This window comes from Prunus mume, linkage group LG5 (assembly GCF_029339155.1).
Source record: "Prunus mume cultivar Tortuosa linkage group LG5, ASM2933915v1, whole genome shotgun sequence".
Lineage (NCBI taxonomy): Eukaryota > Viridiplantae > Streptophyta > Magnoliopsida > Rosales > Rosaceae > Prunus > Prunus mume.
This window is the reverse complement of record NC_142702.1, coordinates 20,261,325-20,751,522: the sequence shown is the minus strand read 5'-3', so window position 1 is coordinate 20,751,522 and position 490,198 is coordinate 20,261,325. Positions and strand designations below refer to the sequence as shown.

General features: G+C 37.0%; 72 protein-coding genes, 8 long non-coding RNA genes and 15 pseudogenes across 153 annotated transcripts in view; 38 read left to right on the top strand and 57 right to left on the bottom strand.

Moving 5' to 3' along the window:
- Window positions 1-9,298: 9,298 nt before the first annotated feature.
- On the top strand, window positions 9,299-9,766 carry LOC148917285 (uncharacterized). Its single transcript, XR_016127506.1, has 2 exons — window positions 9,299-9,512; window positions 9,597-9,766. It is a non-coding gene; the product is annotated as an uncharacterized LOC148917285 (long non-coding RNA).
- A 6,169-nt stretch (window positions 9,767-15,935) lies between these two features.
- LOC148917284 (uncharacterized) lies at window positions 15,936-18,093 on the bottom strand. The gene is made up of 2 exons (XR_016127186.1): window positions 17,786-18,093; window positions 15,936-17,286 (listed from the first exon to the last, which is right to left on the bottom strand). It is a non-coding gene; the product is annotated as an uncharacterized LOC148917284 (long non-coding RNA).
- Window positions 18,094-22,720: 4,627 nt separating this feature from the next.
- LOC148917283 (uncharacterized) lies at window positions 22,721-24,659 on the top strand. The gene is made up of 2 exons (XR_016127234.1): window positions 22,721-23,408; window positions 24,029-24,659. It is a non-coding gene; the product is annotated as an uncharacterized LOC148917283 (long non-coding RNA).
- A 1,440-nt stretch (window positions 24,660-26,099) lies between these two features.
- LOC148917282 (receptor-like protein EIX2) lies at window positions 26,100-29,590 on the top strand. Of its 2 annotated transcripts, none has more exons than XM_089051505.1 (2): window positions 26,100-29,079; window positions 29,342-29,590. In XM_089051505.1, the coding sequence occupies exon 1, from the start codon at window positions 26,257-26,259 to the stop codon at window positions 29,074-29,076; it is 2,820 nt and encodes a 939-aa protein (XP_088907631.1). In that variant the 5' UTR covers window positions 26,100-26,256; the 3' UTR covers window positions 29,077-29,079; window positions 29,342-29,590. The 2 variants fall into 2 exon arrangements, with proteins under 2 accessions (XP_088907631.1, XP_088907630.1); XM_089051504.1 differs by having other exon boundaries at window positions 26,101-29,079; window positions 29,347-29,590.
- Window positions 29,591-38,626: 9,036 nt separating this feature from the next.
- On the top strand, window positions 38,627-40,066 carry LOC103343028 (receptor-like protein EIX2; annotated as a pseudogene).
- An 8,377-nt stretch (window positions 40,067-48,443) lies between these two features.
- LOC148917281 (receptor-like protein EIX2) lies at window positions 48,444-52,012 on the top strand. The gene is given in 2 exon segments (XM_089052158.1): window positions 48,444-48,701; window positions 48,704-52,012. Coding segments are annotated over 2 exon segments (2,925 nt in total). The 5' UTR covers window positions 48,444-48,482; the 3' UTR covers window positions 51,410-52,012.
- An 18,927-nt stretch (window positions 52,013-70,939) lies between these two features.
- On the bottom strand, window positions 70,940-77,728 carry LOC103343010 (serine/threonine-protein kinase BSK3-like). Of its 2 annotated transcripts, XM_089052161.1 has the most exons (12): window positions 77,029-77,727; window positions 76,376-76,628; window positions 76,057-76,277; window positions 75,514-75,649; window positions 74,773-74,906; window positions 74,574-74,679; window positions 73,798-73,883; window positions 73,398-73,583; window positions 72,612-72,761; window positions 72,273-72,386; window positions 71,739-72,007; window positions 70,940-71,189 (listed from the first exon to the last, which is right to left on the bottom strand). In XM_089052161.1, exons 2-11 carry the CDS (start codon window positions 76,455-76,457, stop codon window positions 71,753-71,755), a joined length of 1,470 nt encoding a protein of 489 aa, XP_088908287.1. In that variant the 5' UTR covers window positions 76,458-76,628; window positions 77,029-77,727; the 3' UTR covers window positions 70,940-71,189; window positions 71,739-71,752. The 2 variants fall into 2 exon arrangements, with proteins under 2 accessions (XP_088908287.1, XP_008244902.2); XM_008246680.3 differs by lacking the exon at window positions 70,940-71,189 and having other exon boundaries at window positions 71,561-72,007; window positions 77,029-77,728.
- Window positions 77,729-79,008: 1,280 nt separating this feature from the next.
- On the bottom strand, window positions 79,009-81,913 carry LOC103343011 (uncharacterized). The gene has a single exon (XM_089052159.1). It carries the CDS (start codon window positions 81,267-81,269, stop codon window positions 79,356-79,358), a length of 1,914 nt encoding a protein of 637 aa, XP_088908285.1. The 5' UTR covers window positions 81,270-81,913; the 3' UTR covers window positions 79,009-79,355.
- A 150-nt stretch (window positions 81,914-82,063) lies between these two features.
- Window positions 82,064-83,342, top strand: LOC103343012 (uncharacterized). 2 transcript variants are annotated; one of them, XM_089052164.1, is made up of 4 exons: window positions 82,064-82,235; window positions 82,336-82,397; window positions 82,634-82,754; window positions 83,138-83,342. In XM_089052164.1, the coding sequence occupies exons 1-3, from the start codon at window positions 82,178-82,180 to the stop codon at window positions 82,751-82,753; spliced, it is 240 nt and encodes a 79-aa protein (XP_088908290.1). In that variant the 5' UTR covers window positions 82,064-82,177; the 3' UTR covers window position 82,754; window positions 83,138-83,342. The 2 variants fall into 2 exon arrangements, with proteins under 2 accessions (XP_088908290.1, XP_008244905.1); XM_008246683.2 differs by lacking the exon at window positions 83,138-83,342 and adding an exon at window positions 82,837-83,074.
- A 3,954-nt stretch (window positions 83,343-87,296) lies between these two features.
- Window positions 87,297-92,653, top strand: LOC103343016 (AT hook motif DNA-binding family protein). Its single transcript, XM_008246686.3, has 6 exons — window positions 87,297-88,046; window positions 88,569-89,084; window positions 90,057-90,124; window positions 90,941-91,072; window positions 91,647-91,808; window positions 92,220-92,653. The coding sequence occupies exons 2-6, from the start codon at window positions 88,676-88,678 to the stop codon at window positions 92,448-92,450; spliced, it is 1,002 nt and encodes a 333-aa protein (XP_008244908.1). The 5' UTR covers window positions 87,297-88,046; window positions 88,569-88,675; the 3' UTR covers window positions 92,451-92,653.
- A 240-nt stretch (window positions 92,654-92,893) lies between these two features.
- LOC103343014 (putative ripening-related protein 1) lies at window positions 92,894-93,861 on the bottom strand (annotated as a pseudogene).
- Window positions 93,862-94,630: 769 nt separating this feature from the next.
- LOC148917280 (putative ripening-related protein 1) lies at window positions 94,631-95,696 on the bottom strand. The gene has a single exon (XM_089052162.1). It carries the CDS (start codon window positions 95,526-95,528, stop codon window positions 94,887-94,889), a length of 642 nt encoding a protein of 213 aa, XP_088908288.1. The 5' UTR covers window positions 95,529-95,696; the 3' UTR covers window positions 94,631-94,886.
- Window positions 95,697-96,011: 315 nt separating this feature from the next.
- Window positions 96,012-96,667, top strand: LOC103343013 (kiwellin-1-like). Its single transcript, XM_008246684.2, has one exon. The coding sequence runs from the start codon at window positions 96,045-96,047 to the stop codon at window positions 96,606-96,608; it is 564 nt and encodes a 187-aa protein (XP_008244906.2). The 5' UTR covers window positions 96,012-96,044; the 3' UTR covers window positions 96,609-96,667.
- Window positions 96,668-97,740: 1,073 nt separating this feature from the next.
- Window positions 97,741-99,636, bottom strand: LOC148917279 (putative ripening-related protein 1). Its single transcript, XM_089052397.1, has 2 exons — window positions 99,613-99,636; window positions 97,741-98,647 (listed from the first exon to the last, which is right to left on the bottom strand). Exons 1-2 carry the CDS (start codon window positions 99,634-99,636, stop codon window positions 98,087-98,089), a joined length of 585 nt encoding a protein of 194 aa, XP_088908523.1. The 3' UTR covers window positions 97,741-98,086.
- Window positions 99,637-101,379: 1,743 nt separating this feature from the next.
- LOC148917278 (receptor-like protein EIX2) lies at window positions 101,380-103,363 on the top strand. The gene is given in 3 exon segments (XM_089052160.1): window positions 101,380-101,786; window positions 101,788-103,014; window positions 103,117-103,363. Coding segments are annotated over 2 exon segments (1,503 nt in total). The 5' UTR covers window positions 101,380-101,507; the 3' UTR covers window positions 103,012-103,014; window positions 103,117-103,363.
- Window positions 103,364-107,225: 3,862 nt separating this feature from the next.
- LOC148917277 (receptor-like protein EIX2) lies at window positions 107,226-109,974 on the top strand (annotated as a pseudogene).
- Window positions 109,975-114,613: 4,639 nt separating this feature from the next.
- Window positions 114,614-115,373, bottom strand: LOC103343017 (putative ripening-related protein 1). Its single transcript, XM_008246687.2, has one exon. It carries the CDS (start codon window positions 115,348-115,350, stop codon window positions 114,784-114,786), a length of 567 nt encoding a protein of 188 aa, XP_008244909.2. The 5' UTR covers window positions 115,351-115,373; the 3' UTR covers window positions 114,614-114,783.
- A 2,110-nt stretch (window positions 115,374-117,483) lies between these two features.
- Window positions 117,484-118,151, top strand: LOC103343019 (kiwellin-1 pseudogene; annotated as a pseudogene).
- A 5,418-nt stretch (window positions 118,152-123,569) lies between these two features.
- Window positions 123,570-124,244, bottom strand: LOC103343018 (putative ripening-related protein 1). Its single transcript, XM_089052163.1, has one exon. It carries the CDS (start codon window positions 124,140-124,142, stop codon window positions 123,570-123,572), a length of 573 nt encoding a protein of 190 aa, XP_088908289.1. The 5' UTR covers window positions 124,143-124,244.
- Window positions 124,245-125,764: 1,520 nt separating this feature from the next.
- LOC148917276 (putative ripening-related protein 1) lies at window positions 125,765-126,467 on the bottom strand (annotated as a pseudogene).
- Window positions 126,468-129,094: 2,627 nt separating this feature from the next.
- Window positions 129,095-129,722, top strand: LOC148917275 (kiwellin-1 pseudogene; annotated as a pseudogene).
- An 812-nt stretch (window positions 129,723-130,534) lies between these two features.
- LOC103343020 (FT-interacting protein 3-like) lies at window positions 130,535-135,425 on the bottom strand. The gene is made up of 2 exons (XM_008246690.3): window positions 135,128-135,425; window positions 130,535-133,934 (listed from the first exon to the last, which is right to left on the bottom strand). Exon 2 carries the CDS (start codon window positions 133,852-133,854, stop codon window positions 130,825-130,827), a length of 3,030 nt encoding a protein of 1,009 aa, XP_008244912.2. The 5' UTR covers window positions 133,855-133,934; window positions 135,128-135,425; the 3' UTR covers window positions 130,535-130,824.
- Window positions 135,426-140,586: 5,161 nt separating this feature from the next.
- LOC103343021 (actin-depolymerizing factor 10) lies at window positions 140,587-142,436 on the top strand. The gene is made up of 3 exons (XM_008246691.3): window positions 140,587-140,771; window positions 141,412-141,677; window positions 142,108-142,436. Exons 1-3 carry the CDS (start codon window positions 140,769-140,771, stop codon window positions 142,256-142,258), a joined length of 420 nt encoding a protein of 139 aa, XP_008244913.2. The 5' UTR covers window positions 140,587-140,768; the 3' UTR covers window positions 142,259-142,436.
- A 44-nt stretch (window positions 142,437-142,480) lies between these two features.
- LOC148917274 (uncharacterized) lies at window positions 142,481-143,337 on the bottom strand. The gene is made up of 2 exons (XM_089052157.1): window positions 143,147-143,337; window positions 142,481-143,013 (listed from the first exon to the last, which is right to left on the bottom strand). The coding sequence occupies exons 1-2, from the start codon at window positions 143,303-143,305 to the stop codon at window positions 142,651-142,653; spliced, it is 522 nt and encodes a 173-aa protein (XP_088908283.1). The 5' UTR covers window positions 143,306-143,337; the 3' UTR covers window positions 142,481-142,650.
- Window positions 143,338-143,454: 117 nt separating this feature from the next.
- On the bottom strand, window positions 143,455-145,411 carry LOC103344134 (uncharacterized; annotated as a pseudogene). Its single transcript, XR_016127000.1, has 5 exons — window positions 145,253-145,411; window positions 144,900-144,968; window positions 144,132-144,688; window positions 143,612-143,803; window positions 143,455-143,523 (listed from the first exon to the last, which is right to left on the bottom strand). The product of XR_016127000.1 is annotated as an uncharacterized LOC103344134 (transcript).
- A 3,507-nt stretch (window positions 145,412-148,918) lies between these two features.
- On the bottom strand, window positions 148,919-152,432 carry LOC103343023 (denosine deaminases acting on tRNA). 4 transcript variants are annotated; one of them, XR_016126940.1, is made up of 10 exons: window positions 152,163-152,432; window positions 151,949-152,069; window positions 151,522-151,692; window positions 151,255-151,376; window positions 150,948-151,061; window positions 150,540-150,709; window positions 150,388-150,464; window positions 150,179-150,298; window positions 150,009-150,080; window positions 148,919-149,562 (listed from the first exon to the last, which is right to left on the bottom strand). XR_016126940.1 is itself a non-coding variant. In XM_089052155.1 (10 exons), exons 1-10 carry the CDS (start codon window positions 152,407-152,409, stop codon window positions 149,452-149,454), a joined length of 1,341 nt encoding a protein of 446 aa, XP_088908281.1. In that variant the 5' UTR covers window positions 152,410-152,428; the 3' UTR covers window positions 148,919-149,451. The 4 variants fall into 4 exon arrangements, 2 of the variants coding, with proteins under 2 accessions (XP_088908281.1, XP_088908282.1); XM_089052155.1 differs by having other exon boundaries at window positions 150,009-150,096; window positions 152,163-152,428; XR_016126941.1 differs by having other exon boundaries at window positions 149,522-149,562; window positions 150,167-150,298.
- Window positions 152,433-155,188: 2,756 nt separating this feature from the next.
- LOC103343022 (uncharacterized) lies at window positions 155,189-158,346 on the bottom strand. Its single transcript, XM_089052154.1, has 6 exons — window positions 158,090-158,346; window positions 156,992-157,548; window positions 156,306-156,498; window positions 156,153-156,217; window positions 155,834-156,044; window positions 155,189-155,706 (listed from the first exon to the last, which is right to left on the bottom strand). The coding sequence occupies exons 1-6, from the start codon at window positions 158,201-158,203 to the stop codon at window positions 155,344-155,346; spliced, it is 1,503 nt and encodes a 500-aa protein (XP_088908280.1). The 5' UTR covers window positions 158,204-158,346; the 3' UTR covers window positions 155,189-155,343.
- Window positions 158,347-161,707: 3,361 nt separating this feature from the next.
- LOC103344133 (uncharacterized) lies at window positions 161,708-162,727 on the bottom strand. Its single transcript, XR_016126942.1, has 4 exons — window positions 162,637-162,727; window positions 162,343-162,445; window positions 161,903-162,101; window positions 161,708-161,779 (listed from the first exon to the last, which is right to left on the bottom strand). It is a non-coding gene; the product is annotated as an uncharacterized LOC103344133 (long non-coding RNA).
- Window positions 162,728-171,372: 8,645 nt separating this feature from the next.
- On the bottom strand, window positions 171,373-175,091 carry LOC103331895 (uncharacterized). Its single transcript, XM_008234573.3, has 6 exons — window positions 174,798-175,091; window positions 173,700-174,256; window positions 173,183-173,375; window positions 173,030-173,094; window positions 172,674-172,884; window positions 171,373-172,538 (listed from the first exon to the last, which is right to left on the bottom strand). The coding sequence occupies exons 1-6, from the start codon at window positions 174,972-174,974 to the stop codon at window positions 172,176-172,178; spliced, it is 1,566 nt and encodes a 521-aa protein (XP_008232795.2). The 5' UTR covers window positions 174,975-175,091; the 3' UTR covers window positions 171,373-172,175.
- A 2,471-nt stretch (window positions 175,092-177,562) lies between these two features.
- Window positions 177,563-186,522, bottom strand: LOC103331894 (tRNA-specific adenosine deaminase TAD1). The gene is given in 9 exon segments (XM_089052396.1): window positions 177,563-177,667; window positions 177,784-177,825; window positions 177,997-178,086; window positions 178,162-178,331; window positions 178,553-178,571; window positions 178,573-178,619; window positions 185,531-185,646; window positions 185,901-186,021; window positions 186,117-186,522. Coding segments are annotated over 9 exon segments (1,014 nt in total). The 5' UTR covers window positions 186,421-186,522.
- LOC103331924 (uncharacterized) lies at window positions 179,669-182,653 on the bottom strand. Its single transcript, XM_016794458.2, has 6 exons — window positions 182,334-182,653; window positions 181,243-181,799; window positions 180,715-180,907; window positions 180,563-180,627; window positions 180,249-180,459; window positions 179,669-180,114 (listed from the first exon to the last, which is right to left on the bottom strand). The coding sequence occupies exons 1-6, from the start codon at window positions 182,511-182,513 to the stop codon at window positions 179,752-179,754; spliced, it is 1,569 nt and encodes a 522-aa protein (XP_016649944.2). The 5' UTR covers window positions 182,514-182,653; the 3' UTR covers window positions 179,669-179,751.
- A 4,977-nt stretch (window positions 186,523-191,499) lies between the features above and the next one.
- Window positions 191,500-193,095, top strand: LOC103331892 (remorin). The gene is made up of 5 exons (XM_008234571.2): window positions 191,500-191,738; window positions 191,876-191,929; window positions 192,075-192,162; window positions 192,354-192,435; window positions 192,592-193,095. Exons 1-5 carry the CDS (start codon window positions 191,561-191,563, stop codon window positions 192,784-192,786), a joined length of 597 nt encoding a protein of 198 aa, XP_008232793.1. The 5' UTR covers window positions 191,500-191,560; the 3' UTR covers window positions 192,787-193,095.
- Window positions 193,096-193,662: 567 nt separating this feature from the next.
- On the bottom strand, window positions 193,663-196,296 carry MYB17 (myb domain protein 17). The gene is made up of 3 exons (XM_008234572.3): window positions 196,027-196,296; window positions 195,045-195,174; window positions 193,663-194,779 (listed from the first exon to the last, which is right to left on the bottom strand). Exons 1-3 carry the CDS (start codon window positions 196,160-196,162, stop codon window positions 193,918-193,920), a joined length of 1,128 nt encoding a protein of 375 aa, XP_008232794.2. The 5' UTR covers window positions 196,163-196,296; the 3' UTR covers window positions 193,663-193,917.
- A 3,445-nt stretch (window positions 196,297-199,741) lies between these two features.
- On the bottom strand, window positions 199,742-201,543 carry PLIM2B (GATA type zinc finger transcription factor family protein). The gene is made up of 5 exons (XM_008234570.3): window positions 201,270-201,543; window positions 200,844-200,940; window positions 200,699-200,730; window positions 200,346-200,435; window positions 199,742-200,231 (listed from the first exon to the last, which is right to left on the bottom strand). Exons 1-5 carry the CDS (start codon window positions 201,402-201,404, stop codon window positions 199,932-199,934), a joined length of 654 nt encoding a protein of 217 aa, XP_008232792.1. The 5' UTR covers window positions 201,405-201,543; the 3' UTR covers window positions 199,742-199,931.
- A 530-nt stretch (window positions 201,544-202,073) lies between these two features.
- LOC103331890 (propionyl-CoA carboxylase) lies at window positions 202,074-208,012 on the bottom strand. Of its 4 annotated transcripts, XM_089052981.1 has the most exons (15): window positions 207,929-207,973; window positions 207,503-207,699; window positions 207,297-207,357; window positions 206,982-207,183; window positions 206,720-206,794; window positions 206,505-206,606; window positions 206,285-206,325; window positions 205,871-205,984; window positions 204,943-205,057; window positions 204,646-204,836; window positions 204,443-204,559; window positions 203,875-203,955; window positions 203,472-203,707; window positions 203,238-203,277; window positions 202,074-202,932 (listed from the first exon to the last, which is right to left on the bottom strand). In XM_089052981.1, exons 2-15 carry the CDS (start codon window positions 207,535-207,537, stop codon window positions 202,348-202,350), a joined length of 1,995 nt encoding a protein of 664 aa, XP_088909107.1. In that variant the 5' UTR covers window positions 207,538-207,699; window positions 207,929-207,973; the 3' UTR covers window positions 202,074-202,347. The 4 variants fall into 4 exon arrangements, with proteins under 4 accessions (XP_088909107.1, XP_008232790.1, XP_088909106.1 ...); XM_008234568.3 differs by lacking the exon at window positions 207,503-207,699 and having other exon boundaries at window positions 207,929-208,012; XM_089052980.1 differs by lacking the exon at window positions 207,929-207,973 and having other exon boundaries at window positions 207,297-207,332; window positions 207,594-207,866.
- A 1,130-nt stretch (window positions 208,013-209,142) lies between these two features.
- Window positions 209,143-214,666, top strand: LOC103331889 (acetyl-coenzyme A carboxylase carboxyl transferase subunit alpha, chloroplastic-like). Its single transcript, XM_008234567.2, has 12 exons — window positions 209,143-209,375; window positions 209,517-209,585; window positions 210,163-210,608; window positions 210,910-210,984; window positions 211,370-211,477; window positions 211,549-211,709; window positions 211,856-211,970; window positions 212,102-212,256; window positions 212,449-212,500; window positions 212,578-212,646; window positions 212,973-213,050; window positions 213,568-214,666. Exons 3-12 carry the CDS (start codon window positions 210,228-210,230, stop codon window positions 214,585-214,587), a joined length of 2,214 nt encoding a protein of 737 aa, XP_008232789.2. The 5' UTR covers window positions 209,143-209,375; window positions 209,517-209,585; window positions 210,163-210,227; the 3' UTR covers window positions 214,588-214,666.
- A 3,134-nt stretch (window positions 214,667-217,800) lies between these two features.
- On the top strand, window positions 217,801-223,149 carry LOC103331888 (DEAD-box ATP-dependent RNA helicase 8). Its single transcript, XM_008234566.2, has 10 exons — window positions 217,801-217,873; window positions 219,205-219,265; window positions 219,482-219,716; window positions 219,978-220,216; window positions 220,726-220,977; window positions 221,073-221,253; window positions 221,821-221,909; window positions 222,015-222,088; window positions 222,169-222,282; window positions 222,764-223,149. The coding sequence occupies exons 3-9, from the start codon at window positions 219,542-219,544 to the stop codon at window positions 222,245-222,247; spliced, it is 1,089 nt and encodes a 362-aa protein (XP_008232788.2). The 5' UTR covers window positions 217,801-217,873; window positions 219,205-219,265; window positions 219,482-219,541; the 3' UTR covers window positions 222,248-222,282; window positions 222,764-223,149.
- Window positions 223,150-223,812: 663 nt separating this feature from the next.
- On the top strand, window positions 223,813-226,427 carry LOC103331887 (uncharacterized). The gene is made up of 4 exons (XM_089053440.1): window positions 223,813-224,473; window positions 225,332-225,493; window positions 225,773-225,840; window positions 225,951-226,427. Exons 1-4 carry the CDS (start codon window positions 224,119-224,121, stop codon window positions 226,107-226,109), a joined length of 744 nt encoding a protein of 247 aa, XP_088909566.1. The 5' UTR covers window positions 223,813-224,118; the 3' UTR covers window positions 226,110-226,427.
- A 1,351-nt stretch (window positions 226,428-227,778) lies between these two features.
- Window positions 227,779-230,149, top strand: LOC103331923 (uncharacterized). Its single transcript, XM_008234595.2, has 4 exons — window positions 227,779-228,248; window positions 229,052-229,210; window positions 229,460-229,527; window positions 229,734-230,149. The coding sequence occupies exons 1-4, from the start codon at window positions 227,903-227,905 to the stop codon at window positions 229,926-229,928; spliced, it is 768 nt and encodes a 255-aa protein (XP_008232817.2). The 5' UTR covers window positions 227,779-227,902; the 3' UTR covers window positions 229,929-230,149.
- Window positions 230,150-233,352: 3,203 nt separating this feature from the next.
- LOC148917273 (DNA sliding clamp PCNA-like) lies at window positions 233,353-235,707 on the top strand. Its single transcript, XM_089053250.1, has 4 exons — window positions 233,353-233,840; window positions 234,205-234,363; window positions 234,932-235,002; window positions 235,276-235,707. The coding sequence occupies exons 1-4, from the start codon at window positions 233,495-233,497 to the stop codon at window positions 235,471-235,473; spliced, it is 774 nt and encodes a 257-aa protein (XP_088909376.1). The 5' UTR covers window positions 233,353-233,494; the 3' UTR covers window positions 235,474-235,707.
- Window positions 235,708-236,264: 557 nt separating this feature from the next.
- Window positions 236,265-238,555, top strand: LOC148917272 (uncharacterized). The gene is made up of 4 exons (XM_089053412.1): window positions 236,265-236,666; window positions 237,206-237,373; window positions 237,702-237,769; window positions 238,077-238,555. Exons 1-4 carry the CDS (start codon window positions 236,336-236,338, stop codon window positions 238,272-238,274), a joined length of 765 nt encoding a protein of 254 aa, XP_088909538.1. The 5' UTR covers window positions 236,265-236,335; the 3' UTR covers window positions 238,275-238,555.
- A 444-nt stretch (window positions 238,556-238,999) lies between these two features.
- On the top strand, window positions 239,000-241,006 carry LOC148917271 (uncharacterized). Its single transcript, XM_089053424.1, has 4 exons — window positions 239,000-239,396; window positions 239,684-239,842; window positions 240,280-240,365; window positions 240,578-241,006. Exons 1-4 carry the CDS (start codon window positions 239,075-239,077, stop codon window positions 240,779-240,781), a joined length of 771 nt encoding a protein of 256 aa, XP_088909550.1. The 5' UTR covers window positions 239,000-239,074; the 3' UTR covers window positions 240,782-241,006.
- Window positions 241,007-242,918: 1,912 nt separating this feature from the next.
- On the top strand, window positions 242,919-243,687 carry LOC148917270 (uncharacterized). Its single transcript, XR_016127467.1, has 2 exons — window positions 242,919-243,044; window positions 243,302-243,687. It is a non-coding gene; the product is annotated as an uncharacterized LOC148917270 (long non-coding RNA).
- LOC103331886 (uncharacterized) lies at window positions 243,155-244,150 on the bottom strand. Its single transcript, XR_514119.2, has 2 exons — window positions 243,816-244,150; window positions 243,155-243,586 (listed from the first exon to the last, which is right to left on the bottom strand). It is a non-coding gene; the product is annotated as an uncharacterized LOC103331886 (long non-coding RNA).
- A 729-nt stretch (window positions 244,151-244,879) lies between these two features.
- Window positions 244,880-247,192, top strand: LOC148917269 (DNA sliding clamp PCNA-like). The gene is made up of 4 exons (XM_089053581.1): window positions 244,880-245,365; window positions 245,938-246,102; window positions 246,362-246,432; window positions 246,783-247,192. The coding sequence occupies exons 1-4, from the start codon at window positions 245,020-245,022 to the stop codon at window positions 246,993-246,995; spliced, it is 795 nt and encodes a 264-aa protein (XP_088909707.1). The 5' UTR covers window positions 244,880-245,019; the 3' UTR covers window positions 246,996-247,192.
- A 509-nt stretch (window positions 247,193-247,701) lies between these two features.
- Window positions 247,702-250,261, top strand: LOC103331921 (DNA sliding clamp PCNA-like). The gene is made up of 4 exons (XM_008234593.2): window positions 247,702-248,106; window positions 248,541-248,702; window positions 249,462-249,532; window positions 249,829-250,261. Exons 1-4 carry the CDS (start codon window positions 247,776-247,778, stop codon window positions 250,048-250,050), a joined length of 786 nt encoding a protein of 261 aa, XP_008232815.2. The 5' UTR covers window positions 247,702-247,775; the 3' UTR covers window positions 250,051-250,261.
- A 5,477-nt stretch (window positions 250,262-255,738) lies between these two features.
- On the top strand, window positions 255,739-266,458 carry KEA2 (K+ efflux antiporter 2). Its single transcript, XM_008234565.3, has 21 exons — window positions 255,739-256,034; window positions 256,392-258,145; window positions 258,747-258,918; window positions 258,995-259,085; window positions 259,606-259,742; window positions 259,876-259,935; window positions 260,046-260,165; window positions 260,894-260,962; window positions 261,391-261,456; window positions 261,691-261,780; window positions 262,358-262,462; window positions 262,555-262,683; window positions 263,165-263,374; window positions 263,931-264,080; window positions 264,385-264,438; window positions 264,548-264,606; window positions 264,892-264,958; window positions 265,036-265,212; window positions 265,400-265,456; window positions 265,701-265,775; window positions 265,888-266,458. The coding sequence occupies exons 2-21, from the start codon at window positions 256,488-256,490 to the stop codon at window positions 266,008-266,010; spliced, it is 3,669 nt and encodes a 1,222-aa protein (XP_008232787.2). The 5' UTR covers window positions 255,739-256,034; window positions 256,392-256,487; the 3' UTR covers window positions 266,011-266,458.
- A 569-nt stretch (window positions 266,459-267,027) lies between these two features.
- EMB3127 (Amino acid dehydrogenase family protein) lies at window positions 267,028-269,879 on the top strand. Its single transcript, XM_008234563.3, has 5 exons — window positions 267,028-267,365; window positions 267,740-268,065; window positions 268,547-268,783; window positions 268,859-269,026; window positions 269,268-269,879. Exons 1-5 carry the CDS (start codon window positions 267,185-267,187, stop codon window positions 269,436-269,438), a joined length of 1,083 nt encoding a protein of 360 aa, XP_008232785.2. The 5' UTR covers window positions 267,028-267,184; the 3' UTR covers window positions 269,439-269,879.
- Window positions 269,880-270,010: 131 nt separating this feature from the next.
- Window positions 270,011-274,050, bottom strand: LOC103331883 (N-terminal nucleophile aminohydrolases (Ntn hydrolases) superfamily protein). Of its 2 annotated transcripts, none has more exons than XM_008234562.3 (11): window positions 273,798-274,046; window positions 273,509-273,559; window positions 272,824-272,944; window positions 272,646-272,730; window positions 272,359-272,440; window positions 272,069-272,198; window positions 271,337-271,476; window positions 271,073-271,236; window positions 270,653-270,776; window positions 270,435-270,539; window positions 270,011-270,298 (listed from the first exon to the last, which is right to left on the bottom strand). In XM_008234562.3, the coding sequence occupies exons 1-11, from the start codon at window positions 273,951-273,953 to the stop codon at window positions 270,206-270,208; spliced, it is 1,251 nt and encodes a 416-aa protein (XP_008232784.2). In that variant the 5' UTR covers window positions 273,954-274,046; the 3' UTR covers window positions 270,011-270,205. The 2 variants fall into 2 exon arrangements, 1 of the variants encoding a protein (XP_008232784.2); XR_016127395.1 differs by having other exon boundaries at window positions 270,070-270,298; window positions 270,642-270,776; window positions 273,798-274,050.
- A 695-nt stretch (window positions 274,051-274,745) lies between these two features.
- Window positions 274,746-278,057, bottom strand: PMM (phosphomannomutase). The gene is made up of 12 exons (XM_008234560.3): window positions 277,919-278,057; window positions 277,314-277,404; window positions 277,080-277,124; window positions 276,903-276,969; window positions 276,401-276,477; window positions 276,168-276,203; window positions 275,961-276,016; window positions 275,784-275,883; window positions 275,579-275,674; window positions 275,339-275,428; window positions 275,131-275,182; window positions 274,746-275,022 (listed from the first exon to the last, which is right to left on the bottom strand). The coding sequence occupies exons 2-12, from the start codon at window positions 277,380-277,382 to the stop codon at window positions 274,967-274,969; spliced, it is 744 nt and encodes a 247-aa protein (XP_008232782.2). The 5' UTR covers window positions 277,383-277,404; window positions 277,919-278,057; the 3' UTR covers window positions 274,746-274,966.
- A 1,001-nt stretch (window positions 278,058-279,058) lies between these two features.
- On the bottom strand, window positions 279,059-281,471 carry LOC103331880 ((+)-neomenthol dehydrogenase-like). Of its 2 annotated transcripts, none has more exons than XM_089053208.1 (5): window positions 281,132-281,471; window positions 280,770-281,016; window positions 280,594-280,665; window positions 280,008-280,184; window positions 279,059-279,568 (listed from the first exon to the last, which is right to left on the bottom strand). In XM_089053208.1, exons 1-5 carry the CDS (start codon window positions 281,149-281,151, stop codon window positions 279,191-279,193), a joined length of 894 nt encoding a protein of 297 aa, XP_088909334.1. In that variant the 5' UTR covers window positions 281,152-281,471; the 3' UTR covers window positions 279,059-279,190. The 2 variants fall into 2 exon arrangements, with proteins under 2 accessions (XP_088909334.1, XP_088909332.1); XM_089053206.1 differs by having other exon boundaries at window positions 279,061-279,568; window positions 280,008-280,187; window positions 281,132-281,294.
- Window positions 281,472-282,086: 615 nt separating this feature from the next.
- LOC103331920 ((+)-neomenthol dehydrogenase-like) lies at window positions 282,087-286,508 on the bottom strand. 6 transcript variants are annotated; one of them, XR_016127324.1, is made up of 8 exons: window positions 286,436-286,508; window positions 286,096-286,342; window positions 285,839-285,907; window positions 285,343-285,522; window positions 284,548-285,031; window positions 283,622-284,411; window positions 282,492-282,602; window positions 282,087-282,378 (listed from the first exon to the last, which is right to left on the bottom strand). XR_016127324.1 is itself a non-coding variant. In XM_016794347.2 (5 exons), exons 1-5 carry the CDS (start codon window positions 286,453-286,455, stop codon window positions 284,654-284,656), a joined length of 894 nt encoding a protein of 297 aa, XP_016649833.2. In that variant the 5' UTR covers window positions 286,456-286,508; the 3' UTR covers window positions 284,471-284,653. The 6 variants fall into 6 exon arrangements, 1 of the variants encoding a protein (XP_016649833.2); XR_016127325.1 differs by having other exon boundaries at window positions 283,658-284,411; XR_016127323.1 differs by having other exon boundaries at window positions 282,492-284,411.
- A 270-nt stretch (window positions 286,509-286,778) lies between these two features.
- Window positions 286,779-288,849, bottom strand: LOC103331881 (short-chain dehydrogenase/reductase 2b-like). The gene is made up of 5 exons (XM_089053434.1): window positions 288,739-288,849; window positions 288,401-288,647; window positions 288,155-288,223; window positions 287,706-287,885; window positions 286,779-287,345 (listed from the first exon to the last, which is right to left on the bottom strand). Exons 1-5 carry the CDS (start codon window positions 288,756-288,758, stop codon window positions 286,968-286,970), a joined length of 894 nt encoding a protein of 297 aa, XP_088909560.1. The 5' UTR covers window positions 288,759-288,849; the 3' UTR covers window positions 286,779-286,967.
- A 1,296-nt stretch (window positions 288,850-290,145) lies between these two features.
- Window positions 290,146-291,098, bottom strand: LOC148917268 (uncharacterized). The gene has a single exon (XM_089053435.1). The coding sequence runs from the start codon at window positions 291,013-291,015 to the stop codon at window positions 290,215-290,217; it is 801 nt and encodes a 266-aa protein (XP_088909561.1). The 5' UTR covers window positions 291,016-291,098; the 3' UTR covers window positions 290,146-290,214.
- Window positions 291,099-291,522: 424 nt separating this feature from the next.
- On the top strand, window positions 291,523-292,822 carry LOC148917267 (uncharacterized). Its single transcript, XM_089052395.1, has one exon. It carries the CDS (start codon window positions 291,572-291,574, stop codon window positions 292,820-292,822), a length of 1,251 nt encoding a protein of 416 aa, XP_088908521.1. The 5' UTR covers window positions 291,523-291,571.
- Window positions 292,823-293,190: 368 nt separating this feature from the next.
- Window positions 293,191-295,436, bottom strand: LOC107881153 ((+)-neomenthol dehydrogenase-like; annotated as a pseudogene). Its single transcript, XR_016127396.1, has 5 exons — window positions 295,232-295,436; window positions 294,862-295,108; window positions 294,648-294,724; window positions 294,333-294,509; window positions 293,191-293,620 (listed from the first exon to the last, which is right to left on the bottom strand). The product of XR_016127396.1 is annotated as a (+)-neomenthol dehydrogenase-like (transcript).
- A 484-nt stretch (window positions 295,437-295,920) lies between these two features.
- Window positions 295,921-297,873, bottom strand: LOC103331919 ((+)-neomenthol dehydrogenase-like; annotated as a pseudogene). Its single transcript, XR_016127401.1, has 5 exons — window positions 297,811-297,873; window positions 297,474-297,720; window positions 297,262-297,339; window positions 296,536-296,713; window positions 295,921-296,413 (listed from the first exon to the last, which is right to left on the bottom strand). The product of XR_016127401.1 is annotated as a (+)-neomenthol dehydrogenase-like (transcript).
- Window positions 297,874-298,469: 596 nt separating this feature from the next.
- Window positions 298,470-299,810, bottom strand: LOC148917266 (B3 domain-containing protein At2g31420-like). The gene has a single exon (XM_089053255.1). It carries the CDS (start codon window positions 299,347-299,349, stop codon window positions 298,516-298,518), a length of 834 nt encoding a protein of 277 aa, XP_088909381.1. The 5' UTR covers window positions 299,350-299,810; the 3' UTR covers window positions 298,470-298,515.
- A 749-nt stretch (window positions 299,811-300,559) lies between these two features.
- On the bottom strand, window positions 300,560-303,006 carry LOC107881183 ((+)-neomenthol dehydrogenase-like; annotated as a pseudogene). The gene is made up of 4 exons (XR_001677817.2): window positions 302,774-303,006; window positions 302,446-302,692; window positions 301,904-301,978; window positions 300,560-301,283 (listed from the first exon to the last, which is right to left on the bottom strand). The product of XR_001677817.2 is annotated as a (+)-neomenthol dehydrogenase-like (transcript).
- A 1,261-nt stretch (window positions 303,007-304,267) lies between these two features.
- LOC103331918 ((+)-neomenthol dehydrogenase-like) lies at window positions 304,268-306,230 on the bottom strand. The gene is made up of 4 exons (XM_016794368.2): window positions 306,075-306,230; window positions 305,732-305,978; window positions 305,265-305,339; window positions 304,268-305,091 (listed from the first exon to the last, which is right to left on the bottom strand). Exons 1-4 carry the CDS (start codon window positions 306,092-306,094, stop codon window positions 304,540-304,542), a joined length of 894 nt encoding a protein of 297 aa, XP_016649854.2. The 5' UTR covers window positions 306,095-306,230; the 3' UTR covers window positions 304,268-304,539.
- Window positions 306,231-307,589: 1,359 nt separating this feature from the next.
- LOC107880115 ((+)-neomenthol dehydrogenase-like) lies at window positions 307,590-310,016 on the bottom strand. Its single transcript, XM_089053438.1, has 4 exons — window positions 309,828-310,016; window positions 309,468-309,717; window positions 308,995-309,069; window positions 307,590-308,377 (listed from the first exon to the last, which is right to left on the bottom strand). Exons 1-4 carry the CDS (start codon window positions 309,845-309,847, stop codon window positions 307,826-307,828), a joined length of 897 nt encoding a protein of 298 aa, XP_088909564.1. The 5' UTR covers window positions 309,848-310,016; the 3' UTR covers window positions 307,590-307,825.
- Window positions 310,017-311,319: 1,303 nt separating this feature from the next.
- LOC103331875 ((+)-neomenthol dehydrogenase-like) lies at window positions 311,320-313,295 on the bottom strand. Its single transcript, XM_089053437.1, has 4 exons — window positions 313,143-313,295; window positions 312,786-313,032; window positions 312,319-312,393; window positions 311,320-312,145 (listed from the first exon to the last, which is right to left on the bottom strand). Exons 1-4 carry the CDS (start codon window positions 313,160-313,162, stop codon window positions 311,594-311,596), a joined length of 894 nt encoding a protein of 297 aa, XP_088909563.1. The 5' UTR covers window positions 313,163-313,295; the 3' UTR covers window positions 311,320-311,593.
- Window positions 313,296-314,281: 986 nt separating this feature from the next.
- LOC107880120 ((+)-neomenthol dehydrogenase-like) lies at window positions 314,282-316,546 on the bottom strand (annotated as a pseudogene). Its single transcript, XR_016127397.1, has 4 exons — window positions 316,231-316,546; window positions 315,886-316,132; window positions 315,281-315,355; window positions 314,282-315,090 (listed from the first exon to the last, which is right to left on the bottom strand). The product of XR_016127397.1 is annotated as a (+)-neomenthol dehydrogenase-like (transcript).
- A 1,272-nt stretch (window positions 316,547-317,818) lies between these two features.
- LOC103331876 ((+)-neomenthol dehydrogenase-like) lies at window positions 317,819-320,072 on the bottom strand. Its single transcript, XM_016794367.2, has 4 exons — window positions 319,598-320,072; window positions 319,229-319,475; window positions 318,833-318,907; window positions 317,819-318,613 (listed from the first exon to the last, which is right to left on the bottom strand). The coding sequence occupies exons 1-4, from the start codon at window positions 319,615-319,617 to the stop codon at window positions 318,059-318,061; spliced, it is 897 nt and encodes a 298-aa protein (XP_016649853.2). The 5' UTR covers window positions 319,618-320,072; the 3' UTR covers window positions 317,819-318,058.
- A 342-nt stretch (window positions 320,073-320,414) lies between these two features.
- LOC103331916 ((+)-neomenthol dehydrogenase-like) lies at window positions 320,415-322,492 on the bottom strand. Its single transcript, XM_016794366.2, has 4 exons — window positions 322,333-322,492; window positions 321,990-322,236; window positions 321,408-321,482; window positions 320,415-321,190 (listed from the first exon to the last, which is right to left on the bottom strand). Exons 1-4 carry the CDS (start codon window positions 322,350-322,352, stop codon window positions 320,636-320,638), a joined length of 897 nt encoding a protein of 298 aa, XP_016649852.1. The 5' UTR covers window positions 322,353-322,492; the 3' UTR covers window positions 320,415-320,635.
- A 1,164-nt stretch (window positions 322,493-323,656) lies between these two features.
- Window positions 323,657-325,590, bottom strand: LOC107880088 ((+)-neomenthol dehydrogenase-like; annotated as a pseudogene). The gene is made up of 4 exons (XR_016127398.1): window positions 325,319-325,590; window positions 324,992-325,239; window positions 324,537-324,611; window positions 323,657-324,351 (listed from the first exon to the last, which is right to left on the bottom strand). The product of XR_016127398.1 is annotated as a (+)-neomenthol dehydrogenase-like (transcript).
- A 435-nt stretch (window positions 325,591-326,025) lies between these two features.
- LOC103344217 ((+)-neomenthol dehydrogenase-like) lies at window positions 326,026-328,728 on the bottom strand. 2 transcript variants are annotated; one of them, XM_008247838.2, is made up of 4 exons: window positions 327,898-328,728; window positions 327,540-327,786; window positions 326,886-326,987; window positions 326,026-326,699 (listed from the first exon to the last, which is right to left on the bottom strand). In XM_008247838.2, exons 1-4 carry the CDS (start codon window positions 327,915-327,917, stop codon window positions 326,145-326,147), a joined length of 924 nt encoding a protein of 307 aa, XP_008246060.2. In that variant the 5' UTR covers window positions 327,918-328,728; the 3' UTR covers window positions 326,026-326,144. The 2 variants fall into 2 exon arrangements, with proteins under 2 accessions (XP_008246060.2, XP_008246061.2); XM_008247839.2 differs by having other exon boundaries at window positions 326,886-326,960; window positions 327,898-328,722.
- Window positions 328,729-329,087: 359 nt separating this feature from the next.
- On the bottom strand, window positions 329,088-331,104 carry LOC103331877 ((+)-neomenthol dehydrogenase-like; annotated as a pseudogene). Its single transcript, XR_016127399.1, has 4 exons — window positions 330,876-331,104; window positions 330,528-330,774; window positions 330,033-330,107; window positions 329,088-329,851 (listed from the first exon to the last, which is right to left on the bottom strand). The product of XR_016127399.1 is annotated as a (+)-neomenthol dehydrogenase-like (transcript).
- Window positions 331,105-332,448: 1,344 nt separating this feature from the next.
- Window positions 332,449-333,804, top strand: LOC148917265 (uncharacterized). Its single transcript, XM_089052394.1, has 2 exons — window positions 332,449-332,733; window positions 332,998-333,804. The coding sequence occupies exons 1-2, from the start codon at window positions 332,449-332,451 to the stop codon at window positions 333,802-333,804; spliced, it is 1,092 nt and encodes a 363-aa protein (XP_088908520.1).
- A 7,002-nt stretch (window positions 333,805-340,806) lies between these two features.
- Window positions 340,807-342,716, bottom strand: LOC103331897 ((+)-neomenthol dehydrogenase-like; annotated as a pseudogene). The gene is made up of 4 exons (XR_016126999.1): window positions 342,710-342,716; window positions 342,339-342,575; window positions 341,692-341,766; window positions 340,807-341,506 (listed from the first exon to the last, which is right to left on the bottom strand). The product of XR_016126999.1 is annotated as a (+)-neomenthol dehydrogenase-like (transcript).
- A 45-nt stretch (window positions 342,717-342,761) lies between these two features.
- Window positions 342,762-345,057, bottom strand: LOC103331896 ((+)-neomenthol dehydrogenase-like). Its single transcript, XM_016794364.2, has 4 exons — window positions 344,605-345,057; window positions 344,260-344,506; window positions 343,660-343,734; window positions 342,762-343,466 (listed from the first exon to the last, which is right to left on the bottom strand). The coding sequence occupies exons 1-4, from the start codon at window positions 344,622-344,624 to the stop codon at window positions 342,915-342,917; spliced, it is 894 nt and encodes a 297-aa protein (XP_016649850.2). The 5' UTR covers window positions 344,625-345,057; the 3' UTR covers window positions 342,762-342,914.
- A 272-nt stretch (window positions 345,058-345,329) lies between these two features.
- Window positions 345,330-348,227, bottom strand: LOC107880101 ((+)-neomenthol dehydrogenase-like; annotated as a pseudogene). The gene is made up of 4 exons (XR_016127400.1): window positions 347,575-348,227; window positions 347,230-347,476; window positions 346,228-346,302; window positions 345,330-346,033 (listed from the first exon to the last, which is right to left on the bottom strand). The product of XR_016127400.1 is annotated as a (+)-neomenthol dehydrogenase-like (transcript).
- A 141-nt stretch (window positions 348,228-348,368) lies between these two features.
- Window positions 348,369-355,411, bottom strand: NAD-ME2 (NAD-dependent malic enzyme 2). 2 transcript variants are annotated; one of them, XM_008234555.2, is made up of 20 exons: window positions 355,227-355,411; window positions 354,729-354,870; window positions 354,357-354,453; window positions 353,971-354,089; window positions 353,708-353,875; window positions 353,367-353,495; window positions 352,613-352,673; window positions 352,032-352,135; window positions 351,865-351,948; window positions 351,639-351,745; window positions 351,420-351,522; window positions 351,040-351,147; window positions 350,816-350,881; window positions 350,229-350,301; window positions 350,030-350,116; window positions 349,794-349,848; window positions 349,635-349,706; window positions 349,293-349,355; window positions 349,031-349,145; window positions 348,369-348,705 (listed from the first exon to the last, which is right to left on the bottom strand). In XM_008234555.2, the coding sequence occupies exons 2-20, from the start codon at window positions 354,858-354,860 to the stop codon at window positions 348,634-348,636; spliced, it is 1,815 nt and encodes a 604-aa protein (XP_008232777.2). In that variant the 5' UTR covers window positions 354,861-354,870; window positions 355,227-355,411; the 3' UTR covers window positions 348,369-348,633. The 2 variants fall into 2 exon arrangements, with proteins under 2 accessions (XP_008232777.2, XP_008232779.2); XM_008234557.3 differs by lacking the exon at window positions 355,227-355,411 and adding an exon at window positions 354,965-355,171.
- Window positions 355,412-357,376: 1,965 nt separating this feature from the next.
- Window positions 357,377-360,345, bottom strand: LOC103331874 (uncharacterized). Of its 4 annotated transcripts, none has more exons than XM_008234550.2 (3): window positions 360,195-360,345; window positions 359,843-360,055; window positions 357,377-357,718 (listed from the first exon to the last, which is right to left on the bottom strand). In XM_008234550.2, exons 2-3 carry the CDS (start codon window positions 360,020-360,022, stop codon window positions 357,644-357,646), a joined length of 255 nt encoding a protein of 84 aa, XP_008232772.1. In that variant the 5' UTR covers window positions 360,023-360,055; window positions 360,195-360,345; the 3' UTR covers window positions 357,377-357,643. The 4 variants fall into 4 exon arrangements, with proteins under 4 accessions (XP_008232772.1, XP_008232774.1, XP_008232771.1 ...); XM_008234552.2 differs by having other exon boundaries at window positions 359,843-360,052; window positions 360,195-360,324; XM_008234549.3 differs by having other exon boundaries at window positions 360,154-360,291.
- A 590-nt stretch (window positions 360,346-360,935) lies between these two features.
- LOC103331873 (NAD(P)-binding Rossmann-fold superfamily protein) lies at window positions 360,936-364,987 on the bottom strand. The gene is made up of 6 exons (XM_008234548.2): window positions 364,522-364,987; window positions 363,807-363,966; window positions 362,193-362,380; window positions 361,932-362,055; window positions 361,611-361,741; window positions 360,936-361,333 (listed from the first exon to the last, which is right to left on the bottom strand). The coding sequence occupies exons 1-6, from the start codon at window positions 364,750-364,752 to the stop codon at window positions 361,202-361,204; spliced, it is 966 nt and encodes a 321-aa protein (XP_008232770.2). The 5' UTR covers window positions 364,753-364,987; the 3' UTR covers window positions 360,936-361,201.
- A 3,915-nt stretch (window positions 364,988-368,902) lies between these two features.
- LOC103331913 (uncharacterized) lies at window positions 368,903-373,982 on the top strand. The gene is made up of 13 exons (XM_089052393.1): window positions 368,903-369,103; window positions 369,229-369,299; window positions 369,551-370,310; window positions 370,705-370,986; window positions 371,281-371,430; window positions 371,589-371,645; window positions 371,863-371,961; window positions 372,112-372,207; window positions 372,488-372,572; window positions 372,966-373,018; window positions 373,158-373,241; window positions 373,622-373,732; window positions 373,851-373,982. The coding sequence occupies exons 1-13, from the start codon at window positions 368,903-368,905 to the stop codon at window positions 373,914-373,916; spliced, it is 2,115 nt and encodes a 704-aa protein (XP_088908519.1). The 3' UTR covers window positions 373,917-373,982.
- Window positions 373,983-374,694: 712 nt separating this feature from the next.
- LOC103331872 (uncharacterized) lies at window positions 374,695-377,988 on the bottom strand. Of its 2 annotated transcripts, none has more exons than XM_008234547.2 (7): window positions 377,785-377,988; window positions 376,840-377,176; window positions 376,623-376,716; window positions 375,800-375,921; window positions 375,481-375,630; window positions 375,199-375,297; window positions 374,695-375,039 (listed from the first exon to the last, which is right to left on the bottom strand). In XM_008234547.2, exons 2-7 carry the CDS (start codon window positions 377,158-377,160, stop codon window positions 374,995-374,997), a joined length of 831 nt encoding a protein of 276 aa, XP_008232769.2. In that variant the 5' UTR covers window positions 377,161-377,176; window positions 377,785-377,988; the 3' UTR covers window positions 374,695-374,994. The 2 variants fall into 2 exon arrangements, with proteins under 2 accessions (XP_008232769.2, XP_088909353.1); XM_089053227.1 differs by lacking the exon at window positions 377,785-377,988 and adding an exon at window positions 377,553-377,733.
- A 2,015-nt stretch (window positions 377,989-380,003) lies between these two features.
- On the top strand, window positions 380,004-385,175 carry DGD2 (digalactosyl diacylglycerol deficient 2). 3 transcript variants are annotated; one of them, XM_008234545.3, is made up of 6 exons: window positions 380,004-380,297; window positions 380,937-381,323; window positions 381,790-382,056; window positions 382,499-382,848; window positions 383,288-383,775; window positions 383,852-384,144. In XM_008234545.3, the coding sequence occupies exons 2-6, from the start codon at window positions 381,042-381,044 to the stop codon at window positions 383,908-383,910; spliced, it is 1,446 nt and encodes a 481-aa protein (XP_008232767.2). In that variant the 5' UTR covers window positions 380,004-380,297; window positions 380,937-381,041; the 3' UTR covers window positions 383,911-384,144. The 3 variants fall into 3 exon arrangements, with proteins under 3 accessions (XP_008232767.2, XP_008232768.2, XP_088908967.1); XM_008234546.3 differs by lacking the exon at window positions 383,852-384,144 and adding an exon at window positions 384,506-385,175 and having other exon boundaries at window positions 380,005-380,297; XM_089052841.1 differs by lacking the exon at window positions 383,852-384,144 and adding an exon at window positions 384,493-384,731 and having other exon boundaries at window positions 380,010-380,297.
- Window positions 385,176-385,852: 677 nt separating this feature from the next.
- Window positions 385,853-389,087, top strand: LOC148917264 (uncharacterized). The gene is made up of 4 exons (XM_089051616.1): window positions 385,853-386,538; window positions 388,315-388,410; window positions 388,636-388,719; window positions 388,813-389,087. The coding sequence occupies exons 1-4, from the start codon at window positions 386,458-386,460 to the stop codon at window positions 388,975-388,977; spliced, it is 426 nt and encodes a 141-aa protein (XP_088907742.1). The 5' UTR covers window positions 385,853-386,457; the 3' UTR covers window positions 388,978-389,087.
- A 1,543-nt stretch (window positions 389,088-390,630) lies between these two features.
- On the top strand, window positions 390,631-398,502 carry LOC103331869 ((R)-mandelonitrile lyase 2-like). 9 transcript variants are annotated; one of them, XM_016794121.2, is made up of 14 exons: window positions 390,631-390,734; window positions 391,997-392,108; window positions 392,257-392,526; window positions 392,847-392,942; window positions 393,142-393,237; window positions 393,475-393,559; window positions 394,230-394,659; window positions 394,792-394,829; window positions 396,477-396,587; window positions 396,736-397,005; window positions 397,326-397,421; window positions 397,621-397,716; window positions 397,954-398,037; window positions 398,126-398,502. In XM_016794121.2, the coding sequence occupies exons 3-9, from the start codon at window positions 392,443-392,445 to the stop codon at window positions 396,494-396,496; spliced, it is 849 nt and encodes a 282-aa protein (XP_016649607.2). In that variant the 5' UTR covers window positions 390,631-390,734; window positions 391,997-392,108; window positions 392,257-392,442; the 3' UTR covers window positions 396,497-396,587; window positions 396,736-397,005; window positions 397,326-397,421; window positions 397,621-397,716; window positions 397,954-398,037; window positions 398,126-398,502. The 9 variants fall into 9 exon arrangements, with proteins under 9 accessions (XP_016649607.2, XP_008232763.2, XP_088909583.1 ...); XM_008234541.3 differs by having other exon boundaries at window positions 392,246-392,526; XM_089053457.1 differs by having other exon boundaries at window positions 391,997-392,167.
- A 931-nt stretch (window positions 398,503-399,433) lies between these two features.
- Window positions 399,434-400,192, bottom strand: LOC103331912 (uncharacterized). The gene is made up of 2 exons (XM_089052392.1): window positions 400,076-400,192; window positions 399,434-399,907 (listed from the first exon to the last, which is right to left on the bottom strand). Exons 1-2 carry the CDS (start codon window positions 400,190-400,192, stop codon window positions 399,434-399,436), a joined length of 591 nt encoding a protein of 196 aa, XP_088908518.1.
- Window positions 400,193-404,821: 4,629 nt separating this feature from the next.
- Window positions 404,822-409,601, top strand: LOC103331868 (uncharacterized). 5 transcript variants are annotated; one of them, XM_089051492.1, is made up of 6 exons: window positions 404,822-405,215; window positions 405,312-405,596; window positions 406,960-407,253; window positions 408,399-408,500; window positions 408,795-408,915; window positions 409,200-409,601. In XM_089051492.1, the coding sequence occupies exons 3-6, from the start codon at window positions 407,158-407,160 to the stop codon at window positions 409,436-409,438; spliced, it is 558 nt and encodes a 185-aa protein (XP_088907618.1). In that variant the 5' UTR covers window positions 404,822-405,215; window positions 405,312-405,596; window positions 406,960-407,157; the 3' UTR covers window positions 409,439-409,601. The 5 variants fall into 5 exon arrangements, with proteins under 5 accessions (XP_088907618.1, XP_088907617.1, XP_088907619.1 ...); XM_089051491.1 differs by lacking the exon at window positions 404,822-405,215 and having other exon boundaries at window positions 405,227-405,596; XM_089051493.1 differs by lacking the exon at window positions 404,822-405,215 and having other exon boundaries at window positions 405,232-405,596; window positions 406,960-407,241.
- Window positions 409,602-410,010: 409 nt separating this feature from the next.
- On the bottom strand, window positions 410,011-422,666 carry LOC103331866 (elicitor-responsive protein 3-like). Of its 2 annotated transcripts, XR_016127091.1 has the most exons (6): window positions 422,505-422,666; window positions 421,861-421,926; window positions 421,595-421,721; window positions 421,299-421,422; window positions 420,896-421,162; window positions 410,011-410,093 (listed from the first exon to the last, which is right to left on the bottom strand). XR_016127091.1 is itself a non-coding variant. In XM_008234537.2 (5 exons), exons 1-5 carry the CDS (start codon window positions 422,569-422,571, stop codon window positions 421,019-421,021), a joined length of 528 nt encoding a protein of 175 aa, XP_008232759.1. In that variant the 5' UTR covers window positions 422,572-422,666; the 3' UTR covers window positions 420,719-421,018. The 2 variants fall into 2 exon arrangements, 1 of the variants encoding a protein (XP_008232759.1); XM_008234537.2 differs by lacking the exon at window positions 410,011-410,093 and having other exon boundaries at window positions 420,719-421,162.
- Window positions 410,102-411,138, bottom strand: LOC107882095 (elicitor-responsive protein 3-like). Its single transcript, XM_089052730.1, has 4 exons — window positions 411,001-411,138; window positions 410,734-410,860; window positions 410,440-410,563; window positions 410,102-410,334 (listed from the first exon to the last, which is right to left on the bottom strand). The coding sequence occupies exons 1-4, from the start codon at window positions 411,059-411,061 to the stop codon at window positions 410,221-410,223; spliced, it is 426 nt and encodes a 141-aa protein (XP_088908856.1). The 5' UTR covers window positions 411,062-411,138; the 3' UTR covers window positions 410,102-410,220.
- Window positions 416,297-420,406, top strand: LOC103331867 (uncharacterized). The gene is made up of 5 exons (XM_008234539.2): window positions 416,297-416,498; window positions 417,871-418,152; window positions 419,302-419,403; window positions 419,716-419,836; window positions 420,122-420,406. Exons 2-5 carry the CDS (start codon window positions 418,069-418,071, stop codon window positions 420,247-420,249), a joined length of 435 nt encoding a protein of 144 aa, XP_008232761.2. The 5' UTR covers window positions 416,297-416,498; window positions 417,871-418,068; the 3' UTR covers window positions 420,250-420,406.
- Window positions 422,667-423,473: 807 nt separating the features above from the next.
- On the bottom strand, window positions 423,474-425,237 carry LOC103331865 (elicitor-responsive protein 3-like). Its single transcript, XM_008234536.2, has 5 exons — window positions 425,070-425,237; window positions 424,457-424,522; window positions 424,187-424,313; window positions 423,900-424,023; window positions 423,474-423,760 (listed from the first exon to the last, which is right to left on the bottom strand). Exons 1-5 carry the CDS (start codon window positions 425,134-425,136, stop codon window positions 423,677-423,679), a joined length of 468 nt encoding a protein of 155 aa, XP_008232758.1. The 5' UTR covers window positions 425,137-425,237; the 3' UTR covers window positions 423,474-423,676.
- Window positions 425,238-425,998: 761 nt separating this feature from the next.
- LOC103331911 (uncharacterized) lies at window positions 425,999-428,798 on the bottom strand. The gene is made up of 5 exons (XM_089053641.1): window positions 428,638-428,798; window positions 427,657-427,722; window positions 427,402-427,528; window positions 426,935-427,052; window positions 425,999-426,819 (listed from the first exon to the last, which is right to left on the bottom strand). Exons 1-5 carry the CDS (start codon window positions 428,702-428,704, stop codon window positions 426,169-426,171), a joined length of 1,029 nt encoding a protein of 342 aa, XP_088909767.1. The 5' UTR covers window positions 428,705-428,798; the 3' UTR covers window positions 425,999-426,168.
- Window positions 428,799-431,926: 3,128 nt separating this feature from the next.
- Window positions 431,927-433,951, bottom strand: LOC103331864 (elicitor-responsive protein 3-like). The gene is made up of 5 exons (XM_008234535.3): window positions 433,751-433,951; window positions 432,894-432,959; window positions 432,630-432,756; window positions 432,367-432,490; window positions 431,927-432,177 (listed from the first exon to the last, which is right to left on the bottom strand). The coding sequence occupies exons 1-5, from the start codon at window positions 433,815-433,817 to the stop codon at window positions 432,106-432,108; spliced, it is 456 nt and encodes a 151-aa protein (XP_008232757.1). The 5' UTR covers window positions 433,818-433,951; the 3' UTR covers window positions 431,927-432,105.
- Window positions 433,952-435,826: 1,875 nt separating this feature from the next.
- On the top strand, window positions 435,827-440,032 carry MYB3R2 (myb domain protein 3r2). The gene is given in 9 exon segments (XM_089052996.1): window positions 435,827-436,475; window positions 436,870-436,924; window positions 437,284-437,341; window positions 437,634-437,728; window positions 437,814-437,917; window positions 438,235-438,363; window positions 438,907-439,577; window positions 439,659-439,765; window positions 439,767-440,032. Coding segments are annotated over 9 exon segments (1,464 nt in total). The 5' UTR covers window positions 435,827-436,356; the 3' UTR covers window positions 439,893-440,032.
- Window positions 440,033-441,904: 1,872 nt separating this feature from the next.
- Window positions 441,905-444,171, top strand: LOC103331862 (Thioesterase superfamily protein). The gene is made up of 3 exons (XM_008234534.3): window positions 441,905-442,242; window positions 442,761-442,907; window positions 443,871-444,171. The coding sequence occupies exons 1-3, from the start codon at window positions 441,994-441,996 to the stop codon at window positions 444,012-444,014; spliced, it is 540 nt and encodes a 179-aa protein (XP_008232756.1). The 5' UTR covers window positions 441,905-441,993; the 3' UTR covers window positions 444,015-444,171.
- A 5,065-nt stretch (window positions 444,172-449,236) lies between these two features.
- CPFTSY (signal recognition particle receptor protein, chloroplast (FTSY)) lies at window positions 449,237-454,033 on the bottom strand. Of its 5 annotated transcripts, none has more exons than XM_008234532.2 (12): window positions 453,608-454,033; window positions 453,419-453,523; window positions 453,082-453,155; window positions 452,938-452,996; window positions 452,653-452,690; window positions 452,389-452,509; window positions 452,190-452,258; window positions 452,015-452,097; window positions 451,398-451,466; window positions 451,190-451,252; window positions 450,909-451,034; window positions 449,237-449,584 (listed from the first exon to the last, which is right to left on the bottom strand). In XM_008234532.2, exons 1-11 carry the CDS (start codon window positions 453,938-453,940, stop codon window positions 450,921-450,923), a joined length of 1,128 nt encoding a protein of 375 aa, XP_008232754.2. In that variant the 5' UTR covers window positions 453,941-454,033; the 3' UTR covers window positions 449,237-449,584; window positions 450,909-450,920. The 5 variants fall into 5 exon arrangements, with proteins under 5 accessions (XP_008232754.2, XP_088908923.1, XP_016650335.2 ...); XM_089052797.1 differs by lacking the exon at window positions 449,237-449,584 and adding an exon at window positions 450,279-450,828; XM_016794849.2 differs by lacking the exon at window positions 449,237-449,584 and adding an exon at window positions 450,279-450,775.
- Window positions 454,034-463,609: 9,576 nt separating this feature from the next.
- Window positions 463,610-464,436, bottom strand: LOC148917263 (uncharacterized). Its single transcript, XR_016127305.1, has 3 exons — window positions 464,246-464,436; window positions 463,985-464,035; window positions 463,610-463,868 (listed from the first exon to the last, which is right to left on the bottom strand). It is a non-coding gene; the product is annotated as an uncharacterized LOC148917263 (long non-coding RNA).
- A 550-nt stretch (window positions 464,437-464,986) lies between these two features.
- Window positions 464,987-473,800, top strand: LOC148917262 (uncharacterized). 22 transcript variants are annotated; one of them, XM_089052791.1, is made up of 5 exons: window positions 464,987-465,159; window positions 465,252-466,185; window positions 466,565-466,688; window positions 467,744-467,872; window positions 470,465-470,961. In XM_089052791.1, the coding sequence occupies exons 3-5, from the start codon at window positions 466,647-466,649 to the stop codon at window positions 470,933-470,935; spliced, it is 642 nt and encodes a 213-aa protein (XP_088908917.1). In that variant the 5' UTR covers window positions 464,987-465,159; window positions 465,252-466,185; window positions 466,565-466,646; the 3' UTR covers window positions 470,936-470,961. The 22 variants fall into 22 exon arrangements, 6 of the variants coding, with proteins under 6 accessions (XP_088908917.1, XP_088908921.1, XP_088908919.1 ...); XR_016127139.1 differs by lacking the exon at window positions 470,465-470,961 and adding an exon at window positions 473,508-473,800 and having other exon boundaries at window positions 464,987-466,185; window positions 467,769-467,848; XR_016127142.1 differs by lacking the exon at window positions 470,465-470,961 and adding an exon at window positions 471,320-471,626 and having other exon boundaries at window positions 464,987-466,185; window positions 467,769-467,872.
- A 6,104-nt stretch (window positions 473,801-479,904) lies between these two features.
- Window positions 479,905-490,198, top strand: part of LOC103331859 (uncharacterized) — an 11,924-nt gene continuing 1,630 nt past the window's right edge. Inside the window, exons 1-3 of the long non-coding RNA XR_016127132.1 lie at window positions 479,905-480,041; window positions 480,127-488,581; window positions 488,696-490,094. This is a non-coding gene — a long non-coding RNA (uncharacterized LOC103331859). The remainder of the gene's footprint in view (window positions 480,042-480,126; window positions 488,582-488,695; window positions 490,095-490,198) is intronic.
- Window positions 485,255-487,523, bottom strand: LOC103331858 (uncharacterized). Of its 3 annotated transcripts, XM_008234528.3 has the most exons (5): window positions 487,335-487,523; window positions 487,033-487,083; window positions 486,745-486,916; window positions 485,922-485,999; window positions 485,255-485,654 (listed from the first exon to the last, which is right to left on the bottom strand). In XM_008234528.3, exons 1-5 carry the CDS (start codon window positions 487,521-487,523, stop codon window positions 485,572-485,574), a joined length of 573 nt encoding a protein of 190 aa, XP_008232750.2. In that variant the 3' UTR covers window positions 485,255-485,571. The 3 variants fall into 3 exon arrangements, with proteins under 3 accessions (XP_008232750.2, XP_008232748.2, XP_016649623.2); XM_008234526.3 differs by having other exon boundaries at window positions 485,255-485,999; XM_016794137.2 differs by having other exon boundaries at window positions 485,255-485,999; window positions 487,347-487,523.

Sequence of the window (490,198 nt, the reverse complement as noted above, 5' to 3'; positions counted from 1 at the left end):
GGGTAGAAATTAGGGTTGTACACATACTATACAATATATATTTATATATATAGTCCATGTGTTAATATATTAATTTAGAGAAGAAAAAAAAAAGGTAAGTACAAAAGCTACAGTCGATTGGAGTTAGGAAAAAAAGAACACTGCAATCAAAACGACATCGTTTCATTACAAACCTTAAAAAAAAAAAAAAAATCGAGTCGTCTTCTTCGCGAGGTCGTCTTCCTTCGCAGAAAATTTGCAAACTCAAATTTCTTCCGATTCAAAAGTTTTCAGATCTGGTACGCCTTGCAACGCCTTCTCCCGCCTTCCTAGCGCTAAAGTGCAACTCGCGAAACACCAACCACCTCAGGCGTTTTCCTCCGCCTCGCGCGCGCAGAAAGCATGTCTTTGAAAACATTGGTCTAGATTAATGTTTGCCGTGGTAATTTTGAAGAAGAATGGTGAAGGGGATAATGCAAAAGGATCTACTGATACAACGATGAAGAGTACAGTAGTGAACAATAAAATGATAGTATTTGCTTTTGAAACTCATTCAAAGAGAGAGAAACAGCTAGAGGAAGGGGATGACCTAGCTAAAGATGATCGTAGGTTTGCCTTTTTTCTACGGGTCACCAAACTAAAGCAGATTGTTGGGTAACAAATGTGTTGTTGGTTAAACTCCAATTAATGACTGTTATAAAGGAGTTGCTCAGTGTCTCTTTCTTTTAAGTACTGTTTATACCAAAATGAACAGCCAATGAATATCAAACACGTGGCTAAACCAGGGCCAGGTGTGCCTTCGGCACCCTCTTCGGTAACAAACCTACCGATCGCAACATTAGGGCAACCTCGCCCCCGACGCGTGGCAGCTCACAACGACGCCAGAGTCCCACATCGAAACTCTAAACAAATTGCACACCTCCCAAGGCCTATAAAGAGGACATCCATCCCAGCTTGAAGGTAATCAATCAGAACTTACGGCATACTGCCTATTGATCTGTAGTTCAAACTTACTAAATCCGTACTTACTAAAGCATCGGAGAGCCTTCGGCCGGTACCACACCGGTGCCCTAGGATTTACCGTGTGTTTGCTATCTTACAGATCGCACACCTTACCGAGGACATCAGATACCGAAGAGACAAAATCACTAAGTTGCGCGGAAAGTCTTGAACCATTTTCCTGCGTCAGCGGTTTAGCGCCGTCTGTGGGAATCGACACAAAAGCTTCGTCATTCTCCTTCTTGATGCCCTTGGCAGAGACCCAGGCGGTGCCCTTGGCACCCTCGCAATCAACATCTCCTAACTTGCGAACAGCAATCTCATCTTTGAGCAACCATGAATGCTAAGGCAACATTGCAAAAGATGATATTTCAAGAAAAACCAATCAGAATGTGGATACCATTTTGCATGGCTTCCATGACCAAACCACCATCTCAATTCAAAGTGCCGTTCGGCACCCCATTTGAAGAGAAAGTTTGGCACCCTTATAATCAACATTATCTAATTGTCATTCGACAATACCCATAGTGAGGCAACTTTGAATCACAAGGCAGCAACATGCAGAAGACAATTCAAGCCAAATGGAGGCCCACGTGGCCCACAATTCCATATGATAGGTGGCATGTTCATAATTTTCTACATAAATTAGTATTGGAGGAAAGCCACCCATTTTGCATGGCTTCCGTGACCAACTGTGGAACCATCATCTCTACAACAAAAGTTTGCCGAAGCATGTTGCCTAACAAAAGATAAGCAGACTTCCTCCTTATTAATATAATATGTTATCCAATTAAAATAGGCAAAAGCCAATTTTTGTTGCCTACATGCTTTTCAGCAGTACTACATCTTATCAAAATTCAACACTTGTTGTTTGGCAACCCAATAAACTATCTATGCAAAGAGGTCTCATGTTCAGCCAAATGACGAATACGAGCTCCGGGACCTTCCAGCTTGCTAGTTCTTCATCCACAACTAATCGGCAAGTGACGACGGCACTGCGAAGAGCTCCCAAACCATTTGTACCGTGCCTACGAGCGGTAGGCCGTCGACCAAAGGCCAACTACAGCATGCGAACAGCCACAATCCCAAAATCCAAAAGCTGGGCGCTCGATAAGACACCCGCACCCTTGCCGAACGGCAAGGGCCTTGCTGGAAGTAAGGAGAAACCTCTCAAGACACCCAAAGCTTGTGGGGGATGCCTTACTGTTCGGCAAAGCAATTAATATTGGTTTGGAACTCAAGAAGGTGCTAGCAAACAACGGTACCAACATTCCACAGACCCAGCTTGTGCAACCTAGCTCTGCCGCGATTTACGAGACCCGGTCCGCGCACACAAGCCTTGCCGATCCTACCTCCTTCAAGAATGCATCTCGCCAAACCCAGCTTCAAAATCTCGAGCAAAAACCAACCCAGGGACCACTGCGAGCAGCAGTCTTATCTTGCCAAACCAGCGAATGGTACTACACCTTAGGAAGTCCAAATTATCGGTAACCGAACCAGCCTCACAATCCCAAACCAGCCTCCTTATAATTCGGTGCTTGACTACCGAATGAACACTCGGACATCAATGGACCTAGCCCCAAGAGCCCAGCCCCAAAGTTTACTAAATCCACCCTTGCCGAACGGTAAGGGTTGTGCAGACAATGGGGACTGCAAGATAGCTCCTTCAAAAATCAAGGAAAGGGTGGAGCAATTTGAATGGACATGTCGAACGACACCCACCCATCTCAAATGCTCAATCATCATCTGATGGAAGCCACTCAAACGGTATGGCAAGTTTAAAACACGGGATGGAAAACTCCAAAGTGACCATCGGCACCGCATCCTCCATCGGCACCGCATCGCAGCGGCAATGCCCAACCAATCGGCGGGCGGCTCCAGATCGCGAAGGGCGGTTCCATACTGCTGAAGCGACAAAGTTGACGACAAATGGGACCTTCAATGTCAAAACTTCTCTCTGCGGAAATCTCAAGACACCCACGGTGTCATAGATCTGAACGGCAACTACCATGTGTCGACCTCCATAGCTCGAAAAGCTGCGAATGCGAGCGGCACCCAGTCTTGCCGCACTACCGTGGTGATTGCACGAGCTCCTTCCGAAGATGAAGAACAAGGGGGCTTGCAAAAATTCCGTCCAATCACCCTTGCCATTCAACGAGGGAGGTATACCTTCACCTTCCAAACGGCAAAGGTTGTGCCGAAACAGGAAGCTTGCGGAATCTGTTCAAGACATGTCGGATTCACCAAGTTTTACTTGCCAAGGAAGAGAAACAGCCAAGTCTCACCATGGCCACACCGTACTTCACGCCGAATCAAGGGAAGACTCGACCTCTCATTCGAACCGAGTCGTGCCGAAGTTGTGGCGCGGCAGCAATCTCGAACCGGTCCTTCTTTTTGTTTCCAGTCACCCAAGCCGACGACGGCACTGCAAGAGCTCCCAAATTATCCGAGGTTATGCAACAAAGCGGACGATATCGGCTCAAGACTTGGGCGAGCTCAAAGCGGATGAGGTACAATTTGCTCAAGACACCCGGCCATCGGCAAGGGTTGAACAAGCCGATTTCCTCCACGGTGCTCCTGCCGATCAGCAGCCTTAAGCCATCCTTCCAAGTTTACAAGGAACCTGCCGACGTTTGACCTCACAAGCCCACCATGGTTTCAGGACCAGCTCAAGGCCACTCATCTCCGACGCTCGAGGACCCGCACCTCTTTTCGAACCTGTCTTGTCGAAAGCACAAGGGACTTCAAGAAATTCTCAGCCCACCCTTGCGAGCGGCAAGGGTTATGCTAAAGCAAAGAGACGAGTTAATGGACTAACGGAAGAAAAAGCACGGAAGACTTCCTCCGATCACTGTGCGAGCGGCAATGAAGGGATATGGATGCTTGCAACCTTTGTATGGCCCGCTCAATATTTCTAAATCAACCTTGCTGAAGGCAACTAAGACCTTTGTGTTCCTGTGCACAAACTGCGAGCGACAAGTCGATAGAGAGACTTTGCTCTCTCACCTTCTAAAACCCAAGACTATTAGCCATCGGCAATAGTCATTGGTAACTTGTTCTACAAGCGCCATCGTTAGACGAGTGCGATGCCTTGGCACCCTCGTCATCATTCGACGAGTCGATGCCTTCGGCACCCCGTCCCGATTCGGCGGTCGATGCCTTCGGCAACCCATCATCATTAGGCGAGGCGATGCCTTGGCACCCCATCATCGCATGACAAGAGAGTTGCCTTGGCACCGTCTTCACATGACAAGAGAGTTGCCTTGGCACCTGTCATCATTAGGCGAGGCGATGCCTTCGGCACCCGTCATCGCATGACAAGAAAGTTGCCTTCGGCACCTGTCATCATGTGACAAGAGAGATGCCTTCGGCACCCTATCATCATATGAGAGATGCCTTCGGCACCGCCGTCATGTGACAAGAGAGATGCCTTCGGCACCTGTCATCATTAGACAAGAGTTGCCTTCGGCACCTGTCTTCACATGACAAGATAGTTGCCTTGGCACCCTGTCATCATTAGGCGAGGCGATGCCTTTGGCACCTGTCATCGCATGACAAGAGAGTTGCCTTGGCACTGTCATCATATGGAGATGCCTGTCATCATGTGACAAGAGAGATGCCTTCGGCACCTGTCATCATGCGACAAGAGAGTTGCCTTCGGCACTGTCATCATGTGACAAGAGAGATGCCTTGGCACCTGTCATCATTAGACAAGAGAGTTGCCTTGGCACCTGTCTTCACATGACAAGGAGTTGCCTTCGGCACCTGTCATCATGTGACACGAGAGATGCCTTCGGCACCTGTCATCATCCGGCGAGCGACGTCTTGGCACCCGTCATCATTTGACAAGAGCGATGCCTTCGGCACCTGTCATCATCCGACGAGAGCGATGCCTTCGGCACCATCGACGCTACACTACTTGGAAGAAGACTAAGGTGTTGCTCGGTCAATGCACTGAAAATTGCAAGTCCTCAACCAAGAAGTACCTTCTTGCTTGAGAACTTGGGGGACTTCTGTTTATACCATATTTGACCAAGTAACTAGAAGCAACTCTAGGCAAAGCAAAGAGTCTCACATTGGAATATTACAAGAAGTGAAAGCTCCCCTTCACCTATAAAAGGAGACCACTCTCCCCTTAGAAAATGATCTTTGGGCTGGGCTTGGTCTTTAGTCATGACCTTCCATTTTCTTACATTTAAGTTTGGGCCCAACCCCATGTACGAATGTAAATACACAATATTATAATAATGAGAATATACTTCTCCGTGGACGTAGCCCATTCATTAAGGGTGAACCACGTATATCTTGTCTTTTGTATGTTTATCGCTTGCTCAAATCCTCACACGCTTGGTGAAGGTCCTCACCTTCACCCATCATCAATCACACCTCATCACTAAGTTGGGCTCAAAAGTGCCGAACCATTTTTGAGCGTCAACAAGTACTTAGCTGAGTGGGACGACTTACAAGTGATTATGGATATGAGTTGGAGAGGATGGAAGCTTTGCATTAGTGCTTCAAAGATTATAGGCCTTTTGATTTATAGCAAATCAGTTTTAAGTTGGGTGTTCATGTTCTAATATGGTATCCATGTGCAATAATATGCATGTTAGTATTCAACAACATGCTTTCGTATGGATCAAATAAATAGACGAACACCATTTTCAATAAACAATGAAAGGTTCATGATGCTAATCAAGTGCATAAAAGTACTGTTTCGATTTGGATGAAATTATGTATGAATGATCTTCGAATGAGAACTTAAAATTTGAACCGATCGAATTATAAAATTAAAATGTGGAGTAACTTTACTAACCGGTTAGAGCTAGAGTATTGTTGTCTATATACTTATTAAAAAATGAGAGAAAAACAAACTTTACTTTCTAATGTACTTAGCGGGGTTTAAAATTGAGTGCAAAGGACCGGACACACTAGTTTAGCAAATTGACCTAGCCCACATATACATGAATACAATGACGGACCCACAGACGTGCAAGTAGGTGCAGACCTTCCCTCTCTGAAAAAAGGTTTGGAGTCACCAAAAGTTGCCCCTCTACTTTGCCTTGGAGGTGCACACCAACTATTTGAATAAATACTTGGAAGACCTTTTGTTTCTTCGTCTTTGATGTGCTACTGAACTGCACATCCTTTTTTTTCTTTTTTAAATCATGTCAAAAACGATGCATTTTGGGTGAGGCAAAAAAAACAAATGTAAAGAAACCTAAAGCAGCCTTGCATTGAAACTTGAAGAAGCTGGGCCCAAGTTAGAATTAAACGGTCAATGGACCATGATGACCATCCCTTGCGTTGGAACTTGAAGTCTTGATGTAATGTTTTTCCTTTTTTTAATAAAATGTCTTCTAATAAATTTTTTGTTCTTCTGCTTTGGCTCTCTCTTGATTCATATAGGGTTTTAAGGTTTAGAACTCGACTACTCCAACACTTTTACACTCTACTATACAATGTTTTAGGACAATATGTTATATTGTAAAATAAGACAATAGTGTTTAAAGAATTCGTCATCTATTACAATTATTGTTGTAGTAAAAAAATAATTTAATTTTTTAACCTTTTAAATATTGCTCCTCTCGAGATTGTAATTATGTTTAACTCTTTGATTTATGAATCTTTTGTATAAAAAATTAAAAATTATTGCTCCTCCCTTAAAAATTCTTGGATTCGTCACTGCATGAATATCAGGATCAATTTTGGTAAAGAATATGATATGGCAATAGTTAAATATCTGTCAACAAAGAGAATCATCAATAACACATGTATCTAAAATCGGAGCATCACGTAGGAAGAGAATGGAAGGGGCGTGAGGAAACAGTAGAAATAGACTTACGTCAATTTTGGTAACCAAAAAGAAAAAAAAAACGGATATTAAACATCTAAATAAAATTCTGCATTTTATAAACGTAGAGGAGCCAATTCCATATAGGCTATATTAGTTAAATCTAGCTAAAGAAAAATAAAAAATGTTTGGTGCATAGAATTGTTGATGTTAAATTATAAATCGGGAGTTTAAAGTAAACCACAAGATACTAAAATGTAATCGAGTGATATGCATCACTATATTCTTATTGTTTTTGGCTTGATCAACAAATACAACTCAACACCTTTTCACTCTACTCAAAACTGTGGACCATTTTTATTTTTTTTAAGGAACCGATATAAGCTTACCCTATCAACTACACATAAAATTGTTTCGAGTCTTTTATCTCTCTCTTTTCCTTCAAGAGACATTTGGAGTTTATAAACCAGTAATTCTTTCGTGTTATTTATGGTAGTTGTTACATAAGGTTTGATTTTAGTAAATTTTACTATTAATACGTTTGTTTGTACGTACGATGAACTCTTTGAGAATGTCATTCCTAGGCAATGGGAAATAATGCGTACAAATCCTAGAGTTTGGAAACACTGGTTATGGAAGCAGTGTCGAGCTAGTTGTTGTCATCATATAAACTTATGTATCGGTTGTTTTGGGTTCAGTATCGACGATTGTTGCGACTATTATTGGAGTGATAACATAACTATAAAATGATCACTGAACCAGACCCATCATCATGGAAAAATTTGGGAAAAAAATGTGATTAATGGTTCCTCAACTTAGCTATTCACATATTTGCTCTTGCGAATCAACTGTTAGGCGTAAATGTTCTGGCTTTCTATGTTCCTGCCAAATTTACGAATGGTAAACAAAGGCCAATTTATTTGATATTGCATAATTAATCCACTAATATGTGTTATAGGTAACAATTGTGCCTGATATTGCCTTGAATCTTCACCTATATATTCGTCACTTTCTCATTTCTTTCTTTTTTTTAATGACCCAAAATCTTGTCCACTAATCACAAATTCATTCTTCCTATATAAAATTTGATTTCCACAAGTCTTCTGGTCCATTAATCCCCAACTCAACCAACTTCTTATATTGATAGCCAACAAAAAAGGAAAAAAAAAGAAGAATAATAAAAATGTAAATATCTTATTTGGATAATTCCAAAATTTATTCAATTACTTAACTCAAGTTAATTCTGGCCACTTGCATCTTGGAAATTACTGTCCAACTTAATTTCAAGCAGTAGCAGATGAATGATAGATTGTAGTCCTTTTTCATGTTTTATCTTGAATAAATGTATGACTTTGGTTTGGGTCTCTTCTGTCTGCGTGAATATCTCAAACACGTTACAAAGATAGGAAAAAATATCAAAACAAAGGAAACTTGAATGTTCTCTATCTTTTGCTATAGAAATTGAACATGCATGCATTCATGATTTTTGTTCACTGGTTTTAATCCTAGACTCAAAAGTCATTGTGACTGATTTAGTATATGTTATATATCTTTTTCCATCTTATGGGTTGTTTAACCTTCGTCTTTAAGCCATGCACCTTTGAGACGACATGCTTCCCTTCAGTTGAAGATGGACGCAACGAAAGGACACTACTATTTGTACGAGTTTTCGAATATTTGAGTGGCGATAAGGTATCTCACTGAAATAAAGGAACCATTTTAGTAAATGAGTTGTACTGTTATTTGTAAGAACTTAATGGGAACTTCTCCCATGAACTATTTGGTATATGACTTATTGTGTACCTCATGGTGTTCTATGATTCAAGTATCTTTTTTTTTTTCTTCCTCAATGTAGGAAATGCAGACGCTGGATTGCCTTTGACTGTATTTCTCTTATGAATAAAACAATGGAATTTGAGTTAAGTGATTCAATTCCAGAGACGAAGGGTTGTCAGTCTGGGAAAGGCACTTTACCATTATCTTTTTAGTCTATGTAAGAAAGAAAATACTTGTCTTAAAACAACAAGAAAAGAGAAATTGATGATTGATGTATTCTACATTGGTCTTTTCTTCAAAAGCACACTTAGGGGAGAAGCTATAAAGTATCTCTGTCTAATAAGCACAAGAAAATAGCAATAGAAATGGAGAAGGAAAGAAACAGAGCAAAAACAGGGGAGAGGATATTGCTCTCAAGACAAAGTTAACTTAAGAACTTTATCTTTTGTTTTCTGTTTTTGGGTACAGAGTACAGACTGAGACAAGAGCTGCGTCTTTTGACAGTAACATCCCACTTAGTTGCGCATTCATCCCAAATTCAGTGTCTCACTTTTGAAAAAACGTGTTTTTGATCAATACGTTTTGGTGCATTAATAATAAAATTCTCCAACGAAAGACTAATGGTTTATCAAGTCGGTCGTCTAATAATGCGAACGTGTTTTTCTCCTTTCTTGACGGCTATATCAATTAGCTATTAGTCTAGTAGTGCATCTCTTTGCAATGATACTTAGGGGTGACATTTTAAACCGAAAAACTGAAAAACAGCAAAAATCAACCGACAATTTACCGCAATGAAACTGCAATCGCGGTAAACCGAACTGCATTTGCGGTATTAAGAACCGAACCGCATTTGCGGTTGTGGTTGCGGTATTTGATTTTCAAAACTTGCGGTTACCGCAAACCGCAAAATATAGCCACACGGATGATGAAGTTGAATTTTACAAGGAAATGGAACATATGACAACTTGTAAGTAATTAGTTTATTTATGCTAATGTTATTTATGCTTCTTCTTATAATAAAATGTACTAAACTATGTTGTTTTATTTGTAGATAATATTGGTGCTCAAACAACACAACGGGATTCTTCAAATCCACTCACCACCAACACTTGAATTTGTAACATTGGTGCATTGCATTTTCCTTTTAGTTTGTAACTTTAATTAACTTTGAATTGGATTTTTCTTTTTTGTTGTAACTTTAATTCATTTTGCTTTGCATTTTGCTTTTGGTTTATAACGTTAAAGGATTTGGAATTGGAATGCTTGAGAAGTTTAACTTTAATTGGAATGCTTGGAATTGTAACTTTAATTTTCTTAGGTTGTGAATGCTTGAGAAGTTGAAGAGATTGTGAATTTATATATGTTTGAGAAATTGAGGTTGTGTATTTATTTATTTAGGTTGTGAATTTATATTTTTGTGAATGCTTGAGAACTCGCGGTTTTAAACCGCTAATTCCCGGTAACCGACCGCATTTTGCGGTTTCAAAAATCATCAAACCGCAAATAGTCGGTCGGTTTGCGGTTTGAGTAAAAATTCGCGGTTACCGAACCGCAACCACCCCTAATGATACTAGTGCATCTCTTTGTAGTGGACCACTGAATCACGCGTTCATTATAGCTGCAGCAAGGCCTACACCGAATGTATATAATGCGCAAGAAAATAGACCACTGAAAAATCAAATCCTAAACACCGAATGTGACCTATCAACATATGACCAGATATGTGTTTGCATAAGGGAATAGAACAAATTGTCAATTGGTGAAGCCACCTAGCTAGTCTCTTCATATTTACATGAATGCACTAGTAATTATGATAACTACATAGCTTTAACAAAAAAGAGGCAACTTCACCATCTCTTAAATGAATTTTCATCCCAAATTCAGGAGTTCAAACTGGAAAGGTAATTTACTTATGAAAAATGGTGGTTTTGGCACAATTACTTTTCTGGGGTCTACTTCAAACGCCTATTTCAAGAATTTCTTCGATTAAGAATTACTTATGAAAAACGTTGGTCTACTTCAAAAGCCTATTTCACTTCATTTTCTTTGATTAGAAACCTTGCTTGGAAAACCCAGTGGGACAAAATCGAAGCGAAGGGAAAAAGGGTGAAACTTTCTTCTAGATCATTGAAATGGTGTTGGATGCGCTTATGTTGCCTCGTTAAAACCTTGCTAGGAAAAACCCAGTGGGACAAAAATCTAGTCGAAGGGAAAAAGAGTACAACGCGCATATGTCTTCTACGTAGTAGAATTGGGATGCTCCCCCTGATTGATATCTCCCCCTGATTAATATCTTCCCTTGATTTTCATTAACTTCTAGAGTTTAGGATTTAGAAAAAGTTTTGGTAAAAAGGTTCGCCAAATTATCTTGTGAACGAATTTGTTTAACTCCAATCTCTTGGCTTTTTTCTGAAGCTATGTCACCCTTGATGAACCCTTATTTGATTTGAGCAATACAAGCAACATTGTCTTCATACATGATCGTCTATTACAACAAGGGGTCACTTCATGCGATATATCTCAATATTTCATGAGCTTTAAGGATTTCCATGTACCATATAGTCTTAATAAATATGCATTAACACATGCTATAAGTTTCGCGTTAAAATAACAACTGCACTTATAGAAATGTGGATGCATCTACGATGAGATGAGAGACTAAAACCATGTCTCTACCAGGAAACCTTATGTCATATTAGTGATCTTATTTCACTTCACAAACACCAATTCGTAACCTTCATACTTAACATTTGTAATTCGGTGTTTGAGCTATAGGTTCAATATCCCACACTTCGAATTTAATGAAAAATGGAATTGCCTATTTCCATTTTGGCCAATCACTTAATTTGTTGACATTCATAAGGCAATTTAATATAATCATAGCCCTTGATGATTGTAGTAACTACTAATAAACCAAATGTATCATCAATTCATGATCCCACAATTCTCATGTGCATACGCATGCATAATTTGTAAGCATCTCATTGCTTTGGGGTATCAATGCCTCTTCAGGGGGCTGATGTTGTCACTTATGAGATAAACATCTCTTTTACAATGAATTAATTAGAATATGTGGATCGTAACCTCATATAGAGCGTTATTTTTTATAGGGCTTGAATTTTTCAAATAATCTCCACTTCTAAGGAATTAAGTCTTTAGAACCTATATTTCTGTCATGCTCCAGGCATGCATTATATATATATATATATATATAGTCACCATGTTAATGGATTGTGATACGAGAATATCAATCCATGTTTGCACATTCATAACTTTATATATGCATTATCTTGATGAGACAAAAGCGGACCGATTCAACACTATTTCACGACGTTCTTTAGGAACTGCAATTTCTCCCCCTACCGGTGGGAAAATTGTCTCAAAATGTAGGAAAATAAACTCACCATACTGGATTGGATAATGTGGGAGTAGTTCTCGTAGTCGTCTTGACAAGAGACAAATATGTAACCATTTTAGTAGGCACATTCAATAAAACTGGTGAAGTGATCCATAATTAAATGTTGTATAGGTTCACAAATATCCATTTGAATTATTTCAGGAAAGAGGGCTCAATGTCAATTTTTGACTGAGATGATCTTATGACAGCTTTTATTTGTGAGCATTCTTTGTAATGATATTTGTTGGACAAGACAATATTTTGAGTCTTTAAACAACGTCCTTACAAATTTATAAAAATCTTATGTATCATTGTGGAACATGGATTGCTAAGATAGTCATGCCACAATATAAAAGTTATCCGGTCAATGAACTTTTGGTTCATGATATCATAATCTTCAACTAATTTAATAGTTGTGTAATATTAAGGCCTCATGAACTTTTGGTTCATGGTATCATAAACTTCATACTCACAAAAGAAAGTAGGAAGTTTCTCCAATAAACGCCTCTGGCTGTCAATATTGGGGCGGTAATACAAAACATTACCATTGTAAAACGAAATTAACTAATAACCCAACATAAATAAAATAAAATAAAATAAAATTAGTAAAGTGGTATAAACGAGGAATAAAATAAATAAATTAAAGACTATGAAATTCCAAGATAATCCAATATTAATGTGGACTCAATATGTAGACAAAACTACAAGTTTAAGAATTGGATTTCCAACCAATTCAGGTTCATATAGGCACAAATAAGTAATGAACTTCAAGTTCATATATAGTATTAAGATCCATGAAAAACTATGAACTTCAGGTTCATATCAATATATATTCGAAAGTTCATGTTCGAATACGTAGATCTAAATAAATGGAATTAATAGTTGTGCTTTGAACTTCATACTCAAATCGATGTATATGTACTCGAAACTTCTGGTTTGGGTTCTTGACATATGTATGCCTCATGGAATTCTGATTTTGATTAATACAAAATCGAGGAGTTTCATGTCCTTACGTGCTCTTTAAATTCGCGGAACTTCACGCTCTCAATTATTTGGAATCAAAAAACTTCAGGTTCTGATTCAATCAAAAGAACTCTAGGTCCTAATCTAGTTATATGATGAGGATCGAGGAACTTCGGGCCCTGATCTTTTATATAATACAAACTCATCATAATAATTAAAATCATACTTAAAATTAAATAAACAAAGAAATATAAATAATAAAAAACATGACATTATATTCATGTGTAATAAGAGTAAGAATTTTTTTCTTAAACGAGCATGATGAAGTCTAATGGTGAGTACAAAGAAACTCTATACCATGTGATGACTCTAGCTCATATAAGAAGAATGAAAATTCAGAGAAAGAAAACATACCAAGAGCAATGTCGTGCTGATAACGTGTTATAAAACTAAGAGGAATTGTAGACAGTAATAAGAGGAAGAGAAATACAGAGAATTTATTCTATGACCTTGTATCAACATATCATATTCATCTTTGATAAGTGTCTATTTATATAGGCTTACCATAGAGGTTATAACTACTAAATACAATAATAAGGGCATATGTTACAAAGCAATTAAGGGTGGAGGTAATGGATATTATGGTGGTCATCCACATTCCATGCATTTACAAAAATATTAAACATCTAAAGGAAATTCTGTATTTTATAAACGTAGAGGAGCCAATTCCGTATAGCTAAAGAACAATTAAAAACGTTTGGTGCACAGAATTGTTGATGTTAAATCATAAATCGGGAGTTTGGAGTAAACCACAAGATATTAAAATGTAATCGACAGATATGCATCACTACATTCATATTGTTGCTTTGCTTTAAGCAACAAACACAATACTCAAAATTATAGACTTCTTATTTATTTAAAAGGAACTATACTTAAAACTACAAGAACTTAATTATATTGTAGCTTCAAAAGAAAAATACTTCAAATTTTAATATATATATATATATATATACACACACATGTACACAATTCTACTATTCTACTACTAATAAGTAAAATATAAATTAATATATAACGAGCATGTGATAACATTTATAGTATTCTACCACAAATACGACAATGATCATATAAATAAGAGCACGATAATCTTGAATGTGCACGTGTTTTTTTTTTCTTTCTAAAAGTTCAATTGAATCCAAGTTCAATATGTTGAACATGTTTTACACTCAATCAGTAATTCTTTTGTGTCTTTTATCTTTCTCTTTTTTCCTCCAAGAAACATTTGGAGTGTATAAACCGTCTATTTTGGGTTATATAGTTGTTTCAATCAGGTAAAATTTCTTGCCAATGGGTATTTTGAGGATTACTTAAATATGTTACTGACACGAACTTTATTTTGAGGATTACCTAAACCCTTGTGGGACAGTTGCCTTCACAATTGAAGAATTGCAGAAATTTGAAACATTTTGATCTTGGGAAAATAAATTATCAGGCTCAATACTTGAATGGTTAGGGGCAAGTCTCCCAAATTTGGCTATCCTTATCCTTAAATCTAATAACTTCTATGGAAGCATTCCACCACAATTATGCCATCTCACTCGTATTCAACTTTTGGATTTGTCGATAAACAACATCTCTGGAACTATACCCAAATGTCTCAATAGTTTGACTACTTTGGTTCACAAAGGAAGTTCAAGTCAAACTATCGAACATTTCTATGCAGGTCATTTTGCACAAGGATTTTTTTATGGGGTTTATGATGATGAAGCATCTTTAATATGGAAAGGATTGAGAGCTGAATTTAAAAGTATACTAGGACTTGTAAAGAGTATTGATCTCTCAAGCAATAAGTTGATTGGGGAGATTCCTAGTGAAATCACTTATCTTGTTGGTTTGATTTCCTTAAACCTGTCGAGAAACCAATTAACAGGTCAAATACCTTCAAGGATTGGAGATTTGCAGGAGGTAGAGTCTCTTGATTTATCAAGAAACTACATAAATCGTAGAATTCCAACAAGTCTTTCTCAAATAACTCGTCTTGGTAAGTTGGACTTGTCAGAAAACAACTTGTTTGGAAAAATTCCAATAGGCACTCAGCTGCAAAGCTTTGACTATGCTTATAGTGGAAATCCTCTGCTTTGTGGAGCACACTCCCAAGAACATGCTCTGAGGAGGAAAAAGGTCCTGGAAAACCTGTGTTGGTGAATCAAGACGGCCAGGATGGGCTCATAACGCAAGGATATTACATCAACATGGGGCTTGGGTTTGCTGTTGGATTTTGGGGAGTTTGTGGCACTCTTCTGCTCAACAGGTCATGCAGATATACATACTTCAATTTCTTGACCTTTTTGAATGATTGGCTATGCGTGAAGGCAACAATCACCAGGCAAAGAATGCTTAATAGATAAATGGTAATTACTAGTATCTTTCTCACATACTATTTATGAAATTCAATGATATACGTGTTAGTTGTTCTTGACCCAGAATACGCATGCATATTTTACAAAATCAAAACAATACATGACTTCGTTGCCCTCCAAAACTAAGGAGTTTCTCCTTTTGTAATATAAAAGTAACATGCGTTATTTTGTTCACTTGTTATCATCATTAGACTCATATGGTTTCTGTGATTTATCTTTCTCAATCTTATGGGTTGTTTACTTTTGTCTTTAGCGCATGCGACATGATTCCCTTCAATTGAAAATGCCTGAGACAAATGACTGCTCCTATATTTGTACTAGCTTTTGAGTATTTGAGTGATGATAAAGGGTCTCTTTGAAATATAAAGCATCTTTAGTAAATAAGTTGTACCATTATTTGTAATTGGAACTTCTACCATGAACTATTTGGTATGATGTTCATACAAACCATCATTCGTGTCTGAAGTGTTCACTTTTGCACACAAACCATTCGTGTCTGAAGTGTTTATTTATTTTTTAAAAAAATTAATAGCAATTTGCGATCTCAAGCATACAGAGCGGGCCATATACTAACAAGGTAAATGCCCTACACCGAATTAATTCTCATTCATACATATTACAGGATCCAAATTTTCATTTCATGTGCAAGATAATGAGGGCATGTGTACAACAAATTACAAATTCCCCTTATGTATAAAAGTTTATAAGTTTGTATCAGTTTCAGCCATGATCATGACTTAAATACAACATTTAGATTGATATCAACCTCAAATAAAAAACTGAACGTAGTACCAAAGAAATATACTAAATTAAATATACAACCTTCTGAACCTTGTCAGCAGCCTAAATGTTATGAAGATTGAAGACCTTGCCAAAATCAAGTGCATCTAACCCCAACCAAAAGTTCCAAAGTTCTTATCAAAACCACCCAATAGGGGAGGTTCTCCAACCAAACAACCAAATCACTAATCTAATTCACATATGAACAGTCATGCATTCTCCATTTCACAATCTCCAAACTAACAAAAGTGAACAAATTTTAATAGATTAATATAAGTACAAAACAAAAACAATTAACTAAAAAATAATATAAGATACTCACCTATGAGTAGAACTAAATAAGCCACAATGATGGTGGCTGGGTAGCTCTTTAGGTACAATAAGAGCATGGCATGGCTATAGATATTGGTAGATTAGACTATAGATTAGAAGGGTCACAACGTAATATACATTCGATGTATAAAAACCTAGCAATTCTGCAATTAGAAGCCAACAACTAAGCTGATAACCAACTCCCCTAATATGCATATGTTTACAGAGTTTTTAATTAAGTAAAAAGAATACAAGTGCACACTAAATTTAACGACACTTGTACAAACATATATGCGTATATATGTATACTCATAAAACAGAATTCAACCTGAATAGCTTTTGTTAGAGAAAATAGCTTATGAATCTCAACCAGATTTAGCGGAATTATGAACTTAAATTAAAACGTAAAGATTTTGTTAAGTTAAATTAAAGATTTTGCTATATAGTCATAATTAAATTAAAAAGTAAAGATTTTGTTAGAGGAAACAGCTTATGAATCTCAACCTGATTTAGCAGAATTATGAACTTTAAAACGCAGCTAATATAAGTGTATATATAAAACCACTAAATTATCACTACATAAAAATCTATATCTATGAGGCGTTTTGAGGCTGAAATCACATAAAAAGTACATCATGCAAGACTAGACTTCAATGACTAAAACAATTCAACAAATCAATATGAATAGTACCAAACATACCTCTAGTGGTGCATGAATCAAAGCAGAGTTCTTTTTCTAACTATGCTTCAAATTGATAGTTTCACAAATAAACATTAATTACTTGCACAAACCTATTTCTGTTTGCTGAAAAAAGTATTATTTGCATAAGAGAGCTGCTACAAATTCCTCAACGCTCCCTGATTTCAAACTGAAAAAAAGAAAGGAAGACATCTCGTTTTGAAGGGGAAAGAAGGATACGTAACTAATGCATGTAGAACACAAGGAGAAAAGGAGAAAAGCAGACTTAGAACAAGCAATCCAACATCAAATCCCACAAGGATAGGGAAACAATAAATCCCTGCCATAACAAAACAGCAATAACTATTACTTCGGCACCTATGCCTAAAAAAAACACATCTCTCATCAGCTTAGGCTTCCATATAACCTAAATCCAAATGGCTCGACGAATTGCTTGAAGACATTTCTTTTTTTTTCTTTTGGTGAGGGGTGGGAAGAAAGACATGAATCAAAATGTAGAACACAACACATTTGGATGTTAAAACAAACAGTAAGAACGGGGTTCGCTAGGTTCTATGGTACGATTTCGTTATGTCTTTGACGGTTGTCTACAAGTTAAAAGAAAAATGAAAAACATACAAGTGGATTCAATAAACAGGTTTGTCTTCGGGTACAAAGAAGAAACTCACCAAATCAGACCAATCAAGTGGATCCAATAAATCTGACAAACGCTTGTGCTGGAATTTGAGTGAACGAATAGATGAGAAACCACATCAACTTAGAGGCAAGAAAACTTGGGTGATTTTTTCTTTCAATTCATTTGAAATTTTGGAAGGAGGAACGAGAAGGAATAATCGGACCCAGATCTGAACCAAATAGGGTGAAAAAGTCAAAACAGACCAAATTGTCTTCAATTTCAATCATCATTTGATGCCGCGTGACTTGCTGTGTTTACCACATGGGGTCCCACTAAAATTGCATAAGATTTTATTACTATTTTGTCAGGACGAATGAGTGGCTGTGTGCAGCATGCTCCGGAGGAGATTGACCCTTCCCCAAGTCAGCCCAGTCGGAAAGGGAAGGGCCTGCTGTCTGACAATCTCAACACGGAGAATCTAGAACCTTCTCTCCAACATTTTCTTTTGGAATTTCTCTCGTTTTCTTATGATATGTGTCACTTTCCTTACACTAAAAATAATGTAATTAATGCATCAAATAAGATAACATTTGTTTTCAAATTTACTCTTATTTTTTGTATTGATTTTAATGTTTCCTTAAATTTATTATTTAAATTTGTTACAATTTTCTTATCACCTTGTTAAAAAATTAAATAAGAAAAAATATTATTATTATTTTCTTTTTTGAAAGACTCCAACAAATAAGACTTACCTAATTAATGGTTTAGAACAAAAAATAATAATAATCAGACTTACCGAATTAATGGTTTGAAAATGCAATAAATGAATTTCCTTTTAAAACATACTTCCTTAGAAGGACGTCTTTTGTATGTATAAAAAAATGATATATCTTTTGTGGATTTTTTTAAGGTCATTATTGTGTTTTTTTTAACAAATTTTTTTTCCTCTTTTAAAAAAATAGACATTTTCTTTTTAAAAAACAGAATTTTTTTAATTTTTTGCATATGGTAAGAGAGTTGTAAAAAAGAAAGGGGATAAATTGAAGGACAATACATTTAATAAGAGTAAACTTGGAAAACAAAAGGTGGTTTGTTTGATGTATTAATGTCATTATTTTAAGTGTATGGGAAGTGTAACACCCCGACTCCAATTTATTCCTAATTTTAATTAAATTAAGAGAATTATGAATTTACCCTTGGGTTAAGGGTAATTTTAGTCATTTTCATATCCGGAAAGTTTTCGGGACCACGAGTGGTTTGGTTGCGTAGGTGGTACTGAGATGAAACCGTAAACATGCGGTAGGCTTGAATCGGAGATTTAATGAAGTTTTGGCGATCAAAATAAGCTCAATGGCAGAACTGTAATTATTTCGAAAAGTTTGGTAAAAATCAGATTTTTTTTCACTTTTACCTCACTCACTCTCTCTCTCTCTCCCCACATACGCTCTCTCTCTCTCTTCACTCCCGACCCGTTTCTCTCTCTTGATTTCCCGGCCGCCACGGTGGCGTGAGACGATCCGTTCAATTCGTCGTGAAGTCCCAATCAAGACCCACCCAATTTCCCGCGGAAACCTCGAATCCCGACGCCGGTTCGATTGGTTCGAACCGGAAGTTTCCGATCGTTCGCCGCCGCCACCCCGTTTGAGTAAAATTGATGGGCTTTCTTCCTCTTTTTATGTGTTCTAGCTTACTGTTGCTTAGGATTGAAACAATTTGGAGGTTTTGGAAGTTAATTTTTGAATTAGGTTTTGGCCGGTTTTCAATTTGAAATTCAGGCCAGTTCCCGTACGAATTGAACCTTGTGGTAGTTGAAGAAAGTGATCCTGACCTTGAGAAGAAGCTAGGGTAGGAAGGGTGAGCGTTGGTGTGGCGATTTTCCGTCGCCGAAAATTTCTCTACATACCCACGCGCTGCAGGCGCTTGTGGCGGCCCGTGGGCGAGGCTGATGAAATTACTTTTTATCTTGATGAGATCCTTAGGTTGTCACGAGTGCGTAGGATTTTACGGATCTCAATTTGGATGTCGTTTGACTATCGAACGGATTTCGCATATTGTGCGTTATCCAGGTTCGATAAGTTCTAACCGTCGGATCGTTTCCAAATTGAAGTATGTTGATCTAGGTGCTCTTAGAAACCTATAGGAATTCGTGGATCGTGAATCGGAGCCCCGGATGTTCCGATTCAATAATTGGTTTGGGGATTAGATATAACCGTACAATTGGGCGATTCCCAAACCTGTAACCGGACCTTAGGATATTCCATTGGACGTACACGCATCGGGAACTTGGGGATTTAAATATTTCCTTTTGTGAATTTCTATTCTGAAGTGCGTTATATTAATCAAGAGTTCGTATCTCGAAATAGGTACTTAGGTCGATCATTCGCAGCAGGCAGGACCCTTCGGGGCGAGCGCTTGGGATTACTTGTGAGTGGACTTTGTTTTAAGCATATGCATGGTTTTATTGATAAAAGATTTGTGCATATATTTTAAATGGTGATTATGATTTAATAATTATTTGGTTGATGGATTTGAATATTCTTATGCGTATTGGCAATATATTTTGAATATGGATATATTTGAGTATGAGGAATATGTTTATATGAATTTTGGGATGTCTATCTATATTGCCTATGTATAGAGTATGAGAGGTTGTTGTGGTGAGATTGTGGAAAGATATGAGTTTGAGGGATGGTTGTGAGATGTATGAGTATGTTAGGTGAGTATCATTCCCTAGTTACTTGGCTTCCCACGCACGTCGTTGGCAGTGCCGGTGGGGTGGGAAGGCCATGAGTTGTGGGTCTCACACATGCGTTGGCGTGCGGTGTGTGAGACACTTCCCATACATGTCGTTGGCAGTGCCGGTGGGGTGATGATACTGTCCTGCGCGCGTAGGACTTGTTATGAGATTTGTGAGCTACACGTGTCGTTGGCAGTGCCGGCGTGTGAGCTATGGAGTTCCGTCCCCCGGTTGGACTACTCATCCCTGGACGCGGGTTAGTGCTCGGAAATCCTACGTACCAGCTAAACAATCCCTTGGTTGGATTGTTTCCCCGGTACATTAGTATGGAGAGAAGTATATATTATATTATAGTTATATATATATATATAAAAGTGTTTACGGGTTGATGAGAGTTGCATATCTTTGGGAATGGACTTGTGATTTAAGATGTGGAGATTTATGGGACTTTGGTATAATGTGCTTTGAGTTTTTGGTTTCTGAATTGTGAAACTGCATGCTAGAGCATTATTTTTACATGGTGGGGTTATTATGTTGTTTTAAAATGCAAACTTTATTTTTGTCCACTCACATATTTCTGTTTTGCGAGGCAGTAGTTGCTTTTGGAAGCGTTCGAGCAGGTTGCGAGCTCAAAACATTTCATCCGTAGATAGGACTTGTGTAAATTCCTTCTACTCAACTGTTTGTTATAAACAAATTCTGTTAGATGCTCTGTTATCGCCCATGTTAGGTTGTTACTTGAGGCCGGAGGCCACTTTACTTTGGATTGTTGTATGTTGGCATCTGTGGTTAGGATTTATATTATGTAAGTTATGCAGGTTGAATGTTGTTGGGTTTGAGCATTTTACAGGGGAGACTCTGCAAAATTTTGGTAGGATGTCTTGGGTTTTTAGTAAGTGAGCCCGGCATCGGTGTGATGTTGGCACCATATGAGGTCCTTGATTTCAAGAAATTATGGGTGGGTCATGTCAGGAAGTGACACATGTCATGAGGGAAATGGGGAAGGTTAGAGAGAAGGTTACTAGCATTTCCCCATCATTCAATAAAACAAACGCTAACAGTTAGTTCTTTCTCATGTAGAAATTTTTACATTTCTCTTCACGTGCACACTGCCTTTCCTTAGCTGGTTTGTCAATTTTCTATTACGTCTGAACTTATTGATGTGTATGAGTTCCTATCGTGTATTGGGGAAATAAACAAAAAGGAAGACAGATTATTCAATGAAATAATGTATGGAATTTCCATTCTTTCTTTATGTAAATTTCATATTAAATAACGAAGAAACTTCTAGAGGAAGACGAAGAAAATTCTAGAGGAAGACAGATTAGTCAATGAAATAATGTATGGAATTTTCGCTATTTCTTTATGTAATTTTCATATTAAACGATGAAGAAAATTCTAGAGGAAGACAGATTAGTCAATGAAATAATGTATGGAATTTCCGCTCTTTCTTTATGTAATTTTCATATTAAATGACGAAGAAAATCCTTGTATGGAATTTTCGCTCTTTCTTTATGTAATTTTCATATTAAACGGCAAAGAAAATTCTAGAGGAAGACAGATTAAAGGACGACGAAAATTCTAGAGGAAGACAGATTAGTCAATGAAATAATGTATAGAATTTCCGCTCTTTCTTTATGTAATTTTCATATTAAATGACGAAGAAAATCCTTGTATGGAATTTCCGCTCTTTTTTTTTAATGTAATTTTCATATTAAACGACGAAGAAAATTCTAGAGGAAGACAGATTAGTCAATGAAATAATGTATGGAATTTTCTCTCTTTCTTTATGTAATTTTCATATTAAACGACGAATAAAATTCTAGAGGAAGACAGATTAGTCAATGAAATAATGTATGAAATTTCCGCTCTCTTTTTATGCAATTTTCACATTAAATGACGAAGAAAATTCTAAAGGTAGACTTATCATAAAAGGATATGCATGTGCTCATAAATGAAAAAGTAAAATACATGTCAGTGGCACAAAAGTTTGTGTTTATAAGACTTGAGAAAGGGTTTTACCAATCAATCAATGAAGATTAGAGGAAGACTTTTACCAATCAATCAATAAAGATTATAGGAAACTTTTACCAATCAATCAATGAAGACTAGAGGAAGACTTAAATACCAATGAATGGCTCTTTTTTGGTTGGGGGAACGTGTGTGTGGGTGTTAAAACTCATTGGAGAAAGACTAGGGGACTGTACCACATCATGTGGTAGATAATATGTCAATTTGCAAATAACTTTAGTAGCAAGTGGACTATACTAGCCACCTACAACTTTAAGCATGATCATTCAGATAATGCTTGCATCCTCTGTTTTACTGCAGCTACTAGCATAAAGAAAGCCGATGCTTTCGTTGCCTCTTCTACCTCTTTGTATGGAATTTCCGCTATTTCTTTATGTTTGTATCATATCTGACCACCCACTCACGTCGTGACACGTGGAACACCCTTAAGCCAGAGACCAGCTCAACTAGGCCATACCAAATGTTCTCTCGGCACTCAGTACCGATTCAGGGGGTCGGTAACGCAGCATCACTACCTACGCCAACCTTCGGTATTGTCTACCGAGCAACCAAACATCACATCAATTGGATTCTGACAGATTGCCTCAGAATTCCTGCCAGAGCCTGTCAGAATCACGTGTCGACCTCCGAAGACACTCTCACGAGTCCCACATCGAAACTAAGTGCTAAGAGCATCACAAATGCTCTCTATAAATAGAGCCCCTTGGCCCAGCCAAGTGGTAAGACTTTCTGACTTGATTAGTGCTTTCACTGTCAATAGAATCGCTCTTAGTCACTAACTTTGGCATCGGAGTACCTTCGGCAGGTACCACACTGGTATCCCCTCCTAAATTCGGATCCAGCCCCCGCTCAAACCTTCGGACATCACGGAAGAAGGTCACTCCGGTCCTCAACCATCAGCATACTTGTAAGTTAGCCGAACCTCTTATCTGTTCAGATTTAGCGCGAACACTTTATGTAATTTTCATATTAAACGATGAAGAAAATTCTAGAGGAAGACAAATTAAAGGACAAAGAAAATTCTAGAGGAAGACATATTAGTCAATGAAATAATGTATGAAATTTCTGCTCTTTCTTTATGTAATTTTCATATATAACGATAAAGAAAATTCTAGAGGAAGACAGATTAAAGGACGAAGAAAATTCTAGAGGAAGACAGATTAGTCAATGAAATAATGTATGGAATTTCCTCTCTTTATTTATGTAATTTTCATATTAAATGATGAATAAAATCCTTGTATGGAATTTCCGCTATTTCTTTATATAACTTTCATATTAAATGATGAAGAAAATTCTAGAGGAAGACAGATTAGTCAATGAAATAATATAAGGAATTTCCGCTCTTTCTTTATGTAATTATAATATGAGAAATTTTTTAGAGTAATCGTAACACCGCATGTAATATTAATTTATCCTTTTTTTTATATATAAAATTGGTGGAAGATTTATGATTTACTATATAAATTTATGATTTACTATATAAGTATTAATAAATATATACGTACAGTAATAATATTGGATTGGTAGACATATGTTTCAGTTAAGTCAAGGTCCATATTTGCAAGAAGATAATTGTAGCTTGGGCCTTGCCGTGGATGGGAGGCAAATTTAAAAGGTTGAGTGGACACCGAAAGGGTAGCTTGGGCCCTGCCGTGGATGGGAGGCAAATTTAAAAGGTTGAATGGACACCGAAAGGGTAGCTTGGGCCCTGCTGTGGATGGGAGGCAAATTTAAAAGGTTGAGTGGACACCGAAAGGGTAGCTTGGGCCCTGCCGTGGATAGGAGGCAAATTTAAAAGGTTGAATGGACACCGAAAGGCACCGTTACCAACCATCTCAAGTCAAGTTAAGTCGAGTCAACAACTGCAAGACAATAGTGAGAAAAGAGTCTGGTGTGCATTAATTGGAAGGCAAATCACCATCTCAATTCTCAAGTGTAGTATAGGTTAATAGTTGCGTGGGAAGAAAATTAGGAAATATCGGGCCAAATTTCGACTGGTTCCACTTATCTTACCCTCAAAATTTTTCTCCAATATAAAATTAGAAATTATTGAAACAAGAAAAAGAAAAAGAAAAAGTGATTATCTGATTTGTATACTCTTCAGCATACAGCTTGTTTTGGTCTAACAAGTCAATCAATATAATGTGATCCAAACTAATTGAAAACTCCAAATTTATTCAATTACTTAAGTCAAGTCAATATCTAGCCACTTAATTGCATCATGGAAATTACAATTAGTGTCTAACTTAATTTGTAGCAGGGTTCGCAAAGGACCCACTAGTGTAGTAATTTGGAGCAAATGCTACCTCCAGGAAAGGTCCTCGGTTCGAGTCCTAGCATCCGTAGAGTGTGTGTGAGTTTAGTATGCTATACTAAACTGGATAGGTATTAAGGATGCTAGGTATAGGTATTATCCATGTAGTGTATAGGTATTATATTCTTTTTTTTGTGTGTACAATTTCACTTAATAAATTGGAAAAATGTTAGCACAAGCCATGGGACATGATTTTGCCGCAAACTTCGAGATATGCAGCCCAAAATTTCGGGTTTATTTAGAGGGGAAGTTAGTGTTATTCCAACTTACTGGTGAAATTCAATAAGAAAAGACTATAATGTCAATGCACAGAATATGCATAGGGCACAAATGATTTATATGCTTATCGATATATATATATATATATATATATATATATATATATATATAGCTTTCATTGAGGGATCCCTCAAATAGGCTGATTTGATGGACACCCTTGTAGAGCTCACTCGACATTGTATTTCACTAATTCAAACTGTTTATTTTTTATATATAATTATTTAAAGATCATCTCTACAAAAAATCACTTGAATCCGATATCCATAAAAAAGCCCAAATACATGACCGAGAAACAAGACAGCCGTAGTTGGAAGAACCAAGCAAAAACAAGCAAACAGAGTCCAAGGCTCCAAGCCCACGAAACAAAAATCACACAAAACAAGAGAAATTGCCAAAATTATAGGGCTTAAATTATACAAGTAATTGATCTGAATGATATTGCCCGAGTGATACTCTCAAAGAAATGAACTTGCCAAGCAATTCCCATCAACAAGGGAGTTTTAGCAGGATGCCTGAGCACAAGTAAAGGGTGATGATGATCAATATCAATAGAATGGAGAAAACTGATGAGAGGTTTATTCATGAGGTCAATTGTATAGACCAAAGAATTCCTGTATCACTAAATTAAATGGCATCCCTTTCTTAGGTCATTTTCTTTGTTTTCTAGTCTATGTGCACTACTGCATGCACATGGAAATGAAAGGGAAATTTTTTCTTCACTTTCCCTTTTTTGCAAGGAAGAAAGAAAAGCAAGCAAATTAAGTCAATGATGTGCAATTTTATTCTACGAAATTAAATCAATGAGACACATTTAGCTACATTTCTATAGAGTTACTAATCGTCCCTATCCAAAAAGACATCAAGCATGATGATGTGTCTCTTTCGGCCCTATTATATCAGACGAAAAATACAAAATATCATGTATCTACAAAGGAAATATATCTTGAATTTGCCTGAGTCTTGCTAGACTAAGAGTCTGAAACATCGGTTAATTATGTTAATTCTTGTCTCTAAATATATCATTTTGTAAGTTAACAAGATAATGCAAGCCAACCACTATAAATAATTAATGCTTGTCAGCAAATATCCTTCACTTCCATGCATGCTTTATTTGGCTGTGCTTTATCTTTGTCCTAAATAGTTGTGCTTCTTCATCTTGATCATGACTCTAACTAACATTTATCATGAGAAGCAAATATACTGCTTCAAAGTCTTGTATGCAATTGTGGTGCTTTTACTACACATGAACAATCCTTGCATTGGATGCAGTGAGAGGGAAATGCAAGCCCTCCTTGCATTCAAACAAGGCCTCGTGGATGACGACAATCGCCTCCTTTCATGGGGAAGAGAAGTGCAAAACAAAGACTGTTGCCAATGGGACGGAGTCTACTGCAGCAACCACACTGGCCATGTTGTCAAGCTTGATCTTGGAGGCCAAGCTTTGCAAGGTACGATTAGCCCTAAACTCGTTGAGTTGCAGCATTTGGAGTATTTGAACCTTCGTTTCAATAATTTCAGTCGGAGCCAAATTCCAGATTTCATTGGATCTTTGAGCAATTTAAGATACCTTGATCTCTCTTATGCAAATTTTGGAGGTGAAATTCCATATCAACTTGAAAACCTCACACACTTGGAATATCTCGATCTCAGATCGGATGGATTTATTTCTGCAAAAAACCTCAATTGGCTCTCTAATCTTTCTTGTCTAAAACACTTGGACCTCAGTTCTACTAATCTCACCGGTGTTGTTGGTTGGCTGGAAGCAGTTAATATGCTTCCTAAATTAAGAAACTTGATATTACACGGGTGTAATCTTCCTCCTCCAATTACATCCTCTGTTTCTGTTATGAACTCTTCTAAATCTCTTGTTCGTGTCGATTTCTCCTACAACAATCTTAACTCTTCAATCTTCCAATGGTTGTCCGGTACTCATACCAACCTTGTTCATCTTGATCTCTCTGAGAACAATTTCAATGGTTCCTCAATTCCTGACTATTTCGGAAACTTGAGCTCTCTTGCATATCTTGGTCTCTCAGGTAGCCTTAAAGGAGGGATCCCAAATTCGTTTGCCAAGTTATGTAGGTTGCGAGAGTTGCACCTTTCGGCTAATAGCCTTAGTGGACAACTTTCAGACATTATTGCTATACTGTCTAAATGCGCTCAAAACACATTAGAGTTTTTGGATCTCTGGGCCAATAATGGCATTACGGGTTCAGTGCCTGATCTCACGAACTTTTTATCATTGAAATACTTGTATCTCGGGGGCAATAAATTGAGTGGAAGAATACCTGAAAATATTGGACAGATGTCCAAGTTGGAGGCTATTAATTTTGGTGGGAATTCTTTGGAAGGAGTGATTTCAGAAATCCATTTCTCGAAACTCTTCGACTTAAAATATTTGGATTTATCCAATAACTCTCTAGATTTAAACTTCCATTTTGATTGGGTTCCTCCGTTCCAGTTGTATTCGATAAGATTGAGTTCTTGTAAGATGGGGCCGTCTTTTCCAAAATGGCTTCAAACTCAGAAAAGTGTTTCACGTCTTGATATTTCTGATAATGGAATTACTGATACCATTCCCAGTTGGCTTTGGGATATGTCACATAAATTAGTCTTTATGGATCTCTCTCAGAATCAAATTAGAGGAACACTTGGAAATTTGAGATCGGCGTTCCCATCTAGGCTAAATGTGAGTTGGAACCAATTGGAGGGTCCAATCCCTTCAACTCTATCAGAAGTTATTTCTTTAGATCTCTCCAATAATAAATTTTCAGGGCCAGCTTCTTTTTTGTGCACAACCAAGGATAGTTATTTAACATTTCTTGATCTCTCAAACAACAATATCTCCGGAGAACTTCCAAATAGTTGGATCCATTTAAACAAATTAGTCATTCTTGATTTGAGCAATAACTCTTTATCTGGAAAAATTCCTACCACCATGGGGTACTTGTTTAGCATTGAGACATTAAGACTACATCACAACGGATTTGTGGGAGAGTTGCCTTCACAATTGAAGAATTGCAGAAACTTGAGACTTTTGACTCTTGGGGAAAATAAATTATCGGGATCAATACCAAAATGGTTAGGGGCAAGTCACCCGAAGTTGGCTATCCTTATCCTTAAATCTAATAACTTCTATGGAAGCATCCCACCACAATTATGCCATCTCACTCGTATTCAACTTTTGGATTTGTCGAGGAACAACATCTCTGGAACTATACCCAAATGTCTCAACAATTTGACTACTTTGACTCAAAAAGGAAGTTCAAGTCAAACCATCCGACATTACTTTACAGGTGATATTCCAAGAGGATTCATTTCACCGGATTATGATGATAGAGCATGTCTAATATGGAAAGGAATGAGAGTTGAATTTAAAAGTGTGCTAGGACTTGTAAAGAGTATTGATCTCTCCAGCAATAAGTTGGTTGGGGAGATTCCTAGTGAAATCACTTATCTTCTTGGTTTGATTTCCTTAAACCTGTCGAGAAACCAATTAACAGGTCAAATACCTTCAAGGATTGGAAATTTGCAGGAGTTAGAGTCTCTTGATTTATCAAGAAACCACATAAATGGTAGAATTCCAACAAGTCTTTCTTGGATAGCTAGTCTTGCTACGTTGGACTTGTCACAAAACAACTTATTTGGAAAAATTCCAATAGGCACTCAGCTCCAAAGCTTTGACCATGCTTATGGTGGAAATCCTCTGCTTTGTGGAGCACCACTCCTAAGGACATGCTCTGAGGAGGAAAAAGGTCCAGGAAAACCTGTGTTGGTGAACCAAGAAGGCCAGGATGGGCTCATAACACAAGGATATTACCTCAGCATGGGGCTTGGGTTTGCTGTTGGATTTTTGGGAGTTTGTGGCACTCTTCTGCTCAACAAGGCTTGCAGATATACATACTTCAATTTCTTGACCTTTTTGAATGATTGGCTGTACGTGAAGGTAGCAATCACCAAGCAAAGGATGCTTAATAGATAAATGGTAATTCCTACTATCTTTCTCACATTCTATTTATGAAATTCAATAATATGCGAGTTAGTTGTTCTTGACCCAGAATATTCATACATATTTTACAGAATCAAAACAATACATAAATTCGCTGCCCTCAAAAACTAAGAATTCTCTCCTTTTGTTATATTAAAGGAACATGTGTTATTTTGTTCACTTGTTATCGTCATTACAGTCATATGGTTTGTGTGATTTATCTTTCTCAATCTTACGGGAATTTTACCTTCATCTTTAGCGCAGGCAGACACCTTTGAGAGGACATGATTCACTTCAATTGAAGAAGCCCGGGACGAAGGACTACTCCTATATTTGTAATAGCTTTCGAGTATTTGAGTGATGATATAGGGTCTCTTTGAAATATAAACCATCTTTAGTAAATAAGTTGTACTATTATTTGTAATTGGAACTTCTACCATGAACTATTTGGTATGTTCCGATGCAGCTCATGGTTTTTCTCTGATTCAAGCAAGTATTTTTTTTTTTTCCTTTCAATGTAGATGCTGAGTTGTCTTTTACTGTATTGTTGCACCTGAGCGTGTGCTTTCTTTTTTTTTGGCAGGGGGGGCCCAGGCGGAGGAGGGAGGGAAGGGTTTCTTAGTTAGAGAAATGCATTAAAAACCTCAAAACCTGAGGAACAGATTTCAGGGAGAAGCAAACTAAATAAGAAAACAAATTCAAGAAAATTCTAGCTAATACAAGCCAACATATGTTTAGCAAAAAGAATCTTCCCGACCAAGCAGGTACAATTTGAGGTAGGCACGGTAGCCCATTCGGCGCCAGCGTGAATTAGAGCTTCTCTACGCAGCACCAAAACCGGGCAAAGGCCCCCGAGTTGGCCCAAGCGACCTCCGGTAGCGACATCAAGCCCGGGCAAGCCATGGGTCCCACCGGTCGGGCAAGCCCAAGGGCATGTTGCTTTGAGCTTCACCGATTTTGTGACGTCATCTTGAAGTCGGCTACGATGAATCAATTTTTTTACGTTGGCGTGTGAATTTCACGCTGTGACCAACAGTAAAAAATTTGATTCGCTTCGGACGTCCGCTGTGACAGCCCCAACGAGAATATGCCACGTGGCGCTTCTGAAGCTCAGATGCAATTTTCCAAAATCAGCGACCTTGATTTTTTGGCTTAAAATTGCAAAAAAAATCGAAAAAAAATACCAAAAAATTCTGGATTTTTTCCCTATAAAAACCTAACAATTTTATTCACTTTCCACACCAAATCTTCATACAAACTCATCTCCTTCCAATATTTTTCACTTTCCACACCAAATTTTCTACTACAAAATTTCATTTGTGCAAAAATACAAATGTCATCTTCCATCGAAGCCGGAGGGTCGTGGACAAATGTTCGAAGAGGTCAAAATCTTGGCAACGAGGTATTAAAAAAAAAAAAAATTCCGTTTTATTCCATTTAATGTCTTTTTTTTATTATTATATATATTTCTTGCATTTCCAATTTCTTTTTTTTTTAATATATTAGTCAAGGCAAAACAAAAAAGAGGAAAAACCATTACACATGGCTCCTCAAGTGAACAATGCCTGCAGTCAGTTCCAGTGGTGCATTCCGTGTCAGAAATAATGGCATTATTACGTCCTCAGGAAAATACTCCCCCACGTCGTGATCTGGTAGAACCACCTCCGCCAATGATGGAGTTGTCCTTGTATTTCATTGTGTCGGACTATAAGGACCAAGAATATTTCAATTGTATAATGAGTGAGTAGGTATTTCAATTGTATGATGAGTGAGATGTGAATTTTATAATAAATATGGACACGTGGCAACTGAAAATTTTATCCGAAAATTTTATTTGAAAATTTTATCCGAAAAATGTTATCTTAAATTTTAAGTGAAAATTTTATAATAAATAGTGACACATGACAACCGAAAATATAATCTAAAAAGCTTATCAAAATTAATGGTTTAAAGTAAAAAAATAGGAAATAAAGTACAATGAATAGTAATTGCCTTAGACTTGCCCTAGACTTTGCCCTCATGGGTGGAACCACAAATGCAAAGGCTGACACTATTCACATGAACAGTGGCAGCCCTTGTTTGCCCTTGCCTTAGACTTAGCCTTTGTGGGTGGAGATGCTCTTAGGGAGGGTGGGGGCTGATTGGCCTAGCTTTACAGCTCTGCTGCTCCCAAACTAATCTTTGCAGCTACATGAGCCCAACGATTCAAACAACATTGCATCTAGAACAACATCATTTTCCACCGTGAAACGACTTTGAATTTAGGAGTAATGTTGTCTTGTCTTACAACTTGGTATGCCAATTAATATAATTAGCGTTAAACTATACTTCAATTTGCAAGCCTAATTGGAAATAATTACAAGGAAACATCAATTACGTCCAACATCCGACATTGAAAAAATTACACACGTCAATATTACATTTGTTCACCATCAAGAATCTAAGCAAGTGACACAGCTATTGATTGATAACGGGTGACCAAATGTAGAGGCATAAGTTTCCCACAACAAGGACAAGCACGGGGTTGAAGTGGTCATCATATGCCCTCCTTATATTTTGATGACGAAAACATTTGTTTAAACTTTTTGAAAACCATGTTATGAAAAGAGAACTTCTAGCTCCGTCACGATTTACAAATTACTTTCACAAATCATATATGCACCAAATTGTTTCAATTTCTCCAATTTTTAAAGGCAAAATCATTTACTCAATGTGATTATATTCAAGGTTTATGAAAAATAAAATTTGTGCAACAGTCAATGTCCAACCAGTTTTTCTTTTCTTTCTTTTCTTTAGCAAGACATTTCTTCGACAAATTGTAAACTTCAATTTAATAATAAAAGTTATTTCCTCTTTGTTTAGCTAATAATTAGCTTTTTTGCTGTACTTATATTTTTCTTGTGAAAGGATATTCAAATTTGAGGCATCTTTTAACATTAGAAAAAAAAGTACCACTACACTAAGATTGGGCTACTCGGTTTCCATACTTACTATCAGTATATAAACCGATGCAATTCTTTAGACAAAGCTCATCTCTTGTATCTGTAAAAGGATTAAAGACTTAGGTAAAAGAAGTCTAATGACTCTTTCTCTCTCTCGTCTTTATAACGTTTACTATTCCATAATTCTATCTGCAACATAGAAACCACAACCTCAATCCGTCCATTCTCTCTCTCTCCAGCTCTCTCTGTATGTCTCTCTCTCAACTATTCCTCTCCTTCCCTCACTTCGATGGCCATAGTTGACCTCAGAAGGTGCTTCAAACTCTGGTATGCTTTTGTGGTGCCTTTGCTGCACATGAGTCCTTTCATAAATGGATGCATAGAGATAGAGAGGGAAAGACAAGCCCTCCTTGCATTCAAACAAGGCCTCGTCGTGGATACCCGCAGTCAAATAGTCTCTACATGGGGCACCTCAGAAGGCCAAAACAAAGATTGTTGCACGTGGAAAGGAGTCTACTGCAGCAACCAAACTGGCCAGGTTGTTGAACTTCAGCTTGGATCCCAATCTTTGCAAGGTACGATTAGTTCTAATTTAAATGATTGGCTTGCTGCAGCATGACTTTGACTACGTACTATATAATATATTACTAATTATATAAGCAGAAAAGCTATGTAATAACTAATAATTAAGGACTGCAGGTTCGGCTATGGATGTTTGGGGCAGCATGAGCTCTCTTCAAGTCCTTAATCTCACTGATAACCAACTTGAAGGAGACATAACAAATTCGTTTTCGGAGCTATGCAGTTTGAGATCGTTAGGGCTTTCAAACAATAATCTCAGTGGAGAATTTCCCAAGTTTGTTCAGATATTGTCTAAATGTTCTCAAAAGCAACTAGAAGGTTTGTATCTCTCTAACAACCGATTAAGCGGAGAAATACCTGAAAGCATTGGGCAAATATCATCGTTGACAAAATTATCTCTCTATGGAAATCAATTAAGCGGAAGAATACCTGCAAGTAAGTATTGGGCAAATGCAATCATTGACACGATTATCACTCTACGGAAATCGATTAAGCAGGAGAATACCTGAAAGTATATCAATCTTGGTAAGAATTCTTTGGAAGGGGTGATTTCTGAAACTCATTTTTCAAAACTCTCCAAGTTAAAATATTTGGATTTATCCTCCAACTCACTAGTTTTGTTGACGCAGAAAAATGGTTCGGCACTTTCCCGTGCAACTTAGTTATTGAGTCTCTTGGTATCCGATGTCCTCGGCAGGGTGTGCGATCTGTAAGATAGCAAACACACGGTAATCCTAGGGCACCGGTGTGGTACCGGCCGAAGGCTCTCCGATGCTTAAGTAAGTACGGGTTTAGTAAGTTTTAACTGCAGATCAATAGGCAGTATGCCGTAAGTTCTGATTGATTACCTTCAAGCTGGGATGGGTGTCTTCTTTTATAGGCCTTGGGAGGTGTGCAATTTGTCTATAGTTTCGATGTGGGACTCTGGACATCGATTGTGGGACTGCCACGGGTCCAGGGGGGCGAGGTTGCCCTAATGTTGAGATCGGTAGGTCTTCTACCGAAGGTACGTGCCGAAGGCACCATATGGCCATGGTTTAGCCACGTGTTCGTCGTTCATTGGCTGTTCATTTTGGTATAAACAAGTTTTAAACTTCCATTCTGATTGGGTTCCTCCTTTTCAATTGAGTGTCATAATATTGTGGTCCTGCAAGATGAATTATTCATCCCTATTTCCCACAATGGCTTCAAACTCAGAAAAATTATTCATCCCTTGATATCTATCTCTAACACTGCAATTTCTGACATCATTCCAAGTTTGTTTTTGTTAGAATTCTTAGTTTGTATATGTATTTTCATATTAGGAAGAGATGTATTTTCTGAGATTTCAGCTAGAGAGAATGAAGAGAAAATGAGGAAGGCACTGTTCTATTGAATTCTTACAATCTGCAGCTTACATAGTGTGTCAGTGACAGAGAGAAATGTGATTCTCTTCTAACAGAATTACAACTGTCACCCTATTAGGTGCTTACACGTGTCATACCAAATCTAAGCTAGAGAATCCACCTAGACTATGATCTAATGGTTCTCATTACATCATTTAAAATAGACAGAACAGAAAATAGAAAATGACTTGCTCTCAAGAAATCAGGCAGAACAGGATTATATTTCAACACTCCCTTCTAATCCTTTAGCTGATTTCACTCCAAGCAAGCTTCTCAACCTCACAAACCGATCCTTAGGCAGAGCCTTAGTCAAAATGTCTGCTATCGATCTTCTGTCTTGCAGTACACCGTTCGATTTCTTTTGCTTGAATGACCCTTATAAAATGAAATTTCCTGCTGATGTGTCTTGTCTTTTGGTGATGAACTGGATTCCTTGCCATTGCAATTGCAGAGGTGTTGTCACATAGAATTGGAGTCCCTTCTACCTGTTCTTCACCAAAATCTTCAAGCACAAATCTGAGCCACTTAGCTTGTGAAGTTGCTTCTGCAGCGCTCACATACTCAGCTTCGGCTGTAGATAAAGCAATGTGTTTTGCTTGATGGAAGCCCAAGAGAACATGCCTGAGCCTAGTGTGAAGGCATATCCTGAGGTGCTCCTCATATCATCCTCACTCCCAGCCCAGTCACTGTCACAATACCCAATTAGAGTAGCTGTTTTCCCCTTTGCAAACTCAATTCCAAAATCTAATGTGCCTTGTATGTATCTCAGCACCCTTTTAGCAGTTCCCATGTGTTTCTTTGAGGGATTGTGCATAAACCTAGCAAGCAAGCTAGATGCAAACATGACATCTGGTCTTGTGGCAGTCGATAAAGCAGACTCCCTACAATCTATCTGAATTCATTTTCATCTGCTGCTTCACTTCCATCTTCTCTACACAATTTCTCATTCACCACTAATGGAATTGCCACTGACTTGCAGTCTCTCATTCCAAACTTCTCAAGAATTTTCATGGCATATTTCTTTTGATGAATGAAAATATGCTTATCAGTTTGTTCCACTCCCATGCCAAGAAAATGGTGCAACATACCCAAGTCTGTCATCTCATAGTGTTGCATCATATCTTGTTTAAACTCTTCAAGCATTTTAGGACAGCTTCCAGTATATATAATGTCATCTACATAAAGTGAGACAATGATAATACCTGAGGTGTCACTTGTTTTGATATAGAGAGTAGCTTCATAAGCTCTTCTTAAAACTGCGATGTTAAAATAGGCATATATTTCATCATACCAGGCCCTTGGGGCTTGTTTCAGTCCATATAGAGCCTTGTTCAACTGTACACCTTGGTTTCCTTGCTCTCTTGAACATATCCTTGAGGTTGTTCAACATAAACTTCCTCCTTTAGAATGCCATTGAAAGGCAGACTTCACATCCAGTTGAAATAGGTTCCATTCCTTTTTGTCTGCAAGGGCTATCAAGGTTCTGATGGTGTCAAGTCTTGCCATATGGGGCAAATGTCTCATTATAGTCGATTCCGGCTTCTGTGAATAGCCTTTAGCCACAAGCCTAGCTTTATTCTTCTGCACAGTACCATCTAGGTTGTTTGACCTTGTAGACCCACTTAACACCAATTACTGGTTTGTCAAATGGCCTGTCAACTAATTTCCATGTATTGTTCTTCTTAATCATCTCGAATTCAGCCTCCATTGCACTTCTCCATGATTCATCCAAATCTGCTTCTTCAAAGCTGTCAGGTTCTACAATGCACATGTTGCATTGTGTCATGATGTCATTAATACTCCTCCACTTGTGAGGTGTGTGATCAACCCTTTGAGTCTCATCAAGCATTTCTTCCCCTTGAGGTGCAATTTCTTCTTCCATCTGCATTTGAGTATCCAAAAACTGAGATTGTTCATCTAATACCTTCTTTTAGTTTCTGCAGTACCTTGATTTCCATCTGGCATAGGCATTCTCACATCTGCATTGCTAGGATTCTCCCATGTCCATGAGGCTTCTTCATCAAAATAGACATCCCTAGACAAGATAATCTTTCTAGCCTTAGGATCATACAGTCTATAGCCTTTTTCACACAATCCATAGCCCACAAAAATGCATTTGTGACTTGTTTTCTTCCAACTTGTGTCTCAAAACAGAAGGAATAAGCACATGACATAGGCATCCAAACACTTTCAAGTGTGCCAATACCTAGCTTTCTTCCTGTGAAGGCCTCAAATGGTGTCATTTTCTTAAGAGACTTAGAAGGACACCTGTTGAGAAGATAGACTGCTGTATGAACAGCTTCTGCCCAAAACTCATATGGAAGTCTCTTTTCATGTAGCATAGACTTTGCCATCTCAATTACAGTCCTGTTCTTCCTCTCAACAACTCCATTTTGTTGAGGGGAATATCTACTGATCAGCTGCCTTTGTATTCCAGCCTCACTGCAGTATGCAAGAAATTCATTTGACATGAATTCTCCACCTCTGTCACTTCTAAGTGATTTCACCTTGTGTCCACTCTGCAATTCTATCATTGCTTTGAACTTCTTGAAACATTTAAAAGCATTAGATTTATTTCAGAGAAAATAAACCCAAGCCATTCTTGTATAGTCATCAATGAATAACATGAAATATCTGTTTTCTGACATTGAAGCAATCTGCATAGGACCACAGATGTCAGGTGTGGACTAATTCAAGTGGAAACCGAGCTCTCAAGTAGATTCTGCAAATGAGTCTCTATCTGCTTTCCCAGCTTGCAGCCTTCACAAACTGCAAAATCCTTCTCGGACTAGGCGTCCATGAACCATGTCTTGATTTGCGCATCCTGATGCTTTGATCATTAAGATGGCCGACCTTTTATGCCAAGCGCAAATTGTGAGTCACACTTGCTCGGCCTGGCCCGAGTATAGAGTACCATTGTGAGAGAAACACCTATTGATAGTCATTGGAACCTTAGCTATAGGAGTTTTGCAATGACCAATCATCAAAATTGTCACCATTCCTTTCCAAATACTAAACAATACCCATGTTCCATCATCGACCAACAGAGCAAGTTTTCTTCTAAACCAGGCACCAACATCACTTCTTGAATGTGTTTTCTGCCTGTCTTGGTTTCTATCACAAGTGTGCCTTTTCCTACAACTTGAACTGTCTCTCCAGTCCCCATTTTCACCTTGGAAGTTACATCCCTTGAATATCTATCAATAGCCTTTCATCTCGTCATAGTTTCTGCAACCACTTGTCCCACATACCAAATTGTTCAATTTCACATCTATCACGGCATTGCATGCATAAAACAATGTTCCAGTTACTTCAGCCTGATTGGCATAATTCACCTTCTGCACAGGTTGATTTTCATGGCAATTTCTAACCATGTGACCAAACTTTCCACATCCTCTGCATTTTGGTTTTCCTTCAAACCAGCACTTGCCATAGTGCAGTTTTTCACAGTGCTTGCAAGGTGTTTTAGTTCCATCATTTGATGCATTTGGTTTGGGATTAGAATTGGACTTGTTATTCCAATTCTTCCCATTTCCCTTCCAGTTCCTCTGAGACTTGTTACCTCCAGAAGAACTTCCATTCTTAGAGCTTTTACTCTCTATGTTCAGAGCTAGTAAAAGCCTTTTCTGTAATTTTCGTGTGCCTATCCAACTTTGAGCTCAAAGTTCTTGAGAGGCGCAACCACTTCTTGAATTTCAAGAGTGTCAAGATCCTTTGAATGCTCAATCACAGAACATATAGAGTCATAAGATCTAGGCAAGCTAATAAGTAATTTCTGCACAACTCTTTCTCTAGGTAACTCTTCACCATAACTTTTCATTTGATTAATTAGATCAAATAGTTTAGCAACATAACTAGAGAATGACTCACTATCCTTCATACGAGTGTATTCAAACTCTCTACGTAAGCCTTGTAGCTTCACACTTCGTACCTGTTTATCGCCTCTAAACTCCTGCTTCAGAATATCCCATGCACCTTTTGAGGTTTCTTCATTCACTATGCGGAAAAAATTTGATGAGTGCACCTTGGATCGGTCAAGTGCACGAGCATCTTTCATCAAAATCTCAGCCGTTATAGACTTCTCTTCTTCAGCAGCTTTAGATCCTTCTTCCTTTCCTTTTTTTTTCTTTGGATCTGAAGCATCAAAACCATTTTCAACCAAATCCCACAGTCCATGAGATTTCAGAATGGTCTTCATTCAATGCTCCAAAACTCATAGTTTTCTCCATTGAAGAAAAGCTTGTGAAATTTGGAGTGAGCTCAACGTCACCATAAACACCCTGATCTTCTGATTCACGCCCAACAAACAATCGAACCTGGCTCTGAGGCCATGTTAGAATTCTTAGTTTGTATATGTATTTTCAGATTAGGAAGAGATGTATTTTCTGGAGATTTCAGCTAGAGAGAATGAAGAGAAAATGAGGAAGGCACTGTTCTATTGAATTCTTACAATCTGCAGCTTACATAGTGTGTGCAGAGAGAGAGAAATGTGATTCTCTTCTAACAGAAATTACAACTGTCACCCTATTAGGTGCTTACACGTGTCATACCAAATCTAAGCTAGAGAATCCACCTAGACTATGATCTAATGGTTCTCATTACATCATTTAAAATAGACAGAACAGAAAATAGAAAATGACTTCTGCTCTAAAAATCAGGCAGAACAGGATTATATTTCAACAAATCAGGCTGAACAGGATTATATTTCAACAGTTTTGGGGTTTGTCACGTACCGCTGTCCTTATAAATCTCTCCCACAACCAAATTAGAGGAACATTTCCAAGTTCAACAATGGAGTTTGCTTATTACCCTAAGCTAAATTTTAGTTGGAACCAACTGGAAGGTCCAATTCCTTCATTTCTGTCAAAATCATCATCTCTAGATCTATCCAACAATAATCTTTCCGGGTTCATTTCTTTCTTGTGTGGAATCAAGGCCAGTAATTTAACCCTTTTTGATCTCTCGAGCAACCATGTATCTGAAGAACTTCCAGATTGCTGGACGGATTTAGAAAATCTAGTCGTTCTTGCATTATGCGACAATGGTTTTTTGGGAAAAATTCCTACCACCTTGGGGAATTTATATTCTCTTGAAACCTTGAAACTCAAAAGAAACAGATTTGTGGGAGAGTTGCCTTCATCCTTGATGAACTGTAAACACTTGAAAGTTTTTGATGTTGCAGAAAATCAACTGTCAGGATTGATACCTGGATGGTTACTGTTTGAACTTCCGAAGTTGGTTATCCTTATCCTCCGGTCTAATCGCTTTTATGGAAGAATTCCTTTACAGTTATGCAATCTAACACACGTCCAAACACTGGATTTGTCAATCAACAACATCTCTGGAACTATACCCAAGTGTCTCAGCAATTTGACGGCTTTAGTGGATAAAGGAAATTCAATTCTAACCATCACTCATCATTATTCAAGTGATTTTGGAAATGGGATTTTTTCGGATAGCTATGATGATCGTGCAACCTTAATATAGAAAGGAATGGTGTCTGAATACAAGAGCACTCTGGGACTTGTGAAGAGCTTTCATTTGTCAAGCAATCAATTGACGGGGAGATTCCTAAAGAAATCATTCATCTTGGTGGTTTGGTTTCTTTAAACCTGTCGCGAAACCATCTAACAGGTCAAATAAATCCAGATATTGGGAAGTTGGAGTTATTATAGTCTCTTGATTTATCAAGAAACCAGATCGATGGAAGAATACCGACAAGTCTTTTTTAGATATATGGTCTTGGTGACTTGGACTTGTCAAACAACAAGCTGTCTGGAAATATTCCAATGGGGTCTCAGCTCCAAAACTTTGATCCGTCACCTTTGCAGAAAACCCTCTGCTTTGTGGACTTCCACTTCAAAGGATGTGTGATCAAGAGAAAGAGAAAGGCAGTGTTCAACAAACTGGCTTAGGGAATCAAGACCATGAGGGTGGGCTTGTAACGCGTGGATTTTACATCAGTATGGGGCTAGGATTTGCTTTTGGATTTTGGGGAATTTCTGGCACATTGATGTTCCACGAGTTAGCCAGATCCAAATAGTTCAAGTTCTTTTGGATTTTGGAAAGAATGACTCAACCTGAGGCCATCAATATCATTAGGTAAAGGGTAATTAGTATGATATGCATTCAATATAACGTTTGAATTAACATATGCGTCGATCATCATATATATGTTGTTGTCGCTAAGATTAATTTGGTTTTTGTATTTTATCATCAACAATTGTTTAATATATATTCCACCTTCCACCTCCCACCTCCACCTCCTCCCAAACGCTCAATGAATGTTTTGTAAACTCCCTCCTCCATTCACTTGTACTTAAAACATGAGGAAAATTTGGATAAATACCGCCCGGATTATATGCAGTACAAACTTTCGTTTTATATATGTTAAAGAATAAAAAATGGTTTATGAAGAGAAACCGGCCAAGCCAAATTTATCATTTATAATTGAGACCCTTGTGATTAGAATATAATGTGGTGGGCGTATCATTTATCATAGAGCCTTTTGGCCAAAAACAAAACCACAATTTTTCATTTCTTATTGAAAGACGAAACAGCCCAGAAATGAAAATCACAACACCAAAACGGAAGAAACAAAAGATGGCAAAACGACTTTGTCCAAAAAAAGGGAAAAGAAAACGACTACAAACAAAAACAATAAGAAAAACGACCTTGTTGGGTCTTTCCTTACGAGCCGTTGGGACGCACGTTTGCGCATATCTGTGGTCTAATGTCTCCTCAAGTCAGAAAGTGACTTCCTCTCAGGTAAAGCGGTCCGTCTGACCTAATCAATTTATGATGAGGCGGATCTCATTCTCGCGTTGTCTGCGAGTAATTCGTCGTCTGACCACTTTGAGTCTTGTCCGCATGTAATTATGTCATTGGCTTGAGAAATATATTCCACAAATAACACATATGGTGGTACTAGCTTGAATGTGTTGGTCAATTTGTGTTCCACACTGATTTCTTATCGCCTCACAAAATTCATAAACATGTACCTTGCATTTAACACGAAGTGACTAATTAGCTTTACAAGCATATAGAATTTGTTAGGAACGAGCTCTGAATTGAGAGACATCGCAATTCCATAACAATTATGTTATTGTTGGTCCGTCGCAAATCTCGCGGCCTGGTACTCCGGGACGAGGGGATGTGCGTCAACACGTGACGTCCTCCTTTTGTATGCGGTGTGGTTGTGCGCGGGCGTGCCAGCACGGTCTACCGTGCATCGAGATGGTGATGGGGTTTGGGTAGAAGATGTTCAAATCATGCGCCTGTTTGGGTTCGACTTTTAATCAAACGATTGTAGCCGAGAGAGGAACTGTTCTCGGCCGTCAGGGTCACGGCCTGAGCTACAAGGCTGTTTAGTGGTGGTGTTGGTGGTGGGTTTTAAGCGGTGCTCCGGCGCCTTGCTCGGAGAGCGACGGTCGTATGATATGTGGGGTGAATGAGGCGATAACAGGGAGGTGCTCTGGCGCCTTGAAAATCAAGGGTCATATGATATATTGTTGAATGGATTTTCCTTACAATCTACCACTACTCCTAGGAAAGCACGTAAAGGTATTGAAAGTGCATTACAGGAAAAATAAGTTGCTCCGTGGGAGGCTTTTGGTTTGGTGTTTGAACCCCTTGAACGTGGTCTTGAGTTTAGTATTTATAGGAGGAGTCCTGGAGGGCCAATCGAGGCTGAAAAAAGATCTGCTGATGGCACTGAAAATATCTCCATAGTGGAGTCTGATCGGGGCAAGTGGGTAGTCAAATCGGCATTTGGGATAGAGAAGCATAGTGGTGTGACCCCCATAAATCTCGGCAAATCTAAGCCACCGCCCTGATCGTGGGCTCTGCACTCTTGGCCGTGGGAACGCATTTAATGCTCTGGTCCAGTGGTTGGTGATCTGACCTCAAGCTGTGAGAATGCATTGTGAGAATGTTTGCGCCTAACCACTCTGATTCCTGTTACCAAATCCTGACCTCAATCACTTCCCTTCTGCCTCGTGCATTAAATGCTTCTTGCACGATGGTTTCTGCTGTGGCGGTCAGGGCACTACTTCATTAAATGGGGCGTGGGACCACGAGGCCACGTGGCAACTTGACCATAGTATCTTTGGCCGTGTCTCTCATGGACCTCGGCTTAGGCCCATAATGTCGTGGTTGAGGCCGAGAAGATCTGCCTTCGTATTTTCACGCTTTGAAAAGGCCAAATGTCGGCGAAGCGTGGCGTTCAGAGTTCATGAATAGGTGCCACGGAAGAAGAAGTCCCTTCGGCGACCGTGATTTATTTAGGCACAAGCGATTATCTAACACGCATTCAAATTTTTGATTTTATTTTTATTTTTTCTGAACATCATCTTTTGAACTATACCCACAGTTCAACTCCTTTGGCTCTCAATTAAGAAATTCGAGTTTAAACATCACTTTATAACTAGAACGGCACATGTTTTTATTTACTTCAACCCACACACTTCCAAGTGTTGCAGAATGAAGAAGGTTCTATCCCTATGGTCTAGATTAATGTTTTCCATGGTAATTTTGAAGAAGAATGGTGAAGGGCATGATGCAAAAGGATCTATGAAGAATTGTGAACATTAAAATGACAGTATTTGCTTTTGAAACTCATTCAGAGAGAGAGAGAGAGCTAGAGAAAGGGGATGACCTAGCTAGAGAAACTCATCTAAAGATGATCGTAGGTTTGCCTTTTTTCTACGGGTCACCAAACTAAACCAGATTGTTGGGTAACAAATGTGTTGTTGGTTAAACTCCAATTAATGACTGTTATAAAGGAGTTGCTCAGTGTCTCTTTCTTTTAAGTACTTAGCTGATTGGGACGACTTATAAGTGATTATGGATATGAGTTGGAGAGGATGGAAGCTTTGCATTAGTGCTTCAAAGATCATAGGCCTTTTGATTTATAGCAAATCAGTTTTAAGTTGGGTGTTCATGTTCTAATATGGTATCCATGTGCAATAATATGCATGCTAGTACTATGAGGGAAGTTGAGGATCCACCCCAAAACCCATTGGCAATGGGGGAATAGTTCAACTCCTTATAAGCCCTTGCTATGTTTCTCAAATTTCCAATGTGGACTTTTTACCTTCACATTCTCACATGCCCCCACACATGTGGCGAATTTTCAAGCCTAACACGTGGACAACACATTTTGGGTGACGTAGAGCACGTGTGGTCATTGGGCTTTTATACATGGGTTAACCTAGCTCTAATACCATGAGGGAAGTTGAGGTTCCATCCCAAAACCAATTGGCAATGGGGGGAGTAGCTCAACTCCTTATAAGCCCTTGCTAGGTTTCTCAAATTTCCAATGAAGGGCTTTTTAATGCTTTCTTAGTTATCTAATGGATCAAATAAATAGAGGAACACACAATTTTCAATAAACAATGAAATGTTCACGATACTAATCAAGTGCATAAAATGTTTCAATTTGGATGAAATTACGTATGAATGATCTTCAAATGAGAACCTAAAAATTGAACCGATCGAATTATAAAATTAAAATGTGGAGTAACTTTACTAACTGGTTAGAGCTGTGAAATTGGTACTTAGGTGACGAGGGGTAAATTTAAATGCTATTCAAACAGACATAGCAATATTCACACACTTTAAAAACTTGACCAAAGAACACACACACATAGCATACCAATCTGTACCTGCAAGCCTAGAAGATTACTAGTGGCAACCTAGGCACTCAGAAGGACATGTCAATCTAGGCATCCCCTGTGCTAGCAACAACTATGGTCAAAGTGTGAAAGCATCATAATCAAGTAAACAACAAACAGCAGATAATGATGACTAGTCAACCACCAGAATAGAGACCCAGAAATACATGAACATCATGCGATGACTAGTCAACTATCAAGAACACAAACTCAGAAAATTGTGAACAACAAAAACCAGAAAATTGTTCACCTAGAAACCCACCACTGGGAAAAACTGGGGGTCATCATCCAACTAGGCAATCCACTAAGCAAAGAAGATTCTTACAAAGAATACACAAGCAAGCTAAAGAAATCCTAGATCTATTTAGGAAACAAGCTATACCTCCTGTGCAATCTTCTTCTCCAACTTAGTTAAGCTAGTAACTAGTCCATCATGTAAGTGGCAGCTAGTCCATCAGCTCCTTCACTCCATGGCACAGGCGACTCAGCTTCGACGATCGAACAAACATAATGAAATATAGATTCTGACATGAAAATGTCAATTCCTTTAAGAAACCATACTCTTGAAGATATCAACCAAGAATCTGCTCTGGACTAGGAACGATGACTAATCATAATGAACCCAGATGACTAGTCATAATGAACCCAGATGTAGACAAAGAAGATGACTAGTCATAACTGAACCTAGATGTAGATTTTAAAAATCATTTTCAAAATCTCACAATGAAAAACCTTAGAGAATGCAGAGTATAAGTTTTACTCTCAAAATTTCTCAATGGGTGAAGTAGATTTCGAAAGTAAAAGTATATTTCAAAAGCTATTTGAAAACCTTATTTGAAAACTCAAACCATACCCAGCTGCAAATCCGTCACGAGAGAGAAGAAGAAGAAGACCACTCTCTCAAAGATCAGGACCTTATTCTCGGAGAGAAGATGTAGAGCAAAATCAAAACTCTCAAACCTTTCGAAAAACGTGAGACAGCCTCTCAAATCAAAACCCATTAGTCTACTAGCTCCTCCTCTCTCTCTAGTTATATCAGAATTATGTAAATGAGAGAGACCAGACGCAGCCCAACCTTTGGTAGGTCAGAGAAGTACTTGGTAGCCAATGATTGGACTTTTACAGCTAAATAATCATGTGTGCAATCCAAATGTTGGAAATATTGGCCCATATGACTAGTCATGACTTGTCACCTATGACTAGTCATATCGATGTCGAAAGGTAGCAAATGCTGATTTGGCCTATATGACTAGTCATCTCACAAAGTATATGGATGCAAATGCTGATTTTCCTATTGATGCTCATTATAAATGAATGGGTTTTGTAGCAACCCAATGCCTAATTTAAAGATGAGCTAAGAGTTACATGAAAGATTACATTTGGCAAGCAAATTCTAACAATCTAAAACTAACAAGCTGATAGTATTGTTGTCCATATACTTATTAATGTCGTGGCAGTGAAATTGAGTCGAAGGACGGACACTAGTTTGCCAACTGACCTATCACACATATACATGAATACAATGGTGGACCTGAGAGGTGTAAATAGGTGCAGACCTCCCACCCAATTTTAGGATGACCGTTCTGCTATTGCTTAGGTTGTATGAGCACTGTGCATCTTCTTCATGTTAAAAGGAATTAGTTATGATGATTTGGATTCAGGTGGAGCTTAGTTCTTTTGGCCATCAATGATTGTTCTTGTGTTACTAAGCTAATTGTAGCTATTTTTGGACTATTAAGATTAATAATGCATCATTGGTTATCTTTTGCCTTACTGTTTTGTTTGTTTATAGCTTTTTTCTGTTCTTGGGATTTTGTCAAGCTATATGGTTTTATTTGGACGACCTAAAGACCTAAGTCTTTTATCTTTTCCCACATGTTCCCAATTTTGCGCACAAAATGAAGGTTCATCTTGCTTTGTGCTTTCTCGAAATTTGACCATGCCTGATGCATCAAATTTTGCAATCTTGATGCTAGGAGAGCTTTTGCACCATGGTATGTAAAGAGAACTTTAGTGGTTGCCCCTTGGTTTGATAATTGTGTTGCTTGAACTATGTCAATTAGGGGGAGTTTATTTTTAATGTAATATCTACACATAGAATTCAAACTCGTTCACTTGATTTTCATTGCTTTGGGTATGATTACTTGAAACTAGTGATCCATTTTTTAATCTCTTTAGTGTAATGCACTTTTGTGATCATTGGCTATTTAGGGAGAGTGTGTTGAGTTAGTATGCCAAAGGTTGATAATCCTTTATCTGATCTTATACTCAAGGGGAGTATGTTTTGTAAGGGATGCCATATTTAGGGGGAGACTTTTGTTTTTGGCCAGACTGTTTACAATTTGTATGTGCAACACTTGTTTGTCTCTCTCTTGATCTTAATGAATCTCATTGATTTTCTCCTTTGATAGTTATGCATATGAATGTGTTGATGTTTTCCCAGTCTTGTATGTAGTTGCCTTTTTGTTCTTTCCATGAAAAGAAGGGGGAGAACACCCAACCAATTTCTGTGATTTTACACTTCCTCTTTGTCAGGAGGTTGTGATTTTTTTGCAAGTAATGCTATTTGACTAATCACAATGACCTAGTGACCTATTCTAGTTAATTTCCAGATTTCATTGGTTCTCTAACCAATTTAAGATACCTCGACCTCTCTTGGACTTATTTTGGAGGCAAGTTTCCAAGTCATCAGGTCTGAAATCTTACGAACATGCAATATCTTGATCTCAGCTGCAATTAATTTACTAGTATTGCAGAAAATTTCAATTGGATCTCTCTAATAATAAAATTTCAGGGTCGCTTTCTTTCTTGTGTGCAAGTGTTGCTATGAATTTATCGTTTCTTAATCTCTCAAGCAACAGTTTTTTTGGAGAACTTCCTGATTGCTGGAACCATTGATTCGGACTTCTCCGATTAGTATGTATTAATTCCAGCCAGTGCGAATGAAAAAATTTCCCAGCCGAAGCGGACTTGATTTTAATATTTACAGCTGTTCAATATCGACTCTCTCTTAAACAAACACTTTTCTACCCCTAATTTTATGAATTGGACACTCCTTAACTTTGTCTTGAATAAATGTATGACTTTGCTTTGGTCTTCTGTCTCTGTGAATATCACAAACTGTGTCTTGTTTGTAAGAACTTGATTGGGACTTCTCCAAACATTTCTGCAGAGTATTTTAAATCATAACATTTGCAGAAAGCCAATTAAATTTCTTTCTTTTCTGTTCTCCATCTCATTCTCATTGTTTTGCAGCCTTATGCAAATCCTGCCAAACTATCTTAAACATTTTCTTATCAAAGTAATAAAATATTTTTATATCCATGTATACGTTATAATAAGACAGAGACGTGCGAACTAAAGCCTAACTAAGAACAACCAATTTCAACCACATTTATTATTATTATTATTACCAATAAGAAACAATGAATAAGCTAGGAATCAATCTTTATATGCCGAGACTAAGTAAATCAATATGGTGGCCAACTACCAGATAAATAATTCCAAGATTGATTCAACTACTGAGTCAAGTTTATTGAGGATGGCAACGGGATCGGTCGGATTTTCCCCCCACATCTCTATCCTCATTATCTTAGTGAAGCAAAGCCGAGTCAATACCTGCAAGTCAGTTCGAGTTATTAAAAATCTAAGTCAATAGTTGCATGGGGAGAAATGGCAAACTCATTTGTTAAGAATTGGCCGGCATTCTAGAAGGTACTATCTAATAATTTGAAACTTATTTGTTAAGAATTTGCTCCAATGCATAAAAATAAAGAACAAAAACAAAGTTGGGTTCCATTTACCGCACGTCCTTCAAAGCTTCTCTCCAATATAAAATATAATTGATATTGAAATATAGGGACTTGTCTAATGATTATTGAACATTTTCAATAATCATTTCTTTGTAATTAGTATCTCCTATGCAATCGCGGAAAATACCGGGCAGAAACTAGTCAGGCAAAGATAACCGCAAGCAGCACCATCTAGTTCGCTTTAATCCAAAGAAACTACTGGAGGATGCCTGCGAAATTATTTCATGGTGCCAAAGTTAAGAGCATCAATCTATCCCACAAAGGGTAGCCTTTAGTCGCCCCCGCCAACTCATCACTTTCTCGTTACTTTCTTAATTTTACCTAACTTTATGCTTGGACTATAACTCAATCAATATTCCGTATTCCAAATGAATAATTCCAAGATTCATTCAATTACTACATGAAGCATATCATTGTTGTGGACCCGCATTTGACGGACTCCTTATAGTTTTGTCTTGTATGAACATGTTCTCTTCATGGGGTTCAAAAGCTCAAAAACAAGATTGTTGCAAATGGATAGGAGTCTATTGCAGCAACCAAATTTCTTCACTTTCCCTTGTTTCCACAAGGAAGACAAAAAAGCAAGCAAATTAAGTCAATGATGTGTAATTTTATTCTACGAAATTAAATCAATGAGACACATTTGGCTACATTTGTATAGAGTTACTAATCGTCCCTATCCAATAAGACATCAAGCATGATGATGTGTCTCTTTCTGCTCTATTATATCAGACAAAAAATACAAAATATAATGCGTCTACAAAGAAAAAGGAAATATATTTTGAATTTGCCTGTGTCTTACTAGACAAATAGTCTGAAACATCGGTTAATTATGTTAATTCTTGTCTCTAAATATATCATTTTGTAAGTTAACAAGATAATGCAAGGTAACCACTATAAATAATTAATGCTTGTCAGCAAATATCCTTCACCAGATTTCCATGCATGCTTTATTTGGCTGTGCTTTACCTTTGTCCTGAATAGTTGTGCTTCTTCATCTTGATCATGACTCTAACTAACATTTATCATGAGAAGCAAATATACTGCTTCAAAGTCTTGTATGCAATTGTGGTGCTTTTACTACACATGAACAATCCTTGCATTGGATGCAGTGAGAGGGAAATGCAAGCCCTCCTTGCATTCAAACAAGGCCTCGTGGATGACGACAATCGCCTCCTTTCATGGGGAAGAGAAGTGCAAACCAAAGACTGTTGCCAATGGGACCGGAGTCTTACTGCAGCAACCACACTGGCCATGTTGTCAAGCTTGATCTTGGAGGCCAAGCTTTGCAAGGTACGATTAGTCCTAAACTCGTTGAGTTGCAGCATTTGGAGTATTTGAACCTTCGTTTCAATAATTTCAGTCGGAGCCAAATTCCAGAGTTCATTGGATCTTTGAGCAATTTAAGATACCTCGATCTCTCTTATGCAAAATTTGGAGGTGAAATTCCATATCAACTTGAAAATCTCACACACTTGGAATATCTCGATCTCAGATCGGATGGATTTATTTCTGCAAAAAACCTCAATTGGCTCTCTAATCTTTCTTGTCTAAAACACTTGGACCTCAGTTCTACTAATCTCACCGGTGTTGTTGGTTGGCTGGAAGCAGTTAATATGCTTCCTAAATTAAGATACTTGATATCATGGGGGTGTAATCTTCCTCCTCCAATTATATCCTCTGTTTCTGTTTTGAACTCTTCTAAATCTCTTGTTCGTGTCGATCTCTCCTACAACAATCTTAACTCTTCAATCTTTCAATGGCTGTCCGGCACCCATACCAACCTTGTTGATCTTGATCTATCTTGGAACAATTTCACCGGTGGTGTTGGTTGGCTAGAAGCAGTTAATAGGCTTCCTAAACTAAGAAACTTGATATTATCTGGGTGTACTCTTCCTCCTCCAGTTATATCCTCTGTTTCTGTAATGAACTCTTCTAAATCTCTTGTTCGTGTCGATCTCTCCAACAACAGTCTTAACTCTTCAATCTTTCAATGGCTGTCCGGTACTCATACCAACCTTGTTGATCTTGATCTATCTGGGAACAATTTAAATGGTTCCTCAATTCCTGATGATTTCGGAAACATGAGCTCTCTTGCATATCTTGCTCTCTCTGGTAGCAGACTTAAAGGAGGGATCCCAAATTCGTTTGCCAAGTTATGTAGTCTGCGGCATTTGGACCTTGGGAATAATAGCCTTAGTGGACAACTTTCAGACATTATTGACATATTGTCTAAATGCGCTCAAAACACATTAGAGTATTTGGATATCTCTAATAATCATGGCATCATGGGTTCAGTGCCTGAAAATATTGGACACATGTCCAAGTTGGAGGTTCTTGAATTTAGTGGGAATTCTTTGGAAGGAGTGATTTCAGAAATCCATTTCTCGAAACTTTTCAAATTAAAGTATTTGGGTTTATCCTCTAACTCTCTATCTTTAAACTTCAGTTTTGATTGGGTTCCTCCCTTTCAGTTGCAATCAATGACATTGAGGTCTTGTAAGATGGGGCCATCTTTCCCAAAATGGCTTCGAACTCAGAAAAGTGTTTTCAGTCTTGATATTTCTAATAATGGAATTACTGATACCATTCCGAGTTGGCTTTGGGATTTGTCACATCATGTATTCTTCATGGATCTCTCTCAGAATCAAATTAGAGGAACAATTGGAAATTTGAGATCGGAGTTCCCACCTAAGCTAAATGTGAGTTGGAACCAATTGGAGGGTCCAATCCCTTCAACTTTATCAGAAGTTACTTTTCTAGATCTCTCCAATAATAAATTTTCAGTGGCAGCAGCTTCTTTTTTGTGCACAACCAAGGATAGTAATTTAACTTTTCTTGATATCTCAAGCAATCATATATTCGGAGAACTTCCGGATTGTTGGATCCATTTTAAAAAATTAGTCTTTCTTGATTTGAGCAATAACTCTTTATCTGGAAAAATTCCTACCACCATGGGGTACTTGTTTAGCATTGAGACACTAAAACTAAATAACAACGGATTTGTGGGAGAGTTGCCTTCACAATTGAAGAATTGCAGAAACTTGACACTTTTTAATCTTGGGGAAAATAAATTATTGGGATCAATACCTGAATGGTTAGGGGCAAGTCACCCAAATTTAGCTATCCTTATCCTTCAATCTAATCACTTCTATGGAAGCATCCCACCACAATTATGTCATCTCAAAAGTATTCAACTTTTGGATTTGTCAAAGAACAACATCTCTGGAACTATACCCAAATGTCTCAACAGTTTGACTACTCTGACTCAAAAAGGAAGTTCAAGTCAAACTATCCAACATTCCTTTAAAGGTAATTCTGGACGCATAAGCTTTTATGAGGTTTATGATGATGAAGCATCTTTAATATGGAAAGGATTGAGAGCTGAATTTAAAAGTATTCTAGGACTTCTAAAGAGTATTGATCTCTCAAGCAATAAGTTGATTGGGGAGATTCCTAGTGAAATCACTTATCTTGTTGGTTTGATTTCTTTAAACCTGTCGAGAAACCAATTAACAGGTCAAATACCTTCAAGGATTGGAAATTTGCAGGAGTTAGAGTCTCTTGATTTATCAAGAAACCAGATAAATGGTAGAATTCCAACAAGTCTTTCTCGGATAGCTCGTCTTCCTAAGTTGGACTTGTCAGAAAACAACTTGTTTGGAAAAATTCCAATAGGCACTCAACTCCAAAGCTTTGACTATGCTTATGGTGGAAATCCTCTGCTTTGTGGAGCACCACTCCCAAAGACATGCCCTGAGGAGGAAAAAGGTCCAGGACAACCTATGTTGGTGAACCAAGACAGCCAGGATGGGCTCATAACGCAAGGATTTTACATCAGCATGGGGCTTGGGTTTGCTGTTGGATTTTGGGAGTTTGTGGCACTCTTCTGCTCAACAGGTCATGCAGATACACATACTTCAATTTCTTGACCTTTTTGAACGATTGGCTGCACGTGAAGGCAGCAATCACCATGCAAAGGATGCTTAATAGATAAATTGTGGTAATTCCTACTATCTTCCTCACATACTATTTATGAAATTCAATGATATACAAGTTAGTTGTTCTTGACCCCAAATATGCGTGCAGATTTTACAGAATCAAGACACTAAATGACTTTGTTGCCCTCCAAAACTAAGGATTCTCTCCTTTTGTAATATAAAAGGAACATGCGTTATTTTGTTCACTTGTTATCGTCATTAGACTCATATGGTTTATGTGATTTATCTTTCTCAATCTTATGGGTTGTTTACCTTCGTCTTTAGCGCAGACAGACACCTTTAAGACGACATGCTTCCCTTCAATTGAAGATCCCCGCGACGAAGGACTGCTCCTATATTTGTACTAGCTTTCAAGTATTTGAGTGATGATAAAGGATCTCTTTGAAATATAAAACATCTTTAGTAAATAAGTTGTACCATTATTTATAATTGGAACTTCTACCATGAACTATTTGGTATGTTCTGATGCACCTCATGGTTTTTCTGTGATTCAAGCAAGTGTTTTTTTTTCAATGTAGACGATGAATTGCCTTTTACTGTATTGCTCTTATGAATAAACCAATGGAATTTGAGTTCAATCCCATAAATGAAGGATTGCTAGTCTGGGAAATGCACTTTAACATTATCTTTCATCTTGACTTGTTTGCACCTGAGTGTGCTTTTTTTTGGGGGGGGTCGTAATCAGAGAAATGCATTAAAAAACCCAAAACTTGAGGAACAGATTACAGGGAGAAGCAAACTAAATTAGAAAACAAATTCAGGAAAATTCTAGCTAATACAACCCAACATATGTTTAGCAAAAAGAATCTTCCTGACCAAACAGGTACAATTAGAAAGGTGGGCATAGTAGCCCATCCGACTCCACAACGTGAACTAAAGAAGGTGGTGGCTGATTAGCCCAGCTTTGCAGCTCTGCCGCTCCCAAACCAATCTTTGCCGCTACTTGAGCCGCACAATTCAAATTTCTAAGGATCCATGCTAACTTTTCCACCGAGTCCAGCCACTAAAACCTTTTCTATAATAACCCTACCGTGGCCCCCGTGTATAGCCAAATTAAGCATGGGCTGAGTGTCTCACCTTTACAAGGAACTAGGCCTAGGCATGGTTTGGGACGGGTCAGATTTTGGATGATCTGTGGGCCGAACCGATTAAACTCACGGTTCTCAAGTCGAATCGGGTCAAAGTATAAAACTGAAGTTGGGCCTACCCAATTGAGTCTAGTTCAGTTCTGGCTCTTTATTCGGTTTTGGGCTTTGGCCCAAATAATTTTTTCCCCTTGAAAATGAGCTATTAAAACAGGCCCATTTCAAATTTTTTTTTCCTAAAGCCTAAATCTATTAAAACTTGCTCAAATCAAATCGCTTCTTTCTTTTTTTTCTAGAATATCAAATCATGCATATTCAAGTATAATTCATCCATCATTCTAAATTATAATCTAAGTAGATCCATCACAAATTAATACATCATCAACAAACGAATCGGAATCGAAACCGGACCGGAACGGGTTCAACCCGAACCGGATAGTTTTTGAATTTTTTTTATTAAAATCAAATCGAATCAAACTGGATGAATAGTACTTGATCGATTCTAATTTGAGGCAAAAACCAGTCCAACTCGAACCGTGCCCACCCCTAGTATATATACAAACAAAAAAACCTGAAGACAGTCCAATCATTCAAGTGGGAATTGTAAAGTTAGAAAATACAAGTATACAAAACACTTAAATATTCAATAGTTACATGTCTAGAGCTAAATTTATTTTAAATTTATTTTTTTCCCATAAACACCACCAAAAGTATGTTTGGTTATCAGAGTCTAGCCTCTAACATCATGGCCAAACATGTTACGTATGCATACACTAGTTTTAGAATTTTAAAGGCACAAAAGATGTGTTTTGTGATTTAAAGGGCTTGTGCATCAGCTTAGTGTGTTGATTGCCAGCATATTCTTATTGTAGGGCTGCCGGGAGATCACGTAGGTGGCGGGTGAAGTCTGTAGTGACCAAATCCTTGGGTGTGTGAGTAGCAACACTCAATTTTAAATCACTTAGGCCCGCTATCTCTTGAGTTGAGTTGGATTGGTGAGCCTTTGCATGTTATGGACTAAAACTCGGGTGACCCATTATTCTTTACATAGTGTCTAGTTGAGAAACCTCTTAAACATATTAGTAAGCATTTTCATGTGGAGTACAATAAATCAAAGTAATGTTAATCTTAATCCTTCCTTCAAAAAAAAAAGCAATGTTAATCCAATTTCATTTTTCTTGATGATTGTTCAAAGGCAACTAATATTTGTAGTTTAAGTATTTAAAGGTATTTATAATTGCACTTGAGGTCGTGTGCTCGGTTCTTCGTTTTTCATGGAAACTATTGAATTTCATCCATAACCATAAGAGAAAAATAAAATCATAATTCAGAAACTAGATGGTCAACTTATAACTTATAACTAAGTTTTGAAACCTTTATTTTTGTAGAATGAGAATGCCATTGCCATTTCTGCTAGAACGTACAACACTATCATTGCAGTGCGAAAACATTTCCACCTGCATGCATGTGTCTGCAGTACTTGAGTATACTGATTAATTTATTAGTCTAAACTCCTGTGATTGCTTGTTTCATAGGGAAGGGTGGATCTGAAAATGCTCCAGTTGAATTTTATCAAAGACAAAATTGGCAGCTGCCTCAGTATAATGAATGTCATCCCAACTGACAATTAAATATTATTTATATAATATTCAATGCTCAAATTGATTTTTGAAGCCCGATTGGCTTTCATTTGATCCAACTTTCATTTACTAAGTGTGAGACTTCCTTACTTATAAATAAAGACCTTACTCTTTATTCTGTCTACTAATTTTCGTATACTCTAATTTTCTTAACATGTACATGGGATTTTCCATTCTGATTTCGATACTCGTCAGGATGAGAGCAGATGTGAGGCATGCCTCTTTGTGGTGGGTTGTGTGGTAACCAAATTAAGTCAAAACCCTAGGTCAAATAATTCATTCCATTTGGGGATTATTTGACCTAATTGGGAATTAATCAACCTAATTGGGAGTTACTCAATTTAATTGGGGGTTACGCAATTAAATTGAAGACTACCTAATTGGGTTGAGAATTGATTCCTAATTCCTACCCCGATTCTCAATTAAATGAGGAGTTACCTAATTGAAATGGGATTTGATTTGATACCTACCACAATTAGGGATTTGATTTACCTAATAAATCAAATCCCTAATTAATCAAATCAATTCCATAAAGGGGAGGAATAATTCCCTTCCATCTACGGAATTATTCCTCACGAAACCCTAACCTCCAAAACCATTATAAAAGCATAGCCACACACAATGGTGGAGGTACGTCTAAATTCCTACTGAAACTTGCAGAAATCATTTCTCACAAACCCTAGCCACCACTTTCTTTCTCTCCCTTACACAAGGCTCCGGCCACCACACACGGCTCCGGCCACCCGGTTTTCCTTGAAATACCTTACCTAACTTAGGCATCGGAGAGGTCTTTGGCCAACACCCGGTGTGGTCCTTTTACTCCGATCTATTTTGCAGAGAAAAGAGAAGCGGAAGGCGAAGGAATCTTTGTGAATATTCGTGGGGAAAATCATTCCCTCAAATTGGTGCTTTCATTGAGAGCACGAGTTATACTCAACGCGTGCTCAAGGAATCCGTTCCTCCTATTTTCCAATCCACCGAAGCCTTCCAAACAACCATGGTTGGAAGCATGAAGACGAGAGGCAAAACCGCTGCGATGGCTAAATCCGCGACGGCCCAAAGCCACTCCACCCACGGTCCCGCAATCGACATGGTGGCACCACCACCTCTCACCACCGCACCGGCCACCGCCGCCGAACATGGTGGAACCTCCTATCAAGGCGGGCTTGTTACCACCACCGACTTAGGCCCGGTCTTGGAGCAACTCGCGATCCCTTCATTGCCTCCACGCTCGACACACGCCCCGCGCACACCTCTAATGAAACCCTAGCCCGTGTGCAATTGGGCTCCACACACTTCTCTCCTCCTGATCCACGAAGTCAAGCGGACCTTAGTCTGAGAGTTGACCAGCTAGCTCGGAGAATGGGCGACCAAGCGACCTGATGGCGACTCCTCCACCAAATCGGCTTGGCTCAAAACCTTGGCCTTGGACAACTGGCGAAGAGAGAAGGATGGGCGAACGCATGCCGGCGGCAACTCAACGGGTACCCAGCAGGTCAAGCAGGAGTAAGCGAGGCAGGCGAGGACAACAACTTGATCGGCCTACGACATGTCACAAGCATCTGCGAGCCCCTCGGAGCAGATTAAGTTCGAGGAACAACATGCGCGAGAGGCTAGGCCCACGACAGCGTCCCACGCCCGCTTGGGACGCGAAATGTACTTCAAAGGCTAGGCCCCCAGGAGGACAATCGGACAACCATCGTGCGAGGATGCGTGAAGAAAGGCGCTCAGCTGTCCACTCGCAAACGAACATTCACGAGGCTACGTCCCGGGGTGGTCAACCGGATAATCCTCACAATGAGGACGCGAAGAAAAGGCGCTCCGCTGCTCACTCACGAAGAGACGGCTCTCGTCGACCAGCCACGGAGAATCTCTGCAAGCGCGATCCACCAACCGCGCCTAGGCGCGCGAAAGATCAACCCCAGCGGACTCGGGAGGAGGTCACCAACGCGTCGCCCGGAATCGCGAAGGTCGCCAGCGTGATCGACCGGCAATGTATGGAGGGCGTTGAGAAGCTTATGAATGACCGGCCGAGATCAAGATCGGTGGGAACCTCGGCGATGCACTCGCGAGATCGACCGAGCAAACCCACACCTTTCCCGCCGAAATCGACGGCCGCTCCCCGGCGATTCTCCACCCTTCGTTTACACACTTCAAAGGGACTCCGATCCGAGAGTCACCTAAAACACTTCAAAGTGTCATGATCCTCCACAAGGCCGACGACGCGTTGATGTGCAAGGTATTCGTAGTGACCTTGCGAGGAGCAGCCAAGATTGGTTCCACACCTGCCATCGGGTCGATCAACAACTTCAAGGAGTTGGCTTACGTCTTCACCAAAGAGTACACCTCTTACCGGACGATCAAGAAGAACCCTGACCACCTGTACAACCTGCGCAAGAAGTCCGACGAATCCCTTCGAGATTACATCAAGAGATTCAAAGCAGAAAAGGCCAACATTGTAGGATGTGACGACCGGATCGCATCATCGCCAAGAAAGGCCTCCCGGTGAACACGACTTGTACCGCGGTGACTATCACTCCCACCAGACTCGCGGAGGTCTCACGCGACCGCGAACGCCACGCGCCTGGGATGACGATCGAATCGCCGCAAAAAGTCTACTAAGCAGGGAAGATCAACCGACTAAGCGGGCAGGTCAAAGAAGCGATGGATTTAGCAACAAGAACAAGGATAAGCGCAGGTCACACCCACAATGAGACGCTACAGCAGGAGAGAACTACACCAAGTTCACCATCCCCATACATCAAATCTTAGCCCAAGTGAAAAACAAACCTTGGGTAAGAAGACCGCCACCCTTGAAAAGAGATCCAGACAAGAGGGATACAAGCAAATCATGTGCCTTCCATGGGACACACGGGCACACTACTAATAATCGCCTCGCTTGAAAGCACACCTTGAAGAACTCGTGAAAGAGGGTCACTGCACGGAGTTCATCGCGAAGCGAGGCCATCCAGCGGATTGAAGATCGAGACACCGCCAAGGAACCGCCTGAAGGTCATAAGGATTAACACAATCTTAGCCGACGCCAAGGGGTCGGGTGACCGACAAGGAAAAGAATAGGAATATCAAAGCAGGCCACTATGATCTCTCAAGTCTCGATGACCTTCCACCAATGAAGACGATCCTATAATCGGCTTCCAAAAGAAAGATCGATCGGCCTCGACATGCCACATAAGGATGCCCTTGTCATCACCATACAAATCGCTCGAGCCATGGTCGACCGAATCCATGCAGACGAGGGCAGCCAATATCCTGCAATCGCCCATCCGGCGATGGGCTTGGAGGCAAGATCAACAAATCAGCCGGATCGTGGCTTCAATGGCGCAACAACGGTTACCGTGGGCACAATAGACCTTGACGTCTACTCCCCACCGTAGTCCGCTTGCAAACGCTTCATGGTCATTAATGAGGTCTCACCCTACAACGGCATTCGGGCGGGCCATGGATTGGCATGATCAACGCGTCATCACCTCGCCACACATCAGAAAATTCGGTACCCAATCCTCGGGGCGGTGTTGGACAAATCAACGATCGTGCAATGGCGAGGAAGTGCTCAGCCAAGGGTCAAGAAAAGCAAGCAAGCAGCAGTTCCTCCCGATAGCAGCGATCCCGAAGGAGGTGGAACAATCGAACCATGCTATCTTATAGCAATCAAAGCGTCGACCAAGCCGAGGAAATCCGTCCCGAGGTCTTTCTTGAAGAAGGATGGAAGCCCGAGGAGGACATCGAGTTAATACCCTTGGATCCCGACCAGCCAAACGAGAAGGTGGAACTTACCACTTTCCTCGAACAACAAAGATATGTTCGTATGGTCGCCGTCGGACATGTCCTGTATTCACCCGAACATCATATGTCACCGACTCACGTCAACCCCGCTCGCAAACGGTGGCGCAGAAGGGCGCAACTTCGCACCGAGCGGGTCGCCATCATCGAAGCGGAGATTGATAAACTCATAGCCGCCGGCTTCATTGAAAAGGTCTCCTACTCGGAGTGGCTCGCTAATGTTGTTCTAGTGGCAAAACAAGAGAAGGGAAAGTGGAGAGTCTGCGTCGATTACACCGCCTCAACAAAGCGTGCCCAAAACAACTTTCCATTGCCAAGAATCGACCAACTAGTGGATTCCACTCGGCAATCAGCTACTCACTTCATGAACGCCTACCCGGCTACAACCAAATCTTGATGCGAGGATGACAAGGCGAAAACTTCTTTCATCATCGAGAGAGGACCTCTGCTACAAGGTCATGCCTTTTGGGCTGAAAAACGCCGAGCAACCTACCAAAGCGGTGAACAAAATCTTCAAGGAGCAGATCGGTAAAACTATGGAGGTGTCGTGGACACATCTTGGTCAAGGCCCCAAAGCGTGCGATCACCTCAAAAACCTCACGAGGCATTCACTGCTCCGATGATCGCATGAAGTTGAACCCAAGTAAATGCACATTTGGTGTATCCTCCGGCCGATTCTTGGGATACTTAGTCACACAACGAGGTATCGAGGCACACCCACGTCATATCAAAGCTATTCTAGAGATGAAGTCGCCTTCCACAGTGAAGGAAATACAAAGTCTGACGGGCAGAGCAGCGGCCCTCAACCGGTTCCTCTCAAGATCAACCGACAAGTGCAAACCATTCTTCAAAGCTTTGAAGAAAGGACAAAGAGACAAATGGGATGAGGAGTGCGAAGTAGCTTTCCAGAGTCTCAAGGCTTATCTCACTTCACCTCCCCTTTCAAAGCCACCCTCGTGAGGACTTGTTCGTGTACTGGTAGTGTCCAACTCACGGCTCGGCTCTCATCGAGAAGAGTGGGCCCAACATCCGTATTCTACACGTCAAAAGCTCTCCTCGAATGCAGAGACTCGTTACCCAAAATTGGAGAAACTCATTTTGGCTCTTGTAGTTTCCGCGAGAAAGCTACGACCCTACTATCAAGCTAATCGAGTCATCGTCATGACCGACCTTCCTTTGAGATCAATCCTTCATAGCCCTGATGCTTCTCAGCGACTCATGAAGTGGGCTATAGAGCTAAGCCAATATGACCTCCTCTACCGGCCAAAGCTGCAATAAAAGCCCGAGGCTTTAGCTGACTTTGTAGCGAGTTCACCCCATCGGCGAAGAAGAGAAATGGTCAACGAAAAGAAGGAAAGTTCAAAGCGAGCGGGACCTGCTGAACCTAGCCAACCTAGAGACACGTGGCGATTGCGGGTAGACGGGCGTCAAACCAAAAGGAGCTGGAGCGGGTGTCGTCATCATCACCCCGGATGGAACCTTGTTAGAGCAAGCTATCATGCTTGACTTCCCTCGAACAACGAGGCGAATACGAGGCACCGCCGCTCGCGGCTGCGCTTGGCGAAGGAACTCGCAATTAAGAAGCTAGTCCATCTACTCAGATTCCCAGCCGATCGCGAATCAAGCCTTAGGTGAATACATGGCGAAGCACCCAAGGATGATCTTGTACCTTGACAAAGTCCAGGAGCTATTGAAGGCATTTCCTACCTTCACCATCCAACAAGTACCCCGGGCAGAGAACGACATGCGGATGCACTAGCGCTAGGGTCGCGTTGGATACCCGGACGCCCATCCCGGTGAACACCTTGACCGCCAAGCATTGAAGAGGTAGAGCCAATCGACACCATGCGGGTTGACGAGGACCCCAGGTGGCAAGACCCCATCATTGACTACTTAGTGAATGGAAACCTACCCGCGGACAAGTCCGATGCTAGGAAGGTCCAGCAGAAGGCCGCGAGATACTATATGCACGACAATAAGCTCATCCGCAGATCATACTCCGGCCCTCACCTTACCTGCATAAGATACCCTCAAACACTTGAGGTCCTCTGCAAAATTCACGCGGCGAGTGTGGCAACCACTCTGGGCAGGTCACTCGCCCGAAGGCCTGAACGTAGGCTACTTACGCCTACCATGCGCCACGACTCCGCTGAATATGTCAAAAAGTGTGATCGTTGCTAACGATACAAGTCAATTCCTAATTTGCCTGCCGAAGTTTACCATCCGCAAAACAGTCCATAGCCATTCATGCAATGGGCCATCGACTTAGTGGGTCCCTTGCCACCGGCGCCCGCCAAGAAAGAAATGATGATCGTCGCCACCGACTACTTCACTAAATGGATCGAGGCCGAAGCTCTATCCTCTACTAAAGAAGCGGATGTGGAGCGATTCATCTGGAGAAACATCATATGCCGATTTGGCTGCCCACAATCGCTGGTCACTGACAATGGCTCACAGTTCATTGGCAAGCATATCACCGCCTTCTTTGCGAAATACAAGATCAAACAACACTTATCCACTCCGAGATATCCACAAGGAAATGGGCAGGCCGAGGCATCTAACAAAGTCATATTGGACTGCTTGAAGAAGAGGCTAGAAGGCGCCGAAGGGAAATGGGTGGATGAACTCCCCGGAGTACTATAGGCTTATCGCACCACCAAGCGAAGGTCAACTGGTGAAACCCCATTCTCCCTCGCCTATGGGACGGAAGCAATCATCCTCCTCACATCACAGGTCCCCTCTATAAACCTCGAGGTGGGCAGTGTTGACCAGAACTCCAAGCAAATGAGGCTCAACCTTGACCTACTTGAGGGCGAACGTGAGAAGACCATTATCCGAGTCGCCTCCTACCAGAGTAGTTGAAGTCTTACTACGACAAAAGAGCTAAGGTCAGACAATTTCAACCAGGCGACCTCGTGCTAAGAAAGGCTTTCATCACCGCACCAAGACAAGGGTCGAAAAAGATGAATCCCAACTGGGAAGGCCATTATGTGATCAGCCGGTCCGGGGGCAGAGGAAGCTACACATTGGACACCATGGATGGGAAGCAAATACCACGACAATGGAATGTTCACCATCTCCGAAAGTATTATCCATAATGCTTCCTCATGACTACTAGAAGTTTCAAGTTTTGTACTCAGTTATTTTCATTTTCGAATAAAGGACTGTAATCTTATGAATATCAATATAAGTTCAGTTTCTCATTCCAAAATGTCTTATCTGCCTACAAAACACAAGCAGATTGCCCATAAGCAGCGTCCTAAGGAGACGCAGGCGGCGACCAAAGCGTCCTTCGAGACGCGGCCGTAAAAAGTGTCCTAAGGAGACGCAGGTGCGCCAGAATTTCTTAAAGGAGGTCTCCATGCCTTCGGAAGTATCGAGTTCCTATCCATTTCCTAAGGGAGGCGGATAGACACGATTGCCCATAAGCGGCGTCCTAAGGAGACGCAGGCGGCGACCAAAGCGTCGCCGGGAGACGCGGCCGTAAAAAGCGTCCCTAAGGGAGACGCAGAGTGCGCCAGAATTTCTTAAAAGAGGTCTCCATGCCTTCGCGGAAGTATCCGGTTCCTATCCGTTTCCTAAGGAGGCGAGGATAGACACACGATTGCCCATAGCGGCGTCCGCCGGAGACGCAGGCGACGACCAAGGCATCCTAAGGGATGTGCGAATCGCCGGAGCCTCTTAAGGGGGCCCCTGACACTCGCCACTTCCTAAGGGAAACCATCCTAAGGGATGCACAGGACACGCCAAGCCTCTTAAGGGGGCCCAGGCACTCGCCAACTTCCTAAGGGAAACCATCCTAAGGGATATGCGGACACGCCCGGAGCCTCTTAAGGGGGGCCCTGGCACTCGCCACTTCCTAAGGGAAACCATCCTAAGGGATGCGCAGGACACGCCCGGAGCCTCTTAAGGGGGGCCCATGCACTTGCCAACTTCCTAAGGGAAACCATCCTAAGGGATGTGCAGGACACGCCCGGAGTCCCTCAAGGGGACCCAGCACTCGCCGACTTCCTAAGGGAAAACATCATACGGATGTGCGAGTACGCTGGAACCCCAAGGGAACCTGTCACTCATAAATCTCCAAAGAAGAAGTGCAATTAAGATAGAAGCTGATTACTTAATAGTTCACAGGTCGATATGCAAATTGAAAGTTGAGAGTAACAACTGAAATTTCCATAACAAGATGACCAACCGGCCAAGTTCAACAACAAGAATATGGTCAAAAAGGACCAATTATTCAAAACAAGAAAGCAAACTACAAAAGCTGAAAAGAAATAAAGAATTCTTCATCTACTCTGAGGCGCCGACAGGAGACCTCCGAGTCGCAGCCTCTTCAAGGCGTCCACGATCAGCTATGCCTTCAGCAGCCTCATCCGCCATCATCTCTCCAACTTCTTGCTCTTCGGTTCCTCCTTCCGCACGGGGTGAATCAGGGCGAGTGTCTCGATGTCTACATCATCAATCGCATACAAGGGAGTAGTCTCATCCGCACAGGCAGATAGCCCAACTTGTACGCGTCTATGATGGCTTCAGACTTGGATTTTTCTGCGGACTTGTGGTATGCGTGAAATCTAGCCAGGAGCTTGTCATAGCTAAGGGAGATGTCGCATTCTTACGCTCAAGACTAAAGAAGGCATCTTTGCGACTAACCAAATCAGTGGCAAGAGAGTTGAGCCAGTAATCCTTCTCGGTAAGGGAGCTTTTCAGCCGTCGAAATCATTGCCCTCAAATCATGCGCTTCTTCTCATAACGGGCTGCTCGGCAACAAGATGGTCGCCAATTCAGATTCTTCTTCTCCACCGCTAAGTCGAGCGTAAGAGGGGCAACAATGATGAGTTCCAATGGTCTTTGCAGCAAAAACCAATCCTTTTGAATCAGATGGAATGTCGCTTCCCTTTGTTTTTCCAAGGAAAGGCTCGAGAAAGTGCCAAGATCGCTTTGCTGACGAAATGTGATCAACCACCAAGACATGAGGACGGGTTCGATAGGAAGTTCGTCTTGAGCAGATCGACACGCATGCATCCCCTGCAGGGTTAGACTCATCCACCTTGGGACCAACCACCGTCGCTGAAGAAGAACCCTTAGCCCGAGCAGATGACTCTCTCATCTTCTTAGCCTCCGCCAACTTCATCTCCAAAGGAATCAATGATACTGAATCAACTCCACGCTTGACTGCCCACGGTTCAACAATTTGGATCATAAGCGACCTCCCACTTCGATCTCATCTTTCGACCGATGCGGATTTACTCAAACTTCGAGGAGGAATGTCTACATCTCTTTGACGCTCAGCAGAACTAGGCGGACACGAGTTGTCTCACGAAGCACGCCATGGTTTTCGAGCGTGTCGGCAGGAGGCTCGGGCAAAACACCCGAGCACCGCGCATACCACCAACCTTCGTGCTATCTGCACCCTCGAGATGCTTGACCTGGCAGATGATGACGGAGCAGACCCCACTTGAGTCTTCTCACAGAAGGAGCCTTGGCTTCTTCCTCGGTGGAGACCCATTCTTGGCATGCGAAGAAGTGGCTTCACCTCCGGAAGATTTGGTAGCACCTTTCTCTTATGTGGAGATTCAGAACACTCTTCCTGCATCAGAGGCGCATCGTCGGTCGGGCCATTCCGCTTCCACATTTCGACATCCTCGGCAGGGGCAGACCACCGTCTACCTCTCGGTACTCGCTCAACAGCCAACGCCACTCGCGAAACTTTTGAGGGATGTTCAAAGCACGACGGACCTTAGCCATGTCTGGTCCAAGCTCCAATTGCTTGCTGATGTCATTCACTATAAGCAGAAGACAGAAGTTAGTCAACCACACTTTAAGAAATTCAAATAAAAAGGAACGTATCAAAAGTCGCAAAAGACATACCATGGCAATAGGTGACGGGAACAAGTGGGCCGTCACGAACGTCGCCCTCCCACCGTCCGCTAACTTCCAACACGTCGTCATGCCAAGCGTGATCTCCCTGACTAAGACCGTCGAAACAGCTTGGTCTTGTAGGTGCGAACTTGGGCATACTGCTCAAAGTGCCTCACCTCGAAAAAATAAAAGAACTCGCACAATGTCGCTCCAAAGTGAAGAAACGGCTGATTCTCGAAGCACATGATTGCCCGGTAAACATTGGGAGTACATCGGCTCGGAGCACACTCCATGGCGCAGAACACCTCCTTGAAGAGCTTCGACAACGGGAATTTGAAGCCCAAGGAAAAGTAAAAAGGACGGAAGGTAATGACCCTAGCGCCGGGATCATTCGCATCTACCAAAGGCTTGCTATCAGCCCAAGACTTCAGTAGCTTGACCTGCACGTCATCTAGAATGGCAGATGTGAAGGCAGCCCGCCACTTCAGGAATCGAGCATCGGTCGTCACGCGGTGCAAGTTGGCCACGAATTTCTTGCTAGGCACTAGGGAGCCTCCCCACAAGTATAAAGGTGCTTGAGAGCTTGGAGCCTTGCTACCGTCCCTGGAAGACATAGTTGGTCAACGAGTGGCTGCCAAAAAAGAAAGAATTCTACAAGTTAGAATACCAGAAAAATTCGCAAGTCGAAAGGAAAAAAACAGCAGCAAGAACAAAAAATAAAATAAAATTGGGCTGCTTGGATCAACCTGTCGAGAGAAGGATAGCCCAAACAGTGCTCGGTACAGGCCCAAGTCGCACCAACACCACGCAGCCCGGTAACTCCAACCCCGAACGCACGAGGCCCACCTCCACTGCGCGGCCCACGTCGCGCCAAGGCCCATCGCGCATCCTTCCGCCGCCCGCCCGCTCGGCAAAGACCATGCGCACGTGGCGGCTTGCCTAGCGCAAGCCCACGACTCACGCTAGCCCAATTCCGCTCACTCAATGCAGCAGGCCGAGCCTCCGACCTCCACCAAGCCCAACAAGACGCCACTCGAGCCCACCTCGCATGCCAGGCTTAGGCACCTCCAGACCTCCATGCTCGAGCCCCAAAGCGTGCAACTTCAGACCTCAATGCTCCAACCCGTGGGCATATCTCACTAACCACGCCCCATGTCTCACAGCTCCAATGACTAACTAGAAGATACGGACCAAGATGCTAAAAGTCAGAGACACAAAAATTCTTCTAGGCTAATTACCTTGGATGGACAGCAAAGATGAAGTTTCAAGCACGCTGGGAAAGCCCTCCAAAGTTTCTCTCTCTCTCACTTACAGAATTGGTGGAATAGACTTTTTGATGTGAAGAATAAATTGGAGGAGCCCTACATTTATAAGGATCAAAATTCCTTGACCTACAAGGAATCGCAAACTCTTTCCAACTTGGGAGTTCATAAAATTGGCAAGTCAAATACCTCCTCTACTCAGGAGCCCAGGTCCACGAAGGAAGCCCAGTTACAGCTGGACAACCCAACGGATCATTTACATCTCCTACATGCCACCATGCGCCATGCAGAAGCTGGAGGGCATTTGTGGTAACCAAATTAAGTCAAAACCCTAGGTCAAATAATTCATTCCATTTGGGGATTATTTGACCTAATTGGGAATTAATCAACCTAATTGGGAGTTACTCAATTTAATTGGGGGTTACCCAATTAAATTGAAGACTACCTAATTGGGTTGAGAATTGATTCCTAATTCCTACCCCGATTCTCAATTAAATGAGGAGTTACCTAATTGAAATGGGATTTGATTTGATACCTACCACAATTAGGGATTTGATTTACCCTAATAAATCAAATCCCTAATTAATCAAATCAATTCCATAAAGGGGAGGAATAATTCCCTTCCATCTACGGAATTATTCCTCTGAAACCCTAGCCTCCAAGACCATTATAAAAGCATAGCCACACACAATGGTGGAGGTACGTCTAAATTCCTACTGAAACTCTGCAGAAATCATTTCTCACAAACCCTAGCCACCACTTTCTTTCTCTCCCTTACACAAGGCTCCGGCCACCACACACGGCTCTAGCCACCCGGTTTTCCTTGAAATACCTTACCTAACTTAGGCATCGGAGGGCCTTTGGCCAACACCCCCCGGGTGTGGTCCTTTTACTCCGATCTGTTTTGCAGAGAGAAAGAGAAGCGGAGAAGACGAAGGAATCTTTGACGAATATTCTCGTGGGGAAAATCATTCCCTCCAGGTTGCACCATGTGAAAGATTAGAAACAAAACCATAAGCACAACGAAAGGCAACCATTCTATTAGTACCATAATAACCATATCCCGCAACTGCCTTAATATAGTTTCCATACCATATGTATGCTGCAATAAAAGAAAAATGAATTAAAAAAGTTTTGAATCCATGCGGAGTGAAATCAGCATAAATTGAATGCCAAAAGTTTCATTGTAGGTGGAAACGAAAGTTTAGGGGGTGGTATTTGCAAAGACTTGCCATTTCCATTCAATGGCATGTTGTAAATATCTCAAATATAGTGGCTGCAAGGTTTGCTTAACTGCCCGCACAGTTGGCTTGGTGGACCTCAATTGATAAGAGGAAGGATGGGGACTGCATCCAATGTGCACTATCGAAAATGGACCTATATCTAAGAATTCCTAATTATTTTCGAATTGCACTTTCTCGAAACTGACGGGTATTAATTTGTTTACTTTGATATTATTAGCTCCGTTATCTTAATCTGTTTAATTTCAATTGAAGTCTTGAAGATTGCAGATATGTACAAATATATACAGAAGATTATGAGTGAATTTGGAATGCTTACTATGAATAAATATGATTTTGTATTATTTTTAATTACTTGTAAGAACAATTGATTCGAACTTCTCCCATTTATGTATTTTTTCCAGCTATAGTGTTATTTTAATCGACCAAAGTACACTTACCAGACCAACAACGTGAATGCCTTAACATAGGGCCCACTTAACCATTAAAGTTCTATTCACAAAAGTTGCACCAGAGACCCTAAGCCTGGCCCATAAGCCCGAAATTTCCACAAGTCTTCTTGTCCATTAATCTCAAGTCTCAAGTCAATTTTTGGCCACTTGCATCTTGGAAATTAGTGGCCAACTTAATTTCTAGCAGTAACAGATGTATGATCTGTTTTGGTCTTCTATGTGTGAATGTGTCAAACACGTTATGAGGATATAAAATCATTTAAATAGGAAATAATCCAATCTCAAGTTGAAAGGAGGTGCCAAAAATTAGTGCGTGCTTTTCATTTTAGCATACCAGCAACATCCCACTTGAACAAGATAAGTCACTTTTGAAAAATATGGTTTTGGTAAAGATAAGTCACATTAACTGTGGCACGTTAAAATACCATCTCTTTCTGTAATTACCCAAAGCCTCCTTAAAATCCCGCACCCAATTGTTCTTAGAGTCCTTCTCAACGTTCCTGTATGTTAACACAAAAATCCTTTTAGGAATTTGATTGTAAATCTTTGAAGTCTTTAAAGTGATTTCTTAAAAATTGTGCTTTAGGTGGAAATAAAGAGACTTGAAGTTTGGTTAAACGACACACTTTATTTTCCTTATTCGATTCATACTGGCTGTGTGTGTCAATTAGTTTTTTTTTATTTTTGTTTTTTCCTTTAAAGATTTAAAAAGAGAAGTTGTGTCTCATGAAGACCCATGTTCTTATTTTCATTTTGAATTTGAATTTTTTTTTAATATGAAGAAAATTTAACTTACTGGATTATCCTTATTTATTGAAAAGTTTCAATACTTAATAAATTCTTTAATGAAGGACAATTTTTAATAGTTTGAATATATATATATATATATAGATAAATATGTGTTTTTTGTTTTTTTTTTTTTTTTTGGGTAAGGAATTATGTAGTGGGAATTTTCTTTGGTAAATGATTTGTTACTTGTCTTGTGTGTAAGACCTTGATTGGGACTTCTCCAAACATTTCTGCAGAGTATTTTAGATCATAAGATTTACAGAAAGCCAATTAACTTTGTACTTTTCTTTTCTGCATCTCATAGATTGCAGCCTTATGCAAAATCTTGTCAAACTTAAACATTTTTTTATCAAATAACTAATAATTTATTTATTATAATCAGACACAGACGTTTAAACTAAATTCCTAACTGAGAATGGTATCCAATCAATGGAAAAGCTCATATCCCTCCAGGATGATTTTGCTCATCTGATTTCGATACTCTTTAGCATATCATTCAATGAATAAGATAGGAACTGTAGATTTTATCCATCTTTATGCCGATCAATTACTAAGTAAATATAGTTTTGCCTATTCATAAAGGATTATCCTTTCACACAAACATTGGGGACCATATTCCCCATTGGGAATCTGTTTCCATCCCTATTCATGAAGAGTTGGCTAAAAGTCACAAATAATCCATGTAGTTTTGCCTTGATTGCTTGGGAGACCATCTTTACATACCAAATTGTACACTATCTCTCTAATAAAGGTGGAGTTGGATTCCTTGCTCCGAAACTTTAGCGATCAGATTCAACACTAAATATACTCCTTCCTACTTAAGAATTTTGTGATCATCAATTATAATATGAGAAATTTTTTCAGAGTAATCGTAACATCGCATGTAATATTAATTTATCTTATTTTTAATATGTGATTGGTGGAAGATTTATAATAAATATATACGTACAATAATAATGTTGGTAGACATATGTTTCATTCAAGTCAAGTCCATATTTGCAAGAAGATAATTGTAGCTTGTGCCCCGCCTTGGATAGGAGGCAAATTTAAAAGGTTGAGTAAACATCGAAGGGCACCATTACCAACCCATCTCAAGTCAAGTCAAGTCGAATCAACAACTGCAAGACAATAGTACGAAGGAGCCTGGTGTGCGTTGGAAGGCAAATCATCATCTCAATTCTCAAGTCTAGTCTAGATTAATAGTTGTGTGGGAAGAAAATGAGGAAATATGGGGCCAAAATTCGATTAGGTACTATACTATCTAATAATTATTGAAACTAAATTGGCAAGGATATGCTCCAAATTAATGCATTAAAAAAAAAATTAAGTTCCACTTAGCGCACTCTCAAAACTTTTCTTCAATATAAAATTAGAAATGATTGAAATAAGAAAATTAAAAAAGGAAAAAAGAAAAAGTGATTATCTGATTTGTATACTTTTCAGCATGCAACTTGTTTTTGTCTATCAAGGCAATCAATATAGTGTGACCCAAACTAATTGAAAATTCAATTACTTAAGTCAAGTCAATATCTAGTCACTTAATTACATCATGGAAATTATAATTAGTGTCTAACTTAATTTATAGCAGGGGTTGCAAAAGATTCATTAGTGTAGTGGTTTAGAGAAAATGTTTCCTCCAAGAAAGGTCCTCGGTTTGAGTCCTAACATTCGTGTAGTATGTGTGAGTTTAGTATGATATCGCCTCTCTTAACATGAAAGGTCCTAAAAAACAAAAACAAAAAAAATTTGCAATAGGATTAGATGAATCGTGGTCTTTTTCATGTCCAATCTTATATATGGCTCTACTTTGGTGTCGCATCTATATGTGAATGTCCATACTTTTCCACTATGGTATAAGTGAATTTGTTTGATAAAGATGTTTGTACAAAATTGTTCCAAACCATTTCTGTGCAGTGAACATGTTCAGGAACAAGTTTTCACAAATCTTCTTATCATCAAATTCTACAATTTCAATTAACCAAATAGCTTTTAAGTATGTTATTCTCAATTTGACAAAAAAAGGGTATGTTATTCTCAAATTTTAGAAATGACGATTATTTTGATAGAATTTAAAGTTGGGATTTATGACCTCCAAATTCCAGTTCTATCAAAAGCCTCATATCTGGATCTCTCTTATAATAAACTTTCAGGCTCAATTTCATTCTTGTGTTCAAGTGCAGCTATTGGTTTAGTCTTTCTTGATCTCTCAAGAAACAATATTTCTGGAGAAGTTCCATATTGCTTGACACATTTGGAAAATCTAGTCATGCTTGATTTGAGTTACAATGCTTTGTCCGGGAAAATTCCTATAACAATAGGCTCCGTATTTAAGATTGAAACACTCAAATTAAGAAGCAATAGATTTGTGGGACAATGGCCTTCATCCTTGAAGAATTGCACAAGTTTAGTAGTCATTGATGTTGGGCGTAATAAATTATCCGGACCAATACCTGAATGGTTAGGGGTTAGCTTAAAGAATTTGGTTATCCTGCTGCTTTCGTCTAATCACTTCAATGGAAGCCTGCCCTCACAATTATGCCATCTAATACGAATTCAAAATTTGGATTTCTCTATGAACATCTCTGGAAGCATACCTCCATGCATCAACTATTTGACCTCTCTGTCTCATAAAGGAAATTCAAATCTAACCAGCAGACATTTGTATGAAATTTCTTATGACTATCAACGTTCATTTACTTATTATGCTTATGACGATGATGCCATTCATATGGAAAGGAAGAATGCACTCATACAAAAACACTTTGGGGCTTGTGAAGAGAATTGATCTATCAAGAAATAGATTAACAGGGGAGATTCCAAGTGAAATCACTCATCTTGTTGGGTTGGTTTCTTTAAAAGGTTTTTTAGGTTTTAGACATAAAAAAAAATTCACTTTTGTCGGGAAACCAATTAAAATTTTTCAGGTCAAATCACTCTAGAGATTGGAAACTTGCAGTCACTGGATGCCCTTGATTTGTCAAGAAACCGGATAGAAGGAAGAATTCCAACAAGCCTTTCGCGGATTGATCGTCTTAGTTTCTTGGACTTGTCATTTAACAACTTATCTAGCGAAATTCCAATCAGGACTCAGCTCCAAGGCTTTGATCCCTCTGTTTATGCTGGAAATCAACTCTGTGGACCTCCACTTAAAAATTTGTGTGCTGATCAAAATGTGCAAACGGAATTGAGCAATCAAGAGGATGATAAGGATGAGGTTATTACACTGGGATTTTACATCAGTATGGGGCTTGGGTTTGCTGCTGGATTTTGGGGATTTTGGGGAGTTTGCGGCACTTTGATATTCAAGAGGTGATGGAGATGCGCAAGTAGTCTTGATCAAGCGGCAACTCAAGGATATGCTTAATAGATAAGCTGTAAGTACATCAACTCTTCTTTTTCTTTTTAAATAAAATTTAGCTATTTTTGTTTTAATTTGGTTTTTGTAATTAACTTTAACTGTCTGTTTTCAAAACTTACGGGTGCTTGTTTTACTTGTATCTTCAGCTCCAGCATCTTTGGAGACAACATCCATGCTTCACTTGACTTGAAGAATGCATAGTTGCCATGGAAGCAACTATATATCTGCAGAAGTTTTCAAGTAGTGGATTAATATTGCTCAACTCCTTAATTTGTTACTGTCTTTGTTTGTAAGCAATTATGTAAGAACAATTGTTTGCCATGAATGTTATTTTCTGTAGGGTATTTAAATCATAACATTTACTACAGAAAGCCAACTAATTTTCTTTCTTTTCTTTTCTCCCGTCTCATAGTTTTGCTGTCAAACTTGAACTTTTTTCTAACTGAGAATGGTATCCATTGTTTTTCATCAGAAAGAATACACCAGGAATCTTTTATGTATTTTGTACACAAATTACAAGCTTTTTTCCTCCCACTGTTGTTTACAACATTTTTTTTGTTTCCATTTTTCCAGAGTAATTCATATACTGGAAACATTTAACGGACAAGAAATCAAATCAAATCAAAGAACTCAAATACAACATATCTCGCAGGAAAATGACCAAAATCTTAATATCATGGAACTGAGTGAAGCTTTGACTTCCGTGATTCGAAACCTTATGAGCAACATCTATATGTGCTGAGAGCCAAACTGAGAAGTGTCAAATTCAGTACCTGATCCTTGGTTTTCACTTCTTTGCAGCTGCAGCGTTCCTTTTGGCTTCAAGCATAGTACCCTCCTTCAGTGCTGCTTGTGCTTCATTGTCCATTCCAAGGGCAGAAAGGGCAGCAGCCTGAAGATAAGATGCAATGTGCCATATTGGGGAAATTACTTGAGCTTGCATTGCATCGTTCAGAGCTTCCTGAGGCATGTCATTCATGAGATAAGACAAACCACGCCGGCCAAAAATTGTTGGAGAAACCATGGTTCCAACATCAATGAACTGCAAGTGGAAGAAATTGTTAGCAGGGTAACACATACAAATAAAGTAGCAACAAAGGCTTTACTAGGATCAAATCCACTAATTTTGTGACTGTTTATAAACTACCAATTTTACTCGTTCCTATAAGACTTAGCAGATAAGATGTTACAAGCACATTTTGTTATTTCTGAAACTAATTCTAATAGCTGGAATGAGTATAATTTCCCTACAAGAGAAGAGTACAAAAAGAAACCAACCAACGACAGTATCACAATAAGAACTTAACCTGTGAATAACACTCAATTGTGGTTCTAAAGTCCTTCTGCTTAAAAGCAGAATCCCCCTTTTTCTTTGAATCTAATGTTTCCTGCATTTGGTCAGTCCACATTTGAAACGAGAGCTGCAGTGGAATGTGAGAAATGAAAATGTTTCAGTAACAGTACTTTGCATACAAGATAAAAGTGGCAAGAACTCAACAGATAGTCGCAACAGAACATATGCAACCGAGAAGTTCAGTGACAACCACAGGCACAAAATGAATACAGAAGCAGACTATCTAGAAGGCTAAATATGCAGACGTAGAGGCAATTTCATATTTCTCCATCATTTTAAACAAATATAGAACCTCATTTGTCATTCCATCATCTTTATAGCCGATATTCTCTAGGACCTCATGTATAGCAGTCAAATCCCTTCTTGAGCAGGCTTCGCCAAGTGGTGAAAGAGGAGAGCAGCAGGTACTGTTTGGAATACCCATCAAAACAAAAGAGGGAACCTGCAGTCGTAAGAAAAAATAAATTTAAAGGAACTACAGATACCAGCATTATGTTAAGCCTTTGTATTTAATTGAACTACTAAGATGGTTCAGATCATTAGTGATTTGAATTCACACCAAAGAAGTAAGCATAGACTTTCAAATAGATATTCTTATAGAAGGTGGTTCTCCATCTCCCTAACTTTGAGGTTGGTAACTATGAGTTTAAGGGATTATAAACTCAAAATACCTTAAAACCCCTATAAAAATGACCCTCGGTTTTGGGGCGATACAGATTTTCGAAGCTTCTTCCTAGAATATCGCTCACCATGAAAGACACTGAACAAAAGTGTAGCTCTCTTATGTCCTACATAACTAGTAACACATGAGTGTCATGTCCCATTCTCAAATTTTCAAATATTCCACTTGTCAAAAGGTTCTGTGTCGAAGCGATCACTGCCGATAAAAATAAAGATCCGGTAGATCTGCGCTTGCAGAAATAGCTCAGATTGAGTACGGTGGAAAGAAGATATCCATTAAATAAGACTGCCACAAAATGCGGATCTAGAACTATTTGTGCAACTTTTCAAGTGGTCAAATGATGCTCCCTGATTTAGTTGAAATTCGAATGCTTTATAAGAGAAACACAAAACTGACCTCAGTTTCCTTTTGAAGAGGTGTCAAAGAAGCAACTAATGACTTTGGATTTGGTCGCTCTCGGGGTTCAGATTGTAAACATCGTGAAGCCAACCGTACCAACTCAGTGGCATCATCAGAAAGCTGTCCTTCCAAGCAAGAATCTGTCAGCATCTGAAGATTTCTGTCTCGAATCAGGTCTAGGGCCTGGTACAAAATAATCAGTCATCAAGTCAAGAAATTTACTTCAGTGTTTACACTTAACCTGAGAAGACGAAATCATGATGCAGAATTCCTAACAATTGAAAGTAAAAAATATTATGGTGTAGGGAGAAAGTTTAACATCAAGAAACAATATTCTTTTCCTGTTAACACTTATTTCTCTATTTTGTTTCCTTTTACCACTCAAGAAATTACTCACATGGCTAGGGGGAATATGCTTTCCACTGAGAAGATCAAGCAAAAGAGTCCCAAAGCTATATATTACACTTTCTGGTGTTACTCTCCCTGCATGACAAGGGACATGAAGCAAAGTCATAGACTTATCTTGCAAACCAATGAGTAATTACTGTACGTTGTGAGATGCCAATAGCAGTCAGATCTTAAATCATGAATACAATTGCAAATAAACATGGAGACTCCAAATCAGCACCACCACATGATATTTAAGGAAAAATATGATCAACCAATACTTTATAGAAAGATATTGAGAAGTATCAGTTTGGGTGAAAAGACTTAACGGCGCTCACCCTATAATTCCAAAACATTATATATCAAAAGGAGTATGCCTGTTCAGTGTACAATAATTGCTGAACTGCATCCACATCAAGAGTAATTGTCTCAGCACCGACATTTCCATATTGAACTCCTTTTTACAAATCAGGAGAAAATAAATCTGATGATGAGACAAATTTTCACGAAGACAGATCTGCCATTCCAACAAAAGAAACTATTCTGGAAAGTAAATTGTTAATGTATTTGATAATTAAGGCTAGTTAGTCTACCATGGTCGGAAGACCATTTACATCTGCTTTGGATGCTTGTTAACAAGGGCATTCCAAGTTATTATCAAATACCAAACAAGAATATGACTTTATTACCTTAAATAGCTAAACCATGCAGCTGTCAAGATAATCATAAACTTAAATGAGCCTTGTTTGGAGAAAAAACATTGCCTGCTTTCTAGGAGCTACATACCAGTTCTAAGATATTCAGGAGGAGTAAATGCCAGATTTGTACTATAACTCTTCCCATCCCTACTATTTTTCATGAGGCCAAAGGTAGATATTCTAGGATTTCCATCCTGCAAAATTATAATACATAAAATCAAGGAATGCAAGCGGAATATACATAAAAGAAAAATGGTACCGAACAGATGGAGTTAATAAATAGTTACCTCATCAAATAAAATTCTGTAAGCATTAAGGTCATGATAAAGGGCACGCCCTTTGCTTGTGCAGTACTCTAGAGCCTGTGCGAGATGTAAAACAACCCTCAATCGCATTGCCCATTTCATAGGCTGTGTTTCCCCTGATTCAATAAAGCAATAAAGTTAATCTCCACAGAACATTAGCACAGTACTCAACAGGTGATGCATCCATGCAATTAACTAGATAATTTAGCAAAATAAGAAAAGATACTATAACTGAAACAAGACCACATAGGGTATTTTTCCTTAACTTCTGTCTAATAGTATAAAAAATATATATATATATATATATATATATTCTAATGCCAGACAGGGAGGGGGTAAAAACCTAGAATGAAAAACCACCAATAAAAAAGGTCACACTAGCAACCATTGTATCATTGTAGATACTCATACCAACACCAATATAAACTCTCAGGTAGCATTCGGTACTACAAAATTCAGGGTGGAAATGTGAGAAATTAAGCGAGACAATTATATTCTGAATTTCTAATGTAATATGTGGTCATCATTACTAAAATAAATATGATGCCTAATATCTTATTATGTCCCATTCCAAATGAAGTCCATGGTAAGTCATGAGTAAGACAAATGGAACTATTATCCAGAGGCAATTGCAGGACCAAATGGATCAGGTATCCACTAATTGAAAAAATGAGTGCAAGTTAGAAGAGTAAGCCTCATATAAACTTAAGAACTAAACCTTACAATGAAAAAGATGTTTCGCAAGTGTTTCATTGGGCATGTATTCGGCCACAAGCAACCTCTCATCATCTTCACAACAGCAACCAAGCAAATTGACCAATCTCTGGTTGCGGAGCTGACCAACCAATCTTGCTTCCTCCTGCAGTTTTGGAAAATCAAATCGTCTCACAAAAGTGGTCATAGAATAGAGAAGACAGAAAATGCCTTCTTTCAATGGAGCTGATAAAACAATATGATGAGGTAATAAATATGGCCCAAAAGAAATGGACTTCACAGTCAGAGAAATACAGCACTGCATTTTGTGAATATTATCTGCCAAACGTAGTCTACGACCCAAATTTCAACCCATATTATCTCAACAGAAAATTACATCGGTTTAGAACATAAAGATAAAAACAATAGTTGTGCAGACAACATACACCAATTCTGGTCACCTATGTGCTGACTAAGAGTTTTATGAAATAGAAAAATACCAGGTTAATGGTTTGGATGAAAGTAATTCGAGAAACCATAGAAGAAAAAGAAATCAAGTTAAAAGCTGTCTACCAAAAACTGCCGAGCATCAGGCCAGGCCATCCTATTGAAGCGCTTAACAGCAATTCTCCTCTGATTTTCCAGTTTCCCTTTATAAACAACATTTGGAGCCTTCTCTCCATGCTCAGACACAATGTACTCCACTGCAAAACCAGATGTCGCATTTTTAAGTTGCTCAAATGTGAATTCACAAAATGTAGGCAAGTAATCAACATCACTCTTCTCCTCATTATCTGCAATAAGGGCAACAATCCACAAGCATCAGATATGATCCGCTTCTCCATTAAAACAAAACACCACACACACAAAAAAGGACATATAATTAACCCACCAATGTCAGGAGCTTCAAGAACCGCTGCCTTGAATTGTGAATTCCAGCAACATGGTATGAGTTTGGAGCATTGACACCCCATGTCAATGTCACAGTATCAACTTAAACTATCCCTTGTGAAACTGTGTCTCTAAACAAAATGAAGATCACGTAAATTCAGGTTCATCTGGCTTCATGCTAACTAGATCAACTTTACTGCTTTTCAAGTGGGACAAATGCTCCAATGAAGCTAAATTGGTCCGAACAGAAATACCTGATTCATTAATTTTGTAGGAACATTGAATTAGAAATGTGATGAAAGCAGAAACTCAAGCAAACTCAAGTAGCACGAAAAGTAGAGGGGAGAGAACAGGTACTAGCAGAGATTTGTTTGGACTACATACACAATTTCTTGGTTAAAAATTCTGTTTACTGTTAGGCAGTAAACCAACCCGAACTGAATGCTACAAACTAATTTAGATTACTTTTATTTTCCTTTTCCTTTCATTCTTATCAGAAAACATTATGATTGCGTTGGCCATTAGCATTTTCTATCTATCCTACCAAATAGTACTAATTCATAATTTAATGAACAATACATGTTCAAAGCCAAATGAAATGAGAATGACATGTTAATAGCAACTTAACTGCAGCTTTAAAAGTTCGTTCAGTACCTGAATCAATTTGGCGACGCTGAAATCAGAGGAAAAAAAAAACAGCAGGACCCAGATACTAAAACCCAAAACCCAAAACCCAGTGGGCAAAAGCTTCCCAGCTGATCCAGAAAGCTACTAAACACCAAAAACCCAGTAAGCAAAAGGCTTCCCAGTTGACCCCAAAAAGCTCTAAAACCTTTAAGCTTCTTCCCCAATGTTTAAAACCCTCTTCTGGGTCTCTTTCCGCCAATCAAATATTCCCTTTCTCGATCAAAGCAGAACCCTTGAAAGATCCAAGCTTTTGCCTCAAAGCAAAGAAATAAACGATTAAACAAAACCCCAATCCAGAAAAGAAGAGAAAGAAAAAAAAAAGTGAGTCTGAAACAGCTCAAGATCCGTGTAGAATATAAGAAGAGGGAATAAAAAAGCTCGGTGTTTGCAATAGTATTTGTTTTTGTTTTTTATATAATTGTCATAAACAAACAAATCTATCATTAATCTATTCAAACCATATCATGAGTCAAAGGATATTAAATTAAGAAACAATAAAAATCATTCTTTGATTAATTTAATTGTGAAGAATTAGACCAGCTTAATTTTCTTCCTCTGTTACTTTTGATTAGCTGGGTCTTATTATTTGCTTTGAATTTTTTTAAATTCCACCGCCAATGGTCTTTGGATTTTGTTGGTGGTGAGATTGAATTGAATTGTTGTTGTGTGGTATTGAATGGGGCCAACGGCCAACACAAGTCGAAGACTTCTCATCATTCTTCTGCCCCATCGCTCCCGCCATAATCATTTCTCTTTCGCCTGCTTTAATAATTGTTGTTGAAGATCAGCTTTACGGCGCCGTTTGGATATAGAATTTATAAAGGGTACTCCGTGGTTTTTATGGCACACAAACTACATTAAAATTGTATTGCTATGGAAAAAAATAATAATAAACAGAGGTTAATACAAAATGTTCTTTTACAATTCAAAAGGCAATATTTTAATGAAATTTTCAGCTTCATATCACTTTTGGAGTTAGTATAGGAGTTACTAGACTTACGTGATGTGTTATAATATAAATGAATATTTAGTAGTACTATATTATAAACGTTAGAAATATGTTGTTACAAATAAAGTGAGAAATATGTAATATGTCGTTCAATTATGTTATGACATGTGCAAAGAGAATTCATCAATCAAATGTTTTATTTTGTAGATTTTTTTTTTTTTTTGTTTTTTGTTTTTTATTTTTTGAAACCAAACTGGCACAACAGATATTTGAAGCACATGGACAAATTATCTAGTATGAAAAATTGGAACACTGAACACCCTCAGCACCTGGTTGACTAACAAAAATCAGACATAATGGAGAAATATATATATATATATATATATATATGAATCTCCCAAAGCAGAGCAAAAAGCCCTAAAAACAAAGAGAAGCAGCCATTAACAAAGTCAAAGGAAGAGTGAAGTCACCTTGATTGACAAATTTCTGACGATTTAATTAGGATCCATGTCGGCCTCTTTGAGAGCCCAATCAACATCAGAGTGAAATTTTATATAGGTTTTAAAAATATATTCTAAACTACTCTAATAGACGAAGAGGGAGGTCGAACTTGAGTGTAAGAAAACAGGCACACCAACTAAAGTGTTAGGGGACGGGCACACCACCTTCACCAATTAACCTATAATTAGAAATATAACACATATGGGTTACCAAGGGTGTGAAAGAGAAGTGAGTGCTAGGTTTTGGGAGCATTGAAAAAAGTGAGATAGGAAATAAAAATCTAATCAGACATTTTTATCCAGGTAAGAGATATATAAATTCAACTTTCTAAATTAAGATTTTATGTCTCAAAATAATAGTTAAGTTAAAAAACCAAACGCTCTTAAAATTAAAAACAAAAACAAAAATAACAAAGAAAGTGCCCCATAGTATGTCCCACTGTTACAAGCCCATAGACAAAATTCAAGCTGCCTGTATTGGAGAAAAAAGAGAGCCAATTTGTTGTAGAAGCATATGACAAAATTCAACCTTGCTCAAACCTATATAGCTACAAATCTTTGTTCGTTCATATATGAATATATTCATTTTCTTTCACTTTTCATCTAACTGCACTCAAAAGAACTCTGAATATTTACAATAAGCAAGGAAAAGTTTCTGCAAAATTTGTTTCTATTTCTAGAAAAGAGTCCCAAAACAGAAGCAGAAAAAACTAAAAATGATGATATGAAGAACCCCTGCTCTCGACACTCTTTTCTTTCTTTTAAATGAAGTCCATCTTTTCGCCATCAACCACTTTGTATAGAACATCCACTATTATGCAAATAAGATAAGAATTGCATTCTCACTACTGAGTTCTGACTTTCTTAAACCTGTACATGAGGTATTCAATCGATTTTTGTAATCTGGTGCTATCTCTCTGTGCCACTTCCTGAGATGCCAGGTGTAAATTTTGAATCCCACGACCCAAACTGGCAATTGATGGAGCTGCAGGTAGAGATTCAGCAGCACATTCAATCCCATCTCCATATGCAACCAACCCGGCACAAGTTGCCATACTACACCCAAATGTAGCCCATGGTAGGACACCGATTTTCTGGAGCTGCCGTTTCCTCATTATTTGATAGAATGCAGTTCTCATGGCTGAAAAGCTAGTCTTCTCAGCAGCAGCTATAACACTATGGGCAGCTGCTCGGATCTTCTCAGCAGAAGCAGTTGCTTTCAATATAGATGTTGATTTTACTCCAGAACTCATAAAACCTGGAGCTACCAGTTTTGATGGGCCAAGGGTCTTACTAAGGGCAAGTCCCACTGTCTTATGGGTTTGGCTTAGAAAGAGTTTAAGTGAAGCAGGAACTTTGAGTGTCAAAACTTTCATAAAGGTTGAAGCAGGAACTTTGAGTGTCACAGCCTTAGAGAACGAAGAGGCTCCTAAAACTGCTGTTGCCCCTGCCCCTACTGCCACCAAAGGTTTATTAGTTATTAGCCGCTTCCTATCAGTATCGTTTGACATCTCCCCTTCGCCTTCACAATTAGTAACAAGCTGTCCGACCAAATCCTTGACCTCCAGAGGAATAGGGGTGTTCCAGTGTTTTCTAAGACCTGCCAAGCCACTAGCATCCACTACTGCCACTATAGTCTTGAACTTCTTAGTCTGGCTGCGAAGGGCCTGAACAAAGAGAGCATATGACTTGTCCTCAACTGGAAGCTCAGAAAAATCAATCTTATTTAAGTTCGGATTCCTTATTTTATTAATGGGAAGCCGACCAGCATTGTTCATAGAGATTCTTAGCCCCTCAACTGCAATCCGGAAGGCATAGACTTCAGATATAACTTTGGTATCTACAGCTTCACCTCTTTTCACATCATAAAACATCCTTTGTGCACAAGCTAGAGCCTTTCCCATTGATGGGATATCAGCAAAAATATTATGCAGATCCACAAGAAATGGATAAATTGATTGAGCAAATTGTGGGGCCTCATAACTGGATTGCAGCTGAATTTCTTTTGCCCCCACCTCAGAAACAGAAGTCGATGGACTTAGCCTTGATATTGATAAATCAATATGTGGAGATAATAACTTAACCATCTGTGAATGAACATCATTGGTTATGCAAAACCTCGACGGACTTACAGAAGCAACTGAACCAACTTTCTGTGGAACCAAACTACTAGCTAAACCTTGGAACTTGCTCACTGCTTCATGTTCACCTGAGGCATTCTCCCCACCAGAACATTTTACAAATGGCAATTCAAGCACCAAGAATGAAGACCCAACCTCCTGAGCCACTTTTTTGGCTACCAAAAAGTGTCCATGAAAACCAACCCCAAAGATCTCTTGTAAAACCAAGTTTCCTGCAATATCCTCATACTTCTCCTTATTAACCTTCTCCAGAAAACATCTTTTGAGAACTTTAAATGACGAAGTGGGAACTGAGTTGTCAAAACCATCTCTTAATACAGTCTCTTCAGATTGAATTTCAGTCACAGTTGAAAGACCCACCTGGGAAATAACAGCATCAGGTCTAACCTCCCTAATAAGACGATCAGCATCCAATGCTGACCCCTCTGATAAACTTTGAGCAGAAAGTATGTAAATTACAGACTGAGTTTCAGGCTCCCGAACGGCGTAAACAAACTGTTTCGTGTGTTCAGGTATTGGTAGTTTGCGTACTAATTCATTAGATACTTTCAGGTCATCGGATTTGAGTATCGAAAAGGGCCAAAGATTTTGAAGGTTCCAGACAAATGCAAGTGCCATTACAAGAGCATTAACGCCTTGATTGTAATCTTAAGAGTATGCAATCCTCGTAAATCAACCCAACTAAGTGATACTGTAATTCTTTTTTAGGCAAAACTAAGCAGAAAATCCTGAAACTCATAACCCAGATAGAAAACAACTCAAAGTTCTCAGTTTTAAACCTAATTTCCAATTGCCACCTATCTTTCTGAGCATCCCAAAAGATCATAGCCTGAAAACCAAATATACCCCTTGAATAATCATAGAACTCGACAGAATTCGATAGGACCCAGATGAGGGAATGACATTAGAGGCACATTTCAATACAATCAATAGAACCCCAAATAGGAAAATCGAAAATTATCTCAGCAATAACTAGAACCAGACCGTAAATTTCCAGAGAACGAAAGTTGATTTGTTCTCCTTAGGTACCTGATTAATGGGTTGATTTCTGTGTCCCCGGTTTGATAATCTTCCCTTCGGATATCAGAGTATCTGCAAGGCCGAGACTTTGAAGGTGAAGAAGGAAGTACCTGTACCTGAGCCAACTCGAGCAGGACCCAGATTCCAAAACCCAGAACCCAGTAAGCAAAAGTTTCCTAACTGACCCAGGAATCCGAAGCTATGAAAAGCTTGGTAATTTTCCTTATCTTATTGCTTTTTATTTCGTTTTAAATCACTCACGGCCCATAAAAATCAATTTTTCATAGCCCAAGAAGCTTTATGATATTTGGGCCGAAGAAGAAAGCCCAGTAAATATTATTTGGAAAACTGAAAAAATATAGTTAAGAAATTATTTTAATATTTTCTCTCTCTTGAACATCTGACTAGGTTTAGGGTTTTAGTCAATTTTCTCGGAAGATTTTGAAGAAGGAAAGTGAAAGCCAAAACCAGAGGGGTTCCCGGCAATTCAGAGCTGCGCGAGAAGAATGTCGAAAAAGAACGATCTTGCTCGTCGAAAAAGGCAGCACGAATTCGAACTCAAAAGTAAGCAAGCCTCTCTCTCTCTCTCTCTCTCTCTCTCTCTCTCTGGATACCTATATGTCATGTAGTTTACAAGTTTCAAATTTGTTTGGTAATTAATTAGGAGAGAAAGAAGAAAGAGAAAAGAAGGCACAGAAGCTTCAAGCAAAGAAGAGCAAGATGAAAGTAAGTTTTCCCTCTCTTTAGATGTAGCTTAGCTCAACTGAAGTGAAAAAGGTTGCCTACTGGCCTTAAGCTTGCATTTAATGTTTAAAATTTTAATTTTTTTTGGGCTTTCTTCCCATCTGTTGACTGTTGATTTTCATTATGTTATATTATTCAGTCATCTTAAGATTTATGTAGTTTTTTTATAAATAAAAAATAAAGGAAAGTTTGTTTTTTGACCAAATTATATGCTCCAGGTTGATGGCAGTGGCAAGAACAAGAAAGGTGGGTTTCAAGTTGGCAAGAGGAAATTGAAGACCAAACTGACAGCGACTGCAAAAGCTAAAGCTGCCCAAGCAATGGAGGTTGACAAATGAGGTTCAATTGCAATGCTTTTCTGTGTATGTTAAGAAGTATTCAAAGGAATGGTTTTGAATTTTCCTTTTAATGTGTAATTTAGGTTTCTCTAATGTTGCTGCTCTTTTGCTCCAATCAATTTGCTTACAAAGGTGATGTCTCATTTTAGTTGGAAACTTTGGGTTGTGAAGACAATACCAAAACATTATGCTTACCTGTGTCCTAATGCGTAGTGTGGCTTAGTAGTTAGAATGTGGAGGATGATCAAGAGCAAAGACAGATAATCATCTTGAAAATGCACTGTGTATTTGTCTTTAAAAAGTGAAGATTGTGATTTAATAGCCTGACTCTGATTAGAGATCAATTGGAACTGATGAACTTTTTGTTTTTTTTTAATGTTTTAGCCATCAACCAGACGACCTTCTCTCATCTGCTTGATAATTTAATCTTCTAGTGGAGTTTTTCTGTGTAACGTCTTTCGAGATGTGTAACCTTCATTTCTGGCTCCCTGAATTTAGGTGCTATGAAGTATGTAGTTGATGGAAATTTTCTGATAATTTAGGTTGATTCATCACAAGATTAATTATTTTTCCTATCAGGGACCAAAGAGTATCCTGTATTGTTTTTATTTCCGTTTTCTATAGGAGACCTGCCTTGGCAAAGATTGTATCCCTACATTCAAATTGCCTGCCGCCCTGTTGGGAAGATTGGCACGTCTTCCACTTTGGTATTGATTATGAAGGTTGTAGTGGAGAGCATGGATTTGGATAGGTCTGGGTGTTATGTTTAGGACACCAAGTACACCAAAACTAACTAACTATTCTCAGGATAGAACTTGAGTTGAGTTGAATTTGGCTTAAGAGGTGAGATTTGGTCTTGGTTGAACTTGATTTGCAAATGGCAACCCAGTAGCTTGATCTTGTATAGAAGTCTGGTGTCTCGGACCTTTGCTTGTAGGAGCAATTATAATTTTGTTGAGAATACTTGAAAGGCAGGAGATTCTCTTCGGCAGATTTGGAGCGAAGCACCACCATCTATGTTGAGCAATTACCAATTGAAGCTCGGCTATACTCTCCCTTTTGCCCTTTTCCTCTGAAATTTTCCCACTCGTTAAACATCTCTCTGTTTACTTTTCTTATACAAATTTGAATTAAGTTGCAGAAATTATGCCCCAGTGGTTTTGAAATCAACAAACAAAAACATTCTGCATTAAGAATTGCCAAATAATCTTTCGAGTTTGCACTTGCTAAACATAAAATGGAAAATGTTCTCGTACTTATTTCCAAGTATGCAGATCTTACGCTATTACACAACCGCTAGTGGCAAAAGCTTGTGTTGTCGTAGAATGAGCTAACAATGTATGTTGAACTTACATTTCCTAGAATGAGCTAACAATGTATGTTGAACTTACATTTCCTCACGTGTAAGTCATCTTCACAACATTTCCTAGAATGAGCTAACAATGTATGTTGAACTTACATTTCCTCACTTGTAAGTCATCTTCACATGGAGAGGTAGATCAATAGGAGGAGAGAGGCAAACATATAAATTTAGCCCTACTCTACACCTTGCAAACCAACAGAGTAGTGTGGAAACCTGAATCGAACTCATGACTACTTGCAAAAAAAGACTCTGTTGATGCCTAAATTTATTTTACCCACAAACAGACTCTAATACCATGATAGACAACCAATGTATAAAAAACTTAAACTATCAAAAAAATAGGCTACAAATGTATATAAAACTTACATATTCTCATGCAACAAAAACTGCCAGTAGTGGCATTTTGGTGAAAACATTGCATCTTTCATTGTGCACCGACGGACTAGCTGCTTTAGGTGACTTGTGTTGAGATATAATCATGACAGTCAGATTTCTTTTGAAATATGCTTTGATTTATTTGCTTTGTTGCCAATAAAAGATTTGGTAATGTCTGGTGTGCCCTCTTTCATTTGACCATTTCTCCATGGACAGTAACTCTTCTGCTGTCCAAAATGTAGAAACTAGCTAAAGAAAAAGACATGGTTACCAATAAATAGCAAGTACAACTTCCTAGTCAAACACAACATTATTGTAATTTCCCTTTTTTTTTTAATAATAATTATTTCACCCAAATACCTACAAGTTATTCTTCAACAACTATAGGTTGAGGGTAGCTCCACCAACCAACATACTCTCTGCTTTTTAACTCTAGGTCATTTTCCCTCTCAAATATTCCTTTCTCATTTGGGAGAGAATGGATGTTCAGGAAAGTGATTTGTTTCTTGTTTTTACATTTTTAAAAAAATGAACAATTGGATCATCATATTCATAAAATTGATTCCATATATTCTAAAGCAATGCTGCTTTAAAAATTTCTCTATCTCTTAGAAAAGATCATGAATTCGAGTCCTACCATCCGTGTAGTGCATGTAAATTTTGTATATTATCGCCCCTCTCAATATAAAATCTTATGAACCTTGCAACTTACTCTATTTTAAATGAGTTACGTACAATGTCAAATTCAAGTCTTTTATCTTGAAAACATTTCTTTGCTTCATGTATTTAGATGCTATTCAATTACTAAGGATTTTTTTTCCTAGTACAGTAGGAAAACCTACAAATTTGCAAGTACTAATCAACATAAAATGTTATCAGAAAAAAAAAATATCCAACATGGTGTGCTGACATTTTTATTATTATAGCAATTTCTGAAATTGATGATTGATGTCGAAAACGACACCTATCACACACTGGCCCACTAAAAGATCTTAATTGGGCAAGCACCAGAACAAAGAGGCCTCCCTATAAATATAAAATATTGGGAAATTTTCTGAAAACAGAGTTCAAGGTACTTCCACTTTTGGAGTTGATGATCCAATGCTGTACCAAACAAAGAGATCTCCATAAATCCATGTGCAAGTATCCAATCCAAATATCTAATATAAAATTTAGTCTCTCAATATATTTTATTGGATTGGATGCATGGAATGAAGCATCATCTGTTTTCCAACATGTTTTTATTTGTGACATTATTCTAATATGCAGATGGAAAAAGCAGCTCCTTGACTTTGAACTTGAAGTGCACTCCTCTAATTGAATTTAAGTTTGACTTTTTTTCACTCTATGATGCTCCACTTAGGTTTTCTAGCATGCAATTAGGGCTAGAAAGCCTTTTTATATATGTTAATTACTTGTTAATTCTTTAATTAATGTTTGATAGCTCAAAGAACATTTGGTTCACATTGACAGAGAGAGTTTTAAGTTCGATTTACGATTCATTTGACGTCTCTTAGATTGACCGTGTTAATCAATCGGGAATTAAAAAGTATACAAATGTTATACCAAATGTTGCATCTACAATAACTTGAGAAGCCTTAGGGTTGATTAACATACACTTGCATTTTGCTCAGACCCTGTATTCAACAGACAATATGAGACAAGTACTCATATAAGTTCTAAAGTTAGACTTTATAGCTACAGCTCCTACAGGCAGGTGAGAATATCAGTGCTCTTGTAATTGTAGATATTTTTCTAAAGTTTAATATGTAGGGCCTGGAAAGTGGTGGGGGGAGAGAGACAAGTCATACATACACTCGGATAGACTCACATGCATACCAAGTCACCCTCTTCCGAGGGGCCCAAACCCATTTTCAGTAGGGTCACCTTTGAATGACAACGGCTACTTGCTCCTTTGATGCCTCCCACGCTCTTCAGAGATGCGTAGCCTGTCATAATGGATAGTGGATAGAATATGTGTGTAGACATGTAAGTTTGACATGCATTGGTCCATTATTTAAGAGGGGAGGAGAGCCATCTCTAATCCCCCAATGTATACAACTATGTTATATTCCATTCACAACAGGGTTGTGTTGGGTGCTGTTCAATTTGGATTCTAGTTAAACTTAGCAATTGAATTTTCATCATCAGTGAATCATCTTTAAAGGTTGATGATGGATCATTCAAAACGTCAACTGACTGTAATCGATTTATTGAGAAATCAATTTAATTAGATTAATTTCGACGAGATGTGACAATGAGATCCAAATTAAGAGAGAAGAAACCATCATTTGCAAGTTATTAACAAACTTTATGAGTGTTAATTGTCGATATTCATTAAATAAATTTTATGAGTGTTTAACTTAAATATCAAATTATTTGTTATATTTTCATGTGTTAATAATATTTAAAAATGATCAAACTAAGGTGGAGTTAAGTTTGAACGGGAGTTTACCTAATTCCAATCTACCTACCCGTATTAAAAAGTCGGGTTGAACTCGGGCATATTTGGGTTGACCCGACTCGAGTCGCACACCTAATTAACGGGTGGTGTATAACTTCATATAGATATCTCCATAGGATACAATACAACATAGGCTAAGGCACATGTATTGCACGCCCTTATCTGCGCGTAGGATAGAGTTCCTTAACATACCCAACCTCGAAGGGTTATACATATCCAAAATTAATTTTAAAGAAAATCCTTATAAATATAATAAGAAAAAAGGAAAATCTATCAATGTAGGAAAAAAATAAATAAAATATTGGTATTATCCAAAGAAGAAGTGCTTTTTCTGTCAAGTTTTTGTTTGCTTCTCAAACTCTATCCCATGAATAGTCCAATAAGGGAAAGGAAAGCAAAGCAAAGCAAGGATCATCACCCACTTCCACTTCTGTCACAAACACGAGAGAGAGAAAGATAAGCAGCTTTTTCTCAGAGAGTAAACTTCATCCTAGAGAAATGCATTCAGATAAGGACTTGTGCTAAACCCAGTAGTAAATACCGCTCTCTTTCACACGCCAAATGACCTCCTCCTTTGTGCATTTCCCAAAAAACTGTTCGACCTTTAATGCCCTTTAAAAAATCTCTCTCTTTTCCTCTCTGTCTCTCTCTCCTACACATTCAAAGTTCCTTCCCTTTTCTTAGTCATAGACCTAGAGAAGCACAGAGAGAGTGCAAAACAGTCTGACCTTTAACCTGTTTGAAAAATGCCACTTTGACTGTGTCTTTTTTGCCTGTTTACTTCTTGGGTTATCTTTTGCTTCCTCACACTTTGTGGTGCTAAACAAGAACTGGGTTTGAGTTTGTTGTGGCATATATATTGGCATTGACTTAAATTTGTGGTCTTTTTTCTTTTACTGTAAGTTTTTGGAGAGGGGTGGTGTTGAAGGTTGAACTTGAAGAGTTGAGCTTTGTGTGTATATGGTTATGGGGTTGCCTTTGAAGATGCTTGGTGTCAAAGGCTTTATAATGGGTTGGTGACAGTGGACCTGTTTCAGTCTCTCTGTTCTTTGCCTTCGGCATGAAGCCTTTTTGTTGTTTCCCTTGGTTTGGTAAGCTGTAAAAGTAGCTTCCGTCTTTGTCTTTTCTCTAACTTATTAATATTATTAGCCTTTGAACTTTGAACTTCTTTTTCTCTTGCTTTCTTGGTTGCTAAAAGTTTTGCCTTTTGCTCTAATTCTGTTCCCTTTAGTATTTTGCATAATTTTGTTTTTGCTTTTGCTTTTCATAGTTCTTTCTTTAGCATCCGAAGGTCTACGAAGTTCCTTCTGTTTCTCTTAGTTTTTAATTTCATATATAGTTTTGAAAAGCTTCATCTGTGAACTTTGGTATCAAGATATGGATTTTGTTATGCTCCATTCTCGAACACATGTAAAATGTTGCAGTTCTTTAAACAATGTATTTGCCTAGAAGGAGAACTTTTCAATCTAAAAATGCTTATTACTATTTCATAAGACTTTTTTGTTGTAGATATTCGAGTTTAAAAGCAGAGTCTACATTCAATTTCCTGAAGGATTCTTGTCTAGTATTTGCAAATTGTGTCACATTCTTCTGAATTTTGTGCTTCTCTGTAGAGCTTGTCTTTGTACCGAGTAGTGAATGTTAGAGCAGGAGGAGACATTTTGCATTGGGTTGCAAGGTTGGGGTCAGAGTTTCTTTTGAAAGATAGCTGAATAAATGCATGGATCGGAGGGACCCTATGGCATTATCAGGGTCAGCCTCTTACTTTACATCAAGAGGACTAACACAGTCTGGTTTACATGGATCACAAGGCATTCATCCCTTATCTAATCCAAACACAGCATTTCAATCCAATCTTGGGGGCGGTAACATTGGTTCAACATTACCGATAGAGCCTTCTTCAGCTATTACACCTCATGGTGTCAATGTGGGTGCACCATCTATGCTGCCACCAGGTGAACCTGTGAAAAGGAAAAGAGGAAGACCTCGGAAATATGGACCTGATGGGACTGTTTCATTGGCATTGTCTCCTTCATCATCTGCTAATCCCGGGATGGTAACATCAACACCAAAGCGAGGTAGAGGGCGGCCACCAGGGTCTGGGAAGAAGCAGCAGTTAGCATCTCTTGGTAAGTTTCATTAGCAATTTCAGTTTCTGTATGGTGTTGACATTGACATTGATTAATGGGTGACTTGTAGTTGTTTGCTAATTCTGGTGATAGCTTGTTGAAGGAATTTTTAATTTTATGGTGTGGGTTTTGAGTTAAGAGAAACCTCAGAGACTTTTGTTAGAGTATAGTGCATCTGTTTACATTCTCATATGATCTGCTTTAGTTGTGCACTCTCTGGGATTAGTTGCTAGTTCAAATCTGCCTATAACTGGAATGCTCATTAGCAGAAGTAAATACACTGACATTCTGACTCGTTTGATGTACACTATCTCAACAAAATCGCAAAATATAGTAGACATGATACTCTAGGGCTGAAACAGAATTAAGGGTAAACTGTGAGGTGAATGGAACCCTGCAAGGGCACTAAAATGTGGAATTATGTAGTTGCTACATTTTCAATAAAAGGAATTTACAGGGTTGGACAGAAATTTTGAAATTTTTTGGATCATATACAGGTAGACACAGCAATGGTTAGAAACGCCATGAAATACAAATTTCTTAGCAATCCAGAGAGAAGTTGCAGCATTTGATGCTGCAAAAAAAATTGCGAATTTATGTCCTTGGTAGCTTAATCCTTACTGTGAACCCATCAAAGATGCTAAATAATAAGCAGGAAGCCAATGAATTAGTGGTTATCTAATTACATATTCAATATAACTTTGAACCATGCTTCCTACATTAGCACCTCTTTTTACAATGTTTTTATGCTTTTGATTTCAGCTTCACAAATTTCGATGTGGATTGTCTATACTAAACATAACAGCTACATTTTACTATTTAGTTGTCTGTAAGAGCAGCATTCTTCCATGTGGGGTAGATTGGTTATAAGGGCATTCATATGACATACGTAGTTTAAATATATGCTTCTTGCCCTGCATTGGCACCTGTTGGTATGGGAATGATGTTGCAAATGGTTGATTGTTTTGCTAGGTGAATTGCTGTCTGGTTCGGCTGGGATGGGTTTTACTCCTCATATTATCACCATTGCAATGGGAGAAGTACGTCATATTATCTCATCAATATATATTCCTATATGCAAGCACTTACAATTCTTTTGCCATGAATAGTTCTCTGTTGATAAACTAAGGTGGCCAAGATATGGTGTCATAGGGCAGGCAGCTGGATGCCATTTATATGCTAGTTTTTATTTATTTCTTTCACTTTGTGTTGTAACCTTTCATACGTGGAATAGATTCTGATTAGGTCTGCAATCGAATTGAGTAGCTCAGACACCTGAGCTTGATGAGGCCTGATTCATGAGTCATGTGCCGGCTCATTTGTTATATAGATGTCAATATATTTGTTTATGTTGACATAGTACTTTTTATATTATTATTTATATGTAATTATGTAGAGGTATAGATATTATACATAATAATTACATTAAAGAATACATTTTACCCAAATGAGCCAAGCTTTCGAGTCAGTTTGAGTTTGGTAGTTTTGAGGTGGCCATGATTTTGATGTGGGTTGGCTTGTATATAGTATAAGACAAGCAAAGTTTCGAAGGAGCACCACGAACTGCCAAAGTAATGATGATCATTACTTAAAATGAAATCAATGCAAAATCTGATGGGAAAAGGAATAAACATTGAGGTTCTTCATATTAACTGGTGTGATAATTTTTCTGTTATTACTGCTATATTGGCAATCAAATTTTTGCATTCAATCCTATCATTTTGTATACATATTTCTTTTTAAAGTTTGATTTTTTTTTTTATTACTAAAAACATTAGGTGGTACAGTATCTTTTTAAATAGTTGATGTATTTAAGCAGTTTCTTTTGTCTTGAATCTGCTTATCTTTTTTTGTAGGACATTGCAACAAAAATAATGTCGTTTTCACAGCAGGGGCCAAGAGCTCTGTGTATCTTGTCAGCCAATGGTGCTGTCTCTACCGTGACACTTCGTCAGCCCTCAACTTCTGGTGGTACAGTCACATATGAGGTGTGAACACTTTATCATATTCCACTTCTAGCTCAGTTATGGGCTGTGTGTAGTAGATGAGTAATAAATTTTTTAATCCCTTGTGAAGGTTCAAGAGTCATTATAGGCTAAATGTTCTTGTATATTGTAATGTTTATGGTTATGAGGTGATGCCGGGAAACTGGGCTCATCAACTCCAGAGCCTTGTCATGAAAGGTTGGTTGAAGCTTGTCTTATATGCAAGGCAAATATGAAAGGCATTCTCATTTTTGTTAGTCATCATAAATTTCTGCTAAAAAACTATATGTTGCTAGGAAAATAATTCAAAATTAGCATCTGTGTTATGTTTGTGGTAATTTTGTCCTGAAATCGTTCATGCACAAACATGTGTGTGCATGCATACACACACTGATACACTTTTATGTATGTTCCTTTTCATTTTTCCTTCTGTTTTCTTTCAGTTAAAAACTTTGACAGTTCAATTTTTTATATGTATTGTTCTAGTAATATCAATTCCTTTTATCTTCTTTGAATCTTATTTTTCTATTTTCTGATAATAAACAGTTTCTTGTCTTTTGGATTGTAACTTCTTTAGGGACGGTTTGAGATAATATGTCTGTCAGGCTCTTACTTGCTCACTGAAAGTGGTGGCTCCCGGAACCGAACTGGCGGTCTGAGTGTCTCCCTTGCTAGTCCTGATGGTCGTGTCATTGGTGGAGGCGTAGGGGGGATGCTTATTGCAGCAAGCCCTGTTCAGGTAATAACTTCTTCATTGCTTTGACCTTCAATCATTGTGTTCACTCAGTAAATTGTTTTCATTCCTATGAATTGCTAGTTGATCTTTTCAACATGGAAAGTTTTAAGGGACTGGTGCTGTTTTCTTTACAAATATTGTAACCGTTACCATAAATGGCACCATAGAGTAGCGAGGTGATGAGTTCAACAGAACAGAAACATGCCAGGATAATTTTTGGCTATTTAGTTGCGGTAAATTAAATTCAATCATCATTTCATTTCATTATGTCACAAATTGAACCAAAAGAGCACCATTGCAGTCATCTAAATGCTACAGTAGCTTAGCGAATGCCATAAAGGAGTTATCGTTGTTTTTCTTCCCCTCTCATTCTTTGTTAATTTTGAGGCTGAAACACACGATGGTTGATGCCAGGTGATAGTAGGTAGCTTCCTATGGGGTAGCTCAAAGACGAAGAGCAAGAAAAGGGAAGCTGTAGAAGGTGCCACAGACTTGGACCATCAGACAGTCGACAATTCAGTTGCGCTAAATAGCATTTCACCAGATCAAAGTCTTTCTCAAAGCGCTTCATTGGCGGCATGGCAGGCATCACGGCCGTTGGACATTCGTAACACTCATGTTGACATTGATTTAATGCGAGGGTGACTTGTTTTATTTACATGGGCGTTGTATGTACATTTCAGTTTCATTCATGGCTGGTCGAACCTATTCTTCATTGAAGCATCGATGATGGAAAACAGAAGCCAGCTGATTCTGGCCTTCGATAATTCTAACTTCATTTATCCATGGTAGACATTGGGGATGTACTCATATTTCTCTAGTTTATTCAAAATTTAGTTTGAAATTTAGCATTCTTGTACCATTCATGGTTTCAATTCACTTTCATCTTTAGATATTTTTGGTTTGAAAATTTCTCTTGTTGGACCATGTGACTTGTTATGTTATAGACTTCCTCTAGTTTCTTTTTCATTTCCCCAATTCACCTTCCGACCTTTTCATGTGTTTTCTACAATTTCGGCCACCGACAGAGGAAAGATCAAGCCACTTTTCCCGACACTTATCATGCTTTGTCGTTCTAGGAAAACAAAAAGAAACAGGGTTGAAAACAGAGGCATGCACACCATGCGTAGACAAAAAGTCCGTGTTACATTAACAGAAGATTCAATATAGCTAGAATACATTAAAGAACTGCTAAGAACACATTCCACCATAAAAAGACATCAAGCAACAGACACTAATGTAACTAAGCATCAGACCATGTGATATCTAAGCCACCCCATTGGTCTCGAGGCACACCCAATGCTTCCCAAACAGCCTTTGAGGCATCAACAATGTTGTTTGGACATGGAGGTTGATAATCATGATCCACATCACATCCCTCCATAGAGTCACACTCATCCACCACCATGGCCACCACACTGCGCCCGTTACCATTAATTCTGATGTGGTTATGGCACCTTCCTCCATTGTTGTACCATCCAGTGGACAAAGCCACAACTCGGTTGCTGTCATTGTGGTATTTGTTGTCACATTCCATGGACCGCCCCCATCTCCGCCTGCCTCAAAGCTGTTGAGAGTGAGGTAGGCCTTGGTATGCCGGGACAATGGGGGCGAGCATCAGTAGGTTGGGTACATTTTGCCTTCTACACAGCATTCAGAGTCGTTCTCCTGGTTGCACTGTCCAGGAGGAGGCTGCCTTCCTCTAATTCTGCCGCTTGGACGGCATTGCTGAGCTTCTGTGGCCAAGCAAATTGTTGAAAGGAGAATGACTAGTAGGACAGTGGAGCCTCTTGGAAAAATTGCTGAGCTCTTCATTTTCTGCGTGTTTCTCTCCATCTCTACTTGTGTTTCTCTCCAGCTCTTCATTTAAGGGCCATGGCCTAATGGCTTGATTAATTTTTAAAATGAATCCTCCCACCTAAACAAAGCTAAGGGTCAAAATCTTTGTTAGGTATATCATATACAGTGCAAGAATATCCATGTCTTGGTTGCTTTCCTTGCTTGGTTAATAATCTAATGCACGTAAGTGGGTTTTTTCTATATATATATTTGAAAGGTTTTTATAAAAATGATATTTGGGCTATAAATAATAAAAAGTCATAGGGAATGTGGCCAGTGCGTGGTTGGTTTTTGTGCACTTCCCTCTATAGTTGGCATAGTGGATGTGTGGTCACAAATCCTATAAATCTTGAATTAGTGGTCCATCTTATTGTGCACAACCTTTGCTTGTGTCAGTTGTTTTTAGATGACTCTCAAAACTAAATGCCCAACCATGAAAATTGGAGGGTTTTGGGCCTAATATATCATTATCCACCGTTAAGATTCATGGTTAAAATCGTTGATGGCAAACTTGAACTTGATCGTGTTTGCTCACTTTTGAGTTTTGAATTAATTGACTATTCTTTTTGCTTATTCAAAATGAGGCAACTTTTGCCTTATAGGGGAACGCATGGTTTCTTTTCTTGGTCAAATGGCATTGGCATCCTGTCAAATGACATTGGCATCCACATCAACGTTTCCAAAAAGGACCAGTTTCAAACTCACGATCACTTTTTAAGAAAGGTTCCGATACCATGTTAGACAATCACTAACCTTAAAAATTTAAGCTTTCAAAGAAAGAATCAACAATATATATAAAACTTAAACCATCTCTTGTAAAGAAAAAAAAAACACACCCATCTCTTCATCTTTATTTGTTTGTTTGTTTGTTTTTTATTTTTAAAAAAAAAAAAAAAAATTTTTTTTTTTTTTTTTTTTGTTACAAACTGGTGAAGCATTCAAGCCCTTGTACAACAAGCAATTTATATGAATACTAGTGTAATAGATTAAGCAAAATAGAGGTTTTGAAGGGTTGACCTCCATCTTATTGTCACATGTACTGCATTTCTAAGTTAGAAATCCAGATCGGGGAGACTAGTTTGGCAACAAAACTAAAACAGAAAGAAAGTCCATATTTAAACAAAATAATTTAAAACTAGGATGTTTTCATAGTGTACATAACATGTTATAGAACACAACATTCCACCGACATTGACAACAAAACGCAAATTAAACTATTAGAGATACGGTACTAAAATGCAACTAAGCATCGGACCATGTGATATCTAAGCCACCCCAGTTGTCCTCAGGCACACCCAAGGCTTTCCAGACAGCCTTTGAAGCATCAACAATGTTGTTAGGACAAGGAGGTTGGTAGTCATGGTCAGCATCACATCCCTCAGTAGAGTCACACTCATCCACCACCATGGCCACCACGCTGCGCCCATTAGCGCTAATTGTGATGTTGTTATGGCACCTTCCTCCATTGTTGTACCATCCAGTGGACAATGCCACAACTGGTGTGTTGTCATTGTGGTATTTGTTGTCACATTCTGATGGACCGCCGCCATCACCACCTGCCTCGAAACTGTTAAGAGTGAGGTAGGCTTTGGTGCTCCCAGACAATGGCGGTGAACAAGTGTAGGTTGGGTACATTTTGCCGGCGACACAGCAGTCAGAGTCATTCTCCTGGTTGCATTGTCCAGCAGGGGCCTTCCTTCCTCTAATTCTGCCACTTGGTCGGCATTGCTGAGCTTCAGTCACCAAGCAAATTGTTGCAAGGAGAATTACCAGTAAGCCAATGGAGCCTTTTGAGAAAATTGCTAAGCTCTTCATTTTCCCTCTGTTTCTCTCTGTCTCTACTTGTGTGCTCTTGTGTAGGATGTGTTTGATGAATGAAAGCATTTGAGGGTGGTATATATAGCAAGTCCCAGTGCCTAAAGAACAATCAAAATTCAACAAATCTTCTCCATCAACGTAACGGACATATCCTATTTGCCTGAATCAATTTAAAAATAAATCATCCTGAAATTATGCTAAGCGTCACAGGCTTAATTGATTAAAGATGATTTGGATTAAACTCCCCAATGGAACATACAGAAAGTGACAGTATGAATTCCCAAAAGACAAACACAAAGAGACTATTATATGTTCCATGTACAATGTCCATTTTTTCATAAATTATCTTTATAATAATCGATCTAACAGCACCAAATCAGACCGTGACAGTGACGCAGCGATGCCTGCCTTCATGACTGTTAATATGGTACCATTGTTTGAACACTGTAATGCAAGCTATCGTTGGCTCCAAGTACTTAAGCTTATATTGTTTCAGGAACCCTTCCCTATATAAATATCCCAATATTCCTCCTAATTGTGCATCAAAAATTGAAAGAGGATCAAGCTATTCAAGAAGAGAGCATGAAGAATACAATCTTATTAGTGTCTCTTACTATACTGTTTGTTCTTGCTTTAAATTGTTTAGAGGTTGAAGCTCAAGTTTGCAGGCCTAGTGGCAAAATCATAGGGAAGAAACCTCCTCATGGAAAATGCAACACGGAGGACGACTCCGATTGTTGCTTTAAAGGCAAGATCTACACAACTTACAAGTGCTCACCCCAAGTGTCTAGCCACACCAAGGCAGTTCTAACCCTCAACAGCTTTGAGAAGGGAGGGGATGGCGGCGGTCCATCTGAATGTGACAAGAAATATCACTCTGATGACAGACCAATTGTGGCACTATCAACCGGCTGGTTCAACAGAAAATCCAGGTGCCTCAACAACATTACTATAAGTGCTAATGGGAGGAGTGTGGTGGCAATGGTTGTCGATGAATGCGATTCGACGATGGGATGCGATGAAGTCCATGATTATCAGCCTCCATGTGCTGACAATATTGTTGATGCCTCAAGAGCAGTTTGGGAAGCACTGCGAGTTCCGAAAAATGACTGGGGATATATGGATATTACTTGGGCTGATGCTTAAAAATTATATATAATGTAAACAAGTAGTCTTTATTTGTATTACTCTTATGTTGATATCAAAAGGGGTGAATTTTAATACAATGAAAAATATATATAGTTCATACCCTCATTTTCAAATTTTCATTCACGAATGACTAACAAGCTACTTGAATTAATTAAAGGTAAAGAACACTGTCGATTCGCTAAAACACTATTAAAATCATAAACCATCCGTCATTTCCAATGTCTGAAAAATCGCTAGGCAATAGGCGGCGAGAGGCATGCCGGGGTCTAGCGCCCAGAGGAATAATCGTGGCCTAAACAACCTCCTAGCCCTTTTTTAAGGTTAATGACCTAAATAGTCCCCCAACTATCGCGAAATTATCATTTTGGTCCATCAACTAAAATTTTCAATTCAAACGTCCTTAAACTTTTTATAATGCACCAAAATCGTCTTCCGTCAAAGTCTGTGTATTATTCCGTTAAATATAGTCACCTAAAAATACGGTTTTGTCCTCGATTTAAAGGAATAATACATGACTTTGACGGAAGAACGATTTTGATACATTATAAAAAGTTTAAGGACGTTTGAATTGAAAATTTTAGTTGATGGACCAAAATGATAATCGCGCGATAGTTGGGGGACCATTTAGGTCATTAACCCCCTTTTTTAATATAATTATTTTGTATTACAATTCTTAAATTATAAATTTATGCCAAAATCATGCAAAATAAAAGGATATATAAAAGAAATCTTTAACATTTTAGAACCTTGATATTATCTGACTTTTACTTTTGTATTTTTCTGCAACCTTGATATAAAAAATTAAAAAAAGGTTTACTTTTTTCAATATAGGCCCATTTTGTTATGTTTAAAAGCGGGCCCATTTTAATACAATGTTTAAGTCCATTTTACAAAGCCTAACCCGTCAGTTAAGTGAAAAATTAGGTCTAATATTTTCTTCTTCCCAGCACCGCCTCAGGGCCTCTTACGCGGCGCTGCCTCCTACGCTCTTCAACCGCGCCAAGTCGGCCCCTCAACCGCAAAACGCCCGTCCAAGAGCAGCCTAACTCCCTGGCCCCACCCTTGATGATTAGGGTGAGATCGCGGTGGTGTCCTCCCCCCTAGCGCCTAGGCGGCCGCCTAGGCCCATTTTTCGAACAGTTTTCATCAGTGCTTCATTATATTCTGAAACCTTGCATATAAACAACTTCTGTAAACAGGGTGTTTAGTGAGACAATCTGTTATTAAAATGCACCCTTGTATAGGACAAGCTACTTGAATACTGGAAATGCCAAAAGAAAATGACAAGTTGTTTTCTGAAACCTTGTTGCTTTCTGTCTATGTATATGTCATGCATTTTCATTAGAAATCTAAAACATTTTATTAAACAAAATATGATTATACAAGGTCTATCTAGTATGTTCTATATAATAGAACGCATGACATATACATAAACAGAAAGCAACAAGCTAGCTAGACAGATCACACTAATATAACTAAGCGTCGGACCATGTGATATCTAAGCCACCCCAGTTGTCCTCAGGCACACCCAAGGCTTTCCAGACGGCCTTTGAAGCATCAACAATGTTGTTAGGACAAGGAGGTTGGTAGTCATGGTCTGCATCACATCCCTCAGTAGAGTCACACTCACCCACCACCATGGCCACCACGCTGCGCCAGTTAGCGCTAATTGTGATGTTGTTACGGCACCTTCCTCCATTGTTGTACCATCCAGTGGACAATGCCACAACTGGTGTGTTGTCATTGTGGTATTTGTTGTCACATTCTGATGGACCGCCGCCATCACCACCTGCCTCAAAAACTGTTAAGAGTGGGGTGAGGTAGGCCTTGGTGCTCCCGTACAATGGCGGTGAACATGTATAGGTTGGGTACATTTTGCAGGCGACACAGCAATCAGAGTCATTCTCCTGGTTGCATTGTCCAGCAGGGGCCTTCCTTCCTCTAATTCTGCCGCTTGGATGACATTGTTGAGCTCCAGTCACCAAACAAATTGTTGAAAGGAGAATGACTAGGAGGACAAAATTTATACATAAAACCTATAAAATGAAGGAAAAAAAAACTAGTTGTACTATATTTTATTTATTTATTTTGAATGATGTGTGAAATACCATTACTATCCTTGCAGTATAATTTTTAGGGAAAATAAAATTATGATGGCAGTATTGTAATTTTTAGGTTTTTTTTAAAATAAAGGCTTATATGGTATACTTGGTCCCTCCTTAGTTTGGAGAAAAAAAAAAGTGAAATAAGTTTTTTCCTAAGATTTGAGTATTGTAGATGTTTTTTTTATTAGTATTTATATTTAGGGCCCTGTTTATGGGCTTACTTACATATGAAAAGCCCTTGTTTTTATCTTTCAAGTCAATTGAATATTGATATAGTGTGATCCAAACTAATTGAGAATTCCAAAATTTATTCAATTACTTAAGTCAAGTCAATATCTAACCACTTAATTGCATTGTGAAAATTAGTGTCTAACTTAATTTGTAGCAGGGGCAGATGATTCGTGGTCTTTTTATTATCATGTCTTGTATAAATTATGGCTCTATTTTGGTTTCCTATCTGTCTGTGTGAATATCTCAAACACGTTACAAAGATGATGAATAAGCATTTGAAGGAAAGAATCACATCTCAAGTTGAAAGGATGTCTGTTCTAATATATATTATTGAAAGGATGTGCCAAAATTAATACATGCTCATTTTTTGCAATATCCCACACTCTTAGTCGTATTGTTCACTCAAAAAGATAATTCACTTTTGAAAAATTTGCTTTTGGTAAAAATTTGACAAAGCGCACATATGTATTGGCACATTAAAAGAAATCCGAATTATCAAAGATGTGCTTTTTGTGGAATTAAACAGTCCAAGCTTTCAAGGTCAAGCTAATACTTACCCTATTAGCTTGTGATTGAGAGGGTAGGCTACTTCATAGTTGAAGACCAAAACACCCATTGGGTGTAGAGACATCGCGCCTTTTGACTCAAAAAAAAATAATACTTACACTATTAAGAAATGTACAAGTCATCGCAGAAAGTTTGGTTAAGAAATATCAAAAGTTAAGGGGGTACTTTTCCTTCATTTCTTGTCCATGTCCCTCATCCAAACAGGCCCTAATGGAAATTTCAAGTACAAATCTTATGTCACAGTTCAAAAACAAAACTGCACAAAATGTAGTATTACGATAATTAATTGTATTGTTGATTTAAAAAAAGTGGTGGAAGCTATAAAGTTAGTTGGAGTCATAAAATAGTTTGGTGTATGTTGGAAGTCAAATCACCATCTCAAGTACAAGTCAATAGTTGTGTGGGAAGAAAAATAAGAAACACTGGGGCAAAATTCGAGTAGGTACTATCTAATAATTTGAAACTTATTCATCAAGAATTTTCTCCCATTAAAGCATCATTGAAAAAGTTGGGTCCAATTTAGCACACTCTCAAAACTTTTCTCCAATATAAGAATAGAAATTATCATAATACGGGTCTCGTCGAGTAATGTCCTTAGAAATTATTTTCATAAAATGTTTCTATGAAATGAAACCGAGAAAACGAATTAATTTCCTAATTCAATAAAGTTTCTGTGCAGGAACACACACAAAAATAAAAAATAAAAAATAGAAAATAAAAGTGCGATGTTCTTATATGAATTCCACAGCATTAATTTTACATTAACTTTGACATGTGATATTTTACTCCGCTTTTATGATTTTGTCTTGTATGATAGCATGTTGCTTTGTGTTAGCTTACACCGGGCTTCAACTAATTACATGCATACCATTCAAGCTCGTAAAGACTTTCTTTCTTTTACCATATATCAATAATTATACCCTAAACAATTGGATCTTGTTGATCTTGCACTTGAATCTATTAATATGCAGGGCCACGGAAGGTGCTTAAAACTCTTTCTTGCATTTGCTCTGCTTTTGCTACAGTACGCCCAAGGAGGAGAGGTGGACCACAGTCAGCATAGAGAGGGAAAGGCAAGCACTCCTTGCATTCAAACGTGGCCTGGTGGATGAGTCCGATCTCCTCTCTTCATGGGGTTCAGAAGCCCAAAAACAAGACTGTTGCATATGGATAGGAATCTCTTGTAGCAACCAATGAATGACCACTAATTATTAAAACAAAACAAAAAAATACAATGAAATGAAAGGCAAGCAAACTAAGAAATGAAATGCAAGATTTTATTTTATCAGATAATATGTTCGGATAAGATTTTATTTTATTTATTTTATTAGTTGTATCGGTTGGTATTTATAGAAAAAAAAAAAGTATAAGGATTTGGTGTTAAAAGTGAAGAGTATTGGTTGGTATTTATAGACACTGGCGGACCCGGAATTTTTTTAGCGGAGGTGCAATATTGACTAAGTATGAAAAATGGTTTTTCGGAATAATCATTTTCTCAAGATAATTTTTGGCGGCTTTTATTCCTTACATATCAAATAAGAAAACTTGATTTTATGAGATTTTAATATGAAGTATATATTGACTTAATGAGCCATCATTTTTAGCCTAAATCGTATTTTGCACTAAAACCGATTTTTCATATTTTGATTTGGTGGGAATTTGATTTTCTAGTATTTTTATTTGAATCCAAATGGGGGGTACTTCCTTTTTCAGATTTTTTATTACAAAAATATTGGATGCCGTTGGATTGGAGATTTTGGATCTCTCTTGGAATCATCTTGCAGGGTCATTACCCGATCTTACAAAGCTTTCATCTTTGGAAGTCTTGTATCTTAATAACAATCAATTAAGCGGAGTAATTTCAGGAATTCATTTCTCAAAACTATCCAAATTACAGAGTTTGGATCTATCTTCTAACTCGCTAGTTTTAGACATCCATGCTGATTGGATTCCTCCTTTCCAACTGGACTACATAAATTTGGGGTCTTGCAAGATGGGTCCAGATTTTCCAAAATGGCTTCGAACTCAGAAAAAATTCTCATTCCTTGATATTTCTGATGCTAATATTTCCGACATCCTTCCAAGTTGGTTTTGGAGTTTATGTCGTAATGTGACATTTATGAATCTCGCAAGAAACCAAATTGGAGGTACATTGGCAAATTTGACATTTGAATTTTCGTATTTCCCTACAGTGCATCTGAGTTCGAATCAATTGGAAGGTCCAATCCCCTCATTTCTATCAAAAACCTTAAATCTGGATCTCTCTTATAATAAACTTTGCAGGGTCAATTTCGTTCTTGTGTTCAAGTGCAGCTATGTTTTTAGACTTTCTTGACCTCTCAAACAACAATGTTTCTGGACAAATTCCAGATTGCTTGACATATTTGAAAAATCTAGTCATGCTTGATTTGAGTTACAATGCTTTGTCCGGGAATATTCCTACAACAATAGGCTCTGTATTTTGGATTGAAACGCTCAAATTAAGAAGCAATAGATTTGTGGGACAATTTCCTTCGTCATTGAAGAATTGCACACATTTAAAAGTCATTGATGTTGGGGATAAAAAATTATCCGGACCAATACCTAAATGGTTAGGGGTTAGCTTAAAGGATTTGGTTATCCGGATGCTTTCGTCCAATCACTTCAATGGAAGCCTGCCCTCACAATTATGCGATCTAACACACATTCAAATTTTGGATTTATCTATAAACAGTATCTCTAGAAGCATACCCAAATGCCTCAACAATCTGACTACTCTAGCTCAGAAAGGAAATCCAAGTTTGAACATCTCACATTTTGTTTACATAAATAGTAATAATAGTTCAATTAGTGCTGTATATGAGGAGGATGCAACATTCATGTGGAAGGGAAGAATGTACTCATACAAAAACACATTGGGACTGGTGAAGAGAATTGATTTGTCAAGCAATAGATTAACAGGGGAGATTCCAAGTGAAATCACTCATCTTGTTGGATTGGTTTCTTTAAACCTATCGGGAAACCAATTAACAGGTCAAATCACTCCAGAGATTGGAAACTTGCAGTCACTGGACGCCCTTGATTTGTCAAGAAACCATATAGAAGGAAGAATTCCAACAAGCCTTTCGCGGATCGATTGTCTTAGTGTCTTGGACTTGTCATTTAATAATTTGTCTGGCAAAATTCCCATCGGAACTCAGCTCCAAGGCTTTGATCCCTCTGTTTATGCTGGAAATCCTCAACTTTGTGGACCTCCACTTAAAAAGACATGTGCTGATCAAAATGTGCAAACTGACTTGAGCAATCAAGAGGATGATGAGGATGAGCTTATAACACTGGGATTTTACATCAGTATGGAGCTTGGGTTTGCAGCTGGATTTTGGGGAGTTTGCGGCACTTTGATATTCAAGAGGTCATGGAGATACGCATACTTCGAGTTCGTAAATGGTTTAAATGATTGGCTTTATGTGCAAGTAGCTTCGATCAAGTGGCAACTAAAGGATATGCTTAGTAGATAAGCTGTAAGTACCTGAATTCTTCTGTTTTTACATCATAATTAAGTTATTAACTGTCCTTTCAAAACTTATGGAGGCAAGTTATGAATTCTTCTTGTTTACTTGCAGCTTCAGTAGACTTGAAGAGTGCATATAGTTGCCATGGAAGCAATTAAATATTTGCAGAAGTTTCAAGTTTTGGATTATGTAGTGGGAATTTCCTTAATAAAGATTTGTCACTGTGTCTTGTTTGTTAGCAATTATTTAGTGGTAAATGATTTGTAAGAACTTGAAACAATTGTTTGCCATGAATGTTCTTTTCTGTAGAGTATTTTAAATCATATCATTTACTACTGAAAGCCAATTAATTTTCTCTTTTCTTTTCTCCCATCCCATAGTTCATAGTAATGATTTGTTACTGTGTCTTGCACAAATATCTACAGAAGATTATGAGTTAATTTGGAGTGCTTAGTAGGAATAAATATGATTTTGTATTATTTTTAATTACTTTTAAGAACAATTGATTCGAACTTTCCATTATGTATTAATTCCAGCTATATTGTTATTTTAATCAACCAAACAAAAGCCATAAATATATACATTAATTGATCTCATTCATTCCAGCTATATGATGCTACTCAGTGCATCCCAGCTCAACTTTCACTAACAAAGCAAAAGCACTTTTGCTGACTTCATAGAGATGTGAACGAAAGAACGCTTGAACGCTTGGATTTCTCAATTGACCCATTTACTGTGACTGAAAAAGATAGCTTCTGCCCAAGAGATGTGAAAGAAAGAACGTTTGGATTAACTTTGATTTCAAGTGCTTTTGGTGCACCGATAACTTTAGCTTCATATGTGGATGTTGGTGACCCAACATTGATGACAGTACTATTGAAAACCCCCTAATGGATTGATTTGGATGCTGGTTAGAAATCATAAAGGATGGTTGGTTTAGGTGATAACTGAGTACATTTCCATCGTTAGATTCTGATGAGCATTGGCTGTTATTGTTTTTTGTTATCATCTGCAACAATTTGGTGGTGTACACAAAAATTTGATGTAATCTGTTTCCGTGGCATCATATACCAAACCAGGAATATGGAGCCCTGATAGGGTTTATCTGGCCAGCTCCGTATGCAAATTCGGCATCAGAATTAAGATTGGCACTCATGGGTTTAGCTGAAAAAAAAAAAAAAATTGTTGGAATCATTTTTCATACAATCCCAATGAAGTCCCATGACCTTGTTGTGTGGAGCTGCTTAACAGACACAACACCATCCTCACCAGCCATCTTTCGTGCTTCTTCCGCTGGGGGAGAACGACACTTGTTTACTTTTGCCATCTTGAATCTCAATTTTGAATTAGATTATTCATTTCGAAAAGAAAAACTAATGAATTAACTCATTCATTATTCAATATCTCAATCTCAATTTTGAAATAGATTATTTAAGCATAAAAAAGAACAACAAATGATCCACCAATGTAGTGATTTGGAGCAAACGCTTCTTTAAAAAGGTCCTGAGTTAGTCCTAGCATCTATGTAGTATGTATGAGCTTAATATGTTATCGCCCCTCTCAATAGGAAATGTCCTAAAAAAAACAAAAACAAGAACAACAACGTGGGATCACTCCAAACAAGTACAATAAAATAAAAGATACATTTCAAGTTTCTGCATCATAGTGAAGTCTCATCACTCATAATCGATAGATATATTACATATTAGAGATGTCGCATTTGATCCTCAGTAGTGCAATTTGCTTTTTCATATCCTTACATCAATACAGGATTACATGATCCATGCACCAGTTAATAATATATAGCATAGACTACAATGGGGCTCCTGACTTGGAAAGTACCATCATCCCACACCAGAGAAGCACCCGTGACCTGAAAGGATAGCTTCTGTCCTAGAGATGAGAGCGATAGAATGCTTGGATTAACTTTGATTTCGAGTCCTGTCGTTGCACCGATCACTTTAGCTTTATATGTGGACCTTGGTGATCCAACATTTGTGGCTGTCCTATTGAAAACCCCACTGATGGAGTTTGGATTCGAGGAGGAAAGTGCAAAAGAAGGATAATATATTAAAAAAGATGTTAATTAAGTTCCCCACTTCATTGAAATTCATTTCCAGACCAGAAGAAAAACAAAGGCTGCCTATATGAATTGAATTCTAGCTTTTACCAAATTAACTTTATGCATATATAATTCAATCAATATTCTGTCTTCCAAATTTATAATTCCATGCATGATTCATTCAGTTACTAAATCATAATTAAACGCTAAAAGCCAAATGAAATGACATGTTAATAGCAACTTAACTGCAGCTTTAAACGTTCTTTCAGTACCTGAACCAATTTGGCGAAGCATTTGATGCTAATCACTATTCAGCGTATCATTTTCTACGCACAATATGCATTATATACTCCATAAACGCAACGGATTTGGCCTAATGGCCTGAATCTTTTAAAAATAAAGCCTCCCCAATTATGCAAAGCGTCAAAATCATAATTAAATTAAAAAAGTGGTAGAGGTTATAAATTTTACATTAAATTAACCTTACCCACTAGATAAGTGAAGTGGTTGGATAATGGTTTTTGTATAAGTTTATTCTCACAAATTATTTATGCACAAAATTGACTTGAAGTAGAATCACCATCTCAAGTCAAGTGAAGTAGAGTCAAGACTTGCATTTTAAATACAAATTAAGTCATTCTTAAATAGTTTGGTGTGTGTTGGAAGACAAATCACCATATCAAGTCTAAGTCAATAGTTGCGTGGAAAAAACCAAAAAGAAATTTTGGGGCAAAATTTGAGTAGGTACTATCTAATAATTTGAAACTCAATAGTCAAGAATGTGCTGCCATTAATGCATCATTGAAAAAGTTGGGCAATTTAGCACACTCAAAACTTTTCTCCAATATAGGAATAGAGGGTTGCAGACTTGCAGCATATGACAAAATTTGCGTATACTATTCAAGCTCGTGAAGACTTTCTTTTCCCCCCCTGTACAATATATGGAGAAGCACCGTGACAACCATATATCAATAATTAAACCCTAAACAATTGGATCGTGTTGATCTTGCATTTGAATCTATTAACATGCAGGGTCATGGAAGGTGCTTGAAACTCTTTCTTACATTTACGCTGCCTTTGCTACAATACGCCCAAGGAGAAGAGATATTGGACCACAGTCAGAGATACACTAACGTGACCATAAGGTGCATAGAGAGGGTATGGCAAGCACTCCTTGCATTCAAACGTGGCTTGGTGGATAAGTTCGATTTCCTCTCTTCATGGGGTTCAGAAGCCCAAAAACAAGATTGTTGCAGCTGGATAGGAGTCTCTTGTAGCAACCAAATTGGTCATATTATTGGACTTGATCTTTCATACTAAGTTGTGGGAGAAGATTATTATTTGCACTCCGAATTATCAAAGATGTGCTTCTGTGGAATTAAACAGTCCAAGTTTTTAAGGTCAAACTAATACTTACACTAGCAATTGATTAAGAAGGAAAAAAATTATGAAACATAGCCATAAAAATTATGTCACCACGTAAAGTTTGCTTAAGAAATATATAAGTCATTGTGAAATGTTTTGGTTAATGGGGCACTTTTTCCTTAATAATGGAATTTTCAAGTACAAATGCTGTATTGGCGATACTTAATTGTATTGTCAATTAAAAAAAAGTGGTCGAGGTTATAAATGTTACATTAAATTAACCTTACCCACTAGATAAGTGAAGTGGTTTGATAATGTTTTTTTTTGTATAAGTTTATTCTCACAAATTATTTATGCACAAAAGTGACTTGAGATGGAGTAGAATCACCATCTCAAGTCAAGTGAAGTAGAGTCGAGATTTGAATTCTTAAATACAAATCAAGTCATTCTTAAATAGTTTTGGTGCTTGTTGGAAGGCAAATCACCATCTCAAGTCTAAGTCGATAGTTGTGTGGGAAGAAAAATAAGAAATTTTGGGGCAACATTCCAGTAGGTACTATCTAATAATTTGAAACTCATTTGTCAAGATTTTGCTGCCATTAATGCATCATAGAAAAAGTTGGGTTCAATTTAGCACACTCGAAACTTTTCTCCAATATAAGAATAGAGGGTTGCAGACTTGCAGCATATGACAAAATTTGCATACTATTCAAGCTCATAAAGATTTTCTTTTTTCCCCTTATATATATGGAGAAGCACGAAGACAACCATATATCAATAAACAATTGGGTCTTGTTGATCTTGCATTTGAATCTATTAACATGCAAGGCCATGGAAGGTGCTTGAAACTCTTTCTTGCTTTTGCTCTGCTTTTGCTACAATACACCCAAGGAGGAGAAGAGGTGGACCACAGTCAGAGGGATACTAACGTGACCATAAGGTGCATAGAGAGAGAAAGGCAAGCATTCCTTGCATTCAAACGTGGCCTGGTGGATTAAGTCTGATCTCCTCTCTTCATGGGGTTCAGAAGCCCAAAAATAAGATTGTTGCAGATGGAGAGCAGTCTCTTGTAGCAACCAGACGAGCCATGTTATTCAAGTTGATCTTCATGGAGGAGTTGAAGTGTTTTCTTTGCAAGGTAAGATGATTAGTCCTAAACTGATTGAGTTGCAACATTTAAAACATTTGGACCTTGGATATATTGATTTCAATGGGAGCTCATTTCCAGATTTCATTGGTTCTCTAGTCAATTTAAGATACCTTGATCTGTCTTGGACTAATTTTGGAGGCAAGTTTCCAAGTCAGGTCGGAAATCTTACGAACTTGGTGTATCCGGACTTGAGTGCTAATTACTTTACAAATGTAGAAAATCTAGAATGGCTTCTTCTTCTTTCGTCGTTAAGATATTTCGACTTGAGTTCTGCAAATCTCAGCAATGTTTTCAATTGGATGGAAGCCGTTAATAAGCTTCCTGAATTAACAAGCTTGACACTATGGGGATGTGATCTTCTTTCTCTAATTCTTTCCACTCTTTCTTACGTAAACTCTTCTAAATCTCTTGCTAGTGTTGAACTTTCTATCAACGATTTGAGTACTTCTTCAATATTTCTATGGTTGTCCAACTATAATATTAGCCTTGTTTATCTTGACCTCTCTCAGAACCTTCTAGCCGGTTCAATTCTTGATGTTTTTGGAAACATGAGCTCTCTGGCACATCTTGAGCTCTCTGGCACATTCTTTTGCCAGCTTATGTAGTTTGCAATCATTGGATCTCTCAAGCAATATTCTGAGTGGACAACATTCTAAATTTGTTCAAACATTACTCTCTACATGTGCTCAAAACTTATTGGATATCTTGGATCTCTCTTGGAATTATCTTGCAGGTCGTTACCTGATCTTACAAAGCTTTCATCTTTGGAACTCTTGTGTCTTAATAACAATCAATTAAGCGGAGTAATTTCAGGAATTCATTTCTCAAAACTCTCCAAATTACAGAGTTTGGATAATTGGATTCCTCCTTTCCAACTGGACTACATAAATTTGGGGTCTTGCAAGATGGGTCCAGATTTTCAAAATGGCTTCAAACTCAGAAAAAATTCTCATACCTTGATATTTCTGATGCTGAAATTTCCAACATCCTTCCAAGTTGGTTTTGGAGTTTATGTCGTCATGTGACATTTATGAATCTCACAAGCAACCATATTAGAGGTACATTTTCAAATTTGACATTGGAATTTTCATATTCCCATATGCTACATCTAAGTTCGAACCAATTGGAAGGTCCAATCCCCTCAGTTCTATCAAAAGCCTCATATCTGGATCTCTCTTATCAATAAACTTTTAGGGTCAATTTCGTTCTTGTGTTCAAGTGCAACTATTGGTTTAACGTTTCTTAACCTCTCAAGCAACAATGTTTCTAGACAAGTTCCAGATTGCTCGGACACATTTGACAAATCTAGTCATGCTAGATTTGAGTTACAATGCTTTATCCGGGAAAATTCCTACAACAATAGGCTCTGTATTTTGGATTGAAACACTCAAATTAAGAAGCAATTGATTTGTTGGACAATTGCCTTCGTCGTTGAAGCATTGCACAAGTTTAGTAGTCATGGATGTTGGGAATAATAAATTATCCGGACCAATACCTGAATGGTTAGGGGTTAATTTAAAGAATTTGGTTATCCTGATGCTTTCATCTAATCACTTCAATGGAAGCTTGCCCTCACAAATATGCATCTAACACACATTCAAATTTTGGATTTCTCTATGAACAACATATCTGGAAGCATACCTAAATGCCTCAACAATCTGACTACTCTGGCTCAGATAGGACACTCACGTCTGAATATCACACATTGGTTGGAAAATTCATTTTATACAATTCTCTATGAGGATGATGCAACATCCATATGGAAAGGAAGAATGTACTCATACAAAAACACTTTGGGGCTTGTGAAGAGAATTGATCTGTCAAGAAATAGATTAACAGGGGAGATTCCAAGTGAAATCACTCATCTTGTTGGGTTGGTTTTTTTAAACCTGTCGGGAAACCAATTAGCATGTCAAATAACTCCAAAGATTGAAAACTTGCAGTCACTGGATGCCCTTGATTTGTCAAGAAACCATATAAAAGTAAGAATTCCAAAAAACCTTTCACGGGATCGATCGTCTCAGTTTCTTGGACTTGTCATTTAACAACTTATCTGGTGAAATTCCAATCGGGACTCAGCTCAAAGCTTTGATACCTCTGTTTATGCTGGAAATCCTCAACTCTGTGGACCTCCACTTAAAAAGATGTGTGCTGATCAAAATGTGCATACAGACTTGAGCAATCAAGAGGATGATAAGGATGAGCTTATAACACTGGGATTTTACATTAGTATGGGGCTTGGATTTGCAGGCTGGATTTTGGGGAGTTTGCGGCACTTTGATATTCAAGAGGTCATGGAGATACGCATACTTCAAGTTCGTGAATGGTTTAAATGATTGGCTTTATGTGTGAGTAGCTTTGATCAAGCGGCAACTAAAGGATATGCTTAATAGATAAGCTGTAAGTACATGAATTCTTCTGTTTTGACATAATAATTAAGTTATTAACTGTCCTTTCAAAACTTATGGAGGCCAGTTATGAATTCTTCTTGTTTACTTGCAGCTTCAGTAGACTTGAAGAATGCATATAGTTGCCATGGAAGCAGTTAAATATTTGCAGAAGTTTCAAGTTTTGGATTATGTAGTGGGAATTTCCTTAATAAAGATTTGTTACTGTGTCTTTGTTTGTAAGCAATTATGTAGTGGTAAATGATTTGTAAGAACTTGAAACAATTGTTTGCCATGAATGTTCTTTTCTGTAGAGTATTTTAAATCATATCATTTACTACTTAAAGCCAATTAATTTTCTCTTTTCTTTTCTCCCATCCCATAGTTTTGTTGTCAAACTTGAACTTAGTTTTTTTTTTTTAATCATAGTAATGATTTGTTACGTGTCTTGCACAAATATCTGCAGGACTCTATCACCAACCAAATAGTATTATCAATTTAATTTACTGTTGTATTGATTTGATTGATTTGGTTAATTTCTGATGTTCTCCGACAACCTGAGATTCTAAAATTGATGTTTTCCGCATGATTCCTTAACCCATTTCTGGGCCTTCCTTCTCAGAAGTGCTTGGTCTGGGCCACATTAGAGCCCAAATAGACATTTAACTGGGCACGGTAGCAAAAATAGAGCCCAAATGACGTTTAAGCTTTTAAAACTTTTAAAATAATATATTAAAAAACATGTTAAACTAAACAGATTAACAGGTCCATTTAAAAAGCCCCGGAATTGAATTTGGTAAGATAAATTGTCCCCAGCTCTTGATGTTCACTAATGTCGAGTCAAAAGTGCTTTTAAATCGGAAAGGAGGAACAAAGAAGCACAGAGAGAGAGAGAGAGAGAGAGAGAGAGAGAGAGAGCAGATACCACTCGCCAGCCAGCAGTGGCTTTTGGTTAATTGAGGAATAGATATGATTTTGTATTATTTTTAATTGATTCGGACTTCTCCCATTGATTTATTAATTTCAGTTATAGTGTATTTTAATCAATCGAGCAAAAGCCATAAATATATACATTCATGCACTGTGAATGAAAAAAAAGCCCATTCATTCTTTAGGGCCAAAAAAGCCCGTTATTAATAGGACTTGGACCGACACTCCTTAGGTAACAAAAGTGATTTTATCACACAATGAATGGAGGAAGTTTAATTACATACTAAATTATTCAACCATTTTATTCAGTTTTATTAAATTTATATACACTCTGTCGTTTTTAGACTGTCTATCTTCGTTTTTGGCATTTGGGGTTTTCGCGAGTAACAATTGTGCCTAAATCTTCAGCTAGTGGGTCACTTCTTATTTTTACGACTCAAAATCTTGTCCACTAATCACACATTCATTCTTTCTGTATACAAATTAATTTCCACAAGTCTTCTTGTCCATTAATCTCAAAATTAATGAACTTCTTATATTGAAAAAGACAAATCACCATTCTTAAATACAAATCAAGTCATTCTTAAATAGTTTGGTACGTGTTGGAAGACAAATCACCATATCAAGTCTAAGTCAATAGTTGCGTGGAAAAAACCAAAAAGAAATTTTGGGGCAAAATTTGAGTAGGTACTATCTAATAATTTGAAACTCAATAGTCAAGAATGTGCTGCCATTAATGCATCATTGAAAAAGTTGCGCAATTTAGCACACTCAAAACTTTTCTCCAATATAGGAATAGAGGGTTGCAGACTTGCAGCATATGACAAAATTTGCACAATATTCAAGCTCGCAAAGACTTTCTTTTCCCCCCTGTATATATGGAGAAGCACCGTGACAACCATATATCAATAATTATACCCCAAACAATTGGATCGTGTTGATCTTGCATTTGAATATATTAACATGCAGGGCCACGAAAGGTGCTTGAAACTCTTTCTTGCATTTGCTCTGCTTTTGCTACAGTACGCCCAAGGAGGAGAGGTGGACCATAGTCACAGGGATACTAATGTGACTGGGAGATGCATAGAGAGGGAAAGGCAAGCACTCCTTGCATTCAAACGTGGCCTGGTGGATAAGTCCGATCTCCTCTCTTCATGGGGTTCAGAAGCCCAAAAACAAGATTGTTGCAGATGGGTGAGAGTTTCTTGTGGCCACCAGATGGACGGGCCATGTTATTCAAGTTGATCTTCATGGACTGTATTCTTTGCAAGGTAAGATGATTAGTCCTAACCTGATTGAGTTACACTATTTACAACATTTGGACCTTGGTGGGATTAATTTAGTTGGGATCCCAGTTCCAGATTTCATTGGTTCTCTAACCAATTTAAGATACCTCGATCTGTCTTTTACTTATTTTGGAGGCAGGTTTCCAAGTTAGGTCGGAAATCTTACGAACTTGCAGTAAATTTGACATTTGAATTTTCATATTTCGCTGACCTGCGTCTGAGTTCGAACCAATTGGAAGGTCCATTCCCCTCATTTCCATAAAAAACCATATATCTGGATCTCTCTTATAATAAACTTTCAAGGTCAATTTCGTTCTTGTGTTCAAGTGCAGCTATTGGTTTAAGCTTTCTTGACCTCTCAAACAACAATGTTTCTGGACAAGTTCCAGATTGCTTGACATATTTGACAAATCTAGTTATGCTTGATTTGAGTTACAATGCTTTGTCTGGGAAAATTCCTACAACAATAGGCTATGCATTTCGAATTGAAACACTCAAATTAAGAAGCAATAGATTTGTGGGACAATTGCCTTCGTCGTTGAAGAATTGCACAAGTTTAAAAGTCAATGATGTTGGGGATAATAAATTATCCTGACCAATACCTAAATGGTTAGGGGTTGACTTAAAGAATTTGGTTATCCTGATGCTTTCGTCTAATCACTTCAATGGAAGCCTGCCCTCACAATTATGCCATCTAACACACATTCAAATTTTGGATTTATCTATGAATATCTCTAGAAGCATACCCAAATGCCACAACAATATGACTACTCTAGCTCAGAAAGGAAATCCAAGTCTGAACATCTCACATTTATTTGTCGTGATGAATAAATCAGTTGTTGCTGAATATGAGGATGATGCAACATTCATATGGAAAGGAAGAGTGTACTCATACCAAAACACATTGGGACTTGTGAAGATAATTGATCTGTCAAGCAATAGATTAACAGGCCCTTAGTACAGAGAATCTTCCACCAAAGCATCAGTAATGATCACAGGATGTTCCCATGACCAAGTGGATACTGAGGTCAGAGTTAAAGATAGTTGTGCTAGTCCATACGGGCCACTTTGTTGGCCATTCTAGAGATATGCATAATGGAAGTATTAGGCAAAAGCGCAAGGATCGCTTTGCAGTCCCCCACCAAAGAACCATATGTGGCTCTCTTCTTCTGATTTTGACTTGTAAGTCTACTTTTCTTTGTAGCGTGTTTGAGACGAACTGGAAAAGACGAACTCACATTTGATAAGAATAATTAAGTACATTACTTGTCTACTTGTCCACATTTGACAATTTTTTCTTCTATTTTTATCTTTCCATAGACCAATATGAATAAGAGTCTAGCTTCTTTCTTTTTCTTTTATTTTCCTTTTCCTTTCATTCTTATCAGAACACATTATGATTTGCGTTGGCCATTAGCATTTCCTATCTATCCTACCAATACCAAATAGTACTAAATCATAATTAAATGCTAAAAGCCAAATGAAATGACATGTTAATAGCAAGTTAACTGCAGCTTTAAAAGTTCGTTATGGGCACAGGTCAGCTTATCACTAATATGCTTTTAGAAACACAAACACTCAAACAGTTCATCAAGCATGTGTGCCTGGATACTAAAAAAGAAACTTCAATCTCCTTTTTTAATTCTTCAAAGGAAATAAGTCTACTGTGCCAATATGTGATGGTAAATTCAAACCACGAAGCTAAACTGAAACCATCAATGTTAAATTGATATCATGAATGCTAAATTCAAACTAAATATAGTGTAGTGAAATTGTCATCTTCTTTCTTTTGGTTCATAGGTGTGTGAGGGTAAGTATTCTACTACTAGAGCTGTAAGAAGCCATTTCAATGCCTTTAAACCCTTGCATTCAAACTACTTGTTTAGACATGGTGCATCTTTTGGATAAGTTGGTTAGATAGTGTCTCCCCATGAAGTTAGTAGGTGCAAAAATGAGAATTGCTTTTGGATTACAGTCTGAGGTTCCAAGCATTGGGTATCATATTTAGGTTGATTGGACTCTCTCATTTTTCGTACTGATGGAGCCAAGAATTTGGGAACATCTTAAGATTCTTGCTAGAATTGGAAACATCCATGTTAATCTAATACAGATTCAAGCTGGGAAATAAACAGTAAATACAAAAGTGATACTTGTGTACATGGTGCTATGATCAACAGTGCTTAGAAGCTTTCTGAGATTTTTCATACTGTCTTCACTTCAGATTGTACATATTATAGTCTTTTTAATTCATATACCTCATTATTATATTGCAGAAAGGAATCTTCAAAGTAATACTATACTCACTCTACAGAAAAGAAAAGGAAAAAAAATATATATATAGATGCTTCAAGCAGTTCATCCCCATATCATAGAGATGGATACATTAGGAGGTCGTATGAGATGAGAACCAGATAATAAATTAAAACAAAGTCCATGTTTGATATTGTGTTATATTTCACATTGACCACAATATAAGATAGAAGAAGTCAATGCTCTATATTGACTTCTATAATATACATGACATATTTCAGAGAAAATTCCACACAGTACATACAATACACATAAAGCAACAAGCTAGACCGACAGACACTAAGGTAGCTAAACATCAGACCATGTGATATCTAAGCCACCCCAATTGCCCTCAGGCACACCCAAGGCTTTCCAGACAGCCTTTGAAGCGTCAACAATGTTGTTGGGACAAGGAGGTTGGTAGTCATGGTCTGCATCACATCCCTCTGTAGAGTCACACTCATCTACCACCATGGCCACCACACTGCGCCCGTTACCATTAATTCTGATGTGGTTATGGCACCTTCCTCCATTGCTGTACCATCCAGTGGACAATGCCACAACCGGTGTGTTGTCATTGTGGTATTGGTTGTCACATTCTGACGGACCACCTCCGTCTCCATTTTTCTCAAAACTGTTGAGAGTTAGGTAGGCCTTGGTGCTCCCGGACAATGGTGGTGAACATGTGTAGGTCGGGTACATTTTGCCGGCAACGCAGCAGTCAGAGTCATTTTCCTTGTTGCATTGTCCAGGAGGGGCCTTCCTTCCTCTAATCTTACCGCTTGGACGACATTGCTGAGCTTCAGCCACCAAGCAAATTGTTGAAAGGAGAATGACTAGTAGGACAATGGACCCATTTGAGAAAAAGCTCTTCATTTTTTCTCTCTCTCTCTCTTACTACTATTGGTGCCCTTGGGTGGGATATGCTTGATTTGATGCATAAAGCATTGATGGTTGATATATATAGGAATTCCCCAACCACATTATCCTGGTGATATTAGCAGAACGATAATACTGCATTCCAACTCTGAAAAGAGCTAATTAGTTTCTTTGCCAACTTGGTTTGAAATTCAATATATTATACACTCCATCAACATAACGGCAATGGCGGAATAATTTTATAATATGGATCAATTGTGCTGAGGGTCAAAATTTTAGTCCAGACCCTCGGGCATGGTTATTTTTCATGACATACTTCTATCTATAGTTCCTATTTCTCAATTTTCATTGCAGGAAGATTGGATATGGCATTACAAATGCTAGTTTAAAATTCTTCAATTTTTCATTTGTACCATGTCATGAACGTTGTTTGCACTTGCTTTTTTTATTTTTTATTTATTTATTTATATTTTTTATAATTACTACTCACAGAATCATGAAAAGTTAAGAGTTGGAGGGGCTCCTCTGTTTAGAGTGCTTAAAAGATTTTGGGCATAAGGCAAAATCATGAAAAATTAGGTTTGGAGGGGCTCTCCGCTCATTGAGAGTGCTTAAACTATTTTTGGGCCTCTCCACTCATTGTCAATTGATTTTCGGCTGAATGCCAAAATTCTAATAACATGATATCACAACCATGTCATCCATGTGGTAGACCCAACGGCCCCACACTCCTATGTCACTTTATAAGAATTATTGGAGTGTTAAGCTTCCATCATTCGACGTAAAATAATCTCAACACCTGGTACCTTTTTCGGCCATTATTAAAATTGGAGTTGCACACCCCTCCATTCAAGGCAACTCATTTCATATATATATTCCTTACAATGACAGCATATACGATATTATTATCGCTGTTAAGATATTACCAATCAAAAATAAGATTCTATTGAAAAGTTAAAACCGTATATGGGAATGCCACCGTGTATATAACGTAGAATAGACCACTTGTTTGCTTCTTTCAGATTGAGGAAACTTGTCTTTTGTTGTTGCATTGGCATCAACAACAAGAAGACATAATGTTTCAATATGTCACCTTCCGATGAAAATAAAACAAGAACAATGCTTTCTCTATTATAAATTTTTAAGGATGTTGTCTTTAAATAAAGTGTTTTTCACTGGGAGATGGTTTGCAAGAAAGGAACTATTGGCCGTCATGAATTTTATACTGATTGGGCGTCACTTGGTGCCTCATTTACTGACTCAAATAAAGATTTCAGCATAGAGTATATACAATCATACAATCATTGAACTCCGAAGACTTAAGTCGTTCGAGAATGAGACAATAATATATATCAAGCTAACACCCATACAGCCTAAAATCATGCACGTGAAAAAGGTAGTATAAAGAGAAAATGAGGACTGGAGGCTTTGATATTATGTTAGACAATTGACCCCAAAAACTTAGGCTGTTGAAGAAGAATCAAACAATGTATGTCAATCAAATAATAATCTCTCTATATTTTAAGGTGCGATATTGGAAAATTGGTTTTCATTGACAATCTGAAATTCCAAACATTTAAGAATCATGCATAATTGTATTGCATATCAGGCCTGGTTAGGCTCATTTGAATCTCTATGAGTTCTAGGTTTTATTACAGGCGTCTCAATCTCCAAAGATGTAAGGATGTGAAGAATTGTCTCGCATTAATTGGAACCTCAATTTTCATCAAAAGAATCTTTCAATTTTTTATTTATTTATTGTTGATGGATCTTTTAGTATTTCTGTTAGTGATGAGTCATTTGGTATTTGAATCAATCCATCTCATACAGATCTGAAACAAACAGTAGATACAAAAATAGGGTGATATAATCAACACCCTTGAGAATCTTTTTGACGTTTTTATTATTGTCTGCGGAGAATCAGATTGTATGATTATGACGTTGTTTAATTCATATACTTCATTAGTTGTATATGGAACGGTATATTTAAGAAACCTTATACTCACTCTACAAATACTACAAAAGTGTCATAATTTGTACACAAAATAACCAGCTGTTTCAGGCAGTTCATGTTCTCTATATATAGCCAACTTAGTATCTAACTTCTCCAAACAAACATAAACAAAAGCAAGAGAAAGAAAAAGATGAAGAATCAAATTTTCTCAGGTGCTTTTCTCTTCATCTTAATCATTCTTGCTTCAAACTGGAGCATTGAAGCTCAAACATGCAAGCCTAGCGGCAAGATCAGGGGGACAAAGCCTCCTAAGGGAAAATGCAACAAGGACAATCAGTCCGACTGCTGCGAAAAAGGCAAGCTTTACACCACCTACACGTGCTCGCCGCGGGTGTCTAAGCATACAAAAGCAACCTTGACCATCAACGGCTTTCAGAAGGGTGGTGATGGTGGTGCTCCATCTGAATGTGACAACAAATATCACTCAGATAGCACCCCTGTCGTGGCTTTGTCAACGGGGTGGTTCAACAAAGGAGCCGGTGTTTAGACCACATTATTATCCATGGTAACGGAAGGAGTGTCAAAGCCAAGGTTGTTGATGAGTGTGACTCCACCGTGGGATGTGATGCTGATCATGATTACCAGCCTCCATGCCCTAACAATATTGTGGATGCCTCCAAAGCTGTTTGGAAGGCCTTGGGAGTGCCAGAAAGTGACTGGGGTGAATTGGATGTATTCTGGTCTGATGCCTAATTGAGATGTTTCTTCCATCTTGTAATAAAATCAGTGTGAGAGGTTCATTGGGTTTGTTTGCTCATACCTGATAGTGTTAAGAATGTGAGGCTGCCTGCACTTTGATTATCTCTAATTTCTTCTTTCCTCTATTTCCAAGTTGCTGGTGTATCACGTTTTAATTGAAATAATGAAACAAGTAATTTTGTTAAGATATTTGGCACGTTATGCTATTGAGCTTTCAACTGGGCACCATACATTCAAACAACAGTTGACATAACCAATAGATCCATATCATATGTGTGACAACATAACATACTACATTGCCTTGTAAAATAAACATCTCCATTAATCACATATCTTATATATCCCCGCTTCACCAAAAATAACACAAAATACCCTACAAATGAAATTTTTGAACACAAATCTTACGTCGAAAAAAAAGGCATTGGAAACCAGTAATGCTTTACTTGTTCATCAATCTTTTGAATGTCAAATTTCACGCATTGCTTTGATAAAAGTTTAGAGGTAGGATTAAATTTCAGGAATAACTTTGATTAAGTTCTATAAGCCTGCTTGCTAGATTCAAAGCTTTTCCCTTCAGGATGCTGTAAGGAGGAGAGTTGTCTAATAGAACTTATTTAGTCCAGGCTAGGTCCAAATCTAGCCTCAAATATAAAAAAGAGTAATGCTATACTTACTACATTTTTATCCCACATTTCTACACCACATGATGTAGCATATCATATTATATGTCACATCAATTAAATTAATGAAGTGTATTTTAATTAAGACAATTAGAAAAACAAATATTGAAATAAATCATAAAAGAAAAGAAAATATTAAATAATTTTAATTGATGTGGATGTTCATCTCAGCTGCCACATAAGATGATATAAAAATATGATATACAAATGTGGTAAGAGTAACATTATTCTATAAATAAATAAAAAACACTTTACTAATGCATGTATTTGGCCCAGTCCAGTTTGGCCTAAGGCAAGATAAGATTTTAGTTTTGCCTAAGGGCTGGGCAAGAGTGGACCCCATAGTCAGTTTTTGGGAAGAAAAAAATTGTGGGGCATCAAAAGCTGCTTATCCAAATGCTTTGGCCTATGAGGATCTGCCATGTGGCGCCTTCAATAACAATTGCCTGACGGCTAGTTGTTGGGCTTTTAGTTTTTTTTTAAATTATTATATACTCCGAACCCTTTTTACTTGTTTTTTCAGTTGCTTTTTTATATATTCCAAGCCCCTCAAAATTGTTTACAAAAATAAATTTTTTCTTTTTTATGCTTTGATTTTTTATCACATAAAATAACAAATTTTGTGTTTTATCCCCTAGCCCTAGGACCCTGAAAATTTTGAGAGGCTATATTTTGTGAATAGTACCATTTTGAGGGGTTAAAACCGTAGTCTGAAATGTTGATAATATCGACGAAATATCGAGGATATTTCGGTTTTTTCGAACTACGAATATTTCGGAACATATCCATGTACATATTGTATAAATATTGACAATATCGACGATAATATCGGAAAATATCAATGTAAAGGAAGGAAAAAAAAAAGGAAAGAGAAGAAGAAAAAAAAAGGGTAAAAAGGGAGGAAAAAAAAAACAAAGGGGATTTGAACCCCTCCCACTTTACTCCTCCAACACCTTAACCACCATATATCACTTATGTTTTAGTGATAATATGCTAAAATATTTATATTTATATGGGTGACATGTTAACAATTACATGCAAAACCATTTTGGAAATTTATCATTTGATGAATACTCTCACAATACATTTACTCTACACATAGAGATGATGAAGATAGTGAAAAATTTAAATCTCATAGGAACTCTATGTGTTACTAAGGCACTCATGTATCTTACCATGCAATGTATAAAGTGTAAAATATTATAGTAAATCATTATATATAAATGATTACGGTGTGTTTAATCTTTTTTTCATTAATTATTACTACATATTTTCTACACTCACAGTGTTTGCCAGCTCGCTGTATAATCAACTTAAATCAGTTAAATCCATTATGTAATGCATTTCTTTCTAATTTTTTTTGATAACTAATAGATCATTGACTAAATAAACATTCTCCAAAGTTTCAATAAAAATTTCCAAGTTTTTCTTACAATTTCCGTGGTTTTTATTCAATTTTTATCGATATTGATAATATTCCGATATTTCCATTGAAATTTCTATGTTTTTGGACTACCGATATTTCCGATATCATCGATATTTTAGACTATGGTTAAAACAGCACCTTGCCCCTTGCATTAGACATTCTCTAAGAGAGTCCTGCAAGAATTTTTTAGATGTTTGGATGTGGAGATGAAAATTAGAATTTGGTTTCTCATGAAATTAAGGGCTTGTAAGACAAATGCAGATTCCTCCGCAGCTTCATTCGTTCCTGGACACACTCTGTTTACGAATACATATAACCTCAAAATTACTTTGAATCGCTACTTGGAACAGGATGGTAAAACAACTTTTACTAAACAAGATTTGGATTCAGCTACCAACACCACTGGAGCAAATCAATAGTAATCTTGCTACCAACATCCATCCATACCACTAACCTTGATTACAACAGTTTGCAAACACCTGTATAAACTTCCATGGGCCAAATAAACAATAAACAGAACAGCCGCAGATACATCATAAGATTTACAAGTACTGCCATGCAAATCCGAAATCGATAAACTAGCTGGGAAAACTTTAGCACATCTCAATAGACCTTTTACAATATACTATCTGTCCTCGCTGGCAGCCTTCTGAAGAAGTTAACTGGGGCTGATGGCATCTTGACCCTGAACCTGGGGTGCCTCATCAAGTAAACTCCAACAAATTAAAGAGCCTAGGCACACGGCTATACTTCTTAAATTAAATAATTTATATTTAAAGGGTATAGCCGGTCGGCTATACTTCTTCAATTAAAAAATTTATTTAAACTGTCTAGCCGTGCGGTTATACTCCTCAAATAAATAAATATATATATAAATTTAAAATGTATTGCCATGGTTGTACTGCTTAAATAAAAAATAACGAGTATAGCCCTATACTGCTTAAATAAAATTAAATTTAAAGGGTATAGCCGATCGGCTATAGAAAAAATATATTTTAAAGTATAGCCGGGCGGCGATATGCCTCAAATAAAAAAATATATTTAAAAGGTATAGCCGCAGGGCTATACATGTTCTGATTATTAAGTATGGCTATTTTATGGTTTTTTTTTGTTGTTGTTACAATGACTATTTTCATCACCCTTTTTTTTTTGGGAGACATATTGACCCCTTCTTAAGTAATTGTTTTAGTGTCAAGGCCGAAATCAAAACACGGAACAACCTTATGCTCTTCATACATCGGGTTGTTCGGGGCTTCGAAATACAAACTCCTTCTGGAAACAAACTCCTTCTGGAAACAATCTAACGAAGTATGGTGTATTGCCAACCAAACCATTCCCATAATAACATCAAGGTTGATGATATCCAAAGGAATCAAATCCATTTCTAACACTACGTCACCTAAACACCATGTCGGCAACAAAAACATCTCCAATGGGTAGGAAAATACAAAGTCCTCCGCTAATTGGCGTTGGTTTGACACTTGCATAAGGCACGAAGGTACATGTACTTTACTAAAACAAATATTGTGGGCTACAAGTAAAGTATACATTTTTTTTTTTTTTTTTTTGGTAGGCAAGAAGTAAAGCATATACTTCTAGAGGTAATAAATCCTCTGCATATGTGGCTAAAAAGTAATGTTTACTAATTAATTATATTTACTAATCACTATTTAACATATCATTTGCTACGCACAATATGGATTATACACTCCATGAACGTAACGAACTTGGCCTAATGACCTCAATCATTTAAAAATAAATCTTCCCCAATTGTGCTAAGCGTCAAAACCTTAATTAATCCTTTTAATTATGCACATCCTTCTTGGCCATTGAGGATTTAGTTTAAAAATGTTAAAATCTTAATCAATTCCCAAAAGCCAACCGCAAGAAGACGATTGTATATTATATTATACATACAATATGAATACTCTTGCTAAAATAAATCTTCGAACCCATCTGCTGCTAAGGCTACAATGCTGTTTATTATACCTACTGGAGAATTTTCATGGTTATCACTACAATATTCAATCTTATAGCGTACGGATCCACCAGACCAGACTACTATTTTGTTGAACTTCAGTCAACCTCAGCCAGAGAACATAAAGCTCAGTTTAATTTTCAAGCATTTAGATAGCAAGGATTATGCCGATCATAGCATCACTCACATAAGCAGAACGTGACAGCAACGCCTGTTTTAGAAGGGTACTAGACATCATGACTGCTAATATGGTACTATCTCTAGTATGATTTTAGAAACACAAACACTCAAACAGTTCATCAAGAATGTGTTGCGATTCTACATGCATGTGTGCCTGGATGCCTATATGTGATGGTAAATTCAAACCATGAAGATAAACTTAAACCATATCAATGTTAAATTGATATCATAATGCTAAATTCAAACTAAATATATAGCGTAGTGAAATTGTCATCTTCTTACTTTTAGGTTTAAATTATCCACAGCCTGGAGAGGGGGATGGACAGTCGAGTTCTTGTCGTAGGTGTGTGAGGGTAAGTATTCTACTACTAGAGCTATAAGACGCCATTTCGATGCCTTTAAACCCTTGCATTCAAACTACTTGTTTAGACAGGGTGCTTCTTTTGGACAAGCTGGTTAGATAGTGTGTGTGTATATATATATATATCTTGGATTTCAAAATGTAAACTAGTCTTTACTGTCTGCTACTCTTATGTTGATATAAACAACTTCTTTAGACAGGGTGTTTGGTGAGAAAATCTGATATTTAAATGCATGTAAACCACTTCTATAGGACAAGCTACATGGATACAGGAAATTCCAAATGATATTTCAAAACCAAAAGAAAAAGAAAAGGTTGTTTTGCATTTTCATCAGAAAAGCTGAAACATTTTTTTAGTACCATCTCAAGCTTAATTAGGCTTATTTGAATCTCTTCCGGTCCAAGACTTATAGTCTTGCCTTAAGATTTAGAACCTGAAGGATCTCTCTAGTATTGGAATCAACCAGGATCATCCAACATAGATGCACTAGGAAGCTACAAACATAAAAAAATTTGACAGAAAAAAGGGAAAAAAAACACAGTTGCTGCAAACTTAGGATCCTCAAACCAAAATTTTATCGAAGTAAGAGAAGGAAGAAGATGAAGAACAAGATTTGTTCAGGTGCCTTTCTCCTTCCCCTTCATTCTTCTTTTTACAAACTGGCTGAGATCTGAAGCTTAAACCTGCAATGCTAGTGGTGACAAACAGAAAAAAACAAAGAAGTCCATGTTTTGTAATGTTCTATGTTCAGTATATTCACACAATCAGAAGCCAATCCTCAATGTTGACTTCTATAAGATACATATATATTATAAAAAATGTTACACATACATAGACAGAAAGCAACAAGCTAGCTGGACAGATCACACTGATATAACTAAGCATCGGACCATGTGATATCTAAGCCACCCCAGTTGTCCTCAGGCACACCCAAGGCTTTCCAGACAGCCTTTGAAGCATCAACAATGTTGTTAGGACAAGGAGGTTGGTAGTCATGGTCAGCATCACATCCCTCAGTAGAGTCACACTCATCCACCACCATGGCCACCACACTGCGCCCATTAGCTCTAATTGTGATGTTGTTATGGCACCTTCCTCCATTGTTGTACCATCCAGTGGACAATGCCACAACTGGTGTGTTGTCATTGTGGTATTTGTTGTCACATTCTGATGGACCGCCACCATCACCACCTGCCTCGAAACTATTAAGAGTGAGGTAGGCCTTGGTGCTCCCAGACAATGGCGGTGAACATGTGTAGGTTGGGTACATTTTTCCAGCAACACAGCAATCAGAGTCGTTCTCCTGGTTGCATTGTCCAGCAGGGGCCTTCCTTCCTCTGATTCTGCCGCTTGGACGACACTGCTGAGCTTCAGTCACCAAGCAAATTGTTGAAAGGAGAATGACAAGTAGGAGAATGGAGCCTTGTGAGAAAATTGCTGAGCTCTTCATTTTCTATCTCTCTATCTCTCTTTTACTACTATTGTACTCTTGTGTGGGATATGTTTGATGTATAGAAAGCATTTGATGGTGGTATATATAGCAATCAGCATAACAGAAGATACTATTCACTATAAAACATATCATTCGTTACGCACAATATGGATCATACACTCCATAAACGTAACGGATTTGGCCTAATGGCCTGAATCATTTAAAAATAAATTCTCCCCAATTATGCGAAGGGTCAAAATCATAATTAATCCTTTTATCTATGCACATTCTTCTTCCAAACGCAAGAAGACAACTAGATATATTATAGTTATACATATATACAATATGATATTCTTGCTAAAATAAATATTTGAACCCATCTGCTGCTAAGACTACAATGCTGTCCATTATAATTACTGGAGAATTTTCATAGTTACCGCTATAATAATCAATCTAATAGCGTAGAGATCGACCAGACCAGACTACATTTTTTGTTGAATTTCCGTCAGCCTCAGCCATAAAGTTGAGATTTTTACAAGCATTTAGATAGCAAGGCTTATGTCCTATCATAGCATCACTCACATAAGCCAAATATTAGCAAGTAGCAGACCGTGACAGCAACGTCTGTATTAGAATGGTACTAGACATCATGACCGCTAATATGGTACCATCTTCTGAACATTTTAATGCCAGTTGTTGATATGGGAAGGTGTTAATAGGCATGTGTGCCACGATTCTACAAGCATATGTGCCTGGATACTTAAAAAGAGACTTCAATCTCCTTTTTTAATTCTTCAAAGGAAATAAGTCTACTATGCCAATATGTGATGGTAAATTCAAACCATAGATAAACTGAAACCATCAATGTTAAATTGATATCATGAATGCTAAATTCAAACTAAATATAGTGTAGTGAAATTGTCATCTTCTTTCTTTTGGTTCAAAGTATCCTAAGCCTGGAGAGGGGGATGGACAGTCGAGTTCTTGTCGTACGTGTGTGAGGGTAAGTATTCTACTACTAGAGCTGTAAGAAGCCATTTCCATGCCTTTAAACCTTGCATTCAAACTACTTGTTTAGACATGGTGCTTCTTTTGGATAAGCTGGTCAGATAGTGTCTCCCCATGAAGTTATACAGTCTGAGGTTCCAAGCATTGGGTATCATATTTAGGTTGATTGGACTCTCTCATTTTTCATACTGATGGAGATAAGAATTTGGGAACATCTTAAGATTCTTGCTAGAATTGGAACCATCCATGTTAATCTAATACAGATTCAAGCTGGGAAATGAACAGTAAATACAAAAGTGATACTTACGTACATGGTGCTATGATCAACAGTGCTTAGAAGCTTTCTGAGATTTTTCATACTGTCTTCACTTCAGATTGTAAATATTATAGTCTTTTTAATTCATATACCTCATTATTATATTGCAGAAAGGAATATTCAAAGAAATACTATACTCACTCTACAGAAAAGAAAAGGAAAAAAAATATATATATATATATATATGGATGCTTCAAGCAGTTCATCTCCATATCATAGAGATGGATACATTAGGAGGTAGGAGATGAGAACCAGATAATAAATTAAAACAAAGTCCATGTTTGATATTGTGTTATATTTCACATTGACCACAATATAAGATAGAAGAAGTCAATGCTCTATATTGACTTCTATAATATACATGACATATTTCAGAGAAAATTCCACACAGTACATACAATACACATAAAGCAACAAGCTAGACCGACAGACACTAAGGTAGCTAAACATCAGACCATGTGATATCTAAGCCACCCCAATTGCCCTCAGGCACACCCAAGGCTTTCCAGACAGCCTTTGAAGCGTCAACAATGTTGTTGGGACAAGGAGGTTGGTAGTCATGGTCTGCATCACATCCCTCTGTAGAGTCACACTCATCTACCACCATGGCCACCACACTGCGCCCGTTACCATTAATTCTGATGTGGTTATGGCACCTTCCTCCATTGCTTGTACCATCCAGTGGACAATGCCACAACCGGTGTGTTGTCATTGTGGTATTGTTGTCACATTCTGATGGACCACCTCCGTCTCCATTTTTCTCAAAACTGTTGAGAGTTAGGTAGGCCTTGGTGCTCCCGGACAATGGTGGTGAACATGTGTAGGTCGGGTACATTTTGCCGGCAACGCAGCAGTCAGAGTCATTTTCCTTGTTGCATTGTCCAGGAGGGGCCTTCCTTCCTCTAATCTTACCGCTTGGACGACATTGCTGAGCTTCAGCCACCAAGCAAATTGTTGAAAGGAGAATGACTAGTAGGACAATGGACCCATTTGAGAAAAAGCTCTTCATTTTTTCTCTCTCTCTCTCTCTCTACTACTAGTGGTGCCCTTGGGTGGGATATGCTTGATTTGATGCATAAAGCATTGATGGTTGATATATATAGGAATTCCCCAACCACATTATCCTGGTGATATTAGCAGAACGACAATACTGCATTCCAACTCTGAAAATAGCTAATTAGTTTCTTTGCCAACTTGGTTTGAAATTCAATATATTATACACTCCATCAACATAACGGCAATGGCGGAATAATTTTATAATGTGGATCAATTATGCTGAGGGTCAAAATTTTAGTCCAGACCCTCGGGCATGGTTATTTTTCGTGACATACTTCTATCTATAGTTCCTATTTCTCAATTTTCATTGCAGGAAAGATTGGATATGGCATTACAAATGCTAGTTTAAAATTCTTCAATTTTTTTATTTGTACCATATCAACCGTTGTTTGCACTTTTTTTTTTTTTTTAAATTACTACTCACAGAATCATGAGAAGTTAGAGTTGGAGGGGCTCCCCTGTTTAGAGTGCTTAAAAGATTTTGGGCATAAGGCAAAATCATGAAAAGTTAGAGTTGGAGGGGCTCTCCACTCATTGAGAGTGCTAAACTATTTTTGGGCCTCTCCACTCGTTGTCAATTGATTTTCGGCTTAAATTATTTTTGGGCCTCTCCACTCATATGTCACTTTATAAGAATTATTCGAGTGTTAAGCTTCCATCTTTCGACGTAAGATACTCTCAACACCTGATACCTCTTTTGGCCATTATTAAAATTGGAGTTGAACACCCCTCCATTCAAGGCAACTCATTTCATATATATCTTCCTTGCAATGACAGCGCATACGATATTATAATCGCCGTTAAGATCCTACCAATCAAAATAAGATTCTATTGAAAAGTTAAAACCGTATATGGGAATGCCATCGTGTATGTAACATAGAATTGACCACTTGTTTGCTTCTTTCAGACTGAGGAAACTTGTCTTTTGTTGTTGCATTGGCATCACTAACAAAAAGACATAATGTTTTAAGATGAATGCTAGCAACCTTCTCTCTAACCTTCTCCTTTGGACATTCTCCATTCATGTGTCATTCTCCTTATACTTAAAACAATGTCATTAATATATTATACAAGCTAACTTTTGCTTTCCAAGTTTACCCTTATTAAATGTATTCAATTTATCCAAAAAAAAAAATTCACAACTTTCTTATTATCTTATTAAATTTTTTTTAACGTCAATTGTTTTTTTAAAAGAAAATGTTTGCTTAAAAAAAAAAAAAAAAAGAGGAAATGTCCCTTTTTTCAATTAAAAAAAAAGTCTAAACTTGACGTTAAAAAAAGGGGACATTTCATCTTTTTTTTATTTTTATTTTAAAAGCAGACATTTTCTTAAATAAAAAAATTTGACATTAAAAAAAATAATAATGAGATGGTAAGAAAGTTGTGAATCTTTTTTGGATAAATTGAATACGTTTAATAATGGTAAACTTGAAAAGTAAAATTTAGCTTGTATAATATATTAATGACATTATTTTAAGCGTAAGGAGAATGACACATGTTAAGCAAAAAAAAGAGAATGTCCAAAAAAGAAGGTTAAAGAGAAGTTACTAGCATTCCCCATGTTTTAATATGTCACCTTCAGATGAAAATAAAACAAGAACCAATGCTTTCTCTAGTATAAATTTTTAAGGATGTTGTCTTTAAAGTGTTTTTCACTGGGAGATGGTTTGCCAGAAAGGAACTATTGGCCGTCATGAATTTTATACTGATTGGGCCGTCACTTGGTGCCTCATTTACTGACTCAAATAAAGATTTCAGCATAGAGTAAATATATATATATATATATATACAATCATACAATCATTAAACTCCGAAGATTTGAGTTGTTCGAGAACGAGACAACAATATATATCAAGCTAACACCCGTGCAGCCTAAAATCATGCACATGAAAAGGTAGTATAAAGAGAAATGTAAAGAGAAAATGAGGACTGGAGGCTTTGATATTATGTTAGACACTTGACCCCAAAAACTTAGGCTGTCGAAGAAGAATCAAACAATGTATGTCAATCAAATAATAACCTCTCTGTATTTTAAGGTGTGATATTGGAAAATTGGTTTTCATTGACAATCTGAAATTCCAAACATCTAAGAATCATGCATAATTGTATTGCATATCAGGCCTGGTTAGGCTCATTTGAATCTCTATGAGTTCTAGGTTTTATTACAGGCGTCTCAATCTCCAAAGATGTAAGGATGTGAAGAAACATCTCGCATTAATTGGAACCTCAATTTTCATCAAAAGACTCTTTCAATTATTTATTTATTTATTGTTGATGGATCTTTTAGTATTTATGTTAGTGATGAATCATCTATATTTGAATCAATCCATCTCATACAGATCCGAAACAAACAGTAGATACAAAAATAGGGTGATATAATCAACACCATTGAGAATCTTTTTGACGTTTTTATTATTGTCTGCAGAGAATCAGATTGTATGCTTATGACGTTGTTTAATTCATATACTTAATTAGTTGTATATGGAACGGTATATTTAAGAAACCTTATACTCACTCTACAAAGACTACAAACGTGTCATAATTTGTACACAAAATAACCAGCTGTTTCAGGCAGTTCATGTTCTCTATATATAGCCAACTTAGTATCTAACTTCTCCAAACAAAAATAAACGAAAGCAAGAGAAAGAAAAAGATGAAAGAATCAAATTTTCTCAGGTGCTTTTCTCTTCATCTTAATCATTCTTGCTTCAAACTGGAGCATTGAAGCTCAAACATGCAAGCCTAGCAGCAAGATCAGGGGGACAAAGCCTCCTAAGGGAAAATACAACAAGGACAATCAGTCCAACTGCTGCGAAAAAGGCAAGCTTTACACCACCTACACGTGCTCGCTGCGGGTGTCTAAGCGTACAAAAGCAACCTTGACTATCAACAGCTTTCAGAAGGGTGGTGATGGCAGTGCTCCATGTGAATGTGACAACAAATACCACTCGGATAGCACCCCTGTCGTGGCTTTGTCAACGGGGTGGTTCAACAAAAGGAGCCGGTGTTTAGACGACATTATCATCCATGGTAACGGAAGGAGTGTCAAAGCCAAGGTTGTTGATGAGTGTGACTCCACCGTGGGATGTGATGCTGATCATGATTACCAGCCTCCATGTCCTAACAATATTGTGGATGCCTCCAAAGCTGTTTGGAAGGCCTTGGGAGTGCCAGAAAGTGACTGGGGTGAATTGGATATATTCTGGTCTGATGCCTAATTGAGATGTTTCTTCCATCTTGTAATAAAATTAGTGTGAGTGGTTCATTGGGTTTGTTAGCTCATACCTGATAGTGTTAAGAATGTGAGGCTGCCTGCACTTTGATTATCTCTAATTTCTTCTTCCCTCTATTTCCAAGTTGCTGGTGCATCGAGTTTTAATTGAAATAATGAAACATGTAATTTTGTAAGATATTTGGCACGTTATGCTATTGAGCTTTCAACCGAGCACCATACATTCAAGCAACATACTACATTGTCTTGTAAAATAAACATCTCCATTAGTGTAATCACACATCTTATATATCATCGATTCACCAATAATAACACAAAATACCCTACAAGTGAAATTTTTGCATGCAAATCTTATGTCAAAAAGAAAAGGCATTGGAAACCAGTAATGCTTTACTTGTTCACCAATCTTTTGAATGTCAAATTTCATGCATAGCCTTGATAAAGTGTAGAGGTAGGATTAAATTTCAGAGATAACTTTGATTAAGTTCTATAAGCCTAATCTCCCAACCTATGCAAGTAGCCTGCTTGCTAGATTTAAAGTTGTTACCTTCGGGATGCTGCAAGGAGGAGAGTTCAAGGGGACTTGCGACAACTAAGTAAGAGAGATCCTGCAAGAATTTTTTAGATGTTTGTATGTGGAGATGACAATTAGAATTTGGTTTCTCATGAAATTAAGGGCTTGTTGTAAGACAAATGCAGATTCCTCCGCAGCTTCATTCATCCCCGGACACACTCTGTTTTACAAATGCATATTTATAACCTCAAAATTACTTTCAATCACTACTTGGAACAGGATGGTAAAATAAACTTTACTAAGCAAGATTTGAATTCATCTACCAACATAATTGGAGCAAATCAATAGTATTGTGCTGCCTTCACCATTGGCAGATGCTTGAAAATACAGAACAAAACATCATTACCACTAACCTTGATTCCAACAGTTTGCAAACATCCGTACAAACTTCCATGGGCCAAATAAACAATAAACAGAACAGCAGCAGATACACCATAAGATTTACAAGTACTGCCGTGCAAATCCGAAATCGATAAACTAGCAGGACAAACTTTAGCACATCTCAATAGACTGTTTACAACATACTATCTGTCCTTGCTGGCAGCCTTCTGAAGAAGTTAACTGGGGCTGATGGCATCTTACCCCTGAACCTGGGGTGCCTCATCAAGTAAACCCCACCAAGAAGAACCAGAACCTGGAAAGGCGTCACATACAACACAATAGCAGCCACAAGACAGAATGTAATATATAAAGTAGTGGCACGAGGATCACGCCAACTGAGAAGTGCCTGAAGCCGCTCCCCTTGCGTTGCAACATCACCCACCACAGTTTGAATCCTTCCGGCAACACTCCTCAAGCGATCATACCTCATTCGAACTATATCTGAACCCCGTGATGTTGGGAATGTGTCGAATTCTTCATCAAGCTCATCAGGGTGCACAGCATCTGCATATGAGATCCTTGTGTTCATGTGAGGAGGGTACCTTGGGCGATACCTCCAATTCCAAATCCCTATCAGAAACATGTATAGGAAAACAGTTGGTAAAATCAGTTCTGGGAAGCACACAAGCATCACGAATAGAACATGTACAAGCGCTGTTGTGATGGGGTTTTTCCACATGCATACTTCTCCAAACCATTTTCCAATAGCAAACAACCCCGAAAAAACTGACATAAGTCGGAAGAAGTTTGCCTTGCTGCGCCTCATGCTCCAAAGATGAGAGTCTGCATCAGACATGTATTCAACTACTTCCTTCCTAAGAGGTGGTTCTGCCCGACTAAGACGAGCTGCCACTATGTTGACAGCTTGGTAACGTAACATATCTTGCTGCACTACAGTCAATGGCCTTACATAATGCATCTTCGGCAAAAGGGGTCGAGAGTATTTGAACATCATGTTAACCAGTGATGTGCATGAAAATCTAATTGCAAGATGCAATTCACCCATCTTTTTGACACCTGAAGGATGAAGGACTAGTAATGGGTAATTGTGTGTGTAGACACGGCCAGTCTCAAGGGTAGAGATTCGAATCCGGACCTTGCCAATTTTCATATCCTTTCCGCTGCCATTTGGATTACCAATCTGACTATTATCGAAAACCCCCACTGTGAGAACCGTGGCAGGGTCAAAAACCTCCCAAGTGTACTGCTCATTGTATTTCGGGCTTTGGCTGTTATTTATGGTTCGAGTACGAACCCATTTGTGCCCATATTTTGCTACACAATATGTGTCCGATGTACCCTTCCCATCCCTTGTTTTCATTGGGTGTAGCCCTTCAGCATTCAGAATTCCAAGTTCTAACACACCAATATTTGACTTCCAGAGCTGCTTAGCTGTGGGTCGAAGGTCGCTACTGTAGTGAGTTGACTCATCAAGCACATGGTACCCTCCATCAAGACAAACACGGAGATGGATTCTACTGAAAAACTTATCTTTATCTTTCTTCCGCTGCTCCCCCTCCATGGCATCTGACATGTGCTTTTCAAGGTTATACCACCGGTCACGGATCTTTCGATCATCAGCACGCTTCTCAATAGTGTTCAGTGGTATTGCAACCTTTCCTAAGGTCTCATCCTTGCTTGGACCTACGCGATCTTCAATTGAAATGATCAGATGGTCATCAAAGGGTTCAGCGGCAACAAACATCAGGTCCTCATTCCACATTGGGTTCATAACTCGAGACTGAACTGGCTTTGTCTTCAAAATCTGATTTCCAATCTGTACTTTTGCATATGCATCTGGGAGGCGGGACTTGTCAGATAGAACCAAGTCCTGTGCCTCAATCACATTTACTCGTACATACCATAATCTTGGTGAATGGTAAACTTTTGAGCGGATATGTCCATAAGCAACTGAAGAACCATCATCAGGACCAATTGCATCAGAATGCCAGGCATCCGGAAAAGCCTCATCAGCTTGTGTGCCATACCATACAGCAAGCATCAGTTCCCCTTTCTCCTTCTTCCCATCCTTATTTGCAAGCCGATACCATTCTGGAGCCAATGGACTGTCAGGTGGAACTCGTGTAGGAACTTCATGAAGATCAAACCGAACTAACCCAACAAAGTCATCTTTTAAAAGATCCTTGTCTTTGACCACAACGTCCAAAACTGATGATTGCTCATTCTCCTTTGCAAAAGCAAATACCTCATTCCATTCAGGGTTCTGCTTTTTCTCAAAATGCCTTGTAGTTCCTTTGTAGTTCCCAATTCTAACTTCAACATATGGGTCAAGGCTCCCTGTTACATCCATGTGAGGAAGGTCACGGGCTTTCACAACTCGAACAAATAGGTATTGCATCTTTTGAACAAGGTCATATGTGCCGGATGGCCTGTCTGCACGTATAACTCGCCCTCCAACAATTTGCCCCCCTCCAAGGTAAGGACTTGTCTCTTTAAGCGAATAATCAGGCACTTGAGATGATGAACCTGAATACGTGCGAACAACTTTTGGAGCCTGTGGTTCAGACCTCATTTCCTGCATCCCATAGTTCACTGGTGGCTGGATTGCCGCTGAAGGAATGTTCTGCTGCCGTGCTAGGTTTGGGTTTGGAAGGTGATGAAAAGTGCGTCTCGACTCAGCTTTGTCATTGGAGAATGAGTCTGGAATAACATCTTTAACTTTTTGCAATTGTGCTTGAACATGGGTAGAGCGCGAATCATTATCCAGAGAGGAATCCATTGCAGGCAGTGGATTTGAGGATCTTATAGACGGGTCATCAGTAACAAAAACTTTTAGACCAAGCTCTCCTTTCACGCGTGAGAAAATGCCTCTCTTCTCCAGAGGGTAGTGCAAAACAACAGCATCAGAGTATGGGACAAATGATGTCCCGGTCAGAACAACCTTTCCAAGGAAAGCTTTGGAATTGGCTTTACCATGGTGGTAAATAAAGGCTTCAAGAGTGAGGTTAGGGAGGTTGTTTGGATCAGAGATGTGGAAGTAGAAGGTCTCATTCCAAACAGGATTGAGATCTCTTTCTTTTGTTGTTGTTCGGAATCTCTGGTGATCAAAGTGGAGCTCCACAAATGCACTGGATGCGCCCTGCCCGTCTTTGGGCATAAGGTCATGGGCAGCCACAACCTCCACCCCTAACTTGAAGTTCATTGCACTTTGACAGATGAAGCAACACTGGTGAAGGAAATATATCAGCTGCTTGCAGGAATTGGCAAGGAAGAAAGAAGTACCTGAGAATGAACCAAAGAAGTAAGTCAAATTTATAGATTATATGTCAAATGCCCAAAGTAGTACAGAAAAGAGAAGAACCATAAAGAACTCATAAATATGGAATTGAATAACCATTATAAAGAATAAAAACAAGTTTTTGAATGAGCTTCACAAAATAATGAATGAAACTCCCAATTTACTGAGTATAATACAATTACGGCTTGTGCTCAGGAGATTTCCTTTTACAATATCAAATTTTTTATTCTCTTCAGAAATCTTAATATCATGAAATTCTTTTTTGAATTTACAGTCAAGAATGTGTTGTAATGGGATAATACATATTCTTTTTGTCTGTCCCAGAAAATTGATATTGAAAGGAAAAGAAAAAAGGAAGGGAGAGAATCTGTAAATCCTTTTACAATCATTCAAAGGTAGATTCTGGGAAAAAGAAAAAAAAAGCTTCAATGCTTTACCTTCTTATCGAGCATGTGATCTATAACACGAAGATATAACGAAAACAAAATTAAAGGAGGAACAAACAGCAAAAAAGCCTTCAACTTTTGTAAGATTCCAGAGAGTATCATCAAACAAAACAACCAAATTCTCATACTGTTTTCTCTGTGACAAAAAGGAGGACAATAACATATAGAATCTTTCTAAATCTTCTCCTTTTTCATTTTCCCCGGAGCAGAAATTTCTTGCTCTGTTCTCTTAGAGATTATTAAAAATAATTTTCTTGAAAAGCAAGGTCCAGAAAGAATGGTATATACTATATACCAAAGGTTCAGCTAAAGGGAAAAAAATCTAGAGGCAAACTTTTGTCAAAACACACAGAGAATACAAAATACTTCTCAATTTTCATCCGATTATGCAAAAACTAAGGAAAAATAAAATTAGTCGAGAACCAGAGACATCCTCTGGCAAAGCTATAGTGAAAACTTTCTCAAGAAACAAACAGAAAACTATTCAAAAAATTTATCTGATTATCCTAAATTTCAGGAAGCTATTGAAAACCCAGAAGAGAATACCTCCCTTTTTGACCAAACTTCATCTCCAAACACCAAATTTCTCAAATTTCCGCAGTGATCACAAACCCATTTAGCTCAAATAACCACCATATAATCCATCACTCACACACACACAAAGCAAAGAAAAGTACCTAATAAAGCACTTGAAAAAGTACATAAAATAGAGAACATTCAAAAAAGCTTACCTTGTTTTGAGCTGGACAGGTTGACTTAAGAAGCACAACCTTGAGAGATTGAACCCAGTAACAGAGACCAAAAGAACCTTTTATAAACGAAGAGAGAGACACAAACAGAGGGTGAGAGTTTTTCTGGGATGGTTCCAAGAGAAAGAGAGTCGTCGAAAACGAGTTAATAATGGTCTTTGATTGGTACACAGATAAAGAGAGAGAGAGAGAGAGAGAGAGAGAGAGAGAGAGATTGGTGGGTCTAGTTTGATGTACGACTCTGAGAGGTTGTTCTGTTCGTATTTTAGCAGCTGAGGCGCGTTTGCGCAAAGACTGAGAAAAGACCAATAGAAATACCATGTAACGTTTCTGAGTGGGTTTAAACTCAGCTCAGCTGGGTGCACAAACGTATACTTGTTTGTTTAAATGACAAACTGTGTGTACTCGCTGGCTGCGTGGAACACGTCGCCTTTCAACCACAGTCTTTTTTTTTCTTTTTCTTCTTTTTCTTTGGGTTACATTGACCAACTCAACTCTTACTCATGTCTTGGTTGTTTATTTAATTTTGTTTTTAAGTTTAAATAAATCTTTGTGTCTTAATGATGCTATCTAGCTTGTTGGCTAAGCAGGCTTACAGGTTTAATTAGGGGTTTGGTTAGTTCTTAACAAAGTTTAAGAGTTGGGTTTGGATATTTTATTTTATGATACCAATTAGTAGATATTCTTTAATCCTCTCTCTCTCTCTCTTGCTTCCTCAATTTTAATTGATTGAGAAAACATAAAATTATGCAAGGGCTTGTAGCTTAAGGCCTTGATGTCATTTCTAGTGTCATATTCAATGTTGAGAGCAATTGTATGTACATTAAAATGAGGCAAAAGTTGTATGAAATGTTCAATATTAATAAAATTAAGTAATTTTTCAAATTTTCAATTAATTCTTAATTTAGTAATATTTATTTTTTAATGTTGAAAGAAGTCCAATTTGAAATTCTACTCCATAATTTATTTAAAACAAAGACATGTTTCAATTGTTTTTAAAAAGACCGACTTAAACTTAGTATATATCTCTACAATTGACCAATGAAAGTACAGAATAGCTTACGTGAAATACGGATATCACTATTTCATTATTCTTGACCAATCACAGATTGTTATATTAAATATTTATCACGCATGACATACCGTAATTAACCGATAATAGTAAAATAGTGATATTTTTGTTTCACACAAACGCCCTCATGAAAGTGGACCAAAAAGAAACTGGCGTAGTTACCAACCAATGACAAACATTTGGGTCAATGACATGTACTGGACCAATGAAAATTGGACAAGTGGCTAATGCACAAAAATTTACATGAAGGTATGTTTGTAGAATTATTTAAATCATAATTTAATTACATTACATTTATCATTTATGTAATATCTAAGTTAGGTGCAAAACTCATATTCTCTAATGCCTGAGACTGTTTAACTCATATACACTTGTTCTTATTTTTCTCTAAATCATGCATATAAGAAAGGAGAACCCCAAAAGCTCTATTTTGCAAGAAAAATAAAATATCCACGATTAGACTTTTCAACTGTGTGCAAAACAAGACAAATATGACCAAAATACCTTAAAATAATCGGTTGGTGAAATGATCCTTAAAATAATCACTTCAAGTCTACATGCAAATCCAAAAAAATAAGTCCACTGAAAATCATTATCACGTAGAACTTGAAAATCAATCAACAAACAACAATTGTTTTTGCTGCAAAATAAAGGATACAATTTTTGTCCCTAAATCAACTCCGATAAACAAGCTAAAACGTACCTCATAATGTGGTATTGAAAAACCGTAATATAATCTAACTTGTTACTATTTTATAATATAAGTATATATTTATTGATACTATATCTTAGAAGTGAGAAATATGAACCATATTATTCACTCGTGTTATAACAAGTGAACGAATTATAACCCATGTTTCAGTACAATTTGAGCTCCCAAGTATCCTTCTTCCTACATTATTATATTTAAATATATCCATTGAATTTGGTGAGGGGAAAAAGAAAAGGAAATTCTTGTACATATTTTGCATGTAATAGATGTGGCCTACATGGGTAGGTAGGTAGAGCCTTCTCAAAGAAATGTAGGAGAAATTGCAATAGATTGTTTCAAAGGACCATGAGGAGGTAATTTATAGTCAAATTTTCTATCATTTTGAATTAAAAAAGAAACTAAAATTATTGAAGTATATGGAGCAAACAACAAAATTTCGGATTTTACAATTAGATCCCCAATTGGACGTGCCAACAATACAAGATTTGTTATGTTGTCAAGTCATCCCCTTGGCGTAATTCAACTACAATATTATAAGAGAACCACGAATTTTTTTTATGTGAAACATGTTCAAGAAAATTAAAAATTTGAAAAGTAAACGAAACAAAATTGGAAAAATATGTTGTCCGGAAAAAAAAAGTGTTTGGGTAAATGGAACAATACCCCTTTAATTAACACAATGCAACCCTCTTTTTATATTTTCTACAAAATTTGAGCGTTGCGTTTAAGAGTTCGACTGCCTATCATTCTCCGTATGAACTTAAAATATTTAAGAAAGAGAATAGTTCTTTAGAAATGGATCTCTAATTACCATACATTAACAATTTTTCTTGTCTATAAAGAGAAGAGAATGACAAGATTTAAACTTTTGGCAGTTGGTGTATGGATAATTGGTTTGTCACTCACTGGAGTTATAAACTCTTAAGTTAGGTGAAATAATTAATTAATGATGAGGACTTTGGGGGAACATTCCTTGGTAGCTGTATTCCTCCAAGGCATATCCAAATTACAAGCAGTTGATGCATAATTTGTAAGGGCTCGTTTGGTTCTCATGTTGTTGACTCGTAGCAGAAAAAAAAACCGCCATTAGATTAGAAAACCTGTCTATATTGGACAATGCATCTGGTTGAGAGGAAAGTGTCTTTTGCTTTCAAATATTCATCATGCTTCTGCAGGTGGGGCATCCTTGTCAAGCTTTTGAAAGATTCCAAAACAACAAGTACCAGGACTTACTGTGGGATTGCTCAAAGCTCACCGTTTCATCTTTTTCAAATATTATTTCTAACTTATTTAAGTTATGTGGTTCAGAACTTCAGATACTGAAGTTTTATTTTAAGAGATTTCGATGCAATTTATGTATATCCTACTTAATATTCTCAACATTAGCTTATCACCTAATATTTGATGTGAGACCAAACTATTTTGTCCACAAGTCCCACCAAGTATTTTCGCCATTTTAAAGTAATAATTTGGCAATAGTTCACTCAATTAATAGTTTTCAAGCCTGAATTTTGAATGTAACTTATCGATTTTTTTCTCAACAAAAATAATAAATAAATAAAATAAAATTTATTAGAATGCGTGCATCTAATTCAAAGTTATTAGCATAAAAAACTAATCAACAATGAGTGAAGATGCCAAAATTCTTTTAAATTACGAATATACAAGACTTTCATTTCCGATGTGGAATAATAATCTCAAAACTAAACGAGGTTGTAAGCTGTCTTATATGCACTAAGGTATATATGAAACGTGCATGCAATAATTGTGAAGTCATATTTGGTTTCAGTCAATCAAGGTGGGTCTGCAGAAAGATCAGAGAAATCTTTCAAATGGTTCATCATGGTTCTTGCTTTGATCAGAAAAGCAACTTTACCAGTACTCGTCTAGAAAATTATAATTTTGAAATCAAATGAGCACATTATCCACAAGCAAAAGATGATAATATTTGATTGTCATCTGACAGCAGTATTTGCAGGTTTTAGAATGATATTCTGACTCAGATGACAGCATTAAGTATCATAAAATAAAATAGTTTAAAAGCCTAACAACTATACAATATGGATTATGCATAAATGAATTTAATAATTAAGAAGATAGGCATGCATCTTGTATTTATGTGTACAGAAAAGGTGGGTTTGCTATTATATTAATTATATGAAAAGTGACTTTAATTTTAAAAATGATCCCTGCCTGATAGCAACAAAGTGATAATCTTGCCTACCACAAGCTTCACGTTCTAAATTTGGTCATTTGCTAATGACACTGTAACGCTCATATGGGCTTTCCTACCCGAATTCGGATTCTCTATTTGAATTTTCTTTGTTATGATCTGCTTGATTTTTCTTCTTCACACGCCACGTCATTAAAATTTAATCTAAGAAACGCTAATGTTGACGCATCACACATAATAAAACCCAAATGCCTCACAATTTTGTTTTGGAAAAAAATATATATATATATATATATATATATTTCCTAAGAGACCATTATCTTCTCCACGTCTCTATGTTGGTCCTCTTCTACTACCACTCCGCTCATAGAACAACACAAAATTTTATTTAATATTTGGACTGTAAGACGAACATGATGATAATTTTTCAGTAAGAGACGAAAGCATTTGAATATACAGGACGGCTGAAGTAGTTATTGGTGATGAAAGCTAAATCCAACCGAAGTTTTTTGTTATCGCATGACTTTAGTAATGGGTGGAGATTGGAGACAATAAGAGTGACATAAGGCTCATATTATATATATTCAGGTGGCTGTTTCCTTGCTTTGCTTCACCTGTGGTGACAAAAGATTGATGAGCGATAACATTTTGGGGGTGAAAAAAAAAACTCAACGAGAGGAGCAGCCAACAATAGGATTTGATGGGATTTATTAATTATCCTTCCCAGTCTCAAACAGCCATTTTAAGGAGATTTACACATAAATTATAGGGAGTGAAGTAGAATTTGACGAAAATACCACCAACCTTTAGAATTTAGTGAAAACTTGACCATCAATTTGGATGGTGGAAAATAACTAAGAAATTAGCTAAAAGTTGGGAATTGAAGAGGAGAAATTGATGTTTTCATTGTTTGGTAACTTAAACATGGACTTATTAAATGACGCGAAGGAAAAAATTGTGGAACTTAGGGATCAAGATTCCAGAGTTTAATTTCTGGCAATAGAGGCGTCATTTTCGAATTTTTATTAAGCAGTTCCTTTGAGTTTGTGATGTATGATTCATAATGAAAACAAAGTAATGCCAACTCAAGTGAATTATATGATGCCGTCAATAATTTTTAATTATTATGAAATATATTATGTTATCAAATTGTCAATTTAGATGGTTAATTAAGTGAAATATGTTTGTTGGGTTTTCACCTAGAAAATAACTATCATCAAGTCAACAAGTCATGCAGCTTCAAATCCAAATTTGAACCCCAAATTGGCCTCCTCTAAACAGCATAACGGAATTGCGAAGTACATGGAAGACCAGGGTTTGAGAGATCTTAATATGGGAGATGAAATTAATCACATTAAATTTATTGGCCAAAAAGGCATCCAAATGCACCCTTAATGTGGCAACATGATGAAAGTTGGTTGACCTGATCAGAGCCTAGCTAAATAAAATTAAAATATATTTAAAAAATCCCAAGAGAAAAATCCCAACCCCCATTTTCTCCCACAAAAATCTCTCCTCCCCTACCTTTCTTTTTCTCCCAAACTCACTTTCTCTCATGCAGTTATCAAAATCAGAGATTTTTGCAGATCTGTCACACATCTCTCTCTTTTTTTCTGCGCATTTTCTTTTCTCAGAGCACAAGGTTCATCGTGTATAGAAGAACAAAATGGTAAAGCTAATTCAACATAAAAATGCTTACGTGTGAAGAACTTTGACTGCTATCAAATTAGAGTTACTAGGTCTGTGTTCGTCATTTTGTTTGACATGCCTTCATGTATATATCTGATCGATTTATATTTACATTGATGCTACGGAATTATATTAATGTGCGAAAAATTTAGGCCATGAAGACTTTCGTCTGATTCAACATTTTTTTCTTTTGTCATCCGGCAGTTACATGGGACATAGTTGCTTGAATAGTACTTAAGGTCCAATACTTTTTCCCAAGGTTGATCTATATACAGTTATAATGACAATCTTTTGATCCTTACACATGTTATGTTATTAGATTGTTCTTGGATCACACGTTTAGAAACGGTTCCACTTCATCTATATTCATGATTAACAAGAAATAGTGTACAAAGTAGTTTCACTTGCTTCTCCGTTGTAATTTTATATGCATAGACTGGTGTGAAATTGATCGTGGTAGGCAAAGTTATTTTTGACTGTTAGACATGTTATGTTATTAAATTGTTCGAGTTTTGAATATAATTAACAAGGAGAAAAATGTAGAAAGTTGTCTCACTTTATTTTAAGTTCTAATTTTATAAGCACGCTGTACTTTTGGTGTGAAATTAATGATATGGTAGGCAAACTCGGCATCTGGAATGGCTGTGCATGATGATTGTAAGCTCAAGTTCTTGGAACTAAAAGCGAAGAGGAACCACCGATTTATTGTGTTCAAGATCGAGGAGAAGATACAGCAGGTGATTGTGGAGAAGGTTGGAGGTCCCGATGAAAGCTACGACGATTTCGCTTCGTCCATGCCTGCCGATGAGTGCCGCTATGCCGTCTATGATTTTGATTTCACAACCAATGAGAACTGCCAGAAAAGCAAAATTTTCTTCATTGCATGGTTAGTATAATCACATACACTTACATACATCAAGCTAGTTTCAATTTACCTTCTGAACTAGCATGATGCTTTAGGGGGCAAAACGGCAATTTACCCCTAATTACATGCCTTGTTATGTATGCATCATTCATCATGTGCATGTGTAGCGCATAATATGATGTGTGATGATATAAGAGACAACATGCATATACATGCCTATGTTTTGCTAAGAAGACTGACTTGACTGCTGGTAAGTAAACATATGTAGTTAGAAATTAGGCATACTATGTTTTCCAGTCTAAAGCCGGATCATTGATAAAGTAGATTCTTGTTACATTGTACTGTTCTAACCAACAGTATTTTTGTCACACGTACGTAACATGTCAAGTATTTGATAAGATAACGTTATCCCGTATGTAATCAATTGTTCAATGGCTTCTGTTCTTTATAGGGCACCTGATACTTCAAGGGTGAGAAGTAAGATGCTTTATGCAAGCTCCAAGGACAGATTCAAGAGGGAGTTGGACGGGATTCAAGTGGAGTTGCAGGCAACAGACCCTAGTGAGATGAGCTTGGATATCATAAAAGGGCGGGCACTCTAAATATTCTTGTAGAGCATTATTGATCCATCACTTTGTCACATGATCTATCTTCAATTTTATTTTTTGTTAGTTGTGTGAGCTATTTTATGTTAATTACTTTATTTTTCAGATCAGATGTGGATTCAATTTTAAAACATTAATTGGTACATTCCTTTGCTATATATTGGTGCATTTCAGATTTTATGGTGTTACTATTTATCACTTGTCTTCGAAAAATTCTTGGTGTAAAAACTTATCAAATACATTCAAACAAATCCTCAGAATTGATATTTACGAGTGGGAAGCCATTGATTTTGTAGCAAGCTTTGAATGCTCGTGTTCGGATCTCTTCATTCCAGTCTAGGACATAGTAAATTACAAGTCACGGCCTATGGAATACGTGGAAAAAGCTTCTATTGCTTTTTATCAATACTTTGCCAATACTCATTTTCCCAAGCTTCCACTTGCCTAGTTGAGTTAGCCTTTCTCTCAAGAAAATCGCGGAGAGCCAGAGGATCATATGGAGGAGGCAGAGTGCATGGGAGTTCATCACTTGGAGACTTCACCATAGACTCCACCATGAACTTCTTCCATGTACCTGTTGCAGGGCATGCCATTGTTTCTGAGCATAGTTCCACTGCATTGGGAGGTATAGTTGGTTTGAATTTCAAGAGCTTTGCATATTCATTTAGCACATGAAACATGTAATCATACACATAGTCCATCTTTAGATCTTCTTGTATGAAGTTGCTCGAGGCCTCCCCAATCGCCTTCGCCTGCCATATTCACGAGATACCAAATGTAAATCATTTGAACGTGCAATTGAAATTCACAGTCTAACAACTTAACATGTCACATTGTTCAACACAAAATAAAAATAAAAAATCTGCATACGGCTAAAGTTCTAACCTTGTCTTTGTGATTATTGCCCCATTCCACAGCAAACTTGAGAGAAGTGCACTTGCTGTTGTCCCTAATAGGCCAAAAGTGCTGCAATGGCTCCATGCCTCTCATGAAGAAATCGTAATAGCGAGGCCTTACATACAAGGTCATAGAATCACATGCCATGATGTACTTTTTCACTTACAGACCATGCCCATCCTTCTATATAAATTTTGTACCTGTAAAAACCAAATCTCTATACATAAACAAAGAAAACAGAGGAAATTTTAAATTTGTAAAATGTAATTTCAAAAACAGTTACACAAAATTGAAAACTACCTGTGCTTGCACTGGCTTTCTAGGTTTGAATCCTTGTACCCTTGTTTAGATTCTTGCTCCCAATTCTGGAAATAGAAGATCAAAACATTGCACAAATTAATACATAAAAAGATTGCATTTTATACATAATAATAGTTAGAGAAGTTGATGCACCTGAATATACAGGCGTGTGTTCCAATCATTTTTGTCCGAGACATTGCATTTGAGAAGGTCCTTTCTGGTTGGAGCCACACTTGGGTTACCTTTCCAGTAAGCATAGGGCACCCTGTCCTTCCACTTTGTTCTTTTATTGCCTTCTTTATGCTTGGCAATAGGCTTCTCCATGGTTTTATATTGGTCTCAGCCCTACCAAAATTAAAATTAGCCCATCTACAAATTTCATTAATAAAATTAATTTCTCCTCTAAAATCTCTTCTTCTTTTTTTGGGTCACCCAATTCATATGTTTGGGCCAAAGTTGGTGGAGATGAAAAGGGTTTTAGGCCACACATCTTATACAAACATTTTATGGGCCAGAGTTTTTTATTCTTTGCTTTTCAAATGGGCTAGAAATTGGGAATTTATAAAATTCTTCTGTAACACATGGTTCCTAAAGAGTAAACAAAGAAACAAAAACAAAGGGCATTTCACATGCAAACATAACATGTATGAGTAAGACAGAAGAAAATATTTACCAGCCCCAAAAAGACCAATCTGGGAACACAATATCCAAGCTCCCCTCGTCCGCACAGTATCGAAACAATGGTGGCGGGCCAGCATTCGGGCCCCGAAAGTCCTTTGATCGGATGATGGGCCGATCATCACAGTCAAACATGAGCTCCAAGTCAGGCAATCTACCGGGGTACACCCTTAGAAGCTGCAAAATGCCCCATAATGTAAACATATCCCTAGTTTGTATGGATTGTCTATACTTCTCTATGTAAGCCTTGCCGTTGATGATCAAGAGCCTAAAATGTGCAGTCCTGTGAGCTCGTTCTATCATGTCCCTCGTGATTCCTGTCTCTTTCCATGGACGTAGATCTTCGTGGATCCATCGGAAGTATGATGGGCATGTGAGATTGGATGGACGGCTAGGATTTGTGGGGTCGTGTGTGGTAGGGTAGGTTCTTGGACAAGCTTGCGTCACATTAATTCCTTCTGTACACTGCAGTGGGAATTTAGGTCTCTTGGGTGTGCTTGTGTTTGTGGTTGGTGTGATTGATTTCTTAAAATAAGCGCCTGAAAATATAAACTAAGAGAGAAAAACATGAATTGTATACGTTAGTATCAAAGGAAAGATTTTGATACAAAGAACTTTTCTAAGCAATGAAAAGATATATATGACTTGTATTTCAATAAATTTTCTTTGTATTCCTTTTCTGATAACTAATACTTCGTTTCTTAGTAATATCAGTTTAGTATACACTTCTTAGGCATTCTCACTTAATTAGTTGCTCACATACCCCATACTTGTCACGAAAATTTGACTCTCGCTCTCCCTCGTATTTAATGCAGGCATGCTCTCCTTCAAGCTAAAACAAAACAATTTGACCACCGATCTAATAGAGGTGGAACTAAGAGACATAAGTTTCACCTTAGTTAGAGAGATCGTGAACAAGGTGACTGGTAAGCCCCATTCAAATATTTCTAGTTTTTGAAATCTTGGTCCTATTAGTTTTACTCTAAGAAAAACAAAACAAAACACACACACAAAAACACTATGACAGAAGATAGAATGCCTATGTTATATCGTTATATATAGCTAGCACGATTGGAGTTCATGGAACTTACAGCATCGATCCAGCCTGCCAGATACCAACGCAGCAACAAAGAAGATCAACAACAATAACAAGAAGATTAGAGTAGTTGTTGCAGTTCTCTTCTTCAATGGCCTCCAACTTGCTCCTGCAATATGCCTATGCAATCCTGTCCCATCCAAGAAATCACACATATGCTTCGCATTGTTCCTTTTCATGTTTATGCTTCAAAGCTCTCTTCCAAGAGACCTTGAGATGAGATAGCCCTGCTGTCCTGTCCTGTAATGCTTTCTGTGCTGTATACTCAGTCTATGTGGACTTCAACCAAACTTCCTTGGTTTGCTAGCTTCTTCTATATATAAATCCAAAAGGTAATTTTCTGTCATCCGATATCTGGATTTTATGTTGTCAAACTCTTAATTTAGATAATACATTCAAATATGAGTTGGCATCATTAAATCGTTCTCGTTAATTGTTTTGTACCATAACATGTTAGATTATTTGGCAAGAGAAAGATTTGTGTGTATATGTTGTGTCTGTGATATAATTAATCAGACGGGTCTTTGAAGGTAGGCATTCGTGGAATGTATTAATCAGACGGGTCTTTGAAGTTAGGTATTCGTGGAATGTGTAGTTTCTTACTTTGAACGGCTTTAGTTCACGTTTTTATGCCACCATTCGCTCCATAAAAGAAGAGAAAAAGTGTCCAAGTCTAGGTCTTGACTTAACAAGGAGCCAAATTGGCCAAGTGTTGCGTGTTTTGGACGAAACTGGTATAACATTCAATCAGAGCACTCAAGGCATTGCCAAATTACAACAGAGCAAGAGTCCAGTGAACTGGGGACTATACAAGCAGAAACTGATAAAAGTAAAAACATCTGACAGAAGAGGACTACAAAGTGGAATGTGAAACCAAAAAAAAAAAAATTGCTTCAGAAAACCCATAGAGCGTCCAAAACATTCCAGCATTGCTCAAATGGAAGCTTGAGGTGGGACATGGAAGTCCATCTTTATCTAGGATGCCAACAATAGAGGATGGGGTTATGTCGACAAGGAGAAATAATAGAATACTACGGTAATATGATCACGTGTTATATCTCGTTTACGTGATATTATAACACGTATAAGATGTAACACATGACCGTACTACCGTAATATTCTATAATCACTCATCGACAAGGGTTGCGTGTTGCATCAAATATTGGAAATGGCCCAAATGGGGTACCTTTGTATATTGTAGACAAGTACAACTGAATGAAGGTAAATTTATCACAGTAAAGGGCATGTTTGTCTTTTTATTTATGTTAGAAAGAGTAATGTGCCCAAAAGTTATCTACCAATACATATGGTAGGACCATATTCTTATATAAAAATACATCCTACCTGTATCAAACTTACAACAAATATGATTTTTCTAGCATAACTCAATATCGGATAATATTGATGAAGGCGATCAATTTTTCTCCTCTAGATTTCCGATAGTCTTTTAAAACCAAGTGGAAGGATTAGGCACTAAGTAAGGCTGCTTTAGTTGACCTGCTTGGACAATTTGCACTAGTTTTGAGTTTGGGGAGAAAGAAAATCATTGATAATTCAAATACAAAATTGCCAGGTCAATGGAAAATTTAATTCTTTGGACAAACTCAATCGTGTTCATATACTTGAATGTATTTAAAATAAAATATTTTAAAAAAAGGTCAAAATATGGTTACCATGACAAATTACTCGATTTACTCAAACATGTTGCAATGACTACAATTTGAAGTTTAAGTAGATAATTAATTAATCACATCGTTTACTTTGACTTAGTGACTCTCTGGCTTTTATTTATTATACTTTCACTTTGCACAGCTCATAAGTCATACGGATCTTGAGAGAGAGAGAGAGAGAGAGAGAGAGAGAGAGAGAGTTACTAGTATGATCAATTGAACATTGTAAAAAAAAAAAGGGTGACGGTTAAAGTGAATGTTGCATAGAAATGAGATTGAGTTGTAACCGTGCATGCTTAAAAACCAAAGGCGGCCCATGGGGTGTGCAGGATGTGCAAGGTGTGCAACCGCATAGGGCCTCCAAAATTTAGGGGCCTTCAAATTTTTCCAAGTCAACCCATTAAATTAACTAAAACATAAAAATAAAAATGAAATATTAAATAGGGAGTTTCACTAAAACACCCAAAATAGAGGTTAAAATTATAAAAAAAACTCAACACCCAAAACACTTTATAAACACACCCAAAACCCATCATTACACACACTCAAAACCCATTTATAAACACATCCAAAAAGTTGACTTTGGGGTTGATTTTGGGTGTGTTTCTATATTTAAATAGTGCTTGGGTTTTTTTTATAAATACATGTCTAGGATTGGGTTTATTTATAAATTTGTATATTAAATATCACCCCACAACACCACATGCAAGGCACCAAAACCAAAATTAAATTGAATATTAATTATTAACAAATTCTACTACTTAGGGAGTAGAGACCCTAATTTAATTCATTTTCCTCTTCCCGACTCTCACGCTGCAACTCTTCTTTTTATTTATTTATTATGGTTTGAAACCTGTGTTTTCCTCTTCCCAACTCTCAAGTAAAACCATTCTAATATTTTTTTCTCTTTCAGTAAGTCTTTCTCACTCTCCTCCATCAAAATAAAGTCATTTCTCTTCAGCCAATGTACCACTCTCTTCCATCAAATTTTGGATTGTAAAAACCCAAGCTTTAGCTCTTTCCCCAAAGTCACAATTCTTCTCCCTCCCTTATTCACATGAAAATTCACCAAGACTGAAATTGGAAAATCAATTTATCAGCTCTGTGATTTGGAAGGGTGACTAAAGATATATATATATATTTTTCTGGGAAGCTCTTTCCAAATGTGTTCTTCTCGTGTCAGAAAATTTTGTTTCTATATGGATTTTTTTTTCCTACTTGTATATATAGGGCCTCGACATCCATATTTGCACAAGGCCTCCAAAATCAATGGACCGGCTCTGCTTAAATGGGAAGGGAAAACGATGTGATGAGCTGATGAGTTGATGGACCGGCTCTGCTTAAAGGGGACGTGTGTAATTGCTTGCTTCCATTCAAACAATCGATCACTGTGTTTATGCAATATGCTTGCTCTCTAACGTGAAATGAAGAAGATGAAGGGAAAACGTGAATTGGGTTTTACCCTTTTTAATTCGACTTTTTTACAGTTAGGCTTTCATGGTTCCTGTACAATCTGACTAAGAGCTCGTTTTGGAGTGATTATATGAGAAGCACATGTGAGATGCTCTCGTAAATTGACTCGTCGGCATGTGGGACGAACAACTAGTAGTGGACCCCACATCACGTTTGTGAGTTATTGCTAATGGGTGAAATTTCTGTACAGTCAGTGTACAGTCTAGATAGGTTGAGGACGAAATTAGGCTCACGGCCACAACAACTGCCGTGTGGGACGGATTAGTTGCTTAATAGTAAGTCAACGAATTATCAAAGTTAAATGACTTATGAAGCTCAGAGTAAGTCGTACGTAACCTTCAAAATAATCCATTGAATTCAATGTGAGTAAACCACGTGGCCTGCTTGCCACAGATTACGCTAATGCAGTGTGCAAAATTCGTTGCTTCCTTTACTTGCCCCCACAGGAACTCATAATTGGAGACAAAGAACCAATCTTCTGGGAGCGCATTATTAGTCCCAGAATTGAGAATAATATATCATTAATCAATATTAACAACCCAATGCAGGCAAAGAAAAATATATTTACTGATTCAAGCTCTCCATAATATTCGTATCGTTCGTCTAACTTTTCTTGTATGTTCAAATAACCATCCTAGTAACACTTCCACTTGAAGTTTTCCTATCAACAACATGAGTTAAAACTAGAGGATCGAACCTTCATCCAGGGTGGCACTAAAAGTTGGCTCACGAAAAAAGCCGTGCAGCAGCTGCTAGTTAGCAACCTGAACCGAAACATTAACTGTGAATCTCCTACCAGCTTGTTTCATGAAGAGATGATATGCTGAAAGGTGCATTTTAAAGCATTGACAGTCGACAGGTGAAGCAATGCACGTTCCCTTTTTAGACCAACACAGACCATTCCCTTTATATTATATCCTTGAAGCTGGCGAAACTGTCCTTGTCGAACCACATTGATATACTGAAAAGCTCTAAACAATTAGTGCAAAGTATTACTCGATTACCATATTAATTTCACAATGAAGATCATAATATGCACAGACCAGAGTATTCACTCTGAGTATCCACTGGCCTCACTATATCACGGCAGAGAATGCCTCAAAATGTGGGAGTTTCAGAGGCCAATTACTAAAGGGAGGTCTTCTTTTTAGAACTTTTGAGGTTAAATTGAATTCCTGTGACATTTCCTGCATAAGGTAACCAGGTGAAATTAGCTAATAGATGAAAAGTCATATCCAGTTGACACCTTGCCACTAGTTAATTAAGAACCAGTAGTTACATAACTAATCCATAAATTTTGTACCAGCAGATGTTGAGCAGAAGCTAAATCTACAGATATTTGATACTACACAAGACACTGATTGTACTAAAAAAATGCAACGAAAAAGCTTTCATTTACACATAAACCACAATCCCTACACATAGTTTTGAAGCACTTTTTGTCAATCAAAGCACAAAGACCTCTTATACTTCCAAAATATAAACCACTTGCACAACTTAGCGGGTGCATAATTTACTGTCATGAACTCTAGTCATCACATGGTAAACCAAATCCCAAAATTACCTTATTACCTAGATAAATAGAATTTGACCAAAAGTTGTCCGCAAAATCAGTATCTATAATATTGACTACCTTGATTTCTCGATACGAAATCTGATTGACTGGGATTTTGACAGGGCATTCATGTCTTAGGGACAAGAAAATCTGCAACAGCCGCTTTCTGTCAAACAATAAAAACAATATGACAAAATTGTAATAAAATGCATTTCTAAATAAAAGTTGGAGCATACTTATCACCCTACTTGCATAAAGATGACTCAGTAGACGGATAATGTGCTCCTTTGGCAGCGGTGCCTTGCTTTCTTCCAGTGGTTCCAAGAATGACTTCATGCAAACCAGCCTTATTCCAACAAACTGAATACCTGTGAATCAAAGCATTAAGGAATCAGTAGTAACCAAACAATACACGGTCACTTTATATGTAGAACTGTCAGAATTAAATAACAAGTACCCGCATGTTAAAGTGGTCAAAGCAGTCTTGGAATGCTGAAATTCCTTTGGTGGCATTGGAGCTGCCCATATTAGTGGCTGCCAGTAGCATTAGTATATGCATTTATAATAACCATCTCTAATGCAATATCACAGAGTACACACTTCACAGACCTGGTTCACTTGAAAGGGACTCATTAGCTCATTTGACAACGGTAGAATGCGATCATGCAGAGCTTGTTTCAAGCGATCAGCCACAAGAACCATTTCAGAGCCGTGAGGCGATTGTCCAACAGTAATGGAAGAAAGGTAAACAGGTTGCAGAAAGAATGAAAGCAGAGCTCCTGAAATAAGAATATGTATGACCTCATCAACTAACTTATAACTAGTAATGCCCACGTAACCAAGTACAACCAATATAATCATGAAGATTAGTCAAACTGGCTCAGTCTAGGTACACCATCAAACATTCAAGGATGCCCGACCAAAAGAAGCCAGGTATGTATTTAGACCAGAGTTTCCATATCCAAGATTGGCTGAATGAAGCCCTATCTTGGATACATGATAGATCAAATGACAAACCTTGAACTCCAACTACATTCCAACGAGCCATCTTGTCAGAGCAACTAACTGATAAAGTCGTATCACCACGACCAGGCTTTCTTTGAACCGAGCCAATTAGTTGTGAAGCATCACCTGAAAATAAGGTCACATACAGATGCTACATGACTCAAATCTCATGTCAAGAGTAATGATTCATTTCTCAAAAAGAAAGCTGCCAACATTCACTAGAAAAATATTCAACCCATCCACATTAAGGTGAAAAATGGAAACATAAATTTTTAGCAAATATAGAACAAGGAAGAGGACAAGTACAAAATCCCATTACCATTAGTATTTGGCAGAGCCTCTTCATTTATTGAAACATTAAGCTCGTCCAAAGATGAACCCCGTTCTGTTGGTGACATGTTTTTAGGGGGGACAACAGTGAACTTGGAGATGCAACCCCACCTGCAAGAAAGGAGAATAAGTATAATCGCAGTATTGGTTTGTCCTGATATAGATATAAAGATCTAAGGAGGGCAAAAACCAAAGAAAAAAGGACTCTCTTTTCTTGGATATGAACAAGAACTGACATGGTAGTTGTGATATGTACAAGTGTAATTGCAAACCCTTCCTCAGTTTGTATTCTCCTTGGCCATCACCATTAGGGTCCAATTCAAAAAGCAAGTTTTTGGCATCACCATTTTGCATTTGTGTGCTTCCATTGCTATCACTTTGCTTACTATAAACTTGAGTAAGACACTGAATCTGTGCATAGAAGAACCTAGTGCCAGAGAAGCCAAGTATACCAATAAGCACCATACACTAAAAATATAAGGTAGAGATATAGGTAACAAATGCAAATCCCCCCCAAAAAAAATTGGTACTTTTCAGCTAAGCACACATAATTTGGATGCATTTCATGCCACATGAAGCATAGCACTCGTAAATTAGCAACTTTTTATTTATTAAAATCTTGTATTAGCAACTAAACAAATTAAATTTGCTAATGAAATGAATATATAACAACAAATAAAAACCTCAGTAAAGATCTTCGAGCTATAATCTCGGCGTGGGAATCATTGACGACATCACCGTTGGAGCTCAAGAGTGAACGCCCAAGACATTTGGTCCCAGTTCCCAAAGCGACAACTTCCAATTCTGAACAATTGAAAGTGTTAAGAACACTGTTTTCTTTCCAGGAAAGTGCAGGAAAATCAAATTTAGCAAAGAAAGAACGAAGGAAAGTAGGACCTTGAGAAGGAGAGGAAACGAGGAAAGCGGCCAAGACGGTGACTTCGCGACCCTGAGGCTTGCCTTTCTTGGGAAGAGAGTTGTAGAGTGAGAACACCTTTTCCGAGACCTTCTCGCCCCACTCTAGTTTTGAAGAAGAAGAAAGAGCAGACGACGGCGTTTCGAAGCAAGACAGCGACGCCATGCTACAGAAAGTGGTGGTAGGGGTGAGTGAGAGGAGACGCTCCCGCCTCCGATTTCGGGTCATTCGGACCACTAGGTGGTTGGATTTGGGTTGGGTGGACTTCCAAATCATTTTTTGGGTCTAGAATTGGGCCAATCTTGTGCACCCAAGAAGAAAAGAAAGGAGCCCAATTTCACCATTTTCCATAACATGACTGACCCAAGCATAAAGATACCAACTACAAAATGATTTGAAGGACGATTTGAACTTAAGACCTATTTTAATATTAAGGGATCATCTGGTAACGTTTTTGGAGAATATTTTCATAGAGTGAAAACAAGAAAATAAATTTATATTTTCAGAAAATGAAAATGCGTCTGGTAGATTAATTAGAAAATAAAAACAATGAAAATGTGTATGGTAGTACAATTGTTTTTCAGTGTATTTTTGATAATTTCAATTCTATTTTTTTAAAAAAAAATATTTTTAGAGGCTAAAATTATTATAAACAATAAAAAAAATTACAGCTCAAAAACTATCTTATCTCCTTTCTTTTTTTCTTCTTTTTCTCCTTCTCTCTCTTTAATTTCCTCCTCTTTTCTTCTTCTTTTCCTTCGCATGGCTTTTTCTTTTCTCACTTTTTCTTCCTCTTTTTTCCTTCTTTCTTCCTCAATTCTTCCTTCTTTCTTCCTCAATTCTTCTTCCCTTCCTTCCCAAGGCCGTTTCTTTTTTTCTCATTTTCTTCCTCTTTTCTTCTTCCTTTCTTTCCCAGGCCGCACCCACTCCTCCTTCCTTCCATGGCATGAATCCCATACACCCACCCATCTCTCTCTCTCTCTCTCTCTCTCTCTCTCTCTCTCTCTCTCTCTCCACTAATTAATGGTTGTGGTGGTTTGATTGGGTGATGATGTTGGTTGAGTTGGGCATGTGGTGGTTCTTCTTCTTGTCTCTGTTTTTCTTTTCTTTTCTTCTTCCTCTGTATTTTTTTTTTCTTAGTTTGCAGATTTGTGTTATTTTGCAGAAGATGGGTGTTGTTCCTGTTGGTGGGTTTATTGGTTGTCAAAAGCAGAGAAGAATTTTGGTTTTTGGTCTGACAGGGAGAGAAGATTGGGTGAGAGATTGAGCAAAAGCAGTGTGTTTTGAGCGTTTGTTTTTTGGGAGAACAAAAACATTTTTTTTTCTGTTTGGTAGAAGTAAACGTGAAGTTGGTCTCATTTTATGAAAACATTTTCAATGTTTTCTGTTTTTGCCCACCGAACATGCTTTTGCTTTGTTTTTGTTTTTTGAAAATGAAAATGGGCCTCTAAAACGTAAACGAACGGGCCCAAGAAATTATCACTACATTAAGAGAGTTGGTATTGAATATAGGCTCACTTGTAAGTGCTTATGTGAGAAGCACTTTTACTTGTTAAGGGTTTTTTAGTTAGCTAAAAGCGCTTCCAATTCTTGTGAACTAAAATGTCATTTATCGTCCTACTTGAGCACTTCTCGATCCCCTCTTTAGTATGAATAATGCTATTTAAAAAGCAATAATGCTATTTAAAGATCAATAATGCTATTTGTGCCACTTTTGCTGACTTATATGGGACCCACATGTATGAGAGGTGGTCAACTAAGTAACCAGTAAAGATGGTACAAAAGCTACACCCTTATGTAGGATCTCTTAGTCCAGATTCATAGCGGTTTTGTTCATATTTGTAAGGTTGGCAATCCTCTTGCAACTCAAAATTGTCTTATGAAGTAGGCAAGTAGTAATAAGTGCTCATCTACCAAAAATCAATAATGGTTGGAAAGTGGAGAGTACTATTTGCTTGTGCTTTTAACCCCCAATGGTGTTTCATTATCATATAAGATCTTGATTCTAGATTATAGATTGATTTGTACTGGTAAAGGCTGATTAAATTTTAAATTAATAGAAAGTGAATTATGAGGTGTAAAGTCTCTCCTACCTTGGGAATAAAGGCAACATGAAATGAAAGTCCCCCACATTATTATTGTTGATATCTATTAAATTAAAATTAATTTAACATTTTCTTTTCTTTTATGATTTATTGATATTTTTTAATTGATGTGACTATCCACTTCATCTACCACATAAGGTGCTATGAGAATGTGGTATACAAATGTGGTAATAGTAGCATTATTCATTAAAAAAGAAGAAGAAGAAGAAATGATATTTAGTTATATACCCATTTTTAGCACTAGTGACATAAATAAACTCTACACTATTTAATTTCTATAAATAAACCCCAAAAAATGGCAGATGGCCCTATTGAATTTAATTTTGATTATTAAATTACTTTGATGCCTGAGTGTTTTGGGTTTATTTTAAATGAGAGTTTTGGGTTAAGATTGTTTTAAGAAATTAATGGCAATTTTGGAATTTATAGGAAGTTCGAAGCCTCTTAATTGTGTTATAAATGGGTTTTTGGTGTGTTTCTAAAGTCCATTTTTTGTATGATTTTTTTTATAATTTGAGCTCCTATATTGACTATAATAGTGAAATTCTCCCCCAAAAAGGAAGAAAATGTAATTTATTAAAAATATAGGCAAGCTCCAAGGACAGATTCAAGAGGGAGTTGGATGGGATTCAAGTCGAGTTGCAGGAAACATACCCTAGTGAGATGAGCTTGGATATCATAAAAGGGCGGGCACTCTAAATATTCTAGTATTATTGATCCAACACTTTGTCACATGATCTATCTTTGTCACATGATCTATCTTCAATATTATTTTCAGATCAGTTGTTAGTTGGATTCAATTTTAAAACATTAATTCGGTACATTCCTTTGCTATATATTGGTGTCAGATTTTATTGTGTTATTTTTTATCACTTATCTTTGAAAAATTCTTGATGTAAAACTTATTGAAACAAACCATCAGAGTTGATATTTACCAGTAGAGAGCCATTGATTTTGTAGCAAGCTTTGAATGCTTGTGTTCAGATCTCTTCTTTCCAGTCTAGGACATATAAAATTACAAGTCATGGCCTATGGAACCCATGGTAAAAAAAAGCTCCTATTGCTTTTTTTCAATACTTTGCCAATATTCATTTTCCCAAGCTTCCACTTGCCTAGTTGAGTTAGCCTTTCTCTCAAGAAAATCGTGGAGAGCCAGAGGATCATACGGCGGAGGCAGAGTGCATGGGAGCTCATCACTTGGAGACTCCACCATAGACTCTACCATGAACTTCTTACATGTACCAGTTGCAGGGCATGCCATTTTTTCTGAGCACAGTTCCACTGCATTGGGAGGTATAGTTGGTTTGAATTTCAAGAGCTTCGCATATTCATTTAGCACATGAAACATGTAATCATACACATAGTCCATCTTTAGATCTTCTTGTATGAAGTTGTTCGCAGCCTCCCCAATCGCCTTCGCCTGCAATATTCACGAGATACCAAATGTAAATCATTTGAATGTGCAGTTGAAATTCACAGTTTAACAACAAAACATGTCACACTGTTCAACAACAACAAAAAAATCAGCATTCGGCTAAAGTTCTAACCTTGTCTTTGTGATTATTGCCCCATTCCACAGCAAACTTGAGAGAAGTGCACTTGCTGTTGTCCCTAATAGGCCAAAAGTGCTGCAATGGCTCCATGCCTCGAATGAAGAAATCGTGATAGCGAGACCTTACATACAAGGTCATAGAATCACATGCCATGATGTATTTTTCACTTACAGACCATGCCCGTCCTTCTATATAAATTTTGTACCTGTAAAAACCAAATCTCTATACATAAACAAGGAAAACAAAGGAAATTTTAAATTTGTAAAATGTAATTTCAAAAACAAAAACAAACAAAAAATATCGCAAAAACTACCTGTGCTTGCACTGGTTTTCTAGGTTTGAATCCTTGTAGCCTCGTTTAGATTCTTGCACCCAATTCTGGAAATAGAAGATCAAAACATTGCACAAAAGAATACATAAAAAGATTGTATTTTACACATAATAATAGTTAGAGAAGTTGATGCACCTGAATATATAGGCGTGTGTTCCAGTCATTTTTGTCCGAGACATTGCATTTGAGAAGGTCCATTCTGGTTCGAGCCACATTTGGGTTACCTTTCCAGTAAGCATAGGGCACCCTGTCTTCCCACTTAGTTCTTTTATTGCCTTCTTTTATGCTTGGCAATAGACTTCTCCATGGTTTTATATTGGTCTCAACCCTACCAAAATTAAAATTAGCCCATCTACAAATTTCATTAATAAAATTAATTTCTCCTCTAAAATCTCTTCTTCTTTTTTTTTTTTTTTCTTTGGTCACCCAATTCAAATGTTTGGGCCAAAGTTGGTGGAGATGAAAAGAGTTTTAGGCCACACATCTCATACAAACAATTTATGGGCCAGAGTTTTTAATTCTTTGCTTTTCAAATGGGCTAGAAATTGGGAATTGATAGAACCCAAATTCATATGTAACACATGATTCCTAGGGAGCTTCTACAATGAGGAGTTAAAGTGAGAAGACCGATCCGACCGTCAAAACATTTAAAATATTTAAGTCCCATGATTTCTTTACATTTGTTGATGGTGAGATTTGACCTCCTCAAATAACCTCCTCACTTTAAGCCCTCATTATAGCCTTTCCGTGATTCCTAAAGTAAACAAAGAAACAAAAACACATGCAAACATAACATGTGTAAGACTGAAGCAAATATTTACCAGCCCCAAAAAGACCAATCTGGGAACATAATATCCAAGCTCCCCTCGTCCCCGCAGTATCTAAACAACGGCGGCGGGCCAGCATTCGGGCCCCGAAAGTCCTTTGATGGGATGACGGGCAGATCACCACAGTTAAACATGAGTTCCAAGTCAGGCAATCTACCGGGGTACACCCTTAGAAGCTGCAAAATGCCCCATAACGTAAACATATCCCTAGTTTGAAAGGATTGTGTATACTTCTCTATGTAAGCCTTGCCGTCCACGATGAAGAGCCTAAAATTTGCAGTCCTGCGGGCCTTCTCTATCATGTCCCTCATGATTCCCGTCTCTTTCCATGGCCGTAGATCTTCGTGGATCCATCGGAAGTATGATGGGCATGTGAGATTGGATGGACGGCTAGAATTTGTTGGGTCGTGTGTGGTAGGGTAAGTTCTTGGACAAGCTTGTGTCACATTAATTCCTTTGGTACACTGCAGTGAGAATTTAGGTCTCTTGGGTGTGCTTGTGTCTGTGGTTGGTGTGATTGATTTCTTAAAATAAGCGCCTGAAAATATAAACTAAGAGAGAAAAACATGAATTGTATACGTTAGTATCAAAGGAAAGATTTTGATACAAAGAACTTTTCTAAGCAATGAAAAGATCTATATGACTTGTATTTCAATAAATTTTCTTTGTATTCCTTTTCTGATAACTAATACTTCGTTTCTTAGTAATATCAGTTTAGTATACACATTCTTAGGCAATTCTCACTTAATTAGTTGCTCACATACCCCATACTTGTCACGAAAATTTGACTCTCGCTCTCCCTCCTATTTAATGCAGGCATGCTCTCCTTCAAGCTAAAACAAAACAATTTGACCACCGATCTAATAGAGGTGGAACTAAGAGACATAAGTTTCACCTTAGTTAGAGAGATCGTGAACAAGGTGACTGGTAAGCCCCATTCAAATATTTCTAGTTTTTGAAATCTTGGTCCTATTAGTTTTACTCTAAGAAAAACAAAACAAAACACACACACAAAAACACTATGACAGAAGATAGAATGCCTATGTTATTTCGTTATATATAGCTAGCACGATTGGAGTTCATGGAACTTACAGCATCGATCCAGCCTCCAGATACCAACGCAGCAACAAAGAAGATCAACAACAATAACAAGAAGATTAGAGTAGTTGTTGCAGTTATCTTCTTCAATGGCCTCCAACTTTTCATGTTTATGCTTCAAAGCTCTCTTCCAAGAGACCTTGAGATGAGATAGCCCTGCTGTCCTGTCCTGTAATACTTTCTATGCTGTATACTGAGTCAATATTGACGAAAGTGATCAAAATTTTCTTCTCTAGATTTCCTATAGTCTTTTTAAACCAAGTAGAAGGATTAGGCTGCTCTGGTTGAGAGGTTCATGGAACCCACATCACTTTGTTTGGTATTGCTAATGGGTGAAACTTCTTTACAGTCTAGGGGGGGACCGAGGATGAAATTAGGCTCACGGCCACAAAAATTGCCGTGTGGGACGGATTACTTGCATAATAGTAAGTCAACGGATTGACTTCTTATGACTTATGAAGTTCAGAGTAAGTAGTACGTAACCAGCAAAATAATCCATTGAATTCAATGTGAGTAAAGCATGCGGCAGGCAGGCCACAGATATTACGTTAATGCAGTGTGCAAAATTCCTTGCTTCCTTTGCTTGCCCCCACAGGAACTCATAATTGGAGACAAAGAACCAATCTTCTGGGTGCGCATTATTAATCCCAGAATTTAGAACAATGTATCATTAATCAATATTAACAACCCAATGCAGGCAAAGAAATATATATTTACTGATTCAAGCTCTCCATAATATTCGTATCGTTCGTCTAACTTTTCTTGTATGTTCAAATAACCATCCTAGTAACACTTCCACTTTAAGTTTTCCTATCAACAACATGAGTTAAAACCAGAGGATCAACCCTTCATCCAGGGTGGCACTAAAAGTTTGCTCATGAAAAAACCCGTGCAGCTGCTGCTAGTTAGCAAACTAAACCCAAACATTAACTGTGAATCTCCTACCAGCTTGTTTCATGAAGAGATGATATGCTGAAAGGTGCATTTTAAAGCATTGACAGCCGACAGGTGAAGCAATGCACGTTCCCTTGTTAGACCAACACAGACCCTTCCCTTTATATTATATTCTTGAAGCTGGCGGAACTGTCCTTGTCGAACCACATTGATATACTGAAAAGCTCTAAATAATTAGTGCAGAGTATTACTCGATTATCATATTAATTTCACAATGAAGATCATAATATGCAGAGACCCAGTGGCGGAGTATATGAGGGCCTGAAGGGGCCTGGGCCCCCCCAAAAGTTTCATAATATTTGAGTGGTCTTCTGTTCCTATAGATTTTAGAAAGTAAATATGATAATTTTGCCACTGGCCTCACTATATCATGGCAGAGAATTTCCTTTATCAAATAGGAAATAGACTTTTACCCAAATAAAAAAGGATTGGGATTTTAATTTATGTTCAAAAAGCAACATGTTAGTTCGAAGAACCGCACACAACAAAAGAAAATAATTGAATTTGGTAGTTTGCTCTCCAACCTCCTACTTCAGAATTTCTAATTCCAGGTTAGATAACCAGTTATTTTTTTTTTCCTTTGTTTATTTACTTTTTATGATAATATATTTGCTATTTTCTATGCATAGAACATGATTTTATTTTTTTATTTTGGTTTGTGGTATAATTTATCATGTCCTTAATAAAATTTGTAATTGGTTTGTAGATGAAGAGACAACCTAAAATTGATGGATAACATATTGAAGTTACCTCATCTGTACCTGATTATAATATTGAGACAATAGCATATGAAAATCGTTCTGGATCTCCAAGAATTGAGACTATTGATAATGAAGTTGATATTAGTACTTTAGAGCGCGACCCAGGGCTACGTCCGCAAATATGGAATTATCCTGTTAATCAACGTAGCTACATTAACGTCGGTCCATACCAACCTATACTTTCCAAGTAGATGAAATCAGTAGCTTTCAAAGTATGGTTCAAATTATTTCCTTCGTGGTTAGAATATTCACCTGTGAAAGATGCAGCTTTTTGTCTACCGTGATCTTTTTAACAAACCATCTGGACATTCTGGAAAAAATGCTTTCACTCTTGAGGGATTTCAGTTGGAAGCTTCTAAATCACGCTACTAGATTAATTAATTTGAACCAGTAGTTACAAGGATGTGCTTTTAGAGGCCATGATGAAAAAAAAAATTCAATCAATCGTGGAAATTTTCTTCAAATGTTAGAAATATTGGCTGCATATAATCCATAAATTGCCTCTTACACATTGTACCAACTAAAGCAGATATCAAAGTTTTGTATAATTGCATAGTGTTGCGAACAAAGAAGGTCTTATTCAGGAGCGCTTTTTTGGGCTTGTTCATGTGTCAGCTTAACTCTGAAAAAAGGTATATACTCTATATTGTCTTAAATCACTAAATATTCAAAATATTAGAGGACAAGGATATGATGGTGCAAGTAACATGCGAGGTGAATGGAATGGGTTACAAGCTTTGATTTTGAATGATTGCCCATATGCTTACTATGTTCATTGATCGATTACAATTGGCATTACATCATCAAGACATGTTCACTGACTTTGTCACTTCATGCAAGCGTAATGATGAACTGAAAAATGCTCAATGCTGAAATAGCACATGATTGCAATTGATGAGCTCGAACTGAAAGGAATGAACCAAATTGGCTTTCATACATTTGAAATCACTATTGGTAAATATGTTTAGTGCCATGCATAGTCCCTACTTATTCATGCTGATGCAGCTTATGTGACTTTATGAATTTATCTTTAGTTACTTTGTGTTTGCACAATCCCAAGAGCACAAAGCACCTCTTATACTTCGGTGAATTCTTTTTGTGAATAGATATACTAACTCACTTCGCCATCACAACTTAGCGGGTGATTCATTCAATTTAGCAGATTTAGTGATCTGCCTTGAAGTGAATAAATCTTTTAGGACTCTAGACTCATGAGAAGATAGGTTTGAGAAGACATCACATTGAGAGTGACGTCGTTAGACTTCCAGAGTTCAAAAACTTGTCAAAATTTCTGATCTATCTCAATGGATGGTAACGACTAGAAGATCAACGACATATCCACTTGTTTATAGAGTGGTTGTTCTTGTGCTTACTCTTCCTGTTTCTACATCCCAAACAAGATGGAAGACGAATTTCTCACAGAATTATGTACTTGCAGAAAAGTAGCGTTGACTAATCATAGATGGTTTTCGAGATCTGTTATTTTGATACCTAATTGAATAAACAATTATTTTTTGCCTTTAATTTTTCCAAACATTGCTTGTTTGGTTTATATATTGGCATTTCCTCACTATATCATGGCACCAAAATGTCTGAATCCGCATTTCCTGCATAAGGTAACCACAATAGTGATCATATCCAGTTGACACCTTGCTACTAGTAATATTGACAGATATCTGGACACTGCTTGTACTTGATTTCTCAATAAACGAAATCTGAGTTGACTGGGATTTTGGCAGACCTCTAATACTTCCAAAATATAAACCACTTGGCATTCAAGTCTTAGGGGTGCATAGAACTCTAGTCATCTGCATTGTAAACAAATCCCAAAATTACCTTATTAGCTAGATAAATAGAATTTGACGCAAAAGTTTCTCAGTATCTATAATATTGACTACCTTGATTTCTCGACGAATATCTGATTGACTGGGATTTTGGCAGGGCATTCAAGTCTTAGGGACAAGAAAATCTGCAACAGCCGCTTTATGTCAAACAATAACAAAATTGTAATAAAATGCATTTCTAAATAAAAGTTGGAGCATACTTATCAACCTTCTCTAATGCAATATCACAGAGTACACACTTCACAGACCTGGTTCACTTGAAAGGGACTCATTAGCTCATTTGACAATGGTAGAATGCGATCATGCAGCGCTTGTTTCAAGACATCAACAACAAGAACCATTTCAGAGAGACATCAACAACAAGAACCATTTCAGAGCCATGAGGCGATTGTCCAACAGTAATGGAAGAAAGGTAAACAGGTTGCAGAAAGAATGAAAGCAGAGCTCCTCCTGAAATAAGAATATGTATGACCTCACCAACTAACTTATAACTAGTAATGCCCATGTAACCAAGTACGGCCAATATAATCGTGAAGATTAGTCAAACTGGCTCGGTCTAGGTACACCATCAAATATTCAAGGATGCCCGACCAAAAGAAGCCAGGTATGTACTTAGACCAGAGTTTCCATATCCAGGATTGACTGAATGAAGCCCTATCTTGTGTACATGATAGATCAAATGACAAACCTTGAACTCCAACGAGCCATCTTGTCAGAGCAACTAACTGTTAAAGTTGTATCACCACGACCAGGCTTTCTTTGAACCGAACCAATTAGTTGTGAAACATCACCTGAAAATATGTTAACATACAGATGCTACATGACTCAAATCTCACGTCAAAAGTAATGATTCTTTTCTCAAAAAGAAGCTGCCAACATTCACTAGAAAAGTATTCAACCCACCACATTATGGTGAAAAATGGAAACATAAATTTTTAGCAAATATTGAACAAAGAAGAGAACAAGTACAAAATCCAATTACCATTAGTATTTGGCAGAGCCTCTTCATTTATTGAAACATTAAGCTCGTCCAAAGATGAACCCCGTTCTGTTGGTGAGATGTTTTTTGGGGATGAACAGATGCAACCCCACCTGCAAGAAAGGAGAATAAGTATAATCGCAGTATTGGTTTGTCCTGATGTAGATATAAAGATCTAAGTAAGGAAAAAACTGAAGAAAAAAGGACTCTCTTTTCTTGGATATGAACAAGAACTGACATGGTAGTTGTGATATGTACAAGTGCAATTGCAAACCCTTCCTCAGTTTGTATTTTCCTTGGCCATCACCATTAGGGTCCAATTCAAAAAGCAAGTTTTTGGCATCACCATTTTGCAATTGTGTGCTTCCATTGCTATCATTTTTGCTTACTATAAACTTCAGTAAGACACTGAATCTGTACATAAAAGAACCTAGTGCCAGAGAAGCCAAGTATACCAATAAGCACCATACACTGAAAATATAAGGTAGAGATATAGTTGACATATGCAAATTCCCCCCAAAAAATTGGTACTTTTCAACTAAGCACACATAATTAGCAACTTTTTATTTATTAAAATCTTGTATATAACAAATTAAATTTGCTAATGAAATGAATATATTTCAACAAATAAAAACCTCAGTAAAGATCTTCGAGCCATAATCTCGGCGTGGGAATCATTGACGACATCACCGTTGGAGCTCAAGAGTGAACGCCAAAGACATTTGGTCCCAGTTCCCAACGCGACAACTTCCAATTCTGAACAATTGAAAGTGTTAAGAAAACTGTTTGCTTTTAAAACAGTGTTCAAGAGTGAACGCCCAAGATATATAGGCTCACTTGTAAAACCATCTCCAACTCTTGGGGTGGAAACTCAAATTTTGAGTTTAGCCTCCAAAAACTATCTCCAACCCATGTATTTTGAGAGGTGAAAATTTCAGATGCTTCAAAATTGGACTGGAATTCCACTCAGAATTCTGCCTTGACTGATAAATCTGTGGGGCCCAATTCTGCTTTAATAAATATTTTTTTACTGTATGATGTGAGAAGCCCATCACGTGGGCTGTGTTGCTAGCAAGTGGGAATGAAGATTCCCTCTAGTTTATTGAAAAGCAACGGCTATTTTTGGTATGTTTTGTTATGCTTTTTTCTTTTCTTTTTTTTATTCCAACATATTGGATAATCAACGATTCAGATTCATTTTAGGCAATATCAACAGTAAAATTTCACATCCAACAGCTCAAATTTAAATCCAACAGTCAAATTAATATTTATAATTAATCTAAGTCAGATCTAACCCCAAAATTTATTCCAAACTCTATAAATAGCCATTCATTTGGTAAATAATCCACCAAAAATTATTTTTTTCCTTTCTCCCTTTGTTATAATTTTTCATTCTACATTCCGGGCATACGTATGGTATTGTACTTGTTTTTATTTTTAAGTGAAATTCTATTATATTTTGGAATTTTAATTTTTTTAGGTTAAAATATTTAGAAAATTAAATCACGAGTATTGAAACAAAAATAATGTCAAGAAAAATTAACAAGAAAAAAAAAATTAGGGGTTAATCATTCTTAAACAATTTAATAAAGTTGCGGACTCAAATTATGAGTCTGCAAGGTTGGAGGAAAAAAAATTTTGAGTCTTGAAAATACATGAATAGTTGTATTTTGGAGGGTAGAAATTTGAGTTTAGCCCCAACATGGTTTGAGATGGTCTAAGTACTTAAGTGTTAATTGGATTCAATTTTAAAACATTAATTGGTACATCTTATAAAATAAAACAGTCAGAGTATGGGAAGTACCACTAAATATTGGAAGTGGAATTATATTTGCTCTTTGTGGTGTTTACACTGACATAATTTTCTTTTTCTAATAGAACTCTTCTCAGATTGAGCTCTCACACTCTCAAATTTGTCACACACTCTCTCTCCTTAATTTCTCTCTTAATCGGGTTATGTCAATTACAACTGAGGAGGAAGCCTATTTATAGGCAATTAGAATGGCCTCCCGTGATTGCATCTTCAAGATTTTACCCCAACGTCATAATTCATCTTTTGACTATCATTTTCTTTATCTTCTTTGTGTGGGCTCCACAATACTCTTTACAACACTCCCTCTTGGAGACCATATGTCCCTCGATTGGTTGCCTCATTAAAACCTTGCCTAGAAAAACCCAGTGGGAAAAAACCTAAGCGAAGGAAAAAGAGTACAACTTTATTTGGGACATAAGAATAATGTGCTCATGTTGCCTCGTTAACACCTTGCTAGGGAAAACCCGGTGGGAAAAACCCTAGTCGAAGGAAAAAGAGTACAACACACTTATGTCCTGTGTTAGAGGACTCTTGAATGCTCCCCCTGATTTTGCATGCTCCAATTTGATTGCTTGCAGAGTTGTCGTAATCCGATGCCATGCACTAGCTTCTGGAATGTGCACTTGGGCAAAGACTTAGTGAAGAGATCTACCAAGTTATCGCTTGAATGGATTTGTCTGACTTTGATTTCTTGACTCTTCTGAAGCTCATGCGTGTAGAAAAACTTCGGTGATATGTGCTTGGTCCTGTCACCCTTGATGTACCCTTGATGTATACTCATACAGGATAGTTGGAGTGTCCGTTGCTGAGGGTAGGGCACATGTGCTTCGGATGTGATAGATTACTACCTTAACCAAACGCATTCTCGACTGGCTCCATGGAGGGCAAGTATTTCCGAGTGATTGGAAGATGTGGCTACCAATGTTTGCTTTGTTGGGCGCCATGAGATTGCAGTCCCTCCACATGTAAACACATATCCAATTTGTGAGCGTCCTTGATGTGGATCAGAGAGGTATCCTGCATCAGCATATCCAACAGATACTGGAATAGAATAAGCCCATGTTTGTTGTTCCATGAAGATATCGTAAAATATGTTTGATGCTGGTCCAGTGTCGGCTTGTTGGAGCAGAGCTATATCTTGCTAACAAATTTACTGAAAATGCTATGTCAGGTTTGGTACATTGTGCTAAGTACATTAAAGTACTTATTGCACTAAGATATGGTACTTCTGGACCAAGGACCATTTCATCATCCCCTTTTGGACGATATGGATCTTTCTTAGTGTCAAGTGACCGAACGACCATTAGAGTGCTAAGTGGATGGGCTTTATCCATGCCAAACCGCTTTAATATATTTTCGGTATAATTTGATTGATGCACCAAAATTTCATTAGCACTGTGCTCAATCTGTAAGCCAAGACAATATTTTGTCTTTCCAAGGTCTTTCATCTCAAACTCACGTTTGAGATAATCAGCAGTCTTTTGGAACTCTTCAGGAGTTCCAATTAGATTCATGTCGTCGACATATACTGCCACTATCGCAAATCCAGACTCTAATTTCTTAATAACACACATGGGCAAATAGGATCATTTGTGTATCCTTCCTTTAGTAAATACTTGCTGAGACGATTGTACCACATTCGCCCAAATTGTTTTAACCCATATAATGATCTCCACAATTTAATTGAGAATATGGCCCGTGGTTTATTCCTGGTTGCTTCAGGCAGCTTAAGTCCTTTTGGGACTTTCATGTATATGTCTGTATCCAACTCCCCATACAGATATGTGGTAATGACATCCATAAGTCTCATTTCAAGTTTTTCTGAAACCGCCAAGCTTATCAAGTAATGGAACGTAATTGTGTCCATTACGGAAGAGTATGTTTTCACATAATCAATCTTAGGCCTTTGTGAAAAACCTTGCGCAATAAGTTGCGCTTTATACCTCGCGATCTCATTTCTCTCATTGCGCTTTCTTGTAAATACCCACTTGTAACCTACAGAGTTCACATTGGGTGGAGTTGGAACAATAGGTCCAAAAACATTCCTTTTTTCCAAAGAATCTAATTCTGTCTGGATTGCATCTTTCCACTTAGGCCAATCTTGTCTCTGTGTGCATTCATCAATAAAGCACGGCTCAATATCATCATCTTTTATGATCTCAGTAGCCACTGAGAATGCAAATATATCATCGACGATCATCTCATTTCTATTCCACAATTCATTGGTGGATGTATAATTTATGGAGATTTCTTGACTTTCAGGTACAGCTGCCACTTCAGGGCCACTTGTCTCACCAAGGAAATTTTCCTTTTCAGGAAGTACCTGTCCCTCTTGGGGGGGCATTTGAATCATGGATTGTGGGCTCTCTATTTAATTCATTTGGATTCATTTTGGCCATCAACTTCCTCTTTCGAGGAACTAAGTCCTTTGAGCCAGTGGTCTGCCACGCTTGAGCGTGCAACAGATGAGCCATTTGCAGCCACATTGCTTAGTCCATTATGAACATCAATCCTTGCAGGTAGGGCCGGATCCACATAGGGGCTAGAGGGGTCAATTGACCCCTGCAAGCACGAAATCCACCATTAAAGGAGAAGATGTTGACCCCTGCAAATTGCCCCTAAATGCTTGATGAAATGCTCCAGAGGGCATAGCACACTCTTTCGAGGAACTGAGTCATTTGAGCCTAGTGGTCTGCCACGCTTCAGGTGTGCAATAGTGAGCCATTTGCTGCCACATTGCTTTGTCCATTATGAACATCAATCCTTGCATGCAAGGCCGGATCCACATATGGGCTAGAGGGGTCAATTGACCCCTGCAAGCCCGGAATCCACCATTAGAGGAGAAGATGTTGACCCTTGCAAATTGCCCCTAAACTACTTGATGAAATGCTCCAGAGGGCACAAAACACTCTTTCGAGGAACTGAGTCCTTTGAGCCTAGTGGTCTGCCACGCTTCAGGCGTGCAACAGATGAGCCATTTGCTGCCACATTGCTTTGTCCATTATGAACATCAATCCTTGCAGGCAGGGGCGGATCCACATACGGGCTAGAGGGGTCAATTGACCCCTGCAAGCCCGGAATCCACCATTAGAGGAGAAGATCTTGACCCCTGCAAATTGCCCCTAAACTACTTGATGAAATGCTCCAGAGGGCACAGCACAGCAGGCAGATTACCTTTTACTTTCATTTTTATTTTTATATTACTCCATTTACTTAAGTTTATAATGTAAATAAGGAAGTACCCCCCATTTGGATTCAAATAAAAATAATAAAAAATCAAATTCCAACCAAATCAAAATATGAAAATTCGGTTTTAGTGCAAAATACGATTTATGCTTAAAATGATGGCTCATTAAGTCAATATATACTTCATATTAAAATCCCATAAAATCAAAATTTCTTATTTGATGTGTAAGGAATAAAAGCCGCCAAAAATTATCTTGAGAAAATGATTATTTTGAAAAACCATTTTTCATACTTAGCCAATATTTTTACTTAAAACAATTTTTCATGTATGATATGAATGCATGAAGGAACTTAAGGTCAATCTAGGTAAAAAGCTTTAGATGTTCAATTCACAAAGAGTTTTACAATAATAACCTAACTCTTACGTATTGAAGAAATATTTACTTGAATAAGCTCCCTAAGACAGTACTCATAAAGGTCCAAAGTTTGAGAGCTAGAACCCTTAAGAAATGCAGATAAAGCCCCAAATCAAAACTACTACAGACCTAAAAAATGACGTAAATGCCCTAAAATGAGCAGCATTGCACTAAGATATGCCAGTTCTTATGTCGAATAAGAAAAGACGCCTTGGGAGGCGATAAGGATTGCACTAATTTTTTTGTTTATTATCACATTTTTAGAGATATTATTGGTGTATTACAATGTGTGTTTATTTTTTGAAGTTGATGCAGTTCTCTTTGATAATGAACATGAGTATGTTGTATGGGTTTATCTATTAACTATGAATTAGAGTATTATTGTTTCATTTCAACGGGTCTATTTTGCATAGAATTTTTTTTAACCTTTTACACGTTGACCCCCGGAATGGAAATTCCTGATCCGCCACTGACTTGCAAGTGCATTTGCAGCTAGGCTATGTGATTTTGTCACCTTTGTTACATCATTAAATGCATCTGGCATCTGATTTGCAATACATTGTAGGTGAACGATCCCTCTCACTTCGTTTTCGCATTGAGCGGTACGAGGATCGAGATGAGACAAAGTGAGTACATCCCACGATAATTCACGTCGTTCTTCAGGAATGAGTTTGCCTTGTTGTTCTTTAGGAACATATTTTTTTCTCCCCCTAATAGTGAGAAATTTGTCTCATCAAAATGACAATCCGCAAACCGTGCGGTACAGATATCACCCGTTAGGGGCTCCAGATATCTGATGATAGATGGTGAATCAAAACTAACATAAATTTCCAATCTGCGTTGAGGGCCCATCTTAGTACGTTGCGGTGGTGTAATAAGCACATATACCGCACAACCAAAAACTCTTAAATGTGAAATGTTTGGTTGATTACCCAACATAAGTTGTATTGGAGAATATTGATTGTTGGCAACGGGCCTCAACCGCACAAGTGATGCTGCATGTAAAATGGCATATCCCCAAGCAGAAACTGGCAACTTTGTCTTCATTAGCAAAGTGCGAGCTATCAATTGAAGACGCTTAATTAAAGCTTCTGCCCAGCCATTTTGAGTATGAACATGAGGAACAAGATGTTCAATGTCAATGCCTAGTGACATGCAGTAGTCATCAAAAGTCTGAGATGTAAATTCACCAGCATTATCGAGTCTGATTGACTTAATGGGATAATCTGGGAATTGGGCTCGTAATTTAATTATATGAGCCAAGAGTCTAGCAAATGCCATATTCCGAGTGGACAATAGGCAAACATGTAACCATCGGGTAGATGCATCTACCAATACCATAAAGTACCGAGATGGTCCACAAGGAGGATGAATAGGCCCAAAAATGTCCCCTTGGATTCTCTGTAAAAATGATGGGGATTCAACATCAACCTTTGGTTGTGATGGTCTGATCACTAACTTCCCTTGTGAACAAGCTTGGCAAGAGCTATCACTTGATAACATAATGTGTTTTGTTAACAAGGGATGTCCTTTAGAGTTGGTGATGATCCTACGCATCATGGTGGATCCAGGATGACCCAACCGGTCATGCCAAAGCTTAAAAGTATTTGAGTCAATGGACTTCTGGTCCATGACACTATGTGCCTCAATTGTCCATATGGTTGTATAGTACAACCTTGATGAGAGCACACAAAGCTTCTCCAATATACGCTTCTAGGTATCACTGGAGGTAATGCAAAGATATTCCATGTTTTCTCATTCTTTGTTTCAACATGGTAGCCATTCAAACGTATATCTTTGAAACTCAACAGATTCCTTCTGGAGTTAGATGAATACAAGGCATCTTGAATGGACAGTATTGTTCCATTTGGTAACATAACTTGGGCTATTCCTGAGCCTTCAATCAAATCTGTAGGACCTGATATGGTTGTTACCTTTGCTTTTGTAAGCATCAAGTTTGAGAAATACTTTCGATCTCGAAGGATCGTATGAGTAGTCGCACTGTCTGCGAGACAAATATCTTTGCTAGAGCTCTTGCTTTGGGAGCATCCATAATTTATATCCATGCCTTCAAATAAATAAAATAAGTTGGATTAATAAACAATTATTCAATATAAAGAAAAACATTGCCACTTTTATTGGATTGAAAATTAAAAATAGTACTTCAGATAATACAATGGTGCATTTAGTCTAATTCGGACCCATAAACTTTATTCCCTCTTTCAATTACAAAAATCGGAAATATCCAGATGCGTCATGTCTAACAGGCGCAATATTTCCGATGAGCCATCTGTGGCTAGCGGATCTGTTATAACATGATCAATGTAATTTTTCTTCACTTTCCTGTTCTTAAGTGGAGATTGATAAAGATCCCCCAAATGGTCCGGCGTACAACATGTATGCGCCCAATGTCCCTATATGTGACAAGCACCTTCAATATTTCTAGGCACATGGCTTTTCCCCTTAATCCAGGATGCATTTTTGCCGCTCGTGGATGGATTGCCCTTTGGACCCAAGCCATATGAATGGGCACCACAATTTGCAATAATATCTTAAGGGTTGTCCATTTAATTGTTGGAACTTCAGGTTCTCAATACTGTTAGATTTTGAACTTCAGGCCAAAATCACATATTCTCATAGTATGGACATTTTTATAATTTCCTGTACATATTTCGGGACTTCAGCTTAATATATTTTTGAACTTCATGCCAAAAATATCTTGCATATTTTACCCGAAACTTCTGGCTCGGGATCTGGGATATTAAACCATTTATTAATAGGAACTTCAGGCCCCATAATTGTTTGAGGAACTTCAGACCCTCATTTTTCATGTATATTAACTGATGAAAATAAAGTGCTATAAATAAATTTTACTGGTATGAATGATAAACTCGCACCATACTTTAAATGAAAGTAAACGTGTGATAAAGTAAATCCATAAAGTAAATTGCTTGATGTATGAGGGTTAATTCCGCATCATACTTTAAATAAAAGTAAATGTGCGATAAAGTAAATGTCTGGTATGGGCACTAATTCTACTCCATACTTTTAAATAAAAAGTAAAGGCAATTGTGTGGAGGATAAACCCGCACCACACTTTAAATAAATGTTGTTGTATGGGTAATAAACCTGCACCATACAATAAATAAAAACCAACACTAAATATAGGAGGTGAAAACCGCCCATAGGTTGGGATAAAACCACCACTAAAAATATAGGAGGTGAAAACCGTCCATAGTAAATGTGGGGATAAAAACCACCACTAAAAATATATTATATTTTGTGGGCAATATAACTGCACCACTATTCAAGATATAATAGACGGGTTTTAAGATCACACCATCATTTTATTATGATAATTTATGTTACAACATGATGGGTAATGAAAATTACACCACCATAAAATAACAGGATGGGGTATAAAACCGCACCATTCCAAATTACATTACAAAAAAATAAATTAAACAAACATGGATGAAACAACATAAAAATTGTGAGAACACAAAAAAGAAAGTTTGCATGTCGTCATAGTAGTAAAGTGAGAGGAGATATATGACAGAGAGAAAAAAGAGAAATAACCATATAATGTTGAGCTGAGAAAATTTTGAAGTAAGTAGGAGAGACTATCGTGTTGATAAAATAGTCAGAGTATGGGAAGTACCACTAAATATTGGGAGTGGAATTATATTTACTCTTTGTGGTGTTTACACTGACAAAAATTTCTTCTTCTGATAGAACTCTTCTAAGATTGAGCTCTCACACTCTCAAATTTCTCACACACTTTCTCTCTCCTTAATTTCTCTGAATCGGTTTGTGTCAATTACAACTGAGGGGGAAGCCTATTTATAGGCAATTAGAATGGCCTCCTGTGAATGCATCTTCAAGATTTTACCCCAACATCATAATTCATCTTTTGACTATCATTTTCTTTATCTTCTTTGTGTGGGCTCCACAATACTCTTTACAACAATACATTCAATTTTAAAATATATGTATGTCAGATTTTATTGATGTAAAACTTATGATATTTACCAGTGGAGAGTCATTTACCAGTGTCCAGATCTCTTCATTCAAGTCTAGGACATTAAATTACAATTCACGGCCTAAGGAATACATGGAAAAAGCTTCTATTGCTTCTTATCAATACTTTGCCAATACTCATTTTCCCAAGCTTCCACTTGCCTAGTTGAGTTAGCCTTTCTCTCAAGTAAATCGCGGAGAGCCAGAGGATCATATGGAGGAGGCAGAGTGCATGGGAGCTCATCACTTGGAGACTTCACCATAGACTCCACCATGAACTTCTTCCATGTACCAGTTGCAGGGCATGCCATTTTTTCTGAGCACAGTTCCACTGCATTGGGAGGTATAGTTGGTTTGAATTTCAAGAGCTTTGCATATTCATTTAGCACATGAAACATGTAATCATACACATAGTCCATCTTTAGATCTTCTTGTATGAAGTTGCTCGCAGCCTCCCCAATCGCCTTCACCTGTCATATTCACAAGATACCAAATGTCAATCAATTGAATGTGCGGTTGACATTCACAGTCTAACAAAATAACATGTCATATACTGTTCAACACCAAACAAAAATAAAAAATCTGCATACGGCTAAAGTTATAACCTTGTCTTTGTGATTATTGCCCCATTCCACAGCAAACTTGAGAGAAGTGCACTTGCTGTTGTCCCTAATAGGCCAAAAGTGCTGCAATGGCTCCATGCCCCTTGTGAAGAAATCGTAATAGCGAGGCCTTACATACAAGGTCATAGAATCACATGCCAGGATGTATTTTTCACTTACAGACCATGCATTTCCTTCTATATAAATTTTGTACCTGCAAAAAACCAAATCTCTATACATAAAGAAAACAAAGGAAATTGACCCAAAAAAACAAAACAAAAAAAAAAAAAAAAAAAACAAAGGAAATTTTAAATTTGTAAAATGTAATTTCAAAAACAAAACAAAATTGCAAAAATTACCTGTGCTTGCACTGGTTTTCTAGGTTTGAATCCTTGAACCCATGTTTTGATTCTTGCTTCCAATTCTGGAAATAGAAGATCAAAACATTGCACAAATGAATACATAAAAAGATTGCATTTTATACATAATAATAGTTAGAGAAGTTGATGCACCTGAATATATAGGTGTGTGTTCCAGTCATTTTTGTCCGAGACATTGCATTTGAGAAGGTCCATTCTGGCTCGAGCCACAGTTGGGTTACCTTTCCAGTAAGCATAGGGCACCCTGTCTTCCCACTTTGTTCTTTTATTGCCTTCTTTTATGATTTGCAATAGGCTTCCCCATGGTTTTATATTGGTCTCAGGCCTACCAAAATTAAAATTAGCCCATCTACAAATTTCATTAATAAAATTAATTTCTCCTCTGAAATCTCTTTTTTTTTTTTTTCGGTCACCCAATTCAAATGTTTGGGCCAAAGTTGGTGGAGTTTGGGCAAAAGTTGGTGGAGATGAAAAGGGTTTTGGGCCACACATCTTGTACAAAAATTTATGGGCCAGAGTTTTTAATTCTCCTCTTTTCAAATGGGTATAGAACCATAATTCATATGTAATACATGATTCCTAACGTAAACAAAGTAACAAAAACAAAGGGCATTTCACATGTATGAGCAAGACAAAAGCAAATATTTACCAGCCCCAAAAAGACCAATCTGGGAACACAATATCCAAGCTCCCCTCGTCCCCGCAATAATGAAACGATGGCGGCGGGTTAGCATTCGGACCCCGAAACTTCTTTGATGGGATGACGGGCAGATCACCACAGCTAAAAATGAGCTCCAAGTCAGGCAATCTACCGGGGTACACCCTTAGAAGCTGCAAAATGCCCCATAACGTAAACATATCCCTACTTTGAACGGATTGTCTATACTTCTCTATGTAAGCCTTACCATCCACAATAAAGAGCTTAAAATTCGCAGTCATGTGGGCCCGCTCTATCATGTCCCTTGTGATTCCTGTCTCTTTCCATGGCCGTAGATCTTCGTGGATCCATCGGAAGTATGATGGGCATGTGAGATTGGATGGACGGCTAGGATTTGCAGGGTCATGTGTGTTAGGGTAGGTTCTTGGACAATCTTGTGTCACATTAATTCCTTCGATACACTGCAGTGGGAATTCAGGTCTCTTGGGTGTACTTGTGTTTGTGGTTGTTGTGATTGATTTCTTAGAATAAGCACCTGAATATATAAACTAAGAGAGAAAAATATGAATCGTATACGTTAGTATCAAAGGAGAGATTTTGATACAAAGAACTTTTCTATGCAATGCAAAGCTAGATATGACTTGTACTTCAATAAATTTTCTTTGTATTTCTTTTCTGATAACTAATATTTTGTTTCTTAGTAATATCAGTTTAGTATACACATTCCTAGGCAATTCTCACTTAACTAGTTGCTCACATACCCCATACTTGTCACGAAAATTTGACTCTCGCTCTCCCTCGTATCTAATGCAAGCACGCTCTCCTTCAACCTAAAAGAAAACCATCTGACCACCGATCTAATAGAGGTGGAACTAAGAGACATAAGTTTCACCCTAGTTAAAGAGATCGTGAACTAGGTGACTAGTAAACCCCTTTCAAATATTTCTAGTTTTTGAAATCTTGGTCCTATTAGTTTTACTCTGAAAAAAACAAAACGAAACACACACACAAAAACACTATGACAGAAGATAGAATGCCTATGTTATAACTTTATATATAGCTAGCACGATTGGAGTTCATGGCACTTACAGCATCGATCCAGCCTGCAGTTACCAACGCAGCAACAAAGAAGTTCAACAACAATAACAAGCAGATTAGAGTAGTTGTTGCAGTTCTCAATGGCCTCCAACTTGTTCCTACAAAATGCCTATGCAATCCAGTCCCATCCAAGAAATCACACAAATGCTTCGCATCGTTCCTTTTCATGTTTATGCTTCAAAGTTCTCTTCCAAGAGACCTTGAGATGAGATAGCCCTGCTGTCCTGTCCTGTAATGCTTTCTATGCTGTATACTCAGTCTTTGTGGACTTCAACCAAACGTCCTTGGCTTTATATATATAAGGGTCCTCGGCTTCCTAAAATTTCGACAACAACAAAATCCCTGAGTTATTTTATCCCTACCCCAAAAAAATAAAGGTTAATAAAGTTGACTAAATTTTGGTTATGTTCCCATGATACAACTACAACAAAAACGCTATTTACAGAAAATATATACACTATTTTTCAAAAAGGTACATCATTTATTTTAAAAATAGGTATAATATTTTTACCAATCATAATAGGTACCTAATATACAATGTACCTACATGTAAGTAATGTACCTATAAATATATATATATATATATATATACATTCTTTTTATTTATAAGATAATAAGTAATTTTTCGTTCATAAAAAATTAAATAATTAGGTACATTATATTGTCAAATCCATTAGTAGGATCCTAAATCAGGATCCTATTTCGATGATCCCGAACCCGATTCAGAATCAGGATCCTATTTTGGCGACCCCGACTACGAATGGGTCTTTGAAGTTAGGCATTCGTGTTTGAAAGGCTTTAGTTCACGTTTTTTTCCACCGTTTGCTCCATTTTCGCATGAATGATTCCATAATGCAAGAAGAGAAAAAGTGTCCAAGTCTAGGTCTTGACCTAACGAGGAGCCAAATTGGCCAAGGGTTGCGTTTTTTGGACGAAACTGGTATAACATTCAATCAGAGCACTCAAGGCAGTGCCAAATTACAACAGAGCAAGAGTCCAGTGCACGGGGGACTACAGCAGAAACTGATAAAAGTAAAAACATCAAACAGAACACGACTACAAAGTGGAATGTAAAAATAAAAAATAAGTTGCTTCAGAAATCCCATAAAGCGTCCAGAACATTCCAGCATTGCTCAAATGGAAAATTTAATTCTTTTGACAAATTCAATCGTGTTCATATACTTGAATGTATTTAAAATAAAATATTTTTAAAAAAGGTCAAAATATGGTTACCGTGACAAATTACTCGATTTACTCAAACATGTTGCAATGACTACAATTTGAACTTCAAGTAGAAAACTAATTATTCACATCGTTTACTTTGACTTAGTTACTCTCTAGCTTTTATTTATTTATTTATATTTATTATACTTTCACTTTGTTTCAGAGCTCTTAAGTCATACGGATGTTGAGAGAGAGAGAGAGAGAGAGAGACTGAGACAGAGACAGAGACAGAAGGATGATCAATTGAATACTGTAAAAGAGGGGACACGGTTAAAGTGATTGTTGCAGAGAAATAAGGTTGAGTTGTAACGTGCATGCTTAAAGGGGAAGGGAAAACGATGTGAAGAGCTGATGAATTGCTTGCTTCCATTCAAATAATCGATCACCATGTTTATGCAATATGCTTGCTTTCTAACGTGAATTAAAGAAGATGAAGGAAAAACGTGAATTGGGTTTTACCCTTTTTAATGCGACTCTTTTACGATTAAGCTTTCATGATTCACAATCTGACTAAGGGCTCGTTGTAGAGTGATTAAAGTGATTATATGAAAAAGCATGTGGAAGTGCTCTCATAATTAGACTTGCCAGCAAGTGAAACCCACATCACTTTTGTGAGTTATTGCTAATGGGTGAAACTTCTGTACAGCGTACAGTCTAGATAGGTAGGGACTGAGGATGAAATTTGGCTCACGGCCACAACAATTGCCTTGTGGGACGGATTATTTGCTTAATAGCATGTGAACGGATTGAGTTCTTAAGACTTATGAAGTTCAGAGTAAGTAGTACGTAACCTGCAAAATAATTAATTGAATTCAATGTGAGTAAAGCATGTGGCAAGCAGGCCACAGATACTCCGTTAGCGCAGTGTGTAAAATTCGTTGCTTCCTTTGATTGATCCCGTAGGAACTCACAATTGGAGACAAAGAACCAATCTTCTGGGTGCGCATTATTAGTCCCAGAATTCAGAATAATATATCTTTAATCAATATTAACAACCCAATGCAGGCAAAGAAAAATATATTTTCTGATTCAAGCTCTCCATAATATTCGTATCGTTCGTCTAACTTTTCTTGTATGTTCATATACCATCCTAGTAACACTTCCACTTGAAGTTTTCCTATCAACAACAACATGAGTTAAAACCAGAGGATCAAACCTTCATCCAGGGTGGCACTAAAAGTTTGCTCGAAAAAAACCGTGCAGCTGCTGCTAGTTAGCAAACTGAACCGAAACATTTACTGTGAATCTCCTACCAGCTTGTTTCATGAAGAGATGATATGCTAAAAGGTGCATTTACAGCATTGACAGCCGACAGGTGAAGCAATGCACGTTCCCTTGTTAGACCAACACAGACCCTTCCCTTTATATTATATTCTTGAAGCTGGCAGAACTGTCCTTGTCGAACCACATAGATATACTGAAAAGCTCTAAATAATTAGTGCAAAGTATTACTCGATTACCATATTAATTTCACAATGAAGATCATAATATGCAGAGACCAGAGTATTCACTCTGAGTATCCACTGGCCTCACTATATCATGGCAGAGAATGCCTCAAAATGTGGGAGTTTCAGAGGCCAATTACTAAAGCTTCTTTTTAGAATTTTTGAGGTTAAATTGAATTCCTGCGCCATTTCCTGCATAAGGTAACCAGGTGAAATTAGCTAATAGATGAAAAGTCATATCCAGTTGACACCTTGCCACTAGTTAATTAAGAACCAGTAGTTACATAACTAATCCATAAATTTTGTACCAGCAGATGTTGAGCAGAAGCTAAATCTACAGATATCTGATACTACACAAGACACTGATTGTACTAAAAAAATGCAACGAAAAAGCTTTCATTTACACATCAAACCACAATCCCTACACATAGTTTTGAAGCACTTTTTGTCAATCAAAGCACAAAGACCTCTTATACTTCCAAAATTAAACCACTGCACAACTTAGCGGGTGCATAATTTACTGTCATGACTCTAGTCATCATATTGTAAACCAAAGCAGTCTCGGAATGCTGAAATTCCTTTGGTGGCATTGGAGCTGCCCATATTAGTGGCTGCCAGTAGCAATAGTATATGCATTTATAATAACCATCTCTAATGCAATATCACAGAGTACACACTTCACAAACCTGGTTCACTTGAAAGGGACTCATTAGCTTATTTGACAACGGTAGAATGCGATCATGCAGTGCTTGTTTCAAGCGATCAACCACAAGAACCATTTCAGAGCCGTGAGGCGATTGTCCAACAGTAATGGAAGAAAGGTAAACAGGTTGCAGAAAGAATGAAAGCAGAGCTCCTGAAATAAGAATATGTATGACCTCATCAACTAACTTATAACTAGTAATGCCCACGTAACCAAGTACAACCAATATAATCATGAAGATTAGTCAAACTGGCTCAGTCTAGGTACACCATCAAACATTCAAGGATGCCCGACCAAAAGAAGCCAGGTATGTATTTAGACCAGAGTTTCCCTGAATGAAGCCCTATCTTGTTTACATGATAGATCATACAAACCTTGAACTCCAACTACATTCGAACCTCTTGTCAGAGCAACTAACCGATAAAGTCGTATCAGACCAGGCTTTCTTTGAAGCCAAGTTGTGAAGCATACCAAAATAAGGTAACACATAGATGCACATGACTCAAATCTCATGTCAAGAGTAATGATTCTTTTCTCAAAAAGAAGCTGCCAACACTACTAGAAAAATATTCAACCCACCACATTAAGTAAAAATGAAACATAAATTTTTAGAAATATAGAACAAAGAAGGGGACAAGTAAAAATCATTAATGTATTTGGCAAGCCTCTTGATTTATTGAAACATTAAGCCCCAGTGAACTTGGAGATGCACCCCACCTGCAAAAAATTATAATCGCAGTATTGGTTTGTCTTTAGATATAAAGATCAAGGAGGGGAAAAAGAAAAAAGGACTCTCTTTTCTTGGAAGCAATAACACATGGTAGTTGTGATTACAAGTGTAATTGACCCTTCCTCAGTTTGTATTTTCTTGGCCAAATTAGGGTCAATTCAAAAAGCAAGTTTTTGGCATCAATTTGCTTTGTGTGCTTCCATTGCTATCACTTTGAAAAACTGAAAGACACTATCTGTGCATAGAAGAACAGTGCCAGAGAAGCAAGTATAAAAACCTCACTAAAAATATAAGTAAATATAGAACAAATCTCCCCCCCAAAAAAAATTGGTACTTTTCAACTAAGACACATAATTTGCTAAACAAATAATCTAATGAAATGAATATATAGCAACAAATAAAAACCTCAGTAAAGCGTATAATCTCGGGTGGGAATCATTGACGACATCACTGTTGGAGCTCAAGAGTGAACGCCCAAGACATTTGGTCCCAGTTCCCAACGCGACAACTTCCAATTCTGAACAATTGAAAGTGTTAAGAACACTGTTTGCTTTCCAGGAAAGTGCAGGAAAATCAAATTTAGAAAATAAAAAACGAAGGAAAGTAGGACCAAGACGGTGACTTCGAATATTCTCGTACAGCATTATTATTTTCAGATTTTATTGGTATATTGGCGTATGTCAGATTTTATTGTGTTATTTTTTATCACTTATCTCTGAAAAATTCTTAATGTAAAACTCATGAAATACATTGAAACAAACCATCAGAGTGATATTTACCAGTCTAGGACATATAAATTTATAAGTCATGGCCTATGGAACCCATGGTAAAAAAAAAACGCTCCTATTGCTTTTTTTCAATACTTTGCCAATATTCATTTTCCCAAGCTTCCACTTGCCTAGTTGAGTTAGCCTTTCTCTCAAGAAAATCGCGGAGAGCCAGAGGATCATACGGAGGAGGCAGAGTGCATGGGAGCTCATCACTTGGAGACTCCACCATAGACTCCACCATGAACTTTTTAAATGTACCAGTTGCAGGGCATGCCATTTTTTCTGAGCACAGTTCCACTGCATTGGGAGGTATAGTTGGTTTGAATTTCAAGAGCTTCGCATATTCATTTAGCACATGAAACATGTAATCATACACATAGTCCATCTTTAGATCTTCTTGTATGAAGTTGCTCGCAGCCTCCCCAATCACCTTCGCCTGCCATATTCACAATATATCAAATGTTAATAATTTGAATGTGCGATTGAAATTCACAGTCTAACAACATAACATGTCACACTATTCAACAAAAAAATAAAAATAAAAAATCAGCATACGGCTGAAGTTCTAACCTTGTCTTTGTGATTATTGCCCCATTCCACAGCAAACTTGAGAGAAGTGCACTTGTTGTTGTCCCTAATAGGCCAAAAGTGCTGCAATGGCTCCATGCCTCGAATGAAGAAATCGTGATAGCGAGGCCTTACATACAAGGCCATAGAATCACATGCCATGATGTATTTTTCACTTACAGACCATGCCCATCCTTCTATATAAATTTTGTACCTGTAAAACCAAATCTCTATACATAAACAAAGAAAACAAAGGAAATTTTAAATTTGTAAAATGTAATTTCAAAAACAAAGACAAAAAAAATTGCAAAAGCTACCTGTGTTTACACTGGTTTTCTAGGTTTGAATCCTTGTACCCTTGTTTAGATTCTTGCTCCCAATCCTGGAAATAGAAGATCAAAGAATTGCACAAATGAATACATAAAAGATTGCATTTTATACATAATAATAGTTAGAGAAGTTGATGCACCTGAATATATAGGCGTGTGTTCCAGTCATTTTTGTCCGAGACATTGCATTTGAGAAGGTCCATTCTGGTTCGAGCCACATTTGGGTTACCTTTCCAGTAAGCATAGGGCACCCTGTCTTCCCACTTTGTTCTTTTATTGCCTTCTTTTATGCTTGGCAATAGACTTCTCCATGGTTTTATATTGGTCTCAACCCTACCAAAATTAAAATTAGCCCATCTACAAATTTCATTAATAAAATTAATTTATCCTCTAAAATCTCTTCTTTTTTTCTTTTTTTTTTGGTCACCCAATTCAAATGTTTGGGCCAAAGTTGGTGGAGATGAAAAGAGTTTTAGGCCATACATCTCATATAAACAATTTATGGGCCAGAGTTTTTAATTATTTGCTTTTCAAATGGGCAAGAAATTGGGAATTGATTGAACCCAAATTCATATGTAAGAAATGATTCCTAAAGTAAACAAAGAAACAAAAATAAAGGGCATTTCACATGCAAACATAACATGCATAAGACAGAAGCAAATATTTACCAGCCCCAAAAAGTCCAATCTGGGAACACAATATCCAAGCTCCCCTCGTCCGCGCAGTATCGAAACAATGGCGGCGGGCTAGCATTCGGGCCCCGAAAGTCCTTTGATGGGATGACGGGCTGATCACCACAGTTAAACATGAGCTCCAAATCAGGCAATCTACCGGGGTACACTCTTAGAAGCTGCAAAATGCCCCATAACGTAAACATATCCCTAGTTTGAAAGGATTGGCTATACTTCTCTATGTAAGCCTTGCCGTCCACGATCAAGAGCCTAAAATGCGCGATTTTGCGGGCCCGCTCTATCATGTCCCTCATGATTCCTGTCTCTTTCCATGGCCGTAGATCTTCGTGGATCCATCGGAAGTATGATGGGCATGTGAGATTGGATGGACGGCTAGGATTTGCGGGGTTGTGTGTGGTAGGGTAGGTTCTTGGACAACTTTGTGTCACATTAATTCCTTCGGTACACTGTAGTGGGAATTCAGGTCTCTTGGGTGTGCTTGTGTTTGTGGTTGTTGTGATTGATTTCTTAAAATAAGCGCCTGAAAATATAAACTAAGAGAGAAAAACATGAATTGTATACGTTAGTATCAAAGGAGAATTTTGATACAAAGAAATTTTCTATGCAATGCAAAGCTATGTATGACTTGTACTTCAATAAATTTTCTTTTTATTCCTTTTCTGATAAATAATATTTCGTTTCTTTGTAATATCAATTTAGTATATACATTCTTAGGCAATTCTCACTTAATTAGTTGCTCACATACCATACTTGTCACGAAAATTTGACTCTCGCTCTCCCTCGTATCTAAGGCAGGCACACTCTCCTTCGAGCTAAAAGAAAACAGTCTGACCACCGATCTAATAGAGGTGGAACTAAGAGACCTAAGTTTCACCTTAGAGAGATCGTGAACAAGGTGACTGGTAAACCCCATTCAAATGTCTCTAGTTTTTGAAATCTTGGTCCTATTAGTTTTACTCTAAAAAAAATAAAACAAAACACATACACAAAAACACTATGACAGAAGATAGAACGCCTATGTTAGAACTTTATATATAGCTAGCACGATTGGAGTTCATGGAACTTACAGCATCGATCCAGCCTGCAGATTCCAACGCAGCAACAAAGAAGATCAACAACAAAAACAAGAAGATTATAGTTGTTGCAGTTCTCTTCTTCAATGGCCTCCAACTTGTTCCTACAAAATGCCTATGCAATCCAGTCCCATCCAAGAAATCACACAAATGCTTCGCATTGTTCCTTTTCATGTTTATGCTTCAAAGTTCTCTTCCAGAGAGACCTTGAGATGAGATAGCCCTGCTGTCCTGTCCTGTAATGCTTTCTATGCTGTGTACTCAGTCTATGTGGACTTCAACCAAACGTCCTTGGCTTGCTAGCTTCTTCTATATATAAAGGGTCCGTTAGATATAGGCCCTTGTAATTCTTATATCCTAAACATATACGCATTCATATCTAAATTTCTGTCTAAAACCTAATTTTAAAATATTTTGCCATACAACTACAACAAAAAAGCTATTTACAAAAAATATATACACTATTTTTTAAAAAGGTACATCATTTATTTTTAAAATAGTATATTATTTTTACCAATCATAATAGGTACCTAATATACAATGTACCTACATGTAAATAATGCACCTATTATACAATGTACCATTCATAATAGGTACGTTAGTTTGTAGTAGATGTGTTATTTACAAAAAGATCCTAGGAACATTAAAAAATTGTTATATTATTTTCCATAAAATATATTTATTTATTTTTATATATATACATTCTTTTTATATGAGATAATAATTAATTTTTCGTTCATAAAAAATTAAATAGTTAGGTACATTATATTGTCAAATCCATTGGTATGTTTAATCATAAAAGGTAAGTAGAAAATTTTCTTAAATAACTAACATTGTTTTAATTAAAGAAAATAACATCCTGGTTCTTAACATCTTTAGGTATTTTTAAATCTAAAAAGTAAAATAAATCAGATTTTCAACTTGATTAAGTAACTTGTTGAGTTGGATTCTAGTTATGGGTTTTTAACTATAAAAATTGAATTTTATTTATAGATAAAGAAGGTGGTGGGTTGGATGTAAGAGAAAATTAATTTAAAGAGGTTAAGCCAGATTTAATAAAATCCCTAAAAGGTAATTTTCTCTCGTCCGGTATCTGGATTTTATGTTGTCAAACTATCAATTTAGATAATACATTCAAATACGAGTTGGCATCATTAAATGGTTCTCATTAATGGTTTTATACCATAACATGTTAGATTAAAGATTTACGTGTATATGTTGCGTGTGTGATGTTGGCGTGACTTGTGGACCATTGACTTACTTTTCTTTCACACCAAGAATTCCTATTATAATTGTAATTGATTTACTTTAATTCATGATTTCCTACTGTAAATAGAAATATGAATTTATTATTTACTTGCCCATTAAAGTTCCGTTGTATTATAAATATAACCTCCTACAATGAGAAGAATACAAAGAAAATTCCCACAAACAAATATTCTCATATTAGGTTTCCTATTTTAGCATGGTATCGGAGCGGCAATCTTGGAATTGCTAACTCTAGTTTCAAACCCCCGTCGCTATGAGAGTTGATGATTTTTTCAACCCTCATGGAGGTAGCACCACCCACTCATTCTCTCATTCTCAACCAACCATAGCTGAGTTGAGTGCCCAGGATGGCTCGGCTACTACAAATGCGGACTTTTACCTGAACTGATCCTGAATTAGGATCCTATTTTGACGACCCGACTACAACGACAACAACAACCCAACCCGACTCGATGATTACCCGACCCGAATTTGTCTCTGATTTAGACCAAAATCCCAACCGATTCCAATTTCAGGTCTTAACCAAGGCTCAGATCCTGATCCGGATTCCTACTAAACTTGTATCCTATGCATCTTCTGCTGCAGAGATTATGACTTCTCGACTAATGACCCCGACACTTGGACGAGATTGCACATATTGTGGTAATCCAAGACACACTCATGAGACTTGTTTTAAATTGCATGGCTACCCCGAATGGTAGGCTACTCTCAAAGATCGAACACAATGTGATACATCCAGTATACTTCGGATAAGAGTGATTCCATTAGCTGGACAATTGATTCCAGTGCAACCGATCATATGATGTTTGATCTTGATGATTTTATGAATACTACAGAACCCTGACGAACTTGTATTGCTAATGTCAATGGAGTTACTTATCCTGTAACAGGGGCACTGTTGCACTATCGTCCTCTCTCTCACTGTCTAATACTTTACTTATTCCATATTTATTGAATAAATTGATGTCCGTTAGTCAGTTTATTGAACAATTAAATTGTTGTGTACTCATTTACCCAAGTTTTTATTTGCTTCAGGATATTCACACTAAGGAGATTCTTGGTCTTGGTACTAAGAGAGGAAGGCTATATTATGTAGATGACTTTAGTCCCGACATGGCTAACAGTGTGATGCATCCCTCTAATAGCAAACAAAAGCAAATCTTTTTGTGGCACCATCGATTGGGATATCCATCTTTTAGTTAGTTGGGCGGCAAAATATATTTCCACATTGCACCAACAATAAAAATATGGATTTCTCTGTAGGCTCATCTTTTGAGGGGTGAAAATCTCACATCGAAAATCCACACTCCTATAAAGGTGTTTATAAACAAAACACTATGACGGTTTGGTAAGTGTGGTTAACGTTGGAGAGTTGGGTTAATGGGTTTGGCTATAGGCTCGGCTTTGATTAATAATTATTATATTAATCAAAGACTAAGGCCTTGGGCCTCTTGGGATCTGAGGAAATTTAATTAAGACACCCAGAGTAATTACCCGTACAAAGAATTTAGCACTTTCATGTTTAATACACATAACAAAAGTTTCAATAAGACACACAAAATTAAAATATTATACAAATAATCCTTACATATTACTGAATAAAACTAATATATAGTGACCTAACTTTTAAGTTTTAAAAAGGTCCTATTTTTTATTATAAAAAAATAGTATAGCAGGTCGGCTTTACTCGTAATTTAAATAAATAAAAAAGTATAGCGGGCTATACTTATTTTGACACATGGGCGCATAGTCGCAAAAGGGTCCTCTTCTTTACGTGTATAAATAGTAACTTCGTTTTCCTATGTTTTTGGGTAAAAATAGTATAGTCGGGCAACTGTACTCGGTTTTTATTGTTTTTTTTTCTCTAAATCGTATAGCCTCGATCGTTTTCCAAAAAATAAAAATAAAAATATATAAGGGACATATAGGCACCAAATCAAAAGGGACTGAATCACCATTTTGCAATTGTGTGCTTCCATTGCTATCACTTTGCTTACTATAAACTTGAGTAAGACACTGAATCTGTGCATAGAAGAACCTAGTGCCAGAGAAGCCAAGTATACCAATAAGCACCATACACTAAAAATATAAGGTAGAGATAAAGTTAACAAATGCAAATTCCCCCTAAAAAATTGGTACCTTTCAACTAAGCACACATAATTTGGATGCATTTCATGCCACATGAAGCATAGCACTCGTAAATTAGCAAATTTTTATTTATTAAAATCTTGTATTAGCAGCTAAACAAATTAAATTTGCTAATGAAATGAATATATAACAACAAATAAAAACCTCAGTAAAGATCTTCGAGCTATAATCTCGGCGTGGGAATCATTGACGACATCACCGTTGGAGCTCAAGAGTGAACGCCCAAGACATTTGGTCCCACTTCCCAACGCGACAACTTCCAATTCTGAACAATTGAAAGTGTTAAAGAACACTGTTTGCTTTTCCAGGAAAGTGCAGGAAAATCAAGTTTAGAAAAGAAAAAACGAAGGAAAGTAGGACCTTGAGAAGGAGAGGAAACGAGGAAAGCAGCCAAGACGGTGACTTCGCGACCCTGAGGCTTGCCTTTCTTGGGAAGAGAGTTGTAGAGTGAGAACACCTTGTCCGAGACCTTCTCGCCCTACTCTATTTTTTAAGAAGAAGAAGGAGCAGACGACGGGGTTTCAAAGCAGGACGGCGACGCCATGCTGTAGAAAATGGTGGTATGGGGTGAGCGTGAGTGAGAGAAGAGAGGCTCCCACCTCCGATTTCTGGTCATTCGGACCACTACGTGGTTGGATTTGGATTGGGTGGTCTTCCAATTCATTTTTTGGGTCTAGAATTGGGCCAATCTTGTGCACCCAAGAAGAAATGAAAGGAGCCCAATTTCACCATTTTCCATAACAAGACTGACCCAAGCATAAAGATACCAACTACAAAATGATTGAATGGAGATTTCAACTTAAGACCTATTTTAATATTAATAAATTATCACTAGATCAAGAGAGTTGATATTGAATATAGAGCTCGTTTGGGAGGAGTGCTTTTGGAGCAGCGAAAAAGAGCTTCTAAATGGGTGAAAGTGCTTATGTCTTTTAAAAATGGTGTTTGGCAAAAATTGCAAAAGCGTTTTGGGTGAAATCCAAAGGGAGTTGGAGTGGTTTTGGAAGAAGTACTTGAGAGGTGCTTCTTCTTAAAAGTGCTGCAGGACAAAAACAAGGGAAGCACTTGGCTCCCTTTAATGAAACTTTTAAAATGCCGAAAATACCCATATATATATTTTTTTTTAATGCCAAAATACCCTTTCTTTCTTCTTTTTTTTCCTCTCTTTTTCTCTCATATTAAAACCAAAACACTACATGTGAAAAGGCCAACAGATGCCAAAACACCCCTGTAAAACCTTAAGCTTCTATTAATCCGTCATTATCTTTACATTTCATAACTTTTTTAAGTCATGTTTTTATTTTGGGATCTTGGGAATTTTTATTTCCTATGTTTATTATAATATTTTGGGAAAACACTTTTAAATGTGACATCCAAACGACAAACTATTTTTTTTTTTGTAGAAGCAATACTAGCATAAGCGCTTTAGAAAGAAGCACTCCCAAACGAGCTCTGTCTCACTTGTAAATGCTTATGTGAGAAGCACTTTTACTCGTAAGGGGTTTTTAGTTCGCTAAAAGATTTCCCGGCCATTCTGCACAATAAAATCTCATGCAATTTACATAAATGGCCTCCGGCCTTCAAATGCTTCTAGCAGAACTGCTTTTAAAATAACTTAATGCATTAAACATGCATATAACAATTTCAAAATCTACTCACGCGCACCTTCACTCACTTAGTCCCCAGGACAAGCCTCAATTCAACCAAGTTTTGGGACCAACAACGAGGCCCAAACCAAACTCAATAAGACCACCTAAGTGGGGTCTAATCTGTGGCTGCACCTAGTAACTTCAGGCTACGTACCCTACTAAGGGATCAAGCCACACGTAGCTCTTTCATATCTATCCTGGCTACTAATATCAAATAAACCATTACCACCACACAAATACATACATTCTAATATTTATCCATCACAACCCATCAGTCACAATCACAGTATCACCCTTCATACGCCCGTCAAGCTATTTGAAGATATGCTCCTCTAAGGTCATTTCTAGCGGTCATCTCTCCAAAAGTGGTCGGATCCTTATTGTAACAGTGGAAAGACGGTAATACACCTAATTTGAGTCACTTTTGTTCTTGGACATACCCCAAAAACTGGCGGAAGTGGCCGGAATCGCGATCGCAAATCGGCCGAATTTCAATCAGATCGAGCTACTTAGCCTCAAAATTTATGAAATCCTACCCAACCATCAGCTAGAGCATGCAAGGGATGAATTTATACCTTGATTGCCACTTCATTCAGCGGTTTGAAGTATCATTTATCCTCCTACTCGAGCACTTCTCAATCCCCTCTTTAGTATGAATAATGCTATTTGAAGATCAATAATGCTATTTGTGCCATATCTACTAACTCATATAGGACCCACCTGTATTAGAAAAACAATCAATAAGATAGTCAGTAAAGATTGTGCAAATAGTAGCACTCTTATGTGGGATCTCTTAGGGCTCATTTGTGAGTGCTTCTTCTTGAAGCGCTTATGCTAGTAGTGCTTATGTCAAAGACATTTTTACAAAGAAGTAGTTTGTCGTTTGGATGTCACATTTAAAAGTGTTTTTACACTATATAAAAGTGCTTTTGATATTTTGTTGAATGTTTGGCTGACACAGTAAAAGTGCTTTTAAAAGTACTTAAAAAAATGTAAAGAATCTCAAAATATTATAATAAATGTAGGAAATATAAAAAAAGAGGAAAAAAAAAGAAAGAAAGGAAGGGTATTTTGGCATTTTAAAAATTAAATATGGGTATTTTCGGCATTTTAAAAGTTTCATTAAAGAGAGCCAAATGCTTCTCTTGTTTTTATCCTGCAACGCTTTTAAGAAGAAGCACATCTCAAGTGCTTCTTCCAAAACCACTCCAAGTGCTTTTGGATCTTCCCACCATTTTACCTTTCACCCATTTAGAAGCGCTTTTTGCTGATCCAAAAGCACTCCAAAACGAGCCCTAGTCCATATTCATAGCGGTTTTGTTCTTGTTTGTAGGATTTTCAATCCTCTCGCAATTCAGAATTGTCTCATGAAGAAGTAGGCAAGTAGCTAATAGGTGCTCATCTACAAAAAATCAATAATGATTGGAAAGTGGAGAATACTATTTGCTTGTGCTTTTACCCCTAGCGGTGTTTCATTATCATATAAGATCTTGATTCTAGATTAAATAGATTGATTAGTACTGGTAAAGGCTGATTAAAATTTAAATTAATAGAAAGTGAATTATGAGGTGTAAAGTCTCTCATACCTTGGGAATAAAGGCAACATGAAATGAAAGTCCCCAACATTATTATTGTTGATACCCATTAAATTAATTATAAAAACTGAGACTAAAAGACACCAGTTGAGATATTTAGCAAGATACCAACACAAAGCAATGCTCAACATCTCAATATATACCAACACAAATAAAAAATTTTAATAAAAAGAGAAAAAAAAAAAAGGAGATACTTAATTATATATTCATTTTTAGCATTAGTGATATAGATAAACTCTATACCATTTAATTTTTGTAAACAAACCCAAAAAATAACAACTGATCTTATTAAATTTAATTTTGATTATTAAATCACTTTGATTTCCTATTGAGTGTTTTGATTTTTGATTTTAGGTTTTAGTCAGGATTGAGGCTTGTTTTAATAAATTAATGATAGTTTTGTAATTTATAAGAAGTTCGAAACCTCTTTGTTATATTGTAAATGAGTTTTGGGTGTGTTTCTAAAGTCGATTTTATGTATGATTTTTTTATAATTTAAGCCTCCTATATTAAGTATAATAGTGAATCTCTCAAAAAAAAAATTTTTTGAAGAAAATGTAATTTATTAATATATATATATATATATATATATATATATATATGTATATGAGAAAATATGAAAGGGCAATAAGTGTGCCAGTTGGTGAAGAGCAAAGTACTCCACATCACAGCGTTACTGCATGAACGGTGCAAACGGCCGAGATTGGCGGGGCCAAACCCACGTGGTGCGCCAACCTGCCAGCCAACATGCTTCAATCTGAGATGTCAAATGCTCAATTGTTTGCTTGTACGCTGGGACCTCTCCAGAGCGCGTGGAACTGAAGAGATTGTCCCTTTTTTTTTTTCTTTTCTTTTCTTTTATCCCAAAAATACATAAGCTTATTACATATCTTTTTTATGCGAATAATACTAATTTACTTGTACAAGGGAAGTGTTTATTTGTCATTTGTACTCTTTTTTCAAATTAAAAAAACTAGTAGAAGAAAATATGTAAAATGGGATGCACAGTAATAAATATAACTTCGGATTAAATAATAACTCATAGCCAAATGTGAAACTAACTTTGCATAAGTTATTTTCTTTGCTTTAATTGATTAAGGACTTTAAATCTTCTTCATTTAGAGAGCTTAATGCTATTTTCGTAATACTTTACTTTTTTCTTTTATGGTTCCATGCGGTGTACGACGATAAATTTTTTATGGAATATTCTAGATTACATATTTTGACTAAAAGTAGTCAAGAGTTGCAAAACTTGAGTAGAAGTATGTTCTTAGGCATTCACAATAATGCTAGTAAAATTTGGTTAAGAATATAATAAAGCTATTTTAAGAGCTCTCTAAAAAATTTCAACTCCAACCATACTCCATAATTTGAAGTCATAAATGAAACTCTTTTTTAATTGGCCCATTTTATTAAAAAATAAAATAAAAAATAGTTAGCTTAAATAAAGGTTTTACTCATTAAGGGATAAAGTCCTTTCTCTCTCCTCAGGAGGAGAACTCCATATTTTAGGAGGTGGAAGGAGGGTGGTTAAGTTGCATTTTTACCATTCCTCCCTAAAATTTGTCTAAGGAGGTGGTTTAGGGAGCCCATTGTGGATGCTAGGCCTATGTGACTAAAGGTTTTAATTTTCTTTTGTACAAAGTAATTAATTTATATAAATTAAATTTAGTTGTTGAAATTCAGTAGGTTGCTGGTGATCGAGCCTCATACATGAGCAATGATTGTTGAAGAAGGTGGGATGCATTCATGGGGAAATTGAATTCCAAATGGTTGAAGATAAAATTGGACCACAATCAAGTTTTTGTGATAAATACATCCTACTTACTCCATTCAAGTTCAATTAAAAAAGTGAATTTATCGACTAATTTTTGGTCTAGTGATATTTGTCTGCACTTAATTGAAGACAAGTTCGACTCATATAGATAACGACGACGATATATATTTATGATGAATTTGATACCTAATTATGATCTAATATTGACCCATTATAAATCTATGTTGTAAATATCAAATTGTTTGTAAAACAAAAAAAAAAACTGAAGAAATATTCCAAACCTTGGTTCAAATAATGTGAAAAAGAAAAAAGAAACTTTAACCAAATATTCGAAAAGGAAGGAAAAATAAGGAGAACAATAAAAAAAATAAAAGAGAAAAAGTATAAAGGAAACAGAATATGGGTTATTCCCGCGTTATCTACGGGCGTAGGAATGACCCACCATTGTTTCACAATAAAGGCGCACGCATCCGGTCAAAAAAATCTTGAATACGGTCCCAGCAAACGGTGTCGTTTCATCTCACCACGCTTGCCGACATAATCATATCACAACCGCACCTACGTGGCATCACTGTAGCAGTTTAAGTACCGGTCGACATGGGATTAAAGCATTTACGCGAAAAGCACACGCACCGTCAGATCCAACGGGCACAAAACATCAACGGCTAGCATGGATTGTGGGCCCCGCTCTCCCTCACTCACATATAAATACGAAGAGACCGAAAGACGTGAAGTGTGTCAGTGGAGAAAGTCGAGAGTTATCCGTTGAGATTTTTGATAAAAATGGGAGCAACAATGGAAGAGGAGCTGAAGAGGGCAGAACCCGGGCCTGCTGTACTGGCTGAGCCTCCTCTGGCCTCGGCCCCAAACGACCTCGCTGAGGAGAAGGCCGTGTTGCCTCCGCCGCGCGAGGTTGATGTCAAGGGAGTTGATGATACAAAAGCCCTTGCCGTAGTTGAGAGTAAGTGAAAGCCTCTGCCTCAGCCTCTGCCTCTGCCTCTCTCTCTCTCTCTCTCTCTCACAGTGAAACAGTAAAAAGATGAAAACTTTACAGAGTGTTTGTGGTAAATTTGGTTTCTTTTTGGTTCTGTTTTACAGAGGCTCCAGAAGAAACAGTGGTGAAAAAGCCTTCTGGAGGATCGATTGATAGAGGTGATGAATTTAATTTAATTTAATTGATTTTAGTGAAATGATGAGAATGATAACTCATTATGCAGTAGTGGATTTGTAGAGAGATGGTCCGTGTGGTTGATTGTGGTGGTGTTGATGTTTTTTGTTGTGTTTTTGTGTTTTTCAGATGTAGCTCTTTCACATCTTGAAAAAGAAAAGAGTTTGTCTTTTATCAGGGCATGGGAAGAAAGTGAAAAGGCTAAGGCAGAGAACAAGTAAGGCTTGATTTTCGCTCAAATCAATTGTCCTTCAATTATTGTTATTGGGTTTTTTCTTAATAGTTCAAGATTTTGAGTCAGTACTGCTTTGAAATAAGAGCTGCATTTGTGATGAGTTTTATATGTTTTAGTTTTATGAGTGATCCCCTTTTTTCCAATGGCTTATGAAATGAAACTGTCAAACACAGGGCCCAAAAGAAACTTTCTGATATTACTGCATGGGAAAACAGCAGGAAAGCAGCTGCGGAAGCCAAACTGAGAAGCATGGAGGTGACTTCCTTTTTATTTTTTCTTCTGTTTTGATTGGAATTTGGATCCAACCTCAATTTAAGTTTGGAACTAATGGGATGAAATTAACCAAATTAGTTAGAGACTTGGAATTCATTTCAGTTTATGTTCAAATTTAACAGTTTCATTGGTTATCAGGAAAAATTGGAGAAGAAAAAGACACAATATGCAGAAAAAATGAAAAACCAAGTTGCTCTTCTTCACAAACAAGCAGATGAAAAGAGGGCTTTGGCTATAGCCAATCGCGGGGAAGAATTCCTCAAGGCGGATGAGACCGCAGCTAAATACCGTGCAACTGGAACTATACCAAAGAAGTTCCTTGGCTGCTTTTGAAGTACTGCTTTGAGCCTGGTTTGAAAACAATCAATGTAACTTCCGGTTTTTTCATGTGTAAATCTTTCCTGGTTTGTTCTTTTTTTTTTTTCTTTTTGTTCGGGTCCTGTTTGGTCTATGTTTTGTGTGAGAACTGACTGGACTGGACAATCAGCAAATGTTCGTTATCGTCCATAGTTGTATAGGAAGTGTATTTGATTTGTGAGGTCCAAGTTTGTTACTTGTTATATACATTTAAGATCAGATGTTGCTGTCCTTGAGGACTGAAGCTTTTTCTAGTAATGGGATAACTCTACACTATTCATCTTTCGTTCTTGCTTCATGTTGTGTTGAACTTTGCATTGGCTCTCTGGAATGCTGATGGTTTAACCATTTGTCATGCGCAGAAAATTAGTAGGAACTGTTATTGACACTTCATAGCGGTCATCGTGCACTCCTCCAAGTGCAATTTTCCCTTCTCGTTTTATACCAGAGGAGTGCAGAATGACATTTTTGGAATGCCAACAGCAGTTCCCAATCAGTAAATGAGTTTTCAAATTGCAATATACTGTTGGGAAGCTATCTTCTATGACTTGTAATCACCCGGAACTTGACGGTGGATTATAGCCTCACGGGGTTTGCTCAGCTTTCAAAACAAAGCTTTCAAGAAACCGGAGAAAAAAAAAAAAGGGACCAAACACCAGGCAGATAACAGGCAATAAGAGTATCTGAACTGAACCAGAGCATGGCAATGACAAAGCCTACTTCCTCTGTATAGTAACGGCATCTGGCATTTCCTATGCAGGGGCACCAGTATATTAGAATTTTAAATAGTTTTAAGCCAACCCCAAGCTGTGTTCTTGGAGCATCAAAATTATATATGTCATTAAGACAATATGAGAGATATAACTAGTTAATTCATGTCTGAAAGGATTGAGGAATATGTATCTACTATATATACTGAATCCTGAACAAACTAAGATTTGTTAAGGAAAGCCTACTTAGTGGTAACAGCACTGCCTCTAACTTGTAAGCTAAAATGTATCAAAACAGGAACCTTACTCTTAGCTCTCTAACTAAATTGACAGCTTATAGAAGACAACCACCAAAAATTCGAACAGCATCCTCAAAAAAGAACCTCCGAAGCCTGCTTCAGAGGGGGCAAATGAAAGAATTGGGTGTCCACCTAGCAGAAGTTGTTGCATAGTCATCCACATTGTCTTCAAGGAAGCTCATGTCATTGTTAATGGGGAAATTCAGCAGCAGCTGCAATGCAGTGTCCGACGAGTCCTCTAAATCATTGGAACATGAGGAGTCCGACCCGGCCATCACATCTTTGGTGTTCAACCGCCAGGGCTTGTACTCCACATCTTCAGTGTTGGATTGGAAGATCTTGTATCCCATATCTTCAGTGTTGGTCTGGCAACTCTTGTATTCCAAATCTTCAGCGTTGGTCTGGCAAATCTTGTATCCCACATCTTCAGTGTTGGTCTGGCAAATATTGTGTCCCACATCTTCAGTGTTGGTCTGGCAAATCTTGTCTTCCATATCCTCGTTTTGGTCTCCGGCCATGGTTGATGACCCTGTGAAGGTGTTGCCAACTTCTGTTGTCACAGCTGACACTGATCCACATTTCGTCGACGAAGATGCCTGAGAAATGGGGCTAGGGCATGCAGATTTATCCACGGTAGTGAGGTTTCTGAATGCTTCTCCAACTTCAGAGTTCCATAAGCGTAGAAAATAGTCAGGCTCAGATTTCTCCGGAGGTTGGCTGAAGAGTGATGACTCCCTGGAAAGCCGAGCCTCAGCTTCAAGCCTAGCACTCTCCCATTGTGCCATGTGACGGGTGGCCAGGGAAGCAGGTGCTGTGCTAGTTAAACAGTTAGAGTCAACGGGCTTATGTGTTTGTGGATCAATCCCCATGAGGAGGAGACGCTTCTTCAGGTGTGTGTTCCATAAATTCTTGATCTCATTGTCAGTTCTTCCAGGCAACTGAGAAGCTATAGCAGCCCACCTGAAAATTGTTTTTGATACAAGCAAGAGAGTGAGAAACAGGACAAATTTTCTGCAACAGATTCAATCATAGCATGATATTCAGAATATGCTGTAACTTTTCATGTGTTTTTCATCACATAATATGAATGACAAGTTGGTCTTCACGTGGTCTTAATGTCTTGTGTTGTTTAATACACAGTTAACGAAAGGCAAATCAGTTCTAAATTTCCAAAAGATGGGCGTATCACAGTTCGAAAGCAAGCCGAGAATCGCAAATGTACTACCTGTTTCCGAGTATGCCATGAAGCTGCATGATAAGCTTCTCTTCATCCTTGGTGAAGGGGCCTCTTTTAATGTCTGGCCTAAGATAATTTGTCCACCTGAGCCGACAACTCTTCCCACAGCGTAGAAGACCTGTTGAAAGAGAAAACCACACTCAATATATGAACAAGACCAAGAATCTTAAACTAAAAATGAACTAATCAAGCACAATATTAATTATTTGGATTTACCCCCAACTTCCTATAATGTTTTAAACATAAGATCCAAGACAACTCAGAGAAAAGGGGAGCCAGACATGAAAAGAGTCAAAAGCAATTATACTTGTACAGAACCATACAAAATGTAAACAAAGAAGGCAGCAAAACAACCTTTTTAAAGAAATATCTATCTGGTTTTCTTCAACACAAAATAAAGGTTGAGAAAACGATTAACCTGGACTAATGGTGAAATTTTCTCAAAGTAACTTTGGTTCAGCGTATTCATCCACACACACCAAAATGAAAAAGAAAGAGGAAAAGAATAAGGGGAAAGTAATAAACAGATTTGCTTGCAAACTGTAAATAAAAACACATACAGAAGGGGAAGGTAACTATAATTTAACTCATTCACCAAAGAAAAAGAGGAAAAGAACAAGGGGAAAGTGGTAAACAGATTTGATTTTTGCAAACCAACTTATAAAAAAGAACATAATTTCAAGTAAGCCAAGAGGTTAATGGGGCCTCTGGGACCAAAGACTAAAACCCATCACTCCTAGTCCCTCAAAGTTCAAGCACAACCATCTGACTCAGTAGACATGAAGAAAAACTTGACACTGTTAAGTTAGCACTTTAAGATGTCCTTTACATCACATGAAAGAGCTTTTCTTTGACATCAGAAAACAACAAACTAAAGCAGCAACTTTTGGGTGTCAAAAGGCAATATGGACCAAACCAAGACAGAAACTAACATACAGAAAGAAGGAAAGTAAGAAACACCCAAAGAAACCTGCAAGCTTGGGGAGAGAGCGCCAGCTGCCATGGCCATTATTCTTGTTGATATAGTTCAGAAGAGCCTCATCCTCTTCAGCTGACCATGGCCCCCTCTTCAATCCTCTATTGTCACAACAAGGAGACCTTCCCATATCTCACACACCCTTTTAATTCCCAACACAGAGACAGTGAGAGACACACAACCACAACCACCACCCTCCACCAATCCACCACTACCAAACACCAACAATAAAGATCCCAAGTAACCCAATTTAAAGCTCCACACACCCTTATCTTTATGAGGAGAAAAGAGGATTTGCAAATTAATGCTGGAGTTTGATCTCTATCTGGATGAAAAAGGAGAAGGTGATATATATTTAATATATAGAATTATGGATGTGGGTTGTCTGAAAGGAAAGGATGTACAAGTTCAGCTAGTTTCAAGCTGTGTTTTGCAATAAATGTTTGGGGTTTGGTGGTACGCAGAGAGAGAGAGAAAATATTGTATCATCATTGAAAAGTTAAAGACTTGGCCCCAACAATGAAAGAGAGTTAATGGTGGGATTTCTTTTTTTTTTTTTTTGAGGTTTTCATTTACACTCAACTGGAAAGAGAGAAAAGCCAAATGCAGGGAAGATGACAGTGACAACATTAATGGTGGATTCTCACACAGAAAGACAGAGTAATATTTATTTAGAGAGAGAGAGACAGAGACAGAGAGAGAAGAACTTGGAAGGCATTAATGGCAAAGACAATGACCTGCAGTCTGCAGAGTACGGACACACCAAGACATGAAATGACCATGCATTTCCATTTTCCTTTATGTTTCTTAATTTATAAGAAATTTTAGATACTACCCATTAAATCTAGCTAAGCCAATTAGACCATGGTTGGTCACTCAGGAAATGGAAGTGGAAAACTAATCAAGATCTTTTCTTCTCCATTTTTCATGCTTGCATGCAGAGCAACCCTCGTTCGATTGGTTCGAAACTTGAGGAAGTGGAGGAGAAGAAGAAATTAACTGTGGGTTTGCTCAGTTTTCTCTGTTGGCTCATTGCATGGATTTGAAAATATTTATTAGATTACAGGCTTTATTATAAATGCTCTGCCTCAATAGAAATAATGCTTTAACCAAATTTTATATATTTCATTGAATATTTTCACAATTATCATAATAATCAAGAGTTCATTTAATTTTTTTTTTCCCTGTAAGTGAATAATTTCTATGTTTGCTGTTTGAAATTGGATTGAGGAAGTTGAGGAGAGTCAGAGAGAAGTCAAATTTGGAAAAAGTGGGGCAAAGTCCATTTCAATCCCAATCTAATAAATGTGGTCAATTGAACTTTCAAAGTCAAGTTTCTGCAACCCCATGTTACTCTACTCCTTTGGTTCATGCTCATCTTTGCCATTTCCTTTTTCCTCTTTTAATTTTTTTTATATAAATAAATTTCATGTTGACAGAAAGTACAGAGAGTCATGTGACATGTTCATATATGCTACACATACAAAAATAATAATCTACATGGTGCAGTGAAAATCTCCTATACCAACATGTTCATCTGTGTCAGGATTAAATTACTGGTCTTGCAAACATTTATACCATGACATAAATAGCTGAGACCTGATCAGAGATGGATGAAAAATTTCATGGGAGGCATGGATAATGGAATAGGTTTTTATTTTTTTATTTTTTTATATATAAAGAAAAATTTGTAATGGTGAGAAAAATAAGTGGACAAGAAGCCAACAGTTTTGCTTGTTTATCTAATATTTCTCTTTATTAGGCGGTGGAGCATTAGGTTTGTAGGTAGCTAGGGATGAGTGAGAACTGTGGCTGGCTGGGGTCAAGCAATAAATATATATGGCAGAGAGACGAGAGATATGGAAGGAAGGTTGAAGGTCTTGAGATTTCAGAGTTGGCCTGTTTTTCTTTTGTTGTCGGCTGGTACTTCATGCTTGTACTGTTCACACATTAATTGAATGCCTAAGGACTTTGTTTTGTTTACCAAAGGCTTCTAAAGTATAAATCACTTGATCAAGTTTTTAAAATAATTGATGAACAGCATGTGATGCAAATTTGACACTTGAAATTGGATGGTAAGTATGTGTTTTGATTTGTGGTTTTTTGCACTTGAAAAGGAGTAAGAGGTTTGTTTAATTTTCATTTTGAGTTGTTCGGCTCTTTACACGTGAGTTCAATCTTCTTTTTCGTAGTGTAAATTAGGTTTGATAATCACCTCCTCAAGCAAGGTTTTGCATTATGATTTCAAAAAGATAAAGTTTTGTTGGGGTTTTGGTCAACACATTTCCATTTCCAGCACTTTCAAATAGTAGTACGGAAATGTTAGATTCCATAATTTTGATGTAGACGTTTAGTAAAATGACCACTAAGCATGAAAACCTATTAATTCCAGCTAGAATCATCATTGCGTTGCTTACAAAATCAACATTAGTTTTTCTGTGGAGAGGGATGTTCAAACCACAATGCTTGCTGCCCAAGCAAGCAAAACCACTTCTATTTCCAACCAAGGTGCCCTCCCAAATGGTAGCTGCAGATTCTGTCAGGTCTACCCCTTGACCATGAGCATAACCAAGGAAATAAAAAGTTGTTTCTTTACTATTAAAAAAAACAGAATTGTTTCTGCAATCTGCATAGATTAAAAGGTTGTTTCTTGTCTAACAAGTAAGAAAACCAACTTATCTAAAAAGCACCAAAGGGTGTCGCAGACCCCAATAGTACAAGGAAAAAAATAGCTTTGAGAAAGTGATTCTAGTAGTAGATATGTACAAAAATCTTGAAAGTGGAACAAAAAACCGAAGGGAAAAAACAGTATGAGATCTCCTTTGGAAGCATTCAATAAAAGCTAGCTTTAAAAAAGTGATTTTTCCCACCAACAGGTATGTTTGCTTGTAATATTTGGGTATAGTTATTCTACAAGGTATATATGCCGCAGCGAGCAAGATCCTAGCATGTATCACAACTATACTTTGTTGGCAAGGTTAGACAATGATAGCTCATATGATGAATTAAGTCCAGACAATATGATGAAGTTTTATATAAAAGTGGAATGTGTGCTAAACATTTCTTGCACCAAATTATTAAGGAATAAAGTTTTTTTTTTTAAAAAAAAAAATTTGCTTTTGCTTTTCTCCTCTTTTAAGTTTCTCTCTCTTGATGTACAACTAAAAATTATGTAGGAAGAAAGAAAGTGAATTTGGGAATTGGAGCAATGAATTCTCACTGTTTTTCTTTTTCTTCTAATGAAAAGATTTACAATAGTATGGATCACTTTAGGCACCATTATATATGCATTGAATTTATATATAAACACTAAAACCTATAATTTGAATGATGTGTGAAATATCATTATTATCCTTGCATTAAGATTTTTAGAAAAAAAATACACGGATGACATTGTTGTAGTCTTTTAGGTTTTTCAAGGCTTGTATGGTATATTCAGTCCATTTGAAAAGTCAAATAAGTTTTTTTTCCTAAGATTTGGGTGTTGTAGGGTTTTTCTATCTTTTGGGCTCTATTTACGGGCTTACATGTGAAAAGCCCTAAAAAAATTACAAAAATTGACAACGGAAAGGCTATAGGAGCACTGTTTTCTGATAATTTCCCAATTCATTAGAATCATGAACCCAATAAAAAATAACTTATTTGAATTGGTACAAATATTAAATTTCCCACATTAATTTCTCAATAAAAATTGAAACAAAAAAGAGGATACAACTAATATCCATGATGATTTTGTTTAAACACAACCCACCAAAAATCAGCTTACAGTCTCAAAGTAATCTGTGAACAAGTTATACATATATTTGAACAAGATGGGATAGCTTGCTCCCAAAAGAAAGAAAGAAAAAGAAAAAGTTCAGGTAGCTCTGAAAGGCAAGGAATTTGTGGCAAAATGCATCTTAAGATTCCTCTGGTGGTGGTTGGTCGGTCTGGTCCTTAGATTCTGGTTCTGTTGTTGGTTCTGGTTGTGGCTCAGGAGGGGCTTCTGCAGCAGCTGGCTCAGTAGCTAGTGCATTTTTCCTGTTTGCAGCAGCCTGGAGGACATGGCTGTAATTTCCTTTCTCCAGGAAGAGCTGAGAAAAATGGTGCTTGCAGTAAAGAACTCCATCAAGAGCAGCATAGGATGAATGTGTAAGAGGGCAGCCCCCATGAGCACACCTGAAGCATGACTTGTGGTAACTTTCTCCCTCCAATGTCACCTGTTTAAATTAGAGCATCAGAGAAAATGAAAAATAATTAAATTTCTCAATCCTTAAACCTAGCTAGTTTGTGTTTGCTTGTGGAAGAAGAAACTAAAATTTCCTTTGGGTTACCTTCTCCAGTGGATAGACTGTCTTTGAGCAAGTTGCACACTTGTCTAGGGTTCCAGAGAACATGGAGGAGAGTTTGCTGGGGGCCCTATTCTGTTGAAAGTATCACAGTTCATATTAATACCTCTGCAATTTTAAGATCAATATATATATATATATATATATATATATATGTTTGGTCAAAATCCAATGGTTGACATTCATCCTAGAAAGCAAAATACTTTCTCTGGATTTAAACTAAGTTTGAATGCCAACCATCGGATTTAAAAATCTAATGGTTGGTGACGATGGTCAATGGACAATATGTTTTTTTCTTGGCATAGGATATAGATGCATGTGACAATGAAAATACATACCAGTTGTTCATTTTGCTTCTCAGCAGACTTTGCTGCAACAAAATTCATCAGAAAACAACTAATGTTAGCAAACAGAGGATTATCTGTTAATGATGCATATTAGCTAAAAAAACTAAAAGAAGTAAAGACAAGGGAAAAGTCTCACGTTGGAAATTCTTGCTGAAATTCCCAGATTCTTTGAAAAGCTGCTCAAAATGAGGTTTGCAGTAGAGGACTCCATCCATGGAGGAATAGGTGCTCATCTGTCAAAATATTTTTTCTTAACCATTTGCATATTTGGATGATATTCAACCAAGGGTTTGTGATCTTTCAAATGAATCAAGACTTGGTCATAAATATCAAAAATTAACTTCGCAAATGTCCATGTCTCAGTGCCATTAACTGCCTTGTAAATTTGTTCTGCTCAATCATATGGATGATTGTGAACCGTTGACGTAAGTTTTACAAATCAATCAATGGTTGACAATCGTTCACGCCTAAGCCGAAGCAAAACTAAAAAAAAAAATACATACATACGTGTGTTGCAAAATTAAAACACAGGTAAAATGTGACGAGAGAGAAATATATGTACCGAGAGAAATCCTTTGCAGTGGCTGCATTTGAAGCAGGATTTATGATAAGGTAGTCCTTCAAGGGACAACATATCAACCACATAAACAGTCTTATCACAAGCCTTGCATTTATCCAGAGTTCCTGTAAATGCCATTGTTTTCTTTCTTCAAAGAGATCTAAAAAATTCCCCCAAAATATTGTTGAAAATGGTCTTCAACTCAGATGCCTGAGGGATCAGAAAGAAGTTGATCACGGGAAGAAGCACCGTGCTTGCTACCGGCACCTCAGACAAATCCAAATGGGATTGAACAAAGTCTCTGATTTGTCTAAACAAAACTTAATTTATATCAGATTATAATGGATTTTGAAATGCTAGTAAATGGAAGACAAGTGAATGGAGTAATTTATGCCCCTAATTGTGGAACTTATCCGACTGGATTGGAGTAAAACAAGGCTAGTGCCCTGACCTTTTCAAGAGAAAATAAGACATTTATATTTGAGATGACAAAATGATAGCCAACTATTTTGCTATTTGGTTGTTGGTAGTTATGTTTGTTAAAAATAGTATGCTTTTAATTGCCCAATGAGATGTGTGAATCACTCCAAACTGTTGAAATTGCAAATTTGCAAGGGCCAACCATCTGATTAGTAATGGCAAAAGATAGATACTGTTCAGGCAAATAGGTTATTTTATCTGGAGCCAGTGAACCCTTGCCTCTTCAAGAATCCTTGCTATTTTTACTTCTCAAAGAGAAAAAAAGTCCCTTCTATTGAAAAGTATACAGATTGGAGTGCCATAAATGTTTCTTCAGCAAAATCAAACTGGCCAAACATAACTTTATTTTCATTTATCTGAAGTTCTGAACCAAACTATATCTTACAAATCATCATAACAAGGAATGTTGAGAATAAAATTATTTCACATTGAACTCTGAATACAAATTGGAGAAAGAAAGAAAAAAAAGATTGACTATGTTCAATATATGCTCTTGACCCAAAAAAAGGTATATTATATGCCTGTTTAAAGAAAAGCAAATTGGGTATACATGTGTGGAAAAAAAAAAGTTTTACTGCAAAACTCACCCCAGTAGAGCAAATCATGCTATAAGAGTATTTGAACGACCCAGCCATGGAGGCAATAGAACTTGCTGGCATAGTATGAGATCTGAGATGGTCTTTCCGTGCCGGTCAATCCTTCTAGAGCAGTTCACACCGCCATCAAGAATGTCCCGAACCACAACGTTTAAAGATCGGATTCCCTTAACTTCATAAATTTCCACCTTTACATTTTCATTGACCCATTTGTCTCTTTCATTGATAGCATCCATGTCCGGGAATGGAGAGGAATTCAGAAGGGCTGAGACTACTTTCTTTACCCACTGGGGTGTTATGATTGACTTTAACCTCTCTATATCTGGAGGAAAATGCGGGATGATGGAAAAATTCAAGTCATTTCCTTTGTCTCCAGCTCGGACATGTGCTATATCATAGAGTGGAATCTTGTGGCCAGATGGAGCAGGAGAGATTGCACTTCCAATAAATGGACTATCAGAATTGGTAGAAGATTGAACTTCATTTGCTTGTGTAATTGACAATCCAGACTCATGCGGAAGACAGATATTTGATGTTAATGCTGTGGTGTGCTTTACTGCTGTCTGCCAGAGTACATGTTCACGCTTGACCTGAAAGACCAAACAAATAAGTTTTTCTTCAGAATTTCTTCACTTCTGCCACATTGATTATGTGTAACAAAAATCTGTCACCAGTTTGATAAAAAAAACCTAATCTTATCAGTCAAAACTGCTAGAAGTTTGGTTGGACTGGATTTGGAAGTCAACATCATGGGGTGCAATAAGAAGAAAGGGGAGTGGGGTAATAACTAATGACGAGAATATGCTACTTATGGTCAAAGTTTCAAGTTCAGCAGATTAGACCAAAAACCAAAAGGATTTATAACTCAAGAGGGAAGGAGAGAGCAAGCAAATACCAGATATTTTTCAAGGATGATCTCTTTCTTGTGTCCAGTGCTGCATTGAGTAACACAGTATAATCAAGAAACAGACAATTTAAAAGGCTGTCAATTAGTTAGTCCTAGTTCAGTTTTCAGCAAAGGTCTCACTCATAGCAATATAAAGGAAAACAAGGTCTCAGTGGGATTTCTTAAGCCACAAGCTGCTCATCTGGGAGGCAAAAATGATGCAAAAGCTGATAGGAGATTTACCTGATACCACCACCACCAGCTGGTCCATTTGTATATAAAGCAGTGAACTCTCTAACAAAATTGACTGCGTGTTCCTTCAGCTTGAATAACCCATCCATGCGTAGCCTAATATCGCTAACCATCCGAGATGAAGCACTGTCACTAAGACTGGTTGCCTTCAGGCTATCAAGCCCAATTATATAAGAAACTACATGGCTGCTAACTCCAGGAATTACTTCTTCCATCCATGATCTAACCTAATATAATATGGAAACAAGAAATAGCTAAACTGATTGGAGTTTTTCAAGTAAAGCTCAACCAATATAAAGGATGTCATTCAAAAAAGTCAAAACCAACTACACAGTGATACATGCAATTAAAAGGAATAACAGTGACACAATACAAAGGTTTTAAGTTTATTTACCAGAAACTCAGCAGCTTTAGCACGTTTAACACATTCATATCCCCCATAGGATATTTCTCCCCATCCTTTCCAACCATAGTCCTGAAAACTAGGAAAATGGAGTGTTAGCCAAACAAGAAACCAGCCAACACAGTATTAAAGTTCTTACATATAGAAAAAATTAACTGCATATTCGAAATTAAAACAAAATAGAGGAAGAGCTACCAATAACACACGGCAAGACTTGCTTAAATTAGTGGCGGATAAGCACTATATCATAAAAAGTGAAATGTTGGCTCTTGTAGCATTATATGAGGGAACACAAACCCATAACATATTTCTTACTGAAGAGCAAAATACTTTTCCCTAAGGCGTGCAGCTAAGGACAATAAAAGGAGGTTACAGGCCTAGATCACAAAGCCCGATAAAAGTGATATATTTTGTAAAATTAAGTTGCTCAAAAAGGACTTTACACAAGCACCATATCTACCCAACTTGAACTAGAAAGAAAAACCATGATACTTTTGAAATTCAATCCTTCATCTTTATCCATTAGTTCAAACTTTTCTATAAACCATAAGAATGTTACCTTCGGTACCAACCGTAGAAGTTTATCAGGCACTGATACCGCAGATGGTTTTGCTCCAGCACAGAGAACCTTACAACTTGATAAGGGGTAGAATGAAACATCCCGAATATCAATTATCTGCGGTAGAGAACATGATATTTGTTTTCTTCTTAATTCTGCCCTATGTTCCATAATAAATGCTTGAATACACTCATATAACTTACCACATCAGGAGTGATATAAGCACCTGGATCCCCAACCTCATAAAGAAGTTGTTCAGCACAAGTACTGAAATTTAAAACCCCACCAGTGCCCTCTGCCTTCGCTACAAATACTTTTCCATCAGAGCTTATTTCAGCATAAGGGAGTGACAAATCCAGGAGTTGAGAGGAAGACATATTTCGAGACTTGTCTCCTACAAGAATGAAAAGAAATGCATAAAGCAGTCATATAAACATGAAAACAAATTGCAATTTTATCGTACTGTGCTAGGATGAAGTTTAACTTAAACAAAATCTCACCTGGGTGCATGAAGTAGCCTCCTGTTAGTTGACAACCACACTCTAGAAGATGGCCAGCCAAAGACCCTTGTGCTAGCTGCTCCAAACTATCCCAGTTCCAACCGAGTTCGTAGATCTAATCATGCCCCAGTATAACCATTCAGCATTCCTTCTCAAAGGAAATAACTACATTAAAAAAAAATTAACAATGCAAGAGGACTAAATGTTTTATAGTGTCACTTAAACGATATAATTACCACCAAGATATTAGGTCCAAAATCCACTTAAACGATGTTTGTTTGAAATAGTTAACTTGCATGATTTTACCAGAGAAAGAAAAATATGATGTTGCTCAATCACTGCAGTCATCTTTGATGTAAAATACCCTTCTTTAACTAAATAACTTCACCAACATTTCAGTGTTTATAATAAGTGGTACATATTTTAAAATCTTAATTTCATCTTCGAATTGAATTTCAATCTTGATGACTAAAACCAAGGAGAATGAAAGTCTGAGGAAGGGCAAAACTAACATGGGTGGAAATTGTAATGAAATAAAGTCTTGGGAAATTGAAGCGACCCATCCATATGATCACAAAGGATCAATAGATAGTATGACCTTTTTTTCAATCAACAGATAATATGGCCTTGTATAGGTCATTATGGTTGGACCAGAAAAGATTACATAGGTTTTAAGGTTGACCTAGTTTAGTCAAATTGAAACCAAGATTACATTGGCATGGATGATTTAGTATATACAAAAAAATAACAGTAAAACATTTGCATAACAACAAAACAAGCTTGAGTTACCAACACCACTTGGTGTCGTGTGGTGGTAAGTGGGAGTCTCTCCCTTGCTCAATGCTTGGGTTCAAGTCGCCACATCCTCAAACAAGGCTATGGGATTCTTCCTAGGAAAATAACATTCCTAAATGATCAAATTTCATACCATAGGTGCTAAAAATAAGGCAGCATCTGCAACCCTTGAAGTAATTATTACGTTTGGTTGATACTTTTCCAGACATTCAACAATTGGAGCTGCTCCCAAATACGTGCTAATACCCTTCACAAATTAGAACAAAAATATGAGATCCACCTTTCACAAGTACAATATAAAGGAAAAGAGAAGAGGAATCAATATCTATGGATCAAACTCAATCTTCATCTGATTTGGAAGAAATATAGAATATTGACACTACTTTGCACACTCCCATGATTGCAGGAGTAAAATATTCATGGAAAGGAAGGGTGCCCATAAATTGTGTGACTAACATGTGATGCCAACAGGAAACGAAAAACAAACATTGTATATACTATCATCATTTACCAACGAAAGTTAAATGCAAGAGTACCAGATTCTTACACCTTCCATGATATATGACTTCTCATGAGACGATCCTGAACCTACACAGACAATGGAAACATTTTTGTTACAATAAATAGAAGCCCTGTGTTTATATAACAAGGAAAGATATGTACATAATACAGTCCTGTAATAAGCCTCTGTTGAAAGGACTGTGTTATATTGGTCTGAGGATCCCCATAGATATATAGTCTACTTAGTCCCTTTTACTATCGATTACCTGTGTTTGGAACAGTAATCTCATGAGCCACAGCAACAGAAACACTAAGCCCCAAGCTGCTGGATATTTCTATAACCTTTTCCTGTGCCCCATGCGGATCCACTTGCCAGAAAAACAAAATATAATATTTAGACAAAGAAAAAGCTTCAGTAAGTAGAATTTTGCAATCATAAAAGAAGTAGAACTTTGCAGACTGCATTTGTTTAGTTTCTCACTTGCACCCATGTTGGTGATTATGCAAGTTCCTCTCTCAACAGCCAAAGGTAGGAGCAAGTGCATCCAATCAGAAACTGCACTCATGGAAAAGTACGAGAGTGACCAACTGAAGTGTCCAATGTTAGCAAAATTGAGAATTTATTTGGAAACTTCTTATGAACTGTATGACAAATTCTCATTCAAGAAGATTAGCACAATATCAAAGAGGTATAAAAAGACTATGAAGAATTTCATAACCATCCATGAATCATAGACACGTACTCCTAGAGTCATAACCATCGCCACCTGACACCATAACTTGATACCGTTCAGCAAGGGTGCGCTCTGCTAGGCATTCAAGCACAATATAGTTCAGTTCTTTGACCCTCTGTAGCAATTTAAGAGCTGCAAAGGGCCTGTCACCTCCAAACCCAGCTCCACAGCCAATGTAAACCTTGTCCCTTCTTTTTTGAGAATTCTCCCTCTGCAGTTCAAACTCAACATAATCAATTCTCTGAATCTTTGACAAACCAGATGAAACTTTGAAGTTAAAATTACTTAAGGCAGACAAAAGGAAATAAGAATAATAACACTAACCAGCTTGATCACGCAATTACGAATCCCATCCACTTCCTGAATTTCCATTGTCATCAGTGTGCTGGCATTAACAGTATGAAATGGTTTTGTATTAATGTAATATGTATTGATGCTAATGGGTTAGGTTGCATTTTCTTATGACTTTCCATTTAATACCAGTATGCATCCCAACAATCAAATAAAGAATAAAAAAGAAAGGACGATACGTTAACCCACTAATCTGCAAATTATCTATATTCATATAAGCCTACAAGAACAAGAACAATAGTCCTTGAGTAACATTTCCAGGATAAACACCATCAAAGCCAGTATATGCTCCAAATTCATTTCTAGAACATTTCCAGAATCCCCACAAATGAAGCCCAGATGCTTCCTCAGCATCAATTATCAATTATGATCAGAACTAAAAGAATATGAGACATAAAAACAAAACCCAAGTCAGCAATTATTCAACTGGGTACTTCCAACTCAAAAACGAACAGGGTTCTGTGTGTCTAAGAAAGTGATTCAAAAACAGGAAATTCAGATAAGTAAAAGCTCATACAATCAGAATTTAAGCCATTTAGTTAATGATTATATGGAATAAAACATGAAATCAATTTTGTTCTTGCTAAAGAGAAAGATGGTCTCACCAGGAAAGCCCGGAGTAGAAGGCAGAGCAAACTTAGGCAAATATTCCGTCTACGTTATAAGTGGGAAGTATTTATATTGCCTTTTTGCTTGCTTTGCTTGTACTGTAGTTTTAGCAACATGTTTTTTTATTCTAAGGGTCCTACTCCATTATGCTTGTGCATTGTCCGCTTCTATTACAAAAGTCTATATTGATACGCTTAATCCCAAATCTTTTTTTTTTTTTTTGCTTCCAGTTATGGTTATAGATTAGCTGTAATGTCTTCATACAATGTGTCAATGGCGACTCTTGAGCTGGCATTGCTAGAAATTTTTGGTGTTTCTGTTTGTTTTTATTATTTGTTTAATTACTTTTATAGAATAATAATATGTCGTGTCCCACTATTAAAGTTGATGACATGACTTAATTAAGTATATCTATTCTCTATATGTCGCCATGCCCACGCATTCGTGAGTGATTTTTTTTAGGTTTTAGACATAAAAATTAAGATTAGAATAAAATATTATAATGCAAGTATCAATTCAATACTAATTGGTAATTGATGGCAATCCGCAAGATCTTTAAAGTACTAATTTTAAGTTTCTATAATTTTTTTTTTCTTTTGACAAAGTGGGAAAAGGGTCGAATTCAGACGCAAGTGTACATAAACGTATGTCAAGTGACATAAGAGCATGTGTAGTAAGGTTCAAATTATGTAGAATGTCATACAAAATCAATCAGTGATGGGTAAAGAGATCTAAGATGTTTTAAGCACTAATCCTCTTAAGTTTCTTAAACACTTTACCAATGGTACAATTTTGAAATTATATTAGAGCTAGACCAATGACAAGGGTTTTCTGTTTTTATTTTTATTTTTTATGAGTAAGTAATTCTTTCCAATTTCATTTATGGACTTTAACCATTTGAAGTGCATAATCATCATTTCAGAAATTAGAATCTGAATTTAAAACTCGTGTTTTTGGTGAGACAAAAAACAAGAAGTTACTATAAGATAGATTTTGCTCTCCATTGATTAAAAAAGAAAAAGAAAAAAGTACTAAAGAAGGAACGAACGTATGACTTTGGTGGGTCCTTGCTATAGGTGGGAGTTATCCTCATTTGAGCTGAGACGATGTGTCTATCTTCTCCACGTAGCACAACGCACCCTATCCAATCCACCTTCAAAGCACGTGCTTTTCACCTTCCAATTACTTTCTTACACCTCCATCCGGACCTGCGCTCTGTTCATTTTAATGCCACTCTCCCAGTTTACTGGGATTTGCAAACCAACCAAAAACTGGAAACAGAAAAACACAGTAACATTGCAATTTGGCTAATTTTTTTCTCTAGTTTTTGGTTTTCTGAAAACTGTTTGCTGCAAAACTTTATCTCAACTGCTGGTCCTCAAGAGTCAAAACCATTTCAGTTCTTGTTGCCCACTTTGGAAGGCCATAAGCTCTGTTTCTGAGGTACCCATACGCTTATTCGTTGTTTGGTCTCTGAGAAAACTGAGCAAAAACAAAAAGGAAGCAAATTGGATGGTTTTGGTTGTATCATTTTGCTTTCTTTGTTTGAATCCTGATTATGAGAGTCTGGCAATTGTGTTTCAGGTCAAAATGCTCAAGCTTTTGAAGCAGAAGTTTATCATGCATGGGAGTTAAGTAGTATTGGATATTGAGGTAAGATCATGAACTTGAATTCTTTAATGTCGATGTGGTTTTTTTTTTATTGGTGATGTGATGAGGTTTTAATTAATCACTTTTATATCCAAAGTTTGAAACTTTGAAAGCCCTTTATCTAGAAAAACTGGGTGATGAATGGTGATTGTTTATTGCTTTTTAAACTTGGCTGTATCTGATTGCTGTATTAAAATTTAAAAACTACCTGCTTTGCCAATTGTATCTGGTTGTAGCTCTTTCATTAAGGAATATTTGGCTCTGGTGACGTTTCAAGGTCCCCTCTTACTTAAATTTCTGAAGGGCATTCTTGATTATGAATCAACTGAGCAATACTTTAAAAGTGCTCTAAAATATTTCTTAGTTGTCTTCAACTTTTATGTGCTTAGTTTGTGACTGTCGATGGTTCCCATTCGTTTAGCTAATAACTTGTAATGATAGAGCCGGTTGCCCTTATTAGTAGTAATAAATCAGAAGGAGGTGAATGGATATCAAAATTTTTTGATGTGCTAGTTTGTTCAATTTTAATTTCAACAGAAACTTGCCCTTTCTGAGTGTTTCATTGGGGTTCTAAATGCAGAGTGCAGGATGTGAAAAATTTGCTGGTGATGTATTGATTTAGAAGGTAGTGACTTGTTTATTGAGATGACCACCCTATCATTAATTTCTGGAAATTGTGGAAGAAGAAACGGAGGTGAAGATCATGGATCAGAATTACTCCATCGATTTTCAGGAAAGGACCTTTTTGCTAGTGACTTACTTAGAATTTCATTTAGAAGGGGAGATGGAATCTGGTCCAAGGATTTGGAAGGACATAGGATTAGAAACAGGAACAAGTTTCGTGTTACTGCGAAAATTAAAAAGGGGAAGCAGTATGATTACCCATGGCCTCATGATATTGATCCAAACATCAGCAGTGGTCACTTGAGTTACCTGTCTCATTTCAAGCCTCTGACTGAGAAGCCAAAGCAAGTTACCCTACCATTTGAGAAACCACTTGTTGATCTTGAGAAAAAGATTACTGAGGTCTGTTTCTTTCATCATAGCAGATTTTTAACTTGTGTTGCTTTTCCTAGATGTTGGTTTTCAATAAGTTTGCTGAGAATTTGATGCTGAGTATTCAAGAAAGGCGATGGAGTTGTCAAACATCATGAATAAATCCTAATATTCCAACATAGAAATGAAGGCATTCTCTGAGGCAAAGTTCATAAAATTACCTTAGGATGCATTTTAGAGAGAAGCAGATATGAGGCATTTACAAGGCACGAGCATTCTACCATAAGCTCCTTTTCAAATATTTGGAACTTAGTCAATCCTTCTCTTGCAGATACGTAGAATGGCTGATGAAACTGGTCTGGATTTCAGTGATCAAATTGCTGCATTGGAGAACAAGTATCAACAGGTAGAATATACAAGTCTGGCAATTCCTATTTTATGTCAAAGTTGCTTTTATAGAGTCACTTCACATGAGTATGCGATCATTTTATGTTGGTTAAAAAGAAGGTTTATTTGTGGGCAAAATATTTGCTTATTGAATTAACCCTAATGCTGCAGTCTAGTTTAAAAGCAATAGTTCTGGGTGAAATTGCATGAGCTGTATATGAGTAATTAAAGTTTTACTTCTTTCTTAAGTTGTTTGAAATGATTTCAAATTCGGCATGAGTGTTTGATCTAGTATTTGGCTTTGCTGAGAAGATTTTGACTAATTTAACTATTTCAATAATTCATTGAATTTATTGATATTATTTTAATAATGTGATTCAACTTCTTCTCTGCTTTAAGTTTAGGCCCTGAAAGATTTATACAAGCATTTGACACCAATCCAACGGCTATCTATCGCTCGACATCCCAACAGACCAACAGTTCTTGATCATATTTTGAATATTACAGAGAAGGTAGTTGGTGAACTACATCATATTATGACTTCTATTTGTATGACTATATGATAATAAAAAAAATGTTATAGTGGGTGGAACTCCATGGAGACCGTGCTGGCTATGATGATCCAGCTATTGTGACTGGTATTGGGAGCATGGATGAAAAGTCCTACATGTTCATAGGTCATCAGAAAGGTAGGAACACGAAGGAAAACATTGCTCGCAACTTTGCAATGCCAACTCCACATGGGTACGTTTCAAGGATACTTTGATCAGGTTAATAGCAAGAAGGTGCATAACAGTCAAAGCATTTAGAATATATTGTGCACCCAATGTTTGGTTGTTTACAAAAACATGCAATGTAACCCTGTTCACTTAGAGTTACTTTGCAAACAGCTATCGGAAGGCTCTGCGAATGATGAAATATGCCGATCATCATGGATTTCCCATTATTACATTTGTTGACACTCCTGGGGCCTTTGCTGATCTAAAATCTGAGGAACTTGGTCAAGTGAGTCTGCAACTTTTCTACTTCATTTGAAATTTCCCATCATTAATTCACCTGTTCTTTTTCAAGGATCATTTATTTACTTTGTTCACATGTTACCATAGAATAAGCTTTTTCACTTTTGCTTTATGCAGGGGGAAGCAATAGCACATAATTTGAGGACTATGTTTGGTCTGAAAGTGCCTGTTGTAACAGTTGTAACCGGAGAAGGCGGTTCAGGTGGAGCTCTAGCCATTGCTTGTTCCAATAAACTGTTTATGCTGGAGAACTCTGCTTTCTATGTTGCAAGGTGATGGCATTTCTTTTCCTTCGCTGTGTCCACTTCACCAATATTATTATTTTAAAAGTACAAATTTACCGAACATTAGAATGGAGCCCGTTTAATTCATCAAAGTGCTTTGAGTTTTGATCTTCTTCCCTTTAGAGACTTCATGCCATGATTTCTGTAATATATTTCTTGTGCCTTTGTTTGTTGGAGCAGTCCTGAAGCATGTGCTGCAATATTGTGGAAATCTTCCCAAGCAGCTCCTAAGGTATTATAAATTGATGGATGAGTCTGTTTGGGATGTAGGCCATTTTTAAATCATAATGTAGTTCCAAAATTGTATAGGCAGCTGAAAAACTAAGGATAACAGCTCAAGAGCATTACCGACTGAAGATCGCTGATGGGGTCATTCCTGTAAGTGCTTTTCCCTTCTGATTCATGCGTCTTCTTAATAATATGACAATATTATGTGAAAATATATTTTTATAACCACAATGGTACTTGAAAAGAAATGTACCACTAACTTTTATCAGTTCAAATTTCAATGCATCTGCAAGTTCAGATTTCGTAGGAAAGTTATGCAGTTGGAAACAAATGCTTACCTTAATTATGAGATCTCGAAGTTGGGATTCTGGGACCTTGTTTAGTTGTAATATGTCAATACTGATTGAAGAAAAACTAACAAACCAGTATATGGGGTTTTATTGTGTTATTATTCATGCTGTGGCTGTTGTTTACAGGAGCCTCTTGGTGGCGCACATGTTGATCCTGCATGGACTTCCCAACAAATTAAGATCACAATTACACAGGCAATAAAGGTAAATTAGATTCACAATCTTCTCGTAGAGAGAGCAGAAAATGAAAAGAAAAAACCTCCCTCTAAATAGTTTTGTATTAATTAGTTTGGCTTTTTGACTATCCTTTCTGTTCGCTTTTTCGGATTCCCCAACAAACTTCTTTCTTAAATAATTTTCTGATGTCCATAATGAGACGTGATTTAGACTTTTCAGTCCAGACATGTCAGTACTTATGCTTAGAATTAGACTTTGATTTTCTTCGAAATAGTGCAAAATCATCAAGTTGTTGAGCAATATTTGAATAAAATTAGACATGGTTGCTGTTTGCATAATTGTTTTTTATTTATAAATATGGTTATTTCACAAATGAGATATATACTCAAGTATAGATTACACACAAAATAGACATGATATGTCCTTGTATCATGTGTTGCACTTGCACATCCCATGTCTTTGTCAGACACCACACTATTTGTGTCCTCAAATCATAGGTGGTTTCCCTTCATTTATCCCTTACATCTATACTAAATGTACCTAGGAATTGGAAAACATGAACACCGAAGAATTGCTTCAGCATCGGAGGCTTAAATTCCGGTCAATTGGAGGTTTTCAAGAGGGCATTCCAGTGGAACTTAAACGGAAACGCAACATGAAACCATCTGAAGTTAACATGCCAAAGGCTGCTGACATAGAGTTGGAGATTGAGAATTTGAAAAAGAAGATCCTGGAAGCAAAGGGACCATCTGATCCGATTACAACTCAAGCAATTGAGAAGCTCAAGAAAGATGTAGACAAGGAGATGACCAATGCATTTATCTCAATGGGATTGCAAGAGAAACTTGAATCAGTGAAGTTGGAATTATCAAAAGCCTCAAAAGACACATCAAGTCAGCCCCTTAATCGTAATTTGAAGGAGAAAGTTGATAAAATAATGCAGGAGTTTAACCATAATCTATCGCAGCCAGGGGCGTACCTTGGCTTAAAGCAGAAGCTTGAAAAGCTAAACTTGGTTAGCATGCTTATCGAGAAAGAGGAAAGAAAACAGAAACTGAAAGCTGAGATTAATCAGAAAGTTCCAGCTGAGCTCAAAGAGAAGATGGAACTTTTGAAGAATGCTGAAGAAAAGATATCCAAAGGGGAACCAGTGGATAAGGAGTTGATGGAAGAAGTAGAGGCAGTTAAGAAAGAGCTTGTGGAGGTCCTAAAGTCAGCTAACTTGGAGGTTGTTGGGGTGACCAAGAAAAATGTGGTCACTGCACCTCCAGAGTTGAAGGAGAAAATAGAAAAGGTGAACACAGAGATTTATGAGGAAATTGAGAGAGTAATAAATGAAGCTGGTATTAGTGGAAGAATAGAGGAGTTGAAGGCTGGTATAGCAAAAGGCTCAAGTTCAGAAGACATAGAAAAAGCAGAAGCAAAGATAAAGGAGGAGATTCTTGCCACTTTGGATGTAGAGACACTAAAAGAAAAGGTTAAGAGTTTGACAGTGGAGTTGGACCTTCCTGAGGAAACTGTTGCAGAAGGTGAGATTAGTGCTGAAAATGGCAAATTTCAGTGAGAGAGGGGGGGCTTTGTAAATTTGTAATACATTTTCATGATCTTCGATTTATGATATTAAGATTTTGGTCAAAAGAAAATTGAACTCTTGTCAAATTTTGTGATATTAAAAAAACACCTATCAACCAAAAATAATAATAAATATATATATACACACGCACACACAAATGCCCAAAGAAGCACATATATTACATATGAATTTCTTGAACAGTAGCAATTTGGCAAACAATCCATTTTTGGAGGAGTGATTTTGCATCTGGGGATTTCAAGTATTTAATTTTTACTTAATATTTCTAATTTATTTTAACTTTGTTGTCAAAATTAAATCTTTTCTTTTAAATAATTTCCTACTCGCATGTGCCAATTGATTTTCCTTTTTCTTTTTTCTTTTTTTTTTTTTTTTTAAATTTTATTTTTAGAATTAAGAAAAGATAATATGGGTAGTTATATTCCTTAAAAGTATGACCTATTATCTGATTTTTTTTTAATTTAAATTTTTTTAATATGAAAAAATGTGAATTTACTATATTATTCTCATTTAATTAATAATTTCAATTCTTAATGATTGAATTAAGCAATGACATTTACTGGTATTTTGAATGTTTCGTCATTCTTTGCCTTTTGCTTTATATATATAGATAGATGAACCCCTAAACTGCTACTAACCACAATAAAGCATAACAATAATGGTGTATTGATAAATAAACCCAATCCTAGACATGTATTTATAAAAAAACTCAAACACTATTTAAATATAGAAACATACTCAAAATCAACAATTGTATATTTTTTTTGGTGTGTTTATAAATGGGTTTTGAGTGTGTGTAATGATGGATTTTGGGTGTGTTTATAAAGTGTTTTGCGTGTTGGGTTTTTTTATAATTTCAGCCCCCATTTTGGGTGTTTTAGTGAAACTCCCTTAAATTAACCCAACATGTCACTTTTGGAAATCTCACTTTCTCATAATTCCTTCCAATTAGCCTAAACTAATGACTTTTGCATATTGTTTATGTTTGTTGCATCTTGCATGATTGCAGATACACAAATGATTAAATTTCCCCTTATGACGAGGAGAAAGCAAAACTTATGCTAGTGTCCTAAACTATTATTGTCCAATCTCCCCCCACATATCATAAAAAGAAGAAAGGGGATTGATATTGCTGAACATATTTCCATATTTTTTTTAGAAGTAAAAAAAAAAACACTCATAGTGGAAATATGACACAGCATGAGTAATCATTTAATTTCTTTATCATTCAACTTTTCCTTTTGGGTTGAAGTTCTAAAAAAATGTAACTTGTTTTATTTTGGGGCTTGCCCTTTAGTGTAGCAACAACACATGCACATCACATTTTTAATGTACCGATTTTCAACAAATTTTTTTTTTTTGCAGATTTTCATATTCACAGATATTTAAAGTACCATTTGACTATTTTAATACTGATCTCTAAACTATTTTAATATGTAAGATCAATCCGACCCGATCCTTTGATTACACAAACAAACTTAATGAGATTTAATATTTAGGTTCAGTTCTCATTAGTGCACGATTTGTAATTTCCTACATAAATTTACATCAGTGGCAGTTGGCAGTTAGATGCTATGTGTAAGTCCTTTCAGCTCGAGGTTATAGGTTTGCCCTGACACTGATGGTGAAAGTAGCTAATCTTCTCATAAACTTTCTAGAACTCCCCAAAAAAAAAAAAAAAAAGAAGAAGAAGCTATCTCTCTATACTTAAGGATGGGTGGAGAAATGTGTGACTATTATCATCCACATCCTATTAAACTCGTTATTTAATGTTTTCCACTCATTGTAAAAAGTAAATAGATCTTACTACTCAAGCGATCCAGAAATATCAAAAACTTCCTCTAAACGCATTGCAGCCGTCGTGGCTAGGTGCCCAATGAGCAGTATTGTTGCCACCGCGGCTAGATGCAAAACCTACTACTAAATTATTATTCCTCTTAATAAAAAATAAAAATGAAAGTGCTATGCACACTTTAAAATTATTTCTCATCAGCTTCAAATTTTACACGTTATTTCTTAAAAATACTTATGAAGAAGCAAGATAAGAGTTATATGAAGAAGTCAGTAGGGTATAACTTAGCTGTTTGAGCTCTTCCACCTCCACTTATGTGGGTAGATGTTCGAAATCTCAGGCATCCAATGAATATTTGTATAAACCCTACTCCTCCAATTCCTTAACCGGATTACAAATATATTTTTTGTAAGAGAAAATATTAATTCATTATATATTTTTTAAGAGAATGAGAATGCATATAATGATGAATGAGAATGGTGAAACTCTACGAAAATGGAATATTAGTGAAGAAAAAATATGATTTTGAATTCTTTACTTGGTTAAAAATGCGTGAGTAAAAGAGTGGTGAATTCATAACACTTTCCAAGAAACGGATAAGATTGAAAGAAACAAACAAAAACAAGCCTTCCAGATAATTCATGTTACTTAAAAATAAGTAAAAAAAGTCCGGTCTGATGCAATATAAGAAAAATGTGGGGGCCATTGGGCAAATAAACATAAACATATATGACGCCCTAGCTTTAGCCAAATAGGACGGTTAGAGCAAGCAGTTTCGTCATCTCTCTCTTCTCTGGAGGTTTCACAAGACGACCATGGATTCCCAATCCAACAATTAGCTCTCAATACTCTCTCTCTTTCTCTGGAGATAAAATAACAAGCCCTTCAAATTTTCTCTCGCTCAGACACTCATTTACGCTCAAGATCCGTACAGAAACACCTCGATTTTCTCACAATTTACCAAAACCCTAGCTTTGATTTCATTTATTATCTTCGTTTTTAGCAATTTTCCTCTCATTTCATTATCAAGTGCAGAAAACCTTTTAAATTCGCGCTTGGTTTCGCCGATTTACGGTTACGATCTAGCGGCCCAGAGAAACCCTAGTTCCGTTCCTTTAATTGTTCATTTGTTTTAGATTTTCGAATTTTTGTAGGGTTTTAGGGTTTGAATCGTGGTGATGAACAGTAACAGAGGGAGGTACCCTCCGGGGATCGGAGCTGGGAGAGGTGGTGGCATGAATGCAAACCCTGCATTTCAGTCTCGACCACCGCATCAGCAACAGTATGTACAGAGGAACCTTTTGCCGAACCATCATCATCAGCAGTACTTTCAGCAACAGCAGCATCAACAGCAGCAGCAGCAACAACAACAGTGGCTCAGGAGAGGTCAGTTGGGTGGAGTACCAGTGCTGATTCGGCCGTTGATGAGGTCGAGAAGACAGTGCAGTCGGAAGCTGTCGACCCGAGGTGTGTGTTTGCTTTCATATAATGTATGTTTTATGGTTGGTTTTTCATCGCGGTGGGAAAAATGGGCTGCTTATGAATCTGTTTGTGTTATTGTGCCATTTGATGAAATGGGTTTGGTTGAAGACTTGGATGTAATGATAATTTTAGGGGAATCAGGATATTGTGCAGAAGAATTAGGACTTTTGAAGTTCCATGTTGAATAAGGTGTTTAGCAGTGTGATATGCGGACATGTGTAGCATAAGACATTTAGGAGTATGAGGAAACTTTCTGATTTTGGAAATGTAGGTAAATTGCTTTCTCATCTAGTGTTAATGAGGTGTCACTAATTGATAAGCTTTTGACCTCTCATGGATATTTCAACGCGTGGAGGAACTTATCTGATTCCTGTTTGGATTCCACTTGTATTTCAAGAACCTTGGAAAAAAAATCTCTTTTGTGCTTGTCTTTTGGCGTTTCAATGTATAAAGTTTCAAATATTAATGAGGGCCACATAAGACCGTGAGGTTAGTCTAGTGGTAGGACGGGTCATGATAAGTGCTTCAGGAAGCATGTGCCTCGTGTTCAATTCCCCACGGATGCGTACACTCCTGCGGGGCCACCTTCCATTGGTTGTCCTGTTCGTTCAGATTGGAGCCTCGACACGTGCCCATGGGGATTTTAGTTGGGTTGAAGACCCACAAGCATTTTTCTGGTTCTATTGACAAAAATTGTGGTTATAGTAATAAGTATTCAACTATTTATAGCTCGCAGGATGTGTTGATCTATATAGGCTAAAGATGGAAAGACGTGATTACAGTAAGGGGGAATTTCTTATTTGGGTAAAACCACTAAAACTATGCTTAAAAAAAATAACGGCCAAAACTAGTATGACAGTCATTTTTTAATTGAAATTAGTTCTTCAGATGGGTTTCTTCGACCAAGATTCGTGCTGTTTTTTAAATCATTGTAGTTGATAGTGTGATTTAAATTTTTTTAAACTAGGGTTTGTTAATTCAGTATAATTGAAGGCTGATTCTACGTTGCATTTATTTAGGAGGACTGAGAAGTCATATTGTCCGAATAAATTTCTAGTAATTTTTGATATTGGAGTAGTTTCCATGTAGCCCTTGATTTTATAAATTATAAGGGAGGTTGTAAATATCAAGTTAGATGTTTGGCTGTTGGTATTTATACCTGTCGGGGAAGCTTTTTTGGTAACATATTTTGTTAACAGTCCATCCTATTAATGCTTGTCTCTTTTATTTATTTAATTTTTCCCCCCTCTTTTTTCCAACGTATTATGATTCATGCTTTACATGTTATCTTGTTTTGTTTTACTTATCTTTTTCAGTTCGCATGATTGGAAGGCGAGGTTAAATATTCCAGCACCTGATACTCGCTTCAGAACAGAGGTTCGTTATGTATTATTTGTTATATAATTCTTTATCATGGGTACCAATATTGTTAATGTGATGCTTCTGTATAGATTTTGAAGGGTGCATCATTCAACTTTATGTAGTTTATTAAGATCAAGTTGTTTTCACATCTATAAACACAATGAATGATTAATAGTTAAAAATAATAATGACTGGTGATTTCCAAATCTGGTTACAAATGATTTCCTTCAGGATGTAACTGCAACTAAAGGAAACGAGTTTGAGGACTATTTTCTGAAACGTGAGCTGCTGATGGGAATTTATGAGAAGGGATTTGAAAGACCATCCCCTATTCAGGAAGAAAGTATCCCAATTGCTTTAACTGGTAGTGATATTCTTGCTAGAGCTAAAAATGGAACGGGGAAAACAGCTGCATTTTGCATCCCTGCTTTGGAGAAAATTGATCAAGATAACAATGTAATACAAGGTTTGTTCTCTACCATTGAGTTGCATCTTCCGGCACATCATTAGGTCCCATCAAAAGATAATGGCTATTGTGGCACTCTAGTTTTTTATGCTGCTCGAATGGCTATAGAAATCTTTACTACTTAAGTTCTTGACACACACAGAGTTCTGGTATAAAAAAACGCTCCCAATCTGTTCTATATATAGGAGGCAGATGTAGGATTATATTTCTATGTAGTTGCATTATTGTCCTTTTTGTGTTGATATGTGTTTTCTTCTGCAGTTGTTATTCTTGTTCCAACTCGCGAGTTGGCTCTTCAAACATCACAAGTCTGTAAGGAGCTAGGGAAGCATTTGCAAATTCAAGTTATGGTTACAACCGGAGGTACCAGCTTAAAGGATGATATCATGCGTTTATATCAACCAGTTCACTTGCTTGTCGGAACTCCTGGAAGAATTTTAGATCTTGCAAAGAAAGGTGTTTGCATCTTGAAAGATTGTTCTATGCTTGTTATGGATGAGGTAAATACTTATCCCCAACTTCCATTAAATTTACGTATTGAAAGAATTTTGTCCAACAGTTGTTGGCTACATGTTGTCATCCTTATATCTCTTTTTGTTTGCATTGGTCTTAGGTTTCCACTTTTAAGAACTATTTTTATAGTAGATGTTCTTGCAATTAGTTGGTTAAATAGTAAGTTGAATTTCCAATTAATCAAGCCCTGATCCGCATTTGCAACCTGTTTCATTCTTATGTTAGCTGGTATCTATATCCTCGAATTTTTGGTTTACTAGTTAAAATTGCCTTATTAGAAGTGTCTTAAAGTGTGGTGGCCAGGTCATATCCCAATCGGTATTTCCATGTCTCCTGTAGAAGGGAGATACCAAGATCAGATTCCCCCATCTTCATTCAAGTCTGTGTGCACGTCACATGTGTATCTGTGTATGCTGTGGAGGAGGTGAAAACAGTTGGTTGGTTTTAGCATCATGAGCTGCAACGATCTAATGATGTTTTTGTCAATGTCTGACAGGCCGATAAGCTTTTGTCCCCGGAGTTTCAACCTTCAGTAGAGCAGCTGATCCGCTTCTTACCTTCACATCGACAAATTTTGATGTTTTCAGCTACATTTCCTGTTACTGTCAAGGACTTCAAGGATAGATATCTGCAAAAACCTTATGTTATCAACCTTATGGATGAGCTTACTCTAAAGGGTATTACACAATTTTACGCCTTTGTCGAGGAGAGACAGAAAGTCCACTGCCTAAACACTCTTTTCTCTAAGGTTTGATGTGAACTGTAGTTTTTGTGTATTGATTTATTATTATTTTTTTGACTTCTTGCGGTGTTCATGGATGTGATGATGGATCTGTTTTTCAGCTTCAAATAAATCAGTCAATCATATTCTGTAATTCTGTGAATCGGGTAGAGTTGTTGGCCAAGAAAATTACAGAACTTGGCTATTCTTGTTTTTATATCCATGCAAAGATGCTGCAAGACCATCGTAACAGAGTATTTCATGACTTCCGTAATGGTGCATGCAGAAATCTTGTTTGTACTGGTACGTTTTTTTTTGGGTGATTTGTTCTCTTTCTTTCTCTATCTCCCTCCTTCCCTCCCATTTTGTGAACCATAAGTTTCTTTCAGCACCATCACCTGTACATTCCAGTGATTTCAAATTTTTATTTTAAGTTTTTAAATAAATGTATATTTTTTTAGGTGGATACTTTAAAACATATATCTGGTCTTACTAGAATTCTGCGTTTCTTAGCATATGGCTGATTATTTTGGTTATATGATGACAGTGCAATTACTTCTCTTAGATCATGAGCTCATGTTGGTTTTGAAGTTTTAACTCTTTGCTATAATGGTGGAGGAAAAAAATAGTGCATGTGATAAACTCTTTTATTACTCGTGTTGTATGTGGTTTGCTTGATCTTAATATGTCATGCTCAGTTCAATTGTGTGTTTCTGAGTAGTTCATTTCATTTTAAGTTGTATGTAGTATGGACAGATTTCATTTTAAGTTGTACGTAGTATGGACAGATTCCTGATGTGTGTAATGAAAAAAAATAGATTCTTGAGATTTTCTCTAACTTTTTCCTCTTTTTTGGGGGCATAACTGCAGATCTATTTACAAGAGGAATAGATATTCAAGCAGTCAATGTTGTCATTAACTTTGATTTTCCAAAGAACTCAGAGACATATCTTCACAGGGTGCGTAAGAAACAGTCTTTGCAGAAATAAATAGTAGAAAGCTGATGCAGTATTTACATGTTGAAGTTATCTCTGTGCTGTTTTATGTATTTATCTTACATGCAGGTTGGTCGATCTGGAAGGTTTGGACACCTTGGTTTAGCTGTGAATTTGATCACCTATGAAGACCGCTTCAACTTGTATGTACTGTTCTCTTCCAAATCCAATTTTCTGCAATATAATGGGGGCTCGTTATTTATAATATATTCTGTTCCTGCAGGTATAGAATTGAGCAAGAACTTGGGACTGAGATAAAGCAAATTCCTCCCCATATCGATCAGGCAATTTATTGCCGGTGATTGGTGGTTGAAACTTTGCTGTGTCATCAATGATGGTAAGGTTTGGGTACATGGTGCTTAAGAGCTAGTTTTTTAACAGTGCATTTAAGCATGCCTGTCTTCTATCTCTAATTCTGTTTTTTTCATGTTAGCACGTGCATTTTCATACTCTCCTATGGTATATGCAATGTATTGTTATATGTTGTGTGGAAAATAGGGGAAGTGGGTGGGGGCGAATCGTGGACCTAGTTCATGTTGACATTCCCGTCTATCAACTTCTCAGAGTATCAATTGGGAATTCTTAATGGAACTTGATCAATTTATGCTCTACTAAAGCTGCCATGTATTTTTTCAAAAAAGGGGAAGCATGAAATATGAATTTATTAAGATTCAAAAGGTTCTACTAAATTTGAATAATATGCTTTAAAACAGTTTGGAGTTCCGAGTTACCAAGTAATATATCTGTCTGAATTGACTGTTTAAAGTTTTGGGTGGATTTATGCAATGGATAATGTGTGTTTTCCTTTCTGCTTTTAGGGATGATGGACCCTTCTCCATACAAGAAGCTATAGCTCTGATGGGAGGAAATACTTTCTGATGCATCGTCCCTTGAAATGCTTCTGTTTTCGTAGTCCTGAAACTTTTAACTGGACCTTGGGGGAGTTCTTAGGTTGGCCTATAGGTACCAGATAGATGCTGGGTCCAGTGCAGAACTGCCTTTGTTTTTATTAACAAACTGGTTTGTAATACTTGCTGTTTTTGGGGTTTAGCTGCCGTTGAACTTCTGAAGGATAGCTTGTGCAAGCAGGGGAAATAAAACTCTGCTTTCTTTTTTTTGTTTATGTTTTTCCTTTTTAGCCTTGACCAGCTTGTTCCATGCTCCCAAATAGTTAATGTATTATCCGACTTTGGTTGAATTGTCACCCCCCTCTGCTCGCTCCTTCTATATCTTTGATTTGCCTTATTGAAAGTTCCTGATTTTGCATTGGAGCCATTGTTATATGTGGCCGGGTGATTGACTAGTAGTAATGTGAGAATCCATGGATGGATGGATGGTATCAGTGGAGTTTCAGTTCTCTGATAAAAGGGTAGGACTGGAAGAGTACGTAACTGTGAATGTTTAGGGTTCGCTAAAATACTTGCCGTTTTTAACTATGCAAGTTATACAGCCAACAAAATTCCGTGAAAAGTTCAGACCAATAAAAACACGTTCTGCGAAAAGTTCCGACCGAAAAAACACATTCTGCGAAAAGTGATAAAGGAGGGACCATGGTTGGGCCTTAAGGTCCATGGATCAAATAATCTTTGGGGACCATGGGTTAGTCTCTGCTCATCTTTAAGATCAAGTAGCAAGGGTTTGTAGTGAAAAGGTACAGCGAGCTTGACCAAGATTGACCAAATCTCACATTGCAACTAAAAGAACTTTAAGGGGAAGCATCTAAAATTCTTGAAATATAAGGGTAGAAAGTGTAAATATAAAGATAAGGAGCATCCAAGGATTTGTGATTGATCTGATTTCAACAACCGCTCGAAATCTCAGATCAGTGCATTAGTGAGGTGGGTATGAAATACAAATAAAATAATTTAAGAGCAATAATCTGAAATTCTTCAAAGCCACTGGGAAGGAAGTGTAAAATCATAAACCCCAAACAGATTACAGAAGAGAAAATGAAATACCAAACCAGTCAGCTAACTTGTAACGGATTTAACCGCCCAAGAAAAACTTTCCGCCAAGAAATTAGTTAAAAGCCTCTTCCTCTTCACCAAGCCTAGTCACAATGCCTTGAGCTCTCATCCCAAAAGAATCTCAATTTCCTTAGCTCTCTTCCTCTCCCTCTCTCTCTGTGTTACTTTTCCCTCAAGAAACAGAAACTCTCTCTGTGTTCATCACCATGTTTCAGTTTACCCTTGACCCATGTGCTTCCTATCTAAGGCACGCGCTTTCATGCTTCATGCTGCTGGGCCCCGACCACTATGTCGAGCTCTGCGTCACAGCAAACGACGTCACATTGGTAGGAGCCGTAGGTGACCCTGAGGAAGGACGCACGCCTGAAATCCCAAACGTCGTCTTAGCCCTGCAGTTGACACCTTCCAACTTCTACACTTTTAGCTGCAATGAGAACGTCCGCCTTGGCTTGGACTACTACATGCTGTTCAGGGAACTCTTTGATGCCAAGGGTGGTGATTTTCTCAGTCTCTCTGGTGATATCAGCCGCGATAACATTGACTTTGAGCTCCTCAGTGTCTGTAAGTACATACCCATATTCGTAGTTTCTTTCAAATTTTTTTATTTATTTCAAGATTTCAAGATTTGGGTCTTAATTGTTCCATCACACTACTTTTTCAATATTTCTAGTCGGTTCTTGGAAATTTGGAAATCGACCCATCACACTACTTTACCAATATTCTGGCATAAACTTCGAAGGTTTTTGGCGCTCTCTTCTTTTTCAAATTTATGGGTTTTGTTTGAAATCTGTATAAATTTGATGAACTATCTGCCTTTTTGCGTTCTAACAGCCACAACAATAGATTTGATGAAATTATCTGCATCGTTTGTCATTTGGTTCCAACAATTAATCTCGTTTTTGGGTTTTTCAGTTTCCTGAGGATTTTTGTCAATACGCATTATCTGAATTTTTTTTTAAATTTCAAGATTCTAAGATTTGAGTCTTTCTAGTTGGTTATTGGAAATGTAGAAATTTGGAAATCTACCCATCACAGTACTTTACCAATATTCTGACACAAACCTGGAACTCTGTTCGTTTTCAAGTTTATGGGTTTTCATTTGGTTTAAAAAATGATTCAGTTTCTTGAGGATTTGTATTTCCTTTGTATTTCTTGAGGAGTTGTAAAATGTGTTTTAATTTGGTGAAGTATCTGCATTTGTCATTTGGTTTGTTCTTTATCAAGTTTATGGTCGTTTTAGCTTTTGTCATTTGGTTTGGAGATATGTTCTTTTTCAAGTTTAACTTTAAATTTGTCATTTGGTTTATCAGTTTCCTGAGGATTGTTGTCAATCTGTCTGCATCATTGGTTTGTGTTCTATTATTCTCTCCTTATCTAATTTTTCTTGTCTCTTTTTGTTTATATTTTCAATAATGCTAGCAACTCTGGAAATGAAGGTTGCTGAAATTCCATTGCTTTCAAGGAGGCCTGGTCAGATAACTTTACCTCAGCTCCAAAAAGAACGTCCAGTGATCATTGGGATAGCTGCGGAGCTGTTTAGGGTTCTTATCCTCAGTTCGCGAGAACGATTTGGGATGACAGGTACAATGTGTAACAAAAATTACTGTTTGAACATGTTGATAATTTTCTTAGAATTTCTCATTGACAGCAGTGTCATGCTTCACAATCCTTTGTCATTTACTGTGACTTTTCATATAATCTCTAATGAGTTCAGATTGTGATAATCTTTGTTTGTGATGTATGTATGGATGCTGATATACATTCACAAGGTTCACAAGATTTTATGGCATTCCCCAACTCTTCATATATATAATCTTGTATATGTTGCTCACTAGACTGGTATGGTACGTGTCATTGCAGTTACTGTAAGCGTAATAGGTAGGCAAGTTGTACTTCATGGACAAGATAAGGCGATTGTTCTCAGGAAGGTATTTTTCTTTTTCACTGACTAGATTTGCTGTCATACACTTCACAAGAAGTTCAATTTCCTAATCATATAAATGATCAAAGTTTCCTTGTTTATTTTGTTGTGTATCAGGAGGATTGTGTTATTTGGATTCCTTTGGCGGGTCGATTTTTCTTGAAGTTCAGTACCGAGAAGGCTAACGCACTGCTGAATACTTCAATTCTGTCAAACATGGTGTGGTTATGGCCAGTGCAATGGTCCATCTTGCATGCTGAATTTCCCTTTTGGTAAACTTGGAAGCCTCACGTTTTACTTTGGTGAAGATAATGCGGGCTCAGAAGATGCGGTTTGATCACAAAAGATGAAGAGAATGGTCTTACCATCTCTGAGTTCTTACTCAAATCAGATTTTAATGATGCAAATTCTTTTTCTCCATTTTCAAAATAATGTGATTTGATCACAAGTGTAAATGAGCAAACAAAAGATGATGTGAGTTGTGAGATACTTTGATTTGTCTGTTGTACTTGGTAAAGTCTGATCCTATTCATCATAATCCTTTGTAAACAATGCAGCTTTACATAATGGTTAGAATTTGGTTTGGAAGTTGAATTTTTTGTCTGCTTTTTCTTGCAAGTTCCAAAACATAATGCTAGGAGAAAAGTTGGTGGTGGTGAAGGATTGTGACTTTGTGAGGATGATTGTTGCCAGATGTGGCAAGAGTCTAATTGTTGAATTGCGAGAGGGAGAAATTGTGACTTAAGAACTTCTTTGCAAGTTTCTTGAGCCTTATCAATTGCGAGAGGGAGAAATTGAACATGACCTCGAGCCCGTGCGAGAAAATGTCAGGGTAAATGAGGGTATTGCTGCAATAAATAAAAAAACTTCAATGGCAAGAATATGAAATTCTTGAGGCAACAGAAAATGGAAATTGTAACGAATTTAACTGTCACAATTTTTGAGCTCATCCCAAAAGAAGTTTACTCTAAGCATGACTATAAAAAATGGGCCAACTATAAAGATTGAATTTAATGGACTGATCAACGACTTCAAGCATAAATATCTACAAAAACCTTGAATTATCCCTAACACACACTTCTTTTTTCCCTATGGATGTTGTGATGATGAATCTTATGTTTTCAGCTTCAAATAAATCAGACAATTATATTCTGTAATTTTGTGAATCACATTCTATTTTTCAAATTTTATTTAAATGTTTTAAATAAATATGTATTTTGTAGGTGCAGATTGGAAATTCACACTATTCTATATTTGAGGTTGCCGTTTAGGAAAAGAAATTCAAATCATAATAACCAATAGCATTAAATATCATAAGTATTGACTTAAAATCACGTTTCTAACCATTTATATACTTTGAGGCAAACTGCAAACGTCTGGCCCAGTGAAAAAAGTCTTGACTTGCATACCAGAGATTTCGGATTCGAACCCCATAACCACATAGTTGTGTGTGTGAGAGAGAAATTCTTCTCCTCTCAAATTTAAATTATTGCTTGTATATATATACTTAGGGGCAGATTGGGAATGAAAAAGTAAAATATTTACTCATATTAATACATCTGACATAATAGTCAGTGGCGTAATAATTGCTACTGGAATTGGGTTTATATCTAATTATCCCATGGATCCAGAGGTATAATCAATAAATGGGGCTTCCGTTGCAACTAAAAGAACTTTGAGGGAAGCATATAAGATTCTTGAAATAACAGGGTAGAAATTGTAAATATAATAAGTATCTGATTTTGACAACTGTTGGAAATCTCAGCCCAATGCGTGAATTAGGGGGGTATGAATACAAATAAAAGAACTTGAATTGCAACAATCTGAAATTCTTCAAAACCACAAGGGAGGAAGTGTAAAATTATAAACCCCAAACAGAACAGACCGTCCAAGAAGAACTTTCCCGCCAAGAAAGTAGTTAAAAACCTCTGTTTCTTCACCAAGTCTTAGTCACACAATCTCAATTTCCTTAGCTCTCTCTCTCTCTCTCTCTCTCTGCTACTCAGAAAGAAACCCAAACTCTCTCTCTCTCTCTCTCCCCCTCCCTCTCTTTCACTCTGTTCATCACCATGTATCACTTTAGCCTGGACCCAACTGGTTTTCTTCTAAGGCAGGCGGTGTCAACCGTCATGCAGGCTCAGAAGGGCGCGCGCTATGGTGACCTCTGCATCTCACCAACCGGCGTCACATTTGGAATAACCGTAACAGATCCCAGTACCGGAATCCCAAGCATTTCCTTCACCCTGCCAATGGAACCTTTGAACTTCTACTCATTTTTCTGCCGAGGGATCCTCTATCTTAAAGTGGACATCCGTAATATGCACGACCAACTCCTTAAGGCCACCGCTTATGATTTTCTCAGTCTCTCTGGTCATCTCACCCTTGGTCACATAGACTTTGAGCTCGTCGATGTCAGTAAGTACTTAATTTCTTTCATTTTTTATTTCAAGATTTCAAGATTTGGGTCTTAATTGTTCCTTGGAAAATTCTTCTTTTTCAATATTTATGGGTTTTGATTAAAATCTGTTTAAATTTGATGAACTATCTGCCCTTTTGCTTTCTAATAGCCACAGCAATAGATATGATGAATTATCTGCATCGTTTGTCATTTGGCTCTGTTCTTTTTCAAGTTTATGTTCATTTTAACTTGGTCATTAATCTTGTTTCTGGGTTCGCATTATCTGAATTTTTATTTCAAGATTTTAATTGTAAACGTCTCTTGGGAATTTGTTCTCTTTCTAGTTGGTTATTGGAAATTTAGAAATTTGGAAATTTGGGAATTTGTTCTCTTACTGGGACTCTGTCCATTTTCAAGTTTATGGTTTTTCATTTGGTTTAAAAAATTAATCTGTGCTGGGTTAATGAGTTTCTTGAGGAATTATCTGGGGAATTATCTGCATCGTTTGTTATTGGTGAAGTATCTGCATTTTTGGGCTCTGTTTCTTGGAATTTTGTCTTGGAAATGTGGAAATTTGGAAATCAACCTATCAAGGTACTTTACCAATATTCTTCTTTTTCAAGTTTCTTGAGGATTAGTATTTCCTAGTATTGTTGTAAATTTGGCCAATCTGTCTGCATCATTGGTGTGTGTTTCCTAATATTGTTTTGTCGTAAATCTCTAAAAAAAATTGATGAATTACCTACGTTTTTGCGTTCTAATATTCTCTCGTTATCTAATTTTTGTCGTCTATTTTTGTTTACAATTTCAATAATGCTAGGAACTAAGCAAATCAGGGCCAGTGAAATTGCAGTGATTTCAAGCAATTATGGTCGGATAGCTATACCTCGGCTCGTTCGTGAATATCAAGTGGTCGTCGGGATACCTGCGGAGACGTTTAGGATTATGCTTATCAATCTGCACCATATTGGATTTCAAGGTACAATGTGTAACACAGAATTACTGTTTGAAATTCAGGGCATGCCCTTTTGAATTCTCATTTCAGTGCTTGACAGTTACTGTGACTTTGCATATAATCTCTAATGAGCTCAGATTGTGATAATCTTTGTCTATGCTGTATGTATGCATGCTGGCACCCTCATAAGGTTCACAAGATTTTAAGGCATTCCTTAACTCTTCATAATAATCTTGTATATGTTGCTCACTCGACTGGTACGTGTCATCGCAGCTTATGCAGAAGTAAGAGAGAATGTTGTTTTTCTTGGAGTAGGTGAACAGGCGGTTACTCTCCCGAAGGTATTTCCCCAACATTTCATGTTATTCATAGTTATGGTCTCGCAACCAATTTGCTCAAAATACAGTATTCATAGCAGAAAACGTCCATTCATCTGTGCCATGAAATAATATTTTTCTTTTTCACGGACTAGATTTGCTGTCATACACTACAACATAATAATATCACAAGAAGTTCAATTTCCTTGTTTTATTTTGTTGTGTATCAGGACGAAAGATGTATTATTGAGGGTGCTGTGGGGATCTTGCTGTTCAGTATCGAAAATATTAAGGCACTGTTGAGCGCTTCAATTCTGTCGAAGATGGTGTGGTTGCTTGGCCAGTCCGGGGGTCCATATGCCGCGCTGAATTTCCCTTTTGGTAAACTTGGCAACGTGTTGTTTTACTTTGGCCCTATATTCTGAAGCCTGAAGCCTGAAGCCTGAAGCCTGAGAATGGTCTTACCATCACTGAGTTCTTACTCAAAACAGCTTTTAATAATGCGGTTTGATCACATTGATGATGCGAGTGTGAGATACTTTGAGTTGTCTGTTGTACTTGGTAAAGTCTGATTCTATTCATAATAATCCATGCGAGTGTAAACAATGCAGCTTTACATAATGGTTAGAATTTGGTTTATCTGTCTGTTTTTTCTGTTACTTATTATTAAACTTCTTGCGAGTTCCAAAACATAATTGAAGAATGCTAGGAGAAATCTTGTTGGTGGTGAAAGTATAAATTTCTGCAACCCAGAATTCCAATACCTTCTTTGCAAGTTTGATATGATTTCAGTGCGAAGAAAAGTTTTTGGTATTGAAGGGTCACTCTTGAGTCTTTTCAATTGCGAGAGGGAGAAATTGAACAGGACCTCGAGTACTCCTAAGTGCTTGAGCTATAAGCTCATTGTAGTTAGCACGCTATAATAAGGAGCATCCGAATTTTCAAAGTGGTGATTTTGTTAAATAACTTCTAGAAGAAAACTTTTCTTAATACCTGCTTTTCTGTAAGTTTTTTTTGGGAAAATTGGGGGGAAAAAGGGGACAATTCACACGAAGTGACAGAAGAACACTTTAAAGGTATAGCCGTATGGCGATACTCCAAAATAGAATACTTTAATGGTCTAGCGGCTATACTATTTTTTAAAAAAATAAAAAAATCGGGTATAGCCGCGCAGCTATACTTTCCAAAGGGTGATAGCCGCGCGGCTATACTAATTATATTAAAGAAAAGGGATCCGCCCTGCCATTAGGTGCCACGTGTCAAAAAAGGAACACCAGCGTATAGTCCGCGCGGCTTTACTATTCATAGTTTTCAAAAAGGACCGCCTTGCGATTAACGTGTTACAGTCGGTATAGCCGAGCGGCTATACTATTTTTAAAAAAAATTAAAACAGAGTATAGCCGTCCGGCTATACTATATATATATATATATATATATATAGGGACCTCTTTGCTATTAGGCTCCCACGTGTCAAAATAAGTATAGCTGCTATGTTTTTAAAACGTATAGCCGCGCGGCTATACTGTTAAAAGAGGACACCCCTTGCGATTGGGCGCCCGCGTGTGAAAAACTTCTCTCTTCACCAAGTCTTGTCACAATGCTTGAGCTCTGTTACTTTCCCACTTGTCAAGCATCAGAATTTCTAACATACAAACTTAAATAAGAGATCACACTTTTATTATTTGTTTTTTAAAATTTAGTATCAACCATTTTTCATCATTTTTTTCCTTGTCTTATTGACAAAATGGTGCATCAGAAACCTAGTTGGTAATATACAGTAATGGAAAAATACGTAAAAAATAAATAAATATATGCACGTGTATGATTCAGTCTATTTTTATAAAAAGAATGATGAAAAATTCGGCCATAAAATACGAAAACGGCAAATTAATATGTTTAATACATTCGTGTATAATACGATTTATAGGGAAAAATATGAATATAATATACGGATACATAAATTACTTTTGTTAGTCCAATTTTGTATTGAAATCACAAATATTGAAGAACGTAACTAGGGTAAAGACAATAATAGTTGTAATCATTAATCTAATGTACTAAGAAAATAACTAATGTCGACCTACGATAAGATTTGTGGAGAAAAATGTTTTTCTTTGGGTAAGGAAAGAAGAAGGCTTACAACTTTTTGAAAGGAGTTGTAAAACCTATTTTCCCAAAAAAAAAAAAACATATAATGGCATGTTTACTAATTCGTAATTACATTAGGAGGAATTGAATTGAGGAGGAGTTGGATTGAGCATATGGAATTGGGGTAGGACTGGTGCTAATTACTAAAATATCCTCGTTGTTGGGTTAAAGTAAATGATAAATTTTAAAATTTTAAAATTGTGTGAGAATATAATGGGTAAAAAATATATAAATTCCTAATGAGGTTAGTTCTCCAGAAATTAGAATACCACCTCCCATCCAAGAATTGAATTCATAATTTTGTATGAACCCCACTTACTTTTTATAATTCCTTAATATGAAGTAAATACAGGAATCTGCCATAGTTAGAATTCAATTCCTGATTCGTAAACACACCATAATAGCCTAACGACTCATGCTTTAAATTTTATGTTCACTGCAGCGTTTTTTTTTCATTTATAAGATATGTATATACGAATTATTCATGAACAGTACATTTAAGTTTAATAATACACGTGTATTTTTTTAATGTTTTTATAACAAATGTATGGTAAATAGTCATTTAAAAAAAAAAAGTACACGTATTAACTAACTAGGATTCAAACTTAAATATAGAAAAAAAAAATACAAAATCTAAGGCTACTACAGTCAACTATAATGAAAAATTCAAAATTTTAAGAAGTAGAGTTTCACATGTCCCAATATTATCTTAAGAAATTCAAAATTTTTTTTTAAATATTAAATGAATATGTAATAAATATATAAAATATTAAATGAATATATAATACAAATATTAAAAAATAATTGGGCCTCTCTGGACAATGGGCCGGGGCGATCACACCTCCCGCCCTTCTTCAAAGCCGGCATTACATGGTAGCCCTTATGCTAGTTCGTTATTGCTTCCACCTTCCCTCCCATTTTGCGAACCATAGCACTACATACCACTGATTTTAAAAAAATTTAAAAATAAATAAATATTTTGTAGGTGGATCGTTTGAAAAATATAGCTGATCGTACGAGAAATCTGTGTTTCTTACTTTTCTTAGATCAGAATCTGTTGTGACGGCGGACAAAGAAGATGGATGGGCTGTGTTAGGTTGGGCCTCAAAATCCTCAGAATCCATGGAACAAATATGCTTTTGGGACTGGACCATGGGCGAGTCTTTGTATTACGACAATGTTGGACTGGACCTTTTAAGTTTTGATATGATTGCCGTTGTTCAAACTTAAGACCAAGGCCTCTAAGTGGAAAGGGTGGGTAGAGAAACAAGTTAGAATTAAGTTAGGTTAAGCGTTCTATTCTCTTCGATTAATATTTAAAAAATCCAACACGAGCGGCGTGGCCTTTCCGATAAGGGTGATAAGAGTCGAACTCTTGTTATGAATGTGGAAAAAAAGTGCTATACCAGGAGTCATAATCTTCCATTATCATTAGAAGAAGTATCTTGATGAGTAAGTTACTTTAACTAGTTGAATCACACTTGTATGGTTTAATTTCACATGGAGGGGTACGGTAAGTTACAACCAATAAATGGGGTTTCTTTGCAAATAAAAGAACTTTAAGGGATGCATCTGAATTTCTTGAAACAACAGGGGAGAAAGTGTAAATATAACACAAACCAAAACAGAAAAATGTGAGTCACCTGCTTCCATTCCACTCGTTCTTCAACCGTCCAAACTCTGTTACTTTCCCGCCAAGAGAGAAAATGTAAATATAACACAAACCAAAACAGAAAAATGTGAGTCACCTGCTTCCATTCCACTCATTCTTCAACCATCCAAACTCTGTTACTTTCCCGCCAAGAAACTCTCTCTCTCTCTCTCTCTCTCTGTGTTCATCACCATGTTTGGACTGAGCCTAGACCTAGGTGCTGTTCGTCTTCTAAGGAGGGCTGTGGCACCCTTCATTCAGATGCCTTGCTTCTATGGCAAAATGTACATCTCACCAGATGACCTCACATTTATAGCAGCCTCAACTCCCAACCCCATCGCCCATAACCCGAGCGTTGTCACAGCCTTGCGTTTGCGGCCTTCCTTCTTCAACAACTTCATCTGCGATGAAAGCCTCTGTCTTGTCATCGACCTCAACTATTTGTACCACATTCTCTGTCAAGCCAGAGATGACGATTATCTTGGTATCTATGGTAATGGCACCCATGACCGGGTTTCTATTGTGCTCCTCGGTGCCGGTGAGTATTAATTAACCCATTTTGATTGGTTTCAAGGTTTCACGAATTGGGTCTCAATTATTTAACGTTTCAAGAACTGGGTTTCTTCTGTTTCAAGTCTATGATAGTTTTAGTTGGTGCTTTGAAAAATGGAAATCGACCCATCACAGTAACTTGGAAGGTTATTGGGTTTCTGTTCTTTTTATGTAGCTTTGCCATTTGGTTTCAAGAATCAATCTTGTTGCTGGGTTTATCAGTGTCTTGAGGATTTTTGCCAATTTGTCCACCATCTTGATTTGTTGTACTTGTATCATCTTGTTTTGTCTTGAGGATTTTTCCCTATCTGATTCTTTTCTATGTTTGTTTATGCTTTCAAAAATTATAGCAACTCGGGATTTCCGTGATGCAAACATGGACGTGGTTTCAATTCACCATGGTCAGATGAATGTACCTCAGTTCCAATATGAATATCAAGTGATCGTTGGGATACCTTCGATGCTGTTTAGAACTTCTATCGTGGAACTGCATCAATTTGGGGTGACAGGTACTTTGTCATTGTGTAATAGCTAGCTGAAAGTCCATCTTAATTTAATGCTTCCTAATTCCGGAAATTTACTGATTGAAATTCAGGACATATTAATCATTTCTAAGGAATTCTCATTTCAGTGCTTCACTGTGATAATGCTTCCCAATTCTTTCCCCAGCTTTGTCATTTATGGCCTACTTAGCATTTGTTTTACGCAGGGTGTACATTTTAGAAGTGGGAATTTATGGGTCAAGATGGACTGCATCATGAGCTCTAGTTTGTAACAGATGGTGAAGTCTTGTTTGTGCTGTATGCATGCTGATACACATTCACAATCATGCAATATTGCAAATCTTAGAGACAAAAATTATGATACATTGTTTCTTCAGTGTGGTTTCCTAAAGCCAGAACTCACCTGGAATATTATAAGCATCATAGATATTTAAGTTAAGTGAACTGTAACATCTGTTCGTAATATTAAAGATCACAAGATTTTATGGCATTTCACCAAATTTGTTTTTTCATCGAATTGATGCTTTTAATACCTAAATGTTCATATCTAACATCTTGTATATGTTACTCTCAGTTTTTGCAGAGGTGACAGATACTCAAGTTACGTTCTCTGTCGGAAATGAGAGGGTTATTCTCAGCAAAGAGGTAATTCCCAACTTGATATGTGATTCTTTTTCTTATTAATTAGTAGAAGTCATTTTGGTGTTCTGCTTTATCACATCTTCGCTACAATGTTGTACTTATGGTTTACCAAGCTGTGATCGATACTCGGATGAAATAGTGTATAAGATGCAGTATATCCCCTAATTTTAGGATATGGTCCTTCAATTTTATAATCTTCACCATATAAATTTGCTGTCAAACACTAGAAAATGATAACATGATCAATATTTCCTTGTTTTAATGTTGTGCATGCAGCTGGAGCAATGTATTATTGGGGGTGCCGTGAGCGAAGATCCTGTTTCCTTGGTGTTCAGTCTCTGGCACGTTCAGGCGATGGTGCATGCTTCAGCTGTGTCAGACAGGGTGTGGTTGCTCGGCCAGTCCAACGGTTTACATGTCATGCTGAACTGCCCTGTTGGTGAAAACGGCAACCGCATGTTTTACTTTGGCTGAAGTCCGGAGGCAATGAACAAACTCCTGCAAATTCTTTTTCTCCATTACCTTCTAATCACAAATGTAAATTACCAACAAAGGATGATGTGAGATATATTGAAGTGTCTGTTTTACTAAGTTTGACAATGCAGCTTTACATAGTGAAATTGCAGACAATGCAGTTAATGTTGAAATTTAATGCAGACAATGCAGTTAATGTTGAAATCTAAGGTCTCCAAATAGTGCTCTTCATCATTACCCTCCGTAGACAATGCAGCTTTACATAGTGCTACAGTTAAATGCATCGAACCTCGGTTGCTTTTTTTTTCTTTCTTTTTTTTCTGTAACTTAATTTATAACTTCTTTGCCAGTTTCATACGATTTGAATGCTAGAAGAAAAGTTCTTGGTCTTAAAGGGTCACTCTTGAACTTGAGCCTTATCAATTGCGAGAGGAAGAAATTGAACATGACCTCGAAAATCTAGATATATACTCACTTGAGCTATAAACTCATTGTTATATCATATATACCACATCTCTGTTACACTTCCAGCCTGTAAGCGAAAATCTCAGGGTAAACGAGGGGTATCTTTGAAATAAAAAGAACTTCAATGGCAAGAATCTGAAATTCTTGAAACAACAGGGAAGGAACTGTAAAATAATAAACCTCAAACAGAACAGAAAATTGAAATACCAAACTAGTCAGCTGACTTTTAACGAATTTAACCGTCCAAGTTTATCAAAAACTTCCCCGCCAAGAACTAGTTAAAGCCTCTTTCTCTTCACCAAGTCTAGTCACAATCACAAAGAAGTTCAATTTCCTTAGCTCTGTTACTTTCCCATCAAGAAACTCTCTCTCTCTCTCTCTCTCTCTCTTCACCACCATGTTTACATTTACCCTGAATCCAACTACTGCTTTTCTAAGGCAAGCCGTGGGAACCTTCGTTCAGATGGGCTTCAGAGAAGGCGTGATCTGTGTCGCACCTGACGACGTCACATTGGTGGCAAGGATGCCAGGCGTAGGCGTCCCTGTCTTAGCCCTGCGGATGAAACCTTGGATGTTCAGCTCCTTTAGCTGCACTAAGAGCGTCTGCCTGGCCTTTGACCTCACTCTCTTCTACCAAAATCTATTTAAAGTCCTCAAGGGTGATTTACTCCAGCTCTCTGGTCGAGCCAGCGCTTATTGCATTGACTTTGATCTCCTCAACTATTCGGGTCAGTATATACCATCTGAGTTTCTTTAATTTTTTATTGGTCTCTAATTCAATTCTTTATTTCAAGATTTTAAGATTTGGGTATTAATTGTAAACGTATCTTGGGAATTTGTTCTTTTCAAGTTATGATCTTTCTAGCTGGGTTTTAGAAATGTAGAAATTTGGAAATTGAACCATCACAGTACTTTGCCAATATTCTGGCATAAACATGGTTTTTTGGGGCTCTGTTTTGTTTAAATTTGATGACCTTTCTGCCATTTTGTGTTCTAATAGCTAGAACAACAAATTTGATGAATTATCAATCTGAGTATATCAGTTTCTTGAGGATTTTTGTCAATCTGTCTGCATTAATCTTGTTGTAGGGTTTTCGGGTTCTTGAGGATTTTTGTCAATTTGTCTGCATTAATCTTGTTTTAGGGTCTATCAATTTCTTGAGGATTTTTGTCAATCTGTTTAAACTTGATGAATTATCTGAATCTTTGCGTTCTAAAATCTCCTTCTTATCTAATTTTTCTTGTCTCTTTTTGTTTACAATTTCAGAAAAGCTAGAAACTAGGCAAGTCTTTGCAACTCAATTTCCCATGCTTTCAACGTACATTGGTCGGATGGATGTACCTCAGCTCCGAAATCACTATCAAGTAGCCGTCGGGATACCTGCGGAGGACTTTAGGCTTCTTATCATGGAGCTGCGCCAGTTCGGGGTGCTAGGTACATTGTGTAATTGCTTGCAGAAAGTAGATCTTAGTCAAATGCATTGCTACAATTGCTGATTTAAATTCAGGACATGCCCTTTCTTTTTATTTTCTTAATTCTGATAAGAACATGTTGATCGTTTTCTTAGAATGTCTCATTTCAGTGCTTGACAATGTCATGCTTCACAATCCTTTGTCATTTACTGTGACTTTGCATATAATCTCTAGTGAGTTCAGAATCGTGATAAATATTCACAAGGTTCACATGATTTATGGCATTCCCTAACTCTTCATATATATAAACTTGTATATGTTGCTCACTAGACTGGTACGTGTCATTGCAGTTTATGCAAGCATAACAGCAACTGCAGTTAAGTTCTCTGTCGGACATGAGGTGGTTATTTTCAAGAAGGTATTTTACCAACCTTACGTGTGATTCATAGTTTAGAACAACTTGATGTTGTACCTTATCACAGCTTGCCACAGTATGGTAGTGATGGTCTGACAATCAATTTGCTCAAAACACAGCATTAAGCAAATTCTGGTTTCTGATTTCCATCGGAAAACGTCCATTCTTCTGTGCCATGAAATATATTTTTCACTAACTAGATTTGCTGTCATACACTACAACACGATAACATCACAATAACATCACAAGAAGTTCCATTTTCCTAAGCACATAAATGATCAATATTTCCTTGTTTTATTTTGTTGTGTAGCCTAACCAGTGTACTATTATGGGTGCTGTGGGGGAAGATCCAGTTGTCTTGGTGTTCAATCTGATTCACTCTGGCGCAATCCTGAATGCTTCAATTCTGTCAAACAAGGTGTTGTTGTTTGGCCAGACCCGTGGTTCGTCTGTCGTGCTGAAATTCTTTTTTGGTAGACTTGGTAGCTTCGAGTATTACTTTCGCTGAAGCCCGAAGGTGATGAGAATGGTCTAACCATCTCTGAGTTCTTAAGCAAAGTCAAATCAGATTTCAAATTATGCAAATTCAATTTTTCTCCATTGTCAAGACTTCGATCGCAAGTGTGAGATACTTTGAGTTGTCTGTTGTACTTGGAAAAGTCTGATCCTTTTCATCATTTTCAGTTGTCTGTTGTACTTGGTCTGAGGATTCTTGTTGCTGGATATATCAGTTTGACTTAGATATTGCTGAAATGTATAAAGTCTTCTCAATGAAAATGACTCTGATCCTATTCATCACATAATCCTTTGTAGACGATGAAGCTTTACATACAGTAGTTAAAATGTGTCTAACTACTTCACAACTTTCATGTGATTTCAATGCAAGAGGCACAAATTAAACATTACCTCAAAAAAGTAATAAATACCACTTGCGTTATAAGCCCATTGTTATTAGCCACTGTTATATCATATGCCACATCCCACATATATCCGTTACACTTCCAGACCGTGTCCAAAAATCTAAGGGTAAATGAGGGGTATCATTGCAATAAAAAGAACTTAAATGGAAAGAATGTGAAATTCTTGAAACAACGGGGAAGGAAGTGTAAAATAATAAACCCCAAACATAACAGAAAATGGAAATACCAAACCGTCAAAGTTTATCAAAAACTCTCCCGCCAAGAAAGTAGTTAAAAACCTCTGTCTCTTCATCCCAAAAGACTCCCAATTTCCTTAGCTCTCTCTCTCTGTGTTACTTTACCCCTCAAGAAACACAAACTCTCTCTCTTTCTCTCTCTGTTCACCACCATGTTTGAAATTACCCTGAACCCATGTGCTCTTTTTCTAAGGCGGGCAGTGATACCCTTCATTCAGATGGGCACCTACCATGGCGAGCTCTACATTGCACCGAACGTTGTCGAATTGAGAGCAGCCTCAGGTAGCGTCGTCTTATTCCTGCAGATGAAACCTTGGATGTTCCAGACCTTTTCCTGCACTGAGAACCTCTGCCTTGGCTTCGACATCCGTCACTTGTACCGCTATCTCCTTCTCCTTCAAGCCAGGAATGATGCTTTTCTCCGTCTCACTGGAGATGCCAGTGGTCACATTGACTTTGTGCTCCTCGATATCAGTCAGTATATACCATCTTAGATCTTAATTTCTTATTTCAAGATTTTAAGTTAATTTCTTTTTCAAGTTAAGTTAATATCTGAATCACTGATTTGTGTTCCCTAGTTAACTTTGTCATTTGGTTCCAAATATTAATCTTGTTTCTGGGTTTAGCAGTTTCTTGAGGATTTTGCCAGTCTGTCTGCATCATTGGTTTTATCTGAATTGTTTAAACTTGAGGATTTCTAAAATCTCCTCCTTATCTAATTTTCCTCGTCTCTTTTTTGTTTACAATTTCAATAATGCTAGGAACTCGGCGAACTTTTCAACTTCACATTCCATTGCTTTCAAGGTCAAGTGCGATGACGACTGTACCTCAGCTCCAATATCAATATCAAGTAAGGGTGGGGATACCTGTGCAGCAGTTTAGGGTTATTATCTTGACGCTGTCCCGGTTCGGGGTCACAGGTATAACACGTAATTGCTTGCAGAAATTAGATCTTAGTCAAATGCATTGCTGATTTAAATTACTGATTTAGATTCAAGGCATGCCTTTTTTTTTTTTTCCTTAATTCAGATAAGAAAATGTTGATCATTTTTTAGAATTTATCATTTCAGTGTTTGACACAGAATTACTGATTTAAATTCGGGGTATACCTTTTTTATTCTTAATTCGGGTAAGAATATGTTGATCATTTTTAAGAATTCAGGATTTTACAATGTCATGCTTCACAATCCTTTGTCATTTACTGTGACTTTGAATATAATCTCTAGTGAGTTCATATTTCGATATCTTTTTTTGTGCTGTATGCATGCTTGTTCACAAGGTTCACAGGATTTTATGGCATTCCCTAACTCTTCATATGCTTGTATATGTTGCACTAGACTCCTACGTGCCATTGCAGTTTCTGCAACCGTAACAGATACTCAAGTTCAGTTCTTTGTAGGAAATGGAAATGGGGGGATGTTCACATTTCCTATTCTCAAGAAGGTACCTTATCACAGCATGCCACAATTTTCTGAAAACACAGTATACATTAAGCAAATTCTGGTTCTTGTTTCCATCGGAAACATGAAATAAGCATTTTCCCATAATATGAAACTGTCCTCCGATTTCATACACTACAACATGATAATCACAAGAAGTTCAATTTCCTCAGAGCATAAATGATCAATATTTCCTTGTTTTATTTTGTTGTGTAGCCGGAGCAGTGTATTATTGAGGGTGATGTGGGGGCAAATCCAGTTTCCTTGGTGCTCGATCTCCGTCACACTAGTACAATCCTGAATGCTTCAGTCATGTCAAAGACGGTGTGGTTGTTTTGCCAGTCCCATGGTTCATCTGTCATGCTGAATTGCCCTTTTGGTAGACTTGGTAACATCTATTATTACTTTCCTGAAGCCTGAAGCCTGAATGTGATGAGAATGGTCTAACTCAAATAAGATTTTAATGCGGTTTGATCACAAGTTTGAGGTACTTTGAGTTGTGTGTTGTAAACAATAATCCTTCGTAAACAATGCAGCTTTTCATCATAATCCTTTGTAAACAATGCAGCTTTTCATCATTTTGAGTTGTCTGTTGTTCTTGGTTTGACATGAATATTGAATTGCAGGGAAAGTCTGAGCCTATAATTCATCACAACTGTCTGTAAACAATTATCTGTCTGCTTTTTTCTCTAACTTTTAGTTCTTTGCAAGTTTCATATGATTTCAATTGTTGACAAAAATCATGCTGAACAATAACACTTACCATGTTCTGTGGTGGTTACATAAGCCATCGTTGTTCCGAAACATAACAATGCTAGAAGAAAAGAGGATTTGAAGAACTCAGAACTTCTGGGTTTTGAATTTTAAGAACAACTTAATTGTTGGATTAATTAAGAAATCACCCAAATTTTGACATCAAACTCGTGTGAAACAAGCATCAGAATTTCTAACATAAAAACTTGTGGGGTGGCATATCGCAATTAAAAGAACTTCAGTGCCGTGCATCTGAAGTTCTTAAAACTACAGGGGCGAAAGTGTAATATGAACAGAAACAAATAGAATGCGATTGGGCCCCGCCTAACTCTGTATACACCACCAGTCAGCTTTTTTTGGTCCAAACACCAGTCACCTCAATTGGCTGTGAGAAGCTAACGCACCCAATTTTTGAAATCCCAGACATAACAGAAAATGGAAATACCAAACCGTCCAGGTTAATCACAAAATTTCCCGCCAAGAAAGTAGTTAAAAACCTCTTCACCAAGTCACAACAATGCCTTAAGCTCATCCAAAAAGAATCTCAATTTCCTTAGCTCTCTCTCTCTCTCTCTCTCTCTCTGTTCACCACCATGTTTCAATTTACCCTGGACCCATGTGCTCTTCTTCTAAGGCAGGCAGTGACACCCTTCATTCAGGCGGAAGCCTACAATGGCAAGATCTACGTCTCACCGACCGTCGTCACATTGATAGCAGAAGCCTCAGGTAGCGTCGTCTTAGTCCTGCGGATGAAACCCTGCACGTTCAACTCCTTTACCTGCACCAAGAACCTCTCCCTTGGCTTAGACCTCCGTATCTTGTACCACAATCTCCTTCGAGCCAAGACTCATGCATTTCTCCGTCTCTCTGGCGATGAAACCAGTCGTCACATTGATTTTGGGCTCCTCGATACCAGTCAGTATATACCATCTTAGTTTCTTTAAGTTTTTAATTGCCCTCTAATTTCTTATTTCAAGATTTTGAGATTTGGGTGGGAATTTGTTCTTTTTCCAGTTACGATATTTCTAGTTGGTTTTTGGGGCTCCGTTTAAAGTTCATTTGGTTAAATTAATCGTGTTGCAGGGCACTGTCTGGATCATTGCTTTGTGTTTCCTAGTATTGTTTTGTTTAAATTTGATGAACTGTGTGCCTTTTCGTGTTCTAATAGCTAGAACAGTAAATTAGATGAACTGTTCCTTTTCAAGCTTTATGCTCCAAAACTTAATCTTGTTTCTGGGTATATCAGTTTCTTGAGGATTTTTGTCCTGATCATTGGTTTTGTCTGAATCGTTTAAACTTGACGAATTTTCCTGGTCTCTTTTTGTTTACAATTTCAATAATGCTAGGAACCCTGCAAGGCTATCGAACTCACATTCCATTGCTTTCAAGGTCAAATGAGATGTTGCCTGTACCTCATCTCCAATATCAATTTCAAGTAAGAGTGGCGAATACCTGCGGAGCAGTTTAGGGTTATTATCATGAAGCTATCCCAGTTTGAGGTCGCAGGTATAATGTGTAATTGCTTGCAGAGAGTAGATCTTAGTCAAATGCATTGCTGATTTAGATTCAGGACATGCCCTTTTTTTCATTTCTTAATTCTGATAAGAATATGTTGATCATTTTCTTAGAATTTAGCATTTCAGTGCTTGACAATGTCATGCTTCACAATCCTTTTTCATTTACTGTAACTTTGCATATAATCTCTGGTGAGTTCATATTTTGATGATCTTTGTTTGTTCTGTATGCATGCTGAACATTCACAAGGTTCACAGGATTTTGTGGCATTTCCCAACTGTTCATATATATAATCTTGTATATGTTGCTCACAAGACTCCTACGTGCCATTGCAGTTTCTGCAAGCGTAACAGATACTCAAGTTAGGTTCTTAAATGGAAATGGGAAGATTATCCCATATCCTATTCTCAAGAAGGTATTTTTCCAACCTTATGTGTGATTCGTAGTTCAGAACAACTTTCTGAAAACATCCATTCTTCTTGCCATGAAATAATAATTTTCCCTAATTTTTGGATGTATATGAAATAATATGAAACTGTCCTTCGATTTCATTTTTTTTTTTTTCACTCACTAGATTTGCTGTCATACACTACAACATGATAACATCACAAGAAGTTCAATTTCCTAAGCGCATAAATGATCCATATTTCCTTGTTTTATTTTGTCTTGTAGCCGGAGCAGTGTATTATTGAGGGTGATGTGGGAGCAGATCCAGTTTCCTTGGTGCTCAATCTCCGTCACGCTAGAGCAATCATGAATGCTTCAGTCATGTCAAACATGGTATGGTTGCTTGGCCAGTCTAATGGTTCATCTGTCATGCTGGATTGCCCTTTTGGTAAACTTGGTAACCTCAATTATTACTTTCCGAAGCCTGAAGCCTGAAGCCTGAAGCTTGAAGGTGATGAGAATGGTCAAGATAATGCGGTTTGATCACAAGTGTGAAATACTTTGAGTTGTCTGCTGTAAACAATGCAGCTTTTCATCATTTTGAGTTGTCTGTTGTACTTGGTTTGACATGAATATTCAATTGCAGGTAAAGTCTATAAACAATTAATGCAGCTTTACATAATGCAAATTGTTAGGTTTTACTTCTTTGCAAGTTTCATATGATTTCAATTGTTGACAACTGTTACTTACACAGAGACATACCCCAAAAAATAAAAATAAAAATTTAAAAAGATTTTACCCGATCTCTTCCTTGTTCACCACAGCAGTCTCCATGAATTGGTATAGATCTGATTTGATCCAAGTGAAACCATGAGATAGAGATTAACTGAAAGACAACCGGCAGAAAGAGGAAGAAGAACGAGAGAGAGAGAGAGAGAGAGAGAGAGAGAGAGACAAAATAAAAGAGAGAAGCGGCGGAGAGAAGTAGAGATGAGGGAGAAAGGAAGGAAAGAAGAAGTGGCTTTAGGGTTAAGTGTTGGTTGTTGGGCTTGGGTAAGGTTAGATGTTGGTAGTTGGGCTTTGGAAGTGAGAAAAATCATGGGATTAGTAGTTGGGCCACCAAAATATATTCATTTTTTTTAAAAAAATTTGATTCTGGTTCGGTTCGGCCTGGTTCGGTTTTTAGAGATGTTAAATAGGAATTGGAATCGGTCAGAACCAGTCCAGTTCGGTTTTTGGTTAATTCAATTTTTTTAGGTTTTTGGTCAATTCGATTTTTTTCGGTCCGATTCGGCTCGATTTTCCTGTTTCCCTGTTTAAATGCCCACCCTTACTGAACAATAACACTTAATATGTTCTGTTTGTAACATAAGCCATGATTGTTCCGAAACGCGGATTGGAAGAACTCAGAACTTTTGGGTTTTGGATTTTGAGAACTTAATTGTTGGTAGCATACAACCTTAAATAAGAAATCACCCAAATTTTGACATCCACAACTCATGTGTGAAACAAGCATCAGAATTTCTAACATACAAGCTTTAAATAAGAACTGGGGGTTTCTGACCAAAACAAAAACTGGGGGTGTCATATTGCAATTAAAAGAACTTTAGTGAGATGCATCTGAAGTTCTTAAAACTACAGGGGGGAAAGTGTAATATGAACAAAAATAAATAGAATGCGAATAGGCCCCACCTAACTCTGTATACGCCGCCAGTCAGCTGACTTGTAACGAATTTAACCGTCCACGTTTCTGAAAAACTTTCGCGCCAAGAAAGTAGTTAAAAACCTTTGTCTCTTCACAAAGCTTGAGCTCAATTTCCTGAAATTTCAAGCCATTCTTCAACCGTCTGAGCTCTGTTACTTTCTTCAAGAAACACAATTTCTTCAACCGTCTGAGCTCTGTTACTTTCTTCAAGAAACACAATTTCTTCAACCGTCTCTCTGTTACTTTCTTCAAGAAACACAATCTCTCTCTCTCTCTCTCTCTCTCTTCGTTGACCACCATGCTGCTTGAACTTAGCCTAAACGAAGGTTCTGTTCTTCTAAGGCAGGCAGTGAAACCCTTCACTCAGATGGGCTTCGACTGGGGCGAGATCTACGCCACACCAGACGAAGTCACATTGACACCCTTCGATCCCACGTCCTTAACCCCAACCGTTACTTTGGCCCTGTGGATGAAATCTTCGATGTTCGAAACCTGTATCAACCATCAGAATGTCTGGCTTGCCTTCGACGTCCATAGCTTGTACCACAACAATCTCTGTCAAGTCAGGGATAATGATGATTTTGTCGGTCTCTATGTGGATGATGAAAATGATAATTTTGGTGGATTTGAGCTCAGCAATTGCAGTCAGTACATACCATCTTTGCTTCTGTAATTTTGATCGGCCTCTAATTATTTATTTCAACGTTTCAAGATTTCAAGATTCCATTACACTACTATTGCGACTCTGTTCTTTTTCAAGTTTATGGTCATTTAAAGTTGCAATAATTAATCTTGCTGCCATTGTTTGTATGTACATTTGTTGTAAAATGTGTCTTAATTTGATGAACTGTCTACGTTTTTTGCTGCGTTCTTATAGCATCATCTGTTATTGGGGCTCTGTTCTTTATCAAGTTCATGGTCGTTTTAGCTTTGTCATTTGGTTTCTAAGATTAATCTTGTTGCTGGGTTTATCAGTTTGTTGAAGATTTTGGTCAATCAGTCTGAATTATTTGGTTTCAAAAATTAATCTTGTTGCTGGGTCTATCAGTTTCTTGAGGATTTCTGTCAGTCTGTTTGCATCAGTGGTTTGTGTTTCCCAATATTGTTTTGTCATAAAATCTGCTTAAATTTGATGAATGATCTGCACTTTCTTTCTAGTATCTCCTCCTTATCTAATTTTTCTCGTCTCTTCTTGTTTACAATTTCAATAATCTAGGAACTCGGCGATTCATTGAAGGTGAAATCCCCTTGATTTCTGTGCACCTTCGTGAGCTGGCTGTACCTACACCTCAGTTCCAACATGAATATCATGTGATCGTCGGGATACATTCGAACGAGTTTAGGCGTCTTATCACTTATCTGGGCCATATCGGAGTGTTAGGTACTTTGTCAGTGTAATTGCTACAATGATCAAGTCAGAATATTGTGATGAGAATATGTTGAACATTTTCTCATTTCAGTGCTTGACAGTGATCATGCTTCCTAGTTCTTCATCATTTACTGGTGATTTTGCATCATGATCTTTGTTTGTGGTGTATGCATGCATGATACACATTCACAAGGTTCACAAGATTTAACACTGATACTTGATTTTCGTTTCCTCATTGAGTTGCTCACTAGGCTCGTATGTGTCATCGCAGTTGCTGCACGTGTAACAGATACTAAAGTTAAGTTCTCTGTAGGAGATGTAGAAGTCGTTTACAGTCAAGAGGTATTTCCCAACTTTTCACGTGATTTGTAGTTTAGAACAAATTGATGCTCAACCTTATCACAGCTTGCTAATCAATTTTCTGAAAAAAAAATGCTAATTAAGCAAATCCTGGTTCTGATTTCCATTGGAAAGCATCCATTCTTCTGTGCCATGAAATATATGTATAGCTGCAGTTAGGATCCAAAGAAAACCAATGCAGCCACTGTATAAGCTGCACAATCTTTCGGTTTCTTTTTCTGTTCTGTTTTTTATCTTCAAGATTTGCTGTCACACGCTACAACATAATAACATCACAAAAAGTTCAATTTCCTTATCACATAAATGATCATGTTATTTTGTTATACATGCAGCTGGGGCAGTGTATTATCGGGGGTGATGTGGGGGAGGAAGATCCAGTTTTCTTGTTGTTCAATCTTGAACACACTCGCGCAATCAAGACTGCTGCAGAGCTGTCCCAGATGGTGTGGTTGCTGGGCCAGTCCAATGGTTTATCTGTCATGATGCTTTGCCCTCTTACTCGACTTGTTAACCTCATGTTTTGCTTTGGTCCTCCTCAAGCCTGAAGCCTGAGGTGATGTGATGAGAGAAAGTGTTTCTGAGTTGTTAACTCAAATCAGATGTTAATGCATTGTCAGGAAAATGTCCAAAAACAAAAGATGATGTGAGTGTGTGAGATATTGTCAAGAATATTGACCTGTTCATCATAATTCTTTCTTTGTAAACAATTAATGCAGCTTTACATATAATGCAACTTGTTAGCTTGTTGAATATCTGCCTGCTTTTTCTGTAACTTATTATTACCATGTTCTGTGGTGGTATCATAAGCCATGTTTGTTCCAACACATAATTGAAAAATGCTAAAAGATACGGGTTAGGCCAGTTGATCACCACATTGTGCTTGCTTCTTTTCACCCAAGTTTGAATTTCCTTCCCGCCTATACATTAGAGAGTAGTTTAGAATGTTCCCCTTTAAAAAAATAATAATGATAATTATCAAGTATAATGTATGGACTAGCAGAAATCAAGTAAAGTTGGTCTCAATCTCTTCTTACCATATTTATTTTTAATTTATTTTTAATTTTTATTATTAAGCATTTTTCACCATTTGGGGTGTCATTTCAATTAAAAGAACTTCATTGACAATGCATCTGAAGTTCTTATAACTAGAGGGGCGGAAGTGTAATATGAACAAAATTAAAACAGAATAGAATGGGCCCCACCTCACCCAACTCTGTATACACCAGTCGGCTGAATTTCAACGCCCACAACCGTCCATTACCTTTTTACTTTCCCGCCAAGTAAATCCCTCTCTCTCTCTCTCTCTGGTTTTCTCTCTGTCCACCATGTTCCAGCTCCGCCTAGACCAAGGCGCGGTTCTTCTGAAGCAGGCGGTGACGCCCTTGGTCGAAATGGTCCGGTTTGCCGACATTCGCATCTCACCTGAGGATTTAACGCTGGTGTCCGCGAGCAACTATCCGAGGTTCCCACAGGTCTTCATTGCGCTGCGGATGCGAAGCTTGATGTTCGCTCATTTCCGGTGCAACGAGACCCGTTGGATTTGCATCAACCTCCGCCACTTGTTCTCCGCGTTGGCTCTCGCCCGCAGTGAAGATTCGATCGAGATCCATGGTGATGAAGGCGAGGATGTGGTTGGCTTCTTGTTCAACAATCCCAGTCAGTACAAAAACATCTTAGTTCACTAATTATTTCTTATTTCTTCAATTTCGTGGGTTTGATTTCAAGTTTCTGTTGTAAGTTTGATTTCAAGTATCCTGGAAATCAGTTTAATCGTTGTTAATTTGGCAATTTTTTCTTGATATAAACTCGAAAATTATTGAAGGGGATTTTTCATGCTTCAAGTTTATGATAGGTTTTAGTTGGTTCTTGGAAAAGGAATTCACTGAAAACTCAAAGTTTCCAGAATCTTTAAAGGTTTTCATCCCCATTTTCTTCAATTTGTGATCATTTTCATGACCTTCAAAAGGAATATTGAAGCTTTCTTGGGGGCACTCTTACCCATACTTGCTTTGTTGTTTGGTTACAGTTTTTTGAGAATCTTTGTCTGGATCTCTTTTTCTAATATGTTCTACTTGTGAATGGAATCATAGGAACTCACCGAGTCAGGTACTCTGAAATGGCATTGATTGGAGTTTACCCTGCTGATCAGATGCAGGCAGGTTTTGCAAATTTCAAATATCAAGTGATTGTTGGGATACCATCGGTGGAGTTTCAACGTCAGTTGATACGGTTGCGCTGTTTTGGAGAGACAGGTACTTGTCATTGTGTAATTACTTCTTGAAATTAAATGCAGTGCTACAATGTTCAACATGGAAATTTACTGATTCAAGTTCAGACCAAGCCCATTTCATTTTCTTAATTCTTATGTGAAGATGTTCATTTTCTTAGAATTTCACCTTTCGGTGGCTGACTTTGATGATACTTCTTAGTTCTTTACCCTTTAAGATTCATTGTATATAACTTAGCATTGCCACCATGGCCAACTTCAACGGAGGGAATTTGGTGGAAATGGAATTTACAGGTCTGAGATGGACTATTTGTCTGCAACTTAGCATCATAAGTTGTAGTTTGAATCAGATTGTGATAATATTTTAATAGTGAGAACTTAGGGGGAAGGGAGGGAGAATAGCCCCGTTTCTTTCTAGTGTATCGCTGTTGTAGAAGTAGCACAGACAAGTCACACCATGACATTTACAGTTCATTTGGGTTATGGTTTTGAGAAGAAGTCCAGATGGATAATTGCTCTGACTTTGCATCACTATGATCTTGTTTATGTTACTGGCAGCCTGCATTTTTGCATGGAATTCCTAGCTTTTCCTCTTTTTACAGTCATCTATGACAGGTTTACTGTTGCTAAAACAAATGATCACACATGCCATTTTGTTTTATACTGTCCCTTTAAACTGGTTTTCTAAAGGCACAATTTATCCTGACTTATCCTATGCATGCACCACTGGTTCACATTAACACCTTCTATATGCTACTCATTGGTCTTCTATGTGTCATCTTAGTTTATGCACGCATAACCGATACTGAAGTTAGGCTCTCTGTAGCGAATGAGGAGGTTCTTCTGACAAACGAGGTAAAAGAACACTCTCTGTGATATAACAACTTGTATACAATGTATATAATGAATAAGCTGCGGCAGTTAAAATTAAAAGGAAACCAACACAACCAGTCCAGTTTTCTTCATTGGTGGACGTATAGGATTGTTTAAGTCCCTTAAGGGGAACCACAGCCTGCATTATTTTTTCTGGCTAAGTAGAAAAGATGGAGGCACCATCCTTCGACTTCATAGTTTTACAGACAATTCCCTTGGCCACATACATGAATGATCAAATATATCCTTCCTTGGTTTAACTTAATGTGTTGCTGCAGAATTGCATTATTGGGGGTGATGTAAGTGAAGAAGATCCAGTTACTGCGGTGTTCAGCCTCCATTGCCTGAGCGCAATCTTGAAAGCGTCGCATCTGACAAGCAGGGTGTGGTTACTCCACTCCAATTCTTCACTTCCATTTTGCATGCTGAATTTCCCTGTTGGTGCACTGGGTAACCTCATGTTTCACTTTCCCCCACCTGAAGATGGTGATGAAACTTGACAAGTAGTTGTATCACTAGTCTAAAGTAGCCAACTCCGTTATGACTTCTGTTCTCAAATCAGATTTTAATGATGATGTGAGAATTAATCGCAAGTGTAAAAATACCAACAAAAAGGATGTTGTGAGAGATCTTTAGATGTACTAAGTTTGACATGGATATATAGTTGTGCTAAGTTTGACATGAATATATAGACGGTTTCAATCATTAAAATACATTGTTGAATCATTCTAATAAAAGATCTGTGCACTTTTCAAATCTTTAACGTAGAAAAAAGTAAAAAATATATCTTGAGATGTACTAAGTGTTACATGGCCGATATATAGTTGTGCAAAGTTTGACACGAATATATAGACAGTTTCAATAATTAAAATACATTGTTGAATCATTCTAATAAAAGATGTGTGTACTTTTCATATCTTTAACATAGAAAAAAGAAGATATTAATTGAGAAAATCTTTAACACGTAGAGGCAGGTCAATGTGGTTGCTTGGAAGGTTGATTTGAAACTTTTCTTAGTAAGTAGTTCACTTTTTAAATTTTAAATTTTTATTCAATCAAATATTTAAATACTAATTGTTCACTACATAAATAGTAATTAAAACATAACTACTAAATAAAGTAATTAAGAAAGAGAAATAAAGATTATGCTATTCAAAGGGTATAGCCGTGCGGCTATACTCTCGAACAGAAAAGTACAGCCGCACGGCTGTACTCTTAAAATATCCTTTCTAAAATTTTATTTTTTATTAATTAAATAATATCTTAGCCTTATTTAAATACTTTCATTAGTAGTGAATAATTAGTGATAAATATTTTATTAAAAATCCTAGAAATTTAATTTTAGTACGCAAATATATTAGTATTCTAAAAATGGATTTTAGCCTCGAAACTTAAATCTAAGTCACAGATGATTGGATAATATCCTGTTTATTGGAGTTTGATTGAAATACATGAACTTGAGTTCCACATTGAAAAAGAAGAGAAAGTATCTACTCCTTAGTAGGCTTATGGTTAGGATTTGAGGCTTGAGAAAGGTTTTGGAACAATTTTAGAAGCTAGAGTTTTTGGTTCGAGACTTGGATTTACCCAAACTAATTTTGTGAAAATAAAATTTTAAAACAAAGTCCATAAAAAATTTATTATTTATTAAGTAATTTATGAAATGAATATTTAGTAAATAACTTTGAAAAAAAAAATGTAATCACCCGTTGAAAAAATAACTTTGTAAATATTGGTTTCTCAGTAATAGTAGTTCGTTTTTTTCCCTCTAACAATTCCGCCTCTTCTTCCTATCTTTTCTTTTTGTGAGTAAAATTGTTTTTCGTATTTAAAAAAGATTATTTTGCGTTTTTGACGACAGAAAAGATATTAGCTTTGTTGTCTATCATTTTAGGAAGTGCCGTGCACGTGATCTTTGAAAGAGGAGAGTGGATGGAAATGGCAAATGGCAACAAACATACACCATATTTGATTTCCACGTGGACCCCACCTGATAAAACTCCAAAAACACCTCCCTCTCTCTCCTCCGTCATTGAAAATCTTTTTTTAATCCACGTATTGAATTTTGGGTGTGTTTCATATTTAAATAGTGTTTGAGTTTTTTTATAAATACGTGATTGAGTTTATTTATAAATTTGTATTTTTTTAATTCCGTATTGAACACGTGACAATCAAACATGACCACATATTATTATCCATGTATTTGTAAAAGATAATTGTGCTCATCATTTTTATTGTTTTATTATGACATGATTCACGGTAATTTTTTTATTCAGTATTTTCATTTCAAATCATGTTAGGGGTCCCAGTTTAATTTCGTACATGCTGTCATGATTTCAAAGTCAACTCATAAGAAATATCTATACACCAAAATCAACTTGAATAAAATTATTCTAACCTGCAGACGTCTGTAAAGGTAAATAAATAAACATGAAGAAAAATATGGAGGGGTTGTAGAAAATAGATTAAAAGTAATTTTTAGTTCAGGTAGTTTTAATTTTGTCAATTGTGTCCCTGTAGTTTCATAATTATAACAATTTAAGAACAAGTTACGAATTCTGTCAATTTCTTTCACATAGTTAGGGATATTTCTGTCCATTCATGACATTTAGCTAATCCTTAGGTTGTCTTCAATCCAAGCCCTTGACAAATTTCCCCAAATCTAACAACATAAAACCAAGTTTTGGAAGAGCCCCAAATCTTACACCATGACCAAGTTTTCTACTTGGCTATGACATTTAAATGACATAAATAGGCGAAAATACCCCTAACCTCGTGAATAAAAATTGGAGGAATTCGTGACTTGTCCTTGAATTGATACAATTATGAAACTATAAGGGCACAATTGACCAAATTAAAACTATAGGGATCAAAACTGACTTTTGCCCTAGAAAATACATGACGTCCGTATAAGAGAAATTTTCCTAATATATATGAAATTACAAGGGCACAATTGATACATGACTTTTGCATCTCTTTTCCTAATATATATGTTCTAATCTTTCCCTTTGTTTATAATATCTCAGGAACTCAGCAAGTCAGGCACTCTGAAATGGCATTGATTGGAGTTCACCTCGTCAGGTGCAACCAGCTAGAGCAGCGTTCACAAATTGCAAGTACCAAGTGATTGTTGGAATGCCTTCGACAGAGTTTAGACGTCACGTTTATGCGTTTGGCCTATTTTGGGGCCACAGGTACTTGCCAATATTGTGTGATTGCTTCTTGAAAGTTGTTATCTTAATTACTGATTGATTTCACTTCTGAGACCAAGCCCTTTCTATTTTCTTGATTCTGATGTGAAGATGTTTTGTAACTTTTGAAATATTTATCCTGTCAGCGGCTGACTTTGATGATACTTCCTTACTTCTAGACCCTTGATCATTCATTAACAACATAAAACCAAGTTTTGGAAGAGCCCCAAATAACTATAGCATGACATAAAATATAAATAGACAGCATATGTCGTCCACTGGAAAAGGCTATAGCATTAAAATATTTTATTTTCATTTAATCAAATATTTAAATACTAATTGTTCACTGAGTAAATAGTAATTAAAACATAACTACTAAATAAAGTAATTAAGAAAGAGAAATCAAGGTTATGCTATTCAAATGGTATAGCCGGGCGGCTATACTTAAAAAAAAAATTCTATTTAAAGCGTATAGCCGTACGGCTATACGTTTAAAATTCTATTTATACAATATCGCCGAGCGGCTCCTCTGCTGAAATATTCTATTTGAAGAGTAAAGCCGCGCGGCTATACTCTTGAAACAGAAACATACAGCCGAACGGCTATACTCTGAAACTATACTTTTTATTAATTAAATAATATCTTAGCCTTATTTAAATACTTTCATTAGCAGTGAATAATTAGTGTAAAATATTTAATAAAAATTTTAGAAATTTAAGGGGCGTTTGGTATCTTATTCAAATAGGGAACTTTAAAACTTTGATTTTTCTTAAAAACAAGGAGTTTTTAAATCTATTTTTAAGATTCAAAAACTTGTTTGGTATGCAACTTGAAAACTGTTTTCAAATCTTAAAAATTTGAGAACTTGTGGGTTGTTTAAAAAAAAAAACCTTAAAAAAACAGATTTTTTTTTGTTTTTAATAATTGAGGTGTTTTTTAGTTGTTCCTAAGTTTGAGTTTTTAAAAATAGTAGACCAAATAGGTTTTTATTTTTGTTTTGGACTCAAATTCTGTTTTGAGTTAAAAAAAATTGGATTCAAGTTGAATACCAAACATGCCCTTAATTTTAGTTCCCAAATATTTTAATATTCCAAAAATGAATTTTAGCCTCGAAACTTAAATCCAAGTCACAATGTGGTTCGATAATATCAGCTATTTGTTGGGATTTGATTGAAATACATGAATTTGAGTCCCACATTGGAAAATAAGAGAAAGTATCTACTCTTTAGTAGGCTTATGGTTAGGGTTCGAGACTTGAGAAAGGTTTTGGAACAATTTTAGAAGCTAGGGTTTTGTTCGAGACTTGGATTTATCCAAACTAATTTTGTGAAAAGAAAAATTTAAAACAAAGTCCACAAAAAAAAAAAACTATTTATTAAGTAATTTATGAAATGAGTAAAATATTTAAATATTCACTAAAGAAATAATAATTAAATATAATTATCAATTAAAGTAATTAAAAAAGCTAAGATATTACTTAATTACATATATTAAATTAAAAAGTTGGCCAAAAAATAAAAGTAAAGAACCTAATTGATATGCTTCAAATTAAAAAAAGGCCAGAAAACCTTTCGAAGAAATTTCATCAAGACAGTCTATCCGTGAAATTTGCGGATTAGACTTCCTCGATGAAATTTCACACAGATGTAAATATCGTCGGGAAAGTCTAATCTGCAAATTTAGGATATAATCTGTTTATTTAAACTTTGTCGGGAGAGATTTTATTTAAAAATTAATATAAAATTAATATCTTTTAGGTCCAATAAAATTTTATTTATAGTAATTAAATAATATCTTAGACTTATTTAATTATGGCGTAATTTATTATCAGTAAATAATATCTTAGACCTGTAAAAATATTTGTAAGTATTTCTTTCTTAAAAATCGATTTATTTTCACATTTTCTTTTCTAACAATTCAGCCCTCTTCCTATCTTAGCTTCTATTATAAGTAAAATGGTTTTATTTTGTGTTTTTTTTAAGGAACATAAGTAAAATGCGTTTATGACGACAGAAAAGAGGATGTATATTTTAGCTTTGTTTTCCTATCATTTGCCTATCCTTTTAGGAAGTGCCGTGCACGTGATGCTTTAAAAAAGAAAGAGAGTGACGGAAATGGCAAATGGCAGCATGCACCTGATTTGATTTCTATTTCCACGTGGACCCCGCGTGAACCTGATAAAAAACTCAAAATCCCCTTCCCTCTCTCTCCTCCGCCGTTGAATATCTTTGCTGAGTTTGCAACTCTGTGTCCTTGTCTTTAAAAAGAATATCCTCAGGCATATATAGTGGCTCAAATACAAATATATAAATATCAACACTATTTATTTATTTATTTTGAAAATTCCAAATTAATATCACCACTTCAAACCTTCAAGGGGCATTTCAATAAAAGAAAGAAAATATTCACACACTAGAATTCCTTTTTTCTGTGTAAATGTAAGAAGAGAGAAAAAAAGAAAAAGAAAAGAAGCGTTGCATTATAAAAATTAAACTTTTATATAACCCCATTTTCTTTTTTTGCCCAATAATCTTTCAAAATATTTCTTTAATTCGGGTTACTTCTAAAACTTAAAAAGCAAAAAGGAAAATAAACATTGGTTGGTATCTCTTTTCTAAAACTTCAAAGGATTGCATATTTGGATTAGGTTAATTAGCTATTGTGCAGTATACTGGTCTCTGTATATCCGAGTTCGATGTATCTCATTCTCCGTTAAAGGAATTTAGTTAAATTCTTTCTTTATAAGATTGACTCTTTTTCATAATATTAATAATTTCTTATTGAAAGTTGGGATACAATTGTCATGTATGGAAATAAAAGAGTTTTGACAAATTTTAGAATTTTTTTTCGTTCCAACAGATTTTAAAATCTAGCGAGAGATGCGTTAGGTACGTACGTGTGTGGATATAAGGAGACAAAATAGGTTGTATTTTCCTTGCCCGAAAAAATCAAAAAAATAGGGCGCTTTATAGAATCTTCCCATTTTTTAACAAAAAAATTATTTAATTATTTAATTGGTTATTTTTAATTCGTCGCGAGGACGAAGGCATGTTTACATTTTCCGACTTTCCAAACAGGGAGAGAAAGAGGAGGCAGTAGACTAGTAGAGAGAGAGAGAGAGAGCGAGTGTGTGTGTGTGTGGAGCTCAATTTCATTTCATTGCTTCTCTCAGACTGGGCCGAACTGCTGCTCACAAAACGACGACGTTGATTGGTTCTCAGTTCCGTCATTTTCCTTTCAAACTCCGCCTTTGGATTTCTCAGCTCTTTCCCCAATTTGGCTCTTCCCGATCGGTTAGTCCGCCTCATGCACTCACTTGCATTTACATATACGTATTCGTATACACTGTACATGTGTGTTTGTCTGCTTCTCTTTGTAGTTTTTGAAACTAATTTGTATTCTGATTATTCTCTCTCTGTGTGTTTCTGTGTTTAGGTTTGCATCCATCTGTGTATATGAGTTTGTTTTGGATTTTGTTAATGGAAATGAACTTACGTGTGTGTGAATTTATGCATGTTGTGCGCATACGTGTGTACGGATGTGTTTGATGGGTTTTAGGGTTCGAGCTAGCTATTTGTTGTGAATCTACGATTGGATTAAGCGATGTTGATGTGTTTTTACTTATAGTATATTGAATTTATTTTTATCAGGTGTTTGTCTAAAGTCAGTGAGAAATGAGAGTGTGCAATGTGATGCTGATTGCGATTATAGACATTTGAGTGGTTTGTGGAGGCTGTTCATCAAATATGGATCTTGCGTGTAGTTTTCGGCCTAATGTGTTATGTGGCAGTGAAGGGGCAGGTTATAAAAATTTGAACTGCTTCGATTCACCCATTATCTTTAGGAGTAAAGATGTTAGTTGTAACTTTCTGGGTAATTCGAGAATTGTTGTGAAAGCATGTTCCGGTAAGAGGGTGAAGAGAACTGTTTGTTTTAGTGGTTGTAGGATTTCACGTTTGGCCTACAGAGAAAAAACCGATGATCATCTGTGGAATTTGAATCTGAAAATGCCTTTATCTTGTAGCTTTGGTAATGTTGTTAAAGGGTCAAGAGCAGTTTGGTGGTCGCGGTGTCAGAGTAATGATTCGTTAGCATACGTTAATGGAAATGGTCGGAATGTAGAATATGTAGAAGGTCATGATGAGAGCTCAGGAGTTGGGTCTGTTCATGGTGCTGAGTTGAGTGGTTCCAAAGAAGAGGATGGACATGAAGAACAAAAAGAAGGGTCAGAGGCACCTATTTTGAATGAAATGAGGGAATTGCTGCAAAATTCCATGAAAGAATTGGAAGCTGCGCGACTTAATAGTACCATGTTTGAAGAAAAGGCTCAAAAAATATCAGAAGCTGCGATATCCCTGCAGGATGAAGCAGCAAATGCTTGGAATAATGTTAATTCAACCCTTGATACTACACAAGAGATCGTGAATGAAGAGTGTGTTGCCAAAGAAGGTGTTCAGAAAGCAACAATGGCTCTTTCATTAGCAGAGGCAAGGCTTCAGGTGGCATTAGAATCTTTAGAGGTTGCAAAAAGAGGGACTGATTCACCGGAAATTTTACAAGAAAGTGACAGGGAACATGATTGTGAAGCAGAAGAAAAAGCACTTTTGGTTGCCCAAGAAGATATTAAGGAATGCCAGGCAAATTTGGCCAACTGTGAGGTAGAGTTAAGGCGCTTACAAAGTAAAAAGGAGGAGTTGCAGAAGGAAGTGGACAGGTTGAATGAGGCTGCAGAGAAAGCACAGCTGAATGCTTTGAAAGCAGAGGAGGATGTAACTAACATAATGCTTTTGGCAGAGCAAGCTGTTGCTTTTGAACTTGAGGCTGCACAGCGTGTGAACGATGCAGAAATTTCATTACAAAGAGCAGAGAAATCTCTCTCCACTTCAATTGCTGATACCACAGAAAACAACCAAGGGCAGGTGTTGAGTGATGATGCTACTCTTGAGGAAGAGGAGAAGGTAGTCCAAGGAAGTTCTGCTGAGATTATTGTTGAAAGGGATAGAGATGTGGCAGTTGATGGTGATTTGTTGGCTGTCAAGCCTCTACCAGATAGCTCTTCTGACAAAATCAGCCTGAGTTTTGAAGACGCGAATCAATCTGTTGATTTGAGTGATCATGAGAATGGAAAGTTAAATTTAGATTCTCTTAAAGAAGCTGAAGTAGAAGCTGACAAGTCAAAGAATGTGGTTCAAACTAAAAAGCAGGAAACTCAGAAGGATTTACCTAGGGAGAGTTCACCGTCAAATGCTCCCAAGACATTATTGAAGAAATCTTCTCGTTTCTTTTCTGCTTCTTTCTTCTCTTCTGCAGATGGGACTCCAACATCAGTTTTCCAGGGTCTGATGGAGTATGCAAGGAAGCAATGGCCCAAGCTGGTTGTCGGGATCTTCCTATTTGGAGTGGGGTATGTATTGTTGTTTATACTTGTTCTTTCATTTATTGTTGCCCCTCTTTTTGCTCCCCTCTAGTGTCAAAATTCTGCGCTGAAAGATTTATCAGGTATTTTCTGACTACATTTGTGTTTCTGCTCTATCTTAATCAATATTCTGGATGACATACCTGGATTTTCTGTGGAAATCTGGGGGAAATATTGTATGCATTTAGGAATCCTCTGCATCTACTGTGTTTCAGGAGATGCCTAAAGAACTATACCAGGACTGAGATAAGCATGATAACCTGTTAAAATACAAATTATGAAATTACAAAACTTTCCCAGTAAAAGTTTTCCTTTGTTGGTTACAAATTGCCATGGGAACATGATTGTATAATGAGTCATTGATTAATAGCTTCTGAAAGTGTTCCCTTCCACTACAAATCATGAAAGCAGCTGCTACTTTGTCACCGGGATGCATCTTTTTATTTATTTATTTTTTAATACAGCTCTTCTTCCTTTGTTCTTTCAAAAGGGCTTTCTGTTAAAGTTTTTCCTGCTCTTATTATTAAATTGTTATTTCGGGTGTAAGACTTGCCTTCCTTTGATCTCAAGATGCTGAAATTTATCACAGGCTCACCTTTTATACTAATCGAGCAGAAAGGGCCGCACAACTGATACAACAGCCAGAAGTCATGACCACTAGTATTGAAGAAGTTTCCTCAAGTGCAAAGCCTCTAGTTCGAGAATTACAGAAACTTCCTAGAAGAATTAAAAAACTAATTGATATGCTTCCACATCAAGAGGTATGTTCCAACATAATTTTGCTCCTGGTCTAACATGTATCTTTCTACTTTCTCATTTTATCTATCTTTTTCTCAGGTGAATGAGGAGGAAGCCTCTCTCTTTGACATGTTATGGTTATTGTTAGCAAGTGTGATATTTGTGCCTGTATTTCAAAGGATTCCTGGAGGTAATTGAATCTCTATACCTTTAATATCTATTTCATGCCTGGTTGTTTTGTTTTCCATTTCAAATGTAGATAGGTGCATAGTATTTTCTGTCTTGGTTATGGAGTTGCATTGCTTTACAAGCTTTTAGAGTACGAACCATAATGTTCAGAGTTCCACCAAACACTAGACATTTACTAAATATACTAGCTATAGGTCTTTTACTGTTTCTTTTTTACTTGCTTTGCTTGTCCTATGTCCTTTCTAATTATGATCTAGACTTGCACTTATCCAATTTTTATACCACATCAATCTAAAATCCTTGGCCCTCATTACACTTTCTTGAACTTAGCTAGAATAAGTTTCATTAAGAAAATAATTCTATGGATTTGATGAGAAGTTGACAAAATTTGTTGTGAATCCTTTCCACACCACACCATCATCTGTTCTATGGTTCTGAACTACCTGGGCCTAAATGTTGTGTATCTGAGATTTTTGATGCCATTTAACTGATGGGTGTCATCTGTATGCTTCTATCTTTAGGCAGTCCTGTTCTTGGGTACTTAGCTGCTGGCATCTTGATTGGGCCTTATGGCCTCTCTATTATTCGTCATGTACATGGGACAAAGGCAATTGCTGAATTTGGAGTTGTTTTCTTACTGTTCAACATTGGCCTCGAGGTGGACTCTATAAATTGGATATATTGCTATTCTACGTTTGCATTTCATCTTCAATTTGATGAAAGAATTATATGCTTGATCTGAATTACAATGAGGAAAATTAACAAGAAGACTTTGGCTTTGCATTTTTTAGCTTTCTGTTGAAAGGTTGAGTTCCATGAAGAAATATGTATTTGGATTGGGCTCTGCTCAGGTGATTTTCCCATATTCATTTCGTCCTGGCCATTATTAAGATTTATTATTATTATATGTTATTAATAATTAAGTTTGCTATTGAATTCTTAATATGCATAATGAATGCAGGTTTTGGTGACAGCTATTGTGGTTGGTGTGGTTGCTCATTATGTTTGTGGGCTGCCTGGTCCTGCTGCAATTGTAATTGGCAATGGCCTGGCTTTGTCATCCACTGCAGTTGTTCTGCAGGTAATGGTTATGGGATGATTATTATACAAGCATCTATAATTCTATTGATTACTCGTTCGAAAAGTAAATAAATAGGTAGATAGATGGTGAAATACAAGCCTTTTATATTTGAGTATCTGGATACCTTCAATACCTCCTTTGAGAAAGGGGTGTGTGGTGTGAATGTTCAATTTAAGGGAGCCTTCTTCATGTGAACAGCAGCTCACCATAACATTTTAATTGTTGATAATTTGTGGGTTAGAGGCGGAATATGGATGAATAGGTATTATTTGTGTCGAGGGCAGCAGGGCAGCACAAAAGGTTGTTTACATTCTTCTGCATTGTTCAGTGGCTTCATAATATGGGGTTTTATCCTATCATACTTTAGTATTTATCGGGATATACCTAGCTCAGTTTGTTTCATTGGGTTGGCATGCTCAGTTTGTTAAAAAAAATTAAGTATGTAGGAAATTGTTCTTTATGTGTAAATTCTGGTGTGGTGGTCAGAGTTGTACAGAAGAGCAAGAAACATCAGGAATCTTATTTAAGGATGTTGGTTGAGTGGATGACAAAGATATTGGGTTTTTATTTTTCTTCTGCTCTACATTTCTTGTTTTATCTGTGTTTTAATCTCTCCATGTTATATGTGGGTTGTGTACATGTGTTGCATTTCACATGTTTCTCCCAATTAGTTTTCCTATAAGACTGCAAAAGCTTCTAATGGATATTCTTTTGAACTTATTTTTCAGGTCTTGCAAGAGCGGGGTGAGAGCACGTCACGCCATGGCCGTGCTACGTTTTCTGTCTTACTTTTCCAGGTCACTTTGAATTTTCAAAAATATATTAAGGCTCAATTGGTTTCAACAGAAATCATTTTCTGGAAATTGACATACATTTTAAGGTCAAACTAAGAGTCTGTGGTCATCTTGATTCAACTGAACATCTAGACTCATGCTGACACATAGATCCATGCTTTATGAGTCTTTGGGTTTGCATCTTTACAGTGGGCAATTATTCATAATGTGTAGTTCCACCCATAAGCACCTTCGATATTAGTGCCCTGCTACATACAGCAAATAAGTATCAGAGTTTTAAATTTAACGCGTGGTTAAGTGAAGTTGATGGTTATGTGTGCTGTTTCTTGATAATTAAATTGCAAGCTGTTCCATCATCCATATTATTTATTCCCGTTTTACAAATCTTGGACCTAAATTAGTTACACACCTTACTTTTGGTTATTTTTCAGGATTTGGCTGTTGTGGTTTTGCTAATACTTATACCTCTCATTTCACCAAATTCATCAAAAGGAGGGGTAACATTACTTTTGCTCTCTCGAAACTCTTTCTATACATACATACATACATTTATATATATATATATATATATATATATATTATATCTCCATAAGTCAAACCTGAGCTTTCGGTTTCTTTTTTGTTTGATTTACAGTTCAATGCCAGTATTTTGACCACTTGATTCAAATAAAAAATAGTGCAGTCTGTACTTATTTTTGTTGTGCTAAGTAACTTCATCTGCTACTGATCAGATTGGTTTTCAAGCCATTGCTGAAGCACTTGGACTTGCTGCTGTAAAGGCGGCAGTTGCGATCACAGCCATAATTGCTGGTGGACGTTTGGTAAGTCTTTTTTACATCTAAAGGTTTTCAGAATTATGTCAATGGGATGGTTGAATTCTAGAACTTAGAAATACTTTTAGTTTTTGGCCAGAACTAAGAACTTGTTTAGTGTGAAGAACTAGTTGAGTACTTGACACAGTTTCATTTTTATAATATTTTTATGTTTGGAATTCTTTCCCAAGCATCAGTTACATTTCTTTTGTCTTATTTATTTATTTTTATTCATGGGAGGGGGAGCACATTTTTCAAACTTTTGCCAAGAGCATGGTGTAAAGTGCTATGCCACTTGAGCTACAAGCCCCCACACATCTGTTTTGCCTATTAAGGTTGGGATGTGACATATGGTTAAGTGTTTTAGATGGCGTTACTAGTATAGAACTTTGATCAGAACCTTGATGCTAAACTATGTTCTCTTAGAATAAAGGGCCTGGAGGAGGCCAAAAATATTTTTCATATTGCTTGAGAAAACAATTTTGAAATGTTTTCATCTTTTTTACAATCTCTCCTTTTGATCTCATCTTCTTTTAAGATTCAAGTTTGTGCCTTGAGCCTAATGCTTCCTTTTTGGGGTTTGCAGCTGCTTCGACCAATTTATAGGCAAATTGCAGAAAATCAGAATGCAGAAATATTTTCTGCCAATACACTGCTTGTTATTCTAGGAACAAGTCTTCTAACTGCCAGGGTATATTCTGCATTATTTGCTTTTTGTTTTGTTTTGTTTTTTTTTTTGAGTCATTCCTTTGAGTTAATAATATTTTTTCGTTTCTTGAACAGGCTGGACTATCCATGGCACTTGGAGCATTTTTGGCTGGTTTGCTTCTTGCAGAAACTGAATTTTCTTTGCAGGTTGAGTCAGACATTGCTCCATATCGTGGTCTTCTATTGGGCCTCTTTTTCATGACGGTATGTGTTCATGATGGCAATTTTTTGTGAGAGAGAGGACCTGCACTATTTCAAAAATACTTTTTGTTATTGAAAAATAACCCCTTACAAACCCTCCGAGAGCGCGTACATGCCTTTAATTGACTGGGACGTCAATCCATGATTTTTCCTAGCATTTCTTTCCATACCACCTCAAGCAGTTTTAACAAAAATATATGTACCGTATAGTGAGTCTTAAATTGTCAGTCTTTATGTGCTGTTTGATCATCTTCCAGCTCGTCAGCATCAGCTGTCTTATTTCTTCAAATGGCTTTTCTTGGGGATTTTCAATGCAATATATATGATATTATCAATTAATAATTGTAGCATTGAGAAGGATGTTGCTTGAGTTCTTGACTTGGACATTCTTTCTAATTTTAGTCAACTGATACTGTCAGCCTATTGATGTTAGAATGTTGGCCCTATATCTGCAATTTGTAACAACTATTTTGTGGGTTTTCAGGTTGGAATGTCTATTGATCCAAAGCTTCTTGTTTCTAACTTCCCGGTTATAGCTGGAACATTAGGACTCCTCATTGGTGGCAAATCCTTATTGGTTGTTTTAATTGGCAAAATTTTCGGAGTTTCAATAATATCTGCAATAAGAGTTGGTCTTCTTCTCGCTCCTGGTGGAGAATTTGCATTTGTTGCTTTTGGTGAAGCTGTTAATCAGGTTTGCTTCATTTAGCCGTCCTTACTGTTTGTGAGATTTACTGGTTTGCGTTTTAACAACTTCAAGGCTTTACTAAATTTTATATGGTCTCCTTGGTGTTTTGCTTCAAACATGCAAATGTAGTAGCGGATACTATTTCTTCTTTTAACGCATCTCATAGGTGTTAACCAATATTAAAAATCTAGTTTCCCAATGCTAAATTGCTCAGGTAAAAGCATTGGTTTAACCGAATGTTGTTTTTATTAATTGATGACTCATTGTTTTAACTGAATAACTAAATAAAACACATTTCTCTTCATCTGCAAAGATTTCTCAATGTGAAAACACAGAGATAATAGGCTGATCTTTAAAAAGAAAAAAGAGTGGATCCAGCAGGTCCCACATCAATTGGTTTATTTTAAAAAAGCCTTGTTATTTGGAAGCTCTATCTTCTTGGTTGTAATTGATACTAAAAATTAGTCAACTATTTTGCTAGTTGGTGTCATATGCAGCTCAATGTCTTAGCCATTCTGCAATGTTGCTTGTAGAAGTATCATGCTAATTGAGTAAGCTGCAGGGAATAATGTCTCCTCAATTATCGTCTTTGCTCTTCCTTGTCGTGGGAATTTCAATGGCCATCACTCCATGGCTAGCTGCTGGCGGCCAGTTAATTGCATCTCGTTTTGAGGTGCATGACGTTCGAAGTTTACTACCCGTTGAGAGTGAGGTAAAATGCCTGATGAAGAATGTACTATTATGACTGATGCTCTGCCAGGACTAATTGCTGAAAAGTATTGTTGCCCACCCAGAAAATTCTTTTAATTAAGAAATATCGGCGACAGTAGTTTTCCTTATTTTATTAAAAACTCGGTTAGCACATCATAACTGCAGCTATCCATATGGTATCTGTTAATTTTTAACTTCTAATATCCATGTTGTGTGAGAAATGATATCAAAATATTTTTTCATTCATCTTTTTAGTTAATGTTTACTGATAATCTTGGTATCTCTTGGCTTAATTATATTTCCAGACAGATGATTTACAAGGTCATATAATCATCTGTGGATTTGGACGAGTTGGCCAGGTTGTAAAAGTTTTCAGCTTTTGTCATACACTGGTTTCAAAATCTTAGCCAAGCCTGTGCATGTATTGTAACAGTTGTAATTTGTTTTTTCCTCTCTTTTTCTTCTCAGATAATTGCACAGCTTCTTTCAGAGAGACTAATTCCGTTTGTAGCTCTTGATGTGAGGAGGTAATCTTGAAGATGTTTCATAATTTTTCATTGTAATTGATTTTTCTATTATTACTAGCTCTGGATGGCTGTATGTTAGTCTCATGTGTATTTTACAACTACATGTTAGTCTAGCTTGTATGTACATTTCAATGAATGGTTTTTGGAGTTTATTTGTGTTCTCTTAGTCAGCACTAAGGACATGATGACTATAAAAAAAGTAGACAATGAGGCCTGACAATCTTTGGAACGGTTTCTGAAGATTGCAATTCATAATATCTCATTAACATGTTCTTTGTTGTTCAGTGATAGAGTGGCAGTTGGACGTTCTCTAGACGTTCCAGTCTATTTTGGAGATGCTGGTAGTCGAGAGGTATGTATGATAAGTTAAAAGTATAGTTTTATCATATGCAGGTTTAGTGTATGACATGCTTTCTACCCCATGAATAGGTACTCCACAAAGTTGGTGCTGAACGAGCATGCGCTGCAGCCATCACTTTAGATTCTCCTGGTGCAAACTATAGAACTGTCTGGGCTCTAAGCAAGTATTTCCCAAACGTGAAAACTTTTGTTCGTGCCCATGACGTTGATCATGGCCTTAATTTGGAGAAGGCTGGGGCTACAGCGGTAATATTTTAATGCCTGTTCTTACTTTGCTCTCTGTTGACTGCACCTGTCTGAAGCAATCCCTATATTTAATGGAGTAGAATATCTAATGACTAATGAGTGGCTTAAAAATTGGAATGCTTGTGTATTATTTATCTCTTATAGATTGCATTCATGAGAATTTGGCTCACTCTCAAGCAACTTACAGGTTGTCCCAGAGACCTTGGAACCGAGTCTGCAGTTGGCAGCTGCTGTTCTTGCTCAGGTGAATTACTTAATTGTCAATATCTTATCTCTTCATAAGATTGCCCGATCTTCGAGATTCTGTTTGTTGTATTGTGTTAAAACTTATTCAATAGCTTTGCACACATTCTTTTCTTGTTTTCAACTTGAGATTGCAGTTCTTATTGTTTTATTTATTTTTCTCCCGAAGATAATCGTGACATTGTTCTTGGTTGGAAGTCTCTAAGATTGTCGTCTCTTCGTATTTATATCCTGTTCTTGTTCAGGCTAAACTACCCATGTCAGAGATTGCAGCAACCATCAATGAATATAGGTCCCGCCACCTTGCTGAGCTAACTGAGGTACTTGACATTCGCCTTTTATTTTATTTTTTAACACAACATATTATTACAATTTTAGTTGTGGCTTTGCTCCTGATACTTGGGATCTTCAAATTTATGTTTTTCTCTGCAGTTATGTGAAACGAGCGGAAGTTCTCTTGGCTATGGATTCTCTCGAATGATGAGTAAACCCAAACCTCTGTCTCCCGATTCTATGGATGAGAACCAATTCACTGAAGGAACACTGGCTATATAAAAAATGCCCAATTGTAAACACAGCAAAAAGGAAAATGTAGAAACGGCATAAGCACTGTATAGCAGATTACTTCTTCCATTTTGGTTGGACCCAAAAAGAAAAAGACTCATCTACCATCTTCCATTGGGTATAAGTTGTACAGAAAATACACTGAAGAGGCAATCAATAGCAAACAGCTGACTCTGACGACCCTTTTTGTTGGATAAACTTGGTTGAATCTTTTGTTCTTGATGCATCTTTGTCTAAAGGCAGGCTGAAGACTCAGCCTATCATTTGTTTTGGACTATGTTTGGGTCTATGGTGTAGGAAATATAATAAAATTTCAAATCTTCTCTCATGTTTTCCTTGTTTTTTGAATGGGTGAATTGGGAAAAGTATCTCCTATCTGACTTTTTGTTCATTGGAAATTTGGAATGAATCTTAGAATGGAGTGGACGTTCTTTTAAAATCACCACTTAGTTGTTTGCTTTACATATAATCTAATTGGGCAGCGATTTACATATAATCCCTACTTCGACCATTTGCACTATTAAACTGAATATTTTTACATTTCTGCACTAGAGGATTGTATAAGATTTGTTAAAAGAAGAGCGTTAAAATCACTAGTCACAAGATGACCAAAGAAATTCCTGTATTCAAAATTTATTTTTAATCACTTGAATTATTAGTATCGTATAGCTTAGTAATATCTCTAACAAGAAATGTTAAATTGATAACAGGTACAGCCCAGTTATACTTAGTAATGTCTTTAATAAGAAATGTTAAATTGCTAATAGGTCCGGTCCAACCCAGTTAAAAGGGCATTGACTTGTAAACAGTTGGTCTTAGTTCGTATTCATATAACACCTTGACAGTGCTTGTGTGATAATACCTCCATCATCCTTTGTATAAAAAAAAAAAAAAAATCGTTATTATATTATTATTTTAATTTTATTAATGGTTTTTCATGCAAGAAAATAATTTACTTTTTGCGCCACCCTGTTTTTCTACTGTCACTGCTCACCGCACACATGGCGTAATAGTTACTCGGCTACTTCCATTCCATCTTTTATCTCACAGCGACTTAGGCAAGTAAAGCTCAACCCTAAAACCCCCAAAAGGGTTTTGAAGTTTGAGCATAACGTACAGAAGAGGACTATCTTCTTCTTGTTGTCTGGTAAAATCTCAATACCAGATGGCGTCGATGATGTTCACGGACTGCTCGTCCTCCACCACCGCTCGGCTCCTCCCCTTCAGACACAACCCTCTCCTCTGCAGAAATAACGGCGTCGTTTCCCTTCGTCGCCTCGTAAACCTTAGCTCTCCCAGAAGCCTCCGCCTTCACTCCTCTTCTTCACTCTCTCCATCACCCACTGGTACGGTTCTCTTCCCTCTCATACATAGCAGCAAATTAGAGTTTTCTGATAAGAATGTAATGTAAAAGCTGGTTTAGAGTGGTCGTATCCCCTGTTACATTTCTTCGAATATGTAGAAGCCCATGAATGAACCCTTAGCAAAATTATGCTTTCTACCATGCTTTGGTATTTTTTGAGTAACTGATTAGTGTCACAGACTAGGTTTGATTTTTGTTCTTGGGCAAATGGGAATTGTTTTATTGCATTAACTGTTTGGTGGTCACATTACAAATCCTTGATAGATATTGATTATTCCAACCTTACTCTGCAATTTCTCTAATTTTTTTAATGAAATTTTCTATACTGTAGTTAATAGATATTGGTCGATTTTACAGCTTCATTGGCAACTGAAACACCGGCTAAAGTGATTGATGGAAAATCAGTTGCCAAGCAAATTAGAGATGAGATCAATGCTGAAGTGGCGAGAATGAAGGATGCAATTGGAATTGTTCCAGGTTTAGCAGTTATTCTTGTCGGGGACAGGAAGGACTCTGCCACTTATGTGCGCAACAAGAAAAAAGCTTGTGATTCTGTTGGGATTAATTCATTTGAAGTGCGTTTGCCGGAGGATTCCACAGAACAAGAAGTGCTCAAATTCATCTCGAACTTCAATGATGACTCCTCAGTTCATGGCATCCTTGTTCAGTTACCTCTGCCTCCTGTATGCTTTTAAATTTGAATTTTGCTTTCCCTTTGTGAAATTATGTTGCAATGAGAATATAAATAACAAGTTGTTTTGAAGGCATATCTTGCAAAAGTCTTCAAGCTCTTCTATTCATCCATTTTAGCCAATGCTCTCTTTTAGCAAATAGAGAACTGTTGGGTCATGTAGGTGCATGTTTTAGCTTCTGAAGAATGATTCACTCTATAGTTTGTTGTAGATGAATATTTGTTGTTTCTTGAAGAGTTCATTATATACATGCCTTTACGTACTTAGCTATGAATTAGGTAAGTGTACGTTTGGTTGCCCATGTATCTTTCATCCCTTAAACCTCAAGTTGTCAGTAAAACATGATCTATGGATCATTACGATCATGACCATGTTCATGTATATGAATTGTACATTTGATTAGATTTGCAGTTGTTCTCCCATGATTTATTATGACTAAACAATCTAATTGTTTTCATGTGTATGTTACCAGCATATGAATGAGCAAAACATCTTAAATGCCGTTAGCATTGAGAAAGATGTGGATGGGTTTCACCCGCTAAATATTGGTCGTCTTGCCATGCGTGGAAGGGACCCCTTGTTTGTGCCTTGTACACCAAAAGGGTGCATAGAGTTGTTGCATAGGTATGGTGTACCTATCAAAGGAAAGAGAGCAGTTGTAATTGGACGGAGCAATATCGTTGGGATGCCAGCTGCTTTATTGCTGCAGGTGACATTCGTTTGCCCCAGTAGTAATTTGCTTGTTTGTGTTCATGAGTTAAACTTGATTTTTGAATGTTGGTAGAGGGAAGATGCTACAATCAGTATAGTCCATTCCCGAACCAAGAATCCTGAGGAGATCACAAGACAAGCAGATATCATAATCTCAGCTGTAGGGCAACCAAATATGGTGAGGGGTAGCTGGATTAAACCTGGTGCAGTGATTATTGATGTCGGAATAAATCCAGTTGAGGTGAGAAGGGCTCATAGTTTAACAATTCATTCCTTATGAACCCCACCCCCCAACACCACCCCCCCTCTCTCCTCTCCTCTTCCCTCTCTCTCACACACACACATTTCGTTGTCAGATGTGAACAGGAAATGAAATATCATTGTTAAAATAAAATTGGATGATTTGGTCATGGCATGTTGATGTTTGTATCTCATTCAAGGCTGCTGGTTATTGAGCTAATGATGTGTGTATTTTTTGACAGGATGAGAAGAGCCCTCGAGGTTATCGGCTGGTTGGAGATGTCTGCTATGAGGAGGCCAGCCAGATTGCTTCAGCAATTACTCCAGTACCTGGGGGAGTGGGTCCAATGACAATAGCAATGCTTCTCTCTAATACTCTCGTATCAGCAAAAAGGGTACACAACTTCCAGTGAAGATGTTCAGAGGTGCTGCTACTGGCGAAGATCTCCCCTCTAATTCAGTTAAAGACGCCACCGTCATATTCTTGATCCTGAGCTACCATTGGTTTTTTATTGTGGGAACATTTCCTTCGTGTGCTTTTCAGTTCTCACCACTTGAAATCGAGAGATTTTTCTGAGTGTTAAAAGGCAGGTTTTTTTTTTTTTGGTCAAAAGAGTTGAAAGCATCTTTGTTTTAACTGTATGATGTATTTTCGATAAGAGAGGGTTTATGTAGCAGGGGTTCCATGTTGACTAGGAACTCTGATATGTTATCTGATAAAAAAATCTTGGAAGGCATCCTCTTTACCCATAATAGAAATGTGGTTTGCAGACTAAATGTAATAAGTTAAATTTTTTAGGTTTGGTATTAGATTGGAGATTCATCTCCAAAGAAAATGTAGATGAATTTGTTCATGGGTTGGTCTTTTTCTCTCTCTCTCTAATAGAACTGGCGATGGATGATGCGAAATAGTACTTTGCCCAACTCATGGAAGAGACTCGTTTTTCTTTTTTCCTGTTCTTTTGCAAGAAGGAAAGATCTCGCATACCAGAGAAAAGAGCTAACATATCAGAAGTACTGCTGATGTAAAACATCCAAATGTAGTTTGACAAGGAAACAGTAGAAGAGTAGCCAATACTTTAAAACCTTTGGAATACAACTAGTAACCAATTGATAGACAGATGATCTTCTATGTCAAAGCATAAGTGGCCAAATCCAGAATATTAAACAAACAAGATAGTCATAGCAGATTTCCACCAGTAAGGTCAATTCGCGCTTCAAAATGGTCCACACCAGTTTTGCTTTGCAATTTTGTACTCCTAAGAATTGAAACCTGAAAGATGGAAACAATTTAGTCCACAGCTTCATAACGGATCCTACATTCTTGTTAGAAATCAATAGGTATTGACAGTATGAGGACGAAGAAAAGAAGGGAGATAAAAATGCAAAGATCAGACGGTGATACATACCTTGGGCCGCTCCATAGAGCTTCCAAAGTATCCTATTCCAAAGGATAAGGAAGAGTAAGCAGCTGCAATCTCTACAGCTTTCAACTTTGAAGAACTTCCTGAAACCTGAAAAGCAACATATAAACATACAATTGCTTCAGACAACAATTCCTGTAGAACAAAAAAAAAAGGAATTCTTACAGACAACTAACACAAAAAGGTTCTAACTTGGAACTCACTGTTGTGGGATCATCAGCTTGCACAAGTAGAATTCCAGCACTTCTATCAGTACAATTGTGAGTACTCTCTTGAACAACAGAGCGTAAAACTTTCATGCAAGCAGAGGCAGGACCTGCCTGTGAACTAAGCAATGAATATGAAAGTCAAGTTTACATACTGGGCATTATCTGAACAAGAATAGACATGGTATATAAACTAAAAAATTCATAGACATTGTAGGTCATCCCAACGGATGTTCTACAGTGCTAACTATAACTTGGAAGGATCATGATCACTCCAATTTTGGCAGATCCAATATGCAATAAGCAGGATTCTTGGTGTGTGTGTGTCTGAGAGAGATACAGAAGCTATCTTGAATTTCAACTTTCACGTCAAGGAAAATTGAAAAAAAATATTATATAGTAATAGGACAAACATACAGTGACAAAGAGACGCAGCACTCCCGAGCTGCAAATCCTTTCATTAGATATTCTCCAGCACCACTTACACAACAACCAACTATACATGGGGCCCCAAAAAAACCTTTGGAGGATGCCCAACAACCTGAACCATGCATTGCTGCTAATCCCACTCGCCCACCAACCTGTTTTTTTAATTTTTAAATACAAGAAACCTGTTAGATTATTAGTCACCACAAACAGGCGACAAACAAATGAGTGCAAATTATTAGAAGCATCTGTCACCTTCAGAGCAATACCCCCACTTGAGGCACCAGAAGCTATGTGTCCTTCAGCATCCACACAAATAACTCCAACAGTGTCCATGACGCAATCATCTTCAGCCCCATTACTCTTCAAAGAATCACATGGCTGACCTTCTAATTCTAAAACATAGATACAACGATCGCTTATAAAGAAGTATAATTCTTTAGGCTTTTTTCTTAATAAGGTCATACGAACTACATAATAAAATTAAGCAAGATGCTAGCTAAAGCAGAGAACTGCAGACTAGAAGAACCAAGAAAAACATCATCATAATAGGAACAGATCATCAATATATATCTGGAGATTATAATAAAACAACAGTTTTGTTGCTATGTCAACAGAGTATCAGATTATTTAAAAGGAAAGAAACTAGAAGAAAATTAAATGCACACATAGAACAGACTTTGATATGAAGTGCAAGTGTATCATGCTGCAACGTACTTTTACGAATTCATAGAGAGCAATAGTTCAGAATTGGCTTTGGCACCGTGATTTAAAACATATCCCTCAAATATTATAATGTGCCTCTTTAGCGCATGTTAAGGCAAGAATAGACACACAGATTACTATACAGTATGGACGAAGAAGGTAAACAGAATGAAAGTGTCATTGCCAGGACAGGTATACATGTAGATGGTAAGTTGCACTATAAACAATATCAGCTTTGAATGACAGAATTGATCTGTTTAATATCAAAAGGTGATGAAATACCTGACATTCCAGCAGTCTCTTGAGGACAGCAAGAAAGTCCAAAAGCAGACTTTTCTGTCTTTCCTTTTGCATCATCTACCATTGCTTTGTACTTTTTCCATTGTGCTTTTGCCCTTTCTGTCACCAGCCACTGTTTTGAAATACACACATGATTAATTCATCCCTTCTAAGAAATAAATTTGAGGCTGAAATATCCATGCCATTAAAATTCCAAAATTTGAACATAAGCATAAAAAAATAAAGATAAGTGATTGAGATGAAAATTAAATATAAACACTAAAACAAATTACCTCATCAGCAGCTGGCGTGCTTGATGTCAAAGCAATGCCCTTGGACTTCGCCCATATGCGGGCACCTTCACCAACCAGGAAGCTACACAACAAAAAATCTGCTCCATCATTAAATTAAGTAAAAGAAAACAAGGGAAAGGAAAGAAGAACAAAGCATTAGGAAAAAAAGTCCATTACGGTTTACAAGTATTTAAGGGACAAAATAACAGAAAGAAAATACTGCCAAGTCAAACACAATGATTAGAATGAAAACTATAATTGTCTGATTAAGAGAGAATAATTAGTACATGGGAGGTATTCGGCCCAACAGAGAAGATCCCATCATTTGCTCCTTGGCCAATAAAGCAGCAACCTGGATGGGGTTTCTGACACCTGGTCTACAACATATGCAAGGGATATTAAGTAACATAAGGAAAAAGTATAGTATATGTGAATAAAATATGTGATTTTCGGCTATGAGAAAACCTGGAATTGCTCCAACAGCTCCAAAAACTCCAGAACTTCCATCCATAATACTGGCATCGCATTCTACATGACCATCTTCTGTCAAATTGGAGCCTCTACCCGCATTCGTGCTTGGGTCATCCTTTGGGCATCAAAACCAAGTTAATAAACAATACACGATATGGTAGGCATCAAATAATGCTCTCAAAGAAAGGAAAGAGGCTTCTACCAACAACCTCTCTACAATTCCATGTGAAGAAAGAGAGACAAATATCTAATCTTCTTTGGAACTTAAATCTGCCCCTTAGATTGTTCTACAAGCATGTTGGTGCTTTTATAAAGCACTCTGTTCTAGCTATTTAAAGTTAATTGGACTAAAGCTCTCTTCAAATTTAAACTCCAAAAGTACACTTCAAAGTAACAGAGTAAACCATGTAAAACAATGATTATTCATTAGAAGAATTAAACCCTTCTACACAAAAGATGAGGCTAAACTCATCCATAAACTGCATCGGACAATTCTTTCCACATACAGTCATACCCATTGCATAAGAAGAAATAACAGATACAATCATGCATGTTTACATAGCTAACACTTCGGATACGCAACAACAAACTATGAATTTCTACTTCCTAAGAAGGAATTTTAAAAAGTAAATTAACAAGAAACTAAAAAAAAATAGATATCTACAAAAAGAAAATATACCTCCAAGACTTGAATAGCAGCCGTAACAGCATCTATACATCTACCAGAACCCTGAAGCAAAAGAAACAAAAAACATTATAAACAAGCTTGTAGTGTAAAAGGCATTACTAGCGTTTTTATTAATTTATTTTCAATCATCACTTTCGTCAACATAAAATTCCTAAAAATGCCATCACCAATGTTTTCAAGTTTTAATCTTTCCTTCTCTATTTCCCTCAGGTTTTCTAGGCAACCAAACAGGAGCTGGAATAGTATAAATTAAATATGCGCACGACAGAGAGAGAGAAACCTTGCGGAGAAGTGAAGCGGCAGCGAGACAAGCGCGTTTGATGGCGGACCTGAGGGCTTTCTCGTTGGAAGGCGCGTGGTATCCCGCGCCGACGTGAACCGCTACGAAGAAGGTGGCGTTTTCATCTTCTTGTTGCATTTGGGTAGCGGCAGCCATGGATTGTTTGATGGAACTAAACACAGCGTTTCAGGTGCTCTTCTTTACTTCAAGACACAATTACACTGTACACACCTCATTTTTTAATAAATATTTTCCTACGTCATAGAAATTTGTTAACTTTTATTGCAAAATGAAGCATTTGCTTGACTTGTAATGAGACGATTATTGGCACCATTTCTTTTTTAAATCCAAATTAGACAATCATGGAGGCTGAAATGTGTAATTAAGAACTCGAGTTACTCAAATGGCAAGGGTGAGTGCAAAAATGGTAAAGTTTAGGGTAGGTCAAAGCTCAATTCCTTTTCATTGGAACTAGAAAAAGGTGTGTAAAATAATAGACTTTTGCTACAATGATGGTGATTAGTTTACGGGTTAATTCCACTTTAGTACTCTGTGGCTACATTTTTAAGACGTGTTAATTTCTATTTTCTCAATTTTTATAATACCCCAAACTTTTAAATTTGTTACAATATGTTGTGCTATTAGGGTTTCTGTCATAACATGGTTACACTCTTAAGACATGTTAATCCATATCTTCTCAATTTTTACAATAACATACCCGGAACTTTTAAATTTGTTACAATGTAATTCTGCCGTTAGGATTTACGTCATATCTCTCCATTAGTTGCCTACAGGGGATTGTGGGTCCCACATATTTCAATTTTTGTTAATTTTAAATTGATTAAAATATTACAAACCAAAAAAACCAAAAATAAATTTAAACCTTTGCTGTACAAATTATCGAACTGGGTCACATCTAGCAGAAGCAATGTGGAAAAAAGTGAACAATTCTTTTCAAGAAAGATTTAAATATATATGACAAGTGGTACAAAAATACAATGCAAAAGATGCAATTTCTGAACCAATAGGTTTGCGTCTAATTATAATATTACACACTGCAGATTTCAGCTTAACATTTATTCTCAAATACAGAATTACAAATGGCATACAACTTTTTCTTCTTGTTTGAAAAATGGCATATAATCCGAAACCAAAAGGTTGGAACGAAATCAGGGGCTAAGAAAGAGAGCTTTGCACTGCTTGATTGTATCTTCAGGGCTGGTAACTGCAAAAAATGTAGAGCATCAGATAATCATGTTGGATATGTGCATTTAAGTGTGCTAAGCAATGATGAGACGGCTGGAAGTCACTTCGACCTGAAATGAGAGCTTACCTGTATGACCTACGGTTCGTTCAGATTCATAAATTTCATGGTCATTTCCTCCCTGCAGAATATGAAACTCACAAGTCTTAAGGCCCAGATAAAGGAAGTGTAGAACAGAGGACTTGAAAAAAGAACTTACGAAATAACAGAAGGAAGCTGTCAAAATGGTAACATGTGTAACTAAGAAGAGGGTAGAGCCCTGAAATTATGGACTAACCTTGTAAGTTTTGTCACCAAAGAAATGGATTTCTTGAAACTTCTCTAGGTATCTCAAGCAGTATGTCTTGTCCCAACCTTGAGGGAAAACCTGTTACAAGCATTGAAAACCATCCATGTTCAATTTCAAATGTCATCCCAACGACCTTTACTAGACCATTCCAAGAGAGGACAAGCAAAAATAAAAATGAATAAATAACCAGAAATCATCAAGCATGAATGAATATAAACTATTGCTTACATCAAAGCTTATCTGTCCTCCTATGGAAAATGTCAAGTTAAAGTGAGCAAACTTCTCGCGAAGGATGGATACCATTTTTGGGCGTATGTTTTGAACCTGCAGACCAAATATCATCTTTCAAGTTATATACAAACGCAAAAGACAATTCATATCCTTTATAATGAAAATAAACTCACAATTTTAGTTTTTTAGTTAAGTATCTAACCTTGTCAAATCTTTCAAATTCATCCCTTTCTTCTTGGCTACAGTTTCGCCCAATTGGTGATACATTAAGCATCCCACTTCGGAACTCTATAAATGTACCCCTACAGTTACAATTAACAATGAAATTATAAGTTTACTATAGATAGGTTAAGAATTAACAAGGCTTTCACTCACTAACCTTTTTATAGGTATGTCCAAGTCTGCGATATAATGAAGTGTAAAATTGATAAATTCCTGCAGAATTGTATGCAAATCATTGCAAATAAATCTCAAGAACAATTTGATTAAGTTTCCAGGTTCTTTGTGCATGCTGTGTTTGACACCTTAGGTATCTTTCTAATAAGGAACTTGAGAGTCATAGCATACAACAGAGCATGGGTTTTACCTTCAGCTTCTCTTCTCCAAGAAATGTCTTCAAGCTCTAAAGAATCCAAAACGCAAAATCCATCAATTTGGAGTAATTACCAAATTAAGAAAGATGTAGGAGAAAAGGAAAAAAAATGCAACACTGTCATGGATGTTAACTTCACAAAATCAACTTCAGAAAACATCACTTTAATAAGGACACTGTATGAATGTGATAACTTGTTTCTATTATCACATTAAGTTGTATAATACCTGGGTGCCAATCAGTGTCCTGTCTTTGTGAGCCACAAGTCCATTCTCAGAAAATACATAATCATAGTCATCAATAACTGCAAAGACAAAGACACAATTAATAGACATAGTTCAACAGATTTTGAAAATTAGTAAATTAGACAGCTAAGCATGTGTCCACAATATCCCTCAAGAACTAACACTAAAGGATTTCTTAGAGTTGAAGGGAAAAGGAACAAAGCACCAAACTTTAGCATATACTTTACTAAGACAATTTAAAGGCCAACAATAGATGCAACCAAACAATTTGAATAGCATCTTATACACAAAAGTAAATAAGCTGAGCTTAAATCTTTTTTCTTTTGGCAGAAAGCTAAAACCTTCAAACTCCTTGGTTGTCAAGATCCAATATAAACAAATTGATTTTGAGAGGTGTATATGTATATATTGCACGCATAATGAGTAAATATCTAGACTTAAATGTCTTTTGGAGTTATATTTTCTACAAGAAAAAAGTACACACCTGTCCTCCCAAGCTGCTCTGTTATCTTAGAAAGGTCAGATCCTCCAACTATTCCCACTGTAACAGCCTGCACTTCAACAAGGCTTTTGATCATGCACAAAAAACTAACACATACCCCCACCCACCACCAAAAAGAAAAAAACAGATCCTACACTTTGATGGTAATGGGTGATGTACCTTCCTAAGTTCTCGAATAAACCCCAACATTTCTGGAGTAGCCGCCTAGTATTCAAGTGAACGGTACTGAATCAGTGATGTTTTCAACAACAGATATACATGCATAAACTGATTCGGAAAAATGAAGAAAATTTTCTTTCAAATTGATAAGCCCATGTAATAAATTGGTTGATAAGATGCTAATTTAAAAAGAATAAGCAAGTTAAGAGGACAATAACAATCAGAGATCTACACCTTTCTAGGAGCTGTGAGAGTCCCATCAACATCAAACAAGGCAATCACACCAGGCTTCCTGACAGCCATTTACACTTGAGATCTAATTTTCCTGTCACCAAATCCACAATACCACGGTTCTCAATTAACAATTTGATCTTTTAATTTCAACAGCTGCTTATGGAAGGTTGTCAAAATGGACAATTGTTGGGGACTGGAATTCCAAATTGCAAAAGAATATAAAAAGTATCAGGTAAGAAGCAGCGCCCAGTAAATCAAGCAAGCTTGTAGGAAAGAGCAAAACAGATTCTCCCCAGACGCTAAAAAGCAATAAGATCCAGAACCCAGTACTTTTCTACTTAAAAGTACATTGCTTTGACAATGCATTTGACTGAATGAGGCCTAGATTGCAAACTAAAAGTACTCAAAAAACCAACAAGTATTAATAACTGAAAAACAAAAGAAACCCAAATTTAAATGCACCCAAATGAGGGGAAAAAGAAGAAGAAAACTTTAAGATTCAGGCTCTGAATGAGGTTTAAAGATTATGAGCATTCTCTAATGGGAAGCTGTAAACAAATTAGTGAATGAATAGTTGATAACACGAATAAGAAAAAGGATCGTACCTTGTAATTGGGTTATCGCGAGAGAGAAGAAAGTGCAGGTTGAATGAGAGCTCCGAAATGGAAGTTTGAGCAGTACAGAAAATGAACAGATCTTCTTCAGTGGCGCAACTTGGGCAGTTGTTGGGATATATAAAGACATTTATAATATTATTTATTATTATTTTCCAATATGACAGTTGAGAAATGGGGGTTTTTTATTTTATTTTATTTCATTTCTGATATGAGAATGAAGATATGTGGAAAAACTGCACAGTGACTGAGAAATTTTTTATCTGGTATTTCAGAGAGGAATATTTAAAAATATGGAATTGGCTTGAAATAATTGAATCATACTATTTTTCCTATTCCTACATCAAAATATGGAGTTCAAATTCCCATTGTTTGACCAGAGTTGGTAACAAAAAATTAAAATTTAAAAAAGAAAAGAAAAATGGAAGGTTCTTAATCATTTTCCTTGGCTAAAATTCATTGCTTCTGACTGAGCCTGTTCCAATCCATTCTATCTTCCAAAATTGAGTGGTTGTCCTCTGAAGTGAACCCACTTGGCACTAATGAAAGTGAAGATTGTTTTTTTAAAATTTTATTGGTCAATAAAAGTGACGATTGTTTAACATTCATTTTCAGTACCTTTTCTTTTCATTTTGGTAGGAAACTTCTTTCTTTGGTTTTATTATAACTAACCTCTTCACACCCGCTTCCGCAACTGCAAGAGACTTTTAAAAAAAATTTATTTTATTTTAGAATTAAAAAGATAATAGGTAGTTGTGTTCCATAAAAATACAAACCATTATCTTTTTTTTTTAATATGAAAAAGTATGAATTTATTATATTATCTTTATTTAATTAATAATTTCAATTCTTAATGTTTGCATTAACCAAAAGTATTTTATGGTATTTTGAATATTTCACAATTCTCTGCCTTTTGCTTTATATATATAGAAGGTTATGAACTTCTTCATGGTAATGCTGTACATTTTGTTTGTGCATTTGGGAGGTAACTTCTCACCAACGTGAGGCCTGTCCTTGACTGCTTTTGGTTCATTGTGGGCTTGCCTTTTAGCTATTCCACCAGAATGCTTTTCTTTCAAAACTCGGGCAGTGACACATAAACCGTGTTAACAACTAGTGGAAACTTGATTTTCTTTTGAGTATGCCAAAAAAAGAAACAAAAAATTTATAGTCATTCAACTTCATATGTCACATTGTACATAAACTATTGATGCTCATTCTTCATGAAACATATGAAGGGCCTCTGTTATCATCTATGAAAATTCAAAAAGGTGTCACTTCTTTTCGGCTAAAGTAATGGCCAGTAGGACCACCATTGGGGAGCAGCGCCAACCTGACGAGGCTTTCAGCACCTTCATTGATGGTTAAGATGCCGGTATTGAAGCTCAAATCTGTTTTGACAAATCCAGGGCTGACAGCATTGATGCAGAAACTTGGATACTTGTTGGCCAGAATCCTAGTGTATGCATTCACGGCTGCTTTTGAGACTGAATAGGGTGGAAAGATAGGAGGCCAGCTTTTGGAGTCTAGAGAACCTTGTTTAAAGTCTTCCAAAAACCCACTAACCACAGCATCTATTCTCTCTTCTGTAAGGCTCTCAGCATCACTTAGTACCTCCTTAGCCCATGCATTTGGAAAATTCTGAAGCAAAATGAAATCAGGAGGGTTTTAAATTGATTTGAAAACAGAAACATTGCATCTACATGTAAATAAAAAGATGGATTTCTAATAATTAAACCTTTCACTACCACTGTTCAGATAAAATTTTGAAACCTTGGCATCACTAAAAAAGTGGTTTATTCTGGAATTTAATTAATCTTCTAATGTATAATCCCAGAGTTCCAATAGAGTTCATTCAGAAAAGAAAATCCTGCATAAGGGTTAGTACATTTCAATCAGGCCCGTTTATATAAGAAGAAACGAAAAATAGATTAAAGACAGAATTCTCCACACCATTTGTAAGGCAACTAAATTGACTGAAATATTTAGTTCAACTTATCAACCATATGAACAACCAGTGGAAACTTGATCTTCTTAGGAGAAAGCCAAAAAAGAAACATCTTTTTGAATTTGCTCATACCGTTAGCTTAGAAACTCCTGAAGAAACATTAACGATTCTTGGTGAATTGGATAGCTGGAGGAGGGGCAAAAGTGCTGCAGTCACACTTTTTGTACCATAATAGTTTGTTTTCAAGCATTCCTCTGCTAACTCGAAGTTTGGTGTTGTCGATATTGCACTCCAATCGATTTCTTCAGCCTTCTGCATCCAGGAGAAGAAAAAGTTTAATCCTTTTGGAAGTTTTGGTCATTACTTTCCCAACTTATAAGATAACTAAAATTGTACAAGGATTGTTTTCACAGAGAATTGCATTGCCTAAGTCCCTAACCTCACCTCAAACAAGGAAATTTTTTTGCATCAAACAAAATTTGGCATAGCTTTCTTATTAGAAGCACAGAAACAAATCAACAACAAGAAGCATTTCGACCAAAAAAAAAAAACAAGAAGAACAAGCAGTGTCCAATTTGGCTTTATAGTGGAACAATATAAGGTGCAGCCAACCATACCCACAAGCAAGTCACTCTTCTCAATTAGTGTTGCATTTAATTCTAAAATCATCTTTACTTACTGATGAAGATATATATGATATATAATAGAAAAGCCTTACCTTACTACCACTTGCAGCTGATTTAAAAGCTTCAGGCGTTACTGTGCTTCCATTAATTGCTGCATTGTTTACCTACACAGTACAGAAAGATCCAAATGTTGCATCTTTGTTATGTTTTTTTTGCTCTCTATTGCTTCAAGCAGTAAAAAAAATCAACTTAAAATTTCAAGATATACCAAGATATCAAGTTTCCCAAATTGGGTTTTGACAAAATCTGCAAAGGAAGCAATGCTAATGGAGTCTGCTACATCAAGCTGATGAAACACCACGAGGTCGGAGAGGCCAAACTCTTTTAACTTTTCAACGGCTTCAAGACCCCTCTTCTCATCTCTAGCAGCTAACACCACAGTGACCCCATTTGAAGCCAACTGCTTAACTGTGCCAAATCCAACCCCTTTATTAGCCCCTGTGACAACTGCATACCTGAGGAAAAAAAGAAACACAATGAAAGATCAGAAATGGGTGTTATTTATGTGGGCAAGAAGATTTGATTGGAAAGTCCAAACACCAAAGCATAAGAGGAACTTGGTATTATTACCTCTTTGTTGCTTCTGCCATTGTTATGAACTTTGCTTATTTCTTTCTCAGATTGTTTCTAGCAATTCTCATGCCATCATTTATAGTTGGACTTTTCTAGTTCTCAGATTAACTTCTCGTCCTCGCTCTTTCCCAGCCCACCTACGATCATATAAATTGAGATTGAGATTGAGAGTATGCAATGAGGTCATATTTCAAACAATGTTGTGCATGCAATGAGGTCACGTCACGTCTCACCAAACTTTGACGTTTTTTCTTTTCTTCTTTTATAAAAAGTTTGAACCATTCGTTTTGGTTTGGTTTTCTTTCCTTTTTCTGGGCCTTTGGACCTCCTTTTTGAGCAACGGAAAAGATGAGTTTTGGCCCTTTGGCTTTTTTCTTCTATGTTTGTTTGGGCCCTCCTCATTACCCTTCATCTATTTTTTTTGGGGACAAATCCTTACCGTTCATCTCAATCAGAATTATCTAATGTTGCAAAACCAATCAGCCAATCTTCATCATTTCATCTTCGAGCATTTACATTCGAGATTAGACCAAAGATAAGTCTTTCAGAAATTTAGCTCCGACACCATATTGGTAATGTATATAAGAAATAAAGCATGGTTTTATTTGTTTAAGCAAGAAGAAAAAGGTAAGGACACATGAAAGAACTAGAGCAATTATCAATCATTTACCAGAAGACAGAAAACTAGAGCATTGCATTGTATTTGGTGCAATTTGGATCTCATCAAATTGTATGATTAATTTGCCGGAGGCAGGCTGCATAATGTGAATAATTGTATGATTAATTAAGAGATCACATTAACTTGTGCCTGACGGTTTTCTGTTTAAATTATAAATGCAATCTATTGTCTTTATTTCAACTTATGGCTTTTTTAATTAATTGTTTATCTCGTGAGTCTCCTACACAAGCCCATCAAACATTTAGATTTAGTAGAGCATAATTGAATTAAGGAGCCATTGAATTATATTCATGATATTGATTTTGGTCAGATCAATTTTGTACATGAACTATTGATGATCATTTCTTGGTTAATTATAAAAAGGGTAAGATGAGAGGGTAAGATGGTTGCACAAACTTTTTCCTTCTAATAATGAGAAACAGTGCTCCAGACTGTGTGTTCTGATATCTTGCATTAGACCTTGGGGTTGCTTTGCTGGTAACAATGGCATCAACATGCTCACAACATTTCTTTCATGAAATCGATATCATCATCAACAGTCCACGCATATACTTTCTTCTTTCTCCTGTTAAAACCAAGATATAATATTAAAGCATGAAATCTCATAACATGCATATACGCTAGGTACCACAATGTTTACGAATCAAGTCAAAGTCATGCCCATATTAGAATTCTCACAACTGACTCATCAATCGATGGGTGGTATACACCAACAACGACAGCACCTTTCATCCTCAGTAAGTTGGTTCTGGCCCTGGTAGACGGATCGATCATAACAATGTACCCGACCTGCATCATCATATGTCATACGCTAACTCAAATATTTTTTTCACTGACAGTTAATATCATAGTGCGAACTCAAATTTCTTCACCTAACCCTTATGATCTATGATCAGTAGTGGATCCAAGATTCCAAGCAAAAACTTACATACAAAGCTTGACAAGAGATTTTTTTTGGGGTCAATAACTTGACAAGAGCTTATAATAATTTCCTATACCAAATTTTGCCTTTAGCAACGGATAATATCCATTGCCAAATCACCCTTCCTACCGTGGTATTACTTACCTTTGCCTATAACATTACCTTTATATATTTACAACATCAGTTCTATAATAAACACCGATGCTAAAGTTCCTTATGTGTGCCAAAAAAGTTGACCCCTGATGCCTAAACATGCAATGGCATTGGTAGTTTTAATAGTCCTGATACTAAATATGGTTTATAACATAAGAATTTTATACTACACTAATGCATTTTTTGACTTACAATATCACAAAAACCAATAGTGGCAAATGCTACTTCTAGTTATAGACATCAGTTGTCTTATGAGTGATGTTGTTTTAAATTTTGAACTTTAGTTATTTGTGCAAAATTAGGTTGTTATGAACAATATCATGCTGTGTTGCCCATTGCACATAAAAAACATATATAATTTAAATATATCCAACACTACAATTTTTCCAACCCCACATATGAAAACAAATTTTGAAAATTACATATGACAACAAATTTCTTCATTTATCAACCTTGAAATTTGAGTACAAAAGATAAATATAGTCTAACAAATCAAATAAATATAAATTAAAGTAAGTAACCCTTTATAAAAACTATCATAATAAATTCCAACAAAATACAAGAGGGAGTCTCAAAATATTTGCAAGGGAGCATGGAAAATATTTTTTGGGAATTAGGACTGCAGTAAAGAAACCATATAGGAATATGAATAAACATTTCATATTAGATATGTATTGCTATTTTATGACATGAAAAATTGTGAAGGCGTGTTGAATTTGTATCATGTGGGCACCTGAGAAGCTTTTTGGGAGATGAAGCTCATGCCTACCTTGCCTGTAACATCCCACATCGACCAACAGAGAGGAGGTACTATGCTTTATATGTACATGCCCGTCTTAATCTAGCATAAGACCTTTTGGGAGCTCATTAGCTTCGGAGTCATGAGAACTTCGAAGTTAAGCAAGTTGTGGCTATGACAATCCCAGGATGGGTGACATACTGGGAAGTTGCTTGTGAGTTTCTAGAAGCAAAACCGTGAGGGCATAGAGGGGGAAACAAACAATATCATGCTACGGCGAAACCGATCATGAGATGTGACAATTTGGTATCAGAGCTACCTAGTGCCTAGTGCAATAAAGAAACTAGATAGGAATATGAATAAACATTTCATATTAGATATGTACTGCTATTTTATGACATGAAAAATTGTGAAGGCATGTTGAGCTTGTATCATGTGCGCACCTAAGAAGCTTTTTGGGAGCTGAAGCTCATGCCTACCTTGCCTACCTAGTGCCTAGTGCCTATGTTGCCCTTAGCGTAGGACCGCCACTGTCTAAGATCGTACAGTTCCAATGTTGGACGAATGAAATCAGTAACATACTTAATGTATTAATTTCCATGAACATTGTTGATGTCCAAAATTGGATTCAACTTAGATAGAAGAAATGTGGAGTCTTCAACATAACTAGGGGGCTGTGGACCTTGAATAAGGGGGATCTTCGGTCACAAAATCATACACTTCGAAGTTTTTCATCATTACTTTCCTAACTTATAGGAGAACGAAAATTGTACCAGGATTTCATCTGCAGAAACCACAAATTGTAGCATTGACATTGATTTATAAATTATAATGGACAAAGAATAAATCTACCAAATACGAATTACTTTTATTGCAGAATCATCATAAAGAATCTCTAGGGAAGGTGATCACTCACATACCTCTAACATAAGTCTCTCAGCATCATTTGTTACATTATCGTAGATGAACTCCCGATGACCCTTATTCATGAAACATATGAAAAACCTCTGGGATCATCATAATTATTCAAAACGGGGTTGCTTCTTTGCATAAAAAGAAGTGGCCAGTAGGACCGCCATTGGGGAGTAGCGCCAACCTGACAAGGCTTTCAGCACCTTCTTCGATGGTTAAGGTGCCAGTATTGAAGGTTATATCTGTCTTGACAAATCCAGGGCACACACAATTGATGTAGAAGTTGGGGTACTTCTTGGCCAGAATTCTAGTGTATGCATTCACAGCTGCTTTTGAGACTGTATAGGGTGGAAAGATAGTTGGCCAGCTTTTGTTTTCTACCAAACCTTGTTTAAGGTCTTCTAAAAGCTCAGCCAACACTGCATCTATTCTCTCTTCTGTAAGGCTTTCGGCGTCACTTAGCACCTCTTTAGCCCATCCATTTGGAAAAATCTAAAGCAACATGAAAAACATGAGAGTTTTGATTTGATAGAATACAGAAACATTAAACATTAAACCAGTAGACTTCATTAAACCAGTAGAAAACACTGATTAAGAGTTAATGCATTTCAAGTGGGCCCATTTATGAAAGAACTAAAGAAGAAGAACAGATTAGTGACAGAATCCTACAAATATCTTTTATAAAGGCAAATAAGTTGACTGAAATATTACGTTTCGTCAACCATATTGACAACTAAATAAGTGGAACATGATCTTGTTAGGGGAATGTAAAAAGAGAAACATAAATTTGAAGTTTCTCATACCACAAGCTTAGAAACACCGGAAGAAACATTAACGATTCTTGGTGAATCAGAGAGCTGGAGGAGGGGCAAAAGTGCTTCAGTCACTCTTTTGGTACCATAGTAGTTTGTTTTCAGGCCTTCTTCTGCTAACTTGTAGTTCGGTGTCGTTGGTATTGCATTCCAACGGATTTCTTCAGGCTTCTGCATGCGGTAGAAGAAAGTTAATCCTCATGGAAGTTTTGCATCATTACTTTCCTAACTTATAAGAGAATGAAATTTGTACAAGGATTGTGTTCCCAGAAAATTTCATTGCCTAAGCCCCTAAACTCACCTCAAACAAGGAAATTGTTTTGCATCTAATAGAATTTGGCATAGTTTTCATTGATTCATAATTGGATAGCTAAGAACAAGTATAGTTTTCTTATTAGAAGCACAGTTGCAAAACATGAAAAACAAGAAGCAGTATCCAATTTGACTTATGAAGAAGATATATATGATATATAACACAGAATCTTACCTTACCACTTACAGCTGATCTAAAATCTTCAGGCTTTATTTGGTTTCCAATCATTCCTGCATTGTTTACCTACACAACACAGTACAGCAGTTGCAAATATTTCATATTTTTATGTTTATTTCAACGTAAAATATAAATCAAAGCAAGTAAAATCAGTAGATAATTAGAGATCATGTATAATAAAAAATTGTAATAAATATTATGCTTGATTGCAATAAACAGTAAAAAAAAAAATCAACTTGAATTTCAAGATATACCAAGATATCAAGTTTCCCAAATTGGGTTTTGACAAAATCTGCCAAGGAAGTAATGCTAGAAGGATCTGTAACATCAAGCTGATGAAAAACCACAAGGTCAGAGAGGCCAAACTCTTTCAATTTATCAACAGCTTCAAGACCCCTCTTCTCATCTCTAGCAGTTAACACCACAGTGACCCCATTTGAAGCCAACTGCTTAACTGTGCCAAATCCAATCCCTTTATTAGCCCCTGTGACAACTGCATACCTGAAAAAAACCAAAAAACAGGAACCCAATTTTGAAAGATAATAAGAAATGTCCAAGACAATATGTATACTGCTTATTTGAACCAGGCACTACCTCTTTGTTGCTTCTGCCATAGTTAATGCTTCAGCTATATTTGTGGCTTATTTATAGGCCTCATACAGTCGACCATCATTTATACACTCAAAGTCATATAGATATTTCAAGTAACATTGTGTATGCAATGAGGTCATATGTTATGCTTTTGACATTTCAACTTTCAACCAACCATTCTTTTTGGTTCAGTTTTCAACCACACGCTACAATACTGGGGCCTTTAATCGATGCTTCTTCTAGGCTAGGCATTAATTTTATAAGAACTACAGAACTCCAATCTTTCCGTATATCAACTAGAAATAAAAGTGAAAACTCAAGCAAAATGCGTTCTCTATTTCATGAATTTAAGAAATTTCAGCAATGCCAAAATTTATTTTATACTTCGCAGAATCTTCATATGAAATCTCTAGGGAAGTTGATCACTCACGTGCCCCTCCCCATCTATAACTCCCCCAATTTTTCATGTCACATTTGTACATAAACTCTGGAGGATCATTATTCCTATGTTACATTGTACATATACTATAAATATTCAAAAAGGAGTCACTTCTTGACGGAGAAAATAGAGGCCGGTAGGACCGCCATTAGGGAGAAGCGCCAACCAGACGAGACTTTCAGCACCTTCGTCGATGGTTAAGACGCCAGTATTGTAACTTATATCAGTTTTGACAAATCCAGGGCTCACACAGTTGATGTAGAAATTTGGATACTTGTTGGCCAAGATCCTAGTGTACGCGTTCAAGGCTGCTTTTGAGACTGAATAGGGCGGAAAGAGAGGAGGCCAGCTTTTGGTTTCTGCTAAACCTTGCTTAATGTCTTCCAAAAACACACCAAGCACATCATCTATTCTCACTTCTGTAAGGCTTTCAGCCTCACTTAGCACCTCTTTAGCCCATCCATTTGGAAAATTCTGAAGCAACATGAAAAAAAGAAGAGTTTTAATTTGGTTAGGAAACAGAAAACGTTGCATCTAAATATAATTGATAGATTGCTTACAATTTAACCTTTCACTACTAATGTTTAGCATCACAATAAGAATGGTTATTACTATCTCGAATTTTGAACAACCTTCCAAAGGGTTAATTGAACTTCCAAAAAAAAAAAAAAAATTAGAATCCAGTCGATTAGTGAAAGAATTAACTAAAGAAGAACAGATTAAGGACAAAGAATTCTCTAACATCTTTTGTACAGAAACTTCATCAACGATATTAACAACTAGTTGAAACTTGAGAATACCAAGAAAGAAACACATTTTTGAAGTTGATCATACCATCAGCTTAGCGAAACGAGAAGAAACATTAACGATTCTTGGTGAATCAGATAGCTGGAGGATAGGCAAAAGTGCTTCAGTCACTCTTTTGGTCCCATAGTAGTTTGTTTCCAGGCATTCTTCTGCTAACTCGTAGTTTAGTGTTGTTGATACTTCACTCCAATCGATTTCTTCAGCCTTCTGCATTCATGAAAAGACATGTAAAACCCTGTTGCAAGTTTTGCATCATTACTCTCCTACACTAAAAGATACAAAAAAATTGCAGAACGGTTGTGTTCCCAGAAAGCCTAAGCCTCTAAGCTCACCTCAAACAAGGAAATTGTTTTGAATGCAGCATATTCATAATAAGGTAAGGTCCAACCAACCATATATGACCCAGAAGCAATGTCGCATCCAATTCCAAAAACCCCAATTACTTTTAAGATCACATATTATATGCAGAACCTTACCTTACCACTTACAGCTGATCTAAAAGCTTCAGGGTTCAGTTGGCTTCCAATAATTCCTGCATTGTTTACCTACACAGTACAGAAGTTAAAACATATTGGATCTTTTTTTATGTATATTTCAACTAAAAATATAAATTAAAGCAAAGCATGAATTTCAGTAGGCAATCAGAGATCATCACAATTGCAACATTTTGCTATCTCTATTTCTTTAAGCTGCAAAACTGAACTTAAAATTCCAAAACTTACCAAGATATCAAGTTTCCCATGATGGGTTTTGACAAAATCTGCCAAGGAAGCAATGCTAACAGGGTCTGTTACATCAAGCTGATGAAAGACCACGAGGTCAGAGAGGCCAAGCTCTTTTAATTGTTCAACAGCTTCAAGACCCCTCTTCTCATCTCTAGCAGTTAACACCACTGTGACTCCATTTGAAGCCAGTTGCCTAACCGTGCCAAATCCAATCCCTTTATTTGCGCCTGTAACAACTGCGTACCTGAGAAAAACGATATCCCCAAGAACCAAGAAAGACAATAAGAAATGGAAAAGTACAAAGCATATAGAAGAACCGGACAAGACAACACTACCTCTTTGTAGCTTCTGCCATTGCTAATTAGCTTTCAGCTCACTCTTGGCTTCTTTCTAGTTTTCGCACCATTATTTATAGTTGCATTTATAGTTGCACCATTAGGCTTTTACCATCGTCTTATTCATTCATATCGTGTATGCAATGAGGTCATATCTCAAAAATAAAAATATTGTGCATGCAATGATGTCATATCTCACTATACCTCACCAAACCCAGTTATTAATTTATTATTACTTTCATGACCAAAAAAAACAGTTACTTTTACGTTTGTATTTTTTTGCTATACCACTTTTTTGTCAATAACGGCAAAATTGTACTTTCCTAAATCCAAACTAACAAAGGCCATAATGGGCTTACTCATTGACTAAAAACTAACAAAAATATAGAATCACTTGAGCAAGAACCAAAGTGTATAGGCTCTTTAGAAGATCTTAATTAGCGCGGTTTTCACATGTAAGCCCATAAATAAGGCCCCAGATATAAAAGAATTCTACAATACCCAACCAAATCTTAGGAAAAACCCCATTTGCCTTTTGGAATCAAAATAAGGAACTAAATTCCTATTACGGACACTCCTATGTTTACTTCACATGGAGGATTGAAAATGCGAGTGACACCCACACAAAAGCAGTAATTCAACTCTTGATTTTTAAGGAATTAGACTCTTGGGTGGGAAGTGATATTCTAATTCGTGGAGAACTAAGAATTCAACTTTTTTATCCATTACATTCTCACATAATTTTTAAAAGGGACATTTTGGTTCAATTCTAATTCATGTGAATTTAACTTGTAAGGAATTAGTACCACTCTCTCCCCAATTCCATATGGTTTAATAAACAAACTTCAATAGGAATTCGGAATCTAACTCTTCTCAATCCAACTCCTCCTCAATTCAATTCCTCATAATCCGATTATGGATTAGTAAGCATGCTATACACCGTACAACCCTTGAAAACCCTAAAAATTACAACAATGCTATTAGTGTTTTTTTTCCTCTTTCCTAAAAATCATAATCCAAGGACAAATATGATATTACTCATATAATTCAAATTAAAAATATTACAGTTCAGTTGGTCCTCAATTTAGGGTGTATATATAAATTCAATGCAAGAAATGAATTTTATTATACATTTCTCTAAATTTTTCAGAATGCCCACTAATCGAGGCCCAGGAGCCTGAGTGTTTAGTTTCGCTTCTCTCTCTAGGCTTGGTTCCCCCATTGCAGCCAAAAAAAAAAAAGGAGTGGCACTGTGGCACCTAATTCTTTTTCTAATAAGAAATTATATTTTTCTTCCTGGGTTACCTGGAACAAGGAATGAAAATTTCAGATCAGTGATAAAGAACACACAAAAATTTTAAAATATTCAAAATAATATGGCATTAATAATAGCATTCCGATATTTTAGCCACTAAACAATTAATGAATGAACTGAATAAACTCAACAATAAGATCACGTGCTTGCTCCCCAGGAAATCAGAAGGCTCGGCACAACTTGTTCTTGTTCAAAACCCGACCTCGTTGCGGCTTTAGCTTTGGTGAAGGCATAGGCAAGTTCTTGACGTCGATAACTTGAATTTTCTTTCGCTTGTTTTGGAACTCTCGATAGCCTTGGTGAAGCTTTCGAACACTAGTCTCCAACTTCTCTTCATCATCCCAATCTTGCCGATGATGAAGATCATGATCAGTAGATTTTGTGGGCCCCTTAGGGTTTTGTTGGCTCTCCAAAAAATCAGAGAAGGCTCCGCACTTCGTCGAACCGGTCAATGGCTTGTTCTTGCTCAAAACCTGGCCTCGCTGCGGCTTAGACGGCAAAGGCAAGTTGTTGATGTCAAGAAGTTGAATTTTCTTTTTCTTGTTTCGGAACTCTTGATAGCTTTGGTGAAGCTTTTGCTTGCTATTCTCCAACTTCTCTTCATCATCCCAGTCTTGCCGTTGATGGTGAGCATCAGACTTTGTTGGCCTCGTAGGGTTTTGTTGACAAGAAGATGGTGGTGGAGCGCTTAGCATCAAGCGGAGGGTCTCCAAACTCTTCCCTTTGCCTTGGGATGGTGGTTTCTTGGGCTTCTCTTGAATTGCCATGTCGTGGTCATCAAGTTTGACGTCGTCGAACAAGTTGGAGGGATCGAAAGTCGCGGTTTCACTTTCAAGGATGAAGACAGCTTCGAGGTCGTCGAGGGGAGGGCAAGCGAGTCCAGCGAAGTCGTCATCGTCTACACCAACGCCAACAGGAGGGGAGGGCTCTCGCTCGCATCGCTGTTCCTTCAAAGCCTTCATCTTGTCTGAAAGAGAAAGTAGCTAGTGAAGTGAAGGGTCTCGATCGTTTGAAAGAGAAAATATTATAGCGAATTTTGGAAACCCTAAATCACAGTAGCTAGCGTTTACAAAAGCCTCACGCTACATATGTATTTATAGTTTCCTGTTTCCAAATCTCAATGGGAAAACCAATATTTAAATTCAAATTAATTATAATGTACTTTTACAATTTGCCAACTCACGTTTGGATCTACTTATCTTGCTGTGAAAATATTAAATTATTCGAAACAATATGGCAAGAATTAAATACCCAAGTTTTCTGTTGGAGTTGGACTGAAATTAGCTTGGCTTCCAAGTTTTTTGTTTTCTTGATTTATTTTCCTGATAGGACAAGAATTAAATACCCTAATCGGACAAGGACTATATGAGAGATTGTATAAGGATAGCAAACCCATCTCACTTTTCCTTACTTTGTTTTTGTTGATCACTTTCACTTCACAGTTTACTTCATTCAATTTCTCATCAACTAGAACAAAGATTTCCCTTTTCGGTTCTCTACCAATTTGTTTTGTTGATCATGGCTTCTTCTTCACTGGGTTCTTTCAATCTCTCAAATAGGAGCAAAAGAGAAGGAGACGAAGCAGAAGACAAAGGGAAGATGGGGTATTTGACAATGGAAGATTTTAAAGGCATGAATTTTGATTCTTTGTGTCCTTATGATCAACTGACATTGGTTGCCACTGTTCTTGTTGAAAAAACTGAGCAAGAGAAGAGACAATTGAAGAATGAGGAGCACCAGATACAGAGCAGACCCTCCTCATCACCACAAGTTTCTTCTTCTTCTCCAAATGCATCACCCCATTTTCATCCCTTGGTCCCTGGCTTGGTTCAAGGCAAATATGTCAATTGGGTGCAGCAGGGATACCCTAAGAAACCAAGGTCTGCTTCTAATTTTGGGCAAAAGTCAACAATGAAGACCAGCCCCCCTGCTACTGTTGCTGCTGCTGCTGCTCCTCATGATGATCATATTCAGGGGCACAGAAGGAGTAATAATTATGGGTTGAAAAGAAAATCCAATGATGATCATGATGATAGAGATAAAGATTGGGCTGCTCCCAAGAAGAAAAAGGAGAAGAAGGTGTACATCAAGAACAACAAGGGTCCTACTCTTGACCATCGTCCTGATTTGCCTGAAAATTTCAAGAAAATGATCATAGGCCAGATGAATGGCACAGAGTTGAGATGTCTCATACAAAAGGAATTGTTCAGAAGTGATGTAAAAGGCAATCTAAACAGGTTTTCATTGCCTCCAAACCAAGTCTTATGCAACGATTTCCTCACACCTAGTGAGATTGATGCTCTTAAAGAGAGGAAAGAAAAGAAAAATCATGATCAGGGTTCCTTAAAGAGTCCATCGCCTTCCCTCAAAGTTCCATTTATAGATCCGAGTCTTAAGCTTGAAGATAAAGAAGGGATAAACTTGACTATGTGGACGCTGTCAAACTCAGAAACAAAAACGTATGTGTTGAGAACTACTTGGGGTAAGGTTGTTAGGGAAAACAAGCTGGTTCCTGGTGATGTAATCCAAGTGTGGTCTTTCCGAGCTAACAACAATCAGCTTCACTTGGCTATTGTTGTGGTAAAAAGAGCTGGGAAAATTGGTACCAACCAGAGTGAAGGGAGTTCTAGTAAGAGTGGCAATATTGTTGATATTGGTGATGAATGTGGTGGCCAAGGAAGTAGAGGAGTGGAAAGTAGCAGTGAAGTTATGTACAAGAGCGCACATAAGATTCATTTGTCAGATAAACAGGAAGATGAAGACTTTTAAAGCTCTAATTATGATTACATATTCTTTTTGTAAAATTTTTCTGATGAGCTTTACATAGATCAGGTTTCAGTTGCAATGTAATTAACTGATTAATCAATGCAAATACTAGCAAATGCTAATTAATATGTGCATGCATATGTGTAAATTTGTAGGAAGTAATATTTGTATGGACTATCAGATTTATAAATATATATTTAATTGATCTTTAATTTTTGGATGGAATCGGTCAATTAGAGTCAGGCCCCTTGATCAAGGAATTAAAGAAATACAGATTAAGGGCAAAGTTTTGTCCAATATCTGGATATAAGCACAGAGACACAAAGAGTTTGAGAAATTGTTGTTACACCACACCAAGATAAATATAGCAATTTAAAAAGAAGAGGATCATTATTTCATGAAATTGAAAAGGGTTTGTTATGCTCAGAAGGGTGAGACTTGTTGTAAATAGAAATAGAGGCCAGAAGGGCTGCCATTTGGAACCATAGCTAACCTCACAACACTCTCAGCACCTTCATCAATGGTTAACATGCCAGTATTGAAGTTCATATCTGTTTTGACAAATCCAGGGTTTACACTATTGATGCAGATGTTTGGGTATTTGTTGGCCATCATTCTAAAGAACGCGTTCACCGCTGCTTTTGAGAGTATATAGGCAGAGAGGGAAGTAGGCCAGCCTTTGGTTTCTAGAATATCTTCTTTGAAGTCTTTGAGAAACTCATTCAAAACATCATCTATTCTCTGTTCTGTAAGTTTCTCAGCATCACTTAACATTCCTTTGGCCCATTCATTTGGTATATGCTGAAACAAACATGCATATGAAAAACATTTTGATTTGAAGACAGAAACTTCTTGTTAGCCCATAACTACAATAGGACTCAAATACAACAAAGAAACTGTTGAAATTAATACACATTTGTATGTTAAAAAAATATAGAAAAATCTAGAAGCTTGAAGAAAGTGCTATAAGCTTGAAGGAAATGTTGGCTAACACAATTAAAGACTGAAGAATGTTCCAAAAAAACCAAGAAAGCATGCAGCAAGGAATTGTGGAGAAGTTCACCAACTATATCGGTTGAACATGTGGCTGGAGTAAAGAGCTCAAGTCGGTGGAGAAAGCATATGTCGGCTACTCTCATCTATAAAAGGACTTGTAGCCTCCCCAAGCAAAGTGGAGTCATCCACCAACTCCCAATCTATGTGGAGTTCAACAAAAAAGAACTCCCAAACCATTAGGGAGCCAAGAGCTACCCAAAGCTAGCTATGTTAGGGAGCCAATAAGCTCACCAATCAAAGTGTAAAGGCCAAATAGCTAATCTAAATCAAGTGTGGTGGCCAATAAGCCAATATGCTAAGGAGGCCAATTAGCCTACACCATGCTATGTACTATTCTCCTCAAATCTAATAAAATCACTTTGTTTCCCCTACAATTCTAACAGAAACAAAGGGCTCAAGTGGTGAAAATTGAAACAACAACCTGATGAGATGCCAAAAATATGAAAACTCTTCGTACGTTTAACGATCCCATGCTGGAAGAAAGACTGACAACTCTTGGTGAATCAGATAGCTGGAGGAGAGGAAGGAGTGCTTTGGTCATTTTCTTGGCACCATAGTAGTTTGTTTTCACACATACTTCAGCTAACTCATATGTTTGAGTCATTATTTCACTCCAATTTACTCCTACACCATCCTGCATCAAAGAAAGAAAGATTGCATTGAGCTAGTCCATTTTTGAAATTAAAGATTTGTATTTGAAATTTATATATGAGAAGTTTTAATCAAATCCACATATAATTTGGACTCTTTAAGATGCTAAAGAAAAACTTACCTTATCAATACCTGCAGCTGCAGCAGCTCTCATAGATTCAGGGTCTACAATGGTTCCACTAACCTTGCATTATTTACCTACAGATTAAGTTAAAAGTTACCAGTAAGTAACATAGCGGAAAGTCAATGCGCTTTTCATAGTTATACGAATTTTTTCTAACATGAGCATGAACAGAGAGATAGAGAAGTTGATCATATATGGTTTCTTATCATACCAAGATATCTAGTTTCCCAAATTGGGTTTTGACAAAATCTGCAAGGGAAGCAATGCTAGCAGTGTCTGTTACATCAAGTTGATGAAAAACCACCAGGTCAGAGAGGCCACACTCTTTCAATTTTTCAATAGCTTCAACACCCATTTTCTCATCTAAAGCAGTTAACACCACCATGATTCCATTTGAAGCCAACTTTCTAACTGTTCCAAATCCAATCCCTTGATTTGAACCTGTAACAACTGCATACCTGAAATAAAAAGAAAAGAGAAAAGGAAAAATGGTATTAAAATTTAATGAAATATGGATAGTGGTGGCCAAGGAGTCTGATAGAAGTGAAGCTTTAAAACATCATGGAAGCAGCAGGTAGTACTTCTTTGCCACTTCTGCCATTGTTGATGGGATTCCAGATTTGCTTTCTGATTTCTGTATGAGCATATAACATGGGCTTTGTTTCTATAGTAATTTTTATTCTTATCATGTCTTTTAAAATATTCAAGTTCTGGTCTTTGATTGTCTTGTTTGTTGATAGATTCTTTTGTATATGCTCTCTTGTTTTTTGACTAACAAATCAAGGTTGATCCAACAAAAGAAACAAATTAGCAAAGAATTGTCGGTGCTTTTGTATGGCCATTTTTATAGTAGGCCCTTTTTTTAAAATAAAAATTATTTTTTAAAAAAAATTATAAGTGAAAGAACGCACCAATCAACCGATGCTTCAACTCTTGATTCATCCTACCAGGGACCCACAAGGAAATATGTAATTTCTTCATCTTTTGGATGCAACGGGGGCCCCAATGCCCAGAGAAATAAACTAAGCACTAACGCTTCTGGGCCTACAGTCCCTGGCTAGTGGTTTACTGGGCTCTCTGGAATATGAATTTTGGCTTACTGGGTCTAAATTGTCTGCAGACAACTGAAGGGTTAATGGGTTTTTTTGAACCGATCTGCAATGTATCAACTGGTTCCAACTTCCAAGTATCACATCTCTCAAACTGGGTTTTAATGAAAGTTGCCATACAAGCAATAATTTCTCCAGGGCCAGCCACTCAACTCACCACAGCAAAAGAAAAACAGAGGAACTCATATAACATACATTAATTGTATGGAATTATTCATCAATACAACATATAGAACAGCAGCTAGCTATGGCTTTCATTATTTTAGTTAATTACACTCAAAAGGGTGTGACTTCTTGAGAAAAGAAGAAGAGACCAGAAGGAATGCCACTTGGAAATACTGCTAAGCGCATAACATTTTCAGCAGCTTCGTCAACAGTGAAGATGCCAGCATTGAAGGTCATGTCTGTTTTGACAAATCCAGGGCAGATGCAATTGACACAAAAATTTGGGTACTTCTTGGCCACAATTCTAGTGTATGCATTCAAGGCTGCTTTTGAGAGTATATACGCAGAGAGGGCTGGAGGCCAGCATTTGGTTTCCAGCATATCTTCTTTGAAATCTCTTAGAAACTCATTCAAAACCTCTTCTATTCTCTCTTCTGTAAGTTTCTCAGCATCATTCAACACCCCTTTGGCCCATTCATTTGGTATAAGCTGAAGAAACATGCATCATAGGAGAATTTCACTTGGCTCATTATGCGAAATAGGAATTTTGATTTTAAGGGATCAAGTGGTAAAATCTAATGAGGATGACAAAATATGAGAACTCTTCGTACCTTTAACCTCCCCCGGCCAGAAGAAATATTGACAACTCTAGGTGAATCGGATAGCTGGAGGAGAGGAAGAAATGCTTTGGTCATTTTCTTGGTACCATAGGTAGTTTGTTTTAATGCATTCTTCAGCTAACTCATATGTCTGAGTCAACATTTCACTCCACTTGACCTCTACATCTTTCTGCATCAAGAAGAAGAAATTTTATATATTTTCTTGGTAATAATTATTGATTACCGTCCAATAATCCTCTACCAACTCCACCAAAGCAAACTATTGTGCATCTAATATCAGACATAGCCTTACTTAAGTTTCAAGTAATTTATATTTGATTGCTAATATAGCAACAATTTATCAGTACTCTAAGAACTCTGTAACATGTACTAACCAACTAGTCAAGCAGCTAAGGTCCATAATCTCACTTCATAGGCTTGGAGGAACCCTATTATGGAGTGCATATCATACGAAAGGAGTCATTAGTGTCATGTAATGGAGGCTACAATGGTATTACAAAGATTTTATTCTTATGTGAAAATTTAAAGAAAAAAAGGGCATATAATTTAACTAGACCAGTCCACTGGATAAAATCTCCCCCTCAGTTAATTCCATAAGATCAATCACATCTTAGAACAATAGTACAAACCATGTAAAGCGGAAAATTAAACCATGACTATGCTGACTAAGTGCTGCATTCCTAACCCCAACTTGCATTTTCTTACTGATCAGCTTACCTTACCAAGTCCTGCAGCTGCAGCAGCTCTGAGAGCTTCAGGGTCCATAATAGTTCCATTAACCCCTGCATTGTTTACCTATGGAAGTTCAACACTTCTCATCTTTGTTAAATCCTTGTCAACTACAATCATAAATGCATTGAAGAAAAAAATTTATCGATAATTTTCTAAATGAGCATAAAAATTGAGAAAGAGAAGCTGGTTATACATACCAAGATGTCTAGTTTCCCAAACTGGGTTGTGACAAAATCTGCCAGGGAAGCAATGCTAGAAGGGTCTGTGACATCAAGCCGATGAAAAACCACAAGGTCTGAGAGGCCACACTCTTTTAATTTTTCAACAGCTTCAATGCCCTTCTTCTCATCTCTAGCGGTTAACACTGTCATGACCCCATTTGAAGCCAGCTGCCTAACTATTCCAAATCCAACTCCCTTATTTGAACCTGTAACAACTGCATACCTGAAAAAAAAGAAAAAAAAAGAAATTCACACTATAAATTAGTGAAATAAGGGTGTTAATGTGAACAAGGGCTTGAGATAGGTATGGTACCTCTTTCCTGCTTCTGCCATTGTTGATGGGAATTCAGCTTTCTTTTTCTTTTCTTATTCTTATTCTTGCATTACTATATATAACCTGGAGTTGTCTTCTACTATCATTTTATATTGGTATAATTTGTTTTAAAATATTCAACTTTTGGTGTTGGGTTGCTTTCTTTCAAGTACAGATTACTTTTTTATAGATTCCTTATTAGTTTTAAGTTTTAGCTTAGCAAAGCAAGACTGCTAGTTTGTAATGCAATGGCCAATTAGACCATATAAGACAAAGCAAAGCAACACTAGTCCTCTGGACGTTGACTTTTGAGTGTATGAGAATTGCCGACCAACCATAAGTGATGCCTCAATTCTTAATTACTGGGAACCAATAAAGAAAATTATAATTTCTTATTAAAATAGGAATTAAGTGCCGCTGCTCCTTTTTACTCTTTTGGGTACAAGTTATAACTTATGCTGATTTAGATTAGTAGGAAAATATGTATAAAAATTTGATATTTCATCCCAAAAAAATCACTTGCACAGTGTTTACATATATATGGATGCAATGTATTAGCATCTGAATTGATTAACTCATCAGCAACAAAAACAAAAGCTAATTGATCAGTTAATTGCACTGCAAATGAAACCTGATCAATGAAAACCTGATCAGAAAATCTTTACAAAAAGAATATGAAAATCACAACTAGGGCCTTAAAAGTCTTCATTTTCCTGCTTCTTTGACAAATGAATCTGGTGTGCTCCTGTCCATAACTTCACTGCTACCTTCCACTCCTCTACTTCCTTGGCCACCGCATTCATCGCCAATATCAACAACATTGTCACTCTTACTAGAACTCCCTTCACTTTGGTTGGTACCAATTTTCCCAGCTCTTTTTACCACAATAATAGCCAAGTGAAGCTGATTGTTGTTAGCCCGGAAAGACCAAACTTGGATTACATCACCAGGAACCAGTTTGTTTTCCCTAACAACCTTACCCCAAGTAGTTCTCAACACATACGTTTTTGTTTCTGAGTTTGACAGCGTCCACATAGTCAAGTTTATCCCTTCTTTATCTTCAAGCTTAAGACTCGGATCTATAAATGGAACTTTGAGGGCAGGCGATGGACCTTTTAAGGAACCCTGATCATGATTTTTCTTCTCTTTCCTCTCTTTAAGAGCTTCGATCTCACTAGGTGTGAGGAAATCGTTGCATAAGACTTGGTTTGGAGGCAATGAAAACCTGTTTAGACTGCCTTTTACATCACTTCTGAACAATTCCTTTTGTATGAGACATCTCAGCTCTGTACCATTCATCTGACCTATGATCATTTTCTTGAAATCTTCAGGCAAATCAAGACGATGGTGAAGAGTAGCACCCTTGTTGTTCTTGATGTACACCTTCTTCTTCTTGGGAGCAGCCCAATCTTTATCTCTATCATCATGATCATCATTGGATTTTCTTTTCAACCCATAATTATTACTCCTTCTATGCCCCTGAATATGATCATCATGAGTAGTAGCAGCAGCAGCAGTAGCAGGAGGGATGGTCTTCATTGTTGACTTTTGCCCAATATTAGAAGCAGTAGACCTTGGTTTCTTAGGGTATCCCTGCTGCACCCAATTGACATATTTGCCTTGAACCAAGCCAGGGACCAAGGGATGAAAATGGGGTGATGCATTTGGAGAAGAAGAAGAAACTTGTGGTGATGAGGAGGGTCTGCTCTGTATCTGGTGCTCCTCATTCTTCAATTGCTTCTTCTTTTCTCAGTTTTTTCAACAAGAACAGTGGCAACCAATGTCAATTGATCATAAGGACACAAAGAATCAAAATTCATGCCTTTAAAATCTTCCATTGTCAAATACCCCATCTTCCCTTTGTCTTCTGCTTCATCTCCTTCTCTTTTGCTCCTACTTGAGAGATTGAAAGAACCCAGTGAAGAAGAAGCCATGATCAACAAAACAAATTGGCAGAGAACCGAAAAGGAAAATCTTTGTTCTAGTAGATGAGAAATTGAATGAAGTAAACTGTGAAGTGAAAGCGATCAACAAAAACGAAGTAACGAAAAGTGAGATGGGTCTGCTATCCTTATATAATCTCTCATACAGTCCTTGTCCGATTAGGGTATTTAATTCTTGTCCTATCAGGAAAATAAATCAAGAAAAGAGAAAACTTGGGAGCCAAGCTAATTTCAGTCCAACTCCAACGGTAACTAAATCAGATGAATATCTTGATGGAGAGAGTATGAAAGTAACATAGTGTGAACGCCGCAAAATAGAAACTCTGTTATTCAGGTCAATGTGTGATTGACGCTTTAAAAACATTAGTGGCTAAAATATAGGGATGCTATTATTTAATGAGGTTTTTTAGGTTTTAGACATAAATTTTTTTTCACTTTTGGAAAAAGCCAAAGCTTTTTCAAAAAAGACAAAAAAACTACTCAACTTTCAAATCAAAGACATGCAAATGTATTGGATTCCTTAGGAAATCTAAAAATAAATAAGGGCATTTTTGTCCATTTTTGCTTCTTTTAAAATTTTTCTCTCTCCTTTTTTGCTTATTAATGCCATATTATTTTGAATATTTTAATATTTTCACAACAAAAATTTAAATACATAAATAACCTACAAGTTTGATTGATGGAGATTATTTATTTATTTGGTGGGTTCTTTATTTTTTAACGGTGAAATAAGAATTACAAAAATTCTAATTAAAAAAAAAATTAAGGAGATTATTGGTCAAATTTGGAGAAGAACAATATGCCAATCTGGGGAAGATTTCTAAGATAGAAATTAATGAGCATGCATCCATTTTAGTTAACAAACAAACTTGCCACATCACTGATTTACATAAATTTTAACAATATACTTTGTTACATTGAAAATCCAAGATTCTGCCCCAACGAATGACATGTATTAGCACAAATTGATCGTCTTCAATCATGCACATGATACTTCAGACCGAACAAAGAAGAGGCCAGAAGGACCATCACTGGGCAGCAATGCTAACTTCAGAACAGTTGCAGCACCTTCTTCAACAGACAAGATGCCAGTATTGAACGTTATATCTGTCTTGACATAGCTGGGGCAGACAGAATTGATGCGGAAGTTGGGGTATTTCTTGGCTAGAATCCTTGTATATGCATTTATTGCCGCTTTTGAGACTCTATATGCAGGATAAACAGGCCAGCCCTTGCTTTCAATTGAACCCTCCTTGAAGTCTTTTAGTAGCTGTGTCAATACCTCATCTACTCTCTCTTCTGTTAGGTATTCGGAATCCTAAAAACGCCTTTAACCCAGTCACTTGGTATGTTCTCTAACTTCCCCGTGGAGGAAGAAACGTTAACAATTCTTGGTGAATCGGATAACTGGAGGAGTGGAATAAGTGCTTCAGCTGTTCTTTTAGTGCCATAGTAATTTATTTGCAAGCATTCTTCTGTCAACGGGTATGTTTCAGTCAGAAATTTAGTCCAATCAATGTTTGCTCCTTCCTGCATCAGTACGCAGAAAATTATTCTTTGGCCCTGTTCTTATAAACCCACCTCAAACAAGAAAGTATGGTAATTAAAAGCTACACAGGCGCATCACAGTGAAAATACTATTCAGATCAAAGGAGTAAAAGGAGAACTCATATCTAGATTTTCTTTCAGATAAAAAGCTATCAAAGTTTCTGAATGTGGAAACTTTCACCAGGCAAGAAAAGTGAATCCATATAAGATAAGCAATGTATTTGTTAACTCTAACTTGATTCATATCTGTTCTAGGAAGCATCAGAATCTCAAATATATGTGCATTAGACTATTGAAGTATCTTAAGGAATTCTGGAATGGCACAACACAGATCATTTTCCCCTTGGAAAAAAGGCAAGGCATTAACCCCAACCTCGCAAACAGACCCTTGGCCAAACCACAGATAAAGTTAATTTTGCACATTAGCAAATTGAAGAGTAACTTTTTGATATAGCTATTGATAAGGTATTGTGTTAATAATATCAAGATGAAGTCTAACCAGAATCAAACAGCAACATATATAGCCAACATTAGAAGCTTCCCTCCTCAAACATCACCTTTAGTGTGTGGTGGAACAACAAAAAAAGAAATGTACAACTTACCCCACCACCAGAATTTTCTGAAGCTTTAAAAGCATCAGAATCCAGTCCGACACCACCAATCCCTGCATTGTTCACCTGTAGATAATCTAATTCTTAGCTTCTGAAGCACCCTAAAAATAAAAAGGATAGGTTTTTTCAGAAGTATCCTATCTAGAAAATACAGAGAAAAAGAAAGTTGAGAGATCCTTTGATTACTATGTTGGTCTTTCTTCTTATAACTAACAACAAAGTTCAAGGCCCATAAACGGCTTAGCTTTGAAGGCCAAATATGCTAGTGTGCCAAACCCATTAATGCCAGCCACTAATCTTTCTGGGGTAACTTATAAATTGAACAGAGGGATCAAATCAGATATGGGAGAAGAACTCAAAGACCGATTGACGGACAAAATTCAACTCTCACAATAAGATGATGGGTTCGTGCCAACCACTCAATTTTACAGTCTCAACATCAACTCATCTAGGCTTATATTCAAAGGGAAATTGGATTTGACGAATTAAATTGAAAAGACAGAAACTTTTCAGGAAGTGAGCTTTGATCTTACCAAGATATCGAGTTTCCCAAGCTGGGTTTTGATGAAATCTGCCAAAGAAGCAACGCTTGCGGGGTCCGCCACATCAAGTTGATGAAAAACCACTTGACCTGTGAGGCCAGACTCTTTGAGTTTATCAAAAGCTTCAAGACCCCTCTTTTCATCTCTAGCAGTTAAGACTACAGTGATTCCATTTGAGGCCAACTGCCTGACAGTTTCTAACCCAATCCCTTTGTTTGCCCCTGTAACAACTGCATATCTGAAAGAACAGAAGAAGAAAGCAACAACAAATTCAGGGATGAAAGTGAAACAAAAGAGATAAATTTTCGTATGGAGATACCTCTTTGTTGCTTCGGCCATTGATGATTTGAGAGACTCTGCAATTTCGAAGCTTTCGACTTTCAATAATTTTGAAAAGAAGTTGACACTTTTAAGTGGGCCCCAACTGAGTAACAAATGCTTAAAGTAGGCCCTGTTCTCAATGGTGAGTTTGTTGATATAAGAATTAAAACAAATAAATAAATGGAAAAGAGAACTTTTAAGTAGGCCCCATTTCACTCTTGTAGTCTCCATAATGCACCACGTGTTCATACCCCATTGCACTTGATTTTGCAATTACAGTCAAGCCTCTTGGTTTGGTATGGAGCAGGACTGAATTAGATTGGTGTTAGATTTGCACGAATGTTTACCATTATGCAAATCTAATGATTATCTTATGCTTTTGTAAGCTAAGCTGCTGGGTGGGGACGAATGAGTACGCGGACAATATCCTTCCACGTATAGCTAATTAATCTGGAATCACAACGGAATATTATCTCTTTGGACCAATAGGAGTATCTGTAATAGGAATTTAACTCCTTATTTTGATTCCAAAAGGCAAACGGAGTTTTTCCTAGGATATATTGTTGAATTCTTCTGTATTTCGGACCTTATTTATGCACTTACATATGAAAAGTGCACTAATTAAGATCTTCTAAAGAGCCTATATACTTTTGGGTCTTGCTCAAGTGATTTTATATTTTTATTAGTTTTTAGTCAATGAGGAAAGCAATTATGTCCTTTGTTAGATTGGATTTAGGAAAGTACACTTTTGCCCTTATTGGCAAAAAAGTGATATAGCAAAAAAAGAAAAAAATAAAAGTAACTATTTTTTTTTTTTGGTCATGAAAGTAATAATAAGTTAATAACTGGGTTTGGTGAGATATAGTGAGATATGACATCATTGCATGCACAACATTTTTATTTTTGAGATATGACCTCATTGCATACACAATATGAATGAATAAGATGGTAAGCCTAAATGTATCTTTCATAACGTAAAGTTGTTGGAAAGCCTTATTCTTTTATAACGTAAACAGAAGGAGCCTTTTTTTTTTTTTTTTTTTAATAAATTTTTTATAACGTGAAGTTGTTGGGAAGCTTATGTATTTTGAGTATTATATTCAAATCGATTCGTTTGTTCCTATAATGTTTTCTAGAAGTCATTGAATGGGAAAGATGGAACAACATTTGCTTGGATTTTTATTTTGGAGTATTAAGAAAAAAGAGGGGGCTAGTGACGCAAGTGCCCACGTTGTTCATAACATGCCAAGTCTGAAGTAGTTTTGCATTTGACATTGGTGAATTTGGCTGCTCCAATCCAATAACATGATTGTTAAAGAGACTCATGTTGTCTTTTTCTTTATTAAACAAACAATTGAATGTTCAATTCTTCAGTACACCTACGTCATTTCTTAATTAATAACGGATTGTCAATAACGTGTTAATATAATTATTGTCAACATGTCCATAAGAAGTATATACCGAAATGATATTGATAATTTCGATCAAAGGATGGACATCAATCACATAGAATTTCTTATTATAATAATGTAAATGATAATATGGGTTTAAGAGCCAGTTGATAAGTAGAAATGTAAACAAGCAATGTATTAGGGATGCAATCATACAGAACTATTGAATCTATGCCATCCCCGAGTCATGTTGAATGTAGAAAGAACTTAAAAAGGATCTATTGCTGGGTCCATATACTTTGTTACATTAAAAGTTCAAGATCCTGCCAAATAAATGACATGTATTTAATTTGCATAAATGGATCATCTTCAATTAAAAATCTGACACTTCATAGTGATCAAAGAAGGAGCCAGAAGGGCCATCATTGGGCAGCAATGCTAACTTCATAACCCTTGCAGCCCCATCTTCGACAGGTAGGACACCGGCATTGTAGTTTAGATCTGTTTTGACAAAGCCAGGGCATAACGAATTGATACGAAAAGTGGGGTACTTCTTTGCTAGAATCCTTGTATATGCGTTCAGTGCAACTTTCGAGACTATATAGGCAGACAAACGAGAAGGCCAGCCCTTACTTTCAAGTGAACCCTCCTTGAAATCTTTTAGAAGCTCGGTCAGTACCTCATCTACTCTCTCTTCTGTTAGGTTTTCGGCATCTGTAAAAACTCCTTTAGCCCAGTGGCTTGGTATGCGCATTAACTTCCCCATGGAAGACGAAACATTAACAATTCTGGGTGAGTCAGATAACTGGAGGAGTGGGATAAGTGCTTCAGCTGTTCTTTTAGCACCATAATAGTTTATTTGCAAGCATTCTTCTGTTAACTCATAAGTTTCAGTCATTAGTTTACTACCAACTTCTCCTCTCCCCTGTATCAGTAAAAACAAATTTATTATTATGGTCTCTATAGCCCACACCCACCACAAACAAGAAAAATGTTGACCAAAGTTTGAAATGAACATCACAATGAAAATTTTTCAAGCCATACATTGAAACTTTCAGGTTTTGATGGCTATTGAAAAATTTAATTCGAAAGACTTACCATTACCAAAGACTTTACTAAAGCTATAAGGGCATCAGCATCTCCGATGGCTCCACTAATCCCTGCATTGTTCACCTGTGCAAAGCCAACTGTCTCACTATCTATTTTAATTTAGCAAAGAAAATAGAAAATGCAATTAAAAGAAAGTTGGTAGATCCTCGGGTTACTAAGATAATCTATATGGTTCTATACCCAACCATCAGGGCATTGCCAAATCCCTTAACTCCAGCCACTGATCTTTCTAGGGTACTTGTAAATTGTACAGAGGGTTCATATAATCTAGTTAGACTTAAGAAGTAAAATCTTCCACAACTGGAAGTGGACACAATAAGCAAGCATGATATGATAAATTTACAGTCTCTAATGTAACCTTCACCTGTGTGGATATTGTGTAAGCCTGAGACTTTTAATTATTTCAAAAGACCAAAACTTTTTCAAGAAACCTGCAGCTATGATCATACACATACCAAGATATCGAGTTTCCCAAACTGGGTTTTGATGAACTCTGCCAAGGAAGCAACAGTAGCAGGGTTAGCCACATCAAGTTGATGAAAAACCACTTGACCTGAGAGGCCAGACTCCTTGAGTTTCTCTGCAGCTTCAAGACCCCTTTTCTCATCTCTGGCAGTTAAGACTACAGTGAATCCATTTGAGGCCAATTGCCTCACAGTTTCCAATCCTATGCCTTTGTTTGCTCCAGTAACAACTGCATACCTGAGAAAACACAAACACCAAATTCATAACACAAAAAATAGTGAGAAATTGTTATGGAAGCAGTACTTCAAAGCATAGAGGACTTTAAAGTGCTACCTCTTTTTTTCTTCTGCCATTGATATATTCGAAACGGGACGGTTTGTGAGAATTGAGATTAATTAAAAGAAGGAAGGAGCCTTCTTTTCTTTTATAGTGTAATGTTCTTGGAAAGCCTTTGAATTTTTTGAGGTCTATATTCAAATAAATAATAATGAGAAGAAGAAATTTTTTGATTCGTTTGTTCCCATATAAATACTGGATGTTTTCTAGAAGGAAAAGAACAGGGGTGGTGACGCAAGTGCTTAACTCAACTCAACCATCAACTAATTGTATGGCATGTTTACTAATCCGTAATAAGATTAGGAGGAATAGAATTGAGGATGAATTGAATTGATGAGGAGTTAGATTGAGGAGAATTAGATTCTAGATTCCTATTGAAGTTGTTTATTAAATCATATGGATTGATGGAAGTTAAGATTCCAAATTCCTGTCTTTTTGTGGGTGCCACTCGCATTTTCATTCCTCCATGTGAAGTAAACATAGGAGTATCTATAATAGGAATTTAACTCCTTATTTTGATTCCAAAAGGCAAATGGAGTTTTTCCTAAGATGTGTTGTAGAATTCTTCTACATTTCGGGCCCTATTTATGGACTTATACGTGAAAAGTGCACTAATTAAGATCTTCTAAAGAGCCTATAAACTTTTGGGTCTTCCTCAAGTGATTTTATATTTTTGTTAGCTTTTAGTCAATGAGTAAGCCCCTTATGGCCTTTGTTAGATTGGATTTAGGAAAGTACAATTTTGCCCTTATTGACAAAAAAGTGGTATAGCAAAAAATGAAAAACGTAAAAGTAACTTCTTCTTTTTTGGTCATGAAAGTAATAATAAGTTAATAACTGGGTTTGGTGAGATATAGTGAGATATGACATCATTGCATGCACAACATTTTTATTTTTGAGATATGACATCATTGCATACACAACATGAATGAATAAGAAGATGGTAAAAGCCTAAATGTATCTTTCTAGGAAAAAAGCAAGGGTAGGAAATGAGACTAAACATAAGGAGCCTTATTTTCTTTTATAACGTGAAGTACTTGGAAAGCTTTTGTATTTTGGGTATTATAATGTTTTCTACAAGTCATTGAATGGGAAAGATGGAACAACATTTGCTTGGATTTTTGTTTTGGAGTATTAAGGAAAAAGAGGGGGCTAGTGACGCAAGTGCCCACGTTGTTCATAACATGCCAAGTCTCAAGTAGTTTTGCATTTAACATTGGTGAATTTGGCTGCTCCAATCCAATAACATGATTGTTAAAGAGACACATGTTGTCTTTTTCTTTATTAAACAAACAATTGAATGTTCAATTCTTCTGTACACCTACATTAATTCTTAATTAATAACGGATTGTCAATAACGTGTTAATATAATTGTTGTCAACATATCCATAAGAAGTATATACCGAAATGATATTGATAATTTCGATCAAAGGATGGACATCAATCACATAGAATTTCTTATTATAATAATGTAAATGATAATATGGATTCAAGAGCCAATTGAGAAGTAGATATGTAAACAAGCAATGTATTAGATCCTTCAATCAATTCCAGATGTGGAAGATAATTTCATAGAGATGCAATCATACAGGACTATTTAATCTATGCCATCCTCGAGTCATGTTGAATGAAGAAAGAACTTAAAAATGATCTGTTGCTGGGTCCAAATATACTTTGTTACATTAAAAGTTCAAGATCCTACCAAATAAATGACATGTAATTAATTTGCATAAATGGATCATCTTCAATTAAAAATCTGACACTTCATACTGAACAAAGAAGGAGCCAGAAGGACCATCATTGGGCAGCAATGCTAACTTCATAACCCTTGCAGCCCCTTCTTCGACAAGCAGGACACCGGCATTGTAGGTTATATCTGTTTTGACAGAGCCAGGGCATAACGAATTGATTCGAAAAGTGGGGTACTTCTTTGCTAGAATCCTTGTATATGCGTTCAGTGCAACTTTTGAGACTACATAGGCAGACAAAGGAGAAGGCCAGCCCTTACTTTCAAATGAACCCTCCTTGAAGTCTTTTAGAAGCTCACTCAGTACATCATCTATTCTTTCTTCTGTTAGGTTTTCGGCATCTGTAAAAACTCCTTTAGCCCAATGGCTTGGTATATGCATTAACTTCCCCAGGAAAGACGAAACATTAACAATTCTCGGTGAGTCAGATAACTGGAGGAGTGGGATAAGTGCTTCAGCTGTTCTTTTAGCACCATAATAGTTTATTTGCAAGCATTCTTCTGTTAACTCATAAGTTTCAGTCCATAGTTTACTACCAACTTCTCCTCTCCCCTGTATCAGTAAGAACAGACTTATTATTATGGTCTCTATAGCCCACACCCACCACAAACAAGAAAAATGTTGATAAAAGTTTGACATGCACATCACAATGAAAAATTTTCAAGCTAGAGAGGAAGAAAGCATGATAACTTATGTGCATAATTTATTTTATTTATAGCAAAGGGCTTCAAAAAAAAAATATGGATAGAGCGCAGAAAGATTTATCAGGTGAGATAAGTAAATCCAGAAAGGTAGCAGCTTATTGGAAAACTCCCAAATCAATTAATCAGATCATTTCCCCGACTAAAAACGGCAAAGCACTAAGCGAAACAGATCTTTGGCCAAACCAGAGATCAATTGAAATTTTCACATTAGCACAAACATTGAAGGTTTTTTTTATTTTTTTTATTTTATGAACTAGGGGGGATCAAACCCCAAAACAAACAGACTACGAACTGCCAGCACAAACTAAACGGGTTCTAACAACCCCTAACATATCATCAATCAAGAAGGAGCTAATCCAGATAGGCGCAGAGGCAAAATAGCACACTCCCGAATCCACATTACAGCCATACATTGAACCTCTTAGGTTTTGATAGCAATTGAAAAAATTAATTCGAAAGACTTACCATTTCCGAAGACTTTAATAAAGCTATATAGGCATCAGCATCTCCTGTGGCTCCACCAATCCCTGCATTGTTCACCTGTGCAGAGCCAACTGTCTCACTATCTATTTTAATTTAGAAAAGAAAAGAAAAATGTAGAAAATGCAATTAAAAGAAAGTTGGTAGATCCTCGGGTTACTTCGATAATCTATTTGGTTCTATAACCAACCATCAAGGCATTGCCAAATCCCTTAACTCCAGCCACTGTCTTTCTAGGGTACTCGTAAATTGTATAGAGGGTTCATATCATCTAGTTAGACTTAAAAAGTAAAATCTTCCACAACTGGAAGTGGATGATCAATAAGCAAGCATGATATGATCAATTTTACAGTCTCTAATGTAACCTTCACCTGTGTGGATATTGTGTAAGCCTGAGACTTTTAATTATTTCAAAAGACCAAAACTTTTTCAAGAAACCTGCAGCTATGATCATACACATACCAAGATATCAGTTTCCCAAACTGGGTTTTGATGAACTCTGCCAAGGAAGCAACAGTAGCAGGGTTAGCCACATCAAGTTGATGAAAAACCACTTGACCTGGGAGGCCAGACTCTTTGAGTTTCTTAGCAGCTTCAAGACCCCTTTTCTCATCTCTGGCAGGTAAGACTACAGTGAATCCATTTGAGGCCAATTGCCTCACAGTTTCCAATCCTATGCCTTTGTTTGCCCCAGTAACAACTGCATACCTGGAAAAACAAAAACACCAAATTCATAACACAAAAATGATAAGCAGAAACAATGAGAGGGAATGGAGATGTGACAAGGAACCAAAGCATAAAGGACTCTGAAGTGCTACCTCTTCGTTGCTTCTGCCATTGATGATTCGATATGGGACGGTCTGTGAGAAATGAGACTAAACAGAAGGAGGCTTCTTCTTTTGTTTTATAGTAAAATGTTCTTGAAAAGCCGTTTGTTCCTATACTGGAGAAAGAAAAGAATGCTTTGCCTGTAATGTTTTCTAGAAGTCATTGAATGGGAAAGATGGAACAACATTTGCTTGGAGTATTAAGGAAAAGGATGAAGATAGTGAGTATCAATATTCCAAGAACATCATTAATTGGATGCAACTTTTTTGGTTGAGTTAGTTGGATGCATTATTTTTGCAAAATTAAATATTTGAGAGCATATATAAAAACAATCGTATACCACTTTACTAGCTACATTTTTAATTGAGGTGAGCCCTATATATGGAAGTCTTATCTCTGTGGGCACTTGAAAAAAATAAATCTACATGAGTAATTGAAGAGCTAGCGTAAGTCAATGATGGGGATGTACGCACGTGATAAGCAATGTCTGCACATCGGAATATAGATATTATTGGGGCAATTAGAATATAGTAGATGAAGTAAACATAAGAGTATATGTAATAGGAATTTAACTCCTTATTTTGATACCGAAAGGCAAATGGAGTTTTTCCTAAAATGTATTGTAGAATTCTTCTATATTTCGAACCTTATTTATGGGCTTACATGTGAAAAGTGCACTAATTAAGTTCTTCTAAAGAAACCTAGATACTTTTGGGTCTTGCTCAAGTGATTTTATATTTTTGTTAATTTTTAGTCAAAGAGTAAACCCATTATGGCCTTTGTTAGTTTGGATTTAAGAAAGTACAATTTTGCCCTTATGACAAAAAAAGTGGTATAGCAAAAAAAGAAAAACGTAAAAGTAACTATTTTGTTTTGGTCATGAAAGTAATAATAAGTTAATAACTGGGTATGGTGAGATATAGTGAGATATGACATCATTGCATCCACAATATGAATGAATAAGAAGATAGTAAAAGCCTAAATGTATCTTTCTCGGAAAAAATCAGGGGTGAGAAATGAGACTAAACAGAAGGAGCCTTATTTTCTTTTATAACGTAAAGTTGTTGGAAAGCCTTTATATTTTGAGTATTATATTCAAATCGATTCGTTTGTTCCTATAATGTTTTCTAGAAGTCATTGAATGGGAAAGATGGAACAACATTTGCTTGGATTTTTGTTTTGGAGTATTAAGGAAAAAGAGGGGGCTAGTGACGCAAGTGCCCAAGTTGTTCATAACATGCCAAGTCTCAAGTAGTTTTGCATTTAACATTGGTGAATTTGGCTGCTCCAATCCAATAACATGATTGTTAAAGAGACCATGTTGTCTTTATCTTTATTAAACAATTGAATGTTCAATTCTTCTGCACACCTACGTCATTTCTTAATTAATAACGGATTGTCGATAATGTGTTAATATAATTGTTGTCAACATGTCCATAAGAAGTATATACCGAAATGATATTGATAATTTCGATCAAAGGATGGACATAAATCACATAGAATTTCTTATTATAATAATGTAAATGATAATATGGGTTCAAGAGCCAGTTGATAAGTAGAAATGTAAACAAGCAATGTATTAGAGATGCAATCATACAGGACTATTGAATCTATGCCATCCCCGAGTCATGTTGAATGTAGAAAGAACTTAAAAAGGATCTGTTGCTCGGTCCAAATATACTTTGTTACATTAAAAGTTCAAGATCCTGACAAATAAATGACATGTATTTAATTTTCATAAATGGATCATCTTCAATTAAAAATCTGACACTTCATTGTGAGCAAAGAAGGAGCCAGAAGGGCCATCATTGGGCAGCAATGCTAACTTCATAACCCTTGCAGCCCCATCTTCGACAGTTAGGACACCGGTATTGTAGGTTATATCTGTTTTGACAAAGCCAGGGCATAACGAATTGATACGAAAAGTGGGGTACTTCTTTGCTAGAATCCTTGTATATGCGTTCAGTGCAGCTTTCGAGACTACATAGGCAGACAAACGAGAAGGCCAGCCCTTACTTTCAAGTGAACCCTCCTTGAAATCTTTTAGAAGCTCGGTCAGTACCTCATCTACTCTCTCTTCTGTTAGGTTTTCGGCATCTGTAAAAACTCCTTTAGCCCAATGGCTTGGTATATGCATTAACTTCCCCAGGGAAGACGAAACATTAACAATTCTGGGTGAGTCAGATAACTGGAGGAGTGGGATAAGTGCTTCAGCTGTTCTTTTAGCACCATAATAGTTTATTTGCAAGCATTCTTCTGTTAACTCATAAGTTTCAGTCATTAGTTTACTACCAACTTCTCCTCTCCCCTGTATCAGTAAGAACAAACTTATTATTATGGTCTCTAAAGCCCACACCCACCACAAACAAGAAAAATGTTGACCAAAGATTGAAATGAACATCACAATGAAAATTTTTCAAGCCATACATTGAAACTTTCAGGTTTTGATAGCTATTGAAAAAATTAATTCGAAAGACTTACCATTTCCAAAGAGTTTAATAAAGCTATAAAGGCATCAGCATCTCCTATGGCTCCCCCAATCCCTGCATTGTTCACCTGTGCAAAGCCAACTGTCTCACTATCTATTATAATTTAGCGAAGAAAATAGAAAATGCAATTAAAAGAAAGTTGGTAGATCCTCGGGTTACTAAGATAATCTATTTGGTTCTATAACCAACCATCAAGGCATTGCCAAATCCCTTACTCCAGCCACTGATCTTTCTAGGGTACTCGTAAATTGTACAGAGGGTTCATATCATCTAGTTAGACTTAAAAAGTAAAATCTTCCACAACTGGAAGTGGATGATCAATAAGCAAGCATGATATGATCAATTTTACAGTCTCTAATGTAACCTTCACCTGTGTGGATATTGTGTAAGCCTGAGACTTTTAATTATTTCAAAAGACCAAAACTTTTTCAAGACACCTGCAGATGATCATACACATACCAAGATATCGAGTTTCCCAAACTGGGTTTTGATGAACTCTGCCAAGGAAGCAACAGTAGCAGGGTTAGCCACATCAAGTTGATGGAAAACCACTTGACCTGAGAGGCCAGACTCTTTGAGTTTCTTAGCAGCTTCAAGACCCCTTTTCTCATCTCTGGCAGTTAAGACTACAGTGAATCCATTTGAGGCCAATTGCCTCACAGTTTCCAATCCTATGCCTTTGTTTGCCCCAGTAACAACTGCATACCTGGAAAAACAAAAACACCAAATTCATAACACAAAAATGATAAGCAGAAACAATGAGAGGGAATGGAGATGTGACAAGGAACCAAAGCATAAAGGACTCTAAAGTGCTACCTCTTTGTTGCTTCTGCCATTGATGATTCGATATGGGACGGTCTGTGAGAAATAAGACTAAATAGAAGGAGGCTTCTTTTGTTTTATAGTAAAATGTTCTTGAAAAGCCGTAATGTTTTCTAGAAGTCATTGAATGGGAAAGATGGAACACCATTTGCTTGGAGTAGGTGGTAACCGGAATTTTTACTCAAACCGCAAGTTCTCAAACATTCACAAAAATATAAATTCACAACCTAAATAAATAAATACACAACCTCAATTTCTCAAACATATATAAATTCACAATCTCATCAACTTCTCAAGCATTCACAACCTAAGAAAATTAAAGTTACAATTCTAAGCATTCCAATTAAAGTTAAACTTCTCAAGCATTCCAATTCCAAATCCTTTAAAGTTATAAACCAAAAGGAAAATGCAAAGCAAAATGAATTAAAGTTACAACAAAAAAGAAAAATCAAATTCAAAGTTAATTAAAGTTACAAACTAAAAGGAAAATGCAATGCACCAATGTTACAAACTAAAGTTACAAACTCAAGTGTTGGTGGTGAGTGGATTTGAAGAACTTTTTCCTTGTAAAATTCAACTTCATCATCCTGTCAATTTTGAAAATCAAATGAACTACGGTTGATTTTTGCGATTTTTCGGTTTTTCGGTTTAAAATGTCACCCCTAGCTTGGAGTATTAAGGAAAAGGATGAAGGTAGTGACGCAAGTGCACACGTTGACAGACCAGAGAGACCTTTCAACAACCTGTCGAGTACTTCCCCAATGGGGCCCCTAAAAGGGGCTCAACCACCGTTGGAGTATATAGGCAAAAAAGTCGTAGCATGCAAAGTCGTAAGTAGTTTTGCATTGAACATACCAATTGTCTTTTTTCTTTATTAAACAATTGAATACAATAATATTGATGGATTGACGGATTGACGGATTGTTGGATAATCAATTCTTCTCTATCCCTACATTATTTCTTAAATTATGACAGATTGTCGATAAAGTATTAATATAATTGTTGTCAACATATCTATAACAAAATATACTAAAATGTTATCGATAGTATCGATCAAAGGACGGATATCAATCACGTAGAATTTCTGGTTGAATAATAATGTAAATGATAATACGGGTTCAAGAACCAGTTGATAAGTAGAAATGTAAACAAGCAATGTATTAGATCCTTCAATCAACTCCAGATGTGGAAAATAATTTCACAGAGATGCAAATTGCAATCATACAGGACTATTGACATTGTATGTCGTCCTCGAGTCATATTGAATGTAGAAAGAACTTCAAAAGGATCTGGTGCTAGTTCCAAATATAATTTGTTACATTAAAAATTCAAGATCCTGCCAAATAAATGACATGTATTTAATTTGCATAAATGGATCATCTTCAATTAAAAATCTGACACTTCATACTCAACGAAGAAGGAGCCAGAAGGGCCATCATTGGGCAGCAATGCTAAATTCATAACCCTTGCAGCCCCTTCTTCGACAGGTAGGACACCGACATTGTAGTTTATATCTGTTTTGACAAAGCCAGGGCAGACCGAATTGATACGAAAAGTGGGGTACTTCTTTGCTAGAAATCCTTGTATATGCGTTCAGTGCAGCTTTTGAGACTATATAGGCTGACATAGAAGAAGGAAAGCCCTTACTTTCAAGTGAACCCTCCTTGAAGGCTTTTAAAAGCTCAGTCAGTACCTCATCTAGTCTCTCTTCTGTTAGGTTTTCTGCATCAGTAAAAACTCCTTTAGCCCTACCGCTCGGTATGTTGTTTAACTTCCCCATGGAAGACGAAACATTAACAATTCTCGGTGAATCGGATAACTGGAGGAGTGGGATAAGTGCTTCAGCTGTTCTTTTAGCACCATAATAGTTTATTTGCAAGCATTCTTCTGTTAACTCATAAGTTTCAGTCACTAGTTTACTAAAATCAACTCCTCCTATTTCCTGTATCAGCAAAAACAAACTTATTATTATGGTGCCTATTGCCCACCACTTACACACGCACCCCAAACAAGAAAAACGTTGATTAAAGTATGCCAAATCACAGATCAGTTTAAATTCTCACTTCGGCACATACATTGAAGCTTATAGTTTTTTTATAGCTATTGATAAAAAAATTGTGCAAAAGACTTACCGTGGCACCGGAGGCTACAGAAGCTTTAAAAGCATCACCATCTACTATGCTTCCACCAATCCCTGCATTGTTCACCTGTGCAGAGTCCAACTGTTTCACTATCTGTTTTCTTTTAGCAAAGAAAAGAACAGAAAATCTTTATAGAAAATGAAAGGAAAAGAAAGTTGATAGATACTCTGATTACTCTTACAATCTCTTTGTTGTTAAAACCAAACTAACCATAAAGGCCAATGCCCTTTAAAGAAGCCCAATAATTATGCCACTTTGCCAAACCCCGTAACTCCAGCCACTGATCTTTCTAGGGTACTTATAAATTGTACAGAAAGGGATCATATCATATATGAAAAGATTCCAGGAAACAAAAACAGAGTGGCAGACTGGTAGTTATGTGAGACTTGTTCTGTTCTTCAAAAAGCCTAAGACTTCTAATTATTTCAAAGATTAACTTGTTGAAGATATTACTAAGCTAGTTATTACTTGGTTTGCTATTTTTATTTTCCAATTCCATATTTCATCTCCTCCAACTAAATCGCATTCGGATTAAGAGTTAGATTCAAAAGACAGAAACTTTTTCAAGAAACCTGTAGCTATGTTCATATACATACCAAGATATCGAGTTTCCCAAACTGGGTTTTGATGAAGTCTGCCAAAGAAGCAAGAGCAGCAGGGTCAATCACATCAAGTTGATGAAAAACCACTTGACCTGAGAGGCCAGACTCTTTGAGTTTATCAACAGCTTCAAGACCCCTCTTCTCATCTCGGGCAGTTAAGACTACGGTGAACCCATTTAAGGCCAACTGCCTTACAGTTTCCAATCCTATACCTTTGTTTGCTCCAGTAACAACTGCATACCTAAGAAAACACAAACACCAAATTCATAGAAACAAAAACAATTAAAGGGATTGGAAATCGGACAGGGAAACAAAGCATAAAGAAGTCTAAAGTGCTACCTCTTTGTTGCTTCTGCCATTGATAGATTCGAAACGGGACGGTCTGTGAGAATTGCGATGTGTGTTAAACAGAAGGAGCCTTCTTTTCTTTTATAGTGAATGTTCTTGGAAAGCCTTTGAATTTTGAGGTCATATTCAAATAAATAATATGAAGAAGAAAATTGTTGATTCTTTTGTTCCTATATGCTTATAGTGTTTTCTAACAGTAATTGGAAATTGTGGCGACAGAGGGACCAAATTTTGTTTTTAAGATTTTTAAGGAAAAGAATTTTGGTGAAGGCAGTTGCAGGGCAGAGTAAGCAGTTTCGCATGCAAAGACTGGTGGTTTTGATTAGTCTAATTGACTAATAATGTAAATAATAATATCCTATAGAAACATGGATCAACTAATTTCATAAGAAACAAATCTTACCTTTTCTGTCTTTTTCTCACCTTACTTTTTCATCCCCACTAGATATAAAATGCACACATTAATTTACTTGTGGCAACCTTCACCTTTTGATAGGAAAAAAATCTTAAACCGGACCGCCGCACCGGTATCACTCAAATAAGGGTGAGACCCTCTGAATGTGGGTCTTAACTCTTTGTGAGTGTGAATTCACATGCGGCCGTCCTGCTCAAGAATTGAATTTATGCTTTTTGTGTGGGTGTTATTTGTATTTTCCATTTCTCAATGTAAAATAAACAGGGGAGTATCCGTAATACAAATTTAACTCCTTATTTTAAATCAGAAAGACAAATTGAGTTTTTCCTAAAATTTATTGTAGAATTCTTCTATATTTCGAGTCCTATTTATAAGCTTACATGTGAAAAGTGCACTAATTAAGATATTCTAAATACCCTATATACTTTTGGGTCTTGCTCAAGTGATTTTATATTTTTGTTAGCTTTTAGTCAATGAGTAAGCCCATTATGGCGTTGGTTAGTTTGGATTTACAAAAGTACAATTTTGCCTTTATTGACAAAAAAGTGGTATAGCAAAAAACCGAAAACGAAAAAGTAACTTCTTCTTTTTTGGGTCATGAAAGTAATAATAACTGCGTTTTGTGAGATATAGTGAGATATGACATCATTTGAATAGGAAAGTTGGAACAGCATTTGCTTGGATTTTTGTCTGTAGAATTTTCGTTAAGGAAAAGGACGAAGGTAGTGACGCAAGTGCACACGTTGACAGACCAGAGAGACCTTTCAACAACATGTTCACAAGGGCTTCCCCAATGGGGGCCCTAAAAGGGTCTCAACCACCATTGGAGTGTACAGGCAAAAAAGTCGTAACATGCGAAGTCTTTAGTAGTTTTGCATTGAACATGACAATTGTCTTTTTCTTTATTAAACAATTGAATACAATAATATTAACGGAATGAGGGATTGACGGATTGTTGGATAATCAATTCTTCTCTATATCTACGTCATTTCTTAATTAATGAAAGAATTGTGGATAAAGTGTTAATATAATTGTTGTCAATATATCCATAACAAAATATAAAGAAATGTTATCGATAGTATCGATCAAAGAACGGATATCAATCACATAGAATTTTGATTGAATAATAATGTAAATGATAATATGGGTTCAACAGTCAGTTGATAAGTAGAAATGTAAACAAGCAATGTATTAGATCCTTCAATCAATTCCATATGTGGAAGATAATTTCACAGAGATGCAATCATACAGGACTATTGTATGTTGTCCTCGAGTCATATTGAATGTAGAAGGAACTTAAAAAGGATCTGGTGCTGGGTCCAAATACACTTTGTTACATTAAAAATTCAAGATCCTGCCAAATAAATTACATGTATTTAATTTGCATAAACGGATCATCTTCAATTAAAAATCTGACACTTCATACTCAACAAAGAAGGAACCAGAAGGGCCATCATTGGGCAGCAATGCTAACTTCATAACCCTTGCAGCCCCTTCTTCGACAGGTAGGACACCGACATTGTAGTTTATATCTGTTTTGACAAAGCCAGGGCAGACTGAATTGATACGAAAAGTGGGGTACTTCTTTGCTAGAATCCTAGTATATGAGTTCAGTGCAGCTTTTGAGACTATATAGGCTGACAAAGAAGAAGGAAAGCCCTTACTTTCAAGTGAACCCTCCTTGAAGTCTTTTAAAAGCTCAGCCAGTACCTCATCTAGTCTCTCTTCTGTTAGGTTTTCTGCATCAGTAAAAACTCCTTTAGCCCAACCGCTCGGTATGTTGTTTAACTTCCCCATGAAAGACGAAACATTAACAATTCTCGGTGAATCGGATAACTGGAGGAGTGGGATAAGTGCTTCAGCTGTTCTTTTAGCACCATAATAGTTTATCTGCAAGCATTCTTCTGTCAACTCATAAGTTTCAGTATTTAGTTTACTCCAATCAACTTCTCCTCTTCCCTGGATCAGTAAGAACAAACTTATTATGGTGGCTATTGCCAACTAATTACACAACCACCCGAATCATACCAGACTGGTGATGTAACACAGATCATTTCCCCTACTAATTGCCATAGCATTAAGCCAAACCACAGATCAATTTAAATTTTCACATTAAGCACATACATTAAAGCTTTAAGTTTTTGGTAGCTATTGATAAGAATTATCTGAAAGACTTACAAAGGCACCAGACTCTACTACAGCTCTAAAGGCATCAGGATCTGCTGTGCTACCACCAATCCCTGCATTGTTCACCTGTGAAGAGTCCAACTGTTTCACTATTTGTTTTACTTTGCAAAGCAAAGAAAAAAACATCTAGAAGATGGAATTAAAAGAAGGTTGGTAATGCTTTGATTACTTGGATAAACTATCTGCTATAACCAACCAATGCCCTTCAAAGAAGGCCAATAAGTATGCTACTTTGTCACACCACTTAATTCCAGCCACTGATCTTTCATATAGTTAGAGTTAGATTTAGGCTTCAAAGTAAAATCTTCCACAACTGGAAATGGACACAATAAGCAAGATATAGATCACTCAATTTTACATTAACCCTGCATCTATAATCATACATACCAAGATATCGAGTTTCCCAAACTGGGTTTTGATGAAGTCTGCCAAAGGAGCAAGACTAGCAGGGTTAGCCACATCAAGTTGATGAAAAACCACTTGACCTGAGAGGCCAGACTCTTTAAGTTTCTCAACAGCTTCAAGACCCCTCTTCTCATCTCTGGCAGTTAACACTACAGTGAATCCTTTTGAGGCCAACTGCCTGACAGTTTCCAATCCTATGCCTTTGTTTGCCCCAGTAACAACTGCATACCTGGAAAAACAAAAGAAAAAGCACCAATTTTATAACAAAAATAGGAAGGCAAAAAGGAAACAAAAACAATAGTGAGAAATTGTTATAGAAGTAATCAAAGGGCGTGGACTCTAAGGTGCCACCTCTTTCTTGCTTCTGCCATTGCTGATTCGTTTATTGGATCGTCTGTCTGTGAGAAATGAGACTAACAGAAGGAGCCTTGTTTTGGGTTGTAATATAATGTTATTGGAAAACCTTTGCATTTCAAGTTTTATATTCAAATAAATAATAATAAGAGCAAGAAAATTGTTAAGACTCGTTTGTTCCTATACTGGAGAGAGGATGCTTGCTTCGAATGTTTCCTAGAACTAATCTGATGGGAAAACAACATTTGTTTGGATTTTTCTTTTAAGAAAGAAGGAAAAGAATGGGGGTGGTGACGCAAGTGCCCCCATTCGCCCCCATTGTTTAAGCATTTTGGTGGTGGTGGCAGAGCAGAGAGAGCTTAACTCAACCATCAACCACATGCCATGTCTGAAGCAGTTTCGCCGGCAAGATTGGTGAATTAACCGCTCCAAAATTACATAATTGTTAACGAGACCTATGTTGTCTTTTTGTTTTTTTTAAACAATTGACTGCAGAAGTTCGCAATTGTGCTACTACAATTTAAGTTGCATAATATTGAATAATAAATTCTTCTCTACACTTATTTCTTAATTAAATGATGGATTGCCAATAACGTGTCAATATCATTGTCTCTGACATATGTCTAACCAAATATACCGAAATGTTATCAATATACCATCGATAATATCGATCAAAGGATGGACATCAATCACATAGAATTTCTGACTGTATAACAATGCAAATGATAACATGAGTTCAAGAGCCAGATGAATAGTAGAAATGTAAACAAACAATGCACCAGATCCTTCAATCAATTCCAGATGTGGGAGATAATTTCACAGAGATGCAATCATAGAGGACTATTAGATAGAGAATGTTGCACAATTGAATGTGGCTACAACAATAAGCATCATATATGCCATCCTCTTATTGAATCTAGAAAGAACTTAAAAAGGATCCGCTGCTAGTTCCAAATATACTTAAATTACATCAAAGTTCAAGATGCTGCCCAACAAGTGACATGTATTAAATTTGCATAAATGGATCATTTTCAATCAAAGATCTGACACTTCATACTCAACAAAGAAGGAACCAGAAGGGCCATCATTGGGCAGCAATGCTATCCTCACAACCCTGGCACCACCTTCTTCGACAGGCAAGACGCCGGCATTGGAGTTTAGATCTGTTTTGACAAAGCCAGGGCATACCGAATTGATACGAATATCGGGGTACTTCTTTGCTAGAATCCTTGTATATGCGTTTAGCGCAGCTTTTGAGACTATATAGGCAGACAAAGAAGAAGGCCAGCCCTTACTTTCAAGTGAACCCTCCTTGAAATCTTTTAGAAGCTCAGTCAGTACCTCACCTACTCCCTCTTCTGTTAGGTTATCAGCATCAGTAAAAACTCCTTTAGCCCAATCACTAGGTATGTTCTTTAACTTCCCCAAGGAAGAGGAAACATTAACAATTCTCGGTGAGTCAGATAACTGGAGGAGTGGGATAAGTGCTTCAGCTGTTCTTTTAGCACCATGGTAGTTTATTTGCAAGCATTCTTCTGCCAACTCATAAGTTCCTATCTTTAATTTACTCCAATCAACTTCTCCTCTTTCCTGCATCAGTAAGAACAAACTTGTTATGGTGGCTATTGCCAACCACTTACACCCATCCCAAACAAGAAAAATGGTGATCAAAGTTTGACATGCACATCACAATGAAAATATTTCAAGACAGAGGAAGACATCAAGAGAACTTACATTCATATTAAGCACATACATTGAAGCTTTTAGTTTTTGATAGCCATTGATAAAAATTATGCAAAAGACTTACCATGGCACCAGAGTCTACTACAGCTTTAAGAGCATCACCGTCTACTTGGCGTCCACTAATCCCTGCATTGTTCACCTGTGCAGAGTCCAACTGTTTCACTATTTGGGTTCTTTTAGCAAAGAAAAGAACTGAAAATTTTTCTAGAAAATGAAATTAATTGGAAGAAGGTAGATCCTCTGATTACTTGGATAAATCTCTTTTGTTGTTACAACCAAACCAACCACAAAGGCCAACAATTATGCCTTTCCCAAACCCCTTAACTCCAGCCACTGATCTTTCTAGGGTACTTGTAAATTGTACAGAGAGAGATCATATGGCATATATATGGAAAGAATTCCACACACACACACACACAAAACACAAAAAAAAAAACAATGTGACAGACATAGAGTCAGATTTGATAGTAAAATCTTCCACGACTGGAAGTAGTCACAATAAGCAAGCAATATATGGATCAGCCACTCAATTTTACAGTCTCTAATATATCCTTCACCTGTGTGGATATTGTGTGCGCCTAAGACATAATTATTTCAAAAGACAGAAACTTTTTCAAGAAACCTGCAGCTATGATCATACACATACCAAGATATCGAGTTTTCCAAACTGGGTTTTGATAAACTCTGCCAAGGAAGCAACAGTAGCAGGGTTAGCCACATCAAGTTGATGAAAAACCACTTGACCTGAGAGGCCAGATTCTTTGAGTTTCTCAACAGCTTCAAGACCCCTTTTCTCATCTCTGGCAGTCAAGACTACAGTGAATCCATTTGAGGCCAATTGCCTCACAGTTTCCAATCCTATGCCTTTGTTTGCTCCAGTAACAACTGCATACCTGAGAAAACACAAACACCAAATTCATAACACAAAAAATAGTGAGAAATTGTTATGGAAGCAGTACTTCAAAGCATAAAGGACTTTAAAGTGCTACCTCTTTGTTGCTTCTGCCATTGATATATTCGAAACGGGACGGTCTGTGAGAATTGAGATTAATTAAAAAGAAGGAGCCTTCTTTTCTTTTATAGTGTAATGTTCTTGGAAAGCCTTTGAATTTGGAGGTCTATATTCAAATAAATAATAATGAGAAGAATCAATTTTTTGATTCGTTTGTTCCTATATAAATACTGGATTGAGGATGCTTCTAACGTTTTCTAGAAGGAAAAGAATGGGGGTGGTGACGCAAGTGCTTAACTAAACTCAACAATCAACTAATCTTATGTACGGATTAAGAGGAATTGAATTGAGGAGAGGTTAGATTGAGGAGAATTAGATTCTATATTTTATTGAAATTATTTACTAAATCATATGAATTGAGGGGAGTTATATTCCAAATTTCTATTAAAGTTGTCTATTAAACTATATGAAATTAGGGTAGGAATTGTGCTAATTATTAAAATGTCCTTATTGTCAGTAAAAATAGATGATAAATTTGAAAATTTGAAAATTGTATGAGAATATCCGATATAATGAGTAAAAAAATGAATTTTTAATAGATTTGTTCTCTTGAATCTCCTAAAAGGATTTAATTCCTAACTTTATGTAGGCTCCACCTACTTTTTCTGATTGACTAGTAATGTAAATAATAATATCATGTTGAAACATGGATATCGTAATGACTGATCTCACACACTCCCTTTTATGTCTTTTCCTAACCTTAGTTTTTTAATCCGAAATTGACTTTTAAAAATATATATTAATTTACTTGTCACAACCTTGTGATGGGATAAAAAGTCGTAAATAGGACCGCCGCACCAGTAGCACACTCAAAAGAGGGTGAGACCCCCTAATGTTGTTGTAAGATGATAAAGTGGAGCCCACATGTTGAAGGGAATTCTCCATACACCTTCCTGGAGTCTTTTATTTACCGAATTGTTAGCCAAGGCTTTGCCTGTAGAACTATAGCTTCATTCTCATTTGTAGATATAGAAGAAAATCTCAATGAAAATAACAGAAGAGCATTCCTGTCGCTATCGAATTCCCTAAATTCTCTCTTCAATTTCTTTAGTTTTATAACAAATGTGGCTTTTTCGGCCTTTATTTGGGAGTGTTGTGTCTCTTCTCTAAACGCAAGAAACTTGCATACATCACAAGATTCTGTAGGAAGGAACAAGGAGTAATCACCCTAGGACAGCTAAGTCTTTCCCCAAAAACCAAAGGGGAAGGTCAAGTCAGCTAAGTCTTTTTTGGGGTGCAGTTTATTTTGTTATTTAAACATTGTACTTTGGTGAAATTTTACCTAGATAAAAAGCATCATATACATGCCATCCTCGTATTGAATGTAGAAAGAACCTAAAAAGGATCTGCTGGTGTCCAAAATACTTAAGATTACAATATAGTACAAGATATTGCCCAATAAATGACATGTATTAAATTTGCATAAATGGATCATCTTCAATCAAAAATCCGACACTTCATTGTGAACAAAGAAGGAGCCAGTAGGGCCATCATTGGGCAGCAATGCTAACTTCACAACCTTGGCACCACCTTCTTCGACAGGCAAGAGGCCGGCATTCAAGTTCATATCTGTTTTGACAAAGCCAGGGCAGACCGAATTGATACGAAAATTGGGATACTTCTTTGCTAGAATCCTTGTATATGCGTTCAGTGCTGCTTTTGAGACTATATAGGCAGGCATAGAAGAAGGCCAGCCCTTACTTTCAAGTGAACCCTCCTTGAAATCTTTTAGAAGCTCAGTCAGTACCTCATCTACTCTCTCTTCTGTTAGGTTTTCGGCATCAGTAAAAACTCCTCTAGCCCAACCGCTTGGTATGTTGTTTAACATCCCCAAGCCAGCCGAAACATTAACAATTCTGGGTGAGTCAGATAACTGGAGGAGTGGGATAAGTGCTTCAGCTGTTCTTTTAGCACCATAATAGTTTATTTGCAAGCATTCTTCTGTTAACTCATAAGTATCAGTCACTAGTTTATTCAAATCAACTTCTCCTCTTTCCTGTATCAGCAAAAACAAACTTATTATTATAGTGCCTATTGCCCACCACTTGCTCAACACCCCAAACAAGAAAAATGTTGATTAAAGTTTGCCAAACCACAGATCATTTTAAATTCTCACTTTGGCATATATATTGAAGCTTTTAGTTTTTGATAGCAATTGATAAAATTATGCAAAAGACTTACCATGGCACCAGAGGCTACAGCAGCTTTAGAAGTATCAACATCTATTATGCTTCCAAAAATCCCTGCATTGTTCACCTGTGCAGAATCCAACTGTTTCACTATCTGTTTTCTTTTAGCAAAGAAAAGAACATAATATTTTTTTTTTAGAAAATGAAATGAAAAGAAAGTTGATAGATCCTCTCATTACTTGGATAATCTCTTCGTTTACAACCAAACCAACCATGCTACTTTTCCAAACCCCTTAACTCCAGCCACTGATCTTTATAGGGTACTGTAAATTGTACAGAAAGGGATCATATCATATATGAAAGGATTCCAAGAAACAAAAACAGAGTTGTAGATGGTTTGCAATTTTTATTCTCCAATTCCTTCAACAAAATCGCATTTGGATTAAGAGTTGGATTCAAAAGACATTAACATTTTCAAGAAACCTGCAGCTATGATTATATACATACCAAGATATCCAGTTTCCCAAACTGGGTTTTGATGAAGTCTGCCAAGGAAGCAACAGTAGCAGGGTTAGCTACATCAAGTTGATGAAAAACCACTTGACCAGAGAGGCCAGACTCTTTGAGTTTCTCAACAGCTTCAAGACCCCTCTTGCCATCTCTGGCAGTCAAGACTACAATAAATCCATTTGAGGCCAACTGCCTGACAGTCTCCAATCCTAAGCCTTTGTTTGGCTCCAGTAACAACTGCATACCTGAGAAAACAAAAAACACCAAATTCAGAACACAAAAATAGTGAGAAATTGTTATGAAAGCAGTACTTTAAAGTGCTACCTCTTTGTTACTTCTGCCATTGATAGACTCGAAACGGGACGGTCTGTGAAAATTGAGATGTGTATTAAACAGCAAGAGCCTTCTTCTCTTTTATAGTGAAATGTTCTTGAAAAGCCTTTGAATTCTGGGGATTATAATAAGAAGAAGATGAAAATTGTTGGTTCTTATGTTCCTATATACATACTGGAGGGAGGATGCTTCTAATGTTTTCTAGCAGTAATTGGATATTGTGGGGAAAGGAGGACCAAGACTTGTTTGGATTTTTGTTTTGAAGATTTTTAAGGAAAATAAAGGGGGCGTGGTGACGCAAGTGCTCACGTTGTTGAAGAATTTTTGTGGTGGCAGTGGCAAGCATTTTCGCATGCAAGACATTTCAACTTGCGCAGACAATTTATAATTGATTAATAATATCCTAGTAGAAACATGGATATTAATTTACTTGTGACAACTTTCACCTTCTGATGGGAAAAATCTTCGATAAAACTGCCGCACCGGTAGCACAATTAAATAAGGGTGAGACTCCTCTGAATGTGGGTCTTAACTCTTTGTGAGTGTGATTACGCATGCGGCTGCCTTACCCAAGACTCTTTCCCCTTTATTGGAACAAGGAGAATGCTACTTCGTCAAACCCCTTAATTCCAGCCACTGATCTTTCTAAGGTACTTGTAACGTGTACACAACTGGAAGTGGACACAATAAGCATGATATAGATCAACCACGCAATTTAACATTAACCTTCTCCTGTGTTGCTTAAAATTACATTACAGTACAAGATGTTGCCCAATAAGTGACTCTTATTAAATTTGCATAAATGGATCATCTTCAATCAAAGATCTGACACTTTATTGTGAACAAAGAAGGAGCCAGTAGGGCCATCATTGGGCAGCAATGCTAACTTCACAATCCTGGCACCACCTTCTTCGACAGGCAAGACCCCGGCATTGAAGTTTATATCTGTTTTGACAAAGCCAGGGCAGACCGAGTTGATACGAAAATTGGGGTACTTCTTCGCTAGAATCCTTGTATACGCGTTCAATGCTGCTTTTGAGACTATATAGGCAGGCATAGAAGAAGGCCAGCCCTTACTTTCAAGTGAACCCTCCTTGAAATCTTTTAGAAGCTCAGTCAGTACCTCATCTACTCTCTCTTCTGTTAGGTTTTTGGCATCAGTAAAAACTCCTTTAGCCCAATCGCTTGGTATGTTGTTTAACTTCCCTGAGCCAGAGGAAACATTAACAATTCTCGGTGAGTCAGATAACTGGAGGAGTGGGATAAGTGCTTCAGCTGTTCTTTTAGCACCATAATAGTTTATTTGCAAGCATTCTTCTGCTAACTCATAAGCTTCAGTCACTAGTTTACTCAAATCAACTTCTCCTCTTTCCTGTATCAGCAAAAACAAACTTATTATTATAGTGCCTATTGCCCACCACTTACACAACACTCCAAACAAGAAAAATGTTGATTAAAGTTTACCAAACCACAGATCAGTTTAAATTCTCACTATGGCACATACATTGAAGCTTTTAGTTGTTGATAGCTATTGATAAAAGTTATGCAAAAGACTTACCATGGCACCAGAGGCTACTACAGCTTTAAAAGCATCACCATCTAATATGCTTCCAAAAATCCCTGCATTGTTCACCTGTGCAGAGTCCAACTGTTTCACTTTCTGTTTTCTTTTACCAAAGAAAAGATCAGATCTTTTTTTTAATAGAAAATGAAATGAAAAGAAAGTTGATAGATCCTCTGAATACTCTGACAATCTCTTTGTTTTTACAACCATACCAACCATAAAGGCCAATGCCTTTAAAGAAGCACAATAATTATGCTACTTTGCCAAACCCCTTAATTCCAGCCACTGATCTTTCTAGGGTACTTGTAAATTGTACAGAAAGTGATCATATCATATATGAAAAGATTCCAAGAAACAAAAACAGAGTGGCAGACATAGAGTTAGATTTGAAAGTAAAATCTTCCACAACTGGTAGTTATGTGAAACTTGTTTTGTTCTTCAGAAAACCCTAAGATTTCTAATTATTTCAACGATTAACTTCTTGATGACATTATTAAGCTAGTTATTACTTGGTTTGCTATTTTTATTCTCCAATTTCATTTTCTATATGATTCCATATTTCATCTCCTTCAATTAAATCGCGTTCGGATTATGAGTTAAATTCAAAAGACAAAACCCAGAAACCTGCAGCTATGATCATATACATACCAAGATATCGAGTTTCCCAAACTGGGTTTTGATAAAGTCTGCCAAAGAAGCAACAGTAGCAGGGTTAGCCACATCAAGTTGATGAAAAACCACTTGACCTGAGAGGCCAGACTCTTTGAGTTTCTCAGCAGCTTCAAGACCCCTTTTCTCATCTCTGGCAGTTAAGACTACAGTGAATCCATTTGAGGCCAATTGCCTCACAGTTTCCAATCCTATGCCTTTGTTTGCCCCAGTAACAACTGCATACCTGGAAAAACAAAAACACCAAATTCATGAGCACAAAAATGGTAAGCAGAAACAATTAGAGCGAATGGAGATGTGACAAGGAACCAAAGCAGAAAGGACTCTAAAGTGCTACCTCTTTGTTGCTTCTGCCATTGATATATACGAAATGGGAAGCCTTTGAACAGAAGGGAGAGGCCTTCTCTCTCACTTAAACCAATATTTTAATTATCTCTCAAAAAAAAAAGAAACCAATATTTTAATTACACAAAAAAACATTAATTGTATTTCCGTATTTGCCCTTTTTTATTTTTAAAAATAATAAACAATAAAAAAAGGGATTTTTCAATCACCTGATCCCCACCTGAACTCGCCTCGCCCCGCCCCCGCCCCATCCTTCTCTGGGAAGACCGAGCAGTCAACACCCACAACTCATCTCTCCTTCTCCCACCTGCGCAGCCACCCCCACCTCCCACCTCCCACCCCAGCCATTAATTTCATTTTCCCACCACAACCTCGACTCTTCCCCGCCGATGAAAACCCAACAGCCACATCCATTTTCCACCCAACCCATGTTTGATCCTTATTTATTTATTTTACAATACCTCCTTCTTCACACGTCTTTGCACAAAAATATGAATACGATGATTTTGTCATCTTTTTTTTTGTTCTTTTGCAAAAACCCAAATTTCAGGGAGGATGGTGGGCTAGAACTTGATACATAGAGATTGGGGGAAGAGGTGGGGGTGGGTGTGGTGAGAAATTGCAGGGAGGGTGGGTGAGGTATGAGTGCAGGGATGATGGAGAAAGGGGAAAGGGACGGTGGGGGTCTTCCAAATGGTTTTGAATTTGGATTAAGGGGAGGGAGCTGGAAATTTTTTTCTGCAAAACAAGCAGGCTCACAAATCGTGTTAGGATTTTTGCGACTCAATTAAGACTCAAGAGTTGCATGTGGAAGTTTCATTTGTTGACTTTTACAAAGCAAAGTAGTCAATTTGCTTGATCAATGGGGTCCAAGTGTGAGGATGGGTCTGGGTGGAGTGGTGGGTTATGAAGATGGGTCTGGGTGCGTGCTAGAGAGAGAATGTGATAGTGGGAGAGAGTAATAAAAAAGTTGTAAAATTTTTTTAATAAAAATATTTAATAAGGGTGAATTTGAAAATAAAAGTTAGCTTGTTTGCTGCATTAATGATATTGCTTTTAGTGCAAGAAACTCGCATACATCACAAGATTTAAAGGAAGGAACAAAGAGTAGTCACCCTAGGACAGCGAAGTCTTTCCACTAAGGTCATCAAGTCAGCTGGGAGCTTCCTGTAAGGCCAGAAAACCTGAACTTTTCTTTTGTTATTTAAACAGTGTGCTTTGGCGAAATTTTACATGGATAAAAAGCATCATATATGCCAATGCTCTTATTGAATGTAGAAAGAACGTCAAAAGGATCTTGTTGGTGTCCAAAATACTTAAAATTACATTACAGTACAAGATGTTGCCTAATAAGTGACTCGTATTAAATTTGCATAAATGGATCATCTTCAATCAAAGATCTGACACTTCATTGTCAACAAAGAAGGAGCCAGTAGGGCCATCATTGGGCAGCAATGCTAACTTCACAATCCTGGCACCACCTTCTTCGACAGGCAAGACGCCGGTATTGACGTTTATCTCTGATTTGACAAAGCCAGGGCAGACCGAATTAATACGAAAATTGAGATACTTCTTTGCTAGAATCCTTGTATATGCGTTCAGTCTGCTTTTGAGATCAGTATAGGCAGGCGCAGAAGAAGGCCAGCCCTTACTTTCAAGTGAACCCTCTTGAAATCTTTTAGAAACTCAGTCAATACCTCATCTACTCTCTCTTCTGTTAGGTTTTCGGCATCAGTAAAAACTCCTTTAGCCCAATCACTTGGTATGTTGTTTAACTTCCCCGCACTAGACGAAACATTAACAATTCTCGGTGAGTCAGATAACTGGAGGAGTGGGATAAGTGCTTCAGCTGTTCTTTTAGCACCATAATAGTTTATTTGCACGCATTCTTCTGCGAACTCATAAGTTTCAGTCACTAGTTTACTCAAATCAACTTCTCCTCTTTCCTGTATCAGCCAAAACAAACTTATTATTATGGTGCCTATTGCCCACCACTTACACAACACCCAAACGAAAAATGTTTTGAATAAAGTTTGCCAAACCACAGATCAGTTTAAATTCTCACTTTGGCACATACATTGAAGCTTTTAGTTTTTGATATGATAAAAAATTATGCAAAAGACTTACCAGGGCACCAGAGGCTATAACAGCTTTAAAAGCATCACCGTCTAATATGCTTCCATAAATCCCTGCATTGTTCACCTGTGCAGAGTCCAACTGTTTCACTTTCTGTTTTCTTTAGCAAAGAAAAGAACAGATTTTTTTTATTTATAGAAAATGAAATGAAAAGAAAGTTGATAGATCCTCCGAGTACTCAGACAATCTCTTTGTTTTTACAACCATACCAACCATAAAGGCCAATGCCTTTAAAGAAGCACAACAATTATGCTACTTTGCCATTATTTCAAAGAGCCTAAGACTTCTAATTATTTCAACGATTAACTTCTTGATGACATTATTAAGCTAGTTATTACTTGGTTTGCTATTTTTATTCTCCAGTTTCATTTTCTATATGATTCCATATTTCATCTCCTTCAATTAAATCGCGTTTGGATTAAGAGTTAAAGTTCAAAACACAAAAACTTTTTCAAGAAACCTGCAGCTATATGATCATATACGTACCAAGATATCGAGTTTCCCAAACTGGGTTTTGATGAAGTCTGCCAAAGAAGCAACAGTAGCAGGGTTAGCCACATCAAGTTGATGAAAAACCACTTGACCTGAGAGGCCAGACTCTTTGAGTTTCTCAACAGCTTCAAGACCCCTCTTCTCATCTCGGGCAGTTAAGACTACGGTGAACCCATTTGAGGCCAACTGCCTGACAGTTTCCAATCCTATGCCTTTGTTTGCTCCAGTAACAACTGCATACCTAAGAAAACACAAACAACAAATTTCATAGAAACAAAAACAATTAAAGGGATTGGAAATCGGACAAGGAAACAAAGCATAAAGAAGCTTCTAAAGTACTACCTCTTTGTTGCTTCTGCCATTGATATATTCGGAACGGGACGGTCTGTGAGAATTGAGATGTGTATTATTATTAAACAGAAGGAGCCTTCTTTTCTTTTATAGTGAAATGTTTTTGGAAATCCTTGAAATTTTGTATTGAAATTGGTTCAAATTTGATGGCATGTGATGTGTTTTGAGCAGCCATTGTTAACTTTGTTGGCTGAAATTGCATCCACGTGTGTAAGAACCTTTGTAAGAAGAAATCAAATTTGTTTCTTATGGTGGAGGGCAGCAACCTTTGTAAGAAGAAGAAAATTATTGATTCTTTTGATCCTATATACATGCTGGAGGGAGGATGCTTCTAGTGTTTTCCAGAAGTAACCAAGATTTGTTTGGATTTTTTTAATAAGATTTTCAAGGTAAAGAATGGGGCGTGGTGACGCAAGTGCCCACGTTGTTGGAGAATTTTGGTGAAGGCAGTTGCAGGGCAAAGTAAGCAGTTTCGCATGCGAAGACCGGTGGATTTAACTACTCTAATTGACTAAATAATAATATCCTATAGAAACATGGATCAACTTATTTCATAAGAAACAAATCTTACATACACACGACCTTTTCTGTCTTTTTCTCCCTTACTTTTTCATCCCCACTGGATTTAAAATACATACATTGATAGGAAAAAATCTTAGATAGGACCGCCGCACTGGTAGCACACTCAAATAAGGGCGAGACCCTCTGAATGTAGGTCTTAACTCCCTGTGAGTGTAATTTGACATGCGCGGCTGCCTTACACAGGACCCTCTCGGCGTTTATAGAAACAGTAGTAGTCACCCTAGGACGGCTAAGTCCTTTGGCCCAAAACCAAAGGGGAAGGTCAAGCCAACTGAACCTTTTTTTTTTTTTGGGTGCAGTTTGTTATTAAGTTAACGTAAAAGAAAGTTGACACAAAGACATTGCACTAATATTAGTCACGTAATTATGCATTGTTCAAACAAATGGGTTTCAACTTTCTTTTCAGTTTAGTAAGAGGGCCTTATTTCTGTTGAAATATATGTGTCTTAGCTGAAATGTTTTTGTACTTAGTTTAATTTTTAGTATTTCAAATGTAAGCCATTGGATTACATTCCAATGGACAGCTAAGATGAAGTCTTATAGTTAAGAGTCAACTTATGCCACTCGTCACTATCTTATAGGCTAGTTGTTTGAAAGGTTAGATTTGGATGATGTAATGGGAATATTCTATAACCAACGGTTAAGTGTGTGCACAGTGATTGTGTGTCCGATCAATGAAGAAATAGCTCATCTTTGTTTCTCCTTCAAAGCACTCTCTCACTTTGCAAATCTCTCTGAAAACTTTACTCATTCAAAATCATTTGTAGAATGCAAGTTATAATTCAAATCATAGTCTGAATTTTAACATGGCCTCATAGCCAAGTTCAATTATTTAACTTTGGGCGATTAAATCTGTGAAGAAAACGAGCTGAAATTTGGGAAAGTGGTTTCGCGATCTGTGTCTAACATGGCAGGGTCTGGAGGTGGTGAGTTGAGAGCGCCGATCTTTGGCGGCGATAACTATGAGTTCTGAAGCATAAGAATGAAAACCATTTTCAAATCTCATGGACTTTGGGAATTGGTTGAGAAGGGAATAGAGTGCTCAGATTTGAAGGGAGCTGGAGAATTTGATGCAAAGAAGAAAGAAAAGGAAGAATCGAGTGGTGCTGGGAAGATGACTCTCACCCAGCTACTCATGAAGGATGTTAAAGCTCTGGGTCTGATTCAAGGAGCAGTGTCCGATGAGATCTTCCCTCGAATCTCTCATGAAGAAATTTCTAAGGGAGCTTGGGATATCTTGATGAAGGAATTCCATGGTGATAAACAGGTTAGAAGTGTTAAATTGCAAGGTCTACGTAAAGAATTTGAATATACGAGAATGCGAGATGATGAGTCCCTTTATGCTTATCTTACCAAACTTTTTGATCTGATAAACCAAATGAGGAGCTATGGAGAGGATTTAGCTAGATCAAGGATTGTTCAAAAATTACTAATCAGTTTGCCATCAACTTATGATTCGATATGTTCTGTTATTGAGCATTCTAAGGATTTTGATGAAATTGAAGTATAAGAAGTGGTAGCTTCTTTGAAGAGTTTTGAATTAAGGCTAGATAGGCACTCTGGAGATAAGACTGAGAAAGCATTTGCTAGTCTTAGTGTGAATCCCAAATCAGAAAAATACATTGGAAGTCAAAGTGGTTCTAAGGATCAAAAGAATTGGAAGGCAAAATGCAAAAAGTGGGATAATAAATCAACTGATGGAGCTAGAAACCCCTGCAAACATTGTGGCAAACTACATTTTGGTGAGTGTCGGTTTAAGGGAAAACCAAAATGTTACAATTGTGACAAATTTGGTCATATTGCAAAAGATTGCTATAGCAAGAAACCAGCACAACAGCTCAACTATGCTACTCAGATCGAATCCACACCAACCATGTTTTATGCTAATAATAAAGGTTCTGCTAGTGTAAAAAGATGTGATGATGTATGGTATTTGGATAGTGGATGCAACAACCATATGACTGGGCGAGAAGATGTATTAGTTGATGTTGATAGGAATATAACTGCAAAAGTTGCAATGGGGACAAGGCAATTGGTTGATGTTGTTGGAAAAGGAAATCTTGTTGTTGACACTAAGATGGGAAGAAGGCATGTCAAAGAAGTACTGTTAGTTGCTGGTCTCAAGGAGAATTTGCTCAGTGTAGGGCAAATGATGGAGCATGGATATGTTCTGACTTTTGGAGCCAATAAGGTTGAAATTTATGATGATTGTTCTCTATCAAATCTAGTTGCTAAGGTGCAAATGAAAGGCAACAGAAGTTTTCCTTTTGAAGCTTCACACAACTTTACAGGTTGCATTAAGGGCAAATGTAGAGTCATCAACATTAGTTTGGCATAGAAGAATGGGGCATTTAAACTTCACCAGTTTGAAGCTGCTGCAAGATCAGGAAATGGTACTTGGATTGCCAGAAATTAAGCTTGTCAATGAAGTGTGTGAGGGGTGTACTTTTGGAAAACATTACAGAGATTCCTTTCCAAAAGAAACAACAAGCAGAGCCACAATCCCACTCGAGTTGGTGCACACATATGTCTGTGGACCAATGCAGACTGTTACCAAAGCTGGAAATAGGTATTTTCTTACCTTCATAGATTATTGTACTTGTATGTGTTGGATCTATTTCTTGAGATACAAATCAGAAGTCCTTAATGTCTTTAAGAAATTTAAAGCCACTGTTGAGCTGCAAAGTGGATATAAATTGAAGAAAATAAGAAGTGACAGGGGGGGAGAATATACTTCCAATGAATTTAACAAATTTTGTGAAGACATGGGAATGGCAAGGCAACTAATTATGGCATATTCACCATAGCAAAATGGAGTAGCAGAACGAAAGAACAGAACAATTATGGAGATGGCTAAATGCATGATGATTGAGAAGAAGATGCCTCTAGAATTTTGGGATGAGGCAGTAAACACTGCAGTGTATGTTCAAAATAGATGTCCAACTAAGGCCATAGACAAGAAAACTCCATTTGAAGCTTATAGTGGTAGAAAGCCAGGAGTTAATCATTTAAGAGTGTTTGGTTCTTTGTGCTATGCACATGTTCCAAATCAACAAAGGCAGAAGCTCGACTTAGCTAGTACAAGATGTCTATTTCTGGGGTATGGTAGCTGTGAAAAAGACTACATACTATATAACATTGCATCTAGAAAAATGATTATTTCCAGGGATGTGATATTCAATGAGGCAGCTGTTTGGGATTGGAATGCACAAAAGGAATGTGATATCTCAATACCTTTTAATGAGACACTCACTGAGAGAGAAGAGGAATCTAGTGATTCTAGCTTGATTCAAGAAGAGATTTCAGAAAAGGGGCATGTTGATCCTGACTCAGGATCATAGGATGTTGATCACACACCTCTGAAATACAAGAGTATTGCAGAAGTGTATGAGAGATGTAACTTGTGTATTATCAAGCCTAAGACTTTTGAAGAGGCTGTTAAGGATGAAGCATGGCAGAAAGCAATGGAGAATGAGATAGAAATGATAGAGAAGAACAAAATTTGGAAGTTAGTTGATAGACCAACTAATAAACCAGTAATTGGTGTCAAATGGATTTATAAAACCAAGCTAAATTTAGATGGTACAGTTCAAAAAAACAAGGCTCGACTAGTGGCAAAGGGCTATGCTCAAAAGCCAGGGATATATTTCAATGAAACTTTTGCACCTATTGCTAGGCTAGATACCATTAGAACATTGGTGGCATTGGCTGCACAAAAGGGGTGGAAACTGTTTCAGTTAGATGTGAAGTCTGTATTCTTGAATGGAGTGTTGCATGAAGAGGTGTATATGGATCAACCTCCTGATTTTATGATTAAGAACAAAGAGGACAGAGTATATAAACTCAAGAGGGCATTATATGGACTTAAACAAGCTCCAAGAGCTTGGTATGAAGAAATCAATTCTTACTTCACCAAGGCAGGTTTCCAAAGAAGTTCTAGTGAGGCAACATTATATGTAAAGGCTGCAGAAAGTGGTATTATTATTGTTTCTTTATATGTAGATGATATTATCTACACTAGAAGCTCAAAAGCCTTTATGATGGAGTTCAAAACTGAAATGATGATGCAATATGACATGACTGATCTCGGTTTGCTTCATCATTTCTTGGGGTTAGGAGTGATACAAACTGAGTCTTACATTTTCTTGCACCATAAGAAATATGCTAAGACATTGCTAGACAAATTTGGCTTCAAGGATTGTAAAGCAGTGGCTACTCCTCTTGCAATGAATGAAAAGCTATCCAAGGAAGATGGAAGTGAACAAGCTGGCCAGATAGTTTGAAGTCTATTGTACTTTACTGCAACAAGGCCAGACATCATGTTTGCAGCAAGTCTTTTGGCTAGATTTATGCATGGTCCTACTAGAAAACATATGGGAACTGCCAAAAGGGTACTGAGGTACATTCAAGGCACATTTGATTATGGCATAGCATATGAGAAAGGAAAATAAGCAAGGCTCATTGGCTACTGTGACAGTGATTGGTTAAGGAGTGAGGATGACATGAGAAGCACCTCTGGATATGCATTTAATCTTGGATCAGGTGTGTTTTCCTGGGCTTCAGTCAAGCAAAGTAGTGTAGCTTTGCAGAGGCAAAGTATGTTAGTGTAGCAGAAGCTACTGCACAAGCAATCTGGTTGCGTTTTGTTCTCTCATACTTTGGTGAAGAACAAGTGGGTGCTACTACAATTCTATGTGATAATACCTCTGCTATTACCATAACCAAGAATCTTGTGCATCATCATAAGACAGGGCATATAAACAAGAGGTTTCACTTCATCCGAGATGCTTTGCAAAATGGAGAGATTGATTTATTGTATTGCAAAACTGAAGAGCAGACTGCAGACATTTTTAATAAGGCTCTAGCAAGAGATCGTTTTGAGTACTTGAGAAGGAAGCTTTGGAGTAATCTCAGCTAAACACTTAGAAGAGAGTGTTGAAATATAAGTGTCTTAGCTGAAATATTTTTGTACTTAGTTTCATTTTTAGTATTTCAAATGTAAGCCATTGGATTACATTCCAATGGACAGCTAAGATGAAGTCTTAGAGTTAAGAGTCAACTTATGCCACTCGTCACTATCTTATAGGGTAGTTGATTGAATGGTTAGATTTGGATGATGTAATGGGAATATTCTATTCCCAACGGTTAAGTGTGTGCACAGTGATTGTGTGTCCGATCAATGAAGAAATAACTCATCTTTGTTTCTCCTTCAAAGCTCTCTCTCACTCTGCAAATCTCTCTGAAAACTTTACTCATTCAAAATCATTTGTAGAATGCAAGTTATAATTCAGATCATAGTCTGAATTCTAACAATTTTTGTTCCCTTCTTTGCCTTCTACTTCTCTGAGCTTGTAAACTATAAATCCAGGAAAGACAGACCAAGAATAAGTTGCTTAGCTGCAGACCTATCGATATATGAGCTGCAAAAAAAATATAGCCTCCAACGACAGCCTACTGTGTATGATAATACAAAACCAAGCCTCATTTTTCATGAACAAGAGGGCTATAAACTAGGAACCACATGTTGCGAGTCACATATTCCAGAGTCTCCTCCTGCAACAGGAAGATAAAAACCAAAATAGATTTCAGGAAAATTACAATTTTTCTTCTAAAACTCTGGCAATATAAGCAAAAGCTAGCAAAGCAATTTTCAAGGTTCTTGGTTATGGTTGTTCGACTAGACGTTTATTAGAATAGCATTTTCTGTATGTATACGCCTTCACCTAAATATGTCATCTTGGCATGTTCAGACCTTATGCAAAAGTAGTCTAACATTTAGAGCTTGCTTTCTAAATCAAAATTCGCTTAGACATTTTGTGAGTGTTTTAAAAAGAGCTTTTGTATTTTGTGGAGGGAAGATTGAATATCAGTTCTTACTTTTGACATGTTCATGACCTCTCTGGGAACCACACCACAATGTCCTTCGGCCAGTTCTTCTGCAACAGCTGCCCGCAGGACAGCAGCTCCAACCTCCACTGTTATATGTCGGATACTGCACCATATACAATAGAAACAGTCGGGTAATACAATCAACCAATTGTCCCACCCTCCTCTCAGTTGTTACAGCAATTGAGAATTGCGATGCCATTTTTTATAAAAATCAGACGAGCTCTTAATGCTGCGAGGAGCTGAGAATATTATCTGTGAATAGATGGATACAAGATGCCCTTTTGGATATCTTCATATCTGTTATATATGGAGCAAGGCTGGACAGAATGATTGTGTCAGAAATTAATTTCAAACTTCAAGCCATGTTCACCTTTAGCATTTCTTTTTGTAGTGACACTTATCAAACGAGAGTTTCTTATATGGAAATTTTACTTATATGTCAAACAAGAAACTCCAAGTTGCAATAATGCAAATTAGTACTTGGACCAGAGGCACCATAGTTGTCTTATTGGAAGGTTGTGGATCTTTGATAATGCTATAAAGACATGTCTTAATCACGGACATGGTACAAGCATTGTTGGGGTTCTCGATTAACTCATGTAGACATGTGAGTGTACAACATGTAATCTCTATCCTTCAGTAAAGAATGAGAATGCTCGGAAGATATGATTAAGCAAATCTCATATCAGAGTATCCGGTAAATCGTATAAGACTTGACAATCTCATTAGGGTTTGGCATGCACCATGCCCTAGCAATGAGATTAAGAGTTGTAATAGGGAAAGACCGTATTGCATTGTAATTCCAACTGAATAGGTTCTCTACTTATTCTACTTAGCTTGGATATCCATGACATACTGCTAGGTGTCACTCATGAATAGTGGAAGCCCTAAAGACTAATGATCCTAACTAATATGGAGAATTAAAAGGGAGTTTTAATTCACAAATCAATTACGAAGAGTTCAAATTGCCCACGACCTTGCTAATTAGAACCTATTGGATCACACACTGTTAAACTTGAGTTATTTGAGAAACCGTTATGGAGATGATGAATTGAAGAGATCAATTAAGCTTAGTTAATTTGTTAAGGCAAAATTAATTATGGAATTAATTTAAATGACACGTAATGTTGGAATAGGCTTTAAACGGGGAATTTTGAATTCTAGGCTCATTGGGCTTTATGGGTTGTACGACAACTTGAGCCCAAGAGGCCCAATTTCAAGGGATGGGCATTCATATGGGCTTTTGGTTACTAGGGTCAACTTGCTGACTCAAGTAAAAGATGACTATCATCTTTTTGAAGCCTTAGGGGTCATTAGTGAAAATCAAGAGAGAGAAAGAAAGCTCTAGTATTCCAAAAGTCTCTCTACACTTTCATACTATCTTAGTGAGGGATTACTACCATCATCCACTCACTAAGCTCGCCATCTTCTTCTCAAGCTCTAGTTGGTGAAGAGACTTAGAGGTTAACTATTTTGGTGACTTTTGGAGAACCTCTCAAGTTAGAGTTTTTGAAGGAGTCATTCAAGCTTCAACAATAAGGTGGAGATTTTGAAGGAGTCATTCAAGCTTCAACAACTTTGGTGGAATTCGATCATAGGGTTGAAAGCACGCACCAAAGATAACTCCTCCTTCCAATCTTCTTAGAAGTAGGTTTTAGGAAAATAGTACAACCATCACTTGGCTTAAAAGATTCATGGGAAAAATTTTGTTGTTGAACTCATAGATGCATGCTTAAGCTTCCGTTGCCATGATTTTATTTATCTATGTTGATGTTCAAATGAAACTCATGATTTTCTATAGGTTTTCTTCACTTTTACCCATCTTTAAGGGTTTGGCTAGTTACTCTGCAATTGGGACTTCGAATTCGGGTGATGTTGGTGTCCCTCCTGACAAACCTATGGAGATTGGTCAAGTGGAATCTCTTGGGAGCCTTCCTTAATGTGTTCTTGGAGCATTCGTGGGCTTGGCATTTGGCTAATGCTCTTGTGCTTGATCCTTGTATTCAGGTTAAATGGCTAGACCAGTTTTGTTATTGTTGCGTGGTGTTTTCTTCGTTCTCCTCTTAGCTGATCTTTGATTCTCCGCCTGTCTCAAGGACTATGTTTTCATAGAAGGTTTCTTTGTCAGTGTTGAGATGATACAGCATGCTTGAGGCTTTTTTATTTTGTTTTTTTTCCTAGCCTGTTTGCGTGGTTAGTCTCTTTTTTGTGTTGTTCCTTGCATATTTCTCTTCTTTCATCACCAATTGCTATTGGAGTTGGCTAGAGATGGTGTACTTAGTGGATGTTTTCTTTCTTCTTGGTGTATTGTGTTCTCTGTCAGGTGCTCTCAATGTCTTGTGGCTGTGCAAAGGTGATGTAGGACGAAGTGTGAAAAATTAATTAAAATAAAGTTGAGTGGCTCAAAGTTGGAAGAAAATCATGCAAGAGAGGAAAATTCCAATTAAATGTCAATTATGGTGCTAGGAAAATAAGGAAGGCGTATTGTTGGGATTTTCTAATTGATTAAGGAAGTTTGAAGCAATTATGATTCTGTCAAGATTTGTATTTAATTTAATATTTTATTTTATATTTGGAAAAATAAGTTATCTATTAAGATATTATTTTTTTATTATGATTTTAGCTATGATTTTTATTATTTTCTTGTTAGGTAAGTTTAGGAATATGCTAGAACCTATGGTTTCCTACGGTTTTAGGGTTTCTTTGTTTTATATTTAAGCCAACTCATGGCATTGTATTTGTCAGTTTATTCATCTTATTTTCAATCAATATATTTCAAGTTTACTCAATTTCTCTGGTGGATTTCAGTTTGTTGGTGGATTCCGACATTGTTACTTGTAGGGTTACCATTCGATCTCTCTATCCCGGCCGATATCTCACTGCGTCAAAAGGACTATAATTTCATAGCATGACTCTTTTGGCAATTGGATTGTGTTATAGTGTTCTCGTCGGAGGTCTATGTGTCAATTGGATGTTTTATTTTATCTTGCTCTAGCATTGGTCATGCGTGACTGTTTCAGACTCTCTTGTTAGTTAATGATATATGTGGTATTCTTTCCTACCCTGGAGTTTGTCCCTCAGCAATGTTTTAACTAGGTCACTGTTTCGTGTCGTTCTATATACGCTACTTTGATTCTATGAATGAATTCCATTTCTAAAAGAAAAAAAAACTCCTTGTGTATGTGATTTCAGATGCGACTGCCTTACTCAATACTCTTTTAGCCTTTATTTGGCAGCGTTGTCTCTCTTCTCAAAACGCAAGAAACTTGCATACATCACAAGATGCTACAGGAAAGAACAAGGAGTAGTCACCCTAGGACAGCTAAGTCTTTCCCCTAACACCAAAGGGGAAGGTCATCAAGTCAGCTGGGAGCTTCCGGTTATGACAGAAACACCTGACCTTTTCTTTTGTTATTTAAACATTGTGCTTTAGTGAAATTTTACATAGATAAAACATCATATATGCCATCCTCTTATTGAATGTAGAAAGAACATCAAAAGGATCTGTTGGTGTCCAAAATACTTAAAATTACATTACAGTACAAGATGTTGCCCAATAAGCGAATCGTATTAAATTTGCATAAATGGATCTTCTTCAATCAAAGATCCGACACTTCATTGTGAACGAAGAAGGAGCCAGTAGGGCCATCATTGGGCAGCAATGCTAACTTCACAACCCTGGCACCACCTTCTTCGACAGGCAAGAAGCCAGCATTGAAGTTTATATCTGTTTTGACAAAGCCAGAGCAAACCGAATTGATACGAAAATTGAGGTACTTCTTTGCTAGAATCCTTGTATATGCGTTCAGTGCTGCTTTTGAGACTGTATATGCAGGCATAGAAGAAGGCCAGCCCTTCCTTTCAAGTGAACCCTCCTTGAAGTCTTTTAGAAGCTCGGTCAGTACCTCATCTACTCTCTCTTCTGTTAGGTTTTCGGCATCAGTAAAAACTCCTCTAGCCCAATCGCTTGGTATCTTCTTTAACTTCCCCATGGAAGACGAAACATTAACAATTCTGGGTGAGTCAGATAACTGGAGGAGTGGGATAAGTGCTTCAGCTGTTCTTTTAGCACCATAATTTATTTGCAAGCATTCTTCTGTTAACTCATAAGTGTCAGTCATTAGTTTACTCAAATCAACTTCTCCTCTTTCCTGTATCAGTAAAAGCAAACTTATTATTATGGTGCCTATTGCCCACCACTTACACACACCCCAAACAAGAAAAATGTTGATTAAAGTTTGCCAAACAACAGATCAGTTTAAATTCTCACTTTGTCACATTCATTGAAGCTTTTAGTTTTTGATGGCTATTGATAAAAATTATGCAAAAAACTTACCATGGCACCAGAGGTTACAGCAGCTTTTAAAGCATCACCATCTACTATGCTTCCACCAATCCCTGCATTGTTCACCTGTGCAGAGTCCAACTGTTTCACTTTCTGTTTTCTTTTAGCAAAGAAAAGAACAGACATTTTTTTGCAGAAAATGAAATGAAAAGAAAGTTGATAGATCCTCTGGTTACTCTGACAATCTCTTTGTTGTTACAACCATACTATTACCAACCATAAAGGCCAATGCCTTTCAAGAAGCACAATAATTATGCAACTTTGCCAAACCCCTCAACTCCAGCCACTGATCTTTCTAGGGTACTTGTAAATTGTACAGAAAGGGATTATATCATATATGAAAAGATTCCAAGAAACAAAAACAGAGTGGCAGACATAGAGTTGGATTTGGAAGTAAAACCTTCCACAACTCGTAGTTATGTGAAACTTGTTTTGTTCTTCAAAAAGCCTAGGACTTCTAATTATTTCAAAGATTAACTTCTTGATGATATTATTAAGCTAGTTATTACTTGGTTTGCTATTTTAATTCTCCAATGCCATATTTCATTTCCCTCAACTAAATCGCATTTGGATTACGAGTTAGATTCAAAAGACAGAAACTTTTTTCAAGAAACCAGCAGCTATGATCATATACATACCAAGATATCAAGTTTCCCAAACTGGGTTTTGATGAAGTCTGCCAAGGAAGCAACAGTAGCAGGGTTAGCTACATCAAGTTGATGAAAAACCACTTGACCAGAGAGGCCAGACTCTTAGAGTTTCCCAAACAACTTCAAGACCCCTCTTCTCATCTCTGGCAGTTAAGACTACAGTGAATCCTTTTGAGGCCAACTGCCTGACAGTTTCCAATCCTATGCCCTCGTTTACACAATTGACTGCAGAAGTTTGCTATTGTGCTATTACAATTTAAGTTGGATAATATTGTATAATCAATTCTTCTCTACACTTATTCTCTGATTTATGTCTAACAAAATATACCGAAATGTTATTGAAATACTATCGATAATACCGGACATCAATCACATAGAATTTCTGACTAAATAACATTGTAAATGATAATATGAGTCCAAAAGCCAGATGAATAGTAGAAATGTAAACAACGCACTAGATCCTTCAATCAATATACATACCAAAATACTTAAAATTACATTACAGTACCAGATGTTGCCCAATAAATGACTTATATTAAATTTGCATAAATGGATCATCTTCAATCAAAAATCTGACACTTCATTGTGAACAAAGAAGGAGCCAGTAGGGCCATCATTAGGCAGCAATGCAAACTTCACAACCCTGGCACCACCTTCTTCAACAGGCAAGACGCCGACATTGCAGTTCATATCTGTTTTGACAAAGCCAGGGCAGACCGAATTGATACGAAAATTGAGGTACTTCTTTGCTAGAATCCTTGTATATGCGTTCAGTGCTGCTTTTGAGACTATATAGGCAGGCATAGAGGGCCAGCCCTTACTTTCAAGTGAACCCTCCTTGAAATCTTTTAGAAGCTCAGTCAGTACCTCATCTACTCTCTCTTCCGTTAGGTTTTCGGCATCAGTAAAAACTCCTTTAGCCCAATCGTTTGGTATGTTTTTTAACTTCCCCGCGCCAGACGAAACATTAACAATTCTCGGTGAGTCAGATAACTGGAGGAGTGGGATAAGTGCTTCAGCTGTTCTTTTAGCACCATAATAGTTTATTTGCAAGCATTCTTCTGCGAACTCGTAAGTTTCAGTCACTAGTTTACTCAAATCAACTCCTCCTCTTTCCTGTATCAGCAAAAACAAACTTATTATGATGGTGCCTATTGCCCACCACTCACACAACACTCCAAACAAGAAAAATGTTGATTAAAGTTTGCCAAACCACAGATCAGTTTAAATTCTCACTTTGGCACATACATTGAAGCTTTTTTTAGTTTTTGATAGCTAGCTATTGATAATAATTATGCAAAAGACTTACTGCGGCACCAGAGGCTATTGCAGCTTTAAAAGCATCACCATCTAATATGCTTCCAAAAATCCCTGCATTGTTCACCTGTGCAGAGTCCAACTGTTTCACTTTCTGTTTTCTTTTAGTAAAGAAAAGAACAGATTTATTTTTTTATAGAAAATGATATGAAATGAAAGTTGATAGATCCCCTGAGTACTCTGACAATCTCTTTGTTTTTACAACCATACCAACCATAAAGGCCAATGCCTTTAAAGAAGCACAATAATTATGCTACTTTTCCAAACCCCTTAATTCCAGCCACTGATCTTTCTAGGATACTTGTAAATTATACAGAAAAGGATTTGAAAGTAAAATCTTCCACAATTGGTAGTTATGTGAAACTTGTTTTGTTCTTCAAAAAGCCTAAGGCTTCTAATTATTTCAAAGATTAACTTGTTGATGATATTATTACGCTAGTTATTACTTGGTTTGTTATTTTTATTCTCCAATTTCATTTTCTACATGATTCCATATTTCATCTCCTTCAATTAAATCGCGTTCGGATTAAGAGTCAAATTCAAAAGACGTATAACTTTTTCAAGAAACCTGCAGCTATGATCATATACATACCAAGATATCGAGTTTCCCAAACTGGGTTTTGATGAAGTCTGCCAAGGAAGCAACAGTAGCAGGGTTAGCTACATCAAGTTGATGAAAAACCACTTGACCAGAGAGGCCAGACTCTTTGAGTTTCTCAACAGCTTCAAGACCCCTCTTCTCATCTCGGGCAGTTAAGACTACGGTGAACCCCTTTGAGGCCAACTGCCTGACAGTTTCCAATCCCATGCCTTTGTTTGCTCCAGTAACAACTGCATACCTAAGAAAACACAAACACCAAATTCATACGAACAAAAACAATTAAAGGGATTGGAAATCGGACAAGGAAACAAAGCATAAAGAAGTCTAAAGTGCTACCTCTTTGTTGCTTCTGCCATTGATAGATTTGAAACGGGACGGCCTGTGAGAATTGAGATGTGTATCAAACAGAAGGAGAGCCTTCTTTTCTTTTATAGTGAAATGTTCTTGGAAAGCCTTTGAATTTTGAGGTTCATATTCAAATAAATAATAAGAAGAAAATTGTTGATTCTGTTGTAAAGGATGTAGATGGAGCCTACACAAAGAAAATAAGAAAATGATAGTCAAAAGGAAAATGATGATGTTGGGAGAAGGAAGACTTTGGAGATGTGTATTAAACTGCAAGAGCCTTCTTTTCTTTTATAGTGAAATGTTCTTGAAAAGCCTTTGAATTCTGGGGATTATATTAAGATAAATAATAAGAAGAAGATGAAAGTTGTTGGTTCTTTTGTTCCTATATACATACTGGAGGGAGGATGCTTCTAATGTTTTCTAGCAGTAAGTGGATATTGTGGTGAAAGAGGGACCAAGATTTGTTTGGATTATATGCCTTCGTTAACACAATTGACTGCAGAAGTTTGCGATTGTGCTATTACAATTTAAGTTGGATAATATTGAATAATCAATTCTTCTCTACACTTAGTCCTTAATTAAATGGACTGTCAATATTATTGTCTCTGATTTATGTCTAACAAAATATACCTAAATGTTATTGAAATACTATCGATAATACCGGACATCAATCACATAGAATTTCTGACTGAATAACATTGTAAATGATAATATGAGTCCAAGAGCCAGATGAATAATAGAAATGTAAACAACGCACTAGATCCTTCAATCAATATACATACCAAAATATTTAAAATTACCTTACAGTACAAGATATTGCCCAATAAGTGACTCCTATTAAATTTGAATAAATGGATCATGTTTAATCAAAGATCTGACACTTCATTGTGAACAAAGAAGGAGCCAGTAGGGCCATCATTGGGCAGCAATGCTAACTTCACAATCCTGGCACCACCTTCTTCGACAGGCAAGACGCCGACATTGCAGTTTATATCTGTTTTGACAAAGCCAGGGCAGACCGAATTGATGCGAAAATTGAGGTACTTCTTTGCTAGAATCCTTGTATATGCGTTCAGTGCTGCTTTTGAGACTGTATAGGCAGGCATAGAAGAAGGCCAGCCCTTACTTTCAAGTGAACCCTCCTTGAAATCTTTTAGAAACTCAGTCAGTACCTCATCTACTCTCTCTTCTGTTAGGTTTTCGGCATCAGTAAAAACTCCTTTAGCCCAATCGCTTGGTATGTTTTTAACTTCCCCGCGCCAGACGAAACATTAACAATTCTCGGTGAGTCAGATAACTGGAGGAGTGGGATAAGTGCTTCCGCTGTTCTTTTAGCACCATAATAGTTTATTTGCAAGCATTCTTCTGCGAACTCATAAGTTTCAGTCACTAGTTTACTCAAATCAACTCCTCCTTCCTGTATCAGCAAAAACAAACTTATTATTATGGTGCCTATTGCCCACCACTTACACAACACTCCAAACAAGAAAAATGTTGATTAAAGTTTGCCAAACCACAGATCAGTTTAAATTCTCACTTTGGCACATACATTGAAGCTTTTTTTTAGTTTTTGATAGCTAGCTATTGATAAAAATTATGCAAAAGACCTACCGTGGCACCAGAGGCTATTACAGCTTTAAAAGCATCACCATCTAATATGCTTCCAAAAATCCCTGCATTGTTCACCTGTGCAGAGTCCAACTGTTTCACTTTCTGTTTTCTTTTAGCAAAGAAAAGAACAGATTGTTTTTTTTTATAGAAAATGAAATGAAAAGAAAGTTGATGGATCCTCTGATTCTAAGGCGTCATGAATAATAATTCTACTGACTGCGAACTTTAATTATACCAACATACATATATTCCTCATTCAAAAGGACTCATCAAATATGTTAAAAACCTAAATGTATGTATGAACCATGAAAACTCCCAGACAATAGACTGAATATTCAAAAACACATTGTAATAACCAAAATAAAAGCTTAAGGAAAAAAAATGCAGACTAATGATCAAAGTAGTTGTAAGCATGTAGCGCTATTTGATGCAACTTTGCATCAAACTTGGCTTGCAGTAAGCAAAAAGTAGATTCAGCAACTCTGATTTTTCTCCACTTGTTCTCCAAGCTCTCTAATTTGTCTTGACCAAACCACCTCAAATCTAAACCACGACTCTTTGTTTAGATTTCCACTTGTTTTTAGCACTCTGACAATCTCTTTGATTTTACAACCATACCAACCATAAAGGCCAATGTCTTTAAAGAAGCACAATAATTAGATTTGAAAGAGATCATATCATATATGAAAAGATTCCGAGAAACAAAAACAGAGTGGCAGAGTGGCAGACATAGAGTTAGATTTGAAAGTAAAATCTTCCACAACTGGTAGTTACGTGAATCTTGTTTTGTTCTTCAAAAAGCCTAAGACTTCTAATCATTTCAAAGATTAACTTCTTGATGATATTATTAGCTAGTTATTACTTGGTTTGCTCTTTTTATTCTCCAATTTCATTTTCTATATTCCATATTTCATCTCCTTCTATCAAATCGCGTTCGGATTAAGAGTTCAATTCAAAAGACAAACTTTTTCAAGAAACCAGCAGCTATGATCATATACATACCAAGATATCGAGTTTCCCAAACTGGGTTTTGATAAAGTCTGCCAAAGAAGCAACAGTAGCAGGGTTAGCCACATCAAGTTGATGAAAAACCACTTGACCTGAGAGGCCAGACTCTTTGAGTTTCTCAGCAGCTTCAAGACCCCTTTTCTCATCTCTGGCAGTTAAAACTACAGTGAATCCATTTGAGGCCAATTGCCTCACAGTTTCCAATCCTATGCCTTTGTTTGCCCCAGTAACAACTGCATACCTGGAAAAACACAAACACCAATTTCATAGAAACAAAAACAATTAAAGGGATTGGAAATCGGACAAGGAAACAAAGCATAAAGAAGTCTAAAGTGCTACCTCTTTGTTGCTTCTGCCATTGATAGATTCGAAACGGGACGGCCTGTGAGAATTGAGATGTGTATTAAACAGAAGGAGAGCCTTCTTTTCTTTTATAGTGAAATGTTCTTGGAAAGCCTTTGAATTTTGAGGTTCATATTCAAATAAATAATAAGAAGAAGAAAATTGTTGATTCTTTTGTTCCTAGTGTTTTCTTAGAAGTAATTGGAAATTGTGGTGAAAGAGGGACCAAGATTTGTTTGGATTTTTTTATTAAGATTTTCAAGGAAAAGAATGGGGGCGTGGTGACGCAAGTACCCACGTTGTTGGAGAATTTTGGTGAAGGCTGTTGCAGGGCAGAGTAAGCAGTTTCGCATGCAAAGACTGGTGGATTTTACTACTCTGATTGACTAATAACGTAAATAATAATATCCTATAGAAACATGGATCAACTTATTCCATAAGAAACAAATCTTACATACACACGACCTTTTCTGTCTTTTTCTCCCTTACTTTTTCATCCCCACTAGATTTAAAATACATACACTTATAGGAAAAAATCTTAGATAGGACCGCCGCACGGGTAGCACACTCAAACAAGGGCGAGATCCTCTGAATGTGGGTCCTAACTCTCTGTGAGTGTAATTAGACATGTGGCTGCCTTATCCAAGACTCTCGGCGTTCATAGAAACGAGTAGTAGGCACCCCAGGACGGCTAAGTCCTTTGGCCCAAAACTAAAGGGGAAGGTCAAGTCAACTGAACCTTTTTTTTTTGGGTGCAGTTTGCTTTGTTATTAAGTTAACGTAAAAGAAAGTTAACACAAAGATATTGCACTAATATTAGTCACGTAATTATGCATTGTTCAAACAAATGGGTTTCAACTTTCTTTTCAGTTTAGTAAGAGGGCCTTATTTCTGTTCCCTTCTTTGCCTTCTACTTCTCTGAGCCTGTAAACTATGAATCCAGGAAAGACAGACCAAGAATAAGTTGCTTAGCTGCAGACCTATTGATATATGAGCTGCAAAAAAAATATAGCCTCCAACGACAGCCTACTGTGTATGATAATACAAAACCAAGCCTCATTTTTCATGAACAAGAGGGCTATAAACTGGGAACCACATGTTGCGAGTCACATATTCCAGAGTCTCCTCCTGCAACAGGAAGATAAAAACCAAAATAGATTTCAGGAAAATTACAATTTTTCTTCTAAAACTCTGGCAATATAAGCAAAAGCTAGCTACGCAATTTTCAAGGTTCTTGGTTATGGCTGTTCGACTAGATGCTTATTAGAATAGCATTTTCTGTATGCATACGCCTTCACCTAAATATGTCCTCTTTGGCATGTTCAGACCTTTTGCAAAAGTAGTCTAACATTTAGAGCTTGCTTTCTAAATCAAATTTCGCTTAGACATTTTGTGAGTGTTTTAAAAAGAGCTTTTGTATTTTGTGGAAGTAAGATTGAATATCAGTTCTTACTTTTGACATGTTCATGAGCTCTTTGGGCCCCACATCACAATGTCCTTCGGCCAGTTCTTCTGCAACAGCTGCCCGCAGGACAGCAGCTCCAACCTCCACTGTTAGATGTCGGATACTGCACCATATACAATAGAAACAGTCAAGGGGTAATACAATCAACCAGTTGCCCTACCCTCCTCTCAGTTGTTACAGCAGTTGAGAATTGCGATGCCATTTTTGATAAAGACGAGCTCTTAATGCTGCGAGGAGCTGAGAATATTACCTGTGAATAGATGGATACAAGATGCCCTTTCGGATATCTTCATCTGTTATATATGAAGCAAGGCTGGACAGAATGATTGTGTCAGAAATTAATTTCAAACTTCAAGCCATGTTCAACTTTAGCATTTCTTATTGTAGTGACACTTACCAGAACTGTCAGCTAATCACTACAATAATTTATAGGCTGATACCAAAGTCCGGAAAAACAGCCCAACTCTTTTTTAGGTGTCAACTCTGTTTCCTTTTTTTTCTTTTAATAACAGTGTAAATTATGTCTCATCAGCGTAGTTATTTTACCATGTTTAGGTTAGAGCAAGGAAGTAGCCAAGTCTTATGTTATTACCATTCAGAAGCTGCTTGTAACATGCCATCCGATATAAGACGAGCACCTGCGAGAAGTGCACCTAAACCAATCCTGCATTTAGAGGCAACCAAAATACGGTATTAATATTTCGAGCTTTAAACATAGTTACTTGAAATAAAGGAGATACAGGAAACTAACCCTGGAAAGAGGTACATGTTATTTGCTTGATTTACATGGCCTACTTTTCCATTGCCTGCCAACATAATTAGAAAAGTCAAAGGTTAAATTACTCAGACAATAGTCAAAAAAGTCAGATTCGTAGCACCATATCGTAGCCAGCAATGGCTCCAATATTAAGTCAAGGAACCCATTGCTCAAATTGCATGGTGCCAAAACAATCCATAACAGAAAGACATTGCTAAAAAGGAAAATACCAAGATCAACATTCTCAAAGGGGCTTCCACTTCCGAAGACTATGTTTTCACCAGCATGCTTAAAAGCATCTTCAGCAGTGCATTCAGCTGTTCCATTTTTTTGTTTTTTAAAAAACATAGGGAAAACAGAGTCAGATACAAAATCTAGGTGCAATAAGGAAATTGTTTGTGAGGTTTGATGAGGTTCAGAGAAACAAACCATTCATGGTTGGATTTGACATAGCGAAAATCGCAGGTTTAGCTGAATCTGACTCTCGCATTGCTTGAAGTACCTAAAATGAAATGACAACCCATACCTATAAGAAACTAATTTAAAGAAAAGGAACCATAAATATTTTCCACAATTGAGACAACCAATAGGGTAGAGCAATGAATTTTCAAATGCTACAATATGAAGTAAACCCATCAGTGCATCTGTATGATGGTCAGAATAACAAAATAACTGAGTTATCATACCTCAAATGATGTGATGTGAATCAGAAACACTGAAATTCAAAGTGGGAATTGGTGTGAAGAAACTTATAAATCTAGGGCAGTACAGATAACAGGCTTATCTCTCTTAGATACTCTTACATTCAAATAAATGGTTTAAGCATTACGCATGAATGTCAGTTGCTTACACAAGAAAACATATAGTTCAGTAATAAAAAATCATACAGTGCAAGGCCACATGGTGTCAAAACAACACAAATCCAAACAGAATCAAATCATCTTCGGTAAATTAATCTACTTTAAGTGATAAGGAGGTTGAAAAATATAACCAAATGCTATTGAGAAAGTATCAACCTCTTGACTGAAGACACCACCAACTCCAGACAAACCAAGAAGCACATGGGGCTTGACCTTCTTAACCTGCACAAAATTGGGCTCTAAACAATTAAAGTTTTATTAATTATTATGTATAATCTTTAAGGTAATTTGTATTAAGCAAGGTGACTTGACTCTTATGTATCAAAATCTTTCTACTTTCTGCAGTAGAGGGTAATGAAATGAAGTCCTTTGAGATTTACCACTTCAACTAGACTAGCTCCCTCCCTAAGCCCATCAATTGCTCCTGGTTCTTTTGCAAAGGGTGCAGCCATAGGATCAAGATTCTTCCTCTCTTTTGTGACTAGACCCTGTATCCAAACAATTTTTCTCAGTGAATCCTCTGATACATTTACATAAATACCCAACTCAGAGGCCAAAATATTTTCAAGAACACATTTGATTACATGTCCCTTTTGTTCACACCAGAAGGTTAGCAATATAGAGTGTAATTATAGTAAACAGTTGACAAAACCATAAGCTCGTTAGTGAATAAATTTGCTGAATGTGGTGAATATTGTTACAACTATCAATCATCACATGAAGTACTGCAAGAACTTAAAGAGTTGACATAGAGCTATACATCTTTATCAATCAGAAAGAAATGATATTTTGCAGCAGCTTCACCGTTCCCTGCCATTCTTGCAACAGCCTGTACAGCCATGTTAAGAACACCAAGTCCGGCACTGAAAGGCAAAAAAGTGAATTAAAGGGATGAACAGAGTGCCTAGTAACATGCACATGCAACCAATGTAATAGCCTATATAGGAATCTTTCTGAGTCAACAACCAATGTTAAGTACCTCCCAGCTCCCACAACAACTATCTTTTGTTTCACAAAGTCAGCCAATGGTCGACCTTGGGCTCGCACAGCTCCTAATAATCCTGCAAGTGCAACACCGGCAGTTCCCTACAATACATGAAGCGCAACTATCAGAGGTACTGATTTTCAAATAGCAGCAATCTGTATTACACTACATATGCCTTTCAAATCCATAAAAGCTAGAAAGACATACACCCTGTAATCACCTGTATATCATCATTGAATGTGCAAAACCTTTTACGATAACGTTGCAGCGTTTCAAAAGCCCACTTCATTTGAAAATCCTCAAACTGATAAAAGTAAAAATAATCAAGTTTCTAGACAAATAAAAAACCATACTAATATAAAAGGTTAATACTTCTGAAAAACAGACCTGCACAATGGCCTTGGGCCAACGTGTATGAACAGCTTCCATGAATTCATCAACAATTGATATGTACTCTTCTCCTTCCAACCTACGTTGTCGAAGTCCTAAATCTATCCAACTAAAATCATGAGAAAAGGCATCCTCGTGATATAAACTATAAAATTTTAAAGCATTAAGTCCAGTCATTCAGTGTAAAGATGGAAAGAAAGAAAAAAAAAACAAGAATATAACATGATATTATTAACAAGAATTCATTAGAAATTAAAAAAATAATAACAAAATCTAACATGCACTAGTCAAACTACATGCTTATCCTGAGTCATATTTTGGGAGTCAATTTATCACTCAAAACAGGGTAATTCATGCTTGAGAAAACAGACAGAGTGAACATTCAGTATCACTATGTTGCCTTACAAGAACTTAAACACATTGTAAATCGCTGAAGCCACAGTTGCGTTCAGTTGAATGTATTAATCAGAAAATACAGTATCAACAAGGATTTAACAAAAGAAAAGAAAAGAAAAAGGAAAAAGATTAGAAAGAACCATGCAATTAAAGGAAAGATATTTACTTCATATTTTACTTACAAAGACGGTCTTCAAGTAGCTTTTGATTGTTAGTACCAACATCAAGCATAACTGGTAGTATCTGTCACAGGGGTACAGAGGTTAGTGATCAAAAAGCTAGCCAAACTGCTTATTTACCAAGAAAAGTTAATATGAATAATAGCAGAAACATAAAATGTAGACTCCAAGACTGTTATATAGTCCAAACCAAATAGACTTAGTTATGTTGAATCAGTGTGTTATGCACACACACATAGAAATAAGCATGTGCACACACACGTGCATGCATATAATATATACACACACACACACAGAGTCCCCTTCTATTGAGGGATCCCTCAAATAATTTTATTTGAGGGACACCCTTTGGGGTCCCCTAAACAAAAAAAAAATTTCAACAATCCAAACAATCTATTTTTTAAGTCTATATTCATAGATGATCCTTGCAAAAAATTAGACAAATCGAAAACCATTTCGACATCCAATTGTGTCCTACAAAATCAATGAACACGGTGCTTTAAGAAAATACTAAAATTTCAATAATTCAATTGAGTGGTCAAATGATATTGGATTCAAATGATTTTTTGTAGAGATGATCTTTGAATGAAATGAAATACGGAGTGCGCCCTACAAGAGTGCCTCTCAAATAAGCTTATTTGAGAGATAGGGGACTATATATATGTGTGTATAATGTGTGTATGTGTATATATATATATATATATATATATATAGAGAGAGAGAGAGAGAGAGAGAGAGAGAGAGAGCAGGAGCATACTCTCTGCGGATTAATGCCAGCTGCAGCAACATACATATCAAGTTTTCCTATCGGTATTCCAATTCCCTGTACTCCAAGATCACCTAGGCCAAGGATACGACTGCCATCTGTCAGGACTATCATGTCTACCTGCAATAAAGTGGAAAATGAAGACCAAATACAACATAACTTAGAGACAGAGGGAATAATATAAAAAAATTAGTATTTTGATGTCTAGAAAAATCATGGACATCCCAATAGAGAAACATCAAGATCATTGGAGCTTATGACTGGGCCTCGAAAATTATTGACCATGTACAACTTTGTTGTAAGGTAGAAAAACAAAAGAGTGTAGCATCTACCTGGTGAGCTGGCCAATTGTAGATCATAGACATCATCTCCCCTTTATCCTTTGCACTGAAATACATTCCACGTGGACGTCTGAATAACCCTGAATAATTTTGACATACCAATCCTACCGTAGGAGTGTAAATTACAGGAGCGAAATCTTGGATGTTATCAATAAGGACCTGGAAAAGAAAGTAATGGAAAACCACATCAAATGATGATAGATTATATAAAGTTCTACAATATCTACATGCTGGAAATATAAACCAAAACTTACTCGGTAGTATAAGGTCTCGTTCCTGTCATGCAGCCTGTTTAAGATCCTCCATTTAGCCAAGGCAACAACACCTTCTGGTTGGCCCTTAGTATTTTTCTCTAGAGACCGATACGACTCCACTAACAAGTTAAATCAGATGGTAATGTCATTACATAAACAAGGCCTCAATGCCAAAGCTACAAAACTTATAAACAAAATCTCCTCAAGGGCTAATATATCATTTTCATTTTCGTAAACTAACTCATTGATTGAAGTCTCCTAGCTTAGTGTATGTCAAGTGCTATAAAGATGAACCCCAATAGATTTCTTTGAAGAATAATAACCAAAATTCTAGCCAAACAATATTAAAATGTGTACTACTTGGAGAGATTGTGTAAGACACTCACTGAAACGAGCATATTGCTGCTCGAACGATATGACACGAGGTGGGAGGAGACCCCGAAGCCCAAGTCGATCTCTTTCTGTCAAAGGAAATCCAGTGTCCTGTTCTTGAGGAAAACAAACATTCAGAACAGGGAATTAAAACCCAATAAGGCAAAAAAAATCATCAAACTTTGAGGCATCATCCACTTCACAAATTGGACTAAGTTTGTATTTTTATAATTCACCCAAGCTCAATCAGTTTTACAACTAAAATTTCTCCAAAATTTAAAATAAAACTTCACATTTACTTTCAGAATCAAGAAACTCTGTCTGATGAACATACACTAAACTCAACTCAAATCAAAGAACAAAAGAGAAGGCTGTTGTTTTCGAACCTTGTTGAACCAGGGATCATGGAGAATATCAGCGCCACGCTTGTGGACAATACAGGGACCAGGAATCGCCGTGGAGAAGCGCCTGGTCGATCGGGTCAAACTGGACGCGGCGAATCGCGCTGCGTTCCACATTCTGCGAGCCCTACAGGAATTTCCAAAACGAAAACTCAAAGTCAGCACGAGCTCCTAATCCATCCTCGCAAAAAGCTCAGCTCAGAGATAACAGAAAAAATCACCAAAAAAGGAGTAACAACAATAAAACCAATGCTTTCGACTGAGTGTGACTTGGGATGTATTTATAGTAAAGGCATTTTATTTTCGAACCCCTTTTTATTTTGACTATTATATTTTTGCTTTTTATATTAATATATATATTTTTTTAGGGGTTTTCTTTGGTCCAAAGGTCGTGACTCGTGTGTGTGTCTGTGAAAATAGAAGCAGCTTTGCTGATGAGTTGAAGAAGCTGTTGAATTTGAATAGAGAGAGAGCAGAGCTGACCGGGATTTTTGGGCAGGTAGAGAATACGCGGAAGTAGGACTGTGGGTGGTCAGAGAAGAAGAGGGAAAGCTGCCCGAAGGAACATCGGGCAGTGTGATAGCGGCGTATATAGGCGAATGTGGTCCTTTAAATAGGGGAGAGAGAGAGAGGGTTCATTTGCGAACTGTGGATTGGCAAGCGGACGAGTTTGACTGGAGAGACGCCCTAAGATCTGGGTTGGGTTGGGTTGGGTTGGGTTGGGTTAAATTGGGTTGAATTGGGTTGGCTTGGGTTAAAAGCGTCGGCTGCTTCTTGTGGGACCACTGAGAAATGCTGACTCATCTACATATGTGGATTTTACCATGTGACTATTTTTGTTACTCTTGGGGTTTCCAAACAAATATCCTTTCGAGTAACATAGATTCTATAGGGGTTTTAAAGTTTGTAACAAAGCTTGCGAATCACAAAATAGTTTAAGGATTGATAAGCTTTAGTGAAAGAAATTAAAGTTAATCACAAAGTGTGGTGCGGTTGACAAACTATCATATCCAATTGGCAAGTTATTTAATGCATCAATGGTAAATATTCAAACCCGTTGAAAATCTTTGTGTTAAGCAATCCAAATTTTGAGTGGAAATTAATTACACCCTTCGAATGTGGAGACACCTCAAAAAATACGGAAGACCTTTACAAGGGTGAAACTAGGTATTCATATCGGGGTGGACTGATTTTTTTTTTTTTTTTTTTAATGGCAAGGAATGGAAGTAAAGTTAGGCTTTTAAGGGTTAGGGTAATTGTTTACTTTGGGCAATATTAGGCTATATAACGTGCTGATTATTAACACCAATTTTTTTCTTTTTTTTCTCAGAAGAGTGGTAGAGCCCATAAGAGCCTTGTACTTCCCCAAAATCAACATGAAAGGCAGGACCCAAGCACACTACTCAACCCAAGAAAATGACTGTTGGAAAGCACATTATTCATCTTAACCAAATCATGAGACTTAAAAAAAAAAAAAAAAAAACAAACCTATACATGCATGACGGTTCTAATTAAAATCCCAAATCAAACAATTCCCAAACTTTCAACAATAAACCCTAAAACAAATTTGAAGCACAACCACTGTTGACACTATGAAAGAATGTTCAGCAAAAATCCCAAACTCATTTTAAGTGAAAAACGAACAAATCATAATGAGATGCGACAAGTAATCCATGGATGGAAATCTCAACTTAATTATTTACAGAATGAATTCAAAGTTGAAAATTCGGATAATTTACAGAATGAATTCAAAGTGAAAATTCGGATAATTTAAGCCCGACTCAGAGCTTTTTGTTACGAATGGATGGAGGATAAAAGTGATTTTTATGACGTAATTGATATGACAATTATTGGGGGAGAAAGGTCAAATCAAAGCTTTTTTGCGCTGTGGCTGGCTGTGCAGAAGTCACGAGGCATGACAACTGATAATCTATAAATAATAATAATTGTAGAGAATGATCGAATCGAATTGGCTCAACACCAAACTCAGTCTTGTCTTCAGAAAGAAAGAGCACTTCCCCCTAACAAATATCTCCAACTACGTATAATTTTACTTTGTCAAGTTAATTATTCCTTTGTCCCTTCTAATCAATAAAATTAATTATTTAATCTTATATCTTCGACTCGGTTTTCCGGTTTGGATGCACACCCCTAGTAGTAGAAACCTGCCCCGATAGATTGTAAAAGAAGAATTTTTCTTGTGCATGTTGTGTGTGGAGGGAATTTAGAATAAATGTGCAAGAACCTTACCCAGCGGCTAGGGTTGGGTATTAAAAAAATTATACAAAAATTTAAAAAAGTAAATGTTGGAAGCAATCTAGGAGCTTCAGATGGCCAAAATTGACCTGCACGTCGCTGCCAAATCAAAAGTTTTATATACTTTGTATGAGCAAAAACCAATGAATTCAAAGTCAAGCAGATTGGAATTTGATTCCATTTGAGTGATGCAACAGAACAAAATCTTTTGAGCATATATTGACTGCTAGCCTGTGGCAACCTGAAATTGGGTAAATCTACTCCAACACCTTTTCTTATTTCCCCATTTATCCCTCAAACATGTGGTTTGGCTTTAAATGTCTAGACCTCTTTCTTGTCTTGTAAATATTTAAAGATTCTATGGCAACCAAACAATATCAACCAAGGCCAATTCAAATACTTTATTAACAAAAGCTAGACACAGAGGTAGACAATTTATTTTGGAGATTGACAGTATAGCATAGTGAATAATAACTCACATAATCACTAACAAATTCAAGATTACGAAAACATGAACACAACATGTGTTAAAAGGCTGCTCATATTCTCTGCAAACATCTAATACAAGGAATAATTTGCGTTCAGCAAGATTTAGATACCCAACCTCCGCTGGTACTGCTTTCACCCAACGGTCCTAAATAAACTCAGTAGTCTTTGTTTCCAAAGTTCTTGCACCAGAGTTGTGATGGGATAGGGCGTACAGGATTATGTGGCCGTTGCTGCAATAAGATATAAGTCCTCTTAGAACTAATAATTACCACAGTTTATGAACATTTTCAGTCATTCAGCCATAGAAAGGGTGTGGCTCAAATCCATTCAAGAGGAACAGCATCTGATCCCACCAGAAATGTTTGCCTTTTTGGATAAGTAATTAAAAAACTTAAGCCCACATACATGCATTAGTAAGGAATATCTTTTAGAATAAGAGGATTATTAAGGACTATTAAGCATAAGAAGCACCCCAAAGATATAATATAACAAAGACAACCTTTTGCTGATGCAAAGAAACTAAACAACATATCCTTCTGTCATTATTCCAAGGAAATAAAATATTAATATGAACCACTTAACGTTTTTTAGTTACATAAAGTTTTCATGATATATAAAAAGTATGACATGGCTAACCAAAAACTAAACAACGTTATTTCCTAGGCATTAAAAATCTGTAAGCAAAGATGGATGCGATTCGTCATACTTCAACAAGAGCATGGACATAATTGTTCTGGCCAGCTAGTAATCTAATACTGTATGCATCCTTAGCCTAGGGGCTTCAGCTAGAACGTATCTATTATTGAGTGGCTGTTTAGAGTAGAACATAAGTTTTACGTCCATGACAAGGAAACATACACTTTAGCCCTAATCTTCAATAACTTAAAAGTATAAGAAACAAGCCTAGAAATTAGTATCAACAATGTTTTGTGTTTTAACAGTTGAGCTTCTAGGCTACTCAGGTCAAGAATCTAGGGAATCTTCCAAAAAAATAATTCCCAAAATGCTCATTCTTGTTCAAACTAAGATGAAACCAAAAAGAAAAAGCCTACCCTACTTGGAAAAAATATTTCTAAAGGCCCTTGGATCTTCCGGACAGTACGTTTAGCAAAAAATTAATGTTAACACCATGAAATGTAACAATCTTATCAAAGTCAGCAAGTATGCACAAGCAGATTTTTACTGCCAAAAGAGAATCATAAACCCTACCACCAAGTACATCAATTAAAGGCACATAAGAGTCAATAATTTCAGCCCATGTGCATTGTTATCAGAAAAAATAAGATATATGTCACCATTTATAAGTTACAACATCTTTTGCAGAATTTTTTTTATAATTGAACTGTTTGTAACGGAACAACTTTACAGGTGCCAAAACGTATGTAATGTTCTATAACAATAAAAAGTCCATAACTAAATGAAACTCAACACTTCTCATATTTTTATAAATAAATAAAAAATGAATCTCAAGGAACATCTTACAGTTCATTAAAATGAAAAACCACTTTTAGTATGAAGGTCTCTAGTAGCTTGTTAAGTATTTAATAGGTCATACATATCTAGAAAATTGATTACAAGAGGCCCAAGAACAATAGGACAGGAAGCACTCAAGCTGGCAAACCTTTTATCCAAATCAAAATGAAGTTCAAAAAGCATGTCACGGCAACGCCTACTCAGGTCAAGAGTCCACGGAATCTTTTTAAGCATATCTTAATTCAATCCTCTAGTTATCTTAGATACTAGATTTCATGAGTTTTCCCTTCAGGTTAAAGCATCATTAAGTTTTGAAGAACTCTAACTCACAGCTATCACCATCACATTTTAATTGTTCATTTAAGTTATGGTTATACTCATACATTAACCTAAATTCATCTGTTTACTCAATTTTTCCAAGTCTACCACTCACATTGAAAAGCAAGACCCTTTCAATCACAAGTTGACAAACCTACAACCACGATGACAATCTTCCACCCTGATCAGAACTAGTAATACCCGTAATCCCAGATCATCTTGTATATAATCCACTGTACTCCTCATTACTCCCACAAACCATGGAGCAAAAATCAACTGACTATTTCACAAAATAAATCTGGAAGACGTACATAGGTAGTTATTTGCTTAATTTCACCAAGAAAAAATCTAAACCTCAACTAAATCCAAAGAAGTTATGATAGCTAGGTTCAGTTCAGTCAAGCTTAGTGAGCATTCAGGTCCTAACAATTTTATAATCCAAGATCCAAAACTTGTATTCCTTCAGATTTCTACATGTTCTCAAGAACCAAACGGATATCTAAACACATTTTAACGAAACGAGAGGAAAAATATAGGGATGAGATTAGGTAATAAAAAAAGACCTCGAGCTCGGCAGATTTCATGGCGATAGGAATGCAGACAAGGAAGATGCCGGCCATGGCGATGGCGGTGTTGCGCTTCCAGTGCTTGGGCCTACAGTACGGACCCCCACTCATGCTCCACACCTTGGCCCTGAAGTCTCCGTGGGCCCCATCTCCGTGTGCATGTTCACCTCCTCCCATGCTCGATCGTCAATACTCTCCTCTCTTTCTCTGCTGCGCAATTACAGGAAATGGATCAGAAAATCAAATAACAAACAAATTGAAACCCTAATTTTCTCAATCTTCTGAAGCACATATATCAGATTGCGTATGAGAATTGAAGGATATGGGTTTGGATTGAATGTGGACGAACCTAACTGAGGGGCGTTGTAGAGCTGATTCAGCTGAAGGGGACAAAGAGCTGCGTTTGGTGCTCACTGAAACTGTGTAATTGTATTGGCCGTATTTTCGAACTGTACATTGGAAGATACAAGGTTTCGGATTGGCCCAAATTTCTTGAAGCTGTAGAAGCCCAAATGTTTTGATGCTCTGAAGGCCCAAATAGCTAGGGTGGCAATTGAGTTGAGTCAGTCATGCATGTTTGGAACTGCTTCTGAAATAACTAAAAGCATTTCTAGAAACATTTAGCAGAAAAATTTAAAATTATTTACGAGTCATAAAAGTAGTATATAGAAAAGCAACTAGTAGCAAGTGCTTTTTATTAGTACATTTTATGAGCAGAAGTACTTCTTACGAAGGCAGTTCTAAAAGGGTCATTATGTTTAATTAATCGTGTCAAATGACTTGACAAGCTTTGTTGCATTTGGGTTGGTTGAAGAAATATACAATATCGAAAATTTTATTTTATTTTATAAACAAATACAGCTAATCAAGTTGACGGGCCAGAATTGAATTATTAGTATTTGACACTAGTTTGATATGTTTAACATTTGTGCTAACCGTTCTTGATAAATAGTAAAAAACCATAATTTATTGATTTCATGTTCGGTTCAATTGTATTGAACGTGTTAAGTAGTATGAATTAGGGTTTAGAATTCTCGTGTCTGGTGGTGACCAATAGAGATTGGAACTATCTATTAGTTAAGCATGGTGCAAGACAAATTTAGCCCTCCATATTTACGTTTGTGCATACAATTTAGATGAGCTCATGGCCATCAAATAATTCAATCAATGAAGGTATGTACCTTCATACAATTTTGAACAGCAAATTTTAAGTATACATTTGAAGTTTCTTGGATACAAAGTTGGTTGCTTTCGGAACAATTTTAACGATACTTTTTCCCAATCCAGTAGAACAGAAATTGATTTTTATTCCTTTAGTACTACAACTAGAATGCAATTTACGGCATCTTCAGGGCATCAAGATTTAACCTCCGTTGAAAGCGTCAATCTGACACCATCTCTAAATGAAGTAGGAGTAACACCAAGTGTCTGAACCAGCTTAGTGATATCCATGGATATGTCAGCCGGAGACTTTACTCCACGATCAACCTGAAAATACAACACATTTCTCAGGTACAGAAAATTTTGGGTAAACAAATTGGCTAGTGAGGCAAAGTCAGAAGGGTTTTCCTCATCACCAAAAAAGAAAAGAAGAAGGGTTTTTGTTGGCAAGCAAACGCAAGGCAACATGGAAATCAAGTCATCTGAATGCAACTTGAAACTGATGAGTGACATGTTTGTGATTCAGAATGTAATGCAACAAAGGTGTTGATCACTATGCATCTTGAGCATGACAAAAACTACAATTGGTACAAAGTATACGTACTGTTGATGCAGACACTGATTTGATCAATGAGGGATTGTATCCCCTAATATCTGCAACAGTCTCAGCCATTTGAAGACGGGATACCCTATCTGGTCCACCGACATTTAGTAGCAACTTTGTTTGCTTACCGTCTGCAGCAATTCCATGAATATCACAAGTTCACAACCATCAATACATAAGTGAAAGCATAGAAAGTAGAAAATACCCATAGTATCATAGAGACAAAGAAAAAACTATTTAACAAAAAAGGAAACATATTGCAGGTCCAGAAATTTTGTTGATCCAACAAGTATGAAAGTATGAATGTTATGAACTTCATACCTGATATCCATCTCTTGGACAAAGCTAGTATGGCAGCTACAACATCTTTTACATACACAGGGCAACGGAACTCATCATGAAAGAACTCGTTTGTATTTCCTTTGGAGAGGACACCATCAATCCACTACATTAATCACATGAAAATCAGTGATTTGACTCAAAGTAAAGTACCAGGGTCGGATCAAATTAGCAGGTGGTCCAAAACTAATCGACAACAAACTAGCAAAAATACAACTTAAGGTCCGTTTTCAGTATACACACCTGAATTGGAAGAGATTTTGGAACCGGCGAGACTGTCTGTGGCCCAAAGATGATACTGCTTCTCAAAATTGCAAAGTTTGAACACTTTTCAGAAATGAACTGCTCTGCTGCCACTTTTGATTTCCCATAAACATTTACAGGTACAGTTTCATCATCTTCCTTGTAAAAGGACTTCACCCCTTCATAAACTGATGGAAAATGGCATCAGTCACGATCTAGGAATAATCAGCATAAAGGTATAAAACAAAAGATCAGTGGTTCAAATAGAAAAAAGCAACGTCTGCAATGTGGATGCAGTCTTTCAGAATTACCAAAGAGAAACTGCAGATCATATGAAGTCGTGCATGGGCGAGTGCTTAAAAAGTTCCTACATTTTAAATGTTCTCGCACTGAGATAATTCTTTGAGGTCATTAAGCCTAACTCTGTAGGAATATAAAGCATTTGACAACCCAGGAAAATAATTTAACAGCCTTTCTTGCACTCCCTGATTCTAGTCAACTCTATTTCAATGGAATCAACAGTAACATGTGATTGCCAAAAATTTCAGCAGGCAAAATGTAAAAATTGGGTTCAAGATCAAGAGGATCAACTGCAAAGATTAGAAATGTAAATAGTTTGAAAGAGGCGATAACATGATGAAAATCTCCAGATCAATAAAAGGTTCTTCCATTCTGGTAATGCATTAATCCGTGAAGAATCGTCTTGTGAAGCTTAAGGAGGCTCAGAAAGTCGAGCTTTATAAATTCCTACTCATAAGACCAACCGGATATTCATGATCCTCATATGCAGGGTCCATTGCCTTTCTTGCACTCCCTGATTCTAGTCAACTCTATTTCAATGGAATCAACAGTAACATGTGATTGCCAAAAATTTCAGCAGGCAAAATGTAAAAATTGAGTTCAAGATCAAGAGGATCAACTGCAAAGATTAGAAATGTAAATAGTTTGAAAGAGGCGATAACATGATGAAAATCTCCAGATCAATAAAAGGTTCTTCCATTCTGGTAATGCATTAATCCGTGAAGAATCGTCTTGTGAAGCTTAAGGAGGCTCAGAAAGTCGAGCTTTATAAATTCCTACTCATAAGACCAACCGGATATTCATGATCCTCATATGCAGGGTCCATTTCCTCAATGTCAATGAAAAGTAACTCAAACACCCCCACCCAACCACACTAAACACCCCCTCCCCCCCCTTCTCTTCTTCCTCCTCTCTTTTCTCCCTCTTCCCTTTTTTTTTTCCACATTTCCATAGAAGTTCTAAAGTACATATACTGTAAGATCAACTCAATTAACCCAGCAATATCTATCCTACTTTTCTTGACCTTATCTACCTCAACTGGCAAACCACAAGGGTCTATGGGCTATTTAAGGTGGCCTGCCTTGGTCATCAGTGCGGTTGCTCCCCTTGACGTGTCTCATGGTCTGGAGTTGGCCATGGGTACTGGTCTCCAGTTAAACATACTCTCTACCACACATTATTAAAAAAATTGTGGCTGCAGTGGAGACTTATTGTTCTTCCTATTGCCATTTTCTTTTCTTCTTTTTTTTCCTTTTTCTCTTGCCTGGTTTTACTAAGCCAAATCTAAAACAGAAGAATTAAGAGTGGCTTCACCTTGATCGGTTGACAAATGGATCAGAAGAGAATTGGTCTCCTCTAAGCTCAATAACCAATTTACAAGAGAAGATGGCACATTCACAGACATAGCAGCAGCAGGATCCATTTCACAGGCACGAGGTACAGAGAGTGCAGCACAGTTTATGACCACATCAGGCTGGCAATTCAAATTTAATACACTTCTCAGCACTTGAAAGTTTGATTATTTGAGTTAAGTACTTGAGATCATATTCATCTTTTCATTCAAAAAACGCATACCAGCAGAAGCTTTTCACATATTGTAAGAACAACTAATGGCTTATACATGGCTCTATAAGAGTCCTAAAAGTTTTTTTTTTTTCTAAAGAAAAAATACCAATGAATGAGCCTCAACTCAAAAATGGAACGGAGTAAGTAAATATTCCCTGTAAGTAACAAGTAAATTTAGCAGGAAAATGAAAACAAAACAAAACAAAAGAACCCACAACAAGAAACAAAAAGCAAGCAAAACCCATTAAGCTATCACATTCCATTTCAGCTAATACAACATTAGCAGTGTGCGTGGTATGCAGAAAATTCAGACCCAGTAAACCAAAATTCATATCCCACAACGCCCAACACTCCAAATTATAGATTCCACAGGTTGAAACTTGAACGCAGAAATCAAAATCATTGTAATATAAAAAAATAAAGGAGAACTGTTAGGTTGTAGTGTAGTGGATTGATAACTAACCGGCCCAAACGTTTGAGAAATGGCTTGAAATCCTTGGCCGGTCTTCAAATCGACATGGAAAGGCAGCAAATGAGGAAATGTAGTGAGCAATGCTGGGGGAGGAGGATTGGAGTGGTGGGTAAAGGCCAGATCGCAAGGGGTGGTGGCTTGAATCTCTGAAAAGCCTTGCAATACATGTTGCCCCAAATAACCTGTGCCTCCGACTACCAACACTCTCTTCTTTCTCATCATACCACTTTTTCTCTCTGCGTTGGCGATTTGGCAGTGAATCTGATTTGGGTTCTGCAAGGGCTGGTGGGAAGATCCGAAGAGCTTCACGGCAATTGGAAGTTAGCAATGTACGGTTTATGACGAAATTTCTGCTGTCACTTCTTTGATTTGGAAAGAAATACCCACCGGTCACTGTTCCTCTGTTTTTATCGTGTATTTGATTTTAGAGCCAAAAAACGAAGTTGAGGATGACCATGTGGCTTGGCTTTCATCTTATAGTTGGTTTTCAAGGAGTGGGGAAATCGAGCCTAGTGATAGGGATGCATGAATTCGTCATTAAAACTACAACTAGAAGTCCCTTGCTCAACTTATGGTTAGTAGAAGTCCCTTACAAATTATAATTTGATCTAATCACACTCAATTTTTATTTTATTAGAAGAAATCTCAAGTTTGAACTTATTGAATAAATAAGAAATATTAATAAATTACTTTAGATCAAATTCTGGTTGGGTTATGGGTCGACCAATTTTGTCCATAGGCATTTGTTCCATTAAAATTAGCCATTTGATTGCCATCAAATATTTTTAGTGTTCTTATCGAATTTATTATATCTGTCTATCTACTCGATAACAATTAGATGACTATTTAATTGTCGATTTAGCTGATTTTTTATATGAATAGTTTTTGAAAAGGATACTAGATTTTAAATGGTTCAGAAACATTGTGTTGTGAGCATGCCATGTAACAAAAACTAAAATTACTATTTAACTATTAATTTATTAGAGGAAAAGACTAAAAAGAATATTTTCTTCCCGTTACTTACAGGTAAGCTCCTACATTCAATATCAATACAATTGTGTGCATAAGTTTTTCTTTCTATGTTTTTTATGAATTATTTTTGCTATATGCGTATGTTCGAGATTAGAAAGAAGAAGTATTTCCTTACCGATAAGAAGGCATGTAGTATCCAAAGTAAAAAGCTTGCGCCTTTAATTTATATATAAATAATAATAATAAAATATGGTCTCTTGGCTTAAAAAGTATAAAGTGTGAAGAAACAAAAACAAAAAATCCAATATGAAACCCAATTTTATGGCCTGTGGTATAGAAATCAAACCAAGCCCAATATTCCTAAGTTCGAATAAATCTGGGCTAGAACAAGGAAAAATCTGGGCTAGATTATATGGGTAGATGTAACTTAAACAAAGGATATTCTAAAATCCGGCAAGAGACTCTTTTTTTATTACATTACCTCTTTTTAATTTTTATTTTTCTGCAAGTAATGTTCTAAATCATTTTAAATTTACTTTTGTGTATTATATTACTTGAGAATCAATTAAGCTTTCTCTCTCCATGTTATATACTTACTCAAACTTTCCTAAGATATGTGTACACACGATTTTCTTTGATTACATATAGATTTAATTTATTATAATACTCCACCGTTGGATTGGAATAAAAACTTAGTTCATTCATTTAGGATTAATAACTTATATAAAAATACGAAACCTTCAAAGTTGTGTGTCACTTAATTTGTTAACTGCTTATTGTTTTCTTGATCGCTTTAAAGCACACGCAATAATATCAATTGTTAAGATTGGAGAAGAAGGAAGAGGAGGAGATTTGATGAGTAAGGAAGATTTTGGTGATGGCTTGTCCCCTCTTGAGACATTGTCGAAGACTATTTGTAGCGTATTCAAGTTGCATCAAGAGAATTCTTCGGTACCTCCCACGAAACAGAGCTCCTTTTACTTCAATTTCTTGAATGACATGTCTAGCCCTAGCAATTCCAATACCACTCCTGTAAGTATTTTTGTCTATGATTAAATTTTCACATAATCAATACTTTTATTTTCTAACATTTAGTTTTTTTAATTAACTTGTCACAGAAAGAAGGAAACGAGCTAGTGATGATCAAAAGAGAAAAAGAAGAGATATTGGAGAGTACTTGTAGCCATGTTTGGTCCGGAAGTCATGATGATGTTGATGATGAAGAAAAGTCCGGGAACCATCAACAACTTCCCAGGATTATTAAGAAACGCTCCTACTGCCGCATTCAACAAAGGGGCTTTTAGATTCAAGTCCAAAATATGTACTTGACTTGAATGCGAATAGTTTTTCTTTATTATGGATTTAGACCCATTAACTTTTATTATATATTTGCTTATGTCTGTTGTGTCTTTGTAGACAAATAGTGAAAACATTAATAGAAGGATCACGATTGATCCATACAAAATACAAGTCACGTTATGTACGGCTAACTGCTCTTAACCTTTCGAACTACATACTCCTTGCAAGTCGCATAATCTTTCAGCTCTAATTCAAGTACATAAAACAAACTGGGCATACAGTACATTACCTAGCTATAACTCAAGTAAAAAGAACATATAAGTCATATAAGCCCCATACCTATAATTCAAGATTTAAAACTCAAAACTAGTAAATCAAAACAGAGTTTCACTTGGCCCTTGTTTTGGTTAAGAGAGGGGATCCTATCTTAAGCAAGAAGGTAGCAAGGGAAGTAGTAGTGTGAGCAACAATGGGTGTGTGGACTTTTAGTTATCTTCCTTATTCATTACTTACTTGAACAATTTCGAGTAAGTAAACATGTCATTAATGTAACATTGAAAATAAATTGCAGTTTAGTTGGTTTCTTAGCTAAAATTTGGCTAAGAATATAAGAAAGCTATTTTAGGAGCTCTCTAAAAATTTCAACTCTAACCATACTCCCTAATTTGGAGAGTCATAAATGCTATAACTATTTTTTGATTGGTCCATCTCTATTAAAAAAATAAATAAATAATAGTTAGCATTAAATAAGGGTTTGAAATACTCATTAAATAAAGCAGTATTAAATTATAGGGAGTCACTAGGAGTCCTTTCTCTCTCCTCAGATTTAGGAGCTCCTAGAGGACTCCCTATTTTAGGAGGTGAATGAGCACCCACAATGGGCTCTCTAAACTACTTCCGTAGACAAATTTTAAGGAGTAATCGTAAAAATGCAACTCCAACCACGCTCCCTATTCACCTCCTAAAATAGGGAGTCCTCTAGGAGCTCCTAAATCTGAGGAGAGAGAAAGGACTCCTAGTGGCTCCCTATAATTTAATGCTGCTTTATTTAATGAATATTTCAAACCCTTATTTAATGCTAACTATTTTTTATTTTATTTTTTTAATTGAGATGGACCAATAAAAAAAGAGTTATAGCATTTATGACTCTCCAAATTAGGGAGTATGGTTGGAGTTGAAATTTTTTAGAGAGCTCCTAAAATAGCTTTCTTATATTCTTAGCCAAATTTTAGCTAAGAAATAGAGAGCATCATTGTGGATGCTCTTAGATGCTAACTCTTTTCAAGTAACTTTTAATTGGATGAATTAAATATTTTCAAGTCGACCAACTATAGTTCTTGGTCACTTGTATTAGATTTTATGTTCTACATCTCAAATGTGGGCAGATCAAGATGACCAAAAATCGTTGCCATTTAAAAATTGGTCTTGGATTATGACTGTTCATTTCTAGGTTAACACTGAAGGATCATCACTACCAAAAGAAATAATAATAATAATAATAATAATAGTGAAATTGTTTAGCAATTTGATTATATATCAACGTATTCAATTTCAGATATATAAAAAAATATATATCGTGTTCGTTTATTTATTTTAACTTAATTTTAAAAAAGGTGAAATTGGAAGGAAAAAAAAAATCATCACACCCAGTATACCAGAATAAAACCGACATGTTTTGGAGTTGGGGCATCAATTTTAATTCTAGAAATTTTAATTTTAATCTGCTCAAACCCTAAAGCCCTTGGAGTTTCTATTTCCTCTAGCCTTTGGTGTGACTACGTGGCACATAAGGTTTAATGTTATACAAGATTACTTGGAGACCAATTAAACTTTCCAATTTCCGTGTTACATATTTTTACTTATACTTTCCTAAAACATTATGGAGTTTTATTCGATTCCAATTGGGATTCAAAATATTCCCAAAACTTTCTTATTTCCAAATCACACTGGGAAAATTATCGTAAGAGAGAAACTATATAACACAAGAACCCTTCTCACTTCTCTCACTCAATTTTTTTTATACGCTCTATTATTCACTTGAAAGCACGCATTGATGAAATCGACGAGCATTATGATTCGAGAGGAGGAAAAAGAACAGAAGATGGGTTTGCTCAGTAAGAAAGATTCTGATGATGAGCATGGCTATGGCTGGTCTCCGCTCGATACGTTGGCGGAGGCAGCTTGTTTTATTGCTGGCCAGAAAACGAAGGAAGAAATTTTGGTACCTCCAAAGAAACGCTTCTCCAACTTCAACTTCTTGAATCATATGTCTGCTGGCCCTAGCAATATGTCTACTACTCCAGTAAGTATACAATATTAATTTCTCTAATTGAATTTCCGACATAATTAATCAGTCATAAATTTCATTTTTAAATATTTCTAGTGCAATTATTTATTGCAACGATTTATTTGATTCATTTGTCACAGAAAGAAGAAAACGGGCTCATCATAAGAGGAGAAGAAGAAGTCTCTCACTGCCCCATCGAACAAGTCACAAAGTAAGCTTCTTCTTCTTTTTCTAGGAGAAACCAAAATCATCAGCACGCAAGATTCACGTAGATTGATTCAATATTGCGTCTAATGCCAAGAGGACGGCTCTGTTACTATTAGAAGCTAATTAATTTAACTAATTATGTTAATTAGTATATAATTAATTATAATCTGTGCATGCATCCACCAATGACTTTTGTTTCATATAATTTCTCCTTAGGTACTAATTAATTATGTACTGTGTAATTTTGTGTGGCAGTTTACTTGAGGAATATCTAATACAGAACTACCCTAAGAAACTAAGGTCGTCATGTAAAAGTATCACCATATTCGGCCAAAAGCTAAGCTGTACTAAGAAGAAGAGAGCTAGCTTTTCCAACATGGTATCGGGCTTGAATGTGAAGAAAGACATTAAGATGAAAAAGAGGAGGGTGGTGGTGGTGGCGAAGAACAAGCATAAGAAGGTCAAATTCGACAACGACTTGCCTCCTCCTAACTTGCCTGAAGAATTCAAGAGTTTGATTGGAAATATGAACGGGACAAATGTGCAAAGGTTGGTGCACAAGAGTTTGTTTGAGAGTGACATAAAGAGCCAGCAATGCAGGCTGCTGTTGCCTCGGCAGCAAACCAAATCCACGACTTTCCTTGAACCCCATGAGAAGAATATGCTAAGAAATTATGGGTTCCTTACAGTTCCATTGATAGACCCAAAGCTTAAGCAACAAGAAATAAACTTGGGGTTGTGGAATCCAAACAAAGCAAAGGAATTCTATGTGTTAAAATCTCCCTGGAAACGCATTGTGAGTGAGCATGGACTAGACGTAGATGATGTGGTGGAGCTTTGGTCATTCCGGGTTAATCATAACAACAATGAGATTAATGGTGGCTACGACAACGGCGGTCAGCTTCATTTTGCCCTTATTTTGGTTGGGGATGCTATTAAAAAGGAAAGTGACAAAGAGGGTGCTACTAGTTCTGCTAATGATGAAGGTAGTAGTGTGAGCAACAATTTAATGGATGTAAAATATTTACTGTGAAGATATTATTTGTAATCTAACTGAGAAAATTGGGTCGAGATAATTACGCTTAGTAAAATGCTTGTCTTCTTTTCTTAAAATTACGAACTTTTACTTTTCTGTCAATTGCAATTTAATATATATGCATAAATCTTTCGTTTGAGTTTTTGATGAATTATTTTCGACGTACCCTTTTGTTTTTTTAATCACTTTTGTTGTTTAGCTTTAGGCTTCCTTGTCGCAAATGGACAGCAAATGGTTCTTCTTTGGGCTTGCTTTTGAAAATGCAGCCTTTTCATTTTATCTCCCTTTTTTTTTTCTTAATAAAATTTTACTTATCCCAAAAATAAAATTTTAAATAAAAAAAATATCAACAGTGAACACTGAACAGACATGAAACTCGGCACCTCTTCTTCTTCTTCAGCAATCTCTCCCGCCAATATCCCTCACTGAAAATCTTATTATTAAACTGAAAACTCCACTCTCGGTGCACAATAGCAAACCTGGTGCACGAACACCCACATCATCATCATCATCATCACTTTGTTATATAAGAGCTTGCGCTGGTAAAACAACAAGAAGAGTAGGAAGAGGAAGAAGAAGCAACCCAGATGACTACCATGCCACTCTCACTGCTCTCAACTCCAAAGGCCGATCCCCTAGAAAATCCCTCGGCCAGGTTTTTCACTTCCTCCTCGCTCTCTGTCTCTCGTTTCGACTTTCTTCTCCCACTGAATAAATTTTCCTTTTTTTTCTCTTTGTTTTTTATTTTTCAAATTCCGTGTTCTTGTTTAGTTGCTTAGACAATGTGTGGAAGATAATATGTGGGTTTGATTCCCATTATTTTCTATAAAGATTTTTCCAAAATTTTGTATGTATTGTATGCTAGAAATGGTGAAGCAGCCTCTGATTTGTTTTCTGAATGATTTGGTTTTGAATTTTCTTAGTTTGTTTAATTTGTGTGTATTTCCAGCATTATATGTTGGACTCTGAGATCAACGAGCAGCTCACTGCTGCGGCCAATGTTGGAGAAGGTGATGTGGTGTTAGAAATTGGGCCAGGAACAGGTTCTTTGACAAATGTTCTTATTAGTGCCGGTGCATTTGTGCTCGCAATTGAAAAGGTTGTTTGTGTGTGTGTGTGTTTTTCTTCTTGGTTGTCCAATTAGAATCCTGGGTCTTTGAATTTGAAGCCCTGCAACAAGAGTGGTAATTGTTGCAAATTTGACAAGTTGCTTGTAGTACTGTACACTGATTTTGTAGGGTGTTTTATGTGCTTTAGGATCCACACATGGCTACTCTTGTGAGTGAAAGATTTGCAGAGACTGAACGGTTCAAGGTAAACCACATTTTGGTCATATTTAGCTCCGCCTTATGCTACTAGGAAATCAGCTCTTACTTAGCATTCTGCAGAAACTTGGTAGTATGTTCCTAAAAGGGTGTATTTAGAGCAACATCTTTGAATCCTGGACACAATGGAATTGAGGGTTTTATGCTCTTTCTGTTTTTATTGCTGATGCCATGGTGACTAATGTTGCAAGAACTGAAACCTGTAGGTTTTGAAAGAGGACTTTGTCAAATGTCACATTCACTCACATATGTCATCGCTTTTGGGAAGTATAGAGCAATCTGGTGCAAATTCAAGATATGCAAAAGTAAGAATCCTACTTGGTTGCTTAAAATGACTTTGACTTCCGAATGAGATGCATGCTAATTTCAACAATCCATGCTCAAATGAAAACAGTTGGTCTTTTCCCCATGTCCACGATTTCCTAAAAAGGCCTATTTGAGTTTCTTGATTGCAGGTAGTCGCTCATATACCCTTTAATATAAGTACCGATGTAGTGAAACAACTTCTTCCAATGGGTGACATCTTTTCTGACGTAGTTCTCTTACTCCAGGTTGGCATTATTATTCTATTGATCTATGACTGTAAAATTATCTTATGTAGCCGTGTATTAATGCCCTTTTCACTGTTGATGTTATCTGGATTGCAAATCATTCAAGAATAGCCTGAAGCTAACGGCTTAGTAGGAAAGGGAAAAGGGATAGTAGAGAGTACGAGATTGGATCCTTTAGGAGCAGAGCAAGTCAAACTAGATCCCTAGACTTCTGAATTTATGGATCTGATAGTGGTCATAACTAATTCATTCGATCCCTATAATGGTAAGATCATTTCAGGAGGAGACCGCTTTGCGCTTGGTAGAATCATCTTTGCGGACATCTGAGTACCGCCCCATCAATATCTTAGTCAATTTCTATTCAGGTATCTCTATGTCTGTATTTAATTTGGACATAGTAGGCTATTGATAATTTAATCTAATTATTGAAGCTGTTTAATGTATAGCAAACTAGAACCTACGAGAAATAGGTGTTAACTTGTGTACAGTGAAAGAGCGAGATAAGTTAGTCTGATAGTTTTCATGGCAGTGAGATGCAACTGTATATACTTCTGTTTCTTTTAACCAGTAATGAGTAATTGAGAATTACTAATACGAGGAGATAAACAAGATAACAAGTTATCTACATTTGTTGCTGTACAGTTTTTGACCCGTAACAGTTTATTTTCCCAAAATTTTGATTGAATTTATATATATATATATATATATATATATATTTTTTTTCTGACTTAGTTTCTGCTTGTCATTTTCCTTTTCAGATCCTGAATTCATAATTAAGGTTCCAAGGACAAACTTTTTTCCTCAGCCTAATGTAAGTATTTATAATCCCGTAAAGTTATATATATAATATAGATGCCTTCTAACACTGTCTATTGTACTTTGTTTAAAAACATAGCAGAACAATTTTATTGAAACTTCAACCAAGTAGTAAGATGTTGCTTGTGTTGCAGGTTGATGCTGCTGTTGTTAAATTTAAGCTGAAGCAACCTGCACACTACCCGCCAGTGTCCTCGACTAAAAGCTTCTTCTCAATGGTTGTTTCAATGCCCATAATCTATCATTCTTTTTAGAATATTATTACAGAGTTTCATTGCCAAATATATATTGTTCCTGTAATGAACGGAAGCAACAGATGCTGAAATTTTAACTTTTTTAATCTCTAAGAAACAGATGTAGGGATAGGGTTTTTAATACTCATTCTAGTTAAAACATCAGTATCCCGTCTAAGGCATGTTGTCGTTATTTAAGATGGAAAAAAAAAAGGGTCAACAGTCTTGTTATTCTCAATAAATTCTTCCATTGTTTCATCTCTCCCGCAATGCATAAGTTAATGATTTGAGAGCAGGATGAATCAGGGCACTTTGTTTGTTTTCTGCCCTCATTATAGGACGCCTTGTTTGTATGTTGCATACAGGTCAATTCTGCGTTTAATGGGAAACGCAAGATGTGGAGGAGATCACTTCAGCACATATGCACGCCCCTGGAGATTGAAAATGCTTTAGGAAATGTTGGTCGTCCTTCCACGGTATTGATTGCTATTTCTTTTCTGCTTACCAATTATGTGGGGAAAGGTTCTAATGCTCCTGCGTCTAGCTCCATGTATGTATTCTGCTAAATTTATTCTTCTGATTGTTCTTTTGCAGTCAAGACCAGAAGAGCTCTCCATGGATGATTTTGCGAAGTTGCATAATTTGATTGTGAAAGTATAACATGTAATTATTGAACAATACTTAACAGTTTGCTATGAAATATCTGATATTTCAAGAAATAAATTTTTTTAAAAATAGAAATGATATATGATTCTTTTTTAATTATGAAAAATATTTACTACTAAATAGAAATGGTAAAGATAAGAGAACATAATCCCTATCTAATAAATAGAAATGACACCATACATGACCTAAATCTTACATTCATTAATCACCAAATCTTACTACTACTCATGAAATATCATTATTACGATCATAGCTATTCATATTGAGTGCTTGCTGAGAAAGGTACTTTGTTGCTTTCTGGGTATTCTGTATTTGTCTGATGGAATCTACAGCTTGTTGATTGGACATTACCATCCGTAGTGGATGACTTGCCAATACAAGAAACTCTATTTCATCATCTATCATTTTCTACCATCACATAAGGTTCACAACTAATATATTTCTTAATGTGTTCCACACCAAATACCCTTGTTACCGGCAGGGCTGTACTTAAGATTTTGAGGGCCTTGTGCTAACTTAAATTGAGGCCTCACATAATCCAATACAAAAATACTTATAACTAAAAGTCATCATCAATAAACATGTAATGACAAAAACATACCTTACCATCCAAAAATCATTCACATTGTAAAACTATTACAAGAGTTTTTTCCCCAAAATAAAATAAAAATAAAATATTGAAGTCTAAAATACTGGACTAAGAAAGAAAGATTTTTGGTCACAAGGGCGATCCAAAATATTGAAGTCTTTTCCCTTTCCAAACACAAACAAGTTAAAAAGTCAAAATTCATACAATTATGCCTCAGCAATGCCAGTCGATACAAAAATAGTCACAAGAAAATGCACATCTCTACCATACGGAGACAACAAGGAAATCATGTGCTGTTTTTCAACTTTGCAACATCCTATACAGCTACAAACGAGGAAACTGGGGAAGCTATTAGCATCCTATTCCAGTAGTTACAGACAAGTGCCGAAATACTTGCACTTCTTTGTTCTTTCACCACTTGATTTCTGTTTGCCAAAGGTAATTCACAGGCCTAGGTTCTATCTGACTTTACTTCAGCTGCTCTCACTCAGGCTGAGTATGAGACTTCTCTATTAAGAACTCGATTTTCTGTTATGAAGATGAGCAGGTGCAGCATAAAATAAGTAATTGAACACCAAAGACTAAGGAAGTTGAAGTTTGATAATGCCACTCATTAATCAAGCAGCTAGAGAGACACTCCACAGAGGAAAAAAAGAAATAACGGGAAGAAGAAGAAGACATATATACCTTCACAGATTTATTGACTTCTTCAATCTTATTAAGCAGCAATTCCCCAGGTACTACACCTCTGCGTTCTATTGAGGCATAGCGTGGTGAAGCTGCCATCTGCATAATATGGGCAAAAACATGTTTAATCAGTCCACCAAATACCTGCCTTACAGAATTGGCCAGGGATAGCAAATTGAAAAAGTTGTCAAAATAAAAAATTAAAAAAGAATTGAAACAAGTTTGACAAAGATGAAAAAAAAAATCTATTTATTGCAACAGTTTCATCAACAAATCGAATACCTTTAAGCTTTTAGATGGTGATCTCAAAACAGCAGGTCCCTCACTCAATGATCCAGTGTGAGCCACGCTTTCCCCTTCAGCAGTGGGAGCAGTAGGCTTCCAACTTATACCACTATCTTGTATGGCTTTTGCAGCTTCTGTTATGATGACCTACTAGTCATGCAACAACGAAAAAACTCAGTTTGTATGTTAACACGACAAGTTTCTTTAATGGTGTAAGACAAAACAATAGTAACTGAAGAGAATGCACATTCACAAAAAATCTGATTGGCTGATTCAGACAAGAAGAACATAACAACTAAAAGACAGTTTTATTCACCTTCCTCAAACCACTAGGGTTAGAAACCCCTTGAACCTGTAGTTCATCTACAGCCGCAGCTTTTCCATGTGCTATACTTTCAATTCTAAAGGTATGAATTCCATACCTTGACTGCAAGCAACCTGTACATAATGAAACAGAAAATACTGTTAGTACCTATGCCATGTAACTTTGCTAACCCAAAAGGACATTGAAATCAAATTTATAGTCAACAAGCTAATGTGGAGATGAATGATGCAATTTTCCAAAACAACATGCAACTGGCCATCCATTATAGTGCAATGCAATCTAGCAAACTTCTACATGGTGTAGTGCACTTAGAGACCTTGTTGAATAATGCCCCGTGGACTTTTGCCTCTAGCTGTTTAACTTTTCTTTTCTGCACTACATTTCCATTCCTCATTTGAAAAATGAAACTCTTAAGATCGTAACCTGGTTTCTCATGCAAAAACCTTATAGCCACCTTTTTACAGGACTATTTACTTAGCCCTGTAAAGGAGCTAGCTTTTATTCTTGGGGGTGTTGGGGACAATAACACAGGTTTTTCAAAATTGTGCAAACAATTGCAGATAGTTTTGTAAACTTGTTATGGATCTTGCATGGGCTATTGGAGGCTCTGGGAGGCGGGCACGGCCACTTCATGTTGAAGTGCGGCTCCACCATGGAATTCATAATAGTTTCATGTTCTTTAGGAGTGATGACTTGGAGAAAAAATTATGTGCATGAATTCAAAATGTAAGCTATGAAGGAGGACTAGAATTAGTGATGAGTGAATGTAGGCATATTTGTAGGTTGCATGGCATATTAAGGTTGAAATGAGTACCTTGTTCTATAATGATATCAATCACCAGGGAAAGGGGTACATGCTTCTCAATTGTAGTGATGCCCAAGAAGGGTATGAAAGATGGCCTTGAAACCTTTTTGGAGAGGAAAAAAAATGAAGAATTGCTTTAACGTATTTTTTATTATATAAGTAACAAAAAATAGAGACTGCTTCAATGCAGTCTTTGGAAAAGATCAAATTTAAATTATGTCCGTACCTTGTAAACTACCTCAGTAGGTGTAACATATAGTTTGCGCGAGGAAATATCCTTCTGAAGAACATATCTCTTAAAGGGCAGATATAACAGCATGATGATGCCAACTCCCCAAGCTAAAACCAGCAATATTGATATAGAAAGCCATATAACAGTGTCATACTTAACGATATTCATTGCAAGCTCTTCAAATGAGGCCGAGTATAGTATTTTCTCAGAACAGCCTGCACTGTCATCCTCATCTGTATCGGATTCGGCATAAGGAAGTAGCTTGGTCCTCGAGGAACGAGGCGTAGATAGACCATCCGTGTGACCCATCAACATCTCTTCCAGCTCAAAACTAGTAATAGAAAAACATACAGCATCATTGTCAAATTCAACATTCAAACAATACCATTAAGCCATAAGATGTTAACATTTTCATTTGGATTCAGAGTTTCTTAACACCCTAATTGCTTAAGCCCGAAGTTTTTCATCAAAACCTGAATTGCGATGCAAATGAGAAAAAAGGGCTGTACAGAGCCCTCACAAACAAATAACTTCTGGAAGCAAAAAAGCATTTTTCAAATGCTAAAAATAAGTTTAAAATTCAAAGTTCCACAGATTCAAACTCTCAGATCAAGCATGCACTTGTTTCCCTTGGGTAAAAGCAACATTCTAGCTTCCACTGCTTAAAGTCATTAGCTTGATTACAACTCGAATGAATACTAATCTACCTGACTTCAGCTAAGTATCAAATTTTCCCGTGAATCAAACAACGGCAAGAATGTAGGCATATCATTTTCCGTGGGTTTTCTCGGAAAGCAAACAAAGGTGGATATAAAGGCAAGCTCCCAGATACCCATAAAACCGAATCAAAAAATCAAGACCAAGACGTAAAGCAGCATACAGTGGAGACATAAAGAAGTAAAATTGGTGGGAGAAAAAAAGGGGAAAAGGAATTATTACCTGGAAAACTTTCGATTTTCAGAGGTCCCGGTACGAAAATCTGGGGCAAGTTTTTTTTTTTTTTTGGTTCGAAAAATTCTGGGGATTTAAAAGCGACTTTTATGTGGGGATTTTTGTGGGGGGTTTTCTGTAATTTTAAGAAGGGGGTTTGGGTGTTAGTAAAAAGCATCAGCCCAACAACCAGTCCTCCTTCCTTACGCTGTGTTTGTTTGTTGCTTTTTCGCTGGAAATGGGTTTTGGATTTGTTTCACACGCTTGGTTGCGTTGATCTATCTTCTTTGTGATCTCACACGTTTGCAATTAGTTGGAAATTGGGTGTGTAACATGGAAATGCCCTTATCATCCTTTAGCTTACTAATCTCTTACTTTTTGAAGTAATTATGGTGTCACTTTAAAAACAATATATTGCCCTGCCCTACACACACACACACACACACACTTATATATATATATATATATATATATATATATATTTCCCACAATTGACAAGAAAATGTTTTCTCATGTTTCTAACTTAATTGATGTCTTTTCTAATAGTAGAATAGATATAAATAAATATGCATATGTTCTATATATAGATAAAACATAGTATGGCTTCATTAAGGCCTCGTTTGATGGTCCGATTTGAATTGGAATTAAGTCCAACTTAGTTCTTATGAGTCTCACTTATAGAGGTGGTGTGACTTGTAAGACACAATATGTGAATTTGTTTGTTATCCATTTAATAAGTCGAGTTTCATCGCACCAAACAACAGTCAAGATTCTTGTTTATTTTAATTGAAATAGTCCAATTCAGTCCCATCCACTAAACATGAAGAATTTTATGTTAACAGTATATGCTAAAAATTTATTTAACTCAACACCATATCTAATTGAGGAGTGAGACTATACAACTTCTTAATTATATTGAATTATTTTCTTTTTATTCAACACCAGAACAAACTCTTATCTATAAAATCACAACAGAGAAAAAATTTATTCTATAAATTATACTAGAACAAACTATCGTCTATAAAATTTGAAGTTTTTCAAACTTTGAGTCTCCTACAATAAATCGAAATCAAATTATCACTAGATCAATTGGTCATTGTCTACTTCCTAACTTCAAATCTTTATCTTATTATCTGGAAACATAATTAGAAAAATTAAATTAAATTGCACTTATTACTAAATATAAAACAAAGCTACTTGTACACTCATAAATAGATCTGCCAATGGATGAGATTTTGATCCAAAACCTATGTAATTAATAGGAAATGGATTGGACTTCTCAATCCAATAATCTGATTACAATCTGAATTTGATAATCCGATTATAAATGGATCCATATATGGATTATAGTTTATTTGATCCGATAATAATGCTATCCGACTTAGTATGAAGTATAATTTTGTTTTTCTATTCTTTATATTAATATTTTATATGTGTACATGAGTAATTTTAGTTTATATACACTAAGAATACACTTAAAACTATTTTTTATGATAAAATATCAAAAATTGATATAAAAAAGTAGATAAATAAAGGAATGAGGCCACTAATGAAATTTTAATTTTATTGAACATCACAAAATAAATTGACAATAATTTGATCCGATGTGTAACGAATATGAATTGATAGGTGCAATCCAATAGTTCGAATACGATTCCAATTCGATAATCTGATTATAAATAGATTATGTTTGAATTGAGATATATCCGATCCGAATCTGACCCATTTACAGGTCTACTCATAAGGCCTAAGAAGCAAAAAAAGAAGGGAAATTCACTATTGTACTCAATATAGGAGTCCAAATTATTTAAAAATATATATATAATGGACTTTAGAAACACACTTAAAGCTCATTTACAACATAATAAATAAGCTTTTAACTTGTTATAAATTATAAAACTGTCGTTGATTTCTTAAAATAAACATAACCCTAAAACCTCATTAAAAAACTCAAAATACTTAATACGGTATCAAAGTAATTTAGTAATTAAAATTAAATTCAATAGATCCAGTGGTCATATTTTGGATTTGTTTATAAAAATTAAATTGTGTAGAATTTATCTATATAATTAATGTTAAGAATGAGTACATGACGAGTTTTGGATTCCTTGATGCAAAACAAACATACCTTGTAGCTGTTAAAATTAATATAAAATTGGAAGTCCCTTTTTTAAATAAAAAATAAAAAAAAGATGGTCGGAATATAAAAAAAAAGGGTACCATTCCACGAGGTTGAAGGACAACGGCCTTCGCAGTTAACGTTGCGTCCGCGCCAACCGACCACCAAGACCAAGAAGAGTATTGTTCAGAGCGCTTTGACGTGAAACAGTGAAACAGGTATTATTCCACGACGTCGTATAAGCAGCCATCCGCCCACGCGGAAAAGTTTATTCCCTCTCCTCCACTCAACGCAACCAACCATCTTTCACCCTCTCTCTCTCTCTCTCTCTCTCTCTCTCTGCCTGCATTTCCTTCAGATTCTGAGCTTCACTTCTTCCTTTTTTCTTCGGAAAATTTGTAAGGTACAGTTCTCTCAGTCAGAATATATTTGTTTCTTTTTTGCTTAATTATATATGCTCTATTTTTAAATAAATAAAAAATTATGAGAATCTGTTCCGTATTTGTTTGAGCGCTGTCGAGTTAATTAGGTTGCTTCGATTACACTTCTCGAATTTCATATTCTAAATTGAAAAGGATTTGGTGTATTCAGATAGCTTTTACATGTATTCGATCTCAAAAGCTTGGGAGTATGGTGGATTTTTGTTGTTGTAATTTTATCAATCTGGAGGAAATTATTGAAAAACAAAAAGTGGAAATGGGTTTAATTACACTGTCCATTTGATTCTTTTTTGGGGGAATCTAATTCTGTATATGCAAATTTTCTTTATTTATAATATGAACTGTAAATTATAATCGTAAGCAATGTTTAATTGTTGCAAAAGAATCATAGAACTACGTATAAGTTCTGAAAATAAGTATTGAATGCGGGGGAAAATGTCCCACAAATCATACTTCCATCCATGACAGTATTTTTTGCTTCTGTGTTCATTTAATACAAACTGTGATTAAATTACTTGGGCTGCTTTCATTTTTAAGGTGTTACAACTTTCATAGTTCGTTATACAGTTTGAGTGATACTTCATATTTATTCCTCAATGCAGTGTACACTTGGTTATTTATTCCCAATCTGTGTTGTCCAAATTGTAAGAGGGCACAGCAGTAGTGTACAGAGCTGATTGGTTTTTACATGCGTACCTGATGATTGGATGGATAAGAAGCGGCAAATTGCGATATTCACTACTGCAAGCCTTCCATGGATGACTGGAACTGCAGTCAACCCTCTATTCCGTGCAGCCTATCTTGCAAAAGACGGGGAGAGAATCGTCACTTTGGTCATTCCTTGGTTATCATTGAAAGACCAAAAACTAGTATATCCCAACAACATCACGTTCAGCTCACCATCAGAGCAGGAGACTTATGTCCGTCACTGGGTTGATGAGAGGACTGGATTCAAATCTGATTTTGGTATACTTTTTTATCCTGGAAAGGTAAATATACCCACTAATTTATTGCAATTACCATTGTAATTTGTACATGCACAAATCCATTTTAATTGCTGGTTGAGAGTTTTACAATATCGAGGGAATCAAAGAGTAGTAATCTATGTAACACCAAAAGAGCATGGATGCCTTTGCCTTTTTCATGGTAGGCTGTGTAGCTGACCAGTTTTTCTTATTATTGAAACTCCTTATGTTTTAAGAATCACAAATTGTATTTATTTATTTTTGTCCTTTTGGGACTCTCCTGTTCTTTACATTCCAATCATTTACAAGTTTAACAAATTATAATCTGCATGCCCAATCAACCTGGTGGACATCCAGGTTGACTCATCTTCCCCTGTTCCCTATGCAATATTCTCCTTTTTCTTGCTTTTGGCACCATCAAGGATAGCTGCTCTTCTTCTTTCCATGCCTTATATCGTAGTATCAACTTATGTTGTCACTTCTGTTGCAGTTTTCTTTAGATAAAAGGAGCATTCTTGCTGTTGGAGATATTTCTGAAAGAATCCCTGATGAAAAAGCAGATATTGCCATCCTCGAGGAGCCAGAGCACCTTACGTGGTATCATCATGGGAAGAGATGGAAAATTAAATTTCGGCTCGTTGTAGGAATTGTGCATACCAATTATTTGGAATATGTGAGAAGGGAGAAGAATGGAAGAATGCAAGCATTTCTTCTAAAATATATTAATAATTGGGTTGTCAGTATATATTGTCACAAGGTACATCTGGATAAATGATAGTTTTCTTGATATGGCTTTTCGTGGGTAGTTACGCTTTTTCTTTCCAGAATTTATTTTATCTAGCCTGTTCTAGATTCTTTATAAGACTTGGTGAAATTTGCTCTTGGACTTGTTAGCTGTATGAACAGCACAGTTGTAGCGGTAGTTTGTTGGATCCTTTAGATAACTCTGCTCATGATTAATAGTAATGACATTTTGTATAATTTGGAGACATATGAGAGAGAGAGAGAGAGAGAGAGAGAGAGAGAGAGATGAATGACATATATATATTTTTGGTTACAAGAATGGCTTATATTATTAGAATTGATATTCTGTAACAATTTTATTTAGAAGTGGAAATTTGGGGAGATATGAATGACTTACATTATTGTCATTGTCTTGATATACTTGCTAACCAGATCTCAACTCTGATGTACTTTAGGTAATCAGATTATCTGCTGCCACCCAGGATTATCCTAAATCCATAATTTGTAATGTTCATGGAGTCAACCCCAAGTTTCTTGAGATAGGCAAGAAAAAGCTAGAGCAACAACAAAATGGAATTCAGGTCTTCACCAAAGGTGCCTACTACATTGGGAAGATGGTGTGGAGCAAAGGCTACAAGGAGCTACTCGAGCTTCTTCGTGATAATCAAAAGGAATTAACTGGACTTGAGGTCAATTTATATGGAACGGGGGAGGACTCTGATCAAGTTCAAGAAGCTGCTAAAAGATTGGAACTGGCTGTTAGAGTCCACCCTGGACGCGACCATGCTGATCTTCTATTTCATGAGTAAGCTTTCTACCTATCTGGCCAACCTGCTGATAAGATCAAATTAATAGTCTATGGTTTTGATGACATCCTGAAAAAGAAAGAATTGGTTGTCCAACATTGCACTACACAACCAATGATTCTATTGAAAGCTGGTCTGACTTGAGTCTTCACCAATCTTTTAATTTTTTGGATGAAAATATAGGATGGCTCTCCTTTGAACATTGATTTCTGATTTTTGACTCGTATGTGGATTCAATGATTTCTAATTATAATAGCAATGTAGGTATTCCAAGGAAAAAAGTGGTTTGGAAATTTAATTATCTCATGGTTATTATCAGTGAGCTCAAGGGCAATTTTGTTACCTGTTTGAACCCTTTTCCTTCCAAATACACCCCCCTTTCATAGAGAGGGTCAGCATGGTTGGAATTTTTACATATTATCCTTGTATTTCTTTCAGTTATAAAGTGTTTCTCAATCCAAGCACCACAGACGTGGTTTGCACCACCACAGCAGAAGCATTGGCAATGGGTAAAATTGTTGTATGTGCCAATCACCCCTCAAATGAATTCTTCAAGCAGTTCCCAAATTGCCGAACATATGACAATGGTGATGGTTTTGTTAAGCTCACACGACATGCACTTGCTGAAGAGCCTGCCCAGCTGACTGAAGCACAGAGGCATGAGCTTTCATGGGAGGCTGCCACAGAACGGTTTTTAAGGGTTACTGAGCTAGACCAGGAATTTACAAGGAAACTGTCAAAAAGTCCAACAAAGAACTTTATGTCTACCTCATTGAGGCTGTCAAGTAGCATGGAGGGTGCATCGGCATATGTGCATCATGTGGCTTCTGGTTTTGAAGCAACACGAAGGATATTTGGTGCAATCCCAAAGAGTTTACAACCAGATGAAGAACAATGTAAGGAGCTTGGGCTGCCCATCCCTGCAGGTAAACGAGCCTCGGGAAGATAATTTTGTTGTTTGCTTGTATGAAACAATATTTCAGAGATTCTTTATTATATCAGTTTCAGGACATGCTTATTTGGCTACCGAGGAATCCAAATCAAGTGGTGTAGAAGGGTAGCTCCTGTTTTATTTTTCTTGTTTCCTGAAATTGAGAATTGGATGGGAATGTAGGAATGTGTTTTTACAAAGGACATGATTTGAATAATGCCTCTTGTCATTGTTAGTCTTTCTGGACAAGTACAAAACAGAGAAATTGGGGAGGGGTTGTAATTGTAATTATAATTGCAATGTACATAACATATACATTGTTGTGGATTTCCATTTTAATACATATTGCGATGACTTTGTACTTTCTGCTGTGTTTGTTCTTGCTTCTGGCTGAGGAAATGAAAATCCACTCATAGCATGTTTACTTAATGAGTGTTGGAATTAATTTTAGTTTATAACTTTGTTATTGTCACATATAAAAACATCAAATACCACTTATAAATTAACTATTAAACTAAATTATATTTGATGGATATTCATCCTTGGCTTTTTTCGAATTTATTGTCTAAAGCTAAAAGGACTGATGGAATCCAGTGGTTTATTATTTTTGTGTTTACTTGTTGGTTCTTATGGAAATGGAGGAACCGTCATATTTTCAGTCTGCTGGGGAACCCAATTATAATCCAGTTAAAACTTTTCTCACTGCTGCTAGAAAATGGATGCAGGCTGCCCGTGCAACCGCTAAAGAATCTGAAAAAGTCCAGGTTTTCCTTGCTTGGGAATCTCCCAGTACTGGTCAATTCAAATTGAACGTGGATGGGTCTAGAAGAAGCTCTTCTGGCTGCATTGGTGCTGGTGGTGTTATCAGGAACTCGAGGGGTGATTGGGTTAGTGGCTTCTCTGTCAATTTAGGGAAAGGCCACATTCTTGAAGCTGAAGTGTGGGGGTTGTTTTTTGGGCTGCAGTTGTCCAGCTTATGCAGCTTGTGCAATGGATGCTGCCACAGTTGTCCAGCTCGTGCAGAAACCAGACTTGTTTGGCTACCATCCTCTTGCCCCACTGATACTTCGATGCTGCGCTATGATGGACCAATTTGATAGCTGCTCTATTCTTCATATATACAGGGAGAAGAATGAAGTGGCAGACGCTCTCTCTAGCTAACTGGAGCAACAACACAGACCTTGGTCAATGCATCCTTGAGTCTGCTCCCTCTTGTGTTAGTTCGAAGCTTCTCGATGATTTGCTAGGAGTTGTTCATTCTCTGTTGGTTTGTTTAAATCATCCTGAGTAGTCCGTTTCTGGGGCTTCGCCCCCCAACATCACCCAAAAACAAATATATATTTTGTGCCTATGAATAAACTATATATTTTTATGGCCAAATAACTACCATAACAACTGTGCAAACATTTTTTAAAGTACGAGTTCGAAAACTGAATATGGGAATGAGGATAAAAGCTATTTTTTAATTACCATAAGTATTTCCAAACTTTTCAACAAAAAAAAAAAACAAAGTATTTCCAAACTGGTATTAGAATATGGTATACAAATGTAGTAGGAGTAGCATTATTCACAAAAGTACCCTTCAATTTTTTTTTTTTTTTTTTGAAGATGGGTATTTCTACCACACATACAAGGAAATATTTTTGCTCACCACTTTAACCTAAGGTGTACATTCACCACCATTCTCAATATTTGACACGTGTCCAATAGGCATAACAATGATTAACTCTTTACTATGTATTTATGGAACCATGGTTATGCCTATAGACACATGTCAAATATTGAAAGATTGGTGAGGGTACACCTTCGGATAAATTGGTGAGCACAAATGCTCTCCACATAAAAAACCAAGATGACATAAGAATTCAAACATGACATCTTTGTTTTGCAAGTTAAAGCAATTTTCCATTAAACTAAACGATTGACCCCTACAATTTTTCACTAGGCTAAACTCGATTGACCCCTGCAATTTTAAATGAAGATAATGAGACTCTTGGAATTTAAAAACAGGGGCCGTAAATGGCTAAAAAAAACTTTCATGTATCAAGATAGTATTATTTTAGTATTATTTTGCTATCTGGCCAATAAGGTAATAACATGTGGAAAAGTTATCTCGACCGTCATTGTGCTATTGGCGGGATGTTCATGTTGCATGAAAGTCTCTCTCGTTGTTTTACAGACCCACCTACAGCAATTCAAATCAGTAACGGCTTGTTTTCAAGTTTCCTCACACTCTCCACGCTCAGTCACCTGAAATGGCAATGAAATCCAAATGCCAACTTCATACCCAAAACCGCCAATCTTCACTCCCACAGAAAATCCAGCTCAAAACCCACTTACCTTCTGTCCTCTTCCTCATGCAAATTCAAGAACCTACCAAATCAAGCAAAGCAAAAGCTAAATCCTGAGCTAATCCTGAGAAAAGATCAAGTTCCTTTTCAGCTCTTGCCTGTAACCGCTCTGTTTTGCAGTAGCAGAATGGAGACACGTGACTTCAGACGCATCTTTTCCTTCTCCGGGCAGGCTCTTTTTAATCACCTAGTTCATATTGCAGGCTTAGTGCTTGAAAGATTGTCCCAGAGAGAGTTTGAGTTTATTTGTATTTTGGGTCTCTGCAAGATTGAAGCTTGTGATTTTGTTTGTGTTTTGGGTCTCTGCAAGATTAAAGCTTGTGAACATGGCTGGTGAGAGCTCGAGCAATCTTCCCGCTGGTTGGGTTCCGGGAACTGAGAGAAAAGAGGATGGAACTAAGGTTAAGGTAATAAGAACTGTTAACCTGATTTAGATGTTGGAATTTTATCTAATTGAGTGTGAAGTTTGAATTTCTGGTTTTGTTATGGAGTTTACTGAATGCTAATGAATGTTAGGGGTTTAAGTTCTCTTTTGCTGGCCATTAATTAGAATATTGCATGATGTGACATGGGTTCTGTTTTTGTTTTTGGTCTTTCTTTTATGTATCAATTTTACAGGTCAAGTTTTTAAATTCCTTTTAACCTTATTTCTATGTGATTTTGGATTTAAATCGGTTACAGTTTTGTTTCTGTTTATGTTGATGTCCTCCTTTAACATGCAGCAATGCCAGAAAAAATGTGTAGCTCCTCAAATAACAATTTCATAGCTCCTCTACTAGCACTTACATAAAATACTTAAGAGATTATTAGGTACATGTGAAAAGCATACCTAAAACCAGTAAGAAACACCACAAACTACAAAGGCCAAAAGCAATAGTTAAGTTGATCATTGACATTGAGATGCTGTTAATACGATGCTATCAACTTTAATAGGTTGATCTTAAGACCATCATTCTCTAACATTCATACAGAAGAAAAGTGCTTTAGAACTCAAATTTTAATAATGTAATTGCCAACTTTGGATAGTTAATTCTAATAACATCTCCAAAATGTTCACCAAAAAGGAATTTTTTATATAAATGAAGCTTGCGTCTGGCCACAAACAACAAGAAGTTCATAGGTTGAAACTTATATGAAGAACATCAAAGCAGATGGTTCTACCCACAAAAAAGTTAAAAGTAAGCAAGCAAAGATTGGCAACCATCTAAGCAACATGGATTCATGGAAGTTTAAAAATTCTCTTCATCTAAATGTCACATAGGTGAGGAAGATGGAAACTTGTTGAAACAAAAATTTTGTATTATTATGATTGCCTTTGAAAATGCTTCTCATTTATGTCAGTTTCAGTTACACGTGTTGCCATGCCAGAAAGCCTGGAGATGCGCGTTATTTTTTTCTTTCATTTCTTTAAGAACAGCTATCAAAAGTCCGGAGTTCAGTAGAAAAACCGCTATCAAATGAAGAAGATGGAAATTTGTTGACAAGAAAATTCTATATTTGCTTCTTGGTCTCTTTGTAGATTCCTCTAATTTATTTTAGTTTTAGTAATGCGTCTCATCATGCTGGAAAGCATGGTGGCACACATTAATTTTTTCTTTCATTTCCTCAAGAACCTCTATCGAAAGTCACGAGACTGGTATAACAGCCACTAAAGGTAGAAAGCTGACCCTGCCTGGTAAGGAAGACGGAAAGTCATTAAAGAGATGAATCAGTTGCCTAATTACTTTCCCATTGAACTAATATTTTATTAACACTGCTACAGTAAGTAGATTCTGTAATTTAGTAAGATCACTGGAAGAACTATTTATAAAAGCATTGTGTCGTGCTATAATTCTTCGTTTCAAATCATTTAAAACTGCTGTCAACAGTGCAAGTCCTTAGAAAAACGAAAAACAGCATAACTGCCTCTGATTTTATAAGTTTTTAATCTTCAAGCATGGAACATGATATTCTATCTTAGCACTAAGCCTTAAGCTCTTGTAATGTTCGTAGTTTCATACTTTTATGCTCGATTTTCCTAGTGCCTACATGTCTGAAAAACCACGTTCTCAGAAATACAGGATGAATAAATAGAAGGAACAATTTGCCAAAAATTTGTGATACTGAAAACATTTTTGCAAATCATGGTACTTTATCCTCATAATTTCTTCTAACTAACAAATTTATTTGATGTGGTGTTGCAGTATTATGTGAATTTGGGAACAGGAATACAAGTAAACTCAGTGGAAGATATGCTTCATTACAAGAATAGCGAATCAGGGGAAAATAATCCCAAGCAGGTGATCAGATACTTCTTTTTATTATGTTTGTCTATACCTTTTTTTTTTTTTGGACATGGGCCCTGGTTATTTGTAGATTTATCTTCTCCAATTCCCCTCCTATTACAGATTCCTAACTCTGTTACTGCGTTTACTTTCAAAGTTTTACTCTTCTTTTTTTTCTAGTAAAGTGTTGCTAATTCTGTTTTCCATTTTCTTTTCCTGTCCTTCTGTCTCAATTTTCAGACTGGAGGCCGCACCAAAGTCAGCCATCAATTCTGCAGTAGGTGCAAGGAAGTTGGCCACAATATCTTCCTTTGCCCCTTAGCGGTAATACCACAATGGGTAGAGTCATTTCTATAGACTCCTACAAATTAAGTGTGCTTTTTCTTACCTTCTCCTTTTCCTTCCTAAAACATGCAGCAACAAGCAGCAATCACGAAACCTACTGCACGCAGCCTGAGTGGGCGTGTGACAGTGGCCAGAACAAGGAAGTCGCCACGCTGTAGTAAGTGTGGTAAAATAGGGCACAACTGTAGAAGTTGTCATCAACCTCCCAAATCCCCAGAGTCCCCCAAGCCTATGTAAAGAGTTTTTTTGTATTGTTAATGTTTCTGATAAATTTGAACTTGTACTCTCAAATGAGTTTGTATTGCGTCTTTGAAAATCTTAGAGCTCATTGGAATTAGATTTCTACTTCCACACACCACGCACATGTCCACATTCATCTTATGCAACATCCAGTTTCTTCAACATGCCAACCCTTCTAAGACATGCAGCATGGTGAGTTGAGTTGATGCTTCTGAGAAAAACCCTGCTGGATCGTGACTTGTGTTGAGGACCTATTATTTGTAAATTCATGAAGCTTCTTTAACATACCAACCCTTTTAAGACAGCATGCTTGCTCCATGAACAGCTAGAAGAGCTACAAGGGCAGCTTTAGCCTCAACTTCACCCCATTTAGGAATGTTTTGTACGTTGGTAGAATTAGAAGAAACATTTCTAGTAGGGAAAATGTCCCATAGAATTAGAAGAAACATTTCTTGTAGTTTTAATTATCTGGGAAAACGACTTCCACTAGTTAGTCAGGGGTTTGGTAATGGAGAAATGGTGGACGAGACAAGGGTTTCAAAATTTTAATGGCCAGAGAAAGGAAAAGAAATTCTTATTTATATTATTTACATGTCTGAGCCTAATCGAGTCCTTAGTATTCCAAAAATGGATTTTAACGTCCAAACCCTAAATCCAAGTCAGAATGTGATTCGATAATATCAACTACTTGTTGGAGTTTGAATGAAATACATAAACTAGAGTGCCATATTGGAAGAAGAAGAGAAAGTCTCTATTCCTTATAAGTGGGAGTCTTCCCACATGTGCTATTTGGAAGGTCCGTCTAGTTAAGTGGAACTTGGGCCTCACCTTTTGATTGGGCTTGGATTATATATACATAATAATTAATATTTAATAATCAGGTCTTGGGTCAGTACGACGTAACCGGACCTAACTTAGACATGTCTCAGTGAATTTTCCTGGTCAATAATAAAACCCTAGGTCGAATTACGTGAGTATCCAAGCCTAATCGAGTCATAAGTGCCCTGTAGTAGCTTCGTGGTTAGGGTTCGAAGCTTGAAAAGGGTTTGAGACTCAGATTTAGGGTTTAGGGGCTCAAATCCATTCTCGGAATACTAAAATAATTTTCTAATAATTGAAACTATTTTAAAAATATATTTAGAAATTTTAAATAATTTTAAATTCCACAAAATTATTTTAAGATAAGTATATATAGGTCGTTAGTATTTATTAAGTAATTTATGAAATTAATTAAAATAATTAAATACTAATTACTCATTAAATAAATAATAATAAAAACATAAATAATAATTAATATAATTAAATAAGGATAAGATATTAATTAATTGCAAACATTAAACTAAAAAAACTAATTTTGTATAAAAAATAAAAGAAGTCCACAAAATAATTTAAAATAATTAATTACTATTTATTAAGAAATTTGTGAAATTAGTAAAATATTTAAATACTAATCATTCACTAAAGAAATAATAATTAAAACATAATTACAGATTACAATAATTAAAAAAAGCTAAGATGCTGCTTTTTGTTTTTGGTCGAAAAGATTTTACTTAACCTTTAAAATATTCGAATACATTTAAACAGTTAAATATTAATATATTTGAAGAGTATACGGCGTCGTTTTAGAGTTTTCAGTTTCTGAGAAAACGACTTCCACTCAGGGGTTTGGTTTCAGACAACTATGTCGTCAAACCGGCAAGCAAGGTACCTCTTTTAAGCTCGGAGGACATGAAGATGAAGAGACCCCAAGCAAGGTACAACTGAAAGCTTTGCTTTATATATGAACAATTTGCAAATTTACTTACTTTCTTGTTGTTTGGTAATGGAGAAATGGTGCTGATGAAAGTTAGTAGTTGCTCCAAAAAAGAAATTGGGAAGGGTATTTCTCTCTGGCTTGGTGTTTTTTTCTCAAAAAATATGTGCGTTCATTTATGGAAGTTTGATGGCATCTGAATTGATATGTTTAATTCTGTTTGATTGCATGATTGTATATTTTGTTTTCAAGTTGGGTCTAGTTGTTACCATTCTGGGTAGGGTTGTATTGAAATTTAGGCTATTGACATCAGGTCTTTATTTTTTAATTCTTATCTTCTTCATAATACTATATTTTCTTGTGTTGTTCAACTCATTGTTGTTTCTTGTGACAAGGAAATTTAGTTTGTGTATGTATGTTTTGGCAATTCAAAGAAATTCGGCTATTATGAAGTGATTATTTCTTTTTGGGCTGCTTTTATATATTATTGGGCTGTTAATAGTGATGTTATTCAGAACTTCATAAATGTTAAAGGGCTTTGAATCTCACTCAGTAGGATATTAGCCATCTTGAAAGCCGAGAGGTGGGAAGGTATGAATTTTGAGTGTATGTGTGTGTAATAATTGCTATAAATAAAAAAATGTGTTTCGACATTGATGGATTCTGTTGTTTTTGTGTACCAGTTAGGCTACTCGTGTCTAATAATTTTGTACTGGTTTAAAGTGTTTCCTTTTGTTTCTCTGCATGGAAGATAATCATTTAACTTCAGAAATTTGCATTGCTTTATTTACATGCCTATTAAATACTGCAGCGCATAGCTTTTAGATTCTAAAATCCAAGTGTGAAAAGGGCAAAAATGTGACATTTTCAAAATCATAACTGGAAATATTTATTGATTAACAACGGGGGATATAGGAAAATATAGTATGCAAACTTCAGATGCCCTGAACTAAATTTCATTCTAGGTACACATTCAGTCTACTATAGATAATACCTACTATCGTTCTTGTGAATCATGATTACAATGGGGACATGGAGGATCTAATTATGATTTTTTATATTTCCACCAAAAGAAAAAAAAGAATCAATATGAGCTCTGAAATGCTAAGTAGGTTTGTTTTTGGTAATACTTTCTCTCTTATCTGGCTTTCATCCTGGCTTGAGCGTTTTTACTGTCTTCTTGTGGATGGTGCGCTGTTTAGTTTGTCATTTCCAGTTGTTCTATTATATTCTTAAGGAAGAAGTAATTGTCTTTATTTTCAGTTACGTTTTGGCCCTCGTGAAAGCACACTGAGAAGATGGGATCACGTGACTCAAGAGGCATTTCCGTTTCAAGGACTTTTCCTTAAACACCTCGTTCTTATCGGAAGTTTTGGTAATGCCTTCTCTGTTATCTGGCATTCATCCTGTCTTGAGCGTTTTTATTGTCTTCAGGTGAATGGTGCGCTGTTTAGTTTGTCATTTCCAGTTCTATTATTTTATTAAGGCAAAAGTAATTGTCCTTATCTTCAGTTACGTTTCAGCTCTCGTGAAAAAACACTGAGAAGATGGGATTACATGACTCAGAGGCATATCCGTTTCAAGAACTTTTCCTTTAACGCCTCGTTCTTATCGGAAGTTCAGGGTTAAAAGGACCCTCAATCAAGGAGAAAGTTGAGGGGAGAGATTCCTGAGAGCACCATTGAAGAAGGAGAACATCATTCTCAAATATGGTAGATAAGCACTCAGGATGCCCAATTCCTGATGGCCGGGAGTTGAAGAGTGAAATCCAAAATGACGGATCTAAAACCTTGGTAACTAAACACCTGATTCCTGGCTCTCTTCTATGTACAAAATTAGTTTATGTTTGGATGTTTGTTTCTCTTTTCTTTTCTCTTTGTAAAATTTAGGAGTTCTAGATCCGTTTGGTTGATTTTGATTTTGAGATGGATATATGTAATTGTAGCTGTTTCTTGTTATTAGATTGGACAGATTCCAATCCATTTGCACCAATAGCTATACTTGGTGCCCCCCACTATTATAGATTGCTAACTCTTTCACTGCATTTACTTGTCATGGGACTTTATCCTCATAATAACTTCAAACTAAAAACTTATTTGATGTGTTGTTGCAGTATTATGTGAATTTGGGAACAGGAATACGAGTAAACTCAGTGGAAGATATGTTTTGTTACAAGAATAGCAAATCTGGGGAAAATAATCCCAATCAGGTGATCAGATACTTCTTTTTGTCTTTATAATGTTTCTCTATAATTTGCATATGGAGGAGTCAATGATTGAGCTTAGAACTCCACGAACTGGTGCCCCTCCTATTATAGATTTCTAACTCGGTCACTGCCTTTACTTGTCATGGGACTTTATCCTCATAATTGCTTCAAACTAACAACTTTATTTGATGCGGTGTTGCAGAATTATGTGAATTTGGGAACAGGAATACGAGTAAACTCAGTGGAAGATATGTTTCGTTACAAGGATAGAGAATCTGGGGAAAATACTCCCAAGCAGGTGATCAGATACTTCTTTATGTTTTTATTATGTTTCCCTATACTTTGCATAACTATAATCATCAATTACATCGTCTGAGGAGTTGAGCTTAGAACTCCATGAACTAGCCCCTCCTATTATAGATTGCTAACTCTGTCACCACATTTGCTTACAAAATTTTACTCTTCCTTTCTCTAGTAAAGTTTTACTAATTCTGTTTTCCATTAACTTTTCCTGTCCCTTTGTCTCAATTTTCAGACTGGAGGCCGCACCAAAGTCGGCCATCAATTCTGCAGTCGGTGCAAGGAAGTTGGCCACAATATCTTCCGTTGCCCATTTAGCGGTAATACCAAAATGGGTCATTTCTATAGACTACTACAAGTTATGTGTGCATTTTCTTACCTTCTCCTTTTCCTTCTTGAAACATGGAGCAACAAGCGGCAATAGTAAAACCTACTGCTGCTGGGCAACTCGCAATACTGCACGCAGTGTAGCACTGCCCAATTTCTTGTTTTAGGGCAGAGGATAGAAAGTATATTCGTACTATATGTTGGACTTAGTTATTCCCAAGGACAGTGTCTTGAAGGTTTGAGTTGCAGTTAGGACACTAAGTAACATTGAGGCAGTGATGTGTCCATGCCCTCAGTAACTATGGGCCAGATGTGTATGCATTTGGTTAAAGGCATGTCATTTTCTCTAGCATACTTCCTCTGTATATTAGGACTAAAAGCTTTAAGGCTTCCTTCTCCTTTCTAGAATGAGAACTTACCTTTAAAGTGCAATGCAAAAGTTCTGCATGCATCTTATCCGGCAAATCTGAAAAATGAATGCAATCCTACATGGCACAAAAGTTATATATAAATCGAGCTTTTTAAGTAAATATTACTTTCCATATGTTCATTAGGAATTTGAAGAAATGAAAGCACGAACATATAAATAAAAAAATAAAAAAATACAAAGCTATCTATCCCTGCCAAATACGACTTTCGCTCACATTGTTAACAATGTTCCAGGAACATTATCTCATGGTACTGTCACGCTGCAATCAACCTCTGACGTGAGAGTCGCTCCAAATGTCACATTCAACTACTATTCTAATTCAACTGACCTTGCTCATTGTGTTAGCGGCATGAAGAAGATTGGTGAATTCTTGAGCTCAGACGCATTAAAACCATATAAAGTGGAAGATTTGCCGGGCATAGAAGGTTTTGATATTTTGGGAATACCTTTGCCAGAGAACCAGACAGATGATGCAGCTTTTGAAACATTTTGCCAAGAGGCAGTAGCGTCATATTGGCATTACCATGGTGGATGCCTTGTCGGGGAGGTGCTTGATGATGATTTCCGTGTTACAGGGATCAACGCATTACGCGTTGTTGATGGCTCCACATTCCCTTCCACACCAGCGAGCCATCCACAGGGCTTCTATCTGATGTTAGGGAGGTACGTCATATACACTTACTTGCAACCACTAGAACTTGTCATTAATATATTTGGCTTGACTGTCTTGTTTGTAATATTAATTCTATGCCATCCTGCTCTTTTTCATAAATTTCAATTTTGTACTTTGGGCAGGTACGTGGGCTCCAAAATTCTGCAAGAAAGATTTGTTGGTGAGTCCTTACTTAGTTAGGATTTTGGTTCCTTACTATGTTAGGATTTTGGTTACTTACCCATTTATCTAGTCCTATTATAATTGAGATTTATTTCCTATTGTAATTTATATTTATTTTCTATTGTAATTTGGATTTATTTCCTATTTTATTTAGGGTTGTACTTCTCTATAAATACCTCCATATTGGAGAAGAATAATAAGATGAGAAAATATGAGAATATGAGTGAATCTGAGCATATCTGAATATTTGCCCTACTTTATTTGACATGGGATAAGAGCCTAGGTTTTCTTGTGACCTATGTTTGTGGTCTCCTTGAGAGTCGTTGCTAATCCTTGAGATCCTCTGCCAAATTGAGAGTCGTTGGCATTCCTCATTCCTAACCCATCATGGGTCTTCATCTTGTATAGTCACCATCTTTTGTTCATCCTCTCATATGTGTTCTCACCGCACCTAGCCTTCACATGCTTCTTTGCTACTGTTCCAAAATTTTTATTTTTCCATCTTTGTATGCCAGATTGTCTTTCTTGATGTCTCAGCTTCTCTATCTTTGAAACTTCATAACAAGTCTCTTTACTCCGTGAGCCTCGTCAGATATTTATTTTGTTTGATTGCATGATTGTATATTTTGTTTTCAAGTTGGGTCTAGTTGTTACCATTCTGGGTAGGGTTGTATTGAAATTTAGGCTATTAACATCAGGTCTTTATTTTTTAATTCTTATCTTCTTCATAATACTATATTTTCTTGTGTTGTTCAACTCATTGTTGTTTCTTGTGACAAGGAAATTTAGTTTGTGTATGTATGTTTTGGCAATTCAAAGAAATTCAGCTATTATGAAGTGATTATTTCTTTTTGGGCTGCTTTTATATATTATTGGGCTGTTAATAGTGATGTTATTCAGAACTTCATAAATGTTAAAGGGCTTTGAATCTCACTCAGTAGGATATTAGCCATCTTGAAAGCCGAGAGGTGGGAAGGTATGAATTTTGAGTGTATGTGTGTGTAATAATTGCTATAAAAAAAAATGTGTTTCGACATTGATGGATTCTGTTGTTTTTGTGTACCAGTTAGGCTACTCGTGTCTAATAATTTTGTACTGGTTTAAAGTGTTTCCTTTTGTTTCTCTGCATGGAAGATAATCATTTAACTTCAGAAATTTGCATTGCTTTATTTACATGCCTATTAAATACTGCAGCGCATAGCTTTTAGATTCTAAAATCCAAGTGTGAAAAGGGCAAAAATGTGACATTTTCAAAATCATAACTGGAAATATTTATTGATTAACAACGGGGGATATAGGAAAATATGGTATGCAAACTTCAGATGCCCTGAACTAAATTTCATTCTAGGTACACATTCAGTCTACTATAGATAATACCTACTATCGTTCTTGTGAATTGTGATTACAATGGGGACATTGAGGATCTAATTATGATTTTTTATATTTCCACCAAAGAAAAAAAAGAATCAATATGAGCTCTGAAATGCTAAGTAGGTTTGTTTTTGGTAATACTTTCTCTCTTATCTGGCTTTCATCCTGGCTTGAGCGTTTTTACTGTCTTCTTGTGGATGGTGCGCTGTTTAGTTTGTCATTTCCAGTTGTTCTATTATATTCTTAAGGCAGAAGTAATTGTCTTTATTTTCAGTTACGTTTTGGCCCTCGTGAAAACACACTGAGAAGATGGGATCACGTGACTCAAGAGGCGTTTCCGTTTCAGGACTTTTCCTTAAACACCTCGTTCTTATCGGAAGTTTTGGTAATGCCTTCTCTGTTATCTGTTATTCATCCTGTCTTGAGCGTTTTTACTGTCTTCTGGTGAATGGTGCGCTGTTTAGTTTGTCATTTCCAGTTCTATTATTTTATTAAGGCAAAAGTACTTGTCCTTATCTTCAGTTACGTTTCAGCTCTCGTGAAAACACACTGAGAAGATGGGATTACATGACTCAGAGGCATATCCGTTTCAAGAACTTTTCCTTTAATGCCTCGTTCTTATCGGAAGTTTAGGGTTAAAAGGACCCTCAAACAAGGAGAAAGTTGAGGGGAGAGATTCCTGCAAGCACCATTGAAGAAGGAGAACATCATTCTCAAAGATGGTAGATAAGCACACAGGATGCCCAATTCCTGATGGCCGGGAGTTGAAGAGTGAAATCCAAAAGGACGGATCTAAAACCTTGGTACCTAAACACCTGATTCCTGGCTCTCTTCTATGTACAAAATTAGTTTATGTTTGGATGTTTGTTTCTGTTTTCTTTTCTCTTTGTAAAATTTAGGAGTTCTAGAACTGTTTGGTTGATTTTGATTTTGAGATGGATATATGTAATTGTAGCTGTTTCTTGTTATTAGATTGGACAGATTCCAATCCATTTGCACCAATAGCTATACTTGGTGTCCCCCACTATTATAGATTGCTAACTCTTTCACTGCATTTACTTGTCATGGGACTTTATCCTCATAATAACTTCAAACTAAAAATTTATTTGATGTGTTGTTGCAGTATTATGTGAATTTGGGAACAGGAATACGAGTAAACTCAGTGGAAGATATGTTTTGTTACAAGAATAGCAAATCTGGGGAAAATAATCCCAAGCAGGTGATCAGATACTTCTTTTTGTTTTTATAATGTTTCTCTATAATTTGCATATGGAGGAGTCAATGATTGAGCTTAGAACTCCACAAACTGGTGCCCCTCCTATTATAGATTGCTAACTCAGTCACTGCCTTTACTTGTCATGAGACTTTATCCTCATAATTGCTTCAATCTAACAAATTTATTTGATGCGGTGTTGCAGAATTATGTGAATTTGGGAACAGGAATACGAGTAAACTCAGTGGAAGATATGTTTCATTACAAGGATAGAGAATCTAGGGAAAATACTCCCAAGCAGGTGATCAGATACTTCTTTATGTTTTTATTATGTTTCCCTATACTTTGCATAACTATAATCATCAATTACATTGTCTGAGGAGTTGAGCTTAGAACTCCATGAACTGGCCCCTCCTATTATAGATTGCTAACTCTGTCACCACATTTGCTTACAAAATTTTACTCTTCCTTTCTCTAGTAAAGTTTTACTAATTCTGTTTTCCATTAACTTTTCCTGTCCATTTGTCTCAATTTTCAGACTGGAGGCCGCACCAAAGTCGGCCATCAATTCTGCAGTCGGTGCAAGGAAGTTGGCCACAATATCTTCCGCTGCCCCTTAGCGGTAATACCAAAATGGATCATTTCTATAGACTACTACAAGCTATGTGTGCATTTTCTTACCTTCTCCTTTTCCTTCTTGAAACATGCAGCAACAAGCGGCAATAGTAAAACCTACTGCTGCTGGGCAACTCGCAATACTGCACGCAGTGTAGCACTACCCAATTTCTTGTTTTAGGGCAGAGGATAGAAAGTATATTCGTACTATATGTTGGACTTAGTTATTCCCAAGGACAGTATCTTGAAGGTTTGAGTTGAGCCATCAGTTAGGACACTAACATTGAGGCAGTGATGTGTCCATGCCCTCAGTAACTATGGGCCAGATGTGTATGCATTTGGTTAAAGGCATGTCATTTTCTCTAGCATACTACCTCTGTATATTAGGACTAAAAGCTTTAAGGCTTCCTTCTCCTTTCTAGAATGAGAACTTACCTTTAAAGTGCAATGCAAAAGTTCTGCATGCATCTTATCCGGCAAATCTGAAAAATGAATGCAATCCTACATGACACAAAAGTTATATATAAATCGAGCTTTTTAAGTAAATATTACTTTCCATATGTTCATTAGGAATTTGAAGAAATGAAAGCACGAACATAAAAAGAAAAAGAAAATAAAATACAAAGCTACAGATATTATGTACTATTGTTACAATAATTGATCATTATATTCAGTACTCGCGATTAAATAGTACATTACTTTGCAGAGCCTGCTCAAACACATACGTGTGATTATTTCATTTATTTTCTAAATATAAAAGAAAGAGACCCAAAATACAGAAATTGTGTATATGCCGAGACTAACATGGTTTCCTCATTTACTTTCCTCCTCGGCTAATGAATCCATCTGTGTTTTCAAGTAAACCAAATCTCTCCTACTTGCTTTTGCAGCTTTAGTCAAATTCTCATAAGTTTCGTCAGTTATGGGGTATTCGGTAATACCTTCTTGTTCTTCTGGTCCGACTAAATCTCCATAATTCTTTAAAGAAATCATGCTGTTAGTAAAACTATAGACTGTCATAGAATACTTTAGAGCTCTGCGTGGTACGCTATTCATGGAAATAGACGTTAGATTCCACAAAGAATATATGATTATTGCCACAGTACTCCTGGTTGAAAAATATGCCATGCTCCCATTCACTGCACTTAGAATGACTAAGTTTCCCTTGACCTTGAGGAAGATTATATTGTTGAGTATCTATTTTGTAATTTAGAACCCACTCTTTTTTGTTATCATAATTATTTTTCAATCCCCATATCTTCATATATTTATCTTCTGAGAAAGAAAATTCCACTCGAGCCAAAGATCCTCTAAAATTAAGCAAGTGGAGAAAGTCCCAAAGATGCCGCTTCTTCTCTAAGGAAGCGAGACAAGGAGTCCAATAGAACTCCTCTTTCTTGAAGTCAAAAATCATCTTCAATAACCAACCAATGCATGTCTCCATGTGCATATGTCGACTTGTGGGTTAGACAACTAGGAGGAATTGAGGATAACTCCCGCCATGAGCTTGTCCCCAATACAAGAACGTGGGTTGCCATGTGGGTTTTGAAGTCCTCTTTTTGGCAAGAAACACGAAAGATCTTGTAGGTGTTAGTTATATTATCAAATCCCATGCCGTACCAGTCATCGACGAAGGAACTATTGGTTGAAATTTGGACGTCACTTGCTGTTGGGAGCACTAGAAATTCTCCCTTGAAAGGATTCAACAACAAGCATGACCTTCCATACTTCGCATGAAAAGAAATTTCCTTGAAGCCAAACAAGTTGCAGAAAACAAAAGCAGGATAATAACAATAACGTTGTCTTAACCTAACATCGGAAACAATTGCATGTTTGCTCTTTATCAAATCCTTGCCATTGTATTTCAATGGGTGCATCTGCATAAAGTGAGAGTCAATAAGAAGAACAAGTCGAGGAACTTAAGGGGTAGTATTACAAGAAGTAGTAAGAACACGACGCCGCATGTGCAGTGTGGCGAAAGAGAGGTCGTCAACTGTCTTTAACAAGGCCTTAGATACACATCGGATGCAACAAACCGAATTTACCGGCAGTCTCAAAAGGATGTCGATAAGAATTTCCACAGGTAGGGAGTCAATCATCGAGTTCGACTTTGGCTGCTTCTTCTTCTTCTTGTTCTCATTGTTGCAATAGCTGTGGCCCATTCTCTTCATTCACTTTAACAAAGTATGTGAAATATTGAAGTTTTAAGTGTAGGGACTGGATGATGTTATGCTTTATGTCTTCAACTGCTTATCCGGCCCCCCTACTTATATAGGAGGGAGCTTCTACAATGAGGAGTTAAAGTGAAGAGACCGATCCGATCAAAACATTTAAAATATTTAAGTCCCATGATTTCTTTACATTTGTTGATGGTGAGATTTGACTTCATCAAATAACCTCCTCACTTTAAGCTCTCATTATAGCCTTTCCGTATATAGGAATACAAGTAGTCAAACAGATATCTCCCAGGATTTTAATTCAACGTCCTAAACCCAAACATGTTGGAAATCCAATTCAATTAGGAATTAAAATGAATGCATATTTGTTTGTACCCAATTTTGGTCAATGGACCACAAGTGGTTCCCTCCCCAAAAAGAGCGTGGCAAGGGCCCAAGCCCAATAGCTGTCTGTAAGTTATATTTCTTAAGAGGACTTTTCTTGTTTAAAATAAACACCAAGACATGACAAAGCCCAAGAACAAAGGGCCCAAAGTGATTGGACTACTGAAAAATGAAAAATCGGAAATTGTTCCAAACCCACGCGAAGTTAGAGAAGGACCATCAACATTTAATGACGATTTGACTTTTCCCTCTTCCAGTAAGAGCATCCACAATGTGTAAATATACACCTGAGTCACCTAATCGTCTCCAATGAGGAGGTGTAAAAGGATGTAAATTTACATCACCACCTTTGAGGTGTAAAATAAAATGTATATTTACATCCAAATTTACATCTCTTGCAGGTGGGACCCACCCGAGAAAAGAGAAGAAAAGTCAGCATAAATGGTTGGGACCCGCAGCTACAGTAATTTCTGGAAAAAATTGGCATAATTATTGGAATGAAAAATTGAAAAAGGACGTAATAGGAATTTACAGATTTGACGTTCGAACTCCGACTGGGGTCTATGATACCTTCCCGAAAAGGGAACAATGTCACGAATCATACTCACTACTTTGTAGTGACATAAGGTGGATTTTTAGCTTTTGAGGTCGTTTAAGCTTCCAAAACAGCATTTAAAAATTGGATTTTAATTTTTAGGTTTTTTGTTTATTTTCTATTCTTTAACCTATTAGGTACTTTACAATCCAACGATTCTTTTTGAATGAAATTATATCTTCTCCGAATTTAAATATTTTTAGGTCCATTTGTTTGAAAAAATAAAATTAACCTAATACAAAAAAAATTAATTTTATAAAGTAAACACAAAATACAAATTTAACACAAAAACGAATTAAGACAAACAAAACAATTATACATCTTAGATTTACATATTTTCCCATTTGAGCAAAAAACGAATTTACACCCCCCGGAGGTGTAAAGGGGATGTAAGAATGGCTTTACACCTCCAATTTACAACCTCCCACTGTGGATGCTCTAAGAAAGCCACCGCCTAAGGAAGCCACCAAGCCAGGTAAGAAGCCAACTTGCATATCAAATCGCCAAGTACAAAACGCCTGCACTGCAGAGTCGCTTCAAGGACCTGTGGTTCTCGCCGAAAGTCCAATCACTCCCACTACGGACCGGTTCAGAAGTCAAGTCGCAAGTCGACTTTGGACAACACCAAACATCCTCGCTCATTCATCATCACTTAAGGCCTCCCTGCTCCTATAAATAGAGAGCTTCCTGAAGAAGAGTACTCTCTCCAAAACCAGACGCAACGCTTGTGAAACACTCAAAAAGCATTCAAGATATTCTAGTCAAACTCGCTCGGATCTCGATAACCACTACTTCTGTGTCCATCTTTTTATTTCTCTGCCATCTCCATGGTATGACTTACTTCTGAAAATGCTCAATTTGAATTTGTATAATCTAGCTGGCTATAACCTTAGATCACCGTGATAATGTATTTCATAGTTTATAACCAATAAATATGGATCTCTACTGTTCCTGCCGTTAATTTAAGAACTGAATAAATAAGAAGGATGGAACTTGTTTCTAGAAAATTCTGTTATGCCTGTATCTGCATTTCTCTTCATAGTTATGATATTTCAGCATTTTCTTGCTTCTATTTTATTTAAGTTGTAAGGTCATAAAAGGTTTCTAGCCCGAATAAGGCCTCATAGGCTTAAGGGATATAAACCAGTTGGGCCCGAAAGTCACATTGTTGGGCCCGAATTTGCGGTTAGTTCATATAAATATATTTAAGGCTTAAGTGCTATAGTACTCCTTGAAAACATAGGTTTTTTAGGTTTTAGACATAAAAAAAATTTCACTTTTGGAAAAAGCCAAAGCTTTTTCAAAAAGACAAAAACCACTCAACTTTCAAATCAAAGACATGCAAATGTATTAGATTCCTTAGGAAATCTAAAAATAAATAAGGGCATTTTTGTCCATTTTTGATTCTTTTAAAAATTTCTCTCCTTTTGCTTTTTCCAAAATGTCCTTGAAACATTGGTCAATTCTCACTTTACCTCCTTGATGATGTTTTGTGTCTCACCACAAGTCTGTTTAAAATTCTGTTAAAAAAGGTGATGTGGCACCAATGGGACCCACTATTTGGCTAAACTAAATGCCATGTGTGAAAAAAAATATTAAAAATTAAAAATTATCTTTTAAAATTCTTAATTTAATCTGAAACACCAACACCACCACCACCATTTTCCCAAATTTACCCTCCCCTCTTTCCCTACCTTCATCCGCGGTCTCTCGCAACACCCTAGCTCACTTTCAAACACTCCTGTGGCAATACTCAGTAATTGACATGTCCTCGGGGCAAAATTCCACGCCCCTTTAGCTCATGCAACATATTCTAGCTCTTTATTTATTTATTTTTCTAGATTTCTTTTTATGTTTCTTTAATTTGGGGGAGAAATGAAGAGACTGAGATCCAAAATGATCTCGATTCGTATGGAAAGGATTTGAATCAAACCCCAACCCAACCCCAGACCTCCTCATTTACCTCGCATGAAGCTTCTACTACAAACAAGACACTGTATAATAGAGATGGCGGAGGGTACGATCATAGCTTGATGCACAGTCGGAGAGGTTCTCCGTGTCCAGCGCCGCCGGAGTTTCCAAAGGTTTTGATCGGAGCGGACCGCCGAGGCGCGAAGGAAGCGGAGCGTTGTCATGGCGGAGGTTTGGGAAGAAGTTTGAGGAGAGAGGAGGGAAGGGGTTGAGGGATGTGAGGTCGTTGACGTGGTCGAATTTGAGAGATTCGGGAGCGAGCAGTCTAGGGTTAGGTCTCCAGTGAGGAGATTTAGGGATGGAAAGGGTCGAAATCGGAGTTGAAGTCCAAGTCACCAACTTGGTCCAAGGACTCAGTGGGGAGTGAGCAGTCGAAGAGTGTTGAGGTGAGGAAGAGAGAGACGGAGAAGGTTCAGGTTGAGAGTGGGAGTAGGGCTAGTAGTGAAATGGAGGAAGGAATATTGGTGGGGGATGAGTGAGGTCAAAGCCTTAAATCCATAATTTTTAAAAGACAATTTTTAATTGTTTTTTTTCACACATGGCATTTAGTTTATCCAAATAGTGGGTCCCATTGGTGCCACATTAGCTTTTTTAACGGAATTTTTAACAGACTTGACGGTGGGGGGCAAAGTGAGACACAAAACATTGGTCAAGGGGGTAAAGTGGGTCACTTTAACTTTGAGGGGGTAAAGTGAGAATTGACCAATGTTTCAAGGAGCACTGTAGCACTTTAGCCTATATTTAAATTCGTATTTAGGTTTATAAACCCGTACAAGGTGTTTATTGACCAAGAACTCTGTCTTTTTCCCTTGCTTGGATAGGTGTTGCTCTCACCCACCAGGACTGATATATACACGAGAGAAAGAATATTAAAGTCCTCTTAACTGAGGCATAGAAAAGAACCAATCCAAGCCAGTACCCCACTTGGAGCACAATGGTTTGAGCAGAGGTTCCGGAAAGAAGGCGCAAACTTCACAAGATGTCCATCGCACTCGACATACCAGTCTGTTGGGTGGTCGATATCCAACAGGCATGCCTATAAAGCGTAACCCATGAGTCGAAGGAATCTGTAAGGAAGCCCAAGATAGGGTGGACTAGATTTTTGTCAACCTGATTCAACTTTCAATTTTGTCGAAGATTGAAATAGCATCTGCGTAAGCCAAAAGATACAATCGGGGCATTGGTGTCGGTCTAGCAATTCTTCCGAGCACGCCTATCACGACATTCGCGAAAAGAATACCTGACAGGAAAGAAGACCAACAATATTTCTAATTAATTATCCTAATTACACTAGGCTTTCTCATTCCCTATGCATGTTGGAAAATCCAATTCAATTAGGAATATAGGTAACAGTCCCGCTCACATCTATCTTTCTTCACCCTCCTCCTGTTCCAGATCAATAATTTCAGTAGGAAGTGTATGAATATGATGATATCAATCAGGCAGCAAAACTGTTTTTTCATTTTTTAATCTTTATAAATTTAGCATAGTTTTGAGAAGAGTTTGAACTCATTAAGGGGTTGGAGAATCGCCCAGTAGAAAAGAGAAGAGAGAAGGGGAAAACTAGCTTTTATTATAAGAATCCAAACCCTAAGGCATACACAAAACTGTCTATTTCACTTCTAACAAGCAAACACAAAATTGAGGTTGAATACAGGCCTAACCTAGGTGCGTGTGAAGTTCAAGTGATGGAGGTACATTATCAAAATCTCATCATTCCGATTCATAAAACAAAACAACTGTGACAATTCTTCACAATCAAAATCTTATCATTCCGATTTTGTCAATTCTTCATTCAATAACAAGATTTGAACAGCTATATCTCCTAATCTAGGGGTGCAAAGTATCTGGCAAGGAACCAAATGACTAAGAAAGTTGAACCCAAGCGATTTCTTCTTTGTAAGCCACACTTGCATCACAGGAGGCTTCACATGTATACACAGCAGTTGTAGCCCAATCAAGAGAGTCCACGTCATTCTTCACGTTAAAGTAAAAATAGCAACTGTGGCCCATCCATCTTCTTTGTCCGCCATCACAACAGATTTTGATTTAAGAAAAGTAAGTAACACAGATTTCTCGTACGATCAGCCCAGCTATATTTTTCAAACCATCCACCTACAAAATATTTATTTTTTAAATTTTTTTTAAAATCAGTGGTATGTAGTGCTATGGTTCGCAAAATGGGAGGGAAGGAGGAAGCAATGACGAACTAGCTTTGAACAAGGGCGGGTGGTGTGATCGGCCCGGCCCATTTTCCAGAGAGGCCCAATTATTTTTTAATATATTTATTTTCCGGGAAAATCGTCTTCGGCCGGAAAATCTTTTACTCGGTTTCATAAAACGACGTCGCGGAACTGGCATCACAGCAGAGCTACGGAGCAATCTCTCTGAGCTCGCAGTACATGATGATGATGAAGAAGCAGGAGAAGAAATTCGAAGGTAGAACTGAACGCTTTGTTTTAATATCAGGCACAGTCAGAATATGAACCTTTTTTTTATAAATATATTTTTTTTATTGTGGCTTGTTTCTGTTTCGTTGCTGAGAATTGGTGAACGACGGTTCCTAATTATTTGAGAAAGGAAAAAAAATAGAGTTTTTAGTTAAATAAAGGAATAGTTTAAATTTTTATACATTCTCTGCTTGTGGCTCCAAAATGTAAAATTTTTGGGAAGAATATTAGTTTCTAGTTTGGTGTTTATTGCATTGGATTTTCATTCTGTTTGATTGTATGATTGTATATTTTTTGTCTAGTCGGGTCTATTTGTTGCCACTTATGGTGAAGTTATATTACTCCACTTGGGGGAAAAATGTATTCATCTTAGGCTTTTTAACATCCAGTCTTTAGTTCTTAATTCTTATCTTCTTTATGATGCCATGTTCATCATTGTTATTTCTTGGGACAAGGAATTTTATTTTGTGTGTGTATGTTGTGGAAGTTCAAATCAATACAGCAATTATAAAAGTGATTATATCTTTTTGGATTGGTTTTATATAAGATTGGGCTGCTAAGAGTGACAGTAATTACTATTCAGAACTTCATAAATGTTAAAGGATTTTTTATCTCATTCAGTAGGTTACTAGCAAGCATGAAAGCAGAGAGATAGGAAGGTCTGAATTCAAGTGTGTGTAAGGAATGCTATTAAACAAGTGTGTGTAAGAACTCAAATGTGTTCTGACATTGATGGATTCTATTGTTGTTGTGTATCATTAAGCCACTCATATGTTATCCCAAATTCTTTTTCACCAAAAAAATATCTTATAATTTTGGGCTTAAAGTGTTTCCTTTTGATTCTTTGCATGGTTGACAACCAATTTAACTTCAGGAAAGTACGTTGTTTTCATTATATGCTTGTTTGGTGTTGCAGCACATAGTTCTTGAAATTTTAAGATCAAATGTCAAAAAGGCAAAACACGTGACAGTTTCAAAGTTATAATTATTGGTTTACCTTGAGGGAGAATAGGAAAATAGAGATTAAGAACTTCAGATTCCCTGGAACTAATTTCCTTGTTCTTGATTATAAAGGGGAACATTGAGGATCTAATCAAGATGATCTTGATCTCTGATCTTATCCCAAAAGTTAAAAATTAAAAATTAAAATTGAAGATTAGCTCTGAAATGCTAAGGCGATTTGTTTTTGTTAATACTTTGCTCTTATCTGGCATTCATTCTGCCTTTGAGCGTTTCTATTGTCTTGTTAATAGTGCGCTGTTTTCTTGATACATGAATGTGCGCTGTCCAGTTTGTCATTTCCAGTTGTTCTTTTATATTCATAGGGAAGAATTAATTCTCTTTATTTGCAGTTACGTTTTGGCTCCTCGACAGAACACACTGGTGGATGGGAACACGTGGACTCGGAAGCATCTTTTCCTTTACTAGAATTATCCCTTTAATGCCTCGTTTGCATCGAAGGTTTAGGGTTAAAAGGACCCTCAAGCAGGGTGGGGGTAGAAGGGAGAGATTTTTTAGACCATTTTTGAAGGAGATAATCATTCTCAACCATGGGAGATAAGCCTTCCGACACTCCAATTCCTGATGGGTGGAAGTTCAAGAGTGAGGTCCGAAAGGACGGATCCACATCCTCAGTAAACACACACGTGATTCCCAGGCTCTGTTCTTTATCTATTGATTTTCTTGTTCTGTTCTAGTTCTGAAGTGTTTTAATCAATATTCTCTACACATGCATGATTTGGATTACTGCTGTGTGGTAGATTGCCTTAGCTGATGTAATTCTCATTTTGCACATTATTCATATCAACTCCTAGTAGTTGAAATCTCATTTATTTTATATTTAACCGAAATCTCATTTATTTCATTACTTAACACAAATCTCATTAATTTCTCTAATAATGATCTTATTGTGTTTTATCGGTGGAAAATTGATGTAATCTCATGTATTAGAATCAAAGTTTTCACCTGCATAAGCTTAATCAATTGGGAAGTGGATATTATCTTTGGTGTTAGATTGACTTAGTTGATTTGGTTTTAAATCTACTGTGCAATAATTTATCCTTCTAATTGAAACATGCATGTTGGATTGCTTCTTGAATGTTCTGTGGCACTGTGTTTGATTGTATTCTTATTGAATGTAAACTTGCCTTTCTGGATTGAAAAGGAATGTAATAGTGTAGCTTTAGCCTTATATTTTCTGTTTTTTTTATTAATCACTCTTCAAGGTAGCCGTAAGTGGAGTTTTAAGTAATGTATCCTGTAGTCACAGGAGGCTAGGCTTCCAAGTCACCAATTGTTGACAGTAAATGAACAGAATCTTTCCCTTATTGTTTTATAACAAATATAGGAAGATCTTTTTATTCATGTTAAGGGAATTTTTAGTCAGGCATCTTCCATACGTATGCATAAATGTATGTCATCTTCTGCTCATGTGCTTGCTAACGCGTGAGCGCTTATATACCTTTTGCCCAGTTCTTAACTTTGATGGTAAAAGATTAAATATTGTTTGTCAAGTTATTTGTGTTTTCCTTACCAGTTTATGGATTGAATATTTGATATGGCATGTTTAGCCTAATCAGTACTTTTGACTATGGCATGTTTACCTGAGATCAAACGGCAGTATACAATTTGCCCGTTACTTGGCTTAAAAGATGAAAACTAATTCTACTTGGAAAGAAATACTATTTTTGTGAAAACTAAAATGATGAGTCTTAAATGTTTGTATTCATCCTGATGTTTCAACTGGTTTGGGAACTGAGTGATTTCTTGATTTAATGTTTGGCTGTTACAGTGCTACTGGTGTCCAGCAACTGGACAGCACTTTTTCACTTACGAAGATCTTATGCGATATGTGAACTATGCCAAGGAGGCCAAGCTTTCAATATATGCCCCAGTGAGTTTGATCTTTCTTGCTTTCCTTCTCTAATTTATTTAGATTCGTTGTCTTCTGCAATTTTTCATGTCTCTCATATATTTTACATATACATTGCTACCTTGAAAAGTTCCATTTACTGCTAAAATATATTTGGAAAGGGAACCTCCTTCATATTACCACTCATAATACATCTGGAAAAGAGACTTGCTGGCTTGCTCTTCTTTTGTTATTTATGGATACCTTTCTCCAGTTGAATTACATAAGGCCCTGCTATACTATCAGACATTGATTTACTCATACATCCTCTTGTAGGATTTTAAAAGCAATAAGACTCGGAAGAAAGCTGGCTTCATACCAAGGAGGACCAGACCTAGCTCTGGAGCTAGAAGAAAGCTTTTGGGTCAGAGCTCTAGGCCACTGCCTTTGGATCCGGGTAAATATCTGAACTGGAAAATGTTTGAAACCTTTGTCTCTCACTTTAGTAAGTTTTTAAGAAATAGTTTATTTTGAGTAGCATATTAATCATACACTGCTGTTTATAGTTGGGCAAGGACCCTTTAAATTATTCTGAAGGTTTTGCATATATCGTAAAAATTGACTTGCAATCAAACTTGAAGATATCTGAGTTAAATATCACGTGATACATTAAGAAAAAAACTATGTTGGTTTTCACTTTTCTATAACTCGCATTATAATGGTGCCCTTTGATTGCCGCAGAAGAAACAAAACTCTTTCAGTTAAAATGCATTGTTGCTGAACCGTTGGTTCCCTTGGTAGTGATTGTGTTGGTTCTTACTTGTGTTTTATCAATTGCATCGTCTCCTCCAGGTGAGGATAGCGGTAGCTTGGAGGGAAGCACTGACCCAGTAGAGAGCACTGATACAGGCAAGAACGTCAAAGCTGGCCTCCATGAAGCATCGGAAGACCCGATTAGGCAAGAAGCCTTCAATGAATAACTGTTTCTCTTTCTGATTCAAAACTCTGTTGTTCATTTTTCATGGGTTTTAACTTTTTAGTATAACTCTTTTGGCACCGTAATTTTTTTTTGTTTTTTGGAAGACTCCTTTGGCACTGTAATGCTATTTGCTGGTTTATAAATGCATTTTCCAGTTTTGTTAATTCCTGAGTATTTTTTTCGTTTGGTTTGATTATTATCTCTTTTTCTTCATACCAAAAGTACCATCAATCCAATCCAATCCAAGTTTTTGGATTAGATTTTAAATGCGTCACAGCAATTCAATTGAGTAGTATAGTTTTAGGTTTTTTAACATCGAACTGAACAGATCCAATGATAATATGTAGAATAAAACTATTTTCTAATCATTAAATCATGTGTGCTTTTCAAAACTTATTTATTAAGAATTCTAGGTTGAGTATGAATACTGGATAGAAAAACAAGAAAATCATTATCAAATATGAGGTAAAGCAAATACAAAAGCAATCTACTTTTTATTTTTAGATTAGGTTGAACCAGATGATACATTATCCTACTTAATAGATTGGGATAATTATGAGGTAAAGCAAATACAAAGCAATCAAAAACAGTAACTTGACTGATTATTTCAATCCATCAAACAAGTTGAGGCACACAAAAGCACACCAAAAAGAAACCTCCCACATGACTGAAGCTCCTCCTCTTTTCTCAAGCCAACACCAGGCAGCTAAATGAACATCATACATTACACCGTAAATCACAAGGTCATTCCGGGTAAGATGATTCTTCTGATCCAAATTAGCCCTACTCCTCCATGTAAGATGATTGTTTCCATCCACCGTCGCCCTCCTCTGAACCACCATATTCCCCAGATGGACCGTCGTTTCTTCCATATCCCCCAGATGGACCGTCGTTTTGCTGCAACACAAATGCAGTCAGAGTAAAGACACTAACAATGTAGGTGCAAATAGAACATTGACTGAAAATTTAGTTCCGAAAAAGGAAAAAAAAAATTGAAAGAACCTCAGGCTCAGGAGTAAATCTGGTTCCAACTTTAATCTCTCCACGGTATTCCTTGTCCCGATTGACAACATTACATGCAGTTGGTGGAATGCTACCTTCAGTGAAAATGGGCTCTAATGAAATGCTGCATGCAGACATGAATAAGTTAGTCATAAAAGTATAAATTACACTCTTTTCACCCGAGAATATATCACAGGTTGAACTGTTAAAACTCAAAACCTAGTTTCTGAGGGCTGCAAGGTACTTTCGAGTGACCGTATACAAATTAAAGGACCCAAAAAAAGAAAAATACACACCTTGCTTCTCCAAAAATCGTCTGCGCTGAAATTATCCTTCTCCATTATTTTCAAATGAAGTTCGGAGACATCATCAGAGACTGTAAATACAAAGGTTTCATTCCATTCTGGTGCAGATCCTTGTCCTGCATGTACAATTTTTTTTAACACAATTCATTGAAAACTGCAGGCATCAATTTAAGCCATTGTTCTTCCAAAAGTTACACAATTTTATTGCAGGGGAGATGTGCACAAAAGATGAAGATGGCTAGAAGTAGAAATGTACCTGAGACCACATTGCTTTTCTTCTCTTGGGTCCTTAGAGTCAAAAGGACATAGGGATCCATGTCAGCTGCTCATAAAGCATTCAACCCATGTCACACATACATAATGTTCTCAGGTAGTTGATGCTGTTGGAGGAAAAGTTCCTGTTCTGCTTGATGGAGGAGTAAGGCGAGGAACAGGTGTGTTAAATCCTTGTAAGATATCTATATATCTATACAAGCTGCCCTTCTGATATGAACCCTTAAACTGCTTGTATTGTTTTGGATTTTCTTATTGAAATACAGGCTAATGTTGCTGCAGGTTGGAAGGCCTGTAATCTATGCCTTGCAGCAAACGGAGAACGCGGCATGAGACGGGTTATCAAAATGCTGAAAGATGAGTTTGAGCTCACTATGGCCCTCTGTGGCTGCCCTGGTGTTATGGATATTACCAGGAGCCATGTGAGAACAGAATGTGATAAACTCCACTCCATGCTTTAATTTGTTTTAGAAGCATCAAAATGAAATTATCCAGAGAGATGGAGGAAATGCTGAAAGATGATGAGGCCATCAATGTGTGTTGGGAAACTGCCAGAGAAATTCCATCAATTGTTTGGGAAACTGCTTCAATTAACAGCTATTGGAATTCAACTTGTTTTTTCTTCTCTCTCTCATATTGTAATTCAACTTCATTAAACGGCAGGTTAAATTTATATTTACTATGGAAGTGATAGCATAACATGTGTTTACGTGTCACCGGAGAGAACCATCTTTCGAAAGTCAATTTCCTATGCAAGGTGCATAGCTTTGATCAGCCTTTCACACCGATACATTCAAGGTGCTAGGCGGGACGACACCGCCGCGATTTCATCCTAATCGTAAGGAGTAGCCGCCAAGGAGTTGGGCGCCGCCTAGGCCGCCTAGCCCCCGCCTAGGCCCGCCTAGCGCCCGCCTAGGCCCCCTAGGCCGCCTAGCTCCCGCCTAGGCCGCCTGGGCTGGTCTGGGCTGGCGTTTTGCCGTTGAGGCATCGACGCTTAAGGTGGCACTGAGGCGCTGCATGAAGAAAGACAGAGAGAGAGAGAGAGAGATGAAGTTGAAACAGCGAGAGGAATGCGTGTAGGCTACGCTGGGAAGAAGAAGACATCTAACCTAATTTTAATATAACTAACGGGTTGGGTTTTGTAAAATGGGCTTAAACATTGTATTAAATGGCCCTATATTAAAAAAAGTATACTTTTTTTGGCAGTTTTTTTAAATAAAAAAAAATATCAAGGATGCAGAAAATGCAAAAGTAAAAGTCGTATAATATCAAGGTTCGAAAATATTAAACTTATAAATCACCATAATAATTATGGCTACTTGAATTTCATTCAATATTCAAATAATATTTACTATCAAAGTATTTCAGTTTGCACCATTCAAATGATATTATCTTACAAATGACTGAACACGTTCCATTTAATCGGGCAACCGCATAGTAGTGGGAAAAATAAAAACAAAGAAAAGGTTTCAATGTCCATGCAAAGATTCTATATGTTACCTCCATTCTGAAACTAGAACTTGCATGAAGAAGATCAATGGGTGCCACTATTGCGCTCCACTTTTCTTCAATGCTTAAATCTGAATATTCTGCCTTCCATCAGTCCTAACAACCATACTTCTCTTGGATGGCTCTCATCAATTTCGGTGTTATACTATCACCATGTTATCTTTACTTTTGCCATGGTTCATATAAGTCAGCTTTTTAATTTTGGAATTTCCTAAATTGCACCCAGAATCATCATCACTGCTACATGTACCACTGTCACCGAGGTCATCATCAATTGCTCCAGAGTCTTCGGTATCTGATTGGGATTCCTCCACTTTCTTTTCAAAAGAATTAATACACACACGATATGTGGATGATGAATTCTTTTCAAATAATGTAATATCACTTGAAAGAGTTGAACCAATTAAAGACTCTAGTTCCTTTATTCCAGTGGAAAAGGTTCAATTCAGAAATCTGCAAAACAAAAACAAAGTCCATCACTAATTCAAGTGTAATATCACATGAGATTATGATAACAATATTTTCAAGAAAATTACCTGCAATGACTTCGCCAACTCAGAAACTTTCAACCCATGAATTCCTTGCTCTAGCAGAACTCTAAACAATTCACCCTTCAAAGTACCAGGACGTAAACCATACTTCACCTCTCATTTCCTCGATTTATTTGAAAAACCAAATTTCACATTTATAGGTAGGTTTATGCAACAACAGATAAAGCTTATTAATTGTAGAACGTAAATAAAACCACCATAAGAAAGTAAATAAAGGCTAGCTCATGCTCATGTCTAGTCATTAAAGCAAATAAACATATGCTCAACAGATGTTATTTAGGAATGCACGATAATGCCAACAAACAAAACTGAAGAAACTATTTCCTATAACATTCAATCACTACATGTTATATGTAAAACCTAAAATTTCTGATTTTGGTCCTTAAGTATGGAAAATGAATCTATCCAACTGGGGCTTGCCTTAAGGTAGAAACAGTTATTCGGGGTAATGACAGATCTTAAATGACTATTGCCAATAAGGCTTTGAATTTGGGTGATGAACACATACTATTGGGCATCTATAGCACTTAACTTGCAGAATACAGATGTGTTGATAATTAAATACATTTACTAGAGAGGAAATGGAGCTTAGAAAAATCAATTGCAACTATGGGAGTTAAATTAGAAGACCTTGCTAAGGGCATCCCTTCGCCTTGCACCTTGCTTTGAACCAAAACCAGCAGCAACCAGTACTTGACGCAGTATTTCTGTCCATGTTAAAGGGTTTAGCGATCTCTTCCAGAATTCCAGAGTGGGTTCTTGATTTTCAACCTGCCAAATCATTCGATAAAGATGCTTAGTTGTTGAGTACTGCCATTCAATTTTTTTCATAAAAATATGAAATAACAATTGATTTAAGAGATGAGCAAAAAAGTCTCCAATGTTTGACAACTATAAGCATCTCTAATCAACTATACCACAAGAAGCCAGTGGATCTTCTAAAAGTGCATATGGATGGACTACTAATAGTTTGATTATGATTTTGTTCAGAAAATTTCTTGTCGCCTAAGCGTATCTATCAGACATTCTGGAATGGACACCTTTTCTGCAGTCACACCAAACTTTTGATTATTAGCTGATATCCTCTTTCCTATATTCTTTAAATTTATCTGATATCATATTGCTACTTTCAATGGTATTTAACTTCCCTGTAACGAAACATGTCAACAGTCTTATAGATTGCATTACTATTTATAAAAAACAATAAATGAAAAACCAGGTATAGCTGACCGGCTATACTATTTATACATATAAAAAGAGAGGACCCCCTTTCCATTAGGTGCCCACGTGTCAAAAACAGTATAGCCGATCGGCTATACTATTTTTCAAAAATCAAGAAAAACGACGGGGTATAGCCGGTCGGCTATACTATTATACATGTTAAAAAAAACCCCTTTACGATTAGGTGTGCACGTGTAAAAAATAGTAGAGCCGCGCATACTATTTTTAATAAATCAAAAGTATCGCCGTGCGGCTATACTATTCATACATATAAACAAAAACTCTTGCGAACAGGGGCCCGCGTGTGAAAGTAAGGATAGCCGTGCGGCTATACGATTTTTACAAAACCGAGTATAGCCAGCCGGCTATACTATTTATACACGTAAAAATAGAAGAGCCCATTGCGATTTGGCGCCGCTTGTAAAAAATGTATAGCCGACGGCTATACGATTTTTAAAAAACAAATCAGAAAAAGAAGTATAGCCGATCGGCTATACGATTTATATATAAAAAGAGTGAATCCAAATTTCCTATTACCAAATCCCATGTGCCTCCCTATTTCCTTCTTATATTTTTGACACGTGTTCCATAACTTAACACTGTTTATTTCAATATAATAAAATTTATTTAAAAGAAGAAATCGCATTTCCTCGACTCATCTATTTCGTTCAACAAAAAGGGAGCCTTGTCTTTGTTCTTTCTCCTCCAAACCTCAAGTTCATCATATTCGCCATGGGTTTGTTTATGCCTCCATAGGATGATGGGACACCCAATTTATATATAATCTCCACCACCGCACCCATTCATCAGACCCGCCACCTCACCGTGTCCATTTGCTTCAAGAAACCCTCAAACCCACATAGAGAAAGTGCTTCCATATTAAAGATTTGGCTCAAGGAAACATCACTCGAGCACTGCAAAGACCAAGAATTGATCAATCAGAAAAACCCACAAGGCAAAGCTTGGAAATTTCATATGGGATTCAGCGATATTAAAGACCACACCAAAATCCACATGCAAACTAGCACTTGTTGGGTTATTGTTTGTTGCTCATGGTGAATATCTTGAATGGATGCAATATTGGCCAAGCTTGAGAGAGAATTTTGGCTTTGAATAATTGAGTTTTTTAATCAATATAACAACTTTTTCTTTAGATTAGGCCACAACTCTGAAAATCAAATGGAAATTAGATAAGAAAGGTACTAAAGCAAGGAACGGCAATGAGATGCTCAAAAAATAAGGTGAATGGTTGTGGTACTTGGAGATGGACGACATGATTTGGGCTGACATAGAGGTGGCGATGGTGAACGAAAGAGATGACGAGGAGGAACTTGTGTGTTTTTCAATATTATTGTGTTGAAATATTGTTAACAGTGTTAAATTTATGTTCGTCATATGACACATGTCAAAAGATATACGAAGGAAACATGGGGCATAGAGAATTTAGTAACAGGAAAATTGGACTAAAAAAAAGCAGACCCCCTTTTGATATTAGGTGCCCACGTGTCATAATAAATATGGCCGCATAGCTATACTATTTTTTAAAAAAATTTAAAAAACCGAGTATAGCCGCCCGTCTATATATTACATAAACACAAAATTTTCAAATATTAGTGTGTACATTGCATTATTTTCTTAACTCTTTATATCAGAATTTCTAATCAACGATGGTTAGAACACAATCCAAACTCAAATTGACAAGGTAAAGGTTACAATCATACACACCAACTAGTTATTAGTCTAGTTATTATCCGTGTAAAGAATTTAATACTTATATTATATATGTATTGTATGTATGTATTTTTCATGTTTAATACATACATTTTAAACAAAATTTTCAATAAAACACCCAATTTATACAAATAATTCTCACATATTATTAAATAAACAGGAAATTTGCCACTGTTGTGGGAGTTGAGTCCCAAATACGAGCGTATACGACACTTTTCTTTCTACGACGATCATTCTATTAAAATGCCAATGCAACAGACCATCGTTTCATGGCTTTAATTTTCCACCCAGCCAAACAGGAAATAGCCCTTTACTTTATTTTCCGGAAAAATCGTCTTCGGCTGGAAAATCTTTTACTTGGTTTCATAAAACGACGTTGCGGAACTGGCATCACAGCAAAGCTACGGAGCAATCTCTCTGAGCTCGCAGTACATGATGATGATGAAGAAGCAGGAGAAGAAATTCGAAGGTAGAACTGAACGCTTTGCTTTAATATCAGGCAGAGTCAGAATATGAACCTATTTACTTTTGTTGTTGTTGCTTGTTTCTGTTTGGTTGCTGAGAAATGGTGAACGACGGTTCCTAATTGTTTGAGAAAGGAAAAATAAATAGAGTTTTTAGTTCAATAAAGGAAGTAGTTTAAATTTTCAAACATTCTCCGCTTGTGGCTTCAAAATGTAAATTTTTTTGGGAAGAATATTACTTTATAGTTTGGTGTTTATTGTAAGATATTGCATTGTTTTCATTCTGTTTGATTGCATGATTGTCTATTTTTTGTCTAGTTGGGTCTATTTGTTGCCACTTATGGTAGAGTTATATTAATCCAATTGGGGGAAAATGGTATTGATCTTAGGCTTTTTAACATCCAGTCTTTAGTTCTTAATTCTTATCTTCTTTATGATGCCATGTTCAACTCATTTTTATTTCTTGGGACAAGTAATTTTATTTTCTGTGTGTATGTTGTGGAAATTCAAATCAGTACAGCAATTATGAAAGTGATTATATATTTTGGATTGGTTTTATATAATATTGGGCTGTTAAGAGTGACAGTAATTACCATTCAGAACTTCATAAATGTTAAAGGATTTTGTATCTCATTCAATAGGTTACTAGCTAGCTTGAAAGCAGAGAGATGGGAAGGTCTGAATTCAAGTGTGTGTAAGGAATGCTATTAAACAAGTGTGTGTAAGAACTCAAATGTGTTCTGACATTGATGGATTCTATTGTTGTTGTGTATCATTAAGCTACTCATATGTTATCCCAAATTCTTTTTTATCAAAAAAATATCTTATAATTTTGGGCTTAAAGTGTTTCCTTTTGATTCTTTGCATGGTTGACAACCAATTTAACTTCAGGAATGTACATTGTTTTCATTATATGCTTGTTTGGTGTTGCAGCACATAGTTCTTGAAATTTTAAAATCAAATGTCAAAAAGGCAAAACACGTGACAGTTTCAAAGTTATAATTATTGGTTTACCTTGAGGGAGAATAGGAAAATAGAGATTAAGAACTTCAGATTGCCTGTAACTAATTTCCTTGTTCGTGATTATAAAGGGGAACATTGAGGATCCAATCAAGATGATCTTGATCTCTGATCTTATCCCAAAAGTTAAAAATTAAAAATTTAAATTGAACATTAGCTCTGAAATGCTAAGGCGATTTGTTTTTGTTAATACTTTGCTCTTATCTGGCATTCATTCTGCCTTTGAGCGTTTCTATTGTCTTGTTAATGGTGCGCTGTTTTCTTGTTTTCTTGATACATGAATGTGCGCTGTCCGGTTTGTCATTTCCAGTTGTTCTTTTATATTCGTAGGGAAGAATTAATTCTCTTTATTTGCAGTTATGTTTTGGCTCCTCGACAGAACACACTGGTGGATGGGAACACGTGGACTCAGAGGCATCTTTTCCTTTTCTAGAATTATCCCTTTAATGCCTCGTTTGCATCGAAGGTTTAGGGTTAAAAGGACCCTCAAGCAGGGTGGAGGTAGAAGGGAGAGATTTTCAAGACCATTGTTGAAGGAGATAATCATTCTCAACCATGGGAGATAAGCCTTCCGACACTCCAATTCCTGATGGGTGGAAGTTCAAGAGTGAGGTCCGAAAGGACGGATCCACATCCTCGGTAAATACACACGTGATTCCCAGGCTCTGTTCTTTATCTTTTGATTTTCTTGTTCTGTTCTAGTTCTGAAGTGTTTCAATCAATATTCTCTACGCATGCATGATTTGCATTACTGCTGTAATGGGTTTCAGTTTTGGTGGTAGATTGCCTTAGCTGATGTAATTCTCATTTTGCACATTATTCATATCAACCCCTAAACCCTAAACCCTAACTGAAATCTCATTTATTTCGTTACTTAACACAAATCTCATTAATTTCTCTAATAATGATCTTATTGTGTTTTATCAGTGGAAAATTGATGTAATCTCATGTATTAGAATCAAAGTTTTCACCTGCATAAGCTTAATCAATTGGGAAGTGGATATTATCTTTGGTGTTAGATTGACTTAGTTGATTTGGTTTTAAATCTATTGTGCAATAATTTATCCTAACATGCATGTTGGATTGCTTCTTGAATGTTCGGTGGCACTGTGTTTGATTGTATTCTTATTGAATGTAAACTTGCCTTTCTGGATTGAAAAGGAATGTAATAGTGTAGCTTTAGCCTTATATTTTCTGTTTTTTTTATTAATCACTCTTCAAGGTAGCTGTAAGTGGAGTTTTAAGTAATGTATCCTGTAGTCACAGGGGCCTAGGCTTCCAAGTCACCAATTGTTGACAGTTAATGAACAGAAGCTTTCCCTTATTGTTTTATAACAAATATAGGAAGATCTTTTTATCCATGTTAAAGGAATCTTTAGTCAGGCATCTTCCATAAGTATCCATAAATGTATGTCATCTTCTGCTCATGTGCTTGCTAATGCGTGAGCGCTTATATACCTTTTGCCCAGTTCTTAACTTTGATGGTAAAATATTAAATATTGTTTGTCAAGTTATTTGGGTTTTCCTTACCAGTTTATGGATTGAATATTTGATATGGCATGTTTAGCCTAATCGGTACTTTTGACTATGGCATGTTTACCTGAGATCAAACGGCAGTATACAATTTGCCCGTTACTTGGCTTAAAAGATGAAAACTAATTCTACTTGGAAAGAAATACTATTTTTGTGAAAACTAAAATGATGAGTCTTAAATGTTTGTATTCATCCTGATGTTTCAACTGGTTTGGGAACTGAGTGATTTCTTGATTTAATGTTTGGCTGTTACAGTGCTACTGGTGTCCAGCAACTGGACAGCACTTTTTCACTTACGAAGATCTTATGCGATATGTGACCTATGCCAAGGAGGCCAAGCTTTCAATATATGCCCCAGTGAGTTTGATCTTTCTTGCTTTCCTTCTCTAATTTATTTAGATTCGTTGTCTTCTGCAATTTTTAATGTCTCTCATATATTTTACATATACATTGCTACCTTGAAAAGTTCCATCTACTGTTAAAATATATTTGGAAAGGGAACCTCCTTCATATTACCACTCATAATACATCTGGAAAAGAGACTTGCTGGCTTGCTTTTCTTTTGTTATTTATGGATACCTTTCTCCAATTGAATTACATAATCCCTTTTATATGTAGAGGGCCCTGCTATACTATCAGACATTGATTTACTCATACATCCTCTTGTAGGATTTTAATAGCAATAAGACTCGGAAGAAAACTGGCTTCATAACAAGGAGGACCCGACCTAGCTCTGGAGCTAGAAGAAAGCTTTTGGGTCAGAGCTCTAGGCCACTGCCTTTGGATCAGTGTAAATATCTGAACTGGAAAATGTTTGAAACCTCTGTCTCTCACTTTAGTAAGTTTTTAAGAAATAGTTTATTTTGAATAGCATATTAATCATACACTGCTGTTTATAGTTGGGCAAGGACCCTTTAATTTGTTCTGTAACTCGCATTATAATGGTGCCCTTTGATTGCTGCAGAAGAAACAAAACTCTTTCAGTTAAAATGCATTGTTGTTGAACCGTTGGTTCCCTTGGTAGTGATTGTGTTGGTTCTCACTTGTGTTTTATCAATTGCATCGTCTCCTCCAGGTGAGGATAGTGGTAGCTTGGAGGGAAACACTGACCCAGTAGAGAGCACTGATACAGGCAAGAACATCGAAGCTGGCCTCCATGAAGCATTGGAAGACCCGATTAGGCAAGAAGCCTTCAATGAATAACTGTTTCTCTTTCTGATTCAAAACTCTGTTGTTCATTTTTCATGGGTTTTAACTTTTTAGTATAACTCGTTTGGCACCGTAATTTTTTTTTTTGGAAGACTGCTTTGGCACTGTAATGCTATTTGCTGGTTCTTAATGCATTTTCCAGTTTTGTTAATTCCCGAGTATTTTTTTTGGTTTGGTTTGATTATTTTAACTCTTTTTTTTTTCATTGAAACCAAAAGAGAGATCATTTTTTCAATCTAATCCAATCCAAGTGTTTGGACACAGCAATTCAATTGAGTAGTATAGTTTTAGGTTTTTCAACATCGAACTGAACAGATCCAATGATAATATGTAGAATAAAACTATTTTTTAAATGATTAAATCATGTGTGTTTTTCAAAACTTATTTACTAAGAATTCTAAGTTGAGTATGAATACTGGATAGAAAAACAAAAAAATCATTATCCAATATGAGGTAAAGCAAATACAAAAGCAATCTACTTTTTATTTTTAGATTAGGTTGAACCAGATTATGCATTATCCTACTTAATAGATTGGGGATAATTATGAGGTAAAGCAAATACAAAAGCAATCAAAAACAGTAAACTTGACTGATTATTTCAATCCATCTTGAGGCACACAAAAGATCACCAAAAAGAAACCTCTCACATGACTGAAGCTCCTCTTTTCTCAAGCCAACACCAGGCAGCTAAGTGAACATCATACATTACACTGTAAATTACAAGGTCATTGTGGGTAAGATGATTCTTCTGATCCAAATTAGCCTACTCCTCCACGTAAGATGATTGTTTCCATCCACCGTAGCCCTCCTCGGAACCACCATATTCCCCAGATGGACCGTCGTTTCTTCCATATCCCCCAGATGGACCATCATTTCTTCCATATTCCCCAGATGCACCGTCGTTTTGCTGCAACAACGAATGCAGTCAGAGTAAAGACACTAACAATGTAGGTGCAAATAGAACAATAGAACACAACAATCATAAACTAGAACATTGACTACAAATTTAAAGTTCCAAAAGAGGGGAAAAAATTTGAGAGCACCTCAGGCTCAGGAGTGAATCTGAGTCCAACTTTAATCTCTCCACGGTATTCTTTGTCCTGATTGACAACATTATATGCAGTTGGTGGAATGCTACCTTCAGTGAAAATGGGCTCTAATGAAATGCTGCAAACAGCCATGGATAAGTTAGGCATGAAAGTATAAATTACACTCTTTTCACCAGAGAATATATCACAGGTTGAACTGTTAGAACTCAAACCCTAGTTTCTGAGGGCTGCAAATTACTTTCGAGTGGCCATATACAAATTAAAGGATCCGAAAAAAGAAAAATACTCACGTTGCTTCTCCAACAAAATCGTCTGCACTGAAATTATCCTTTTCCATTATTTTCAAATGAAGTTCGGAGACATCATCAGAGACTGTAAATACAAAGGTTTCATTCCATTCTGGTGCAGATCCTTGCCCTGCATGTACAGTATTTTTAACACAATTCATTGAAAACTGCAGGCACCAATTTAAGCCATTGTTCTTCCAAAAGTTAGACAATTTTATTGCAGGCGAGATGTGCACAAAAGATGAAGATGGCTAGAAGTAGAAATGTACCTGAGACCACATTGCTTTTCTTCTCTTGGGTCCTTAGAGTCAAAAGGACATAGGGATCCATGTCAGCTGCTCATAAAGCATTCAACCCATGTCACACATGCATAATTAGCAAATTCAGAAACTTAAAGCAGAAAGATTAAAAAGTAGAACAGATTTATATCAAATTCTTTGTGGATCCAAATATAAATTCTGTTGACCCAAAAAACAATTTCCTGATTCAACTTAGCATAGTTATAAGATAAGTAAATCCAAGCACCCCCATTGTCAAAAGTAGATAGATCCTTTGTCCTTAACTTAAACTTACTATGGATCTATGCAAAAGTGACTCAGAACTTTCATGGATTCTTTTGTTTTTGGTTAGTTAGTGCATCAAAGATTCAACTTTTGACCCACACAATCATACATATTTATAGACGCATGAGAAAACAGGGTCATCAAACCTAGAAAAATCAGGCAAAAGCATTTATTCAGATAAGACAAAGCTAGCAAGGAGTTTAGATCCACAAAAGGGTGAAGCAGGAAGCAACCCAGAATTTATTTCTCTTGTATAACTGTTTCTACAAATAATACAGTAAATGTTCAGCTGGGAGATCGAAGATCCTTAACACAGGCACAGAGGGAGACAGAGAGAGAGAGAGAGTTACCCAGAAAATCGTTGTTGTCGAGGCCTTTGGCATCAACAAGAAGAACTTCAAGCGTTCCCAGAGGCATGTTTGGATCGGATGAAAATTGAAATCCACAGAAAAGAGAGAGAACAGTTTACAAGTTTAAGTTGCAGTTTTCTGAGCTGAAACAATTTATGAAGAAGAAATCATTTGCCTGTCAACTATTTAAATAGCTTTCTTAGCATAGCAGTTACTAGTTACTAGTTACCAGTTACCAAGCGTGTCCGAAGCTGAACAGGGATTGACGTGTTCAGTTGGTTTCCATAATGTGGCATGTTATATGAGCCTAGTCACAACATTCTGATCACATCATATATGAGCCTAGTCAACCAAGACGTAGTCCCTACTTTGTTGGAAAAGATTTTGACTTCAAATTATACGAACAAGAGTTTAATTGCGTGCGCCTAAGATGAATATATGGAACTTAGAAGATGTAATCTTTGAACGGGGCCATACAGTAAAGAGTATTTACAATTGCACTATTAACAAGAATTCAACTACCATCTTCACGCTTCTTTGAACAAAAAGAACATGTAAAAATGTGATCATTGAATAATTGAAAAAATGAAAAGATTGATCCCACAACTAGAGGAGCTTTATGGAGTAATGAGGTTTCCCCGGGTTTGATGGAAACTTTTTTCAGTTGAATTTTATTGTTGGCTTTGATTGTTGAACTGAAGTTGAAGGAAATAGGCAGGCCATTTTGATCCAATGGTAACATGCATAACAAGTTATTATATTATGGATGATTTGGTGTATGCTAATTAAAAACTTGTTTGTTAAGAATTGTGTTGAGTAAACAAAAAACACTCAAAAGCAGATAACAGGTGTTTACATTGGATCGAATTTGGGTAGCAACAAACCGACATTAGTGTGATTATGCTCCTAATCATGGAGATTAAGTGTAATGAGGAGGGAGGGTAAAGGCAGAGATGAAAGCAATCACCATTAGTAAAATTGACTGGTTATTTCAGTCTAATTGATAAAAACCAAGTTGAGCCACAAAAGCACACCAAAAGGAAACCTCCCACATGACTGAAGCTCCTTCTCTTTTCTCAAGCCAACACCAGGCAGCTAAATGAACATCATACATTACACTGTAAATCACAAGGTTATTCCAGGTAAGATAGTTCTTCCGATCCAAACTAGCCCTACTCCTCTGCATAAGATGATTGTTTCCATCCACCGTAGCCCTCCTCGGAACCACCATATTCCCCAGATGGACCGTCATTTTGCTGCAATAAGGAATGCAGTCAGAGTAAAGACACTAACAATGGAGGTGCAAAAAATTGCTTTAGCAGTGATGTTCAACACAACAATCATACATTGAAAACTTAAAAGTTTCCAAAAAGGACAAAAGTAAATTGAAAGCACCTCAGGCTCAGGGGTGAATCTGAGTCCAACTTTAATCTCTCCACGGTATTCCTTGTCCTGATTGACAACATTGTATGCAGTTGGTGGAATGCTACCTTCAGTGAACACTGGCTCTAATGAAATACTGCATGCAACCATGGATAAGTTAGACATGAAAGATGAAACTACAAATTATACTCTTTTCACCAGAGAATATATCACAGATTATTGAACTGTTAAAACTCAAAACCTAGTTTCCGAGGTTGCAAATTGCTTTCAAGTGACCGAAAAACGAAAAAAATACTCACTTTGCTTCTCCAACAAAATCATCTGCGCTGAAATTATCCTTATCCATTATTTTCAAATGAAGTTCGGAGACATCATCAGAGACTGAAAATACAAAGGTTTCATTCCATTCTGGTGCAGATCCTTGCCCTGCATGTACAATTTTGTTCTTAACACAATTCATTGAAAACTGCAGGCACCAATTTAAGCCATTGTTCTTCCAAAAGTTAAACAATTTCTATTGCAGGGGGGATGTGCACAAAAGATGAAGATGGCTAGAAGTAGAAATGTACCTGAGACCACATTGCTTTTCTTCTCTTGGGTCCTTAGAGTCAAAAGGACATAGGGATCCATGTCAGCTGCTCATAAAGCATTCAACCCATGTCACACATACATAATTAGCAAATTCAGAAACTTAAAGCAGAAAGATTAAAAAGCATAACAGATTTATATCAAATTCTTTGTGGATCCAAATATGTTGACCAAAAAAAGTATCAATAAAAATCCTGATTTAGCTTAGCATAGTTATGAGATACGTAAATCCAAGCACACACATGTCAAAAGTAGATAGATCTTTTCTCCTCAACTTAAATTTGCTAAGGATCTATGCAAAAGCGAATGAGAACTTTCATTGATTCTTTTGATTTTGGTTAGTGCATCAAAGATTCAACTTTTTACCCACACAAATACACACACACATATATATAGACACACACATGAGAAAACAGGGACATCAAGCTTTTAAAAGTCAGGCAAAAACATTCGTTCAGATATAAGACAAAGCTAGCAAAGAATTGAGATCCATAGAAGCAACCCAAAAATTGTGTTTGTACAAATAATACAGAAAATGATCAGCTGGCAGATCGAAGATCCTTAACACAGACACAGAGGGAGAGAGATAGTTACCCAGAAAATCATTGTTGTCAAGGCCTTTGGCATCAACAAGAAGAACTTCAAGCGTTCCCAGAGGCATGTTTGGATCGGTTGAAAATTGAAATCCAAAGCAGGAGAGAGAGGGAAGATGGAGCAGTCTACAAGTTAAGTTGCAGTTTTCTGAGCTGGAAACGACTTAATGAATTCATTTGCCTGTCAGCTATTTAAATAGCTTTCTTAGCAGTTACTAGTTACTAGTGACAGTTACCAGTTGACTTGTTCAGTTCTGTTTCCGTAATGTGTCATGTTATTTTCAACTCTTAAACCCCTCAACGTTAAATTAATTTCTGCTGTTTAGATCTTAATTACACTCACAACATTCTGTAATCTCTATCGCATCTTATATGTGGCTAGTCAACCAACACATAGTCACCACTTTGTTGGAAAAGATTTCGATTTCAAATTCTATGAACAAAAGGATATATATGTAACTCAAAAGACGTAATCTTTGAGTGGTGCTTGTGGTAAGAGCACTTACACTTACGACAAGAATTCAACTATTGTATTTACGATTGTTTAAATAAAAAGAGCATACATAAATTTGACCCTGGAATAATTACAAAAAGAAAAAGAAAAAGAAGAAGAAGAAGAAAAGATCGATTCCAAAACTAGAGGAGTTTCTTCAATTGAATTTTAATGTTGGCTTTGATTGTTAAACTGAAGTTGAAGGAAATAGGCAGGCCATTTTGACCCAATGGTAACATGCATAACAAGTTATTATATTACGGATGACTAGATGGGTGCTGAAAACTTGTTTGTTAAGAATTGCGTTGAGTAAAGAAGAAACACTCAAAAGCACATGCCAGGTGTTTACATTGAATCGAATTTGGGTAGCAACAAACCGAAATTAGTGTGATTAGATGCTCCTAATCATGGAAATTAGGTATAATGAGGAGGGAGGGTAAAAGCAAAGATGAAAGCAATCACCATTAGTAAAGTTGACTGGTAATTTCAGTCTAATAAAAAACAAGTTGAGCCACAAAAAGTAGAACCAAAAAGGAACCCTTCAACATGACTAGCAAAGCTCTTTATTCTTTTTACCCATGTTAACACCATGCAGCTAATTAAGTAATCAATAATACATTATTACACTCTTAATCCCAAGGTCATACTCGGTGAGAAGATTCGTTCCATCCGCCATAGCTTTCTTCGGCTTCCGATGATTCTGTCCGTCCACCACCACCACCATAGCCCCTGCCACGTCCACCACCATAGCCCCCGCTGCCACCATCACCATAGCTGTCGCCGCCACCAGTACCATAGCTGCTGCCACCACCACCATAGCCGCTGCCGCCGCCACCACCACCACCATAGCTGCCGCCGCCGCCACCACCGCCATAGCCTCCGCCGCCGCCACCACCGCCATAGCCTCCGCTGCCGCCACCACCGCCATAGCCTCCACTGCCGCCACCACCATAGCCACCATCACCACCACCACCGTCACCACCACCACCATAGCTGCACCACCCCGTCCACCACCATAGACTCCACCGCCACCATAGTCGTCACCGCCGCCACCACCACCACCATAGCCGCCCCCACGTCCACCACCATAGCCACCACTGCCACCACCACCATAACCATCGCCACCACCATCACCATAGCCGCTGCTGCCGCCACCACCACCACCACCATAGCTTTCCTCTCCTTTATGTGATGATCCTTTCCTTCCACCATAGCTCTCTGAGCCATCACCGTAGTCTCCAGAACCATGGCTGCCTCCCTGCAATAAACAAAACACATTTATGAAAAGGCTAAAGCTATGAAAAGATTGAAAGCATACCAAAAAGTGGAGCAAAGGAGCAGTGAGCTTTTGATGGATGAGTAACAATATCTACCTCAGGAGTGAAAGTGAGGCCAACTTTAATCTCTCCGTGATATTCCTTTTCTTGATTGACAACATTGTATGGAGTTGGTGGAAGGTTTCCTTCAATGAAAACAGCCTCTAAAGGAACGCTGCATGCGACCATATATAGATAAGTTAGAGTAGCTATTAAGTATTAGAATGCGAGCACCCAACTCAAAATCAACCGTGAATAAGTTGAGAGGTCCGTGACTGAATGAGTCATCTGTCAATAACCCGTACCCAAATTTTGTAACGAGTAAATACACATTTGATACTATGAATTTTTTTTAGCACTAATCTAGATTCTAGGTTGTTTGATATATAAAACCACATAGACCAGTTCAGTTGGGTCACTTCATCTAATAGCTTAAGTTTTGAAGAACCAAACAGGGCTCGCCTAGCTGCAGACTTTTTTGAGAAACCTTATACAAATTAAAGGACAAAAAGAAAAGAACTCACGTTGCTTCCCCAACAAAATCATCTGCACTGAAGCTATCTTTGTCCATTATTTTCAAACGAAGTTCATCAACCTCGTCGGAGACGTTGAATGAAAAGGTTTCATTCCATTCTGGCTCAGATCCTTGCCCTGCATTGCATGTACAACATTTTCAATTACAACACAATTGTTTGAAAACCACTTAGACCATTTTCAAGTTGAAACAAATGCATGGAATGATAAATAAGAAAGATACGGCTAGCTAAAAGAAACTGTACCTGAGACGATAGTGCTTTTCTTGTCTTGGGTCCTTACAATTAAAATGACATAGGGATCCATGTCAGCTGCCCATGAAAAGCATTCAATTCAACCCATGATGCAGAGCAGACATATATAATCAAACATCATATTATATCAAACTATTTACAGACAATGCCAAACCCCACCAAACACATATATAATGTATGATTGTTTACACTGCTCACAAAATGTGACAGTGACATAAAAAGGCCTAGCTGTAATTGAAAATTGAGAAAAATTAAAAAAGGAAATCTGCTAACTAGAAGAAGAGTACTAAAAACAATCATAAGGAAGTAAAAAAAACTGATGATGTCAGTAAATGATCATGTCCTTTGTTATTCACACAAACTTCAAATTATGGGGATTTGTTCTGAAATCCGTGGTTATGTTTATACATGTTCAAAGGGTTGTGAAAGGAGAAGAAGCGTCACCGCCCCTGTCTGGATCAATTACGAGATAATTGAAGCCAAATACCGACATATATATATCAAAAAAGAAAATTAAACCAATTAGATGACATAAACAACATAGTGATGAGGAAAAACAGGACCAGGGAAAAAAATAGATAGATACTTTATACATGACTTAAAATTACTACCGATCAATGAAGAGGGATTGTTTTGCTGGTACTGATCAATCAAAGATCCAACATTTTACAATCAGAAACATACATGTATGCATGAGAAAACATGTTCATGAAAACCCAGAAAAAAAAAAATCATGTAACAGCTAGCTAGGCATTAAGAAATATATACACAAAGCAAATTAAGAATTCAGATTTGAGATCGAGCAGAAAGCAACAATGCAATGCAACCCAGAAATCATTTCTCATGTGTCAATTAATATAAAAACAATATTGGCCTTCATAGATCAAATTAATAATCTTATTGATCCAATATTGTTCATATAAAACAGAGAGAGAGAGAGAGAGAGAGAGAGAGATGTATATATAGAGTTACCGAGAAAATCATTGTTGTGGAGGCCTTTGGCACTGACAAGAAGGACTTCGAGCGTTCCATGAGGCATGTTTGGATTGGAAGAAACTATGAACACAACACAGACATAAAGAGAGAGGGAGAGAGAGAGAGAATGATAGAAGAAGGAGAAGGTACAAAGTCCGGGACGTTTTTAATTGCATATAAAGACTAATTAGGATACGACAGGTTCCTGATGTTGGGTTCCATAATACGACATGTCATCGTTTTCAACTCTTAGTCCCGCCATAAAACGTGGAGAGAAGACGCGTATCTGTTTCTCATTTATTATTCTGGCATGTACTGTACAGGGCACGATCAAAATCTGTTAATTCAGGAAAACAACTAATCGCTAATAAATTTTTACATTTTACCTTTTTTGGCAAATGCCAGATAATTTGTTACTAATTGCAGATTTGTTGCATTTTGGCACATCTTTGGTTTCATTTACAAAACCGAGGCATTTTTCGAGTCTAGCCGCACGGCTATACTATTTACACATGTAAAAAAGAGATTGTGTGCCCACGTGTCAAAAATAGTATTATCGCTCGGCTATTTATTTTTTTATAAAAAAAATTACGTCTCGCGCGGCTATACTATTTTTTTAAAAAAAAAACTATAGCCGTGCGGCTATACTATTTATACATAAAAAAGACGACCCTCCTGGCTAAAACCGGGTATAGTCGCCACGTGTCAAAATAAGTATCGTCGCGGCTATACTATTTTGTTAAAAAAAAGTATAGCTAAGCGGCTATACGGTTAAAAAACTAGGATAGCCCGTGGTGATACTTTTTAATAAGACAGAAAATTCTAGGTATAGCCGGGGGGCTATACGATTTTTTAAAACAAAAAACCGAGTATCGCCGACCGGCTATACTATTTATACATGTAAAAAAAAGATGGCCTCTATTGCGATTTGGCCCCCACGTGTTTAAAAATGTTATAGCCGTGCGGTTATACTATTTTTTTAAAAACATTTAAAATCAAGTATAGCCGTTATACGAAAAATCAGGAACCACCTGGTATAGCCGCTCGGCTATATTATTTATACCTGTAAAAAGAGAGGACCCCTATTACGATTAGGCGCCTACGTCTCAAAATACGTCTTCGGCTGGAAAATCTTTTACTCGGTTTCATAAAACGACGTCGCGGAACTGGCATCACAGCAAAGCTACGGAGCAATCTCTCTGAGCTCGCAGTACATGATGATGATGAAGAGGCAGGAGAAGAAATTCGAAGGTAGAACTGAACGCTTTGCTTTAATATCAGGCAGAGTTAGAATATGAACCTATTTCCTTTTGTTGTTGTTGCTTGTTTCTGTTTGGTTGCTGAGAAATGGTGAAACAATAAAGGAATATTCAGAGTTAAACAAAATACCCATTTTCAGACAGGAGAGCTATTGCGAAGCTATGAATTGGGTTTTCAGATACAAGTGAGGCTAGGGTTTTTCTTATGGCAATGGTGTAAAAAAGGCCAAGACTTTCGGACAAAACTGTAAAACAATAAATACAAATATTTGAGATTTCGAAGAGATAGAGAATGGGGTTTTAGAGAAACAAATGGCGAAGAAGAACTGAAGAAGGCTCTCTCTCGGGCTTTTGAGACTTTGACTCTGAATCTTCGCTGATGACGACGATGATGCCTCTGTTGCTTCCTCTGTTACTAGTAAATTATTATAAAATTATTTTCTATATTTTCCTATTTTAGTTCTGATTTTGCCCTTCTTTCTTCGTCTTTGATTTTAATAGAATGCTGAAAAATGGCGACTTTAGGGGGGGTAGATTGGGGATAAAGCTGGGATAGGATACCCTAATTAAGCAGTAAGTATCGCCGCGCGGCTATACTATTTTCTTTTAAAAAATTTTAAAAAATGTATAGCAGCCCCGGCTATACTATTTTTTAAAAAACCAGAAAAAGCTGGGTACCGGCCGGCTATATTTAAAAAAAAAAGGACTCCCTTGTGATTAGTACCTACGTGTCAAAACCGTATAGCCGCGCGGCTATACGATTTTTAAACAAACAATTTAAAAATCAAGTATAGGAGCGGCTATACTATTTTTTAACAAAAAATGGGAAAAAAAAATCAAGTTTTGGCATATCATTTGTTGAGAACGTAACCCACCGAAATTTAATCGAACAGAATTAAGACCGTAATAACATAAATTTGCAGTAAGTGAGCTCCTCCATTTGGACTTGTATGTGGGTCGGGATGAGGCCAAACACACAAACAACTAAAACAGGTCTTTGAATACAAAATCTTTAACCAACACTGATGATCAAATTTCTTTCCTGAAAATATCTTGCCATGAGATTTGAATTTAGAACTTTCTTTAACAAGTTTTTGCTGATTATGTTAACCCCTTGTTAAATGAAAGTTTCAATACATATGTTAATAATACTTCATTAAAAGCCAGAGAAGGCTCCAGCAGCACCAAACAGGAAGTTGCAAGAAGAAGCATACAAGGAAGGGGAGAACCCCAGAGCAATACAAACAAATCACAGGGAGGCCAAAGATACCTCCCAGGAGATAGAAACTAAATACAACCAGTAAACGTAACTAATAGCCAAATCTAATTACTAGAGGCAACCCGTCCTTAGCCAAAACCCGAACCATAGAGGGAGGAGGCTGTGAGGCCCAACGCAAGGTTCGCACCCTCATATTTGATGCAGCAGCATGCGCAGCTGATTTGCTTGGCGAGATACTTCCCATTTGACTGAGGTAACCATGAAGAGAGTCTATCTCCAAGATAATAGGGATGATTCTCCAATTGCCGCGCAGATTTTCGTTCCTCATACAAGTGACAACATCCATTGAATCACTTTCAAGAATGATTTCCTGACAATTTTTCTCTTTGGCTAGAATCAGCCCTAAAACAGCTTCCGCTTCCACTTTATTGCAGAGTTCCGGAGAGTAGCCTTACTCATACCAGCCAACAATCTGCCCCTAGAATCACGCAAGCAGCAGCCCACACCACCCCGCAGATTTTCGTTCCTCATACATATGTTACCCTTATGTTGAAAAGACAGCTAAGGAAGGAGGACCAACTGAAATTAAAACCATCAAATTTGATTTTCGCTCTCTTACCAACTAATATCCAACTATTTTCATCCTTCCTTCCTCACTAATCTTTTTCATCACGTAATCTTAGTTTGAAAGTGCATTTGGTGGGGCAAGCAACTTGATCTTAAAAAGAAATCATTCGTTGGGAGAGCCTTAGATAAGGTCGCATGCGTATAGGCATGAATTTTAGAGTGCAAACAACATCTCCCGTAAGAAAACAAGTAAATTTAACTGAATATTTGAAATCCACTAAGTAGGTTGAGGCACAAAAATATCAGTCTAATAACTGGAATACACAGAAAGGGAAACTCAAACAGGATTGATGCTCTTAATTCCAACGCCAAGCAGCTAAATGAGCATCATACATTTCATTGCAAATCACAAGGCCATTCCTAGAAAGATGATTCTTTCCATCCACCATAGTTCTCCTCAGCAGCATAGTCTCTGGAACGAAAGCTGTTTCTCTGCAACAACAGATTAATAGATCGATTGATTCACAGGGACTAAAAATGTAGTGTAACATTGTGTTAATTGTGATGTTCAACACAGCCACCAACAACCACACAATAGAATGCTGACTCCTGACTACAATAACTCTAGTCCAATCAAGAATAAAAGTTCTGTTAAAGTTTGATAGGTAAAATATAAAATACCTCAGGCTCGGGAGTGAATGTGAGTCCAATTTTGATCTCTCCGTGATAATCTCGGTCCTTGTTGACAACATTGTACATAGTTGGTGGAAGGCTTCCTTCAGCGAACAATGGCTCTAAAGGAATGCTGCATGCCGCCATAGATAATCACACATCTAATTATAACACATTTTACTTAATATAACCAGAGAGAACACTAGAACAACGTCGAAATAACTTTTAAGTGACCTATACAGATGAAATCACAAAGACAAATTAGTACTCACGTTGCTTCCCCAACAAAGTCGTCTGCAGTAAAGGTATCTTTGTCCATTATTTTCAAACGAAGCTCTGAAACATCCTCTGAGACTGTAAACAAAAAGCTTTCATTCCATTCTGCTTCATTTCCTTGCCCTGCATGTACAATGTTTCTAATAACAAAGTTCATACAAAACTGCACGCACGCAACTTAACACATATAGTTCACCCGAAAGTTAAAACAATTGGATGGGAATGTGCACAACAATGAAATATGGCTAGAACACTGTTACCTTTGGCCACATTGCTTTTCTTCTCCTGGGTCTTCACAGTGAAAACGACATAGGGATCAATTTTAGCTGCCACAAAGCAGTCAACCCATGACATACATGAGCATATTCAGAAATCTAATGCAGATAAATTTTAAAAGTGAATATCGTGTTTATAATGAACTGTATCAATAGACGAAGTGCAGCTTACAGAATCTTGATCACAGTTAAACTGGCTTTTTTGAAAATGTATTATATTCATCCCAACAAGAAAAAAAAGTATACTCTTCTTGACTCTGCCAAACACCTACATATGTTTTTTATATTGATCTCAGAATTAATAATGAGGAAATGATGATCAGATGGACTGCTATATGCCATAAAGATCATGTCTTTTTTTAAAAATAAAATTGATACCAACAGTGGCCGGATATTAACTAAACCCAAAATACCCACATATCAAAAAACAAAAACAAAAATGAATTAGACATAAAGATCAGATGGGTTGAGGAAAAACACCAGTGAAAAATTAGATCTTTTCTACATCACTTAAAAAATTACTGTGGATCAATGAAAAGGGTTTAAGCAAAATTCATCGATTTCTTTACTTTTGAGGGTACTCATCAAAGATTCAACTTGATTTTTACACTCACAAAATGCAGAAACGAAAAAACATGGTCATCATCAAGCCTTGAAATTGACAACATTGAGCTCAGCTGATATAAGAAGCAAAGAATTCAGATCTACAGCTGGTAAATCCGAAAACAACCAAGCAACCCAAAATTCATATTTCATGACTTACATAAAATTACCAACAGAACTTAATGTGAAGAATTCAAGATTCATAACATATAAATACAGGGGAAGAGAGAGAAAGTTACAGAGAAAATCAGTGTTCTTGAGGCCTTTGGCTTCAACGAGAACGACTTCAAGCGTTCCCAGAGGCATGTTTGGTTTGGAATTTGGACGAAATTCAATTCACAGGAAGAGTCTGAGGCAGAAGAAGAGGAAAAGATGGTGTGAGTGATTTAACCAGAGCAGTGCACGACTGGTGCAGTTTTGTAAGAAGTTGATGCGACAATTAGACGACGATTTTCTGACTTGCTATATTAAATAGTAAGTATTTTCTTACCACTTTTACCAAAAGCCCCCGGCAGAATTGAAGTTGACGGGGCTTGTAATTGTAGATTTCTACTATACGACATGTCACTTTCATTTCTTCCCTTTATGTCAATTTGAGTTTGGTGATGATTTGGTTGGAACTGCATGACATGTATCTAACTCAAATTATTCCATATCCTGCCATGTAAGATCCACTGTAAAAAAGCTTTAATATATATAACATTTTGAGTCATAATAAAGAAAGGATCATAGAGACTTAGATCAAATATGAACCTTGTAGTATCGTTGTGTGAATCTTAATATACCTATGTGTGAATTTTACCTTATTATATTTGAATGAATTTTTTAGCATGTCACGAGACAATAAGGTATTGTCATGTGACCTATCTAAATATTTGACATAGAACTACCACCAAAAAATAAAAAATCACTATTTTTTAATGAATTAAAATCCTTTTATAAGGTAGGAGAGTACTTCAAAACAAGCAGCTACTTGGTGATTAAAACCTTTTATTTATATTTGAAGCAAAACAATTGCCACCATAAGTTTAATATAAAATTGTTAATTGAATAATGACTAAGTAATCATGTGGTAGTAGTGGTAGTGATGGAGTGGAGGTGGTGGTGGTAGGGATGGCAACATAACCCTTCCAACTACTGTATGCTAGATACATACCTAACTACTCTTAAGTCTTTACTACTAAAACTCAAATTTAAAACAGGATGCCATATAAGATTTGTCCTAGTATTATTAACTAAATTACTATACATGACATTTACCTTCATATTTATTTAGGTTTTTTAGGTTTTAGACATAAAAAAAATTTCACTTTTGGAAAAAGCCAAAGTTTTTCAAAAAAGACAAAAAAACCACTCAACTTTCAAATCAAAGACATGCAAATGCATTGGATTCCTTAGGAAATCTAAAAATAAATAAGGGCATTTTCGTCCATTTTTGCTTCTTTTAAAATTTTTCTCTCTTCTTTTGCTTTTTCCAAAATGTCCCTTTATTTTCAATCATGTCATTAACTGCCTTAATTATAATTAATTCTTCCTATTAATAGCATATCAAACACCTCATTTCTTTTGGTTGGCACTACTCCCTCTAACCTATCGGCAATTTCTTTAAAAAATTGTACCAAAAAAAAAACCCCCCTAAATTACTTATCCAATAAATAATGTACCTATAAAAATAATATAAATATCATATTAAAAAAAAAAAAAAAATAGGAGGTACATTATTTAGAGAGAAAAAAAAAGTAGGTACATTAATTAGAGAAAAAAAAGGGACATTGTTTTTTGTAAAAGAAGTAATAGGTACGTTATTTTTTTCAACATAAAATTGTATTACTAAATTTATAAAACAATAATATAATAGATAATTAATCACTTATACTTCATAAATAAATAAATAAACATTTTTGTACTAAATAAACCGATTAGGTATGTTAAATCTGAATTTATTGTTACATTTAAAAAAGGTTTCCAAATTAATTCCTATATTAATATAAATAAAAAATGCAATAATGATTTAGTTGGGGGTATTTTAGGGATAAAAAAAAGTACAATAAATTAGATTTTGCACTTGATTAGATAACTTGCGCTTGATTACTACACTAATAATTAACATGTTGATTCAGATTCACATTTGGGCTTGAGTTAAGAAGCCATGAAAATTTGGACCGACAGGTTTTGGCCCAATAGAGAAAATTTTGAGAACCGACTTATAGGAGTTTCCTTTAGAGTCCACCACTTGAATTGAAGGCCTTTTACAAAGAGTTCATAGAAGAATCATGGGAAGTTTTAAACATGTCATAATTACAGTGCTGTTTGGATTGGACTCTACCCCCTGCGATCCTACCCTCTCACTTTCTCTCACTTTCCCGCGAATTTTCTCTCTCTAACTCTGTCTCTCTCTCTCTGAAAAACCGAAGCTTTCACGTCAACCATCAATGGCTTTCTCCAAACCCATCACCCCCTCTGATCCCACTCAACTCATATTTAATTGTTTTTTCCCGCATTTTTAGCATTGCTTTTAGCCGTTACAGTGCTTTCACAAATCATGAGAGCGTTTTCATAAAAACAAACTCTTTTTGGGTTCTTTCAGAACTTAACGTTTCCGTTGATTTTGCTTTTGATCCTTTGTTTTCTTCACTGTATCCCAATGTTTGAGCCTTCACTCTTAAATACTAAAAGTCAGTGTCTTTCAAATCCTTTATTGTATTTATTTATTTTTCCTGTAATTCTATCAGGCGGGTTTGGGTTTATTATATGAGTGGGACTTGCAGTTCGTGCTTGGAATTGAAAGCTTCATTAAAGAAGTTGGTATCCAATAGAATTTGGGTTTTGAGAGAGAAGAAAAATCATGGTACAAGTTAAAGAATTTGATGGTAATCTGAAAGAGGAGGGTCTGGTTTCTCTGAGCCCTTCAGTATCTGGTAGCACTTGCGATAATGCAGTTCTCAATCTAGCCTCTTTGCAAGGGTTTGTACTTTCTTTTCATCTTTGCATTGTGCATAAGTGAACTCTAGCTATGTTTGTAAACTTTGTATTATAATAATCCTTTTACAGATAATAGTGTGATTGTGAATTCTCATAGTTCAGTGGTGCAAATTTGTATGCCTTCTGTTTCCGAGAATTCTTGAGGGAAATAAAATGATGTTGATTTTAATTTTGGGTTTTTCGTTACGATGAGGAACTCAGTCTGTCCAAGCTGAATAGATGTATGTTCCTTTATTATTGCTATCTTCTTGTGGAGCATAAGAAGCTGCTGAAAAAATTATGCATTACCATATTTGTTTTGTTATAGAATTTATGAATTTTGAATCATTATGACATGGCATGACCTAGAAGTTATTAACTTTGTGTGCATATTTAGGAGAATGGCTGGTCCTATAAGACGATCAACAAAGGGCGGCTGGACAGAGGAGGAGGTCAGTAGAGGATGTTGTATGGTTTATTTGAATAGTTACGAGTGCTATTTGTAGCTTCTTAGAAAGATAAGTGAATAGGAAATATAAAGATGTCCCTTTTGTGTTTATTGGTAGTTGTACCATTCAGTTCTCAGTGATTTAAGCTGAGTACAGAAAGTTTGTACATGTAGGACTTCTAGCTTTGTGTGTGTTGGGGAAAGAAGATGTCATGTAGTCTAAAGATTGTTACATTTTGGCGCTTATTTTGGTTTATGCTTGAGAAACTTTAGGTTATGTTAGTATAGTTAATTTTTGATTGCTTGACATTCAAGTTTCTATATCAAATAATGAATGTATGCCTCTTGATGTCTTGTTTACAGGATAAAATTTTAGCCCATGCTGTCCAAAAGTTCAATGGCAGAAACTGGAAAAAGATTGGTGTGTATCTGCATATGGCTTTATTCTTTTTCATATCTTTATGAGTTTTGTTTTGTTTTTTAGCTTCAATTGCTTTTCATTAAATTTTGAGAACTAAAGACTTCTTAGATACTGTGAAATAAAGCTCCATCACTTTTTTCTTAAGTCGGTTTTGTTTGAGCTTTGGAGGAAGACGTATAGGCTACCAATATTAAATTTCTAATGACCTCGCTCCCCCTCTATATGTGTGTGTGTATATCACTCTCCATCTCTCTTCAAACGTTGGTTTGACAAACTTGAAGATTCTTTGCAGCTGAATGTGTTCCTGACAGAACAGATGTTCAGTGCCTTCATCGCTGGCAGAAAGTTCTCAATCCTGATCTTGTTAAAGGATTTTGGTCCAAGGAGGTGAATTAATTTTGCATTAGTTCTCTTTACACTCTAATGATGCTCGTAATATATGGTTTTGACTTATTTTTGTTGGAACTTCCAGGAAGATGATTTAATAATTGAGCTGGTCGCGAAGCAGGGCAACAAGAAATGGTCTGAAATAGCAAAGTCCTTGCCAGGTCGCATAGGCAAGCAATGTCGAGAGAGGTACTCGATGACTTGTTGAACTTCAGTCAATAAATATTACTAGTCCCTTCTCTGTTCTTATTTATATTTGTATAGGCAAGCAATGTTGAGAGAGACTTATTGAACTTCAGTGAATACAACTAGTCCCTTATCTTTTCTCTTTTATAATTATTCTTTTGTGGTTAATTAATCGCTGATTTGTCATTTATTTACTTTTTAGGTTAATTCACTGATGTGATGTGATCTTTGAAGGAAACCCCTTTTTCATTTCGTTTCTTCTGCAAACTCCAGAAAGACTACATGTATAGACTGAAGCTTGCGATTGATTTTTGGTTCAGGTGGCACAACCATTTAAATCCAGATATAAAAAGAACTGCATGGACCAAAGCAGAGGAACTGACTCTCATTGAGGCCCATAAGATTTATGGGAACAAGTGGGCTGAAATAGCAAAGTTTCTTCATGGAAGGTAGAAAATTTTACTTAGCGGATTATAACTAAGGAAAGTTTCACTTTTCTTTATCAAAATGAGAAATTAAACAGCTGATAAATTATTCCCTTAGATGGAAAGGTGTTTTGATATTCTCTTTTATAGATATTTTCCTGGTAATTCTAATTGGCCAATCACATACATGTTAAGTTTGGTGCACGTGCCCTGTGATTTTCTGAGAATCATTACTAATTGCATTGTAGGGTGTTCCTCCATAGATGCAGTATTTACTGTTTGGAGAGAGCATGTCCTCGTGCAGTTTACTAACTTTTACAGTTGTTTGTTTCATTATGTGCTTGCAAATCTAATGGTGAGTTGACATGTTGATGAATGCAGTCAATTATGTATTCTCATACTTGGTAAACACACGATATGTCAGACCTGATAACTTTAAGAGGAAACTGGTGTCGTTATATTCAGTTTGGAATATCTTTCTGTTAACTAGTTGAAGTAGATAGAGTAATAGAGAGCAATTCAGTTTTTCTCCTTTTGGGCTATGAAGGAACTTCTTTTGATGTGCAGGAGCGAAAATTCAATTAAAAACCATTGGAACTCCTCAGTGAAGAAGAAGTTAGAACTCCGTTCGTCTCATACTTCTGATATGGGCACTCAAAATATAAAATCAGAAAGCAGAAAGCGTGAGGTGGTAAAGCAAGGTCTTGATCAGAAAGCTAACATGGAAAGAAATGTGGAAACCTGTTCACTGGACCTGAATCTGGTTCTCGGAACTGCAAATAGAAGGGAAAGCCAAATGCAATCCTCTGACAAAGGAAATTGTGGGTGGCTTACAAAAGGGGCAGCTGCAAACAAAATGATGAAAACACCACCTAGAACCGTATTTTACGACAGAGCTGCAGCTGCATGTGGTCTAAATATTGAACAATGCCAAGAAACTTCTCATAACTGTGGCAGACTGAGGGACTCTCATAATGTGACTGCTAATAGTCATTACAACAACATTTGCAATGCTGCTCCTGATTATCTGGGTTTCCCATTTTCACATACGCAGAACCATAAACCCAGTGATCCTATCTATTTGTTGCCTTCCAGACCACTTCCTAGACCACCACAAGCCTCTTTAAATGCTGGCTTAGGTGTTCCTGGTTGTAAGAGAACAGCTGGTTATTTTATCAACAAACCAGTTCTCCCAGTTACTGCTCAGGGATTGTATGAATCCTCTAGTGGACCACAAGGTAATGTATGTTAGATTAATTATATGGGAGGATGTATTTAAGATTAAAGGTCAATCTAACAATTTCATTGTGTTAATGAAGCTTATGAGAAAAAGAAGGATGGTGGAGCTCCTGTGAATTCAAAGAATTCAAGCCATGGTCGCTTGTGCTACAGGCCATTCCAACTCGAGGATGTGGAATTTTATTTGGAAAACGGTGAATTCCCAAGTACAGATAGTTACATCCAGACAGAATGTAGTTCAGTTTCCTTTTGCACTCCAACAAGTCACGATACAAGAATTTTTGTTGATTGTAACAGTCCAGATTCCACATTGAGAAGTGCAGCGAGGACGTTTGAGAAATCTCCATCTATCATAAGAAAACGACGGCATTCAGTTTCCAGAAAAAGTGTCAATGCAGCAAATCATGGTGACAGTGTTTGCTCAAAAGAAATTAGCAATAACTCCAGAAACATCCCCCACTTGCTAGGTCTAAGTCCATGTGGTAAAACTAATTCCAGTAGCATGGTTCATTCTCCTCCAAGGACTCAGAAGTTTGGGGATTCTGCTGTCATTAAGTCTGTAGAAAAACGCTTGGAACATGCATTTGATGTTGAATGGGATTCGGCCAGTGCCGTATCTAGGACCTTATCTCCATGAAGAGTGTCTTATCAGAATTTTTGTGCTCCATCATCAGACAGCCTTTAACTTCATGATATGTTCAGTGAGTATCACTTCTGCCAACTGTTTACATGGTATATGCTTTCAAACGTTTTAAACAAATTAAAAGAAATTGTATTTTTCAGCACTACTAAAGCTAGTTTCCTTGGGTGTGTAGGAACATGTCATGTTGGATTCTGAATGGGGTAAAATTGCAAAGAGCAGTCGTTAGCATATGCATGCAGTTTTCTAGAGAGTGATGCTGTTTATTAGATAGGTAGGTTCTGTTTTCTTGTTTGTAAGGAGGCATTGCTTAGATCTTAATTGTTACAGAAAACAGTAAAAAGTAGATTACGATACTATACGGAACATGCCAGTTGATCCAGGAAGTTGCAGAGTGTCAATTTGTCTTTTAAGGACAGCAATTAACTCATCTTTGGCTTCATTTGGTTTGAAGGAGAGGTAGATGAGGAGATGACTTTAAAACCCTTTTGCCAGCTCCTTGTTCTTTTTCCTTCTATAGCTTTTCATTGGTATAAATTGCGAATGTGATTGAATTTGAGTATCTGCACATTTGAGATAAATAGGACATCATCTTTTCTGAATCATAGGGAAAATCATCCAAAGATGAGAAGAGAAGAAAAAAATTTACAAAATAAATTTATTGGTTTGCAGCATCAACTAGGGCTTTTTTTCTTCAAATGCTGCTTTGCAGTTGTATGAACTTCTATGCATCGAAATTGCAAGACTATTTAACTCCATTTTTATCTTTGATCTTTAAATTTGCTTGATCCTTTTCCTTTCTGCCCTAACTTCCTCATTTTCTGTGTCTTGCAGATCAATCATCATTTTGCAGCCAAGTATTTGACAGCACAAGTGCCCCTTCCACAATGGAGGACTTGAATTATAAATTTGTATTATAAATATACCATATTCTCTTTTAACGGCTGACGTTAAAAATATGTGCATAGTGGCCACTAGTTCAAGGTTTTGGGGGACAGTGAAGCTAATTAGCCCAGTAAAAAATGCTGATATTTTTATTATCTGTCAACGTAATGCATTTTTCTTTTGTTTCACTTTGGTATAATGTTATGGACTAGGCTGGTTCATGTGTGCAAAGAGTGAAGTTGAGCTTGATATCTTTCACCTTTTACAAGTTTGTAGACCTCAACATCTACAAGAACATATAAACGAAGTTTAAAGCTTCTGTGGCCTTTTGCTTCATAAAAATTTGATTCTGAAAAAGTTCTTGGAATTGCCCGAGTAGTGAGGGAGAGTAGGAAAATGAGCTAAAACTAAAATCGATAAATTTTGCCTAATATAACAAAAAATAAAACAAAATTGGGTTTGAAATAAATACATATGCATATCCCAACCCAAAAAAAAAGGTTTTATATTCTTGTTCAAGAAAGAAAAATTATAAGACTCAAACTTTTACTGTATGTACGGTATGTATAGATACGAGTATTCTACCATTAAAATTATAAGATACAAAAAAATAATAATAATAAAAAATTGTCAACTAGATTCTAATTAGAAATTTGGTTTGCGATTTGTCTCCTCCAATATTCACAGTCAATTCTTCCTGTTATGAAAATAAGAAGCCAAAAAGAAAAAGAAAAAAATCACCCTTTGCCCACATAAGAACAAATAAATAAATAAATATATTAAAACAGTTTGTTCCACAGAGAAAGGACCAAAGAGTGTTAGAATATTTAGCGGGTGACACATACGGCATAGACGCCTTTGATTTTGAGACGTTGAAGAAGAAGACAAAGATGGCCAAACCCTCCATTGATATCCCAGAGAGCTTCGCTTCCACAGCTAAAATTTCAGGGGGCATTTCTCAGAAAGACGTAAACAATGTGCTGCTTTTTCTCATAGGCGTGGGGGTCTCAGGCCATGTCCCAGATCAATTCGATGCTAAAAAAGATTCCTACTCTGACCTCGTTCGTGACCTCCTCGAGCCCCTACACATCTCACGCGGCCATGTCACCTGCCTTGTCTCTGTGAAACCTGCTGTTATTGTAATCTATCTTTCCCTGCTTCTTCTCTCAGCTCTTCGTTTTCTCAATTTGTGCTTTTCATTTCTTCTGTTTGGTTGCTGAGAAAAATTAGAAATGGGTAGTTTCTGCCCCAAAAGTGGGAAATTTTGAGGAAGGGAATAGGACCCTTTTTGGGTTGGCTTCAGTTGAATTCAATTTTGATCGTTTCTTAATCTGGGTTTGACTAAACGGAGCTGTATGTACGCCTGCTTGGCTTAGTCCCATTGTATTAGTTTGTCTGGTTGAGACTTTCATCTTATGCAAGGCAAAGCAAGATGCTTTTTTAGACCCAATTTCAGAAGTTATTAACTTTGTTAACAAATTACCACCCATTTGCTCACTGATGTTCAACTTGTATTTGAATTGACCTATGTTCCAATTGTTCTTTTATTTCTGACAGAAGAAATGGCTGGTGAACTTCAGGTTAATTTTCTTTTTGTTTTTGTTCATTGTCTCGGAAATCTAACAAATGTAATGATGTTTTGTTCATGAATCTGCAGAATTTCTTTGCAGGATTTCATGGGGGAGCTGTTGCTGCTGTTGCTGAGGCTGTGTCCATAGCTTGTGCTAGAACAGTCGTGGCTAAGGATAAGGAGATTTTTCTAGGGGAACTAAGCATCTCTTACCTCGCCAGCGCAAAAAAGAATGTGAGTCCTTCAGAATTACACTTGTCTCCTTTAACTGTTGTTTTATCAAGTTTAATGCAAATGAAAACAAATATATTGAATTAAATGATATCAATCCCCATAAACTGTACTAAAGACTGTTTAGATGTCTTCTTTGGACATTGAATAGTATTCTAAGCCATTCTGAACGATATTGAATGACTAAAGAAAAACCTTAGGATTTTGTTGGCACTTAAAATTTGTAATTTGTGGACTGTGATTGTACCTTCCACTTTAGGTGATGGCACTTATGAGGGATTTGTACCTCTCTGTGCTGAAAGGTGTGCTTTTCTTGCCTCTTGCACACAAGATGTATACTTCATGTACTTGAGTCATTTCCTCTTTTTGTTAATAAACTTTATTACTAATCAAAAAAGAGATTGCTCGCTTTTCTTTAAAACCATTTTCTTAAGATGCCAGTATGGAATTGCTTTACCGCAGAATTTGATACAAACTGAAATTGGCCAAAATATGTAACATACAGGCTGAGCTAAGTTTCTGAACGTTGCAGTATATTCGAAGCCTTATTATGCTCGAGTGAATTAGGCTGGTAGTAGTTTTGAACCCCAAAAGCTCTTTTTTACACAATAATGGCCCTTGCATCTTTGTTACAATGCTTTCAGACTTTGACAAATATGTCCATAAATTAAACAGATATTCAATTTGTCATTAAATATCGGTTAGGAATTTTTCATGTAGTGTCCATTGACCCAAAAAAAAATATTTCATGTAGCGTCCAGACTGAAGTTTCATATTAAGGTGGGATAAGCTAAATGGCAATTCGGCATCGACCATGACATCAGAAGAGAAATATTTATACTTTTCCCAGTGTTTTAATCCGAATGATTTCGAGTATTACATAGTTCACGCTCTTGATTGTATCTAATTTGCATGGTTCACATTATTCATTTGTTTTTTTCACTTTGCAATGGGACTTACTTACAGGCAGAGGTGATAGTTGATGCATCTGTTATGCGAAGTGGAAGAAATCTGAGTGTGATAGCGCTAGAGTTCAAACTCAAGAAAACTGGGGACTTGATTTACACAGCTCGTGCCACCTTCTATCACATGCCTGCTGCGAAATTATAGATTTGGACCTTAAATGTTTCTGTATTTAGGTCCAAGTTCTATGGCACATCTTATTATCATTTTTTGTGACCGCCACTCACTGGCTCGATATATTATGACAATATGTATAGTCACTTTGAAATAAGATCCTTCAATAAGAATTGTGCATCTCATCTCATCTCGTCATATCTTGTTTAACAACTGAAAAACAGGTCCTTATTTAATTACCTTATTAAAAAATAGTTCCTAAAGTTGGATTCCAACCCGCTCCACTAGTAAGAGTCAAAATTTTCTTGAAGTCTCTGTAAGTCCGTCTCAAAAGATTGTATTTATTTTTCAGCTGGGCAACACTATAAGGTAACCAGTCCTAGTATGAAGTTCGCTTATCATAGTTTGCCTACTAGTTTTGGAAAATATTGTTGTTGATCGGTTGCCCTTTGAAATCTCCTCATCCATCGAATCGATAAAAATAACCTCATTGTTTTCAGGCCATGGCCCATCTTTTCCCTTCTCATTAACTTCCACAACACCATCTTCATCAGAAGAAAAGTTCCTTGACCTTTTTAACATCTAAACAACAAAGCATAACATAACAAATTAATTATATATGTTGGAATTTTAATGAAAATAAATAATGGAGGAGTAATTGTGGCTGGCAACTTAAAACTCATTGCTCAAACATGCATTTAGCAAGGAAAACGACATATCACACACTTGTCTGTGGTGACATGATTTCCATTGCGTTCTCTATGAGACGAGAGAAATGTTGATACACTTTCAATTCAAGTGTAGAGCAAGCCATCAATTCAATCATAGATTTCTTACCTTTGATGAAAGCCCGGTGAGATCTGATCATCTGAGAGTGAGAAGAGGATATGAGCAAGACTGAGGCAGTGAGGTCGAGAGAGGATGGAGGAGGGCGGAGAGAGTTGAGAGGATGGATGTTGGCTCTTTAAAGTTTGGGTTGTAAATTCTGAACGATGTCTGTTACTGCATGGTTTACAAACTTTATTGTATGTAGTTTACATTACATTGGCCACATTATTTATCTTTTTATTTTATTTTTCTCGTCTTCAATGATCATATGAATATATGGTAGTGGCAGGCATGAATAGACTGATTTACAAATCAAAGAATTGAAAGAACCAGGTGCCATCGTGTCACGAATTGCATAAAATGGAGTATTTGAAATATAGAAGTATAGATTTAATGCATAGAAGTAATGAAGATACATGAGAAGATAACAGTGAAGCATGTGGCATGTACCATGCACATAAGTTCCCAACTTTCTACTCTCTAAAGATGTATATCCTCTCATAAAGTATACAGTTCAAATATCACCACTAACCAAAAGGCTTGAGAGCATGACATTATTAGAGAACATAGTCTACTCAGAATTATTCTGTTCAATGGGAAGTGTGCATTGAGAGCATGCCAAAACTTCCGACCCTTGATGCACAAGTACAAAGTAAAAGACCTGGGTGCCAAAACTAGTGGGAAAAAGGCCTTCAAATTGGTTTGACCGAAGCATAGGGTGGTAAGGACTAATTTGGGATTGCTGTCATTTTTAAAAAGTAGCTTTTGCTGTATTTTGAAAGTAATCAATTGTAAAGTAAAACAGTTCCATATTTGGTAACACAAATGTTGTTATTATAAAAAGTAGCGTCAAAACTGTTTGGTAAATTTTAATATAAAATTGTTGTAACTATGAATAATAACTAGATTATACACCACAGTCTTTCTTCCCCAGCCTCTCTCTCTACTAGTCCCCAACCCTTCAGCGCAACTTTTGGGGGGGAGGTGGTCTGCCCCTCCTCCCCTCCCCTCCTCACCCTCTGTGGTGATTTTGCCTCACCCTCTGTGGTCCCCACCCAAAATGGGTGTTTTTCCCCTGAGCTTTATCTCAGATCTAGGGCTTCTTGCCTCCACTTCGGTTTCCTTTAGTTTTTTTTTTTTTTTTTTTTTTCTGTTTTTCCTCAAGTTAAGCCTACTTTGTGAGACCCTTTATCTTCCATCTCTCCATCTCCTTTCTCCCCCAGCCACCTTCACTTTTCACCCTCCACTTCTTACATCTAGACTCTCTTAATCTCTTTATGTAGTGATGCCGTCCATCCATGGCCAGTAACTTCATCCGGGCACCAGTTCTCAACTACCACCATTTGTTCCTCGGTTCCTCGTCCACCGCTCCCGCTGTTCTTCCTCGGTGGTGTGTGGTGGTCCGTGGCTGTGATTAAAGTGCATCTTCACACTTGGATTATGGGAGCGATTCCGCGCGGGTGGCCTACTCATTCCCATCTTCCGTTGGCCTTTGTGATACATCCGGTGGTGTTGTTGGCATGCTATGTGCGGCTGCTCCTGTGTTCTAGATCTAGGTTTCTTTGTTTAATATTTTATGGGCTTTTGTTGTTTCGTTGGTTTTCTATCCTTGGGCCTGCTATATGTGTTGATATTGGGCTGCATTGGAAATGAGTTTCCTCAATTTGTAATGTTTCCCACTATTAATGAATAGTTTTCCCTGACCAAAAAAAAAAAGAAAAAAAGAATAATAACTAAAATAGACATAATATTGAAAATATTATGTATGCTAATCATATGGTAGTGGTGGTGTGGGACAAAAATGCTATGACCAAAAAAGTAAAAAATGTTCATATTCAAATACTTTACTTTTTGTCATAAATACTTTAATTTTTAACTTTAATTCCTAATAAAATGTTCATATTCAAATACTAAATATTCTCAAATAATAAACCACAAAACAATTCTATGATTTTTGTGTTTGGCAGACCTACAGCGAAAAGAACTAAAAAAGAATGGTGTTTGTGTGCTGCTAAATGTCTACAGTGAAAAGAATCGAAAAAAAAAAAATTTGCTTGTGCTTTGCCAAGCACTTACAGGCTACAGCAAAAGGAATAGAAAAGATGGTGCATGACATAGGTTAGAAAGGTGATTAAAAATAAAAAATGCAGAAATTTTTTTTGATAGAATTAAAGACATCATTAAATAAATGTTTAAAATAGCATTTAATTATAGGGAGTCACTAGGAGTTCTTTCACTCTCCTCAAATTTAGAAGCTCCTAGAGGTCTCCTTATTTTAAGAGTTGGAGGTGAGTTTTTTCAATTCCTCCCTAAATTTTAGCTAAGGAAGTGGTTTAGGGAGTCCATTGTGAATGCTCTTAGAAGATGCTCCGTGGCACGGGTCGGGTTCGCGAAATCTGTTTTGTTTTGTTTCCTCAGTCACGTGTAACTAACGTATTCTTTAATTAGAAGGGGCTAAACTGTTCTTCAGTGTCATTCAATCTCAACCCTTCCTTTTTTAAATGAACAAAAATTTATGGTTGATATTCTATTTTCGTCCAATTAAAAGGCACTTGTATATGTCTATGCTTCCAGGAAGATATATCAGAATAGCATCAATCTCATGTTTTTTCGAATGTTATTTATTCATTTGAAAATATATGGGATTAATTCACTGCTTTTCATCCTCCCCAATCACTCTACATACGACGATCTACACCATTTATCTGTGGGAGTGAGTGTGCGATCCACACTGTCCAACGGTCTTGATCTACACTGCAGCTGCCTCTAGTTAAATGCGGGGGTTTGCAAACAAAGATCTCAACCACTGTGGTAAACCCCAAAGACCTTAGACCTTCACATTTTTTGTTTTGTTGTGACAAAAGTGAGATGTTCTCATGTTCATTGCCATGTTGCTTTTTGATTGGCTTAGGCTTAGACCTTGACATTTTAGTTGGCTTGGGGTGACATGGACCTTCTAGTGGCCTGCTATAAGACAGCTAGCTAGTTGTGGGTTTTCGACAAAAAAAAGCCTATGCTTGAAATCCACACTTTCGACATCCAAGATTCCGTAACGAGTAGGCACTCAGCAGCAAACGGATAGAAAAATAGAAAAATGCTATGACCGAGCGGGGTGTTAACAAGCAGGCGGGGTGTTGAAATCCACACTTTCGACATCCAAGATTCCGTAACGAGTAGGCACTCAGCAGCAAACGGATAGAAAAATAGAAAAATGCTATGACCGCGCGGGGTGTTAACAAGTAGGCGGGGTCAATAGGCGGGGTGTGAACGAGTAGGCGGGGTCAATAGCCAACGATCCTGAATAAATACCGCCTGCGCTTTGAATCTTGCCACGCTTCACCCAAAGAAAAATTTCTCCGCCCCACTTCAAGCCAAACATGGCAATGAATCATTTTTCTTCTGTGAGGGTGATTAATTTTCAGTTCGTGAATCATCAGCAGTTGTTGATCAACTACTTTCCAGCACAACAAACCAACCCTACGATCCACCATCGCATATTTGCCTTCAGTATTCCCACCGCCATGACGCTGGTGCAGGTGCGATTTCCAGACCAATATCTCTTCCACACCAACCCTATACTCATGCCGCTTATGCTGTCTAGTGTCATTACCTATTCCTTGGCCTTCAGCCTCGAGCTGATCCTCAGGGACACTCCCCATGCTGAAGTAGTCCGCCCTCGCACTTGGTCCATTGCGTCTGGCTCGCTCTCCCTCGCTTCACTCTTGAGCCTTCTCTTGTCTCCACCCTCCTCCTGGCCCTGGCTGCCTCTCCTTATCTGCTTCTTCCTGCTCACCCTGCTGGTTTTCGCCCCCAAACTGGTGGCTCTTGTGCCTCAACTCCCTTCTCTGTTTCGCCGCCGCCACGACCGCCGAGTGAGGAGGCCAACAACACTATTACCACTCTAAGCAGCAATCGTGGGTCCCGCTATATATTAAAAAAATAGAGAACAAAAATAAGATAGTTCGTCTAATGGAAGATTCGTGCTGGTGGATTGTTAGTTTTTTTTTTTCCTCGTGGTCGAATGATTTATTTGTTTCTTGGTATTGTCATTATAGACTATAGTTTTTTGGTTTTTTGTTTTGTTTTTGTTTTTGAAGAATTATACAAAGTGAATGTTTCCTAAAGACAATTTCATTCCATTTAAACAAGCCCAAACGAGCCATTAATATTTAGAGACAACCGCAACAAAGGAGTATAAAAAAGACACAGAGAACCTGCAAAAGAAAAAAAACTTACAGAAAAAACTCAAACCTGCAAAAGGAACCTACTCAATCTATGGTTGTTGCTTTTAAATCAGGAAATCCATCCCTACTATATGGCATTTTTTGGGAACAACATATGGTGCACAAATATTTTCTCAAGTCCTCACTATATGGCACTTTATGGGAACAATGGTTGTTGTTCATTAAAGGCAGAAGACATCAGAGTAAGAAATAAATAAACCTTCACAATTGAAAATCACCCTCAGGATGTTACTCCGAAATTACTTGAATACAAGATGTGGACGAAGCGCTTGTGAATTGTTGCATGAAAGAGTATCACTCGCGTACTCAAACCCTTTTCAAACATCCTACACGTATGAAGTTCGCTTATCATAGTTTGAGAACTAGTTTTGGAAAATATTGTTGTTGATCGGTTGCCCTTTGAAATCTCCTCATCCATCAAATCAATAAAAATAACCTCATTGTTTTCAGGGCATGGCCCATCTTTTCCCTTCTCATCAACTTCCACAACATCATCTTCATCAGAAAAAAGTTCCTTGACCTTTTTAACATCTACACAACAGAGCATAACATAACAAATTAATTATATATGTTGGAATTTTAATGAAAATAAATAATGGAGGAGTAATTGTGGCTGGCAACTTAAAACTCATTGCTCAAACATGCATTTAGCAGGGAAAACGACATATCACACACTTGTCGGTGGTGACATGATTTCCATTGTGTTCTCTATGAGACGAGAGAAATGTTGATACACTTTCAATTCAAGTGCAGAGCAAGCCATCAATTCAATCATAGATTTCTTACCTTTGATGAAAGCCAGGTGAGATCTGATCATCTGAGAGTGAGAAGAGGATATGAGCGAGACTGAGGCACTAAGATCGAGAAAGGATGGAGGGCAGAGAGAGTTGAGAGGATGGGTGTTGTTGGCACGTAAAAGTTTGGGTTGTAAATTCTGAATGATTTCTGTTACTGCATGGTTTACAAAGTTTATTGTATATAGTTTACATTACATAAGCCACATTATTTATCTATTTATTTTATTTTTCTCGTCTTTGCAACAAAACTCGCTTATAGGCAGGCAGGGGTGATAGTTGATGGTTCTGTAGTGAGTGGAAGAAATCTCACTGCGATAGCAATTGAGTTCAAATTCAAACTCACGAAAACTGGGAAGTTGGCTTACACTGCTTGTGCTAACCTTCTACCACATGCCCGTTGCCAAAGTATGAATCTGGAGATTACGAACTTTTCTGTAACTCAATTATGATATAATATAGGAAATGAGTTACCCAAGTAGAAACCCTAAACCTGTTGCCAGCGAAATAACTTACACTCAATCAAACCATTGGAAAGAAGCAAAGATGCAGGGATATTACACTCAAATGCGTTGGAGACTTCAATAAGTTTTTCCCTGAAAAAAAAAAATTAAAAGGACAAGAAGAATCCGTTCAATTAATCAATTGGAGTTGAAATTGTCTCTCTATCAGTGCCGTGTGAAGGGTTAGAACCACGCTTCAATCCTACACAGCAGCAACCGCCCTGCAGCTCAAGGCTTCACAACTTTGCATCAATTCTAGTTGAGTTTCATCTAACAGCAGCAATATGATACCGGAAAGTAAAATTGCCATATGAGCAATATGCCAGTAATATCCTGATCATCTGAAGATTAAATGTGTGGTTCGACGTGTGAAGTTTCATCCTGACCTCATTTTCCCCAATCAAATTAAATAGTTGCTTATATGGCTGGACAAGGACCCGCCGCCAGCACATGCAGATTTAGGGGATTATCTAATTCTCTACAGGGCGAGAAAAGCATCTGACAAAAATCCCTAACATCTGGGATCAGAAGAACATAGTCAATTGATGTGACACTCACCATCCTTTAGGGTTACGAAAATATGGCATTAACAAAGGCCTCTGCATCAAAGGGTTGGAGGTCTTCTACACCTTCACCAACACCCACAAACTTTACAGGGATGCCAAGTTCATTTACCACACTGACCTAAAATAAAATAAGATACAATCTTAGGATTAGTGAATTATTTGAAAAGAAAAGAAGAAGATTTGAGAATTAACTCTTGGAATAGTAGAAGCTATGCCAATATATCAATTCATGAATAAATTGAAAATGATATGGGACAGAAGACTTGAACCTACCACGCAGCCACCTCTAGCAGAGCCATCAAGTTTTGTCAATATCAAACCAGTTATCCCAACAATCTGTCACAATATTTATAATGTAAAGAATCAACACACTAACAAATTTATTGTGGAGAAACAAATTGCACAAAGAAACAGAATCAATCAATAATCTATGTTCTGACAAAAGTAGAATAATCCAGGAGGTGAAGGACAAGAACAGTACCTCATTGAATTCTCTTGCTTGCGGAAGCATGTTTAAACCTGTCGTCCCATCCAGAACTTGTAGGATCTCCTGCATATTTTTAAAAGAAAAATATTAGGCACATAAACAAAATATGGTCTCACAAGACAAAATGTACGAATTTGGAAGAGTTACTAAATATCTCAACTAACAGGATCAAAGAGAGAGACCTAAAGATTTTAAGCTACTCTTTGCAATCTTCAATGATCATATAAAAATATGGTAGTGGCAGGCATGAATAGACTGATTTACAAATCAAAGAATTGAAAGAACCAGGTGCCATTTTGTCACAGATAGCATAAAATGGAGTATTTGAAATATGGAAGTATAGATTTAATCCATAGAAGTAATGAAGATGCATGAGAAGATAACAGTGAAGCATGTAGCCCATAAGTTCCCAACTTTCTACTCTCTAACAATATGATCCTTTCATAAAGCACACAGTCAAATATCACCACTAACCGAAGGCTTTAGAGCATGACATTATCAAAGAACATAGTCTACTCAGAATTATTCTGTTCAATGGGAAGTGTGCATTCCCATCCTTAGATTGGCAAATTTGATAATAGAAAGATCACAAAAGGCGTCCAACAGCTTACATTAGGAGCGCCAGGAATGACTTTGCTCACAGCTTTCTTACATGCAATCAACTCTTCCATCAGGCTGTAATTAGTGTGCAGACCTAAAATTATAAACAAACGGTCCAACTGCAAATTAATCAGCTAAGCTCACAATGTTAACAGCTAAGCCCGGAAGGTTTTCCAACAAACTTACGTCCAGAGGTGTCACATAAGACAATATCATAACCTTGTTCTTTCCCTCTCTTCACAGCCTGAGAAATAACTATTCAGAAAGCACTTTAAGACTATATGTCAGTAGTTATACCATGTCAATTAAATTCTTATAGACAAAACAAAACTAGAAAAGGAAAGCAAATACAAGTTCATCCATCTCTTCCATTTACGTTCTCTACCTGATGATGCTTTAGCCTTCTCTTTTTCAGCCACAACAATCTCACACCCCGTCCTCTCAGCCCATATTTCCAGCTGGTCACAGGCAGCTGCTCGAAATGTATCCCCTGCTGCCATCAATACCTGGCACAATTTCAAACCACAATGCAGTTTAGACCAGAAAAGCCAAGAAAAAGGTACGCTTGTCTTGGATCTAACCAGTCTTTCTCATATGCTTCAAACCAATTCAGTGTTGTACTGACAATGTACAGATGACAAATTCTCACCTTGGCCCCTTCCTTCTTCAATCTGTAAGCCAGCTTTCCTGCATGAGGATAGTTTATCAGATCATCGTGAGATTTACGGGTCCTTAACCATTATACTGCAGCATGACAATAGTTAAAAAGTATATTAAAAGAAAATACTGTAAAGCTGGATTTATATAATGGAAATGTCACTACGAATTTTTGCTTAAAATTCCCTTAAACTTAAGTTCTGCTCATTTCCAGTAACATTCCCCCAAGAATGTATGCTGTCAGATTAAATGGGTTGGATATCAAAACGTCTCTTACCAAGAGATGTTGTCTTCCCACCTCCATTAACTCCAACAATCATAACCACAGCTGGTTTCCTGATAACACAACAAAAACTCCAACATTGAACATAATATCAAAAAGAAATTGGCCAAAATTCTAAAACTCAGAAAAGGTCAGTACCTGTATCCAAGTTGAAGTTCAGTTTTGCTCCCTTTTGTAGTTAACAAATCCAGCACACTCTTCTTCAATGCTTCCTACAAACAACCCAATTCAGATACCACCACATTACATTTCACGCACACAAATATAAACTACGAGCACTCCATTTGATTGCTCAGAAAATTCAGGACACTCCACTTAAGCTAATTTTATTTACCTAACTACGTAATATGGGGCTAAGTTGGGTAATTTTTGGAGCCTAAAATCATAAAATTTCTTTTCTTTTCTTTTTTTTTTAAGGTTCAAATGCTGCCAATGTTGCTATGAACATAAAGGGCTTGTCAATTGTTACCATTACCCTTATCTCGCTTCCAGATTTCAGCTTCCCAGATACTATGTCCTCCCTCAAACTTTCCACAATCTTAATTGTGATTTTTGGACCAAAATCCGATACCAGCAGAGCCTGAAACCGAAAACAACAGAAATAATCAGATTTTCCACGAAAGCTTTTTATTTTCTCGAGAAAAAACAGGGAGAGAAGAAAAACCTCTTCGAGTTCGTCAAGGACTCGATCCGTGTCAGCGAGATTCCAGTAGAGCAAGAGCTCGTCGATGACGGCGAGATTATCCCGAGTCTTGGAGAAGCCGGAGAAGAGCTTCTCTACGTCGCTCTTGGCCTTCTCCTTGATAAGCCTTCCGAGCCGGGTGAAGAACCCGGTCTGCCCGGCCAAGCATTTGAACCGGGAAAGTTCGGGTCGGGTCGGAGCTAGCAGAAGGCGGTGGTGTTGAGGTGGTGAAGGTTTGGAGAGGAGTGAGAGACGAGGGAGGGCCGAAGGCAAAGGCGAAGCCATTACTGTTGAGCTTTGAGAGCTGAGTATCATTGTTTTCCAGATATCAGATAATGTGGAAAAGTTTGCAGCGGGTCTTATGTGTTGGCGCCTTAGACAACGACGCCGTATTGAACTCAGCTCCCAAAAACAAAGTTAAGGCAGGTTTGGTATTGTACCTAGATCCATCCTGAAAACTTAGATCCTTTTTTTAAAGAGACATTCACATTTATTCCTAGCATGTGAAAATCTTTGAATTAAAATCTTGTAAAAGGTGGAATGACTAATTTGTTTATTGATAATGTGAACGTTTCCTAAGGGTCCAAATAATAGCACAATTCCGTTTCCAAAATTACTTTCGTGCTTATAAAGATAAATCATTTGATCTTTACTCATAGTGCTTTCGTGTGACTTCTTGTGTATGATAGGATCTAAGCTTCTTGCTTATAAATCAATAATAAGCAAAGACTAAATATTAAATTGTGTCACAATTTAATATTACCACTCTAAGCAGCAATCGTGGGTCTTTGTATAGCAGTTCTTCGTGCAGCTAAATGCCGTAACTTTCGGGAAGTTAAAACCCCTTCTTCCTGCCCAAAAGCATAAACCCCTTCACCCCTTCTTCCGAACTGAAGTTCATAATAGTCAAATGCAATGTCAGTATGGTCGTACTTTAATTACGACCATTTATAAAGTCTACTAATAATCATCTTCGTCCAATTTTTCCTTGCAAATCTCATGTTTACACCATTTATCTGTGGGAATGAGTGGGATCTACACTGCAGCTGCACTAAATCCAAAAAACATACGCACTACTAAATCCAAAAAACGTACGCACGGTCTCATGTTTTTTCAAACTTTTACTGTTGAAATGCTACAGTTTCTAAAGAACATGTTTTTTCAACTTTTAGTGTTGAAATGCTACACTTGCTACTGTCTCATGTTTTTTCAACTTTTAGTGTTGAGATGCTACAGTTTACAGCTCCCTTTTTCCCTACAAATAATCATCTTCGTACACTCTAGATCCCTACAAATAATCATCTTCGTAGTACGAAGATCTACACCATTTATCTGGGAGTGAGTGGGATCCATAATATCCAACGGTCTTGATCTACAGTGAGGTAAACACCGAACTGAAGAACTTCACATTTTCCAACGAAGACTTGTCTCGCGAGTTTTCGACGTGCTTTCTGTTTCCTTCTCCTTTATAAGGAGCGTATCATCTTCGTCCAAGTCTCCCCAAGCCAAACATGGCAATGAATCATTTTCAGAGTAATACTAATAATATTTTCGTGAATCATCAGCAGCTGCATTTGCTGATCAACTACTTTCCAGCACAACAAACCCACCCTATCCCTATGAATATGATCCACCATTGCATATTCGGCTTCACCATTCCCACAGCCATGACGCTGGTCCAGGTACGATTTCCAGACCAACATCTCTTCCACACCAACCCTATACTCATGCTGCTTATGCTGTCTAGTGTCATTACCTATTCCTTGGCTTTCAGCCTCGAGCTGCTCCTCCTCGGTCTCACTGCCAGGGCCACTCCTCATGCTCGCAATTGGTCCATTGCTTCTGGCTCGCTCTCACTCGCTTCACTCTTGGGCCTTCTCTTGTCTCCACCCTCCTCCTGGCCTTGGCTGCCTCTCCTTTTGTGCTTCTTGCTGCTCACGCTGCTCGTTTTCGCCCCCAAACTGGTGCCTCTTGTGCCTCAACTACTTTCTCTGTTTCGCCGCCGCCACCACCGCCGTGTGAGGAGGCCAACACCACTATTACCACTCCAAGCAGCAATCATGGGTCCCGCTATATATTGAAAAAAAAAATAGAGAACAAAAATAAGATATACCGTTTATTGTTAAGGGTATTTTGTTTTTCCTTTGTTACTTCTTTTTTTCTTGTGGTCGAATGATTTATTTATTGTCATTATAGACTATAGTTTTTGTTTTTGTTGTTGTTGAAGAATTATAGACTATAGTTAATAATCTCAAGAAAGTTGCAATTTTACAAAGTGAATGTTTCCTCAAGGTACAATTTCATTCCATTTAAACAAACCCGAACGACCCATCAATAGTTAGAGACAACCGCAACAAAGGCCCATTTATTTATTGGCAAACTCAACAAAAAGGAAAAGGTGAAGGTAAAGGCAAAGGTATCAAAACTTTCAGGAACACGTCACCTAATCTGGTCACTCTTGTGCTCATAAGGTGCTTCCCTTTCCTCCTTCCCTCCAATTTATCTTCTTTTTCATTGTTTCTAAATTGTTAGTGTAACATGGTGTGCTTCAAAAGCTTACCCTAGACTGAGTTTGAGCAGCAATTAGTTCAACTACCATATGTTCATTTTGCATGACATGTAGTTATATCCCTTTTATAACCTTGAAACTTTACCAGTGTGACACAATTGCTTGCAATTTTTAAATACTTTGAAGCAGTTTGTTTTTTAGAAGTGTACTTTGAAGCTGAGTTGGTACAATTCATAATGCTTAGATGTATAGGACCTTGCCTGCAGTATGATGCCATTTTCCGGCCTCAGATTTCAACACTTCAAGGATCCTTTGCCATATATGAGGATTCCTCATAGTACCTCTTTTATCATCAAGTATATATATGCACAGAAAATCACTCATTAATTTCTCAATTCCAATATCTAATTTGCTCATACTAAAAAGGAACATAATAAAAGAGGCCGGCGACAGAATTGCCACTCTAAGCAGCAATCGTGGGTCCCCTATGCCCACAAGGTGCTTCCCCTTCCTCATTCCCTTATATTACTTCTTAACTTTCATGTTAGTTTAATGGATTGGTTCATATCCTATACAAGAACAACAACAGCAACTACAAAAAACAAGTGGACGGACCTCAATTATTCTTCTCTCTTGTTTTTCAAAATTTTGATTTTGATCTCCATTCTTTTTTCCTTTTTTCAGCAGGGATTCAAAGATGGGATGTTGCGAAATTTAATCTAGGATTTGAAACAGTGAGGCTTATTTCTTCAGGTATTTCTGTATTCTCGAGGGGTTGCTGGGTTAACAGACTTGGTGTTCTTGCAATGCAATTCAGGGTTCTTTAGTTTTATTTTTATTGTTTGCTAATTGCTGAGGGTTCTAGTTTACTTTAGTTAATTTGAAATGTGTTAATTTTATATGGTGGCTGTCTGGAGACGAGAAGAGTACGGGTTTCATAAAGTAACTAAAAGAGAACCTAGTGTAAGAATATTGGGATTCAAACTAGTTTCACTTTCTAAGGCATTTCAGTTCCAATCTAATAGGGATTACATATTGAGAAAACCCTATTGGAGGCAACGCCTGTAAGTATATCAAGGGTCCATGCCTGTTTCATATCATGTTTGTGTTTATGTATATGAACAATCTCTACTAATTCAGTTTACTTGTGATATACCTAACAACTTAACATAAGCAAATAGCTAACCACATATGAGCGCTGCCTCTTCAATTTGTTTTTAACATTTATGCAGCCATGATTAAGACTTTAAGCCAAACAATTATATATAATGCTTCTTGTTGTTGATGATGACAATTTTTTCTATAATTTTCCCAAAATTACATGTAATGGTAGTGCATGAATTGAAGTCATTGTAACATGATTCTGGCAATGCAGGGAAAAAACTAAATGACCGTTGGGTGCTAACTGATGTCAGTGAAGTTCCTTTTCAAATGGAGTCGAAGATGACAGACTGATGAATGTCATAAATGAGTCTGTCAAGCTTGTGATGGAACAGGTAGGTTATAATTTCTACAAGTTTCCAATTGAAAAAACTGCTGCAAGTATTGATCTTAGGGAAAAAGAAAAAAGCAATTTTAGAAGATTTCTGTGGAAAAACTATTACAATTCTGCTGTTCTGTTTCCAAAACTCTCTTTGTTCTGTTGGTAGAATAAGTTGCACTTATAGTAATGCCCAGTTGACCGAAAACAGGAGGAGTTTCTCCTTTTAAATCGCTTATTTGCTGCTGGCTTATGATTATATATCACCAATTTTGTAGTTCTCTGTTTTGGTAGAGACGAATATTATGCTCAGCTAGCTTGATAACTCTGAGACCACCTTTGCCATTTGACTATGTTATTTTCTAAAGTTGAATTTTTAAAACTGAAGTCACCAAATTTTGATAGATCCCCCCCTATCATTTGATGAATACTCTTCATAATACACTTACTATACACATAGAGATGATGAAGATAGTGAAAAATTTGAACCTCATAGGAACTCTATGTGGTACTAAGTCACTCATGTATCTTACTATGCAATGTATAAAGTGTAAAATATTGTAGTAAATCATTATATATATAAATGATTATGGTGTGTTTAATTATTTTTTCATTAATTACTACATATTTTTTACTCACAAATGTTACAGATAATCAACTTAAATAAGTTAAATCCATCATGTAATGCATTTCATTCTATTTTTTTATATAAACTAATAGATAATTGACTAAATAAACATTCTCCAAAGTTTCAATAAAAATTTCCAAGTTTTTCTTACAATTTCCGTGGTTTTTATTCAATTTTTATTGATATCGATAATATCCGAATATTTCATTGAAATTTCCATGTTTTTGGACTACCGAAATTTCCAATATCATCGATACTTTAGATCATGATTACGAGCCATCACCATCAGTGAATTCTACCCAAAAAAAAACCCAACCCAACTTGTGGACAATGCTTCTCCGGTCAACTCGTGCTCGTTTTTGTACAGTGTGAAACCAAAGCCGAAGTTGCTGTCCAATTTCCGAAGCTTTTCTCTGTGCCAAAACTTCCGAGCTTGGTGTACAAGTAAAAGTAAAAGACCTGGGTGCCAAAACTAGTGGGGAAAAGGCCTTCAAATTGGTTTGACCAAAGCAGAGCGTGTTAATGGCCGGTTTGGGAATTCTTTTTTTTTGGGGGGCCAATCGTTGGGAGGGGGATGGGGATATCAGTTAAATTGGTTCTCTACAAAATTTTGCCAATATTAAGTTAGGGTTTAGGATTGCTGTCACTTTTTTTAAAATTAGCTTTTTTGTATTTTGAAAATAATTAATTGTAAAGAAAGTTAGCCCATATTTGGTAAACAAGTGTTGTTATTATTGTAAGGGACTTTTCTTCTGGCAATTGTAAATGGGCTGGCTGTTGTAAAAGTAAAGGTAGACTGATTAAATTGTCGCTTTGTCTGAGTTCGAAAATTAAGCCCCAAAAATACTTCGAAAGGGCAACAGAGCCTTAGGAAGTATTTTGGTTACCTTCATCAACCAAAACAATAGCAACTTACAGGTAATTTCTTCCTGCTTACAGACAAACTTTTGAGCTTGGCATGAGAGGCATGTTGCATGGAAGTAAAATCAACATGAGTTTAGCACTGAGGGGAAATTTTGGCTTTTTTGGGGGAAAAAGAGAATGTTAAGGTAAGAAATGAAAGGTTTGTAAAAGATTTGGCTAAGAATGGGAGAAATAAGGAATAATATTCTTCTAGCAGCTTGACAGATGTTCTGTCTGCCAGAAGAGAAGAATGGAAAAGAGGGTGAATAGTGCACCAAACGGAGCCTAGCGGTTTTGGGTTTTTTTTATTTAAAAAATGTAAATATATAGGCTAAAAAACCATATTTTTGTGCCCCACAAAAACAATATAGGTGAATGGGAATACACATTTTTCTGACATACTAATATATAATCTGTAGGTCCCATAATATAGGTGATTGGACATTTTTTGACACACTAATATCTAATCTGTAGGTCCCATAACATAGGTGATTGGAAAGACACATTTTTTGACACACTTTTTAAGCCACTAGATCAAGGAACTTCCTTGTAGTAAGTATTGTCGCTGAGTGCAAAAACGGGTAGTAGGTATTGTCGCTGAGTGCAAGGAAAAAGCATAAAAGAGATGACGAGAATTTTGAGATTTGTAGGGGTAATTTGCAGAAACATAACTGTAGTTGCTTTTTCGCGTTTTGTTCTTTTGTCATAAGATTACAAGTTTCAACGCTTATTGTGTCTGCTTTTTCCTTTATAAAAAGCCTACTAATAATCATCTTCGTCCAAGTCTCCCCAAGCCAAACATGGCAATGAATCATATTCAGAGTAATACTAATAATATTTTCATGAATCATCAGCAGCTGCAGTTGTTGATCAACTACTTTCCAGCACAACAAACCATGCCCGCAGCTTCCACATGTATGATCTACCATTGCATCTTTGCCTTCACCATTCCCACAGCCATGACGCTGGTCCAGGTGCGATTTCCAGACCAACTTCTCTTCCAAACCAACCCTATACTCATGCTGCTTATGTTGTGTAGCGTCATTGCTTATTCCTTGGCCTTCAGCCTCGAGCTGCTCCTCAGGGGCATTCCCCATGCTGATGTAATGCGCCCTCGCAATTGGTCCATTGCGTCTGGCTCGCTCTCCGTAGCTTCACTCTTGAGCCTTCTCTTGTCTCCACCCTCCTCCTGGCCCTGGCTGCCTCTCCTTTTGTGCTTCTTCCTGCTCACCCTGCTGGTTTTCGCCCCCAAACTGGTGGCTCTTGTGCCTCAACTCTCTTCTCTGTTTCGCCGCCGCGACGACCGCCTCGTGAGGAGGCCAACAACACTATTACCAATCTAAGCAGCAATCGTGGGTCCCGCTATATATTTAAAAAAATAGAGAACAAAATATGATAGAACTTTTATTGTTAATGTATTTCCTGGGCAATTTTCTATTGCCTTATATTTATGTAATGAAAGTTCGTCTAAGAAGATTTGTGCTGGTGGTTTGCTAAGGGACTCTAATGGAGCATGGATCTGTGTGTTCTTTGTCAATATTGGGATTGGAAGTATTAAAGGTTTTGTTTTTCCTTTTTCAGTTTTTTTTCTCGTGGTCGAATGATTTATTTGTTTCTTGCTATTGTCGTTATAGACGATAGTTTTTTTGTTTTTGGTTTTGAAGAATTATAGACTATAGTTAATCTCAAGAAACTTTACAATTATACAAAGTGAATGTTTCCTAAAGGCACAATTTCATTCCATTTAAACAAGCCCAAACGACCCATCAATATTTAGAGGCAACCGCAACAAAGGCCCATTTATTTATTGTCAAACTCAGCAAAAAGAACTAAATGATGCTCCGCCGGTGCTAACTGATATTGGTGATGTTCCTGTTCAAATGGAGTCGAAGATGACGGACTGATGAATGTCATAAGTGAGTCCGTCGAGCTTGTTATGGAACAGTTAGGTTATAATTTCTACAAGCTCCCAATTGAAAAAACTACCGCAATTATTGATCTTGGGGAAAAAGAAAAAAACGATTTTAGAAAATTTCAGTGGAAAAACTATTACAATTCTGCTGTTCTGTTTCCAAAATTCTCCTTGTTCTGTTAGTAGAATAAGTTGCATTTATAGTCATGCCCAGTTGACTGAAAACTGGAGGAATTTCTCCTTTTTAATCACTTATTTGCTGCAGGCTTATGATTATAGGCTTAGTATCACAAAACGTCCTGACGTTTGCGAAATTATCATATTGCATCTTTAAAGTTTTTTGTATCACTCTTGGTCTCTAACGTTAATATAGGTGCTCTTAAATAGTCATTTTGTCAAAAAAACTGTTAAATTCAGGGATATAATCATCAAATCAATCCAAAATTATAATATATATATTTATTTATTCCCTTCCATTCTCTCTTTCTTTTCTTCTTCTTCCATCTCTCGCCCCGTTCTTTTCTTCTCTTCTTCTCTCTCTTTCCTCTTTTCTTCTTATTTTCCTTCGCTGTTTCTTTTTTCTCTTTTTCTTCCTCTTTCCTTCTTTGGGAAAGCTTCACACTTAACCTCTCCAATGGCGACTGAAGCACCAAAGCAAGCCCCCCAAGCCGATGGAGTCCAATCTCTTTCAATTTCCGAGGCTTCACCATCCAGCTCTTCAAATCCAACCCTCCAGTAAGCTTCTCTCGCTTTTCTTATCATTTTCTTATCGTTTCCAATTTTTTCCGTTGATCTAAACTTACTTCAAACTTGTGGGTGTGATTTGGTGAAGAATGAGTTTGGAGGAGAAGTACCAGATGTTGAGGAGCGTGGCAGAGGAATGTATTCAAGAGGACGAGCTTCGGAATTTGCTGGCTCATAAGTCCGAACCCATCGCCTAGGTCGAATGCATATTGCTCAGGTGTTTTTTCAAATTTTCTTTAATAATCATAAAATTCATAACACATAATTGATGTTGATACTTTTTGTGGAGAGAAGATACTCAAATTGAGATTCTGCAGTGTGTTATTCTCGTGTATTGATTATTTGGATTGCAACGGACCTTCTTGTGTTTTGAAAGAATAATTGTAGTAAGAAACTTAAGGGCATGTTTTTATTATATCATTGTGGTTCAAATGTGCTGTTGTGTAGGGAGTTATGAAGACGATAAATGTGAACAAGATGACCTCTGCTGGCTGCAGAGTGCAAATATGGATTGCAGATTGGTTTGCACTGCTAAACAATGAGATGGGGGGTGATTTGAAAAACAATATCATAATTAAACAACTACCAACTTTTCATACCAGAATGAAACACTAACAAGTCGCAAATATAGGTGCAGTGCATAGGGAGTTTTACTCTGTAATTACTGAAACTACCCTACCCACCAGGGACATACATCTTTTGGCAGTGTAGACGACTGGGCAGAGAGGTTCTTCTTGGTTTGGATGGCCCACAAGGAGGACAAGCTAATTTGCTTCTGTTGGGTTTATGTGGGAAGAAACGAGGGACCTGAGAGAGTGGGAGCATTGTTGCAGAAGCTTCCATGGATAACTGAGAGAGAGAGAGAGAGAGAGAGAGAGAGAGGAGAAAAAGAAGAAAAAAAGAAAGGAAAAAAAAAAGAGAAACAGAGAGAGAGAGAGAAGAAGAGAAGAAAAGAACGGGCCAGAGAGAAAGAAGAAGAAGAAAAGAAAGAGAGAAGGGAAGGAAATAAAATATATATATATTTTATAATTTTGGATTAATTTGACGATTATATTCTTGGATTTAACAGTTTTTTTTACAGATGGATTATTTAAGAGCACCTATATTAACGTTAGGGACCATGAATGATACAAAAAAACTTTAAGGATGTAATGTGATAGTTTCACAAACGTCAGGGACATTTTGTGATAATAAGCCTATGATTATATATCACCAGTTTTGTACTTCTCTGTTTGGTAGAGATGAATGTTATGCTCAGCTAGCTTGATAACTCTTGTGACCACCTTTTGCCATTTGCCTAGGTTATTTTCTAAAGTTGAAGTTTTTAACTTGAATTCACCAAATCTTGATAGATCCCTGCTCTTTTTCATTGTTTCTAAATTGTTAGTGTAACTTGATGTGCTTCAAAAGCTTACCCTGGACTGAGTTTGAGCAGCAATTAGTTCAACTACCATATGTTCATTGCATGACATGTAGTTATATCTCTTTTATAACTTTGAAAACTATACCAGTGTGACACAATTGCTTGCAATTTTTACATATTTTGAAACTCATTGTTTTTTAGAAAAGTGTAGTTTGAAGCTGAGCTGGTACAATTCATAATGCTTAGGGTACACTGCCTGCAGTATGGTGCCATTTTCAGGCCTCAGATTTGAATACTTCAGGGATCCTTTGCCATATATATGAGGATTCCTCATACTACCTCTTTTATCATCAAATATACATATGTGAGCATTTATAGCTGCAATCTCAACTTTTTGTGCTTTCTTCCTGGTGCGTAGATTTTTGAAACTGGGCAAAACATTCCATCAGAGAAATATGGGCACACTTATTATCATATTGAAATTCAAACTCAGAGTGATATACTATACTGTGATGCAAAATGGAAACAATTGCATACAAAATCCAACCAAGCTGCCTAGTAAATGAAAGATAATAAGTCAATCCAATAGCCAAAAGGTCACTGATCTCCACCCCGGATAAACGAACAACAACCATTGTGTTAGGAAGCTCTTCCCTCATAACATCCATCAGCTTTTCAAGTGATTGAGTTGGTCTCTTGAAAGCCTTTAAAAAAACCACATTGGGAATTCACCTTCCTAAAAACGATTGCACAAGAAAAACAAAGCCAATTTCCAAATGCCAACGCTAATTAAAATCATGGAGTATTCAAGATTACAAACCTGAAGCGCGGTGATTGCAGAGCAGAAGAGCCACGTCGCAGAAACTGCCGCCTATTAGAAAAAAACCAAAAACAAAACTCGACTCAATAGCAGAAACATACCACCAATTTCTGTAATTTTTTCAAAAAGGTTAGCTGCGATTTTTGGGTTTTGCTTTCAGAATACCCTGATGAAAAACCCACTTTAAGCTCCAATCAGAAACAGAACTATGCATCCAAAAGCATAAAAAGTATATGAAAATATCTAGAGAGAGAGAGTTACGGCCCAAGCAACGACATTGAGCAAGACGATGCGGCGGTGGGTGAGGTTCCATTCAGAGAGATGAAGAAGTGAAGCTGGCGGTAATGGAGATCCCACACTGAAGAGATGACGACAGTGAATACTGGTGGAATTTGGCTTGGGCTGAGCGGGTATGACCCGTCCTCGGCCTCGCCGCGAGCAAATTAGAAGGCGCTCCGTGCCACGCGTCGCGTTCGTGGAATCTTTTTTTTGGTTTCCTCAGTCACGTGTAACTCACGTGATCTTTAATTAGAAAGGGCTGAACAGGTCTTTAGGTCATTCAATCTCAGCTCTTCATTTTTTAAATGCAATTTTATCCCTTGGATAAGTGACTGCACCAGGTCATTCAATCTCAGCCCTTCATTTTTTAAATGCAATTCAGCCTTGGATAAGTGACTGCACTGGTACCATAAATGAACCACAAAATTCTTATTATTATTATTTTTAAAGGTCAGAAACAGAATTTTTGATGTTTGGTCCTACTTGCATCCATTGAAAAGTTACTTGTTCCGATTATTTCTATGCTTCCAGGAAAATGTATGAGAGTAGCATCAATCCAACGGTATTGAGTGGGATCCATACTATCCAACGGTATTGATCTACACTGCAGCTGCACTAAATCTTCGTCCAACGAAGACTTGTCTCGCGAGTTTTCGACGTGCTTTCTGTTTCCTTCTCCTTTATAAGGAGCGTATCATCTTCGTCCAAGTCTCCCCAAGCCAGACATGGCAATGAATCATTTCCAGAGTAATACGAATAATATTTTCGTGAATCATCAGCAGCTGCATTTGCTGATCAACTACTTTCCAGCACAACAAACCCACCCTATCCCTATGAATATGATCCACCATTGCATATTCGGCTTCACCATTCCCACAGCCATGACGCTGGTCCAGGTACGATTTCCAGACCAACATCTCTTCCACACCAACCCTATACTCATGCTGCTTATGCTGTCTAGTGTCATTACCTATTCCTTGGCTTTCAGCCTCGAGCTGCTCCTCCTCGGTCTCACTGCCAGGGCCACTCCTCATGCTCGCAATTGGTCCATTGCTTCTGGCTCGCTCTCACTCGCTTCACTCTTGGGCCTTCTCTTGTCTCCACCCTCCTCCTGGCCTTGGCTGCCTCTCCTTTTGTGCTTCTTGCTGCTCACGCTGCTCGTTTTCGCCCCCAAACTGGTGCCTCTTGTGCCTCAACTACTTTCTCTGTTTCGCCGCCGCCACCACCGCCGTGTGAGGAGGCCAACACCACTATTACCACTCCAAGCAGCAATCATGGGTCCCGCTATATATTGAAAAAAAGAAAAATATTATAGTTTATTGTTATGTATTTCCTGTGCAATTTTCTGTAATTGCCCTATATTTATGTAATGAAAATTCGTCTCTGTCTCAATTGAAAAAAAGGTGTTTTGTTTTTCCTTTTTTACTTTTTTTTCTTGTGGTCTAATGATTTATTTGTTTCTTGGTATTGGCATTATAGTTAATCTCAAGAAACTAACAATTTCACAAAGTGAATGTTTTACTGAAGGCCTACACGACCCACCAATATTTAGAGGCAACCGGCCGCAACAAAGGCCCATTTATTTATTGGCAAATCCAGCAAAAAGGAAGAGGACAAAATGGTCCCTCGATCTCCTCCAACCACTTTCCTCAAGTCTTGTCTCAAAACTTTCAGGAACATGTCACCTAATCTGGTCACTCTTATGCCCACAAGGTGCCTCCCTTTCCTCATTCCCTTCAATTTACCTTCTTTTTTTGGGTCAATTTTTTGATTTTTTCACGAGGGATTCAAAGATGGGATGTCTCGAATTTGAATCTAGGATTTGAAACGTTGAGGCATTCTTCAGGTATTCTCGAGAGGTTTGAAGCTGGGTCTGCAGGCTTGGTGTTCTTGACATGTTCTGCCATTCATGGTTCTTTAGTGTAAGAATATTGGGATTCAAACTAGTTTCCTTACTTTATAAGGCATTTCTCTTCCAATCTAATAGGGATTACATATTGAGAAAACCCTATTGGAGGCAAGGGTCCATGCCTGTTTCATGTCATGGTTTCTACATTCTGTTTATATATATCTCTCTCTACTAATTCAGTTTACTTGTGATATACCTAACAAGTTAACATAAGCAAATAGCTAACCACATATGAGCGCTGCCTCTTCGATTTTGTTTTTAACATTTATGCAGCCACGTTTAAGACTTTAATACTTGCTGTTGCTGATGATGATTTTTTCTTTCATTTTTCCAAAATTTCATGTAAATGGTGCATGAATCGAAGTCATTGTAACATGATTCCGGCAATGCAGGGAAACAACAAAATGACGCTCCGCGGGTGCTAACTGATATCGGTGACGTTCCTGTTCAAATGGAGTTGAAGATGACAGACTGATGAATGTCATAAGTGAGTCCGTCAAGCTTGTTATGGAACAGGTAGGTTATAATTTCTAGAAGCTTCCAATTGAAAAAACTACTGCAAGTATTGATCTAAGGGAAAAAGAAAAAAGCCATTTTATAAGATTTCAGTGGAAAAACTATTACAATTCTGCTGTAAACTCTCCTTGTTCTGTTGGTAGAATAAGTTGCATTTATAGTCGTGCCCAGTTGACTGAAAACTGGAGGAATTTCTCCTTTTTAATCACTTATTTGCTGCAGGCTTATGATTATATATCACCAGTTTTGTACTTCTCTGTTTTGGTAGAGATGAATATTATGCTCAGCTAGCTTGATAACTCTGAGACCATCTTTTGCCATTTGCCTAGGTTATTTTCTAAAGTTGAAGTTTTTAACCTAAATTCACCAAATCTTGATAGATCCCTGTTCTTTTTCATTGTTTCTAAATTGTTAGTGTAACTTGATGTGCTTCAAAAGCTTACCCTGGACTGAGTTTGAGCAGCAATTAGTTCAACTACAATATGTTCATTGCGCATGACATGTAGTTATATCCCTTTTAAAGCCTTGACAACTTTACCAGTGTGACTCAATTGCTTGCAATTTTTAAATACTTTGAAACTCATTGATTTTTAGAAGTGTATTTTGAAGCTGAGCTGGTACAGTTCATAATGCTTAGATGTATGGTACCCTGCCTGCAGTATGATGCCATTTTCAGGCCTCAGATTTGAATACTGCAGAGATCCTTTGCCGTATATGAGGATTCCTTATAGTACTTCTTTTATCATCAAATATATATATATGCGAGCCTTTATAGCTGCAATCTCAACTTTTTGTGCTTTCTTCCTGGTGCGTGGATTTTTGAGTTATTTTGAATCTTCCATCAACCTAGCAGATAATTGGTTGAACTTCATTCTGAAAAATGATCCGGGATATGTTCTTGTTTGCACAATCTGTTTCCTGGAAAGCTTCACTCACAGACATACTGAGAGTAAATGTTGTCCGTATTTGGTCGGGGCTTTTCATTCCAATGAGTATATGCATAACACTGGCTACCTTTAGGATTTTTTTGGAAGAACCTTTATATGCCCTTTCAGGATCCACTGTGCCCATTCGTGTTAGGTGGCGACGAGAAGCTTGGGCGACCTGCGGGTGTTCTTCATCTTGATGATGCCTATCCTGATATCTTAGTGCCTCTGAAGGTAATAATGAATATTCACATGCAGGTAAATTCTTATCTGTAAATACACTTTCCCACTTAGGAAATGAGAAGTAGTCCAAATTGATGAAATGAGATTATTCACAACCTTGTGATATATTTTTTAGTTTCGCACAACCTGGCTATCTATATGTACCATTGCTGATTTTCAGTAAGCATCTCATTGGATTTTGACATCAGTGGTGGGAAATTTTGTAAATATTCTCAGCTGATAATATTCACACTTTTGTCCCTGCATTTAAAGATTAGAATCTTTGAGCACGAGGCAGAGTGGCTCATGAACAGTATTCAAATGAACACAGCTATGCTTTGTGGATAATATTTTACAAGCATTTTCGGCTTTGGTGTGTCTAATCTTGGCATCAAGTATGGTTATCCCAACAATCTGTCAGTCATAATATTTACAATGAAAAGAGTAGCCAAAGTTGGCATTGAGGAGGAGCCAAAGATGGCAATGAATCGTTTTGGTCATGTGAGGATGATTCATTTCAGAGTGATACTAATAATATTTTCGTGAATCATCATCTGCACTTGTTGAACAACAACTTTCCAGCACAACAAACCAACCCTATGATCCACCACTGCATTTTTGGCTTCACCATTCCCACAGCCATGACGCTGGTCCAGGTGCGATTTCCAGACCAACATCTCCTCCGAACCAAACTCTATACTCATGCTGCTTATGCTGTGTAGCATCATTGCCTATTCCTTGGCCTTCGGCCTCGAACCGCTCCTCCTCAGTCTCAATGGCAGGCCACTCATGCGTGCAATTGGTCCATTGCGTCTGGCTCACTCTTGGGCCTTCTCTTGTCTCCACCCTCCTCCTGGCCCTAGCTGCTCACCCTGCTGGCTTTCGCCCCAAACTGGTCAGGTGCGATTTCCAGACCAACATCTCCTCCGAACCAAACTCTATACTCATGCTGCTTATGCTGTGTAGCGTCATTGCCTATTCCTTGGCCTTCAGCCTCGAACCGCTCCTCATTCACGCAATTGGTCCATTGCTTCTGGCTCACTCTCACTCGCGTCACTCTTGGGCCTCCTCGTCTCCACCCTCCTCCTGGCCCTCGCTGCCTCTCCTTTTGTGCTTCTTGCTGCTCACCCTGCTGGCTTTCACCCCTAAACTGGTGCCCCATGTGCCTCAATTCCTTTCTCTGTTTCCCTACCACCGCCGTGTGAGGAGCCCAGCCACTGAATTGCCACGCGAAGTAGCAATCGTGGGTCCTGTTATATATAAAAAATAGAAGAAAAGGGTGTTAAGTTTAACCATCCTGAGTAGTCTGTTTTTGGAGCTTTGGGACCCCCAAATTTACCAAAAAAGAAATGAAAAGGGTGTTTTGTTTTCCCCTTTCTTCCATTTGAAATTAATTATAGTTTATTTCGTTACTTTTGTTTTGTTTTGTTTCTTTTTGTCGAATGACGTATTTGTTTATTGGTAATGTGAATGTTGAGGTGGTGAAGGGAAGGGAGAGTGAGAGCCGAGGGAGAGACGAAGGCAAAGACAAAGCCATTCCTTTTCAGATATCAGATAATGTGGAAAAGTTTGCAGCGGATCTTTTGTGTTGCCGTCTTACATTAATAAAAACAGTTGCATTAATAAAAACAGTTGTCAATAGCAGACCAAAATAGAGGCAGCCTATAGTGGAAGATCAAAAATAAAGGCTCCTGCAAATTCATTAGTTGGAGGAAGTTACAAAAGTGGTGGTTGGAATATATGTTTTTTACTTTCTATGCACTAATACACGATATTGGCAGGTCTTAAAACTCTTGCTTTGAACACAAATAGTTAAAACCTTTCTTCAATGCATAATATGCTTCAACTTCATTACACACCTCCATGCCCTCTCTTAATTCATCACTTTTGGATAACTTTTCCCCTTTATTTGTTTCTAACTTTTCCTTTTGGCAGTCAATTCCGTTCTCCAAATAAAAAACCTACCAAATAATCATAGTTTGTAATTCATATAGCAAGGCAATAAAATTTAAAAGGAATATTAAAAAAAAAAACAAATAAAGGAGGCATGAAAGTTATCTGAAATCCCCAAAAAATCAATAGCATAATCACTACTAACTTCTCAATCACCACCCACACCGTATAACTACAATAATAAAGCATATTGAATATTTAAAAAATAAATAAAAGATAAAATAGACATTAGTCACATCCCTGTCTTACTTTGTGGGGATGGTTCCATGCAATGGAGCACTCTTGCATTCCAAAAACATTAGTCACATCCTAAAACATTAGTCACATCCCTAATGCAATGGAGCACTCTTGCATTCCAAAAACATAATCACATCCCTATCAAAAACATTTGTCACATCCCTAAAACATTAGTCACATCCCTATAAAAAACATTTGTCACAAGATATATAAAACATTAGTCACATCACTCTCGCATTCCAAAAACATTAGTCACATCCCTGACTACTATTTGGGGATGGTTCCATGCAATGGAGTACTCTAGCATAAATTGCCTTCCCCTCTGCCTGAATAATCGGAAACAATTGTGAGGAGCCAAAGATGGCAATGAATCGTTTTGGTGTGAGGATGATTCATTTTCAGAGTAATACTAATAATATTTTCGTGAATCATCATCAGCACTTGTTGATCAACTACTTTCCAGCACAACAAACCAACCCTATGATCCACCACTGCATTTTTGGCTTCACCATTCCTACAGCCATGACGCTGGTCCAGGTGCGATTTCCAGACCAACATCTCTTCCAAACCAACCCTATACTCATGCTGCTTATGCTGTGTAGCGTCGTTACCTATTCCTTGGCCTTCAGCCTCGAGCTGCTTCTCCTCAGTCTCAGTGTCACTGTCAGGGTCACTCCTCATGTTCGCAATTGGTCCATTGTGTCTGGCTCAGTCTCACTTGCTTCAGTCTTGGGCCTTCTCTTGTCTCCACCCTCCTCCTGGCCCTGGCTGCCTCTGCTTCTCTGCTTCTTGCTGCTCACTCTGCTGGCTTTCGCCCCCAAACTGGTTCCTCTTGTGCATCAACTCCTTTCTCGGTTCAGCCGCCACCGCGCCCGCGTGAGGAGGCCAGCTTCAGAATTGCCACTCTAGGCAACAATTTTTGTAATTTTACAAGAATAGAGGAATTGATTGCTGGGCAGGGTAGTTGTTGAACCCCTACCCAACTTTTAGAAAAAATTCCGGAAATTCCCACTGAGCTGCCATGCATGTTTTTGATATTGTTGATTTCTTTTGATATATATATATATATATATATATATGTGTGTGTGTGTGTAACATTGCAGGTAAGTTAATATAATATTAATTTTTGCAAAAGCATACGAAATAGAAAGATTGAAATTTGAAACCCTCACTCACCCTTTCTCTGAAACTCCAACCGCAAGGAGTGAGAAGCATTCATTGGTCTTTCTTCCTTATGTACTGTAAGATTTTATTTATCTCAATTTTGTAGAATTATTTATATTATGTGAACAGAGCATTGAACTTTATGCTGTGAAGAGAACAAGACGATTGATACTCTGGTTTCTCCGGCAGAAGGAAAAGAAAGAAGAAAAAGGAAGAAGAGGAAGAAGAAAGAAGAATCCAACCCAACCTAACCTTCTTCGTGAAGGAACACCGCGCGCAGCACCAACCACCAGGTCCAGCGACTCCAGCTTTCTTCTTCTGCTATGCTGCTCGACGAGATACTTTTTTATTTTACAAATTTATAAATAAACCCAATTATAGACATGTATTTATAAAAAAAATCCAAACACTATTTAAACATAGAAACACACCCAAAATCAACCCCAAAATCAACAATTGTATATTTTTTTGGTGTGTTTATTAATGGGTTTTGAGTGTGTGCAATAATGGGTTTTGGGTGTTGGGTTTTTTTTATAATTTCAGCTCATATTTTGGGTGTTTTAGTGAAACTCTCTTTTTATTTTTAAAATTTCTTTTATTTTTTATTTTCTTCCTGTTTTTCCTTTTTTATTTTTTATTTATATATTCTTAATGGGTGAAATGGAACGGATCGTGTTGTATAATTCGCGGATTATATAGGTGGTGTTAGTGTTTGATATTTTTCACATATTAACTAACCAGGCCATGTCGGGTTAACCCGCTTTTCTTAACGAGTTAACGAGAAGACGACCCAAAACCCACAAACACGACCCATTTGCCAGGTTGTATTATAGTTTATTTCAAGAAGAAAAATAAAGATGAAAGTAAAGAAGAGAGAAGAAAAGAAATGTTTTCTGTTTTTTTTCCTTTTTACCATTTGAAAAAAATTATAGCTGCGCACAACCAGGCAGCATTAGACAATTTTACACATCACAATCCATAACAGCAAATCACTCATTAATTTCTCAATTCCAATTCCAATGTGTAATTTGCTTATACTAAAAAGGAAACATAATAAAAGAAGCCGGCAACAGAATTCTTATCCACAATGATGCTCTCTATTTTTTAGCTAAAATTTAGCTAAAATATAAGAAAACTATTTTATGAGCTCTCCAAAAAATTTCAACTCCAACCATAGTACTCTTTAATTTTGAGAGTCATAAATACTATAACTCTTTTTTTATTAGTCCACCTCTATTAAAAAATAAAAATAAAAATTAGTTAGCATTAAATAAAGGTTTGAAATACTCATTAAATAAAGCAACATTAAATTATAGGAAGTCACTAGGAGTTCTATCTCTTCTCAGATTTAGGAGCTTCTAGAGGACTCCCTATTTTAGGAGGTGGATAGAGAGCGTGGTTGAGGTTGCATTTTTACGATTCCTCCCTAAAATTTGTCTAAATAGGTGGTTTAGGGAGCCCATTGTGGATGCTCTTAAGGTGCTTCCCTTTCCTCATTCCCTTATATTACTTCTTAACTTTCATGTTAGTTTAATGGATTGGTTCATATCCTATACAAGAACAACAACAGCAACAACAAAAAACAAGTGGACGGACCTCAATTATTCTTCTCTCTTGTTTTTCAAAATTTTGATTTTGATCTTGATTCTTTTTTCCTTTTTTGACTAAGGATTCAAAGATGGGATGTTGCGAAATTGAATCTAGGATTTGAAACAGTGAGGCATATTTCTTCAGGTATTTCTGTATTCTGGAGGGGTTTGAAGCTGGGTTAACAGACTTGGTGTTCTTGCAATGTTCTGCAATTCAGGGTTCTTTAGTTTTATTTTTATTGTTTGCTAATTGCTGAGGGAGTTTACTTTAGTTAATTTGAATTGTGTTAATTTTATTTGGTGGCTGTCTGGAGACGAGAAGAGTACGGGTTTCATAAAGTAACGAACCTAATGTAAGAATATTGGGATTCAAACTAGTTTCTTTACTTTCTGAGGCATTTCAATTCCAATCTAATAGGGATTACATATTGAGAAAACCCTATTGGAGGCAACGCCTGTAAGTATATCAAGGATCCATGCCTGTTTCATGTCATGGTTTGTGTTTATACCTAACAAGTTAACATAAGCAAATAGCTAACCACATATGAGCGCGGAATCTTCAATTTGTTTTTAACATTTATGCAGCCATGATTAAGACTTTAAGCCAAACAATTATATATAATGCTTGTTGTTGTTGATGATGACCATTTTTTCTATAATTTTCCCAAAATTACATGTAATGGTGGTGCATGAATTGAAGTCATTGTAACATGATTCTGGCAATGCAGGGGAAAAACTAAATGACCCTCGGGTGCTAACTGATGTCAGTGATGTTCCTGTTCAAATGGAGTCGAAGATGAGAGACTGATGAATGTCATAAATGAGTCTGTCAAGCTTGTGATGGAACAGGTAGGTTATAATTTCTACAAGTTTCCAATTGAAAAAACTGCTGCAAGTATTGATCTTAGGAAAAAGAAAAAGCAATTTTAGAAAATTTCTGTGGAAAAACTACTACAATTCTGCTGTTCTGTTTCCAAACCTCTCCTTGTTCTGTTGGTAGAATAAGTTGGGGGCACTGTTAAATAATGGGAGTTTCACTAAAACACCCAAAATGGGGGTTGAAATTATAAAAAAATCCAAGCACTATTTAAACATATAAACACACCCAAAACCCATCATTACACACACTCAAAACCCATTTATAAACACACCCAAAAAGTTGACTTTGGGGTTGATTTTGGGTGTATTTCTATGTTTAAATAGTGCTTGGGTTTTTTTTATAAATACATGTCTAGGATTGGGTTTATTTATAAATTTGTATTAAATAATTAGGTACACTTATAGTCAAGCCCAGTTGACTGAAAACTGGGGGAATTTCTCCTTTGTAATCGCTTATTTGCTGCAGGCTTATGGTTATATATCACCAGTTTTGTATTTCTCTGTTTGGTAGAGATGAATATTTATGCTCGGCTAGCTTGATAACTCTGAACTCTGAGACCACATTTTGCCATTCGCCTGGGTTATTCTCTAAAGTGTTTTTTTTTTGAAACCTGAATTCACCAAATTTCGATAGAACCCTATTCTTTTTCCTTGTTTCTAAATTGTTAGTGTAACTTCAAATGCTTACCCTGGACTGAGTTTGAGCAGCAATTAGTTTAACTACAATATGTTCATTGAGCATGACATGTAGTCATATCCCTTTTATAACCTTGAAAACTTTACCAGTGTGACACAATTGCTTGCAATTTTTACATTGAAACTATCTTTTTCAGAAGTGTACTTTGAAGCTGAGCTGGTACAATTCATAATGCTTAGATGTATAGTACCCTGTCTGCAATGTGATGCATTTTCAGGCCTCAGATTTGAACACTTCAGAAAACTTCGTTGTGCATTACTGGACTCGGAATTGAGACTCCATTGTACTGATTATAAGTTATAACGACACTTTTCAGAAACATAAAATTCTTCTCAACAAAATGTTCCTGAAATAATCATTAATTCATTGGAATACTTTTGAGTTTGTGTCATTATTCACCGAAAATTGTCATTTTTGTGAAATGTTAAATTTAGTGCAGATGGCATTTAGCCAATATCTCATAAAGGATTACTTTGCAAAAAAAAGAGCAAAAAACACTTCATCCGTTAAATTGCCGAAGTTGTCAAACTAAAACCTAATGATTTCCTTTCTTTATTGAAGTTTTCAATGGCTATGAAAGTGGAAACTGGTTAGGAGTTACCACTTTGTTGGAGATCCTATACTGCCAATTTGTTTTGCGCTTTCCTCCTGGTGCATGGATTTTTGAAACTGGGCAAAACATTCCATCAGAGAAACATGGGCGCACTTAATATCATATTGAAATTCAAACTCAGAGTGGCAAAACATTCCATCAGAGAAACATGGGCACACTTATAAATAGAGCCCCCCAGTTTAAAGCCCTCCTTTTGGTGAAAGGCCATGGAATATTTCCTATAATTTCTATAATTTCATAAATCAAATCACATAAACTAGCTGACGTGGTGATACGGTACTATTCTATAATTTCTCCAGCCAATCAACAGTGACCATCACCACCAAGATATATAATTGGATAAGAATAATAATGAAGATAGAAATTAAACATATTCTATATATCTTCATGTGAAAAATGAAATGGCCAAGAACGCGAGATAACAGATGGACGCATAACATTATGGGAGCCATACAATACAAGATGGCATGTTTAAGTGGTTCAATCGACCAACCAAGATGCTATTGCATTTAGAACTGTCTAGTTTTTAGATATTATCTCAAAGATTATCTCTGAAAAATCCGATATTTAAGGGATCCCTTGTTTACGGTGACATGTCTTTGCCTTCATGTGTAATATAAATTAGAAAAACATAGGACTTTTGATTCTCAAAGAAAAGAAATTCATGGGACGACTTGTGGCCAAAAAATTTATAACTAAATGCTTCAACATAACGTTAACAGTGCATTAAGTTTTGTATTAATTACGTGGTGAAAAATAAAAGAAACATATGAATGAATATCAGATGAATCATTCTAACTAAAACAAAAAGATTAATTAAAATTCTATGTGGATTAAGTTTTATATATTCTTTTCTGAAAAAAATGATTCATTGAATTGAACCTAATTATTTTTAAATTAGAGATTGTGTTAGGAATCTCTAAATTTATCCATCCAAATAGAATCTTATTGATGTTGTCTTTTTAACTTTGCACCTGGGAATTTTTTTTCCTTTTTGGTATAAATTTTTTTTTTTTTTTGGTTGCCTTTTAGCTATATAAAATGTGAACCTACGATCTGTATGTGCTCTCCGATTGCGTGTCTGTGTTTCCACCTTCATTTTAATTATACGCGATTTCCAGGTCGTTTCCTAGAAATTTCATTTTTTTCTTTTTCATTGTATAAATAAAGTACTTTAGAAAGAAAAAAAAATTGTGTATGGAAAGTCAAAAAAAAAAATGTGTCTTGGCGGAGAGGGCTGTTCTTCTTCAGACGCTGGATGGAAGGGTAGTTTAGTCCAAATACTCACGTGGGACTTTGAGCGTTCTATATATACCAAGATTGTGTTTGGAAAGTCAAAGAATAAAAAAAGTGCTGAGAGGGCTCTTCTTCTTCACAAGTCGGATGGAAGGGTAGTTTAGTCCAACTACTCACTTGGGACTTTGAGCGTTCTATATATATGATAGAAAGAGTAGGTTATTGATGAAAATATTCCCTCAACTATTGTTCCAGTATCATTTTAGTTCACTAACTAAAATTTTCATTTAAACCGTCCTTCAACTCTTCATTTGGTATCAAGATGATCCTACCGTCAAAGTCTGTTAATTTTATTGTTAAATTGAGAGGTAAAATCCTCCATATACAATCACCAAACTTATTCCCCATCTCACAACTTCAACCCATATATCAACCTCTCTCACGACTCCAACCCAATATCAATTGGATCGGATTGAAAAAATCACAATCCAATCTATATTGGATTGGATGCGGATTGACAAAATTGTATTGGTTTTGAATCGACGTACACCCTTACTATAGTGAATAGGTTAACAAATTGTGGGTGGGTTGACCTTTTGGGATTTTACCTGTTAGGATTTGGGAGTGTTTTGTAAACTTCCATGCAACAAGATATATTTATATGGGTTAATTACATTTTTGGTCATTAGGGTTTAGCTAGGAATCAAATTTGGTCTCTGTGATTTTATTTTATTTTTTATTTCATCACTGCATTTGCAGTTGATAACAAATTCAATCCAATGCCACAATTTTGTCCATTTTTAAATTGAAAAATATTTAATGTTTAGTTAAAAATAATTAACTTATATATGAAATTTTTTATTAAAAAATGGTATATATCTAAAAAAGCTATATTTCATAATCCTCATGCCTAAGAAAAAAAGAAATAGTCATTGTGGTCAATCTCTTTGTCCTTTTACTTTCATTTATTTTTATAATACTCCATTTACTTAAGTTTACAATGTAATAAGGAAGTACCCCCAATTTGGATTTAAATAAAAATCCTAGAAAATCAAATTCCCACCAAATCAAACTATGAAAAATTGATTTTAGTACAAAATACGATTTAGGCTAAAAATGATGGCTCATTAAGTTAACATATATTTCATACTAAAATCCCATAAAATCAAATTTTCTTATTTGATGTGTAAGGAATAAAAGCCGCAAAAAATTATCTTGAGAAAATGATTGTTTATTTTTCATACTTAGTCAAAAAATTTACATAAAACAATTTTTCATGTATGATATGAATGCATGAAGGTACTTGAAGTCAATCTAGGTAAAAAGCCTTAGATGTTCAATCCATAAAAAAAATTTAGCTTTTCAAAATTGCACATCCGCTAAAAATTCCTAGATCCGTAAGTGGTTACAAGTCTTCACGATAAGCGATATATGTGTGCAATTGTATAGTCAATATTAAAATATATTTGAGTCAAGTCTTATGAGGGTAGTTAGGTCTTTTACTTATCTAAGGCATCTTTATATGCCTATATATTATAAACGTATCGCAGCTTTGTTTTATTGATTTGATTTGTGAATATATTGGCATTCTTTGCGTCTGCTTGAATTGTTCAGAGTACGTTTTTGTTTGTCACTCGTTACAGCTCTTCATGCAGCTAAATGCATAACTTCTGGGAAGTTAAAACCCCTTCCTGCCCAACAGCAAAAACCCCCCTTCACCCACCACCAGCGTGCTTAAGTTATGGTCAAATGTGCTTAAAACCCCTTCACCCACCACCATGCAGCAAAAACCCCCTAGTTCCGGGAATTTAGAATATGTGGTGAACAAAGAGAAGTCGGAGTTTAAATAGAAAAACTTCGGAAATAAAGGCAGGGTTGAGAATGCGCACCAGGGCACAGGGGCTAAGGGAAAGTGCAACATACCCGTTTGTATTGTAAGTTTGTCTTTTCTCTTCAGCCGTTAGTGTTCTCACCTGTGGCAGAAATCGTAATTTTGGGCCGACATGTGTAAACAAGTAAGGGTAGAAAATCGTAATTTTGTAGTTGGTACCAAAGGAAATTTTTAGCACTTTCGAGGAATTGTTGGTCCACGGCCCCACCGGGTGGCTTACTGATAACGGAGCAAAAGTTAAAAACAACCAAAAGCATTGGCTTGGCACCTGACCAAAAAAAACAACCACCGAAAAGCATTGTCATCAATCGTGCCGGGTGCCATGTCATCTTTGGTCCTTACCAAAAAGAAAATAGGCCCTTACCAAAAAGAAAATCGTGCCTTATCATAAAGAAAATAGGCCCTTACCAAAAAGAAAATCGTGCCTTATCATAAAGAAAATAGGCCCTTACCAAAAAGAAAATGGTGCCTGGGTTTGGCGCTTGTGCTCGTCCGTGTTGACAACTTGGAGCCATGGTAATGTTAAATAGCGCCCTAAGCTTTGAATCTTGCCAAACCCACCCAAAGAAAAATTTCTCCTCCCCACTCCAAGCCAAACATGGCAATATATCATTTTTCTTATGTGAGGATGATTAATTTTCAGTTTGTGAATCACCAGCAGTTGTTGATCAACTACTTTCCAGCACAACAAACCAACCCTATGAATACGATCCACCATTGCATCTTTGCCTTCACCATTCCCACAACCATGACGCTGGTCCAGCTGCGATTTCCAGACCAACTTCTCTTCCACACCAACCCTATACTCATGCTGCTTATGTTGTGTAGCGTCATTGCTTATTCCTTGGCCTTCAGTCTCGAGCTGCTCGGCAGGGGCACTCCCCATGCTGACGTAGTGCGCCCTCGCAATTGGTCCATTGCGTCTGGCTCGCTCTCTCTCGCTTCACTCTTGAGCCTTCTCTTGTCTCCACCCTCCTCCTGGCCCTGGCTGCCTCCCCTTTTGTGCTCACCCTGCTGCTTTTCGCCCCCAAACTGGTGGCTCTTGTGCCTCAACTCCTTTCTCTGTTTCGCAGCCGCCACCGCCGCCGGCCAACAACTCTATTACCACTCTAAGCAGCAAAAATAGGATAGACGGTGTTGTGTGTAACGATGACTAGAATATTTTAGTTTATTTATTTTAAGAAGAAAAAGATGGTGTTATAAAAGAAGAGAGAAAGAAAGATATTATAGTTTATTGTTATGTACTTCTAAATCTGTCTTTCCTGTGCAATTTTCTGTAATTGCCCTATATTTATGTAATGAAAGTTCGTCTTTGTCTCAGCAAAGACAAAAAGGCTGTTTTGTTTTTCCTTTGTTACTTTTTGTTTTTGTTGTGGTCGAATGATTTATTTGTTTTTTTGTTTTTGTTTTTGTTTTTCTGTTGTTGAAGAATTATAGACTATAGTTAATCTCAAGAGACTTAAAATTTTACGAAGTGAATGTCTCCTAAACGCACAATTTCATTCCGTTTAAACAAAGCCAAAACGACCCATCAATATATTCAGAGGCAACTGCAACAACGGCCCATTTATTTATTACAAATTTATAAATAAACTCAATTTTAGATATGTATTTATAAAAAAATCTAAGTACTATTTAAATATAGAAACACACTCAAAATTAACCCCAAAGTCAACTTTTTGGGTGTGTTTATAAATGGGTTTTGAGTGTGTGTAATGATGAGTTTTGAGTGTGTTTATATGTTTAAATAGTGCTTGAGTTTTTTTATAATTTAACTCCCATTTTGAGTGTTTTAGTGAAACACCCTTTATTTATTGGCAAACTCAGCAAAAAGTAAAAGGACAAAATGGTCCCTCTTTCTGCTCCGGCCACTTTCCTCAAGTCTTGTGTCAAAACTCTCAGGAACGGAACATGTCACCTAATCTGGTCACTCTTATGCCCACAAGGTGCTTCCCTCTCCTCATTCCCTTCAATTTATATTCTTTTTTTGGTTCAAATTTTTTTATTTTTGATTTTTGATTTTTTCACGAGGGATTCAAAGATGGGATGTCTCGAATTTGAACCTAGGATTTGAAACGTTGAGGCTTTCTTCAGGTATTTCTGTATTCTCGAGAGGTTTGAAGCTGGGTTTGCAGGCTTGGTGTTCTTCAAATGTTCTGCCATTCAGGGTTCTTTAGTGTAAGAATATTGGGATTCAAACTAGTTTCTTTACTTTATAAGCCATTTCACTTCCAATCTAATAGGGACTGAAAACTGGAGGAATTTCTCCTTTCTAATCACTTATTTGCTGCAGGCTTATGATTATATATCACCAGTTTTGTACTTCTCTGTTTGGTAGAGATGAATATTATGCTCAGCTAGCTTGATAACTCTGAGACCACCTTTTTCCATTTGCCTAGGTTATTGTCTAAAGTTGAAGTTTTTAACCTGAATTCACCAAATCTTGATAGATCCCTGTTCTTTTTCTTTGTTTTTAAATTGTTAGTGTAACATGATGTGCTTCAAAAGCTTACCCTGGACTGAGTTTGAGCCGCAATTAGTTCAGCTACCATACGTTCATTGCGCATGACATGTAGTTATATCCCTTTTATAACTTTGAAAACTTTACCAGTGTGACACAATTGCTTGCAATTGCAATTTTTAAATACTTTGAAACTCATTGTTTTTTAGAAGTGTACTTTGAAGCTGAGCTGGTACAATTCATAATGCTTAGATGTATAGTACCCTGCCTGCAGTATGATGCCATTTTCAGGCCTCAGATTTGAACACTTCTGGGATCCTTTGCCATATATGAGGATTCCTCATACTACTTCTTTTATCATCAAATATATATATGTGAGCCTTTATAGCTGCAATCTCAACTTTTTGTGCTTTCTTCCTGGTGCGTGGATTTTTGAAAATGGGCAAAACATTCCATCAGAGAAACCATTTAATATCATATTGAAATTCAAACTCAGAGTGGTATACTATACTGTGATGCATTACTTTGAAGATGTCAAAGAAAAATGAAAACTCGATTGCCATCAGCGGGCAGCACGAATGTCCTGATGTCTTGAGTTATTTTGAATCTTCCATCAACCTAGCAAGATAATTGGTTGAACTTCATTCTGGAAAATGATCCGGGATATGTTCTTGTATGCACAATTTGTTTCCTGGAAAGCTTCACTAACAGATATACTGAGAGTAAATGTTGTCCTTATTTGGTCGAGACTTTTGATTCCAATGAGTATATGCATAACACTGGCTACCTTTAGGATTTTTTGGAAGAACCTTTATATGCCCTTTCAGGATCCACTGTGCCCATTCATGTTAGGTGGCGACGAGAAGCTTGGGTGACCTGCGGGTGTTCTTCATCTTGATGATGCCCATCCTGATATCTATAGCGCCTTTGAAGGTAATGAATATTCACATGCAGGTAAATTCTTATCTGTAAATACACTTTCCCACTTAATTAGGAAATGAGAAGTAGTCCAAATTGATGAAATGAGATTATTCACAACCTTGTGATTTCTTTTTTAGTTTTGCACAACCTGGCTATCTATATGTACTTTTGCTGATTTTCTGTAAGCATCTCATTGGATTTTGACATCACTTGTGGGAAATTTTGTAAATATTCTCAGCTGATGATATTCACACTTTTGTCTCTGCATTTAAAGATTAGAATCTTTCAGCGCGAGGCAGAGTGCTTCATGAACAGTATTCAATTGAACACAGTCCTATGATTTGTGGATGAGATTTTACAAGCATTTTCGGCTTTGGTGTGTCTAATCTTGGCTTCAAGTATGGTTATCCCAACAATCTATCAGTCATAATATTTATAATGAAGAGAGTAGCCAGAGTTGGCAATGAGGAGGAGCCAAAGATGGCAATGAATCGTTTTGGTCATGTGAGGATGATTCATTTTCAGAGTAATACTAATAATATTTTCATGAATCATCATCTGCACTTGTTGATCAACTACTTTCCGGCACAACAAACCAACCCTATGATCCACCATCGCATTTTTGGCTTCACCATTCCCACAGCCATGATGCTGGTCCAGGTGTGATTTCCAGACCAACATCTCTTCCAAACCAACCCTATACTCATGCTGCTTATGCTGTGTAGCATCCGCCTATTCCTTGGCCTTCAGCCTCGAACTGCTCCTCCTCAGTCTCAATGGCAGGGCCATTCATGCGCACAATAGGTCCATTGCGTCTGGCTCACTCTCACTTGCGTCACTCTTGGGCCTTCTCTTGTCTCCACCCTCCTCCTGGCCCTAGCTGCTCACCTTGCTGGCTTTCGCCCCCAAACTGGTGCCTCTTGTGCCTCAACTCCTTTCTCTGTTTCCCTACTGCCGCCATGTGAGGAGGCCAGCCACAGAATTGCCACTCGAAGCAGCAATTGTAGGTCCCGCTATATATAAAAAATAGAAGAAAGGGGTGTTTTGTTTAACCATCCTGAGTAGTCTGTTTTTGGGGCTTTGGGACCCCCCAATTTACCAAAAATGAAAAGAAAAGGGTGTTTTGTTTTGCCCTTTCTTCCATTTGAAAATAATTATAGTTTATTTCATTACTTTTTTATTTGTTTTGTTTCTTTTGGTCGAATGACTTATTTGTTTATTGGTAATGTGAATGTTGAGGTGGTGAAGTGAAGGTTTGGAGAGGAGTGAGAGCCGAGGGAGAGACGAAGGCAAAGGCAAAGGCATTCCTTTTCAGATATCAGATAATGTGGAAAAGTTTGCTGCGGATCTTTTGTGTTGCCACCTTACACAGCAACGTCGTATTCAACTCCGTTCACCAAAAACAAAGTTAGAGCATGTTTGTTGGTATGCTTCTTAAATAGTCTCTCTGTGGTTGGCCAAAGTCATCATGAAACCCTTGCTTTGAACATAAATAGCATCGTTGTCAAATATTATTTTTTTGCATCTTTTCGAATATTATTTGTTGCATAAGAGTTCATTGATTATATGCTTCAACTTCATTACACACCTCCATTCCCTTTCTTAATTCATGACTTTTGAATAACTTTTCCTCTTTATTTGTTTTTTTTTTCTTTTGGCAGTCAGATTCCATTCTCCAAATAAAAAAACTACCAAATAATCATGGTTTCTATTTCATATAGCAAGACAATAAAATTTAAAAGGAATAAAATAACCAAACAGAGGAGGCATGAAAGTAATCTTAAACCCCCAAAAAAATCAATAGCATAACCACTAATAACTCTAAAGTTAGGGAAATCTCAATCACAAGCCACTCTGCACAATCACAAGAATAAAGTATATTGAACATTTAAAAAATAAATATCCACAGAAAGTTAACATAGACCGAAAATTGGAGGAATTTCTCCTTTTAAATTATAATATCACCAATTTTGTACTTCTCTGTTTTGGTAGAGATGAATATTATGCTCAGCTTATTTGATAACTATGAGACCACCTTTGCCATTTGACTAGGTTATTTTCTGAAGTTTAATTTTTAAACCTGAATTCACCCAATTTTGATAGATTCCCCTTCGCCAGTGGCAGACATCGTAATTTTGTTGCAGCGCCATGGGTTAACAAGTATAGGTTAATCGTAATTTTGTAGCGGCGACATGGGTTAACGAGTAAGTATTTACAAGAGAGTCTCCAAATTTTAGCTAAATTTTAGTTAAAATAGCTAGAAAATCATTATAACAAATTACTTAAAAGTAGTTTCCTTCAACAATGTTCTCTACTTTGGCTTATCTCTAATATTTAATTATTTCTCTTTCATCCTCTCTAAATTAAAAGTTTATTAAAAAATCAAAAAAGTAAGAGGTGAGAGTGTTGTGTGCCTAGGGAGAGAGAAAAGGAAGAAATAGAGAACCCTCAATTTCTCCCTCCTCCTCTCTAAATGTAGAGGGCCACCAAACTTAAATAGGGAGTTCTCCAGAATAAAGAGCCAAATAACAAGTCTATAGGAGCTGCGTTTTGCCCTCATTCTAGCCAAAATGACTAAGGATAAGAGTATAGCAACTCTGCGAGAGATGGTCTAGGGCTAGGGTGTTCAACAGCCAAAACAAAATCATGGTAATCCAGTGGCGGAGATCGTAATTTTGTGTCGGCAACATGGGTTAACAAGTATAGGGGTGGGGTCAAAAGCCAGGACGGTAATGTAATGTTAAATAGCGCCCTCGGCGCTTTGAATCTTGCCACACCCACCCAAAGAAAAATTTCTCAGCCCGACTCCAGCGCAGTTGGGAGGAGCCAAACATGGCAATGAATCATATTTCTTATGTGAGGATGATTAATTTTCAGTTCGTGAATCATCAGCAGTTGTTGATCAACCATGACGCTGTTCCAGACCAAAATCTCTTCCACACCAATCCTATACCCATGAGTCATGCTGCTTATGCTGTGTCTAGTCATTACCTATTCTTTGGCAGAAAGTGCAATTGCATTACATAACTTACAATTACGTGCTAAAAACGATAGTTTTGGAGTAATTCATCATTGTGGTTAACTCGATGCTACCACCATTTCTACGAGATTACCTATCGCAGGAAGTGATTTTTCGAGATTAATGAAATAAAAGGATAAATCCTTTGCACATTTGGGGTACTAAATCCTTAAATTCCTTAATTTCTAAATCCAGAAATTTTAGAAAGAAATGGAATAAAAAAAATCAAATGAAAAGAAGAAGAATACCAGGCATAACATACATCTTATTTCCAAATGAATCTCTAAGCACTTCTGTAATGCATTAAGAGAAAGTAGTACAATCCTCTCCAAACAGTAATACATAAAGAAGCGTAACAAGACCTACATCTAGTACTCCTAATCCAAGCCTTCCTCCATCATCCATGTAAATAAATCAAAATGACAAAGAAAGAAAGCTAAGATTATAAACAAAAAATATATACAAATAAAATTAGGTGCAAGAAAAGGTAACAAATTTTTCATAGTAAACCTTCGAAAGGAGTATAAAAAAGACCATAGAGAACCTGCAAAAGGACAAAAAACTAATAGAAAAAACTCGAACCTGCAAAAGGAACCTACTCAATCCATGGTTGTTGCTTTTAAATCAGGAAATCCATCCCTACTATATGGCACTTTTTGGGAACAACATATGGTGCATAACTATTTTCTCAAGTCCTCACTATATGGCACTTTATGGGAACAATGGTTGTTGTTCATTAAAGGCAGAAGACATCAGAGTAAGAAATAAATAAACCTTCACAATTGAAAATCACCCTCAGGATGTTACTCCGAAATTACTTGATTACAAGATGTGGATGAAGCGTTTGTGAATTGTTACATGAAAGAGTATCACTTGCGTACTCAAACCTTTTTCAAACATCCTACACATATCATGCATTTATCTGATACATCTCACATGGGAAAGAATGAACTCATTATAACACAATAGATTTCTACATGCCCATCCATGGAAACTATCCAACACCAATCCGGACTATCTGTTTATATCGCACTTGTGATACAGTTTTTTGAAATCAAGAGCACGCAAACATTACTTAATTGTCAACTCCAAATAAAAGAAAATCATAGAGCGTTTCGGTACACCATCCACTAGAAGATCTGTAGATTGATAAATTAACTGTCCACAAATGCCAAAACATCATGTAAGACCTAATATATTGTTAAAAAAATAATTGATGCTGACTTAAATAATTAAAAAGGTTTTACTAGTCACTTGTAGGTGCCAAACTCGTAGAGGGAATGACCAAATTGAGAGCATGGAAATTAAAGCACTCAACAACTTGAGTTGTGTTTTCACTAGGCGACAATAGATGTTTAATACCATAATTGAAGAAAACTATGAGCTTTAAGAAGTGAGCAAGAGAAAAAATAGAAGTAATCTTACACTGTCTTGAACCATATCCTGCCTTGCCCACCACAGAAAAGCACCCACACCAACAATTGGTACAAGCACTGCAAGGAGCTGGATGTGAAAAGGCATTAATTTCATTAGAGATATAATCCTACATGCTGAGATCAGAGTAAAAAATAAAAATGATTATATTAGACAAAAAAATAGTATAAAACTACCAGTTTTTTTTAAAGAAATGTAAAGGAACTAAGACTTGTGAGAAGAACCCCAAATCAGTTGCTAAATGAAAGAGAGTACTCAAATGGAAACAATTGCATCCAAAATCCAACCAATCTGCCCAGTAAATGAAAGATAAGTCAATCCAATAGCCAAAGCTAAATTACCCAGAACTCTAGCAGTAGCTTCATCATCTTTCCCACCACCACCTCCACCACCATTAAACCCAAACCCCTGATTGGACCTCACCACAACCTCTCTTTCCTTCTTCTTTTTCTCTAACTGGTATCTCAAAACAAAGATTTCAATGTAACAAAAATGCTTGAATCAGCTAACGAGTGCTTGCATATATCATGCATGATCCTAATTTTGCTGTTAACTGCCAAAGAATTCGACCACACTCTCTAGGTAAACCTATGAAGTTTACAAACTCATTCTTCACCCTTGTTTTCGCAAGTTTTTCTACCACTCTCTAGCAAGCAAATTCTTTTAAAAGATCAAGGAAACCCTGTTTCTTAACTGCACTTTTCCTGAATCGTTAGCCAGAGCAACCTATAGCAGTTACAACAATCACAGCAACCAATGTCAATCAAAGCAAACAATACCAATCGCGAACATCACATTTGAACCATACACTTACAGATTAAGCAATAGCAGCTGTGAAATGGTAACGGCAACCCAAGATCACTGAGCTCCATCGTGAGGTCACTGATCTCCATCCCGGATAAACGAACAACAACCATTGTGTTAGGAAGCTCTTCCCTCATAACATCCATCAGCTTTTCAAGTGATTGAATTGGTCTCTTGAAAGCCTTTAAAAAAACCACATTGGAAATTCACCTTCCTAAAAACGATTGCACAAGAAAAACATACCCAATTTCCAATTGCCAATGCTAATTAAAATCATGGAGTATTCAAGATTACAAACCTGAAGCGTGGTGATTGCAGAGCAGAAGAGCCACGTCGCAGACACCGCAGCCTATTAGAAAAAAACCAAAAACAAAACTTGACTCAATAACAGAAACATACCACCAATTTCTGTAATTTTTTCAAAAAAGGTTAGCTGCGATTGTTGGGCTTTGTTTTCAGAATACCCTGATGAAAAAACAGACTTTAAAGAACCTAATTTCCAAAGCATATTAAGCTTCAATCAGAAACAGAAATATTCATCCGAAAGCATAAAAAGTATATCAAAAAAGAGAGAGAGAGAGTTAAAGCCCAAGCAACGACATTGAGCAAGACGATGTGGCGGTGGGTGAGGTTCCATTCAGAGAGCTGAAGAAGTGAAGCCGACGGTAATGGAGACCCCACACTGAAGAGATGAAGACAGTGAATAGTGGTGGAATTTGGGTTGGGCTGAGCAGGTATGACCCATCCTTTGCCTCGCCGCGAGCAAATTAGAAGACGCTCCATGCCCATTCCGCCTCCGAATCTCTAAAAAATTTCAACTCAAATCATTCTCCCTAATTTATCATAAATGCTTTATTTCTTTTTGTCATAAATACTTTACTTTTTTTTAACTTTAATTCCTGATGTGCAATAAAATGTTCATATTCAAATACTAAATATTCTCAAATAATAAACTACAAAAACAATTCTATGATTTCTGTGTTTTGCAAACCTACAGGGAAAAGAACTAAAAAAGAATGGTGTTTGTGTGCTGCTAAATGTCCATGGTGAAAAGAATCGAAAAAAAAAATTAGTTGCTTGTGCTTTGCCAAGCACCAACAGCAAAAGGAATAGAAAAGATGGTGCATGACATAGGTTAGAAAGGTGATTAAAAATATAAAATACAGAAAAAAAATTTGATGGAATTAAAGACATCATTAAATAAATGTTTAAAGAAATATAATAACATTTAATTATAGGAAGTCACTATGAGTTCTTTCTCTCTCCTCAGATTTAGAAGCTCCTAGAGATCTCTCTATTTTAATAGTTGGACAGGGAGCATGATTGGAGGTGGGTTTTTTCAATTCCTCCTTAAATTTTAGTTAAGGAGGTGGTTTAGAGAGTTTATTGCGAATGCTCTTAGAAGATGCTCCGTGGCGCATCGGATTTGCGGAATCGTTTTTTGGGTTTCCTTAGTCACGTGTCACTAACATTTCTTTAATTAGAAGGGGCTAAACTGTTCTTCAGTGTCATTCAATCTCAACCCTTCCTTTTTTAAATGAACAAAAACATTTATGGTTCTTATTCTACTTATGTCCAATTAAAAGGCACTTGTATATGTCTATGCTTCCAGGAAGATATAACAGAATAGCATCATTCTCATGTTTTTTCGAATGTTATTTATTCATTTGAAAATATATGGGATTAATTCACTGCTTTTCATCCTCCCCAATCACTCTACATACGACGATCTACACCATTTATCTGTGGGAGTGAGTGCGATCCACAGTGTCCAACGGTCTTGATCTACACTGCAGCTGCCTCTAGATAAATGCGGGGCTTTGCAAACAAAGATCTCAACCACTGCGGTAAACCCCAAAGACCTTGACCTTCACATTTTTGTTTTGGTTTTTTTGTGACAAAAGTGAGATGTTCTCATGGTCATTGCCATGTTGACATTTTTATTTGGCTTTGGGTGGCAGGAACCTTCTCATAGTGGCCTGGTATAAGATTTGCTAGTTGTGGGCTTTCGACATAAAAAGGCCTATGCTTGAGATCCACACATTTGGCAGACGAAAAGCAACATCGCATAATCTAATTTCTCGGTAAATACATTACGCGATGTTGCTTTTTCGTTAATAAAAAGCCTACCTAATTATCATCTTCGTCCAGGTCTCCCCAAGCCAAACATGGCAATGAATCATTTTCAGAGTAATGCTAATAATATTTTCGTGAATCATCAGCAGCTGCAGTTGTTGATCAACTACTTTCCAGCACAACAGACCATGCCCGCAGCTTCCACATTTATGATCCACAATGGCATATTTAGCTTCACCATTCCCACAGCCATGACGTTGGTCCAGGTGCGATTTCCAGATCAACTTCTCTTCCAAACCAACCCTATACTCATGCTGCTTATGCTGTGTAGCGTCATTGCCTATTCCTTGGCCTTCAGCCTCGAGCTGCTCCTCAGGGGCACTCCCCATGCTGACGTACTGCGCCCTCGCAATTGGTCCATTGTGTCTGGCTCACTCTCACTCGCTTCACTCTTGGGCCTTCTCTTGTCTCCACCCTCTTCCTGGCCTGGGCTGCCTCTCCTTTTGTGCTTCTTGCTGCTCACCCTCACCCTGGTGCTTTTCGCGCCCAAACTGGTGCCTCTTGTGCCTCAACTCCTTTCTCTGTTTCGCCGCCGCCACCGCCGCCGCGTGAGGAGGCCAACAACACTATTACCACTCTAGGCAGCAAAAGTAGGATAGACGGTGTAATATTCATTTTAAAAAGAAAAAGTAAACCCTGTATTTCCCTGTAGTTCTGATCTGGCTAGAATCCTCCTTATTTATCGGTGTCTTTCCTGTGCAGTTTTCTGTAATTGCCCTATATTTATGTAATGGAAGTTCGTCTTAGTCTCAACAAAGAAAAAAAGGGTGTTTTGTTTTTCCTTTTTTAGTTTTTTTTTTTTCTTGTGGTCGAATGATTTATTTGTTTGTTGGTATTGTCATTATAGACCATAGTTAATCTCAAGAAACTTACAATTTTACAAAGTGAGTGTTTCCTAAACAAAGCCCAAACGACCAATCAATATTTATTGGCAAACTCAGCAAAATGTAAAATAACAAAATGGTCCCTCTTTCTCCTCCAACCCCTTTCCTCAAGTCTTGTGTCGAAACTTTCAGGTCCTCATTCCCTTCAATTTATCTTCTTTTTTTGGGTCAATTTTTTTATTTTTGATTTTTGATTTTTTCACCGGGGATTCAAAGATGGGATGTCTCGAATTTGAAACGTTGAGGCATTCTTCAGGTGTTTCTGTATTCTCCAGAGGTTTGAAGCTGGGTTTGCAGGCTTGGTGTTCTTGAAATGTTCTGCCATTCAGGGTTCTTTAGTGTAAGAATATTGGGATTCAAACTAGTTTCTTTACTTTATAAGCCATTTCACTTCCAATCTAATAGGGACTGAAAACTGGAGGAATTTCTCCTTTCTAATCACTT

Bases quoted from the DNA above. Each gene is read 5' to 3' on its own strand.
- LOC148917282 (XM_089051505.1), top strand. From the start codon at position 26,257: ATGACTCTAACTAACATTTATCATGAGAAGCAAATATACTGCTTCAAA.
- LOC103343010 (XM_008246680.3), bottom strand. From the start codon at position 76,457: ATGGGGTGTCAATGCTCCAAACTCATACCATGTTGCTGGAATTCACAA. The intron at 76,278-76,375 runs GTGGGTTAATTA...CCCTTATTGCAG, and splicing joins TCTTGAAGCTCCTGACATTG to ATAATGAGGAGAAGAGTGAT. The intron at 73,584-73,797 runs GTGAGTAATTTC...ATTTTGTACCAG, and splicing joins AGCATATTCCCCCTAGCCAT to GCCCTAGACCTGATTCGAGA.
- LOC103343011 (XM_089052159.1), bottom strand. From the start codon at position 81,269: ATGGCACTTGCATTTGTCTGGAACCTTCAAAATCTTTGGCCCTTTTCG.
- LOC103343012 (XM_089052164.1), top strand. From the start codon at position 82,178: ATGTCGAAAAAGAACGATCTTGCTCGTCGAAAAAGGCAGCACGAATTC. The intron at 82,236-82,335 runs GTAAGCAAGCCT...GTAATTAATTAG, and splicing joins GCACGAATTCGAACTCAAAA to GAGAGAAAGAAGAAAGAGAA. The intron at 82,398-82,633 runs GTAAGTTTTCCC...TATATGCTCCAG, and splicing joins CAAAGAAGAGCAAGATGAAA to GTTGATGGCAGTGGCAAGAA.
- LOC103343016 (XM_008246686.3), top strand. From the start codon at position 88,676: ATGGATCGGAGGGACCCTATGGCATTATCAGGGTCAGCCTCTTACTTT. The intron at 90,125-90,940 runs GTACGTCATATT...CTTTTTTTGTAG, and splicing joins TCACCATTGCAATGGGAGAA to GACATTGCAACAAAAATAAT. The intron at 91,073-91,646 runs GTGTGAACACTT...TAACTTCTTTAG, and splicing joins GTGGTACAGTCACATATGAG to GGACGGTTTGAGATAATATG.
- LOC148917280 (XM_089052162.1), bottom strand. From the start codon at position 95,528: ATGCTTTCATTCATCAAACACATCCTACACAAGAGCACACAAGTAGAG.
- LOC103343013 (XM_008246684.2), top strand. From the start codon at position 96,045: ATGAAGAATACAATCTTATTAGTGTCTCTTACTATACTGTTTGTTCTT.
- LOC148917279 (XM_089052397.1), bottom strand. From the start codon at position 99,636: ATGACTTGTACATTTCTTAATAGT. The intron at 98,648-99,612 runs GTAAGTATTATT...TTCATTTTATAG, and splicing joins CTTGTACATTTCTTAATAGT to GTTTTATGTATAAATTTTGT.
- LOC103343017 (XM_008246687.2), bottom strand. From the start codon at position 115,350: ATGAAGAGCTTTTTCTCAAATGGGTCCATTGTCCTACTAGTCATTCTC.
- LOC103343018 (XM_089052163.1), bottom strand. From the start codon at position 124,142: ATGAAGAGCTCAGCAATTTTCTCACAAGGCTCCATTCTCCTACTTGTC.
- LOC103343020 (XM_008246690.3), bottom strand. From the start codon at position 133,854: ATGAACTTCAAGTTAGGGGTGGAGGTTGTGGCTGCCCATGACCTTATG.
- LOC103343021 (XM_008246691.3), top strand. The intron at 141,678-142,107 runs GTTAGTATAATC...TGTTCTTTATAG, and splicing joins AAAATTTTCTTCATTGCATG to GGCACCTGATACTTCAAGGG.
- LOC148917274 (XM_089052157.1), bottom strand. From the start codon at position 143,305: ATGGCATGTGATTCTATGACCTTGTATGTAAGGCCTCGCTATTACGAT. The intron at 143,014-143,146 runs GTTAGAACTTTA...TGAATATGGCAG, and splicing joins GCAATAATCACAAAGACAAG to GCGAAGGCGATTGGGGAGGC.
- LOC103343023 (XM_089052155.1), bottom strand. From the start codon at position 152,409: ATGACCCGAAATCGGAGGCGGGAGCGTCTCCTCTCACTCACCCCTACC. The intron at 150,465-150,539 runs GTCTGTGAAGTG...TGCTACTGGCAG, and splicing joins GTCCCTTTCAAGTGAACCAG to CCACTAATATGGGCAGCTCC. The intron at 150,097-150,178 runs GTAGGGTGATAA...ATTGTTTGACAG, and splicing joins ACTGAGTCATCTTTATGCAA to AAAGCGGCTGTTGCAGATTT.
- LOC103343022 (XM_089052154.1), bottom strand. From the start codon at position 158,203: ATGAAAAGTTGGAGGCCATTGAAGAAGATAACTGCAACAACTACTCTA. The intron at 156,218-156,305 runs GTGCATCAACTT...TTCTATTTCCAG, and splicing joins ACACACGCCTATATATTCAG to AATTGGGTGCAAGAATCTAA. The intron at 156,045-156,152 runs GTAGTTTTTGCG...TGGTTTTTACAG, and splicing joins GAAAACCAGTGCAAGCACAG to GTACAAAATTTATATAGAAG.
- LOC103331895 (XM_008234573.3), bottom strand. From the start codon at position 174,974: ATGAAAAGGAACGATGCGAAGCATTTGTGTGATTTCTTGGATGGGACT. The intron at 174,257-174,797 runs GTAAGTGCCATG...TTTCTCTCTTAG, and splicing joins CTGCAGGCTGGATCGATGCT to TTTATATATTCAGGTGCTTA. The intron at 173,376-173,699 runs GTAAATATTTGC...TAATTTTGGTAG, and splicing joins GATTGGTCTTTTTGGGGCTG to GCCTGAGACCAATATAAAAC.
- LOC103331924 (XM_016794458.2), bottom strand. From the start codon at position 182,513: ATGAAAAGGAACAATGCGAAGCATTTGTGTGATTTCTTGGATGGGACT. The intron at 181,800-182,333 runs GTAAGTTCCATG...TTTCTCTCTTAG, and splicing joins CTGCAGGCTGGATCGATGCT to TTTATATTTTCAGGCGCTTA. The intron at 180,908-181,242 runs GTAAATATTTGC...TAATTTTGGTAG, and splicing joins GATTGGACTTTTTGGGGCTG to GGTTGAGACCAATATAAAAC.
- LOC103331892 (XM_008234571.2), top strand. From the start codon at position 191,561: ATGGGAGCAACAATGGAAGAGGAGCTGAAGAGGGCAGAACCCGGGCCT. The intron at 191,739-191,875 runs GTAAGTGAAAGC...TCTGTTTTACAG, and splicing joins AGCCCTTGCCGTAGTTGAGA to AGGCTCCAGAAGAAACAGTG. The intron at 192,163-192,353 runs GTAAGGCTTGAT...TGTCAAACACAG, and splicing joins AAGGCTAAGGCAGAGAACAA to GGCCCAAAAGAAACTTTCTG.
- MYB17 (XM_008234572.3), bottom strand. From the start codon at position 196,162: ATGGGAAGGTCTCCTTGTTGTGACAATAGAGGATTGAAGAGGGGGCCA. The intron at 195,175-196,026 runs GTTTCTTTGGGT...CTCTTTCAACAG, and splicing joins CTCTCTCCCCAAGCTTGCAG to GTCTTCTACGCTGTGGGAAG. The intron at 194,780-195,044 runs GTAGTACATTTG...AACAATTTTCAG, and splicing joins CATGGCATACTCGGAAACAG to GTGGGCTGCTATAGCTTCTC.
- PLIM2B (XM_008234570.3), bottom strand. From the start codon at position 201,404: ATGGCATTTACAGGAACTCTGGATAAATGCAAGGCTTGTGATAAGACT. The intron at 200,941-201,269 runs GTACATATATTT...ATATTTTGACAG, and splicing joins ACTGCAAAGGATTTCTCTCG to ATGAGCACCTATTCCTCCAT. The intron at 200,232-200,345 runs GTAACCCAAAGG...TAATTTAAACAG, and splicing joins CAGTCTATCCACTGGAGAAG to GTGACATTGGAGGGAGAAAG.
- LOC103331890 (XM_089052980.1), bottom strand. From the start codon at position 207,677: ATGCTGAGGAAGCATCTGGGCTTCATTTGTGGGGATTCTGGAAATGTT. The intron at 204,837-204,942 runs GTGAGATTTTGT...TCATTCTTGTAG, and splicing joins AGGCTACTTCATGCACCCAG to GAGACAAGTCTCGAAATATG. The intron at 202,933-203,237 runs GTATTTGCTTGC...TTGGTCTTTCAG, and splicing joins TCATCCTTGAAAAATATCTG to GTCAAGCGTGAACATGTACT.
- LOC103331889 (XM_008234567.2), top strand. From the start codon at position 210,228: ATGACCACCCTATCATTAATTTCTGGAAATTGTGGAAGAAGAAACGGA. The intron at 211,710-211,855 runs GTACGTTTCAAG...CTTTGCAAACAG, and splicing joins GCAATGCCAACTCCACATGG to CTATCGGAAGGCTCTGCGAA. The intron at 213,051-213,567 runs GTAAATTAGATT...AAATGTACCTAG, and splicing joins CAATTACACAGGCAATAAAG to GAATTGGAAAACATGAACAC.
- LOC103331888 (XM_008234566.2), top strand. From the start codon at position 219,542: ATGGGAATTTATGAGAAGGGATTTGAAAGACCATCCCCTATTCAGGAA. The intron at 221,254-221,820 runs GTACGTTTTTTT...GCATAACTGCAG, and splicing joins CAGAAATCTTGTTTGTACTG to ATCTATTTACAAGAGGAATA. The intron at 222,089-222,168 runs GTATGTACTGTT...CTGTTCCTGCAG, and splicing joins TATGAAGACCGCTTCAACTT to GTATAGAATTGAGCAAGAAC.
- LOC103331887 (XM_089053440.1), top strand. From the start codon at position 224,119: ATGTTTCAGTTTACCCTTGACCCATGTGCTTCCTATCTAAGGCACGCG. The intron at 224,474-225,331 runs GTAAGTACATAC...CAATAATGCTAG, and splicing joins CTTTGAGCTCCTCAGTGTCT to CAACTCTGGAAATGAAGGTT. The intron at 225,841-225,950 runs GTATTTTTCTTT...GTTGTGTATCAG, and splicing joins AGGCGATTGTTCTCAGGAAG to GAGGATTGTGTTATTTGGAT.
- LOC103331923 (XM_008234595.2), top strand. From the start codon at position 227,903: ATGTATCACTTTAGCCTGGACCCAACTGGTTTTCTTCTAAGGCAGGCG. The intron at 229,211-229,459 runs GTACAATGTGTA...GTGTCATCGCAG, and splicing joins GCACCATATTGGATTTCAAG to CTTATGCAGAAGTAAGAGAG. The intron at 229,528-229,733 runs GTATTTCCCCAA...GTTGTGTATCAG, and splicing joins AGGCGGTTACTCTCCCGAAG to GACGAAAGATGTATTATTGA.
- LOC148917273 (XM_089053250.1), top strand. From the start codon at position 233,495: ATGTTTGGACTGAGCCTAGACCTAGGTGCTGTTCGTCTTCTAAGGAGG. The intron at 233,841-234,204 runs GTGAGTATTAAT...CAAAAATTATAG, and splicing joins TATTGTGCTCCTCGGTGCCG to CAACTCGGGATTTCCGTGAT. The intron at 235,003-235,275 runs GTAATTCCCAAC...TTGTGCATGCAG, and splicing joins GGGTTATTCTCAGCAAAGAG to CTGGAGCAATGTATTATTGG.
- LOC148917272 (XM_089053412.1), top strand. From the start codon at position 236,336: ATGTTTACATTTACCCTGAATCCAACTACTGCTTTTCTAAGGCAAGCC. The intron at 236,667-237,205 runs GTCAGTATATAC...TTACAATTTCAG, and splicing joins TGATCTCCTCAACTATTCGG to AAAAGCTAGAAACTAGGCAA. The intron at 237,770-238,076 runs GTATTTTACCAA...TTTGTTGTGTAG, and splicing joins AGGTGGTTATTTTCAAGAAG to CCTAACCAGTGTACTATTAT.
- LOC148917271 (XM_089053424.1), top strand. From the start codon at position 239,075: ATGTTTGAAATTACCCTGAACCCATGTGCTCTTTTTCTAAGGCGGGCA. The intron at 239,843-240,279 runs GTATAACACGTA...GTGCCATTGCAG, and splicing joins GTCCCGGTTCGGGGTCACAG to TTTCTGCAACCGTAACAGAT. The intron at 240,366-240,577 runs GTACCTTATCAC...TTTGTTGTGTAG, and splicing joins CATTTCCTATTCTCAAGAAG to CCGGAGCAGTGTATTATTGA.
- LOC148917269 (XM_089053581.1), top strand. From the start codon at position 245,020: ATGCTGCTTGAACTTAGCCTAAACGAAGGTTCTGTTCTTCTAAGGCAG. The intron at 245,366-245,937 runs GTCAGTACATAC...TCAATAATCTAG, and splicing joins ATTTGAGCTCAGCAATTGCA to GAACTCGGCGATTCATTGAA. The intron at 246,103-246,361 runs GTACTTTGTCAG...GTGTCATCGCAG, and splicing joins GGGCCATATCGGAGTGTTAG to TTGCTGCACGTGTAACAGAT.
- LOC103331921 (XM_008234593.2), top strand. From the start codon at position 247,776: ATGTTCCAGCTCCGCCTAGACCAAGGCGCGGTTCTTCTGAAGCAGGCG. The intron at 248,107-248,540 runs GTCAGTACAAAA...ATGGAATCATAG, and splicing joins CTTCTTGTTCAACAATCCCA to GAACTCACCGAGTCAGGTAC. The intron at 249,533-249,828 runs GTAAAAGAACAC...GTGTTGCTGCAG, and splicing joins AGGTTCTTCTGACAAACGAG to AATTGCATTATTGGGGGTGA.
- KEA2 (XM_008234565.3), top strand. From the start codon at position 256,488: ATGGATCTTGCGTGTAGTTTTCGGCCTAATGTGTTATGTGGCAGTGAA. The intron at 260,166-260,893 runs GTAATGGTTATG...CTTATTTTTCAG, and splicing joins CCACTGCAGTTGTTCTGCAG to GTCTTGCAAGAGCGGGGTGA. The intron at 265,213-265,399 runs GTAATATTTTAA...AGCAACTTACAG, and splicing joins AGAAGGCTGGGGCTACAGCG to GTTGTCCCAGAGACCTTGGA.
- EMB3127 (XM_008234563.3), top strand. From the start codon at position 267,185: ATGGCGTCGATGATGTTCACGGACTGCTCGTCCTCCACCACCGCTCGG. The intron at 267,366-267,739 runs GTACGGTTCTCT...TCGATTTTACAG, and splicing joins ACTCTCTCCATCACCCACTG to CTTCATTGGCAACTGAAACA. The intron at 269,027-269,267 runs GTGAGAAGGGCT...ATTTTTTGACAG, and splicing joins TCGGAATAAATCCAGTTGAG to GATGAGAAGAGCCCTCGAGG.
- LOC103331883 (XM_008234562.3), bottom strand. From the start codon at position 273,953: ATGGCTGCCGCTACCCAAATGCAACAAGAAGATGAAAACGCCACCTTC. The intron at 273,560-273,797 runs GTTTCTCTCTCT...CTTTTGCTTCAG, and splicing joins CCGCTTCACTTCTCCGCAAG to GGTTCTGGTAGATGTATAGA. The intron at 271,237-271,336 runs GTGACAGATGCT...TTAAAAAAACAG, and splicing joins GTGGGGGTATTGCTCTGAAG to GTTGGTGGGCGAGTGGGATT.
- PMM (XM_008234560.3), bottom strand. From the start codon at position 277,382: ATGGCTGTCAGGAAGCCTGGTGTGATTGCCTTGTTTGATGTTGATGGG. The intron at 276,017-276,167 runs GTAAAACCCATG...ACAATTCTGCAG, and splicing joins TTGGAGAAGAGAAGCTGAAG to GAATTTATCAATTTTACACT. The intron at 275,884-275,960 runs GTTAGTGAGTGA...TTGTAACTGTAG, and splicing joins TTGGACATACCTATAAAAAG to GGGTACATTTATAGAGTTCC.
- LOC103331880 (XM_089053206.1), bottom strand. From the start codon at position 281,151: ATGGCAGAAGCAACAAAGAG. The intron at 280,666-280,769 runs GTATATCTTGAA...TGTACTGTGTAG, and splicing joins TTGGGAAACTTGATATCTTG to GTAAACAATGCAGCAATTAA. The intron at 280,188-280,593 runs GTAAGGCTTTTC...TCCTGGATGCAG, and splicing joins CAGCTGCAAGTGGTAGTAAG to AAGGCTGAAGAAATCGATTG.
- LOC103331920 (XM_016794347.2), bottom strand. From the start codon at position 286,455: ATGGCAGAAGCAACAAAGAG. The intron at 285,908-286,095 runs GTATATCTTGAA...TGTGTTGTGTAG, and splicing joins TTGGGAAACTTGATATCTTG to GTAAACAATGCAGGAATGAT. The intron at 285,032-285,342 runs GTATGAGAAACT...ATGTTGCTTTAG, and splicing joins CCGGTGTTTCTAAGCTTGTG to ATTTTTCCAAATGGATGGGC.
- LOC103331881 (XM_089053434.1), bottom strand. From the start codon at position 288,758: ATGGCAGAAGCTACAAAGAG. The intron at 288,224-288,400 runs GTAAGTTTTGGA...TGTACTGTGTAG, and splicing joins ATGGGAAACTTGATATCTTG to GTAAACAATGCAGGAATTAT. The intron at 287,886-288,154 runs GTAAGGTTCTGC...TCATGAATGCAG, and splicing joins GATCAGCTGTAAGTGGTAAG to AAGGCTGAAGAAATCGATTG.
- LOC148917268 (XM_089053435.1), bottom strand. From the start codon at position 291,015: ATGAAGGCTTTGAAGGAACAGCGATGCGAGCGAGAGCCCTCCCCTCCT.
- LOC148917267 (XM_089052395.1), top strand. From the start codon at position 291,572: ATGGCTTCTTCTTCACTGGGTTCTTTCAATCTCTCAAATAGGAGCAAA.
- LOC148917266 (XM_089053255.1), bottom strand. From the start codon at position 299,349: ATGAAGACCATCCCTCCTGCTACTGCTGCTGCTGCTACTACTCATGAT.
- LOC103331918 (XM_016794368.2), bottom strand. From the start codon at position 306,094: ATGGCAGAAGAAAAAAAGAG. The intron at 305,340-305,731 runs GTATGTGTATGA...GGCTTTGCACAG, and splicing joins TTGGGAAACTCGATATCTTG to GTGAACAATGCAGGGATTAG. The intron at 305,092-305,264 runs GTAAGTCTTTCG...TTACTGATACAG, and splicing joins TAGTAAAGTCTTTGGTAATG to GGGAGAGGAGAAGTTGGTAG.
- LOC107880115 (XM_089053438.1), bottom strand. From the start codon at position 309,847: ATGGCAGAAGCAACGAAGAG. The intron at 309,718-309,827 runs GTAGCACTTCAG...TTGTTTTTCCAG, and splicing joins ATGGCAGAAGCAACGAAGAG to GTATGCAGTTGTTACTGGGG. The intron at 308,378-308,994 runs GTAAGTCTTTCG...TTACTGATACAG, and splicing joins TATTAAAGTCTTCGGAAATG to GGGAGAGGAGAAGTTGGTAG.
- LOC103331875 (XM_089053437.1), bottom strand. From the start codon at position 313,162: ATGGCAGAAGCAACAAAGAG. The intron at 312,394-312,785 runs GTATGTGTATGA...GGCTTTGCACAG, and splicing joins TTGGGAAACTCGATATCTTG to GTGAACAATGCAGGGATTGG. The intron at 312,146-312,318 runs GTAAGTCTTTCG...TTACTGATACAG, and splicing joins TATTAAACTCTTTGGAAATG to GGGAGAGGAGAAGTTGGTAG.
- LOC103331876 (XM_016794367.2), bottom strand. From the start codon at position 319,617: ATGGCAGAAGCAAGAAAGAG. The intron at 318,908-319,228 runs GTATGTATGATT...GACTCTTCACAG, and splicing joins TTGGGAAACTCGATATCTTG to GTGAACAATGCAGGGATTGG. The intron at 318,614-318,832 runs GTAAGTCTTTCA...TTACTGATCCAG, and splicing joins TAGTAGAGTCTGGTGCCTTT to GGAAGAGGAGAAGTTGATTG.
- LOC103331916 (XM_016794366.2), bottom strand. From the start codon at position 322,352: ATGGCAGAAGCAACAAAGAG. The intron at 322,237-322,332 runs GTAGCACTTTAA...GTGTTTTCTCAG, and splicing joins ATGGCAGAAGCAACAAAGAG to GTATGCAGTTGTTACTGGAG. The intron at 321,191-321,407 runs GTAAGTCTTTTG...TTACTGATGCAG, and splicing joins TAGTAGACTCTGGTGCCATG to GAAAGAGGAGAAGTTGATTG.
- LOC103344217 (XM_008247838.2), bottom strand. From the start codon at position 327,917: ATGGCAGAAGCAACAAAGAG. The intron at 326,988-327,539 runs GTATGTATATGA...AAAAGAAAACAG, and splicing joins TTGGGAAACTCGATATCTTG to AAAGTGAAACAGTTGGACTC. The intron at 326,700-326,885 runs GTAAGTCTTTTG...TTGCTGATACAG, and splicing joins TAGTAGCCTCTGGTGCCATG to GAAAGAGGAGAAGTTGATTT.
- LOC148917265 (XM_089052394.1), top strand. From the start codon at position 332,449: ATGAAAACCATTTTCAAATCTCATGGACTTTGGGAATTGGTTGAGAAG. The intron at 332,734-332,997 runs GTTAGAAGTGTT...GCTTCTTTGAAG, and splicing joins AATTCCATGGTGATAAACAG to AGTTTTGAATTAAGGCTAGA.
- LOC103331896 (XM_016794364.2), bottom strand. From the start codon at position 344,624: ATGGCAGAAGCAACAAAGAG. The intron at 344,507-344,604 runs GTAGCACTTTAG...GTGTTTTCTTAG, and splicing joins ATGGCAGAAGCAACAAAGAG to GTATGCAGTTGTTACTGGAG. The intron at 343,467-343,659 runs GTAAGTCTTTTG...TTGCTGATACAG, and splicing joins CAATAGCCTCTGGTGCCGCA to GAAAGAGGAGGAGTTGATTT.
- NAD-ME2 (XM_008234555.2), bottom strand. From the start codon at position 354,860: ATGTGGAACGCAGCGCGATTCGCCGCGTCCAGTTTGACCCGATCGACC. The intron at 354,090-354,356 runs GTGAGTGTCTTA...TTAACTTGTTAG, and splicing joins GCAGCAATATGCTCGTTTCA to TGGAGTCGTATCGGTCTCTA. The intron at 352,136-352,612 runs GTAAGTAAAATA...TTAGTTGGATAG, and splicing joins GCTACTTGAAGACCGTCTTT to ATTTAGGACTTCGACAACGT.
- LOC103331874 (XM_008234550.2), bottom strand. From the start codon at position 360,022: ATGGGAGGAGGTGAACATGCACACGGAGATGGGGCCCACGGAGACTTC. The intron at 357,719-359,842 runs GTCTTTTTTTAT...ATCTTATTGCAG, and splicing joins TGAAATCTGCCGAGCTCGAG to CAACGGCCACATAATCCTGT.
- LOC103331873 (XM_008234548.2), bottom strand. From the start codon at position 364,752: ATGATGAGAAAGAAGAGAGTGTTGGTAGTCGGAGGCACAGGTTATTTG. The intron at 362,056-362,192 runs GTGTGTATACTG...TGATTAATGTAG, and splicing joins CAAAATCTCTTCCAATTCAG to TGGATTGATGGTGTCCTCTC. The intron at 361,334-361,610 runs GTACGTATACTT...TTGTATTTTCAG, and splicing joins AATCAGTGTCTGCATCAACA to GTTGATCGTGGAGTAAAGTC.
- LOC103331913 (XM_089052393.1), top strand. From the start codon at position 368,903: ATGGGTTTGCTCAGTAAGAAAGATTCTGATGATGAGCATGGCTATGGC. The intron at 369,104-369,228 runs GTAAGTATACAA...CATTTGTCACAG, and splicing joins GCAATATGTCTACTACTCCA to AAAGAAGAAAACGGGCTCAT. The intron at 369,300-369,550 runs GTAAGCTTCTTC...TTTGTGTGGCAG, and splicing joins CCCATCGAACAAGTCACAAA to TTTACTTGAGGAATATCTAA.
- LOC103331872 (XM_008234547.2), bottom strand. From the start codon at position 377,160: ATGTTGATGGGTCACACGGATGGTCTATCTACGCCTCGTTCCTCGAGG. The intron at 375,922-376,622 runs GTACTCATTTCA...CATTATGTACAG, and splicing joins TGATATCATTATAGAACAAG to GTTGCTTGCAGTCAAGGTAT. The intron at 375,040-375,198 runs GTATATATGTCT...TCTTCATAACAG, and splicing joins AAGTCAATAAATCTGTGAAG to AAAATCGAGTTCTTAATAGA.
- DGD2 (XM_089052841.1), top strand. From the start codon at position 381,042: ATGGATAAGAAGCGGCAAATTGCGATATTCACTACTGCAAGCCTTCCA. The intron at 382,057-382,498 runs GTACATCTGGAT...GATGTACTTTAG, and splicing joins TCAGTATATATTGTCACAAG to GTAATCAGATTATCTGCTGC. The intron at 382,849-383,287 runs GTAAGCTTTCTA...TATTTCTTTCAG, and splicing joins GCTGATCTTCTATTTCATGA to TTATAAAGTGTTTCTCAATC.
- LOC148917264 (XM_089051616.1), top strand. From the start codon at position 386,458: ATGGCTGGTGAGAGCTCGAGCAATCTTCCCGCTGGTTGGGTTCCGGGA. The intron at 386,539-388,314 runs GTAATAAGAACT...GTGGTGTTGCAG, and splicing joins AGGATGGAACTAAGGTTAAG to TATTATGTGAATTTGGGAAC. The intron at 388,720-388,812 runs GTAATACCACAA...TAAAACATGCAG, and splicing joins TCTTCCTTTGCCCCTTAGCG to CAACAAGCAGCAATCACGAA.
- LOC103331869 (XM_016794121.2), top strand. From the start codon at position 392,443: ATGGTAGATAAGCACTCAGGATGCCCAATTCCTGATGGCCGGGAGTTG. The intron at 392,527-392,846 runs GTAACTAAACAC...GTGTTGTTGCAG, and splicing joins ATGACGGATCTAAAACCTTG to TATTATGTGAATTTGGGAAC. The intron at 394,660-394,791 runs GTACGTCATATA...TACTTTGGGCAG, and splicing joins TTCTATCTGATGTTAGGGAG to GTACGTGGGCTCCAAAATTC.
- LOC103331912 (XM_089052392.1), bottom strand. From the start codon at position 400,192: ATGGGCCACAGCTATTGCAACAATGAGAACAAGAAGAAGAAGAAGCAG. The intron at 399,908-400,075 runs GTAAATTCGGTT...CACTTTATGCAG, and splicing joins ACATCCTTTTGAGACTGCCG to ATGCACCCATTGAAATACAA.
- LOC103331868 (XM_089051492.1), top strand. From the start codon at position 407,158: ATGGGAGATAAGCCTTCCGACACTCCAATTCCTGATGGGTGGAAGTTC. The intron at 407,254-408,398 runs GTGATTCCCAGG...TGGCTGTTACAG, and splicing joins CATCCTCAGTAAACACACAC to TGCTACTGGTGTCCAGCAAC. The intron at 408,916-409,199 runs GTAAATATCTGA...TGATTGCCGCAG, and splicing joins GCCACTGCCTTTGGATCCGG to AAGAAACAAAACTCTTTCAG.
- LOC107882095 (XM_089052730.1), bottom strand. From the start codon at position 411,061: ATGGATCCCTATGTCCTTTTGACTCTAAGGACCCAAGAGAAGAAAAGC. The intron at 410,861-411,000 runs GTACATTTCTAC...TTGTACATGCAG, and splicing joins GAAAAGCAATGTGGTCTCAG to GACAAGGATCTGCACCAGAA. The intron at 410,335-410,439 runs GTTCTTTCAATT...TTTGTGTTGCAG, and splicing joins GATTTACTCCTGAGCCTGAG to CAAAACGACGGTCCATCTGG.
- LOC103331867 (XM_008234539.2), top strand. From the start codon at position 418,069: ATGGGAGATAAGCCTTCCGACACTCCAATTCCTGATGGGTGGAAGTTC. The intron at 419,404-419,715 runs GTGAGTTTGATC...ATCCTCTTGTAG, and splicing joins AGCTTTCAATATATGCCCCA to GATTTTAATAGCAATAAGAC. The intron at 419,837-420,121 runs GTAAATATCTGA...CGTCTCCTCCAG, and splicing joins GCCACTGCCTTTGGATCAGT to GTGAGGATAGTGGTAGCTTG.
- LOC103331866 (XM_008234537.2), bottom strand. From the start codon at position 422,571: ATGCCTCTGGGAACGCTTGAAGTTCTTCTTGTTGATGCCAAAGGCCTC. The intron at 421,423-421,594 runs GTGAGTATTTTT...GGCTGTTTGCAG, and splicing joins GATTTTGTTGGAGAAGCAAC to CATTTCATTAGAGCCCATTT. The intron at 421,163-421,298 runs GTGCTCTCAAAT...TCGTTGTTGCAG, and splicing joins GATTCACTCCTGAGCCTGAG to CAAAACGACGGTGCATCTGG.
- LOC103331865 (XM_008234536.2), bottom strand. From the start codon at position 425,136: ATGCCTCTGGGAACGCTTGAAGTTCTTCTTGTTGATGCCAAAGGCCTT. The intron at 424,024-424,186 runs GTGAGTATTTTT...GGTTGCATGCAG, and splicing joins GATTTTGTTGGAGAAGCAAA to TATTTCATTAGAGCCAGTGT. The intron at 423,761-423,899 runs GTGCTTTCAATT...TCCTTATTGCAG, and splicing joins GATTCACCCCTGAGCCTGAG to CAAAATGACGGTCCATCTGG.
- LOC103331911 (XM_089053641.1), bottom strand. From the start codon at position 428,704: ATGCCTCATGGAACGCTCGAAGTCCTTCTTGTCAGTGCCAAAGGCCTC. The intron at 427,529-427,656 runs GTACAGTTTCTT...CATGCAATGCAG, and splicing joins GAAAAGCACTATCGTCTCAG to GGCAAGGATCTGAGCCAGAA. The intron at 427,053-427,401 runs GTGAGTTCTTTT...GGTCGCATGCAG, and splicing joins GATTTTGTTGGGGAAGCAAC to CGTTCCTTTAGAGGCTGTTT.
- LOC103331864 (XM_008234535.3), bottom strand. From the start codon at position 433,817: ATGCCTCTGGGAACGCTTGAAGTCGTTCTCGTTGAAGCCAAAGGCCTC. The intron at 432,491-432,629 runs GTGAGTACTAAT...GGCGGCATGCAG, and splicing joins GACTTTGTTGGGGAAGCAAC to CATTCCTTTAGAGCCATTGT. The intron at 432,178-432,366 runs GTATTTTATATT...CTGTTGTTGCAG, and splicing joins CATTCACTCCCGAGCCTGAG to AGAAACAGCTTTCGTTCCAG.
- LOC103331862 (XM_008234534.3), top strand. From the start codon at position 441,994: ATGGCCAAACCCTCCATTGATATCCCAGAGAGCTTCGCTTCCACAGCT. The intron at 442,243-442,760 runs GTAATCTATCTT...ATGAATCTGCAG, and splicing joins CTGTGAAACCTGCTGTTATT to AATTTCTTTGCAGGATTTCA. The intron at 442,908-443,870 runs GTGAGTCCTTCA...ACTTACTTACAG, and splicing joins TCGCCAGCGCAAAAAAGAAT to GCAGAGGTGATAGTTGATGC.
- CPFTSY (XM_008234532.2), bottom strand. From the start codon at position 453,940: ATGATACTCAGCTCTCAAAGCTCAACAGTAATGGCTTCGCCTTTGCCT. The intron at 453,524-453,607 runs GTTTTTCTTCTC...TTTCGGTTTCAG, and splicing joins TCCTTGACGAACTCGAAGAG to GCTCTGCTGGTATCGGATTT. The intron at 453,156-453,418 runs GTAATGGTAACA...GGTTGTTTGTAG, and splicing joins AATCTGGAAGCGAGATAAGG to GAAGCATTGAAGAAGAGTGT.
- LOC148917262 (XM_089052791.1), top strand. From the start codon at position 466,647: ATGAATGTCATAAGTGAGTCCGTCAAGCTTGTTATGGAACAG. The intron at 466,689-467,743 runs GTAGGTTATAAT...ATGCCCTTTCAG, and splicing joins TCAAGCTTGTTATGGAACAG to GATCCACTGTGCCCATTCGT. The intron at 467,873-470,464 runs GTAAATTCTTAT...AATCATCATCAG, and splicing joins TAATGAATATTCACATGCAG to CACTTGTTGATCAACTACTT.
- LOC103331858 (XM_008234526.3), bottom strand. From the start codon at position 487,523: ATGGGCATGGAGCGTCTTCTAATTTGCTCGCGGCGAGGCAAAGGATGG. The intron at 487,084-487,334 runs GTCGTTGCTTGG...TTTTTCTAATAG, and splicing joins GCCACATCGTCTTGCTCAAT to GCTGCGGTGTCTGCGACGTG. The intron at 486,917-487,032 runs GTTTGTAATCTT...GTTTTTTTAAAG, and splicing joins CTGCAATCACCACGCTTCAG to GCTTTCAAGAGACCAATTCA.